The sequence below is a fragment of the Eretmochelys imbricata genome, chromosome 8 (assembly GCF_965152235.1).
Source record: "Eretmochelys imbricata isolate rEreImb1 chromosome 8, rEreImb1.hap1, whole genome shotgun sequence".
NCBI classification, from domain to species: Eukaryota; Metazoa; Chordata; order Testudines; family Cheloniidae; genus Eretmochelys; species Eretmochelys imbricata.
In genome coordinates this window covers 89,235,523-89,812,238 of record NC_135579.1, presented here as the reverse complement: position 1 = coordinate 89,812,238, position 576,716 = coordinate 89,235,523, and the positions used below count along the sequence as shown (strand labels likewise).

At 41.8% G+C, this 576,716-nt stretch overlaps 2 protein-coding genes across 3 annotated transcripts; both read left to right on the top strand.

Moving 5' to 3' along the window:
- The first annotated feature begins 32,741 nt into the window (after nt 1-32,741).
- Nucleotides 32,742-94,311, top strand: LEPR (leptin receptor). The gene is made up of 18 exons (XM_077824144.1): nt 32,742-32,781; nt 38,869-39,177; nt 40,621-40,744; nt 50,303-50,508; nt 54,610-54,755; nt 55,507-55,651; nt 59,931-60,224; nt 60,415-60,532; nt 67,435-67,634; nt 79,259-79,407; nt 79,694-79,853; nt 79,944-80,026; nt 82,268-82,484; nt 84,101-84,280; nt 85,234-85,329; nt 86,044-86,146; nt 87,111-87,186; nt 93,490-94,311. Exons 1-18 carry the CDS (start codon nt 32,742-32,744, stop codon nt 94,309-94,311), a joined length of 3,468 nt encoding a protein of 1,155 aa, XP_077680270.1.
- Nucleotides 94,312-178,856: 84,545 nt separating this feature from the next.
- PDE4B (phosphodiesterase 4B) lies at nt 178,857-532,208 on the top strand. Of its 2 annotated transcripts, XM_077823896.1 has the most exons (16): nt 178,857-178,898; nt 185,079-185,314; nt 440,004-440,198; nt 443,128-443,164; nt 443,318-443,388; nt 447,745-447,794; nt 492,122-492,234; nt 513,377-513,470; nt 517,867-518,045; nt 518,949-519,047; nt 519,195-519,359; nt 520,057-520,156; nt 520,943-521,097; nt 521,211-521,333; nt 526,985-527,167; nt 530,185-532,208. In XM_077823896.1, the coding sequence occupies exons 1-16, from the start codon at nt 178,857-178,859 to the stop codon at nt 530,548-530,550; spliced, it is 2,208 nt and encodes a 735-aa protein (XP_077680022.1). In that variant the 3' UTR covers nt 530,551-532,208. The 2 variants fall into 2 exon arrangements, with proteins under 2 accessions (XP_077680022.1, XP_077680023.1); XM_077823897.1 differs by lacking the exons at nt 178,857-178,898; nt 185,079-185,314 and adding an exon at nt 222,093-222,328.
- Nucleotides 532,209-576,716: the final 44,508 nt, after the last annotated feature.

Sequence of the window (576,716 nt, the reverse complement as noted above, 5' to 3'; positions counted from 1 at the left end):
TTTAATTAAAATTCTTCTTTTAAGAACCTGATTGATTTTTCTTTGTTCTTAAGATCCAAGGGTTTGGGTCTGTGTTCACCTGTACAAATTGGTAAGGATTATTATCAAGCCTTCCCCAGGAAAGGGAGTGTAGCGCTTGAGGGGATATTTTGGGGGAAGACATCTCCAAGTGGTCTCTTTCCCTGTTCTTTGTTTAAAACGCTTGGTGGTGGCAGCATACTGTTTAAGGACAAGGCAAAGTTTGTACCTTGGAGAAGTTTTTAACTGAAGCTGGTAAGAATAAGCTTGGGGGGGTCTTTCATGCGGGTCCCCACATCTATACCCTAGAGTTCAGACTGGGGAAGGAACCTTGACAGGTGCATATTGTTGAGCCTCAATCTTATTCCTGTAGAGGATTATATGGTTAATAGATTCGACAATACCTTTTCCATTTAAACTCATGAGCAAATTTTACTTTTGACTTAGTTACAGCACCAGCTAAAAGGAACTTTATGTGGCCAGCAATGTTCCTTCTGTGCCACTGAACCATTCATGCGCATTTTCACTATACTCTGAGTAAAGCATACATCAAGAATGAAAATGTGAGGGAAAAACCAACTAGTCCATTGGAGACTGTTCTGTCTGGAGTTACTAATGCTGCTTATCCTCACTCATTCAATTATCTGCCTGTGCTCTCTCTTATATTCTCCAGTAGCTAATTCCAGGCAGGTAAGTGCATGATCTAGAGGCTTTTTGACTGGAATCAAGAAGCCTGGCTAATACACCAGTAATTTTTTTTTTTACATCATATAAAACTATATCATATTTGTTCTATATTCCTCTTCTTCCCCTCTCCCCCAATATTCCTCTCCTGTTTCCTTTTTAACTCAGGACCTCTTCTTCTGTTCAGAATGGACCACTATAGGGAGCACACATGGCCTATTAAGTATTGAGCACATTTGTACAAAACAGGAAAGTCTTGAATTACCGTATTCTGTTGCTGTAGCTTGGAAATCTATATGTGGCATCTGACTCATACGTTGGCCTCCAAGCAGAAAGGGAAGCATTAGGGGAAAGCCCTTCAGAAACTGGCCAAGTGCATCATTAGAAACAAGGAGTAGGAATTGGGATTTTAGATTCCTTTTCTGTACGGATCCAGATGTGGGTGTGGATCTGAATAGTTAGTGACCTCTTCTGCCATCTAACCCCATCAGTTTCCATGGAGTTAGAACAAGGATAAATCTGACCATGGTATCATCCAAACTTGCATTGACATCATGACTTAAACAAAGCAGGCTATATCTTTCCAGCCCTAAATAGGGATGCCAGAGGATGGGAGGCAGATAGACAGATGGCCAAGGATCTGCAAAAGCAACACTACACAACAGTTAAGCAAGGGTGACAGGATGTGCTGCTCTTTGTAGTATTGAGCACAACAGTGATGACGCAGACTGACAGGTGTCTGGCAATGTGACTATAATGGACTGATGCAGGAAACTGAAAATGGAAAAGTATTCATAAGATGAAGGGTGAAGGAATATAGAGGTAGCAAAAGGGACAGTGTGGACCAGGAAGTGCAGAGATCGCTTACAAGTCATCCCATGTTGCTACTGTAGTGGAACAGCCAGAGAGAGAGTCTATTCTCCCAAAGGAATACTAGTAATCATCGTTTTAACATGCTTCCTCCCCCAATAGAAAACCAAAGTTAGAACTAAACTGTTTACTCCCTGAAGCGTCCCCCAGCCCCGCCTGTCGCCTCCTGGGCAATTTAAAAAGGCTTGGGAGGCCCCCCCAGCCGCCGCTACCACCGACAGCACAGCAAGGCTAAGGCAGCTTCCTGCCCACCCTTGCTCTGCGCCACTGCCGGAAGCAGCCGGCACATCCCTGCGGCCCTGGGAGGGGGTGTGTCTCTGTGTGCTGCCCCCGCCCCAAGCACTGACTCTGCAGCTCTCATTGGCCAGGAACTGCGGCCAACGGGAGCTGCGGGGGCGGTGCCTACAGGCAGCGGTGCGCAGAAACCCCCCGACGCCCCTGTCTAGGAGATGCTGCCAGAGGGGCATGCGGGTCGCTTTCAGGAGCCACCCGAGGTAAGTGCCACACCCTCTCCCACACCCCAACTCCCTGCTCCAGCCCAGAGCCTGCCCCACTTCCTGCACCCCAGCCCAGAGCCCACACCCAAACTCCCTCCCAGAGCCTTAGGCAGGTGTGGGGGGGCGGGACTTGGACCCGTTCTGGGCACCACCAAAAATTATACAAACCTGCCGCCCCGAGAACTAGGGGTCACCAAATAAAATTAATAGTTTGAAACAAACAAAAGGAATATTTTTTCCACACTATGCACAGTCAGTCTGTGGAACTTCTTGCTAGAGGATATTGTGAAGGCCAAGACTATAACAGGGTTCAAGAAAGAACTAGATAAGTTCATAGAGGATAGGTCAATCAATGGCTATTAGTCAGGATGGGCAGTGATGGTGTTCCTAGCCTCTGTTTGCTGGAAGCTGGGATGAGCAAGAGAGGATGGATCGCTTGATAATTACCTGTTCTTTTCATTCCCTCTGGAGCACCTGGCATTGGCCACTGTCGGAAGACAGGATGCTGGGCTAGATGGACCTTTGGTCTGACCCAGTGTGGCCGTTCTTATGTAGCCTATTGTAAAACTAGGCAAATATCTAGATGAGTTGATGTACCCCCTGGAAGACCTCTGTGTATCCCCAAGTGTATGTGTGTACCTGTGGTTGAGAGCCACTGCTCTAAGGTTAGTCATTTAAAATAAAAGTAGCCCAAATGTATCTTAAATTGTAATGTGAGTAGTAAAAACCTTAAGGACAAAAATGTCAGTTTTTTGGATAACAGGTTTGCCTTTAAAACTGTGAAATACAAAGGTTCACATGGCAGATTGGTTTTCTGTATCTTGGAGGCACCGTAAATACAATCTGTGATGTAAATGTTACTATAGTAACTGGTATTTTTATTTAAAAGGCCAGTAAAAAGACATATGAAACCCATATAACTTGTTGATGTGTAAATTAAACTGCAAAGCCCACCAGAAAAGGACTTTTTTGCTCTACATTGTAGTCATGCTGCCGCTTCCTCGCATGCATGTATTATCCATACTGGCGTATCCAGCCCTTTCTTCCACCCCTGTTATCTATTTTTTTGAGTTGTACATTTCTAAGAAATGGTGCTTGTAGAGTGGGGGTGCTGGGAGCCATTGAACCAAACTGTAAACCCTGTATAGGATGGACACCACTTCAAGCCAGGGGGTGCCGCAGCACCCCCAGCACCTATGTTTCTGCAAAATGGTGAAATGGCCAGTGTTAAGGTCATGGGACAGTGCTAGTCATCTGGGGCCAGGTTGTGCCCTGGTCCTATGCACCCATGTGGGGGCGCAGAAAGGAACAAGGGTTCCTCCCACAGCTTGTGTCAGGGTTGCCCAGATCACTGCTCTGGGCATGTGGCGGAATGGGGGGGAGGGAGTGCAGGTGCTGTACCAGAGATGCTCTCCAACCATAGCTAGCTCGCCACATGGAGCAGGAGGGAATATATTGTACCGCATAAAGAAATGTCCTAAATTCCTCCCTTGCCTTCTACTGACCCAGCACAACAGGGGAGAACTGGCAGGCATTGCATCTCCTAAAGCACCAAGCATTCGGCTGCTTCCCCGTCCCCCATGGTAGTGCAATATCCTACCCCCCCTTACTCAGTACAGTGTCTTAAACAGCACAGTCTAGCCCTCCATCTGTACGCATCTCTGCACTGGAACTCTTGATCCTCTCAGCTTTCCGAAGGGAGGGCGGGCATTTCTATTCTGGCACCATGTGTGCATTGCATGCTGCTTTTTCTGTCAGAACTTATGCAACTCTGCACATGTTTCAATGAGAACCTCTATCATGAGTTAAATAATACATCTGTGCTCAGGCCCTGCTATGTTGAAAACTTTTTCCAAGGATCTGTGAGTGTCAAGTGTTTGCCCAATAGACTGAGAAGAGCAGGTAAGTGCAAAATTTTTACTTTCCTTGTTGCTTCACTCTTGTATACCATTGTTACTTCTGTTGCGGAAGGTGCTGCTTCTCTAATTAGAAAATCAGTGAGCTGTCAGCCAAAACTCCCTGGTCACATGCTGAGAGGGAAAGAGACGTGGGAGGCAAACCATACAATACAACTAGGCTTTGTGTAGTGTATTTCCTGTAGTGTAAGTGACTGGAAGTGTCACAGAGTGAGCTGGGCTTTTAAGGGACCTGGGGGCAGGGCTCAGCCTTCCTTGTTGCCTACCTCCCCAAGTGATGGGAATGACACTAGAGTCAGATGGTGGGAGTATGTGACGGAGAACCAGGCCTGCTGTGAAATAGGAAAAGTAGCTTGAGTTCCTGAGTGAGGGATCAAAGAGTCTCTTTAGCACCCCGGTGGCAGGTCTGGGGAATGCATCCTGCCAGAAGCAGAAACCAGCTGGGAATGCTGGAGTTTGAGAGAAAAGGGTTATGGGTAAGAAACTCCAGTGAGGAGGACCGTGAGCCTGGAGGGTGGGCTCTATGGAAGAGGATGCCCTGATAAAGGACTGGAATGCTTTTGAGCCAAGAGGCCCATTTATAAACTGAATATTGATATTGAAGCTCATTTATAAACTGAAAAGGCAGACTGATCCCCAGGGAAGAGGGCTGGAAGGCTTTCAGTATTGTATGGTAATAAACCATGCCCAAAAAGGGAATGGTATTAAGAACACCTGTAGTGTGAAGTGTCTTAACTCAGGAAGGAGAAACTGAGGCCATGGTAGAGTCTGAAACCATACTGGGTAAGGACACTCCCTGTACAGGTTAGTTGTAGAGAGCTATAAATATTAGAAAAGGAAGGAAAATGTAAGAGTTAGAGGCAAGAAATAAAAAAGTTTTTCCTCCAAGATGTGAAATCGGCTCAAAGATAACTGAAGATATTACATATAGCAAGGCTGGCCCAGGTGGCAGGAGCTACAGAGGAAAAAGCTCTTGGTCCAGCAATGGCAAGAGTTTGTTATGAGGCAGAGAGACTCTGAGGATCTGCACCCACTGGGAGGGAGAACAAGAGGCAACATGCACTGCAGAATGCTATGTTCTTGAAGGAGACTATGAGAAGTAAACAGATGAGTTGTACACAGGACTGTGTGTAATGCTTGTGTTCTGATCTAGTGCAAAGAAAAATAAGTTTGACTCCACAGAAGTATAACTGGAGGATAACGAAGTGTGGATTGACAGTAATCCCTATTTCATGTCATGACCAGGACGTGTATTAAAGATTGCAAGGGCAAAATGCCTAGTAGCATTCACTTCCCTCAAGCTGAGTATAATCATACTATGCTAATGCCTACAGTCTGAGATCAGTGCCCCCATAGTGACAGGCACTGTGCACATGCACTGTAAGAGAAAATTCCTGCCCTGAAGAGATTGCAATCTAAACAGACAAGACAGAGGGAGGGAACATGATGCCTATATTATAGGCAAATAATTGAGATGCAGAAACTAATTATGACTTCCCCCAAGGTCACAGCAGGATGTCTGTGACAGAGCTAGGAACTCAGGTATCCAGTCTCAATCTAGTGCTTTGCCCAAAAGACCATTTTCCCTCCGCATAATATAGTACACTATACATGCAATAATCCACAAAATTGTCTGTTACATATACATTTCTAAAGAAACAAAGATGTATATTCCGAGTTACCTTGTTTACAATAACTTTTCCAGACATTTAAAAATGTAATATGTTGACTAAAATTGCGACACTGACCTGTAAGTAATACCTTCTTCTTTTAATGACAAGATGTAACATCCGCTAGCAGGAGTGGGATGCATGCATCCAGAAGAGGCTATATGCTTAAATAAGAAATCCCAGGAGGCTGTCCGGTTTCTGCCTTTTTAGTTTCGTTTCTGCCTTTTTCGTTTCTTTAAACATATAATTGCACACACTTTATAGATTAGTAAATAAGTATATTTTAGAAACTTGAAACTAGTTTACATGAGTACAACTGAAACTTGGTGGATTAGAAAACTAAACAACCTAGAGGCTTGATGCTGGCTATTGGCTTCAATTACTAAATTGTGAAGAAAGCCTGATGCAAAACTGGGAAATTACAGTAGTACTTGAGTCAAACATATTACACTTGTATCATGAATAGTTATCTAATTCTATATTATCCTCTGAGATTCCTTATGGGTCTTGTATCATCACTTCATTACTTCGTCCTCTATACATATTTTCTTGCCTCAGAAGCTTCTTGGCAACAGCAGCTTCTATTACAATGTGCATTTGTGTATGTATTTGTATCTGTCCTATTTATTTTTTTCTCTGCATGCTGAAAATCTCATGTTTGGCTGCACGCAGTTCTATCTAGTGAACATCCCAAATATATAGCTGCATATAAATGTCTCAGAGAATATTTCTTATATTACAGAGGCAGTTAGTTTTGTTTTTTTTTTTCCCCGAGTGGAGGTGGGTTTTTTTTTTTCATCAGGCTTTTAACAACACTCTGCTAGATATCTTTCTAACTGCACCCTCTGAGATAGTGACTGTAGTCAATGTGGAATAATAAGTCAACCTTGGGAGACTGGTATCATGCAGCCGTGTGTGAGGATACATATGCGGTTTCTTAAAACTAGCGAAAAGCCAGATAAGATGAAGGTTGGGGAAGGCAAAGGTTCTAGCAAAAGCTCTGTCCAACATTTCCTCACTGTTTCCTTATGCTCCCCCCGACTATCTGTATCCACCTGTTGTCTCTTGTATTGTACTTCATGTGTTTGGAGCAGGAACTGTGTTTGTATGGTGCCTGGAACAATAGGCTCCTGGTTCATGCCTGGGGCTCCTGGCACTACAATTATTATTAATTATTTGTATAAAGAGGCAGAGTGGAGATTGAGTAGATTTACCTCATTCTAAGAAAATTCCTTTCTCAGTGCTAGAAGCAAGTGACTTTCAGTAATTCTTTACTCTTGACATGACAGTGAATGTACTTATTTTTTAAATGCTAGCTACAGCAGTAGCCTGCAGGGAAAGGCTAGGATGACTGTGTATTGAACCTGCAGGTTGCAATGGGGTATATGCAGTTCCTTTTTACACCTCAGTTATACAAGGAACAGCATGTGTAACTTTACCCCACATTCTGCCAAAGAGAGGCTGTGATAAATAGTGATCTGGACCCCAAAATGTGGGGGTTTTTGTTTGTTTTTTGTAAGATTCCTGAGATGGAGGGCTGGAACATCAGGGGAAAAAAAGAGTTTTATGTTTCCTCACTGCCATATGACAGGGACATGAGCGATCGGGCCTAGTGGTCAGAGCAGGAGTCAGAGACCAGCTGCCAGAGCTGAAGTCAAAGGTCAGGAATTGGAGTGGAAGGTCAGAGCCTGGCATGAGGTAAAGCAGGAACAGGGCTGCGAATAAGCTGGCCAGCACAGGAGCTATCATAGCTATGAGCAAACACTTTGAGCTGCAGCTCTTGGGCTTAAGAGCCTGTTTGCTGACATTTCCAACCAATCAGGTGGTATAGCCAATTAGGTAGCCTCATAGGCCAGTTGTGCTCATTAGGTTACCTACAGAGTGGATCTACTGCTAGCCCTGATTCCTGACACCTGTCACAAGACCTGCGATTGGTCTAACTGCTAAACAATGGACCAACCATCACAGGGGCATTATCTTAGCTGGCCAGGCTGCCCAACTGGGAAAAAACAGAGTAGAAGGAAGACTTCACAGGTAGGCCTTGTAACAAAAAAGCATTGAGCGATATGATGATTGGGCTCAGGCACACACTGGGCAGGGGGAGGGGGCTTGGAGAAAAGGGAATTTTCCTGTGTATGGCAGGGTGGGAGCAGAGAGGGGTGCATACTCTGGAAGGCAGAGACAGGACTAGGTCCCAAGAACTCCAGCGCTTACTAAAAGAATAGAAGTGGGGCCTGTTCTGTTCCTGTAACTTGAGGGAAACCCATTTAACTTAGGCTACGTCTACACTTTGAGCTAACACAAGTATGTCTATTCAAACTGGGAATCACAGACAGTGCTCTAACAAGGGTAGCCTCCCTGAGACAGCATGGGAAGTGGTGAGTAGCTACTTGCCCCATGGACATACCCGTGGAGTCCAGGCAGGTTTGTACTCAGGGGGCAGTTAGCCTGTGCTGCCATTCACCACTGCCCAGTGGTGCTAGAACAATTTTTACAGTGGGGGTGCCGAGAGACATTGAACCAAACTGTACACCCTGTATAGGATGGAAACCACTTCAAGCCAGGGGGTGCGGCAGCTCCCAGCACCTCTAGTTCCAGCACCTATGCCGCTGCTTTTACCTGAAATTGGGCCAGCTAGTAAGCTGAGGGAGGACTAATGACCCACCAGAGTTTGGCAGAAAGCAGCACGTTTATTATATTGATAGCTAAGCTCAAAAGAAGGGGGAGGGGAGTCACACTTGCATAATCATGCTCCCAGGACAGGCCCAACACTGGAGATGTCAGGATCCTTCAAGGTAAGTGTCCCACACCGCAGCGATGGATGGTGTGATGAAGGTAAGTCTTCCCGAGGCACAATGGAATGCAACGTGGCGAACCACTGGCCAGGTATCCAGGCGAAGGGCCTTCAGGGGAGGTACAAGCGTGTGCGTGCACTGCTGAGCACATGGCCCCTTCCCCTTTTAAGGACCTGCTCCTCATGACCTGCAACTAGAGATGACTTGGCCGCCTCTGATTGGCCACGCTCCACGTGGGCCAGTGTCCATGCATTGGGCATGTGATTGCTGCCTAATTAGAGTCCCAGACACCTTGTCTACCTGGGAGCTCTTCAGCTGTTCAACCAGCCCATTCATCCCACAAGCATTCCAGGAAGGAGGAGGAGGGGGAAAGCCACCTCACAGGTATTCAAAGAGGGAGAGGAGACAGGCCTTTTGAGCATACAAGTTATACATAGCACAGATCACTGCTGTTCCTACAACTGCTCATGCAACCAGGGCTACACTGCTATTTTTAGCATGCTGACTCAATGAAAGCTAGCACAAGTAAGTCTACGCCAGGTGGGAATCACAGCCCTAGCTCCCAGTATAGCTGTAGCCTGAGTCTGTAGTGAAGCACAAGGTTAGATGAGCCTAAATGTGTGTATGTTGGTGGTGGTTCATTTGAATTTTTTTTTTTTTCCTAATGCTTTGTTCCATTTGCTAAATAAACCTACTTGCTTTAAGAAGGTTCTTTACCACCTGTGTATAGCTCTGGTCACCAGCTCCCACAGGGAAGAATTGCTTGTGTTCCATTGGATCTCCACGGTAATAACCAGTTGGCACAGAGGGGGTGTTGTATCCAGATCCCAGTCTGAGTGGGAGAATTGTGAAATTCCACTCCAAAGCAGGTCGGGCAGGAGGCCTAGCATCTGATCAGATGCACTCAGAGAGACCAGAATAGAGACCGAGGTGCAAATAGCCCCCGTAACCATGACAAGGTCAGAAGTCATCAGCAGAGGAACTGCCTGGATTTTTGCCCCCCTGGAAAATGGGTAGTAGACCTATCCTAGTATAAATAGGTTATGCTGACACTCTTAATGAGCCAGAAACTGTTGCCTACATGCAGCCTATTCTTTTTCAGTCTTGAAAAAATGGGGCAATGTAAATTTCAGACCCCAAAATAAGATTAATAGAAATAGAACAACAGCGTCCTGATCCTCATTGGGGCCCATAGATGCTATTGGAATACAAAGGTGTATATACAACTATGATGGTCATAACTATTGGATATGGGGAAGTGCACGAGATGTGGCCTACTGGGTCCCTGTCTCCCTGCCTCTCCACACCAGATGCGTGTGCATGGACACCCATGAGATTTGGGACCATGAATCTACTCGACATGTCCCTTTCATAACCTTGACTTGCTTATATTTCCCACCTCCACACTGAGTAGCACTAAATTGTTCTGGAGCTCTGTGCCATGCTGTGCAGAGGGGTCCTTAGTTTTCTTGTGCGGGCTCTCTACTTCCCCACACTCCAACCCACACAGCAGGAATAGCATCATCAGGCAATGCTTTCTGCACCCTTTGTAGTTTGCGTGTTAAACCGTAATCCAGTCTAAGTCACAAGACACATGGATAGCAAATGCGGTGAGGCATGGATCTGAGAGAAAGGGCTGCCACCAAAGTATTGCCAACTCTTTTTTTGTGGTTTTGTTTTGTATTTTTGTTTCCTTTAAAGTCTCAGCTCCTGAGGCTCATCAACAGAAGTGGGTCCAATAAAAGAGATTACCTCACTCACCTTGTCTCTCTAATACCCTGGGACCAACACAGCTACACCAATATTGCATATCCCCTCAGACATACATGTATAAGGTAGGAAAAAGACACCTACCTATCTGGCTCAAAGGCTGAGGAAATATGGATTCATTTAGTAGTGGACCGAGGGGCTAGAGTTTCCTAAAGCTACACAATAGGATCGCCTTTCTAGAAGCACTCATTCGGCACCCACAACCCCAGCTGGAGTCAATGGGAGCTGTGGGTGCTCAGCACCTTTGAAAATGAGGCCCTTGATTTTATTGTTTCATAGGTAATAGTTTTAGTTACCCAGATCTGATTTTGATCATGGTGTATATGTGAACTATAGGCCAGGGCAGCTTTCTTAAAATTTATTTTAAGAGTTTTGAATCCTTGAGCAGTAAAAATGAAGTAATCAATCACTAGCAGGCCCAATCCTGCTATCACTAAAGTAAAAGGTAAAACTTCCATTGACTTCAACAGGAACAGGACTGGACCGGCTCCTTGTAGAATTTGGAGAACTTATTTCAAAGCCTGTGTTGTTGAAAAGTTTTTTCTCTTGATACTGGTGTAATAAGTTTGAGAGTGAGTCAGGGTTTGAAGGTCCCTACTTTGCTGCTAGCATCTCTGTCGTTAGTAAACTGTGATTCATTCCTGTATACCTCCAGGGTGAATCACTGTCAATGAGGGGTAGACAGCTAATGATGAATGATTCTGTCCTAGAAGGTAAACAAATATGCACTTGGATACCAGCAATTGTTTCTTAAGTTGAAAGTGATATTTTTCATTCTTCTTTAACAAAATGACTCAGATATTCTTCAGTATAGGTGCGGGGGAGAATCCTGCTCTCAGTTATGAGGCTGTAAATCTGGATTAGCTCAGCTGAAGTCAATGGAGTTACACTGGTGTCATTTTGGAGTAAGCAAGGGAAATAGCATTAAGCTATTAAACATTTGCCGCAAACAAAAACATTGTGGGTAAGGCATATGACATATTGGCTGTAAGAACCTAGCATGGTACAGTGAGCCAGTTAGAATGAGATGTTCTGCTAACAAACCAAATAACATGATTGGATTTTCTCATACAGTTTTCTACTCTTCATGCGTTCAATCTTGTAGTCTTTACTTGTTCCTTATTTAGGCACTACTTCCATTGAATCCAATGGGAGTGTTGTCTGAGCAGCAACAATAGTTTTAGGCGGAAAAAGTTATAGTATAATCATTGTATATAGTACACAACTTTCCATCTGAGGGTTTCAGAATGCTTTAAAATATTAGAAAGTAAAGCCACACAACACCCGTGTAGGTAACTAATTACCATAATTTTACAGTTGGTAAAACTGAGGCACAAAAGACCAGAATGGTGCCTATAATTAAAGATCTGGCAATTAGCGCCAGTATTTCCCAAGAAAGTCCAAGAGAGTTAAGTGCCCAAGTTCCATTGGCAGTCAGTGACAGTGGGGCACCTAACTCTCTTGGCCTCCTTGGAAAATCCCCACTCAAAACCCATATTTAAGCATTGAAGCAAGTGCCTGACTTGAAACCAGAGATGCTGAGTGACCCCAATTTCCACTGCCTCCAAAAGAATTACTCTCATTGGTGTAAGCAAGAGGAGAATCAGCTCCACTGCATGACTCTGGTCAGTCAAACAGTGACTTCAGTGGGACTGCTCGTTTGCATAAAAGTTTGCAGGATCAGGGCCCCTGTGAGCTTAGAAAACTTTCCTGGGAAGCAACACAAGAACTTTGGGTGTTTTGGTTTAAAGTTGAGTTCACATTTGTTTAGGGCTACGTTCTTACCTATTTTGCCCAATTGGAGCTCCCATTTGCTCTTTACTAATGGGACACATTGATACTCAAGGCTGAGATGTTTTCTCAGGGAGACTCTCAGCCCATGCCCACCTCCCTGGCAACAGTCAGTAAGGAAGATGGGGATCCTTGTACCCAATATTTTAGTCTCTCTTTTCCCCAGGATAAAGAGAGGAGGAAAATAGGAAAAGATCTTAAGAGGAGCTGTGGAAGAAACTATGGTTGATTCTTCTGTTCCTTTCCTTCCTAGTTCTGTGGATGCTTGGGAGGAAGCTAGGTTTCTTCTCCTGCTTAAGGGGATCCTCCACTTCTCCCTTAGCTCCTATGTGAATAGGGATAAAAGAACCCCCTACCTGAGCTAGAAGTGCATCCAAGCCTGAACTCTATTCCTGTTTCTAACCGGAGGCCTAGCCTTCACCTGTGCCTGGATCTGAATACCACCACCTCAGCACCTCTCTGTTCAGAAGGCTCAAGGGCTGCTCCCAGTTTCCAACCTCCAGTGTCCGATGGCAGTGGACAATGACAGTGTCCAAGTGGGTTGAAAATTAAGGCAAACAAGTTTTCTGATTAATACTGTACATGTTTGTAGAATAGCATCTAAATATATTCCTCAACACTTTCAATGAGGTGTCAAAAACTCTTTAAGAATACCACTTCGCTAACGTAGCAGATCGGATGCTACAGCACAGATAACCTTTGACAATCAGGTTTACATTTTTCATTAGATCATTCTAAACTTTCCTCATAAACCAAGTGATTAGCTTGTCCATATGTGTGGCTGTCTTTGGCCAGAATTTAATGGATTTTTTGAGCAAGGTGTCAAGGAGCTTTAAGCCTGCTGCAGGCTTGGCTGTTGAGATGAATATCAAGTATATGAATTATAGAAAAGATTGGATTTCTTATAGAGAAGAAAAAATAAATTCCATTTTGTTGACGCTTTAAGTTATCTTAGCTCTGTATGTCCCATCAAGATTTACTTGTACAATCTACACAATAAATAGAATAAAATTCCTAGTCAAAAGCCACCACAGTGCATTTAATTTCAGATATATCTGATAGATCCACTGTCCAAATTTGCAGATGATACAAAATTACTTGAGATAGTTAAGTCTAAAGCTAACCGTGAAAAGTTGCAAAGGGATGTCACAAAACTGGGTGGCTGGGCAACAAAAGAGCAGATGAAATTCAATGTTTAGTGCAAAGTAATCCACATCTGGAAAACACAATCCTAACTATGCATGCAAAATGTTAGGGACTAAATTAGCTGTTACCACTCACAAAAGAGATCTTGGAGTCATTGTGGATAGTTCTCTGAAAACATCTGCTCAATGTTCAGCAGCAGTCAAAAAAGCTAATAATGTTAGGAACCATTAAGAAAGACATAGAGAAGAAGACTGAAAAATATCACGCCACTGTATAAATCCCTGGTTCACCTATATCTTGAATATTGTGTGCAATTCAGGTTGCTCTATCTTAAAAAAAAAAAAATACTAGAATTAGAAAAGGTACAGGGAAAGATAACAAAAATTATTAAGGGGATAGCACAGCTTTCATATGAGGAGAGAGTAAAACAACTGGGATTGGTCAGCTGAGAAAAGAGACAACTAAGGGGGGGGTTATGATAGAGGTCTTTAAAATCATGAATAGTATGGAGAAAGTGAATAGGGAAGTGGTTATTTACCCTCTTACATAACACAAAAACTAGGAGTCACCTGATGAAATCAATCGGCAACTGGTTTTAAACAAACAAAAGGAAGTACTTCTTTACACCACTTACAGTGAACCTGTGGAACTCATTGTCAGGGGATGTTGTGAAGGCCAAACATATAACTAGGTTCAAAAAAGAATTAGATAAGTTCAAGGGGGAATAGGTCCACCAATGACTATTAGCTAGATGATCAGGGATGCAACCCCATGCTCTGGGTGTATCTAAGTCTCCAAGGTCCAGAAGCTGGGACTGGACGACAGAGGATGGCTCACTCAAAACTGTCCTGTTCTGTTCATTCCTTCTGAAACATCTGACACTGACCACTGTCAGAAGACAGGATACTGGGCTAAATGGACCATTGGTCTGATATAATATGTTCTTATCCAGTATATTTAAAAAAAATCTTGCTCAGTTCTACTTTTTTCTGGTTAAAATAGGTGTATTTTAGTTTGACTTTGCTCCAAAACAATCTTAGTCTGTGTTTGCATTTTCCCACAGTTGCAATTTGAGGCCAGTTTATAATACCAAATAAAGACATGGGACTATGCACAGCCTCAAGGAATAATGGAAGATGAATCCCTCAAGAAAGGGCATGCATTTTTGGGCAGAACATGCCTAAACTCCTCCTGCGCTATTTCTAATCTGCACTGGGGATTGCTGACAGCAACTCTGAGGGTTCATGAACATTTAAATAAATTAGTTCAACCCAATTATTTGTCATTACCTTCAACTCCAGAAATTATCTATCACAAACTGGGTGTCTGATCTTGCTCCCATTGTTAATGTGAAACCTTGATTAGCTGTACAGAATTGGGTGCCACAGACCAGGGACAAAAAACTTTTACAGCATCAAAACTATCTACTGAATTAAAATAGCCCACAGTAGGAAGTGCCCTTCTTTGCATTTATCATATAGTGAAAAGGGATGTTCCAGGGGGATCCATTAGATGGCTTGAAAATCCCACCCAACATGAAGCAAAGTCATGCAGATGAACATTTCAGAACTAAACAGATTTTTTTTTTTTAAATAGAATGTTTCATCCCCAGGTTGGAAGCCACTCATGCAATACAGGTAAACTTTAGAAAAAAATAATCTTCAAAGCAGTTTTTCACTGCACACTTGTGCAAAAGAAATATGTAGCTATTAAGTGATACAATAAATTAAATGCAGTTATAAAACGGAACTAATGAGATTTGGAATTACACCTGCTACTGCAATAATAAGTTCAGACTGAAATCCCCTAGTATTGATGGTATCCAGAATCATATGCACAACATAATGATCTGAGATGAAGTACAGGTCTCTTCATGTGGAATTGCATTACCTGGCTTGCCTATGTATCCAACAACTTGAGCAGCGAAGGGGAGTAGAGATCATGCCTGGTGTATTTGTTGCACAAGGAATAGTAACAGCACAAGGCGGGATTTCCATTAGCAGAGCAGTTCAGGTCAGGGGTTCTCTTCATTGCTCCTTTCAGCAGGTGCCAATTTCTGTCTGGTCGTGCTGCCTGTTTGCACCTGTTGCTGAGGGCAACATAAATCTGCACTGATTTGGGAGGCTAGAATTCCCCCTCAGTCTTAACCTCTCAAGGCTCTGGTTCACGATGCACCTCAGAATGTTAGTTGGGCATATTTCCTCAAGTATTCTTGTGTGCCATGGAGTTAATCTAGCTGGGTGCTCAAATTGCACTCAAGGCTATTTGCAATCAGTTTTGTGGCAGTGGACAATGACTTAAATGGAATTATTCATGGTGAAAAATACTATTCAACATAAGTAAGGATGGTACAATCTGACACTGCATTTCTGCAACAAATATTACTACAGCATACCATAAACATAGTGTTTCGCTGAATATATAACTATATTCATACTGCTCTTCCTGAGGAGATCAGAGAGCACAACCAGTCTCTAACTTCTGCTGTTTAATTTTGTGCAGAGCTTAGATACAATGATAGACAGCCACGCTCTCCAATCTCCAAAGGGATTGGTGTAAAGTATGGGATTGTTTTTATGTCATCATTAAAAATATTATCAAGGTTAAATAGAATAAAGTGCTCTGTGACTTTGCTCTGTCAGTGAACCTTTGCTTAGAGCCAGATATTTCTTGTTCTTAATCCCTTGTAAAGTGTAAGTGCAGGCCATTGAAGTCTTCTCAATTGCCTTGCAATAACACTTGGAATCTGGTATTTCATAGTGAACATTCTTTGATGTGTCACTGTTTGAAAGGCTGCTTGAGGCTTTTTCTATTTTATCTAATCTTTCGAGAGAGAGAGAGTCCAAGACTGAACATGGAGGCTGAGGAAGATCTGGTAAAGATAAGACTCTCAGAAAACTTTTTTTATCTCAGTGTTACCTGGGGAATGATGCCATAGCTTTTCATATAGAAGTTTCAGACCTTCTTTTTTCATAATTTGCTTCCACTCTGTTTTTGGAAATATTATTACGTTGTTTCATTCCCCCTGCCCTGTCCTTTTGTGAAAAGCTCTGGATTGTATTTTTACAACAATCTTAAATTCTTTGCTGTGCAACTGATGATCTATTAGTTAGACGTGGAGACTGGGAGCTAGGGGGACTTTCCCCAATAAGTTATGTTAAGGGAGGGGAATAAGTCTTAAAAATTTCTTTGAGGTTTCACATATGATCAAGATAAAAATATTTAAGGGCATAACAGTACAGTGTATGATGGATGGCAAGATAAAGGTTTCAAAGAAAGGGTAATGGAAGATGGATGGAGTTTCATGTTTATAGAAAATACAATTCAAGTTATTTGGTTAAAATAATAACGTAAGGGGGGACTATAACAATAAAAACATATTAAATACTAGAATTCAAGAATACGTTTAAAATCTTTATTAAGTGAAGGTTGGTAACTATTTTAATGAGTAAAGAGTCCGATAACACTACTCTGTGTACATGGATCATGAACTATGGAAAGTCAATAAACAAATTAAAATCAGCCAGTAGGTTTGTTTATTTATTCGACTGAAGTGGGCTTGTCCACGACACACTGTGATATTATGTTCAAGCCCACTTACTCAGAAAAGATACACAAAGAAGAGGCTGTAAAATAGCTTGCATTAGGTGGACAAAATGTGCTTTCCCCTGGCACGCTGCTTTTTCTTTTCAACAAGATTACTTTTAAAAATAAAAGCAAAAATAATTTAGTAAACATTTTTCCACAGCTCACCTCTCAGATTTGCTTCTCTCTTTTTACTGCTTCTCCTAACAGTTATTACATTATGTTTATGCAGTGAAAAAGTACAAGAACAAGCAACATCAAACATTAAAGCCTTATTACTTTGCTGTCCCAGGAATAATACATGTTGCTCTTCTAACAGTGATGAATCTTTTATTTAATTCTGGTGCTTTGATATTATTTTATTCATTACTTTTGATTTGTATTAAGGTAGTACCTACGATGTGCTTAGTAGCTGCTTTGCATACACATAGACACAGTTCCTGGTCCAAAGAGCTCGCAATCCAAGAAGACAAGCAATAGGTAAACGAGATGAATAAATATACAATTTAAAAGGCTAACATATAACCCACTATTCCCAACCATATCTCTTACCCAAGAAATTAGCCAGCTAAGAATGACTATATGTATTATGGGAGAAGTGGATCTTGAGGAGGAATTTGAAGGAAAGGGTGTTTTTTTTAATATGATAGAGGTGACAGAAAGAAGGACTGAAGACAGATGTGAAAAGTGGACAACTGGGAGGTAAAGGCTGGTATCATTGGCAGGAGGTGACATGATAACCGACAAGAATAGATAAATAGAGGTGGCAGAGTTGTGAAAGACATATGGTGAGGACAAGAAGCATAAATATGATGTGGTGAAAAGGTGGGGTAGTGACTGAATTCAGAGAGAGAGGTGAGATGGAAAGAGTGATTGGCAAGGAAGGAACTTTAGCAGTAGTTGAGCAGATTCCAGATATTTTTCCATGGAAGTTTTGGAAAAGGTTTAATATAATGGAAAAAATACATGTATAAGCACAAAGATCTCAAGTACAATTTCCATACAAGGCAGTTTTAGTATTTGGCTTTAGTATTTGTCTCAATGAAAATTGCATTGTGTGATATCTGCCTACTGTAGTTTTTTTTTAATTTGCCTTCTGTGGGGTTTCTTTCACCTTCCTCTGAGACATCTGGTGCTGATCACCGTGGAAAATGAATACTGGACTAGATAGCCATTGGGCCTGATCCAGTATGGCAATTCATATGTATGTTCTGATGATATATGGGTTACTAGAATAAATACCTATTTATAAAGGATAGGATACTATATGTAAAGACTACATCTTATGGGTAGAAAATAAGAGTTATGTTTGGGTTGTTTTGTATCTTCATTTACATATCAGAACTGGGGTTACTAATTGAAGGTGACTTCTAAATATAGCTATATGGCATGTAATTTTGGTAAAGTACAGTGCTTCTACAGTGTATCATCATTCATTTTAGAACCAGGAACTATATATTGTATAATCTATAGTTTTTCTTCCCCTTTTACATTTCAGCAAAAGGTGTGGGCATTACAAATTAGAGCATTTGTAAAACTTACTATAACCCTTCAAGTTAAATTCATAGTTAAATTCAGTTCTGGATACTGAATTTTCTCTTTGCTACCAGTGGGGTTTCACCAATTTGAAGCGGAGTTTTAACTAAAAAAGAAAAAGAAATATATGGATCATTTCCACAAATGTCTGAAATATTATAGCAAATGTTATTAGTTAAGGAGAGATGAAAAAAGTCACTCAGCACCCAGACAGCTCATGTAAATGAGTGTTCAAGAAATTCATGGGGAAAAGTTATCTACATTTTTCAACTTAATGGCTCATTGGCTAAGTTACAGGCTAAGCATTACTCTTATTTTTAAAACATTATCTTGGTTTTTCCGTGGTCCAGAGATCAGTTCTAATGGGAAATCTGCTACAAGGATGTTCTGAAGGAACATCAAACCTGTTCTAGGCCCCAGATTGTACCTTCCTTAAGAGAAAGTAAATCCCAAACAACTTCTCTGGATGGTGAATTTAGAGCTATATTTAAAAAAAAAAATACTTTGGGCCAGATTGTGATACTCTCCATCACGCTGACTAGTCCCAAGAGTCTAACTGCAGTGAAGGGGTCTGCTTATAGAGTAAGGTGGTACTTTTTCCTGTTGGATATCAGAGCCTGGCCCTTTTTGAATGTCTTTGAGTCTAAAAGTTACAGTGGCCCTTCAGTGAGGGGCATGCAAAAGTCATGAATTTAAATGTTCCATTTGCACATGAAAATGAGGATTTGGGTGAGCAAACCAGTAACAAATGTTGTACTTAACTATGTACCCAATCTGGACATGAAAACAGGGGCACTTGAATGTGTCCTACTTGCAGGGTCACAGGCACAAATACTCCTGCAGACTACTTACACCCCAAAATATACCTTCTTCAATGAAAATAAGAAAATTCTGCCCAAATAGGTAGGCAATAATAGCCCAAAACAGTAGGGGTGGAACCCTGGCTGCTTTAAAGAAACATGGCAAAACTTCCAGGATTTCGTCCTACATTTTATGCTAGAGAGCATAATAATTATCTGAAATACGAACGTTAACTAATCAATTTTTTTCCTTTTGTTGCACCTTCATGTAATCAGTGATCAATGCCTGTTACATACTTTCTACAAGTTGGGAATAACTTTTAACATTTTCATCACTTTTTTAAAATAAGGTCATTTAGTGCCAAATTCTGATACCCCTACTCAGACTGAATAGTACCTAGCTCAATGAGTAGTCCTATTGGAGTGAATAGGTTATTTGTGGAATAAGATGCTATTTAACATGAGTAAAGGGATCTGAAGTATCTGAATGGCCCCTAAAAAGCAAATAATCTTTGTCCTTCTACTCACACAATAATAGGGATATTTACATTGTTATAATAATTGAAAACTTTAATTTTATTACTACTTTTATCATTCTGTGAAAATATAAAGATCATCCAGGAAACACAAAGTAGTTTTAAATAGTAGGCAAACATTCCTCTTTTTAGTTCATTTCATCTTTTACATTAGTAATTGGATATTTGTGTATGCTGCCTGGTTAAAACCATTAACCAAAAACTTTAACAGAACATTAGTTTAATTCTTTACAAATGTTACTATGGAGTCAGATAGCACTGATTGTTCCCAGCAAATTCTCAATTTAGGTAAAACAGACCCACTTTGCATTAGGAAAAAGATAAGTATTGTCAATACATGGTTAACATGGGGAAATACTACAAATAAATAAATCTATGAATGCGTACTCTGTTTTTTTGTTTGTTTTTTTTTTTAAATGAATTCATTTTGGCCAAACTCATGTTGTGTGGCTTTTCTTGTCCCTCTTCCTCCCACCCTCTTACTTCCTGCCCAGTCAACCAGTCCGGCATTAATACCATGAATGTTTGAAGAAAGTGAATTTCAAAGATAAATACACAAACATTTGTGGAAGCTTCCCTGTGGAAGCATTTATGTGCTCATCTGACTGAGGAACAGGAGCAATAGCATATGTCTTAACTGACCAGGCACTCTTAAGCAACTGCTTACATTTTAAATATTAGTATCGATCACTCTGAGTACCTTTCCCACACCTGAAGAAGAGCTCTGTGTAGCTCAAAAGCTTCTCTCTTTCATCAACAGAAGTTGGTCCAATAAAAGATATTACCTCACCCACCTTGTCTCTCTAATGTCTTGGGACCATACTACACCTTAACAACTCTGAAAGTATCTGTTATTGGCAGTCAACTGTTTGTGATCAATCCTTAAGGAAAGAAATACAATATAAAAACAGAAACCCCCAAACCAAAAATATTACCTTCACTTCATTTATTTGAATTTAAATGTGATTTCTTCACAGATATTAAGTGAATACTAACCTCAGCTAGATAAACTAAAACCCACAAGTCAGTGGCTCATAAATATTGGTGGCTAGATGAAGTCAGAAAAAAAAATCAAAGCCTTTTGCTTTTGCAGTTTTGACATGAAACGTTTAAACTTGTCACTTTGAAGCAACTTTCAATTGTTTAAATGAAATTGAACATTCGTTTGAAATGAACAACAACAACAAAAAAAAGCAAAGCTCAAACTGAAAAGCTTAATTTTGGGTCAAACCAAATGTTTAATTTGAGCCCAAACATTTTTTCCCCCTTCTATTTCTTCCCCTAGCATTGCTAGCAAGCTGAGAGAGCAGTTATTTGCACCGCTCGAGCAAGGGCCTCTAGCCGCTCCCCCACCCCCAATACCAATAAATAACACCAGTCTGTCAGCTCAGTGGCTGAGGTCTGGTGAAGATGGAGTTTGGGTTGGAAGGTGACATGCCAGTCCCAGGGAGCGGGATTTTGCTGTAGTTAAAGGAGGCATTTAGCATCTCCCTTCTAAAACAAACGCGCCCTCATTCCCCCTTGAACAGAGCTGGCAAGGCCCTGACAGCTGCCCAGGGGGCGCTCGGAAGTGGGGTGGCACAGGGTTAAGGATGAGGTGCTTGTCTCCTGTCAGCCGGGCCGCGCACAGCCGAGGGGCCAGTCTGCCCGCGGCGGGGCTGGAGCCGTCCGGGGCAGGGCTGGGTGTGGCCCGAGCGGGGGCAGCCCGGGGACGCGGCTGGGTCTGAGCCCGAGGCGCACGGAGGCAGGGTTCGAAGGAGAGGCAGCAGCCCGCCCAGACGCCACGGGCAAGGGGACGCTGGCTGGGAGCAGCGTGCGCGCGGGGTCCCCGCAGCGGGCCCGGCCCGGGCTCGGGGGGGGGGTTGTTCACGGCCCGGGTCACAGCCGAGCCGCAGCCGCTGAGCGCCACGTGATGCTCGCTGCAGCGCTTGGCCAGCCGCCGCTTCCGACAGCCCCGGCAGTGGGAGCTGCGGCGGCCGCTGCCCAGGTGGGGAGGAGAGGGCAGCCGCCGCCTGGCCCCGCGGGCCGCCTCCCTGCTCCTCCTCCGGGCGGCTGGACCCACGCCCCGCTGCGGAGCGTGCACTGAAGGCGCTTTGCCAGCTCGCTCCGCCCGGCAGCAGGCGGGGGGCTGGACGAGGCGTCCCAGGGAGAGATGGTCCCCGCAGGGCGACACGCGTGGAGAGTCCGGGCGGAGGAAGGGGCCGCCACAGCGGGCTGAGGCGCCCGCCCCCCAAAAGTCCTGAGCTCGCCGCGAGCCCGGCTGAGTGCACTCGGAAAGGTACGTGCTGGCCCCCGCGCCGGGACCGGGCTTGCTGCCCGCCCTGCAACGCGTTCAGCTCCTGGCGGCGGCCGCTGGGGGAGGGGGAGAGCGAGAGCCCCCCCAAAGCAGCCGTGTCGTGGGGAGCCCCTTCGTTTGACGTAGGGTCTGCAGGGTGCTTCCCAGCCTGGGACGCTTCCCCTCCGCTGGACGGGAGCCAGGCGGGGGGGAAGCCCCCGCCGACGTATTCATAAAAGCAAGCTTGCTGCTGCTTCCTCCCGGGAAGATCAGCCTGGTCAGTGAAGCCAGGATTTAGGACCCACTTAACTCCTCCATATTAAAACAGAACAAATCCCCCTGCGAGTCCCGCTTTCTGAGAGGGGTGACTTTTGTCCCGCTGTAGGACAGGTGTCGGGCGCGAACTATGCAGGTGATTGAATACTTCATGACGGACGGGACTCGTGAGAAGTGCAGCGAAGGGTCTGCCTTCTAGTTAACTCTGCATCTCTCTCTCCGAGAAGTGGACAGCCCCGTCCCTGTGGGGAAAGGGGGTCTGGGAGTTGGACACAGCCCTTTCAGCCAGGTGGTAGCGTGCCCAGCCTGCGACTGAAGCCAGCCTTGGGCTTGCTTAAAAATTCTAAGAACTATGATTACAAAAGAGTTGGAAAGTAATATTGTGCACTCTTTAGCCTGAAAATACCCTGGAAATAAAGCCAAGTTTGAACCTGAGTTTACAATAGATACAGGATAATTTATGGGTAACAGGGGTAAGGGTGGCTCTTGTTTATGGACAGGGTAGCTTCTATGTCTCTTTTTGGCACTACTGGAATATGTGTATATTCGTAGGAGTTGGAGCTAGGGATGCTGCTGCACCCCCGGCTTGAAGAGATTTCCATTATATACAGTGTTTACAGTTTGGTTTAATTGCTCTTAGCATCCCCACTATAAAAATTATTGCAGCACCCGGGTGTATAGTCTTAAAAACAATAATGATATATCATCAGTAGTATGTGATGGCTCTCCCCCAAATGGCCTTCAGCCCCAGTTGTCTTAGCAGCTAATTAATGAAATGATGTAAGAGGAAAACTGAACTGTGTTTTTATTTCTTTCACCAAATGTGAATGCGGCTTGCCTTGTTTTATCTTAATAGCAATGAAAAGTGCAGCTTGGTTTTTGTGGAACAAAGACATTCTGCATTGCATCTTCTTGACCAGCTTGCTATAGACTTTCTTTCATACTTTCTTAAAAGTTGGAGTGTGTAACATATTAACAAAACAGTCAGAGTCCACTTTGCTATTGAGTTTAATTCCACAAGGAACCAGACATTTGCCAAGTAAGTAATGTGTTGAGTTCTCCTGGAATTAGTCCCAGCAACAGACGTTAGCCAAAGAGATACATTTTGAAGTCTGAAGTTGGCGCATATATATATATAGTGGTAAAGTTCCTCCTCTACCCTTGGTAGGTCTTGCACTTTTTGGTGGATTTGCTTGCCTTAGAGCTTCATGGCAGCCCTTAGTGTGGCTGTTTTCGTGAACCCACAGTCCAGGTCAACTCCTCCTGTGTCTGACCAGGAGTTGGGAAGTTTGGGGGGAACCCGGGCTCACCCTTTAGTCCTGGGTTCCAGCCCAGGGCCCTGTGGAATGCAGCTGTCTAGAGTGCCTCCTGGAACAGCTGTGTGACAGCGACAACTCCCTGGGCTACTTCCCCATGGCCTCCTCCCAACACCTTCTTTATCCTCACCAGAGGACCTTCCTCCTGGTGTCTGATAATGATTGTACTCCTCAGTCCTCCAATAGTATGCGTTCTGACTCTCAGCTCCTAGTGCCTCTTGCTCCCAGCTCCTCACACACACACACCACAAACTGAAGTGAGCTCCATTTTAAACCCAGGTGTCCTGATTAGCCTGCCTTAATTGATTCTAGCAGCTTCTTGATTGCCTGCAGGTGTTCTAATCAGCCTGTCTGTCTTGTCTCCAGAAGGTTCCTGATTGTTCTGGAACCTTGCCTGTTACCTTACCCAGGGAAAAGGGACCTACTTAATCTGGGGCTAATATAGCTGCCTTCTATTACTCTCCTGTAGCCATCTGGCCTGACCCTGTCATAATATATATAATATATAGGCTTAAAAATACAAATCTATGAATAGATCCCATGATCTGATTTATTTTATTTTCTATTTACAATCTATTAGCCTATACTTTTGCCTTAGATTGTTACTTAGAAAAAAAAATCAAAAATAATGTGTTGCTAATATTGTAAAAACGACAGCCAATAAAATGACAGTTTTGAAATAATTTCAAAAGGGTATAAGTAGGACTTGGGAAATGAAAGTGAATAGGTCTGCATATTTACTTTTTTTGTTTGCAGTGTTGTAGCTGTGTTGGTCCCAAGATACGAGAGAGGCAAGGTGGAGGAAGTAATTAATATCTTTTATTGAACCAGCTTCGGTTGGTGGAAGATAAAGATACAAGTTTTTTGAGCTTCACAGAGCTCTTCTTCAGGTCTTGAAAAAGTAACCAGAGTGTCACCAGCTAAATACAAGATGGGACAGATTGTTAAACATAAATGGATAACACATGTTGCAGGAAACCACTTAAAATGAAGTGCGCAATTAACACCTCTGCAGTCATAGGAAAAAGGAGGATTAGTACGTTAAAAACTGTTGTAATGAGCCATAGAATCAGTGCCTCTACTGAGACCTTGATTTTTAGTATCTAGCAGAGTTACGAATTTAAGTTCCTGTGTTGGTCTTTTGAAGGCATTGTGCTGATTTCCTTTGAGGACGAGGGCTAATAGGTCAGATATGGAGTGATTTGCACCGTGAAAAGTGTCCACTGACGGGTGAGAGGGTGTTTTGACTTTTATCATGTTTCTGTGTGAGTTCATTCAAGAGCATAGTGATTTGTCTGGTTTCTCCTATATACTCTTGTTGTTGCAGTATTTGATGCACTGGATTAGGTGGTACACCTGTTGTGGGACCCAGAGATTTTGCAAGGTGTTAGTGTGTGTGTGTGGGGAGGGGGGTAGTATTGATCATTGAAGCAGAAGAGATGTGTCCGCAGGGTTTGCATCTGTTGTTCTGGCAAGGTCTGGTGTCCCTGTGAGTTCATGTGCCCTGGTCTGTGGGGAGCATGCTTCTGATGATGAGCTTGGGGGGTTGTTTGCAGGCCAGAAGAGGAGGTTTGGAAAAAAATTCAGGATAAGGCCCCCATCAAATATGGATTGCAATTGTTCGATCAGACCCTGTATGGGTTCCAGTGTGGGGTGGTAGGTGACAAGTAGGGGACTGTGATTAGTGGAGGGGTTCTTTTTCTGTATTTCTCTCAGGGCACTTGGATGGCCTGTTCCATGATGTTTTTTTGTTTTTTTTTGGTTCCTTAGTGTAATATGGCTAACTCTGGACTGCATCATGTGGGGCTTGCACATTACAAAAAAAGGGTCAGAATCTGTACAGAAAGACCTTTCTTATGTAAAAAATAGACTGTGATTATTTATTAACAAAAATACAAGAATATTTCTTTAGAAATACTGTAGCTTGGTCAGAAGTTACGCTGCTGGGAGTTACTATAAATGTGCCCTGGTTTTTTACATTTGTCAAAAATGCCTAAAGTTGTACATCTAAATGATTAATTTAGGCATCTCCATCAAGGTGACTTGATTTTTCAGTAGTGAATATCCACATCTCCCAGAAAGTCAATGGGAGTTATGCTTGCTCAGCGTCTTAGAACAATCAGGCCACCTTTACTATCGTGCCTAAATTCATATTTAGCCTCTTAACTGTAGGCACCCAAATTAGAAAATGTTTGTTCTTTATTATAGAGCTGTGCTGTTCCTCACCTGCTTTTTAGAGGTAACTGACTGCTAGGCCTGGTCTACACTAGGGGAGGGGATCGATCTAAGTTACGCAACTTCAGCTACGTGAATAATGTAGCTGAAGTTGACGTACTTAGATCTACTTACCGTGGTGTCTTCACTACGGTAGGTTGACTGCTGAAGTTCCCCCATTGATTCCGCCTATGCTTCTCGTTTCGGTGGAGTACCGGAGTCGACGGGAGAGTGCTCGGCGGTCGATTTATCGCGTCTTCACTAGACACGATAAATCGACCCCCGCTGGATCGATCGGTCCAGAGGTAAGCGTAGACATGCCCTTAGTTTGGGTTATAGGGAAGAGGAATGGAGGTAGTGCAGCTCTTTTAAGATATACACATTCAGTGCTGTTTGCTTATGTTAATCAGGCACTGAAGACATTTCTTAAAGAAGTTGTAACCTAAAAGTGACCTGTCAAATCAATTACAGGAATTGGCCAGAGAGAGAACTTTACCTGATCCATGGACCTCTTTCTCCCTTAGTATTGATGGGAAAAGTAGGAAAGGACCCATATGTAGTTTAGAGATATACAATGAAAAATATCTGTAAGTATTCCAGTGAGAACTACAACTTATCACTGTGGATTTTTTTTTTAAACCTGTTTCTGCATTAGATAGTACGTCAGTCTTCCACGAAGACAGTTAGCATCTGTGGCATAAGGCCACAGACTCTTTTCCCCCACCCGGTTCCTGTTTAATGTCCACGTCACCAGAAAACAAGTCTCAATGAACATGCAGTAGACCGTTCATTAATCTGTGAATCACTGACACTATAGGAGCCATTAGGGTCCATAATGACAAAACAGTACTTACCATGAAATTTAATCCACTAATTACTGGCAAACAAGTTATAAATAGCATTTATAATGAAAACACTGAAAAACCCTTAACTACCACGTGCAGCTATACAGGAAAGCTTCAAATGTCAAATATTTACAGCAGCTCTGCATAGAGGGAATAAAGTGAACGCATTCAATAGTGCAGAATTGAGTGCTGAAGGAAACATTTTGTGCCTACAAAGAACAACAGTTACAATTTTTTCTAGTAGTACTTTAAAATAGCCAATATTTGGGAAACCTCGGTCACTTCAGTGAATTTGCATCGTGAGCCTATGTAAACTATAGATTATAGAGAATATATTTAAGGCAGAGTAGGAAGTGCAAAAATTCTTTTATCAAATTTTGGCCTGGATTCCAAGGAGTGGAATGTTAAATGAGAGTTATGTGAAGCACTTTAGATGTTTAGGAAATGAGCCGGTGATCTCAGTCTTGTTCCTAATAAATAGGTGGCCTCAGAGAACCCATTACCATGTTTAAGACTAGTCGGAGCTCTTGTTGGCAGTCTTGGAAGAGAGGCTAATTAAAGGGCTACCTAGCCTTCATGTTCATTCAATAGTTTCTTGTGGTTCAGAACTGAGGCACTTTGGTGAGGTGATGTGGGGATACTTGCTCTGTTGCTGACTATATAGTACCTAGTATATGGAGAAATGAAGGACCTTGGTCTTTATGATTAAAATTTTGGCATAATCCATAAGAAAAACTTTCACTAAAAATCAGTTTCACCTCTATTTTCCAAAGTATTTCATTTACTTAGAACGTTCTATACAAAAATGAACAAATCTAATAAAAATCCAGTGGTCTGATTTTCAGAGGTGCTGCCTGAGGACCCACAGGTCTTGCTGAAGTCAACGGGAGCTGCACATACTCGGTGCCTTTGAAAATCGAGCCTGCTGCCTGTATGCATAAGCATTATTTCTAGGATGTTCTGTGTGGGGTTTTTTTGTTTTTTTGTTTTTAAGTCTATTTAATATTTAAAAACAGCTGTGATAGTTTTTTATTTTTGAAGGCAGGGGCTGTGTGTGTGCTCACAATATTATGTTCCCATTTCCCATTAATTAGCAGCTGTTAGATTTTTTTTTTTTGTAAGCAAATGAAAGAAAACTGAGAAAATTGAAACATGATCTTCAGGTAATTACGTTTCTGTGGGATCCATCCTCTGAGATTCTTGGGTCTTCTGAGCCCAGCTTGGTCAATCTTTAGCCAGTTTAAATAAACCACCAGCAAAATAAGGCCCGGATCCTGAAGCTCTAACTCACATGTTTGGGTGAATCCCTGGCCCCGCTGAAGTCAATGGAAGTTTTACCGTTGACTTCAGCAGGGCCAGGATGTCACCCTTTGTCTTTGGATGGGTAAAAGTTGCAAAATAGGCCTTAAACTCCTAACCAGTCGGTCAAATTAACAATAACAGCTTAAGTGACTCAACACTATTTGTCACTTAATATTCTGACTGGCTGGACCTTTTTGATATCACACCCCTTATTTTTAAATTGCATGTTTAATGTATAAAGAAAGTACATGTTTGCATTACCAAGGCAGCTGGGGGACGGGAGAGAGAGAATCTAGAAGAAAAGTTAAAAGTTTTCAATTCACTTCATCTGCAAATTACCAAAGGCCCTGTAGGCAGGAGGGTATAAACCACCAGCTGTTTCCAACTGCATTTCTGCTATAAAACTGATGGGTCTGGGTCTGGAATCCTTTCCCCTTCTAGTCATCCCAGTGCATTGTGCAATAAAGGCCACCTTTGTAATTGCCTGTCTTAAGTTTCATCAGCCTCCCCCTTTCCATTCTCTTGTTTGTCATACTTGTCTCTAATCAAGGCAGGGGCTTTCACTTATGATTTGTTTTCACAGTGTGTAGGATGGTGGAGCCCTGACCCTATAGTGCTAGATGCTATTGCAATTAAAAAAAACCCACTATTTGTGCATTGGGGTAGAATAGCTCGACACCTGCCCAGGATGTTAAGCTACAGGGACAGGCTACAGGAGACTTGTCTCCTTCCATTGCCATCACAACCAGCGCAGAAAGATAGCCAGCCTTCTTGTATTATCTCTTCCTGCACTGCATATGTGTGCATACACTTACCTTAAGTGCTGTTACTGCATCTTGATAGATGGTGCTGGATGGTAGCCCCTGGGTGATGTTAGGTTTGTAAACATTTTCTAAGCCCAGAATCTGATCTTAGAAAAGTTGATTATTCTGCCCATTTTTCTACTCTGGCAAGCCACAGAACATTGCACTTTATAAAGCCTGAGTACCAACTAATTTATTTGGACAGAGGCCAAGGCTGGAAAATTTCAGCTTGAAAAGTGACTGAAAAACAGGTGGCTAGAATAGAAATGCTTAAACCACCTTTGTGATAATAGTCAGTAGTGTTCCTGCAGTATCTGGTGCAGCTTTGTCTCTTGGAGATCATGACTTGTAGATCTGTCATTGCCATAGTGGTTTGACTTCCCCCTGCTCCTTCCCACCAACTAATTGTAGTTAGAATTATGTAAGAGACAATAAAAGATCCAGCTTCAAGTGTGTGGCATTAAAAATTACTCTTCATTTCCAAGTAAGGAAGTAACAAACCTGCTTATTTCAGAGTGCTTATATTTTGCTCCCTATTTTCTGTAACTGTTATTAGAATATTTGCATTTTCCCCCTTAACTCTTTTTAGTTGTCTTCATTTTTCTAAAAAAAGTAATTGTTCACACTGGGGGGTGGGGGGAGTCACTAAACTCGGGGCCCAATCTAACACAACAGGAGCAGCAGCTGCTATCTTACCCTAAGCGTGCCCCTCTGTGGAATCCCACAGGGCTCAGTTCTGTCATCCTCTTTTGCCCAACTCTTATATCAGAGTTCTGGAGAGGTTCAGTGAATCTGCAGATGACCCCTAGCTCTGTGTTTGCTTTACAAATGTGCACAGTACTGTTTCCTGGTTTCTGAATGTTATTGGAACTAGGATAAAAAGCAGCTGCCCAAACTAAATCCAAGTTAGATGGATGTGATGGTAGTAGGAAAAAGCAAGCACTTTAAGGAACTGACAGGAGCTGTGACTTCATTTTCTATCCAGGACATCTTAGCGGTGGTGATATTAGTGCCTGGTCTCAAAGTCTTGTTTGATTAATCACTGTCTGGTTACCCAGAATGGAAACAGTGACCAGAGATTCCTTTGTCATCTTCCTCTAACGAGACAAGTATGACTTTTTTTCTTGGTTATGGATCTAGTTGTAGGGATCACTGTGAACCTGCTTAGTGTTCTCCTTAGGTTGTACTGTGAAAGCAACATGGAAGCTGCATCTGATACATCAACCTGTGGTCTATGTACTAAGAGGGACAAATGAGAGCACATATTTCACTGATGCTCCATGCTCTACTTCGAAGTAGCACCATCAGAATCTAATGCAAACCAGAGTAGTGGCACTGATTTTTAAGCCCTTTAATGGGATAGGGCCCAGATATCTGTGTGTGTCAGCCTCTTCTCTGTGGCAGCTATTGATGGGAACTCTGTGACTGACAGTCCTCAAGAGGAAACTCTAGGGACTTGGGTCAGGACCTGTTCTCTTGGCTGTGGAATTTCCTACCAGGAGATCAAGATGTGCCAGAGTCAAGATGAGATACTTTTATAGCACAATTGTGATAATACCTATAAAAAATGGACAGTAACAATAATTATGTACTTCAGTGCAATATAAGTCTGATTTCCTGATACAACAAACACAGTATGTTTTCTGTGCTTCAGGAGCTGTTTTCTCACGCTGAGAAACAGCTGGCCTACTAACCACAAATTCCTGGTGCATGGTGAAAGAGGAACCCCCCCTTTCCCTTTTGTGATCCAGTTTCCAAAGAAATATATAATTGTATATGTTATTAGTAGTTATTATATCATGTAAAATATAACCCCCCCATTTCTATCTGTTAGTAATATACTAGCTACAGCTCTTCCTCCAAACATGTCCAGAATTACCATAGACTCTATGGTAATTCTGGACATGTTTGGAGGAAGAGCTGTAGCTGGTATATTACTTCAAGATTTCATGTCCACCTATTAGAAGATGGACTAGTGGAGGGAAAAGTACTGATAGATAAGTATTCTATGTTAATATGACCCTACCTTAACTCTGCAGAACTAATAGGGGAAATCCCACATCAGTCCCCAGAGTAAGCCCAGCTCAGCTGTTTATGGTTTGACAGATCAGAACAGCACTACCAACCAGAAGGGAAAATCTTTATCCTAAGTAGAGGCAGTGAAACACTAAATCTAAGAGATCTTGGGCTCTCTTCTTTGATCATTGGGATACAGCCCAAAATGTACCCTGGCCCTAGTAGGAAGAATACTGGTACCACAACCTTAATGAAGGGAGATTATCCTGTTGAAGTGTTCTGAACCTACTGGACTGGAGTCTACTTCTTTTGGGAATTTGATATCGGTGAATCAATTGGAGGAAACTTTTCTCAAGGTCAGTAGATGATCAGATCTGGATGGCTGACAAAGCCAGTGACTCATTTGTATTTATAATTTAGGATTTTGAACTGAGCACTTGTTGATTATACAGGATGTGTGTGTGTTTGTTGTCTCTTAAGTCTGTAACAGGAAGCCAAGCAGTAGTGGGGGCTGCAGATAGTTTTACCGAGAAGCTCCACAGTGAGACCAAAGAAGACAGAAGCTAGCATTAGCAATAATACTGTTTTCTTTATTATAATAAAGTTCTTTGTTCCACAGTGGATTTGATTTAAATCACTAGTCAGGAAGACTCGATTTAATCATGGATTTCTACATAAAAGTGCATTCCTGTTGTTTGTTATAACCTTAATACATACTCTTGACAACTCAGAGATAGATGTAGTTTTCATTTTTAGAAGGTACACGCTATACATTTTTAAAGTGTTTTTTTTTAAACTTTTCATATTTAGTTTTACAGCTATATCAGAAAATGAATGATTGTTTTGTTATTTCACTTACCAAAGGCAATTGAAGCAGATAGTTCACCTCCAAGTGACTTCATAAATACCTCCAATTCAACAGGTTAATCATTAATATTTGCAGGATTTTCTTGCCATGTTGTATTAGGAGGAGAACATCACCAGACAGACATTTAAATTGTTTTATTTAACTAAAACAACAACATTAAGTATTCTGGATTTTTTTCTTCAACAGCAATAATATTTTAACAAAACAAGTATATGAATTTTTGAATTTTGAATTTAGTTAAACATTCAAGTTTTTTAAAACCTCCCTCTCCCTCCTGGACCGTGCTAATGCTGCCAAACAGCTGTTTGGCGGCGGCTGGGTGGGAAGCGCTGGGAGGTAGGCAGAGGAGCGGGGACGCGGCACGCTCGGGGGGGAGGAGGAGGTGGGGCGGGGGTTATGGGGAGCTTGGCTGCCGATGGGTGCAGATCATCCACTAATTTTTCCCCGTGGGTGCTCCAGCGCCTATGCAGTCAAGTTGTGTGAGTCTTAAACTGAAAACCCAAGACACCTGTTGAACAGTCCATATCTATGCAAATGTAGATACCTCGATCATAATTATAAATGTGTTCTGTAATTGGGTTTGAGTAGAATTTATGAGACTGCATGGTAAAAATCCCAAACTACATCTTATATAGGTACTAATCCATTATGTTTTAATTGTAGTATTTAGCTAAGTTCCACTGTTCAGATTACTTCTTTTGTGGGTGAAAATGGATTGCAGAAATCATGGTGCTCAAATGTTTGCTGTATTTTGGAAATTATTATCTCATAGTCATTTTAACTGTGGATTCACAATACCTTGAAGAGGAAGAACAGGAAATAAGCCCCACGTGAGTCAGAAAATGCATGAGGACTGAAGAGCGCTTCCTAATTGTAATGGTTAGAGATCGGCTGTTTGAAATTTAATCAGTACTCTAAGCAGTGTTACTTTTCTATTATGATGCTATCTGATCTGTCTTCCTTCCTGTAAAGGAGCAAACATTGATTTAAATAAAGTGCACAATATTTTTTAATTTAAGAATTACACAGACTCCTGGTGTTTTCAGGCAATATATTTTCATAAGTTCAGAAGTTTCAAAGAATACTCATTTAGAAGATGCCAAGATCCATGTAGAATAATAGACATGTACCTCTGAAATGGAAACGATCTCTTCTGTCCATTCTTAATTTATTAAATTTTGGTTGTTTTTTAGATCCGCTGTTCAGAACAAGATGTATTCGCATAAACTTTTGACTGTGTTTCTGCACTTGGGTAAGTTGCCTGAGACAATGATATTGAAACTGTTTAAAATAAAAATAAAAATTCTGTAGCCATTGATTTGACAAAGTAAAAGCTAGATCCTGCAAGATGCTGAATGTCCTCATTTCTCATGAAAATGTTGGATGCACAGTACCTTACAGACTGGACAATAACTTTCTGATGATAAAAAACCTGCAGCTGTAATACAGTAAGTTAATGTAGTTAGTCAAGACAAGCTAGAACAGCTAGCTTAACTAGCATTCATACAGGTTAGAATTTTATGGACAATACCAACAACTGAGGGTAAAATCCTGACTACACTGAAGTCGAAACAAAACTTATATTCACTTCAGTGAAGCCAGGATTTTACACAAAGTGTTTATTTTATTAGGTATGTTTTTGCGCTAAACCAGTCCCCCTGCTTCATATACAAAATTGTTGTAATGAGTGCTCAATTCATGGTAAATATAATAGTTCAAATATGAGTACTTCAGTTTTCCTTTCTAAAATAGAAGAAATAAACAGAGTAGATTAAATCAGAGGTGCATAAATTTTGTCAGACACATTAATGTTGGTATATGCTGTAGAACAGACTTCTCTTGATTTTTGTTTTATCTGTAATTTTTATTTATTTGGCAAAAGTTTCTCTAAATTTCCAAAGATGTTGATGAAAGGTAAAGCAGATATTTTAATCCAATGCACTAAGTTTCAAAATTGTGTCTTTCAGATCTTTGCAGCAATTGGGGGTTTTCTTAGAATTTCTTCATGTCTTTATTCATTCAATATCAAATGGGTCACTACTTGACTTAAGACTTAATTAATATAACCTAAAAATTCTCTGCATTTACAGAAGTATCTTTTAACAGAGCAACTGGAGTGCTCAGGGGACTTGCATTGGGAGACAGAGCCGTTTGTCTTTAGTCACTGTTATGTAGGTTTGTGTGAGCAACAGCTTTCACTGTTGCTACTTGTGCTGTACCTGTTCTGTAAATAAATTCCTATATCAGTGGCAAGTGAACACTTTTAATGCAGCCTACTGATTTATAACAAAATATTATGTGTTTATTAAGGGATATAAAATATATAATCTCATGCTAAATAATATTATTACAATTTTATTGTAGCTTATTCATTTCATTTACATTTCATGAAAAAAATATTGTAATAATGGCAGGCACACTGATCTTATGGGATTTGGTTAGTTTGTCATGTGAGATCCTGCCATGTGATTTGGCCTTCAAAATTAAGCTATGCATGTATAAAACAAACTGAAATCCCCTTTCAGTGCCAGCTGTAAAATGGGTAGCATATTAGCTATATGTCCTGTCCCCTAGGAGTCATGTCCCTCATTTTGTTTTCACATCATGGATTAGGCACTAATATTCTGTTCAGTCAACTGAGTCTTCTACATGGAGCCAGGAAACCTAATGAAGCTGATGTTTAACAAGGCACAGACCCTGCCTTGTTAAACAAGAGAAAATACCATTGAGGGTTTTGCTGATGAGAAAATGTGTATATCCAAAGAAATTGAATGTCTCAGACACTGAGGTAATAACATGAGTTTACTTTTAATCATCTTAGAAACCTATTTTTCACTTTGCATTGGTTTACTATTCAATTTATGTAAATATTTTAGCAAGCAGATTGTGCCTGTGAAGGCAAAAGACACAAATTCTCTCTCTTGTTACTGTGGGATCCATTTGCAAAACATTCAGTAAGAATTAATTTGTATGTAATAAACTGTTTAAAATATTCATATATTTTTCTAGGCATTACACTAAAACCAAGGACACATACAAATCAATTACATACATTTCAATAAGTAAAGCTATTTTAATTCAAAGAGGCCTATTTATCATTATCAGAAGTATTATTAGCCCACTTCAAGCTCTGATTTATGAACAGTAGCCATGTAGTGTAACAAGTGTGCTCTTACATTATATAGGGTTTTATTTTCAAGGCATCTAAGTTTGATAGAAAATATCACCTTTTACTAGATCTCATTTTGTAGAAAATTCTTCTTTTGGGCTTATCTACCTAACTGGCCATGTATTAGTGTAAAACACATTAATTAATTAGTAGGGTTGCCAACTTTCTAATCACACAAAACTGAACACCCCTGCCCTGCCCCTTCCCTGAGGGCCCACCCCTGCCTCACCTCTTCTCTAAGGCCCTGCCCCCTGCTCACTCCACCCTGCCCCCTCTGTTGCTCGCTTTTCATAGAATCATAGAATATCAGGGTTGGAAGGGACCTCAGGAGGTCATCTAGTCCAACCCCCCGCTCAAAGCAGGACCGATCCCCAATTAAATCATCCCAGCCAGAGCTTTGTCAAGCCTGACCTTAAAAACTCCTAAGGAAGGAGATTCCACCACCTCCCTAGGTAACGCATTCCAGTGCTTCACCACCCTCCTAGTGAAAAAGTTTTTCCTAATATCCAACCTAAATCTCCCCCACTGCAACTTGAGACCATTACTCCTTGTTCTGTCATCTGGTACCACTTAGAACAGTCTAGATCCATCCTCTTTGGAACCCCCTTTCAGGTAGTTGAAGGCAGCTATCAAATCCTCCCTCATTCTTCTCTTCCGTAGACTAAACATCCCCAGTTCCCTCAGCCTCTCCTCAAAACTCATGTGTTCCAGTCTCCTAATTATTTTTGTTGCCCTTCGCTGGACTCTTTCCAATTTTTCCACATCCTTCTTGTAGTGTGGGGCCTAAAACTGGACACAGTACTCCAGATGAGGTCTCACCAGTGTCGAATAGAGGGGATCAATCACGTCCCTCGATCTGCTGGCAATGCCCCTACTTATACATCCCAAAATGCCATTGGCCTTCTTGGCAACAAGGGCACACTGTTGACTCATATCCAGCTTCTCGTCCACTGTAACCCCTAGGTCCTTTTCTGCAGAACAGCTGCCTAGCCATTCGGTCCCTAGTCTGTAGCGGTGCATTGGATTCTTCCGTCCTAAGTGCAGGACCCCACCCTCACTCACTTTCACTGGGCTGGAGCGGAGAGTTGGGGTGAGGGCTCTGGCTGAGGATGCGGGCTCTGGGTGGGGCCAGAAATGAGGGGTTCAGGGTGCGGGAGGGGCCTCTGGTCTGGGACAGGGGGTTGGGGTGTGAGAAGGGGTGAGGGCTCTGGCTGGGGATAAGGGGTGTGAGATGCAGGAGGAGCTCCGGGCTGGGGCAGGGGTTTGCGGTTCAGGAGGGGATCCGGGGTGCGGGCTCAGGGAGGGAGTTTGGGTTCAGGAGGGGGATCAGGGTTGGGGCCAAGGGGTTTGGAGTGTGGGAGGTTGTGTGAGGTGCAGGCTCCGGAAGGGAGGTTGGGTGTGGAAGGGGGCTGAGGACTGGGCCAATGGTTTGGGGTGCAGGCTCTGGGAGTGAGTTAGGGTGTCGGAGGGGGCTCAGGGCTGGGGCCGAGGAGTGCAGGACGGGGCTCAGGGCTGGGGCATGGAGTTGGGGTACGGGAGGGGATGCAGGCTCTGGCTGGGGGTGTGGGCTCTGGGGTGGGGCTGGGGATGAGGGGGTTTGGGATTCAGAAGTGGGTTGGGGTGCAGGGGGGTGGTCTGGGGTGCAGACTCGGGGAGGGAGTTTGGGTGCAGGAGTGGGGATTAGGGCTGGGACCAAGGGGTTCGGAGTGCAGGAGGGGGTGGGAGGTTGGGTGCAGGAGGGGGCTGAGGGCTGGGGCAGTTAGGGTGACCAGCTGTCCCGATTTCATAAGGATAGTCCCGATATTTGGGGCTTTTTCTTATATAGGTGCTTATTACCCCCGACCTCCTGTCCCGATTTTCCACACTCGCTATCTGGTCACCCTAGGGGCAGTGGGTTGGGGTGTGGGCTCTGGGAGGAAGTTAGAGTGCAGGAGGGGGTTCCAACCTGGGGCAGGGGGTTGGAGTGCGGGAGGGGGCTTGGGGTGCAGGCTCCAGCCGGGCAGCGCTTACTTCAGGTGGCTTCTGTAAGCGGCTGGCATGTCCAGCTCCTAGGCGGAGGGGCCAGGGGGCTCTGTGCACTGCCCGTGCCCACAGGCGCTGCCCCCACAGCTCCCATTGGCTCCCAATGGGAGCTGCAGAGCTGATGCTCGGGGTGGAGGCAGCACACGGAGTCCCTGTGGCTACCCATGTGTCTAGGAGCTGGACATGCCACCACTTCCAGGAGCTGCTCAGAGCCAGGGCAGGCAGGGAGCCTGCTTTAGCCCCGCTGAGCTGCTGACCGGACTTTTAGTGGCCTGGTCAGCAGTGCTGATCGGAGCCACTAGGGTCCCTTTTTGACCGGGTGTTCTGGTCGAAAACCAGATGCCTGGCAACCCTCTTAATTGGGGATTTAACAATTGTAAATAGTATCTTTCTGGTGTAACAACACAAACAAAAGTATTGTAGAAGCATTTAAAAACTACTGCAATGTGCTCTGTAACAATGAACAAAACCTATCAGATGCCTCTGATTGGGTGGGGAGGGAAGAAAAGACGAAGAAAAGATATGTTAAATGACTTGGCCCCATTGAACTCAATGGCAAAACTCCCAATGACTTCAGTGGGACCAAGATTTCACATATTACGAATAGAGCTTTTTATATTGTTGCTGTAAACAATAGGATTGGTTTTGCATGTCTTTAGAAAATGTTACTGTCAAGGCTGAATCCTCACTCTGGCACCTTGAGTGCAGGAAGTGGGGGGCCCCACAAGGATTTTAAAAATTAATACTAGCCGTTCCAGGCTTGTAATACACTCCCAACGTTACAGTTTCTCTCTGACTTTGGCTTGGTAAATGCTGCCACCACCCAAATGCAAAAAAACCCCTCTTTGAACCCAGGAAGGAGCACTTGGGAATTCCTCACTGTGGGGTACCCTCAAGCCCTTTCACCCACCCTCCAGGGAAGAGCTGAGAAAGAAAACAAAGGAAATTACCTGTGGCTACCAGCTAATCAAACAGGCACAAACCTCTTAGGACACCAAAAATCCAATCCTGTTCTTAAAAAAGGTAATTTTATTAAAAACAAAAAGGAAAAAAATACATCTGGAACTTAGGCTTTTTGCTAGATCTTAAAAGAAACAATTACAAAAATTAAGCACCCAAAATAGCTTTCTTGGAGGTTCAGCTTAAAGGTTACAAGCAAACAAAAGCATCTGGGGTTAGCACGGAGGATTTTCTGTTAAAAATAAACAGAAATAAACCTGATTGCGTCTAGCTAAACATTCTGATCTACTTGCACATTTGGAGTTTCAGATAAGTAGTTCTAGGTATGAACTGATGATTTATGATCATACCTGGCTTAAAACTGTTTACAGCATTGCTGCTTTGTCCCTGCAGCCTAGAGAGACAAAGGGAAAGCTTTTTTCCCATTTTAAAAAGTTCTAACCTTCCCATTGGCTTTTTTGTTCAGGTGCCCACTCCCTTTTCTTTACCTGGGGACTTTTTTAACCCTTTACAGGTAAAGCAAGCCGCCACCAAGAGGGACTTTATAGCTAACTGGCTGGCTGGGTGTCCATAAAAGGGAGCCCCCCACCACTTTCTTTATCACAGTTACAAATAACATTTTTTATGCAATTTCTGTACTCACATAATACCCATTAGTGAGGAGGACGAAATATATCTTCATATATTATTGTTTAACATCAAGCTTGTGAATATCCCAAAGTTGGGTGTATCCAGGTTGTAAAAATATAGAATATAGTTGCAAAATGCGGACCAGGCTTTGGATTTTAAGACCCAAGAGTTTCTGTATGCCCAGATCTGGGGCCAAATTCTCTCCTTTGACTTCAATCCCTGTTTAATATGTTTGATTCTAATTAACTTACACCAATTTAAGCCAGGAGAGCACTTTTCCCCCTCGAGTTCTTGTATTGGACTATCTCGGGTTTTTTTAAAAAATGCAGTTATTTTGGAAAAAAGAGCAGGGTGACTTCAGTCAAGTATGAGGCATATGGATGAGTTCTGGAAGCCTAACTGAATAAAATAGTCTATACCAATTCAGAAGAGAGTGGCACTTGGAGATTCTTGTCCAATATTTTTAATCACACTTGTTTCTTTAGAACGGCAGCTGCTCTGTTTTCATTGTTCCGAGTAGCATAACTCATTGCCTTCATTATTTCTTTGTATTTCCAGATTTTATTCGAATGGCAGTTGCTCACTGTATGGTACATCAGATTCCAGCATCAAGCTTTATGTTGCCTTGCCCGTCACCGAATGAGACTTCTGTCATTCCTTTGACTGCTGGTGTTGTAGCGAGCAGTCCTGGGTTGCACGGAGAGCATGGAACTGCTGAAACCAACTCTCTGGTACTGGTGGCTGAAGAGAGTTTCCTCTGTTGCCTTTGGAGTGAAACACATACAAATTGTTCTTTGTACACAGCAGGCATGGAAACAAAGAAATTTACTTCCTCAGAAATAAGTAGCTTAGCTCCTCAGCAAACAGGTAGGTTTGTAGTGTAATTGTTTAAAGTGACTCAGTAATGGACATCACGTTTTCGTTGTTTTTCAAATATTTTCCTAATACTAGTATTTGTTTCCATTTGTGCCTGGATTATGTGGGGTACTGTACAAACATAAATGAAGGCAAAGTTCCTGTCCTGGAGAGCTTGCCATGTAGAAAGGCAGACTAAAGGTAAGGGAAAGGGGTACAACATGCAAATAAGGAGGTAGAAGTGGTGAATTACCACATCTTGATAATATAAATCCATTTTGTTAGCTATATAGGTAACTGTCCTCGGTTGCGCCCTCCCCCTTACCTTTACCACTTATTAGTCAGCTAACTCCTTGTGAGCATCATGGTAGAATTAGGTCAGAGGAATGTTGGAAATTGTAAATAAGGATGTAGACATTTTTAATGGATTTTTAGCTTGAGAGAGCAAATCTTGTCCCCACTTCCATGTCCATGTTATCATCCACAGTGACTTTATCTTTCATCCTGTAATTTGAAATGTAGTTGGTTATTCCTCCTGCCCCTGGCACACAATGTACATGGTGGAGAAAAGGATCTTTGTGTGAAATCCTGGTCCTGTTGAAGGCAATGCCAAAAGTCCCATTGTCTTAAGTATGGTCAGGATTTTACCCTGTATTTCTAGCACTGCCTCATATGTCAGGTGGTCTTTTCAAGAAGTAATCCGAATAATTGTATTGTTTTCTAATGCTGCATAGAGGTTGTGGTCATGAACTGTCGCAAAAAGATTAAAGAATATCAGAAACTTGACACACCCCATTTGCCTCCTACCCCCTCCACTAAAAATTGTCCCTAGTTACAAGTAAGAAAGTTTATTATTTAAACAAATTTGTGTGATTATAATTTACATTGATTTTATGTCCAGCTCTGTACATTCTCTATACTAAGAGACTACCAGATCACTAAAACCCAGATTTGTAAAGGTATTTAGATGTTGCTGCATAAGGTGTTGGAGTTAGGAGCCTAAATATTTTTCCAAAAGGATTCAGGCACTTGGGAACCAACAGTCAATGGGATTTTGCCTGCTAAGTGCCTAAAAACCCTTTAGAAAAAGAGATTTAGGCTCCTAAATCAGTTGGGTATTGCAATGCTGAATGCAGCAACACACAAATATCTTTTAAAAATCTGGGACTAATGCCCCAATCTTGCAAACAGCGGTGATGTACTTACTCACATGAATAGCCCCAAACTCCAAAGGGCTGGTCACGTGAGCAATATAACATACATTCTTAAATGTTTGCCTGGTTGCAGCCCAAATGCAGATGAGAGAGTACCAGATTTTATTTCTTTGAAATTTCCTGTTCCTTTCAGTGCAGCATATGTGCTGATGCATAAGACTTACTGGTAAATTTTGTTTTATTTCTTTAAATGTCTTTGGTTTCAATGTGGTTCAGAAAATGTTTACCTTTTTAAATTTAGATTTAAGCTGGAACATTCAATGTTGGACTAAAGGAGACCTGGAACTGTTTGTTTGTATCCTGAAATTGTCAAATAAGAAGTCGTACTTGAATGGAGAAGTTAAGATTAATCTTTCATATGTTCTGTAAGTAAAATATATCTGAAGCTTCCCATTTATGATGATATCGTAAAACACCAGTAAAGGTCCTATGAGTGAGTTGTCTTACAGTAGTATTTGTGATCTGAAACACAGTGATAGTATTAGTCAGTACAAGTGGATAAAATACTATATGCCCATTTGTTCTTATTTTCAGACCACATTTTGATAGGACTGTATGGAATTATCAGTCAGGTATATGTTCAGGGCTTGAATGGTTAACACAGGGTGTTTCCTATCCTTTCTGTCCTTTTCTCATATTTATTAAACTGCTTATTTTATTTTAACTAGGTCAAAGGCTTCCTCAATCAATATGCAACCCATAATTTTTTAAGGTTGAATGCTTGATCTTAGTTCTGCCTGCTTGTGCTTTTGCCTCTTATCATATTGTCTCTCCTCAAGAAATTTATTCTTCTTTGTCATTTTAATACCATACCTAATATAAAATCTAGAATTTTTGATGCATCTTATAGAGTTAACCACTCTGTAGCGCTCTTACATACACAAAAGAAGTCACCACTGTTCCAAACATGCTTTTGAAGGGTAAAATATGTTCATCACCTAGCGCTTTAGTGTCTCTTTTTAATATGTTTAAACTAAATTTAATAAATCAGTGATTTAAAAGTGAATGTTAGATTACACTTCAAGAGCATGCTGATCTCTATAGGCTACTGCTGGATTGAGTGGCATACATCCCTTATGCACTTTTAAGTTTCTACATTCCCTTTTCATGTAATATTTTCAGACAGCTAGTACTCATGTAAGGAACCATGCTGGAAGGCCACCTGCTTCTGCTTCAGCTCTGCATAATACCTTGAGGTAGGGGAGTCTCCACTAACAATGATAGAAGAAGGATGGTCTTGTGGCTAATAGATTTGGACTCAGATCTTCTGAGTCCAGTTCCTTTCTCTACCACAGACTTCCTGTGTGATGTTGGGCAAATCCTTTAATCTCTCCGTGCCTCAGTTCCCTGTCTGTAAGATGGGGATAAGAGTACTTCCTTCCCGCCCCTTGTTGTTGTATCTGTTTAGATTGTAAGTTCTTTGGTGTAGAGACTGTCTCTTATTACATCCTAGTGGGACACGACTCTTGATTGGGTCTCATATGGATTCTGTATTATAAATAATAAATAATAGATCAAACAGGATTTATAGACAATGGTCCCTGTTTAAAAAGTCAGCGCTGACCCACAGATACCAGTTACCACAGTTATTACTGTTCTGAATGTAGGAAATAAATGGGATAACTGGTAGCAAATGTGGACTTCTAAATGGCAAACATTATAAGATAACCTAAAGCCAAAGTCTTAACAGGCTTCCATTTCTAGCATTCTCTATGCTTTCTGTGTCTGAAATACCATTACATCTAAAAATAGTTCCCACTTCCATTCTTTTCCAACCAGGGCTCATCACTAAATAGAAAAATCTTAGCTGACGGGGATAGTTGAGTAGATTAGGCATGCCTAGCATCCAGGTTCAAATCCCAACTGAGCTAAAAAGGCTTCCAAGGCAGATATGTTCAGAACTATACAATTCACTCTGTGCATTTTTCAAATAAGAGCTTAAAAACAGGTTTCAGAGTAACAGCCGTGTTAGTCTGTATTCGCAAAAAGAAAAGGAGTACTTGTGGCACCTTAGAGACTAACCAATTTATTTGAGCATAAGCTTTCGTGAGCTACAGCTCACTTCATTGGATGCATTCAGTGTTCTTGATTCTGCTGAGACTTCCTTCTTGGATCGCATTTACGCCGCAGTGTGGAGTGGGCTTTTCTTCACACGCAGAAGACAAAAGGCCAGCGCCCCTTCTAAGCAAAAACTCGCGTGTAACTTTGTGAAGCATCAAAGACACGCGAGACAGGCTCCCCTGTTACACCGCTCGCTTAGTCATCCCCTTGAGTCCATCCCACCTGATTCAATCCACTGGGACTGTAGCTCACGAAAGCTTATGCTCAAATAAATTGGTTAGTCTCTAAGGTGCCACAAGTCCTCCTTTTCTTTTAGCTTAAAAACAGAGGCCCTGGATGACTAAAGACCTCATGACACTTCCATCCCCTTTTTAAGAATAGAAGGTTTTCTCTGGTGTTCATGACTAAAATTTGGTCTCCTGCCGCAGCCATGTTGCATACTGTGTGCTGTTAGGCTCTCTTACCACCCACAGATGGGTGCGTTTCAGTGGTGGTATATTCTAATCGTTTGTGAAGTATTTTGGGATCAGCTAGTAGTAGTATTCTACAGATAGGACATTTCTTCTCAAAGATATAAGGTGGTCTATTTCTGTCAATAATCGAGAGTTTTCTGCTAGCTGTGCCTCTCTGAAAAAATTCATCAGTGAAATGGGCGCACAGGCACACCACCCTGAAGGAGGAGAAAAGTAAACAACTCTAACACCTTGTTAGTGAAAGTGATGAGTCGTATAAGAGGTCGAAAATGAGGTGAGAAGAGCTGCAAAGACATCAAGCCGCACTGGGAGCAGGGAGACACATACTGGAGCACCCCAGAAAAACCAAGAGAGATTCAGAAGGCTTCAAGTGCTTGATGAACTGATTTTTTTGGGGAGGCCAGCGGAATCTGCAGAAGAAACTCTCAAAGGGGCCAAGAAGACCTGACAGACTGTGGGTTATCCTGTAGAGCTTTGAGAGAGGCTCGAAAGATGAGACTTCTGTTTTCTGTTTGTTCCCCTCTTAGTTTTGCAGAGTACAAAAGCATTTTGCATCCTTTTGCAGATCCATCCTGTAGTCCAGGAAAACATGGATTTTCTGATTTTGCAAGGATCTAAAGCAGAAATGGGCAAACTACAGCCCACGGTACACATCGGCCCATGGGATTGTCCTGCCCGGCTCCTGGCGAGGGAGGCTCGCCCCCGGCCCCTCCCCCACTGACCCCCCTCCCCCATAGCTATGCTGCCATGTGGGTAGTGCGGCTTGCATCCGCTTACCTCCCAGGCTTTCCAACAAGCCTGTCCTGCCGCTCTGAGTGGCATGATAAGGGGGCAGGGGTAGGGAAGGCAGGAGGTCCCTGGGTGCAGTCCTGGGGGGGAGAGGGGGCGGTCGGATGGGGCAAAGGTTTGGGGAGGGGGGTGGTCAGGAGTCAGGGAGCAGGGGAGGTTGGATAGGGGGTGGGGTGCTGTGGGGGCAGTTAGGGACGGGGATCCCGGGAGGGGGTGGTCAGGGGACAAGAAGTGTGTGTGGGAGGGTGGATGAGTCGGGGGTAGGGGTGTGGATAGGGGTTGGGGCAGTTAGGGGACAAGGAGCAGGGGGGGTTAGATGGGTCAGGAGTTCTGAGGGGGGCAGTCATGGGGCAGGAAGTGGGAGGAGGCAGATAAGGGGCGGGGGCCAGGCTGTTTGGGGAGGCACAGACTTCCTACCTGGCCCTCCATACCATTTTGCACCCCGATGTGGCCCTTGGGCCAAAAAGTTTGCCCACCCCTGATCTGAAGTTTTATTCCAGTTTCTAGATGAAGCTCTTCCCTGCCCGGGAAATTTAGCAGTGTATTAACAACTGCCTTGAGCTGCACCATTACCCAAGGTTGAGGTCTCTGTAGGCTCTGCTCTCTTCAGTATCATTTCCTCTGGCACTTCAAAAAATTACTGTAATTGTTACCTTGAAAGAAACTTGTCAGCTTTCTACTCCAGATTCCCTAAATTGATTTACACATCTCCTCCAAATTATTGACCTACTGCTAATGCGGTCATTCTCCTCTCCAAAGACTATCTTTAGTATTTTTGTTATTGTTTTTACCATTATAGAGCAAACTTGTTTAACATTCCTCATGTGGTGGTAGTATTTTTTTTCTCCCAGGAGTGAAGGTCAATTATAGTTTTCTTTAGCAAGGCCTGATGTTCCGAAGGAATAGCTGACTTGTTTATTTCATATTTTGGTAAGGGTAGCTTCCCCTGTTGACTCACTGATGCCTTTCACATGCAGGCCAGAATAGTTTGAAAACAGTCCCAGCTTTAAAAGTATGCTTTCATGGCATTTGTTTCTCTCTGGGAGGCCTCAATTCATGAACAAGTGCCAATATTCTCATATTTAGGCCATACACGCAATGAAAATAATGGCCTTGTTTTGTTATGGGCTCCTCAGTGGTTCACATATGGTCTTTGACAGCTCAAGTGTTTTCAGCATTTAAAAAAAGGATTTTTGATTCACCCATCCCCAAGTATGATAGGCTTGGTCTGACGTCGTCATGAACAGAAAGTGCTTCATGCTGTCCATTACAGAGCAGGTCTGAAGAATAGAGATCAGTCAAATAGGACTCTGAAAATATACTGCAGAAAAGATACTAGTATCGGGAGGGCTGCCAAGACGGAGATGAAGTCATTGTCAGAGAGTCATCTTACCTTTTATGGCATAACTTCCTTGGAAGGAGAGACCTATTTCATCCTGTAGCTTTCATAAAATCTTAAAAATGGAGGGCTGGAAGTGACCTTGAGAGGTCCTGTAGTCCAGCTACCCTGTGCTGAGACACGACCAAGAAAACCTAGACCGGGGTGGCCAACCTGAGTCTGAGAAGGAGCCAGAATTTACCAATGTATATTGTCAAAGAACCACAGTAATACATCAGCAGCCCCCCATTAGCTCCCCCCCCCCCGCTCCCAGTGCCTCCCACCCACTGGCAGCCCCCTCGATCAGTGCCTCCCCGCACCTCCCGATCAGCTGTTCCGTGGCATGCAGGAGGCTCTGGGAGGGAGGCGAAGGAGGGAGGGCAAGGCAGGCTTAGGGGAGGAGTGGGGGCAGGGCCTGTGGCAGAGCCAGGGGTTGAGCAGTGAACACCCCCGGCACTTTGGAAATTTGGCACCTGTAGCTTCAGCCCCGGAGTCCATGCCTATACATGGAGCCGCATATTAACTTCTGAAGAGCCGCATGTGGCTCTGGAGCCACAGATTGGCCACCCCTGACCTAGACTATCCCAGACAGGTGTTTGTCTAATTTGTTCTTGAAAACATCCAATCATAGGGATTCCACAGCCTCCCTTGGAAGCCTATTCTAGATTTTAACTATTTGTATAGTTAGAAATAGGGTGACCAGATATCCCAATTTTATAGGGACAGTCCCAATATTTGGGGCTTTTTCTTATATAGAGGCCTATTTACACCCCCCCCCCCGTCCCGTTTTTTCACACTTGTTTTCTGGTCACACTAGTTAGAAAGGTTTTCCTTAATATCTAACCTAAGTCTCCCTTGCTGTGGATTGAGCCAGTTACTTCTTATGGATATGGGGAAATAATTTATCACCATCTACTTTACATATTTGAAGAGTGTTATCAGGTTCCCCCTTAGTCATCTTTTCCCAAGACTAAACATGCCCAGTTTTTTAAAATTTTTCCTCAGAGGTCAGCTTTTCTAAACCTTTTATTATTTTTGTTGCTCTTCTCTGAACTTTCTGCAGTTGTCCACATCTTTCCTGAAGAGTGGCACCCAGAACTGGGCAAGGTACTCCAGTTGAGGCCTCACTAGAGCTAAGTAGAAAGGGACAGTTATCTCCAGTGGTGAGCTGGAGCCGGTTTGCACCGGTTCGTGCAAACCAGTTGTTAAATTTTGAAGCTGATTTAGAACTGGTTGTTAAAGGGGTTTGGCAAACTCCGGCCCTCAGGCCACATGCAGCCCGCGGGACCGTCCTGTCCGAGCTCTCGGCTGGGGAGGCTCCCCAGAGAATTTCTACTCATCCGGTAGCCCTGTGGTCCTTTGGCGGCATTTCGGCGGCACATCATTCACTCGCCCCGGGTCTTCGGTGGCACTTCGGTGGCGGGCCCTTCAGTGCCGCTGAAGACCCAGAGCGACTGAAGGAACCGGTTCTTCAGCTTCTAGCAGCTCATCACTGGTTATCTCCCATGTCTTACATATGACACTCCTTTCATTACGTCCCAGAATATTAGTCTTTTTTGCTACTGTATCACATTGTTGACTCATTCAATTTATGATCCACTGTAACTCCCAGATCCTCTTCTGCAGTGCTACCACCTTGCCAGTTATTCCCCATTTGTAGTTGTGCTTTTGACTTTTCCTTCCTACGTGATGTACTTTGCACTTGTCTTTATCAAATTTAATCTTGTTGAATTCAGATCAATTCTCCAATTTGTCAAGGTTGTTTTGAATTCTAATCCTGTCTTCCAAAGTGCTGGCAATCTCTTCCAGTGCAGTATCATCCACAAGTTTTGTAAGGCATTTTACTCTCTCCTGCACCATTATGCAAGTCATTCAGATTGTAAAGGGCTGAACCTTGCTTAGTCTCCCTCCAGGCTGCTCTTCAACAGCAAGTAGGCAACACAGCACTTGGGTTGCTACTCTGCTGTTGGCCCCAGGCCATAGCTGTTCCTTGAACACTCTGAACATAAGAACGGCCATACTGGGTCAGACCAAAGGTCCATCTAGCCCAGTATGCTGTCTTCCGACAGTGACTAATATCAGGTGCTTCAGAGGGAATGAACAGAACAGGTAATCATCAAGTGATCCATCCTCTGTCACCCATTCCCAGCTTCTGGTTCTGAGATTGCACCAGCTATTTTCTTTAATATCCTATGAAGAATTTCTTCAGGCTCTGCTGACTTGAATACATCTAATTTCTCTAAATGTTTTTTAATCTGTTCTTTTCCTTATTCTGGCTTGTGTTTTTCCTTTTTTAGTGGAGATTATAGCAAAATAGACATTAAACGCTTCTGCCTTCTTGATGCCATCTCTGGCTAGCTCTCCTTCCCTGCTAAGTAGTGGATCTGTACTTTCCTTTCTCTTGCTCCTAATGTATTTATAGAACCTCTTCTTATTGCCTTTCCCCTGCTAGGTGGAACTCATTTTGTACCTTACCCTGTCTGTTTTTGTCTGTACATGCTTGTGCTATTTTTTTGTACTTGTCCTTATGAATTTGTCCATGTTTCCATTCTTTCTAGGATTATCTTTTGATTTTCAGGTAATTAAAGCACTCCGATAGAGCTATATGGCCTCTTACTATTCTTTCTATCTTTTCTTCACGTCAGGATATAGTTTGCTATTGTGCCTTTAATATTGTCTCCTCAAGACACTGCCAGATCTCCTGAACTCCTTTTCCCCTTGGATGTTCTTCCCATGGGATCTTACCTATTAGGTCTTTGTTTGTGAAAGTCTGCTTTTTTGAAGTTCGTTGTTCTTATTCTACTGCTCTGACTCTTTCCTTTTCCTTAGAATTCTGAAATCATCATTTCAAGGTCACTTTCACCCAAATTGCCATTAACTTTCAGATTCACAACCAGTTCCTCTCTCTTGTTCAGCTTCAGGTCTAAAATGGCTGCCCCCTTGGAAAAGTAATACATAAAACTCAGTATGTTCACTTAGTTCTTGGAATGTACTGGGGAACAATTTTTTGTTTCAGAAGGTGGAGGAAATTTCCATTAGATATCTGAGTAATTAAAGTGTCCCCCCTACAACCACATCTTGTGTTTTGGATATTTCTGTTCTAACAGTGCCTCATCCACCTTCCTCTCCTGATTTGGTGTTCTATAGTAGACCTTTAGCATGACATCACCCCTTGGGTTTTTTCCCCCTTTATTTTCAGCCAGGTACTTTCAACTGGTCTGCCTCTCACCTCCTTCTGAGCAATATATATACTTGATGTATAAGGCAACAGCATATCCTTTTTTCCTAGCCTGTCTTTCCGGAGCATGACTAGGATATTTGTATAGAGATGTCAAATAAGTCAGAATTTAGCTTATGGCTAATACTGCCAGTTCTTCCTGTTTATTCCCATACTTATCGCATTTGTGTAGAGACATCACTCCTTCACCCTTGCTCCCAGGACCCTGTATTCACGGCTGATATGCTCGAGTTCCTAGAAAGACATTTGTGGTGAACTGTATAACCCACCTATGCCTTTGTTATTCGTCACCAATGTGGCAATCCAATATTCGTGCCAATAAATAATAGTACTAGACAGTCATGCATTCTGTCTACAATTGAATGTATGCAGTGGTCCACTTCTAAAGTTTCTTTCATTTTAAAAAATACTTTCAGTTTCAGAGATATTTCCTAACTTAAAATAGGAATACTGCTGGAACTGCTGATATTGCTGAAAATGGAAGAAACCTTGGGGCTGATTTCCTCTGTGTTACACTAGTGTAAATTACAGTTATTGGGGTTACATGAAAGTAACATACAAGGGAGTGGAGAATTAGGTGTTTTAAGTGCAACTTGTGTGTGTGTATGCATGTAAATGTATGTATTGAGGGTCTGTGTAGTGATGTGTACATTAGATATACTGATGCCCTCTCAAGTTTGTAAAATGGGTCGTCAAGATGCCATTTCTTGAAAGGCAACTTTTACATACGCTTTAGGAAGTGTAATATAATGCCTGTCTGAATCAGGTACTAGTAAGAATTGAATGAGTTTTAACCTAAATTACAGTGTGGCAGCATACATCTCCATTTGTATGCTGCACAAGACTTCACATCAACAGTAATATGTTGTACAGCTGGTATATTTCAATATGCCCTAAATATTACATATGTTTCCTTTAAAAAAATTCTGAAAGCATAAATGTATTCTTCCATCACTGGAAAAATTGATCCAACTATTTTTGTTAAATAAACATCTTTATTTCTTGTTAGCAGTTCAAGTGCTATCCATTTAAAATTTTGCAAGGTTTTATTAAACCATATATTTTTTCAAAGATTTTTGTAATAGGACTATTTTCATTTGTATGCTAATCTCTAAAGGAAAGTATTCCAGCATGTGAAAAATTCATGAAAACAAATCTGGAGAGTTCAGCCAGAAGTAGTCTCTTGGGCTGTACTTCAGTTTAGAAAGAAACAAAACAGAATACTAAAGAGGGAGTTACTAAATACTTTCCACAAGCCAGTCCAAAGCAATAGTACTAGTGATGCCTGGGATTAAGTGAGATTTGCTTTGCTAAGAAAAAGTCAAATTATCTAAGAAATAAACATGGTATGTCTTCAAAGTAAACAAAGCTTCATCATCTTGGAAGTAATCACTTAAAGTTAGATTTTTAGAGTACATTCTTTGTGCTGTGTATATACAATATTTATCAGTTACAATCATGTGTAGTTGATAAGTAATTTAGAAACATATCCTAAACCTGGACCAAATTCTGCAGCTGAATAACTTAGGATATTGTATTATTATAACACTTAATGATACGTTTTGGAAGGGATATAAAAACTCATGTTTCATGTTTAATTAGCATCTGACTATTAGGGATTGGGATGAGACCTTCATGAGTGACAAATTATCCTACATCTGCCAAATGGAGGGTTTCTTAAAGCTTCCTCTGATGCAGCTGATTCTGGAAACTGTCAGAGACAAGATACTGGAGTAGATGGTCTGATCCAGTCTGGCAATTCTGATGTTGGATCAGGCCTCAGAAATATCTTTCATTCGGCTCCTTCTCCGCCCCCAAAGGTACAGCTGAAGAAAAAGCACACAGACTGATCTGTCTCTTGTACTTTGCTGTTTTCAGTACTGTTTCTACTGTTTAATCCAAAGAGGTCAATCTAATAGAATATACAGAAGATTGTCCAGGACGTGATGCTTTTTAAATATTGATCTATTTTTTTTTAATATAGATCAGAGTTGTCATTGGAAGACATGTCTACAGATTCTCTAAAAGGCAATTTCATGGTTACTCCCTGCGACTGCAATGGGTCTGACAAGTACGAATGTCACATATCTTCACTGAAACTCAACTACACTTATATTACATGGTTAAACATCATAAATGGGGTAACACTTCTTCAGTCACCTTTAATGTCCGTCAGACCCATAAATATTGGTAAGTTTTCAATTTATTGTACACCTTTTTTATAGAAAGCAGTATCAGGAAGTCCTCATTTTGGGACTAGTCAGTTTTTGCAAGGACTTCAGCTGCAGCTGTGTTAATTCTTCAGGGTAACTTCTGCAGGCTGATGTGTATCCCCTCCCCCAGTCTTCCTAGTCTTTGCCCTTCTTGCAAATCTAGGTAGAAGGAGGAACAATGTCTTGGGGTACCTGAGCATTCACTTTGAATGCAGGGAGGTAGATCAGTATGTGGAGAACAATGGTCTGGTTCATAATTATTACCTAATTTTTTACAGAAAAATATTTTTTTTGCTATTTGCTTTAAGAATAAACCTGCAAATTCTCATCAGCAGCATTTGCATGTACTCTCTTGCTCTCATTTTGACACTTCCATCATTAAAGATACAACTTGCGCATTTTTTAAAAGTGGAAAATTTATTTCTGCTATTTCACCAGCCCATCAGCTCAGTGAAATCAGATGACAGATACATTTGATGTTACTTTGTTGCCATCCAATCTGCATAATTAATGGTTGATAAATATACAGCCATTTGCTGAATAGTTGGGACTTTTTTAGCTATAATGAAAAACTGTTCGTATTTTCTTATTAATATTACTTTATGGAAAGCAAAATTAAAAACCTTTTGGATGAAAACTTCATCTTAGTTGCAAATGAAATTAATATTTTTGGAGATGAGGTGATTATACTGATATTTCATTTTAATTTTGTCACAGGATCGATTTAAGTTTCACAGCTGCATCTGCCAGTATTAAAAGTGACCACAGATATAATTCATGCAATATGTTCTTAGCAATAAGTAAGGTCAGAAGGTCATTTTTGAAATGTATAATTTTTAATAATATGTTCTCCCATTAGTGATCTTGATAAAAGGAATAATGAGTTTTAAAATAAAAAGACGAATATTAGCTAGACGAGTTGTTTGCTTTGCACACACAAGCCATAGCAACAGAATACATGGCAACAAAATGAGAAAACATTGTCTACCCATGCAACCACTTAGATTACAATATGGTAATGTTCAGTCTTTTTAAAAGAGTGCTTCTGTACTACCATAAAAAAATTCTGTGATCAAAATTGCAGAATAAAGTTTTTAAAAGCAATGGACCACATCCTGAATCCTTTACTCTTGTCTGTCTCCCCTGAAGCTAGTCAAAGTGTGGACTGAATTAGAGCTGCCACAGACAGATTGAGAGATTTGGCCCTAACTATTTAGTTTGCACTGACTCAAATATTGATACATTTGGGCTAGGTACTGATACTCTCACCAAAGCTGAGTAGTTCCTTACTCCTTGAATACTCCTATTGATTTCAATGAGACCACTTGTAGCATAAGCAGGTCAGAAAATGACCCCCTTGTATTTAAGGACCCAAGTCTGTAATCTGATGCATGTAGGTGGACTCCTGTATTTGACCAGAGCTCCATTAAAGTCAAAGAGGCTCCATGTGGGCTCAGGGGGTCTGCGCATGCAGATCAAATTGCAGGATGCAGTATTGCCTTTAAGATGGCCCTCTGAAGCACTGACTACAAAACTCAGAAGTTCCTCATTTTCAGGTCACAGACACCTGCTTGGCTGTTTACTCTAAACTGAAAAATACCATTTGTGGCGGGTTCCCCCTGATGTGCCACCTGGAACTGGGGTACCACTGAGCGTGCCTGACCAACCAGCCTGGGTTCCCTTTACATTGTACTGCTGTGCAGCCTGCCAAGCCCTCCCCCAGGCTTCAGACTGCACTTGATCAGCACGCATACAGGTAGGGACACACCCAGCTGCAGAAACACCCAGACACTGAAATCAGCTCTGCATGGGAAAGCTCAGCTAAGGAACTGCCCAGTGTTCAAGTGTACCCCCACCCCCCCGAGGGTTAACCCAAAATTATACTGTCTTGCGCTGCACAGAGATCTATACAGCGTAAGCTCATGAAATTCGCCCTCTCAATGTGAAGAGGAATATACACAGCTTTCTGCCCCAAGTATGCTTTCCATACACTGGTTTTAGACAAAACAAAAATAAATTTATTAACTACAAAAGAGAGATTTTAAGTTATAATAAGGGATAGCAAACAGATCAAAGCAGATTACCTAGCAAATAAAACAAACGCGCAATCTAAGCTCAATATACTAAAGAAATTGGATATAAGTAGCAAATTCTCACCCTAAATGTTGTTTTAGGCAAATTGCAGAGATTCTTGAAAGCAAGCTGCTCTTGCTTGCAGCTTAAACTTCTAGATATTCCTTTCACAGGCTAGATAACCCTCTAGCCTGGGTTCAGCCCATCTTCCCCAGTTCATTCTTTTGTTTCTCAGGTGTTTCCAGCAGTCTTCTTTCTTGGGCGGAGAGTCAGTGAAGAACGAACCACAATTATGTCACTCTCCTGCCTTAAACAGCTTTTGTATATGGCTGGACCCCTTTGTTTCCCCATTTGTTCCCCTGCCCGGTCAATGGAAAAACACTGGTATTCCAAAATGGAGTCCAGTACCAGGTGACTTGGTCATATGTCTCTGTAGGGCCATAACGGCCATAACTTGGAGGCTGTTAGTAGCGTCCTTTGGAAGGCTTCCCGGTGAGAAATTAGCATCTTCAAAGACCTATTGTTTTCCCTAATGGCCATTCCCAGCCAGCCATCGAGACTGATTGCATTCTCTCTGGTGAGCGTTCTCCAGGGGTAATAAGATGCATAGACCCTAACTTCAGATACTAAAATGATACATGCATACAAGAAGGATAATCATATTCAGTAAATTATAACCTTTCCAATGATATCTCACATGCCTTATCTTGCACAAAATACATCATAATTATGCCATACTCATATCGTAATAATATTACCACAAAGAATATGGGGTGTAATGCTACACCATTTATTAAAGGTGTTTATCCTGAGTGAGAGAACCTCAATGTTTGCTTAACAAATGTGCCCGAAAAGACAGGCCAACCACAGTCGTCAGTGAACAGCGATAAATAAATGTACTCAATACCTGGTAAAAGTAGAATCCAAGCTTCTTGATTTTTACCCAGCATGATTATTATTCCTAAGTAGTTGTCCATTTCCTCCCTCTGAAATGTCCTCTTTATCTCAGTTAGAGTCCTGCAAAACCCTAATTTTCCTTCACCTCATTTCAGGCCTCCTACAAGGCCAAAATCCTAATAATAGTAAAATGGATGGGGCTACTTTACGAGCCAGCTCCCATTCAGCAAAACATTTGTGTGTGTCCGAGTGCTTTGTAGAATTGGGACCCTGGATAGCAAGAAGCTGATTCTGGTTTAAGGCAACTACTAGGCCAGGAGTGGCAGAACTTACTGACCCTCCGAGCCACATATGACAATCTTCAGAAATTCGAGAGCTGGGGCACGTTGTCTGGGGCTCATGGCTTCAGCCCTGATCCCCGAGACCCCCTCTCCTGGCTTCCAGAGGTGATGTGGAGGGAGTCATATGGGGTCATCTCTCCCCTAGATTTTTGCCAATGTTTGCTGCCTCCACTCGGTCACATGGTGCTGCGGGGTCCCCTCCCTCCATGGCAGCTGCTGGAGCTGGCAAGTTGGAAGCTGTGGTTGTGGGGAGAGGCAGCGGCAAACAGCTGGGAGCTGCAGGAACAGCCACTGTTTTTGCAGCTGCCTCTCGCCACAGAGCGAAAGCAGCGGCCCCTCTCTGCAGCTCCCAGCTGTTTTGCTGCTGCCTCTCCACTGGAGCCAACACCTGGGAGCTGCAGAGAGGGGCCAATGAGGGTAAGGGGGTGTGTGACTCAAGCTGTTGGGGGCCAAACCTTTAAATTGTGCCTCCCTCCCCCCCGACCCCAAGCAGGCTCCAGTCATCTCTGCAACAACATGACCCAATAGTTAACCATGTTTGCTAAAATACTGCTTGCTATTCAGTTTTAAGAATAATTTAGGCTTCTGTTATTTGCTGTAAGTATATTTAAATCAGAGTAGAGCATCTTCTAAAACATAAAGCTTAAGGACAAGACTTAAGAGAGAGGTCACTGATTGAATGGTGGTGAATACAAACATCGTGGCCAGCAAACCTTGACAGTAACTATAACAGATAAAGTAGAAGCTTGGTTTTAATATTTTTACAGTAAAGCCTGAACCTCCATTGAACCTGCGACTAGAAATGACAGACGAAGGACAGTTAAAGATCTGTTGGTTCAACCCAGTAATAACACCGTATCCACTTCAGTATGAAGTGAAGTTTTCTGGGAATGCTACTCAAAATGCCTGGCAGGTGGGTGTACTTGTTCTATTATTATTATTTTATTTTTATTGAAGATGAAGTCATTCTAATGTTGTATTTAAGGAGAGTCTGCTGCAACTGTCTGTCTAGATTCTACAGTGGCCATGATCTAATCACAACTTGAGGGAAGAATCCATCTCAGGGGCAGCTGTTAGTGCTCATTTCGCCAAACCTGCTTGGGTCAACAGCAGGCTTTGAATTCAGGATCTACAGCACTGAAATTGTTAGCCTCTGCTGAATGAGCAAAAGGACTAAGTTGCTTAGCTGGAAGCAGTAGCAGACTCATAAACCTCGTATATGGTGCAGCCACTAGAAGGGGACAAAGACCCACCCCCCTCATAGTATGGGTTTCACCTACAGACCACTAAACCCTATCCACAGGTAAATCCTAGTCCCACTGAAGTCAATCACAAAGCTCCCATTGGCTTCAGTGGAGCTAGGATTTCTCTCTCTGTGTGTGTAGTATATAGTTCTATTAATGAATCACTTTTCCCACTGCCACAATGCAGCTATCCTTGGGGTGAAAAGCAGCATCTATTTAACAGCACACAACAAAATATTGTAGTTGTTTTCTGCAGGCGTATGTAACTTCTGACCTGCTTGATTTAGATGTGATAAAGTTGAATGCTTTTGAGCAGTCCTACTAACCCTCAAAATAAACAGCTTCTTTCCTTTGATTTCTCTCATTTTTCTGAAGTGGTGCAAAATGATAATGTTAATGGCTTCTGATATAATTTAACAGGTGGTTGAGATTGTCACACAAACCTCCCTCATCATAGGCAATGTACTGGTTGGTTCTTCATATTTAGTTCAAGTACGGTGCAAGAGTCTTCATGGTCCAGGATTCTGGAGTGATTGGAGCACACCTTATAATTTAAATGCAGAAGGTATGTCCTTTACAATAATTTAAATAGCCATTGTTAGGACTGGGATAGATATTTCTGGCCTATTTTGTTTTGTGGAAATAAATGTGTGCATATATTATTTGATATGTATTACACATGGATAAAGTGTATATACTCTTTCTACTACAAAATCCTACAGCACATGTAGGCAACAAAGGTGCATAGTAAATGCTATAAATAGTGCACCAAAATTTGGCTACACCTAAAAGTTCCATTGTCATTATGCCAACCCAAAACAGTATTCAGATGAGCCTCCCATCCTTCAGTGAGGAGCCTTTACTAAGTTTAAGTAATGCAATTTAAACTCACTTTTTTAGCAGATGGTATAAGTAAATCAGTTTCAGAACTGGCACAAACTTGCATGTAGAATTCAAAATTTCAGAAGTTTATTACACACACCAATTAGGCGAATAACTTGAGTTATGAAAGCACAGATTCCTGACACGTTGCATGGTAATGGCTCCTCTGAGGCCAATGAGATGAGTTGGGTCAAAGGGGGTTCCACTGAAAGAATATACCTTAATGCCTCTTGTATTCTATTGTTAAAGTCTACTGTGAGAGAGAGAATTTATTTGGCAACTCATTATCCATTCATCTTGATTGCACATTTATATTGACAGTGTTGCCAACTCCGAATGTTCAAAAATCATGAGTCAGCCTCACCAAAAATCACGAGATTGGCTTTAAAATCTTGAGATTATGTAAAAATAATAGATTTGGTGTTCTTTTTATTTGCCTCTGCTTTTTGAGCCTTTAGGATGCACTGAGGTTACATTTTGAAGCTTTTTCTGGAGCCAGAGGGGTCAGAAACTTTACTTATTCTTTAAGAATGAAGTCTGAAATCATCAGATGTCCACTTGACTCCAGGAGCTGGGGTTTAAGGAAAACAATAATTATCATGAGACTTATGACAAAATCATGAGAATTAGCAACACTGTATTGTAAATTGTCCTGTATGGTCAGTCTGGGGATGCTGACAATTTTCTTGCATTGTGTTTCCCCTGTTCTTCACAAGAGGGGAGACCGGTTGGGGGGGAGGGAAGAAAGGGGGTCTGAAACCCAGAAAATAAGCACTTGAATCAAATGGTTGTAGACAATGTTATTGTGTATACAAAACATGTCAAGTAAGGTCTTTTATGAAAGCTTGTAATGTCGTGAACTTGATAGTCATTAGGAGATTTATATACAGGTTCTGGTTCTGAATGCATGCATGTATATATGTGTCGCAAATTGTAATTGTAACTATATTAACTACAGCATCACCTCCCAGTAGTGTGGTGAGGCAATCTGGCAGGGCTAGGCCAGGTATTTACAGGAAACCGGCTCCAAGCACCTAGCATTGTCCAGCCAGGAAGCAACCATGGCAGACCATTAAAGTTAATGGAAAATATTGAAACAACTTGAAACTGAAAAGAAAATCCACATCTGGGAAAATCCTGTTCTGTATAACCAGGAATTTCCATAGTCTGAGAACAAGGGGGAAAAATAACAAACCTGCAAATGCTGTTAAAAGGGAAGGTATTTGGCGTACAGGCTATCCAGAAATGGAGGGCTAGACTCTAAGCGGGGTGCTGTCTGTGAAGCACTGGATCCCCTCTAGGACAGAGGGCACACTGGGAAACTGTTCTGGGGCAATAGGTAACTTGTGTTTAGAAAAGGGAATTGAGCTAAAGTAAAAGGGTAAAGCCAGAGATTTCCTCTTTGTTTTCTGTGCAACTTGTATGTGTTTGTTTTTCCTCACTGTTTTATCTTTAAATCTATGATATTTCTATTAAATAAAGTTTTTGTTTACTTTTACCTCAAGCACATCTCTGTTCAACAGTGTGGAGTGTATGTGCCAAAGTGAACTGATAATTGGGGGCAAGTTTCACACCTTTGGGTATGACGAACCAGAGGGGAAAAGTCTGTGTGTCTGGTAGTTAAGAACTCAGGGAGATAGATCTGCGAGGACTCGGGACCAGAAGGGATTGTTGAGGTCACTCTACGAGAATTAAGTAGGCTGGTGGAAGCCAGGGTGGGACCTAATCTTTGTCAGCTGGCTACTGGTGTCAAAATGCTCAGCCATAGCAGCATATCATTACGTTACAAAGCAGGGGGTGACAACACCTTAATGGGCTGGTGATCCCAAGAATATTATAGGGGTGTAGTCATTGCCGAAATTGCACCCCAATATCAGTGAACAGAGGTTCACGCTCCAACCACTTGCAATAACAGATTGTAATGGACTCAGAAACACGGGAGCAAAGTACAAGTTTATTATTTTCTTCTGTTTATTTTGGGTTAAGAGAAATAGAACAAAGAAAGGGGGAAATGAGCCAGTTAGAATCCTTGGACACAATGGATAAAAAAGCATCTTGGGAGCTTATGTTAGAAATATGGTTTACCCCAGAAGGGGAAATCAGCGGAGGATCTGAAAACCTGACTCATGAAGTATTCTGAGCAGAAGGCGAGAGAGGACGCAGGGTTGGGAAACCAGCCAGACTTTACTTCCCTACAGGAGATGGCCGCTCTGGTAGAGCTGACCAAATAACAGCTCTGCAGAGACAAGGAGGCGTATGAGCAGCAGATGCAGATAGCAGAGCTCAGAATGCTAGAGAGGAAAGCCATCAAAGAGGCAGAGAAGCGGGCCCACCAGAGATGAATTAAGGCAATCCAGGCCGCCCAGGCCAAAGAGGAGGCAGTGGAGTAGGCCCATTAGTGTGCTTTCCATGTGGACGCACGCTGGTCAAAGTGTTCTAAACTGGGTGCCTCAAATTAACCTGATTTTTCCAGAGGGAGTGGTCTTCAAAGAGAGTTGTCACCTTCTGATTATTAGGTCAGGTACTTAGCTACCTAATTCCATATTTATGCACCTAACTTTAGGCACTCACATTTGGAAACTTACACTGTACCTCTATACATGGGGTGTGTGTGTACATATATACCTTCAGAGAGATTATATGCACATATAAAAATACAAATATGTACAGTTCATGGAAAACACTGAGATGCAGTAGATAATTTCTCAATTTAATATTTTATTGTAGGGTATTAATTGTTTTAAACACATTTCACTGGCCAAAAATCATGTTGTGGTAAGCATGATAACAACCTTAAAGAGAGTAATTTCTTCTCTGCAGGGAGCTCAAATTTGCCTAGTCTCCCAATGACTAATGTTAGCATTAACCAATGGAAGAACAGTAAAACCAGCAGGATAGTTGGTAGCAACAAAGAGGCTGCTTTGCATTCATGCAAGCACATTAACACTGGGAGTACAAAATGCTGAAATCAGGCAGTTATATTTTTATACAACTGATTAGCATTATACTCTGATCTGTATTTAATCGGAAAGTCTATGTTGATGACGAAGAGAGAGTGCTTTGCACCACTGTTCAAGAGACTGTATTTTGGGAGCATCTTGGTCCATTATGAGTGTAATTATTCCTTGAGATACTAAGGAGAATTGTTCAGTTGATGCATGTCTTCAGCCTATTATATGCTCTTTGCATATAAGCATATATATAGGTCCAAATAGTTGAGTGGATGGATTTTTCAAAATAAACTTTAAAATATGGATCTTCTCACCATGATGTATACATTTTTAACTGAGCGCACATGCACCTTTGTAGTGTGTGATTGTACAATATATTTTGTATGTGTTTTGCATGACTAGTGCTCTATAGATGGGCCTGTTCTATATTGCAAACTCTTGTCACAACACTGAAATTATTACTGTTTTTCTAACGTTTGAAAGAACGCCTATTTACAGAGGCTTTTTATGTTAAAGTCAGCACACTGAAGTATAATGTCTAACTCTTCGTGCAGCTTGCAGTTTACCAGCATTTCCTTTCCACTTGCCAACACAGTTGCCCATTCACTTGTGCAACTGCATGTTTGTGTATGTAACATAGGTGCACCCTCCTTAAAATGTACTCCCTGTGTAAGATTATACAGCATGTTATATGATCTTGCATTTGTTCCATTGCATTTATTCCCTCATGAGTAAGGATATTAAAGGTGAGAGTCCATGTAGATAAAAATGTTCAAATAGATACAAAGAATGATAAAATAAGAAGTCATGGGTTGTTTCTTCTTCTGCTGTCCCTGTACCCTGCAACCCTCATTAAATTGTAAGAGTTGGACTCCTGTGTTTAGGAGCAAGATTTTGATCGCAATAAGCATTTCTGATTGTCCTATAAAATTTTGTAAAGCTCCCTTTTTGTGTGACGTTTCATATCTCTTAAAGTTTCTTTTGCTGTTTTTTTTTCTTTTCCTGTAACAGATGTCATGTATTTCCCTCCTAAGATACTGACAAGTGTTGGTTCTAATGTTTCCTTTCATTGCCTCTATAATGACAAAAACAAGATGATTTTGTCCAAGAAGATTGTTTGGTGGCTGAATTTAGCAGAAGAAATCCCAGTGAGACAGTATACACTTGTGAATGATCGTGTTAGCAGAGTTACTCTTTTCAACTTGAATGCAACAAAACCTAGAGGAAAATTCTTCTATAATGCATTGTACTGTTGTAATCAAAACAGGGAATGTCATCATCGATATGCTGAATTATATGTAGTAGGTAAGATTCCGGATAACTTCACTTTTTTTTTTTTTATAAACTTCAGTATACTTGATATTTTCAAGTCAGAACATTTCAGTTTATGATTCCAAAAAGCTTTTTCAGGCACCAGTGATTTATAATGCATAGTTTTGTCTCCTTAAGTTTTATCTTTATTTGTATTTTAATATTTTTAATGTGTTTTAAATAGATGTCAATATCAATATCACATGTGAAACTGATGGGTACTTAACTAAAATGACTTGCAGATGGTCCGCAAACACAAATACATTGCTTGTGGGGAGTTCTTTACAGTTAAAATACTACAGGTGTGTATAGTTTTTAATGTATTATATTTGTTTGGAAATTGTTACTTTGGAAATATTAATGCAGTAATAGATGCTCAACAGAAGTGAATATAAAATCTGCTGAGCCATTGTGGATCAATCTTTCACCTGGTCTTCCAGCTGGCTTCCAAAATGGAACCCATAGGTTCCAGCAAATCTCACATGTGTTCACAAATTAGGTCATAAGAAATCAAAGTACCCAGCATGGGGCTTGTATTTGCTCATTATTCAGCACCTGCAAAACTTTTGGACACAATTTTGGAGGCCAACTTTGAAAAGGTGGACAAAACGTGTTAAAAACTAAAGCAGAAAATATAACTAAATAACTGCTGTGAGAATTTGGTTTGATTCCACTGGCAGCAGGGCTGAGTCCTGGCAGAGCAAACTAATATACCTTTTAAGCCTTCTGTTTTCTTTCAAACTCTGTTCCAGTTTTGCAATATAAATCCCCACCTTGCTTTGCCACAATGGATTTTGATTTGTATGGCTTTTCACAATGGGAAAATTTGCTTGAATCATAATTTGTGTGACCGAGACTAGTTGTTTATGTGTATTAAATTACATCCAACTTTCCACACATACATGGTGATTAAATATCTGATGGCAGAATTTGGCTCACTCCAAAAGAAAAAGATCTTGTTCAGATTGTTACTTTACAGTTTTAACAGCTTTAGTGGCGGGAGTAGTTTTCAGTTTGCTACTCATATTCATGGTCTAATTTTTCAGAAGGTTTGGCCTGGCCCTTGAGTCTTATAGTTGAACTGGAAAGAACATGCAATCTTAGGACCAAATTTTGATCTCTGCTATGCCAGTGAAGATACTGGAATCTTCATAGATGTTCTCTGGTGTAACAAATTTGGTCTCTTGCTTAAAGACATTTGGTCAATAGAATTCAAATCCCTGCTGCAAAGCTGGGGAAGCGAGGTTCTGTTCAGACCCAGTTTTCCTCTTGTTCCTGCAGTTTCCCCCTTATTTCCTAATTCAAAACAATTCTGAGCATCCACACTAGGTAGGACCTAAGAGGTGGGTTTCCTATTTGCAGAAGTGGAGATCATTTCACCACAGAAGTTAGAACAATGCTCCATATATCCTAAACCCTTTCCCCTACATCAGCTTCTCCAGCCACTGGTTCTTCTCTGAAGTCATGATTACTTTTTCCTGTCATCCCCTGGTACCAAATAATTTCAGAGAATGTCATATGTTTTTGTCTCTTCCTTAGGTCCCCAGAGCTTTCATTTTTGTCTGTCCTTAGGGCAGAGTAGAAATGCTACTAGGGGGAAAATCTGTGGCATAGTTGATGCACCATTCATACCTATGTGCCAGGAGCGCCCCATGAAAAGGTCTCTCAATTTTAAACACACAAGATTCCTATAACTGCGCTAGTACTTGGATAAATAAAATGGAAAAACAAAACCTCCCTGAGTAGAAATCATTGGATTTGTTCCCTATTGGACTAGATCAGACATGTGAGAATCCTTTTGGCAAAGAAGCTTAAATCAGCATTTAAGGTCCAATCCTGCAAAGCCCCGATTCAGGAAAGCTTAAATGCTTTCTTGAATAGGGATGGATTTAACTGAATTGGGCCCCACAGTGTGAAGTGTGAGTAATTCCACTGAGCTCAACAGTATTTGTAGGATTGGACCATAAATACTAAGTGATAGGCACTATAGTGAAGCCTTTCATGGATGGAACAATAAACAGAACCCTTAGGATTTCATATGGAAACCTTTTCTAGGACTATATTGTGACTAGTTGATTCCTGGGCTAAATGTTGCCTTGACTACCTGCTGGAGCCACTTACGTTCGAATAAATACCTTTTCATGCTCTCCCCCTTTCCTTCCCTCATCTTTCCATGTTGGTCTCAAACATGTCTGATAAATTTGCTTGAGAGAAATGGTGTTTCCTAATATCTATAATCTCATTAGAGATCAATGCATAGGTCAGGCATTGACACGAACGCGGTGTATAAGTGCATACCAGCTTTTTGTTGGTTTGTTTTTGTTTTGATTCTATTGAAGTTTTATTTAAAAAAATCTAAATGAGAAGAAAACATTGTGTGAGAATAAAATAGAAAATAAATTTTTAAAAAACTGACTAATGGCAATATTTCCAGGTTCTTTAAAACAGACAACTTTATTTTCAACAGTTGCCTGCAACATTGTGAACAAGAACACACAATGTAACTGGCCAGCAATAATCTAGAAACCTAAGAGAAATTGACGACTCTGTTTTCACTGCGCAAACTGAATGAAATGCCAGATTTAAGCAGCCACCATAAATATTTAAGAATAAACTTTGATTTGAAAAATTCCTTCTGTTTTAATAATCTAAGGTGGTGATATTAGAAACACTGTGAAGATAATTTAATATATAGAAATGGCTATGTAGTGCTTATCAGTGTCCTTTTGGGGGTATACAAGGCCATCCTCAAAATTGGAGTCTAAAGGTTAGAGTTAAACATGCCATATTTGCATCAATCCTGTTTTTTGCCAGAAGCATGAATCTGTTGTGCTAGTTTCTGTTTTCCTCACAATTGCTGATGCAATTAAAATGTTGCAAATAAAATCCTATTGTACACTCTAGTGTGATACAATATTTTGCCCTTTCACTGTTTGATGGGGCTGTTATTCCACCCTCCTCTACCAATCAGCACTGCCAACAAAAACAGCACACACCATCTAATAAAAATCGAGAATGATGGGGTAAATTTTTAGAGCAGAATGTAGCGATTTACTATGCGGTCGTTTTATTGACATTAACAGGAGAAATATAACTAAATGTACCTCTTAGGGTCCAATTAAATAACCAGTTACATCTCTCGTGGATAGGTCAAAAAGCCTGAGCTCCACAGGCCTGGATGCAAATTCTAGTATCATAGGGAAAATTTGAAAACATTCCTCTTTTCATTAGCCACAAAATGTCACTTTGAGCATTTTGCACCACCCCCACACCCAGTTCACACTTTGTGATTCATCTGAAGCTGATAGCTATGTATGCTTTTGGGCAGCCTGTTAGGATTTATTTTAACACCACCATTCCGAGTAGATTTTTAAAGGGGATTTCATTCTCATGGAGCTCCAGCCGTGTGTGTCCAGTTAGGCAGAATAACCCATCACACATCAATTGCACTTTGGGAGTCAGACCCTCAGCAGGCACAAATCAGCATATGCTCATTGAAGTCAATGGAACTATATTCATTTGCACCAGCTGGGGATCTGAACCAGGATGTTTACCTCTAACACCTGCTCCTCAAGTTTTCTGCCATTAGTGTGCCTGCTTCCTGGCTCTTTTCGTACGGCTTGTTTAACTTTTAAGCTAAACTAAACTAAGGCTACATTAATGCTGACTGAGAATGTCCATACGTGGGTTTAATGGAGTTTAACAAATCCACTTCAAATTCACACCTGTACTTAATTTGGATAAACTTTTCTGTGTGTCCCCATGTAGACAAGCCCTTAGCTGTTTTCTCTTGTTGCACTATGTCCCCAAGAGGTCTTGCAGGGGGAAGAGCTGGTTGTTTGGTTCCCACATCACAACAGCCCCTCTGCTCCATTCCCCACTCCTTTTATGTATTGCAGGCTGAGGGAACAGGGGTCCAATAGAAGAAATGGAGTGGACGTGGTGGATTGGATGATCAACACTTTTGCACCACAGGCAGGAGGGGAGGAAGGGACAGGAAGAGAAAAGAGATGGGAAGTACAGAAGAACTAAGGGGGAGGGATAGCTCAGTGGTTTGAGCATTGGCCTGCTAAACCAAGGGTTGTGAGTGCAATCCTTGAGGGGGCCATTTAGGAATATGGGGCAAAAATTGGGGATTGGTCCTGCTTTGAGCAGGGGGTTGGACTAGATGACCTCCTGAGGTCCCTTCCAACCCTGATATTCTATGATTCTAAGAGGAGGGAAAGGGAAGGAATAGGATAAGAGACCTAAAAAGGAGTGAATGAGGGAATACAAGATGGAAGGAAGTGAAAGAGAATGGGAAATTTAGGATGAGTCTAGAGGAAGGGGAAATGGATGGAGAAGGAAAAGAAAAGGACATAACTAAGAAGGAAGGGAGGGGTAAATGCACAAGGGGTGTGGAAGAGAGAACCAATGAGAGAAATTCTGTCAGACATTTCAGGTGTTAGTATTTCACTTTTTTGAGAGTCTTTAAGCCACCGTGCAGCATCAGAAGGTTGAACAATATGGTCTAATGTACCTTATAACTGGCAATGGAGAGCCAAATTTTGATATTCTGTATTGTCCCAATGGCCATTCCAGTTAGTGCTTTTGCCGTGTCCCAAATTTACCTCCACATCCTTGATTGCCCTTCTAGAATAGGAGAACTTACTTCCCTTCCTACAATTGAACAGGTAATTGGGACATAGAAGGAAATCTACTGTATTAGTGTGTCTTACATACTTGGTGTCAGAAATCAACAAGACAGTTGGCTATAGAAGGGCTCTAATGGGGCACAGAATTATGGGGTTTTATTCTGAAAAACGATAACTGAGTAAGCACTGACCACCACACTGGCAGGAGAAGCTCTTTCTCCCTTATTTTATTTCTTTATTTTAATGAATGTTCAGTTCTTCTAAAGTGCTGAATTGATAGCTCTGGAAACGGAAGTCCTCCAAGTATCCAAAGAGACCTGGCTAGGGTGATTCATGCATTTGTGATCTCTGGGCTTTATTATCCCAACTCATTGTATCTAGAAGAGAAGCCACACCCCTGGGAAAAACTCCCAGTGGCGCCAAATGCAGCAGCCTATCTGCTTAGCAATACTAGTCTCTGTGAACAGGTTGCTGCTCTCTGTACTGTCTCCCCATTCAACAGAGAGTCCAGGTCAAGGTGTTTTGTCCTGATAGCTAGGGCCCTACCAAATTCACCATCCATTTTGGTCAATTTCATGGTCATAGGATTTTAAAAATTGTAAATTTCACGATTTCAGCTATTTAAATCTGAAATTTCATGGTGTTGTAATTGTAGGGCTCCTGACCCAAAAAGGAGTTGGGGTGGGAGTGGTCATGGTACTGTGACCCTTACTTCTGCACTGCTGTTTGCGGCGGCGCTGCCTTCGGAGCTGGAGAGAGGTGGCTAATGGCCAGGAGCCCAGCTCTGAAGGCAGAGCTGCCATCAGCACCAGCGCAGAAGTAGGCTGGCATGGTATGGTCTGGCCACCCTTACTTTGGCACTGCTGCCTGCAGCGCTGGGCCCTCGGACAGCAGCCGCCACTCTCTGGCCACCCATCTGTGAGGGCGGCAGCAGCGCAGAAGTAATGGGGACATGGTACGGTATTGCCACCCTTATTTCTGCGCTGCTGCTGGCGGCGTGCTGCTCTCAGAGTTGGGTTCCCAGCAAGCAGCCACCGCGCTCCGGCTGCCCAGCTCTGAAGGCAGCGTAGAAGTAATAGTGGCAATACTGTGACCCGCCCTAAAATAACCTTGCAACCCCACCCCTCACAGTACCCTTGTGGGTCAGGACCCCAATTTGAGAAAAGCTGGTTTCCCCTGTGAAATCTGTATAGTATACGTTAAGAGTACGCTAAAGACCTGATTTCATGGGGGGAGACCAGATTTCACGGTCCATGATGCGTTTTTCATGGCCAGGAATTTGGTAGGGCCCTATCGATAGTCAAAGCCCTCTATGCGATTGGCCCTAGCTATTAAGGAGGTTGTTTCTTTATGATCATGACCTCCCACCAAAGCTACATTCCACTGGCCCAATGAAACTGTCATTCACTAGGGAGAGAGGCTCTTGAGTGCAGGCAACAGAACTGCCCCAGGTGCTGGAACTAGACAATGAAGTTCACGGTCACGGGAGGGAGAAAGCCCAGGCACACCCAGAACTAAATGTGTAAATCCTATTTTGACTCAACTTTACCTCAGTAATTTCATCACTTCCCCCGCCCTCTCCCAGCGCATACGCACACACACTCACCCTCCCCAGGAACTCACTATGCAATTTCTCCTGGAGGTTGGGAGGGAAGGAAGGAAGAGATTGTTTTTAGTGCTTCAGTTTTTAAATACATGGGAGGTGGTTGGATTCTACAGAAATGGTGGGAAGGGAGTCCTATCAATCTCTACATCAAGTTTAAAAAAAGTGTAAACTCTTAACACTACACTGCTAGCATTCTTAACTGTGCCCTGGAGGAAATACTTCTGGAACTCGGAAAGTAATTCATTATCCATGGGGCCTTTCAGGGCCTGATCCAAATCCCATTGACTTCAATGGAAGGACTCCTATTGACTTTAGTGAGCCTTGGATCAGGCCCAAACTCCTTTTCCTCTCTGCCGACACCACCCAAAAAGTTGCCAGTTAATGAGTGGCAAAATGTGTAGGTGATCAAGTGCTGTGAAAATCCTGTCTTCTAGGTCGTCAACTTATTTTACATAGGCCACAGCAACAGCCATAACTGCTTTCAGTCAGGCATGGGCTAGATTTGAAGTGGTAAACTCGAGGAAGAATCTTTGGTGTCTCATTACCATATTGCCTTGAGCCATGGAGTGCAATTTTAATTAAACCAAGCAAACCCCCAAACACTGAGTCAAGAATGATTATAACAGTTCTAATTTTGTAAGCACAGCTTGGACACCAAGAGGATGAAATATTTTCCCCTTTGTTTAATTGAAAGCATTATTTCCTTTTTATGTTTCAATATTACTTTGAAAAGGATGATCCTCTACTGTAATTTTGGGGAGAGTAGGAGAAGAGTGCAGTTGATAAAGAAATGTTATTATGACTTTGGCTTAAAACATGGCATGTGAAGTTCAAGATTTCCAAGCAGTATTATTTCTAAGCCTCAGCATGACAGCATTTTCTTTACTTTTCTTTGGCGTTTTATTCATAACGGAAACAGCTCTTTGTTGAAAATTATTAATTGAATATTTTCATCTCTTTTAAGGAGTAGTATCTATTGTTCTGACTTCCCAAGTATTCCTCCAAAGTCCGAGGCAAAAGAATGCCATTTACAGAGGAATCATTATTACGAGTGTACATTTCAGCCTATTTTTCTTTTATCTGGATATACCATGTGGATAGAGATAAAGCACCAACTAGGAACACTTGAATCCCCACCAACCTGTGTCATTCCAGCAGATGTGGGTATGTCGAAATATTTCTTTAATATCTTTTTTCTTCCAATAGTGGTCTTGGACAGCAATGTCTATATGCTGTAGGTGGAGCTGCAAGGTCCTGATTGTAAGACCACTGAAGTCAATGAGACCCTTTCCATTGACTTCAGTGGGCTTTGGATTAGGCCTTAACTTCACACAATACGTTTTCAGCTGAAAGAACCAGTTTTATGTGTTTATCAATTTGTGGCCATTGCAGACACATTTACAAGAAAGACTGGATTTAAAAAAAGGTTGTTAGTTTTTGTTTTTGTGGGTTTTTTTTAATTCATGGCATGCAAAAAAGTGCATTTTCAATTATTAGTGGTATGGAAAGGAAGGAATCCTCTCCGACCTTACCTTGAAGTCCCTCCATAGCTCTGCCTCTCTCTGTGCTTGCTCTTATCTTATTGTGTTGTCCCGTGTCCTCTACTGTGCCAGTGATGTCTGTCTTGTTTTTCTGTTACTTTCTACTACAAATGTCTCTTACACTTTCTTCCATGCTGCCTTAAGCATGGAACTGCCTGCCTGAATTGGTCCATAAAGGTTATTGACTACTTTTTCAAACCCTCCTCCAGACACACCTCTGCTCTGAGGTTTACAAGAAATTACCCCGGCACAGACGTCTACGTTTTGTGGCTGCTCGGGGTAGCTGATGGCCTTTAAATAAATAAAAAGATAAAAATAAAAAAATACAAAGAAGATGAAGTTTAGCTGGAGCAACTAGGAATCACTGAGCAGTTGGCTATTACCTCTGTAACTGCAATTCTTATTTCCCCTTTCCTCCTTTTGTTTGTCAGATTCACTTGTCGCACCTTGTCTCAAATTACATTGAAAGCTTTTAGGGTCAGGGACTGTCTCTTACTGTGCTTGTAGAATGCCGTGCACAGTGGGACCAAAATCTTGACTGGGGCCTGTAGGCACAGTACAAAGGAAAACTAATAATGCTAACCTGAAAGAGAATTGATCACCTAGTTTCATTCACAGGCTGATGATGTTCACTGGACAGTGTTTCATCTGATGTATATTTCTAAACAGACCCCAACTAATATTTCAAGATTAGTACTAAGGAGAGGGAATAATTATACATCCACTTAGAAACCGTGTGGCAAACTCATGTTGGAGTGACTTCAGGGACCATGGGTGAGTCGGGCCCCACGGATTTGAATGTTTGACTTTCACTCAAATGTTACAGGGTTCACATTTGCTTAGAAGAGGCTTTAAAAAAGGAGCAGAAATAGAAAAGAGAAGAGAGACTACTGAAAAAATAAACTATAAATACTAAAAGGAGTACTTGTGGTACCTTAGAGACTGGCATAAGCTTTCGTGAGCTACAGCTCACTTCATCAGAAGTGAGCTGTAGCTCACAAAAGCTGATGCTCAAATAAATTTGTTAGTCTCTAAGGTGCCACAAGTCCTCCTTTTCTTTTTGCGGATACAGACTAACACGGCTGCTACTCTGAAAACTATACACAGAGGCACTCATTCACCTCAGTATAGCTTTTGGGGGGAAATATGAATGTATCCCTGCATAGCACAGAGTTCCATTCAAACCTCACACCTTTCCCCATCCCTAATTATGTGCTACCTACTCCTGTAACAACTGATCTATCCCTAAATACCTGTTGAAAAAATAGGGTTTTATTCCTGTTTTAATATCTATGCTGTGCATCTGTATATTTTCAGATCTTCTCTTAATTCTCCTCTATGAAGGTTAATAACACACATGCTCCCAAAAAGGTTGCACTCCAAAGTGATACTGGGGAACTGAGCTTTTTGACAGTTCTGCTTTGGGGGCTCAAGTTTTGGCATGTGAGAAGAAACTGCTAGTGAAAACCGATGTTTTGTGATTGACTTCTTCCTGATTGCTCAGCCGGACTGACATAAGAACCATAAAAAGTCTGTGCCTTGAATTTCTTCTAGGCTTAAATTAAAACAGCAAATTAAAAACCCCCAAATGAATAAACATTTCTGTGAAGGCCTTGTGCCCCATATTATTACCTTGAACATTTCATTGTATAGGTCCTAGACTCCCTGGTAGATTAGATTGTTGATCTAGCAAAACACTTAAACATGTGTAACTTTAAGCACGTGTGTGTTCCCATTAAAGCCAATGGGACTCTTCATGTGCTCAAGTGCTTTTGCTATTTCAGGGCCTTACTAAGTTTTCCCCATAGCACCTTTGCAGCAAGCAGTATCCCTTAAGTGGATTTTTTTGATACAGGTGTAGACTGCAGGTTCAACAAACTTTCTTCTGTAACATTAACATTATACTTTGGTTTGACCTGTAGCCTCAAGACAAGTTTAAGCAATGTCTGCTAGGAGTTTTCAGGAATGGTGCCTTGTAAAGTCTACAGAGAAGGTTTACAGTTTGGCCTAGGACTCACCTAGGTCTTAAGCCCCACGTAGGTTTTCCAAAGGACAAAAGAAAGAGTTTTGTATGGGGCAAATTTATGCTTCGCAGAATTTCTGCCCAAATATTTTTCACACATTATATGAAAGCAGAAATAGCATTTTCCCACCCAGCTCTAGTCAATATTTGAAACAAGCACTTCCCTCTTTTTTCCAACTAGACTGTTAAAGTACAGCAAGCATAGAACAGAGTAAAATATTGTGGGATGGTCTACACTACAGCGGGGATCGATGCTCTGAGATCTATCCACTGGCGGTCGATTTAGCGGGTCTAGTAAAGACCCACCAAATTGACTGCAGATCGCTCTCCAGTCAACCCCTGTACTCTACCTCTGACAAGAAGAGTAAGGCAAGTCAATGGGAAATTTTCTTCTGTCGACCTCCCCGCGGTGTAGATCCACGGTAACTCGACCTAAGGTACGTCGACTCCAGCTACGTTATTCATGTAGCTGGAGTTGCGTAGCGTTGTTCGACTTACTGCAGTCATGTAGATATAGCCTCTGTTATGGGAGGAGAAGACCAAATCCACGCAGATAGTAAGACTTCAGCATAAATTAAACCAAATCTTCCATTGCTAGCTAAAATTTAAATGGAGGGAACAATGACCAAAGGAATTGCCCAAGGAACAACCCCAATACATTATGGCCATACCACTTCCCTAAGAGGTTTTGGGATGTAGAAATGTGTTTTACGTTTTACTTTTTGTATTTGGTTTTCCCAAGCACTACAGAGACAACAAGTTAATGAATGATAGTACAGTGACAGTGTGAGCTAACAATGTGGTCATTTTTGGAGTTCACAAATAGTTTTGAGCATTCAAACATATTTAAACGAGTGCAGTTCAAGGAGGTGGTCCTTTCTAGTTCAAAAACATAATTCAGTCTTTTCATCCTGTTTTGATAAATGTGTTTGCAGATTCTGTTGAAGTTGACGTTAGCGACACTGACATATTGTAATCCTGGCCTTCAATGCTCTTTCTCAGATACTTGTGTACCGTTGCACATAGTGGAGTATGCAGGGCTGTGTTGGTCCTGTACTTATACTGCCTATACAATGTGCCAAAAGAATCTTGCACTTGCCAACACAGCAGCTGCAAGTTACTAAAGTAATCAGACATCAAGAATTATAACATTCAAAAATCAGTCGGAGAACATTTCAGCCTCCCTGGTCACTCAATTACAGACTAAAAGTCACAATTCTTCAACAAAAAAACTTCAAAAACAGACTCCAACGAGAAACTGCAGAACTGGAATTAATTTGCAAACTGGACACCATTAAATTAGGCTTGAATAAGGACTGGGAGTGGATGGGTCATTACACAAAGTAAAAACTATTTCCCCATGCTAATTTCCCCCCTACTGTTACTCACACCTTCTTGTCAACTGTTTGAAATGGGCCATCCTGATTATCACTACAAAAGTTTTTTTCTTCTGCTGATAATAGCCCACCTTAATTGATTAGTCTCGTTAGAGTTGGTATGGCAACATCCATTTTTTCATGTTCTCTGTGTATATATATATCTTCCTATTGTATTTTCCACTGCATGCATCTGATGAAGTGGGCTTTAGCCCATGAAAGCTTATGCTCAAATAAATTCGTTAGTCTCTAACGTGCCACAAGTACTCCTCATTCTTTTTGCTGATACAGACTAACACGACTATCGCTCTAAAGTAATTTAAGTTCTTAGTAGGATCTAACAGATCAAATATCCATTAGCTTTCAGGCAGAGGAGAGTACTCCTAGGATACATACTGTACATCGAGTAGTGCTGGCAAATGAAGGCTTTCAGATATACTTGGCCTGAAGAGTTTTTAAAAGTCTGAGTTATACACTCGTGTCATAAAAATAAAGGAAAGGGTAACCACCTTTCTGTATGCGGTGCTATAAAATCCCTCCTGGCCAGAGGCAGAACCCTTTCACCTGTAAAGGGTTAAGAAGCTAAGATAACCTCGCTGGCACCTGACCAAAATGACCAATGAGGAGATAAGATACTTCCAAAGCTGGAGTGGGGGGAAAACAAAGGGTCTGTCTGTCTGTGTGATGCTTTTGCCGGGAACGGATGAGGAATGCAGCCTCAGAAACTCTGTTAAGTTAGTAAGTAATCTAGCTAGAAGTGCGTTAGATTTCCTTTTGTTAAATGGCTGGTAAAACAAGCTGTGCTGAATGGAATGTATATTCCTGTTTTTGTGTCTTTTTGTAACTTAAGGTTTTGCCTAAAGGGATTCTCTATGTTTTGAATCTGATTACCGTGAAAGGTATTTACCATCCTGATTTTACAGAGGTGATTCTTTTACTTTTTCTTTAATTAAAATTCTTCTTTTAAGAACCTGATTGCTTTTTCATTGTTCTTAAGACCTAAGGGTTTGGATCTGTGTTCACCTATGCAAATTGGTGAGGATTTTTTATCAAGCCTTCCCCAGGAAAGGGGGTGTAGGGTTTGGGGGAATATTTTGGGGGAAGACGTCTCCAAGTGGGCTCTTTCCCTGTTCTTTGTTTAACACGCTTGGTGGTGGCAGCATAGGGTTCGAGGACAAGGCAAAGTTTGTACCTTGGGGAAGTTTTTAACCTAAGCTGGTAAGAATAAGCTGAGGGGGTCTTTCATGCAGGTCCCCACATCTGTACCCTAGAGTTCAGAGTGAGGAAGGAACCTTGACATGGTGGCAGAGCAGTGGGATCATTTTGAGATATTTTTGAGATCATTTTGAACCAGAAGCACAGCAGGATTTTAAAAGGTTTTGTAAAAGAGGATTGCAGCTGTAAATTCTGTGTCTCTGCCTGAGGGACAGAGCAGCAAGCATAACAAAGGGATTTTTCTTTTTTGAGCTGGGGTTTTCTCTACCTAAAGGCAGAGTAGTTAACCTCCTGCAGGGAAATTCACAAGTTTTTCACAGACCTGAAGAGGTTTTTTGTTTTTTTTTGTTTTTGTTTTTTTTTTAAGCTAAGAGCAGCTAGAGGGTTTTCTGTCTATTTGCCTGGAGACAGAGGTGTTAGTTTTTTTTTTTTAAGGATTTTTCTGTAGGCTGAGAATAGCTATCAGAGAACATAGGTATCACATTACAGCACAGCAAAATTTTACAAGCCAGGTTTTTTGTTTTGTTTTGTGGTTTTCTTTCTAACTCTTGGGTGTAAAGTTAGTTAAAAACAGAGAGGCTAGGATGACAGAAACCAAGGCGCAACACAAACTGGAGTTAACCAGACTGGAGGCAGCGAAAGAGGCAGAAAAAGCCCAGGAGGCTGCCCACAGGAGAGCTATGGAGGCAGCGAATGAGGTAGAGAAAGCCCAAGAGGCTGCCCACAGGAGAACTATGGAGGCAAAGGAAAAAGAAATGGAGGCAAAGGAAAAAGAGCGAAAGCATGCCCTGGACATGGAGAAGGCAAAGGCTCAGAAGAATATACCAACAAACCCTAGCAATCCTTCTCCAGATACTGCTTCCCATCCCAGAAAGTTCCCCACCTACAAGGCAGGCGATGATACTGAGGCCTTCTTAGAAAACTTTGAAAGGGCCTGCCTTTGGTACAGCATCTCTACAGACTAGTACATGGTAGAGCTGAGGCCGCAGCTCAGTGGACCCTTAGCAGAGGTGGCGGCTGAAATAGCTAAAGAACACATGAACAAGTATGAACTGTTTAAAACCCAGGCGAGAGTCAGAATGGGGCTAACACCCGAGCATTCCTGTCAGTGGTTCAGAGCCCTAAGGTGGAAACCAGACGTGTCATTTACCCGATATGCCCACCACACTGTGAAACATTGGGATGCCTGGATATCAGGAGCAAGTGTTAAATCTCCAGAAGAGTTGCCCTTCCTAATGCAAATAGAGCAGTTCTCAGAGGGTGTTCCTGAGGAAATAGAAAGATACATCCTAGATGGGAAGCCCACAACTGTAATTGAGGCAGGGGAGATTGGAGCCAAATGGGTGGAGGTGGCAGAAAAGAAAAAAACTAGTAGCAGTTGGGGCGAATATCAGAAGGGGCAACTGGAAACAAAACCCTATCACTGGGGGCAACCGAAGGCCCCACCTACATCCCAAGGAAAACCCCAGACACCTTATCGTCATTCTCCAGCAACCCACCTCGCCCCAGTGACCAGCCAACTGGGCGATGTTTTAAATCTAATGAGCTGGGGCATGTGAAGGCCAACTTCCCCAAGAACCCCAACAGATTACAGTTCATTGCACCAGGGACACACCAAAGGTCCTCAGGCCCAGATGCCTCCCAGATACCCTTAGAGCAAAGGGAAACTGTGAGTGTGGGCGGGAAGAAGGTTACAGCATGGAGGGACACTGGACTGCAGGTGTCAGCTATCCATCAATCCTTAGTGGACCCCAACTTAATCAACCCAGAGGCCCATGTGATGATTCAATCCTTCAAGTCCAACTCTTTCGATCTGCCTACAGCCAAGTTACCTGTCCAGTACAAGGGCTGGTCAGGAATGTGGACTTTTGCAGTCTATGATGATTACCCCGTTCCCATGCTGCTGGGGGAAGACTTGGCCAACCAGGTAAAGCTGGCCAAGAGGGTGGGAATGGTCACCCGCAGCCAGACTAAGCAAGCTTCCACACCTATCCCTGTTCCTGAGCCTTCCACCAGGGCCCCGTCTGTGTTACCAGAGACCCACATGGAGGTGGTGGAACTGGATCCTCCGCCAACAACTGCAACAGCAGTAGTGGATCCAGTCCCAGAGACCCAGCCCAAGCCAGTCCCCGAACTGAAACTGGCGAAGCAACCAGCACCAGAACCATTGCCAGCACTGAGTCCAGCGCTTGCAACCCCATCTACAGCTCCAACACCAGAGGGCACCACCGAGCTTGCACTGGCAGCAGCAGCAGATGACCCGACACAAGAGGCTCAGCCAGAGCCTGAAATACCCCATAGTGCAGCAGCGGAGAGTGGTTCACCATCAACGGAAACAGCCCCATCACCTGCATCGCTTCCAGAAGGACCAAGCCTAGGTCCACAATCCAATGAGGAACTGATGTCTCCAGCATCAAGGGAACAGTTCCAGACTGAACAGGAAGCAGATGAAAGCCTCCAGAAAGCTTGGATGGCGGCATGGAGCAACCCACCGTCTCTCAGCTCTTCTAATCGATCCAGGTTTGTTGTAGAAAAAGGACTTTTATACAGGGAAACTCTTTCTGGTGGACACCAGGAAGACTGGCATCCTCAGAGACAGTTGGTAGTTACAACTGAGTACCAGGTAAAGCTATTAAGCTTAGCCCACAATCATCCTAGTGGCCATGCTGAGGTGAACAGAACCAAAGACCATTTGGGAAAGTGATTCCACTGGGAGGGAATGGGCAAAAATGTTTCTACCTATGTCTGGTCTTGTGAGGTGTGCCAAAGAGTGGGAAAATCCCAAGACCAGGTCAAAGCCCCTCTACAGCCACTCTCCATCATTGAGGTTCCATTTCAGCGAGTAGCTGTGGATATTCTGTGTCCTTTTCTGAAAAAGACACCCAGAGCAAAGCAGTACATACTGACTTTCATGGATTTTGCCACCCAATGGCCAGAAGCAGTAGCCCTAAGCAACACTAGGGCTAAAAGTGTGTGTCAGGCACTAACGGACATTTTTGCCAGGGTAGGTTGGCCCTTCGACATCATCACAGATGCAGGAACTAATTTTCTGGCAGGAACTATGGAAAGCCTTTGGGAAGCTCATGGGGTGAATCACTTGGTTGCCACACCTTACCATCATCAAACAAATGGCCTAGTGGAGAAGTTTAATGGAACTTTGGGGGGCCATGATACGTAAACTCGTAAATGAGCACTCCAATGATTGGGACTTAGTGTTGCAGCAGTTGGTCTTTGCCTACAGAGCTGTACCACATCCCAGTTTAGGGTTTTCACCATTTGAACTTGTATATGGCTGCGAGATTAAGGTGCCATTACAGTTGGTGAAGCAGCAATGGAAGGGGTTTACACCTTCTCCAGGAACTAACATTCTGGACTTTGTAACCAATCTACAAAACACCCTCTGAACTCCTTTAGCCCTTGCTAAAGAAAACCTACAGGATGCTCAAAAAGAGCAAAAAGCCTGGTATGATAAACATGCCAGAGAGCGTTCCTTCGAAGTAGGGGACCAGGTCATGGTCTTAAAGGCACTCCAGGCTGATAAAATGGAAGCGTCGTGGGAAGGGCCATTCATGGTCCAAGAGCACCTGGGAGCTGTTAATTATCTCATGGCATTCCCCACCTCCAACCGAAAGCCTAAGATGTACCATATTAATTCTCTAAAGCCCTTTTATTCCAGAGAATTAAAGGTTTGTCAGTTTACAGCTCAGGGAGGAGATAATGCTGAGTGGCCTGAAGGTGTCTACTACGAAGGGAAAAGTGTTGGTGGCGTGGAAGAGGTGAACCTCTCCATGACCCTTGGGTGTATGCAGCGACAGCAGATCAGGGAGCTGTGCACTAGCTACACGCCGACGTTCTCAGCCACCCCAAGACTGACTGAACGGGCATATCACTCCATTGACACAGGTAATGCTCACCCAATTAGAGCCCAATCTTACCTGGTGTCTCCTCAAGCTAAAACTGCTATAGATCAGGAGATCCAGGATATGCTACAGATGGGTGTAATCCACCCCTCTGGCAGTGCATGGGCATCTCCAGTGATTCTAGTTCCCAAACCAGATGGGGAGATACGTTTTTGCATGGACTACTGTAAGCTAAATGCCGTAACTCACCCAGACAACTATCCAATGCCATGCACAGATAAACTATTGGAGAAACTGGGACGGGCCCAGTTCATCTCTACCTTGGACTTAACCAAGGGGTACTGGCAGGTACCGCTAGATGAATCCACCAAGGAAAGGTCAGTCTTCACCACACATGTCGGGCTGTATGAATTTAATCTGCTCCCTTTTGGGCTGCGAAATGCACCCGCCACCATCCACCTTGTAGATGATCTCCTAGCAGGATTGGAAGAATATGCAGTCGCCTACCTTGACGATGTGGCCATATTTTCAGATTCCTGGGCAGAACACCTGGAACATCTACAAAAAGTCTTTGAGCGCATAAGGGAGGCAGGACTAACTGTTAAGGCTAAGAAGTGTCAAATAGGCCTAAACAGAGTGACTTATTTTGGACACCAGGTGGGTCAAGAAACTATCAACCCCCTACAGGCCAAAGTGGATGCTATCCAAAAGTGGCGTGTCCCAAAGTCAAAGAAACAGGTCCAATCCTTCTTAGGTTTGGCTGGATATTACAGGTGATTTGTACCGCAATACAGCCAAATCGCCGCCCCACTGACAGACCTAACCAAAAAGAAACAGCCAAATGCAGTTCAGTGGACTGAAGAGTGCCAGAAGGCCTTTAACCAGCTTAAAGCGACACTCATGTCTGACCCTGTGCTAAGGGCCCCAGACTTTGACAAACCGTTCCTAGTAACTACAGATGCGTCCGAGCATGATGTGGGAGCAGTTTTAATGCAGGAAGGACCGAATCAAGAATTCCATCCAGTCGTGTTTCTCAGCAAGAAGCTGTCTGAGAGGGAAAGCAACTGGTCAATCAGTGAAAAGGAATATTACGCTATTGTCTACACTCTGGAAAAGCTACGCCCATACGTTTGGGGACGGCGTTTCCACCTGCAAACCAACCATGCTGCACTACAGTGGCTTCATACTGCCACAGGAAATAACAAAAAACATATTTGGTGGGGTTTAGCTCTCCAAGGTTTTTATTTCAACATACAACACATCTCAGGAGCTTCTAACAAAGTGACTGATGCACTCTCCCGTGAAAGTTTCCCAGAATCAACTGGTTAAAATCGTCCTTGAGATGTGGGAAATTTTGTTAGTCTTTATACAGTTGGTAGTATATTTAGAGGTGCATGTGTCTTATTAATTCTGTTTTCTCCTAGAGCTCCAGGAAGAAATCACAGCCTGTGTTTTCACCCTATCTGTGATTTGGGGGGCGTGTCATATAAAAATAAAGGGAAGGGTAACCACCTTTCTGTATACGGTGCTATAAAAACCCTCCTGGCCAGAGGCAGAACCCTTTCATCTGTAAAGGGTTAAGAAGCTAAGATAACCTCGCTGGCACCTCACCAAAATGACCAATGAGGAGACAAGATACTTTCAGAGCTGGAGTGGGTGGGGGGGAACAAAGGGTCTGTCTGTCTGTGTGATGCTTTTGCCGGGAACAGATCAGGAATGCAGTCTCAGAAACTCTGTTAAGTTAGTAAGTAATCTAGCTAGAAATGCGTTAGATTTCCTTTTGTTAAATGGCTGGTAAAATAAGCTGTGCTGAATGGAATGTACATTGAGGAGCGCTGGCAAATGAAGGCTTTCAGATATACTTGGCCTGAAGAGTTTTAAAAGTCTGAGTTATACACTCATCACTCTAAATACAGTAGAGATAAGATAAAGCTGTTGAGCTACAGTGAGTGAAGCATGCTCTGCACTGTACTGCTAACAAAGTGGTCATTCTAGTTCTCCTTACCCTTTTGTTTTATTGCTTCTTAGTAGGGTTGCTCAAAGAACTTTGAACAAAACATTCTCTTGTTGTAAAATGGGGCATCGTTGAAATTGAAATTTTCCATAGGAAAAGAGCAATTTTGGCAGAGGTTTCCATCTGGAAAATCAAAACATGTAATTTCAGGTTGACTCCATATTAGTTTCTACTTCTGCCTGAGCCACTGCTGTGCGTCATGGGAGTTGTAATTCTGGGTTAGTCATGCCCCCATTTTCCCCTTTGGCCCCCGGTCCCTAGCCCTACTTTATCTTCCACGATGCCCCTCTGCAAGCTCCCTGGAGTAGAGTCTCCAGGAGGCAGCCTGGAAGCTGAAATGGATGCAGACATCAATGCTGACTTGACCCCAAGTGAAACGAAGATAAACCAAAATGAAATGTTTTGACGTTTCCGAATTGAAATTTTTCTGAATTTTTCATTCTGTGGAAAAAGTTTTGATATATCAGCTTTTTGTCCTGATGTGGGGCAATATCTCAGGGACAGACATTCAATTTGTCAATTACAGTTGAGTTACATCTGTAGTGAATGAGTAAGCAAACCTGTATGGTGCACTAGACATTAAACTGAAAAGATTTTGATTTGATAAACCAGAGAAAATCTGGAATAACCCCTGATATCAGAGGAGAATTTGCATTGCTGTAGCTAAGATCGCAATACAGTCCAATGTAGAGGAGAAAAATAGAATATTAGATATTTCAGAGTCTACATTTCAGTGGCTTTTTCTCTTCAATTTTCTAGTGAAGCCGTTTCCTCCCTCTAACGTTAAGGCAGAAATCACCAAGAATGTTGGGCTGCTGAATGTGAGCTGGACAAACCCAGCATTTTCGAACAGCGATCTTAAGTTTCAGATTCGGTACTCTGTGAACAGGGAAGAAATATTGTGGGAGGTACTATTATATTTAATACAAAATAATGTTTTCATCCTTGCAGTGTTTGTGCATGCAAAGTCCATGTCAATCAACCAATGTATGTTGAATTCGTTCTAAATGATAAAGTATTTTAGTTTGCAATAGAATTTATTTTCTGCGGCAAAATTATATTAGTGGGCTGTCTTTTTCATTGGACTCAGTGGCAGGAGGTCTGAATTTACCAGTTTGAGGAATTAAGATCTCAGTCAGATGCCTAGAAAACTGTGTGGTGTTCCTAATCTAAGTATTTTTAATTCTTTTGCAGATATTTGAGGTTTCAAATGCACCAACAAGATCAGCCATGATAAAGGTACTGGACCTTTGTGTTGTATATATTGTTCAGGTGCGCTGCAGTGGACTAGATGGATTAGGTTACTGGAGTGATTGGAGTAAACCAGCGTATACCATTGTACAGGATATCCAAGGTGCGTGTAGTTTGTAAATATACTCTGAAGATTATAGTTTTATGCATGTATGAAATTGTTCTCCTTCTTAAAATGGATGTAATTTTGCAGCTCCCCTGAGAGGTCCTGAATTTTGGAGAGTTATTAATGAAGATCCCATAAGGAAGCAGAAAAATGTTACTTTAGTTTGGAAGGTATGAAGAATTGTATTTCAGCTTCTGTCTCTCACTGTCTCTGTTTCTCACTCATGATATGGATGATGCCACAGTTTGATGGCTTTGTGGGATGCATGATTCAAAAGTGTTGGTGGAGTTACTGGAGGTGGGCATAGAGCAAGCACGTGCGGTCCTGAATGACAGACTCAAACATTCATTATTCATGGTCCTTTTATAGACAGTACAATTAGGACACAGCTTCATTAATTTTACCACCTCTCACTCAGCAGCCCTGTCAGGTAGTAGAGGTTCCTAAAAAACATTGGTGGCAGTACTGCAATATAATCAGAATATAGTTCTTACCTCTTTTCCTCCCATATCTTTCTCTCTTCTCCTTACTGCTTTTTGCAGTTGTCTCTCCCTCTCCCTTTTCCTTATACACTGAAGTCTTTTCTACCACAAGCTGGCAGAGCTGTTTTTCTTCCCTTTTCTCCAACTTAATAGGATAGAATCCTTCCCTCTGCTGTTGCTCTGGTTGCTCTGGATGGTTATGAGGTCACAGTGACTCTCCGTTCACTCAGTCAGTCAGCAGCCATTTTCATTCAGCAGCAGGGCAGGATTCCAGATTTACAGTTCAACAGAACACTCGCCAGTGACCCTGCTAACTGCCCTGGTTGTCACACCAGAGGCCCATCTTGGGTGAATAGGATCTGACCGTACCCTAAGCATAGTTACATGGGGCAATCAGTAGCACAGGCTGTATGGGGTTATTTGCTGCTCGTATTTGTTCATCACCCACACAGCATATACTGTATACACATAATCCCCGCCTCTCAAAGCAAGCAAGTCCTTTTGTTCTGCTAAAGAACCACTGCATCGTCAGCTCCTCTTCCCAACCTCCCAGCACCCAGAATAGGAAGGACAGTATTTTGGCCAGAGTGTAAAGCACTCACCATCCTTCCTGTCGAGACAAATCTTGCCACCTGGGCTGTACTGATTCGCTGCAGTTTGGAGGAATAGAAACTCCAATATCAGATGTATAAGTCAAATCATGATATCTTAAGATTTGACCAGGCAATACACAATAAAATATAATTGCAAAGATGTACCATTCATTTATTTTAAAAAGTTTTTTTTAAAATATTGCACTTGAGTCTGATGCTTACATGTGCCAAAAAACAAAGGCTTCAGCTGGCTACCTGCAGGTGTCAGGAAGGGATCCCCCAGGCCCCCCACCCCCATGTATTCTGTTGTGATGTTTTTTGTTTCCTTCCTCCGAAGCATCTAGATGGCCACATGGAGATGGGACCATGGACAGGGTAGGCCAGTGCTCTGAGATGACACTGAGACTTCTCTCTTTCAAAGGCTTGGCTGGCTGGTTCTTGCTCATATGCTCACTGATCGCCATGTGTGGCATCAGGAAGGAATTTCCCCCAGGTCAGATTGGCAGGGACCTTGGGGATTTTCACCTTCCTCTGCAGCATGTGGGTTGCTTTCCAGAATTATCTGGGTACACCTCACTTAGTCATTTCCCTGCCATTGCAGGACCCTCGGGCATTGTTGCACCTCAGTCCCTCTTATTCTCTGCCTTTGGCACACAATCTAGTCTCCTTTGGGCTTATTTTGGTTGTGAGGCCCTTCTGGCCTTAAACTCTATGATTTGGAGTCTTTTAAAACAGTGGATGCAAATTATATTGAAAGATGTTCGTCTCCATTTGCCAGATTCTCAGAAAAGGAGGCCAAGGTCTGTGTGCAGAATTGTTCCAGCAACTATAAACCATCCCCTGTACAATTGCTGTGACTCTACGTGCAAACAGTGTAATTGCACATGCAAACGATTAGTTAGGTGACTGACTAACTACCCTTATTTGCACATGTAGTCATGGTAACTATGCCTGCAGCCTCGCATGCATTATTGCATCTGGTCCTGAGTCTCTTACTGAAAATACTTCCCCAAATTAGGATCATGGCAATTCCTTCTGGCTCTGCATCCTTTAAAAATAATAAGATAAAACGATGAGTTACCAGAGCAAACTAAAGGTTTGCATTTCCTCAATCACACTTGTCTTAGGAGCTATGGTAAGTAGAGATGTCAGGCGTCAGTGATTATGGAAAAACTTTAGCCTGTTTAAATGCACAGCAATATTTTAGGTATAAGAAAAGTCGTCTCCCTGATGGGTATTATTTAGGGTCCTGCTCTCTCAGAACTAGAAGGCTGCTCTCTACTGTCAAGTGAAAATCAAACCCTAGCAAGCTAAAATATACTGATATTTCCTGCAGCCATTGATGAGGAATTACTCATTATGCAGTGTGTGTGGATATATTGTAAAGCATCACACTTCAGAAAACATCACTTGGACTGAATATGTCACCAATGGCACTACCTGTATGTTTCCATGGACTGAGGACGCACACACCATTACAGTGCTAGCTGTTAACTCAATTGGAGCTTCCTCAATGAATTTTAATTTAACTCTGTCGCAGCAAATGAGCACAGGTAAGACTAACAGGTTAGTAATAACACTGATGCATTCAGAAGATGTTTAACATTAGGAATGCCTACTGTGCTTTTGACAGTTTTCTTTTAACAAAGAAATCTTTATTAAGAAGGAAAATGTACCTCTTATGATGACTTTCTCTGCTATAATAGGAATGAAAAGCCTGAAACTCCACATTTTTAACAGAACTGAAATTTCCCAATATTTAGTTTCAGCAACGCAAAAACATTCCCACTGTGGGAACATTTTTGGTTGTTCTGAAATGAAATATGCACCCCAAGATCCTGGCTGCTCACCTGAGGGATGCTTGGATCCCTCGGCTGCCAGCTGGGGAGCTGGGCAGCCCTGGCAGCCTGCTGTGTGAGCTGTGGGGGACCCAGAGAACTGGATAGCCTGGCAGCCTACCTGGTGGACTGCAGGGGAACTGGAGATCCCAGGAAATTGAGCAGCTTGATTGACATGCTCCAGCTTTCTGAGAACCCTCTGCAGATGAGCAGTGGGAAAACTAGGGAGCCAGGTGGGCTGGCAGGAAACCAGGCAGGCGGGCTCGCTGGCCAGCCTGCTTCTTCTGTCAAGACTTTTGATGAAATCAACGCCTTCCTGTGGAACATTTTGATTTCCATTGACTCGGCATTTTCTGACAGCTCACTTATTCATTATGACTTTACACTTCATAGTAGCACCCTCTTTGTTGATTCACCCAGACTCTGCCTTGTTAGCTGGTAGTCTGTATTTTAAATGTCATGGGAAGCATTACTGCAATCTGTAGGCAGAGCTGAAATTTTGTCAACTAGTATTTAAATGCATGTGCTTTCTATGGGTCAAAGTCTGGCTAATGGTGTGCATGAACGTACCCCAGAAAGGCTGCAGCTAGCAGTAGGAGTGCAAGATGGAAATTGGCCACCTAGGTTCTTATCCCTGTTCCATAGAAGAGCGTAACACCACATGAGCCGTAGATTTATGCTCTGTTTTGCTAGCGACATTTTGATGGTTTTTAGCTATTACAGTATGTCTCAACTAAGGAGTGAAAGTTTGAAAGTTCGAGGTAAGAACCAGGAATATTGCTCAAAACAGGAATATTGCTTAAGGAGAGAACACTGTGTGAAATGTGGTGGGAACACAACCCACAGATTTGATCTGTTTAACACCTGGAGCCAGATACTCAGGGCTTGTCTACAGGGTGGGCTAATATGCTCTACAGGGGTGCGATTTCTCAAGTGCACTAACGATTTTCACATTAATCGGTCCATATAGATGCTGCTGGCGTGCTTTAATGTAGTGCTGTTTCAAACAGTACTACATTAAAACACACTAGGGTACCTTCTATATGAACTGTCAGAATCTGCATAGACTAATTAATGTGCAACATGTTGGTGTGCTTTAGAAATCACACCTTTGTAGAGCACATTACCCCACTGTGAAGATAAGTCCTGTGCAAGTGTAAAACAATGTCACTTCATTGACTTAAGTGGAGATGCAAAAATAAACAACAAAGAACCTAAACCATTATAATCTTTTTCATCTCTGTGTGGGATCTGAGATTTAGCATGTATAATCCAACTCTGATTTGGTATAGCTGATCTCATTTTAATCATGCTTTTTTCTGTTTTATCAGTGAATATTGTGCAGTCACTCAGTGCTTATCCAGTAAACAGCAGTTGTGTAATTCTGACCTGGACACTTTCACCTCAAATGTATGTGATGTCTTTTTTTCTTGAATGGAAAAACCTTAATGAGGAAGAACAAATGAAATGGATACGAGTTGCTCCAAATATTAGCAAATACTATATTTATGGTGAGTTTGTACTTGAAAATAAACACACGTGATATTTTTACCTGTGTTACACTGTGGTGAAAGGTTGCACTTTCTGGGTACATGAATCTAGCTTCTCTGCTGTATCCTTCTCTCTCTTTTTTTTGTAATGAAAGAATACTTTGAGTGTTAAAGATTGCTCTTGGCTGTACTGGATCTTACTTGTCAGTTGAGGATCAACTATAGAGTTAATGACCTGGGCTGATACAGGATTGCTGACTTGTCCTTATTGCTGTTAAAAACCCAGGCCCTGGTCCTGCATCACCTTGTGTCACGTGGGCATTGGTCCGCAAAGCCATACGCACCTTAGTCGCTGCGCACAAAGGAACTGCAGACTCGTTGGTTCAGATCTGCACAAACCTCCATATTCACTCTGGGCCTGACCCTCCTTTCATTTGCACCTGCTTTATGCTGATATATCTGCATTGATCTGAATGGAGTTGTTCCTGATTTACATCCATTTAAGGATCATCATTACCATATTGAACTTGGGGAAAAAGTATGCTTCATCTTTTTTACATCCTGTACATGTGTGGGTTTGTATTTGGTTGTGAGGAAGTGATAAAGAGGAAAGGTCAGTTATATATGTTATGCTAACACCAATATATGCTGAATGTATGTTAAATATAAATATTACATATATCTACTATTTATCCAGATTTTACTGTATGTGCTTTGGGGCTTTAATATTTATAATCTTTTCATCAAAAGCTAATAATTCCATAAGAAGAAATTGCTAATATATCCAAAATAGATTGTTGGGTCTACATTTGAATCCAAAATTTAAAGGATTAAACGAGAGAAAATAATTCTTCTTTTCCTGTGGGCTTCCCTTGAACCACTGTTGCATGAGATCAAAGCCTCTCTAGAGGCTAGTATTTTATAGTCTTACTAAATTGGAATTTAAACTCAAAAGTCTGATTTCTTCCTTCCAGATCATTTTATTCTTATTGAGAAGTACCAGTTTAGCCTGTACCCAATATTCCCTGAAGGAGTAGGCAACCCCAAAACAACTGATGGATTCATCAAAGGTGACCAATATGATCTTAATTTTTTTTTTATTAAGCAGCAGCTGGTTAGTAAAAGTTCCCTTTGAATATGATATGGACTCTTGCTCATGTTTTTATGAGAAACAACAAGAAAACTGTTTTGAAAACACAGTGATTGAGATATAACTGACCCTAGTCGAGTTGATATAAATTGGCATAGCTTAGAAGTCAGTGGAGTACCCCCACCAACTTTTCCTGGCACTGTCTCTACATTTTATTTAATATCATAATGCATTTCAAGTTTTGACCCATGTTTTCAAAAGGGTCAGTGTTCTGCAGGGGAAGGGCATATGTTGGGACAATCCCAAGGGGTTTCTGAGGTCCTATATTCCCATGGTTCTTCTGTGTATGGGCTACTCCCTTTATTTGCCTTAGTGATGATTCTGAGTAACAGGGGAACAACGGACTATCCCACAGAAACATGGGAGCCACTGAGTTTTTAGAGTAATTTCACGTCCTGTGTATTTGTACACAAGTCAGGGGTCCCTGGTGTGACACAGTACAATTTACTTAAGGGTGATACAATAAGCATATATAACCTACTAATGTACAGCGAGTAATTTGTTTCTGATTTGTATGCATACTGATCGTTATCTAAACTGTTCTATTTATAGATATTTTAAATTGCAGTAAAGTTAGGACTGATAACTGGAGAAATATTGCAAATAGATTGAAACAGATTCCTTTCGTTTTCAGATAGGAGTGAAAAACGGAATGATGCAGGCATCTATGTGATTCTACCAATAGTTATTTCATCCTTCGTTTTGTTGCTTGGAACTTTGCTGATCTCGCAACAAAGGCATGTTGTTTATTTCCATATACGATTCCCTAAATGTGCTTATAAGAAGACACTGCAGCTTAAAAAGTGTGTGCCTATAGAAACATTCACACCTAGTTAATTTTTGGGACCATTTATATATTTGAGATGTACATTATCTGAAAGGCAGCATAGTCTAGTGCAGTGGTTCTCAAATGTATTTGATTGCACCCCCCCTTCTTCATGTCTGTAGTCGTTTATACCCCCCACACCATACAAGTACATATGCCGATAAAATAATCAACATGCAACTCTCACTAAATATTAAAAACTGTAAGGCATTGATTCAAACAGAGCCATTTAAGTATGGAGTAATGTCAATTTGAAGTGAGATAGTGCTTACTAGCATCACACTGTTGTTACTAGTATGATGGGTGTGCCTGTTTTTTGAAGCAGAGCAATTGCATGAATTGCATGAATGAGCCAGTAACCCATTGTAATAAAAGCAAAAGCAAAACTGCGATCGTGGTCAATGCTTACAATTAAACGTGCACGCCACATCGTAGCAAACGGATTAACGTACAGATGGCAACGACTTTGTATACTTTTCCTATGCAAGCTTAACAGACATCCGTCGCAATGCACGGCGCCATCAAGAGTCAAAGGCACAGCACCATCTGCAGGCTGATATGTCTGGAGGAATCAGCCCCGCTAGTTATTCATTGCTGTGGGTAAAATGAGTGCAGCAAGCTTCTCATGTCCCCGCCCCCCCCAAATACAACCCCCAATTTGAGAACCTCTGGTTTAGTGGATTGAACACAGCACTGGGAACTAGACATTTCTGAAAGCCCATGTTCAGTACCTTTGAAAATCAGGCCATTACCCTGTCTCTGCTTATGTCTTTGTGCTGCCATGATAGTGAGCAGTTCTATATTTCTGTCTTGAGCACTGCCATATACAATGTGTATAATCAGTACTAAACCAATGCTTTGTCGAAACATTTCAGAATGAAGAAACTGTTCTGGGAGGATGTTCCAAACCCCAAGAACTGCTCCTGGGCACAAGGAGTTAATTTTCAGAAGGTATGGGTTTCCATAGTGATACGTTTTTTTAATATGGGTTTGTGTTTCACACACTTACATTCAGTTTAAAGTGTTAAACTGTTAAGAATTATCCAAATAATCAAACACAAGATCTTGAAGCCATGGAGAGTAGCAAAACACAGGAGTTTTCTTCAGCCGTAGAAAGCTGACAGTTGGATGTGGGCCAGAACCTCGGATCGAGACCTATTTTGAAATTCATGGGCAATCTTAGGGTATGTTTACACTGCACTGTAACTCTCAGTCTGTGGACCCAGTGTTTCCAAGCCTGTTCTTGAGCATCCACACTGCATTGTAAACTTGGGCTTAACAGTTGCTGGACCCAGGTCTCACAGCCATGCTAATGCATTCACACTGCATTATGCAGACCTTCTGACTCTGGTCTGCAGCATAAGCTGCATCCACACTGCAAAAAAGGATAGGGCTTGGACTCGAGTCAGAGCAGGACTTGGGCTCTGACTCACTCCTCCAGCAGCGTGCCAGGACACAGGTCCTGTATGTTTGCTGACCTGAGTCACACTGATTTTTGTGTGGGTGGGAGTGGGGGCTAGGACTCAAAGTTGAGTCAAAGTCCAGGCTTAGTGTTTAGTAGAGCTAAATCCTGCCACCAGATGATTCTTAGTTGTATGACACCCTTTGAAGTCAGGGGGCGGGGAGGGCACATGTCCAGACCCAGGGCCAAATTCTTTGCTGGTGCAAACTGGCTCAGCTACAGTTGACCTGTGCCAATTTACAGACTTAAATGAACAGGCACCAGTTCAAACCAGCTGAGAATTTGTCCCTCTGTTCCAGAATTTGACACTTATTGTGTAGTCATTGAGATAGTAACTTAAAAATTCAGGATTACTATTTCATAAAGAAACTGCATCTAATGGACCATGACTGTTTGATTTTTTTCAGATATTTAATTTTCATTCCCAGTGAAGTTTTCTTTTCTCATCTTTTATTTTATTTCATTTCATTTAAACAGAGAATGGACATTCTTTGAAGTCTAATCATGATCACTTCCTGCTGAACCATTGTGCCAGCTCCCAGACTTCATATACAGAATTGTTAGAAGATTTTTCTGTTTACATTCAGAAGACAGGAAACACAGATACAATACATGATGATTGATTTAAAGATAGTCCTGGAAATAGTTTTGTTCAAAACTTAAGATGCCCATGCAAAATCAGGAACAATTGCCATATTGCAGCTTAGAGCAGGGTTTGCTACACATGTCGGCAAAAATCTTGCTTTAAATCACATTTTTAGTGACCTGTTTATTAAGGCTCTGATTTGCAGAGGGCTGAACACTTTCATCTCCTAGGCTTCAATAAGAGATGAGAGTGCCCAGCACCTATGAGGCTGGAGCCATAGAAGCAGAAATATCAGAATGGTCTGAGATTCAGCTAGTTAAGTGCAAGACTTGCCCCATTATCATCTTAAAATAATTCTTTAACAGAGTTATTGGTTGTTTAGCCCAAGAACTAGCCTGATTCTGATGCTGAACAGCTTTGGGAATTTCCACTGACTTCAGGCATGTTGAGGATGTACACAGCACTGCCATAAAGGTCAATGGGAGCTGATCACATGCATCTGAGTGCAGAATTTAGTCCAAAGAATTTGCAGAAATAATTCAGAATGTTCATTGTGCCAAAGTTTTCTGTGACAAGCACCATTGTCCATGTTGTGTTGTGTAGACAGGTACTTCACTCACTATCATTTAAACACAAAGCTATTATCACAGCCACTTTAATAATAGTGTCTGACATTAGGGGTGTGTGTGTGTGTGTGTGTGTGTGTGTGTGTACAAATCTGTTGTTACCCTTAATATGGCAACTTCTGCTTAGTATAATCTCCATTTAGCATCGTTTCCTGTTTATAGCTAACCTATTAAAGTCTTTTTTTCTTTTTTGTTTGAAGTGTTGCTGTATTGTTAGAATGCAAAGAATATCATTTAATATTAAACAAAGTTCATTGAAATATATAATATAGGGCCTGATACAAAGCTCCCTGAAGTCAGTGAGACTTTTTCCATTAGCTCCATGGAGCGGTGGACTAGCATCACAGTGCTGCTATACCGACAAGGATGGCGAAAATGCCTTACAATTTTGAAAAGTATCAAATATGGCTGTAGGGCTTTGAACAAAGATTTGCATATTGCTGGAGGAAGTGTGTGAGTGTGAGTAGCACAGAGACCTTTTTATTTACTTAATTAATTTAGCTATATATAGAAAAGGAAACTTATCACCACCGCCCCAATAACTCACATGTTGGATCAGGGACTGTGGGCCTGATTCTCCTCCCACGCTGGTGTAAATCAGGAGTAAGTCCATTGAAATCAGTGAAGTTAGACTAATTTACGAACAGCCAAAGGAGAGTAAAGGATTTATACTCCCATGACATTATTCCATATTCTTATGTCCTGTTGGGTTCCTAGCTAAGGAGAAAGAAGTTATGCATGTGAATATAAAGTGTTGTGACAAATTTCTGTCCTTGCCTCTGTGGGTCCCACGTTTCCTGGCAGATTTCGCTAGCCTCAGAGGCTCACTGTGACCCTCCACATAACCCTTCTTTCTCTAGAGACAAGGATCACAGTCTACTGAGCCATTTTCATCATAAGCCAGCGAGGGAGGTGAGGAGAAGTTATCCTTCCTTGCACAATCTCTGTTGTCTTCCAGTCTCAGTGATTAATCAGGGGCAAAGCAGGGAGGGAGCCCAGGCCCACCCCCTACTCCAGGCTCCCCCCCAAGGACCCTAATAGTATCACCTATGGTAGCTGACCTTTTAGAAACATGACATGTACAATTCCCTGGGTTACTTCCCCCACAGCAGCCCTCACTTCCTCAAGCTCAACTTCACCCTTACCTCAGGGCCTCCTTCCTTGTGCCTGATATGGTGTGTACTACTCAGCCTCTCCAACAGCACAACTTCCTCCCACAGCTCCTGACATGCACACCCACCTGACTGGCTGAGAGGCTTTTAACTAGTTTCAGCCAGCCCCTGATTGGCTTCAGGTGTCCCAATCAACCTAGCATTCTCCCTGCCTTCTGGAAAGTTCTTAATTGGCCCCAGGTGTCTTAATTGACCTGGAGCAGCTGCCATTTCACTTATCCTGGTACCAGGGATTTGTTTAGCCTGGAGCTAAAATATCTATCTCCCACTACTTTTCTATAGCCATCTGGCCTTGCCCCGTCACAATGTGTTGTGCTGAATGGGAAATTGAAGGGTCATGTGACCTTTGACAGCATGTACTGCAATACAGTCTATATATTTAATGCATGCTTCCTTCGTACGCTTTATTAATCTTAGTGAAAAATGGGCCACATGGGTATGTCTACAATGCAATAAAAGACTCATGGCATGGCTGAAGCTGGCCCGGGTCAGCTCACTTGGGCTCACAGGCCTTGGGCTGTGGGGCTAAAAATTGCAGTTTAGGCATTGGGCAAAGACTGGAGCCCGGGCTCTGAAACCTTGCGATGCAGGGGTGTCTCGGAGTCCAGGATCCAGACTGAGAGGGAGACTGTCTACACTGCAACTTATAGCCCTGCAGACCAAGCCCTGTGAACCAGTCAATTCACCAGGCTCTGAGACTCGTTATTTTTATTGCAATGTAGACGTACCCATACTGTCCTCAGATGAGCACCGTTGAGTCTCTCTGATTCCATGTGCATCCAAGGCCAGGGTCTATACGCCTTTGAAAATAGAAGGAATTTATGGAGCTGGGGCCAGATTCTGCCCTCATTTATTTGAATGCAATTTCCAGTGGGAAAAACGAAGTGTAGAACTTGTACTGTAACTCTCATTAGCTTTAATACCCATTGCCTGGATAAAACTTCCACATATCAGCACTAGAAACCTCTAACATCCTTATGTCTGAAGCCACGTGTAACTCTTATTTTCTTTTGATACGTCTGTCAGAATGCAAGGTTAACTAGAGTCAATAATTGATTACTAATGTGTGTATTTGATATAGTATGTTCTATGATTGATACTGCAAGGCTGTATTTATGGAGTATTAGTTTAACAAAATATTATCATTTTTAACCATTAATGCAGTACAGCATAGGATGGGTAAATCCTGCATCTGTCCTGTAATCTTGCAAAAATGTACACACGTGCTTAATGTTAAGATTATGGATGATCCCACTGATTTTCCAGTGAAATGGCTCTTGTACTTAAGGATAAGGATGTGAATAAGTGTTTGCAGGATTGGGTCATAGGGTCTAATCCTGCAGACCTTACTTATCCAAAGCTCCAAATGATTTCCAAGGGAGATATGGCTGAGTAATGACTATGGCACTATCCCTGAAAAGATTTATGCACATGTTTAACTTTGCATAGTGTGAGTAGTCCCATTGACCTCAGTGGGATTATTCCCAGTGTGTAAAGTTAAGCAGGACCTAAGGACTGCAGGATTGTGAGTGGAGCATATTTTGTAGTCTTCCTGTGTCTGGCAAATGAGTGTGAATTAAATTTTACTCTGTGCCACCTAACGCCATGAGTATTCCCTTTTGGTTTCATAGAATTATGTTAACTGCTATAAAATATTTGCACAAATCATATGACACACCTGTTGAGAACATATTTTACAGCGATATTTACACATATTACTCTGTCATTATTTACATTATATTATAGTATTACATCTTTCTCAGGAGATTGTATATTCATTGTATTTATATATTCATCTAATATATTTTACTTAGTGATGTGTTTGATTCAGCAGAAAGTGACCTTTACTAATTGAAATGTCTATTTTAAAAAGTGGTATTTGATCATTTAATTTTTGATATTTGATAAAATGTGATAGGCAGTATTCTTAATGTGATTCTGTAGAATTCATATCCAGAGTTATGCTTATGCTTCGGAGCATAAGTCAACCTTTAGTAATTGGTGGTCAGAAAGAAACATGCTTGCCGAGAGGTCCACAGCTGCCTACTGTGGGATTTCTGCTCTGAAGTATCTTGTACTGGCCACTGCTGATGAGAGAATACTGAACTAAATGGACCATTGATCTGATTCATTACAACAGTTCCTACATTCCTACCTGGATTCATAGGTGATCTGCCTTAGGGAAGGATAAATTTCAATAAGGGACATTCAATATGAATTAAAGACATTGCTTGGTATATGCATTGTAGCAACTGTCTGCAGCTCATTTCAGTAATCAGTTTGCTAATTTTAAATGTCATATTCACAGTACTTTTGAAGTCCATGAGAGTTCTGAGCATGCAAGCACTGCAGAAGCTATCCCAAATCAGCATTTAGGCTACAATTCAGCAAGGTACCAAAGCAAGTGTTGACATTTAAATGTGTGAGTAGTTTAAAAACATGCTTAAATACCTTGCTAAATCAGGGCTTAAATGCTATGGTGATGGCTATTCTAGGTTAAACAAACACCCACGAGCCTAAGATAGATAAAATTGTACCATACCTTTTTATAATGTACAACAGCCTAAGCATTTTGAAATTTGGAATCATTACTTTGGAAGGTTTCCTGCTGTGATATAATATCTGTATGGTTTGTTAACATAAACACAATCTGTTGTTTTTAACTAATTATTTTTTTTATTTGTCTTAATTAAATTCATCAGTGGGTATATACTTTAAGGTGAACTTTTCTTAGTAGTAAATAGGAAAGCCAGTTTCCTATTATCAATTTATACTGCGGTATATTTGAAATGTTTATATATATTTCACATCCTTTATGATGTAGGATAAGATGCATTTCCTTAAAATAAGTGTGTGTGTGTGTGTGTGTGTGTGTAAATTTCAAACACGCAGTCCTTACTCACAGGTGAAGAGCCTAAAAAAATTATTAGATGGCAGGATTTGACTCTAGATAGTATAATTGTAACAGGCAGGGTCATTTCAGTTGTGTGTAAATGATTTTGATTCATTTCTAATATGCCAAATTGTTCATGCAATTAAAATAAAATGCCAAAAAAAATCCTGTAGCATATAAGGCTTTATCCTGCAAAGCACTAAAGTACTAGCTTCATTTTAAGGACATGAATAGTGCCATTGAAATTAATGGACTTTGCTGAATTAAGCCAGAATGCTCAGCACTTTCCAGGAGCAATCCTTCCCTGCACGTATAAGACACAGGCATGTGCTTGCTTTCTCTATCCTCAGTTCCCCCCTTTGATACCCTGCCACATAGCAGACTTAGGTTATGTTTGTTTTTCATCAATGTACTTTTTATAAAGTTTTCATCTGTGGCTCTTAAGTACAGTAACTTCACATTGAAATAAAACTATTAACTGATAGATGAGCATTAAAATATGTCTTTTCTTCTAGCCTGAAACTTTTGAGCATCTTTTTATCAAGCATCCTGAAGCAATATCATTTGGGCCTCTTCTTCTGGAGCCAGAAATAGTTTTGGAAGACATCAATGTTGCTAAAGCATTGAAAAGTGAAGACAAGCAAGATTTATTAGCAGTTGATTCAATGTTCACAAAGATTCAAGACTCTGAGCATGACTCGGCTTGTTCTAGCAGCCATTTCAGTAACAGCCTTTCTGAGAGTTCCCATGATGACAAAGTCAGTGAAGGAATTATGAGACAGTCCAATATTAAGTACGCTACAATTATCAGTAACTGCAAATCAAGTGGGCTTTGTGAACAGCAAAAGAATCTAAGTGGTTCATTTAATGGATGCTTCTTAGGTGAAGACTCCTTAGTTACAGATCCTTTCTCTAGGTCATGGGAGGTGGGAAATCAGGCATTTCTAATATTGCCTGATCAACATCCGAGCCAAGCTAGCAAAACGATATCCCTTTCTGTTGTTTCTTCTGAGGGCTTTTCAGAACCTTCAGACCACGATGACATTTTCAGTGATGGAGACAGTCCTGAGAGGAGCCTTTATTACTTAGGGCTAACATCGATTAAAAAAAATGAAAATGAAATTTTTTTAACAGAAAATTCTAGAGTGATGTGTCATCTTCACACAAATGGTTTATTCAAAGACATGGGGTTTCTTCAGGATACTACTTCTGATTTAAATCCCTTTATCAAAAATAGCCTTAAATATGAAAACTCTGTTAAAACCTTTGTACCATACATGCCACAATTTCAGGCAACCACCGTTAAACTACAAGAGACAACAGAGACCAAAACTTAAGTCATAACAGCATAGTCCCATATATCTACCTGATTGCTACTGTTAGTATTTTTTTTAGAAGGGTCAATATCTTCCCCACCCACCTCTCCCCTCAGGAAACTCTCAAGAATAGTGAACGTGTAATGCCCACATTTTGAAGTTGGATGCCTGCGCCTACATTTGACTGACATAAATCAGCACTTTGGCCCCACAGAATTCCACATAGTGGCCTAATTTAAAAACCTCAAATTAGGGCTTTCATTTCCTCATTTTGTTGTTTCAAGTATTTGGTATTTAATTAGCTATTTGTGGTGCCTACTCTACATGTTTCTCTGACCATGTCCTCTTGCAAACACTCCAATGAGAAAGTTGGTCTTGAAAGGTCCTATGACAAGGATTCCAAAGGTGGCATTTTATTTAAACTTCTCTTTGTTAGGACAGATCCTAGTCTAAGGCCTGTCTTGGGACAGGCCCTTGGCAGCTTTATAGCAGTCCTGGACCACAGGTGATTCCATCAAATGTGCATGGCTACCAAGCCCCTCCCCTTCTGGGAGAGGGGAGCCCATTGCAACTGAGGAACTGAGTGATGGCACTGAAGATGAAGTGCTTGCCCAACACCACTCACAATAGCAGGCCGCAGTCCCAGCACACAGTGCCAAAGGAGCCATCTGTCAACGGAACCACAACTCTCAGTAGAGGTAAGGATCTAGGCAGAGGCCAAACACCTCTGAAAAAGCTCTTTGAGAAGGCAGTGTTTTCTCTTCCCCAACTTCCACCTGCTGCAGCAGCAATGGGTTCAGGGTTATTGCAGGCGTAGGGCTGGAGTAGCCCATGCTTCCCCAGCTGGAGGCAGAAGATGAAAGCAGGCTGCACATAGGGAGCATGGCCTTCCTGATCTCTCCCCCTTGCACAAGCAGCTCTGTAGTGCCTAAATGCAAAGATGGGAAAAGTCCCCTTGTGGACAGTTCTGCACAGCAATTGTCTGTCCAAAGTAGAAGTCACTTTTCAGCTAACTGGTGTGGTAACAAGGGGCCAGGCTTTCATGGTGCGGGGGAGCGCACACGTGTGCGCTGTAATGGCCTGAGGTGTCTTGCTGGCCAGTGTGGAAAATGTTTACGGCACAATGCAAACCTCCAGAGCAGCCAAGCAAAAAAAAAAAAAAGAAAGAAAAAGGGGGCGGGGGAAGAATCAGTCTCCGAATACAAACAAAAGGCAGAGCAGCAGCTGTACAATGTGCCCAGGCAGCTAGCAGCTCGTGCAGCTGCCCTGCTTGCTCACCTCTAGAACTGGCCCTGTGTGTACGCACACCTGTCTATACACGCAGAGAGTATGTTCACCACTTAGGAGTGAAGTACCCATCCCATTTATATAGTGCATATAGTATAAGGAGAGCTCATCATCATCTCAGGCTAATGTGATGGGAGCTCCCTCTCCAGCTTAAATACCTTTATGTATAAAACAGTGCTCCTATAGAAACCAGAGCGTCTGTTAACGAAACTCATTTGTGCTGGGTAGCGTCATACACAAAGCCCCAGCATATTTATGATGGGTAACAGTGAGTATATGCTGTTTGTTTCGGTGGGGTCTACATTAAATTGAATATGTAAAAAAGAAGACCGAGCTGGTAGCAATGATTACTTTAAAGAAAAGTACTTGGCATCCTTCAAGTAAATCCTTGACAGTGAGACGTTTAGCAATATAGGGGGCGGGTTTGGCCTAGCTTCCCCCACACTGTCCCTTTTAAATAAAAGTGAAGGCATCTACCATTGGGAGCGAATAATTACAGGGAAATTATGCCTGTCAATCAAGGGAAAGTGCGTTAAGTAGAACAACAGTGTATAAAGCATTGCCAGAAATAAGAGAATGTATCAGTAGCTAGAGATGTACATTTAGTGCAGTAAGATAACAGGAGTCAGACTTCTTGTGGAAGGCTTTATAGCCTCCCCGTTTTTGTGGGGTTTTGCCTCGGCAAAATAGTGCATCCGGAAATAAAATGGGCACGTTTTTGGAGGCCCCTTTTGAAAATGAGGCTCTAGTAGTGAAGGTACCACAATAAAGTACCCTTTATTTCCAGTCCCATTTCATGAGACCCCATTATAGAAAAGCAATGTTAAGAAGCTACTGTGGTCAAATGGCAAACAGGTAATGATTGGGAGCAAAAGGGTCTTTCCTATATTTTTAATCCTACTGGGATTAAGATTCTCTGTGTGAGCTCAGGCAAATCACTTCACCTCTTTATGCCTCAATGAACCCAGCTGATAAACTGGGTAGGAAGTAGGGTCTCGGAGAAAACCAGATGTTGTGTCTCACCTGAATTTTCTATGGTAAATTACAAAACAAAATAAAAATCCAAACCTATTCTTAAACCAAATATGTATTTTCTACTCTATAATGACTAATTATTTTTATATTGAGAATTTTTCAATTAATTATTTTGAAGAACTTCTAAATAGTATTCAAATATGTAAGGGTATTGAGTTTAGAAATAATTCCAAAATTTAATCTACCCAAAAGCAATGTAAGTGATTTAAAAACAACAACAACAAAAACTTTGAGCTGTGTAGTAGAACTTTATTTAACTAGGAACAATAGGAAATGCTATAGAGTAAAAGGGCTCTGAGCAAATTTTTTACATTTTCAAAGGTAACTACTGATTTTGGAGGTTTCCATTTCTAGGTGCCTGACATGACACCTTAAAGGGTTCTTACGTTCACAGGTTGGGGTGCTTTATGCTTTCTGAAAATCAAGTATCTCAGGTTGAGCACCCAAAATCATTAGTTACTTGAGAATTTAGGCAATCAAAGGCCTGTTGCAAAGTCCACTGAAGACAATGGAAAGACTGCTATTGACTGCAGTGGGCTTTTGGTCTTGCTCATTGACGTGCCATAAGGATTGACTCTTATATGTGGTGTTAGACACTGGAATTTAAAGATAACATGAGTAAAATAAATGAAAAGTTCTCACTAACATCCGTGTAAATATATCAGTCACCAGCTGCCCAGTTAGACAACACATGAAAAATGAAATTCATCCCTTCCTGCACAAATATCTGACCACATGGAATGTGGAGAATTCTCCAAGTTCTGGGAAGGATGGCATTTCACCACTTGAGTGGCAAGCAGACCTAGGTGTTGCAATGCGGCCCTTCTGACTTCTATTCCTGCAAATCCTGTATCTTCCTTCATAGCTTCTGAAGGCTCCAGGCAGTGAAACCAGTATGGTTCTGCTATGCAGAGGGAAACCTGCATGGGTTCTACTCGCACCCCAGAGTACGGTGGAGCCTAGCTCTGAGGGGACTCCCTCTGTGTGCCTGTGCAGCAGGATTTGAGGATGGGGGAGGGGAGGAGCAGTCACAGGACTGGCAGAGCCACAAGCCTTTTCTTCCTGTTAATCCAGGATGCTGAAATGTTCTGAACTGCTGCACCCTCAGCAGTGGATTAACTGCTACAGAGCAACTGTATCACCACTCCACGACATGGGGGAGGGATCCTTTCCCACCCCAGGCCCAAAAGAATCCCCTGCCACAAGCCAGGCTTCTCTGACTTGGTGCTGGAGGCAGAAAGGATTCAGTTCATTATGAAGACTGAAATAACAGAAACTTGAAAAGATGGTGTGTCTCATTGAGTTTCATTTTGTTTTAAACTCTGGGTATTGTTCAGAATTTTCATATTACCAAAACTAGCTAGTAGCTTTTGAAGTAAACGAAGAGCTAACTGCAGTTTTGCAAATCCTGATGTAGATCACTGCTACAAGGCCCTGATCCAGCAAAAAAGCTTAAGCACAGGTGAAGCTTTACACATGTGGGTAATCCCATTGACTTCAAAGAGGCTAAAGGCTTTCCTGGATTGGAACCTAGATCAAAAGGGATTCTCCTTCTGGTTCTGTGAACATGTGTATCATAGAACAAGCGAGTTAAGACTTCTACCACTGATTTTGTTTGGGTCAGTATGAAATAACATGACTAGGTGTCACTGCCATGAAAAGTTCCAGTGTGCAATCATCACATCTTCCGTATTGCCCTTCTCTCTACAGCCTCCTTAATTTCCCTCCCTGCAATGCCGCTAAACTCAGAACACTGTGCCTTACCATTTATACGTTGCTTGGCTAATCCTGCCACCCAATGGCCAGTGTGCTCAAAACGAAGTGCAGGCTTGGAAGCATTTGGGGGGCCTAATTTTTCAGAAGCAGAGAGCGCCCACAGCTCCAGTTAAAGTCAATAGGTGTTTCAAGTCTTTAGCGCCTCTGAAAATCCAGCCCTTAGCCTGCTGTGCCTATTTATGATCCCAGCCATCTTCCCCCTACTCAACCATGCATAACAACTGGTCATCCTTTAAAAACTAATTGCTTCAGTATTTGCAGAATTCTGTACGACTAGTGAAAGGAATACTGCAAATTCTGAGAGTGCCTCTATTTAATTAAGGGGGGAAAGGCAGGCTTGTATGGGCAGCCACTGTACAATTTATACAATTTTTAATCCCTTATTTTGTGTGTTGCATATTTAATCTCTTTTTTTGCTAAAGCAACCTCAAACCACCTCTAAATTCCTATATTTTTGATAGCTCAAAAGCAACTCTTTCCCTGACCTTGTGGAGTAAGGCAGGAGAAATTTCTACCATCCCATTTTATTACATGGCATCTTCAGCATCATCTGTATAAAACATTAAATCCCACTCTTTATCTCTACACTCTTCTGTAAAAAGGCAACACCTGCATATCCTGGATCCACCATCTGATCCCCTCTGTCTCTGTGCTCCTTTAATCCCCTGTAATTATTGCTAAGGTGAGCGGTGTGTGCCATTTCTTTCTTTGACAGTGAGGATTAAGAGTTGGCAGCAGTTATGTAATTCTTTTCTTGAAATTACTCTTAATGAGTCTCCTTCAATCTTTCCTCTTTCTGTTGTACTTTAACAGAAATTGGATATCTGTCATATCACCTCAGATAATTGTTTTTAAATTCACCCTTTCTACATTAACAACAGCCTGACGACATTTAACATGCCTGGGGTTGGCAATGTATTCATTTTAAGAGTGACCAAAATCATTAGTGTCTATTAATTATAAGGATAAACAAGTAGATTTTATGCATAAACAGATACAGTTACAAAGTAATTTTGGAAGGATGATTCACCACATTAGCTCAGACTTTAGAGAGCTGTAAAGGGAATGGCATAGAAATTCAATGGAGAGCCTACTGCTATTGTTTTCTTTGATGGTTTGTTTGTTTTTGCTTGATTCTCTGTGTTACACTCCGTACAGGAATTCTGGACCAGTTAGCTGAATGATCACACATGCAGTCTGTGAATCGGCAACTGGTAAATCCATATATAGGTCAACTGTAAATTTCAAATAGCTATTTGTTCTTGATCTCAGGGTGGAAGTTTGGTCATCAGTGATTTGGGGCCAGATTCACCTCTGTAAGTGAGCACAACTCCACTGAACAATGGAATTGCACCTGCTTATGACAGTAGAGAATTTGGACCTTGATCTTCTAAGTGCACATCTGTTGGCCCATACTCTAAATGCTGCATTGAAATCATATTTGCAAGCATGGTTTGGGGGCAGGGGGGTTCTGGATCTCATTTGCATGTGCAACAATGGAACTTAAATACCCTATAAATATACATATATTTTAGCATGGGTTCAGCAGCTGGGATAGGGACATATAGGAAACTGAAATCCTGTATTGGTTGCATTGGGCCAAATCTCTCGCCATGATTAAGTTTAAGGAGTAGCTGAAGTAACACCACACAGACTAGTATAAAATGGCTCTGTATTGAGCCAACCATGGCCTAGTCCTTGAGGAGAAGTGGAGGGGATCATAGAATCCAGAAACGTAAGGCAGGAAGAGACTTCAAGAAGTCAAGTCCAGCCCGCTGAACTGAGGCAGGACCTAGTGAACTTAGACCATCCCTGACTGGTGTTTGTCAACCTATTCCTATAAACCTCCAATGACAGGGATTCCACAGCCTCCCTTTGAAGCCTATTCCAGTGCTTAATGACCCTTATAGTTAGCAAGTTTTTCCTACTATCTAACCTAAATCTCCCTTGCTTCAGATTAAGCCCCATTATTTCTTGTCCTAACTTCAGTGGACATGGAGAACAACTGATCACCATCCTCTTCATAACAGCCCTTAACATATTTGAAGATTCTTATCACATCACCCATCAGTGGGAGGATGTGTCCCCACCCAGACGTGAGGGGCCATAAAACTGGCTGACATGGAAAAGAGACAAAATAGTCAAGCAAATGTGTTTCCTACTCCATATTTCTCCTCCTGAGCAGAACTTCCTGGAGTCTGACCCCTCTTTCCTGCTAGCCTAGGGAAGTTACTGCAGGCCAACGATAATAGGAAGATGGGGAGAAAGAGGTGGTCAGGAAGAGGGAGCCAGCCATCATCCTGTGGGGAACTGGGTGAATGGAGCAGGGAAGGAAGGTGGCTGAGGGAAAGAGTTCTTCTCTTCTGTCTTCTTCAACTTGATAACCTTCATCTTCATCCACTGGATGATAGTATCCGTCAGTCACCATATATGGATCTTGGGTAAGTGGACTCCTGAACTCCACCTCAGTAAAGAGATGGCTTAGCCCTTAGGCAGCCATCTACATTCAGAGGTAAAAAAGAGTCCCCTCAGGATGAGTGGAAAAATCATGGCTGTGGAGCACAGGTGTGCTGCAGAGGTCTTGAGGGCACTATACCATAGATGGACAATAGGCTATGACTTGGCCCAGAAAAAATACAGCATGGGTACTGGCAGTAAAATACTTTCCTATCAATATACCTCACCTTTTGCTAAGAATTCAGATTTAAGTCCCTTCATTTGCCAATGCTGAGACTGCCAGTAAGATTGCAAATTCTGTAGAGTGATTTTTGTGGTATGGTTACTCATCCACCAGGAAAACATTTCAGTTTAAACTGCCTAGCAAGCAACTTTAGGAGGAACATATATGACTTCTGAAGTAAATAACTATAAATCCTAGAACTAAAGGCTTGCAAATCAATTTTGAATAGCATTCAAGAGTATAGACCAGTTATGTTAAAAATATATTAATTAATCAAATGTGGTGTTATTGCAGTTATGGGTCATTTAATTTGCCCTTCAAGGTTAGATGTGCATTTTATTTTTTTCTTGCAGTTGATGTTATAAGTAACAAGAATCGGTTAAAGTAACAGGAAATTGCTTTTTCATGTATTCTGTATATTTGTGGTTTATTAGTCTGTTCAGTTTGAGTCATTGTTTTGTCTAATTATCCTTAACTTTGAATGTATGGAATGGAATGTTGGGGGGGTGGTCCTTGCCAAAGCTGTAAATTAAATTTTTATGTGGCTTTCACTTTTGGAATATTTTCAGTTATTTAAGTAATTATTTCTCGCTTCTCAGAATGTAACTTTAAACAGTGCTTTATAACAATAGCAGAGTAATTTTGTATTTATTTTTGTGAATAAAATGTTTATTGTTGAAGTTATATTTAAATACCTGTGTGCTTCCATATTTGTATGGTATCTCTGCTTAGCTTTTGGAACCAACAATTTCCAGGGGACAATCAAAGTATTCCATCCCATTTCCCTTTGCTGCTTGAGCACTGATGGTATTATTTAAATGGAAGAGAAGAGCCTTTAGAATTTTACTTTCCCAGTTTACACAACTCACTTAACTTTGAAAATGACAGAGGTCCTGTATTATATAGAACACTGCCAGAGTATAATCTAATCCAGTGGCTGTGGATCACTTCTTAATGTATCCTCTCATGGACACCCAATCTTGAATCCTGTACTTCTTCTGTGGTAGCTATACTGCTTAGTTATATAGAGAACGTCACTAGATGGCAGAATTAAGGAAATACAGTTTAAAGAAACAAAACAAAACCCTACCTGGCTTTATTACAATGGGTGAGGATGTTTGGTTACATCCTCTTATTTCATATCTTCTGCTTTTAATTTCCTTTAACTGGGTGCAGGATTTTACCAAATCTGTCATTGCCTTCTACTCCAATCACTACTCCAATCTCTCCAAGTCATTTTGCAGCTTGGTCCTAGCCTCCACTGTGTTTGCTACCTTTCTAATTTTTGTGCCATCCACCAATTTGGTGAGGGATGCAGAGAGCTGCTTGAATTGGTTTGATTTACCTCAGTTGCACAAAATATTTTCCACAAACCTTTTAAAGAATCCTGAACAATGCTACATCTAGTGGGAAGCAGCACTAGGTGAAGACCAATGGGTGCTTTCCCCAAGTTAGAGAAGCACATGGGAGTGCTCCATGAGTTAGCAGTGGTCGATGGACTGCAGTTTAAGAACTATGGCATAATCATATGCTCCCTGCAATGAAATCACCATATATTTTTCCATAGATGTAATATGAGACTCAGCACACATAGCTGCGGGATTATCAAAATGGGTTTGTTTGTGGCAACTGGGTAATATATTCTGCAATTCTTTAGTCCTTTAACCCCATACATAATTAGTCACCTCCCTAAAAGCTTAATTCAAATCAATACGTTTTGATCTCAGTGATGCAGAGCTGAAGAAATTGGCCTCTTGCCCAACTGGCTGATTCAATAAGAAATGTGATGAAGTGAAGATGCACATTGAGAAATAGAAACATTCTTTTCTCTGGTTTCAGAGTAGCCGCCGTGTTAGTCTGTATTCGCAAAAAGAAAAGGAGGACTTGTGGCACCTTAGAGACTAACAAATATATTTGAGCATAAGCTTTCGTGAGCTACAGCTCACTTCATCGGTTGCATCCGATGAAGTGAGCTGTAGCTCACGAAAGCTTATGCTCAAATAAATTGGTTAGTGTCTAAGGTGCCACAAGTCCTCCTTTTCTTTTTGTATTCTTTTCTCTGAGTTTCAGACGGAGAAAAGTCCAGAGTCAAGCAGAGGAGACTACTCCAACATATGCCCATGTTTTATTCTCCAGTAGTGCTAGTGGTCTTTATGTTCTGACCAAAAATGTTACCCCTCACTGTACAGGATTTTTCAAGTTATTCTTCACTCCTCCTTTTGAGAGATTATCATATGGCTGCCATGTTTAGCCCACAGATGAAGTTAAAGTTAGAAATTCCTTTATAGAATGCTCAGGGCCAAATGGTGGCCGTCCCATGTGACACAGGAAACCCACTCTCACCTAGAGTACGACCAACATTCTACGGCTCCCTGTCCTTAATCATGCCTAAAGGGCATGGCCAGATGAGGTGAGGAGTGGCCATGGCTCCACCCCTGTTCCTTTGGTAAACTGTGGAGGCCAATGCTATGGGGAGTATAGGCTGTACGTTTTTTAAAAGGTGTAGTACCTATTCTGAATATCCCCCTACAGCACCCTTGGAAACATTTTTTCGTGCTTTTGCTTTATGTAGGCACTATGGTTCCAACCACCACTGCTCAGTTTTTCACCCCCTTGCTCCTCCAGTTGTGTCTCTGGCAAAACAAAAGCAGTATTTTTGTGGGGAAAAGCTTTGTATTTTTGCTTAAGCAACTTGCTAAGGTCACAGGGAATTAAGCCCACATGTCTTGATCCCCAGTCCCCTGATGTAAACAATATAAGAAAAGTATGTGGCTAAATACCTCTTTATGCATCTCTTTCCTGAGTATTACAATCAAATAAGACCTCTCTCCCTCAGGCAGGTTCCTGTATTCCTGTGGGTCCTTTTAAGAGCAGGCCAAGGTCCAAATACTGTTTTCAGTTCACATGTGCCACTCCACTGAAGTCAAAGAGGTTACCTGTGTGTATCTGAGAGCCAAACTTGGCCTCACATGTACAATACATGCAGTATTCCTTAGGCACCAAGGAGGTCTAAGCTGCTGGTGGCATGATAGCTGTAATCAAGAGTAGGTGTCCTTTGCCTTTTTGGCATTTGTCTTTTCATTTTAAAGTCTATTATAAGTATTCTATTAATAGACATTACAAGGGTTTTTTAATGTAGTCTAACAAACTCATTTTTTTGGACAACCACTGAGCTGTTTTTTCCTTTTCTCACATAGTAACACAAGTATAGGAGTTTAGTGCAATTATACATAAACATGGCTCATAATGGACCCTATGCATCCACTAAAGGGTCACTTAGGTGAACCTTGAACCTACACTCCTATTCATCTTGCCTTGTAACTGAAAACAAGCAGAAGACAGAATTCTACAGGAGAGAATATTTATAGCTCTAGTTAATCATTTTCTGACAAACTTCTCCTATGTGTGTTTTATTATATTGCCATCTAGTGGCTGCTTAATTCACTATGTAGTGCACACTGTTCTGTGTGAAAGAAGAAACCCCCCTAGAGACAGTGTACAGTAATGTATTTCACATTTTGCAAAGCCAAACGTTTCTTTTTGCTCGTGAAGGGGAGGAGGACGTTCTGTACACTCATCTTTCCTTCCAGGGTTGTGAAACTCCAAGCAAAATTTGTGCACTGCTTAATTCAAACTTACTACTTGACTGCAGTTAAAGCAGGAATTATGCTGGTTACAGTGGTGAAAGTCCAGAGCGATTCCCTACCTGGCTGGCCCAGACTGGTGATCTCATTTACTCAGTGGAGTAATACTGGTCAAATGTGCTCAGTAGCTAATGATGCCCAGGGAAGCACATAACTAAGAGTGATTGTCATTGGGCTGAAACTTCATGTGCTAAGGAAATTATACACATCTTTATCCAATTCTTCTTTTTTAAAGATATACACATTTTTGGAAGTTTAGGAAAGCCATTGTGTTCAAAGCAAGGAGGAAAGAAGACCAGGATCCATACCAAACTTTAAAATGTTATTGTATAGAAAGTTTGCTATGGACAATGTTTCCCAAGTCTTTGGTTGTGGAGGAGGCAAACCCCCTCTTCCTGGGCCTCTCTCTAGTATAAACTTCAGCTCCAATTGAAGAGTATGTTAGCTGACTTCAGTGGGTATATGAACAGGGGCTGTCATCTGTGTGCCTAGCTGAGAGCAGTGGGAAGTGGAGGAGAGATGGGGGGCCAAACCCACCTTTCTCCCTCCCTTAAGTATGGGGGATGCTCCCAGGCCATCCTCCCACAGTGGAAGCTCATTCGCTTCACTCATTTGTGAGCAATGTAACTAGAGATGCTCCTCAGGCCTTTGCAGCTACGTGCCATTGGAATGGACAAGATGGTCTTATTAGTGTTTTCCATCTCTAACTTCTGCAGTCCATATATTTCCCTTGCAAATAAAGGTGAGTGGGATGAGAATACTTACCTGAAAGCTTGCACAGCAGCCAGGACTGATTAGCATCACCCCATCCTTAGTGCAGATAGGTGGCACTGCACACAGGGGAGAGACTATGATGCTGAATATGAAAGCATGGACCCACAGGTTGTAAAGGGCTAACCTCCACTTAGTCTCCCTCCATGCTGCTCTTCTTCATCGGCAAGTTGGCAGCTCAGCCAGCGTGGGTTGCTACTGTGCTGTTGGCTCCAGGCCATAGCTACTCTTTGTGAACACTCTGGCTGGACTCATGAAATGCCGAGGGATGCTAAGGCTGCAGTGATTATTTCCTCTCTCTAACTCTGTATCCAGGCCTGCATGTGTGGAGCAAAGTGTCACGCTGAATGACTGTTTCAGCTACCTGGCCCCGCAGGGGAGCTTGTTCAGAGGAGAATATGGTATGGGAGAGACAGTTGCCTATGCATAAAGTCTGGGTGGTTAACGTGGGTTTGCTTCCCTCTGTGTTGCGCAGGGCAGTTCCGCATATAGGCGCATGTTTCTCTGTAGGACAGGAGAGGTAGACTAGGTAAAGTGATGAACTGCACCATCTTAGACACTCTGTGGTAAATATTAAGTGTGTTACCTTTAGAGGGGTGCCCAGACAAGAACCCTGGCTTCTAGCACTCCTAAATGTGAGCAATGTTTGGACTTAAACTTCACAAATCAGACCTCCTGCTTAGTTGTCTCATCAGTATACTATTGTTGTTGAAAACTCCATGAGTGGGTGCAGAAGAGTACTGGTCTGACCGTTCAGGGGACAAAAAGCACCTTGAGATCATGTTCTAAGAACAATTTCAAAGTCTCCCACTTATTTTGGTGAAAAAGCTGGACCATTTTTTGAGCACCCAGTCTCACGCTGTATGAGTCATTTGTTTGTCATCCACTCCCATACACGGTACAATGGAAAAGGATTGGAATCTACACCAACCCAGCCTCCTCTGCATCAACTGCTGCTGTGTTCTCCCAGATTGGAAAACATCTCCTCAGAAAACCTTGATTGGCTTGACTCAGAAACCTGCTTTTAATTTCTACAGCAAATGGGGTGGGGTTTTTTGGAGGGGGGCAGGAGGGAGAAATTGTATGTGGGTGTGTGTGGGGCGGGGATGAGTAGAAATCCTCTGCTGGAAAAAGAAGAAAAATCAAGGTTAATACAAGATGATGGAGTGTCTCTAGGCTGAAAACTAGAAACCCAAAGCCAGTGAGATTGTTCCATGCTGCTAAATTGACCAGTACGGTTCTGTGGATGATGGCGACAAGACTAAATGCTGGATTTCCACTCCCCCTTCCATAGGACAAAATTGAAGAGCTAAAGAGATGATCAGTCAGTGAATGGAATCAAAAAAGACAGAAATTAATCACTGGACAACCTCTTGATGTTGTTTACTTTGTGATGGTGGGTCAGCGTGTTCTATGCTGTTTGCCTCATGATAATCCCGCTGTGCCATTGTGAGGCAAATGTTGTTAACCAAAGCCAGACCATTGTAATCTCATTATTTTGTGGCTGGCTGAATCCATCTAATGCAATTTCCTCCCTCCACTATCATGCTCTGTGCTAGCTAGGGAGAGTGTTTTCCTCTTCCCCTCTCTCTGCTGCCTGGAGGCAAGAGAGTCTCTTAGTCTCCCTTGTGCACATGCCTTATAAAACAGTCTTTAATTACATGATCACATACTATTTTTTCCACAAGACCACAGGTTTATTCAGTGCACTGGGCAGATCTAGGGTGACCAGACAGCAAGTATGAAAAATCAGGACCTGGGGTGGGGTGTAATAGGAGCCTCTATAAAAAAAGACCCAAAAATCAGGACTGTCCCTATAAAATTGGGACATCTGGTCACCCTAGGCAGATCTGCTGTGGGGACAGATCAGGGTTGTGTAGGACCCCTGCCTTGTTTGTTGAGGAAATTGGAAGGTTTGTACCTACTGTGGTACCTTGGAAACAGCAGGCCGAGGCCCAACCAAAGCTAAAGGCCTGCCCATTCAACTACAGAGGAGGAAGCACCAGGCCACAAATGACTACTCGGGACAATGAATGGAGAAGCCTATGAGGTTAATTGGCCAATTTCACCTGTTCAGACATTGTATGGGGTGGACGCCCCAGCACAACCCCGATCCTTTAGGCCAGTAACCCTATCAAAGAAGGCAATTAGGATGGTTTGGCATGATTTGGCAAATCCATGCTGGCTATTCCATATAATCCTATTATACCTAGGTCATGGGTTCTCAAACTGGGGGTCGGGACCCCTTAGGGGATCGCGAGGTTATTATATGTGGGGGTTGTGAGCTGTCAGCCTCCACCCCAAGCCCCGCTTTGCATCCAGCATTTATAATGGTGTTAAATATATTAAAAAGTGTTTTAAATTTATAACGGGGTCACACTCAGAGGCTTTATGTGAAAGGGGTCACCAATACAAAAGTTTGAGAACCACTGCCCTAGGTGTTTACAAATTGATTGTTTAATAATTTGTTCTAGTATCTTTCTGAGTATCTAGTTTAGGCTGACTGGTCTATAATTCCTGGGTCCTCTTTGTTCCCCTTTTTAAAGATAGACATGTTGGCTGCCCTTCTCTAATCCTCTAAGACCTCACCTGTCCTCCATGAGTTCTCAAATGTAATTGCTAATGATTCTGAGATTGCTTCAGCTAGGTCCTGAAGTACCCTAGGATGAATTTCATCAGGCCCTGCTGACCTAAATACCTAAATACTTCTATCTTATCTAAATATACTTTAAAGAGCCTCATCTTTTCTCCTTTTAGATTCCTTGTTTGGTGTAACTCATTTTGTGCCTTAGCCTCTCTTATTTTGTCCCTGCATGGTTTTGCTGTACTTTTGTACTCCTCCTCCAATGTGTTCATGTTTCCACTGTTTGTAGCATTCCTTTTTTGATTTTCAGATCATTAAAGAGCTCCTGATAGAGCCACTTTGGCCTCTTACTATTCTTCCTATCTTTCCTTCACATTGGGATAGTTTGCAGTTGTGCCTTTAATATTGTCTGCTTGAGAAAGCACCAACTCTCCTCCACTCCTTTATCCCCTGAGATTTTCTTCCCAGGGACCTTACCTACCACCTTGCTAAAGTCTGTTTTTCTGAAGTCCATTGCCCATATTTTTCTGCTCTCACTCCTTCCTTTCCTAAGAATCATGAAATACATCATTTCATGATCACTGTCACCCATACTGCCTTCCACCTTCAGATTTACTACCAATTCCTCTCTTTTGGTCTGATTCAAGTCCAAAATGGCTGTCCCCCTCCTTACTTCCTCCACTTTCTGAAACAAAAAGTTGTCCCCAATATATTCCAAGAATTTATTGAAAATGTTGTGTTTTGCCATATTACTTTTCCAACGGATGTCTGGGTAGTTAAAGTCCCCCATTACTGCCTCTTCTGGTGTTTTGGATATTTCTGTTAGTTGTTCTAGAAATGCTTCGTCTTCCTGATTTGGTGGGGTACAGTAGACCCCTATTATGACATCACCTCTATTTTTTTTACCCCTTTTATCTTTACCCAGAGACTTTCATCTGGTGTGCCTCTCACCTCCTTCTGGATCTCTGAACAAGTGTATGTATCCTTGATGTATAATGCAACAGAACCTCCCTTTTTATCCTGCCTCTCCTTCCCAAACAAGATATAAACTGCTGCACTAATACTCCAATCATGAGACTTATCCAACCAAGTCTCTGTGATGCCAGGTAAGTCATAATTCAGCTTATTTACTAATACTTCCAGTTCTTCATGTTTATTCCCCATACTCATTGCACATTCCTCCACTGATTTCCCTCTTGTTGCTCCTATGACCCTATTGTAATTTTCCACATCCCCCTCAACATCTAGTCCTGTGTTAAGGTCATCTCTTTTATGCTTACCTAACACTGAGCTTTTGTCACCTGCCCCCTTTGAACCTACTCTAAAGCCTGCTTCACTAGGGTTGGCGATTCACTAGGTGCAAAGATGCTCTTCCCCTTGTTGGACGGGTGGACCCATCTCTTCCCAGCAGCTCTTCTTCTTGGAACCAGCATCCCATAGTCAAGGAAGCTGAAGGCCTTTTTTCTTTCAAGGTACTTTCTCTTTCTTTCAAGATACTGTACAATATATTCCCAGAATCAAAGTACATGATGGCCAGCAGGTGGCATCATGGAATAGAAAAGAAATAAAGAAATAATGCTTCCTTGTTAAACTTGCAAACATTTTAGCTGGTTTATCTGTAATTTAAAGAATCACACACCTGATTTATTTCATTTCCAGGGCTAACTGCCCATAAGAATCAGACAAGAAAAGGCACAAGCTTAAGATACTTTTGTTAGGCAATTACAACTCCTTCCCTGAGAAATGGTCTTTGAATTTCTGTTGCAAATAATAGTAAGATCTAGTCTACATGATTAAACCTCAGCGGTCTTAGTGATTAAATCAATGGTCCATGCACATCTGCCAGTTTTAGCTGCAGGCAAGCAGGGCGGCCACCTGGGTGCCAATGTCCAGAGGGTGCCTGTGATGAAGCAGAGAAACTGCCAGCCAGCACACCAGGAGTTAAAGAAAGCCTTTGGGCCAGCTAGCCTCACCCCTCTATACCTGAAGCCAATCCCAAGTCTGGAGGAGGGATAAAAGAAGAGAGTCTGGCTCACTTCAGGGCTGATTGGTGGAGAGGCAGGAGCTAACTGTCTCCTTGCCTGAAGGGATGGAGCACTGGCCTGCTAGCCAGGGCAGCCACCTGGAAGTAAGCACTGGTTTCCTAGACAAGGGGGTCTGTGGAGGACCCCCCAGCATGGGAGGTACCTGATTGAGCAAGCCCCAGAGACATTAGGGGGCTTGCCCTCACCAGCTTGCGGCTGCCTCACCCAAGGGAGACTGGGACTGCAGCAAGGCGCTGTCTGAGGAAAGCAAGCTGCCTGGTAAATTGGACTAGAGGGACTATGCCCCAAACTGAATGGACTGGTATGAAGTAGCCCAGGGCAGTGGATTCTGACTCCCTACTGGGAGGGACACCAATCCCCCTGTTCACAGGTTGCCATACATAGGGCCAGGGCTGGGACCTGCTGGAGAGGGGCTGAGTATCTAGCAATCTAACCCCTAGACTGCCCAGCCACCGAAACCCTATTACAGTGCCACACCACTGTGCTGCTCTGTTCTGATGGGCTGGATGTTTTTGTTCCACTGATTGGCTGTGGGTTTGTTGGTTGCTTGTGGGGGCAGGAGGGGGTGGTGGTGCTGGCAAAAGTGTTTTCTGCCCTGGTTGGGAAAATGGCTAGGGCTGCTCCTGTACGTAACTCCTTTTATTTAAGAAAAGTACTGCTCTTTACAAGACACACTGACAGTGTATGGCCAAAAGATAAGCTACAAGACCCTAGAGCCTAACCAGTATGCTGATAAGAGAACAAATGTTGCTCTGAGTAAAACAAAGCAATAGTTACACTGATCACTGCTGTCAGAATCTTTTTTCAACATTTCTGAATAAGTGTTTTAAAGAAAAAGTAGCTTATCAAATAAAATGAAGACAAGGCAGAAAGGGGACAAATGAGAATTCTGCTAATTTTAGAATGGTTAATAACTGGTATTATTAATAATCATATTTATTATGTTTAATGCAGTGGTGCCTAGGAGACCCAGTCGTAGACCAGGACCCCACTGAGCTAGGTGCTGTACAAACACAGAACAAGACAGATGGTCCCTGCTCCAAGGGACTTATGTTCTAAGTAAACTATTTCCCATTAGTTACATTAATTGCTTTAAAATTTAAAAACATCTTTTGATACTTTTGCTGTTTGTATTAATAGGAGTCTGAGTACTTAGGCCTAGGGCTAGAAGACCTAAACCTGAGTTTTGCTGTTCTGCTCCTGAACTCCAATCCAGGGACTCTTATGAACAAGGAGAACCTTGAAACACTCTATGGCCCTGATCCAAAAGTCAATGGAAATACTCCCCATGACTTCACTAGGCTTTCGAGCAGGCTCTATATGCATATTATGTTTTTAAAATATACAGTTCAAGAATGTACTTCTTGAATATTAAAAATATAGCTAAGTAAGTGGAACATTAGCTACTGATGCTTCAGTTTAAATGATTCCCATGACAGGACATCCTATTTAAACTGAGGACACTATTCCAATAAGATTTGGGAAAGGGAAACCCTCCTCAAATGGGAATTTCAGAAAGTATCCTCTGAGGATGAAAGGGAAAAATAATTTTCCATTCCTCTTTCTACTGGGCACGTGAAAGGGTGTTCATTTGGTGAAGTCTTGTAAGAACTGTATACTCACTGACGTGAGTGTCGATTGTTCCACTATACAATAATAAGAACATTTTGTTTACAGCACTTGGTCCATATGCTGGAAGCTATAGTTTTCAAAAACTCAGTTGCAGCATTGTTTCTCACAATAGAACTGCTCATTATTTTGGACACATTCCCAGGGAGACCAAAATAATATGCAAAAATGATTTTTTTTCAAGGTGAGTCCAAGTGGAAATATGTAACATGCTGGATAGTGGAAAATTGTCTGGTTTGGGCACGTGTCATTCTGTTAAGTCGCTTTGTTTTAAGGATAATTAATTGTCTGTGTGAGACTCCAATTGATTACTACCCATCAAAAGCATCTCATGCCAGAGTTGTCATCAGGAAAGCAGGGAATAGGATTGAGAAACTCACTGGGAAATCTGAAAATCAGTTTTGACAGTTTATGGAATAATGCTGTCCCTGCTGGAATGGGGTGAACAGAAAAACAAGTGAGGAAGAGAAGAGGAGACAAAGGCTTTGTGGGTGACTTTAGTCGTGGCAAAAGATACAAAATGTCCTCTTGGGTGGTTCTCACCTGGAGATGTGGATTAGTGAGCAGCACTGCCACCTCTTCTTCTTTATTGTGCCCATTCCCAGTTACCCAGTGATAGCTCTTCCAGCTGGAATGCCAAGAAGGAGATAATGTTTGTTCGTAAAATCGGGAGCTGGAGAAGAGAAGCCAGTCCTCATGGCACTCTCCCCTCCCACAGTGGATAACATGACTAAATTAATGTTGTGTTGGTGTTGGCGTTAATGGTGACATCACACCAACCTTCCTCTGGGAGGTGAAGATCTCACAGAACTCTGCGAGGTGAACTTGTTGAATTCCCACTGAAACAGTAAGATTTGGAGCTCTCAGATGCTCATTATTTTATCTGCATAGACAAATGACTTCATACAATTACCTCTAAATGTGGAGGAAATATTGTAGATTTTATTTTATTTTTTTGCTCGTGTTCCTGTTCTTCACATCATTAGGATTTTGAAATGTGCTTTCATACAGATACAAGCTGCATTTTATTTGCATGTCACAGTAATGTTGGGTTCCTTTTGACCTTTTTCTTATTGGCTGGATTTAAAAAATATATGTTGAATTAGAGGCTGTTCTGACCATGTTAAGTTGGAACAGTGCCCTCAAAACCATTTAGAGCTATCTTGCAGAAGCAGCTGCTCAGACAATGTTACATTAGCAGGGTTATAACTGCATTAGCCTTTACAGAGATCTAAATTCAATACATCTAAAGAGATATTTTAATGCAGATGCTTCTTTGAGATACTGCACATGGTGCTAGGCCAGGAGAACAAGAAAGTGAAAGTGACCAGAAACACAAAACCGTATCGGGTCACTGTCCATAATGGGTGAAATGCCCCAAGTATAAATGAAAGTATAATTTGACCTGCAATTTTTAATTTGACAGTGCAGCATTTAAAATTCTCTCTCTAGTAAAGATATGAACTAGATTATGCTTCCAATTATTCCATTACTGTCAGTCATAAAATAGCTGGACATATAGACTGTTCTAGCTGCACTTCATTGTACTAGTACTTAATCTAAGGGAAAACACTGGTGTTTAAGAGAGCAGAATGTTTTTGTTGCACAATGTTTTATGATGGCAAAACAAATACTTATGATTGGGCCTGAGACCCAAAATTCAGATTGTCATTTGAATCTGTTCTTTCCCACAGTTCAGGGGTGGTTGGGGAGTTGGTTGTGTTTATCTCTGTAAATAGCTGCTGTCTGTGTTTGAACTCTTTTTTGTAATCATATGTTTTTCTTCCTGAATTACTTATGTGATTCAGGACAAAAAGGAGTGGCTGCCTCCACACCTAATGTGGGCACTGCCCCTGAGCCTGTCCATTTCATCAGCCAATGCCTGACAATATGACGCTTCCTGAGAAGGGATATGCCCAGATTTCAGTATGCTTGGCTTGGGTGTGCAAATTCCTATCTGACAGTTTTACCATATTGCAACATTTTACAGTCATCAGATTGCCTATCCATTGCGCTCGTTGTCTGTTATAAGGTACCTGTCTGAACCTCTGTAGTAAAGAACAATTATATACCCTCTTTCTGATCGGATCTAACATGAGTCAGGCTGAAAATTGGCAGGGTTTTTTTGGTTCTTTTCAAAATCTGCTTTACATTTTGTTGGCCGGTTATAGTGAGAGACAGACTTTTTTGCCAACACCTCCAACAAAACACTAGGCTTGGGTTTTAATAGGATACTTTCAGGGTATGTTTTACAGTGTTATTTTTTAAAATAGTTGATTGTGCCAAATTCATCTTTGGTGTAACTTCACTGAATAAATTAATTTGACCCATTGTTTGCTGTAATCCTTTAGAAGCTTAATAATGAATTCCCTGTCCAAACAAAATTAAACCACATGAATACAAGTTAAAGGCTCGATCCTGCCAACACATAGGTATGTGAGTAACTTTATTCACTTAAGTATTTTACAGGCTTCAGGAGACTACTCATGTGAATAAAGCTATGCCTGTAGGCAAGTGTCTACCAGATTGGGCCATTCAATATCTTAAAAATAAGTTTAATAAGATATTGTCACACTAAAATTAATGCACTAAACCAATAAGTAAATATACCCTCTTTAGCTATGTTACTAATAACAGACATCATCATTAAAAGAGAAAAACAATTAAAAATCTGTCTTACTTTTTTCACTATGAACGTGAACCCAAACAAGAATATATTAGCAAATGTGTCACAACACCTTCAACTGTCCCAGTGACTATGCTTTATGGATGTTGGGTTCTCTTTTGGCTGATCAATCCACTCCAAATAATGCTATGAGCTACTGATATATATATTTTTTTCATCGGCATAAGCTGATTTTGTGTATTTTTACTCTCCCATTATGCTGTGTGAAACCACCTTGAAGCTGATGGGCATAAGTGACCCCCTTCATTTAAGACAAATGTAAAAAAATAATCAAGCTCCTTTATGGAATCAGGTAGCTGAAACAAAAGGAGCCACCACTCAAAACAGGGCAGGTTTGAGTAGAAACCTAATCACGTGGCCTAACAGGTTTCTTTGGAGACTAATATAGCAAATACAAGGGGTTGTGGCTTTGATTGGTGAATCTGTGTGAGAAGAAGCAAAAATATAGAAGGACTAAAGAGTCCCCAGACACAGCTAGAGAAGCCCTGGGAGCATGACCCTGAGCAAAAAAGGCTAGGGGGGAGAGAGCTTTTGGGCTGCATACTGGCAGAAAGAGGCTTGGAACTGTGAGCAAACAAACTATCTTGTGTTGTTGATTTGACCTGTGTTCAGGGAAACACCACTTTGTACTTTTTTTTTGTAAATAAAGTTATTGCATCTCAGAAATACTCGACTCCATCAATTTCTCCTCCAAATGGAAACAACTTACTAGACTCTGAAAATTGAGTAACCTAGGTCAAAAAAGAATAACAATATTACTTAATCAACCCGGAATATGTAATATTAACCAGGACTGTGGAGTCCCTAATGGAGGATCACCTATACAAAATATGTAGCTTCAAAAGAACTCAACTGTATTATCACTGAGGGCAAAAATTAGTCTCTTAGGGCCAAATTCTACCCTAAATGACATCTGTGCAAGCCCAAAGTCTTAAATGGAGAGTGTAAACGAGGGATTTAGCTGTACTTTGAAGCAACATTAAATGCTATCTGTCTGTTTATATCAAACAATAATATTCAATGAAATTAAGTGGCATTTGCTAGATAACTGATGCATATTAAAATGAAATGTTTCCTAATGGATAAAGAAAGATGCCTTGAATGTCAGGGCATTGTTGTCTGTACATGTACTCATTAATAATAATGTCAGTTCATATAAATTAAGATTAAATTGACTTATTTTGATCCTTCAGTAAAATATAGGGACCTGGTGCTCTGGCTCTTTTGTGAGAGAGAGATTAGACATATTGTTAAAACCAATTTTTTTTCACAAAATCCACCAACATCTAGCCAATAGATCAGCTTTTCCACCCACAGCTTTATAAACTGGGCTACAAGCTCACATACAGAGAACCAGCTCTTGGTTTTAGGCTACTAGCCAGCTGAGTTCCTCACCCCCATAGAGAGGATTAGCATAATTCACCAGCATCTTTCTCAACCAGTATGTCAGCTGTGACCCTGCTTACTCTTTGCCCCTCTCAGGGATTTTTATATTCATATTAAGCATGGATGAGGCAGTTTTCTGAATCTGATGGTCTTGTCAGCTAATGACACGAGGTAGCCAAGGGGCAGGCACTGAGAGTGTCAGCAAGAGTGCTCATGAGGAGAAGCTATGTACACTTAGTGCACAATGTAAACAATTACCAAACATTCTGGCTAAATGACAAAAATCTGTTCCTTTGTAAGTATGCTGCCTCTGAGAAACAGATCTGAGCCCTTGTCCCATTCTTCTCTGACCTATATCTAGCCTTTTTTGGGGAGGAATGGTCAGGTGATTGGATGATGGAATAGAGAGTATAGGGTAAAACTCCCACTGACTTCAGAGTGTGCAAGATCAACACCTTTGTACAAATTCAGTATTCTATTCTTGCTGCTGGCCTATAGGCTCCTGTAGAAAGAGAACATGGGCAGAGGAGCAAGACAATATTTAAATCTTTAATAAAAAATCTTGCCACAAAAACAAATAAGTGTTGCCCCCCCCCATAAAGGTGCCTCCTAAACTAATGAACTATTAAAAAAAAACCCAAACACTCAAATATTCCAAAATAGTGCATAAAATAAGCCAAAAAGATCACTCAACTCTCCTGTTGTTGATGCCTGTTTGTACTTTGAACATCACTTTGAAGCTTCCCTGGTATGAAAGCCCTGCTTAGAAACTGAAAAGTGTTTATTTAACAAACAGCCCAGTTGCATTAAAAAAAATCAAACAGTGAAAAGTAGTGCAACCCCCCCCCCATAAAACAAAAAAACACTGGCATATTCAATTGCTGCTGCTTTATTATTCATAATTTGTTTTATCCTAGTGCCTTGGAGCCTCAGTCATGGCCCAGGACCCCATTGTGCTAGGTGCAGTAAAACACAGAACAAAAAGACAGCCCCTGGCCCAAAGAGTTTATAAGCTAAATGTAAAACAAGAAACAACGGATGGATTATAGGCAGCCTGATGGCCTGTGTTGGTCAGCATGACAAGCAGTGGTGTCTGCATACCAGCAGCTTAACCATTGTCAAGTTATTGTAGGTATCACAGCAAAGGAGAGTTTGAAGGAGGATCATGCACTGGTTTTAGGGATGTTTATGGGGAGCTCCTTCCAAGTGAGAGGGGCAGCATAGGAGAAGCTACAAAGCTGCTAGTTTGACAATGTAACAAGTAATCAATGGTGGCAATGGCATCATGGGCTAATCAGAGGCAGGAACTGACCTTTTGGCACTGAATGAAAGATGATAGGTAGGTTGGGGATAGGCCACCATGAAGGGCTGTGAAGAGAAGACAAGTAACTTATGTTTGTTACAATAGAGAGGAAGCCAGTGGAAGGATACAAAGAGAGGAGTGACCTGGTCAGAGCAATTGGCTAGGACAGTGGTTCTCAGCCGGGGTACATGTACCTTGGGGGCACACAGAAGTCTTCCGGGGGTACATCAACTCAGCTAGATATTTGCCTAGTTTTACAACAAGCTACCTAAAAACACTAGCAAAGTCAGTACAAAGTAAAATTTCATATAGATGATTTGTTTAATACTGCTCTATATCCTATACACTGAAATGTAAGTACAATATTTATATTCCAATTGATTTAATTTATGGTAAAAATGAGAAAGTAAGCAATTTTTCAGTAATCATGTACTGTGACACTTTTGTATTTTATGTCTGATTTTGTAAACAAGGAGTTTTTTAAGAGAGGTGAAACTTGGCGTACACAAGACAAATCAGACTCCTGAAAGGGGTACAAGGGGTACAAGAGCCTGGATGAGCATTTTAACTGTGTGGCTGGATAGGACAGGCTGTATCTTAGAGATATTATGCAGAATTGGCAAGACTTAGACATAGCCTGGGTATGAGACCCAAGAGAAAGGTATGAGTCTAAGATGACCTCCACGTGATGAGCCTGAGTGACAGGCAGGATTGGGGTATTGCACATGTGAATGCATCTCTTTTCCTTAACCACACCACTTCTCCACTCCCATTCATGATCACATATAATCTTTGTGGCAAATACAGCCATTTGTATTCTTTCTTTTTATTTGCATTGCTGTTTAAATACACCCATATTTTAGGTATCAGATAATGCATCACCATAAATGTCACCATGTTTTGGTACTGACTTCCATGAGGCTTTTCATGTATCAGATAACGCACCACCATAAATTTCAGGTATCAGATAACGCACCACCATAAATTTCACCATGTTTTGGTACTGACTTCCATGGTACTTTTCACCAAGTTTTGGTACTGACTTCCATGAGAACTCCAATGGTGACATTCTGGCCTCATGGAAGTCAGTACCAAAACTTCCTTTGACTTCATCAGGGCCAGGATTTCACCCCAGATGTCCTTTGTTGGTCAATATTTCCAGGTTGCCCAGTTTCAAGTGAATTTCATTTTAAGTTTGTGGGTTCTTGCAGACCCCAAGCCCTGGGTTTCTGAAACTATGCAGACCAAAACTGGTAGATTCTGCATTGCCATACAGAACAGCTGTGGTAACTATATCAAACTGCATTTCCTTTTTTAAAAAATTAATATACTCTCATGTATTCATTTTTATTAAAAACCAAGACCTCCATATGGTGCTGCTACCTTTGTGCAGCACGCAGCAGAGGCAAAACTATTATTCCCTCGTTTGATGCTTGTTCCTGCTTAGTTAAAAACATCCTTATCTTCCTCTGACTCCTCATGTTCTCTCTGGGGGAAAAAAAATCCCAACAACTTTGCATAAATTAGAGGTGCCAATAGCTGAAATGAAACAACCAGCTTGTTCACCACTATAAAACTGAGCTCCCAGCAAAAGGAAAGTGCCTGTGTACATTCAGCTCTTGCAAGGGTGGGGGTGGGGAAACAGCTGCCTTTTTTTAAAAAGTGTGATCTACCTTATTCTTTCTCCTTGAAAGCTCTGAAAATATGAACTGTTTCCTCTCCCTCCACCTACCCGACAAATATGCATAAGCTGTTAGCACTCTTGATTTTTCTAACTACTCCCACCTATTTTATGTCATAGCTTTCCTCTCCCAGTCAACTCCAGAAGTTCTCTCCATACCACGTATCTCTTTCTAACTTACCCCAGTCTTTCTTTTATTTCTCCCGCCTACCCACACCACCATCCATGGGTCTGGAAATTTTACCAAATACCTATGAGAACAGAGGACTAAACCCATGAGGTCCAAATAGAGATGAATGATGAATGGGAGCCCCTTTTCAGAGGGAATGCCCAGGTGATACCAGTCAACACCACCGCTCCAAGACAGCTACCAGGGAAAGGGACAGAATTCCTAACAGGGGCTGTCCTATGTGCTACCACTTTTCACATCAGCTTCAGCTAGTAGGTGACTGATAAGTTTGAATTCTCCCACCTGACTGCTGGAATGGAGAAGGAACATTCTTTCTCTCTCCTCTCCCATCCTAGAGCCTCTTGGACGTTTTGAGGATGGTCGGACTGTTTGACAATTTCCCATCAAATTGGTTGATGGAAAATTGGGGTCTCAACTACATTAATTTTTTGATGAAAAATTATCTTCCCACAGAATTTTGATTTTTTTCATTGAAAAACCGAACACAGAATCACTGAAATATTTCAGCCAAAAACTGTCATCAGAATACTGAAATATTTTAATTGGGAAATGCTGTGATATGGGAGTTGTAGTTCGGTTGCCTTATGGCCCTATTCTCCTCTCTGGACTGGGCTAGCTGGCTGGACTACATCTCCCATGAACCATGGCTGTGGACTTCCATGATGCATCATCCCCACTGTCCAAGAGGGAAGACCAAGGAGCATCCTAGTCTGACCAGGAAGCCTGGCCTATAGAGGGGAATGGGAGTTTGAGCCATAGGACTACAACTCCCAAGAGGCACTGCAGCATCACGTCCAAGTTAAAATATGTTGTTGTTTGGCCAAAATATTTCTTTTCAAATTTCTTCCAAAAATTGAAATTTTCCACAACATCCCCCCCCACCTCTCCATTTTTGACTAACTTTAGATGGTGGGGCATCTTCCATTCTTTACACACATCCCAGCCTCAAGGCGGCTGCAAGACATATGTGCATGCTAGTTTGAGTGTGGGGTTTCTCAGACATCAGATAGGGGTTTGTTGTTGTAGGGCTGCTCAGAAGAACTAAACCAATGACTATTTTAAAAATGACAATATATTTTTAAAAAGTATTATTTTAGTAAGTGTTCTGCAGTTTATTTAATAAAAATATGATTACATTTTATTAGAAACCAAACTAAATTGCACTAGTCCAAATAAATGAACCCACTTGGTAGTGGAGCTGCCTTGAATGTTATGATCATACTTATTTGCATATTCACTTATATGCATGATTTGGAAATCCACAGCAGTTCTCCTAATTCATTAGTGAAAATGAAAAGATTCTAATTTATTGCTTCTGACTGAACTTTTTGAGAGGATGTGAGGCATGTTCTGTAAGTTACTAAAACAGATGTTTTAATATGTTTCTCTGAAATGGATGCTTTTAATAATACTTAAAGGTGTGTTGGGTGGGGTGGTGAGGGGGAGAGGATCACCCATCCCCTTGTCCCTTTCACCTTTCTGCCCAGCCTAATTTGTATTTTATCACAGCCCCCAAAATCAAAGACAGCAGTTGTACTACTTTCTGTACTAAAGGTGGACAGTAAGTGTCATTCCCCTATCATGGGAGTATAGAGAGCATTTGCTATACCCCATTTAACTGCACCGTACTCCTATACATGGACTTCATCAACATATTTCAGCTGCACTGTGATGGATGGATATAGATGGGAGACCACATGCTCTCCACTGGCCTCCCTCCACTTCTTTCTTTCTTTTTCTCTCCTTTCTGTCCTTCCCCATTCATACCGTATGACTCCGTTGCCTTCCATTAATCCAGGGATTCTCAAACAGGGGGTCACGAGGTTATTACATGTGGGGTCATGAGGTGTCAGCCTCCACCCCAAACACTGCATCACCTCCAGCATTTAAAATAGTGTTAAATATTAATGTGTTTTTAATTTATAAGGGGAAGGGTCACACTCAGAGGTTTGCTGTGTGAAAGGGATCACCAGTCCAAAAGTTTGTGAACCCCTGCATTAACCTCACCTTTATTCAGCCTCTCACCAAAACCTCCCTTGGAGTGCCTGGATGGGATAGGGGGCTAACAAGACCATTTGTCTGCCATGGGCTCTTTCTCCATCTTGAATTGAAGGAGGTCTGGCAGGAGAGAGGATTGTCTCTGCTTCTATCTGCCTCTCCTCTTCCCTGGTGGTGAGGGGTCTCCTCCTTCCCCTCTCTCCGTGGTGGGAAGGGGAATCTTGTAACAGGAGAGACTGCAAGATGGAAGAGCCAAATAAAGTGGACACATCTTTTCCCATGAAGTTCTGCTGCTCCTCCACCTACTGGTGGGAAGGTTGGGAGCCCAAGAAACTGCAGTCAGGAATCAGCTCCTCTACTGATCCCACCTCCAAGTCTCCAATGTGGTGCAAGCTCACTTCGTTAGCCAGTAAAGAGGGGGAGCCCTGGGGAGCTGAGTTGTCCCAACCCAGAGAGAGAGAAAAGCTCTTCCTTTTTTTCTTCTTTTTAGCAGAGAAGTGGGGGCTGTTCTTTTACTCGTTTTCCCCATATTTTCAACACTGCTAATAATAACTTCATTCAAAAACCAAATTTTCTTTACTACTTTTCTGTTTTAATAGAAGACACCTATAATCATTTCAGTGTTTTGACAGTGCTTTAATGTAATCAGTTGTTCTGTTCCATTCTGCACAGGTTCTTATATCATGCTCATCACCATGGTATATCAGCTCCTTCCAGTAGTGCCTTAAACAATGTGACTAATATCTGTCATAAGTTTGTTTTCTCATCCTCTCCCCAGGGGAAGGAGTGTATGCGGTATGGTGCCTTGTTTTGGTAGTGGGCTTTTTAATATACATGTTGATATGTATTTATGGTAGAGAAAGCAAGGTCAAAGAAATGTGCCTTGCACTTGGAGCAGAAAGTGATGAGGCTTATGATGGTCCTTAGTTCCTGGGGGGAGTTCATTCCACATTCTCCAATTGGCCCCTGAGAAAATACTGTCTCCTGCACAAGCTTTAACCTTATTTTAGGGAGTTCCATTGAGCCAGAGAAGCAAAGTTGTTGACCACAGTCTTCATCCTGGAGCTTTAGAGAATCTTTTAGGTAACCTAGGCTCAGGCCCTAGAACACCTTGAGGACAGACCTTGAACTCCATTTGATATTGTATAGGAAGTCAGCATAAAGAGTGGAGGACATGTTTGATGCATTCACAGTAGCCATTGTTGCTGAGGAAATGTGTTGCAGTTTTTTATTCTAGTTGGAATTTCCTAAGGGCTGAAGGCTTCATGCCCAGGTATATCATATTGCAATAGTCCATCTGAAAGGTGACAAAGATGTGAATAACTGAGGCCAGGTCATCATCCACCAGGATGAGCTGGAGATTCTTGGCAACTGGAGATGGTAGAAATCATTACTCATGGATGCTGGTATGTGCGAGCTTAGCATTGATGACGAATCCAGGAGCATGCCTAAACTATGGACTGAATTGATCAATCATGGTGTGTTTCTTTGACCCAAAGAGACTGCACCATACCTGAGACCTCTTCAGATGCTGACCTCTGCCCACCAACATCACCTCTGTCTTCCTCAGATTCAACTTCGGCCAGTTGTTCTTCATCCATGAGCCAATCTTATCCAAACACTAGGCCATTTTGGTAGTAATGGTATGTGGTGAAGGATACGTATAGCTCTGTGTCCTTTGTTTATTGCTGGCACTTGAGTCTATGTTGTCTGACCAGTTCATCAAGTGGCTGCAAGTAGATGCTGGAAAGGACCAAAGAGAGAATGGATCCTTGTAAGACTCTACAAGTGTAGGGGAGTCTAGTGGTGGAGGTGCAGCAGTGGTGCAAGTAGAAATCATTTTTTGCTGGTACTGCACTCATGGGAGGAACACAAAGGGGGCCACGTGACCCTCCATGTGACTCCTCCACGCCCTACCCCCAGCCCGGGGTCCCCATCACCTCTGACACCCTACTTTGTATATACAAACATCAACATGCTTAACTGCTCACTTTCCCCCCTAAATATGTAGTATTCAGTCTGTTTATATGGAATATAGGAGTTGGGTGAAGAGTCATTTCAACATATATATGATTTATTAAAAGACAAATTTTAAATAGAACTGTATCCTAAACTGCTTTATGGTACTGTACCCAAACATTGCATTTCAATGGGGGATTCAACTTCCTTTATAGGAACAGACTGCTGAAACTCTTACCAGTACACGAAAGTGGTCCATAATCATGCAAATAGTACCATGGCCTTCAGTGGGATTGATCAAATGATTAAGGGTTTACAGGATTAGGTTCCAAGTTTGTAAATTGTTCTGGATGAAACTGACAGTGCCTGAGCTGACAGATCAGTTTTCATTCAAATAAAGGTAGGCAGAAGTGTGATAAGTCTTAGCTCCGTTGCTAAATTGAGGAACATATTTTCAGCAAAGTTCTTGGCAGATTCCTGAGGCAGCTGGTTTAAGGCTATCAGTGTCAGGCATTATAATCTTCACTTATACAGTAGTTCTCTCACCCACAAAGCTGGAAAATGAGGCATTTTTTTCTTTGTTTTGCTGCTCCAGTTCTAGTTAACAAAATGCATGTTAGACTAGTTTGGCAGCAAAGAAGAATTCTGTGTACACTGGGGACAACACCTGATTCCTGTCAGGCTGCAGAACTGGGCTGACATCAGAAGCCAAACATCCTCTGGTCAGTCAAGCAGAGGCATTCCTCTAATGATTTGGACTTGATGTGATACAGTATGAATGTCATGGATAATTCAGACCAATGGGGAGAAACAGAATCAAAAACACTGTTGAAACACCTTTTGCCCCCCCCCACCCCTTGTGGACTCCTGACCAATGTAACAGCATAATACATATGTTAACAAACTTAAACAAAGCTTTTGTTTAAGTTTGTTAGCATATGTATTGTGCTGTTAAAGCCATTTAAAGAATGAATGCCCTCCCTAGCTGCGATCTGGTCCTTTAAGGAGCAGAGCACACCCCCACCCAACCCCCCTGCTGGAGTGGGGCCTAGCCCCAAGTCTTTCCGGTACCCCATAGCCACTAAAAATCTCTTGCTGGTACTGCGTATTGGAGGGTAGTGCTCTACTTGCACTCCTGAGGTGCAGTTTCCCATCACTACTTATAGGGTGCCCCTCTCCAGGAATGATTCAAACCATTTTAGCACATTACTCTGGACCCCTGTCACCTCTCTCAGATGAGAGAGCAGTATTTTATAGTTGAGTGTCAAATGCTGCAGAGAGGTCCAGGAGAATGAGAATGGATGTCTGCCCTCTATCCACTGACAGAAGAAAATCATCCATCAGTGCCAGTAATGCAGTTTTCCTTCCTGGTCCTGGCCCAACTCCAGACTATGCTGGGTCACTAGCATCAATTAGATGAGCTTGTAGCTGTCCTTTTGCTAGTTTCTCTGAGCTTTGTTAGCCCGTACATATACGTTAGGTGTAGTGTATACTACATTAATGTTGTGTAAAGCATGGCAAGTTATGCTAACTGAATTTATGTTATGCTTTCCCTACAGTTCTGTTCATTTATGCCAAGATATATATCCCAGTTCTTTGCAACAGCAAATTCAACATTTTGCACAGGTGAATATAAAACCTGTCAGAGACAAGGTGCATTCATTCTTTGTCCTGGTACAGATTGGGTGGTCCAAGTGGTTTGGAATGTGGAATCCAAACCAAAAGATAAGAAAGATACATCCTGGAATAAAAAAAAAAGTAAAAAGCTGATGGGTGAATTTTAGCCTTGAGTGATGTGTAAACAGCCATATTATGAAAATGGCTAGTTTGAATGCATACTTCAGAGCATACCTTCTGTGTAAAAAGAAAAGGAGTACTTGTGGCACCTTAGAGACTAACCAATTTATTTGAGCATAAGCTTTCGTGAGCTACAGCTCACTTCATCGGATGCTACTCCAAAACCTTCTGTGTAAGGTGATCTGAATGCTGTGAGAAAACTGCTTCTAAGAAGGACTGGTAATGTATCAAGTCTTTCCTTTCTTTTTTGTACTGCTTTCTTTGACTAATAAAATTTGGCTATATTAGTTGGTCCCTCAAACATTCTTAATAACAAACCACAAGTGCACTCAAGCAATTGGTTATACTTTAGCTTGCTCAGGAATGGAAGGTTTGACACTGGGCGGTATCCTGATGTATCCAGGACAGGTTTCTTCAGTGTTGATTCAACTCTTGCATGTTTAAAGGAGTAATATACACAAAGGAGGGGGGTGTATGGTTGAGAGAAGAGCTCTATATGCTCCCACATCCTTGCCTGAAGGAAGATGTCTTTTGTGTGTTTTTGTTTTCATCTGGACCATGCTAAAGACAGCTGCCCTATGATTTCACCCCACCCTTTCCATTTGGGTTAGGCTGCAGGAAGCTGGCATTAGTATATTTTCTTAGGACCTGTCTTAAAGGAATAGTGACCCCAAGCCTCAGAGGTGGGATGGCAGTCCCATTACAGCATCTTCCTTAGCCATAACCTGCAGAGCTGATTTATGCAGGGAATACCAGTAGAGAAACCAGGACCCTGGGGAACAGAATGTTGATGGGGATCTGTGGGTTTAATTGTCACTGCCTAATAGACACACTATGGGGAAGGTAACTCCTCCCAGATGAATCACTGCTCGCTCCCAGCGCCTCCTGCCCACCGGCAGCCCACCGATTAGCACCTCTCTCTCCCTCCCAGCACCTCCTGATCAGCTGTTTTGTTGTGTGCAGGAGGCTTTGGGGGCGAGGGGGAGGATCAAGGGCATGGGAGGCTCAAGGGAGGGGATAGGAAGGGGTGGAGTGGAGGCAGGGCCTCTGGCAGAGGCAGGGGTTGAGCAGTAAGCACCCCCCAGCACATTGGAAAGTTGACTGTAGCTCCAGCCCCAGAATCAGTGCCTATACAAGGAGCCACATATCCACTTCTGAAGAGCCGCATGTGGCTCCAGAGCCACAGGTTGGTCACCCCTGTGATCGGCTGTCTCCTTTTGCTTACACTAGTCTAATATTGGTGTAACTTCAATTAACTTACTCCTGATTTACACCAGTGTAGGTGAGAGGAAACTCAAGTTTGATACATGTACAAATATTTTAAAGTGGCAAACACCCAGGATAGAGCAGAGTTATTTAGGGTGGCACACAAAGGTGTAACTAGGATCAATGGAATGAAATTAAGTAAGGGAAAAAGCAGGCTAAAAACATTGACAGATGTCAGGAGTAATCTCCCAAGACAAGTGTCTTCCTTGGACTTTTAAAATGTCATTATATAGCACGAGAAAATGTATTGCAGGGATCAGACCTTCTCTGGCAGGGAACTGAATAACCACTTCTAGGATCAGAGTATAAAATGCTTTTAAGCTGTTTTAAATGACATTATAGAATAATACTTTCCCATAGGCTGTCATTCTTCCAGACACCTGCATGAAAGATGTCCTAACAAAAAGATGATTATGTATCTAAAATTATCATCTGAATCATATGTGGAAATTAGTTTGACTTTTTCAAGAGGATAAATGCAACTTTTATTGATCAGTAGCAAGCAATATATTTTTCTTCTGGTAAAAAGTACTTTTAAAGTATTTTATGTAAATCTAGTTATTTAATTTGGGAATTTTACTTTTCCCCCTCTCTATTGCAACGTGGTTTAAGAACTTTTTTAGCAATATTGTTCTTATAGGTAGATCTTTAAACAGTACCACCTAATCAGGAGATGGCTTTAACTACAGTGTAAATCTGAAGGATGGGGCTTTATGGGATAGTGTTTGAGTAAGAATTAACAAATAGCAGCCTTGTGTTCACCTTTCAGTGTACAAATATGGCATTATTGCTAACCATAAGTGTCAAAAAATCATAAATCTGCCTTCCCCCACCAAAAATCAATCAATCATGAGATTTAAAAACAAAACATTTTGAATTCTTTTTATTTGCCTTCTAGTTTTTGATCCTTTCAGATGGAGCTAGGTCATGTTTTCATGTCCTCAATGATGAAGATCAGGAACATACTTTTTTTTTTAAAATGAGAACTCAAATTCTCACATAATTACATTGCTGCAAGAGCTGGGGTCTTTAGAAAAATATCTCAAGAGTTGGTAACATTGTTCAGATGAACCAGAAAATCCTGCTTTTGGCAGAAAGACTACATGAAATGAGTCCTTCACTCTTCTGTGGATTGAATTTGGTCTGGTCAAGTAGCAAGGTGAGGGGAGTGATGCCAAACTTTTGTCCAAGGTTGGATGTGAGAAGTTAAGCATTCATTAATTCATTTCAGTTTGGCTGGGCTATCCCACATCAATTTAGCAACGTTCCACCCATACGACTTCTTTAGACTGATAATGAACCTATAGGAAATGGGTTTCCTTGTGGCAGCCGTGTTAGTCTGTATCAGCAAAAACAACGAGGCGTCCTTGTGGCACCTTAGAGACTAACAAATTTCTGTTAAAACACATAGCTGATTGGCAGTTTTAGTTCTTTACTTGGGTATTCTTCACTTCATATTCTACACTGCCATGTACAATAGAAGTGCTGTGTTAGTACTGCCAACCCCAAATGTTAAAAAACTATGAGTCAGCCCCAGAACAATGAGCTTTTAAAAATAAATTATGGGTCCTTTTTAGTTGTCATTTCTATTTTAACCACTTGGTGTACAGTGGGGATCAGATTTTTATGATTTTCTTTGCAATGGTGAGGCCTAGAAACTCTCTTAAAGATTAAAGCTGAAATTCCAACATACTGACCTGACAGCAGTAGTTAGGGCTTAAAAAAAAACACCACCTAGAGACTTACAATAAAATCAGGAGAGTTGCACCACTGTAAACTACTGCTGTGCTTCACATGCAGGTGGCTGCATTTCAAGGTGGATGAAACAATTCCTGTGCATACTTTGTAGAGCCGCTTAAACGCTTTGGGATGCTACAGGAGGAAAGCTACCAACTAAAGAGGCTATTACGGGGTGGCCAACCTGAGCCTGAGAAGGAGCCAGAATTTACCAATGTACATTGCCAAAGAGCCACGCTAATATGGCAGCAGTTCTCCTGCCCCACTCCCAGCGCCCCTCCCCCCCGATCAGCTGTTTTGTGGGGTGCAGGAGGCTTGGGGTGGGGGGGTAGGAGTGAGGGCTTGGCAGGTTCAGGGGAAGGGGCTGGAAGGGTTGGAGTGGGGGCAGGCATGTAGCACAGCCAGGGGTTGAGCAGTGAGCAACCCCCAGCACACTGGAAAGTTGGCACCTGTAGCTCCGGCCCCGGACTCGGTGCCTATACAAGGAGCCGCATAGTCACTTCTGAAGAGCCGCAGGTGGCTCCGGAGCCACACGTTGGCCAAGCCTGGGCTACCACAATTTAACGGCCCCCTTATTTCTTTGGCCAGCCCCAGCCTAGAGAAGTGGGGCTGGCAGATGAGCATGAGGCTTCTGGCAGCAGGGCCTGCTGGCGTGGAGGAAGCATTGCGGTTGCGGTGGGGGGGGTCAGGCTGTGTCCCCACCACAGCTCATGGGGCAGGAAACTACCAGGGGACGAGCCCTCCCCACAGGGAGCAGGAGTGGGGGCTTTAAGGCAGGTGCAGGCCGACAGAGCAGCTCCAATCCCAGTCACTAGGCCAGCTCCTGCTTCCACTCTTACCCGGCTCCTGGGCGCCTCTTTCTTGCGGCCCCCCAGAAGCCGGGGTTCCCGGGTCGCTGCTTTCCACCCCCCCCCACCACCGGGCAGCTCCTTTTCCACTCCCTTCCCCCACCCCGCTTGCCCTGGATGCCCCTCTTCCCCCCCCCTCACGGAATGGGGGCCCGCGGGAGCCCCAGCGCGGGGCCCGCCGGGGCGCTGGGCGGTTCAGGCTGGCGCGGCCTGGGCTGCCCGCGGCGCGCTGACAGGTGGCGGCCCTCAGACTCCCCGCGCAGGCGAAGCCGCCGCGCCATGCAAACGCTCCATTGTCATTGCCAGGGCTGGGCAGAGCTCCGCGTAGCGCCGACGAGCCGGGCGACTGCCTCGGCTCAGCCTCCACGCTCAGCCCCGGCGGGGCGCACGGAGAGCGCGTTCACCCCCCGCCCCCTCCCCGGAGAACAAAAGAGCCTCGCCCGGCGGCGGAAGAGGACGCCGGTGCCTTGGCGAAGGTAAGCGCTTCCCCACAGCTCGGGCGCCCGCTGGTCCGCGCTCCTCTCGTGCGCGGGCGGCTGGAGAGGGCGGCAGCCCGCCGAGCTGAGCTGCCCTGGTGCCCCTCTCCCTGCCCCAGCCTCTGTCAGCCGGGGAACGGCCGGAGCTGCCCTGCGCTGGGGCTTTCCGCAAAGCGGGACCCAGGCAGGGAAAGAGAGACAAAGCCAGAGAGACAGGGTGCCCCAAAGAGCGACCAGGGCTAAAGGGAAATGTAGAGCTGCGGGAATGGCTTGAAATGCAAATAGGGGTTGATTGGATCCCACTATGCGGTATTGGAGAGGGGTATAGGGCAAGCGGGGACCTGCAGTACTTCCTAGCTGAGTGTCTCCATCCATCCCGGGATGGTCCTGCCAAGACTGACAGTGTGAATACAGACACACCAAGAGGCACGTTCAGGAACTTTTAGAAGGAAGGGTGTCCCTCGCTCTCCTTACAATTGAGATGTTAAGAGTAGCCTGCCTGTGTCACTTGTTCTCAGAGCATAGGTGAGCCCAAGTAGCCTTTGTGATCGCCTCACGAATGTTTGTCCCCAAGAAACCCATTCCAAACCTTGTGTAAAAAAGCAGCTTTGAAGCAAATGCATCGTAAGTAGAGATGCAGGTGTGCATAATTGAGGGAGTTATTTTTAAAGGTAAGAGGAAGATGATTTAAATGATGTTAGTGGTGTTGCTTTTAAACTGTAGTTCAGAAGGAAGTGAAGTGGTTGAGAATTATGCTGCTTGTTTGAGTTAGGTTGTAAAATAAAAAGATGATCACATTTTATGTATTCTATATTCTGTGCTGTCTTAACAGATCTTCAGCGCATTTATTGCCGGTTGGTTGATTTAGTTTCACAAGAAATCCTGGTTGTAACGGCTTACCCATTTATTTATTTCACTGGTTACAATAACTTTTGTGATCAGTTTTTTTGTGTTACTTTTTCCAGTTCTATCTGAAATTTATTTATTGTAATTACAATGGAAAAATACATATTCTTTCAGTTTGTGTTTATATTGTGATTATTTTTTGTTTGTTTCTTGATTTATCATTCTTTTTAATTTGTTGTTAGTATGTACATAAGAAAATAGGAGTTGATGTGCTAGAGCAGGCCATTGGCCCATTTAGTCCAGTGTTCTGTTTTCTGCAGTACCTATGCTTTATGTTTGAAAAGAAGCCGAAACCCACTTATGATGCGTCTAGTCAATAATGCAATGTGATATTGAAGGATTGGAGCTGTAGCTCCAGTAACTTCTTGATCAAGCTAAATCTGTTTATAGCATGTATGTGATACATTTTTTCATTTGTTTTACTGCTGTACATCATATTCATTAACATATGGTTTGAGTCCATTTGTTTTCCTAAAGCTGCCTCTTTTCAGTTCAGTGCCATATGGGAGATGAGTTTAGGAGGGATTTGGGGATTTAACATTCCTGTGTTATGGAGAAGATACTTCAGGGGTGTATTTGTATTAATAAGAGATGTAGTTTAGTTCTGTGTGCAACAGGTACCTTCAGAACCATGAAGCATTAGTTACCATGATAGAAGAGATGGTTGACTTCTTGATGTGAAGGCTGAGGCATGGTAAATCAGCCTAGATAGGCAACCAGACACTAAGATTCTTGTAATTAATTGCAACTACTGAAGGGACAAGTTGCTCTGTGTGCTGTACGCCATCTGCTGCAATGTAAAATATTTCAAGAGGTCACCCGCACTGAAGAGAAATCCCTTTGCTGTAGTCACGTTTTGTCTTAACTAGAGCTGTCATAATTTTGTTTCATTTTTCAAAATTTTTACTAACATACAAGAAAAGCAGTAATACAGAATTAAGGTGTGAATTTTAGAGAATGTTGTCACTTTACTGCTGTCATACAGTCAAGGTTAGTGTAGAGGGATTTGCATATCAAATTAGAATTGCACTTTTATGTCATGTTTTACATTCATAATGAAACAAAACATGCACTGCGCTGATTTGACACACTCTGATTTATTTTTTTTCCTCCACTGTCATCTCCAGATATGGTAGCTAAATTGTAAATAAGTGACTAGTTCATAATAAATCATCTCGATTGTAAACTCCTTCGGGTAGGGACAAAGCCTTCCCTTTGGTTTTTTTTCTATAGCATCAAATATACTGTCTGGACTAAACAAGCCATTCATAGCAATTACCTGCTTTTTTCCCCTGGTCATCTTATCTATTTTAATGTGCCTATTACAGGAATATCCAAGCACATCTATTTCTTTTTTTATTCCCATCTATTTCTTTTTTACATTCTGGTGAGCCATTCTAACAGAATCCTTTTTGTTTCTATCTTGCTTAGACATAGGCCTGAATTGAAATACTGAATCCATTCTCCCTTAGGCTCTCTTGCCTCCCAAAGAACACACTGGGAGAGTTTGAATCCACTTCAGTTACAGAAATTGTAGCTCAGACTTTTGTCTTTAGTGGGCTTAACTAGCAGACTAAATCCACCTCCCCTTGAATTTGATGACATTTGTAGCTTATGCTCATCTCTGACTTTCTGTACCTGATTATCAGACCACAGTCAGCAGTACCTGACCTCTTCTTTCTGTCTACACAGCAAAAACTCTCATCCAATTTTTTCTTGCAATGATTACTGCAACCTCCTTCTCTCTGGGCTCTCTAACACCAATGTTTGTGCTCCGCTCCTGTTCTAACCATACAAAACTCAGCTACTAAGATCATCTTCCTAACCAGTTGATCTGATCGTGTCCAGGTCAACTTTGAATTTTTCTGCTGCTTTCCCCTCACCACCACAACAGGTACCTACAAAGCACTACATAACTCTACTCTTCCATGCTTATCTGACTGTTTCTTTTCATGTTGCTCCTCATCTCTGACGTTTCTCCGGTGATGCCAGTTTGTTTTCCAGTTTATTTTATTCTCTCTCAACCACCTTTGCACGTTCTTTCATGCCACCACCCCTTATACATGGAACACCCTTCCCTACCCATTCAGCATTCAAATCCCTGATCAAGAATCCTACTTCTCTACCAGGAAGCCTGTAATAAGTTAGCCAACAGATAATTGCCAGGTATACTTAGAAGTATGTAACACTGCAAAGTAAATGTTTGTAGGATTAGTGCTTAAATCAGTAAAGAGATATTGGGATAAGTACGACAATGAAATTAATGTAGATTTAACAAAATGAAGTATATTGTAAACATTTATTTACCTAAATTATTAAATAACACCTTATATTACAAAAACAAAAGAATGTTAATCTAATTTGTCATTATTTATGATGATTCCTTTTTTTGTATATCACTCAGTTTACACAAATATAATTTTAGTGAGTTTGATAGTCACTTTCACTGTCAGTGTTTGGGGTGAGGCACTGCAGGGGAATAAGTTATGTGTTTATAATATGTTTTAATTGAATTAAACATTATGAAAATATTTCTATTGGTCTTATAAAGAATAATCTTTTGACCAAATTTAAGTTGACAGTATCCCTTTAGCTCTGATCCCTATACACATATGCAAAGATAGGATTTGATTCTCTGCTCTGTTACATCAGTTTTATGGTGGTAACTCCCCTGACATTCATTTACTCACAGGCTTTAAGTATATGATCACATACTATTTCTCAAATTATGCAATAATGTGATAGAAACTATTTTTGTTACTGTTTTAGACAGAAGAAGAATAAATAAGAGGGCAGTTGGTAAAAGTATACATAATGAATGGTATAGAAAGGGAGACCAGGAACTCCTTATTCCTCGTTTTTCATAATACAATATGACTATAACAGCATTTACTGTGTCCATGGATCCTGACTATACCCTTTTGTAACCCAGACCCATGTCAGACACTGGAACAAGGAAATAGAGATCTATTCCTTTCCAGTACTTCTGTATGTCATGTCTTTTATCTTAAGTAAAATGAATCTCTTACAACAATGGAGCAATTGAAGTAACCTGAATCTTAGTCCGCAAGAGAACTGGAGGAGGTGACTGCAGTGCTTTAAGTTTCCTAGAAACAAGTGGTGTTAAAGATAAATGGGAGAAGGCTAAATCCTTCACCATACTACATATGGCAGGCTGCAAAGCACTGAATGATTTACTGCAGTGCTACTCAAAGTGGTGGTCCGCGGACCAGTGCCGGTCCGCGAGCCATCGGCTGCTGGTCTGCGCGCACATTGGAAAAAAAAAATGGCCAGTCCCCCACATCAGATAGCTTGAGAAGCACTGATTTACAGTACATTTCAGTGGGAGAATGGGGAGTGCGAACTGTTAGGTGAAGTCACTCAAGAATACTTTGATTCAGGCAAGAATGTTGCTTGGGAAAGCCACATTTTCTTTAGAAGTAACCAGCAGGCCAAGGAAAAGGACTTTAATTTAAACAGGAGTAAAAGGCAGATGAAGCTGAATGCAAATAGTTATGTAAAACTCCTATTCGGTGACCTTCAGTGTTAGAAAGATAGAGGCAATTGTACAAAAGGAAAATCCTTCAACCAATGAGGACTTACAGAGATTCACTGGCATGCTAAAATAGCTAAGCAAATTCATGCCTGATTTGTCACAGTTAAGTGTCTCCCTCCATCCCCTAATGCTTCTTGAGGACAACACAGAATGGCCTGAGATGAGGCATGAGAAAAGTTTCTGGAAATTTTAAAACAACAAACAAACAAAATCATAGATGCACCAGCACAGAAATATTTTACGATTGAACAATGACCCTAAAATCTCAGTCGCACAAGCTTAAATGCACTGATGGCTTTCCTTCTGTGAGATGGTCACCCAGTGAGGTATACATCCAAAGCATTGACTAAACATAGCACATTGGAAAAAAAAATTCTGGCAATTGATTTTGATTGAGTGGTTTCATGAAGATATTTTTAGTCAGAAATTGGCTGAGAAAAACCGACCATATACCACTGGAATAAATATTACCAAAAAGATTCTGATTATTGCAGAAGAAGCATAAGAACTTGTTAAATGTGAAAGATAGGTCTGTTAAGGAGCTTCTTGCAATAGGCATGCTTTCAAGAGTGCCTATAAATAGTGCAAACAGGCACTTCAGGAAGAGAGGAATCTGAAGTAAATAACACTCAAGTATTATCCATTGCTGAAACTAAATTTTAGAAGCTCAAATGAGAAACAGAATGATCGAGAGCTCAAGAGAATAATCCTACATGGATGTTTAAAAGAAAAAGCAGAAATGTGGCATTATGTACAAAGAGAATCATGTCATAATAACACATGGCATGATTAGGAATACTAAGCATAATCCACAGTACCCATGTGTGTATTGAGAAGTATAAGAACAGAGCTCAAGATGATCTATTCTGGACAGGAATAAGGGCAGCCATGGGCGTGGGGAGGGAGGCATTCATGTGTGAAATCTTCAGTCAGTACTGCAAAAAGACCACTGAAATGGCATGAAATTCTTTGTTCGTCTTTTTTGTCCAATGTTTCCTGGTTTCATTTCATTTTCTCATATAAGAATGTTTACCAATATCAGGGAGTGCCTCTCTCCTGGGGGATCTCAAGAAGAAAGCTGAAGACTCACTCCATTGTCCCCACCCTTGGAACCATGGAAACTTCTCTTTTGGAGCTCTGGGGGGTTTAGAGAGATGTCTGAGAGCCGTGGAAGGCGGTAGAGCAGAAGACCAACTACCCATAGCATCATCCTCCCCTGCTAACCCTGAGAGCTTTCATTAGGAACTCCTGTTAAGACCTCTTCCCAAGGATCTATGTTACCATGGAGTTGGGAACAACAGGGCATTATATAGAAGGCAGTCCTCTATAGGGGCTTCTTTGCATTCACAGTTCTCATCCTTTCCTTCCCCACAGATTTCCGGGATCTCATAGGGTAGGAAGACCTCTTCCCCTTAGAAGTCCTAAAACCTTCTCCCATTTGAGGTGAAACTCTGTACAAGTAAATATAGCTGAGGTGGTTTTTTTCCTCTGCTCCCCTTGTCCCCTTCCAGTCCAGTTTTTGGACTATTTTATTTATCTCCATTTTTAAATCAGAAGAAGCCTCTGAAATGAGAATTCTTTGTCCCTGCTTCCTCACAGTGAATTCTGAGCATGTGATTCAGAAAGGCTAGTGGAACGCGCCACCCCCCACCCCCCTCCAGCTACAGCTCATTAATGGAGGAGAAATGTTTGAAAGAAACCAGATCACTGCAGGTCTGATATTTCCCCAGAGCTATTTGAAGTCTCAGTAACCTTTTTCTTATTCTGTGTTTTCAATTTGCTGTTGGCATAAGCAGAATGTTTTGATATCCCTGAAAGCAGGTCGTAGAATCAAGTCTTTAATGGCATATGTTATTGGCCTACTAAGGTTTCCCCTCAGTTGTGACTGAAAGGAGTCAGTGTGTTGGTGATATTTTTATTCATTTATTTATGTATGCATAAATATTTATATTTTCGTTCGTTTATTTAAAGAATTCCTTTGGGTCCTGGGACAATTTTTTAGACAGTGTGTGGGTCACGACCCAAACAAATCAAATATTGGAATTGAACATTCCTCTAAAGCTTTTCTCACAACTATAAAAATGAGTCATCTAATGAAATTTAAAGGAAATTAAAAACTATTTAAAAATATTTGTTTACACAGTGCATACTTTCCCACTGGAACTTATGGACATGTACGCAGGATAAAACATTTTATTTTATTTCAGTGAATATAAACCATCTTGTTTCAGGCCATAGGAAAACCACTACCTGACTGGGGGGTAGGAAGAAACTTCCCTCATGGAGAAGTTCCCTAATTGTCTGTTATGGGATTTCTTGTATCTTCTGAAGAAGCATCTGATACCAATCACTATTTGTATTCATCACTGCAATTCCAGAGTTCCGCTACATGCAGCAAAAATTAAAAAATATTGGATAATTAAACAAACCATAATGTATATTTAATTTTAATTTAGAGTAAAGTGGAGGGGTGTTTCGGTAAAAGAACAGATTTGGGCAGAAAACAAAATCCTACTTGCTTATAAATATAGCTTGTGAAGTCTTTTTTTTTTTAATCTTTTGCCATGAAAAGCACTGTATAAGTATTGTTCTGTCTTTGCCTGAGCGGTTATATTTAGAGCCTTGCAGCTTGTGCCTGTTCAGAGGAGAAATTAATGATAGAATCAGGTATTTCTTGGGTGCAGTCCTGTTTCTTTACTAAGAATGTTCACAAAGTCCTGTTTGCCTGAATACAGTAGGAATAAAAAACAGGAGACACTTTCCATGTTCAAAATTCTATGCTTCATTCTAGCCAGTACTCTGCCCAAAAGAAGCTCTCTCTTGGCTTCCTCCCAAGGCCACGCTAACCAGGCTTTTCTCACTGTGTCCTGCTTTCAGGCTTCTCCCTTGGCTTTTGTGCTTCTCTCACACACACAATCCCTGTATTTTCAGTCTGCCCCCAGGGAAAGCTCTTCTGCCTACATAGCCCTGCTTCTGATGAGTCTCGCACATGGCCGAGTCCCTTCAGTGGTATATTTTATTGTTTCAGCTATTTTTTTCCATAAAGGAGTTTAACTGCTTAATTTAGATCAATGTCTTGCCAACTCATAGCCACCTATGTCCAAGCCTAAACAACCCATTGCTGCTCTGCCCATCATCCTGATGTACTCCAAAATGATGACTCCCTCTATGACCCATCCCAGATATTGAATTGAATAATACAATCTTAACTATTTATGTGGTATTTGTCTGTCAGGATATTTTATATCATTAGCCTAAATCTGATTTATTCCCATCCAAATCTTCTTGGAGTTTCTCTCCCTGCCCAATTTTCTTTCAGCCAACTGGGAGGGACTTCTTTCAACAGCCCCTTGACAAGCGTCTGTTGTTTCTGTGAAGCTGCTGGCTTGGACAGCCTCTGCCCATTTTTGTTCTGATGATGAATTCATTACTTTCACAACTCACCCAGACTCCGCTCGCACAGGTATAGCCTCTGTTTCTGGGGGAAGCCACATTTGAAGTCCTGTCCCATGATACTTCCCGTCTCATGATACTTCCTCAGATAGTCCTAATGGATAACGTTGGGTTTATTCCTGGAATTGAGCTGTATCCTATATTCTACTTCATTTATTTGTGTAAGCACTGTATAGGTCTCCTACTCTTCTTTCTCATAAGATTGTGGAACCAGAATATATAAAACTGTAATTTTTATATATTCTGGTTTCTTTACTATATATATTTATATATAAACATGGCCAGCCACAAGAAAGGAAATCAACATGCTCTGCACCATGGAAATAAAGATGTTGAGGTGGTCAAATAGTTGGACACTCCAGGATAGGAAATGAAATGAGGTTATGAGGGACCTAATGCACGTTTTCCCAATTGAAGACAAGTTTGAGGGAGGCTAGGTTACAGTGATATGGACATGTCCAGTGGAGTCCTGAGAATTATATTGTAGGATGGCCTTTGGAATGATCATGGATGGAAGATGCCCAAGCAGGTGGCCAAAGACTCGATATATGGACTGGATATCAGTGGACCTTAGAGACACCAATTTGTACAACAACCAGGTGTAAAATCCTGTGTTTGGAAGAAGGCTATAAAAGTCACCAAACCGGAATAGGGAAGTGGAAAGAAAGAAGAGGGGGAGACCTCAAAGCAGATCTTTATTACTCCTATTTTTCCTTTTACGGAAAGTACCACAGCATGTAACTGTTATGGTTCCTGATCCTGAAGGTAAGACAACATGCTCACTGTAAACCAATTGTCTACAAATCATTCATCTCACCTGGGCCACATCCGTAACGTATTTGTTGTTTAACTCCCCAGATCTAAACAAAAACTGTAGGGTTGAGCTGTGTACAGTAGAACTTCAGAGTTACGAACACCTCGGGAATGGAGGTTGTTTGTAACTCAGAACAAAATGTTATGGTTGTTCTTTCAAAAATTTGAAACTGAACATTGACTTAATACAGCTTTGAAACTTTGCTATGTAGAAAGAGCTGCTTTTAATTGGCTTAATTCAAATGAAACAAGCACAGAAACAGTTTCCTTATCTTGACAAATATTTTTGTAACTTTCTCTCTTGCTCTTTTTTTTTTTTTGGTAGTTTACATTTAACATAGTACTGTACTGTATTTACTTTTTTTGGTTTTGTTTTGTGTCTGCTGCTGCCTAATTGTATACTTCTGGTTCCAAATGAGGGGTGTGGTTGACTGGTCAGTTTGTAACTCTGAGGTTCTACTGTACCTCCAAGCTTTGCCCCTTCAACTTGCTATCCTTTCCCCTCTATCTCCCTCCTCCCCCCAAACTGGGTGAAGAACTTTCACTGCACTCTTGTGATGCTCTGTCCTGGCCAACTTTATATTTATAACAGTTCTTCTATTGTGGCCATTTTTTTTAACAACACCAATGTTTAACAGAACTGCTTCCCTTAGTTTTTGCATTGTTGCCAATTTCTCTTGTTTTACAAAACCAGTGAACACTTTTTCTAACAATTCAAAATGGTCATGAACCAGATCAGAATCCCCTGTTCCAACATACATACTAGGCTCAGAGCTGTGCTTACAGGGCTCATGGTGATTAGCTCCTATTTTCCCCTGTAGCTGTTTTCTATTCTGGTGCACTGTTGCAGGTAAGATTCAAATTCCATAGCCCCTCTGAGGGCCTCTGTTCACTGAATGTAATCTGGAAGTCCAAGTCCAACTGTATAAATTGCTTTATTGCCAATTTATCATGGAGGTCCTCATTGCTATCTGGATATACCAGGTTCTTTGCCAGTTCAGTTGGAATCTCTCTTCCCTCCCCTGGCCCCCAGCTCTCAGCTGTGCCCTGGCCAGTTCAGATTGTTGGCTAGCTCCAAACTACTATCAAGGGCTTGTACCAGGTCTGGATAACTCCATCTTTTTTTCTGTGGTAAGTTCTGCAGCACCATCAGAGCTGGTCCACCCAAGCTGGATGCTAGAAACTTGTCTTTCTGCTCATCCTCCCTGCCATTTCCTTTGGGCTATGGTATTGAACTGAGCCAAATAAGTCTCCCAGGGAGTTTTTCCCTCAAAGATACTAGACTTTAGCATTATTTGAGCTGTGACATCCTAGCCTCTCCCCTGTGGGCTTCTGTGGGTAGACACGGTAGAAAACTGTCCTATGTGTTCAGTCTTACCCAACTCTTGTGGCTGTCCTAATTCCATATCCACTGTGGTCTTTGCCCCTTTAATTTTCTTCTGTAGCTGACTTTTTTTTTTTATGGTCCTTAAGTCCTTGCTGCAACTAACCTCTATTAACAAGTTGCAAGTTGGCCAAAGCTTTCATGGCTTCCCCTATTTTGTGGGAAACCTTCTGGTCCATGTCAGTCAGGTTGTTCACCTTATTGTTTCATAAGTCCAGAATTGGCTTTCCAGTCTGCCTAGATGCATTGTAGCTGCTACCGCAACAAAGATTTTTTTTATCTCCAACAAGAAGTGCCCAGGTCTTGTTTTAGGCCTTGTTTAATTTTCTTTTCCCAATCTTTAATTTCTGGAAGTGTCTCTATTATTTGTTCCAGCTTTATTTCAAGGGAAATATCAGGTCACAGTTTGTCTGTGGAAACTCTATCCCATTACTAAACACCAGCCTTACCTCTTTTGGCCCAAGCAGTTATCCAAAATTTGGTGTCTTGAGGGCTATTTCCATTAAGAGGAGAAATTGATGTTTAAAAATCAGGTATGTCTTAGGTAAAATACTGTTTTGTTTACAAAGAATGTACACAAAGTCCTGTTTCCCTGAATACAGTGGGAACAAATAGGATTCTTGCTCACAATTCCCAACTTATTTGTAGCCCGCCCACACACACACACTCTCACCCCCCCACAGGGCCATGTTACCAATGCTGTTCTTATTGTCCCCAGCTTTCAGGCTGCTCTCTCTTGGATTTGTGCTGCGTTCCCTTCTGGCACACACACAGCCTCTATTTGTGATCAGCTCCCAAGGAAAACCACTCTGCCCCATAGTTCACCTTTTGATTGGCCTGGCATGTAGTTTGGTCCCTTAGGTGGTATTTACTATTGTTTCAGCTATCCATAAAGGAGCATAATTGCCCCTGACATTTATCCTGAATGAGGGGATGTCCATTGGCTTCAATGAGATGCAGATTAAAGAGAAGTCTGGGGGTAGCTACCAGCACCTTTTCAGCATAACCGTACAAGATATCACTATTAGTGTACTGGAGCTGGAATCTCTACATCATAGATAAGCTGTTTTGGGGCCAGGCAGTACCTTTGTCAAATCTGGGTCCTACTCTTCTTGCACTAGAGCACCTGGACAACAATTTTGCAGAACTCTTGTTACTGCTTGTGTTTGAACCAATTGAGTTTTCTCTGGCTGCATTAAGAGCTGGAACAATATGATTTTTAGGGCCGCTATGTATCTGGCTTCAGGAGGATTCCTTGGCAGAGGCAGTGCAGGACACAGCTATAAGGTTACTTCTGAAGGACCCCTTTAAAGTCCTGGAGTAGGTAGCATGTCGGGGCAGGGCTGGGGTCTGGTAGGGTATGTCAAGGGTGGAGCTGCAGTCTGTAGTGCTGCAGTCTATAGGGCAGTTCAAGAAAGGCTGTCCTAAGTTACTCTGGTCCTGTGAGTGGTCTAAGTAGCGCCTGGGGCCTCTCCAGCCCCCAGAGCAGTCCAGAATTGCAAAGGTGCTGTTGGGTGACAAATACTCCAATTTAGGTTTAAACAGTTTCTTGTATCCTTTATTTTGTATGTCTTAAAACATACAAAAATAGATAAGGCAAGAAAAGTAATTGATCAAGTTTACATCTGAGGACAAGATGACTTTTTTTCAAATCTCTGGTCTCTGCTGTGTTGTTCTTCTCCATTTTCCTGTTGTCAATCGCCTATCTTTTATCCTCTGTTCTATAACTTTAAGCAGACTCCGTTACCTTATCAATGTACCTATTCCTTCTGAACCCCTGACTAAAACATTTCTATGCGTAAATCACAATAAGTAACCTAAACAATACGTTTTTGCTCATCCTGCTAAAAATTACTTCTGTTGTCTATTCTTTGCTATCAATCCCACTGGTTCCATCCAGTTGATTTTATTTTATTGGTGTTTTTGTGGCCTTGGGTGTTTTCTTGTAAGTTTGTCTTGGGGTTGGGGGACACCTGAAGTTAACAATTCCCTCGTAACCCTCTCTGTTTCACCCTGCTATTTACACAGACTAAGGTTTTAGAAAGTAAGACATACAAACTAGGTTTCACACAATCTTGAAGCTATTTCTACTAGTTCTGAAATGCCGCCTCAGCAGAGACACATACAAAAAGCAAAAACTCCTTTATATCCCCTCTCCCAGTTTATATACTTGACTAACACAAATCATTACACAGTTGCTTAAAGCAACTTTAGTGCCCATCTCTCTCTGAGCTGCGAGTTCTGTGTTGTGCCTCTCACAGTAGGTCTACATGGGGATAAAAGACAAACGGCACAGCTGTAGGTGGCCCAGGTCAGCGGACTTGAGCTTGTGGGCTCGGGCTGCGGGACTGAAAAATTGCTGTGGAGATGTTCAGACTTGGGCTGGCACCCAAGCTCTGAGACCCTCCACCCTCACAGCATCCCAGAGCTTGGGTTACAGTCTGAGCCCAAAGATCTATATGGCACTTTTTCAGCCCTGGTGCCCGAGACCAGTGAGCCCAAGTCAGCTGACCCAGGCCAGCTGTGGGTTTTTTATCCCCATGTAGACCTACTGAGTCACAACATAGACTATCACCCCTATTATTTCCATTTAAATGTATATATGTTTGTATCTTTTTGGGGACCGTTTCCTGTTTTAGTCTATAGCTCCGCAGCACATGGCAAATTCTCTTTCTTTAAGGCACACCTTCCACTTTATTACTGTCACCTAAAGGGATTTGCTGATGAAAGCTAATGAGGCTGAGGAGACCAGCCCTGTTTCTCCCTCCAACCCCCAGAGATGTGTAAAAGGTATTGTATTTTGGGAGCAAACAAATGACCCAAATATTAATGCTCTTGAGAAATTCAGTCATATTGCAAGATATACCATTTATTCTTTAAGGACTTTCTTGTGTGGTTGCAACTGTATTTTGAAAATCAGTGGAAGATTTAAAAAAAAGATGATATTGGTTGGAGTTGTATAACGAATGAATTTTGGAAAAACAGTACTTTGAGCCTTTGTGTTCAGCACAGATACTAGAAATTTGAAACAAATATTCTGAGTGACTTAATTTCTGTTGTCTCTAATTTTAGTGTTCATGAATACTGATGCTACTCAAGGATTATATTATAGTGCACATTTTTTTTGCACACTAAGTATAAACAGTTCATTAGTAATGTTGTTCCCATCACTCTATTGATTTATGTTATCCTCAGTGGAAGTTTTTATCTTCTGTAGGAGGTTTATGGTGTCTTTTAGGATCAGATTTCTGGAATTTCTGCAAAGGAATGTCAAAGGAGCCCCCTCTATGCACCTGTGGAGACAAACATTTCTCTGAATGAAGTATGGCTGTGTCTCTGCTGCGCCAGGCTATGGAAAGGAGGATCCAGACAGATAGTGTAGCATGCACTTAACATGCAAGTTGGGGTGGATGGGAAGAGATTTTTGTTGTAGGAAGTACAATCTCTCCATGGGCTCCTACAGGAACATGCTGTTTCCTGTGTGGGCCAGCAGCTGCAAGCCAGCCTTTTTAAAAGTAGGTAGCAGTGGGACAAATTTTTGAAAGAGACTTGTATCAAAATTCCATTGTGATTTTTGATTTTTAGTAACAAGTCAGGCACTTAAGGATTTTTAAAATCTGTATTCCAAACTGTTGAAACAATCAGCTTCTGCATTTAGGCACAAAATCCGTCCCAAAGGCCAAGTAACTCATTTGAGTCCTGGGAAATATCTGCATGAGGGTGGGATAGGGGAAGGAACCCTCCCTCTTTCTGTCAAGGCCGTGCAATAAGAGAAATAAACTGGTAGGATTGCTTTGGTGGCTTCTGCAAAGGAGGAACAACTGGAGTATCTTTACTGTAAAAGACATGCCGGCCTGTTAAGCTCATCCAGAGAAACCTGGAGCCCTGGTACATCATATTTGCTTCCCCTCTCTTTATTAGAATTTAGAAAAGTTCACTCCCTTATATACTCTGAGCTCTCGAATAGAAATGTGTATGTTATCTCAGTGCATGGGGATTTATGTGGGTAACATTTTCATGTCAGAGTGAGATGTGACTGCAGATGTTTTTGAAAGGAGATGAGGGCTCAGGGCTTCAGTACAGTTGTCCACTCTTCCTTCCCGCTCCCCAATCAGACCTGCCTGATGGCTCTTCAAGGTGTAGTCCATGCAGAGCTGGCCGTCATGTCTTTTGGCAAGGCGTGCACACACCCGGTACAGCCAGCCCTTGAGTTCTAAATCTTTTGTGGTCCACATCCCACGGAATTATATTGTGGCCTAACATATCCCATGATGCTTCTAGAGGTAAAGGATTAGAGGATTTGGATCACAGACTAATCATATGGGTTGTATATCTAACAATGGGGGAGGTTGGTGCTGCTGAGTCCCTCCTCTTCCTCTCTGTAGTGGAGGTCTCTTCCCATCACAACACTGCTTTTAGTCCCCTTCATTGTCAGGGAGCTAGTAGGTGTCTTTTTCCTCCTCCACCTAGTCCCCCATATTGAGGAACCAGAACTTCCCTCTTCCTTGGTATGCAGCCATCAGGAAGGAAGCTGGCCTCTGGCTTCCCACATCATCTTAGTGTGCTGTTGCCTCTGTCTCTGTGCTGCCGGATGGCATATCTCTGATCAGTGGCCTCACAGGAGCGAGAAAGGGAAGTGAGCTAGAGCTACTGCAGCTCTTCTGGGTCTGAGACTGATGATCCGTCCCTCCCTTGAGTTCCTTGCAATTTTACAAAGTGGAGGTTTGCCTGTCGGCAATATTCTTGAGTCCATCTTTACAATGCCTCTGGGAAATGCTGGCCTACCTGTATCCTGATTCTTCCTCCCCCACATGCTCCTAAGAGTTTTGCTTCTAGAGGCCCTTCCTGGTCCACAGATGAAAGGACAGGATTTGGCTCCAATCTCTTGTCCAGTTCTTACCCTATCCTTATGCAGGAAAAATTGCCATTGCAGTTAATATGCATTTGCTCAACGAATGGAGGAGTACAATATGTACCAAGAGCTCAGGATTTGACCTTTAGTTTCTTATTGTCATAATAATATGAACATTGCATGTTGCTCTACAAGTTCAGGCAAGACTTGTCAGGCTGGAGAGGGACAGACCTGTGGACCAGCAGTTCGATGCACAATGTTTGCTATAAAATGAGTGGTTTTCCAGGTGGAAATCTGCAAAGAAATTAATGACAGGTTTCAGAGTAACAGCTGTGTTAGTTTGTCTTTGCAAAAAGAAAAGGAGTACTTGTGGCACCTTAGAGACTAACCAATTTATTTGAGCATGAGCTTTCATGAGCTACAGCTCACTTCATCGGATGCATACCGTGGAAACTGTAGAAGACATTATATACACACACAGACCATGAAACAATACCTCCTCCCACCCCACTGTCCTGTCCTGTTTACCAGCAGGACAGTGGGGTGGGAGGAGGTATTGTTTCATGGTCTCTGTGTGTATATAATGTCTTCTGCGGAGGAGGTATTGTTTCATGGTCTCTGTGTGTATATAATGTCTTCTACAGTTTCCACGGTATGCATCCGATGAAGTGAGCTGTAGCTCACGAAAGCTCATGCTCAAATAAATTGGTTAGTCTCTAAGGTGCCACAAGTACTCCTTTTTCTTTTTGCAAAGAAATTAATGCTGCTCATTGCAGCATGTACTCCCACGCTGTGTCTTCTACCCGCCTTGGAGCTGGTGGGTAGAACTCAGTCAAGGTAAGCAGTAGTGGTAGCAGCTGCCAGGCAGAGGGACTTTCTGAACAGATGCCCCAGGATGTGCAGTGATGGAGCTATGGATTCTTGCACTCTAGGACAATAGGACCACATCCCCGGCATCCTCCTCCAGGCGGGAAGGAGTTGTTGAGATTTCTGTAGCTTTCAAACCACAGAACATTCAGGCTCTTTTTTTCCCCATCTTGTGTGTATTTTCAGAGGCACATGGTAGTTTTAGCTCTGTTTCTAGTTAAGAAAAAATTGATGCATAACTTTCTTCAACCAAGTTTCTTTTTAAAAGGGGTGTGTGGGGGTGTGTGCGCACATTAGGAAGGCCGGGGGTTGGTTTTTATTTATTTTTTTAAATTATGTGTACACACACACACACACACACACACAGAGTACTTTTTTGTTCATTGTATTTGTTGGATGTTGGTTAGCATTGCCATCTGGTAATTTTTGATTTGTAATTCTGGGTGCAGAATTTAGTCATTAACCTTTTGAAAGAGCAGTTTTGTGTGGTGATTTTCGTGATATAGCTTCCACATTTGGAACAACTAAGCTATAATGAATCAGTTAGTACCACAGCAACGTGATATAAACCTTGGAGTAATAATTTACTATCCTCTTAGAATATTTTGACAGTGATTAACTGTTTGTTACATTTTGCTTGGCCGAAAGTATAAATTTTGAAAAGATTTGTAACTTAATTTTATGTAAGAATTTGGTGATTTTGTTTTTTAAATTCTTAAACAAGTGAAAGTCTAATGGTACTAAAATTGTGCAAAAAGTGGACAATCATAGTATAAGCTCTTCAGAGTGCACTTTAAAACTCTGGCTTGATTATCAGCAGTCCTAGTCTTGTGCCATCTCTAGCTAAATTGCCAGGGTTGTGTAATATTCTCCCAGTATAAACAAGTGTTCATTGTGAACAAAATTGAGACTATCCAAATACTTTGAAATGTGAAATTTGGATAACAAATTAACCATAAGCAATTAAAGGCTAGTATGATGACATGTTGCTCCATCTAGCCAACAGAAATGCTTATGACTCATGGAAAATAAGTCCATATACACTGATCTGCACAGAAAATATGGACGAGTGTACAACTGTGTTAAAGGCCACAAGGAAATTTTTTGAATATCTGTTACTGGTGCAAAGTGGAATTCTTTGACTAAAGTAGTGCCGGTAATGAATAAAATAAAGCGAGAGACTGATGCCCAATTTTTTTTCTGCATTACACTTACGTTGTAAGATTGAAGTTGTTTACATCTTCCTTTGGGTTTCCAGAGAGTAATCCTTTGTGGTAAAACCCAACTAGTTAATAAATATAATTGTTGTATCACTGAAACACACCTGCTGTTCAGCTTTTCACCAAGGTAATCATGAAAGGCAGGAATTCCAAAACATCTTGTCCTTATTGTCTTGTGGCATGTGATTTCCTATAGTGTCTGCAGAATGGTAATAGGACATATTTTCAGAATCTATATATGATACAATTGCTGTCTCTCTCTTTTTTTTTTTTTTTTTTTTTTTGACCTAACATTATCTTTTGACTCATTTTGACCTCTTTCTTGGTCAGTAGCAATTAGTTACATGAAGAATAAATGTAGTTGAATGTATTAGGAAAAATGTGGTGTTGTATTTTAATGTACTGTGGAATTATCAGATTCTTGTTACTTCAAGGTTTCTAAATGTTTTGTTTCTAAGAGAGATTCCTTTCAAATATTCTTTTCCTTCTGAGGGTACCTGGGTCAGGCTTCCTTGGTGTATGCTTCCATAAGGAGTCCTGCTGTGATCTATGGATTATTTATATGTTGTTGTTTTTTGCACCCTGTGGCTGGTCGGTTCTTTTTTCCATAGTCTCCAATACAACATCATGTGTAGTCATTAAGAATTTAACTCTTTTACTTTATAAACATACAGACTTCAGAAAATATAGACCTAAATTTTCAAAAGTTACAAGTGATTTTAAGTGCCTCAATTTTAGGGGAGAGGGGTACAACTTTTAGAATATTTAGAAATTCCAATATGTTTTAGTACTGGCAGCATGAGACCTCCAGAATGTCACACAAATTGAAGTACCCCATTATCCTGCATCTTTTTTTCCTCCACATTATAGGTAAGTGCTTAAGGAGTCAGTCATTGGGTTCCCTAGTGTGATTTGGTGGTCTGTAGCAGACCCCAACTTGTGCCCATCTTGTGCTCTATCCATTAGGGCATTGATCTGTAAGCCTTCAAGATCATTTTCTTCAGTGTTAACAGGCAATGCCATTTTTGACATCGAGTGCCACTCTTCCCATTTTGCCCACTCAGTCCTTCCTAAATAGATTATAATAACCATTGATTTTAACATTACAATCAGGACAATCATCTCACTAGGCTTCAGTAATACTAACTAGATCAAATTTATGCTCATGGATGAGCAATTCCAGTTCCTCTGGTCTGTTGCACAGGCTCCTAGCATTTGTGTATAGGCAACTAAACAATTTCTTCTCTTCAAGTCCTTTAGTTCTTTGATTAATTTTGTTCTCAACATCTTGATTTTGTGCTGAGTGCTCATAACTTCCCTGGTTTTATCCTCCTCTTTTGTTATTAGTTTACCTAGCTTGGTCCCGAGAAGATTGGGTCCCCCCTCCTACTTAAGTGGAGGACATCCAAACTATACAGCCCCCTAGAAGGTGGGACTGATGTTCCACAAAACTAAAACCCTCCATCCTGCACCAGTTACCTAGCCAGTGGTTCACTTCCTGTCTGTCTCAGCTTGTGGGACAGGAAGAATCTTTGAGAAGATCACTTGGACATTTTTCTTCAGCATGCTTTGGAATTCCTTGAAGTCATCAACTATCTGTGAGATATCCCGTGGCACTGTGTTATTAATGCAGATATGAACCATCAGCAGTGCATCCTTTCACATCAACTTCAAAACCAATCGTAAAGTGATGGCTCATGTCGTCTTTGCTCTGAGAAGGCAGCACACCATCTGCCCGACTTTTGCAGAATGTTCTTATGATTCTCCTGAGTATTGAATCCCCACAAGAATAGTCTGTTTTCCTTGGATGCTTGGGGAACTCTTTGTGGACAAGCTTGATTTTCTTACAGTTGGGTTGAGCTGCCATCCACAGGTGTACATCTCTCCATTTCTTTGGCTGGATCTTGAGGTATCTTCTTCAGTTTGCATGTTGAGGACCTGATATCTTTTGGAAACTACTAGTTGTGTGAAATTCTTCCTTGGCCTTTTCTGACTCATGGCCATCTTGTCTATCTCCAGGGTTGTAGGGTGTCACCCTGACCTCTTGCCTCTGGTCATTACGAACAGCCAGGCCTCCCCTCTGACTTCTTTATTGCCAGCTCCTTTCTTCCTTGAACTGGTGTTTCCTGAACCTGGCTGTCTAGGGACTCCTCAGCCTCTCTGATTCTCAGTAGCATCTCTTCTTGCCCTCCAGTCCAAGAATTTTCTCCAGTACAACTTGCACTACATGCACAAGAAATCCTCTCTGGCTTCAGGCAGGCCTATCCTTTGCCATTGTTTGTGTGTGTGTGTGTGTGTGTGTGTGTGTGTGTGTGTGTATTAGCTTGTAATTCAGTTAAAACAATCTATTGCCTGACATAGGGCTATTTATAGGTTCTTAAAATTATTTATATACGTTGTTTTCAGAAACTGAGGTTAAGATTTTCAAAACTGCATGGGACATTTAGATGCACTGCTTCCATTAGTTTCAATGGGAGTTGTGTGGCTAAAGCCTCCAGTTGCTTTTAATCATTATAAAAATTAGTGGGTTTGAGGATATTTCCATTCTACAGAGGGGTGTCTGAGTGTGTGTGGAGTGAGGAGAATGTTTCTATGGCAATTACAGTAATTGCTCAAGCATGCAATGCAGTAATAGTCCCCATACACAGATGACATGGAACTTGAGACTTTTGGAGAAGCCTGAGTGTACTCTCATTCTCTTCCTCCTTAGTCCCTATCCCCACACTTTTGGTGCAATGGATAGTGTTTCTATAATGTGATGCATGTCTGGGCTTAATCTTGCATCTGTTGAAAACAATGGAAGCTTCCTCACTGACATATCATCAGCAAGATCAGGCCTCTTATGTGTAAAGGGTTACGTTTCTATTGCATACCTATGAGGCGCACAGACCATGCAAAATTCTCTAATTCCTTTACTTTTCCCTCCTTTTGAAATCTGACATTTCAGTTGCCCAGAAGAAAATTCTACTTCCCTGCTCAGGCAAAGATACACATTCCTCTATCTGAATGGCAGTGCATAAGAGAAACAAATGGAGAAGTCTTACAGAAATATCATGCCACCTTTTGTAATTCATAGCATTTTGTAAGCTGATGTCTCCTGGGATAAAGAGATCACTTTATTTCTGCCACATGCTGTTGTTTTGACTTTTCTGTATTGGAACAAGCCGTGCCGTATTTCCCCCCCAAAGGTAAGATAAGTATGAAGGATTACCATGGTGATAATTCCCTGACAACGGAATACAAAAGGTACAGCTACTAGAACTTCAGCATTTGAGGCCAATATCAATCCCTCTAAAAAGTTAATTTTAAAATAATATATTTGTTTCATCATAACAAAGGTAAAGATGCTGCTTTTTTTTCTGTACCGTCTTTAAATTTTAATAAAAAATCAATATTACTTGATCTGTCTCACTTTAGCAAAACCAAAGATCTTAGTTGACATAATATATGTATCTAATTATAGCTGGTGCAGGTAGCAATTCCTATAATTAAGATTGCCGGACACATCCCATTATAAGACCTTGTTTTCAATTGCTTTTATAACTTTGCCAGACTTCAATCACTCAGGCCAAAGTTTCCATGCCAGGTGTCTTCCCAATGATGGATTTTTTTTTTTTTTTTTTAAATTTCAGCACGAGTGGTTTAGCCATTTCTGAGAATGAGGTTAAGAATGAGGTTAAGGAAAATACCTTGTTTTGCCCATGCTAAATGAAAATTCTTACAGCCTTTTCACTGAGAAACTCTAGTATCTCCATGCTTTGGAGCAAGTAATTGAAATTTGGCAGGGGGTTACCTTGGTGTCACAGATGTAGTTTTTGCCATCCCTCTAAAAATGTGAGTTCACTCATACTCAGTAGATTTATTGGAGTTAGACAGTAAAATTTGGTGAAGATTCTATCTGCAATGAGCATGCTCCAGTCTAGAGGGTAACAGGGCTAAGCAGGATTTTCCCAGCTATTGTTCCTGGAAGATTGGGACAGCTGTGTCACTGGGGAGCTGAGAGCAAGGTTTCTCTCTCTCTACCTCTACCTCTACCTCAACCTGTGGTCTCAGTTTTCCCCTTGCTGGCATGCATGCAGCAATGAGAAGATGGAGGAGACAACCAGATTGCAATGCAGATAGGTGAAGAGCCAGGTCTGGGTGAGCGGTGAAGGGGGAGACTGGGGCTGAGGAAATGAGGAGGGTGAGGACCTGGGACTGAGAAGAGAAAGCAAGGTACCAGGGTGAGGAGAGGCTAGCCAAGGACAAAACAGAGGGGTCAGTCTTGGTGGGGCAAGACCAGAAGGGTCTCTAACCAATAGAACATACTCCCCTGAGAACTTCGTATAGGATTCATGTCTCAGCCTCCCTCTGCTGTCAGTAAACAGCTGTGAAATTCAGTGCCATAATGTGCCGCCACTTCTTCTAGTGGCTAGCCCACACAGAGGATTACAACCCACTATTGCTGTCAATTACTTTGTTAGCTCAAGTAGGGTACTTTGGATCTGAAGGTTCTCACATGACTACTACCAACCATATGGTGCACCAGCAAAGATCCACTTGATGGAACCTGTATTTTTTTTTCAGTTTACTCAGTTTTTTTGGCAGAAGTTGGGAGGTGTATAGTGAAGGAGGCAGGAGACTGCCGGATGATAAATGATTGTCTTTTTGGTTAAGGCAATTGAATGACCCCATGGAGGACTGGATTCTAACCCTGCCTCTGCCATAGAGATGCTATATGATAAGCAAGTCATTTAAACCAAAATGTTCACAGCTTGTCATTAACTGGGCTCCTTATCCAATCTCCTCCCCTCCCATCTTTATCTGAGTGTCCTTTCCTAGTTCCAATGTCCTCTGAAGTCAGATTGGATGATCTAATGGTCCCTTCTGGCCTTTACAATCTATTAATCCTCTGCCGCAGTCCCAGTTCCCAGTCTCCTTTTGTCTAGCTTCTGGTACCAGTCTCCTTGCCCAGCACATATCAGAATCCCCGCAACCCCCAGTTCAGCTCCTGTGCCCTCTTAATTCAAATCAGAAAGTTTCCTCCTCCACACTGCCTGGACATTGAGAGAAAAGGAAAGACAGCTTACATCCCTTCTGTTTTGGTGCCTGGCCCCAGCATTTCCTGCAGCTGCCCAGAGCTTCAATTGCAGAGAAAGTTCTGTTCTTCTCCAGACTGGAGCATCTTTAATGCCAAAGAAATCTGTGGAGATTTTAGATATGAAGTTCAGTCAAGTTTCTACTAAATATATGTGAACTGCAATTTTTCAGACTTTTCTAACTTGGCCAAATTTGGCCAAGATTTTCACAGGGATGAGGGAAAGCACATCCCTGACATACAGGCCACCTCCCAACCATATTTCAAGTCTCTGCTCCAAAGTGTACAGACACTAGAGCTTCTCAAAGAAAGTTGCAAAAACGATGTATCTTCACTAACCTTGTTCTCCAAAATAGCCGAACTGGCTGAAATTTAAAACAAACAAACAACAAAGTAAAAAAATCCCGAGGCAGACACCTGGCAAATTTCAGACTTAATGGTTAATTTTTTGCGAAGTTATAAGTAATGGGAAATGTTGAGCAACCTTAATAGATGGTTCTACTATCTCCGTCTATTATACAGTTTTTGTTTTTTGAGAAAACTACAATGTTCCGATAAATATTTTTTGGTTGAAATGACAGATACTCTCATGCTTAAATCCAGAGTAATGTAAGTCTGTGTCTTTTGTGTGTAGTAAATAAAATGTCAGAATTTGAAGGGAAGATATTTACTAGTACTAAGAAAAGCAGTAACACTGGTTTTGTCTAAAAAAGAGAGAACACGGTTCCTAAAGATTACACTTGCCTCATAATTACATGATCTTTCATTGGAGTTTGTCTGAATAAGATGTGCTGGCTCAGATTCTGTCTAAAACTCTTGATATAATTTGGTCATTCAGAATAAAAAATGTAAGAATGTATTTGGAATTAAATGTTTTGATGGAGATGCTCTATGCCCACGGCTAATTAAGAACGTCTCCAATATTAAGAATGACAGAAGCAGCCAGTTTAGTAAGGTTTTTTTTTCCCCAATTAAAACAACATACAATTTTTATATTTGACTAAAGATTTCTTATTTTAATTAATTACATTCTGTCACTGTTTTCATTTTTCTGCTCTCTAGTACTGGGATTATTTTTTATTGACATTTAGACCCTGGGGCAGTATCACTGCAGCTGTTTTTAATTTCTGTATAACAGAGCTTTGGTGGTGGTGGTCATTGATCCAGCACTGTTTGCTGGCTTTTTAATGCAAGGTCACCTTAATTGCTTTTTGCTAGTTTCCTCTGTTTCTCTAATGATATGGGGTTTTAAGAAATAATCCCGTTCCTGTTGCACATTTGAAACAGAACCTCATATACAAAGTATGGTGATTGATTCACAACCTCAGGGGATAGTGTAGCATGTAAAATATTACTTTCTGGAAAGAAGCATGTTGTACAAGCTGGTTTCTTGGGCCTTAGTCCTGCAAGATGCTTGACACTTGCAAACCACCTGACTTTAAATGGGGCTTGGCACTGCTGTAAAAGTACCATGGTGGAATCCTCCATTCTCTCCTCTTCCCTCTTTTCCCCCATGGCAGGTGCTGTATGTACCCCTCATTCCTTCTTCCCTGCCAATTCCCCCTTCTCTACCATGGCAGGGTCTCTTTGCACTCCCTCCTTTTCCCATCTCTGTCACATGCCAGAGGCTCTGTATGCTTCTCATGGCCATCCTCCCCTATACCAGGGGGACTTGGTCAGTTTAAATAGTCTTTGCATACAGATGAGATTGGAAGCATGGGTGGACAAAATTTAGGACTTGTTGATTTTATCAGTGGCCCTTTAGGAATAAACGGACTGCTTCACAGCAACAGGCTTATTAGTATGGGATAATTAAGATAACTCAGGATTGTGATTTCAGCATTCTGCATCTACACAATAACATCTCACTTTAGTACTCTAAAACCCAAGTGAGAGATTGTACAGTTTAAATCTTGGCTACTGTAGATTCAGAAATTTCCCTTTTCCTACAGGAAAGGCAGACTCTTCTAATGAATCACTTATCCTGCTAGTGGGAGTATTATGTGAAATGCTCTGAGTCACAAGTTTTGAAATGGAGTTGAAGCCTCCTGACAACCATCATCTCAGACAGCTTGTAACTCCTTGATTTCAAATGGAAGACAGTTATATTTTTGAAACCTCAGACTGTGACTACTCCTTAAACCAATTGACTGACAGAGTATGAAGAGGGGTATGTTTTAAGAAGTTCTCTTTCCTGGCTTGATGTATTTATACTCATGTACTTTTCTCTTGGATATCCTTGCACAATGGTGTGCATAGCTGGTTCCCTACTTTTGGGCAAGTCACTTAATATCTCTCTCTGCTTCAGTGTTCCCACTATAAAATGGAGCTAATTTGTAACGTGCTGTGGGTGAAAAGTGTCCTCAGCTTTTTGATATTATTTGGTGGTGATATATAGACAGATATTGAGCTGTGAGCTCAGAGCCCAAAGTGAAATGGCTGAGGAAACAATTTGCCCACCACTGAAATGCAGCCGCCTTTTGAATGGAAAACCATGTATATTTTCCAGTTTATACTGAGTAGTTTTGAATGCATGGTTGTGTAAAGTGATGTTGAGGATTATGCCTACATCTGTGTTAATAGCTACTTTGGTGTATCCATCTGTGACCCTGAAAAACAAATTCTGAGTGTTCTATTAACAATAAGTGATGTGTCCGGCAGGCAGAGTTGTAGGGAAATGATCTTTAGAAAGCATAAATAGATTTATAGAGCCTTTAGATCATGCTCTGTCTGAGGTCATGGTGTACTTCTTAGCGCTCAGTTTACAACCATCAGAGAAATGTAGGGCTAGAAGGGATCTCAAGAAGTCCTCAAGTCTAGCCCCCTGCACTATGGCTATGTCTACCCTAGAGAGCTTACAGTGGCGCAGCCATACCAATGCAGACTCCAGTCCCCCACTTGGAAGCCTATTCAGGAGCTTAACTGCTCTTCTATGTTGCTGATTAAGCCCATTACTTCTTGTCCTATCTTCAGTAGGCATGGAAAATGATGATCACTGTCGTCTTTATAACAGTCCCTAAATATCTGAAGACTGTTGAGATACGGAGATGTCCTTCCCTGAGTTTTCTTCCCCTGTCTTCTTGAGCACAAGACAGTATTTTGTCCTAAGGGCAACATGTAGTACCTTATGTGTATGAAAACAGGATTGGTCAACTATAGACTTCTCGTTCCTGGTGAGCGGAGGCAACAGGTGAGTGATGAGATGAAGAGCAGGAGCTGTTTTGTCTTGAAACTGTGTGTTACTTGCCTTTCCTCTTCTTAGGTATATCTTACATCTTTTTCAAGTGGCCAGAAAGACAAAATACTAGGTCTCTCAGTCATCACTATTGAAGCAGTTTATTTAATTGGTCAGTGGAACTTCTTCAGTACCAGGAAGTAAAAGCTATCTATCAGTCAATATCTCCATGGCATACACAGTTTTTGTATACCTTGGACATAGAATCATAGAAGTGTAGGACTGGAAGGGACCTCAATAGGTCATCTAGTGCAGGACCCTGGACTCAAGGCAGGACTGCAGGGGAGGGATAGCTCAGTGGTTTGAGCATTGGCTTGCTAAATCCAGGGTTGTGAGTTCAATCCTTGAGGGGGCCATTTAGGGATCTGGGGCAAAAATTGGGGATTGGTCCTGCTTTGAGCAGGGGGTTTGACTGATGACTGCCTGAGGTTCCTTCCAACTCTGATATTCTCTGTGTGTGTGTGTGTGTGTGTGTGTGTGAGACTAAGTAATAACTAGACCATCCCTGACAGGTGTTTGTCTAACCTGCTCTTAAAAACCTCCAATGATGGAGATTCCACAACCTCTGTAGGGAATTTGATGAGATCACAAGGCTCTGAGCATGAGCAAAGGCCACTCTGACGTGGTATACCACCCTGCAGCTTCAATTAAAACTAGAATTATATTTTGCCATACCTAAATGAATGCCTTTCCTTGCCTTAATGTGCTTCTTGGTTTATTAGGTATAAGGAACAGTACCAAGAAAGTGTACTGGTGGTATAGCCCTTCCTGAAGCAAAACTTCTACTGATTTCTGTGGGAGTTTTGCCTGAATGCTAGGAATGTAGGATTGTGTCAAAAAACATTTTTAAGGGTACCTCCTTCCTTAGATTGAAAGGTTATCTGTGCTGACTTTACTAGCAGTGATGTTTTTGAGCGGTGTTCAAATTCTGAAAGTTATTTTAGTTTATAGCATTTCCGAAACTTTTTTGGCCACAGAACACTTTTTAGCCTGGTATATGTTTACGGAACACTTATAACTGAAACGTGCCGGAAAGGGGTAGACATCAACATGCTTGCGTGCCACGTTCTGTTTACGCCATGATATTCAATACGAGATCTATTAATAACCGGAAAAAGAGTTTTATGTTCAATTATAGTCATTCAAAAAGAGTTGTAAACTATGCTTCAAATATGCCAAATTTAAAATTAAAATTTTTTTTTTAAAAATTACGATTCTTTCACGGAACACCTATTGACATCGTGCGGAACACATTTTGGGAAACGCTGGATTGTAGGAGTTTCTGTGGCACTAGTCACTATAATATCAGTGCGCTTTCGAATTGCTTTGGATTTGCTTCTTCCGCCTCTCATTCTGCAGCCCTTATACAGTAAAATTCCCATTGACTTCAGTGGGTGTCTTTCAGGTATAGTGACTCCAAGGATGTGCTCCAAAAGTAGTTTTTTTTCAGACACAAATTCCTGTGCATCTCCTCCAATTCTTGTGTCCTATTTTTACCTTTTCTTTTTGCCAGTTTTTTTCCATGTAAAGGAACTTATCTTTTTTAAAGGAAGAAGAACTGGAAGTTTTAATAACTCAGTTGTTATTGAACAAACATTTTGGAACTATAGTAATTTTAGGGGGTGCTCTTTCTTGGTAAATGTACGTCTGGTTGTGCTGTCCTTCCACACAGGAATAGTACCTTGCTCTACAAATAGCTCCATTGTTTTAAAAAAAATACCATCTGAAAACAATGGGACTACAGTAGACTAAGATACTACTCAGCCTTAGCAAGCCTGACAGCGTTGGGCCCAAATATAACAGGACCGTTTGCTTGGGTATTTATTCAGGAGATTGGGTTCTCCCACTGTACAATTGAGAAGAATCCTGCCTAAACGGACAGAGTGCAAATACAACACTTTTGAAGACTTTAACAATGTCATTTTTTTTGTTTAAAAAAATAGTTTGAACAAGTTTCTTCAAGTGAAATATTTATCATTGGCTTGAGCCAAGGGCAACATGGGCTGGCACGCTTCCTCACACAGCTTGGCCAATGTACTTTAATCTTGTCTGACCTGGAACATTTGAGTAGTTCCAGTCCATGGTGTTATCTGCAGAGACTAGCCAGGCTTGCTGAATTATGCAGTTACTTTTTTTGAGATGCTCACACATGTGGACTATGATGAGACTTCTAACAAACAAAGGCAGGCTATGAACTCGATGTATTTCCCATCCCACTGTTTTTTAAAAGTATTCCTAAATAAGCATAGTTTTTCCTTTTTAAACACATAATTGATAACAGCGCTTTGCTCACTGTATGCTTTTTGGCTGCACATTGGAGAATGGGAAGCCTGTGCTAGTTAGTTGCACACAGAGGAAGAAAGGTATAAATTGCCCTTTTTAATAGTTTGCTTCTCTTTCCCAAGTAATTCTCTTGGAAATCTTGAACACAATGGTATGTAAGACTATTAAACTGCATCCTTTGTGTTTGTCAAAATTGATTTTTAAAAACATGATTTGCTTTTGACCATAATGCTAGGTGATTTATTTTACAAATATAAGATTTAAAAAATCATTAACATATTGAAGAAAATGGAAAGTTAGTTTTTTTGTTTGTTTGGTGGTTTTTTGCAAGTTTCCTCCATCCAGATTATGTCTATGCTTGACAGTCTCCTAGGTAAAACATGGTCATATTTTCCTACTGGTAATACTGAAAAAAAAATTGCTTATGTGTTTCATTGTAGCTCTGCAGAGAAGATTAAGCCTACTGACAGAAAGCAATGTAATATTATGTTCAAATTAGTATTGATTTTTCCCATCATAATTGAAGCAGATGAAGACCAATGACAGTATAATTGTACCTCTTCTAGAGATCAAAGAGTTACGGGAATTCTGGGAATAGACTAACTTTGTTATTCTCAGTTTTAATAATTAGGTTGCCAGAGAAAAGATGAGTCTTTGCAATCCTGTTAACCTTTGTGAAATCACAGTAAGGAACCTCCTAATGGAAGTTAAGGCTGTGTGTTAACAAAGGATAATTTAACTAGTAATAATGTGAGCTGAGATGTTTCCTGTAAGTTCTGAATTTGGCTCTGCATTGTGGCCCGCTGTTTGACAGGTTTTTTTTCTTAATATGTGTCCTGCTGTTTGTTTAAAACTCCATTTCGAAAGGAAGCATTGGATTAATCTACCGGTAGATGATGACAATTGTGTACAATTTTATTCCTTTGCACATATGCCTGACTGCTTGAAACAACAACTCTGGTGTATAGACTCTTAGGCTGTCAGTTATAATGTAGAAGTTTTAAAGCGAGCTTGAAAAAGGATATATCAAAACAGTAGTACTCTAGTTTGACAATTGTGAAGTATCATTAACCCTCCTGCAATTCCCACAAGAGTTTATTACAGTAATATTAAAATCCAGCCCAGAGTATCCTGCTGTTTCTGTTTCTTTAGCTATAAGCACTTTTGGATGGGGACTGTCATTACGTTTGTCTTGAACAGTGCCACTGTCATTGATGGTGACCAAAATATAATAGTTTGTTGTTTTATTGTACGGATGCTTTCAGCCATGAAACATTATCATCATGGAATAACATTTTGGTTGACAAGAGGTGGATTTCGATGGAGCTGACTTTAACACGAACAGCAAAAGTGGTTGTAGATCTAATCAGAATGGGCAAAAAGGAATTGAAAGTGGCAATCAGTTTCTTCTGCACTTCAAACATTCAAAATAGGGATTAGTGGATTAGGAAATTCTTGCCTCCACATTTTCAAAGAATTTGTGTGCAGTTAGCTGGTCAAAGTCCTATGGAAGTCAATGACCGTGATACACCTAAAATCCCATGGTACATCCCAGGGTTCAGTCCAGAAAAAACTAGGCAGGAATTAATGGCAGGAAGATTTTATGGTCTTTCTCAGCCCAGCAGTTGCTTTCTGTTTGGGTTAGCGAGGAGAGGAGATGTGTGAATGAATGAATCCACTGTACAAGACATTGTCTTGTTTGTAACAATGTCAGAATGTTTGGCCACATTAATGAAAAGAATTTTTTTTTGTTTTTTTAAAAGGGATTTGTAATCAAGGCAAAAATCTATGTATCGTGTACCTTTGTACACTATTACAGCATTATTTGTTGCATATATATCTTTAAGTGTTATAGCATCTACAAATATGCATTGTCAATAAATTGATAGCATAGCAGCAATATTGCATAAACTGATGCTATGCAGTGAGTGATCAGTGACTTCCATGCACTTAGTCACCTCCTAAGTAATCTGTTTGTTTTAAAGGGCTAAATAGTTTCACCTTTTTAATTTACTTTATTTAAAATAAAATACAGAAATTCTAACTAATGTATAAATAGCAATTGACACTTACACAATTAATCTTTGACCAATGTAAATATGAGGCCATATTTGCATTTAGTGCCCTGTATAACTCCCCTTTCCTTCAATAGGATTCACACCTTTGTGTCTGAGGGCAGAAATGGGCCCATAACTTTCACTTTTCAGACTGAAAATTACCCCCGACTGTTATCTAGTTCACCGTCTGCGGCCTGATAGTCATTAACAGAATTGGATGGTTTGAACGTGATCCCAGCTGACAAATGATACAATTACATCTGTATGATCGGATAATCTTCCTCATCCCAATCCTTTCCTTGGTAAAGCTTCACTATTAATTCTCTATTCAGGTTTATGGTTTCTTTATTTCTGATCATCTGCCCTAGCTTTTTGAACCAGTAAGCATGAGCAGTTTGTGCTAGGATCAATATTGGTTCCTAACTGCATGACATGGTTCTTGGTTACTACTATTGGCAATTAAGGAAAGATCAGGTACTGCAATTCTGCTGTACTTTTCTAAACAGTTTTTCCTGCTTTCTGTGAAAGTTTGGGGATGGGATGAATTTAGGGTAGGAAAGCAGCCGGATGAACAGCCCTGATCACCAAAATCCTTTGTTAATCCACAGAACTAGTACAGCATGAGCAGCAAAAGTATAATCTTTCCTCCCCTGCTTCACCAGCGTGTTTCACATGCAAAGTCTCCCCCTTATGGGTCCCTAGGAGGCTTCGTACACTGAGTCAGTGCTAAGGCCTGTGAAATCCATGGTAATATAAGCAGTCAGGAGAGATCTGATTCAGTGTCCTGGCTTTCAGCTCAGTGCATTTTCCTTGTAAAACATTAGCTACTTTCACAGTACAGTGAAACAGGCAGCCTAGCTCAGTTTTTTTAAAAAAGGACACATCTTGCAAAATCTGGTACACTTGAGAGGTCTGGCCCACTTAAACCAAAGAGGGTCATGAGTCACAAATTCAGGACACAGTTCCAAACTTTCTCAAAGTTCCGGAGTAACACCATCTGTTGCATTGTCCCAGGTGATCTGTAAAACATGCTGTCACCGTTCTGAGCTAGCTGCACCTCTCACCCTTCTGTGATCTCTCTCTGAGTGCACCCCTTCCAAGTTTTAGGACTCAAGCCTTCATCTCTCTGGGGTGGAATCCCGCAGTTCTCTAGCTACAGCCTTTCTGTATACCAGTTGTGATTGCTCAGCAGACCTGACTGGACTTGGGACCTGCAGTTCTTCCCTTCAGGAGCCGTGACCAGCAGTGAATACTGTGGTCATGAACAGCTTTCTTAAAACAAAGTATGATTTAATATTAACAGCAGGAGCACAACATAACAGGAGAAAAGGATTAAAACAACAAAAGGCCTACATACACATCTATCATATCAAAAGTCTTTCCATTTTCCACATGGGAACTGTAAGAGGGTGTCTTGCTCCTTTAAGGGCAAGAGGCCTAGGGGTATAGGCTCAGGTGAATGCCCTGTAAGAGCAGTAGGAACCTGCAGGGAGAGGATGCTCAGGAAGAGCTTCTGCCTGCCCACTTTCTGGATCCCAGTAGGAAGATGCAGGGGGAGGATGCTCAGGAAGTTGTGGAGGAACTGCAGAGAGCAAGAGTCTGAGGCTACTGTAGGGAAGAGCCTGAGAGTAATGTAGTTGTTCCAGCTAGGAAGGGATTGGAGTTACCCACTAAAGCAGGGAAGGCTCTGAGATAATTTGGTCTCTTTAGTTTAGAGTGTTATTGTAGGCATCTTTGCTTCAGGTATTCTCTTCTACCCAGCATTAACTAGTCCACTGGGATAAATTCCTTTCTTCGGAAAATAGGAGAGCAAAATTATTCACCAACGGACAGGAACACATTCAAGTTTAATTAGCAGACTTGTACAGGTCAGATGTTTTGGTTTAATGGTGGATGTCATCTGATTAAAAATTAAGATAAGGTTATGATTAAGTTGTCAGAAATTAAGGTAAGTCTCTTGTTTCGTTTAAAGAAATTATGAGGCCCAGGTGTTTGGATAACTAGCCTAAAAGCACTGGAACATAATGATCCAGATTTGTACCGAGATTTTAATGTATTCATCTAAAATGAAATCCACATCAAATGTAGGCTCTAAGTATATAATATGCATTTGCAGTCTGGATATAATATACTTCATGTTTAAAAATGGGTAACAAATTAGCAAGGAAAGCGGGTTTAGATTTAACAGTACTCTTAGAGGATCACAAAAGTGATCCACTGGTGGAGTGGGACTCTTCCCTACAGTATGTTTGCTAGTGCTTTTGTTCACTCTAGTTTTAAAGACATATAGGAATCAGGGTTTCCTTAGGAGACTGTATCTTGGTCCTAAAGATCTTACTATCAAAAAAGTTTTTTCCCTCCCAATATTTATCTAATTGTTTCTTTATCCCTTTAATATTTGTTGTTTTCTGCAGTCTCACCAGTTGGTCTAGAACTTTATGATGTTCCCAGAACTGAACATACAGGTGTAGTTGCACAAAAGTTATACATAGGGCTTGTCTTCATTAGCGCGCTAAATTGGCACTGCTGCACTGACACCTTGGCATTGCTGTAGCGCCTCTGGTGAAGACCATTATGTTGATGGGAGAGCACTCTCCCATCGATGTAATTACTCCACCTCAACAAGAGGCAAATGCTATGTCGGTGGCAGGAGAGTGTCTCCCCCGATATAGCGCAGTGTAGACACCACTTTAAGTTGATGTAAGGTATGTTGCTTGGGGGTGGTTTTTCACATTCCTGAGCGAAGTAACTTATATCGACTTAAGTGGTAGTGTAGACAAGCCCTGTGAGAGACACTCATCGCCTTAGTGTGGGGCTTGATGCCTCTATGCATGCAACCCAAAATGGGATGTATCATCTATTACACTGCAAAGTCATGTCTAATTTTCTATTGGCTATCACTTTAGATCTCTTTTAGTATTACTGCTTTCCAAGTTTATCTCCTGTGACAAAGTTCCTGCTCTACCTTGGTTGGTCTTGCGCTTACTGGCGGATTTGCTCGCCTTGGAGCTTCATGGCAGCCCTCAGCTTGGCCGTTTTTCTGAACCCACAGTCCAGGTCGACTCCTCCTGTGTCTGACCAGGAGTTGGGAGGATTTGGGGGGAACCCGGGCCTGTCCTCTGCTCCGGGTTCCAGCCCAGGGCCCTGTGGAATGCAGCTGTCTAGAGTGCCTCCTGGAACAGCAGCACGACAGCTATAACTCCCTGGGCTACTTCCCCATGGTCTCCTCCCAACACTTTCTTTATCCTCACCATAGGACCTTCCTCCTGGTGTCTGATAATGCTTGTACACCTCAGTCCTCCAACAGTCCGCGTTCTCACTCTCAGCGCCTAGTGCCTCTTGCTCCCAGGTCCTCACACGCACACCACAAATTGAAGTGAGCTCCTTTTTAAAACCCAGGTGCCCTGATTAGCCTTCCTTAATTGATTCTAGCAGCTTCTTGATTGGCTGCAGGTGTTCTAATCAGCCTGTCTTAATTGTCTGTCTCCAGAAGGTTCCTGATTGTTCTGGAATCTTCCCTATTCCCTTTCCCAGGGAAAAGGGACCTCCTTCGCTTGCTGCTACTCTATTTGCTTTATATCCTTTCCTAAAGCCCCCTGGCCCAGATTTTTCTTACTTTTTGACCCTGCTTAGTGTCCGTCCCCCCCCCCCCGGGCCAGACGCTTTTTTTGTTTTGTTTTGTTTTTTTTTTTTTGCTGTTTTTTTGCTGCCGTTCAAGTGCTGGTCGGTTGCCAGCTTGCTGCCAGCCCCCCCCCGCCATGCCTGCTCTCGGATGCCGCTTTTGCCCCAGCTGAAATCCCCGGAGGAGGGGGGGAAGACTGCCGACCCGCTACCCGGAGGAGGGGAGTGGAAGCCCCCAGACCCAGTCATTTTGCTGTTCTTTCTAAACCTGTACTGAGCTAGGAAGATTCTTCTTATCTCTGCAACATTCTTGGCCTGCTGAAAGCCTCATTACAAAGCCGGAAGAGAAGATAGCCGACAGAAAAAATCACCCAGGGAAGCTACGAACCATCGTGGAGGGGGCCGTAAGACTGAGTAACTTTTGAATTGTATTCTCGTGTGGGGGGAGTTTGACTGTGTTTTAATTGCATTTGTGGGGGCACAGGGGGTGTGGCACGGAGCTGCCCCCCGATCCATCGGTCCCCCCCCAACACTACCACGACTGTCACGGCCCCCCTGCCGTCCGTCTCTGCTGGCAACTTGCCATCTGCCTTTGGATTCAGCTGTTTGCTTTGAATTTTGCCGCTCGGACCAAACACAACAGCCGACCAAACGAGACTCTTTGGACAAACGTGCGTGGGTCCATGTCCCCCCCCCGGGACTGTTTACCCCACAGATTGCCCCTATTACCGGACCCCAACTCCTGTTTTCCTCCCCCATCCAGTCCGACCCATTTGGCACCCCCCTGCCTGCAGCCCAGCAGGGAGGAGTGGTTAATCTGCTTTCCCCTCCCCCCTCCTCCTTCTGGTGTCTCCCCGTCTCTCCCCGCTCACAATGGCGGGGAATGAGAGGGGTGAGACCCCTCTAGCAACCTCAGTTGCCTCTCCCCCGCCTACCCCCCTGCCCAACCCCCCAGCCCTCCCCCCACCACTGCTGTCAAAACATCTGCCACCGCCCCTGCTGGGGCATCGGCAGCAGGAGGCACCCGGGCGATTACTGCTGCTGCAACATCCACTGCCCCCCCAGATTCTAGGAACCCCTCCCCAGTTGGCCAGAAAGGCCAGGGTGTGAAGAAAGGAAAGGGCCCTGCTAAAACCACCAGGCCCTCCATGGCAGGGGCTACCTCCACCGCTGTGGCCTCGTCATCGACCATGGCGTCCCTCCCCCGTATGCCCGGGCAGTGGCACCCCCCCGCCTGCCGCCTCGTCATCTCACCCACCCACTGCCTCCGCTACCATCAATAGTGGCCGGGGCCCCTTTTCCACCATGACCAGGAAGCACAGCGTCCATTGCCTCCTGGTCCCCGCCTCACCCCACATGGAGACATACGTGCAGACGTTGGCGAGAGTGGTAGGACCCACGGCTATCGTGGCAGCCTCCAAAATGTACGGGAAGGTTGTCTTTTTCTAAGCATCGGAGGCTGCCACCCAGGAGGCAGTGAAGAAGGGCCTGGTCGGGCGGGGTGTTTGTCCCCCTGGAGCCGCTAGAGGACCTGGGCGTTCGCCTAGTCCTCACCTCCATCCCTCCCTTTCTACCCAATGCCGCCCTGTTACCCGCTCTCTCCACCCTGGGGAAACTTGATTCTGTCATCAGCCCTCTCCTGTTGGGCTGCAAGGACCCCACCCTCCGTCACGTCCTCTCGTTCCGCCGGCAAGTGCAGCTTCTACCGCTGCCGGCGGCGCGTGACGGAGAGGCGCTCGAGGGGTCCTTCCTAGTCCCCTATCAGGGAGCCCGCTATTGGGTCTTTTACTCCACGGGAGAAGCCCGGTGCTACCTCTGCCGCTCAGTGGGGCATGTCCGCAGAGACTGCCCTTTGACCCAGCGGGGAGGGGAACCCGAGACCCCCGAGACCCGGCAGGACGTCGGCTCCGTCGTTGCTGACGCCCCTGGCTGCCCGGCACCTGAAACCACCTCTCCTCCTGCCCGATCCACTGCTGCTCCCGTCTGGACCCAAGAGACACCTCCCCTACAACGCCCAGACGAGCAAGGGAGTCCCACCCTTGCTATCAACAATCCAGCAGAGCCTATGGAGGAGGGTGCAGCAAAGCTATTACCGGGTATAGGAGAGGGCCCGCCCCAAGGAGAACCCCCCACCCCCCATGCTGCCTCACCGTTACCCCCCCGAACCCCTGAACCATCACCTCTGCCCCCCGACACGACCCCTGCTAACCAACCCCCAGACGACGCTATGGAGGGCTGGACCCTAGTCCAGGGGAAGTGAGGCAAGCGGAAGGCTCGAGCTCAGCTGCACCCATCCAATGCGGAGGCCCCCCGGAAGACCAGGAAGGGAGGCACTGATACTGAGCCTTCCGCTATGCCCACGAGTCAGATCCATCCACCGGTGTCGGGAGGGGAAGATAGAATGGCATTGGAAGGTAGAATCTCCTCTCCACGGGAGACCCTCCCCTCCGAGACCCCTGAGGAAGCCCCTTCTACCCGGATACCACCCGAACCCCCCGTGAACCCTGAAGCGACCGTCGAGGCAGGCCCCAGAGGAGAGGCCCCCGGGGTAGCAGAAGACGACCTCTCCTCCATGTATGAGGAGATTGAGGCCCTAGGTTTGACCCCGGTCACCCAGGGAGAGGATGATCTACTGCCGGCTGGCCTCGATCTGGGCAACCTCACCCCAGTCCCCCTTTCCCCATGCTCCCTCCCCCTAACCGCCTTCCCGGGCGGGCATCCTACAGAAGGTGGTCCACCACCTGATGCAATGGCCGCCAAATCCACCACAGAGCCTGCGCCTAGCATCACTGGGAGCCCCCTCTCCCACCCCTCAACCCTCAAATCTGCTCAGGAGGCACCATTTTTCAGCTGCTTGCCTCCCGAAGCCCAGAGCCTTGCCTCTGCCCCCGCCCCCACCCCTGTCCCTGCCCAGTCCACCTCCTCCTGCAATGCTATTGCCACCCCTGGGGTTATTTCTTTCCCATTTTTTGCGGATTCCCCCCAGGGAGCAGACTTTGCATTTTCCTGCCACGACCCATTAGAAGGTGCAATTTTCCCTCCGCCATCCCCTTCTACCCCAAGGTGTGAGGTGGACCTAATAACTTTAGCCTGTCAGACACCCCGTCGGTGGTCCGCACCCTACCTGCCCGCCTCAGCCACGAGGCTGCATCAAGAGCCCCACCAGGGAACAACCCGGAAATCGTAACCCCACCCCCCCATGAGCTGCGAAATGCATTGCGGAAGTTTTTAGAAAACATCCGTGGCGCCCGCAACAGGGTACAGCTGGCTCTCCAGCTATGTGGGGACTTTGATCAAATCCTCCAGGCCACAAGGGCCCTTATAAAGGAGGGCAGAGGGCAAGGAAAGCACGGTGCTGCAGCCTACGGGCGGGCCTGCGGCTTCCGTAATGATCTACTCACTTACGGGTTGGGTCACGGATTGCTGCGCGACCCGCTGAGGGCCACGAACACCCCTGCCAATAAGGAACCCCCATACCCCCAGCCCTCCACATGACGCCTCTCATTATCACAACTTTGAACACCAGGGGCTGTAGGATGGCTCTCCGCAGGTCCCAGGTGCTCTCTTACCTTCGGGAAGGGGGGTACTCTGTGATTTTCCTGCAGGAGACCCATACGGATCCAACCACCGAGGACAGCTGGCGGCTGGAGTGGGGGGACGGGGTCTACTTTAGCCACTTCACGATGTGGCAAGCTGGAGTGGCGACCCTGTTCTCCCCCAACCAGCAGCCCGAGGTGCTAGGGGTCACTGAGGCCGTGCTGGGCCACCTGCTGCATCTCCGAGTCCGTATGGAGGGGCTCGTGGTCAACTTTGTAAATATCTATGCCCCGACAACAAGCCCGAAACGGCCACAATTCTATCAGCGGGTGTCCGACTTCCTCAGCACCCTAGATTCTCACAAGTGCCTAGTCCTGAGAGGGGACTTTAACACCACCCTCGAGGAACGGGACCGCTCAGGGGCCGAGCTGAGCCCGGCCGCTGCAAACATTCTCCGAGAAATAGTCGAATATCACTCCCTAGTAGATGTCTGGCGTGACCACCACCCAGATGACACTTCCATGTTCACCTTTGTCCGGGTGGAGGCCCATCGGTCACACCACTCTCGTTTGGACCGTATTTATTTATCCCGTTTCCATCTTTCACAGGCCCACTCCTCCAACATTTGGCCGGCCCCATTTTCTGACCATCATTTAACCACCATAACAGCCTCCCTCCGTGCAGAGAGGCCGGGGCCGGCCTATTGACACTTTAACAACAGCCTGTTGGAGGATGAGGGCTTTGTGACGTCCTTCCGGGAGTTTTGGCTGGCCTGGCGAGAGCAGCGGCATGCCTTTCCCTCGGCGCAGCAATGGTGGGATCTAGGGAAGGTGCGCGCCAAGCTCTTCTGCCGTGACTACACCCGGGGCACCAGCCGACGGAGGAATGCAGTGATAGAGCAGTTGGAACGGGAGGTCTTAGAGATGGAGAGGCGTCTGGCCGCCAGCCCCGAGGACCCATTCCTCTGCGGAGCGTGCTGGGAGAAGCGGGAGGAGTTCCGGGCCCTCGAGGACCATCGGGCCCGCGGTGCCTTTGTTCGATCCCGCATCCGCCTCCTTCGGGAGATGGATCGCAGCTCCCGTTTCTTCTACGCCCTGGAGAAAACAAGGGGGGCCAAGAAACACATCACCTGCCTTCTAGCAGAAGACGGCACCCCCCTCACGGATCCGGTGGAGATGTGTGGGAGGGCCCGTGACTTCTACACAAGCCTTTTCTCCCTGGATCCGACCGATCCTGGCATTTGCAGGGTGCTCTGGGAGGAACTCCCCACGGTCAGCGTGGGCGACCGAGATCGGCTAGAGCTGCCTCTCACCCTGGCCGAGTTCTCGGAAGCCCTCCGTCGCATGTTCACCAATAAATCTCCGGGCATGGACGGGCTGACCGTGAAGTTCTACCGTGCGTTCTGGGACTTCCTTGGCCCAGACCTAGCCACTGTCTGGGCTGAGTCTTTGCAGGGCGGGGTCCTCCCTCTTTCATGCTCGCCTTGTTGCCGAAGCAGTGCTCGCCTTGTTGCCGAAGAAGGGGGACCTCCGCAATTTACGAAACTGGCGTCCCGTCTCACTACTTTGCTTTCACTACGATTTTGTAGTCCGTGCTATCTTGCTTCGGCTAGGGTCCGTGATGGCGGATGTGATCCACCCAGACCAGACCTACACTGTCCGGGGTCGCAGCATTTTTGACAACCTATTTCTAGTCCGAGACCTTTTGGAACTCGGGCGTAGAGACAGTCTGTCGTTCGCCTTCCTGTCTCTCTATCAGGAGAAGGCATTCGATAGAGTAGATCATGAGTACTTCCTGAGCACTCTGCAGGCGTTTGGGTTCGGACCTCAGTTTGTGAGCTTTCTCCGGGTGCTGTACGCCTCCACGGAGTGTTTGGTTAGGCTCAACTGGACCCTGACCGAGCCAGTCAGCTTCGGGCGAGGAGTGCGGCAGGGGTGCCCCCTCTCGGGCCAGCTGTACGCTCTGGCGATCGAGCCTTTCCTCTGTCTCCTTCACAGGAGGTTGACAGGGTTGGTGCTGCGGGAGCCGGAGCTGCGGCTGGTCCTGTCGGCGTACGCCGATGACGTGCTCCAGGACCCGAGCGACTTGGCGCGGGTGGAGGTTTGCCAGCCCATCTACTCGGCAGCCTCCTCCGCCCGAGTCAACTGGGTCAAGAGCTCTGGCTTGGCGGTGGGGGACTGGCGGCAGGTGAGCTCCCTCCCACCCGCGCTTCAGACCATCCGGTGGAGTGCGGGTCCACTGCTCTACCTAGGCATTTACCTTTCTGCCACGCACCCTTCCCCGCCGAAGAACTGGCAAAATTTAGAAGGCGGGGTGCTGGAGCGGCTCCGGAAATGGACGAGGCTACTCCGATGTCTCTCCCTCTGAGGGAGAGCACTGGTGCTTAACCAACTAGTCCTGTCCACGCTCTGGTACTGGCTCAACACCCTGGTTTGGCCCCGGGTTTCCTGACCAACCTCCGCACAACGATTCTAGAGTTCTTTTGGTCAGGAATGCACTAGGCCCCTGTTGGGGTTCTTCATCTACCCCTGAAGGAAGGAGGGCAGGGCCCGAAGTGTCTGCACGCTCAGGTCCGTGTCTTCCGCCTCCAGGCCCTGCAGAGGCTCCTTTATAGTGCAGGTAGTTCGACGTGGAGCATAGTGGCACACGCCTTCCTGCGCCGCTTCTAAGGGCTCCGATACGATCGGCAGCTCTTTTATCTCTGTCCGAGAGGTTTTCCGCGAGACCTCTCCGGGCTGCCGGTCTTCTACCAGGACCTCCTCCGGACCTGGAAACTGTTTTCAACGACCAGGTCCGTGGCAGCCACTGTGGGATCAGATCTCCTCACAGAGCCCCTGCTACACAACCCCCAGCTCCGTGTGCAGGTGGCGGAGTCCCGCTCGGTGCGCCAGAGTTTGGTCCTGGCGGACGTCACGAGAGTCGGAGACCTCCTGGACTACGACCGGGGAGACTGGCTGGATCCCCTGACGCTCGCTTGGCGCATCGGGCTCTCCAGACCTCATACCCCCTGGTGTGTACTTCAGGAGGTGAAGGCTGCCTTGACGCCCGCTGCTCGGGCTTATCTCAACCGAGCCCTGCGCGAGGGCGCACCCCGCCCACCCTCTACCCCAGGCCCGCCGACCTTTCCATTGGGCCCCTACCCCATAGATCCCAACAAACCCCTCACCCTTTCATTGCAAGCCGGCTGCATGAACTGCAGCTGGTCAGTTTCCAAATCGCGCCACGGAAATGTTTATACACACTCACCCTTCACACCCACACCCTGGTGTCCTGCCCCGATATGAAGTGGTGAGCAACCTCGGTGGGCCAGCCTGTATTCCACCTTGGTCCCGAGGCCCGTCGGACATTAGTTGGCGGCTCCTTCACGGAGCTGTGAGCACGGGCGTGTTTTTGACACGGTGCACCCCCATCCTGGATACTTGCCCTTTTTGCAACGTGAGGGAAACCCTGGCACACGTATATTTAGAGTGTGCCAGATTGCAGCCCCTTTTTCGGCTCCTCACAAATATTTTATTACGCTTTTGGCTGCACTTTTCCCCTCACCTTTTTATTTACGCACTCCCCATCTGTGGCCCCACAAAGTCGCAGGATCTCCTGGTTAACCTTCTCTTAGCCCCAGCTAAAGCAGCCATCTATAAAGCCAGAGAGAGGAGGTTGGCCAATGAAGCGTCCTGCGACTGTAGGCCGTTTTCTGATCCTCAGTACATTCACGTATCCGGGTGGAGTTCCTCTGGGCGGCGTCCACCAACTCCGTTGACGCCTTCGAGGAGCGGTAGGCACTGTCCGAGGTTCTCTGCTCGGTGACCCCATCTGGTTCCCTCCGTCTGACCCTTTGATTGAGGGGAAGAGCGAGAGACCCCAGCCCCAGCCATTGCTGCTGTGGATAACATCATCACCGTCACCAAGGAGGGGTCCTATCACACGTGGGTGTACGTCCCACCTCGCAGCCGTGCCCATCTTGTCAGGCACTCTCAGGAGAGGAATAATCGGTGAGACTGGGCGTGGCACTAGGTAACTTGAGGGGGTGGAAGACCCCGAGTGTCGAGGAAGCCCCCCCCCGCTCTAGACTACCAGGTAACTCAGGAGGGTGGAAGACCATGAGTGTCAAGGAAGCCCCCCCGCTCTGGGCCCAGGCTAGTCTAAACACTTCTCCCTCCTGAAGGCTGCTGTGTAATATCTTGCGTTTGCTTTTGTTTTGTTGCATAGTTTTGTTTTTTTCTTTGGTGATTCTTTGTAAGTGTTATGCAAATAAAATTCTTTTCTGCTTAAAAAAAAAAATTACTCTCCTATAGGCATCTGGCCCAACCCTGTCACAGTCCCAGTAATTGAATATCTTGGTTTCTGATTATTTTTCTCCTGTTATGTTAGCTTGCATTTTCCCAAATGAAATTTTGGTTATTTCTGTCCTTAATTCCCTGGTTTGTCTTTATTGCAAGGGAATTAGGACAACCCAGAGAAATACAGACTACCGTTTTAACTTTAGTACCTAGAAAGATAACTGAGCAAATCATCAAGAAATCAATTTGCAAAAACACCTAGAAGATAATAAAGTGATAAGCAACAATCAGCATGGATTTGTCAAGAACAAATCCTGTCAAACCAACCTAATAGCTTTCTTTGACAGAGTTACAAGCCTTGTGGAAGGGAGGAGGCGGTAGATGTGACACATCTTGACTTTAGTAATGCTTTGGATACTGTCTCACATGACCTTTTCATAAAAAAAAAAAAAAATAGGGAAAGACAGCCTAGATGGAGCTACTATAAGGTGGGTGCATAACTAGTTGGAAAGGAACAATCAATTGCGCACATACAAAATAGGAAATGACTGCCTAGGAGGGAGTACTGTGGAAAGGGATCTGGGGGTTATAAAGGATCACAAGCTAAATATGAGTCAATAGTGTAACATTGTTGCCAAAAAAATCCCAGAATAACGTTTGCTTATCATTAGGAGTTCTGTAAGCAAGACATGAGAAGTATTTCCACTCTACTCTGCTCTGATAAGACCTCATCTGGAGAATTGTGTCCTGTTCTGGGCGCCACATTTCAAGAAAGATGTGGACAAATTGGAGAAAGTCCAGAGGAGAGCACCAAAAATTATTAAAGGTCTAGAAAACATGACCTATGAGTGAAGATTGCGTTTGCTTAGTCTGGAGAAGATAAGACTGTGGGGGAGGCATAACAGTTTTCAAGTACGTAAAAGGTTGTTACAAGAAGGATGGGGAAAATTTGTTCTCTTTAACCTCTGAGGATAGGACAAGAAGCAATAGGTTTAAACTGCAGTAAGGGAGGTTCAGGTTGTACATTAGGAAAAACTTCCCAACTGTCAGGGTAGTTAAGCACTGGAACAAATTGCCAAAGGGGGTTATGGAATCTCTGTCATTGGAGGTTTTTAAGATCAGGTTAGGCAAACACTTGTCAGGAATGGTCTAGTTGTTATTCAGTCCTGCCTTGTATGTAGGGAACTGGACTAGATGACCTATTGGGGTTCCTTCCAGGCCTATGCTTCTATGATTCAAAACCTCTCCAGAGTCTGTCTTATTACTTTTGTCTTTAGTGATGTCTGGAGCTTGCACTCTTGATTTTTAAAAAACATTTTATATATACGGATTATTTTTTTTCAAATATATACAAGTGATTCAGGAAGATGGGTTCCAACCCAAATTCTGCAAAGAAATTAAATTAAGGGAACTTCAAGAGACTGTCTAAATTAGCAACCAGTTTAATAATTGTCCAAAGACCAAGAGGGCTAGGATCCTTCCAAAGGAAATAACCATACAGAAGAGAATTAAAATCCTCACAGAAATATGGTTTCAAAAAAGTGAGCGTTTGTGTTTGAGATTTCCCTATAGCAGATGAGATGGATATCATCTGCTAACATTTCAGCTACAGAGCCTTTTTCATGCTGTTGCAATGATGTCTGTCTGACTCTCTCAGCTTATATGAGGGGTTCTCAATTATAAGTGAAGGTTGTGTTTTTTTGGTTAAGTATTTAAAAGTATCTCCTGGTGGGCTGGGAGAGAGTTAGCTCTTCTCTTCTTTTTTCTTTTTTTTTTCTTTTTGTGATTTGATTATTTGTATAAGAAGGGTATTAATCATCTTGTTGTTTTTTATAAAGAAATTCAAATAAAAATGTGACGTCTTTGGCTTTGCCTAGGAGGGATTCCATCAATTGCACAATCTGTTTAGAGGTTTGTTTTTTTTCACCCACTCTTTCCTTTCATTATTAGCTGTTTTGCTTCCCCCTTTGCTGACATTTCAGTCACTTCTCCTCATTTTATCAGCACCGTACTGAAGCACTAGCCTTGCAGATGAGACAGGAGTTTTTCTTCTTTTTTGACTGTAATGCCTGCTGCTAGCTGGAAATGAATGTGTTGTTGAGAGCTTTATATGACTACCTTGCCTTTGTCACCTTGAGGAATGAGACACCTGGTGTGGCTCTTAACTGTGGGACATAATGTGCTCTAAAATGGGACATGGTACTAGCTTATAGTGGTCTTTCTTTTAAGTCACAACATGCTACAATGCTCTGTCAGTGGCCCTCTCAACAATTTAATTTCCATGGCAAAGACAGGGAGAAGTTGTGAGCAGATGGTACAGCAATTTGTTTTACTTTTTTTGTCAGTGGCATACAGAAGAGTTGGGTAAGGTGTATGTGGTGGGTTTTGAAGGAAACTAAATGAGTAGCTTGAACTTTTTTATTATAATGTAACACTGCTTGTAATAGAATTCAGGGATCTATATAGCGCAGCAATTTAGTTTTAGATCATATTTTCAATCCAAATATGTGGGAAATAAAAATAAATCTACACAGACACATTTCTATTTTTATGCAGAATAGAAGCCTAATCTCTTACCTACTAGAATGATGGGGAGCCAAAAAGAAACCTAGATAAGTGACATCTCCACAGATTATCTGCCCCCCCCCCTTGTGAAAGCTTTTATTCAGACTGAGAAGGCTGTAGCTCATTTCACTAAAATACCCATTAAATCTATATTTGTAGAAGCAATTAATTCTGACAAATGTTCAGTGTTTCCCTTGGCATTGCTTGGAGATGCATATATCAGAACAAAATTGTTCTTACTTATTGCATTTTTCTGTAGAAAAGTCATTGGAGCAAATTCCCTAATTGTGTACACAGACTGATTTTTGCGTAACCCTAGGCGAGGTCATTGGTATCGAGACTTTGCTAGAGAACCAGATTATGATGCCAGAACCTCAGTTGCAAGGATGGGCATAAAGAATGGGTACAAGGCCAAAACTGGAGAGTGCTGGCTAGAAAGAATGCATGACTAGTGCAGGTGGAGGGTGTGCTGGTTTAGTGGTTTTGTAGACTGCGCGACCAGAGCAGCTTGTATCGGGCTTGAGTGGAAATATAAAGCTCTGTTCCCAGCAGAAATCCCATTTGACAATAACAGAAAGAGTATCTGCCCTCTGTGGAGGTAAATCGTCCTTGTGTTGCAGACAGCTTGTTTTGGCAGAAGGTGATGTAATTTACACCATCATCACTGCATTTGACTCACTATTTTATTGTGGCATCACAGGATGTTGTTAGGTTGTTAAGGGGGTATGGAGCCTTTCATCTCTAGGCTGCTCATTTAAACCTTGCCCATCTCAGTAGTGACATTGCAGTGCAGTTGAGAGGCAATTGTCAGAATGCTCCAATTTTTGCCATTTTGTCAACACTCGTTCCACAGCTCTAACCCATACTTCATCCTCATTTGCCTATGCTCAGCCTGTATCTTGTGGCCTTCTGTGGCCTGTGCAGTACCTCTGCCCTCCTCCCTCTGCCCCCAGCTCTTAGGTGCCTTTTAAAAAGGTTATTTTGCTCTTCCCCTGTGCTGCTGCAGCAAAGAATATAGAACTAATACCTTGCAGCGCTGTGTGATGGTGCTTGTGCTCTCACAGATGAGGATGTCTGGCATGGATCTGAGGGATTTGAATGTTTCGGCTGATGATGATGAAGGGGTGTGTGTGTGTGTGATATCTCTCTTTTTTTACACACACACACACACACACACACACAAATTTTATTTATATATATAAAACCCTGAAGAGGTGTGGGTGTAAGAGAGATGTCTGAATCCCTACGGGAATTAAAGCAACTGGAAGCATGTGTAGTGCTTGTGTCGCAGCTGGGACTGGTATCAGACCCAGTGACGTTGCTGGCACCATATGTTAATGTTCTTTGCAGGGTGATCTACCCTCAAGGGAAAGGATCTGCTGCAATGCTTTTCTCATAAAATGAGCAGCAGCTGCGTGAGCATCCAGTCCTTGTAGCATGGTAGGGTAGCTTTCTAGTTCTCTCTGATCAAACACTTCTTGCTCGTTAACCCAAAGGGTTCTCCTTAGAACGAGCCTGATTTTTTCCTATGCATTATTTCTGTAAATGGTGTGGTGGTGGTGTAACCTACATGGCATTTAATGTGAAAACAGTTGTTACACTGTGTAAGAATTTCTATATCTGCCTCTGAACCAGGAAGGAATCTGTTTGAATTGTGAAGTAGTATCATGCCTTTTTAAATAGCCTGTGCATTTTGTCTGAACATGCATGATACTGAGCAAGTTACAAACACCTAATCCTCAGTGGTTTAATCCTAATTCATATGTGCATGACTTTGGTGGCCCCTGGCACACAGTTACGGCTTGATACTACATTCTTTTCATGTCTGAACTCTCCCTGACTTCAGTGTAGGATTGGAGCCTTCATGTATTAAAGTTGAAAGGTATGGGTAGTACCTGAAAGCTTTCACCATCTGAGGGTTGTTTGGTCTTGGTTAAATTCCTCTAAGAGTTGTCTTCACCATAAAAACCACCACCACAACTGGTACTACTTGACCCCTTTACAGGTAGTCTCAACAGAGAAGCCAGTTAATGATTTGTCCGTCAACTCTCCTCTCGCCCCAGAGTTAATCTTTACAAGCCAGGGTAGCGACACATTGACAGTGTGCAGAAGCTTGCACTGCAGCTGTATCTGTTCTGTGAAAAACACCGAGGGTTTTCCTTTTCAGAGCTGTCCCTCTGGCACCTTTTCATGATGGTGTGGATTGCACTCTCAGCAAATTTGCGGATGATACTAAACTGGGAGGAGTGGTAGATACGCTGGAGGGCAGGGATAGGATACAGAGGGACCTAGACAAATTGGAGGATTGGGCCAAAAGAAATCTGATGAGGTTCAATAAGGATAAGTGCAGGGTCCTGCACTTAGGACGGAAGAACCCAATGCACAGCTACAGACTAGGGACTGAATGGCTAGGCAGCAGTTCTGCGGAAAAGGACCTAGGGGTGACAGTGGACGAGAAGCTGGATATGAGTCAGCAGTGTGCCCTTGTTGCCAAGAAGGCCAATGGCATTTTGGGATGTATAAGTAGGGGCATAGCGAGCAGATTGAGGGACGTGATCGTCCCCCTCTATTCAACATTGGTGAGGCCTCATGTGGAGTACTGTGTCCAGTTTTGGGCCCCACACTACAAGAAGGATGTGGATAAACTGGAGAGAGTCCAGCGAAGGGCAACAAAAATGATTAGGGGTCTGGAACACATGACTTATGAGGAGAGGCTGAGGGAACTGGGATTGTTTAGTCCGCAGAAGAGAAGAATGAGAGGGGATTTGATAGCTGCTTTCAACTACCTGAGAGGTGGTTCCAGAGAGGATGGTTCTAGACTATTCTCAGTGGTAGATGAGGACAGGGACAAGAAGTAATGGTCTCAAGTTGCAGTGGGGGAGGTTTAGGTTGGATATTAGGAAAATCTTTTTCACTAGGAGGGTGGTGAAACACTGGAATGCGTTACCTAGGGAGATGGTAGAATCTCCTTCCTTAGAAGTTTTTAAGGTCAGTCTTGACAAAGCCCTGGCTGGGATGATTTAGTTGGGGATTGGTCCTGCTTTGAGCAGGGCGTTGGACTAGATGACCTCCTGAGGTCCCTTCCAACCCTGATATTCTATGATTCTATGAGCGCTCAGTTCATAGTAAGGACGAGTAAGTACCTAGTGCCCTGGCCAGATTCCTCGGTGAGTGAATTATTATGTTCTGTCTTCCTCTGCAGTTTCATCTGGTTAGTTATTTTTCATTTCTTTTTCTAAACGCCGCTGTGTAGTGCTGCTGGCCCAAAGTGGCTGCAGTATCTTACCCAAGAGAGGGCTACAGTATAGAAGTGGCTGAAGTTATGCATGCATGCATATATAATATTGAATAGAGCCTTTATATTTGTGAGAGTTACTGTATGAGTTTAAAATATGAATACAAATATCTCCTTTTACTAGTTTTTGTAAAGGCCAGTTTACTCAAACCTGGGACCTTCTGTGATAAATTTCCGAGTAAAGACTTGTTAAAAAACTAAGTAGGAACCACAGGATTTGGCCCTATATTTCTAAGATTGTTACTAGGGCTGTCAATCACAGTTAACTGAAGCAATTAACCAAAAAAAAATTAACTCGATTTAAAAAATATTAATCGTGATTAATCGCAGTTTTAATCACACTCTTAATAATAGAATACCAATTTAAATTTATTATAAAAATATTTGGATGTTTTCCTACATTTTCAAATATATTGATTTCAATTACAACACAGAATACAAAGTGTACAATGCTCACTTTATGTGATTACTTTTGATTACAAATATTTGCACTGTAAACAGGTAAACAAAAGAAATAGTATTTTTCAGTTCATCTCATACAAGTTCTGTAGTGCAATCTCTTTATTGTGAAAGTGCAACTTATAATTGTAGATTTGTATCTGTTACAGAAGTGCAATCAAAAACAAAATAAAGTAAAATTTCAGAGCCTACAAGTCCACTCAGTCCTACTTCTTGTTAAGCCAATCACTAAGACAAACAAGTTTGTTTACATTTATGGGCGATCATGCTGCCCAAGGTGAACTGTCATGCTGGAAGGAGGTTACTAGTGGAGTTCTTCAGGGATCGGTTTTGGGACCAATCTTATTTAATCTTTTTATTACTGACCTTGGCACAAAAAGTGGGAATGTGCTAATAAAGTTTGCAGATGACACAAAGCTGAGAGGTATTGCCAATACAGAGAGGGACCGGGATATCATACAGGAAGATCTGGATGACCTTGTAAACTGGAGTAATAGTAATAGAATGAAATTTAATAATGAAAAGTGCAAGGTCATGCATTTAGGGATTAATAACAAAAATTTCTGCTATAAACTGGGGACGCATCACTTGGAAGTAACTGAGGAGGAGAAGGACCTCGGAATATTGGTTGATCACAGGATGACTATGAGCTGCCAATGTGATATGGCTGTGAAAAAAGGTAATGCGGTCTTGGGATGCATCAGGCGAGATATTCCAGTAGAGATAATGAGGTGTTAGTACTGTTATACAAGGCACTGGTGAGACCTCATCTGGAATATTGTGTGCAGTTCTGGTCTCCCACGTTTAAGAAGGATGAATTCAAACTGGAACAGGTACAGAGAAGGGCCACTAGGATGATGCGAGGAATGGAATACCTGTCTTATGAAAGGAGACTCAAAGAGCTTGGCTTGTTTAGCCTAACTGAAAGAAGGCTGAGGGGAGATATGATTGCTCTCTTATAAATATATCAGAGGGATAAATAACCAGAGAGGGAGAGGAATTATTTAAGCTCAGTACCAATGTGGACACAAGAACAAATGGATATAAACTGGCCATCAGGAAGTTTAGACTTGAAATTAGACGAAGGTTTCTAACCATCAGAGGAGTGAAGTTCTGGAACAGCCTTCCAAGGGGAGCAGTGAGGGCAAAAGACATATCTGGCTTCAAGACTAACTTGATAAGTTTGTGGAGGGGATGATATGATGGATAGGCTAATTTTGGCAATTAATTTGATCTTTGACTATTAGCGGTAGATATGCCCAAGGGGATGATGCCTATGATGAGATGTTGGATGGGGTGGGATCTGAGTTACTACAGAGAATACTTTCCTGGGTGTCTGGCTGGTGAGTCTTGCCCACATGCTCAGGGTTTAGCTGATCGCCATATTTGGGATTGGGAAGGAATTTTCCTTCAGGGCAGATTGACAGAGGCCTGGGGGTTTTTCGCCTTCCTCTGCAGCATGGGGCTTGGGTCACTTGGTGGACGATTCTCTGCACCTTGAAGTCTTTAAACCACGATTTGAAGACTTCAATAGCTTGGAGATAGGTTAGGGGTTTGTTACAAGAGTGGGTGGGTGAGATTCTGTGGCCTTTGTCTTTCAGGAGGTCAGACTAGACGATCATAATGGTCTCTTCTGACCTTAAAGTCTATGATTCTAAGAACAGATACAAATCTACATTTATAAGTTGCACTTTCACAATAAAGAGATTGCACTACAGTACTTGTATGATGTGAATTGAAAAATACTATTTCTTTTGGTTATCTTTTTTACAGTCCAAATATTTGTAATAAAAATAACCCTATAAAGTGAGCACTGTACACTTTGTATTCTGTGTTATAATTGAAATCAATATATTTGAAAATGTAGAAAAACATCCAAAAATATTTAAATAAATGGTATTCTATTATTGTTTAACAGTGCAATTAAAACTGTGATTAATAGTGATTATTTTTTAATCTTGTGATTTATCGTGATTAATTTTTTTAATTGTTTGACAGCCCTAGTTGTTACAAAGCTTCTATTCCCAAACTTTGAGAACACTGATTTTTTTAAAAAGAATTCTCAATACTAATTAAATTATTTTGCAAATGGAATGTTACACTTTTATGTAATTACACACTTGGGCTCCTTGTGCTTGGACTTGTGCTGCAAAGCGCTTTATGAAAACACTCTGTTAGCTGTAAGTTAGCTAACCATGTTATCAATCAACTACATAGCTTATTACTCAAGAATACAAAGGCTTCCCACTTTTTCTTGTAGGTTTACTGTCTGGGAGAAATTGGATTGAACAAGAGTGGTTGGCACGAATAGGTGCATTTTTCATCTCTATAATGAAGAAAAGCAGAAGTGACATGATGGTTACAGCAGATGACGTAAGTTTAAAAAAGTCAAGGTTTATTATTCCAGTATATTTTTTTCAGAACAGAACAGCCTGGTTCTCCTTTCATATAGGTTGGCTTTTACACTGGAGTTGCTCCTAGAGTTACTGACTTCCTTGGATTCAGAGTAGCAGCCGTGTTAGTCTGTATCTGCAAAAAGAAAAGGAGTACTCGTGGCACCTTAGAGACTAACAAATTTATTTTGAGCATAAGCTTTTGTGAGCTACAGCTCACTTCATTGGATGCATGCACTCCTAAACTATGGCAGTGTAAATGAGAGGAAAGTAAGGTCCATTGATTAAAAAATAATCATGTAAACTCTTTCCCATTGCTAATGCAGAGTCTGTGCTTGAACATTATACTTCATTAAACTGTAAGAGAGAGATGGATCTGAGCCCAACCACAAACTTTGAGGAAGATCTGATCTGGATCCACACTTTGTGGATTTGCTGTAATTATATATTTATAAGCATTTTTACAACACTTAAGACTGTGGTTTCTTAACACCCCATGTGCTGATGTGTTAAACCATCACTCCTCTTGCCATACTAATCCTTTATTAATTAAATTCCAGTTCCTATTCTCAGGAGAAATGCATCAATTTGTAATGATGGCAATGATAATCACAGCAGTAATTGCTTTGTTTGTTACAGCTTGGGATCTTTAAAAATGGAAAATCATCTTCTCCCAGAATATATGTAACAGTGTTACATTTTCAGTATCACTCCAGCACTTTTAATACCAGCAGCAGCCATTCTTTAATATTCTCCTAATGTAGTGTGTTTGGGTTTGTGTGTATGTGTTATATATAATGGTTCATTAGCATTGTCCTTGAGATAGCCAATTCTCCAGTAAGTATTACTTGGAAAGGGTAATTTTAATATGTGTTTATTCTCTCTCTTTTTTATAAAAAAGAGAGAGAATAAACACATATTAAAATTACCCTTTCCAGTTATATATATATTAAAATGACCTTCTCTGAAGATAGTATCTGTTGGGAAACTGGCTGCCGTTGGGACAATGCAAATAAGATACAGAACCTTTCACCTGTAGGTCACCAGTTTGAATTAATGAATAAATGTTTCCATATAATGAATGTTTGGTAACCCCTTATATAAGATGAGTTTGATAGGTTTCAGTTCCTGGTCCTGCATCACAAATTCTCCACCATGCTATATAGCTCTGCACTAATTGGCAACTCATTAAAGAGGCCAAGAACTGTATGGATCTTGGTGACTGAACTGCCTCTGCCATGCACAAAAGAATCTCCCTCTCCACTCTACATTAGAGGTGAAGCAAAGGAGTTGACAGAGGAGTGTGTCTGGAGCCTGTGGCTTTGTCAAGTCTTATCAAGTCCAGTGCCTTTTGTCAGGTAACTTCACCTGTATTCCTCCCTCTGTGGTTTAGTCCAGGAATGCCCAATCAGGACTCCCGCCATCACTTGTCTCTAGGCAGGGACCCTTGTCCCACTCCCCTCTGACAGGGGGTTTTGAAACCAGTGTGGTCAATTCTGGTCAATTCTGTGTCTTGCTTTCTCTCCGAGGGATAGGAACAGTGTATCACCAGCATTTACAAGTTATCACAGCACTTTCTAAGCAAGCACTGTTGTTTTTAATGTGAAATTAACTGAGGCTTGATGTAAAGTTGGGGAATTTAAATCTGTCTTTGTCGGGGAGAAAGGTATGATATTTCTGCAGGGTTTTTTAAAAAATGTTTAGAATATTCTCAACTAAACTATTAATTTATGTGGTCTAAATTCCCCAACTTTACATCAAGGCTCAGTATTATTCATGTGAGTGAGGGTTTCAGGCTCCAGGACCTACATGCCTGTTACTTTTATTTGTCCAAAGTACAGTTGACAAATGTCAAAAGGCAAGGCTGTATCAATAAAACAACCCTAAGAAGTTAACTTTCTCCACAGAGGGACGAACATTTGATCCAATCTATCTAAGCCGAACTTCATAGTCAAATACAAGTTGTAGATGTATTTTAATCCTATCCGACAAAGAAATTAACAGGAATAATATTTTAAATTCTCCTATCTTTATCCATGCAAATGCCATTCCTTAATCTGTTAGGAGTCCCACTGAGTTCAGATGGACTACTTGTGGAGTAAAGTACTACTCAAGGTAAAGATGACCCAAGAATCTGACCCAGGTGTTTGAGAACATGAATAGGTTTAAACTTCTAGTTTTTAAAATATGATCTGAAACAAGCAGCAAGTGGCATTGGTTGAGATTGGTCATTTTCATTTTTATCTTGCATTTGACTTTGTTTTCTGAAATGGCCCCTAATTTATCAGTATAGTCAAGAAGTGCGGGGGGATGGTGCCTGGATTGCTCAGATATAACCACATATTGCCTGCATTGCCTATATAACTAATTTACATTCTTGTTGTAACATTTCTATTCAGTGTAACAGTTGGTTCTACCCTATTTTAGCTGCACCTTTTCTTTGTGTTAGCAAGATAATTCTGAAACAAAATCTGAATCCTTCACATGCCATCAGAGGTCAGTTAGGGCATTAACAACTCCAATTCCATAAAAAGCTTCCAGGCAGCCTCTTGTAGGGATGTCTTGTGTCACCCATCAGTGAGACTCATTATCTGTGATAAGATCAGTGAATTGTTCTTGGTTTTGTTTTTTAAATTTATACTGTTGGAGGAGAGAGTGGTGTGTATCTAGGGCCTTACCAAATTCCATGAAAAATGGGTCATGGACCGTGAAATCTCTTCCCCCCCCCCCCCCGGTGAAATCTTTTGTGTGCTTTTACCCTATACTATACAGATTTCATGGGCGAGACCAGTGTTTCTCAATTTAGGGGTCCTGACCCAAAAGGGAGTGGGGTGTGTGTGTGAGAGAAAAAAGGTTATGGGCGGGGGGGGTCGGGTCGCAGTATTGCCACCCTTACTTCTGCACTGCCTTCAGAACTGGGTGGCTGGAGACTGGCTGTAGTTGGCCAGGAGCCCAGATCTGAAGGCAGAGCCACTGCCAGCAACAGCGCAGAAGTAAGAGTGGCAATACCATACCATGCCATCCTTATTTCTGTGCTGCTGCTGGTGGCGGCTCTGCCTTCAGAGCTGGGCTCTTGGCCAGCCACCGCCGCTCTCCAGCTGCCCAGCTCTGCCTTCAGAGCTGGGCTCTTGGCCAGCCACTGCTGCTCTCCAGCTGCCCAGCTCCAAAGGCACCGCTGCCGCCAGCAGCGGTGCAGAAGTAAGGTTAGCAGTACTGAAACCTTGTGACACCCCTACAACTTCGTTTTGTGTTAGGACCCCTAAAATTACACCACTGTGAATTTTCAGATTTAAATAGCTGAAATCATGAGATTTATGATTTTTAAAATCCTATGACCATGAAAATGACCAAAATGGATTGTGAATTTGGTAGGGCCCTAAGTATAACTGTACCAACACTTGTTTCTTTGGCATCTTATAAAGGGCCCATCTCTTTCTTTCACACACTGTCAAACTTGCAGTCTAAGAGCTGACAGCATTATGAAGCTATCTCTTAGGAATAATATATTGAATTGGAAGCACCATTAACTTTGAGTGCAAGTTTTGAGGGGTGCATAACTGGGTGAGTAGGATATTGGAGTATCACTTTCTAAAACAAGTGATACAAGTTCAAAACTTTTAAATAGATAGTTAACCCTCTTGGAGTCTACTCGATTTAAAATGTGTTGTATTGTCCTTCAGAAATAGTGCATTGGCAACCATCATCAGTGCTCCTAAAGGAATTAGCCAGGATGGGATCTGTTGCATCCTGGGACCAATATGTTCATGGTAGATATTATGAGGTGATGAGTCATTCTTGGACTATAGCCTGAATATGCCTCATGTGGGGATGAGTTATTCCTGCATTGTGCTCCAGCCAATCCACAAGCCTGGGGCTGGTCTGGTGACTCTCAGAGCAGATATATAAGCTTCACAGGAGAAACCTCTGTTTATTCTGCTCAGTGTCACTTCATGGCTTGAACTCTGCTCTGCCTGATAGTGATGACAGATTCCATTGGCTTCAGCCTGCTCCAGCCCCGCTCTTGCTCTGGTCTTGTCTCTGGTCCTGCTCCAGCCTTGTTCTGGGTCCAGCCTAGCTCCCAGCCCTACTATTGTCTTCTTCTAGCCCTGCTTTTGACTCCTGGTTCCAGCTCCAACCCTTGGTTCTGACCACTGGGCATGACCACGGCTGCTCCAGTCACTAGACATAACCTTCCTTGCCTTGGTTTTGATAGATATAGCACTTTACAAACGGACTGTCAAATTCTGCACCAATTTCATCTCTTGGTGTAGCACTCTGTAAAGCATATTGCAGTCCTCTAATCTCTAAGGGTGAGGGTATTGAGGTCCACATCTGAAACAAATTGTCAAAATATCCTGGGTTGTTGCAGATCAGGGGTGGGGAGAAGCTGTCATGGATATGGCTACTCTGATTTTTCTAATGATAGCTGGAAATTCAACTATATTGTTATTTTGAGTAACAAAAGGCAGGTCTGCACCTTCAGATGAAGGTGCCGGTATAACCAATGCCATATTTCTAGGTTGCCTCAACATTGCTCCAGCCTCATGCAGTTTGAGGATCACCCTGTTTTCTCTCCTCCTTACCCCCATCTGAACCAGACACTGGTTAAGACAATTGACCCCACTGGATGTTTGATAAAATGAAGGCAGAGAGCATCCTGAAAACACCACAGACAATGTCTCCTCACTAAGTCTCGGCAGCCCTATCTAGATGGACCCAATATGAAAGTACACTCCGGGAGGAAGAGCAATTGCCTAATAACAACCTTCTAAGAGCAAGAATTGAACAGTCAAGAAAGGCATGTTAAGAGCACTCTGTGATTAGTATAAGCTAGAGAGCCTGGCAGGCTACAGTTACCATGAGCATTGATCACGTGCACTGCTTTATAGAATCTTAAGAAGCTGATCATGCAGAAAATTAGATACTGGAAGAGATGTCTGGAAACTTTGAGATGGGGTTTTGTGTATGGTGGCAGATACTATCGATATGCCTTCGGTAAAGCTATTCCTTCATTAAAACAATTCACATTTTTGGACCGGTGTGATTATGTGATTGCCTTTCACTTTAGATGTGAAGATTTCACAGAACAATTAGCTACCCAGACTTTGTTTATAGTGCATGTCTTTGCCTTCTGAACTGGTAATTGAAAAATCTTAGTGGAACTTACTGGCATGATGAAAAGGGAGCCTCTTGCAGGCCAAGTACCATCAGTTTCTGCACACAGGGGAATAGCATCATCTGACTGGTTTTCCTCAAAGTTTATAAGAAGTAGAGATGGATGTGAACCAAAGTCATAGCTCTAAATACTCCTAAACATTGGAAAGGTTCAAAATTTGAACATATTTTCCATGTTTTGCAGTTGGTTCCATTTATGATATATTGAATCAAAACCTCAGATCAGGATGCCCTGGAACTTTTGAGGTGTTCCAGATTTTGAGCCAGATCTGAACTGTAAGATTCAGGCTGATCTCTAATCAGAAGTACTTCTGGCTTGGCTGTGGGAGGAATGGGAGCTAGCTTCCAGGACTTGGTGATGTTTTGGAATAAAAGCAGTAAAAGGTGAGAACAAAACTACTTGCCTGATCAGGCACTTTCTCTTTAGGGCTGTCCACTTAAGGTATCTCAGATGGGAATTTGTCCCAAGAAGTAGATCTTGGATGATTCAGACTATATCATAGCACAAACTCTGTGGTCTCTATCTTCACCAGTTGGTATGAATAGGGCAAAACCTGATGAGCTGTGATGATTCACAGAAAAGGGAGGCAATTCATGAATTTGTGGTGTGTGAGAAAGGAGTGGTATTTTGCATGAATGCTGAATGTACTATTCAGAGGAAAAGTTTAAATTTTGAAAGTTTGCCATGTGATGTGGACTATTCAGCTGAGGATCATTCCTGCTCAACTTCAGCCTGTGGAACTGGAGGATTGATTCCAATTTGTAAATATTATGAAATTCACAGCTGTGAAGTTGCAAATGATCACAAAACTTTATAATATGGCAGTAGTAAAATTTCTCCGGAAGCTAAGAATAAAGATTTATTTTGTGAGTAGTTCAACTCCCCCAAATACTAAACATTTATGACAGTAAATTAATTGCTAATATTCTTTCTTTGTGAAAAAATGTATTTGCATAACTTCAATGACTTTTCTTTCTTTTTCAGATTGCTAAAGATTACTTAGAATGTGGCCTGAGTAAGTCTTATAGTACATCTAGTAATATGCTCGGCATAGATCTCTGGAGAGGAAGAAGGTGTTGCTCATGTAATTTGCAGTTACCACCATTGTCCCACAGACAAAGTGAAAGAGCTAAGACACCTGACAGAGACATCCTTTCTAGACCAACAACTTTGCCTTTGCTGACTCCACCAAGTATTGCCATCACCACTTACCAGGACAGGTAAATTGTTTCAGATTCTTAAAATTCTGTTGTGTTGTTTTTTTTAACAAGCCCTGAAGATGTTACTATATAAATGGGAGAGGGAGGGATATAGTGGGTAAAATACTAAAGTCAACATTTACCAACCAGTACCACGTTATGGTATCGCAGGTAGATTAGGAAATAACTGCAGTAGAACAGTGTGGAATTTTGACTTTGTAGTGGTGAATGCTGTAAGAAGTTAACTGATGAAATTACTAACTTATATTACACTCTGTGGTCTGAACAAATATAAAAATTTTCCTTTGGTTAAAATTTAGAGGATTAGTTAAAAATGCTTATAAATATGTAAGTGCAAAATTGTCTGTATGTTAGAAATGACCTACAGAAGTTATTAATGGAAGCAGTAGGCTCTTTCTGTTTTTGAGATATCTTAAGAGACTTTGAAATCCAACATTAGTGAACTTGTCAATGGAACATAAAATTAAAGTCACCCTTAGTCAAAGCCTCTTATCTTTATAGCCTCCTGTCTATTTTTTAACCTACTTTATAATGCAAGTTTCTGTTTCTTCCCATATGCTCAGTATGATGTGATTTAGAATCTAGTCATGTGATGGGAAGTTGTGTGTGGGGGTGTCACTCTGGAAATAGGTATGCCGGTTATAAATTAATGCTTTATTACTTGTGTAACTAACAAAATCTCTGTTGGGAGGTAGATATCAAACTAAGTAGGTGTCTCTACTTAGCTAGAACCAGGCTTGAGATTTAAAGGATGTGCTCTAACTCCTTGGTAAGGTGGAGGAACAATGTATGAGAATATCCCAGGATAGCTGTCAAAGCCTCACATGAAGGAGGATTATGATCTCAAGTCTCATAGCTGCTCCCTAATGGTATTCAGGAAATGAAGGCTGACCATTGGAGGTGTCCATAATGAGCTAGATAGACATACTAGAGATGTGTGGGGAGTCTGAGTCTGTCATGAAATTGATTAGTTTTTGAGTTAGTTTTGGGTCTAAGGAGCCAGCTGAGTTTCTTGCATTCAGATTTATTTGTGACCTCTGTTTACCTTCTGTTTTCCTTTTTTTGTTTTTTATATTGCTCATTTACCCACTGAGTTCCAGTCTGGTGGAGTACCATGTACCCTGCGATATTCACATAGTGTTACCCATCTATGTGTTAAGTTAGATTTTAAAAATTAGTAAGAAATGTTGATGTCGTCTGATGAAAACTGTTGGCCTACTCTGGAGTGTATGTTATAGCTTTCAGGTTTGCAAAAGTGTGAGTCAAGGAGCATTATAGAATCTAAGCCTTCACATGGAGCTGCAGGGGATGTTTCTCTGCTGTACCTTACAAATTGAACTATCAATGATTCATCTACCCATTTATTGCATCTCCACTTCCATTATAAAGCCCTCTTTTCACATGCTTGTACTTTCTCAAAAATGTTTGTCAAACTCTCTATACTTGGTCTCAGCCAAAGGATGAAGGTTGTTAATTTTCCAACCCACCACACTATATACACATTAAATATTTTGTTGTCAAATGCAAAGTCTCTGGGTCTTGTGGAAAATCCTCAAAGGCAACACTGAAAATGTAAATATCTTATAGGTTTTGATAAATCTTATGTTGATAAACCAATGATTTACTCGGTAGAAATATAAAAGAATAAATCCCAGCACTGTGTGCTTTACAAATTTATTTGAAAGGCAATGAAACCATAGGCATAACTTCCCATGATTCTTAATGCAGTCTGCTGTAGCACCTCTTATCTCTTTTATCCTACCTGCTTTCATCTGTACAACTTATTACTCCAGGAAAGAGGAAATATAGTTTGATTTCATGGCATATACATTCTATGTTGTCTAGTACTTGAAGCCTTTTCAATGTAGGGTCAGAGTAAGATGCATAAAACATCAAACCTGGATAAAGCATAAAACCTGGATCAAACTCAGGCTCTGCGATTACTAGGTGGAACTCACATAGAAGTCAATGGGATGTTGCACCTTACATCAGGGCTGAATTTCACACATTCAGTTTAAATAAGAGTGGGCCAAAAAAAGATTACTAGTGCTACAACAACCAGAGTGATAAGTACCTGGAGCGAAATAATGGTGCCTGTCTGTCACATTCTTCTCATATAAGTTTTGTTGTCTTAACTGAGTTCACTAACATACTGCATTAGCGTATGCCTTTGAATATAATCACTTTTAACGTTGTTGTGTGTTTTCTTATTAAAATTCAGAGCAACACGTTTTCTGGAACAGTGCAATGCAGCCTTTTGTTTTCAAAATTTTAAGTAAGTTTTAACTAGTAAGGAGCAACCCTTGCAGTTACAGGTGGTGTTACTAATTATGTTTAATAATTTGTCACCTAGCACAGTGGTCTAAGTTCTATAGAAATATAAAAAACACAATCACTACCCTAAAGAGCTTGTAATCTAAAAAAGACAAGATAGAAAAATGAAGAATGGCGGAATGGGTACAAAATACAAGCAAAATGGTTAAGCTCATGGTTAAGGCTGCAATTTTGGCATGGAACTTTTTAGTAGATTTCACAGCAGAGGTGCAGAGATGAAATGATAAGTTGTGGAGAAAGGTCACCAAATAACATCGTTCTTGCTACATCAGCATGCACATGAGTATAATGGGGGTCTGTAAGGTGAGTTTGAGGGGCAGCAGTTGGAGAATGAGCCTGCCCAGCTCCCTGCTCCGGGCGATGCAGCCTGTAACATGGGGTCACAGTGTCACTCAGATTTGGCTCATCCGCCCCTCTGAATCCATCTGCAGATGGGTGGATGGGCCAAACCTGACTGGTGTTGCAACATAGTGCACAGGGTCGCAGCTGTTAGATGAGGAAGAAAATATCTTGCATTAAACCTAGAGATGGAATCATAGAATATTAAGGTTAGAAGGGACCTCATGAGGTCATCTAGTCCAGTGGTTCTCAAAGCCGGCCTGCCGCTTGTTCAGGGAAAGCCCCTGGCGGGCTGGACAGGTTTGTTTACCTGCTGCGTCTGCAGGTTCGGCCGATTGCGGCTCCCACTGGCCGCGGTTCACTGCTCCAGGCCAATGGGGGCTGTAGGAAGGGTGGCCAGCACGTCCCCTGGCCTATGCTGCTTCTCACAGCCCCCATTGGCCTGGAGCAGTGAACCGCGGCCAGTGGGAACCGCGATTGGCCAAACCTGCGGATGTGGCAGGTAAACAAATCGGTCCGGCTCGCCAGGGGCTTTCCTTGAACAAGGGGCGGACCAGCTTTGAGAACCACTGACCTAGTCCAACGCCCTGCTGAAAGCAGGACCAACACCAACTAAATCATCCCAGCCAGGGCTTTGTCAAGACTGACCTTAAAAACCTCTAAGGAAGAAGATTCCACCACCTCCCTAGGTAACCCATTCCAGTGCTTCACCTCCTAGTGAAAAAGTTTTTCCTAATATCCAACCTAAACCTCCCTCACTGCAATTTGAGACCATTACTCCTTGTTCTTTCATCTAGTACTACTGAGAACAGTCTACATCCATCCTCTTTGGAACCCCCTTTCAGGTAGTTGAAAGCAGCTATCAAATCCCCCCTCATTCTTCTTTTCCGCAGACTAAATAATCCCAGTTCCCTCAGCCTCTCCTTATAAGTCATGTGCTCCAGCCCCTTAATCATTTTTGTTGCTCTCTGCTGGACTCTTTCCAATTTTTCCACATCCTTCTTGTACTGTGGGGCCCAAAACTGGACACAGTACTCCAGATGAGGCTTCACCAATGCCAAACAGAGGGGAATGATCACGTCCCTCGATCTGCTGGCAATGCTCCTACTTATACAGCCCAAAATGCCTTTAGCTTTCTTGGCAACAAGGACACACTGTTGACTCATATCCAACTTCTCGTCCACTGTAACCCCTAGGTCCTTTTCTGCAGAAGCTGATCCCTGGATCATAACTTTTTCAGAGTTCAGGTGTGTTTTGGATCCAGGGTTTCGAGTCAGCACATTGTAGATTTTGAGTTCCAGCTGCAGAGTTCACATTTGGATCTGAACTTTCTCAAAGTGTGAATCTGGGTTTAAACTTCATAAAGTTCAGAGTTGTTCACAACTGGAGTTTCAATTTGGGTTCATCTCTAATAATCATATTTAGAGCACTTTCTAAGCATGCTCAGTGTGGTTGCCCAACATCTTTCCTCAAAGCCCAATTACCATTCTGAACATGGAGTTACTCTCCAAACTGAGGAGTGGTGGTACAGGAGCAATACAGAATGGAATTGGGTGTTCAAGGGATTTTTGCTCAAGAATTGCAGTTGATTAAGTAACAACTGGACAAAATTACTGGAAACCAGGTTTCTGATTTCAGAAGGATTGAGCCTGTTGACTGTGAAGGTGTTGATTTCCCCTTTCTGAGCATTTTTAGATTGTCCATTATGATACATTTATAACAACTTATAACGTTGTTTGAAAGAGAGAATGGGGAGACTATTCATGTTTGTTGCTTTTAAGAATGAATTAATCTTGGGCTCAGAGCACTGTTAATAGATGATTTAAGACCAAAAAAAATATAAAGAATTATCATTAGTTCATGATCAGTTCTCTTTACAACACAAGGGGGAGTAGCTGCACCTTTCTTCTAATACAGTAAAATGGATGTATGCGCTTTATATGTGTGGTATCACAAGATCTGCTTTTCTTCTAAAACGATAAGCCTATAGAAAAAGTTAGTAATTAGCATTGACATGCTAATAATTTAAAAAAAATACGTCTCTTCCAATAGGTGACTGAAAAATCATTGCTTCTTATTTCTAACTTTTATATTTTACATACCCATGTAGAGTCCTAAGAGAAACCTTGGTGCTGCTGCATTAAATATTAATGTTCATGATTCAGAACCCTGATTCCCAACAAGCAACTTTTGTTTCAGGAGAACCTTTCCTCCCCTCACCTTTTTAGAGCTAGGCCCCAGCTTTATGTATAATGACAGGTTTGATGTTCACATTTTTTTTTTCCATTTTCTGTCTGGGTTCTAGTCATTGGGGTTCTGTTAGTAGCTCTGCAGCCTTGATTGCCTCACATAGTATAGTGTGGGATCAAACTTAGTCCCAATGTAAAATGTCTCAGGCTTCCATTGTGAGCCCTAGCCCTTCAGAGAGCTTTATGTGAAAATTCAGACGCCATAGTCAGAAATTCAAAATTCAGCCCTTCCTCTGCACAAATGTTTTCACAATGTTAAGTCTAGGGGTCTAATAAGTCTAAGCTGTGGGGGGTCTCAGTCCTACGAGGTAGGAAAGAAGCAATCTTTCTCTTTGAGGAAATTCTCAAACTTGAGTTCGCAGTCTGGTTCAATGACTGGAACAAGGCAGCTCAGTTTCTAGGAGACTGGATGTGTGACAGGAGGAGTGTTTTATCATCTTCCATTTGTCAGGGATGGCTAATCCAGTTCATATCCTGTGAAATATTATGATTATGGGCCCATAAACTCCAGAAATTGTTTGCCAAGATTATTCACTGAATTTAGCTTCAGTACTCAAACATCTTTTGTGTCTTCACAATCCTCAAAAAAATAAGGTGGGAAGATTTGCTATGACTTACTCAATATGGTTAGAGTTACCTTTACACAATAGTGAGTTGGTTGATGCTGTGGCAAAAGGAGTTTATGAAATGGAGGACTCAAAATGAAACTCTGCGTAGAAATGTAAACCTAGAGGACCTTGGTCAAAGGACTTCTTGTGGGTTTGCTGTAGATGATAGTTAAAGGCAATGGATGGATAGAGTACATGCTCTTTTGTCTGGATTAGGTCTAGTAGGGGACCTGGCATCAAGGACATTAAGTATAGTAAAACCTATTTGAGGTTGCAGAGTAATTGGACAAATAGAGGGTAAATGTCTGAACTAACTTGTGGTTAGTATTGAGAACCCTGAATTCTGTGGACTTCAGGACTAGTACTTTAGATAAAGGATTTTCTCTGATAAAAAATAAGAATGGCCATACTGGATAAGACCAATGATCTGTCTAGCCCTGTATCCTGTCTTCCGACAGTGGCCAATGCCAGGTGCTTCAGATGGAATGAACAGAACAGGCACTCGCTGAGTGATCCATCCCCTGTCATCCACTCCCAGCTTCCGGCAGTGAGAGGCTAGGGACACCCAGAGCATGGGATTACATCCCTGACCATCTTGGCTAATAACCATTGTTGGACCTGTCCTCCATGAACTTATCTAGTTCATTTTTGAACCCCGTTATAGTTTTGGCCTTCACAACATCCCATGGCAATGAGGTTCACAGGTTGACTGTATTTTATGTGAAGAAATATTTCCTTCTGTTTCTTTTAAACTTGCTGCCTATTAATTCCATTGGATGACTCCTGGTTCTTGTGTTATGTGAAGGAGTAAATAACTCTCTTATTCATTTTCTCCACACTGTAAAAATATACATTTCAGGCAGGGGACAAGAACAGATAGGGTATATCTTCACTGGAGAGTTACTTGGGCTCTTACTTTTGGGTTGCCTCTAATACCTCTCTTGTCCACACATGCAAAAATCTCTCACCTGGGTTTAGTGGTGCTTTGAACCGAGGCTAGCTGGCTCACCTTATTATTATTTAGTTATTGGCTAAAGCCCAAGTGAAGCTTTAATTCAGACTGGTAACCTGCCCATTTTGCAGTCAGGGTGTCCGCCAAATCACTTGTCTGCTGACAATCCTCCTTTGCCTTCCGACAGTTTCTCCTGTGAGCCCAGAGGGACAGACAAGGTCCCCACAATTCACTAGAAAAGAATCCTATATCCCCTCAGCTTAACACAGCACAAACAACCATCAATGTGTCCCCAGAAGTCCTGGTGCAGCAACAGTGAGGACACAGTAACTTGGGTATAGCTTTTACAGTGTGGCTCCTCACACCAGGGCACCTGTCACCCAAGTTAATTCTGCAGTGAAGACATACCCATCAGTGTGCTGAAAGCAAGTGTGCGACACCAAGGATCAGTGTGTGCTTGGCACACCTGTTCGCTTTAATGAGGTGTCTGATTGTCTTTGAATCAAAGACTGCCCTGATTAGACCTTTCTGCATAGCGTTAGAATATGCAGGAGAAGATGGAAGTAGGGATTAATGATGATCCATAAAGCTGGGGGGAGAGGAGTTTTTAAAGGTAGGCTTTGGAAAGGCTGATTAACAGTGAGATGGAGTTTGCAAAGGAGGTTTGTACCATTTTGTGGGGCAAAGCATATAGGCAAAGAAAAACCAAAATAATAGAGCCAGTTGAGGAAACTGATCAAAGGAGCAGTACAATTAAAGTGACACAATCAAATAATTTTAGACTCAGATTTAGAAAGAAATAGTCCAAAGAATAAATAGAGGGTATTTCTTATCTATGCTGCCAGTACAAATATTTAAAGATCCATTTTCCTTGAAACAGTTCTTACTAGGTGAGTGTATAGACTTGCACATGGGAGACATTTTGCAGAGCAGACAAATCAATAAGACCTGTTCAGAAACTGCTATATCTGGATTTTGTGTAATCCATATCTGTACTTGTAAAAACAACAAGAGAGTTATGGGATAGCTCATTATTAGGTGGTGGGTTTATGACACGAAAGGTGAGTCAGTCAGTCTTAATAAAGATGTTTTCACTTCATTTTCTTATTATTCATTGTAACGAGTCATATTTTTTGTAGTGACTGTTAAGTTATGACAGATATCTTCCTGGTGATTGCATAGGCATGATAGTTCACTTTTGGTGCTAATGCATATACTTCATTGCTCTGATTATCTAGCATGTTATCTGTCTGTTTATAAAAACATTTGTAAGATTTCAGTCACTCTAATATCTAGGCAACAGCTATAGAAACTCACACAAAATTCCAGAAAAGACTTTGTTCTCTACATCTAGATCAGCCTCTGGTTTTGGTGGAGGCAGAACCCAGGGTCAAAGGACTGCATTGAACAGAAGGCTGAAGGTCTTTGGTTGTCTGATTTTTTTGTTTTGTTTTGTTTTTCCCCCTCTCTTTTAATTTGTTTAGAGGTCTGGGTAACTTAACCTTAGGGGAAAACTCTGGTTGAGTGTTATCTGTATTTTGTTTCTACAGAGCCATTTCATCAGTTTACACACTGTACTTAATGGGTTTGGGTTTTTTTTTTTTTGCGCTTTTTTTCCATGAGAAGTGCTGCATCTCCTTTACACTATCATCGCTACAGCCATTGTGAAAAGATGGGTCTTGCACTTTTCCTTGCATTCTTAAATTTGTGCTCATTCTGATCTCCTTTTGCAAAGTATTTCAGAGTCTCGGGTTCTATGTTGAGTCTCACACTGTTCACCAGAATAGCTAAAAGAGAGCAAGATGACAAATATCCCTGTCTAATGTATTGACTTTTAAACTGAAAGGTTGTTAGGGAGTTTGTATATAGTATTGTAATGCATTTGTTAGTGTGTCAAGAGAAATTTACTAGAAGTATTTGGATGTCACACCTAGGATATATAACTTTTTTCACTGTCTGGTAGTGGGTAGTTATCTAAGTGTGCTAACTTTAAGGGAGAGTAATGGGTAGGCTGAAATGATTCACAAGAACATAATTCCAGTAAGGGGTTCTGAAGACATCCAAAGCCATGAGAATAAATCCGTGGCTAAAGAAAAGCAAATTTGTCTCCATGTACTTGAAAATCTCAGCACAATTCCAAGAATGCTTCATGACTGAAATGATATGGATTTGAATGCTGAGACAGAAAGTAGTTGATCTAAGCAACTGCAGTACCTGACAATCCCAACAGGATGTCAACAAACCAAGTAGAATTCAGTGGGGGTTAATTCTGCTATATCTGATTAAGCTTTAGCAGGGATTTTAAAGTTGCCATGCATTTTATAGGACACTCTGCATTATTTACTGCACTCTTACAGTCTCTCACATGTTGACAGAGATTACAGCAGCTTTAGTATCTTTTTTTACTTTCCAAGTTTTTTTCTCATTGTTGGTTACCTGAATTGTCTTAAAATCTTTTTCTGTCATGACTGAAATTATACAATAGTCAATCTGCAATGTTGAGATTTTTGGCGTGGAGTAACTCATGATGACCTATCATGGAGGTCTGTCTGTAGCTGAAATGTCAATATATCTTTGTCAACACTGTAATTTATAAAAAGAAAAATTTGAGACATCAAAAATAGGGTAAATTTTTATGGGAGGAGAAGGGAAAAAAAGGACCTAATTGATAATTTTTAAAGTTTTTATTTTCTGCCATATTCTTTCTTGGGTTACCCTAAATTTTAGTTCCAGTATGTATACAAAGCCCAGAATAACTACACAAAGTTGCCTTGTCATTGCTTGCCCTGTTATTGCACCAGGAGTTATACATATTTAATATTCCCCAATACCATTTTTAATGTGTTTTATTAACATCCATGGTTTTATGACATGAACCGTAAACAATTAACAGACAATGACTGAAAGGCAATAAAGTCAAGAAAAACTCAGCTATTTGCAAACAAAATAATATGTATATGCAGATTCTAAGGTAATACACACATGAAACTGTGTGCACAAATCATGCATGGAATGGAGTACTCAGGGGTTAGATCTTCAAACTCCATTCTAACTTTAAAAGTCTTTTAGGCAGTACTTGCATAAATTTTGTCCATATTTCATAAGAGTTGTTAAATTATCTTCAGATGTCCTTGTCTATTTTTCATAACTGACACTGCAGTATAAATCAAGGCAAGATGAAAGAGCAAGGAGGGAAAGAATAATCTTTCCATCTTCAGTCAAAACAGCCAAAATTATTCTTTTACCCTATAGTTTGAGACTATCTGCCTAGTTAGATTTGACATAGGGCATGATTCTGATCTTACAACAGTTTTACACTGATATAATTCAGTTTACTTTAGTAAAGTACCAGAGTAAATGAGCAGAGAATCAGGCCCATATAAGTGGAGTTGTGTTAATATTATCAAGTTGAGTATATATATTGGACCAATAACATGTAACATTTCGGCTGTACTTTAGGCCCATCCCAAACCACATGAATATAATAGTCTATTATGAGCATATTTCTGAGAAGAGATCATGCTATTAGCATTAAATGTAATATAGACTGAATATATTTGGTGGGATAAAGATTCCATAAAGCTATTTAAACTATAATTCAAAAAGGTCTGTTGAAATACGTATGGCATTAATGGCCCAATCCTGTTCAATCCTCAGTTGCTTCATGGAGTTGAAGGAAAACCACTTCAGTGGGAGTTGATGGGTTTCAGCAGTTCACTGGATTGAATTCCTACTTGAGCCAGTGATTCTTGCCATTCCTTTTCAGTCAAAGAAAGCTGCAAATTTCTTATCAGGATTTAAAGCTCTTTTGAACTTTCTGGTTTTATACAGGCTTTTACCAAAATCTTAATGAATTGGCAAAATTAAGTGGTGCTCTGTGCGTCTGAATGCTATTGTTACTCATCCAGCAATGACACTTTCTCCTGCTTCGGTCACTCTGAAGCTTCTAACTTTATTGCACATAACTTACTGTTTGCTGTCATCAGCTGCAGAACAATTTAAAGTATTACAAGCAATGGATTTCTTGACACTGCAAATGGCATTCAGATTTATCAATGTATTTTTTCCTTGTAATCCTGTATTCCTGGTAGACTGCAAATTCCCACTCACTTCAGTGGGCATTTGGGATGAAGATGGAATATAGGATCAGACCAATAATGTATTGTCTCTGGATCTTGACCTCCATTGCTTGTAATACTTTAAATTGTTCTCCAGCTGATGACAGCAAACAGTAAGTTATGTGCATCAGTAAAATAAGCCAATAGGATGTTGGATGGCAGAGACTAGTAAGACCACACATTCAGGAGAATACTGCATTCAGTTCTAGACACCTTCATACCAGCAAGAAACTGATAAATTAGAATTCATTCCTGGGTGGATGGAGGAAGCTAAAATTACAGAGAGGCTGGAGGTATTGATCTGTGAAGAAAGATTAAAGGGCCTAATTATATATAGCCAGTCTGGAGAACTAAGCAGGAGGTGTGTGTCAATCATAACTGTGTACAAATAGTTGAGGAGGAGAAGAATTGTTTATGGAAGTATAAAGCTATAACTAGGACTAATGGGATAAAATAAAGATCAGAAAAATGTATGCTGACTTTTTGGGGGAAATGTTTCTAATGGTTCTAGCTGTTTAAACTGGAACATTTCTCCTGGAGAAATGGTGGACGTCCCACTGTTTAGATCATTTCAAACTGAACTGTACAAGACTAGAGAATATATTTCAGAGAATAATCTTATAATGGCTGGGGGAATAGTCTAGTTGATCAATAGGTCCTCTGATATTATGGTGATAGATGCCACAAAAAAAATATTTATTTTTGAATGTCTGATTTTTATCGATGTATTTACAGCATTTAAAATATTTAAATGTAAATACCTATAGACTTTACGTAAAGTCTAGTTTTTTCTTGTAATTATGATATCATTAGCTGCTGTAGAGCTTTAATTTGTCTGTACATAAGACTTCTAATAACACAGGTTCAATCATTCTGATTAAATACAGATCTTGTACTTCAAAAGCCTGTGCTGCAGTTCTTTGGGGCATGCACTCATCTTAAAAAAGGAGGTCAAGTATACTCTTTATAACATCTAATGCACTCTATGGGGAAAATGGTTTTTAATTACAATGCACTCTTTCTGAACAATATAAATGATAGTTTAGCTTTGAAAAGAGAATTACTATGATTACCACAAGTCTCCTTGACAACAAGCTAGATGTAGAGAATATTGAATTGTTTTAGAGCTGGATACAGACTAAAAGGGTTTCATCTGTGCAGTGATTGCTTTGTTCTTTTGTGGAAATCATTCTGAAATACTATCTAACACATTTAGAGACTGCTCTATCTGAGCATTGAAGTTAATAGGAGTTGCAATAGGTCAGATCCCCTCAGGATCAGGCCGTTTGATTTTTCTTTTGCTAGACCCTCCAGGAGATCACTAGATGTTTTCATTCCCTCCTACTAACCTGGTAGATGAATCCAATGAACTATGAAAATATGAAGACAAAATTTTAAAGGACTCTTTGCATTTATTTATTAAAAGGAAGGATTCAGGTGTTCCCTTAGGCTTATTTTCTGTTTCTAGTTAGCTTACCATGGTGAACTGCAACAGCAAATATACTATATGAAGGCTGAAGATGTAATAGTTATGACACAGTCCCTATATGGTCTACTCTTTTACAGACCTTCTTTTTCTGTGGGAAACAGGACCAAAGCTCTCAGAGGTAGAGAACTATTTGGATTTGATATCTCCAGACATGAAATGAGCAACTAGTCCTGGTGAGAGGGGCTGTCTAGCTTGAGAAAAGGGGAAAAAATCTTCATTTTTTTGTCATTTCAGGAGCAACATTTTTTTTAACACTTAAAAAGGTGTGAAGAGGTGGGAGGAGGAAATATGTATTAGCTATCTTGGAGATTTTTTTTCTCTTTGTTCCAGTTTCTCTACCCTCTTGAAGGAAAAGTTGTCAAGTTTCCTAAAATATGCACAAAAGAATTACAAGATGTGTTTAATTTAAATAAGAACAGAATTCTACCCATTTCTCCCTCACCGTTAAATGTTTTTACTAAAAAATTCTTCCTGTCTTCACTTGGGCAAAACTCCTATTAACTTCAGTGGGGTTTTAGCCTGAGTAAAGATGAGGTAAGGGGTCAGTGGCAGAGGCATAATTAAAACTCTAGACCTCCTGACTCTCAAACCCGTGCTCATTTCTCCAGATCACAGTGCCTGACTACCATAGGAACTGAACTTCCACAGCTCCCATTGACTTCAGTTACAGTTGTAAATCCTAAACACTTCTAAAAATCAGGCCCAGTGTCTCTCTCTCTGGATATGCAACTAATGAGCCACTAACTGTGTAATCCTATCACCCAAAGTTTGGGTTTAAGAGTCTTTGTGCACATGATATAGGAAGACTGCTGAGAGCCAAGAACCGTTTAATGCCAACTCGGTTACATGAAAGTCCTCATTCTGTTATGTACATTTTGCTTCACCAAAGAATGCCATGTAAGGTCTTAAATGAAACCCAGGGTCACTCTGGTCATTTAAAATAGTTAGAAATGTATGTACGAGTACTATGTAAGGAGTTATGTGTATATAAACTGAAAATGTGTTTAAAGTCTGTATGAAGGCAGAGTTGACAAACAGATTTTCTGTCCAACAAGGAATGTTTATTCACATGTCTCTCTCTGTCGAGATGTAAATTAAGTGTTGTAAGTTAACATAATAGGTCTCCCATCACCCTCCTAAACTGATGCAGATGAAGGATTATAAGAATTGCAGAAAAGAACTAACAGGGAAACAGAGAGGGGGAAGAGAACATTATCTTGAAATACACTTCAAAGATTTGCTGGACTATATTTGGGGAACAAAGAAGACATCCTGTTGTTCTACACCTAGGAAGTAAACGGGCAATGTGTCTACATTCGTGAACACGGGATCACAACAAGCATTGGTTGAAAATGCTGCAGAAGACTTTGGGTAAGATAAGACTTTAGACAGGAAGCTAGCCTTTTAAGTTTTTCATCTCTAGAAAATATGCAATAATTTTGTTTTATATGTAATCTTTGTTTCCATTATCTTTACTCGCTGTTTGTTGAATCTTGGGTGATAAACTTATCTTTGTTTTCACTATAAATATATCTAAGTGCTGTGATATTAAGCAAAGTGCTGATCCTGAATTGAATCATAAAAACTGGATAGCAGACCCCTGGTGTTTCTGTGAGTGTTCAGTGGATAAGGAGCTGAACTCTATAGGTGAAAGCTTCAAAGGGGTTTGGGAACTGGGCTGCACCTGTTGTTAACCTGGAAAGCAAAGTAAGGGCTAGCATAGCCCAGAGGAGAGAGTGTGGGTGGCCAACAGGATGGTGGTGTTGGGAGCTGACTCCCAGCTAAGCAGAAACAAGTCTCCCTGGAGGCAGAAGGTAACAAGGTGGCTCTCAGTCCCTTCAGCCCCCAACTAAAACCTCTCCAATGCATCATCAAGGATCTACAACCTATCCTGAAGGATGACCCATCACTCTCACAGATCTTGGGAGACAGGCCAGTCCTTGTTATAGACAGCCCCCCAACCTGAAGCAAATACTCACCAGCAACCACACAACAAAAACACTAACCCAGGAACCTATCCTTGCAACAAAGCCCGTTGCCAACTGTGTCCACATATCTATTCAGGGGACACCATCATAGGGCCTAATCATATCAGACACACTATCAGAAGCTCGTTCACCTGCACATCTACCAATGTGATATATGCCATCATGTGTCAGCAATGCCCCTCTGCCATGTACATTGGCCAAACTGGACAGTCTCTACGTAAAAGAATAAATGGACACAAATCAGACGTCAAGAATTATAACGTTCAAAAACCAGTTGGAGAACACATCAATCTCTTTGGTCACTCGATTACAGACCTAAAAGTGGCAATTCTTCAACAAAAAAAACTTCAAAAACAGACTCCAACGAGAGACGGCTGAACTGGAATTAATTTGCAAACTGGATACAATTAATTTAGGCTTGAATAAAGACTGGGAGTGGATGTATCATTACACAAAGTAAAACTCTTTCCCCTTGTTTATTTCCCGCCCTACTGTTCCTCAGACGTTCTTGTCAACTGTTGGAAATGGCCCACCTTGATTATCACTAGAAAAGGTTCCCCCCCACACACCCTGCTCTCCTGCTGGTAATAGCTCACCTTAAGTGATCACTCTGGTTACAGTGTGTATGGTAACACCCATTGTTTCATGTTCTCTGTGTATATAAAATCTCCCCACTTTATTTTCCATGGCATGCATCCGATGAAGTGAGCTGTAGCTCACAAAAGCTTATGCTCAAATAAATGTGTTAGTCTCTAAGGTGCCACAAGTACTCCTTTTCTTTTTGCGGATACAGACTAACACGGCTTCTACTCTGAAACCTGTCACAGTCCTGGGTATCTTGAGAACCTGCCTTTCTCTTCTTACAGTTCTCTATCTTATTCTTTACCCACCTTCCAACTTGTAGAGCAAATGAGTCGGAGGGCCATACAGATCACAGCCTCACTAGCTACACAATCCTGATTCGTTCCTTGGGCACTGAGTGAAGGATGGGGAATGGTGATTTGTAATGCCTCTGTCATGGGCAAGCTGTACTTTTGACCCCTTTCTGTGCCTCTCGAGTGCACCCCTCAGGTGACAGGCCTGGCATCCTGGCCCTCACTCTGGGTGAGGCATGTAGTTCTACCACTCTTAAACTGGATCTTTAGGCTGCAGCCCCCTGTTTTCAATTGTTAATCAAACAGGCCCAACTAGGTTTGACCCCTGTCAGCCCTTTTCCTCTGGGTACCAGTGAGCTGATTAAAGTGATTCAGAAACAGCTTCTTGAAAACAAAGCAAAATTTATTCATTCATTCAAAGTTCTATATAGCACACAGAGTAAAAGGTTAAAACAGAGTCTCATCTCCACCTGAATCTTTCCTAGCAAGAATTTGTAAGTTTCCCTCACTGCCATCTGTGGGCTGGCACGCTGTCTCTTCTTTCTGTGCTCCACTGTCAGCATGCTGACAACTCACTTGACCCTTCCTGCCAAGGCAAGAATCTTCAAGGTTTCAGTATACCCTTAGATCCTAGGTTTTGGTCGAGAAGAATACGCTTGGGAGAGTAACTGGACTCAGGCAGGGGGTATTCCTCTATTAATAGTTTCTCCATTGTTTTGCACCTCCCATTTTCTTTGTGGCTCTGGCTGAGGGTACAAGAAGACATATATCCCTAGAGGGAGGGAGTGTGAATTCATTCACATGTACATTATATGCCCCTCTGTGTCTGCCATCACACGGTTAGCCTGCTGCACCAGTGGGGAGGTGTCCCAGCCTCCCTCTGGTTAGGCTGCCAGAAAGTTAATCTGCTGTTGCACAGCATCAATTTCCAGACAATTGGTCACTGGGCAGTTTACCCAGGTCTGTCCTGGCCCTTGGCAGGTATAGCCCCTCAGATCCCTGATATCTTTCCTCAGGGGCAGCTTGGAGCAATAGCTCCCCGCTGCTTGGGTTTTCTCATTTCCCTTCCCTGGTGAGCACCCTTATGTCCCTTTGTCTGAGTCTCAGGCTTAGGCCTTGGGCTTTTTCTCAGAATCAGCCTCACTATCAACAAGCTCATCTGCCTATGATACACAGATCTTGGGCTTCTGATCTTTTATCCACATTCTCAGACATGGGGACACACCTCATACAATTTTTCTGAACCAATGAGTTCATACAAAACATCTAGGTTAGTGATCCCCGGATCTTTTCCCCCATCTGGTTTGCCACCTCCATATTCACTGCATCTTTGTGCTTTTGCACCCCACCCCCCAAATCTTTTCATGCAATCCCCAGACATCAATTTAAGGAGCAGAGCTTTCTTATTCCCCAGATCTGCTCAGTGCATTTGGCTGTATGTCTCCCTGGCGCTTGCCCTAGTAAGGGGTCAGAACATTGAGCTGCTTTGTGGGGGGTGGGGGGGACAGGACACCTGATTCAAATCACAACCCTTCTCAAAGGTAATGGGGTAGGCATCAATATCCTCTCACACCTTAAATGGGGGCAACAATCTAGCATCTGTGCACCCAGCAGAATTGGCATTTAGTTTGCTGGGTCATTAGGCCTTTTGTTCCTCAATTTCTCTACCTCATGCTTGTGTTCATCTGTCCCAATCAGCAAGCATCTCTCTTTCAAACTGAAGTTTCTCCATTTCCAGCTGTAGTTTTTGCCACTCCAACTCTTGACTTGAGGAAACCAGCCTGAATAGGGTCCGATTGCTGCTCCACCTGCTGCGAACTCTCCAGTTGTGGTCTACACCTGCCCCTGGGAACCTGGCCTCCTCAAATTCCTCCAGACCTGCTGGGTCTCACTGGCCTCTGTGTCCATCATCCTGTGGTCCCTTTTGTGGTGATTTGGTGGGTCCTCTCGAGTCCTTACCCTGTGCTGGGATACCATTCCTTCTCTGATTGTCAGCAAACAGCAGCTCAACCAGTTCTGAATTTTTAAGCTTTTTTGGGTCTATTCCACTTTCTCTGCAAATCTCCTTTAATCACTTTTTAGGGAGTTGTATACAACTCATTTTCTTTACCTGTCCTTTCCATCTCTCTTCCCCAAAAGAACATAAACCACTTTCCCTCTTGCTTTACTTTTGGCAATACTTGTCTTTGCTGCTGTCACTTACTGCAAATCACACTGTCATGGTTACAAGATATACTTTAGACCTATTCAGTCCTTCTTGAGTGCACCCATCAGGTGTCACAAGTCTGTGCGGTTCTATCCTGAGTGAGTTGTAGGAAGCCAGGCCAGTCATCTGAGGGGTGCATTTGAGAGGAACTAAAAGATGTTTAAAGCACAGCTTACCCTTGAACCATAACAACCTGAAAAATTTAATGGGACAAGCAAAAGACACATCCTTGACCCCAGAGTTTTTCTGCTGAATTTCAAAGGTATGCTGCAAACAAAGGTAGTATTGTAGCTTCTCATAAAAAGATCACAAGGAATCATTTATAATGAAAAGTGTTAGACAACCTAAGTATAAGGGTGACTGCTAGCTCACCCTATAAACAGTAATTATATATCTATAGAGAAGCTTCTAGAAGTTAACTGTATACTATCTGAGAGTTGTCATTGAAGTTTTTTTGTAAACTAAAAATATACAGAAGTGTTTTGATTGCCTATATTTAGCCTTCATCTGTTGCTATCACAATTTTTAAAGCCTTTGGATCTTTTACTTGGCTGGAATATTTTCTTGTTTTATGATGACTGTAAGCCTATTGTGATAGACCAAGGCCAGTTGGGTACAGCAGAGTAGTAGAAGGCAGATATACTGGCCACTGGATAAGCAGTTCCCTGACTGACCAGAGCAGGGGCTGCTCCAGTCTAGAATGGACACATGACTCCAAAAAGCCTGCAAAGAGTCAGTTGAAGCTGTTAGGCTAATGAGAACACCTGACTTCAATTAACCTGCAAAGAGTCAGGTGCGCTGTTAAGCTAATGTGAACATCTGACTCTAATTGAGGCCCATCTGATACTATAAAAGGCTCACTCCAGTCAGGCTGAGGAGAGCCAGAGGAGAGGAAGTGCATCTGAAGGGCTGGGTAATGAAGACACCATCAAACCACTGGAAAGGGAGCCCTAAGGTAAGGGTGAAGAAGGCATTAAGAGAAAGAAGCAGGGGAGCTGTGGGGAAGTGGCCCAGGGAAATGTAGCAAGTCTGGCAGTGAAAGGTCGGCTGCCAACAGCTGTTGCCATTAGGGTCCCTGGGCCGGAACCCGGAGTAGAGGGTGGGCCTGGGTTCCCCCCAACCTGCCACTACAGAAACATCTCCTGGGAGGGGAAGAGAGGCCCCTGTCAGGAGTGTTCTTGAATAAGACCGTAGGGACAACGGAGACTGTGGGAGTTCTCTCACCAACCTCCTTGCTGGCTTATGATGAAAAGCGCAGTAGACTGTACCCTGGCCCTAGAGAGAGAAGGGCTATGTGGAGGGTCACAGTGAGCCTCTGAGGCTAGCATAAACTGCCTGGAAGCACGGGACCCACGGGGACAAGATTGGAGCTCTGCCACACTATATAGAATAATTATGGTTTATAATGGCTGTATAGATCATATAGAATAATTCTAAATCAATCTATTGTTTGCATTAACCATCAGTTGTTCGGGATTCTTAAAATGCTGTTTGATATATAGTATATTTTATACTTTGCTCTTGGAATTTTATGTGTTCTTGGTTTGGTTTTTTTTGAGTATTATAATATAAATCTGCTTATTTGTCCAACAGTAGTAGAACCCCTTTTCCTTTTGTGTGTGTGTTCCAAGCAGAGCCCATTAAATTTACTGAAAATGATCCTGAAGTTTGGTATTGTAAGATTTGCCTGAAAACAGTGAAGGCTGAACACAGAGGTGGCTGCAGGCACACACAGGAGAGAAGTTTTAATGATTCAATTAAAGCTGTATATCTCCAGCGAAATGGAAATGGGACAGCTTGAACTGTATCTAGAACTGGAAGAGATGCGTCAGCACCAATTAGCAAAAAGAAAATGAACCTACTGAAAAATCCTAACGTTCATATTTCATCCTCACAGCCTTCTAAAATAGAGAATATAGCAAATGCAGGTAAGCTGAATCAGAGAAGAATTTGAAACAACTAAAAATTAAGTTGAAACCTTTTGCTCAGGATAACAGATTTAATCTGAGCATTTTTTTGGTAGTTACATAATCACAAGAGAATTTTTCTTTTTTACGTGGCGCTTGAATCAAAGCAGCTTTCTTCTAGTGGCTAAGCTGGGCTGACCATAGAGTACATTGCTATTCAATATATTATGTACACAAACACACACCAACACAAAACGTTAAAAGAACATTATTAAGGATGTAAAGTCAAGCATTCAAGTTAGGAAACAACAGAATTAAGGTTGCTTATGCAACATTAATTTGGTTCCCTTGTGCATATGCATTATGATTCAATCTTTCATTACGTGATCACTTATTATCTTTCCCACAGGCTCCCTGTCTCATTCGGTGCACAGCATGGAGTTGCAGTGGGGATAAATTGGGTTGTGTAGTGAAGGAGACAGGTGTTCTGCTTCATTTGTTGCATAAGTTAGAAGGTGTATAGTGAATGAGGTAGGGGACTGCAGGAAGAGAAAGGAACGTCTCCAGGTTAATGTTGTTGAATGCTGCCCTGGAAAACGGGATTCTGTCCCAGCCTCTGCCACAGAGTTCCTATGTGCAATAACCCCTCATCTCAAAGGGATATTGGGAAAATAAATTCATGAATGTTTGTGATGCACTATGATATGGTAGTGATGAGCCTGTGGGGAAATTAATAATTCTGTCTTCAGAGCAGGGTTTAATTGTGTGCCATAAATAAGGCATTGGGCCACATATTTAATGACCAGTAGAAAGCAATACTATTATTATACATTTATTATTTGCATTACCGAAACACTTAGGAGCCACAGTTATGGACCAGGACCCCATTGTGCTAGGAGCTATATAGATCACCAAGATTGCCCCTACCCAGGAGAGCTGACATAAACAAGTATAAAACAAGAGATGACAGATGGATACAGACTGACTTACTGGAAGAGATCAAGGAACCAATGAGACAATAATGATCAGCAGGATGGGCAGTAGTTTCATAGAATCTTAGAACTGGAAGGGACCTTGAGAGGTCATCTAGTCCAGTCCTCTACATTCAAGGCAGGACTAAGTATTATCTAGACCATCCCTGACAGGTGTTTATCCAACCTGCTCTTAAAAATCCCCAATGATGGAGATTCCACAACCTCCCTAGGCAATTTATTCTGGTGCTTAACCGCTCCGACAGTTTTTCCTAATGTCCAACCTAACCGCCCTTGCTGCAATTTAAGCCCATTGCTTTTTGTCCTATCCTCAGAGGTTAAGAAGAATAATTCTTCTTCCTCCTCCTCCTTGTAACAACCTTTTATATACTTGAAAACTGTTATCATATCCCCTCTCAGTCTTCTCTTCTCCAGATTAACCAAACCCAATTTTTTCATCTTCCCTCATAGGTCGTGTTTTCTAGACCTTTAATCATTTTTATTGCTCTTCTCTGGACTTTCTTCAATTTGTCCACATCTTTCCTGAAATGTGGTGCCCAGAACTGGACACAATACTCCAGCTGAGGCCTAATCAGCGCGGACTAGAGCGGAAGAATTACTTCTCGTGTCTTGCTTACAATACTCCTGCTAATACATCCCAGAATGTGATGTTTGCTTTTTTTGCAACAGCGTTACACTATTGACTCGTATTTAGCTTGTGATCCACTGTGACCACCAGATCCCTTTTTGCAGTACTCCTTGCTAGGCAGTCATTTCCCATTTTGTATGTGTGCAACTAATTGTTCCTTCCTAAGTGGAGTACTTTGCATTTGTCCTTATTGAATTTCATCCTATTTACTTCACACCATTTCTCCAGTTTGTCCAGATCATTTTGAATTTTATTCCTATCCTCCATAGCACTTTCAACCCTTCCCAGCTTGGTATCATCTTCAAACTTTATAAGTGTACTCTCCATCAATGATTTAGATAATGGCATAAAGATATTGAACAGAACCGGACCCAGAACCGATTCCTGCAGGACCCCACTCATTATGCCCTTCCAGCATGACTGTGAACCACTGATAACTACTCTCTGGGAACGATTTTCCAACCAGTTTTGCACCCACCTTATAGTAGCTACATCTAGGTTGTATTTCCCTAATTTGTTGGAGAAGGTCATGCGAGACCGTATCAAAGGCCTTACGAAGTCAAGATATACCACATCTACAGCTTCCCCGCTATCAGCTTTCTCTGACAGGGTAACAAGCCTTGTTATTAGGTTGGTTTGACATGATTTGTTCTTGACAAATCCATGCTGACTGTTACTTATCACCTTATTATCTTCTAAGTATTTGCAAATAAATTGCTTAATTATTTGCTCCTGTACCTGGAAAGATAATGAAGTTAAGCTGACTGGTCTGTAATTCCCTGGGTTGTCCTTATTTCCTTTTTATAGATGGGCACTATATTTGCCCTTTTCCGGTCTTCTGGAATGTCTCCCGTCTTCCATGACTTTTCAAAGATAATTGCTAATGGCTCAGATATCTCCTCAGTCAGCTCCTTGAGTATTATAGGATGCATTTCATCAGGCCCTAGTGATTTGAAGACCTATAACTTGTCTCAGTAATTTTTGACTTGTTCTTTCTCTATTTTAAACTTTTTGATCCTACCTCATTTTCACTGGCATTCACTATGTTAGACGTCCAGTTGCCACCAACCTTCTTTGTTTCAGTTTTCACCAAGAAGTCATTAAGTACATCTGCGATTTCCACATTTTCTGTTATTGTCTTTCCCCACCCATTGAGTAATGGGCCTACTCTGTCCTTGGTCTTTCTCTTGCTTCTAATGTATTTGTAGAATGTTTTCTTGTTTCCTTTTATGTCCCTAGCTAGTTTGATCTTGTTTTGTGCATAGGCTTTTCTAACTTTGTCCCTACATACTTGTGTTATTTGTTTATATTCATCCTTTGTAATTTGACTGAATTTCCACTTTTTGTAGGACTCTTTTGAGGTTTTTGATCATTGAAGATCTCCTAGTTAAGCCAGGGTTGTTTCTTGCCATACTTCCTATCTTTCTTACGCAGTGGGATAGTTTGCTCTTGTGCCCTTAATAATGTCTCTTTGAAAAACTGCCAACTGTCTTCAATTGTTTTTCCCCATAGACTTGCTACATGGCAAAAGAGAGATTTGAAGAAGGATAATGAATTACTTTTGCGGATGTTGATGGGGAACTTCTTCCAGGCGTGACCGGCAGCATAAGAGGAAGCATGAATGTGCTTGATTGAAAATTTAAGAAGTGAGCAACGGAGGCTGGCAACATGGACTGATCAGAGGTGATAGGTAGGGTGGGGATGGGTCATGAAGAGCCTAGAAAGTTAAGGTAGGGCTGTAAACAGAGGGATGGTGTGGTCAAAGCAACGGGCTAGGACGATGATCTTTGCAGCTGTATTCTGAATGACATGAGTGGGCAGGATGGCATTTGCCAAGGCCAGAAAAAAAGGATGATGAGAACATAGATGAGAATTTTGAAAATATTTAATAGCAAGCTGTTCATTAAGTGAGCACCATCTATTCTGTGCACTAAATGAGGCAGGGGTTCTCTGGTAAAAATAGTGTTTCATAATACATACACACAAAGGGTTCCACAGGCAGCCTTAATTCTGGCATTTCCTGAATCAGTTTCCTCCTACACACTGCCTGAGTGCCAACAGGGGGCAGTTACTGGGAACACAGGATTGAGAGAGAGGTGCACAGCCTCACCCTGGCACAGAGCAGCTGCGAGCAGCCATTCCAGGGATAATGTGTCTTCACCCCTTTAGCCCTCAGCTGGAGGGAACAAGCACAGTTGTTCTGTGTGGGTGCTGCTTACACAGTGCAGTCACTTACAGTATCTGTAAAAGGATGGAGCATGTGCAGTCCAGGACCTGCTCTGTATATGCTCTGTGGGGATGGTGCAGGCAGAATCTGGTCAGCACTAGGAGCTGTGAGAGGCTCGAGTATGCTCATCGGGGCAGAATCCTCAGTAATTTTAGCTGTTAAACTTTAGCAAATGTCTACTAAGCATGTGCAAACCGCAATTTTTCAAATTTGGCCAAATTGGGATGGATTTTTACAAGGATGGCAAAAAGGCACATCTCTGACACAAAGGCTATTCCGCTGCCAGATTTCAGGTTTGTACTCCAAAGTATCCGGTTGCTAGAACTTTCCTACAAAAAAGATCACCAGATTTTTTTTTAACATTGAAAAACATTTTTTCCCCAGCCCCATTCCCAGAAATGGCTGAACCATTTTGGCTGAAATCAAACAAACAAAAAACCAGCCTGAGGCAGATACCCATTATGGAACATTTTGAGCTCCAGTGTTTTAAGTTTAGTAAAGTTTAAGTAACTGAAAATAGGGCCTTATAATGGGAAGTGTCAGACAACCTAATAATAGGCTACCAGACCAGCTACAATTTTGTGTTGAATTATGAATTGTGGCCCAGCTTGTGCTGCTGTGAAAGGGAGGACAGTGGTTGGAAAGTACTCCTTTGGTGGGTAGTCATATCACGTGTAGTAGAGAAGGAAGAGATGTAGCCTGCCCAGAACTGCTACCCTTGTCTCTTCCAAACTCCTACACTGGTGGGCAGGAGGTGGTAGAGAATGGTAGTCTTGGCTCCACCATCTAACATGGTCACTACCACCCGAGGGACTGACGATACACTTGCATCGGGTCTATATCTGGAACAGGATACTTTCCGCCTCAGAGCAAACGGGAGCCTAGAAAGCGGATTCTGACTCAAATTCATAATCTGCCCTGTGCTCCAGGGACAGCACAACAATGTGTTGACCCTTAGTTAAAGACTCATGACAAAGCCATGATTTACACCTTTTCATAGGCAACAAACACTTTACACATGTGCTTATATTCTAGATCTAAATACACGTTATTTCTGAGTTGCAAAGAGAATATTGTCGTGAAAAATATATGTAATTAAATGGACATAATGAACTTAAAATTTAGCCCAAAATATGTATACTTGGAAAGTTTTCTCTAAAAAAACTAACACAATAAAATTTTAACTATGCATTGAAGAAGACATTGTTTATAAACAAATAACTATGTACCTGCAGTGTTTGAAACCCAAACGTTACAGAATTGAGAATCTGAAAATGAAACAGATTTAATTAATTTTTTCATTTTCTAAACCGAGAGAAATGCAAAAAGTAAACAGAGCCTCTGGTGGGATTACAATTCTTATGATGCAGTCACTTTTAATAGTTTTAGCTGATGTCACCAACATAGGTAAATAAAGGTCTGTTTATAACTTGCGCCATTTAAGTTGCTCCTAAAATCTTCTCAAGGATGAGAGGTGCCTCAAGGTGGAGGCTGTATAAACTTTTGGACTGATATTTTTTCCCACTCTTTGTTTGCCAGTATTTGGGTATATTGCACAAACACCAAAATACTGAGAGAGACACTATTCTTAGCGCAGTTCCATACTGGAGATTTCCAAGACCCAAGATATTTGGCTCTGCTTCTTGGAACCAGATTTCAGAATATTTTAAGATTCACACATTGCTAGTTACTATTGACTTAATTGGAATTTTCTCTGAGTAAGTCATGCCCTGTGGTCCAACTTCTGTTCCAGTTGTAATTTATAATTACAAAGGGTAGGGATAGTAGAAGAGTGTATGAATGATTTGATGAAGCGGATGCTTGAATCAGTTGTATGTGATTATTCTTTATCAATGAGGATATATTTTTATCCTCCTTATGTTTAGTGTTGGGTTTATAACATGTCATTTTCTCTCTATTTATAAAAAAAAGTAGATATTGAAATGTATTTAAAATTCATATTTAAGTGTTTAGTATTGCTATAATTTTTACCAGAAGATTATACATATACCACACTAGCTGAAGCCAGTTTGACTGGGTAATATAATAGTGGCTGCAATAACTGAACCTTTTATATCTAGTATGCTGGTTCAAAACTACCCCGAATTAGTAGTGAACAAATTTTCTATTGTATGGCTGTTTAGAGACAGCCAGAATCGGTGATCAGTAATGAATCAGTGGTCTCAGTTCAATTCTGGGGGATCAGAGTCCCTGTCGTAGAAGCTACCATTGCAACTGGCACTAATTACAAACCTGATTGGCCATCTAAGTGCAGACACCAAAAAATTGATAGAATTGCATCCTGGGTTACAGGTGAGAGAGAGAAAGACCAGTCTGGGCAATAGCTTTTGGGGGTTTTGTTGGTCCTCTCTCTCTCTGAAGCTGCTTCTCAAACTCTGCATGTATGAAATGTGTAATATTGCAAAACATTCTTATGTTGCATTGCAATCTCAGTCTCAGAAGTGATCACATGGGTTTTTGTCTCCGAAGAGTAAATTTGCTTATTGATCTCTGTAAGAGAGCCCTCAGAGGGCCAGGTGGTGTAATGGGCAGTACACCCAGTATTGCCTCTGAGCAGGAAGGCCTTTCAATCAAGTTCCTCACCCGAGGATAAGTTTAGCTTCACCTCGGGTTTGCAGTGTCCTTGTCCTCTATCAGAGGGGAAATGGCACTGGAATGTGGCTTATGACCCTGCTGCAGCAGGGGCAATTGTTAGGGGAGCTTGGGCCCTCCCATTCCACCAGGTTCTGACCCAGGGCACTGTGGGAGTCAACAATATGTGGTACCCTGGGGTGCCCTCAGAGTGACCCTCCTTGGATCACTTCCTACCATCCATCTCTTCCCATGTCTTCAGTTCCACTATAAGATAACAAAAGAAAAAGAAAAGCCCCAACTGGGCTCAAGCACACACTCCTATTTCTCACATGGAGGTGTCTTCAGCACCCTTGTCCAGGAGCTCTCAGGGTAGGTCTGTCTTCCTGCCCCTGACTGAGCTGAGTTACTCTCTTTTAAGCTTCCTCTCTAATTGGATCATGCTCTGCAGGTTGGAAGGGGTGGGGCTACCTGGTCCCAGTATTGTCCTGTAACTCCTTTGGACCCAGTGTGGAGTTTGTCACAATCTCATTAATAAAATATACATTTTTAGTTTTGTATTCTTAAGCAGCCCACATCACAGCCTGACAACTGTGATTACCCTCAATGAATAACAGAGCAGGCTGTTAAAAAGTCTTTAAGAAATATTCTAAACCAAATAGAGTCAAACTTGCTGAGGAAATTCCCAGCATGAATAGAGTGAATACTTCATGCCTTATATGCCAGTTTTTTTTTTTTAAAAAAACCCACACATTTATTTCTACACAGGGTTGCTGCTACCAGAAGAAAACATTCTGAATGCCTGTAAGAAAAAAATGACAACTTGGTAGCTTTTTAGCATCATTAAAAACTTTTATTTTCCTTTGTAATCTGGGTACTAAAAATTGCAGAATGTAGAAAAAATGTGGCTACCTATCTGTCACCTGTCACCATGGTATCAAAATATATTGCCAGGGTGGCCAAACTGGGGCTTGCGAGCCATATGCGGCTCTTTTACCATTAAAGTGTAGCTCATGGAGCCCCCTCGCATGTCCCCCATTCTCCACCTACCAGACTTGGGGGGAGCTTGGGACTTCTGCCTTGCAGCGGGGTGGTGGTGTAGAGCCTTCTGCCCAGCAGGGAGTGAGGTCTTGGGGCTTCTTCCTAGCGGGGTGAGGGGTCTTGGGGCTTCATCAGGAGCGGGGCTGAAGCCCCGAGCCCTGGCAGGCATGCCCTAGCTCTTGAACGTCTGAAGATTGTCATATGTGGCTCAGAGGGTCAGTAAGTTTGGCCACCTCTGATATATTGCATAATTTGTAACAATAAATGGACCATGGTTACCATTACTTTTCTGTGACTTCACCTGTATTCTGAACTTGGGTAGTTTTTATAGGAAAGAACACCTACAACCAGTGTTCTCTTTAAGAGATCTAAACTTCAGGCTGGCCACATTAAGGTGGTAACTGTTATCAACATGTAGCGTAGCATCCATAAAAGTGAATAGTGTTATGCGTCTTTTGTTGAGGTAGAGTCATTTATCTCTGGCTAGTATGAACCAAGTCTTCCATGTTCTCTTGGTCTCACTAGGAGGACGGGGCATTTCTGAAGAGACAAAATATATAGAATACAAAATGCTGTAACACAAATGATGCTCGTGTCTCTGAAAGGGGAAAAGCCAAAAATTAAGCCAAATTTCTTGGTATAGACAGTTTAAACAGTCTATACCAAGAAAACTGAATATACTGTGATTAAATACCAAGAGTTCAGAACTACCACTGCTTAGAAGCTGGATAAATCTTGTTCAACCTGCAGTAAACAATTACATTTGGATAATTTTACCAGAATATTTAAGATAAATTCAAGGACAATCTTTTCCAATAGCTTCTTGCTGCTTCTTTCTTTTTACGCTTTGTCCCCCAGCTCTTTTTATTCTGCAAACCAAATTGTTGCTGTGTGTTGTGTTGTCTATGACCATTTATAATACCCCACAGTGGTCCCTTTTGATAGCTTTTGCAAAAAGTAGTTGTATTTGTCCAGTCATTTGATGTGGGAGTAGAGCTATTGACTATATAATTTTAAACCAATAAATTAAAATCAGAATTTTATCTTTCATCTTGTGCTAGTGGAAATTGCAGTGAATTGTAAATAGTATGAGAAATTCAAACAGATTTTTCTATCGCTTTAGCGTGGTGAATCGGTCTTGCTAATGCTAAACCACACCACAGTGTATACATGCATTTAATAGTCAGAGATGTATTGCAGCTTCTTTTTAACCACCACTGGGAAATTTTCAGTAAAAAGTAAGCAAAGCTCTCAGACATGTTGCAAATTTTTTAATGGCACTCTTCAGAGGCTACCTTCCAGAAGCTCTAGGCTGTGAAGCAGCAGATGTTGCAAACAAGCAGAAGGAGGAGAGTGTGAGATTTTTTTTTCTTTAGCAGAATGAAAAAAGAAAACTGAAACAGTCTGTTCAAAAATTATTTTCATTTCCTAGTCCAAAAGACTGTTTGTTGGACATTGTTCAGAGTTCCATAAAAGAGCACACTATTGAGAGCTCTTTTTGTTGTCTACTGAGTCAGAGCTCTTCCTGGCTTATTCGAAATAATACCTTTGCTATTACAATTTTATTATTTTTATACACTGGGGTTACATATGATTTAGGACGTCATTTCCTATGCTGCAATATGCCTTTTCCTTTACCATACTGTAGTAATAAATGGTTGAGCACCTGCATCTTGAGTCAGATTGACACTATTCCTGTTGTTCAGGCCTAATATAAATAAAACAAGTGTTTCAAGAAAAAATAGTTATTGGGGTGGGGGAGATGAGACAGAACAAATTATTTAGTAAAAATATATATAGGGTGATTTTAAAAAACCCACAAAACACTAAATATTTTTGATTGACTCATTTCTAGTTTGAAAATAAGGGCTTATTTTTTTTGTCAGATTTGCTGCTTTTTCAGACAGAGCTAATGGCAAAATCAAGAGTAGAGCAGAAAGAATTAACATCCTTGAATTCAAACGGGAGACTGACTGTGTTCCTGCTAAATATTTTGCCAACAGTACTTATCAGTGGAATGCATTCAGCATGTTACTTGGGCCTTCTTGAAAGGGGATATTATTTTTAAATTTCTACAGGGAATCCATTATGTTCCTTAAAATAATTTTCATTTGTTGGTCTATATTTCATAGGAGCACTACAAAACTAGCATTGATGGTATTTAAAGTACAATTCTCCCCTGAAAAGTGACTGTATATCAATGTGAAGTTTAATATGTATTATGTCTTAGTGGTTTCCACATCACAAGTGCTCAGTTTACAAATTAAAAGATGGTGGTTTTTCTCACTGCCAATTCTGGAGAATCAAATTAGCTTCTTTCTTTCGCCACATCACTATTTATTAATAAAGGTTCTGGAGATGGTGATCTCCCCTCTGTGACACCTGTGCAACCCTACTGTCATCACTCTGTTTGCACAAGTAAATAACCAGAACCACGTAAACCCCTCCGTTGATGCTGCATTAGAGGGAATGGAATCAAGCTTTCTCTCCCTTATAACCAAAGCCTTCCCAGAGCTAACATGAGTAAAAAGCAGTTGGGACTTACATTGAGAGCAAGCACATATTACTCTGCACACACATGGGGAGCTTATCTGTTGAGCAAAAATGTGTCATTTTCCACAGTAATTCTTTTCAAGGTAGAACTGTATTTTAATAATCACTATATTACCTAAAAATAAGATTTTTAAAATTCTCAAGTTAAGGGTATTGGAAAGGGCAGTAATTTTTACTTTTCAAATAAAATGTTAAAATCTGATATTTAAACGGACTCCTTTATTATAAAATGAAGTTTTGTCTTTTTTTAATCACCAGTCAGAGAGTGGAGATGGATGGCAGGAGAGAGGTCACTTGATCATTACCTGTTAGATTCACTCCCTCTGGGGCACCTGGCATTGGCCACTGTCGATAGACAGGATACTGGGCTGGATGGACCTTTGGTCTGACCCAGTATGGCCGTTCTTATGCAGTACCAGCAATCTGCATTTCTTTTGAAATACCCCTCTAGTGAATTCGTTGACAGGTTAGCATTATCTTTTGGGACTCAGAGTATGTCTTGTGAAGAAAATATAGTTTTCCAGCATCTGTTACATGAACAGTTTTTTCTTACTTTTCTATGGGGTTGACTCATCCTTGCTAATGTCTCTGTGTGGAACAATGATCTAAGTGACAGAGTGAGGAGCTTCCTAATTATTTTGATCTGAATGTGTTTTCACAAAGTATTCCTTTTGGAAGAAGCACCCAATTACTCTGACACTGGCAGAAAGCATTGTAAAGAGAGTCAGCCAACTACCTTTCCTCTCCCACAGCATACACATCTTTCCACTTTTGTGCACTGGACTGGTTTTTTTATTTTATCCTAATACCAGGGCTTAAAAATGTATAAATAATAGAATCTTTAGCAGGAAAAAGTGTTAATTGAAAATATAATCCATCCTTGTTGGCAGTTGTAGATCGTCTCAAAGTTTGGAGGCTTAGTTTAGAAAGTCTCTGATTCAATAGATACGGTATTGGTCATCCTCTTAGTTTTTGCCTCTCTCACTTAGCTTCTGTAGACTGGTTCTGGGGTTCCTTATTATGATTCCAGTGTTTCATGTGTAGATATGAGCAAGTTTAGTAGAAGTTGCTCTTAAAGGTTTTGTTGTTGGGTGTATATATTAACCATTTTCTGGGTTAATGAGCTTTTTCAGCCAGGCTTCAGTGTTCTTTGTTCAATTGTCCAAGAATCTTATTGTTGTGGTCAGGAAAAGACTCAGGCTGTTAGTTATTTCAAATTTCCATTATTGGAAACACCAGGTTCTAGGTAAGTTCGGCCAATAGCTATACCTGAGAAAGCCGGGCTCTCCACTTCAAGAAGCACCTCATGGAAGTCGCCATGAGGCCTCAGTCCAACCCACGCCAGGGAACCCCGTGTGTATATGGGCCTGAGCAAGCCAGGAGTGCACCTCTGGCTACAGAGATTGAGTCTGGCTCTGGTGGTACTACCGCTATGGACCCCATGACAGGGCCTAGTTGGCAGGCAAGGAGGCATGTGCATAAGCATGCAGTAAGTCTTCCTCCAAACCAAAGAAGGACAATGTTCCTTCCATGAGTTCCAGCCACAGAGAGACTGAGCATTTCAGCAGATCCCCTGGTACTGAGCACTGACACCTGTCTGCCCTCAAGGTCTTCCTCCCTTAAGACAAGGGATCTGTCAGTTCTGGGGCAGTCCTCTGCTCCGACACTGGCTCCAGCTATGGAACGGATATTGTTAACACTGGGGCAATCGGCGAATTCACCAGAACCACATGAGCGGCTCATCATAGAGAACCAAGTTCTCCATGGCTTCCTCTGCAAACTGCACTGGGGAGGTCTGATTCCTATCCAGGACTTGGTGAAATCAGGTCACGCTTCGACTCATCTGCCTGTGGTTTATGTGTTTCCACCGGCTCTGATGGTATCACCATCAGAACTGGGATCTGAGTTCTCATCATTGGAGGATTGCAATGGAGCACAAAGGCCGCCCATTCCCTACCATCACTATGAGTACTCTAAAGGACTGCTAGCAGTGTGGCAGTACCCTCCTCTCCAGCAGCAGGGAAGTCATTGGTTGCCCTCTCCATAGGGCCTCCACAACATCTGCCGGATCCATCTTGCTGTCTTTATCAGGGATCCTGGCCCCGGTACCCACCCTTGGAACCCGCCCATTCAGCCAGGGAGGCTTCGCCCCTATCGCCGCTTAGGGCGTGCTGAACTGGTTATGGAGGACAAACCAATGAGTCCAGATGTGACAATACCACCGGAGCAAGAGCATTTCCCATCATCCTCTCCAGATGCTGCAGTAACTTCAGCCTCCCCCTCACCTCCAGATGACTTTCAGCAATTCAAGAACTCCTGCAAAGGGTGGTGGATGAATTTCATATTCCACTGGAGGAAGTACAAGACAAGCAGCACCAGCTCCTGGACGTCCTTTATTCCTTGGTACCAAGCAGCATTGCTCTACCAATCAATGATGCCATTCTCCAACCAGTCCAAACGTGGAGGCAGAGAAGAGAGACTACGTACCAGCTAAGTGGTTGGAGTTCCTTTTCTCACCCCCGCCCCCCCCCAATTTCCTTGTGGTGTAAGCAGCAACAGAGAACAATCCAGGCAGCAACACCCATGCACCAACCTGACAGATAAGGAGGGCAGATGCTTAGACATTTTGGGACACAGGGTCTTCTCTTCAACAAGCCTCTAATTTCAAACTACCAGGTCTTGTTAGCCAAATATGACTTAGAATCATAGAATCATAGAATATCAGGGTTGGAAGGGACCCCTGAAGGTCATCTAGTCCAACCCCCTGCTCGAAGCAGGACCAATTCCCAGTTAAATCATCCCAGCCAGGGCTTTGTCAACTTCCTTAACTATAGTAAATTATAGGACTTTACTGAAAAGCTGCCTCAGCTAGATTGAATGTTTCCAGTATATCCTGGAGGAAGACAAGTTGGTGGCTAGAATGGCTCTACGTTCAGCCATGGATGCTACGGATACCTCATCACACTCTTTGGCCACATGCATCCTCATACAGAGGGAATTATGGTTGAACTCATCTGGTTTCCCCAGAGAGGTGCAGAATACCATTGAGGACCTTCCTTTTGATGAGTCGCGCCTGTTTAATCAGAAGACCAACAATTCCCTCCACTATGTCAAGGATTCCAGATTCAGACTTCGATCACTGGGTATTGATACACCTGCGCAGAAGTTCTGTCACCTACACAGAGATTCAGGACTCCCCAGTTCTTCCACCAGAGGCCATACAAACCTACTCCTAAGCTCCAGAAGCCCCAGTGATCTGGCTCCCTGTGTCTGCCTTCGCAATCTTCATCTCACATTCAAACCTCTCAGAAACGATATTTGAGTGCTGTCAACCACCATGGAAATGCAACCAGCCCATCTCCTTTGGGGTCATCTTACCAGCCTGGAGTGCAATAACAATGGACAAGTGGGTCCTGTATGTCATTCACTATTGCTATACAACTGAGTTCCCCACTCTACCTCTGTCCATGTTCCCCCGCCTCCATCCCTTTACAGGGACCACTCTCATGATAATATCCTGGCCCTAGAAGTAGACTTCTTACCACAAAGGGGAGCTATAGAATATGTTCCTCTGAACTATCATGGCACAAGGTTCTATTTGACTTACTTCCTGGTACCCAAGAAGAAGGGAGGGTGGAGGCCAATCCTGGAGATCCATTGCCTCAACCACTTTATTCACAAGCCCAAGTTTTGTATGGTCACCTTAGCATCATACTGTCTCTAGAAAAAGACATGTGGTTTACAGCTCTCAATATGCAGGACACTGATTTTTACATAGACATCCATCCAACCCACAAAAGATTCTTGTGGTTCACTGTGGGCCATCAGCATTTTCAGTACAGGGTCCTGCCATTTGGACTCTTCACTGCTCCTTGGGACTTTTCCAAAGTTTTCTCTGTCATAGCAGCCCACCTCCATCACTTCCCCAATCTTGGTGGCTGGCTTCTAGTAGCACAATCCAGAGACAGAGCTGGAATCTTGGCTTCCATGTTGCTCAGACTCCTTTCATCCTTGGAAGTCAGCTTCAATGTTGAAAAATCAACTTTGATTCTCTCACAGTTCCTAGACTTCATAGGGGCCTCCATCAACTTGGTCACAAGCTTACCTATCAAGGGACAGGTTCCAGGCTCTGCAGGAACTCATCACCCGGTAGTCAACAGTTCATCTGTCCCAGTCAGGACTTCCTTATCTCTACTTGGCCACATGGCAGCCCGCACATAGGTGGGCCACTTTCAGACATATGTAGGGCAGCTACGGTTTGGTGCAGGACTCTGTGACGGATGCCTCATTTGACACGACTGTCCTCCATTCAACCATCCCATCCAAGGTACCTCTTGTTAATCACCATCAGTGGAATACAATAGGGACCATCACTCTAAGAAGAGGAGGTTACTTACCTGTAACTGGAAGTTCTTCGAGATGTGTGGTCCCTATCTGTATTCTGCTTCCCACCCTCCTTCCCCTCTGCTGTGGATCTGTTTGATTTGCAGTGGAGAAGGAACTGGAGAAGCAGTCAGTCTTCCCCACCCTTCATCACCTCGGACGAAACCATGAGGCGACGAGTGCATGTGCAGACCAACGGATGCTACTACTTCCAAATTGTCCACCTTCGGATGCATGGCGCACATGAGAAAAATCTCAGTGGAATACAGATAGGGTCAACACATCTCGAAGAACCTCCAGTTACAGGGAAGTAACCTCCTCATATTTATCTATTCTGTGCTGCATGGTGTTCTTTCTTTCAGTGTGTTCTGAGCTGTTGTATAATCCCCACTCTTTCTTTCTGCTTTTATATATTCTTATTAAAGGATGAAGTATTAATTCTTCAAACTCTAAAATAAATGAGTTTTTAGTGTTACTATCTCCATAGGTTGTTTTGCCTCATCATGTGTTGGAGAATATCCCTGAAATTTTGCTTTGAACTCCAGATTAAGCATTTGCATGAATTTTATTAATCGGTTGGAATAATTCTTAGCGGGTTTTTTTGTCTTTTATCTGTAAATGCCGGCAAAGTAAAGAGTAATGTAACAGCTGATTAACACCTGATGTTCTGAAAGGATTAAATGTTTCCCTTTATTTCACTGGGGTGAGAGTCTAGAAACATAGTATCTCATTATCCCGTCTTTTAGAAGGGGAGCAGACAGGTCTTTTCTACCTTTGTGCAGGTGGAAAGGGAAATAAAATAGCAGCAATTGAGGTAAGCTCTCTACTGTATTTCTGCTTTCTGGTCCATTCCCACTATGTGGAGGGTGCCAGCAGCTTTTAGGCCTGAAGGAGAACTGTACTGAAGAGAGAGATTTAGTGATTTTTGGAGGTTCCTGCCCCTCCTCCTTTTGAGTTTATAACTCTTCATGTTATACACCTTTCCCCAACTTAAACCACAATGCTAATACTGGAAGAAAAGGTCTTAGGTCTGTATGCATCACAGTGAACGTTACATCAGCGTTAACCAAGCAATGTTATTGATGATATTGCCAAGAAATAGAAATGAAGGCAAACAGGCAGCAGTGATATAGTGGACTAAAGGTTGGGAGACTTCAGTCCTTCTCCCAGCTTGGCTATTGACTTGCTGTGAGACCTTGGGAAGTCACTTAACTTCTGTTTCAACTTCCCCATCAGAAAAATGAAGCTAAATAAGACTTACCCACTTTTGTAAAATGCTTTGAGATCTATGGATGAAAAGAGCTATGTAAGACCCTGAGGTTAGGATGGTGTGTTCTGTAATTGATATGTTAGCAGCTGTATTCTATTCAACTTCTATTGAGAGGCCAGAATACTTCCACCTAGGTCTGGCTTGATATGGGCTATCTTTCCCTTCTTCACTTTTCACATAATCCAGGAAATCACTTTTTTTCCTATTTAAAGGGTCATCTTCTCCTGCTTAAATATGGAGGATGTTCTTAGCTATTCCCCAGCCATTCCAACTACCAACAACTCTAATTTACAGGAAGACACGATAATTTTCCCTGTAAACTCCTTGCCTGGAATCTGTTGCCTTTTATATGTAAAAGTTGGCCCCATGTACACCTAAAGCCAAGACAAACCAAAATGCAATGTGAATAAGCACAACATGCCCAGAAATCCTAATACTACCATCCCACCCATTTTTTGCCTACCACCTTTCCAGAGTAACAACTCCTCCTCCTCCCCCTCCTTCCCAGTGCCTCCTGCACGTCACAGAAGAGGGGTTCAGCTGCGTGCAGGAGGCACTGGGAGGGAGGGAGAGGAGCGGGGATTGGTGTTCCCCAGGTAGGGGGCAGAAAGAGGCAGGGAAGGGGTGGGGTGGGCGTGGGGCCTCGGGCTGAGAGGGTGGCTGGGGTGGGGGGGGGTCCGTGAAAATTTTTAAATCAAAATGGGGTTCTAGTTTCCTAAAGTTTGAGAACTGCTGCACTAGATAATACTTAGTCCTGTCTCAGTGCAGGGGACTGGACTAGATGACTTACCAAGATCCCTTCCAGTTCTATATTTCTATGATTCTATTCTATCATTAAATTTCACAATACTAGCTCATCTTAAAAAAAATCCATAAGAACATTCTTTCTTTAAAATAAAAGTTCAGATTTAAATTAATTTCCTCCTGCTCCAGTGGAATTGACAGATTTCTCAACCATCAGCATTAGCCATCTCCTTTCAGTCACCCTTTGCTGACCATCTCAGTGCTCTTAGTTCTGTTTCAGATATGTGGGCTCTCACTGCCATAAAGGTTTTTGTTTTGTTCCTACTCGGCCATTATAGTCCTCCATAATAGCAGTGAGAACTGCTGAACAGCATGCTACTCCAACTATAGGATGCTCATTCTTGCAGATTTTACCAAAGTTTCAGGTAATAATGAGTAGCTTTTTTTGTTGTTGTTGTTTTGTTTTCTTGCTAGGTTGCCACTTGCATTTTTTCCCTTCCCCACCTTTCCCTTTTGCGAATTATGTGCTCATGCTAGCATTGGTTTGATTCAGAAAAGTCATCGTCAGGGACCCTTAGGATGTGTACAGAGGCTGCTTGGGAGCACACAGATTAGCATGTTACACTGTAACTGTGTTAGAACCCTCTTCAAAATTTCATGAAAATCTGACACATGCACAAGTATAAGGAAGGGCTGAATAGAGTCCAGTTGTCAAAACAATATTGAGCCAATAAGCATGTCATGGGTGGAGCTACTGCAGTATGGGTTACACAAATAATTCTGAATGAAGATCTTTTTTATGTTGGGCCTGAATGAACCAGGTTGCACTGTTTTGTAATATGTTTGTAAACAGCTTTATTTTCTTAGTATATGCAGACAAATCTAGTATTTTTTTCTTGAAGTATTTTATTAAAAGGATTGATCGGGAGGGAGTTCTTATGAATTTTTCATGAGCTGGTATGTTCAGCTGAATGAATTCAGTGAGTGTCAGTGTATAGCTTGCAGACAAGCCACATCCACAAGGAGGCTACTGACACAGAAAGCACTTTGGCGCATTTTCAGAGGGAAAGCTGGGCTGATAAAGCTCTGTCTGATAAAGCATTGACTTATTCTTCGATTTAGGCTGCTGCTGTTTTAGGTAGCTTTTCCATTTGGGACTCAGCCTTGTGAATGACAGGGCTAGGCTTTGCCAATCTATCAGCATTTGAATCTGAAGCAATGTCTCTGTGATGTGTTTTTTGATATGTTTTTTGAATGGTGAAAGCTAACACAACATCCAAGCTATGACAGCAAAAGATTCTTCTAGGGAACTTGCTGCTCCAGAGTCAGATATCTACATAAAGACTTTCAAAGAACAAATGCATTTAGAACTTGAGCTTCCCAAACTGCCAGGGAACAGACCCACGTCTCCAAAAATTTCACCTCGCAGCTCTCCAAGGAACTCTCCATGCTTTTTCAGAAAGTTGCTGGTGAATAAAAGCATCCGTCAACGCCGTCGCTTTACAGTGGCGCATACATGGTAAGATCTGTTTGATATCTATTTGTCTTTACAAGCCAGTGCGTGTGTGGCTATGTTTTTAACGCTGAAAAATAAGCTGAGATCCATTCATAATACTTGCTGCAAGTGTGAAATGAACAGAACAGAGGGCAGCTGAAATACGTACAATGCAGTGCCTGTACAATTGTCATTCAGCTTCTGTTCTCCAGAATACGTACAGCCTATAATGCATGCATCTGTAGTTAATCTTCATTGAATAAAACAGGCACCCAGGAACTTTCATAGACATTGTAGGCAAAGCATGTGGATTTCTTTCAGAGGAATCTTTGAAATGCTTTTTCTTTCTATATCAACTCTGATTGCAGGTAACAGTAGAACATAGACTGGGTCGTTTTTGCTATGCTACTGTCAGGCTTAAATGCTGGTAAAGGCTACAACTTTACTGAGTGGCTTTTGACTATTTTTGTTTGGTAAAAATGTTGTGCCTTCTTTCAGCCTCCTTTTAAAACAAGGTTGTAGCTAAGATTCATATGTTTTAAATTGACCATTTTTGGGCAGTCAGCAATTTGCATGCTGTCACAGTTGATTTTGAGCTGAAGCTTATTACCACTTGGTGAAAATATAAAGGGAATTGCTGTATTAAGCCAGGTAAATGAAGTCATAAAGGATTAACAAAAGAAAGAGTGGCTCATATTTCGAGTGGTTCATATTTTCTCTCCTAAATTCATTGTGTGTGGTTTATGGATACAAAACTTTTTTTATATAAACCTACTGTAGTCGACTACTAGAGCCAAATCTCCAAACTTTTAATAACATGCATGTTTGTATAACACACTCGCACACAGCCACATTCATTAACTTCCCTTTCTGTGAACTGAATCAGAGAAGGAAAGAGAGAACGAGGGAACCCCATATATATTTGTAAGGACCAGACATTTTAATATACCAAAAAAATAATTTACCTTTTGTATGTTTCTCCTTTCATAATGTAGAATGTTGTTCTTAAAATGGTGTGTTTTGAGTTGTGTTGGAAAAAGGTCAAAGCTGCATTTAAGCAAGAACTTTCTGAAATGAAGCACTAAACCTCCTTTACCTTAGATATTTGTTTATGGCAAATTAGCAGCTGTAACAGTCGTTCTGGCTCTAGATCTGTGAGAAACTTTTAAGAAAAAACACTGATCATACATACAGGAATACGAGAATACCGAATTTATTATGTAATTTTTTTATGAACTTGTAACATAGCCTTTTATTCTAATTCATAGTTCGGGAATGGTGTATCTCTTTTTATAAAGAATATTATGGCACCCAAAGTGGTATAATAACTTTAGTGTGGCCTTGAGCTTCATTTAGCCCTTTAATTGGTTACTAGCCAGTAGTGTCTAGGTCTGTATACATGAATTCCCTTGAATGTCTGTTATATCTTCTCATCAGGGGAACAATGGGATGTTAATTTCTCAATACATGCTGGTGTGGGGTGGGGTGGAGGGGGAGAACATATACTGTGAAGAGTGGTACTTCTGTGGGTGTTTTGGGGGTGTAATCAGATTAAGCTCATGGTTAGACATATGTAAGGTTTAATTAAACCTGGCATATTTAATCATAATATATTTTTAAAATATGGACAGATGGAAATTGTGTCTTCATTTGTCCGTATGTGTTGGGGTTTTTCTTATTCCAGATATTTTTTTAAAAAGTAACCATACTTGTTGAATTTTGTGAGGTTTTTACAATGTAATGGTGATGAACATATAATATAAATTTTCCCCCTCATATACTAAGTTTAATATTAGAAATACAAGAAAACCATCTATCCCAAGAATGTAATGTATTGTAGGTTTTGAACACATATGTATGTATAACACCCCCCACACACCCCTAGCAAACAGTACGTACTCTCAATTTTATTGAGTAGATTACAAAATGAAAGGAAACAACTGAAATTAAAGTGAACTATTGAATTTTTAGATAACTTTTTTCTGAAATTATATTGGAATTTTTATGCAATTGTGTTACATATACTTGCCAAATAGGGTACTTTTGGTTTGTATACCTTGTTTGCTTTCTTTGTTTAGAATAAATTTCTTCCGCTTCCTCTCTTCCCTCCCTCCCCCCTCGAAGATCCGGAAGATCAGTATACAGGGAAGATCAATGTATACAGCATTAAATATCTTGTAACCTATATCTTTCATAGTAGAAGGTCTAAAAATAATTTGGTACCTGATTCTGCCATCCTTATTCACACTGAGCAGTATTGTTGATGTCAGTGGCACTACTGTTGGAGTAAAGCCCTTTTCAGCGTGTGAGGGTGGCAGAATTGGGCCCTCCTTGTACAAAAAAATACAAAAAGATACTCTCTCTAGCACACATTGCTGTTTCTAGCAGAGTTTTATTTAAATATTTATCCTCAAGACTTTTTAAATAGTTCTTTAATAATATTTATATGACCTGGGTCACTTCCCCTATCTCTTACTGCATAATTCCCAGCTGTGCTGTGTGATGAGCCTTACCTTTTGAATGAACGGAAGTGAACTGATTTTTCTAACGTGTTTTTGCAATTTTCTCCCTCATTTTGGCTAATATTTTTATTTCTTTCTGTTTACTTTACATTTTAATGTCATAGAGTACAGGGGCCATATTATCTGAAAGCACAGTGGAGCTTTAGATATTTTTGTAGACGTCCATCTTTCTTTTAGATCAAATATGTACTAAATGAAGAAAATACAGTGTGAGAGATAAATAAAGTGTATTGAGAAATGTATACTTTAATTTTTTCTGTCAGACGGAGGATCCTTCCTGAGGTGAATATACCATAACTGAAATGAAAATATTTCTTTATATTTTAAAAACTATACCCTATGGTAAATTATAAATCATATGCTGTCCTTAATTTTTGAAAATACAGCCTGTTTTGATTTACAAACTAATTTCCAGTTCTGGAATTTAACAAGTTAATTAGTATGGTACGATAAAGTGATAGCATTTGAATTTGTTCCAAGCCTAGTGAACAACTACTGATCTTTCTAATTACCTGAAGTTGTACAACCTACTGTAGGCATATCAAAGCTTGCGGCATATGTCACATGTTGCTTTGCTAAATGAGCACTGTCTACACTGGTGAAACCAAATAGTAAAGACTTGTCTAGTTGCAACCCACTAGAATTGAAATGTTGTTTTTAAAAGCTCAACTCTGATGGACTGATTATGGCTGAGGATAACCGACAGTTCTCATGAAATTGTTTCTGTAATCAACTAAAAAGCCTCAAGTAGTTATAGGCTGCCCACTAGTTATAGGTTGACTTTCAGGTGTTTTTTTAAACGTTTTGTGTGGTGTTTTTTTTTTTTTTTTTAAGGTCTGACTCATGATGTCTGAACCTTTTGAGGTTGGCAATACTGTTATCCTACCAAAACTTCTCTGAGGTAGGGCAGTACTGCTATCTCCATTTTAGAGAAGGGGAACTGAGGCACTGGGAAGCTACATGGGTTGCCCATGGTCACACAGGAAGTCTATAACAAAGTGGGGAATTGAGCCCAGGTCTCCTGAGTCCCAGGCCAGTCCCCTAATCATTGGACCATCCCTTCTTCCAACCTATTGTATCCCATTAAGTGCAAGAGAGCGCCACCTAAAACCACAGGAAATGGTACTTATTCTATAATCAGGTGCCTCAAAATATTTTGCTGGTGTGTCTCTTTGTGATGCAGCGAAAAGAGGGCAAGAAGAAAGCAAGATCAATTTTCATTTTGATTTCTGTTGCATGGACAGTGGCCATGTTAGAACCCGTGACCACTCATGAAGATAGTCGTTGCTTTTGTTGGAGGAGCCTCATTAAGGGGCAAGCTATCTGCACTTGTATAAAACAATTTTTAAAAAAAAAAATCCCCTCTTTGAGGAGGCTGTAGTTAAAACAACATTGGTCCAGTCTACACTACAGACCTATATCAATGTAACTATGTTGCTCAGGGGTATGAAAAATCCACACCCTTAAGCGGCAGAGTTATACCGACTTAACCCCTGTGTAGACAGAACTGTGGTGGTGGGAGGGCTTCATCAACATAGCTACTGTCTCCTGGGGAGGTGGATTAACTCTTCTGATGGGAAAGCTCTCTCCTGTCGGCATGGGGCGTCTTCATTAAAGAGCTACAGCGATGCAGCTGCAGCGGTGCGATTGCAGCATTTTAAGTGTAGCTGTGCCCATTATAAAAACAACTTGGTTGCTGATACCTTACCCTAAGAAGTCGAGTATGCTGGGGATGCAAATTTCCCCCTCCATCAGCCTCTCCTTCCTGATACCATGGCATGGGCGCCCTCAATCCCCACAAAGCTTCAGTGGAGAAGCTTTCATGGGATTCCAGGGAGTGGTGGATGATGCTAGAGGGAGAAGTTGCCTCAGTTTCGAAGCTTCTGGAGTAGGGAATATCTGCCATTATATTGACCCCTCCCTTTGCTGAGGAGAAAATTGGGACCTATGACTTCTGTTCTTGAGACGATACTGGACTAGTATCTCAGCATAACTTTTCTCCCTGAAGCTCCAATACATTATGGCTTTAGCCTGTTGTTTCAAGCTTGCTATACAACAGTAGTAGAATATTGCCTCAGTTCTTTTAACTGCTGAACGCCATGTAATCTGGTCCATATACCTGTTTGCATTCTTCAGGGAGCAGCTGGCTGCTTCTTAGGCTTTTTTCGATCAAACTGGAGCGAGTGAGGAAACTGCTGTTGCTTCCTCATTCGACTTTTCGCATTTCTCCTCTGAACTTTGGCTGACATGCAGGCATACTGCAGTGTTAAAGTCTCTATTGAGACAGGAAAAACAGAGTGAGGGGGTGGAAAGATAATATTGTGTCAAAATTAAGAGGAGGAGGGTATCTGGCATACTATATATTCTTCATTCATGCCTCATAAATTCTAAGGCCAGAAGGGACCACTGTGATCATCTAGTCTAACCTCCTGTATAACAACATAACATAACAAGCCTTCCTTGAATTAATTCCTGTTTGAACTGGAGCATATCTTTTAGAAAAACATTCAGCCTTGACTTAAAAATTGCCGGGGATGGAGAATCCACCATAATCGCTGATAAATTGTTCCTGTGGTTAATTACCGTAACTGTTAATGTGCACCTTATTTCCAGCCTGAATTTGTCTAGCTTCAAATTCCAGCCATTGGATCATGTTACACCTTTCTCTGCAAGCTTTAAGAGCCCGTTATCAGACTTTTGTTCCAGGTAGTTACAGATTGTGATCAAGTCACCCATGAACCTTCTCTTGGATAAGATAACTAGATTGAGATCCTCGAGTTTTTCATTATAAGGCTTGTTTTCCAATCCTTTAACCATTCTCGTGGATCTTCTGTGTACCCATTCCATTTGATCAACATCCTTCCTGAACTGAGGGCATCATACGATATCCCAGCAGTGGTCACGCAAGTGACAAATACAGAAGTAACATAACTGTTCCCTGTTTATCCATCTAAGGATCATATCGGTCCTTTTGGTGTCACACTGGAAGCTCCTGTTTAGCTGATTACCCACCATGACCTCCAAGTCCTTTTCAGAGTCACTGCTTCACAGAATAGAATCCTCCATTCTGTAAATGTGGCCTGCATTCTTTGTTCCTTGATGTATGAGTTCACATTTCACCACACTGAAACACACATTGTTTCCTTGTGCCCAGCTTACCAAGTTACGCAGATCACTGTGTATCAGAGACTTGTCTGCTTCATTATTCATCAATCCCACAGTATTTATATCATCTGCAAATTTTATCAGGGATGATTTTATGTTTTTCTCCAGGTCACTGATGAAAATATTCAAGTGCAGGGTAAAGAACTGATCCCTGAGGGACTCTACTAGAAGCACACTTTCAATGAAGATTCCCTATGCATAGTTACATTTTGAGAGTAGTCAGTGAGCCGGTTTTTAATCCATTTCATGTGTGCCATGTTAATTTTGTATCATTCTAGTTTTTTAATTGAAATGTCGTGCCATACCAAGTCAGTTGCCTTTCAGAAGTCTATATTCCCTCACACATCTATCAGGAAGAATTTCTGGAACAAAGACTACTTAAATAAATTGCAAGTCCCTAAGGGCATGAAGGTAGGAAGATGATTTCCCTCCCCCCTTCCTCTTCAGTAGCTCTGGTTTTAAGGGTCTATAAACAAGAAAAATTTAGCAGAAATGGGGATGGCAGTAAATCCCGAAACCCATTTTTTCCCTGTTTCTTAAGAATAAATTTCCTAAGAACCCTACCTATATCAATGGGGGGCCTGAAGGGAGAGATTTCCCCCTGTCCCCAGCCACTTAAAGCGGGTAAAACACCCTGTCACAATTGAAGCAGAATATTTGCAAGTGTAAACACTTTGCAAAGTATTCTACAGCTATTAAAGAGACGAAGTGCAGAGCATGGAGCTCTGGTGTTCATGATTTTGATGGGCATAAATATTTCTCTGAAGTACACAGAGAGGGATCTATTCTTGCAAAAAAGCACAGGGATATAAGGATGTATTTTCCACTACTTAGGTATCTCCTCCTTCACAAGCTAATGAAAGAGTGGAATTCACTTGAAAAAATCTAAATTTGAAAACTAAATTATTAATAGATGAGGATTGATAACAATACATGACACGTCTTAAAGGCCCTTTCATCTGAGGACCTCAATTTGGTTTTAAAAATTCATTAATTAAGCTTCAGCTCATCCCTGTGAGGCATGTATGGTGGGTGCATTTAAAACACTCCTTCCAGTCCTAGGGATATTAGTGGTTCTAGAGGCATTCCCCATTTTAAGTACAGAGAATATTGCTGGAATTTATATCTCTAAATCAGAACAAACCTTTTAAGTGTGCAGTAAATATTACCACTTTTACAGAGTTGTAAATAGAGACACAAAGATTAAGTGATTTACTGTGGACGCATATTGACACAGTAGCTGAGCTGTTTTGAGAACCCCTGAGTTCTGACTTCCAGTCGTATATTTAACCATTTAGACAACATGAAAAATGGTTTCTTAAAGAAGTGTTTGATTTTATTTGAAAGGTATTACTGACTAAGCAGGGGCATGGGCAGGAATTTAAATTTGCCCACTTTTGGAGGGGCACGTTAAACACCCTTACTATAACGACCCCATGGGGATCCAAGCCATTTGGCCATTATAGCCATTATAGTAAAAGGTGGGGGGGCAGCTCTGCTAGCTCCAAGGCTGCGGCAGGGACAGATTGATTCTCCAGCCCTGGGGCTCTGGTGGTGGCAGAAAGATTCTCCAGCCTGCGGCCGTGGCCAGCACTGACAGAGAGCGAGTTCCTCTGGCCCCATGGCCATGGTGGGGAGAGACCGCGAGCTCCTCCAGCGCTGGGGCCGGAGGAGTTCTGTGACCCTGCCGATTATTGGGAAGGGCCTGTGCCCCTGCTTGCGCGCACCCCTCCCCCATTGCGCACGCCTCTGTGACCGAGGAACAGTTGAAATTAAATAAAATGCTTACACTATGTCACCAACTACTGTGTATGCTGGCCACAGAATTATATATGGTGTCTCTCTCCAGTAAGTACAGTTTTTTTCTCATCCATTTGAGTTGCCAGTACAGACTGATAAAGTACAGTGAATCTGTCATCATAATTTATGCAGTGTAGATTAGCTTTCAATGCAAATCTGTAATTGTCAGTTCTCTGCTCCCTTTTTTATACTTAATCTTTGTGAATTTTTTCATTTTCTGCGTGTCTGAGTCACAGCAATTAATGCTGTAAACCATTGTCTTTGATATACCTGTGTTTCTTTAAAGTATCTAGTGATACTGGATGTGAAGGATGTTATATGAAACTGAGTGGTTTTGTATTGTCTTGTCTGTAGAAACAGACATAAATTTTTCCCTATTGGAGTACTCTGATAATTTGTGATATAGTTGCAGCTCATGAACCAATCCAGCACAATATAATTCTATAATTATTAGGTATAAGGGTATTGCAATAATCAAGAGGAGAGGGATTAAGGATGTGGATAGTGATTTCTGCAGAGGTGAACTGAGGCAGTGTCATGCACAGACAATGCTGCAGCGATGGTGATAGGCAGATTTGCAAACATGGGAGAATTGAAGGAGGAGGGGATTTCAGAGTCAGCTATAATAACACCAAGATCACAGTCAAACTGAAGTTCAGTGTGGAGGAGTACGTGAATGGTGTGTTGTTGGTTATGAAATGTGAATCAGTTCCTTGCACAGTTCAGTATGAGCCTGTTCCTGGTATGATATTATTTGAATAAGCGTTGGGAATCATTGTCTAGAGTGAAGACGCGGAGCCGTAGTATGTATTACATGTTACAATACATTCCTTGCCCTTATATACTCCTTTCTGCCCTACAGAAAATACAGTGTTCTGTTAGTCAACAGACAATATTGCTTAAAGTGTGTGGGTTTCTGTATTGATATAATGTGAGAATATAGCCATTATTAAATAATTGGAGTCAATATTTGGTATGGAATTAGCTGTAGATAATTCTGCACTACAGGAATCATTGCCCATACATATAGTAAAGTCTGTATGGAGTCGGGTGTGGCAGGCGGTGAAAGTATCTTTGGGGAAAATATTGTCTTTTTATATCTGCCCACATTTAATTTGTTAATATGAAATATTTTTTTTATTTTGCAGCAAAAATGTGTACATTGAATTTCCTCTTTCACTATCTGATCAGATACAATTCCCTATCTCTTCCCAATGAAAGAAAAAGCATTTTTAACTTGCTCAAGCTGTTTTGATCTCTCAATATTAAAAATAGTTTATTGCTGTGGGGTGTAGGAGGTTTTAAATAATGATACATGAATATGCTGTGGGGGGAAACAGTGAATCTCTGTTACTTGGTTTATTATAGTAAAGAAATTAACCTCTTTCATGCTGAACAATGTACTAGCCTCTTATGGTAAGTGCACTTGTATACTGTGGTGTGACTTAGTTGAGACAATTAGGTGTTTCATGCCAGAAGCTGTACAATTGAGGAGGATGAATATAAAGAAGAGACTTAGCCATGAGGCTATAATTATTGGCTTTATGGAGAGCTGGAAACATAGCTAATGACTGGGAAAACAAGAGGGAAGTGCAGAGGAAGATAAGGCAGCTGTGATGGGCAAGTGCAGAGCCAAGTTTGGCATTCTATAGGGAGGGATGAGAGAGGAGAAAAAGAAGAGGGAGGGGATGGTGTGAAGGAGACATCTTGAGGGATAAGAGATGGACAGCAGGAGTCATATTTTGGTCTATGATTTGAATAAAGTAGGAGCTAAGAGAGGAGGTGGGGATTGAGAAGGAGACTGGAACAAGGAGAGCTTGTGCTACATAGAATCAAGCTGCCTACCTAGAGCAGTGGGTCCAGTGTCACAGTGTTCATCCTGCTGCTCTTTCTCTAAGCTAGTGAGTTCAAGCTTAACATGGATGGACATTCCTACTGCAGTAGCCTCTGTGGCAAATTTTTAATAATATGAAAGCAAAAGTTGTGCACAGCAGCTAATCGAGTTAACTGTGTGTGCAGTTTTATCAGTTTGCCCTGAGTCCAGCTGTATTCATGTGGAAGAGTAGAGTTCTATATGGACATCTACTACAGTAACTCCTCACTTAACATTGTAGTTATGTTCCTGAAAAATGCGACTCTAAGTGAAACAATGTTAAGCGAATCCAATTTCCCCATAAGAATGAATGTAAATAAGGGGGGGTTAAGTTCCAGGGAAATTTTTTTTTCCGTACAGTACAGTACAGTACTATAGTTGGGAGGTGCCCCCACCTTACCCCACACAGGCACAGCCCACTGGCACTGGAGACAATGAATCAGGCAAGGAGATTGAAGGTGCTGTAGGCTAGGAGAAACACGTTGTGCAGTAGCAGCGGCAGCTTTCCCTACTCTGCAAGCACCAGGGGCGGGGGGCTCAACCCTCAACCCGCCCAATCCACCCCTCCCCCAAACCTCCACCTCTTCGTCCCCCACCCTTTACCCCGCACGCCGTGTCCTCGCTCCTTCCCCCCCCCGCCTCCTGCCCGCGGCAATCATCTGGCTTGCGGCGTTCAGGAGGCAGGAGGGAGTGGGGAGGAGCGAGGACACGGCAAGCAGTCTCCCCCTTCCCTGTCTCCTAAACGACGCAAACCAGCTGATTGCCGCGGGCGGGGGGGGGAGGGAGGCGTGCAGCATCCTCGCTCCTCCTCCCTGCCTCCTGCCCGTGGCAATCAGCTGGCTTGCGGCGTTCAGGGGGCAGGAGGGAGAGGGGAGGAGCTAGTACTCGGCGCACAGCCTCCCCCCTTCCTCCCCTGCGTCCTGCCTGCGGCAGTCATCTGGTTTGTGGAGTTCGGGAGACAGGGGAGGGAGGGGGAGCCTGCGCGCCGAGTCCTCGCTCCTCCCTCCTGAATGCTGCAAGCCAGCTGATCACTGCAGGCAGGAGGCAGGGGGAGGAGGGGGAAGGCACTGGTTCACGGGGTCTGCAGGTGGGAGGCGCTGTGCGGGGGGGGCATAGGGGAACTGATATGGGGGCTACCAGCTGTGGACAAAGCAGGCAGCCAAACGACATTATAGAATCATAGAATCATAGAATATCAGGGTTGGAAGGGACCTCAGGAGGTCATCTAGTCCAACCCCCTGCTCAAAGCAGGACCAATCCCCAATTTTTGCCCCAGATCCCTAAATGGCCCCCTCAAGGATTGAACTCACAACCCTGGGTTTAGCAGGCCAATGCTCAAACCACTGAGCTATCCCGAAGCATTGCACAACTTTAAATGGAGCATGTTCTGTAATGAGTGGGGATGTAAGATCGAAACAACGTTAAGCGAGAGGACGTTAAGTGGGGGGTTACTGTATGTCCAGTGTGTGTCATTCAGTTCTCACTATGATATTAATTTCTTGTCATGCGATTGTATAACCTGTATGGCACATCATGATGTGGTTCTTGGGAAGGGATGTTTTTATTCTTATGGAAACATGTAGTGCATGTGTGTTTGTATACATATATACATAATCTTTATTTTATTCCATCTCATATTTTGTCTTGGTTGTAAAACCAACTTGTGCAGTAACCTCTTAGGCCACAGTTTGATTTCTAACCTAGTCAGCAGACTAGATCTTGGAAGTGAGAAGTAGACACACTATATATTTTGAAATCATAGCTTCTGAGGGGGAAACATTTATGGAAAAATCCATATCTCTGTGACGGGGATCCCCCCGGGGTGCAGTCTGGGACTGTGGGAGTGCTGTGCCCCCTGAACTTTCTTCAGCCTTGGCTGTCTCTCACAATGCCTTGCTAGTGACCAACAGCAAACCCCTCCAGGTGCTGCTATAGATGCCAACTTCCCCTCTTCCCAGTGGGTGCTCAACCCCGCCCCTGCACCGCCCTCACACCCCTCCTCCCACCCCCATTCCGCCCCTGCCTTGCCTCACCTCTTCTCCGCCTCCTCCCCTGAGCATGCCACATCCCCACTCCTCTCCCTCCCTCCTGGAAAGTCCTAAGAGCCGCCAAAGAACTGTTAGGTGGGGGGAGGGGCTGGAAGCGCTGAGAGGGAGGGGGAGAAGCGGTGATGCGGTGTGCTCGGGTGGGGGGAGAAGGAGGCGAGGAGGTGGGAGCTTGGCTATCAGTGGGTGCGGAAACCCGCTAATTTTTCCCTGTGGATTCTCCAGCCCTAGAGCACCCATGGAGTTGGTGCCTATGGGTGCTGCTATCACTCAGCACAACAGCATGTGGAGCCCCACACCCAGCTGGATTGCATAAATGCTCCCAGAGCCACTCATGAAAGGCACACAGAGAAAGGCATCAGCTGGATCCCCCTCTACCCCCCAGCACTGTACCCCAGGAATATACTGTCTTGCACTGCTCAAGATGGGCAGTGCAAATTTATTAATTGGTTAACCACTTCAGCAGTGGAAAGTGGATATACACTAGCCTTTGTCAAACCTGAAGAGATTTTCCCCACACTTCATACAAACTCACTGGTAAAGATAAACAATTAAACAAATGTATTGACTTTCAAAGGTAGATTTTAAGTGATATTAAGTGATAGGCAACAAGTCAGAGTTAGTTACCAAAAGAAACAAAATATAAACATGCAGTCTAAATTCTCAACCTTTTTAGACTGGGCAACAACTAGATTCAGCAGTTTTTCTATAAAACCTAGAATACATACAAAGCATTTATGATCTTGACATCTAGACTCAAAGCAGTTTCTGTATGTACTTGGAATGCACTGTATGTGGCTGCTTTTAATACTTATACTCTGCCTTTATATTTTGGAAAGAGCCATTTTATGGCACCCTGTGTAACACAGACAACTTCTTACACTGTTACTTCATTTCAAAAACGTTTGAATGAGCCATGCTGACATTGTAGTTATGGAGGCAATCATTATATAATGATGAGCTGATTTCAGACTTTTCTTTAGTAAAAAATAATGCATAATTGCCTCTTTCACTTTGTTGGTTTTATTCTTACCAACATAAGTATAGGACCCAGGTCTTTGGTGAGCTCGGCACCTCCTGGAGCACATGGGCACCTTCGGCGGCCACTGATGTCAGAGGTAATGGTGCTTGGCCTTCTTCAGGAAGCATTCATCCCTGATAGGCTCAAGTCCATATCTTCAGTCTTGCTCTACTTTCCTTAACACTGTATTCCAAGTCAGAGATTGTGTATAATTATTCATTTTATAACAGCACTGAAAGGTCCCAATCAGGATCAAGAATCCATTATGCTGTAGAAACACATAAGAATAGATGATCTTTGCTGCAAAGAGCTTACAGTCTAAATGACAAGGTACATAAAAGGTGGAAAGAGAGATAACAGTCATTAAAATGACCAGGCTGCTGCTGGGAGTGAAGGGAGGGAAAGGGGTAAGAAGAGCTGGGCCAAACCGCCAGTTGTCATCAGATAGAAAGTAATGCCCAGAACCCATGGTGTAAAAAGCAGTCTGACAGTTCTCTCTGTGTATCTCACTGGTAACTGATGCAACCACTACCACTACCAAAATGTCAGAATGCCTATAGAAATTTGTTCTTGGACAAAGGGTGGCTGGATCAAGCTGAACCCAAGCTAGACTGAGGTGTACTGGTCAGCAAGGGGAAACACGCTGAAGAATTGGCCAAGACATCAGCTATGATGCACCATTTAAAGTGGGATGGGGGGGCATAGATTTGCCTACTCCTGCCTGAGCATCCTCTTCCCTTCCTAGTTCCCCCCACATCAGCAGCCTGACTCCCTCCCCTGCTCCCCCAGACTATAAGCCCCTTACACCTACTACCTCTAAATTTTATAAGTGGCATGGTGACCTGTGTGTGGGGTTGCAGTACCACTCAAGTTTGGCTCAGCAGTCCCTCCATCATGACAGAGGGATGGCCATGCCAAATTTGAGTGTGTGGCATGGTGACTTGGCATATGGGGTTGCAGCTCCACTCAGATTCGGCCTAGCTGAAAAATAGTTGGGCCATGACCCAGGTGGCTCCCCCAGCTCCGCTGCCTATGGGCCAATACATTGTTTCCACCACCCACTGAAGGTGTACTGCCCCGATTGTCAAAGTTATGTGAAGCCTTGGATGACCAGGTAGCATCACTTCCCAAAAATGAGTTTTTTCACCTCCAACTTACTAGGAAATTTGTCTTTTCTACCCAGATGAGGACTGAGGACATGGCCATGCGTTAGTCATATCTAGGATGGATTATTGTAACTCCTTGCATATGGACCTGAATGTGAAGACAATGCACAGGCTCCACCTGGTACAGAAGCCTTCTCCATGGCTTAGGCTGCTGTGAGAACATTAAGCCAGTCAACTTCTGCTGACAGTAAAAGGCTATGGTCCTAATTTTCAAAGCAATTCATGGAGCAAGCCCCTACATGAAAGACTGAATTTTGATCTGTGAATCGTGACTCCTCCAGGACAGTGCTGATTATAAAGCACATGAGAGCTGGGATTAAAGTATTTTTGGTCAAGGGGATCCATCTGTGGAACAATCTTCCAGATGAGATCAGGTGAATCCAGAGTCTGACTATCTTTATGAAATGTTGTAGAACCTCTTTCTTTGGGAAAGCCTATCCACCATAAGTGGATGAAACATGCTTTCTTATTTCCCCCCTCAAAACCACCCCTCCATTTACAAGCAGAGTTTTAACCCTAAAAATGGAGAGGTACCAGAGGCTCCGTGAAATCTGCCAGGAACTTTGTGACTGTTTTTATGTGGCTTTCGTTCAGATACTACAGTGATGGGCTGGAGTATAAAACCCTAAGACTGATGGAAATTGTTGGTGTCTAGGGGATATGAAGACCTTCAGGGTAGAAGGCTCTGGCTAAGCCCTCTCCTTATTGCTGGGGTGTCCCTGCTGCTCTCACATTCTTGCTCCAGTGACTAGTGGTTCTACTTTGCTTCCACCAGCCCATGTGGAGCAGATTGTGTGCAGAACACCTATCTTTCCCTTCTAGTACTCGAAAAGGCACAGAGTGGACATCACTTTTCTGAATGGTTAGCATTTGTTATTCCAAGTCTAGATAACTAAAATGTAGTGGATTTTACTCATCTTGGCATATACTGTTCTGTAGTATTCCCTCTACCCAAAACATCCAATGGCACCACTATCAGAAGATATACTAACTGCAGCTGTCAGGGGAACAGAAACAGAAGCATTACCCACAAGCATGAGTAGACTGAGCTAACACAGTGCTTCATAGTGTGTGTGTGTGTGTGTGTGTGTGCGTGTGATAAAATCAAGCTGTTCTTATACACTACAGATGGAGGCAGCCTCTTTGTTGCTGAATACCATGTTTGTTGTTTATCAGGTATTAAGATTTAAATAGTTTTCATAAATGGCTGAATAATTGGGAATCCCTGGGCCCATATTTCAAATTCATACTCAAGTACATGATCTGCCAAGACCTTCCTACACACTGATATGTGGGTGATTATTCAAAGAGATTTCCAGCTCATAAGCCTTACTGTATCCCATCACAAAATAGATATACTGCGGGGTGGGAAGTCTGCCTTTATATATACAGAAAACAGGATAAGCTTTAACAGCCTATGTGAAGGGAAATAATAAAGCTGTATTTTCATAGTATGCGGGCACTCGTATATGTTCTTTAGCTATTCATTTCTACAGTATCTATGTTCTATTGGCCTAAATTTTCAGAAGTGCTAGTGTCATGGCTACAGGGCTAGCCTATCCTCCTCCTTATCTCTGAGTACATCCCTCCAGCGTCAGGTGTGTGCTGGGTAAAAGCATAGCTGGGTGCATCACATTGGATGAGGCTAAGGTTACCAGACACTGATGTCCAGCCTGGACCTTTTTCCTGTCTGCCTTTACTGGGACAAAATGCTTTGTGGATATCCCCTCTGCATCTGTAATCACCACTTTGATCTGCGGCCCTGGTGGGGCAGTGTCTTGATGCCCCTCTGGCTGGACTGCCAGTATAGCCTGCTGTGGTGCATTGCCAGCCTCCTGCTCCATGGACCCTGGACAGTTTGACCACTTGTGCCCGGTCCCCTTAAAACACCTCTGTTCATTGGATTCTCTTGTTCCAATGGTTAACTACTCTCATTAAAAATGTACACCTTATTTCCAGTCTGAATTTGTCTAGCTTCAACTTCCAGCCACTGGATCATGTTATACCTTTCTTTGCTACATTGAAGAGCCCATTATTAAATATTTGTTCCCCGTGTAGCTATTTATAGACTGCAATCAAGTTACCCCTTAACTTTCTCTTTGTTAAGCTAAGTAGCTTGAAATGTTTGACCCACTGAAGGTGCTGAATGCTGCTGAATGGTAGGCAGTAATATGTCATTTCTTTTTGCTTTAAAAGACAAAAATAACCAGTGATGAACAATGTCCTTCCAAAAAGGAAGCCACTCAATATATATTTACAAGACACACATTTACAAGATAACACACATTTGCGTGTAAATAAGAATACTTTGAAAATCAGAGATATTGTATAAATACATATAATCTTACTGTTTGACATGAGTGAGGAAGTAGCAAGAAGGAAAGGACAAGATGGTAAGTGAATGATTATTTAAAAGTGGAATAATTGAATGTGCTACACCAGAGTACTAAACCACCCCACCACCTACTGTGAACAGTTTGATACCTCAAAATGTGTTCTCTCCCCAATAACTTCATACAAATAGACCTTCCCAAAATCTTTAGGAAGACCCTAGTCCTGCCCCACATGCAAAGTATAAAACAAAACTTGCATTACACTGATAATCCATGAAAACTGCCCTCATAAGGAGAGGCAGTTTAGGTCTAAGTGCCATGTTATTGCAGCATTACCTTGTATCCAAGAAAGTAACCCATTGTACTTTTCTGTACCTTCAGAATAAACTGAGGTTACAGTATGCTGGATGTGGCACTATGTAGCTATTATCATTTGACTTATAATTTGATTCAGTTTTTACTTTGTAATGAAAGAAATGTTATCAGTGCATTTTCACTAAATCAGTTACTGAAATGTGTTTAAATAAGGTGTATTTTTATTTTCCATCTTTCAGTAAAGTACATATAAATCTAGTCTGATGGTGTCTAGAAACTACTGAAAAGTTTCTATGAGGATGATGAGGGATTTTGGTTATAAGCTGATTCTATTTTTACTTTGATGAAACTCTGCGGTCATTACTCAAACTGGAAAGCAAGGACTGAATTAAAAAAAAGTGTAAGAATTTCAGTATTTTGCCCTCCAGAACAGAACTATCGACAGTAGTATGTTTTATTACTATTTAAGTGTATTTGTATTGTTTAGGCTTCACATAATATTAATTATTAACAATATTCCACAATGTCTGTGTAAGAATCATTTGTAGTACTTTGACTCAAAAAGGCCTCCAGGTGAGTTTGTGAAATGGATTTGTATTTTATGGTTGGATAAGATAACTTAGAATATATTCAAAGGGTTTAAATTAATTCATGGTAAGACACAAAGTACATCTTGGAAACATGATGAATTAAGGTCCTGACTCTATTTATCTCAGTAGTAACAGATGTGAGAATAATCACAAATGGGGAATATGAAGTCTGTAATTAAAAAAAAAAAATCTGGGTTAGCACACTCTTTATCAGAATACTCCTAATCTAGCAATGCAGTTTTCCATTAAATTGCATAAACTAACATCCTCCCACTAAATAGTCCAAAATATTATATTTTTATTATATTATAAAAGATATATGTTTAATTCTCCAGTATTCCAGTCTGGATTACTGAATGGTGTAAAAAAAATAAAGTCTTTATCGTATTGGTTTCTTAGTCCTTGGATTAGTATCTGCTTTAAAATTAACCAGAATGGCATATAATATAATATGCCATATAATCCCAAACCACTAATATTAGTAAATGTGAATTATCTGGCACGGTGATCCATTGTTCATATGGGAAATAATGGTTCTTGCTGCAATTTCACTTCTAAACATGGCCCACGTTCCCATGCTAATAATACATACACTGAGATTTGACTTCTTATCTGTAAGTGGAGATTAATAACACACACACCTCCTTTTCTTCAGCTGAAGAAACACTGTCTCCAAGCTGCCTGACTGCCTTTTGAGAACGGCACCTGGCTGAAGCTGTATTCAGAGGTGCCGACTTTTTAAAGTGCTGGGGGATTGTTGACCCCTGGCTCTGCCCTAAGCCCTGCTCCTACTCCACCCCTGCTCCACCTCCTCCCCTCCTCTTCCTGCCCAGTTCCGCCCCCTCTCCTGAGTGTGCTGTATCCTCACTCCTCACCCTTCCACCAGAGCGTCCCGCATGCTACAAAACAGCTGATTGCAGCAGGCTGGAGGCATGGGGAGGGTGGGGAAGGCGCTGATCCTCAGGCTGCCAGCAGGCAGGAGGCACTGGGAGTGGGGGGAAGCTGATGGGCTGATGGTGGGTACTTAGCACCCACAATTTTTTCCCCATGGGTGCTCCAGCGCCTATGGCTGAAGTCACATAAGACCAAAGTATTGCTAATGTGAAGTGGGAAATACCTTGATGAACTCTTTTCCTTGATATCGGTCTCTTTTGTCAAAGTCATCATGTTGTCATATAGGGCCTCTTAGTCTCTGTACTGTATTTGTACACAAGTAGCTACAGCAGCAACAACAACAAAAAATCTGCAATTGGCCAGAAGATTGCATCCATTCATTCCTGTTGAATGCAGACCTTGTCATAGTAGTACAGAACTCAATGAAGAATTAAAAAAGGATAATATAAAGAATGCCAATCACCATGGGCTTTTTGAAAACAGATTCTGGCAGACTAACTTGCTGTATGTTTTTGATGAGATTTGGTTTGGTTGATAAAGTTTGGTTAACAAGTTTGGCTGATAAAGCTAATAGTGTTGATGTAGTATACTTTCACTTCATTAGAGCATTTGACTTAATACCACAGAACATTCTGAAGAAACTAGAACATTACCAGACACACATTAAATGGATTATAAACTGGTCAACTGACTGGTCTGAAAATGATTCTGTTTACAAATACATCAGCAAGCAAATGGGTTAGTAGTGGGGGTCCTACAGGGGTCAGTTCTTGGGCCTACATGGCTATTTAAAATCATCACTGATAGAGTGTGCAGGTGACACAGAATGACCTGCATCTCTTGGTAACCTGGTTGAAAGCAAACAACATGTGTTTTAATATGGCCAAAGCTAAATCAGATCAAAATGTTGTGGAGAGGACGGGGAACCCTTTTCTGGGAAGCAGTGATTCTGAAAAAGACTTGGGTCATGGTGGATAATTAGCTGACCACGAACTCCTAGTGTGGCGCTATGCCAAGGGCTGGTGTGATCCTTGTATGCATAACCGGGAGAATATCAAATAGAAGTAAATAAGTTATATTACCTCTGTACTTGGCACTGTTGTGACCACTACTGGAATATTGTGTCCAGTTCTGCTGTCCTTTAATTCAAGAAAGATTCTGATAAATTGGAGAGGGTTCAGAGAAGAGCCACGAGAGTGATTAAAGGATTAGAAAATGTGCCTTATAGTCATAGGCTCAAGGAGCTCAGTGTACATAGCGTAACAAAAAGAAGGCGACTTGATCGAAAGTCTATAAGTATCTACACAGGGAATAAAAGTTTGATAATGGGCTCTTCAGTCTAGCAGATAAAAGTATAAATAGAACAATGGCTGGAAGTTGAAACTAGACAAATTCAGACTGCAAATAAGATGCACATTTTCAACAGTTAAGGAAATTAATCACAGGAACAACTTACCAAAGGTTGTGGTGGATTCTCCATCACTGGCAATTGTTAAATCAACAATATATTTTTTTCAAAGATATGCTCTAGTTCAAACAGTAATTAATTCAGATAAGCCCTATCGCCTGTGTTGTACAGGAGGTCAGATTAGATGACCACAGTAGTTCCTTCAGGCAGTAAATCTATGATCCACACACATGTAACATCTAGGATAGATTATTGCAATTCTTTTCATCTAGAAAGGAAACCTCATGTCCCTACAGGAAGCCTCTGCTTGTTTAGAATACAGTGGATTGGCTGCTCACCAACACAGGTCACTGGAAACTTATCACTCCAATACACTATAGTCTGGATTGGCTGTCCATTGAATAGAGATTCCAGTTCAAGGCTACTGTTCAGATGGAATTGGTGCTGGCTACCTGAGAAACCCTCTCTCCCTTTGTGATTAGGGCCTGCCATGACAGCTGCATTCCACTAGAACTTTACTTTCAACCAGTAGTGGGAAGGTTGTGGCCTTGGAAAGAGAATCTCACAGGAGGGAGCCTAAGAATGTGGAACTCTCTGCCAGAAGAAATAAAAATGACTACTAACCTTGCAATATTCAGTGTCAAATGTAAGACCTAGCTCCTCTCCCAAGCTTTCACAATAGTACTCTCATTCTCACAGACTAATCTATATAAGTAACAATGTTTTTAAGCTCATTTGATGTTTTATGCATGACAACATAGGGAGCTTAAGTAAAACGTGGATACATTTTTACAAGATATATCATAACGTATTTAAACTTTAATAGGTTAAGTGATGCAGTAAACAAATCATGTGGGCCAAGATTTTGAAAAGCAGGAACCTAGTGCTAGGCTCCTACCGCCATATTTAGGTGCCTTAGAGTGACAAGACTTTTTCAAAAATACTAACTACTCAACAGCTCCCACTGAAGTAAATAGGAATTAGGGCACTCAGCACTTTTGTTCTATAGCACTTGTGGCAACCATAAGAAATTGATGGAATAGTGTATTTAATAGTTGAAGAAGAATATTTTACATTTTTAAAGTAAACATGTTCCCATAAGAAAAATAATGGTTAATTCCAAATTTATCTTGATAAGTAAATGTATAGAACAAGTACCTTGTGAAGGCAAAAGAAAAGTGTATGCCAATTTTTTCAGTGCAATAAAAGCATTTTCTATAGAATAAATACCACAGTTTCCTTCATTCTGATGTACTGTGAAGGAAACTGATTTCCTGGTGAATGAATAATTGATCATCATAAATGAGTGGCAGAAGTAATTGTCAAATCCAAACGTATCCTTTTGTAAGCTGGATGGTTTTGGCTAATAGTGATACAAACTTGAAATGGCATTGCTTGAGGCAAATAATATACTGTATAATTTATTTGATTTTTGAAAAGATAACAAGTTGAGTTATACTATTGGTTTCAGTAATGTTCTCAGGTTTAATAACTTGGGTTTTTGTTTCTTATCTTCTGGTTTCTTAAACTATGTGCTAATATAGTATACCTTCAAGTCTAAGTTTTTAATGACCTGCAGGAACCTTATGGAAAACCTTGAAAAACTTTATATTTACTTTTAATTAATATTCCTAAAATTTAATATTTTTGTTAGATTTACAAATGTTGTGGATTTTTGGTTCAGTAGCGAATTCCAGTCTTTGATTCAGTTTCTGATGCATAATTCAGATGCACTGTGGCATAGACTGAAAGCTGGCTGAAGGACCTTTAAAGAGTTACGATAAACAGCAAAGGTTAAATACACATAGGTTAGCTATGCAACAACTAAAGAGGGAGGGGCTATGATAAGAGTAAATTCGAGAACGATGTTTGTAAATTGGATGGGGTTTAGAGGAGAGCCAGGAGGATGAATAAAGGATTAGAAAACATGTCTTACAGTGACACTTGAGGAGCTCAATCTATTTAGCATAACTAAGAGAAGGTGAAGGGGTGACTTCATTGCAGTCTATAAGTACCTACATGGGGAATGTGACAGGGTCGGGCCAGATGGCTATAGGAGAGTAATAGAAGGCAGATATATTAGCCCCAGGCTAAGTAGCTCCCTTTTCCCTGGGTAAGGTAACAGGGAAGGTTTTTTTTGAAACAGAAAGAAAGTTTATTGGTAACGCTTACAGAATTACCAAAGAAAACAAAACAACTATGCAACAAAACAACGCAATCAGAAGGTATAACACAGCAGCTTTCAGGAGGGAGAAGTGTTCAGGCTAGCCTGGGCCCAGAGCGGGGGGGCTTCCTCGACACTCGTGGTCTTCCACCCTCCTGAGTTACCTGGTGGCCTAGAGCGGGGGGGCTTCCTCGACACTCGTGGTCTTCCACCCCCTCGAGTTACCCAGTGCCGCGCCCAGTGTCACCGATCCTCCCTCTCCTGAGAGTGCCCGGTAAGATGGGCACGGCTGCGGGGTGGGCGGTTTAGGGGTGGGGGGGGTAGACACCCACGTATTATAGGACCCCTCCTAGATGACAGAAAGGATGGTATCCACAGCAGCAACGGCTGGGGCTGGCGTCTCTCGCTCTTCCCCTCAATCAAAGGGTCAGACGGAGGGAACCGGACGGGGTCACCGAGCAGAGAACCCCAGACAGCGCCCACCGCTCCTCGAAGGCGTCAAGGGAGTCGGTGGACGCTGCCCAGAGGAACTCCGCCCGGATACGTGAATGTACTGAGGATCGGAAAACGGCCCCACAATCGCAGGACGTTTCATGGGCCAACCTCCTCTCTCTGGTTTTATAAATGGCTGTTTTAGCCAAAGCTAGGAGGAGGTTGACCAGAAGATCCCGCGACTTTGTGGGGCCACGGATGGGAAGTGTATAGATAAAAAGGTGAGGGGAGAAATGAAGCCAAAAGCGTAACAGAAGATTTGTGAGGAGCCGGAAAAGGGGCTGCAATCTGGCACACTCTAAATACACGTGCGCCAGGGTTTCCCTCACATTACAAAAAGGACAAGTATCCGGAATTGGGGTAAACCGTGTCAGAAACACGCCCGTGCTCACAGCTCCGTGAAGGAGCCGCCAACTGATGTCCCCGACGGGCCTTGGGACCAAGGTGGAATACAGGCTGGCCCACCGAGGTTGCTCACCCTCCAAAGGTGGCAGGAGATCCCGCCACTTTGTATCGGGGCGGGACACCAGGGTGTGGGCGTGAAGGGTGTGAAGTGTAAGTGTATATAAGTATTTCCGTGGTGCAATGTGAAAGCTAACCGGCTGCAGTTCGTGCAGCCGGCTTGCAGTGAAAGGGTGAGGGGTTTGCTGGGATCTACGGGGTAGGGGCCCGATGGAAAGGTCCGGCGGGCCTGGGGTAAGGGATGGGCGGGGTGCGCCCTCGCACAAGGCTCGGCTAACGTAAGCCCGAGCAGCGGGGGTCAAGGCGGCCTTCACCTCCTGAAGTACGCGCCGGGGGGTACGGAGGCTGGAGAGCCCCATGCGCCGAGCGAGCGTCAGGGGATCCAACCAGTCTCTCCGGTCATAGTCCAGGAGGTCTCCGACCCTCGTGACTTCCGCCAGGACCAACCTCTGGCGCACCGAGCGGGACTCCGCCACCTGCACACAGAGCTGGGGGTTGTGTAGCAGGGGCTCCGTGAGGAGATCTGCTCCCACGGTGGCCGCCATGGACCTGGTCGTTAGAAACAGTTTCCAGGTCCGGAGGAGGTCCTGGTAGAAGACCGGCAGCCCGGAGAGGTCTCGCGGAAAACCCCTCGGAGAAAGGTAAAAGAGCTGCCGGTCGTAGCGAAGCCCTTGAAAACGGCGCAGGAAGGCATGCGCCAGTATGCTCCACGCCAAACTACTTGCACTATAAAAGAGCCTCTGCAGGGCCTGGAGGTGGAAAACACGGACCTGAGTGTACAGACACTTCAGGCCCTGCCCTCCTTCCTTCAGGGGTAGATGAAGAACTCCAACAGGGGCCCAGTGCAGTCCTGACCAGAAGAACTCTAGAATTAATCTCCGGAGGTGGGTCAGGAAACCCGGGGCCGGGGCCAGGGTGTTGAGCCGGTACCAGAGCGTGGACAGGACTAGTTGGTTAAGCACCAGTGCTCTCCCTCGGAGGGAGAGACATCGGAGGAGCCTCGTCCATCTCCGGATCCGCTCTATCACCCCGCCCTCTAAATTTTGCCAGTTCTCCGGCGGGGAAGGATGCGTGGCGGAAAGGTAAACGCCGAGATAGAGCAGTGGACCCGCACTCCACCGGATGGTCTGAAGTGCGGATGGGAGGGAGCTTACCTGCCGCCAGTTCCCCACCGCCAAGCCAGAGCTCTTGACCCAGTTGACTCGGGCGGAGGAGGCTGCCGAATAGATGGCTTGGCATGCCTCCACTCGCGCCAAGTCGCCCGGGTCCTGGACCACGAGGAGTACGTCATCAGCGTACGCCGACAGGACCAGCCGCAGCTCCGGCTCCCGCAGCACCAACCCTGTCATCCTCCTGCGGAGGAGACAGAGGAAAGGCTCGATCGCCAGAGCGTACAACTGGCCCGAGAGGGGGCACCCCTGCCGCACTCCTCGCCCGAAGCTGACCGGTTCAGTCAGGGTCCAGTTGAGCATAACCAAACACTCCGCGGAGGCATACAGCACCTGGAGAAAACTCACAAACTGAGGTCCAAATCCAAACGCCTGCAGAGTGCCCAGGAGGTACCCATGGTCTACTCTATCGAACGCCTTCTCCTGATCAAGAGACAGGAGGGCGAACGATAGACCATCTCTCCGCCCGAGTTCCAAAAGGTCTCGGACTAGAAAGAGGTTGTCGAAAATGCTGCGACCCGGGACAGTATAGGTCTGGTCTGGGTGGACCACGTCCACCATCACGGACCCTAGCCGCAGCGAGATTGCTTTCGCTACGATTTTGTAATCCGTGCTAAGGAGTGAGACGGGACGCCAGTTTCGTAAATCGCGGAGGTCCCCCTTCTTCGGCAGCAAAGCGAGCACCGCTCGCCTGCATGACAGAGGGAGGACCCCGCTCTGCAAGGACTCAGCCCAGACGGTGACTAGGTCTGGGCCGAGAATGTCCCAGAACGCGCGGTAAAACTCCACGGTCAGCCCGTCCATGCCCGGAGATTTATTGGTGGGCATGCGGCGGAGGGCTTCCGAGAACTCGGCCAGGGTGAGAGGCAACTCTAGTCGGTCTCGGTCGCCCATGCTGACCGTGGGGAGTTCCTCCCAGAGCACCTCGCAAGCGTCAGGATCGGTCGGGTCCGGGGAGAAAAGGCTTGTGTAGAAGTCACGGGCCCTCCCACACATCTCCTCCGGATCCGTGAGGGGGGTGCCGTCTTCCGCAAGAAGGCAGGTGACGTGTTTCTTGGCCCCCCTCGTTTTCTCCAGGGCATAGAAGAAGCGGGAGCCACGGTCCATCTCCCGAAGGAGGTGGATGCGGGACCGAACGAAGGCACCTCAGGCCCGGTGGTCCTCAAGGGCCCGGAGCTCCTCCCGCTTCTCCCGGCACGCTCCGCAGAGGGACGGGTCCTCGGGATCGGCGGCCAGGCGCCTCTCCATCTCTAAGACCTCCCGTTCCAACTGCTCGATCACCGCATTTCGCCGTCGGCTGGTGCCCCGAGTGTAGTCACGGCAGAAGAGCTTGGCGCGCACCTTCCCGAGATCCCACCATCGCCGCACCGAGGGAAAGGCACGCCACTGCTCTCGCCAGGCCAGCCAAAACTCCCGGAAGGACACCACAAAACTCTCGTCCTCCAACAGGCTGTTATTAAAGTGCCAATAGGCCGGCCCCGGTCTCTCTGCACGGAGGGAGACCGTTACGGTGACTAAATGATGATCGGAGAATGGGGCCAGCCGAATGGTGGAGGAGTGGGCCTGTGAAAGATGGAAACGGGATAAATAAATACGGTCCAAACGAGAGTGGTGTGACCGATGGGCCTCCACCCGGACAAAGGTGAACGTGGAGGTGTCATCTGGGTGATGGTCACGCCAGACGTCCACTAGGGAGTGATGGTCAACTATCCCTTGGAGAATATTCGCAGCGGCCGGACTCGGTTCGGCCCCTGAGCGGTCCCGTTCCTCGAGGGTGGTGTTAAAGTCCCCTCCCAGGACCAGGCACTCGTGCGAATCCAGGGTGCCGAGAAAGTCGGACACCTGCTGATAAAATTGTGGCCTCCTGGAGCTCATTTGCGGGGCATAAATATTAACAAAATTAACAACAAGCCCTTCCATACGGACTCGAAGGTGCAACAGGTGGCCCGGCACGGCCTCGTTGACCCCTAGCACCTCAGGCCGTAGGTCGGGGGAGAAAAGGGTCGCCACTCCAGCTTGCCAGGTCGCGAAGTGGCTAAAGTATACCCCGTCCCCCCACTCCAGCCGCCACCTGTCTTCGGCGGCCGGGTCCGTATGGGTCTCCTGCAGGAAAACTACAGAGTACCTCCCCTCCCGAAGGTAAGAGAGCACCTGGGACCTGCGGAGAGCCATCCTACAGCCCCTGGTATTCAGGGTCGCAATAATAAGAGGCGTCATGCGGAGGGCTGGGGGGGTGGGGGCCTCGTATCGGCGGGGGTGTTCAGGGCCCCCGGCGGGTTGCCCAGCAACCCGTGACCCATCCCGTGGGTGAGTAGATCGCGTCGGAAGCTGCGGGCTCGCTCGTAGGCCGCAGCACCGCGCCTTCCTTGCCCCCTGCCCTCCTTTATAAGGGCCCTTGTGGCCTGGAGGAGTTGATCAAAGTCCCCCCATAGCTGAAGAGCCAGCTGTGCCCTATCGCGGGCGCCACGGGTGTGCTCTAGGAACTTCCGTAGCGCATGCCGCAGCTCATGGGGGGGTGGGGTTACAATTCCCGAGGTGTTCCCTGATGGGCTTCTTAATACAGCCTCGTGGTCCGCTAAGGCGGGTAGACAGGGTGCGGACCACCGACGGGGCGTCTGACAGGCTGGAGTTATTAAATTCATTTCACGCCTTGGGGTGGAGGGGGATGGCAGGGGAAAAATTGCCACTCCTAATGGGTCGCGGCTAGAAAGTGCAAAGACTGCTCCCTGGGGGGAATCTGCAAAAGGCGGAAAGGAAATAACCCCAGGGGCGGCATTAACATTGCAGGAGGAGGGAACTTGGGCAGGGGTGGGGGCAGGGGCAGGGGTAAGGCTCTGGGGTGCAGGAGGCAAGCAGCTAAAGGAAAGTGCTTCCTGAGCAGAATCAAGGGTTAAGGGGTAAGGGAGGGGGCTCCCAATAATGCTAGGCGCTGGCTCCATGGTGGTCTTAGCGGCCATGGCATCAGGTGGTGGACCGCCTTCTGCAGGGTGCTCACCCGGGAAGGCAATTAGGGGGAGGGAGCATGGGGAAAGGCAGGCTGGGGTAAGGCTGCCCAGCTCAAGGCCAGCCGGCAGCAGATCATCCCCTCCCTGGGTGACCGGGGTCAAATCTAGGGCCTCAATCTCCGCGTACACGGGGGAGAGGCCAACTCCTGCCACCCCGGGGGCCTCTCCTCTAGGGCCCGCCTCGACGGTCGCCCCGGGGTCCGCGAGGGGTTCGGGTAATGTCCAGGCAGCAGGGGGGTCCTCAGAAGTCTCGGAGGGGAGGGTCTCCCGTAGAGGGGGGATTCTACCCTCCGATGCCAGTCCGTCTTCCTCTCCCGACACCAGCGGATGGATCTCGCTCGTGGCCGTGGCGGGAGGCTCGATAGCAGTGCCTCCCTTCCTGGTCTTCCGGGGGGCTTCCGCGTCGGGTGGATGCAGCGGAGCTCGAGCCTTCCGCTTGCCTCGCTTCCCCTGGACTAAGGTCCAGCCTCCCATAGCGTCATCTGGGGGCTGGTTAGCAGGGGTCGTGTCGGGGGGCGGAGGCGATGGTTTAGGGGTTCGGGGAGGCAGCGGTGAGGCAACATGAGGGGCGGGGGTTTCTCCTTGGGGAGGGCCCTCTCCTATACCCGATGATATCCTTGCTACACCCTCCTCCATGGGCTCTGTTGGAGTGGTACTAGCAAGGGTGGAACTCCCTTGCTCGCCCGGGCGTTGTAGGGAAGGTATCTCTTGGGCCCGGACGGGAGCAGCGATGGGTCGAGTAGGAGGAGGGTTGGTTTCAGGTGCTGGGCAGCCAGGGGCGTCGGCAGCGACGGGGCCGATGTCCTGCCGGGTCCCGGGGGTGTCGGGTGCCCTTCCCCCCCGGGCCAAAGGGCAGTCTCTGCGGACATGCCCCGCTGAACGGCAGAGGTAACACCGGGCCTCTCCGGTAGAATAAAAGACCCGATAGCGGGCTCCCTGGTAGGGGACTAGAAAGGACCCCTCAAGCGCCTCTTCGTCACGCGCCCCTGCCGGTGGTAGAAGCTGCACTTGCCGGCGGAACGAAAAAATGTGACGGAGGGTGGGGTCCTTGCAGCCCAACGGGAGAGGGCTGATGACAGAAACAAGTTTCCCCAGGGTGGAAAGAGCGGGTAACAGGGCAGCATTGGGTAGGAAGGGAGGAACGGAGGTAAGGACGAGGCGAACGCCCAAATCTTCTAACGGTTCTAGGGGGACAAACACCCCTCCCACCGTCAGACCCCTCTCTACCGCCTCCTGGGCGGCATCCTTCGAGGCTAAAAAGAAGACGACCTTCCCATACATCTTGGAGGCCGCCACAATAGCCGTGGGTCCTACCACCTTCGCCAACGCCTGCACGTAGGTCTCCACGTGGGGCGAGGCGGGCACCAGGAGGCAACGGACGCCGTGCTTCCTGGTCAAGGCGGGGAAAGGGCCTCGGCCGCTGGTGATGGTGGCGGAGGCGGGGGGGGGGCGAGATGACGAGGCGGCAGGCAGGGGGGAGTCCGCTGCCGCCCGGGCATACGTCCTGGGGGCCAGGGGAGGGACAATCGCAGAGCTGGTGGAGGGAAATGCAGGGAGGGGCGCCACGGTTGATGACGAGGCCACAGCGGTGGGGGCAGCCCCTGCCAGGGAGGGCTCAGTGGTTTTAGCGGGGCCCTTTCCCTTCCACCCGCCCTGGCCCTTCCGGCGAACCGGGGGGAGTTTCCTAGAATCTGGGGGGGCAGTGGGTGCAGCAGCAGCAGCGATCACCCTGGTGCTTCCTGCTACCGGTGCCCCAGCAGGGGGGGTGGCAAATATCTTAACAATAGTGGTAGGGGGGGGACCTTGGGGATCGGGCAGGGGTGGTGGTGGGGGAGGGACAACTAGGTTTGTTGAAGCAGTCTCGCCCCTCTCGTTCCCCGCCATTGTAAGCAGGGAGAGACAGGAAGACACCGGAAGGAGGAGGGGGGAGGGGAGAAGACGAGGTAGCCCCTCCTTCCGCTAGGCTGTGGGCAGGGAGGGGGGAAATACTGAGGGGGTTAAACTGGGGGAGGGGAGGGAAACAAAATCGGGGTCCAGTAATAGGGGCAAGCTGTGGGATAAGCAATCCGGGGGGGGGGGGGCGGGTGCAGACCCACACACGTTTGTCCAAAGAGTCTCGGTTGGTCGGCTGTTCTGTCCGGTCCGGAAGGCAAAGTCCAAAGCGAACAGCTGGATCCGAAGGGAGATGGCAGGTTGCCAGCAGGGACAGACGGCGGGGGGCCGTGACAGTTGTAATAACGATGGGGGGGGGTGGGGGCACCGATGGATCGGGGGTGGGGGTCTTCACGCCACACCCCCTGTGCCGCCACAAACGCGAGTAATCACAGTCAAACTCCCCCCCACGAGAGTGTAATTCAGAAAATTACTCAGTCTTACGGCCCTCTCACGATGATTTATATTATTTCTTCTGTCTGCTGAATCTTCTTCTCCGGCTGTGTTGGCTGTGTTCCAAGGCTTCCGGCATGTTAAGAATGTTGTAAGGTCCGAGCTGCTGGCAAAACGGCTGGGTCTGGGGGTTTTCACTCCCCCCTCCGGACAGCAAAATCAGCAATCTTCCCCCCCCTCCTCCGGGGGCTCAGCTGAGGCAAGTAGCTGCGCCCGAAAGCAGGCGTGGGGGGCGGCGGGTGCTGGCGAAGGACGTAGACGGGGAAAAAAAAACAAAGAATCAAGAAAAAACAAAAAAAGCGTCTGGCCCGGTCGGGGGGGGACTAAGGCAGGTGCAAAAAGTAAGAAAAATCCGGGCCAGGGGGCTTTAGAAAAGAACAGAAAGCAGATAGCTGAGGAGCAAGCAAAAGACGTTCCGTTTCCTAACAGGGAAGGTTCCAGAACAATCAGGAACCTTCTGGAGGCAATTAAGACAGGCTGATTAGAACACCTGCAGCCAATCAAGAAGCTGCTAGAATCAATTAAGGAAGGCTAATCAGGGCACCTGGGTTTTAAAAAGGAGCTCACTTCAGTTTGTGGTGTGCATGTGAGGAGCTGGGAGCAAGAGGCACTGGGAGCTGAGCGTGAGAATGTGGACTGTTGGAGTACTGAGGTGTACAAGCATAATCAGACACCAGGAGGAAGGTCCGATAGTGAGGATAAAGAAGGTGTTGGGAGGAGGCCATGGGGAAGTAGCCCAGGGAGTTATAGCTGTCGTGCAGCTGTTCCAGGAGGCACTCTAGACAGCTGCATTCCACAGGGCCCTGGGCTGGAGCCTGGAGTAGAGGGCAGGCCCGGGTTCCCCCCAAATCCTCCCAACTCCTGGTCAGACACAGGAGGAGTTGACCTGGACTGTGGGTTCAGAAAAACGGCCAAGCTGAGGGCTGCCATGAAGCTCCAAAGTGAGCAAATCTGCCAATAAGCGCAAGACCCACCAAGGTAGAGCAGGAACTTTGTCACAGGAGCAAATATTTGATAATGGGATCTTTAATCTAGCAAAGAAAGGTATAACTCTGTCCAATGGCTGGAAGTTGAAGACAGACAAATATTTAATAGCGAAGATAATTAGACATTGGGACAGTTTACCAAAGGTCAGGGGGGATTCTCCATCACTGGCAATTTTAAATCAAGATTGGCTGTTTTTTAAGGAATTATTTTGGAAAAGTTCACTGGCCTGTGTTGTGAAGGAGGTCAAAGTAGGGCCCTGAGTCTAGTTCGCGGAGTAAGGAGGTAGCTAACACCAAGGAAGGGAGCCGAGACACCATTGGTCCCTTCTGGCCTTGGTATCTGTGAATCTAAGGTAACCCAGCCCTGAGGCATGGCATAAGCCTTCTCTCTGTTAACTGCTGGCTGGAGAAGTTTATCCCCTCTCACCTCAGGGGTATGAGTCCTGAATTGTGTATCTTGGCACCTGGCACCTCCACCCAAGGAGCTCATCTTAGAGCCTGGAACACCAGGGGTACTTTTTTTGGAAAAATGTTCACTGCCAAATAATATACTAGGAGTGTAGTCCAATATACGAGGAATACAATAATTATTACAGTCCCCAAAAGTAGCAATACAACAGGGGGAACTTTATTAGGTACAGGTAACAAAGGATGAGGAATAAGGAAAGAGAATTGGAGGAACTAGAATAATAAAAATAGCAACAATACCTTAAACCCTCTGCCTCCCAACATTTACAACAGGCCCAAGCCACACAGCTTCCTCCCAGCACATGCCTAGGTAGATAGTGAGTTGAGACTCAGTTCTTTACTGGGTGATGCAGCACTGTAATCACTGGCTTTTGTAAAACTCACAGGTATAATCAACAGACATGGGATTTCTCTGGCTACAATGCTAATCTCTCTGCTTCAATCCTACAACAGCCAAAAGTAAAACAAAATCCTTTTCTCTTAGTTCTACCTTGTGTTTGGTTGTGTAGTAGCTATTTCTGTCTCTGCCCTGGACTCTAGGCAATCTGGGAAACTTAGTCCTGAGCCTCTGTAGCTGTTTCTGCTGTAGGCCAAGGGTGAGTCCCCTAGAGGGGGACAGTAGTATGTCAGGAACAACCAACTCCGGAGGGGGATACCCTATGAAAGAGCTTAAATATCTTCTGAAGAGTATCAACTCCCACTTGGAAAAGGGAATAATTTAGCATGATCTGATGATCTCCCAACAGAAATGGAAGAAGCCTCTGCCTGGCACATTCATAATTAGACTGTACAAAACACTAGTAAGTGTACACAAGGAAACCCTGTTGCACCAACATGGAGATGGACAATGAGATCTTCATATCTAGATTCTATAATTCTGTGAACTAGCTTTGCTGCACTTACCTGATATATTTACAGTGTTATATGTTTGCGTGCCACTTCACAGAAATGGGTGGGGGGGGGTAACCATTCTTTTCCTGATATGGTTGCAGCCTAAATTTACAGAACTAATAAAAATGATGACTACAGATAATAAAGGGAAAGAGATGGTAGGGAAAAGGTTACCAATGAATAAGGTGGGGAAACAAATGTGTCTGAACCTTGAAAGAACAGATTTTTACATTTGTGAGTTAGGTGAGATGAAATAGACTGCAGTAGAGCAGAGGTCAGATGTTGGAAGCTGATTGAGATAAATGGGTTTTTAAGGATCTTATAATTTCTGCTCATCTGAAAATCATCTTCTTGTCGCAGAGCATCTTTACAGACGGGAGCAATACGGCATCCCCATTCATTCCTGTCCATGGCTTGTTCCCCCATTAAGCCCAGCCTGGTCATGTCCCTGTGTATGATGATCTTCCATCTAGTTGGTGGTCATCCTCTAGGTCTGACTGGTTGGGTTTGCATTATTTTCTTTGGTATCCTATCATCTGTTTGTCTTCTATAGTATCCCTACCATCATAATCTTTTCAATTGCAGCCAAATCCATATCTTAATTTCTCATCCTACTCTCTTTTTTCATTTGTCTTAAAATCATTCCACTTTTCATCTACCATCTTCTGAAAAACTCTCCTCTCTACTTCCTCCGGCCTTTGATGTCTGTTTCATTTAGTACATTTGCTTCCAGACCATAGAGCAATACTTTTAGTACACTGTTTTGAAAAAATTTCACTTTGGTACCACACATAGTGTTTTTATCAGTCCATATCTATTTTTAATTTCATCCTTGATGGAACCATCTGCAAGGATCAGTTTTCCTACATACACATAAGATTTTACTTGTTCTACAACTTCATCCTTGTGGCATTTCAATATTCTATCTATTGTTGCTTTTGCAAGATGCAGCCACTTTATTGTCTTGGCATCTACTGTCAAGTCGACTACACCAATTTCCCAGGTAGCAAAGAGTATCGTAAATAATTCACAAGTGTCTACCACATTGTCATCTACATAAAGTTAAAGAGCTTAACTGTAGATCATCAGTGTCCCACCCTCCACCTCCTCTACTAACATCCTGTTTAAGAACATGATGAAAAACGAGGGTGATTACATGCCCTCTTGTCTTATAGCAGACTTTGGCTTAAACTCATTGCCTATTTTCCCACCAATTCTTATGGCCATACAAGAGTCTTTGTACCTAACTTTTGTGCTTCAGAAATAGACAGTATAACAGATGAGCTGCTAAAAGTGCCATCAAAGCATTAGGAAAAATATATAAGAAAGTATGGGAGCAAAAAGAGGTACTGGATGACTGTTGTACAAGTTCTGAAGAAAGGAGATCCTTCTGATCCAAATAATTATAAGATATAAGCTTATTTGTACTAGGGGAAAATCATGGTGAAAGTATTTGTCAGCAGATTAAAGCCAGTTTTAGAGGAAATAGTAGATGAAAAACAGTGCCGCTTCAGACCAGGCTGAAGAAGCATTGAACATATATTCACGCTTCAATAGCTGATGGGGGGGAAAAAACCACGAATGGCGATTAAAGATCTTTGCTGTTTTTGACTTCACTAAGGTACTTGATCCAGTTTGGAGGGAAAGCATAATAGAATGTAGTAAACTCATATGGAGTTCCAGATAAGATAAGATATTTTCATAATTGTAGTTATCAGTTAATCTGCTCGCTTTGCCTACTCCTCACATAAGGGCTTGATCTTGTAAGATGTAAGGCAATTTTTAGGAGATGTTTAGCGCGCTCAACTCCCACCAACTTCAAAATATAATCCTTAATTTAGGACACAATATTTTCTAAGGCAGATAAATGTAGTGGTACTTTTTCCCAAGTCTTCTGAGGGCCTTTAGTCTTGTTATATCTCTACAGAATGCAGGTACTATGGTTTTTGAAACATAAGTAATTAAAAGCTTTCTAAAAATGTAGAGGTTAAACCTTAATTCTTTTGGGAAAAATTATTGGTATTACTATGAATGTGGCGGGGGTGGGGTGTGGGATAGAGATTTCACTTTTCCAGTTAATGTTAATTAATGTTTGATGTGGCCTTAAGTTGAACAATGACCTTTTTTTAGCATGAGGTAAAAATATTATCCTTAGTCAGCTTTTGTTTAGCTGACAAGTACTTTTGAAGTGTTAGACCATAGTGTTCTTATCAGAGATTGACATGGCAGTGCAGAGATTGAAAACATACGGTATTTTTGTGCTGGCGTATTTTAATGTGAACATATTAAAATAATGCCTTTCTAATATTAGATATGGCATATCTTTATACTGGGTTTGCTGTTCAACATTTTCAGAAATGATCTATGCCCTGTTTAAGAATCAAATGTTCATTTTACAAAGATTTATCCAATCTAGCTCAAAATAGTATATTATTCTTAGTCTTTCCCAGTGGAAATTTTCCAAATTAACTTTTGGTTTAAAGCAACGGGCTTTAAGTTAAAATAATGAACCTATTCCAAATGAGAGTAAATAAAAACAAACTTTTTGTCCTCCTTTCAACATAAACCAGTTTAAACCATTTTATATATATATATATATACTTATAATGTATAAACTGATACTCTACATATGGCATCATGGCACTATGCTGGGAAAATCTGCAGATTCCAACATGCCAATAGACATGTCTACTGGAAGGGAGAATGGAGCAGAAAAATTACACAATTTTAGCTTCGTCAATGGAACTAGGAATGTCCAACAAACTCTGATAGCTTGATGTTGAAATGAGGTTGACTACTCTGCAGACAACTTTTTTTTTTCCAGACAAATCTGTTTCAAATAATTTTATGCAGTTGTGTGTGTTTGTGGTACAATTCTCTTCCATAATATGTGTTTCTCTCATGGTATAGATATATTTTTATGATAATCTGGTCTTTCATATTGTCTGTTGAATTCGTTAGGTCTAGAAACCTGAAAACTGTAATTCTGAGGATAAGTTAGAAACATTGACCTTTGCGGTCTGGGTCAGTTGAGATGAATTTGATCTAGTGTATATTCATCTAATGAAAAGGAAATTGTCGTGATATCCTTTGTTCCAGTATTTCCTGTATAGAATAATTTACCCGAAAGGGCAAATAAATTAAAAATAAAAATGCTACTGACTATACATTTTTATTAAATTTTGTTAATGTTGAATTAATTGCTGACAGAGATTATACAGTTACATCAGGATTGTACCATCATTTAAGTCAACCATTGTTACATTATTTTGCGTACACAGGAGACCCTTCCAAATTCCATAAAGGTCACTGCTGTTAGTCATTTCAAGAAAGACAATAAGATATGCTAGTAATGGCTCAGTTGAAAGGAATAACCAAGATTAAGAGCTTATTAGTACTTAATGACTAATAGTCACTTAATGACTAATAGTCACTAGATAACAGAGAGCACATTGAAGGGAAGCTTGTGCTGCACAATTAAAATGGAAGATTTGGCTAAGAGAATGTTTGCAGTTTTAAGCTATTTTTTCAGTTTTAATTAATGTTATCAAGACTGCATATACTGTTCTGCTAAACCTGTTGTGGGATATTATTTGTTTTTTAGTGTTTGCTTACAGCCAAAATGTCAAAATTAGTGATGACGTTGGGGTACCTCAAACTTTGTCCAGTTTGAGACGTGTTGCGTCTGATTTGGAGAAGTGCTTTGCATGTGCAGCTCCCATTGACTTCAGTTTGAGTTACTGGTGCTCCAGACTTCTGAGACTCAGGCCATCTCAAGTTCGTCACTCCAAATCCGTAACCACTTGTGAAAATTTTGGCCTTAATAGACTATGTTATCAGCTATATTTATAATTTTACCAGTGCAGTATGAGATGAAATTCATCTTGGCAATACTTCATCTACAGGAGAGAAAGCTAATAAGGATAAAAAAGAATCCATTAGTATATCAATTTATAATTCGTAGGAATCTATCCAACATTCCATAACAACCTTTCCTACACAAAGATTATTGTACAATGCTAAATAGAATGAAACAGAATTTCTTTGTTGCAAAATTGCTAACATTTATTAATGCATTGGCAGGTCTCACAGCAACAAGATTTAATTTTTAGATTCAATTATTAAGATTGATAAAGTTTTGGTTGTTTGTTTTTGTAGCATTTTTATGCCTGAAGTCTCTTTAGAGGAATTGGAAAAACAATGATTTTTTAGGTTAATCCACTGACCTTCTGTACAAATAGAGAATAAATGATTACATACTATCTAATTAAATATTAAGCAAAAAGTTGCTTGTTTAGCCTATACCACTAAATACCGCTATATGTGAGCCTACAAATCCTTACTCTGGCAAAGTGTCTTTGACTTCACTGGGTGTTTTGGCTGATGGTAGGATTTGGCTTACAAGTACAGTATTTGCACACAATCACCTCTTTTTGCATCTGAATTTGTAACTGTATTTTGTGTGTGCACATTGGGCCCATTTGTTGTTGCACACTAGGTAGCTTCCACAGTGTTTTGGAGGGATTTATTCAATGCAGTAGATACACAATATTTACAAGAGAACTTCCTCACAAGATCACAGATGTTAGTTATGGAAGAAACCTATTAGCTCACCTAGTCCACTATCCTGCCAATGCAAGATTGTTCCCTGCAGTATAATTGCTAGTGCTGTGTCCTACCCGGTTTTAAATGTTGTAACTGATGGAGCTTGTGCCACTTGAGAGATTATACCAGTCTAGTAGAAGATTTCACTGTTGGCCCCTCAATTTCATCCCATTATTCCTAGTTATGCAGTCTTTTTTTCTACAATACCATCCTCAAATGGGTTTTCTTCCCTGGTGTTTACACATTGAAATAACTGTTGACAGTTATATCTGTGTTAGTCATCCTTGAACCATGTTATAGCTATATCTCATTATTTTAATTTTTCTTGATAAATTAATCCCTCTGAGCCTGTAATCATTGCTGTTGATTTCCTTTGAAATCCCTCCAGTTTGTTTAGAGTACATAACTGTCAATGTATCAGAACTCACTTTGTCTTTCTAGATCTGGAAAATCTGTAGCATACTAATTTTTATTGATAAATAGGGGAATTTCTAACGCTGTAAACACATGGTCTCAAAGAATCAAATTTTGGATGAATATCCTACTGTTCTTGCATCTTTGAGCCTAATGCTTTTTCCTGTAGACAATTCATTTACTTAAAGCTTTAATCAGATGCAGCATCTGTTTTTCATTCCTGCTTTTACCAATTTTATAGCTTAGTTGAAATTGTTCAAGTGACTTAGCCATATGTTTGGGTCTCGGTATCACAGTCCTACTTAGGCAAATCATAGACTTCATAGTTCTCATCTTGTGTTTATTGCTTTTTTTTATGATTGTTCCTTCTAGAATATTTTTGGGCATCTCCTCGGATATTCTTTGCCTTGCTGGCTGACTTGTTCAGGGTTTTTTAAAAAACATTTTCTTCTTCTTTGAGATGATCCTTTTTTTGAACTGCTGGGGTTGAGCTGTAATGATTGGTTTGACATGTTTGGACCTCCTGCTGCTATACCAGGATTTACTTTATATGCAGAAGAAAGTAATCTCTAGGGTATTGAGGCTGGGTTTTTTGAGGTTAGGCTAACCGTTTTCCTTGCGGAATATATTTATTACTTGTAAGGAAATTGCTGGTCGTTATATGAGGCATTGGGTATCTGGGTAGTGGTTCTACTTGGCATTCCCTCTTGTCTTTTGATTTATAGCAGCAAAAATCATTCTGTGCAGGAGACAATCTACGTAAGCAAAGAATGTGTTACCCAACTCAACATTTTCCTCATGATAACCTACCAGCTTTTCTCCTTGTAGCTCTAGGCTCCTTCCATGACATAGGTCATGCTTGTGCCAGTCTTTTGCTGTGAGAAGAAAGCATACCTAGGGAAATATGTACTGGATTTCATCCTAACCGAGGACATCTTTTACATGATACTCCCAGTTTGGTGTACACTACCCAGATTCTGAGAGTTTTAAATCTGCTCCTAACCTTGGGACATGACTTAATATCACATTGTGTTACCCAGCCATTTAAAAGAGCACCCATTTTCATGCTTCAGTGGTTCAGTCCAGCGTTTCCCAAAGTGAGGTGCATATTTTTGAGATAAAGGAATGGCAGCATTCATGGAATTCTCTGGTGAAAACACTGTAATGTTGCAACATATTACATACCAAAATAGTCAACATCTGATTTGTGCTGGTTAGCTTTGGGTGGACACAAAAGTCAGTTGATACTATTTCTGTTCAGTGGTGAGATGAGAGTAACCCTTAAATCGGGTTTCCAATGTGAATGCTCATGTTACAAGTTCTAAAATCAGTTTTTAGGAATATTTGTAAACATTTGCTTAAAACTGGCTGTTTCTGCACTCATTCCTGCCAGGAAACTTATCTGGAGTATATGTGGAAAGTAAATACAAAAGTGAGGTTAACACACACACAAAGATAATTAATTTTTTTTATTCAGAACAAATATTTGACGGGAAATTTGTGGCTTTTAAAAAAAAATAAATGATCTGGGTTATTTTAATTTGTTTAGCAAGAGGTAGTTTCCTAGAAGATTTTCAGCAATGTTCTATTTTGTGAGGCTCTCACACCAATATGTCTTGGACAGTTTTCGAAATTGGCACAAACCCATACAATATTTTCATGATTTTAAAAATTAGACTATGTACAATATTTTTATGGTATAAGCTAAAGATAAATCTTATACAATTCAATTTTAAAATGTTTTCATTTGCCTAGCTGAAATAGAGAAGTAGACACGTTTGTTTTGAATTGTGGCATCTGTTGAACAGCGTATACTGTGACTGAAGAAGACTTACTTCTGCACTAGCCTGTGCACTTAGATATATGTACATGCATAGACTCATTCAGTTCCCCTCTACATCGATTGGAGGGCACTCATATCGGACACACCTTTAAAACGGAACATAATCTTCTGCCTATACTCTTCTAGTTATTCCCTGGGAACATATTGGGAAGTCATGGACACAGGGATTCTGACCTCTGAACATGGATGATGATGAGATGAGTTAGATAGGAAAGGACTCCTTCGCAAATGTTTTCCATTAAACATGGCAAGGCACATGGTACCCTCCTCTATTATTTGCAGAGGGAGCAATGTGAGGCAGACAGACTTCAAAATTTAGAGATGTGTGACTGAGCAACAGCTCGGTGGCATGCTTCTTTAGAGATGACAAATGTCTCACCACTTCGTTAATGGTTTTGTGCGTTAAAGCAAGGGCAGAGGCTACTTTCCAAGGCATGGTCTCCTGTGTAACTGACATATTTAACAGAAGTAGAAATCGTCTTAATACATCAGCAGTAACTCCCTCTGTCCTGGGTCCCTGTGGAGGGGTGGTGGGTTCACCTTTCAAATTAGAACAGAAGGTGGAGAGTTTTGAGGTGGTGCTCAGATCCTATGGGAGTTTGTTCCAGAACCTTGAGCTGGCCTCTGAAAGATCTGTCTCCTGCACAAGATGAGCTTTGCCCGTGGGGTGAACGACTCAATTGTGCCTTAGGAGCAGAGTTGTCAAGCACAATCCTCATATCGAAGTTTTAGGCAATCTTTTGGGCAGGCTGGAGACGTGCCATTGAGCACTTTAAGGACTAGGACAAAGACCTTGATTTCAGCTTTGTTCTATGGGAAGCCGGTGCAGAGTGGAGGACGGGTTTTGTGTATTCGCAATAGCCTGTGCTGCTTAAGAGGTGCACAGCATGACTACTGGGATGATTGTGCTGCTCTCAGGGAAGGAAGTGAGAAATATAAAGGAGCAGGCTTTTTTTTGTCGGGTTGGTTTTAACTTTGTGGGATTGTTCTCTTTATTTGAAGGCAACATGATTTACCACTTTAGTGGCCTATCAGATCCATCCTTTTTTAAAGGAGAATTAGGCTGAAATTCTCCAAGTTTATATATGTATATATTTATTTATTTTTTTTGCTGACTTTTTACCCGCCTGTAGGATTTGGCCAAGGAATCAAAGTAATTGCACATATACACTGAAATCAAAATGGACATCAAATGGCAATGGCACCTCCCAAGATTGAATGTAGTGAAATGATGAAAATTGCACACACTCTCAGAATGTATTAGATATTTATCATAATACTTTTCTTATAGTAGCTCTTTAAAAATGAGGCAGAGCAGGGACTTGAACCTGCATCTCCCACTTCCCAGGTGAGGGCCTTGACTACCAGGTTATTGATGGGGCTTTGCTCTTTCTCAGGTTTTGCTCAGACATTCCATCCTGGGCCTGAGAAACCTTTCCTAAAAAAGTTTCATTGAAACCAGTACATTCCCTCAAAAGGTGTCAGTTTCAACAAATCATCATTTTCTGTCAAAAAATTCCCTAACAGCTTGAGTCACACCTATACTTGACATTAGCAGATAGGCCTTTTGGTTCATTTTGAATCCAAATGTAATTTAGTAAATAATGTTACAATGTTTCACTTCATATTTGTATGCTACTTTTCCTTAACTACATAATTATGACATAAATGTGTTTATACGATTTTCATTAAGTATTATTTAAATGCTACCCACTATTCATGTGGGTCATGGTTTATTTAATAAAATGTAGAGGTTTCGTGGGAAGCAAATGTATTTGGTGGGTTGGCCTACTGCTGAAATTTCATCAGAAAACAAAAAAAGCACATATGGTGGAATATCTCTTTGGTACAACCACAGTTAGCATTCCCCACAAGCCTCCTCCAAAAATTAAATAACTATAAATTTCAGGGAATGCTGTAGGGAGTGTGGATATAGTCTTCTGGAGACTTTCTGTGCTTGATAGCTATGCTTTTCAATTAAAAAAATCTTTGTATCTACTGACTGAAGCCATTTCTACTGACAATCAGGAAAAGCTGCTTATAAAATATTTGACCCTTTGCATCTTATTGGTAGGCTTAAATATACCCTGTAAAGGTTGGGCCTTTAAGGCTTCACCTGGTGTGCAATATAATTGCATTTATCAATCAGCTGAGGAATAGCCTCTCTTCCTGTTAGAATGTTGGCGGGATTGCCTGAATGCACAGAGCAGAATCAGCTTCTGGTTTCACTGTATGCTGGTTGGGTTGGGTAAAATTTAGGATTCTACTCAGATAAAGTGGACATATGGAATGCCTGATCCTGTCTTCTCTGGCTTCTGAAGAAGGAGAAATAAAATAATTGCATATGACAAATCAGAATCATTGCCACAGAGGCTGGGAGAGTCCATAAGCAAAGACTCATGAAGGATTTATTATTAAATTAAGTCCTTGGTGATTTTTTTTCTTCTGAATAGTACAACTATTCAGCCTACTTATATGAATTGCAGTGCTACTGAACAGGCAATCATAATACCATGTGTTCATTCTGAAGCATATTTACATGCTAAAATGATCTAGAACGCAAACTGTAATTTATAATCAATAGGTATCTTCTTTTCAAGATTAACTCATTAAATTAAATATAGAATACTTTAAATAACTGATTTCATGGATATAATCTCCTCTCAGTTCTGTATATTGACATTAACATTTGCAGAATGCTTTACAGAAAAGCCTGTATTTTTGTTGAAAAGCCTAGTTGCTTTGATATTGAACTATTAATATTAGTGCAACAGAATAGGTAGATGATCTTGCCTACAGTGTTGGGAGCATATTGTTTTGTGCACTGTAATCTATTAAAGTAACTGATTTCTTGCTCTGTGAAGTACATATCCCCTTTTTGTCTGGGAGAGCAATATTTCTGCTTGTAATTCCTGTGTCAAGGAAGGTGAGTATGACCCTGGAGAGAACTGGGTAAGCAACTGGGGAGGCTAACAAATTGTCTGTATTTTTCATAGATTCATAGTTTACAAGGCCAAAAGGGACAATTGTGATCATCTGGCCTGACCTCCTGTATCACACAGACTGTAGAACTTTCCCAAAATAATTCCTAGAGCATATCTGTTAAAAAAACCATCCAACCTTGATTTAAAAATTGCCAGTGATGGAGAATCCACCATGACCTTTGGTAAATTGTTCAAATGGTTAATTACTCCCAGTGTTAAAAATTTCCATCTTATTTCCAGTTTGAATTTGTTGAGCTTCACCTTTCAGCCCTTGGATAGCGTTATATCTTTCCCTGGTAGCTGAAGAGCCCCTTATCCAATATTTGATCCCCATGTAGGTACTGAAAGACTGTAATAAAGTCATCCCATAACCTTCTCTTTGTTAAGCTAAATAAATTGAGCTCCTTGAATTTATCACTATAATGCATGTTTTCAAATCCTTTAATCATTCTTGTGGCTCTTCTCTGAACCCTCTTCAATTTATGAACATCCTTCTTGAATTGTGGACACCAGAATTGGATGCAGTAGTCCAGCAACAGTTCCACTAGTGTCAAATACAGAAGTAAAACAACCTCTCTACGCCTATTCAGGATTCCCTTGTTTATGAATCCAAGGATTGCATTAGCCCTTTTGGCCACAGTGTTGCAGTAGGAGCTCATGTTTGCTGATTATTCACCGCGACCATCCAATCTTTTTCAGTCACTGCTTCTCTGGATAGAGTCCCCCATCCTGGAAGTATGGGTTACATTCTTTATTCCTAGATGTATACGTTTACATTTAGCTGTCTTAAAATACATATTGTTTTCTTGTGCCCAGTTTATGAAGCAATCCAGATCACACTATACCAGTGACCTGTCCTCTTCGTTATTTACCATTTCCCCTTGTGGATGCCCAAGTAGGCATGGAATCTTTTATAATTTTGACTATAAAAATGTGCTACAAATTTAAGTGCTCTTAAAGGAGTAATGAGAGAGATTTGGTTGAAGATGTGGGTGTTGTGTTTTTTTTTTTTAATCTAAGCATATATAATGGCAGTAAATCAAAGAGCTGGCTGCATTTTTACCAACTTTACAAGAAGGTCTGAGGTGGGTTAGATTCAATAGCAGTGTCCAACTAGTAGGCACATATCAAGTAATTCCTTTAAATTAATATTTGTGGATTACTTTGAATATGATGCTAAATATTAATAATTGTGAGGAGACCAACATTTAATTTGTTTTATTTAACTAAAACAACATCATTATGTATTCTTGATTTTTCTTCAACAGCAAACACATAATATTTTAACAAAACAAGCATATGAATTTTTGAATTTAGTTAAACATTCAAGTTTTTTAAAACCAGGTTTGTTTTTGTTAAAATAGTTTTTAACTAAAATAGTTAAATGAAATATTTAAAAAAAAAACAAAATTAAATCGACTGTCAGCCAGGTCAACATGAGAAACTTAAAATATTGGCTTCTGCAGCTAACTCAGTCATCTTCACCTTCATTTCCCTGTTTGCTCATAATCTGGAAAAGAAAAACAAGCTTTCCTGCTTTTTAAGGTCCCAAACGATTTCTCAATTTGGAATGAATTAGTCCAAAGGAAGAAAATATTCTTTCTACACCAGCAGAAGAAGCTACTGCTGTTAAAAGTGAGAGTATTACTTCAACGGTCTCTGGGTGACTTCCACCAGTTCACTGGTGTGACTTTCTTTAAAACATCATCAGCAAACATATATTTCTTGAATGGTTCACCTTAGCTCTGAAGTTTATTATAATTGGCATTATGGAGGGATGATTGCTGGATGTCCATGTCATAGCTAACTCCTCTTCTTCAGCCATTAAGGTTTGACCCTGGTACCGAGTATTGAAAATATTTGAAAGAAAATGAGCTGGAGATGGTGCTTGTCCCATTCATTTTTTTAATGCTTATAATTTAACTCTGTCATTGCGTATTTCTCTTTTTAAGATCTTACTCAGTTCCTTCTAAATTTCAACAGCGTCAGCAATAAAACAGCTGTTTCCCTGCATTTTGTTCAAGGCTACAGAAATAGGCTTCAGGGTACTCAGCATGTATTCAACTTTTCTCTTAAATCCAATGTTGAGAACGTTGGCTGTGGCAGTGCCATCTATTTTTTCATGATTTTGTTTACAAATTGTCATCAGATTAGACCAGTTCTTGATATAGTGCTCAAAACAGTCCACTACCGAGTTCCATCGCACATCTTGTGGGAGAGTTAGCTTGGTTCCGCCCACTTTTTTCAGAGCAGCTGCTGCAAAGTGGTTGTTACAGAAGTATTTTGCAATTTTAACAATATTAGCTTTAATTTCTGGAACACTGAAGTCTTTGGCTAGGAGGTGCATGAAATGAGCACTGCAACCATATGTTATTAGCTTGGGACTCTCTTCACTCTCTCTTCTAAATAATTTCTTCTCATCTTGGATACATTTGCAGCATTGTCTGTGACCAAGCTGCATATTAGACATTTGAATTTTTTCACAGTTTGTTATAGCTTTTGCTGCTACTTCTTGTAAGTATTCTGCTGTGTGTGCATTTCCTGATGTATCAATTGTTTCTGTAAGGAAGACATTCCCTTCTTCTGTTGTCACACAAGCACATACAACAGGATCATTGTGGACATTGCTCCACCCATCAAGACTCAGGTTAACAATTTTACACTCTAGACTTTTTACACACTGCTCAATTTCTCTTTCATATACGTTATCCAACAATTTGCCTGTGATATCTGCTCTGTTGGGTGGACTGTATCTTGGTCTTAATGACTGAACCATGTTAATGAAGTGTGGGTTCTCAATCATACGGAAAGAAGAGTTTGTTGCATGAACCCCCTTGGTCCTGTCACCTGATGTGCTGAAATTACCTCTGAGCCCATTTTCACTGCCATCTTGAGACTTCCAGAACCCTGCCTTGTTGAGCCAGAGGTGCTAGCCTGCTGCAACACAGATCCAGAGTCCAGGCCATGCCCCCAAAGCTGCAGGCTTTAAGTGAAAATAGCTCTGCAGGTTACCTGACTCAGACACCCTGCTCCCAATGGGATCCAAACCCCAAATAAATCAGTTTTTCTCTGCATAAAGCTTATACAGGGTAAACTCATAAATTGTCCACCCTGTATAACACTGATAGAGATATGCACAGCTGTTTGCTCCCCCAGGTATTAATCATTTACTCTGAGTTCATTAATAAACAAAAGTGATTGTATTAAGTATAAAAAGTAGGATTTAAGTGGTTTCAAGTAATAACAGACAGAACAAAGTAAGTCACCGAGAAAAATAAAGCAAAAACATGCAAGACTAAGCCTAATACTTTAAGAAACTGATTACCTGTAATATCTCACCCTCAGAGATGTTCCAATAAGCTTCTTTCACAGACTAGACTCATTCTTAGTCTAAGCCCAATCCTTTCCCCTAGTACAGTCCTTGTTAGTTTCAGCAGACATCTTAGGTGGTAAGCAGGGGCCTTCTCATGGCTGGCCCCGTTTGTCCTGCTCCACCCCCTTTTATAGCTTTGTCACAAGGCAGGAATCTTTTGTCTCTCTGGATCCACACCTCTCTTTCTAAATGGAAAAGTACCAGATCTAAGATGGATTTCATTATCAGGTGACATGGTCACATGTCACTGTAAGACCCCAGGCTCCATTCTTCCTGGGCTGGCCCACACGTACACAGGAAGGTGGGCAAGTAAACAGAGTCATTTACAGCTCATTGATTCTGAAGCACCCTTAATGGCTTCCACTTAATATGTTTACATCAGTAATACAAGTTTATATCTTATTCTCCTAACTTCAGACATAGAAATAATACATGTAAACAAATAGGATGAACATACTCAGTAGATTATAAACTTTGAAATGATACCTTACAAGAGACTGTTTGCATAAGGCATATTCCAGTTACATCATATTCACATTCATAAACATAAAGCATATGGTGGGATGGCCAACCTGTGACTCTGGAGCTGGAGCTACAGACAGCAACTTTCCAATGTGCCGGGGGTGCTCGCTACTCAACCCCCTGCTCTGCCTCAGACCCTGCCACCACTCCGCCCCTTCCCCTGAACGTGCTGTATCCCCCTCTCCCCACCAGAGCCTCCTGCACGTGCAAAACAGCTGATCACAGCAGGTGGGAGGCATGGGGGGGGAGGCCCTGGAGCGGGGGAGCTGATGGGGGGCTGCTGACGTATTACTGTGGCTCTTCAGCAATGTACAGTGGTAAAGTCTGGCTCCTTCTCAGGCTCAGGTTGGCCACCCCTGGCATATGGAGTGCAACGTCACAGACTGTATCCTGTTCTTAATGACTAAACCATGTTAATGAAGTGTGGGTTGTCAATCGTATGGAATGGAGAGTTTGTTGCATAAACAAACTGGACAGTTTTTTCATCAATTACTTTTTTGTCATCTGGTTCTTATCACAAATTTATCTATGGTTGTTTCTGGATGAAGGAGATTTTTTTTTTCTTTTTGCTACAGGTGATATACTGTGGCTATGTGACATACGTGATGTGACTGAAACACTATCATTGGCAGATAACTCTGAAACTATAGAAAATGATGGTGATCTTGAAGATGGATAGTCTTCAGAATCCTGTATGTTGAGGATGGATTCTCTTAAACAAAATAAGTCAATGCTGTTATTGAATTATTATTACCATACTGTTCCCATAGAGTAACAACTATATTTTTTGCTCAAACATGAGAATTCAAGAATAGTTCAGAGGGAAGTCAGGCAGGCAGGAAGTATGAAGGAAGAAGTATGAAATAAAAACGTTTACCAACCTGAAGATCCTGCATGTTCAGACATGTTCCTTTCATCATCTTCAAGACAGCTTCCTCCTAAGAAGGAACACTTCTCATGATGTTGTTTCACTTGGGCAACCAGGCCTTGCATTTCTTTGTTGTACTGTTTGCATTTTGCACGCATGTCTGTCTTTCCCACAGGTAGAGGAACTTCATTAAAATATTCCCAAACTGGGTTTCTTTTGCGGCCTGCTGCCATGATAGGTTTTCCCTTCTAGTGAGAGAATGGTATAGTAGATCTCAAATCAATGAAGGCTACGCTCAGAAAGACCTCAAGACTTCTGGAATACGCTGCTCAAACAGTTTCACTTTTGTTTCTACTGGCTCCCTCCCTGCTCACATTTATCTCCAGACTTCTTCTCCTTGTCCAGATCTATTCTACCGCCAACAATCTTCTATTCATTGAACTTTTTGAAACTTTGCACTTTTAGAGAGAGGTAAGGGATTGACTCTTGTGTAAACAAATTTGCAGAGGGACAATAGGGTTGATGTCTGTTGATAGATTTATTTATTTATTTTAAAACATTCTAGCCGTTAACTAGCATGTTATCTCTGGAGACACAAATCCACAGTTTGAGAACTGCAAAACTAGGCATCTTTGAAGGTATCTTCTAGACTGAACACTGAGTCCCATTTGGAAGATAGAAAGATTAACCTAAATAATCTATACAGAAGCCCCTGGGACCCATAAAATTGAGTCCCTAATCCATGAACTATTGGAACACATTTACAAAACTTTTTTTAAACATTACATGAATGTATTGTCTCATATTATAGAATTAGAATGTATAATCCCTATTCCATGATGAGATATCTTTGAGCTGTAATGTATCTTAATTAAAACTACCTTTACGTAGGTTTTTTCCTCAGAAAGCATTTTATCAAAAAATCCAATTTTTAAATTTAAAAAAATCTTACTTTTTTTTTAAAAATATTGATTTTTTTTTTTTATCCACCGTACATAACAAGAACCAATGGCTGGAAGCTGAAGCCAGACAAATTCAAAATGGAAATAAAGCACACATTTTTAACAGTGAGGGTGGATGACCCTTAGAACAAACTACCAAGGGAAATGGTAGATTCTCCATCTTTTGATGTCATCAGATCACTGTCTTTCTGGCAGCTATGCTGTGATAAATAAAGTGGTCGGGTAGCTCCCTTTGATGGACAACCAGCCAGCCAGTTAGCTGTAAAATCCCTCTTGATAGCTGTTCTCTGCTTGCTTTACCTGTAAAGGGTTAACAAGCCCACAGGTAAAAGAAAAGGAGTGGTTACCTGACCAAAAGAGCCAGTGGGAAGGCTAGAACTTTTAAAATTGGGAAAGCAACTTTCCATTTGTCTGGGCTTTAAGGACACAGATGCTATAAACAACAATGCTGTGTTAAGTTTGAACCAGGTATGCAAAAGTATTTTCCGTACCTAGAAGAAATAATTTGGATAGGGAACATTTAGTTAGATGCTATCAGGTTTATTTCTTATTTTGGCTTGTGAATCTCCTCTGTGCTAACCCCAGATGCTTTTGGTTGCTTGTAACCTTTAAGCTGAACCTCCAAGAAAGCTATTTGGGGGTGATTAATTTTTTGTAATTGTTTCTTTTAAGATCTAGCAAAAACCCTAGTTCCAGATGTATTTTTTCCCTTTTTGTTTTCAATAACATTTACCTTTTTTAAGAACAGGATTGGATATTTGGTGTCCTAAGAGGTTTGTGCATGTTGTTTTATTAGCTGGTAGCAACAGCTAATTTCCTTCGTTTCCTTTCTCAGCTCTTCCCTGGAGAGGGGGTGAAAGGGCGTGAGGGAGGAATTCCCAAGTGCTCCCCTTCCTGGGTTCAAAGGTTTTTTTGGGGGGGTGGGGAGGTTGCATTTGGGTGGTGGCAGCGTTTACCAAGCCAAGGTCAGAGAAAAGCTGTAACCGTGGGAGTTTAATACAAGCCTGGAGTGGCAAGTATTAATTTTTAAAATCCTTGTGGGCCCCCACTTCCTGCACTCGAGGTGCCAGAGTGGAGATTCAGCCTTGATAATGCTTTATCCAAACACAAGTTATTGGGCTCCATACAGGGGTAAGGGGGTGAAATTTAACAGCCTGTGATATACATGAGGTCAGATTAGAAGATCTAACTGTCCCTTCTGGCCTTCAACTCTATGAACCTGTGAGTGAACTTGAGCAAATGAAATAGTAGTAATTAAGATAATCGTCTGCAGCAATAGGAGCGATAGAATTCTGGCCTGGTCTTTGGTGCAGCCAGAGCATTCCGGAATCTCACTTGTGCACTCGCCACAGTCACAGTAGCAATGATGAAGAAGTTAAAAGGGAATAACCTAGGCTAGAGTAGATAGTAGTAGCAACTGCAGCTCTTGTAGCTGTTGTTTTATCAAGGCAGAGTTCCACAGATGTCTTGGTCGTTAAAGCGAGTTACAATGTAATATGTATATTAAAATAGGAATGGAAATAAAATATGGGGTTACTCTTACCTACCCCAAACTGATTTTATATATATAAAAAAGCAGCTGAATACAAACCTTGTTTAGCTATATGAGAACAAAAGAAATGAGAGACAAACAGACATGTATCTGGTAACTGCCACTGTTAGTAGTAAATATGCTCTTCCTCACCCCTCCTTTTCCTCACTCTCCCCTCCCCGATAATTTAAAGTTAGTGACTCAGCTGTCTATATAACACACAAAGGCAGCATGTACTTTGTCGAAAGAAGTTGGCTGGTGTACAATGCTGTGAAAATGGGGGAACGTTCCATCCTTATTACTTCTTTTCTCCCTGTCCTTTTGCCTAAGAGTCTCTAAACTATTAAACCACTACCATTCTTGCAGTTGCCTATGTTCAGTGCTTCCATTGCAGCAGGTTCTTGTTTGTTGTAATTAAAATAAATCTGTCTCTGTGTAGGGGCAAGTTAGCTTGCAATCACAGTTGCATCTAGTGCACTAAACTCAAGCTAAGTGTAGACACTACCTTTTGGGCAGATTGATGATGTACAGTTACATGTATGATAGCACAGCCCACAAATTCCACCTTAGTTGCCAGTTCAGTAGCACTCCAGTGTTGCCAGATGTGACACAGGCATCATGAGATAACCTTCCACATTCTATGTTGTCATTGCCCATGCAGATTCATTTTGCTGTGGTGCACCATGCATGAATCCAAAATCCTCCAAGTTTCCCAAATGGACTCTTTGTTAATTGTTGCTGTCAAATTCATTGTTGAAGCTGAGACCACCACTACCTCTCTATACTAACTGCAGTGTGCTATGAACTAGACTTCACAACACTCCACCCATGATGTCAGTCCATCTTCCCCAGTTGAGACCTAGTTCCTTTCCAGTGGAAGGAAGTGTCCATGTTATTTCTGAACTGTAGGTCCAAGAACATGGAAAGAATGAAGAGATGAGCATGTTTGATGAGAATGTGCAAGTCACTTTGCAATATCTACCATAAACCAATGATAGTGAAAAAACTGTCTTCTGCCTTAATGGTTTTCCATAAGTGTGTTTTGGGTTTTTTTAATTCTGCAGACAGATAAGTGGTCTGACTTGGTTTGATCTTCATGGTTCATCATTTTGATTGCATTCTCAAGTAGCAACAAGAGAATGACTGACTGATTCAGACCAATGTCCCCAGTGAAAGCCCTGTTTTGTACCATGAAATGTTTGGATTGCTGTGTTGTAATCATACAACCACTTCCAGCATGTGCCAAGTAAAATTCTATTGTCACCACCTTCAACTGGAGACAGCGAAAACCATCTGCACATACAGTTCTTTGAGGAGATTATATGCCAAGTAGGAGCAGTTAGTGCCCATAGATTTTATGGGGTCATGAACATTCTCTCTGCAATTCCCCCGACCCATTTTCCTCAGGAACTTCCTCACCAGTAAATTCAAGCAGTTTGCGAAACAGGGTATGTGAACAAACCTTCCATCATGCATCACATTGTCTCTCTGTGCTCCCATCTCATGAACCTGCAGGAGAAGGACAGGAGGTGGTCAGCTTCACATCTGCCACTGCCTCCAAGATCTGTGGAAAACATACAATGGTATTTGGTAATTGATTCTATAATATCAACATTTTATCATCTGGGTCAGCAAGCGTCAGGAGAGGCGAGGGTGAGTGAATTGCCACTGTAGATTACAAAAGAGTGGATCCATTTAGTGACGCTTAGAAGCCTTTTATGTCTAATTGCATAGTCATGAATATGTGTACATAGGGTTGGCCACACAACTGAGCAACATAGTTGCTTCCATATATTAGTAAATGTACAATATGCCATTATTAAAGAAATATTACACAATTATCTGGTTTTGTACCTTTGTATAAGAATAATGAGCTGCTGCGGAAAGCAAAAGTATATATTTGGATCTTAACATGCGTTTGCAAAAGGAAAATAAATTGGTAACTGAGTATTTAATCCCTTAAATTACATCCAGTTTGTTTATATAATAGGATTTAATTCTGGACTAAATACATTGTAGTGGTGCCCTATCTAGTGTTCTTGTAAAGAGTTGAGTTTCCATAACATATCTCATATAAAGTGAATAGGCAAAGTACCTTGCAAAACTCTGACACTAACTGTTTAATTAAACAATTCTATTATATATTGGACATGTCTAAAGTTGACACTGAAATATAACACTATATATTCCCACAGAAATTTTTCACCAAGTATATGTGGTTTGCTTTTCCTATTTCCACTCTGGTGGATAATTCCAGTTAGTTGCCTCTTTCTCTGAAGCTTGTTACAATTCACCTCTGAGCAGTTAGATAAACATATTGTTTTGATAACAGTGAATATACAGTGAGAGAGGTTTATTGATATGCATTCCGATTCTGTTAAGATTTTTATTTTTAGTGTAGAATGCAAATACCTTTTGGCAGTTATTTGTCATTGTTTCAAATGGGTTCATAAATGATTAATCATGGACTTGTGTGGAATATGGTACAACCCTGGCCCCACTGAAGTCAATGGCAAAACTCCATTGACCTCAGTGGGGCCAGGATATCATCCATAGTCTCCTTTACAGTTATCACTAAAGTATATATCTCCATTATTATAATTCCTTCCTTGAGTTTCTTTTTCTTTTTGAATTATGACATTGACTAAAGGGTGACTCTGTAAGGCACACTTTATAGAGGGTTAATTATACTGTTATGGAAGTAACTTATTCCAAATGTTCTGGACACGTGTGTATATATAATCTACCTACATTTTAAAATAATGTAGCATTGCATCTCCTAATTTTTTCATTTGTTTATGTTGCGCTGTGCTACCCTACTGAAGACCTATATAAATGTATTCCCTTAGTTATCAGCTGGATTAATAGATTTCTTGTCTGTTTGTTTTTCCTCTTGCACAGCACAGTGTGCCCAATTCAAACCATCCTTTTTATCATTTACAGTTACATTTTATGTATTTTATTATGAACACAATTGTCATTTACTCTTATATTAATGGCTGTTTTGTTTCGTCTGACACTATGAATGTTTCTTTCCTAAGATTTTGTTCTGTAAATTAAGCCACAGTTTTTCAATAAAAAATTAAAACTTAATTTCTAATAATTAAATATTTTACAAATGTTACCTATTGTAAAATATTTATAATTCCTCCTAGCTTTAAATACTCTTCCCACACTCCTATATCCCATTTACTTTAATGGGATGTACAAACACCTAGGGAAGTATAGGCTCTTAAATGGAGGACCGCATCAAAGGAGTATAGGAAGCAGAGGCTATCGAGTTGTAGGTGCTCCTTACATTGTATTGTTTGATAGGGTGTTATGTAAAGAAATACGTGTGAGGTTTTGGGTGCCTTTTGCAAGTTGCAGAATGCAATCAAATCGCACACAAGTCAATGAAAGTTGAAGGAGCTCAGCACCTGACCAGATCAGGTCATTACCAAGAAAGCAATAATAAAGCATCAAGGACAGTGTATCACAAGATTGGGTTTAATTGGTTTTGGTTATTGTAGTTTAATAGTTTAATAATGTACTCATAAATGCTCACTCATGGGACCAGACAAAAAGTGAGTGTTTTTGTAATTAAGGGGTAGTATAATTGTAACCATTACAATGTGGGTGGCAGTCACTGAAGGAAGGATTTTGCCGAATAAAATGATCTCTTATTTGGTGTCACTGTATATTTTGTAAAAACAATAATGATGTGCTAAAAATGGGTGACCCTATTATTGTGCTTTGCCATTAAAGCTTTGATGATTCATGAACAGAGACCCTTATTTTGGAGGGGGTGTGAGCCCCACACAGGTGAGCAAAGGGTTAACATAACAGAAGTCTGAGAGCTCAGTTAGCCCACCTTGCTGCACCTAAAGTCTGTTAGCTGATCCAGCTGTGGAGGTGCTGGGCCTTCTTCATAAAGGAAGGAAGTGAAAGCTACTGGGGAGGTCCTGGAAAGGGATACAGGGAAGAGATGTCCAGGAGAAAAAGGGTTAGTGTTTTCTTACTCCTGGAAAGAAACTATGGAGAAGCTGTAGGAGAGAAGTTACCCCTGGTGGTAGGCCCTGGGAAAGGGGCAAATGTTCCAGTGCAGTAGCCCTGGATTTGGTGTTCCGGAACAGGCAGTTGGGGAGATCACAGTGAGACTAAATTTTGTTTGGGGGTTTTGTCATTCTGTCGGGGAAAGCCAGGGAACCTGCTGCTCTGAGAGAAGAGTGGGACTGCAGGGGAGCGGAGCCTGTTTGTATGGGACATTGATACCCCAGAAGGGTTGAGACTTTAAAATGACCTGGACGGAGGGCTAAGTCATGAGAAGAAGCAGACCACTGCAGGGCCAAAACATTTATCAGCAAAGGGTGCTAGATAAGGAGAGTCTTCTATGCCCAGCCATGATGTTTAGTATCAGAGTTGAAGCCACTCTTTTATAGGATAATGTTGTGGGTAGGCTGTTATCGCAACTGGAACATGGAAAGTGGAAATCTGGAAGGGTTTCAGTGTCATTGAGACAGGGAAGAAGGGGTGTGAGGCAGGACAGGAAGCTGCAAGATTGCAGAGGACTCTGGCCAGAGCAAGAAATTGACGGGAGTGTGATCAGGTGAGAACAGATGTGGTTGCAGAAAATGGGTTTTGATAAGCTTTTTCTCGTTCTTTGCCTATATGTACTAAATCAAACACCAATATAAATGCAGAAAGGGGTATTTATAGATGTTACACTTTTATATGGAACACTCTCAGGTGATTTGTATATGATCCACTCCAAGAAAATTCCAAGCATAAGTGGGAGAATACACTTTAGAAAACACTAAATGGCAGAGGCTGGTGAGGGGAAACAATGCCCACCAATAAAAATGTTGCAGATCCTTCTTCAGTGTCACCTCACACTTTTACACGTGTTGAATAAATTTGGGCATTTCATTCTTGCACAAAATTCAACAGCAGAAGATTGTGACGAGATTGTTTAAGTAACTTCTACTGGCCTCAGTTTCATGTAGACTTTTCCCATGGAGTGGCGTCTTACTCTGAGTAAAGGTGGCAAAATTTTGCCCTGAGATAGGTTTTATTGTAAATACTAATATTGTAAACATGTATATATTGAAAAACCTCTAAATGATGTGGCTAGAATGTCTTTTTCTCCTTAATGGAATATTGCAGGGGTGGCCAAACTTACTGACCCTCAGAGCTGCATATGATAATCTTCAGACGTTCAAGAGCCGGGGACACCTGCCAGGGCTCAGGGCTTTTGAAGCCCTGAGTCCCCTGGCAGATGCCCCCCAAGGGGCTGAAGCCCCTAGACCCACCATCCCACTGCAGGGCAGAACCCCTGAGTCCCCCACCCCACCCCTGCTGGTCTGATAGGTGGAGAATGGTGGGGGGTGGGGGGGTTCTGCGAGCCACATTTTAACTGTAAAGGAGCTGTAGAAGAAAATAACTGTAAAAGAAGAGGATGAGAATAAAACTTAGGAAAATAAAAACATTTAGGGAAACAATCAAAGTATAAGAAATCTTGGAATCTTTGTCAAGTACTCTAATACCCTGCGTGATGGATGATATTAAATACAGCAGATAGTTTTATTGAGCAGAAGGCCAGAAATGCATGAGTGCCCGAACCTGCATGGATAAGTACAACTGGCCAAATTCTTCATTGGTGGAAACTGTTATTTCAGTGGGGTTACATCAGCAGAGGTTTTGGCCCCTCAAATTATTAGGAGCCCTATTGAGAACAATTTCAGTGTTAGGATTGGACTTGAAACCAATTTTGAAATTTAACAACTAGATAATTATCAGCAAGAGATGAGAGGGTCTCTCTGCCTGGGATTGTGTCTCTTCCCTGCAATTCAGGCAAAGTGTCCTTCCCTATTCCTTCTGTCTGTTCCTCCCCTGGGCTAGGCACAAGGTTTTTTGGGCTGCGTGCTTTCCCACTGCAGGTTACCACATTAAGAACTTTAGACACAGATATATCATTTATAACCAAAATGTCTGCTGGAATACCATCCCAGATTCCCATTTTCAAATCATATTTCGCTCCCTCCCACTTCTCGATTGTCCTGGATTTCAAGGAAGCCCTAAGAAACTTTATAATTACTGGAAAATTATGAGACATTTGAAAATATGCTGAATTGGATAAAAGTCCAGAAAAATGTGATTTGGTACTTTGTAGTGTCTGCCTCAAGGACATCAAGTTCTGTTAGCTGCCTAAAGTTGCCTAAAATGCAAAGAGAAGTAGTATAAAAACACAGTGGGAAGAAAGTTAGGCAAATTAAAGCAATAATAAAACATGTACTATTAACCTGACATGCCGAAGAATCAGTAAGGATGTCTTCTAAGACTAATGTTTGAATTTTTTTCTACTGATCAAAAAAGAAAAACTGGCCTAACTTTGCCCTGTGCAATAATATTTGAAAAATAATATAGTTCTCAAGCATGTTGGTGCTATGTCAAATGTGATAACTGGATTGACTGATGTAATTTCAGTCGTAAAGTCCTTCCATTGAGCCAATAAAATGCAATATTTGATTTTCATGGTTGTCAGTTTCTCATTATTCTTAGAATAATGGTGGAGCAAAATGATAGTCTGATAATGGGAGGCGACTATCGTGTCAAGAAAATGTCTGAAATTCCACAATTTAATTAATGTCTTCTCCTGTAAAAGACATGAGGTAGGAGTGATCAACTACGAAAAAACTCTCATCTGAAAATAGATAATAGGATAATAGTGTTTGGAATATATAGCAAAGGAAGAACAAGATTCTAAGAGATAATTAAATGTTAAGAAAAAGAGCTGTATGCTCAACAAAATCCGTGAAAGACTGACCACAAAAATCTTCAAATCGAGGGTGACCTATAGGTAATACACAGAACATTTTTGAACGTCCAAAAATATTATATATATAAAAAAATACAAACATAAGCAGATACTTCATTTATCAATATTTTTTCAATATGTGGAATTTCTGAGTAAGGTCTGCCTAATCATGCTCTAAATTTTGTACCCAACTATTAAGTCGGGTAATAACTCGGCAAGATCAACAAACAAATTACTTCACAATTGTAATGGGAAAAAATAGCCAACACAATATGTTTGAATGATGCCTTTCACAGTATATTTCAAAGTGTTCTCCCAAAGTTTACAAAGATAGCTGAGTTCTGATGTTGCAGGGAATGTCCTTTGCAGGTTCCTTGGTGCATGAAGTGAGGACATAGAAGAATTACTAAATAATGAGCTTAGGTAATATAAAAAGTTATTGGAAACTAGGAAACATATTGAGCTAGAATATCCTTCATAAATGCTGTATAGCTTTCTCAATAGAACCATAATCAAGCAACTTATGATATGATGTAAGAGAAATTCATTTAAAAAAGCATTTAAAAAAACCCGATATGGCATAGGTATGATTAATTTAAAAAGATAATTGCTAGTATAGTTTTAATAGATTCTAGTCAAATTATTTAATAAATGTATATCTGAGGTAAAGGATCCCACCTAAGAGTCTTCTCCATTAATGAACAGGAATGGGAAGTTAGTGAAGAGGCTGATGTAGTTGAGAGGGTGAATATGTTCCCTGACTCCTTAGTTACCAAAGAATTCAAAGGATATGCTCCTGGGAACTGAAGATATAATATACTGTAGGGGCAAGGTTGTTATATCAATAAAACAAAAACCAGCAGGATCTTATTAAAGGGGAAAAGGCAAAATACTACATTTATTGTGAATACAGAGAGAATCATAGTAAGCAGTTAGTTATAGCTATAACATTCCATTCAATATCATATTTATTCACACATTCATTCATACAAACACACACACACAGGTTCTGCAAGGTTGTTATCATAGTTACCAGCCTTAGAGTTGCTCATGCCAAGCCACTGGCCAGGTGGCCTAGACATGAGGAGGGAGCAGGGCCTTGTCAGATGCATATCTGATGCTCCTGGAAGTTGGTCTGCAGAATCAGACCCCAAAGTTCTCACTTTCTAGAGTCCATTTTTATAGAAATTTCTTCCTATGCCAGTCTATGGGAATTGCTTCATCATGCTGTTGCTGAATCAGTCAGCAGATAGCACATGCCTGACAACTCCGTGCTGCTAGATGTTATCTTGTTCTTTGGTTCTCCCATTCTTGAGGCTGTTGGGTGGATTCCAGTCTGCCCTCCGGGGGGGGTCCTCTGGTTATTTCCACTTGACGCCTTCTTCAGCCGATGGACACTGGATTCTTAGGCTGGCACCTCCCTAATCATTCAGTTATTATCCACACCAAGCATCCATCCACATACATCCTCTACTCTATTTTAATCACAATTGTTAACAAAGCAAGATGAATACAACAAAAGGGCGGGGAATCTCTGGGTGCTGTTTCTGTTGTTACAGAGTATTGCTTTGAGTCTCTCTGTGTGAGTAGTTGTTATTACAAAGAATTGCCTTGAGAACAGACTCTGTCTTAGAATGTACTAACGCAATTAGCAGCTTGCAAGTTTCACACATAGAGGGAGAGAAAACAGTACCAAAAACCAAGAGACCTCTTAATTAGTAATACCCTGGAATTTAAACTATGGGGAATCAAACTCATTTGTGATTTTAATACAGAACTTCTTTAATGTGATCCAACAAGGTGGGTTGCAATGGTAAGAGTGTCTGAGCTGAATTGTGCCCTCAGTTGTGCATCCTCAACTCCCATTGTTCTCAGTGGAAGTTGTGTGTTCATATCTAAGGCAAAATTTGTGCCTGACTCTGTCACTTTACCACAGCATAGTCAGGATATGGACCTAAGTATCAGATGTGTTTTTATTCCAGCATTCTGTAAGAGAGAAATAAGAAATCCTGTTATGATTCTTGTTCTAGTTTGTGTATAGATTCTGAGAATTACCAGGAAGCTAATAAATGGCTACTAAATAAATACTAAATAAATGGCTAATAAAGGGCAATTCCTTGGACCAATCCCTTAGTTCTCATCCACCCCACTTACACAAAAGCACTTTTCTAACTCTGTTATCTAGGGGTCTTCTACAGACTGAGAGACCTTACATAAGATAAAAGAGGCTCTAGTGCAGACTGTTTATCACTCAATTTTGTGAGTTACCAAGTTAAAGTATAAGTTATAGGGGAGGTTAGACTGTGCTTTCCATTTAACTTTGTCAATCTTACAAGCTTCAGAATTTGAATGTTACAGCATAATATTTAGTACCTACATAGTAGTTTCACCTGCCATACATTTCATGGACATAAAGCAAACTGATTAGAGCACTCTTGGAGAGAGGGAAGGCGGGAAGTGGTGTTTTCCCATTTTTTACAAGCTGGTCAATTAAGGCACAGAAGTTGTTTATTTGTGAGAAACCTCAGAGGGATATAGTAGCTACGTCAGAACTTGAGAAATCCTGGCTTTCAGTCCTGTGTTTGCACCAATAAACCCTGGCTCTTTCAAATGTCTGAAATAATAATAGTTTCAGAAGTGTCTTCTTTGTTACCAAATCACCGATTTATAGAAATGTGCTTCCGTACTTGTACTGTATAGATGGTCTAAGAGTTACAAATAAATGAAGGAGACATGCCCACCAACACACCAGCGCCTGATTCTCTATTCACCCCCGTGTCACACTGGTATAATGCCAGAGACTTCAGCGGGGTTACTTCTAGTTTATATTGGTTTAAGTGAGCGGAGTCTAAAATTAGGCCTAATACAAACAAATTAAATTCCTTTAACATGGGGACCACATCAAGAGTGTGAGGGAGAATGAAGCTACAGTTATACCAGAGGATGGAACCATTCTCTTTTGGGAATAATAATGTGTGTGCTTATAAAAATAAACTCCTACAGAATAAAGGTTATATTTATGGGATGAAAATCAGTGTTCTTTAAACCACTTCTTATGCTGAGACTGTTTTCAGTGATTTTTATCTATATTCTTATACCCTGTTTTTGCCTCCTTATAAATTGAAATTACAAATTATGTTTGCAATGGCAAAACATCATCAGATTAAAACAGTCTAACAAAAATTGAAAAGGAAAAGAAATGTTCTTTATGTGTTATACTTGGGAAAAACTCTTTTTAGAATGGCCAGCACACTTTTTGGTAATAAATATTGCTATTGAATGGTTTAGAGCTACTGTCTCTTTTTGGTCTGAAATTACCGTTTTGTTCTGTAGCATTATATTAATAATAGTTTGCCCTTCTCTAGTGCCTTACGTTTGAGGATCTCTAAGTGCTTTACAAGCATTTATTAGTTAAGCTTCCCAACTTTCCTGTGAGGTAGGAATTATCCTCACTTTACAGGGCCGGGGGGGAGGAGGGGAAATAATGATGGCTCAGCTGTTCAAAGTGATCTATTATATCAGTGGGGAGAGACATGAGGCTTTATGCAGCATTGTTGTAACCATGACACTAATGACATCATCGAATGAAAATAGCACTTGGAACATTTGTGAAACAAAGCTGAAGCAGCTCTGCTTCTCTGTGTGAGGGTCCTTTGCAAAATACTGGGGGAAGGAAATGCATACTGTTAATTTACATATATGTTAACAATCCACTTTAAAGTGCTTACTGTTTAAAATGAAATAGGATTTTTAGATTGCAATGGCAAACCAATCCACAGACTCCAGATGCAATTTTCATTTTTCCAAAAGGGAGTGTCTTTTAGCGATATAGAAGTATTTTGCATTGCAGGCATGCATAGACTTTTCACATTGCTGACTTCTGCTTGTATATAATTCCAAATAGGGGGTGAGGTGTGAGGAGGTGAGAAATAGACAGGTTTCTTTTCAGCATTTCTTGTGAGTGGCAACTCTGCTGATTCAACAGCCTTTGGTTTTATTTGTTCCCAGCTTCAACTGAATAAAACTGATGAAAAACAGCGCTGACTGTGTTGTAATGTAGAAACATTTATGCATTAGAAATATCATTAAAGTGATTTTCACTGTCCCCATAGAACAGAGAGCGAGCTTGTAAATAAACAAAGAAACAGAGGCAGTAGAAATAAAGCAGGCTAAAGGTAAAATAGGAAAGGGGTGAAATAATGTCAGAAAAGAGTGAAATGGATGAGAAAAGACAAACGAGAAGGGAGAACTGGAATGGGAGGGACAGGTTGAAAAGAGACAAAACAAGACAGGAGAGAAGAAATTAAGTCATGGGTTGGGCATAGGCTGCAACCATGTTTGGCTGATTTGATCAACATCTATGGTTCCCTCTTTCTTCGTTGCTTGTTTGAACTTTTAAGATTTCAAGATTTAATTAAGGCCCTCCCTTGAGAAAGGGGCTAGAATGGAGGCACACTGTCCCAGAAAGAGCTTCAGAAGGCACAGTGCCTGTCTGAGTTTTCCTGCCAAGCTAGGAAAGCATACCTGTAGTGCAATACTTAGAGAGAAAACCCTGGATTTCCCTCTATGGACAATTCCCTTTGTTGGCCAACGCAGAAGAGACTTGGGACCGTGATCCCGCTCCCTCCACCCTGTCACTTTTGAGATGGCTTACATGCCTAGAAAGAAGTACAGAATTTGCAGTTGTTGCTGGCATTTGAGCAAAGGGCTCTCACACACATCACTTGTGCACTGGTATAAGATCCTGTCATCATATGACACTAAGAATCAGATTTGTTGTTGCTGTTTGTTTTTAAAGCAACAATGCAAGTCGTGTCATTTCTGTTGAAAATCTGCCCTAGAATGGTACAAACAAGGAAGGATTATAGGAGAATCCTGATGATATTTGTAAAGCAAGCAAAATAAACTTTTCTTTTATATGTACTGAAGTTTGTGTAGGAAGTTGCATACAGCAAAGCATGAGAAAGGAATGTAAACAGTATGTTTAGAAAGAGGGGCTTTGTATACTTAAGCCTGACATTACCTCTCTAAAGATTTGCAAAAGGCTGTAACTCTTTTGCACGCCACATTTTTTTCCCATGAAATGCAAGATTCATTGATGATTTAGAAAATGAATGAAGAGAAAGATTAATGACTAGTTTGGACTTTTGACCTCCTGTTTGAAAAGTATGAATTGTCTGAATTCATAGATCAATTTTATTCATAGAACTCTTTCCTGCATATAATAAATTGTCATATAGTAAAACTGATTTTAAGGTTTTTGGTTTGTTTGGGGATTGTTGGGGTTTTTTTGGCTGTGATGAGGGTTAAAAATGAGATACAAGTTGTGGACAGGTTATAGAATTATCTATGGCTTTTGGAAAAAACAATCTTGCAGAAGTTAAAGAGTTTACTTGACTTTTGGGAACAGAATCAATCAAAGTATTATAGAAGAATTTAAAATAGTTTTCTGGAGATGTGTAGGCTTTTGGAGCACCGAAACCAAACATATTTTACATTAAACGAAGAAGTTCTAAGTAATGGTTGGCATGGCTGGTTATAAGTTAAAGGAGCAATATGGATTTTCTTTCATTAGGCATGCAATAAGAAAACAACAAATCAAGATAATGCTATGTATTGCTATACAGTAGTTTGGACTTTTAGAGTCGTCCAAACCAAATATGTTACTTGGCACAAGGCTTTCCTCATTCATTCAAGGATCCTAGCCACATCAACAGCCATCCAAGCCACTTACCAAGATCTCAAAGTACTTTCACTGAATGGTATGTGTGACTCATCTTCATCTTTAGCTTATTCGTTCTTAATAATGAAACACTCTCCAAGTGAGAGGTGGATGAAAATTTCTGGGGGCTGCCTTTACCAGCGAAAGGACCTGAGTCAAAAGAACCAGAGTCAGTTCTGCTGTGGGTCAGTTGGTGAAAGCAGCTTAAACTTGAAACAAAAAGCGCATCTCTGAATTTAAGGCAGCACTAAGCCTGAGTCATCACGGGAAAAATCAGGGGCACTACCAGTGCTCCTATACTGTTTCTTGGATGAAAGACACCTCTGCCCATAAATTGGGTTTCTGGTAACCACTAATCCTTTTTCCATCCCTCACCTTCTGTGCTGCTAAATCCTCAAGCTTTCATTCAGAGAACACCATAAGTGTCAGATAGTTCTTCCCTAAAAACTAGGAGGAAAAGATAAGAGAAGACTGGAAGAATAAATGTAGAAAACAGCTTATTGAGAGAGGCAAAATAAATGACTGCTTATCAGTTCTGGCGCGTAGGTTGGCTTACTGTGCACTGACAGCTGCATTTCACATGCCTTTCCACTTAATTTTGGGCAGAGAGATTTTTGTTTTTGCATTTGTGTTTTCTGCAGTGCTAGCTTATATTTTCTCACATGCCATATCTATCCTGGTAGGTGAATCAGAAATATAAGCTACAGCATCTGCAATCTCAAATTGAAACAGGACGTAAGCTGCCAGAGTACTTCAGAGACAGAGGACAAATAGGAAAATGAGCCATAGCTGATGGCTCACAAGTTCAGAGGCAATAGGAGATTGCAAAGGAAAATGATGTAGATGCCTCATTGAGACTCACCTAAGACCGTGAAAGAGCAGGACATGATGCATGTCATCGTGGCTGAAACACTTTGAGCAGTGAAGCACAGTCCCACCATTGTTAGGTCTCAGAGTAACAGCTGTGTTAGTCTGCATTCGCAGAAAGAAAAGGAGTACTTGTGGCACCTTAGAGACTAACAAATTTATTTGAGCATAAGCTTTCATGAGCTACAGCTCACTTCATCGGATGCATTCAGTGGAAAATACAGTGGGGAGATTTATATACATAGAGAACATGAAACAATGGGTGTTACCATACACACTGTAAGGAGAGTGATCACTTAAGGTGAGCTATTACCAGCAGGAGAGCGGGGGAGGGGAGGGGGGAACCTTTTGTAGTGATAATCAAGGTGGGCCATTTCCAGCAGTTGACAAGAACATCTGAAGAACAGTGGGGGGTGGGGGAATAAACATGGGGAAATAGTTTTACTTTGTGTAATGACCCATCCACTCCCAGTCTCTATTCAAGCCTAAGTTAATTGTATCCAGTTTGCAAATTAATTCCAATTCAGCAGTCTCTCCTTGGAGTCTGTTTCTGAAGTTTTTTTGTTGAAGAATTGCCACTTTTAGGTCTGTAATCCAGTGACCAAAGAGATTGAAGTGTTCTCCAACTGGTTTTTGAATGTTCTAATTCTTGACGTCTGATTTGTGTCCATTTATTCTTTTACGTAGAAACTGTCCAGTTTGACCAATGTACATGGCAGAGGGGCATTGCTGGCACATGATGACATCTATCACATTGGTAGATGTTCAGGTGAATGAGCCTCTGATAGTGTGGCTGATGTGATTAGGCCCTATGATGGTGTCCCCTGAATAGATATGTGGACACAGTTGGCAACGGGCTTTGTTGCAAGGATAGGTTCCTGGGTTAGTGGTTCTGTTGTGTGGTGTGTGGTTGCTGGTGAGTATTTGCTCCAGATTGGGGGGCTGTCTGTAAGCAAGGACTGGCCTGTCTCCCAAGATCTGTGAGAGTGATGGGTCTCCTTCAGGATAGGTTGTATATCCTTGATGATGCGTTGGAGAGGTTTTAGTTGGGGGCTGAAGGTGACGGCTAGTGGCGTTCTGTTATTTTCTTTGTGGGGCCTGTCCTGTAGTAGGTGACTTCTGGGTACTCTTCTGGCTCTGTCAGTCTGACATCATCTTCCTTTCCAAATGCAAACAGATGGACATCATACCTAAAGGACTGAAGGTAAAAAATCCATTACAATCTACGTACCACACAGACTGTGCTGACAGCTTGTGCCACACATTCGAAAAAAACTGCGGAACCACCTGATCAACATCCTCTACAGCAAACAGGGAAAGATTAAGAATGAGCTCTCAAAACTGGATACTCTCATAAAAAAACAACCTTCCACACAAACTTCGTCGTGGCTGGACTTTACGAAAACTAGACAAGCCATTTACAACACACACTTTGCTTCTCTACAAAAGAAAAAGGACACTAAACTATCTAAACTACTATATGCCACAGGGGGCCACAACAGTGGTACCCTTAACCCACCCAGCAATATTGTTAATCTATTCAACTATACTCTTAGCCCAGCAGAAGAATCTGTCCTATCTCGGGGCCTCTCCTTATGCCCCTCCACCCTCACGAACATGGTACAGTTCTGTGGTGACCAAGAATCCTATTTTCGACATCTCTGACTCAAGGAATATTTCCAACACACCTCTGAACAACATACTAACCCACAGAGACCTTCCTACCAATACTACAAAAAGAAGGATTCTGGGTGGATTCCTCCTGAAGGTCGAAACAACAGACTGGACTTCTACATAGAGTGTTTCCGCCAACATGCACGGGCTGAAATTGTGGAAAAGCAGCATCACTTGCCCCATAACCTCAGCTGTGCGGAACACAATGCCATCCACAGCCTCAGAAACAACTCTGACATCATAATAAAAAAGGCTGACAAAGGAGGTGCTGTTGTCATCATGAATAGTCGGAATATGAACAAGAGGCTGCTAGGCAGCTCTCCAACACCACTTTCTACAAGCCATTACCCTCTGATCCCACTGTGGGTTACCAAAAGAAACTACAGCATTTGCTCAAGAAACTCCCTGAAAAAGCACAAGAACAAATCCGCACAGACAAAACCCTGGAACCCCGACCTGGGGTATTCTATCTGCTACCCAAGATCCATAAACCTGGAAATCCTGGATGCCCCATCATCTCAGGCATTGGCACCCTGACAGCAGGATTGTCTGGCTATGTAAACTCCCTCCTCAGGCCCTATGCTACCAGCACTCCCAGCTATCTTCGAGACACCACTGACTTCCTGAGGAAACTATAGTCCATCGCTGATCTTCCTGAAAACATCATCCTGGCCACTATGGATGTAGAAGCCCTCTACACCAACATTCCACACAAAGATGGACTACAAGCCATCAGGAACAGTATCCCCGATAATGTCACGGCAAACCTGGTGGCTGAACTTTGTGACTTTGTCCTCACCCATAGCTATTTCACATTTGGGGACAATGTATACCTTCAAATCAGTGGCACTGCTATGGGTACCCACATGGCCCCACAGTATGCCAACATTTTTATGGCTGACTTAGAGCAACGCTTCCTCAGCTCTCGTCCCCTAATGCCGCTACTCTACTTGCGCTACATTGATGACATCTTCATCATCTGGACCCATAGAAAAGTAGCCCTTGAGGAATTCCACCATGATTTCAACAAATTCCATCCCACCATCAACCTCAGCCTGGACCAGTCCACACAAGAGATCCACTTCCTGGACACTAAGGTGCTAATAAGCAATGGTCACATAAACACCACCCTATACTGGAAACCTACTGACCGCTATTCCTACCTACATGCCTCCAGCTTTCATCCAGACCACACCACACGATCCATTGTCTACAGCCAAGGTGTACGATACAACTGCATTTGCTCCAACCCCTCAGACAGAGACAAACACCTACAAGATCTCTATCAAGCATTCTTACAACTACAATACCCACTTGGGGAACTGAAGAAACAGATTGACAGAGCCAGAAGAGTTCCCAGAAGTCACCTACTACAGGACAGGCCCCACAAAGAAAATAACAGAACGCCACTAGCCGTCACCTTCAGCCCCCAACTAAAACCTCTCCAACGCATCATCAAGGATCTACAACCTATCCTGAAGGACGACCCATCACTCTCACAGATCTTGGGAGACAGGCCAGTCCTTGCTTACAGACAGCCCCCCAATCTGAAGCAAATACTCACCAGCAACCACACACCACACAACAGAACCACTAACCCAGGAACCTATCCTTGCAACAAAGCCCGTTGCCAACTGTGTCCACATATCTATTCGGGGACACCATCATAGGGCCTAATCACATCAGCCACACTATCAGAGGCTCGTTCACCTGAACATCTACCAATGTGATAGATGTCATCATGTGCCAGCAATGCCCCTCTTCCATGTACATTGGTCAAACTGGACAGTTTCTACGTAAAAGAATAAATGGACACAAATCAGATGTCAAGAATTAGAACATTCAAAAACCAGTTGGAGAACACTTCAATCTCTTTGGTCACTGGATTACAGACCTAAAAGTGGCAATTCTTCAACAAAAAAACTTCAGAAACAGACTCCAAGGAGAGACTGCTGAATTGGAATTAATTTGCAAACTGGATACAATTAACTTAGGCTTGAATAGAGACTGGGAGTGGATGGGTCATTACACAAAGTAAAACTATTTCCCCATGTTTATTCCCCCACCCCCCACTGTTCTTCAGATGTTCTTGTCAACTGCTGGAAATGGCCCACCTTGATTATCACTACAAAAGGTTCCCGCCCCCACCCTCCCGCTCTCCTGCTGGTAATAGCTCACCTTAAGTGATCACTCTCCTTACAGTGTTTATGGTAACACCCATTGTTTCATGTCCTCTATGTATATAAATCTCCCCACTGTATTTTCCACTGAATGCATCCGATGAAGTGAGTTGTAGCTCATGAAAGCTGATGCTCAAATAAATTTGTTAGTCTCTAAGGTGCAACAAGTACTCCTTTTCATTGTTAGGTCTGTTGTTCAAGGACTGTACAACTCTAGAGTGCAGCCTGTGGGAAAAGCTCTTAGAAAATAATCTGATACTTGTCATGTTATTAAATATAATTTAAAAAAATGTGTTTTAATATTGACTGGCAAGCATCAGTGAAGACCGCAAGAGAGGCTAGAGAAGAATAGCAGGCTCTTCTACATACAGTATAGTCCCTCTTACTGTGCAGGCACCTCTGTCTGTCCTTGCAAGGCCCTATCATTTGCAAAGAGGCCGTGTACTGATGAAGTTTAAAGCGAAATGGCAAAATTTCCTCATTGGCAAATTAGTGTGGAAATATTAATATGTAATTGCATGCATGTTTTTGTTCTTTAAACTCTCACCTTCATTTAAGCTGATGCGTGGGTCTTAGCATGATGTGTGTATCATGTATGTCCTTTTTTTTCATGAAAAGTGCTATTCAGGTTTTGAAAACTAAATATAGTTTAAATAAAACTAAATAAATAGAAAAATTAAATATATTCCAACATGATTGCCAGTGATATGCTACAAGTGTCCTTTCACTATTCCATCTGCCATCTAGGAGGAGGAAAAGAAAAGTAGTTCTGTACCTTATTAATGAGAACTTTAAGTAGGCAAGTTCAAGTATTTCAAATTAAATTTTAAAAATATCATTTTGGGCTACAAAGGGACAGTTAATTCTTTACACTGTGTATTTGGGCTCCTTGGCAAGAATGCAAACAGATTATCTCTGTCATTGAACCCAAATAACACTTCAGTGCCAAGTGCAGAATCTAGCCTATTCAGATAGGTGGCATCAAGTACTATGTACATCGAGGGATTTTCAGTCTCATAAATGGAGTTTTCCAGGAAATCTTCATTCTTAAATGAACAGCTAAAATAAAATGTAAAAAAATATAGAATTTCTTATATGTTGGTTAAACTGTAATGTGATTGCATAAACATCTAGAAATAGAACAGGTTACCAACATACTTCAAAAATCGTACAGTATGATTGTTTGAAACACATTCCTTAGTCGAATGAAGTGCAATTGTGTTATATTGAAGTATACAATATTTGTATTATAATTAAACAGACCCCACTGTATACACTTATTCAGTGTTGTAATCATGCCTTGGCTCACTAAATCAGTGCCAGACAATAGCTCAACAAGTCCATTACCTCTTACGATGCCAGATCAGATGCAATGGAGCTACTCCTCTCCACCTTCATCTCCTTCCCTTCCCTCCTGCCCCCCCTCCAACCCCCCCGGCCATGCTTTTTGGTAGCTGAATGCTAACACTGATAGTATTTAGATATATTTGGATTTTGGGGCCAGGTCCTCAGCTTGGGTAAATTAATGTAGTTACACTGACTTCAATGGCGGTACTTCAATTTGCACCAGCAGAGGATATGGTTCCATATCTCCTCATCTTCCAGTGGCAGCATCGTAGCCTAGGACCATTCGTTATGTGTACAAATCATCTTACCAGAGAGCAAAACATATATTGCCACAGTGCGAAAAAGTCTCGTTTCTCACCTAAGAAATGCAACTTTAATTATACAAGCTTGCAGTTCTCTGACTCCCTCTCTCCTTGATTTGATGCAGTCACAATATTGAGCTTTTAGCTAAATCTTTTGTGGTTTTTAATGCCTTTTAAATATAATTTTCATTTTAAAAATAGATTAAGCAGAAATATATAAACATCTTCTAAGTTTTCTTTAGTGTGAAATTATACAGGTGAAAAACAAACACATGTTTATCTAATCCTGTGGTACAGAGGGTGCTGTTAAAAAAATAAACATTTAGGACCTAAGTCTGCCGTCACTAAAGTTAATGAAACAACTCCGTCTAACTTCAATGGGAGCACGATCAAACCTCTAGGAGGGCACAGTATAAATACCTTAGTGTATTATACATTCTAAAGATTGGAAATACCATGGTGAAGTCAATGGTGTGGTATGGTGTTTCTTTTCTTGTTAATGGTGCTCTCTGTAACCTTTTGTAACTGTCAGCTTTTTGTTTGTTTGTTTTTAATTGAATACTCCTACATTCTGATCAACAGATATTCAGGAAACTCTGCTTAACTATTTTATTAAAATTTCTAAACTATTTAAATGACATTTTAAAGAGCTGTAACATAAATAATTCAAGTTCTAAAATTTGTTTTACTAAATATGTTCTCACTGATTGCTTCAAACATGCTGCTACTTGTGATGTGTATGTACTTTCATTTTCTATTTTCTTAATTTTTTCTTCAACTTTAAAAAAAAAAAATTGTGCGATGTGTCAAATTGCACCTTTGGGCCCAATTATTTCCTCATTTACAGCTGCATAAATCAGGACCAACTCCCACTGAAGTCAATGGAGTTATACTGGTGCAAAACTAGGGTCAGCCAGAGGATAACTGGGCCTATGTAGTGTGAAGTACGAAGGTACAATACGGCCATTAGCAGTGCAAGCTTTTCCACGCTGCTCTGCCAAGGAGCTCCAACTTTGAGTTGAAAAAGACTCTGTCTCAAGCGTGATAAAAGTTATTCTCCAAGCCTATTCAGTTCTTTAGCTGTGCTGAAAATTCCAACAAATCCAGTTAGTGCCTTTTGTGGTGTGCAATATTGTGTGATGTGGACTCTTGCCCATTAAGGACTTGATTTAAAACATAAAATGAGTTTGATGGTTTAAATCAAGCCACCTTAAAGAAGCTAGACATTAGATAATGTCATGCTGGATTATTTCAATAAATGGCCAGTCATCCTGGTGGACAAACCCTGGGTTGAGTCTGCAACATGTACTCTGAGCTAGTGCTGCCTGGAGGACGACAATTCTGTTTTGCAGCATCTTCTGAGGTTTTAAAATTGATTTTTGTTCCGCATGTTCTGCATTGCAACATGCTTTAACCAGCTCTACTCTAAATCTTTATTTGCATTGGCAACAGATTAATACATTATGGAAGGTAAAAGCCCTCAAGGTGTCATGTTTTCTACAGACCAGATCTGGCAAATACTTATGTATTTGGGTAACTTTATTCAGCTGAGTAGTCCTTTTGAAACTTACATACTTAACTGTTTGCAGGATCAGGCCCTACAATTTAACCCTTTTTCTGGGTCTCCTAACAAGTTGGTTACTCTATATTTTAAACATGCTAAGGACCGTGTTTTCTTGTCTCTTGTACAGAGTCATATCCACTATAGGCTCATAACCCAACATACTCTTTCAGTTAGAGTCAGATTTGGCATGATTTTGAATATACTTCATGTTTTGAACATCCTTTTCCAACAAATGTTTTGCTTTCTTTAAGATGCACAGTGTTTATTTTAGCCTAAAATTAGAGAAGAAAGCTGGAGTCTTATTAATGAAAATATTGCAGTCTACGCCATGTCTACGCTATGAACAAGGAGTAAGATTTCCCTGCTCAAGTATACCTATTCGTGATAGCTTGATGAGAGCTAGCGAGTGTCTAAATAGCAGTGCAGCCCTGGTAGTGTAGGCAGTGGCAGCTGAGGAATGCCGAATACAAACCTGCGGGAAAACGGTGGGTATGTACTTGACACACCTCAGCCATGGCCTCTGTTGCTGCTGCTGCCTATGCTACTGCAGATACTGTACTATTTATGCCCATGCTAGTTCTCATCAAGTTACTGCCAGTATGTGTACAGGAGGAGGACAATCACCCCCCCCCACCCCGCATACAGGGGAGACATAGTCTGAAACACTTGTATTGCATTTTTAGAAGATGGTCTCTGGAAAAATAGTCCATAAAAATGTTCAGTATCTTAGTCACTGAAACAATTTATGTCCCTGCCCTCTTTTTTTTTGTTGGCCTGAATGTTGCATTCCGCACATTGCAATAAGAGTTTGAAAGGGGCGGCGTTTACGGCAACCTATATAGCAAACAAAAGTTGGCTGATGTATTAGACTTGACAGTGTCTTGCTTCAGGAGTTGTGTGGTAACTTTATTGTTAAAATAGGTGAAGTGTTATTAAAGCAGTATTAGCCTTTTCTAAACCCTCAGGTTTTTCACCCTTTAATTTTTACTTGGCTTTTCTTCCTTACACATTAATGTTCACCAGCATCAACATTTGTTAAAGAACAAGTGAGCAGACTTTCACAGACACTGTCAGTGCAGATTAAAGTAAATGGGCTGGAAGGTTCATTGTAGAATGGGTACAGAGGAATCTTGATTTTTACCAACACCAGTCGTATGAATGACCAGTCATACGAACCATTTTTCCTGACAGAAACCCCCTCCCACGTGTTTAAAAAAAAAAAAAAAGTGATGTTGCTGAGGAACAAGTTGACATCCCTTCACACTCCAATGCCTTCAATGCATTGGAAATCACATTGCAGTGGTTTTAAGCACAGGAAGAAAGTAATATGGTGCACCATACTGTGACTTTTGCACCATACCTACCGTTATTTTGGGATGTTCAATTTTATGAACTTTTTATTTTTATGAGCTCAATCATTAATTATTTCTTAAAATAGGGGTTCTACTGTAGTGGTAACTCTCCATCCAAAGACTGGATGTTGTGGATGGAATTTTAAAACTTTGACTACTTTTCTATTTGACACACCCAGCTGAAAGGGTTTGAAATTTTGGTCATAATGCATATCTTTGGCCTCTACAAACCTGAATATAAAATGAACCCAGTCTCAGTGTCCTTGTTTTGCTTGCCTTTAAACCTACTTATTTTTCAACATGTTAAGTAGCTTCCTAAAAGGAGATGAACAGAAGCTCTCAACTTGCTCACGTAGGCTGCTTGATTTGCACATAAGATAGTAAAGCAACTGTGCAGTCAGGCCAAATTCATCCCTGCTGTTACCCTTTTGAATTCCATGGGGTAACACCAGAGACTGTTCAGGCCAACTCTTTGTAAAATGGCCTGCTTTTATGAAAGACTATTATTATTTATAATCTAGAGGTGCTAAGGTTAAATTTGATGGAGACTTTAAACCTCTAGGATAGTTTTGTGCATAGGCGGTGAGTTATATGGGCCTGTGGTGCCCGTGCTCCGCCAATATTTAGGAACATGGGCCCGGCTCCACCAATGTTTGGGCTTACCATGCTTTGGGGGGCCCCGTGCTTCAGGGCAGCCTGGGAGGTTAGTGGGGGGCCTGATACCGGCAGCAGTGAGCAACCCGGCCCCAGACTGCTCCGCCCCATCCCGCTGGCTCCAGGCGTTGCTTGGGGAAGGGGGTGGAAGCCAGAAAAGGGCTGGGAGGGTGGGGGTTTGGGGGAAGGGGAGGGGACAGAGCAGGGGCAGGGTGGGGCCAGGTTGCTCGCTGCTGCTGGCTCCAGGCCCCCTGCTAACTCTCCAGGCTGCCCTGGACCCTGCATCCTCCTGAAGCGTGGAGCACCCCAAAGTGCAGGGCCCAGGGCGATTGCCCCAGTCCATCCTATGGTCAGGATGGCTCTGCCTGGGCCTCGTGTCCCCTGCGAAGTGCGGGACCTAGGGTGGTTGCCCTGGTCCGTCCTATGGACGGGACGGCTCTGCTTGGGCCCGTTCTGGGCACCACAAAAAATTATACAAACCTGGCGCCCATGGTTATGTGAGATGTGTAATCTGGAATATTTAAGTGCACAAGTAAGTAACAGTCTTCCCTACCCTTACCCCCACCCACTGAGTGGGGTCCTTCATCTCCCTTTGGAGTTGTAGGGATACAACTCTTAGTATCAAGTCCCTTTGGCCATCCCCTGCTAGCAATGGAAGATGGAACTTCCTTCACAGCCTTTCAGTGTTGAAACCAGCAAAAACTAACAAAGGTAAATGTCCAGCTGTAACTCCACACTTAAGCCACCCGGTTGTGCTTGGGTAAATACAGAAGTCTCTGAACAACTGAATAACTTTGTATAGCTGATGAAGCTTAGGCGTTAAGCTCAACCAGGTGAGAGAACCCAAATTTTTTGGCTTTTTTGATTGGAAAATAAATGATTGTTTTCTGACTTTATGGAGAGTTCTGTCCAGCTCAGATTTTCAGAAGTACCATATGTCTATTAAAATGTGTTCCCGATGAAAGTGTTGAAAGAATCCAACCTATGTCATGGGAACAGCACTTACATAAGTCTCTTTTTGCTCCACTATAATCAAGTACATAATCAACATCATTAATTTTCACACTAGTTAAAAGGAAAAGCTAACATAAATTGTTAAAATGTTTCTGACTGTGAGGAAGCTCTTTCCTTAAATATTCCAAGCAATTTTTAAATCCTCTCTATCACAGCTAGTTGCTAATTGCTAATCTTTATATTGATCAAACTCATTTTACTTGTTAGCTGAGCCATCCTGCTCTGCAATTTAGCTTTGTGGCTATGTCATTTTCAAAGTGTCAGTTCTGTCTTCACAGAAGGGTCACAAAAGTACAATAATCCAGTCTTGATTTTTTTAAAACCCCCAAATTAAGTTCAATTCTATTTCAAAACTTTAATAAGAGAAAAGACTACAACAGAATCTTAATTAAAGGAAAAATGTTTGATAGCCCTTACTGCCATTATACTGATACTGAACTCATAGCAGATGACTATTAGAGTGCGCTTTGTATTGTCATTTTATTTTTCTGTTCATTTCCTGTTATTAAAACATCTGAATTGTCATTTATTTCTAGAATGACAAAGATAATGGGGTCAGTCCCGATTTTTTAATATACATCACAGGGTGAAATCCAATCCATCTGCATAAAACCTGAATAATCAGGGTATATATATGTGGGTAGAGTATGGAGTGGTTGAAGATGTAAAAACCTTTCTCCCCCTCCACTCCCACCTGTGCTTAGTAAGTGGTGCCGCTCCATAGCTTCTTCCCATCCCTTCAGCAGCTGCTATTTCAGCCTTTAAAATGTAATAACAGTTGCTGCTCTTCATGCCACGGGCTTCTAAATGCACCCCACCCTAGGCTTTCCCCCATCTGGGCCAATGTGGAGCTGGTGTAGAGAGCTCTTCTGCCGTTTATAAAGGGGTGGAGGCACCCCTGCACTGCAACACTGCCTGTGGTGTGTCTCTGCAGAGTATAACTGTTCCAAAGAGCTTTGTGTTATTCTTGCATGCCACAGGAAATCCATTCATGAAAGTGCAGTAGTTGATTTTTCACAGATTGCTACATATTCGTGCATAGGATTGAACCAAGCACTGGGCAGAATTGATTTTGCAGCTTTAACCTCAAATTCTATTTTAAAGTTCCGCAAGGCTGATGCAGCACAAAGTGCTGACTTTGTATTGTTAGGGGGAAATTGTTCTGCTTTTATATGTGCTCACAATTTCTGTGGGTTTTCTAGTTCTTATTTTTGCTTGTATACATTCTTTCTATACTAAAAAAGGGGGGAGGCATTAATGTAGTTGAAATTTCCATGGAAACAATTACCATAAAGTATTGATCGACTAAGATAGATTAGTAAACACAGGACGATAGAGGTTGTCTCTATGGAAACACGGACATTTAGAGAAATGCAGTTTAAAATACATATTGTTTCTTTTTCCTCATTAAAACTTCAGGGCTAGTTTTAAAATTATTTTGTACTCCTCTACAGTTTAATTTTTTTAAAGATACTATTGTTGCTAATGTCATGCTTACATTTTCTTTCTATCATCAGAAAATATTCTAAAAGTAGATGGAGAGAGGGAATTACAGGGAAATTACATCATGTGAGCAATTCTGTTTCTTCAATTTCAAATTTAATTACCTTCAATTTTGTAGATAATCTTAATTTAACAATAGGACAAGACAATAGTAGTTTTTACTTTTAACAATTAATGTAGAGTATAGATTAAACAAGTCATAACTTGCTGTCGTTTGCATTGAGTTATACCTAGAGTAATCATTCATTAATGTTTTGTAATGTTATCTATTGATCATCCTAGAACTTCCTGTCAAATTTAAATAAACATTTTGTATCCAGCCCTGTACATCTGCATTAATTCTGATTTTAAAATATTTTTTGCCAAACAAAAACATAACCTCCCCGTTTAATAACGTAAGCTGTTCACTTTCCTCAGTAATTGCTTGCAGTGGTTTAGGAATGCTTGCATTTTAGTTTTGGCAGTAAGATACATTCTTAGAATTTTTTAGCATGGTCTTTAGCATGAAGACCTTGTCTGATGTTTAGTAAGGGCTGAATATGGATGAGTTTTTCTAGTGTAAAGATGTATGGTTAAACATCCTCAAGATATATACCAAGCTTTTTAAGTTGCTGCAGATTTCTTAGTACTTTTAAAAATATCTTGTACTAGAAGGAGTTGTGAATATAATAGGAATTGTTTTAAATGTTTATTAGCTACTGGAGTCTCCAATACATGTTGACGTATCTGAACCAACAGACATTTCATTAAGCTGCATTCTGGATTTTTTTAATACTTGCTAGTGAAGTAATTTTTTAGCTGAAGTTTTAGTGCCATGTTGATCTCCATTGTTAATTTACTGTGCATAGAATTTTTGCTGATAATAGCCCTGCACTAGTTGTTCTGCTGAATGGGTATTGCACAGCGATCCTGGGCTATTAATGTAACCAGGGTTGATTTGATTTAAATCACAATTTAAATCATGATTTAAATCACTAGTCAGGAAGACTCGATTTAATCATGGATTTCTACATAAAAGTGCATTCTTGTTGATTGTCATAACCTTAATCCATATTCTTCACAACTCAGAGATAGATGTAGGTTTCATTTTTAGAAGGTACACACTATACGTTCTTAAGTGATCTATTTTGAAAACTTTTCAGGTTAGTTTTACAGCTATATCAGAAAATTAATGATTGTTTGGTTATTTCATTTACCAAAGGTAATTGAAGCATGAAGTCATTGGGAGGTGAACTGTCTCCAATTCAACAGGTCTGTCAGGGTTCCTTCCCCACTCTGAACTCTAGGGTACAGATGTGGGGACCTGCATGAAAAACCTCCTAAGCTTATCTTTACCAGCTTAGGTCAAAACTTCCCCAAGGTACAAAATATTCCACCCTTTGTCCTTGGATTGGCCGCTACCACCACCAAACTACTACTGGTTACTGGGGAAGAGCTGTTTGGACGCGTCTTTCCCCCCAAAATACTTCCCAAAACCTTGCACCCCACTTTCTGGACAAGGTTTGGTAAAAAGCCTCACCAATTTGCCTAGGTGACCACAGACCCAAACCCTTGGATCTGAGAACAATGAAAAAGCATTCAGTTTTCTTACAAGAAGACTTTTAATAAAAATAGAAGTAAATAGAAATGAAGAAATCCCCCCTGTAAAATCAGGATGGCAGATACCTTACAGGGTAATTAGATTCAAAACATAGAGAACCCCTTTAGGCAAAACCTTAAGTTACAAAAAAGATACACATACAGAAATAGTTATTCTATTCAGCACAATTCTTTTCTCAGCCATTTAAAGAAATCATAATCTAACACGTACCTAGCTAGATTACTTACTAAAAGTTCTAAGACTCCATTCCTGGTCTATCCCCAACAAAGACAGACTATAGACAGACACACAGACCCTTTGTTTCTCTCCCTCCTCCCAGCTTTTGAAAGTATCTTGTTTCCTCATTGGTCATTTTGGTCAGGTGCCAGCGAGGTTACCTTTTGCTTCTTAACTCTTTACAGGTGAGAGGAGCTTTCCCCTGGCCAGGAGGGATTTCAAAGGGGTTTACCCTTCCCTTTATTTTTATGACAAGGTCAATCATTAATATTTGGAGGATTTTCTTGCCATGCTATATTAGGAGGAGACAATCACCAGACAAGCATTTAAATTGTTATGTATTCTGGATTTTTTTTCCTCAACAGCAAACATATAATATTTTAACAAATCAAGCATATGAATTTTTGAATTTAGTTAAACATTCAAGTTTTTTAAAATCAGATTTGTTTTTGTTAAAATTGTTTTTAACTAAAATAGTTAAATGAAATATTTTTTAAAAAATGAAAATGACTATGCCAACCAGGTCAACATGAGAAACTTAAAATATTGGCTTCTGCAGCTAACTCTGTTGTCTTCACCTTCATTTCCCTGTTTGTTCATAATCTGGAAAAGAAAAACAAGCTTTCCTGCTTTTTCAGGTCCCAAATGATTTCTCAGTTTGGAATGGATTAGTCCAAAGGAAGAAAATATTCTTTCTACACCAGCAGAAGAAGCTACTGCTATTAAAAGTGAGAGTATCACTTCAACAGTCTCTGAATCCAAGTGCTTAAGTGACTTCCACCAGTTCACTGGTGTGACTTTCTTTAAAACATCATCAGCAAACATATATTTTTGAATGGTTCATTCTTAGCTCTGAAGTTCATTATAGTTGGCTTTATGGAGGGATGGTTGCTGGATGTCCATGTCATAGCCAACTCCTCTTCTGCAGCCGTTAAGGTTTGACCCTGGTACTGAGTATTGAGAATATTTGCAAGAAAATGAGCTGGAGATAGTGCTTGTCCCATTTGTTTTTTAAATGCGTGTAATTTAACTCTGTCGTTGCGTATTTTTCTTTTTAAGATCTCACTCAGTTCCTTCCAAATTTCAACAGCATCAGCAATAAAACAGCTATTTCCCTGCATTTTGTTCAAGGCTACAGAAATAGGCTTCAGGGTACTCAGCATGTGTTCAACTTTTCTCTTAAACCCAATGTTGGCTGTGACAGTGCCATCTATTTTTTCACCATTTTGTTTACAAACTGTCATCAGATTAGACCAATTCTTGATATAGTGCTCAAAACAGTCCACTACTGAGTTCCATCGCACGTCTTGTGGGAGAGTTAACTTGGTTCCTCCCACTTTTTTCAGAGCAGCTGCTGCAAAGTGGTTGTTACGGAAGTATTTTGCAATTTCAACAACATGAGCCTTTATTTCTGAAACACTGAAGTCTTTGGCTAGGAGGTGCATGAAATGAGTACTGCAACCATATGTTGTTAGCTTGGGACTCTCTCCTAAATAATTTCTTCTCATCTTGAATACATTTGCAGCATTGTCTGTAACCAAGCTGCATTCGAGACATTTGAATTTTTTTCTGTTTGTTATAGCTTTTACTGCTACTTCTTGTAAGTATTCTGCTGTGTATGCCTTTCCTGATGTATCAGTTGCTCCTTTAAGGAAGACATTCCCTTCTTCTGTTGTCACACAAGCACATACAACAGGATCATTGTGGACATTGCTCCACCCATCAAGACTCAGGTTAACAATTTTACCCTTTAGACCTTTTGCACACTGCTCAATTTCTCTTTCATACACTTTATCCAGCAATTTGCCTGCGACATCTGCTTTGTTGGGTGGACTGTATCTTGGTCTTAATGACTGAACCATGTTAATGAAGTGTGGGTTCTGAATCATATGGAAAGAAGAGTTTGTTGCATGAACAAACCGGGCAATTTTTTCATCAGTTACCTCTTTTTATAATCTGCTGGTTCTTATCACAAATTTATCTATAGTTGTTTCTGGATGATGGAGATTTCTTTTTCTACAGGTTATAATCTGTGGCTATGTGACCTATATGATGTGACTGAAACACTGTCAATGGTAGATAACTCTGAAACTATAGAAAATAATGGTGATCTCGAAGGTGGATAGTCTTCAGAATCCTGTATGTTGAGGATGGATTCTCCTAAACAAAATAAGTCAGTGCAGTTATTGAATAATTATTACTGTACTGCTCATTTAGTATAACTCATTGCATTCACTGACACTCAGTACTACTTTAAAGATGAAATTGTAAAAGGATGATCTGCCTATTTCAGCTATTCATTTTTTTTATCACAACTGCATCTAAAATGATAGTACCATAGAGTAACAACTATATTTTATGCTCAAACATGAGAATTCAAGAATAGTCCAGAAGGAAGACAGGCAGTCCTTAAAAAAGAAGTATGAAATAAAAAAGTTTACCAACCTGAAGAGCCTGCATGTTCAGACATGTTCCTTTCATCATTTTCAAGGCAGCTTCCTCCTGAGAGGGAACACTTCTCATGATGTTGTTTCATGCGGGCAACCAGGCCTTGCATTTCTTTGTTGCACTGTTTGCATTTTGCATGCATGTCCCTCTTTCCCACAGGTAGAGGAACTTCATTAAAATATTCCCAAACTGGGTTTTACGGCCTGCTGCCATGATAGGTTTTCCCTTCTAGTGAGAGAATGGTATGGTAGATCTCAAATCAATGAAGGCTACACTCAGAAAGACCTCAAGACTTCTGGAATATGCTGCTCAAACAGTTTTACTTTTGTTTCTACTGGCTGTCCCTCCCTTCTCACATTTATCTCCAGACTTTTTCTCCTTGTCCAGATCTATTCTGGCCTCCCCAAACTTCTATTCACTGAACTTTTTGAAACTATTCACTTTTAGAGAGAGGTAAGGGGCTGACTCTGTGTACACACATTTGCAGAGGAACAATAGGGTTGAAGTCTGTTGTTTCTCACCTCTATATATATATTTATTTAAAAACATTTTTGCTGTTAACAAACATGTTATCTCTGGAGACACAAATCCACAGTTTGAGAACTGCAAAACTAAGCATCTCTGAAGGTATCTTCTAGACTGAACACTGAGTCCCACTGGGAAGATAGAAAGATTAATCTAAATAGTCTATGCAGAAACTCCTGGAATCCCATAAGATTGGGTCCTTAATCCATGAACTATTGGAACTCGTTTACAAAACTTTTCTTAAACATTACATGAATGTATTGTCTCATACTATAGAATTAGAATTTATCATCCCTATTCCATGATGAGATATCTTTGAGCTATAATGTAACTTAATTAAAACTATCTTTAGATAGGTTTTTTCCTCAAAAAACATTTTATCAAAAAAGTCCGATTTAAATAAAACAGATTTTTAAAAGTTTTTTTAAAAAAAATAGTTGATTTTTATCCACCCTGAGTGTAACCACGTATTCCATAGAAATGTCCCAAGATGTGCAGTACCTGTTTTCCGAAATTCCCATAATGCTGCTTTGCCTTGGGAGGCAGCATATAGGTCCCACCCTGAGATGGCAGAGAAAGAGTTCCTGTCCTTTCTATAGGAAAAGCCACAGAGACCTGACTTTTATTGCAGTATGGCTCAGGTCATTAGGGTGGTGCCCACTGTGGAGAATCAGTGAATTCCTTAGCATCCTAGAAATACAGCGTGATGGGTTGAACCTCAGGGGTGTCACCTAAGGTGCTGAAGATACCACTGAGTCTACCTGTTCTGCCAACCTGGGTCCCCTTTAATCTGTCTTGTTGAGCCAGGCTCTTAAAATTCCTTCCCCTCCTCCCCAGCCCCCCCCACACAGAGGCAGGGCCACAGCCAGCTGCAGATCAGCTCTGGGAAGATTCAGTTTAAGGGACTTGCTCCAGCACTCAGATGTCCACCTTCCTTGGAGTACAGACCCAAAATTATATGAAATTTACCTCTTCCCTCAATGTGGAAGAGGGTATGCACAATTTCTGCCCCTCACCCCCACCCCCTGTTAGAAATCACATAAACTGGGTTGTATTATAAACCAGAAATAAATTTATTAACTATAACAGGTGTATTTTAAGTAGTTAATGAGGTAGCAGACAGAACAAGGCAGATTGCTAAGAAAATAAAACTAAGCTTAATACACTAAAGAAACTGGTTACATGTGAGTTCTCACCCTAAATGTGGTTCTAATAAAATTCTTCACAGGCCAGACGCCCTTCCAGCCTGGTCCCAGTTCTTTCCCCCTGTTCAGTCTTAGTTGTTTCCAGCAGTCACCTTGGATAGGGTACCAGGGGAGCTCTGGTGACCTGGATTACCTCACTCCCTGCCCTTAAATAGGATTTACATAAGGCGGGCGTCCTTTGTTTCATAGTTTGACTCTCCTTCCCTTACATTGGAAAGTTACAAGAAGTCCCAGGTAATGTTTTAGTATTGGTGACAAGACCACCTGACTCAGTAGGGCCCCTGTAGCCATTCTTCACAGGCTGACCCACATGTTCACAGGAAGACTAAGCTCTTTTACAGTCCATTGTCCTTGTTGATGGGCCATGCACCCTGTCTGGCTTCATTGTTGTACCTGAAGCGTTAGCAATGGGCATCACCCAAAGTAGCATAGATGAAATACAGACATAGTCAGTATTCCTAATTTCAGGTAGAGATACAATACATGTATACAAATAGGATAATCACATTCAGTAAATCATAACCTTTCCAATGATATCTCACATGAGCCATCTTGCATGAAGTATATCTAATTTATGTCATATTAGTATCATAAGCATATTTTCATAAAGAATATGGAATGACCTGTCACAAACAGGAAGAGAGAGATATGAGCCATGATTTAGCAAGGTACTTAGGCATGTGCATTTCTTAGGTACATGTGTACCTGACTTCAGTAGGACTGCTCGTGCTTAAAGATGAGCATGTGTTTAAGTGCTACTGAATTAGAGCCAGAGTGAGATGGGAGAGGAGAGAAAGTGACTCTACAGGGAACATAGCTGGGATGGGGGTGTTTCATTGTTCCTAGTACACTTGGCTTCCTAAATTATGTTGTCTTTGCCTTTTGACCTACCTGAAATAAGCTATGCTTTACATTTAAAAAAAAATATTTCTTTAAGTTTTACAATAAAACGCCTTGAAGTGTTTTAACTTTACCAGACTAACCTGTCACATGCCCTAAGACCACATGTATCTTTAATTTTCCTGCAATTTGGAAACAGAAAAGTGGTGCTGCTAGCTAATTTAATTCAATTTAGATGCCAAATGTTCTCACAGATCAGTATTGCTTTTACTAACCTTAGTACAATGGTCATATTCTCACAATGGTTACTTTTTTAGGGGGTAGAAAGTGAAATATTTGTTTTGACTAAGTTACTGTTTAATTTATTGTTCCATACGCCACTTACAGAAATTAATACACTTGTCCTCCAAAGACTGTAACAGTTTCTTTCCTAATGGTATTTGAGAGGATTATTTTGTTTTAATAAACGTATTTTGGTTTGATCACAAAAAATATATTCACCTAATACATCTATTATTATATAAGGTCATTTTTCTTTTCTGTTGGGCTTTATGGGAAAATGACAGCTTATGCTTTCAAATAAATGTTTTTCTCTTTAGATTTTTTTTTTTAAATCTCTGTTGTCATGTGTTTTAGGCTTGATAAAAGGAAAACGTATTCTGTCAAGAGTGACTTGAGCAGAGGACTGGGACCCAAGAACATTTTGAGTTCTAATCTCAGCCCTGATAATGGCTCCTTTATAACTTGGGGTAAAACAATTAATGGCTTTGCTGCTCTAATTTCCCCCGATCTGTAAAAACGAGAGAGGCTAATATCTCACACGGGTATTAATTTGTAATGTTGTGAAAACACTTGAAGATAAAATGTGCTATTATTAAAAAGTGTTTTAGGTAAGATTTCACTTTATAAGTAACTCTGCTTTAGTTGAGACTTAATGTAACTAATATATTAGAGCCAAAATATGTAGATGTGTTCATTCATTTGGTGTGCCTTAATTTTCTGGGGACCAGCTGGACAAACTCTGTACCTGATCTTCAGGAGAGCGGAATACATAGAAAGGAGAGTAAAGCTATATCCATCCATCCTTCCATCCTCTCTTTAGATGTGGGTTTCATGATTTTTTAATTTTTTTTCATGTGTGTCTGTCTGATTTGTACAGTCTCTGTGTTTAATTAGAAGCTCTTTGAAGCAGGGGCTTTCTCTTTCTGTAGGTTTCTCTTTCTGTAGTGTACAGCACCATGTACATGGACAGCTTCCAGTAAGTGTTGACTAAACAGTAACAGTATTGCAGGTCAGGCTTGTTCTGCAAAGCTTGCAGGGAATCTGTTTTCATTAACCAGTGGTATTAAATTCTCTTTTTTATAAACACTATATTCACTCACAAAATATAAGAAAAGGGTTTGCTACACAGGCCCTTTTGTGAAAACAGTGATCCAACACTGAATTTCTTCTGTGCACAATAATAGCTGTAATTTTTTTTTAGTGTAACTTTAGCGCCCTCGTGGCCAAGATGCAGTCTGCTCTGCAGGCAGCTCTGGCCAAGAGACAGTGCGTGCAGGAATGCAGCAGGAAAAATTCCTTCCACCCCAGGGGCACCTGTTCCAAACCCCCCAGAGTGAACACATATCCCCCCTGGAAAAGTAGAATGGATATAACAAAGGGAGAAATTTATTTACAGAGGGATGAGAGGAGAAAAACAACAAGGGAAAATGTAGGGGGAGCAGTAGAACAGGGTTGCATCCAAACCAAGGCCCCACAGGCCCAGTGGTAGCACAGTCTGAAAGGGCAGACACTGAGCAGTGGGTCTGCACACACAGTTCAGGAGTCCTGAGCAAAGTTCCAGTCCAGTGCTGAGTCTTGGGTGCTCCTGGTCATCTTTGGCGCCAGTGCACTTTCCCCAACAAACCCCTCCGGTGCCCTCTTCTGCCTCTCTCTGCAAAGCCACACAGAGCGACAACCTCCCCACTTAACTAATTGGCAGCCTCCCTCCTTATTCCCAATGCAGAGTCACAAGCCCCAGTACTCACAGCCCCATGCAGCTCTGGGGAGCAGTGATACTGGGTCCAGCTCCGGCCTGTCATTCTTGGGCGATTCCTCCCTGGCACAGTGCTCCTCCTGGCTCCTGTCCTGGGGTGTCCCCGATCGGCCGCCCTGTCCTTCCCAGGCTTCAGACAGGTTCTCTCTCCTTTAAAAGTGTCATAGAATATCAGAGTTGGAAGGGACCTCAGGAGGTCATCTAGTCCAACCCCCTGCTCAAAGCAGGACCAGTCCCCAATTTTTGCCCCATATCCTTAAATGGCCCCCTCAAGGATTGAACTCACAACCCTGGGTTTAGCAGACCAATGTTCAAACCCCTTCATTTTGTCCAGGGCCTCCCGGCTGCAGCCCTTTTCCCCATGGGCTCCACAGCCACACCCACAAGTTTCCCTCCTTTCTCTCACTGCTCCCCCTCCCCAATGGGAAAAAGATTTAAAGAGGCCATGCTCTCTAAACCCCAAGGGGTTACACACTCTCCCTCCCCGAAAAGAAATAATCCTTAATGTCCCCATCAAGGTGGGCAACTCTACACCCTGGATCTCCAGCAGGAGACCCAGGGCCCCCATTCGTCAGGAGCATTTCCATTATCCATCCCACAGGACTGCGAGGGGTGGAACAGGTTTCCCATGAGGCAACTCGCCCCTCGTGGCACGCCAGAGATCTGTAGGTCACTGGGTTCCCCTAAACGATAATACGTCAGCACACACCTGGACTTCCCTTCCCTAGAGGAACGTCTAGGCTGGCTGTTAGGTATTGGCTGAGGTGACACCACCGAACACAGAGGCAAGATGATGAGTCCTTGAGTCATGAATTCGACGGCATCTGGGTGTAAAGTGGCTGTTTGCGGTACAGGGTTCTCATCATGTTCTTGGGAGGTCCCCACACCGTCAGACAGTGGGGCCTCGGAAGTGCTCAGGGTGGGTTCTTCCCCTTCATCATCTCTTTGTGTGACAGCTAGAGGATCCATTAGGGTTGGGGCATTCCAAACTGGATGATAGCCAAACCCCATTTCATCCTCACTCTCCAAGGAGCTGGGCGTTTGCAGAGGACAGGTATATTTACGTTGTTGGGACCGTGTCCGACTCGCGGGGCTGGGAGACTCAGAATCTGTGGAAACATCCTTTGGGGGAAACAATATTTGTCCTACAGGTAACAGATGATTCCGGTGGAGTTCTGGTGGGGCCATGACTGCCCTCAGGACATATATGAAACACTGGTAGATCTCAAAGTTTCTTCTCTATAATGTATGGGTGTGACTCCCAACGATCTGCAATTTTGTGTTTTCCCTGTAGTCCGAGATTTCGGGCCAAAACTCGGTCACCAACCTGAATCTCCTGTTGCCTCACTCGCTGATCAGATCGGGTTTTATTCTTTTGATTCTGGTGACCAGCTGCTTGCGTTGCTATCCGATATGCCTACTTCAGTTGATCTCTTTAGGCGAGTCACATACCCCAAGTATGTTGCTGGGAGCGCCCCATCTGAAGACGCTCCAAAACAAAGAGATCGACTGGCAACTGGGCTTCTTGACCAAACATTAGCACGTATGGTGTGAACCCAGTTGCATCGTGTCGAGTGCAGTTATAGGCATGTACCAAATGCTCCACGTGCTGGCTCCAGTATTTTTTCTGCTGAGGCTCCAGAGTTCCCAACATATTCAGTAGTGTGCGGTTGAATCGTTCTGGCAGTAGATCCCCTTGTGGATGATAAGGGGTGGTGTGTGATTTCTTGAGTCCCATGATCTTACAAAGTTATTTTATTAACCGACTTTCAAAATCCCGTCCCTGATCAGAGTGTAGTCTGGCGGGCAACCAATAGTGCACAAAGTACTGTTCCCACAGGATTTTGGCAACCATGGAAGCTTTTTGATCTTTGGTGGGTTAAGCCTGGGCATAATGAGTAAAATGGTCAGTGACCACCAAGATATTTGCAGTACCGTGGCGGTCAGGCTCTAATGATAGAAAGTCCATAAAGACAAGCTCCATGGGTGCAGAACTTGTGATGCTGACAAGAGGGGCCGCCTGCTTAGGCAGAGTCTTTCGTTGGGTACATGTGGTGCAGGTGCGAACACAGTGGATGATGTCCCGCCCCATCCGGGACCAATGGAATCTTGCCTTAACTAGGGCCTCCAATCGCTCGACTCCCAAATGCCCCCTTCGATTGTGGCAGGCCCCGAACACACCTCGCCGGTTCTTCTGCGGTAGCACCAATTGCTTTGGGTGAGGCCTCTGGGGATGCTTCTGCCCTTGATAAAGTTGCCCATTCCGAACCAATAGGCAGTCCCATTCTTTCAGCAAAAGGGCCTCCTCTGGGTGACTTCGTCAAATAGCCTTGGGGTCCTTTCCCCTTTCCAGTGCATAAACGGATGTTCTTCATCTGTGGATCAGCTCGCTGGGCATGCTCCACCTCTCGATCCTTTACCTGAGGGTCCTGTACTCTAGTAAAATTTGAGTAGACTATGGGTATGGCTTCTGGTGGTGCACCCAGACAGTCAATTGTTCGTCCTCCATTGGCTGTAGATTTTTCCTCCACAATGGATACCCGTTGGCATAAAGCTCTTGTCAAGGTTCCTCCCCCACTCTGAACTCTAGGGTACAGATGTGGGGACCTGCATGAAAAACCTCCTAAGCTTATCTTTACCAGCTTAGGTCAAAACTTCCCCAAGGTACAAAATATTCCACCTGTTGTCCTTGGACTGGCCGCTACCACCACCAAACTAATACTGGTTACTGGGGAAGAGCTGTTTGGACGCGTCCTTCCCCCCAAAATACTTCCCAAAACCTTGCACCCCACTTCCTGGGCAAGGTTTGGTAAAAAGCCTCACCAATTTGCCTAGGTGACTACAGACCCAAACCCTTGGATCTTAAGAACAATGAACAATCCTCCCAACACTTGCACCCCCCCTTTCCTGGGAAATGTTGGATAAAAAGCCTCACCAATTTGCATAGGTGACCACAGACCCAAACCCTTGGATCTGAGAACAATGAAAAAAGCATTCAGTTTCTTACAAGAAGACTTTTAATAAAAATAGAAGTAAATAGAAATGAAGAAATCCCCCCTGTAAAATCAGGATGGTAGATATCTTACAGGGTAATTAGATTAAAAAAACATAGAGAACCCCTCTAGGCAAAACCTTAAGTTACAAAAAAGATACACAGACAGAAATAGTTATTCTATTCAGCACAATTCTTTTCTCAGCCATTTAAAGAAATCATAATCTAACACATACCTAGCTAGATTACTTACTAAAAGTTCTAAGACTCCATTCCTGGTCTATCCCAGACAAAGACCAGCATATAGACAGACACACAGACCCTTTGTTTCTCTCCCTCCTCCCAGCTTTTGAAAGTATCTTGTCTCCTCATTGGTCATTTTGGTCAGGTGCCAGCGAGGTTACCTTTAGCTTCTTAACCCTTTACAGGTGAGAGGAGCTTTCCCCTGGCCAGGAGGGATTTCAAGGGGGTTTACCCTTCCCTTTATATTTATGACAGCTCTCGATTCAGGAGTCCCCACATTTATCTCATCATTGGGTGATAAATCCCTAGAGTGAGGCTGCCGAGACAAAGCATCTGCATCCATGTTTTTTCGACCGGGTCGATACTGCAGAGTGAAATCATAGGCAGAAAGTGCCGGTAACCACCGGTGCCCTGCTACGGATAATTTTGCTGTTGTCTTGACGTATGTCAAAGGGTTATTATTGGTTTTTACAGTGAACTTGGCCCCATAGAGGTAGTCATGGAATCTTTCTGTGATGGCCCATTTCAATGACAGGAACTCCACTTAGATGAGCGGGGTAGTTTTTCTCATGTGGTGTGAGACCTCGACTTGCAAATGCTACTGGTTGGAGTTTGCCCTCACGCTCTTGATAAAGGACAGCGCCTAAACCGGTGTAGCTTGCGTTGACATGAAGTTCATATGGCTGGGTGGGATAGCGTACACCAAAACAGGTGCTTGAGTGAGCTATTGAATGATTTTACAGAATGCTTCTTCACACTCAGCAGTCCACCACTTTCCAAAAGGTGCACCCACATTAAAGTATTGATGCTGAGGTGGGTTCCCCTTCTTATTATTTGTGTGTGGGGGGGTATCCCTTGGTGAGCTCTGTGAGTGCATGTACAATGTGCAAAAAATTCTTTATGAGCCTGCAGTAATAGCCACAGAATCCCAGAAACGACTAATTCCTTGAGAGTCGTGGGCCTCGGCCAGGTGGTTACCGCCTTCACCTTCTCTGAGTCTGTAGCTATACCATCTGCAGACACTGTGTCCCACACACCGCATGGATCTCTGGCAGAAGATGCACTTGTCTAAGGATAACTTGAGGCCAGCCTGTTCCAAACGATCCAGGACTTTGCACAGCTGAGTCTCGTGTTCTTCTAAAGTGCGCCCGGACACTTCAATGTCATCCAAGTACACCAGACACTCTAACAGGTGCATGTCCCCTACCACCCACTCCATGAGTCGTTGAAACGTGGCTGGGGCTCCAGATACTCCCTGGGGCATCCGATTAAATTGGTAAAACCCTAAGGGGCAGATGAAAGCTGTCTTCTCCCGGTCCTCTGATGTCATGGGCACTTGATAGTATCCACTGTGTAGGTCAAAGACCGAGAACCAGCAGCTACCATTCAGACTATCCAAGGCTTCATCCACCCAGGGCATTGTGTATTGGTCAGGGATCGTTCACCAGATCAGAGTGCAATAGTCAACGCACATGCAGACCTTTCCACTTTTCTTTCTTACTGCAATGATCGGCGACACGTAGGGGCTCCCGGATTCCTCAATGATACCTGCTTGAACCAGGTAGGTGCTGCCTCGCATCTTCCATATCAGTGGGGGCTAATCATCTTGACCTCTCTTGAAAAGGCCAACCATCCTGCATTTGGATATGGTGCTCCACATCATGCGCACACCCAACATCCCACTCGTGCATAGAGAAAACAGCCTTCCTCTTGACTAACTTCTCACATAGGCAGTCCTTCCACTCAGCAGGAATGGGGGAATCCCCAAACTGGAAACCATCCCTCCCAAAAGTTCTAGCTTTGGTCTCCTCTTGAGATGGGGGACCCCTCACTCACTGGTATGCTGCTTTACATAAAGCGTGCATTGGCAGCTCCTGCAAATAGTTGTTCCCTGCCGTTTCACGGCATTTCCACGCCAGTCTCTGGAACAGGTTTGCATTTGTCCCTAGGGTTAAAGGTGCATACTCTCTTCCCTTTGGATCTGGACAGACCAATGCCAATGTTTCTATTTCCTGGTTTACCCCCACAACGTTCTTTTGAAACTGGACAATTAACAGGATATATCCCAGATAGGGGGCAGGAGTCACAGCCAATTCCCCAGATGGTCAGTCCAGACAGGGGACGCAAGGGTACATGCTGCAGGTGTTCTCGGTAGTAAGACTCATAAAGTATGGTGACCTATGATCCGCTGTCCAGCAATGCCTCACACAATCGTCCTTCTATATGAATGGGTACTGTAGCCTGGGGGCCTACCAGCCCATCTGGGTAACCCCTGTTTGTGGTTTTTTTCTGGGGAGCCTTGGGATTTCAGGGTCTTAGGTTGTCTTGTGAAAGGTCATAATTTATTGCAATCCTGTGATACTTTGCATAAATCACAAGGCTGGGGGTGGGGGAGGGAGGGATGTCACCAAATGCAACAGCTAGTATGAACAATGGAAAATGGAAGGGCTAATGTTAAATAACAAGGTTCAGTCATGAAAAGTGTCCAGTATGCAAAATTTGCAAGTGGCAAGCAAGATCTCTTTCAAGGAGAAAAAATTACTAGTGGTAAATTTTGCCTTAAGATGTAGAGAAGTGGAAAACCCTCTTCAGCTGTGCATTCATGGCATTTGATTTCTCTGTAAACCAGGCTCAAAGTTGTATTAAAACATTTTTCTGCCATCCACTAGCTGCCCTGCTATAAACAAAGCTTCAAGGTTTACTATGCTAACTGTGTGAATTATTGGTGTTTGATTGTAGATGTTGCACTGGTGTTTATATAAATGAAGAATGGCTGTTGATTATCATAGTGAGCCCACAACATTTACCCTTTTACCCCTATTCTTTAAACTACACCAAACAACCTTAAGGACTCACAAGTGTTTATATTTTGCTGCCAGTTGCTTGCTATTAAAAGTTAAACACAAACATTTTCCCGCTTATAAATGCATCTTCATTGAATGGTCTGTGTTATGTCAGATCCACTGTACTTTAGATACTGGGCTTTTGAAAACACATTATCTTATGAAATCAAAATACAGCTTTTCCAAGACAAAATAATCCAGGTATTTTAAAAATTCTTGTCTATGGAAATGTTCCTCAGTTTACAGAATGTATTTGACAACCATTATGCATATTGCATAAAACATTATGGTGTGAATAGATTAAAGTTTTCAGGGAAGATTTTCTTTTTTCCTACTGTATGTTAGTTAGATATTGATGAAATGCATTCTGTTGACGCGGAATTATGTGCTTCCTGTGGGAAAAGTATGTATTGATACCGGAACTGCTAGATGTTTTAGATAAGCTGTTTATCTTAATATTTGGTTTATTCAGCTAGTGAGCTGTACACTGTCAGGCTCTGTATATGCTACACATATCTTCCATGAACATTCTTGTTTGCAGTGTTGTAACCATGTTGGTCCCAGGATAATAGGTGGGTGAGGCAATATCTTTTATTGGAACAACTTCTGTTGGTGGGAGAGAAGTTTTTGATTTTACAAAGAAAACTTGTCTTTCCCCAACAGAAATTGATACAATAATAGAAATTTCTTCACTCTCCTTGTCTCATGAAAATTCTTGAAAATTTCAGGTAAGAAAGCTTATTGGTAAGTGTAGTATGCAGGCATGAATGTTTGAACCTAGAAAAGGATTTGATTTAAACCAATCTGTACTCTTTGAAGATATGTTAGATGAATTTATATGCCCAGAATCTTGAATTTCTTTTGTAACCTTTCAAAGCTAAATATCTTATTTTCTGAATGGGAGTGTGTTTTCTAGCAACAGCAGTATTTATCAGCTGTCTGTTTAATTTTCATAGGGTCACCCATCACCATAGCATCTGAGTGACTTCTTTCTAAAAGAACTAAAAACAAAAATATTTCTGTCTTCCAGCCTTGCTGGCAGAAACAAGCTTAAAATTATTGCTGGGATTTTTTTTTTTAAATGTGTGAAATACTAATGTAGTTGAGAGGGTAATTGTGGGAAAACTAAATTGAAGAGCTGGTTTTCATTAATTTCTGAATGAGGAGATTCTTATGTCATCTGGCAGCATGTTCCATAATCTTGGTCTCCCCCATTTTAAAGTTTCATCTTCTGCCAGTACAAGTCTTGTCCTTTGTCAGCTTCTGCAAATGAGCCGAAGCTGTTGGGTGAGGTCATGGAAGCAGATGAAATCTCTCATGTGGCTAGGGCTGACGTCATGCAGGGCTTTTGAAAAATTGGTACAGCAATGGTAGTTCACAAAAATTAACTGATTTTCCAAGTGTATTGAAACTGTGTATATTTCAACACTTAGAGTGCTCATACTGCCTCTATTATTGCCCTGTGATCTCTATCCTACTGCATGTTGTGATTGACAGTGTGTGAACTAGGGAGACGTGTAGGCTTCTTAATCCTTTGTTTGTATAAAAAAATTAAAAATAAATGTTGTATGATTAAAAAGTGGGTTGGCTCAGTTATGTCGCAGAACAAGGAAGGAGGCTTCTCAGTTTTTGGGATATTGTCCTTGTATCCCAGGATCAGGACATTTCAAGAGGTGTGTTATTCCAATGAGGACAATGTGATTGTTGTTCAGGATCTCCTGTTCAGTCAAGAAGGCCTTCACGAAAGCAGAATGTGGTTTTGTGGTTGCTCAAGCACCAAAATATAGAGTGTGCACAATCTGTTCTTCACGGGCCACTGACTGTCAGTACTTCTGTCATTGCCTGTTCGGCTGTCCAAAGCGATCTTCAGATTGATTCTGGGATACATATAACTAGGGCCCTACCAAATTCGCGGCCATGAAAAATGTGTCTCAGGCCGTGAAATCTGGTCTTTTAGCTGCTTTTACCCTATACTATACAGATTTCATAGGGGAGACCAATGTTTCTCAAATTGGGGGTCCTACCCAAAAGGGAGTTGCAGGGGGGATCACAAAGTTATTTTGGGGGCAGTCACAGTATTGCCACCCTCACCTCTGTGCTGCCTTCAGAGCTGGCTGGCTGGAGAGCAGCAACTGTTAGCTGGGCGCCCGGCTCTGGAGCGCAGAGGGAAGGATGGCATGGTATGGTATGGCCACCCTTACTTCTGTGCTGCTGCCTTCAGAGCTGGGTGGCCAGAGAGTGGTGGCTCTTGACTGAGGGCCCAGCTCCGCAGGCAGCAGTGCGGAAGTAAGGGTGGCCATACCATACCATGCCAGCCTTCCTTCTGCGCGGCTGCTGGCGGGGGTTCTGCCTTCAGAGCTGGGCTCCCAGCCAGCAGCCGCCGCTCTCCAGCTCCCCAGCTCTGAAGGCAGCACTGCCACCAGCAGCAGCGCAGAAGTAAGGGTAGCAGTACCACAACAATAACTTTGTGACACCTCCCCTACAACTCCTTTTTGGGTCAGGACCCCTACAATTACAACACTGTGAAATTTCAGATTTAAATAGCTGAAATCATGAAATTTACTGTTTTTAAAATCCTGTGACCGTGAAATTGACCACAATGATAAATTTTAAATTTGATAGGGCACTTACCGATACCTGTCCAGTGCTCCAGGTAAAGGAAATGGCTTTGGACTTTGACTCCCTCTCTGGGGGCAGTTTCATACCCTGAGAGCTGGGTCACAGAATTTTCCCTACATCTTTATTTCCTCCACCCCTTTAGGGAATTTCCCAACTCCTGGCCCTTTCCCCTGCTCTGTAGAAGTTCCTCTAGCATAGGAAAGGACCTGTTCTGGGCCTGGGGTACTATTGGGGAAGGGTGATCATCAGCGGCGAGAAATATGGGGAGGGAGAGAGAAAGAGCCATTGCCCTTAGCTCAGGGGAGGAGAGGAGCCACTGGTCCCTGACTGTTGGCAAGGAGACTCTTCTCAAAGCCCCTTGTTCCGTGGCAGCTGTGCAAAAAGGTGCAAAGCAGGGGAGAGGGAGAAGGCAAGGGTCCTGAATTGTTTGTGTCCAATGAAATATGAGATCCCTCCCCAGTTCCTCCCACTCTGGCCCGGATTTTTATGGTGTCAGCTAGGTGTCAAGTCTATGGCTGGGCAACCTAGCTGATATCCTATACACTCTAAATATATGGGGGTGGGAAATAGAATAGCTCACCCTACTTCCTATTGAGGATCCCTATTTCCTTAGGAGATTAAGGCACCTTCTTAGTTGCCCATGGATGTAGGGTTACCCACCTTTGAAATCCAACCCCACCCCACCCCACCCACACATGGCAAATCTGCCACAACCCCAACCACAAGGCAACTCCGCAACCCCCCCTTCAACAACCATTTACAGTATCTACAGGAAAACATATATAGATAAGATTGATAACATGACATGTCTCCTCACTCTCACGTGACTCAAACTCTCTCTCACACATGTGCGGTGCACTTGTGTGTTGGTGGGCAGACAGCTGCTGCATTGGGAACACTGCAGCATCTTTAGCTGGACACAAACTTTGAACATTAGATGTCCCAGTGTACTGTCATGATAATGCAAATCTTTAGACCCATGTAAAAAACAAACAAACCAGCAGATTAAATAATTTTTCTGGCAACTGGCAAATCCTTAAAAAACCCAGCCAGGCTGGTCAAAAACCGGCCAGGTGGTATCTCTAATGGGAAGACACCTGAAATCAGGAGCCTCTCAGGGAAAGCCAGAGACATAAGAGTGTTACCTTCCATTTTCTTCCAGACTACCTACATGTTGCTCACATCAGCCACCTGGCCAGAATATTTCTGTAATATCAAGCTCCTTTGAACCCAATTTCAGATTATGCTCAGATTTACCATGCTAAATCTCCATTGTAGGTTTTGATATGATATCTGGCTTGAGATACAGTACAGAAATAGTTTGGATCGCAGCTAGTAAGATAAATGCCCCTTTAATTACAACATCAAAGATTCAGTTTGAAAGAGTTTCTTTAGAGGTAGACTTCTATAGTTAAATATTCTTTAAAGGCTGCTTTCTCTTCTATGCAACTGTACTCTATTTCCTGCATTTCATGAACATGGTGATTTCCTCTCTCTTTCCTACCCCCACTCCCAACTCCACTTTTTAATTAAATATAGGTTTCAGTCAAGAGCGGTCTTACTGACAGATGCTTTGTTTCACTTTCAGGTCTAGATTGCTTGTTATGTTTACTTCCCAATTACTTCTTGTAACTTGTACACACAAGTACAACATTAAGCCTATTTGCACAATCACAACAGCATTCACTTTCTGCGATTTATCTTTTAGCAGTCAGATTCCCTGAACACAAGGCATTGTACACAAGGAACTGCATTAAGCACTTCCCCAATGTAAGTTTCACTGCTCCCAGTCTTCAGCACTGCAAAATAAATCTCTGATAAGGTGAAGCAAAAGGGAAATAGAAAACTAGGAAAAGTGGCATTTAAGTGAAAGGGTACTGTCCTTATCAACTGTAAATTAATGGCAAACATTCAGATTTTAGATAACATTGTATTCTACTCCTTTCAAGCTTATGTTCATGCAAGCTCTGTACCATATTAAATGTTAAAAATTCCCTTTCCAGTGTGCATAAACATAGATTCACAGATAGGTGCAAAACTTCCCCAACTCTTGTTTTCTGTTACAAAATTAAAGACTGTTCAATGATAAGACAAAACAAATTAAAAATTCCCCAAATTATGAAAACACTTCCTTTAGTCTATGAATGCAATGTCTTAGCAAAATACAGTGACTTAACCAATGAATGCAGACAATACAGCTCTCCCAGAAAATGTTTTGTAGCTTCCTCTTTTGTCAAAACAACCCTCGCCAGGTTAGGAGTAGCATTTCAGATTGCCATCTTGGTCACAATGACGAGCAGTTTAAAGTCAGTGAGTTCTTCCAGTGTCCTGGAAAGTTTTTTCCTGGAAAAAGTTTGTCCTGGAAGTTATTACTAGTGGCAGTGTAGCTGCAGGTGTGTGCTGCTCCATAGAATGTTAGTGGTTTCTGCAATATTGAACGCTCTCTGAATATGTAGGGAGGGATCTGTGTCGCGGGATATCACTAAAATATTTCCATAGTTTCCCACCTTTGAAGGTTATGGATATCTGATCAGGTCTGCTATTACTCTGGTACGAGATACACACTCACTTCAGTTTCTGGATATGACTTCATTGTTTCTTGCAGACAGAGAATTGGTTCACTGAAACAATCGGCATTAAATGTCTGTTTTCCAAAATTAAAATCTTTCACCCATGCTTGGCTTTTCTCTCACAGAAATGGCTTTCTTAGCAGATGTAACAAATCTGAGGAGTGCATTCAGAGTGCATTCAGGAGTGCATTCAGGTGGGTATTTTTTGTTTTGTTTTCCTCAAATTTCCTTTCTCTGTGGTTCACATGTCCTCCTCGGCCTTTTTCCAGGCAGTTTTCTTTCCTTCAGTTTCTAATCTTAAGGAATCTCAGTGTTGCAAAATGTTTGTGGCTGTGATGTGTTGCTGTGCTCAAGGTTCCATCTTAGTACCAGCCCTTCAGGCTCCAGCCTGCAGAGTTGCAAGCAGGCACTTGTGGGGAGAGAGGCAGGCTCCAACGGCTACTGGATTCCCATTCAGGGCAGGGGTAGCTTAACCTCCATCTCTCTCTCTCTCTCTTTTCGTTGATCACAGCAGGTGCAGCTTGTGTGGGGAAGGAATGGTTTGCAAGGGCTATGTGGTGCACCCCCCCTTTTACAGGAAAAGGCACTTCTGGAGATACACAAGCAGGTCAACTGCTGCAGTTGTGTCAATACTGGGGATGTTCGAAGAGCTTAAAATGCTAACGAGTAATTTTGGGTTAAGTTGTAAACAACTTTTTGCTGCTTTCCCCCTCAAATGTAACCAATTTCTCTCCAGTTAACACAACACTCAGGAGACGACTGGCCTACATTTTTTGGAGTGGGTTTGTGAGATGACTATTTGGGGATACACCCCAAACTTAACTGACTTTTTTACATTAAAGCTGTGTGTGATGGGAACTTAAGCTACCCCAGCCTTTTGCTGCAGCGGTACCATTCAGCAGTATGTTCCTTTTGCATCTTGAATCCGCTTACACTGGCATGGTGCAGGCTTCTGCCAGCAGACCTAAGTATGGGATGGATGCACAGGTTAGAGTTTACCTATCCAGCTTACAGAGAGGCTGCACAATAAAAATATATCCTGTCTCCTCAGGGGCTAAATGTTCATTAGAAGCTTATTCTTGGCCATTGCATTACACCTAGGACTTCATAGAGCTGCTGTTCCCTCACTCTCAAAAGTACTTCAATGTTCTAAATTCTCTCTCTCTCACACAAACACACACACACACACACACAAGTCAGTTGTTTATTAATAGAGCCACAATCTACTGTCTTCCATCTGATCATAATTATTCTGTAAATAGAACACCTATTGTAACCTATTAAAGTATTTTAAATACATTTTGATAGTTCAGCATGCAATCTGAAGTACTTTCTATAGTAATGTAACTAAGCGGATAGACTAGGAAGCCAAAAACCAAGCAGTTCATCCCGATGAGAGGTTCATATTATTAGCTCATAAAACAGTATGTCACTCCTGCTATTATGCTGTGAGTCTTTTACAATGTGTGTTTAAATACATTTTGAACATAGGCCATTACAGTATGACATGTGGGAAGAAGTACTGCAGGAAATGGAATAGAAAGGCAAGTATGAAGTGGTCCTCAAATAAAGTAGGATGAAAATACAAGGCTCCTTCCTACTCTTAATTGTATACGATACAAGAAGAATTTTTCAGTACTTTTCTTTGAGGGTGAAATTTGCGCCAGTTTATTTTGTGATTGCAAAATGAACTGTGATTCAAATCTGAGTAATAATACCTCTAATAATCTGATTTACATCCACCTTTTCAAGGAGATTCAGAGATGTGCAACTACAATTCAGTTGTGATAAAAAAAATGTTGGGGGTACAAATTGTACACACACACACACACACAATGCTGCCCCTTTTAAGAACTTGATTCTTCTCAGTCCCATCCATGTCAGCCTTCACAGTGGCATGCCCCCCCTCTCCATGACAACTGGAGGCAAACCAGTAGAGCCATGGGCTCAGGACCACCCCTGAGGGAGAACTCTCCAGAATTCCCTGCCTCCAAGCAGCACACACAGCAGACTCCAGCTCTCCCTTAGTTGCAGAGCTTTCACAGGATTTTTAAGTAAATGTCTGTTTCTTCATTCATTTTGCAGCTTTTCTCCTCACCCAATAAACTGAAAAATTATTTTGGCTTTCTGAGGAGAGTTTGAAGGATAGCACCTCTCCTAGCCACCCCTCAGCTCCTAGCTGGCATGTGGGCAAGGTTCACAGAGACAGAGGCCTCAGTGAAACTAGCTCCCAACTGGTATGTGAATGAGTTCCACCTGAGAGAGTTGAGCAGACTGTATGGAAGCTCCGTTCACAGAGACCGGGCTAGCATCAGTAAAATCGAGGTAAATTTTTCAAAGCCCCTCTGCCTCTCCTGCAAGCATAGGACCCCATAGCTTGCCAAGCAAGCAGGAAAATTTTACTGAAGAATCCAGAATTTTGGGGCAAGGCAAAGACCCTCTGTAGCAACCCAGAGGAAGAAATTCCTGCTTCTAGACCAGCAAGTAGGCATTCTCCATGTTGAGAGGGTTCAGAAGGCGGCAAAGCATCCCCTCTTCCCACAAACTTTTATCTGGAAGGCCTGTGCTTCCATGAAAGGTGCCAGCTTCCGTGATCCTTCTGATATCACTGAGTAATTTATCCCAGTGGCTCTAGCTCACTCCTTGTTCTGTGTGATTGGTCCCCCCTCGGCCTGGACCAGTTAGCTGGGAGCATGCAATGGAGTGTTCCCTGGAGGATGGACCTACCTCCTCTTCTCTCCCAGATTTCAGAGATTGCACAGGAGATCATAAAATGGCTACTGTTTTTCTTCGGAGACATGAAAGTTACATGTCCACAGACTGTCCTTTCAGTATCCCAAGTAATGTATTCTTCCCCTCAGTGTCCCTCCTCCATTCTCTTAAGGGTTTGACCCAGGAACTGGTGAGGAATACTGCTTACAATCAGTTATTAAAGGAACAGCTTGAAGTCTTGAAAACTCTCATGAGAGAGTCTACCCTCTAATCATCTAAAGAGAAGGAGAAATTCCTAAAGGTGGGACTTGGCGCAAGATACTTAGACTCTCAACTGAGCTTCCCAGATTTAAGCATGAATGAGGGTTTAACATCACAAGTGCTTATGCTTTTAGACTATGTAATGCAAATAAATAAATAAAAACAATAAGATTGCAAGCTGAAGAAGAGCTATGTAATTCCTCCTCACTTGGGTTATGAGGGTATGACTAAAGTCAAGTGTGAATTCCCTATCAACACCTACTTATACCTAAGCAGTAAAAGGTCCTCATTACTCTGATTGAAGTTGACCCCTTGTAGTATCCTTTGTAAAGAGCAGCCATACCAGTGGAAGGAGTGTTCCTCCCAGACCACAGACATGAGAATAAGAGAATCACTTAGGCTAAACTTGGATACAGTGCCTCAGGCGTGAGGGTATTGGCTGAAGTTTCTTACTGTGAAGAACTGTGCTTGACTGGGAGGCCATTGTGAGTGTGCATAGAAAATTAAAGCTACATCCCTTCCTCCCCTGCTTTCAAACCCCCCACCCCCCAAAAAAAAAAAAAAAAAAAAGGCAAAACAAAACACCACTACATAAAATCTGCTGTAAACATTAGATTTTCCAAATAGCTTTTTCAGGACTGATGCTTCACCTGACTCTGATTTGCTGACTCAAAACCTTCAAAGATGTGCCCCAGGGGCAGCTGCAGTGTCACTTGAAAATGCTGGAATTGCAAGCTAACATCTTCCAGAGTAGCAGCCGTGTTAGTCTGTATTCGCAAAAAGAAAAGGAGTACTTGTGGCACCTTAGAGACTAACAAATTTATTTGAGCATAAGCTTTCCTGAGCTACAGCTGACTTCATCGGATGCTAACATCTGTTATCCTTCCAAATATTTTGTTGGTAAGATCTTTGGAGAGCATAGAGGCAAATTAGTCACTGAGGCTTTAGACAAGGAAATAAGTCCCTCTTTCCTTCCAGTAAGAAAATCTTCAAAATACCTTATCTAAGCAGGTGTTTACCTTGAAGCCTCTGGAAGGATTCCAGAGTAGAGAGTACTTATTAAAAAGAGATTAGTCTTACCTTTCCTGTGAGTTGCAAGATCAAGGCTGGGATTATCTGGAAAACTGTCCAACCTCAAAAACTTTTCTTGTTTTTTGGATTTCCCAAGTCTGGGTACAGGAGGGGTGCTTCCAGGTGTACCCCCATCTGGGAGGGAACTACTTCAGAAAATGGGTGCTTAAAATAAGCAGGGAAAGGTATTCAGTAGAACTCACTCATTGTCTCAAGAAAAAAGTTTATCCTTTTCTCATAGTAAACTGAAATAAACCAACACTATCAATAAGACCCTTTGTAGCATCAGTTACTGAAGGATACAACAGTCCATCTCCTGTACATTGGAACAATAGAATGAGTTCTGTGAAGAGAGTTATTTAGGAAACAGTAAAAGAGACAATGGCATGAAACCCATTTTAGGACTTAGGTGTTTCAACAAGTCCGTAATGGGATCAATATTCCAAGCGGAAACACTGAACTCTATCATTACAGCATTTTTCCGCAAAATTTCAGAATATAAAAATAAATCCTTGGGACATCTACCAAAGATATGATCGGAGAGAGTCAGCCAGACATACTTTAACTTTTGCTACTGCAAGGAGAAGTTTCAATACAGAGTACTTCCTCTTTGGACACACAACTTCTACATGGGTATTCACAAATGCCATATCATCCATCCCTCCCTGCAAGTGAAAGGGATACATGTCTAGCCTGGTCTGTACAATCTTCTTGTTATATTATGCATGGCTCAGCAGCCATTGCTGAAAGCCTTCAATGAGCAAGTTGAAGGACCAATTACAGGCATCACAAAATTTCACATATGTTACAGATTGTAAAGCATTTGGAGGTCTACTGATTAAAAACACTATATAAGAAAGAGCTAGGTATTTGTTATATTTGTATTACCATAGTTCCTAGGAGGCCCCCAGTCATGGACTGAGACTCCATTGTACTAGACACTGTACAAACATAGAACTACAACATTGGGAATAACTGGCTAGGCAGTACTACCACTGAAAAGAATCTGGGTGTTCTAGTGGATCACAAGTGGAATATGAGCCAACCAGATAATGAGGTTGCAAAAGAGGCTAATATCATTCTGGAGCATATCACAGGAGTGTCAAATGTCAGACCCGGAAGGTAATTTTCTTGAGTCCTCAGCTGCAGTATTGTGTCCAGTTTAGGGTGCAATATTTTCGGAAAGATGTGGTCAGATTGGAGAGAGTGAAGAAAAGAGCAACAAAATTAATAAAATAATTTATTAACTCTAACCTGTGAGAAAAGGTTAAAACACTTGGTATGTTTAGTCTTGAGAAAAGACGACTTTGGGGGATCTGATAACGGTCTTCAAATATGTTAATGGCTGTTAGAAAGACAAGGGTGATCAATTGTTCTTCATATCCACCGAGGGTAGGAGAAATAGTACTGGGCTTAATTTGCAGCAAGGGAAGTTTAGGTTAGATATTAGGAAAAACTTTCTAACTATAGGGATAGTTAAGCAATGGAATAGGCTTCTGAGAGATGTTGAGGAATTCCCATTGTTGGAGGTTTTCAAGAAAAAGTTTCTTAAATTCCTTAAATTCTCAAATTCCTATCCGGAATGGTTTAGGTATACTTGGTCCTGTCTCACAGCAGGGAGCTGGACTGTGGGCATGTCTACACTTACCTCTGAAGCGATCGATCCAGTGGGGGTCGATTTATCACGTCTAGTGAAGACACGATAAATCGACCACCAAGTGCTCTCCCGTCGACTACAGTACTCCACCGGAGTGAGAAGCGCAGGCAGAGTCAGTGGGGGGGCATCAGCAGTCGACCTACCACAGTGAAGACACCACGGTAAGTAGCTCTAAGTATGTCAACTTCAGCTACACTATTTTCATAGCTGAAGTTGCGTAACTTAGAACGACTTAGCTCGCACCTACCCCCGCCCCAGTGTCGACGAGGCCTATACAATCTTTTGAAATCCCTTCCAGCATTGCATTTCTATGATTCTATGACTGTATTCTGTGGGGATCAAGGCCAACACATCTTGGAAAGACAAGGCAGCAACTGTAGGCATATTGAACTCTCAGAAACACACAGAATTCTTAAATCATAGAATATCAGGGTTGGAAGGGACCTCAGGAGGTCATCTATCCAACCCCCTGCTCAAAGCAGGACCAATCCCCAATTATTGCCCTGATCCCTAAATGGCCCCCTGAAGGATTGAACTCACAACCCTGGGTTTAGCAGGCACATGATTCTGTCATCACTGGTACAGAATAGATTAGAAAGAACCACCACTCTTATCGTATCTCTTCCATTATGGAGTTCCTGTCATGATCTTGCTGCGTGTGCTAAAACCACCTTTTAGTTCCACAGTAGGTAGGACCCTCCATGTCCGACCGTGTGACCCATACTCATAGGCCTGCATTATGTCCAGGGCTTTTTCTGGTTATTTCTCACTTGTTAGTAGTTTGAAAGACAGGAGGGTGCTTCTCCATGTTAGGAGATGAAAGCGAGCTTGTTATGAATCAGAGGTGGAATTAATATCTGAGGAGCTGGTAAATTTGTATTAGGAAGAGGCAGAATAATGTAGTTTGGAGGAAAAGGGACATCAATTTTATAGCAGTGACACAATGGGAATAAAATACTTTAGAGCCAGATTCTCTCTTCAGATACTTGTGCAATGCTCCTGTTGACTTCAAGACAGTTGTTGCATGTGCATATCTGAAGGCAGAATTTGTCCTTAAAATACAGATACTAAATACAATGAGATAGTTCTGAAGGAGAATATGTGATAATGTTTTAATTGAAGAAAGAGTCAGGAATGCTTTGTGAAGAGAAGGTGCTAGTATAGTTCAGCATGAAGCAAGAAAAATAAAATCACAATGTTTAAAATGGAGCCTTAGAATGTGAGATACAATACTTGGAAAGAGAAATCAGTTGATGAAATAAGGAGGGAAACTCAAACAATATGACATGGTCTATCCAGAAGAAAGAACAAATAGTGTTTCTGTGAACGACACAGAAGATTTTCCATAGTGGGATACATAATTACATTGGGCTGACAGGTTAGTTAATATTAAAAGTCATGTTTCAGCATCTGGCTCAGAAAGCAAGATGTTCTGACTTCTAGTTTGTGCAGCTGTCAATATGGATAATGAGCTCAGCCCACACTCCTTTATTGGTTTATCTGTTCATTTGTTTTGTGTCTTTGTAGTCCCAAAACGAGGGTAAAGCCTTGAATAACAGTCAGATAACGAAAATTGTGTCCACCATAATAAGAAATAGATTTAATGATGATAATGTTAGTAAGTCTTCCATACAGGGAAATTACAACCTAATCTGTTACACGATGTTAGGGGTGTTAATGTATCAGATCTTGGGGAATTGGCCTGGGGGAGAACAGTCAGTAATTACAGCTACTATCTTATCATCTTTCTCTTCAGTGTGTGTTTCAACAAAATTCTGAATATAGGGGCGAAGAAATTAGGAATTGAAAAACTCTATTAGGTAGTCAATTCCCTGCTGTTACTGAAGTTTTATTTATTAATTATTATTTATTAATTAACTCTTTTACACTCAGATATACAGGTCTAGACTTATTATTAGTCTGGTAGGCATCTCATAGGACTTGTCTACACAGTGCAGCAAAGCACTCTGGAAGGGTACAATTTGTAGAGCACTGTAATGTGTAACCTGATAACTGTCCCATGTAGACCCAGCTGTGTGTTCAAAAAGGAGCCTAGGTATGCAAACTAGGTATCTGTTAGAGCACACCAGCAGTGTCAACGTGGGGCAGTTAGAGCTCAACACTTTAGAGCACTCTACATATCACACCCCTCTAAAGTGCTTTGCCATACCATGTAGACAAGTCTAGATTCTAGTTGTATGTGTATGTTGATGTGCCCATATATCATGTTGTCTTAGTGGTTGATTTTCATGTGGCATCTGTCACTGAAGCAAAAGAATGTAAATGTGATGCGTGTCTGGCGTCAACCAGGTTATATTCTCCCACAAGGTAGTACTGTATTAGCATAGTGAAGATGGATGGCTTGAGACGAACACAAGTCAGGTGTGTGGTGTTCCTTCCACTTCACTGATAGGAATGCCATGTTTGTCATAAGTTTAATAGGAAACTGTCATCCTGTGGATGGAATCTGGAATGCTGTGGTGTTATGTTACACATGTTAATAACAATGGTTAAGATTTCTCTCCTCAGTTGCTCTTTCCAGAGGTCTGTGCAATGGCTGCTGTCTTGGCCAATACTGAGGGACCTCCAGAGCTAAAAGCATGAGCGGCTACATCTTGAGCTTGGGGGAACTGTGTAACACACTACTATCCTCTGTGGATTAGTCACAGTGGGGAACCTGTAACACACCCTCACCAGTGGATTATCTGCATTGATAAATGTGATTGTGAATTATTTCATGCTAAAAATCTAAGACTTAATATTTTCAAGGTTAGTAATAGGAATATACAAACATGTCTACATAGTTTTACATGAGATGTGGGAGCAGCATTACAAATCAATTTTATCCCTTTGTGTCCTTTTTTTGCTCTTCTTTTTTTGATCCGGTGGCAGGTTGCTATATAGCTAGCTCTTGTCATCTCTTTTTCCTCCACCCCAGGGTTAGGCAAGGTTTTTAATCATCACTTTTTTATGAGAAGTGTTCTATGATCCCTGATAACCTCAAGAAATATCTTTATTGCATTTTCTTGTATTTTGGTCATTGATGTAGAAGAGAATACCTACCTCTTTGTCTCCTACCCATACTACAGTACTTTAAGTTTACAGAGCACTTCAGAGATTGGTATGTCTCAATCTCTTCTTTGTCACATTGGCTGCCGGACATTCTTCTCTGTGTATAGACTGTGCTTTGCACCATCAATTTCCCTTTCTAGTTATGATCTTTGATTCTGTACTTAGGGAAAGTCTTGCCTTAATTTTCCCTGTTTCACTTTGGGGAGAGAGTCTGTTAGCATGACTGTTCTGTGCAGGACTTGTGATTGTTTAGCTTGTTGCTATTTGGTTAGTTGATCTTCCCATTAACTTGTTTGTTGGTGATATAGGTGCTGGTCTAACATTGTGGATATTTTGGGGTCTGGAGCTGTATTGTTTAATCCACTGGTCAGGAGATTAGAATTGTTGAGCCCAGAGAATGCTAATGTATATGAATGGATATTGCTTTCATTTGGATTTTATTTTTGATCCTCTGCTGCTTTGCTACTTCGGTTGCGATTATGCTGGAAGATGAATACTTTTTTCTGTATGTTGGGGGAATCAGCCCAATTCTGCTCAGCATCTATTGTTTCTGGACTTGTGGGGCACAAGGAGAATTAGTTTGCAAAGCTGCAAATGCACAGTTTCTAGTGGGGTTTGATCCCAGTTGGTGTAATCAGGTGTTAAAGTTGGCCCCCAGACTTCACCCACATATAATAGAATGAATTGAAATGTACCATCAATTACATTTTTCATAATCTGCCAGGCATAGTTCATGAAAGCGTGTCTACAATCAGTACTGTGTTCTGGATTGCTAATGGCTACTTTGTGATATTAGTAGATCTGTCATGTAGATGTATGCCTCTTAGAGATTCACAGAGGTCAAAACAACTGAGAAGTCATTTCTGCTCCTTCTGATTCACCATTAGTGTAAAGAAAGATTTTGATGTATAGTATTGATGCTGCTTACCTTAAATTAGGTTACAGCAGAGGTGCAACTAGTAAGGTTATATCTGCATTCCCATTATAAACCAGTTTTTCAAAACTACTAAATTTACATATTATCTTTTTAAAAAAATTAACTCTGCTCTGAAACTCAGCATACAGAGATGTAACCTATTAGCAACTCTAACAAGATTTGACAATTTGAAATTTTAGGCTGTGGAAAAGTTGTCATGTTTGAGTAATTCAGTGGACTTTTTTATTCCATCTCAAATTGTTTAATCTTATATGAAAAATTGTTATCCTGTGTTCCAGTTTAGAGAGCGAACTAGAGAGCCATAAAATAGGCCTCAGAAAGTCTCTGTGAATATGTAGTTAGAATAATGTACCACACTTCTACGTCATTAAGCCTCCATTTCAATCCCGCAAGTATTAAGAAGCATCCCAAAGGCTTTATTCATGGTAAAATCCCTTAAGGATGATTACGTCAATTACAATTTCTGTTTAAATGAAATTTCTTTTTCTTGGATTTTTTGTTTAAAAGAAGAACACAGAAATATCCATTAATATCCATTTTGTAACACCAAACTGACAAAACCCAGGAAATTAAGGATGACACTGCACAGCATATACACAATTGTTTATAAAACCTCCCTGCACCTACACACTTTATATCTGCCTTCAAGACTTGGTTGTCATTTTAAAATCTAAAATGAAAACATTTCTTTACTGACAGTTTGTAGATCTTTTTAATGTTTTCATTTAATGCTGTGAGTCATTATGATTGGTGAATGGTATATACAAGGTCTTGATGTGTATTATATAGCTCAGGTAAAATAAATTATCTAAAAGGAAACTGCTTTTGTATACAAATCCCAATCTGGCAATATAAAGGTAAGTAATGCGATGAAATTCCTGTAGCAGGTGGAGTATGACGCATGCAATGTGACAGTAAAACTTAATTATACTCTTTGGATGGTTTGTTTCAATTTTTAGAAATATTTAAATGTTTCCTTTTTGTTGATTGGAATGCTCAACAAATTGAGGAAAAATCTGTCTGCACTGATTCTGTTTTCATCTATTTTATTTTGAAGACCATGTCAAAAATAGAGTGGAAGATTATGCTAATTTTCAGATAGGAAATACAACAAGCAATGAATAAGAATGATCCAGCTGTGATGTTGGGGGTTAAATCCAATTGACAGTCACATATGTGTTAATTATTTTCAGGAAAATTTGATACCCTGTTGTGATAGGTCTTGAGTTCTCAGAAAATAGAATCCTTTTCAATTATACCTCATATAGAAACTGAGAATAAATAGGTATGGTGCATGGTGACCACTTGAGTCATGAGGTCCTAAAGTTTTTGCTTAATTTTGGCCAATTTTACCCCTTCTCACGTAATTTATATATAAAAATGTGTTACTTATAAAAATATGCACACACACACACACACACACACACACACACACACACACACACACACACACACACACACACAACAAAACAACCCTTGACGCCTGTTTAGTACTTAAACAGATCTGTATTTCTTACAAAATGCATCAGACCTTATTTATTTAAATAAGCATTTGGATAGGTATGGTATTTTATTTTGACTCTCAGGTTTTGGTTCATTGTACTAAAACTATAGAAAGTAATTTTCATAAATTTTCATCTGCTTTGAGATTTCCCTCCCCCAATTCCCATCGATCTTTTTCAGCTTCTTCCTAATAACATCACTTCCTTTCTTTTTTGCTGTTCTTGCTGTTTCTTACAAAAAGTCTAAGAACATAACTATTTTACGTTCCCAAAAGTGGCCGTTACCTTCTTTGGCAAGATCTGACGATTTAGTAGTAGGTTTTGTGATCTTCTAAAACTATTAGTAAACAAATTACCCAGATGACTTCATACCATTTAAACCCATACCCTTGCAAAGGCAAGCTGGGTTTCTGGTAGTGCTCTTCATTCAGCTGATACGAGCCGTTTTTAAGTTAGTGAGGTGGAGATTCATAAAGAATGTATTCTTGTTCAGGAAACTATTGTATTTAAAGGGCCAGATTCTAGCCCACAGCTGCACAGTGATGGGTGTGGATGGGGTTGTTGCCACAAAGAGGAGTGGTTAAAGGTGGAACTGGGACTTTCTCTATCCCCACATAGCTGCCACCCATACTCAGCTGTGAACATGCTATGCCCTCCTAAACAGGGGCCAAGCTACTACTCTCGTGTGTGCAGTTAACCATAATATTTCTTATTCTTTAAGTCAATTTTTGTGCACTTCTTATGGAGAAGTATTTACCACAGGTTTTTTATTTTTATTTTTAACAAATGTTACCGTAAATGCAAAGATGAGATTTCTCTCTCTATAAGAATCAAATAGAAGATGCCCACAGCAAGCTTGACATTTTTATTCTTTTTTTCTAATACAAGTTCTTACATTTTCTGGTTCAATAGAATCTTTCATTGTCTGACTTTTCACCTCCTTTTCTGAATTGTTCACTTCTCAGGTGTGGTAGCATTCCATGTTGAGGGGAGAGTTGTTAGTGTTGAAAGTTCGTGAAAATGATTGGTAGATAGATCTAGATTTTGAGGTTTAGACTCCATTGAAAAAAACAACAGTAGGCAATGAATAATTTATTAGCACATCTTAACATGTACCCAGTTCTTAAAACTGTCAGTGACTTCAAAGTACCATCCAGATGACTAAAGCTCTATCTCAACTGGGATATCGCTGTTGGTCGCAGTTACTGGCACCAGGCTGTGCTAATTCCAGCATTAACCAGCATACATATTTGACTTGTACATACACATTTTGTAAGGAGGGCTACCAATTAATAGCTTTTACATATTTTAGAGAATGCTCTGTTCTCCTGTAGAAGAATTAAATGTTTTTTACCACCAGAATTTCTCATATATATGAATTACAGACTGGAAGGATACGTTTATCTGTATCCTTCTGTAGGTTTGGTGTTATGATTTCAATTTATTGCATAGTTCCCTGTTATATTCCAATTAGTCAAACCCACAAGTGATTATACCTGCCCAGTAATTTATGGTGGTCATTTTGGAGGAATGACTTGCTCCTATTTTCACTCAGATTCTGCCCTGTTTCTGATATACTTAGTATTTATTTATACAATGCTGCAAAGTGTGGCATGTGCTATACAAGAGCAAATAAAAAGATATGACGTGATCTCTGCTCCAAAGAGTCTGAGGCCAGACATTTCACTGACACTAATTGTGTATGTAAAGTTACACTCAGACATAAAGTGTTTCCAGGATTGAGGCCTAATTTCAGCAGTGTCAGTAAGTGACGATAGCAAACTGTATGAAAGCATGGGGAAAAGAAGAACAATTATAGGATAAGGGCAACTGTTCCCCTGCACTGCAGGGCCCGTCTTTGCAGATCCTGGCAGTAGAATTTGTGTGCATTGCAAATCTGCTAAGCTAAACTGATTCTAAACTATTCCTTTGTGTATATTACAGCAAAACTCAAAGGAATGTTTTAGTTCATATTATAAATGAAAATCTTTTATTAGAGAATTACAATGGAAGAGTGCCACGAAAATGACCTATCAGCAATGAGTAGATCATTCAACTAGCAAACCTTTAGGCAAATGTAGGTGAATTTGTGCAACAATTACAATCCATACATAAAAAGAAAAGGAGTACTTGTGGCACCTTAGAGACTAACAAATTTATTTGAGCATAAGCTTTCGTGAGCTACAGCCCCCTCAATAAATACTAATATTTCCAGTTGCAAGTCCCTGAATGTCAACACTAGACATTTTTTTACAAACTTATCACCTAAGGAGCAGAAGGAAGAGTTGAGAGCCAGAGAAAAAGAAGAATATAATGTGTGATATTAGGAGATAAAGGATGGAAGACCTAGAAATAGGTCCCTACAATAATATTCTGCCTCCTAGCTCTAACTGACTTTATTCCGGTTTCATATATTTGAACCAGTTGTCTGCTAGTTGTAAAACCTTCAGCTGGCAATTAAAGAGTTAATCAAGGTAAATACTGTAGTCAAAAATTTCATTAACTAATCTTTCATACCTAATCCATTCAGTAACAGTTTACTGGGGTTTCCTTTATCCAAGGCAATTCCATGGTTTCCTAGCAACCTCGTTTCTTGGGAATTTTGGGGTTAAATGTACTAATGCATTTTCATTTCTATATGCAAGTTAAAATCCGGGAAGCAAAAGCATAGTAAAGGATAACTCATATATAAAGAACCAAGGTGAAAATATCTTAAATAGGTAAAGATTAAATTACTATTTAAAAACCTATTAAAAGCACATTCAAAATTCAAACGATTCAAAACCTAATAAAAGCAAATATTTTACCTTTGTAGCTAACATCTACTTTGATAATTAATACAGAAATAACTTTAAAAATCTAATTTATTTTCACCATTTATTTATTTACTAGCCATTTTCATTTCACTCAGTTTGCACAGTGAGGGAAGACTGTTTCCAAAGAAGGTTTACAATGTAATTTTCTGACTCTTGCAGTACTGTTGCTTTGCAAATGCAAGAGGGTAATATTTAACCCAGAACAGAACTGTTGTCATTGGAGTTAAAAAAACAACAACCTGGAAACATTTTGATTGATCTCAGATTTTCAAATTTTCAAAGCTCACGAAAGCTTATGCTCAAATAAATTTGTTAGTCTCTAAAGAATCTTGTGGTATCTTTCGATACTTTCATCAAGCTATCACCCATTAAGAGGATGCAAGGATATTTTGTGTGTTGGTTCCCAGCAATAAATGACTTCTAAGAATCTTCTTTCTAACATTTGTACACTTGCACTGATGCAGCTGAAAAACACCTTTTGTGGCTCATGGCTATGGCATTTTTTATGGGGCCATGATCTAGGCTGCCAGAAACCATTTCTAATTTAGATAAGACGGAGTATACCTCATGCCTCCAGCTGATGGCCACTACTTTTTCATCCCAATTAACATATATGGCCATCAGGCTCCTGAGAGTGAGTTAGTATTCTTGGTTGCATCCCTTGTGTCATAATAAAGGAGTTGGTGTGTGTCCTGTTTACTAAGAAAGTATGGGCCCTTAGTTCAAAGCAGATTCTCCCTCGCTTACAGGTATATGTCAGATTCAAGCAGTACAATAAATAGAGGGGTCTTGACCTGAAATATTTTTTCTCCCTCTTTCATTAAATACAGTAGATTCTGCTCAAAGGCAACCTGGATGTTAACAACTTCTGGTTAATAGCAACGTTTTGTAGAAATGAATCCTGTCCTGTTGACTTGAATGTTAATGGGAGTCAGGTATTTGCAAAGGTATGCCACTTACAAACATTGTTTGGGTGAAAGGCCACAGCTCTACGCCAGTTTGTGGGGCTGCAGCCCAAGAAGGAATGCTGAGTTGATTTAGACTCAAATGTAGAGTGTGGGTACAGGATATACCACACATCCAAAGTTACACAGCAAACCTTTTCTTTTATACACACTTGCACATTACATTGCACTTACTATACATTACATGTTGTGGGATTGGCATGTTCACTTTGCAGAAACCAATCCCTGTACATCATGCTTTTTCACTAAGAGGGTGGTGAAACACTGGAATGCGTTGCCTAGGGAGGTGGTGGAATCTCCTTCCTTGGAAGTTTTTAAGGTCAGGCTTGACAAAGCCCTGGCTGGGATGATTTAACTGGGAATTGCTCCTGCTTCGAGCAGGGGGTTGGACTAGATGACCTTCAGGGGTCCCTTCCAACCCTGATATTCTATGATTCTATGATTCTATGCTCTGTCCAAGCACTATCCATACATTACTTACTCTTTACCTCATCTTACATTCCAGGCTTATCTTATTCATTGTTATCTTGTCCATTGTAAGTGGTTCCCTGGGTGTTCCTCCTTATCTTCCCTAGTACAGACATTATGTTTCCAGTTGCTGATGCATTTACGTATCTTAGCACAAACACTCAGTTTTTAGCCTGTGGACCTAGTTACCGCCCTAATCCTGTCTTCCAAGAAGTGAGGCCTCCCCCATGTTTAATTACTCATGTTAAGTCAGGCCTACTTTATATATACAAATTGCTTTATATATACAAATTTGTTTTATTTGTATTTTATTGTTTTGGTTTTTAAAATTTGTATTATTTAGTAATACATTTTAAAGATTATAGTGGTTGTAATTATTCAAATTCTTATAAATACTGCGCTTAAAGTATAAACCAGGGGTGCAAGCTTACTTATTTTTATATAGCCCACCAGGGTGTAATTTTATATTATAAGCTTGCTTTGCTTTTAAAGCATTTTTTTGTTAATTTTTACTTTGCTTTTTAAAAAATCTAGTATAAAGTATATTTACCACAGGAAATTTAGGCAGAATTAAGTGAAACAGAATATAGGCCAATTAAAATAACATTTCCTGATCCACACCACAAGTGGGTTTTTTAGCCACCACACAATACTTACTATTACTAGCATATGCAGTGTTAGTGTCATTAGCAACACTGCATATTACCAGCATAGGCATTTTTTACTTTACCAGAGTTCTAGCATCTCAACCATACTGTGCAATTTGGAGACTGTGAACCCGAGTGCCAGCAGCTTTGTCTGTAAGACATTATACTTGCACATGTAAGTGTCCTACAGATGCAAACAGCAGTGCAAGTCTGGGGCTTTTCAGACCTCGCATTGTTTTGCAACAGAATTTGAGGAGGGTGGATTGCAGTAGTTTTACATTTAACTTCATGGTATTGGACCCTTGTTAACTTACAGTGAAGCGCAGCTGATTGCGAGAGCTCCAAGGCCCCTGATTGCCTCCAGATTCCTGTCCTCTGGTTCTGTTGTCTGAACCTGACCTCCTGGTATCCCGACTTGGCGTGACTCTTGGTAACTGACTCTTGATCCCTGTCTTCCATTTTATCTCTCAATTCTGTTCTCCTGGTGTTCCAGCCCAGCCTGATTACTGCCAGTGGACTCCTGGCCTCTGGGGACTAAGCCACCCACATTCTTGCCCTGACAAAAATACATTGGTGAAAAAATTTTAAATGCTAGAAATCCTGATTAATTTTTATCTGTTACTGTTGATTCTTCTTCTTTGTATGGCTAGAAACAGTACTGTTCGATGTCCAAGTCTATGTTGGCAGTCCAGCTCATTGCTTTAGGTGACATGGAGCAAATGTCAGAGGATACCACCAGTATATGATCTTTTGGAACATTGATTGATGAGACATTCTGTAGTGTGAAGTCCGTTTCTGCAGTCAGAAATAGGATTGTGTCCCAGTCCCCATTTGCCATGTGGTATGTGAATGCAATTCAAAGTGGACCATATTTTTCATGGGAGTGAACCACCATCGGATTCTTTGGTTGGGTCCTTGGTGAGAATGGTATCCTTCCACCTTGCTCGCTGTTCACCTATGTGAGAGAACCCTGAGTCTTTGAACTCTTGCACTACAAGCTAAAAAGGTTGTGAGTCAGAATGTCAATATATGAATTAGGTCTTCATGTAATGGAAGATCCTTTTTCTCTCTAATTAAATGGGACTCTTGAAGTACTCGCCTGTCACAGTGAGTTTGAGGTGGGTAAATGTGTGCCAGTATAGGAAGCCATGGTTATGGCATTGATTTTATTGTGGCTGTAATGATCCATGTGGCAATGTGAAATTGATGATTGACAAGTGATGTGTGGGAACTGTGTGTCCAGATGGGTGAGCAGTATTCTGCAGTAGAGCAGACAATGGCCCGTGAAAAGATCTGCAGAGTTTTTGAAGTGGCTGCCTACCCCATTCCTGAAAGTTTATGCAGGAGATTTACCCACACCTTTGTGTCATGGATATTTTTCAGGTGCTGGTGGTATGTGAGGCTTCAGTCTAATGTCACACAAACTTATTTTGGAGGGGGATAGTGTCACGTCTGCTGGTGACAGAAATCCATGTGCTATTTTGCGCTAGCCTTTTGCTTGAGATTGAACGCTGACATGACAGTCTCAATGAGGTTTGGTTTTAGCTACCAATATAAGAAAAATATTTCCATGGTTTTAAGATTTTTGCTTAGGGTTTGTTCTATGCTAGGTAAATCCCATGCCTGTGGAGTCACAGCAATGTCATCAGCATAGGTAAATTTCCATGGTGATGATGTTTGAGGAAGGCCACCAGTGTAAATATTAAACAAGATCTGTGCTAGGACTGATCCCTATGGGATGCCATATTTAAGAGTGCATGGTCTGTTGACTTGGTCACCAAGATTGATAAGAACTTCTCAGAAAAATTTTATGTACATATGTTTGTATCTGTTGATTACATATCGTACATAGGGAGTAAATATTTGTAAGAATCTCACTTACCTAGATTCCTTTACATAGATGTAAGCTAAAATTTTCGGAAGTGCCTAAGTCTCATTTTGAAAAGAAACTTAAGACATATTTAGCCTGTCTAATTGACAGTTTACTGTTCGTTTCTCCTTTGTTCCTTTCTGTTTTTGTCTTGCTATACTATTTTTTAACATTAAGCTTCTTTAAATGATACTCATTTATTTTTTCCCTCTTTCCAGTTCTTTTTCTATACTTTTTTCTTTTAAATGTGTATGCTTCGCTTTAGACTAGCAATGTGAATCACAAATATGAAGATTATCAGCATTCGATTATGTAATGCAATATCATGCACAGTGAAGGAATTTATTTTAAATAATAATTATACAATATATTCATTCACAAAATTAAATGTACATCCTGACAATTTTCTTTCCTTGGGCCTGCCATATATTCTGAAAGTTCATTGGTGTGCACGGAGGATGGAATGCTGGTTTTATCAAAGACTTTTCCTGCTTGGTCATTAACATTATTTCAATGTGTATTTATTGTGACTTTGTTTTTCCTTAGCTTTGTTTTGAATTAAGGGAAGAAAGGCATCTCTGAAGGAAGATTACAAAATGCACATTATTACCTGAAAGACTCTTTGATAAATCCTGTAGCAGCAATGAAGCAGTGTATTTTTATGTGCGAGATCCATCTCTGTAGGAAACTACAGGAGGCAATATATTGGAGTACAGATTTCTTTGTTTCCAGGCGGAATCCCACAGAATGTCACAAGTCTCTTCCTGCCAGCAAATTCACAGTTCAGTGGCCTCCATTGTATGCATTTAGGTAGATCTTTTAGAACATGTTTTATTTGCCTAATACACTAAGAACACCCACACAGAAGTCATTCTGGATTACTTGGTAAACACTGTATATATTCAAAATGTTTAGACTACATATTATTAACCTGATAGGTTGCAATGGCTTATTTTCAGTCATTCTGCTATGTTGAATATATAATTAATTTTAAAACATTACAAGTAGTAAATAAAGGAGACATGTATGGAGTACATCAGTATTTGATCTCACATCAGCCTTTAGTAGGATTGTTTTACTTAATGGCAATATGATGTAAAAAAATGTGCCTAGTGTTCATTTCATTTCCTGATTTAATGGAATACCATTTGTATGTGTTTATATAAAGAACGACAGTGGGCATGGAAATCAGTCTTGCTCCCTTGAATGCCAACGGGAATTTTGCCATGGAATTCGATGGGAGTAGTATTAGTTCCTAATTGTAAATTACAATTTATTTAAAAAAAAATACCGAATAACCCCACAAATTTCATTTCCAAAACATAGTTGAATTCTTGTGTATGTCTGAAGTGCATATGCTATTGACCGACAGCTTTTTGATAGTCGTTGTCCGTAAAGAGTAGACAAGTGTCCACATCACAAAACCCACCACTACAGTCAATGCTGTTTGGTGTTGATTTCAGCACAGAAGCCAAGGGCTGAATGACCCTCTCAATCCTAAATGTTGTCCTTCCAGGGCAGAGTTGAGGCATTAGAGGTAAGGTACTGTGGGTGCATTGCCATTGACTTGGCTGAAAAAGAGAGAACTTTAGTAGGAAAAGTAGAAAGCATTAGTCAAAGCTTGTCCATCAGACCCCATTCACTAGCATTAAAAACATTTAAAGCGCTGTGGGCCTGAAAGCTAACTTGCCAAATGTGATGACTCAGGAGTGAGCTGCATCTGTGGACGCTTCCTCAATCTCTGCTGTGGGCACTGCCTCCAAGTGACAGGCCTCTACCTGAACTCTGTGGTTCACCCCTCTTCAGACCAAACCACAAGGCTTCAACACCGCCTATTCCTACCATCCTCCCACTGATACAGAGTGAGTGGTGCCTTATACCCCTTGCAGTCCCTCATGAAGGCATCCTTCGGGAGAGGTTCTGCCACCTTCACCTTCATCTCTTTCTGGGTAGAACCCGACAGTCCTACAATTCTTAAACTGGATCCTGGCATGGCAGCCGCTCAGTTTCCAACTGTGTTACCATGACAGGCCCAAGGACAATTGGTACATACAAGACACTCCTCGTCAGGTGCCTGTGACTGGCAGCTGATTAAAGTGACTTCAAACAGCTTTTCTCAAACAGATGTATTGTCTGTTTGCCCAAAGGTATACAGCAAGCAGGGAGAAAGGGTTAACCCCACAAAAGGCTCACATGCCTGGGCTTGCCTGCAGCTCATAACCTCTCTCAACGCTTAGGTGATCCTGCCTAGCCATTGCCTTAGTTCCATAGCCCTGCTGCATGTATCACTCCCAAGAAGCTGCCCCCAGCCCCTCCTCCTTTTCCTCTAGACAGGGGTTTTTAACTGCTTAATGTTCTTTTTTGTCTTGGAAAAATAGGCATTTCATCCTTCTGGTGACAGGCAGGTAGGGATTTTCCAAGGACTAGCTCACCCGTTGTTTCTCTTAAGAACCTATGGTACTCTCTTTCAAGATACCTTCTTTCTGTCATTCTTATGTTTCCTGCTTGCTCCTCCTGAACAGCCTCCTTTGGGCTAACTCTGTGCAATTAGCTAGAATAATTATCAAGCAGGTAAACCAAGGCACATATGTTCCTACAAAATAATACAGATTTCTCCCTTGTTCCTCACTCCAAGTTAAAGACCAGAATTATTATTTTTATGGCTAAACTACCAGTATAAGCTCCTGAAGGTTAGGCAATGGAATTTGCAGTTCAAGGTTTTCTAGACTAGCATGAATACATCATAATAATATTGCATTTGTTTTCTATTAATATATATGAGATTAAAACTCCCAAGGGCACTGATTCTTGGCTTTGTCTGAAGAATGGACGGGTGTGAAAACGTGTGTTCTCTTCCTGATCCTGTGCCAGTCTGGTTCTATGGCTTAAGTTAGAGCATCCAGAGGCTTCATATCATCTTTGTTCTCTAATTGCTTTATTTAGTGAGAAATGATAGATGTGAAAAGTTTGTATGAGCCATTGAGGGTTTGCACAGAAGATCCACTTCATTCTATAAAATAATGTGGCCTACGTATATACTGATTTGGCAGAGAGAAAGTGTGTCACAGTCAACAGAAATGACTTTCCAGAGGCTTGTCAACTGTAATCTGACTTCTTCTTTTTTTTTTTTTTTTTAAGTATTGCTCCAGTATACTGTATGCTTGCTCAGGCTAAACCAACTGTTCATACTTATATTAGCAGCACACTCATGAAAAATAAATATGATAGACCACAAACCAGCACTCAGTTTTAATGAGTTTCTTGTTTAGAATATTACAGTGCCATGGATTGGAAAAGCAGAGCTCACAGTAAACTTTAAGGATGTTGATGAGAAGTCATGAATATTGCATTCATTTTCAATAGTGATTTCGTGCCATGAGTAGTCCTGCACATTTTTCTGTGAGTTACTGTTACTCTTCACTGAAGAAAGATATATTTGTGGGTTCCCAAAATATCAGTGATCTGTCTGCTTTCATTCTACATTGATCATGGTGTGTGGCTTCCAATCTCGCATGGGAATGAATAGTCTAAACTTGAAAGAAAATTATCCAATAACAAAATATATTCTAAGTCTTCACAAAATGAGAACTATAAAATTAATGGTGAAAGAGACTACAACAGATCTAATTGTCCCAGGAGCATATTTGCCCAATACAATTTACAATAATATTTTCAGGGTTTCTTTCCCCCACATGTACCTTTGTGTTTCAGTTACATCTGAGTCTGCTAATCCTTTAGTGATGATAATTTATGAATGTCTAACAGATGTGGATGAGTCATATACAGTGTGGCTTCAGGACAGTGGTCATATCATCAAAGATGATACCATCACATGCAGCCAGCTTGTTAGTACCGTAATACCTTTGGGAATTATGCCACTGGATCCTTGCATGATTCATGTTTGCTAGGCAAGGTGGAACCAGCATTTAGTCTGTGGAGAGAGGAAAGTATAAGCATCCCTTGTTTACAACATTATTTTTGCATTTTTATTTAGCATGATGGCTCAGATCTCAGAGAACAGCTGCACTGGCCTTCCCAGCCATGGCTTGGTCTCATTTGTAAACTGAAGAGGCAGGTGAAAAACACTGAATTGGCTTTGTGCCCTGTCAATTTAAAGAGAGCCCCTTGTGGCAAAGGACATAGGTCAAATACATACATATATGAAAGGAAACCACTTAAATACCTGGAAGTGTCATATATATGATATGATGTGATTTTTCATAGTTTCTGCTTTACCTCATTAGTGCTACTAATACCTTTCTTTATGAAAGACTTTTTTTTACTTATCTGAGATTTAATAGGATTGCCTTAGGTTTTCATTGATTTCCCCTCCCCCCCCCATGGATATTCATTCTACTCTGTGTGGCAGACATCTAGATGAGTAATTTTTATCCAAATAGAACATTTTTGCAACATGCATAAACCTGAAAACTGCATCAGTGCACAACTCCAGATGCCCTGTGTTTTAACTCTGTGTTTAATTTTTTAAAGCTTATTATAAATGTGCAGTTGTCATTGTTTAGCTCTTATTTTCTCTCATAACCTGCAGTGTACAGTTTATATTACTTTGCAGCAATGAAAAATAATTTTAATTATGAAAAGTAGATTCTAATTAAAGCAAGAGCAATAGATCTGGTACTACTGCTCTAAGCTGTAATTCTCTCCTATTACATGACTTTCGTACTTTTGATATTAATGAATGAAATCCGTCTGAGTGCTAAACTCCAATAAATGAATGTCACAGACTTAAAATAATAACATGAAATGTTATATTTTATTATAGGCTTCTGTCTAAGTAACTTTACTAAATTTAAATGAAAATAATCTGTGCTTTTCAATGCTACTGAAGTGTGACTATGCCCAATTACCTTTTAGTCTTCATGGTCTATATGATGAGGTGTTCACCCCACACTTGCCCTGAAAGGGTTAAGGCATCTTGAGAAAGGGGCTAATTAACCCAATAGGCCACAGCTGAGAGGAATCAAGTGGCTAAGCAATCCCTTGACTGAGGGAGGGAGCCCAGCTGGGGAAGAAGGAGCTGGTCATAGTCTATTGCCCAGATCACTAGACAGGGAGTCTGTGACCTAGATTCTGTTTCCAGCTCTGCCATTATTGTCTGTGTGATTTTAGGAAAGTTACTTAACTTCTTTGTGCCTCAGTTTCCTCACTTCTAAATGGAGTTACAGTGGTTCTCCACCTTTAAGTATCTTGAATCTTTAGATTAAAGGGCTCCAAAATGATAGGTGAGGTTTTCAAAAATGCTTAAGGGAGTTAGACACTCCGTTTACATGGACTTCCAGTAAGAGTTGGGCACCTTTATCTCTTAGATGCTTTTAAAATCGCACCCACTATGTAAGACTTAATGGTGGGATTTTCAAATGATTTAAGGAGCCAAAAGTCCTCCTGGCTTTTTCAGGAGGACTTATTGCCCCTAAGGGAGTCAGGCACCCAACTGTTATTTAAATTCAATGGGGGTTAAGTGCCTACCTCCCTTAGGCCCCTTTGAAAATGCCAGCCTGTGATCCTAAGTCACTTAGTCACTTTTAAAAATTCTACCCTAAAACACTGGAGAGACAAGGTGGGTGAGGTAATATCTTTTATTGGTACAACTTCTGTTGGTGAAAGAGACAAGCTTTTGCGCTACACTGCTCTTCTGCAGGTCATCTTCAGCTCTGTATAGCTCAAAAGCTCATCTCTCTCACCACCAGAAGCTGCTCCAGTAAAAGATATTACCTCACCCACCTTGTGTCTCTAATATGAATGTTAAAAAGCACAGGCTGACTCTGGGGGTGAGGTTTTCCAAAGTAGCTAAGGGAGTTAGGAGCACGAGGCCCATTCAAAGTCAGTAAGACTTCTGCTCCTAACTTCCTTAAATGCTTTGGAAAATCCCATTCTACATCAACAGATTCAAATAGCAATTTAAAACCAACCACACAGTGGTACATAAGGTACCATCGTATTTCCCTACACTTAGACTAGGGGATACATACAATACTACAGGCAGGGAGGTGCACTACCCGTTGGTAAATTGACTTTTAAATCGTGGCCAAGATGGCTGATGAATTTAAAGCGTAGAGTATGTTCAATAGGGACACAGCCCTGATTCAGTATAGCACGTGAGCATTAGCTGAATAGGGATGGATTTATAAACACATGCCTAAGTGCTTTGCTGAATTGGGGCCACCGTGGCTGATGGTTCCCAGAGCAATGTTCACAAGTGTCTGAGCTTTCCTACTGGAAGGCCTTCAGCTGTGGAATTCCATTCTGCCAGAAGCCAGGGGCAGCTAGTGTCTTAACACCTTTAGGGCTCAGTGTAATATCGCTCTGTTTGCACAAACCTTTCTGCAACGAAGGTGGCTGCTGCAGCATAGGCTTGGCAAAATTACTCCCAAAGATCAAGAACAAGAATAACTCCCACTTGAAAATGTTACATAACCAAGGGAGAGGTAAGGATTTGATCATTTGTAACAGAAACAATGCTTTCTTAATATATAGCAGGCCCCAGATTCTCTGATGCTGGGTGCATTGGAGAGGTCTCGTTTAAATATTTATTGTCAGTACACGAGGTTCTGCTAAGGTTAGTCAGGTCTTTTTAGCCTTCACTAACACATCCCAAATGTTGCTGGTAGATAGAGCTTTGTTACTATTAGTCATTTATGGGATGATGTTCCTAGTAAAAACAATCCCAGCTCTTACCGAAATCAATGGAAGCTGCACATGCTCAGCTTCTTTTGAAAATTAGGCCATTAATCTTTAACTGAAAATGAAAAGGTGGCAGAAGCACAAGACAGTACCAGCCACAGTAAGTCATTTGTTTCAGTTTTGAAGTCTGTGCATGGGGGGATAGGCAGAATAAATAAATGCTTGAAAAAAATACATTTTAAACCATTTGTTGTTTAAAAAAAAAGGTAGGTGAATTATTCATGTAAGGCTGAAATTCCATTAAGGGGTGACTGTGAGATTAATAAAGCAGTCAAGCTTGCTAATGTCATTAGAAACCCCCCCCCTCTGGAATTACCGCCATGTACAATTAGATGAACATTAATCTATATGTTACTATTTTCATTAGCAAAAATGATCTTTAACATATTTGTTTCTGTGGCACTACAGGTTCTATTAACTGGACTGAATTTCCAGGTAATCTCAAGAACAAGAAAAATTTCTCTGTTGCTCTACAAATAAAAATGTGTTCCATTTGGTCAAGAAACCTTTTCAGGTCATTTTTAACTAAAGAACCACATAGAGTAGGTTGACATAGCCCAGAACATTTCCCACATAATGTAATTAAAGATTGAGCCAAACATTCAGATTCTGGTGTAATTTGGTGTATTATAAATATTACAGACAAGGACTATTTGCATACTTCAAGTCTAGGTTCAGTTTCTGAACACCCTTATATTTGGGGATGTTCAGATTTGGGGGGTTGATACAGGGCCATTTCTCATTGAAATCATGCATTTCATAAAGAAACTGGCCTTATTTTTGATAATGATTTTGTAAAATTACACAATATTAAAGACCATTAAACTTGCTAATATTTACCTATTTTTTTCTTTAAGAGGTTTACTGACCAGTGTCTTAGTTATCACTTCTCTCTGTCCTTCCTTGCATCCTGACCTGGAGCAAGAGAATTTACCACTGTCATGTGCAGCTGTGGACAGGTGTAGAGAATGAACCCTGGGAAAAGAACCTTCTTAAATAAATGCCAATACCATAACTGAAATCTGCACAGAGATACTGGTGGGGGACTATGCCCTTCAGCTCTCCGAACTTTGGGACCTTTGCTTGCTGTATGTTTTAGTAGTGTATTTCTTCTGTGAATGTGTATTGAGATGTCCCCGGTGGTGCAAGTAGGATGGTATGGTCTGGTACGCTGTACCAGTAAGCTATTTATAACCGGCATGGCGTACTGGAAAGACACAGGAGGAACAGAACATGGGGCAGCCCGATGCAGGCAGCTCCTCCGGTGCGGCTGAACCGCCCCCAGCCCTGCCACGCAGGAGCTGCTGGTGTGGGGGCACCCAGTGACCTCATGCTCTGCTTCTTTGGCCGCTGCGGTTCCCAGGGCAGGTTTCAGACACGCTGGCAACCGACCCCACACTAGCAGCTCCTCTGGCATGGCTGTACCGCCCCCAGCCCTGTCCTCCAGCGGGGCTGCTGTACGGACCCTAGACAGGACTCAGGAGATGCAGCTGCGTGGAAGGGCTGGGGGCAGTACGGCCATGCTGAAGGAGCTGCCGTTGTGTGGCTCGGTTGTCAGCGTGTCTGAAAAAAATATTCACTGTTGTCAGAGGGAACTGGTTTGAAGCTCTTCTGCTGACAAATCCCAAAGCAGGTGCGACTCTGTGAGCCTGCTATTGTTGCAGAAACAAAGCCCTCCTCTTCTCTTAGTGCCGTGTCCACACACTGGGAGTGCTCTCTCCGCCCCTCTCCTTCCCCCCAGTAACATGGGATAGATCATGGGGAGTGGAGGGGGAAAGCGTGGGGCCCTGGGCTGGGAGGCAGGGCAGTGGCACGTGGGGGTCATGTAGGGAGGTCACATGTGTCCCCTGAATGTCCCCCTTTAGCCGGTGCAGCGTACTGGTGAGAAATGAATTCTATTTGCACCACTGGATGTCCCCAGCCCAGAAGCCACTACCCTCCACCTCAGTGAGACAACTTTTCACCACCTTTGCTTTTCTTCTTCACGCCTTTTGCTCTGTTTTAACCTACCCAGTATCTCCCAACGATCACCATTGCTTTCTGAAATGAAACACCTAGGACAATGACACTGTTATATGTAGGTTCCTCCCTCTGTGTTTCTTTCATTTAAACGAGGCCTGTTCACGCTCTTCCTTTCTCTTATGCAAAGTGACTCTTTTATTTTTATATAAAGACTTTCTAGTGCTATAAATCAGGTTTTGTGCCACTGGCTCTGATTTGTGGGCTGTCCAGTAACATTTTCATGCAAATTGACTGGTTTATTCTGGCATCAGTGCATAAGTGAAACACCCATTTATGTTAATAGTAATGCTCCTGTATCTCCAGGAGCATATAACTCAATATACACTCGTGGTTAGAGTAGGAAAAATGAGGAGGTTGAGCTTTCCATTACTCAAAGCAAAATACTTTTCGCATCACCTGTTTCCTCATATGTATCCTCTGTGACAACTAGTGCAGGTTTGTATCTCTGCAAATAGTTTGCCTCTTTGTAAGTTATAGAACTCTATTCAATTATTATTTCTAAGAAACTCTTTTAGTGATGAATGGATGTGGGTGTGGTACTAGGGCTCAATCCAATTCCTGCTGAAGTCAATGGGAGTATTTTCATTGACATCAGTGGGGGCTAGATTGGGTCTTTAATGAGGCATTCCTTTTAGGTGGGAGAAAAGTGGGTTGTTTCCCATCATGTTTCCCATATTTCAAGGAATGCCTATTGAGGTTACTGGGACGAACCATCCCGATGTGTCAAAAGAATAGTAAATATGGCAGGCGACCAGCTTGGCTTAACGGTGAAATCCTTGCGGATCTTAAACATAAAAAAGAAGCTTACAAGAAGTGGAAGATAGGACAACTGACCAGGAAAAAGTATAATACTATTGCTCGGGCATGTAGGAATGAAATTAGGAAGGCCAAATCACACCTGGAGTTGCAGCTAGCAAGAGATATTAAGAGTAACAAGAAGGGTTTCTTCAGATATGTTGACAACAAGAAGAAAGCCAAGGAAAGTGTGGGCCCCTTACTGAATGAGGGAGGCAACCTAGTGACAGAGGATGTGGAAAAAGCTAATGTATTCAATGCTTTTTTTGCCTCTGTCTTCACGAACAAGGTCAGCTCCCAGACTGCTGCGCTGGGCATCACAGCATGGGGAGTAGGTGGCCAGCCCTCTGTGGAGAAAGAGGTGGTTAGGGACTGTTTAGAAAAGCTGGACGTGCACAGTCTATGGGGCTGGACGTGTTGCATCCGAGAGTGCTAAAGGAATTGGCGGCTGTGATTGTAGAGCCATTGGCCATTATCTTTGAAAACTCGTGGTGAACGGGGGAAGTCCCAGATGACTGGAAAAAGGCTAATGTAGTGCCAATCTTTAAAAAAGGGAAGAAGGAGGATCCTGGGAACTACAGGCCAGTCAGCCTCACCTCAGTCCCCGGAAAAATCATGGAGCAGGTCCTCAAGGAATCAATCCTGAAGCACTTACACGAGAAGAAAGTGATCAGGAACAGTCAGCATGGATTCACCAAGGGAAGGTCATGCCTGACTAATCTAATCGCCTTCTATGATGAGATTACTGGTTCTGTGGATGAAGGGAAAGCAGTGGATGTATTGTTTCTTGACTTTAGCAAAGCTTTTGACACGGTCTCCCACAGTATTCTAGTCAGCAAGTTAAAGAAGTATGGGCTGGATGAATGCACTGTAAGGTGGGTTGAAAGTTGGCTAGATTGTCGGGCTCAACGGGTACTGATCAATAGCTCCATGTCTAGTTGGCAGCCGGTATCAAGTGGAGTGCCCCAAGGGTCGGTCCTGGGGCCGGTTTTGTTCAATATCTTCATAAATGATCTGGAGGATGGTGTGGATTGCACTCTCAGCAAATTTGTGGATGATACTAAACTGGGAGGAGTGGTTGATACGCTGGAGGGCAGGGATAGGATACAGAGGGACCTAGACAAATTGGAGAATTGGGCCAAAAGAAATCTGATGAGGTTCAATAAGGATAAGTGCAGGGTCCTGCACTTAGGACGGAAGAACCAAATGCACAGCTACAGACTAGGGACCGAATGGCTAGGCAGCAGTTCTACGGAAAAGGACCTAGGGATGACAATGGACGAGAAGCTGGATATGAGTCAGCAGTGTGCCCTTGTTGCCAAGAAAGCCAATGGCATTTTGGGTTGTACAAGTAGGGGCATAGCCAGCAGATCGAGGGATGTGATCGTTCCCCTCTATTCGACATTGGTGAGGCCTCATCTGGAGTACTGTGTCCAGTTTTGGGCCCCACACTGTAAGAAGGATGTGGATAAATTGGAGAGAGTCCAGCGAAGGGCAACAAAAATGATTAGGGGTCTGGAACACATGACTTATGAGGAGAGGCTGAGGGAACTGGGATTGTTTAGTCTGCAGAAGAGAAGAATAAGGGGGGATTTGATAGCTGCTTTCAACTACCTGAGAGGTGGTTCCAAAGAGGATGGTTCTAGACTATTCTCAGTGGTAGAAGAGGACAGGACAAGGAGTAATGGTCTCAAGTTGCAAAGGGGGAGGTTTAGGTTGGATATTAGGAAAAACTTTTTCACTAGGAGGGTGGTGAAACAGTGGAATATGTTACCTAGAGAGGTGGTAGAATCTCCTTCCTTAGAAGTTTTTAAGGTCAGGCTTGACAAAGCCCTGGCTGGGATGATTTACTTGTGGATTGGTCCTGCTTTGAGCAGGGGGTTGGACTAGATGACCTCCTGAGGTCCCTTCCAACCCTGATATTCTATGATTCTATGTTCAGGAGACTGGATCCACAATGTGCATTTTGTTATTACAGTCATTTTCAGGGGAGAGAGAGAGAAATGAGAATTTAATGTTGAATCATCTCTTTTGGGAAAAGTAGTGGCATATGGTGCCATTAATTTGCATTTGTAATTTGTATTGCTGGTTGGTCATTTTGCATTTTCCTCTCCTGTCACTAAGATTGAACATGGGGGCAGGGGGACAGGTAATGGCCAAACAATCATACTTTGACATTTGGAAAGGTCACCATTTTTTAGTAAACTACTATATCTTATTAGATACACAGGAGGCATTAAGATTCTGATATCTCATTCTTATGACATGGATTGTAACAAGAACAGAAGATGGCACTTTATGAATTCCTTTATGTGATGATTTTAAATTGTATTAGCATAATTAATCCTTGTTGCCATTTTAAGGGGTCTATTTCCTGTGGCTGAAAATGCTTCTCATGCAGAAATCCTTACAGCCACCTCTGGAGACGGGCAATGGCAAATCGTCTCCCTCACGCTCCCCGGCCAGATCTGAACCAATTGGGAGCATGGCTTCACCCTCTCAGGTGAAGAGGCAGGAAGTCCAACTGTTTCCATGCATAGACTTTCACAAGGGTAAAGGGTCTCCTGCGAGATCCTTACCCTCAGTGCTGATAGCACCAAAGGCAGGTGCCTCCGAGCCTCCCAGCACCTCAGCCATGGCTCCCGCGGAGCGCAGAGGCAGAGACCGAACTTCCTGTGCCGGGAAGGTCTCCTCGACACTGGTCCCCTCGGCACCGAAAATAGACCCAGTGCCGACATCACGCTCTGCCCTGGTGCCGACAAGATAGCAGCAGCAGACCTCCCGCAGGGCGTCTACAAGCGACCCGCGGCACCTGGGAAAAGCCAAAAAGAAGTCCGCACACGCTTCTGAGCACAGATCTCGCTCAGCGGAATTACAGCCCAGGGAGCAGCAACAACAGTTCCTCAGTCAGGACGACCTCTCAGTGGCACCTGAGCCTAACTCTCCACTCCTGGACACACAGTGCTCACTCTTTGACCAGCCGCTCTCCCGGCCTGATCTCGCTACCTTTACTGACAGCAAGCCTGATATACAGCAGCAGGTGAAGTTCTCCCCACCTGCCTCTCCTCCTCCACCAGAACCTTTTGCACCTCAGGCCACGGCTCACAACCGCCAGTCTCAGTTTCCCTTCTTCCCTACAAAGATCACGCTTCTCATAAATGAAGCACTCCTAGAACCAGCAGACGCTCTGTGGCAGACCCCAGTCTCTATCTTATCGACTTGCAAAAAGGCTGAATGTAAATATTACGTTCCTGCTAAGGACGTAGACTTCTTATTCTTTGTTGTGGATGCAGCGACACATGGGACGAAACAGCCGCACTACTAGCCCACCCCGCAAGTCAAGGACCTCAAATGCCTTGAGGTCTTGGGACGCAAGGTTTATACCTCCTCCACTCTGCAATTCAGAATTGCAAACTATTCTGCCCTACTTGCAAGCTACAACTTCGATAACTACAATAAACTCTTTGATTTTTCCTCTCATATCCCAGAGGACAGGAGAGCAGACTTCACGTCAGTCCTCGTCGAGGGCCAATTGGTCTCCAGAACGGCCCTACAAGTATCTCTAGACATGGTGGACACAGCAGCCCGCACTACCGCAGATACAGTGGTTATGCACAGGTCTTCCTGGCTTTCTGCATCCGGTATCCCCAAGACCTGCAGACCAAAGTGGAGGACCTCCCCTTTGATAAAGATAAATTCTTTTCCAAGAAAACCGACAAAGTCCTTCACACCATGAAAGACTCTAGAGCGACCCTGCATACTCTGGGCATTTATCCATCTCTTCCCAGGAGACAACGGTATAAACCTTATCAGAGGCCATGCACACAACAGTATCACCTGCCTCAGCCCAGATCATTATTCCCAGGAATCGCGCTAGACCTCCTAGGCGCAGACAAAACCAAGTGCAAACAGCTACCTTCCACTCATAGGGAAATAAACAACAATTTTGAAGCGTTGGTCAAGGGTCTGCACGACCACGCCTTAACTCCACTGCCTATTTGCCCACCGCCTCCAGGTTTTCCACCATGCCTGGCAGGAGATTACACAGGACCCTTGGGTCCTGGAAATAGTTCAGTCCGGTTACTCCATCCCTTTTATATCCTACCCTCCTACCCTTCCCTGTCCCTCTTCAGGGACCCCTTTCACGAGCACCTACTTCGCATAGATGTGGCTTATCTTCTACAGCTAGGTGCAATGAACCTGTGCCAACACAACATCAAGGAAAAGGGTTCTACTCCCACTACTTTCTGACCCAGAAAAAGACCAGGGGCTGGAGGCCTATACTAGACCTATGCTGACTGAACAAATTCATAAGGGTACAGAAATTCAAGATGGTCACACTGGACACAATAATACCTGCGCTGGAGCAAGGGGACTGGTTCACAGCCCTCGACCTACAGGATGCCTATTTTCACATATGCATTCATCCAGCCTACAGACGCTTCCTACAATTCACACTCGGACACAGCCATTTTCAATACAGGGTACTCCCTTTCGAACTCTCCACAGCACTGAGAGTATTCTCCAAGACCCTAGCCATAGTTGTGGCCCACCTCCACAGACACGGGGTTATACTTTTCCCCACCTAGACGATTGCCTCATGAAAGGAAACTCATATAACGAGATGCTACAAGCTACCCATTTTGCCATCTCCTTCTTCCACAGCTTAGGCCTGCAAATAAACGTCCAAAAATCCACCCTGACACCTAAACAGCAGATTGAATTCATTGGAGCTCACCTGGACTCCATTTGAACCGGAGCCTCATTCCCACACAACAGATTCCTTGCTATCACACATCTCATATACATGCTCTCTGTTCATCCCAGGCAAGACTTTGCCTACAGCTCCTTGGCCACATGGCAGCCACCACCTTCGTGGTCAAGTACGCCACGCTGCTCATGAGATGTGTTCAGGGTTGGCTCAATTCCAACTATAAACCCAGCAGGCACAGCCTCTGCATGCCACTGACTCCTCCAGCGAACGTACTAGCTTCCCTACAATGGTGGTCAAGACCAGAGAACCACTGCATGGGTGTTCCCTTCCAGCAATGATCCCTGACGCTCATGCTCACCACGGATGCTTCCCTGATCGGTTGGGGAGCGCATCTGGGGGAACACATGGCACAAGACCGCGGGTCCATGCTAGAGACGTGTCTACACAAAAATCTCCTAGAGCTCAGAGCAGTGAGACAAGCCTGCCTTCACTTTCTTCCCCTCATAAAGAACAAGTCTATCCAGATCCTAACGGACAATATAGCATGTATGTTTCACATCAACAGACGGGGGGAGCACGATCACACTCCCCTGCATGGAGTCCATCTGGTTGTGGAATTGGTGCATACAACACCATATACAAATTACTGCTTCTTACCTACCCAGCTGTCACAACACTACTGCCGACGCACTCAGCAGACACTTCTCCACAGAACATGAATGGGAATTGCACGCCACGATACTACAACAGCTCTTCTCCCACTCAGGCACCTCATCGATAGACCTCTTTGCCACAACCCAGAATCGCAAATGCCACCTATTTTGCTCCAGAGTGGGATTCGGGACTGCATCCCTAGGAGATGCATTCCTCATCCCATGAAACAACTCTCTCATGTACACCTTTCCACCGATCCCTCTGATACGCAGGGTTCTACGCAAGATCAGAGACGACAAGGCCCAGGTCATACTTATTACCCTGGCTTGGCCGAGACAGACATCCTTACCTGCTCCATATGTCCACCCGTCCTCCACGGACTCTCCCCAGCAGACCAGATCTGCTTTCTCAGGACAATGGGCGGATTTTTCACCATCAGCTCCAGAAACTCCACTTGACAGTGTGGTTCCTTCATGGTTCCAGACCCACGAACTAGTCTGTTCTGAGCAAGTCCGGTATGTCCTCCTGCATAGCAGAAAAGACTCCACTCGCAAAACTCACCTGCAGAAGTGGAAGCACTTCTCCCTGTGGTGCTCACATAAACACTTACACCCCATATTGTGACTCTCCCTAACATCCTAGACTACCTTTTGAAACTAAAACAGGATGGACTGTCGCTCAGCTCCATCAGAATACACCTCACGGCCCTCACCACCTTCCATGATTTGTTAGATGGCTATTCACTCTTTGCCCACCCCACTATAAAACGCTTTCTCACGGGCCTACAAAATCTCTACCCTGAGATTCATCCATCGGCAGCTGCATGGAATCTCAATCTTGTTCTTCGTGGTCTTATGAAACCTCCATTCGAGCCCTTAGCTACCTCATCTCTTCTTCATGTCCATGAAGGTAGCTTTCTTGGTTGCTATAACATCAGCAAGGAGAATAGGGGAAATAAGCGCCCTGATGGCCTACCCTCCCTACACAACCTTTTCTAAAGACAAAGTTACCGTGCGACCACACCCTAAATTTCTCCCTAAGGTGGTGTCCACCTTCCACCTTAACCAACGAATATATTTACCTACATTCTATCCCAAACCTCATGAGGCGACTCTGCATACCCTTGATGTCAGATGAGCAATTGCCTTCCATTTAGACAGGACTAAACCATTTCATAAATCCTCACGACTATTTGTCTCCTCTACCGAGAGATCGAAGGGTGTGGCTATCTCTAAAACACGCCTTTCCAAGTGGATCTCTGACTACCTCAGATTCTGTTACCACACTCAGAATGCTCAACCGCCTGAAGGCATCAGAACTCATTCTACTTGAGCTATGTCAATATCCGTTGTCTTCCTCCATAATGTACCTAATTCCTGATATCTCTAAGGTGGCCACGTGGTCATCTAAACAGACATTTACCAAACACTGTGCTATCGTGCAGCATACCATGGCAGACACCATAGTAAGCCATACAGTACTGTCTACAGTACTTACTGCCGCAAATCCAAAGTCCCACCAGCCATAGTGGGTATTGCTTCACACTCACCTGGAGTGGAGCACCCACAGGGACAGCACTCGAAGAAGAAGACAAAGTTACTCACCTTGCAGTAACTGAGGTTCTTCGAGTGTCCCTGTGGGTCCCCCACTCCCCGCCCGCCTCCCCTCTACTTTGGAGTACTATTCTGGCTTCTCCACGGTAGAGAAGGAACTGAGGGGACTGCAGGACCCGCGCACTGAGGCAGACTCTAACGAGACCGTGAGATAGCAGCTGAGTGCGTGCGTCCCGAACAGGCACTGTTACCGAAGATCTCCGATCAATGGCGCCAGGACGCACTGTCACCTGGAGTGGAGCACCCACAGGGGGACACATCTCGAAGAACCTCAGTTACTGCAAGGTGAGTAACTTTCTTTTCTCTGGTCAGAAGACTGTGACTCTGATTCAGCAAAACACTTAAGCACGTGTTTTTAACTTTAAGGCACGTATAATTTAATCCTTATTCAGCAAAGCACTTAAGTGTGCTTAAATTCCATTGACTTGTCCATTCTTTGACTGTGATGCTTAAGTGCAAAAGATGGGACTTTTGAAAGCACCTAAGTCCCTTAGGTGCTAATGAATCTTACACCCTAAATCTTTTAACGTTTTGCATTTGTATAATAGGTCCAAGCTCAATGGGTTTAAACTCTTCCTGTTACAGTCCCAGGAGGAGATACTATCAGGGAAATTGCTAAGCAAACAGATAATTTTATTCCATTATTACAGCGGGCTAGATCTGTACAGCCAGTCGTGCCTCTGTTGCCTTCCCCTTCGGTCTAGGAGTCCCACTATCAGGGGCAGTTCATCACTTGCAACAGCTGAATGGTCTCCATAGTGTTCTGCCTTGGCTGTCTATTTAGTATTCACCAGAAGATCTAGTTTAGTTTAGTTTGCAACCAGCAGGTCTGATTTGGGTAGACAACCTGAGGCTGTTGAAGATTCAAATGGGGAATAGGAGTAGAATATCGCTATCTCCTGTCACTTACCTTTGGCTCATTCATTTGATTCAGCTACAAAATGTCATTACATTTTCTTTTATTTAAAATAGTTTGTTGTAATTTTGATTCAATAATAAATCAATGTACATTTTAATCAAAAAGACATGATGGGAGTACAATAAATTTTCCCATTCCAAAATATTTACACAAGGGAAAAGAAAATTTGTCAGAAGCAAGTCCACTAATCACCAGAGGGTGAAAAAGACAGCCTAAACATCACTAACCATTTCCCATCCAGGAAATCATTTTTCCTTTATGGTAATACATCTCATCCACACTTTACTTAAATCACAAACAATTAACCACCGATATGTATACTTCTTATGGAAAAGCTCAGTGTAATGTAATAGAAAATAATAACCTTTTTATAGATTTGACACTGTTCTAAAGAACTAAGAAATAATTATTCATAATCAGGCAGGATAGAATTAACCTATACATGTTCAACCAGACCATAAAAATCCTCCTTATTAAGCAAATTCTCGCACTCAGTAGTTTTATTTATATTTTTTAATGATTGATCTTGGTTTCTCTTCTTGATTTTTGCCACCAGTACCATTACATCCTCTTGCTCCATGTCCTGTATTGCGATTTCTAATTCCTTTGGTTTCTGATACACACATGCTGGATCAAAATCTTTATTTACAATTTAGCAATTTTATTACATATCCGACACAAAGGTGTTGCAGCCTCCTGACAGTTTTTCTTAATTGGTACATGATTAACTGAAAAGATGACTCCCAAGAAACCTGCACCAATTAAAATCCATGGCAAACATTCTTTGGGCCTGATTAAGCTATTTGACTGGTGTGAATTAAGAATAACTCCACTGATCACTGGAGTCACTTTGGTACAAAACTGGTGAAAGTGAGAAGAATCAGACCCTTTGACTTCACTGGAAGGAGTACTTGGGTGAAATCCTGGCTCCACTGTCGCCAGTGGGAGTTTTGCCATTGATTTCAATGGGAACAGGATTTAACCCCGGTCTCTATGTCTACACTGCAGGTATATACCCACAGTTGGCCCACGCAACTGGGGCTCAGGATAAGGGGCTGTTTAACTGCAGTGTATACATTTAGGGTCTGACTGGAGCCCGGGCTCTAGGATCCTGCAAGGTGGCATGGGCCAGCCACAGTGGGCTAATTGCCATGTACACATAACCTTAACTGCTAAAATTATCAATTAATTTAGCAAGATTTTGCAGTGAACATTTGAATTATGTGAAAGAAAAATCTGTTTCAAAGGTGACTGAGTTTAGAACAAAATAAAATCAAACAGACATGAGTATTCATGTTAATGCAATCGTATACTTATATTTTGATCTCTTAGCCTGATGCAACCAGACCAGATTTCCTTGACATTTATATGAGAAAATCACAGATGGGCAAGCCCAAAACAAGTTTGGATTTGAAAATGGATGAAACTAAGGCTCTTATTCAACATTTTGAGCATAACTAGTAAATCTGCATTGTTATATTGTTCAGTTTAGCAACACTATGCAAAACAATAGGCTTACTTTTCTGTAAACAGAATTGGTTAAATGTAGATATAATTGATTTATAAGTTCTTTCTTTGATTTCACAATAAATACACATGAAAACCTGAGATTTCTGTAGTAAGGTTAAGGAAAATGAGATTTGGTGGTATCAGAATGTATTTTTCTCTTTGCTTTCCGTGTTGCAAAATGTTGTTAGTTTATTGAGGATATTCACAGCAGATCATAGATGGCATGCTTCAGTTTTCTGAAGTCTTCTAAATGAATAAATGTTACTTCGTACATCTCATATTCCTTTATCACTTTGCCTTTATTTTTCATTTAAGGACTTTTTCCTCCTGGTTAACAACATAGTCAAGTCCAACCATATTATTTTAATGGGTCAGGTAATGATATTGCTGTGGTTGGTAGAAGAGATTTATTGTTTTAATTCATCTGAAGGTTTATTATTGCAATAATTGAGCTAAGTGCATTTTCATTGTGTACTATTGCTAATAAAATTGTTGTGCTTTAACATCATGGTGGCTTAAAATAGCTAGACCTTGGGCCTAATTACAGAGTTTTCTTTTGCTTAAGAGTCTGAGCAAGGAAGGTTGAAAGGGTTTGTTTCCAAGGAAACAAATGCACTGCACTTTCATTGCATAAAATGCTTCCTGTAAGAAAATTCCATAAGCAGGCTCCAGGGAGAGAGAGTGTCATAACTAAACTGTGGTTTTTGGAGCATTTTCTAAAAACATTTGGTTTTGTGTTTCCCTGAAACGATGGTAGTATACTTGCATAACAACTATTTCTGCATTATTATTTTTTAAAAAGCAACAGTTAGATGATTACTAATTATGGGATCTTAAAACTCATCGCCCTGCCTGGAAGATGTTTCTTTTGTTTATTATATTAAAAATACAGTGTTGCCTTGCCTGCGTGTGCATATGTACATACATCTGATATAAACATGTTTGAAGGAATGTGCAATAGTATAAGTGTATTTCTATGTTATACGTGTACTTCTCAGCGTACCCAGGACTGTGAGTCACCGTGTTACCCCAGCTTCCAGCAAGAGAGAGGTTTTGTTTTGTTTTTTTGGTGAAAGCTGGATTTCAGCTCCCTGACACTGCCAGGCCTTCAGCTGCTCAAGCACTTTCCTCTGGGCTTATGCCAGCCCTAATCCCCTTGCAGGTTAACACTAGGTGCACCCCCGTCTCCAAGTTCCAAACTCCTGTCACTGGACATTCATAGTAATTAACAGGTAAGCTGCCCCTAAACACACAGTGTATATACAGTTTGATTCGTACAAATCAGGATCAGCTCTGTTAACTCAACACGGTACTGTAATCTACTTATAGTGAAAACAAATATAAATTTATTAATAAAGATTAAGATTTGAGAGAGAGAGAGAGAGAGCGAGGATAAGGAGAACAATAGGTTACATGTAAAGCAAAAGGCATAAAACAGTTCATAGAGTCTAAGCTTAACTTTTAATAGGCTACAGTTCTTGTCTAAAGCAAATTCTCACCTAAAGCAATCGCCCAGCATCACTAGCCCACATAGCCAGGATCCAGTGTTCATGAACACACAAAGCTCAGTGAAGGGTAAACAAGGTGTCCTATAAAAGGCTGCTAATAGGGAGCTGGGAAGAAAGGACAAAGACAGGTTAAGCCAGAGGGAGGGAAAGCCACATTGCAGTGGAGCTAGCTCCTGTGGTGGGTCCCTGGAGCAAGGGGCTAGGGCCTCAGGGACGCAGCCCCTCTAGGAGGAGAGCAGAGCCAACCAAGGCTAGGAAGCTTTCAGGAGCTGGAGTGCAAGAGAGTCCTAGGCGGGGTGGCCCTGAAGCCTGTCAGCAAGGACTCGATTGACTGTGTTCTGTTTGTTAACTTCCGTGGAAATAAACCTCCTTGACTGAGATTGGGTATGGCAGTGCATGCTTTGGAGCTGGGGAGAAGCAACGGCTCTGGTGATACGGTGTTTTAGGTGCAGTGACTTTGTAAGGCCTGGTAGGAGTTGCTGACACAGAGTAGTGGACCCATTGCCAGATATCACCAGTGCTCCTCTGGGTCACTGTATTATATCATCCTAAACCATTGAAGATAGCCTATTGCACTAATCTACCATTTTTATTATGCTCCCAGCTTCTACATTTTGCCTTTATTTGCCATAAAAGTGTGTCAGGTGGGGTAACTTTTCCAGCATGGTTTTAGAAGCAATGTTTTTGAGCATTCCTTGGTACTGCTACTGATCTCTGTAACAGTGTGCTCTTTGCACATACTGTGAGCTCTGTTGTGAAATTGATGAGAGGTGTGAAATGAGTAACTGGAGTGCTAAGAATGTGGACAGGGAATGACACATTTTGGGTGTGTTGTTTTTTCTTTTGAAACCCTGGATTATCAGATTAGGCTGCAGTTTTATTTTGGCAGGAGAGGGAGACAAAGATATGATCAAGAATTTATAGTGAATTGGCCAAATCTAACTGGGATAAGATTCAGTTTAGATAAACTCAAGGTAATGCACCTAAAGAAAAGTAGCAACTTTCAAAAGTTTATTTTTAAGGCAGGGGGAATACTTCTTAAGAGCCTATTTGCCCTGTATTTCAGAAACTGTATTGCTTAGAGAGCAGGGTCTGTCTGTGATTGTAGATAGAAAGTTAAATGTATGCACTCAGTGTGGTGCTGCAACAAAAGACTATTCTGGGATGTATTTACAGACCTTTTGTGTGTAGGTCCGGGAAAAGAATAAAACATCCCCCCAAAAAATCAATATACGGCAACAAAAATGATGAAATATCTATCGATGTTATGATAGATAAAATTACATTTGTATGCTATAGCTTCTTACAACCCAAAGGAAGATCCCACACCGCTTCATAAGCTACTGTACTTGCAGCACCACTCAGGTGAACTCACCTCTGAGATAGAAGACATTGCAATGCAGCCTAAGTATGGGCAGGAGGGATATTTTGGCCATGGATATAGGGGCAAACTTCTGTACTTATGAAAAATGCCACAGAATCTTTAGTGTCCACACAGAGCAAGCAGCTGTTCATTTTTAAGATTTCAGCTAAAGACATGCACACACACACACAGAGGGAAATTAACAGTTTCCTCTGATGAGGAGAGGAGAAGGGAATTCATAGTTTAGAGAGTAGGCAACATGCTGGAGAAAGGATATTCACAGTGGCCAGTAGTTGTAAAATGAGTAGTAAGGAACTGAAAAGAAAAATGTAGGTTATACATTTAATAAATATGCTTTTAACAGTGAGGGCAGTTAGGCAATAGAACAAGAGATGGAGGGTTGTGCATAAGGCACTCTTTTGAGAGGTGTTCAAGAATAGATAAACACTGGAGGGAGACGTGCACAGGAAAATCCTTCTTCCTTACTAGGGCCGGGACTAGGCGTGATCTAATGTGTCTCTTTCAGCCCTCTCGTCTAGGATTCTAGAAAACCCCTTATATTTGTCTGTCTTTCAGATTCTGCTATTGAATAGTCAGTGATAAGAGCTTTGGTCTTTGTTGTAACAAATTGCTACTGAAATCAGTGGATACTGGCCCATCCTCATCACCCTGACCCATGTCTTAGGACTGGGGCTAGGAAATAAAGCACACTGTCTTGCCAGCAGTTCTGTGTCTCATCTTTATTACACTACACTCTTGCTGTAGTTTAATAAGCATATATCATTAAATACATTTTAACAGTGTTGCTGATCGTTTTTTAAATAAAATTAATTTACAAGAACAAAATGTGCAAAACAGAAATGTGCTTTCAGGATATAGCTTTTCCAAACTTTATAATAGATGTACATATTTTTTTAATTTGGTAAAGTTTGCAACATATCAAAAATATTTCCCAGTTTTCCTCCAAAGTATTTGCCAAGCAAAACTCAGAAGTTTCACCCAACTGAGACAGTGAAATTTTGAGTTGTGGGGTTTGTTTGGGTTTTTTTTTAAGTCTACTGTAATTGGTGATTAGAGGATTGATTGGAGGATCAGGGGTTGTTGCTACTGGTGTTTAGATTCTGTGGTGACAGGCACTAGGTTGGGGTGGGCAAACTTTTTGGCCCGAGGGCCACATTGGGGTTGCGAAACGGTATGGAAGGTCGGGTAGGGAAGGCTGTGCCTTCACAAGCAGCCTGGGCCCCGCCCCCTATCCACCCCCTCCCACTTCCCACCCCCTGACTGCTCCCCTCAAAACCCCTGACCCATCCAACCCCCCCCGGCTCCTTGTCCCCTGACCACCTCCTCCTGGGGCCCCCCCACCGGTAACTGACCCCCCGGGATCCCACCCTCTATCCAACCCTCCCTGTCCCCTGACTGCCCCGAGCCCTATCCACACCCCTGCCCCCTGACAGGCACCCCCGGGACCCCTAACACATCCAACTCCCCACTCCTTGTCCAACTCCCCCCTCCCAGGACCCCACTCCCATCCAACCCCTCCACTCCCTGTCTCCTGACCGCCCCGAACCTCCGCCCCATCCAACCGCTCCCTGTCCCCTGACTGCCCCCCTGGGATCTCCCTGTCCCGTTATCCAACCCCCCGCCCCATTACCATGCCGCTCAGAGTGGCAGGACAGGCTTATTGGAAAGCCTGGGAGGTGGGCGGGCGCAAGCCGTGCTCCCTGTGTGGCGGTGTGGCTGCGGTGGAGGGGCGATAGGGGGCTAGCCTCCCCTGCTGGGAGCTCAGGGGCCGGGCAGGACGGTCCCATGGGCCGGATGTGGCCCGCGAGTCATAGTTTGCCCACCTCTGCACTAGGTGAAAGCCCAAGGCTTCTTCTAGACTGAAAATTATACACTGCTTCACTGGTACTAGCAATGACAAGTTAACTAGAGTTAACTGGGCACAGATTTTTGGTACCACTGCATTGTCAAAACCTCTTCAGTTTACATATAAACAACAAAGTGGTAAAAATGCCAGTAACCTGTTTCTACTGGTGGTTATGCCTTTCTCAGCGGAGCTGCTCTGGTGCTAATAGAGCAGTGGGAGACTTCCCCGACTTGCTAGTGGAGACAAGCCCTTATATCCCTGTATTAATTGTTCTCTGATTTAGAACCAACCCAATCTTGCAATCTGATCTCTAGGACAGATCTATGGGCCCACGGAGAGTGTATACATGTTTCTAGTGAGCACATTTTTAAATTTAAACATTACTTTTAAGGTTTCCTAGAATGCCTTTAAAAGATTGAAATGCTCTCTATAAGTAAGTTGGTAAAATATGGTTACTTTAAAACTTCTCACTAGAGCCATAAAACCTGTATTCACAGTTTTTCAGAAAGTTGCTTTTCTTCATAACTAATTGGTAGTATCTTCTTCTAGTATGTGTATGTGATTCTTAATACCTGCTTTCATTAATCATTCTGTCTGCAGTACACCGTTTCTAAGGAAAGGTTCAAACAGCAGAACTGTACAACTGTCAGATCAAAATACAGTATAAAGAAAAATAAACATTGCATTAAAATATAAAGTAGTGGCTGAGATTATAAAAGATTTTTATCAAGACCTTGTCTATTGGGTCACATCAGAGAACAGATTAAATAGTGACAGAGAATAAAAATGCGAGAACAAAAATGAAATGTGAAGGATATATATGAAAATGCAAAGAATGGCACCATGACTAAACTAATTTTTAAATTTTTTTCTTCTATATTTTTATACTCAAATTTCAGTTTTGCCAAACAAATATTTTTTATTTTTCTTCATTCTGCATCTCTAGGCTGTTCATTCTCAGTGATTTTAAAAGATCCAACAGGCAAATAGAAACAGCCCTCTTAGTTAAGATGAAGAAAATTTGATCAGTAGTAATATAGTATCCAGTGAAAGGAGTGTGTTATGTGTTTATTGCAACATTCACTGCAGAAAAGGAGCTCCATGAATGCCCAGTAGTTTTGTGTGTGCTTTCATGTATGCATCTGTTCTCAAAGGGTGGTTCAGCTCTGAAAAGTGACTGTAAAAATGATAATATGGATTTCCTTGCTTTTTGTATGTAAATATTCCTTCAGCCAGGGATTGATGCAGCATAGGGGCATCCTGGCCACATCTGCTTTCTTCTAACTGCATCCCGTGCACCTGCAGCAGGAGAATGGTGAAGGAGCCTCTTCGCCACTAGAGCATCCTCCTGGCATTGTGGGGTAACTGATTGGAACTTAAAAAACAATTCTGTTAATAATGTACAAGAATGAATAGAATCTACCCTGAAGTTTAAGTGAGAAGTGTTCTGCAATGTTAACAGGAGTAAAAAGTAATGGTAACATTAAGCACTGAAGTCAGTAGATGTGATCTAAATACATACAAGGAGCAGATCTACGAAGTAAGATATTTTTACTTAGTCACTTTTCAGAGTATTTTAGGATAATATGTTCATCACAGCTGATTGCTCTGCTTTGGCACTTAGTTATATTTGACATCTCTGTTTGGAAGAAAAGCAATTTTGAAAATATTCATATGGCTTTTCAAAATATTTCTGCCTAGTTGCAGAATGGTTCGTAAATGCAGTTCTTTTGCTGGTACAGGATAGTACAAGATCCTACTTGTAAAAGATGAAGAATAGATACAGCTAGCATGCTATGGGGCTTTGAAATTTGGTATCAGCTTGGTGTAGCTTACAGGTACATTTATCTTGATTTCTATAGCTTTTCATAACCACCTACAAATCTTCTGTAGAGTCTAATTTTGCTTTCCTGATTTTAATAGTTTTTTCTGTTTATGGGAATAATAATAATAATAATTTAATTTGTATTTTTTGATATTTACTAAATACAGCCAATGTGGTTGGTTCTAAGACATAGAAGAAGGCCTGATCCCTGCTAAATTAAAGAGACAGTACAATTTAAACCCAGTATACCAAGAGAGGAGAAAACGTGCAGTCTCAAAGTGGTGCAGAATAAATTCACACCCTCTGTCCCAAAAAAATCAATACAGATTTGGGGACAGACCCTGAACTGTGTTTGGTGCAGCTGAGATAAATTAGAGGGGGCAATGAGGGCATTAAGCTACCTTTGAGCTCCCCGGTATACCCGGAGCTGATCAGCCCTGTAACTTACCAGTTAACCATAACTTGGTAAACTGACTATATCAGTTAGGGACATTCAGATGATTTTACTATTTGAAATTATGATGAAAGTAATTTTGCTAGGAAAGCACTCTGAAAAGTCAATATTTTCAATAGAATTAAGTTATAAGAACAGCTGTGAAGAAATCCATTTGTCCTGTTGAAGAGAGGTTTCAGTACATCAGAGTAGCCTTACATAAAACAAACACTCCATTATACCTTTGCTTTAATGGAGCACAGGGGCTTTGGAATTGCCATGCCCATCAGCAAAATGGCATATAAGAAATATGAGTAATATTGTTTGTAGTGCCTGAAGGTACAAATCAGGATCAGGGCCCCATTGTGCTGGGCACTGTACACACAGTGGATAAAAGATAGTCCCTGCCACCAACCCTATTCCTCAAGGTTTTGACGTGAAGTGGACAAATTACTTCTCTACGTCTGCAAATAAATAGCCTGTCACATAAAGCCTATTGTTTAATCACCTTTGTAGTATTATGTTAGTTTGGCTAGATGCAGTTTTGTTAATATTCATTAAAGGCCTAAGAAGGGGAATCATTACTTTATAATAAATCTCTGTAGGAGTCTGTGAGCTGAATATGCTAAAATATGTTGGATTATCCTCTCAAAGATGATATTGCAGAAGAACCGAGGGCTTTGATGAGATGATAGGTGAGAAGTCTGTGAGAACCTTAGCCCCAAACTTGCAGATAGAGCATTTTCAACTTTCTGTCCTACACGTTTGTATTATGTTGCTGAAAGCTATTGAATAGCTGTTGCCTCTTATCCCTGATGTGACCCTTAGGCTGAGATACCTGGAGAAAGTCAGTGCAATAAAGATAAGGAATGTAGACAACCATTTTTTTATTCATGGAAGCTTGGGCTAAAATATAATAAAACAATAGATGTTGGCTATCATTTTAATGACTAAATTTGTCCAGTTTTAATAAAGTGAGATAAACAAGTTGCTGTTCCAATCTCATTGTTTCCTCTATTTCCTAACGCTATCTCTGCATTTTTTGTGGGGCGGGGGAGGCTAAAGCCCATGATATGATATACAGTATTGATCTCTCCTCACCCACTTAGGAATATGTCACGGTCATTTACTTCTTGTCAGATAAACTCCAAGTAATGAATGCACAAAGGTATCCCTTCTTCTAAGCCCACATCACGAGGAACTCAATTTCACAGAGTCTCAGGCCAGAAGGGACCACTGTGATCATCTCGTCTGACCTCCACAGGCCATAGAACATCCCCAAAATAATTTCTAGAGCATATATTTTAGAAAAACAATTGGTCTTGATGTAAAAATTTTCAATGATCAAGAATCTACCATAACACTTGGTAAATTGTGCCCATGGTTAATTAGTCTCACTGTCAAAAATGTATGCTTTATTTCCAGACTGTATTTGTCTAGCTTCAACTTCCACTCATTAGAGTTTTATACTTCCTCTGCTAGACTGAAGAGCCCATTACTAAATATTTGCTCTCCATGTAGATATTAATAGACTGTAATAGAAATCAGGGCTTGCAGCAGAGCTAGTCTCTAGGCAGCCTTATCAAGTCCAGCCGGCCTGCAGCAGGCTGCCTGATTGGCCATGCCACCTGATTGGCTGGAGGGATTAGCAGGCCAACTCTTAAGTCAGCAGCTGCTCACTGGCTGCTCAATACTCATATCCACCACTGTAACTGCTCATGTATTCCCATGTTCCAGTCAGGCACACAGCCTTTCCTCTGACCAGCCCCTGCCTGAGCCCCTCTTTGCCTGATACTCTACTTGTTTCAGTTCCTGCACTACGGCTTGACTCTTGGCTCCAGCTTCTGACTACCGATTCCAGCTCTGGACCTAGTCCCTGGTTCCAGTGCTCAAGTCCCGATGCCTTCTCTGACAACTATGCTAGACTGACCTGATCTTGGCCGCCTGACAGTAATCAAGGCACCCCTTAACTTTTAGTATAAGGAATGTTGTGACCCTTTAGTTCTTTTGGCTCTTATCTAAACACTCTCCAATTTATCAACATCTTTCTTGAATTGTGGGCACCAGAACTGGACACCTGTATTCCAGCAATGGTTGCACCAGCGTCAAATAAAGAGATAAAACAATCTCTCTACTCCTACTTGAGATTCTCTTGTTTTGTCTAGTGACACCATCAGAGGACCCAGCCACATCAGCCACACCATCAGGGGCTCATTTACCTGCACATCTACTAATGTTATATATGCCATCATGTGCCAGCAATGCCCCTCTGCCATGTACATTGGCCAGACCGGACAGTCCCTACATAAAAGAATAAATGGACACAAATAGGGTATCAGGAATGGTAACATACAAAAGCCAGTAGGAGAACACTTCAATCTTCCTGGACATTCACTAACAGATTTAAAAGTAGCTATACTTGAACAAAAAAACTTCGGAAACAGACTTCAAAGAGAAATTGCAGAACTAAAATTCATTTGCAAATTTAACACCATTAATTTGGGCTTGAATAGATACTGGGAGTGGCTGGCTCATTTACAAAAGCAGCTTTGCCTCTCCTGGAATTGACACCTCCTCATCAATTATTGGGAGTGGACTACATCCACCCTGATCAAATTTGCCCTGTCAACACTAGTTCTCCACTTGTGAGGTAACTCCCTTCTCTTCATCTGTCAGTATATAATGCCTGTATCTGTAATTTTCACTCCATGCCTCTGAAGAAGTGGGTTTTTTATCCACAAAAGCTTATGTCCAAATAAATCTGTTAGTCTTTAAGGTGCCACTGGACTCCTTCTTGTTTTTGTGGATACAGACTAACACGGCTACCCCCTGATACTTGATCTCTTGTTTATGCATCCCAGGAACACATTAGGGTCTTTTTGGCCACAACATCACACTAGGAACTCCTGTTCAGTGGATTATCCACCCCAGCCCCCAAATCTTTTTCAATCACAGCTCCCCAGGATAGAGTTCCTCATCCGGTAAGTATGGCCTACATTATTTCTTCCCAGATGTATACATTTACATTTAGCTGTATTAAAACACACATTGTTTGCTTGTGCCAATCAATCCAGATCACTCTGAATCCGTGACCTGTCTTCTTCATTATTTACCACTCCCCCAGTTTTTGTATCATCATCAAACTTTATCAGTGATTGGTTTCTTCAAGGTTATTGATAAAAATGTTAAATAACATAAGATCAGGAACCAATTCAGGGAATTGCCCCGGATGATGATTTCCAGTTTACAATTACATTTTGAAACCTATCAGTTAGCCAGTTTTTAATCCATGTAATGCAGGGCTGGCCTTACATCGGGGTGAACTGTGTGAAAGCCTAGGGCACCATTATAAACGGCGTGCCTCCGGACCAGGGGTGCCCCTCCCCCTGCTGCTCTGCTGGTGTCTGCAGCCCTGAGGCTCTGACCCCTGCCTTGGAGCCGCCCCTGGCCAACTTTTCCAGGGTGTTTCCCATTTGTTGTACAAGGGAGAGGTATGGGGGAGGAAAGGTGCTGATGTCAGGGTTTCCCCTGCCCCCCCTACCCATTTACCCCATCTCTGCAGAGTGGTGTGTGTGTGTGTGTGTGTGTGTGTGTGTGTGTGTGTGGACAGGGCTCACCAACAGAGGGACGGAGCTGCTGCTGCTGTGTCTAAAGGAGCTTTCCTTCAGGCTAGTGAGTACTGCTATCTTAAAGGGGTGGCATGCCGTCTCGCTCACACTCCCCCAGCTCACACACACTGTCTTTCACACTTACCCCCCAACACATATTTATGTTGATGTTTGTTGTTGTTGTTGGTACTTCCTGCAATGCAATATGTTCTCTGTAATTTTATTCTTTCAAAGTGCTGTTATTTTAATTTTTTGACTGGTCTGTGCATTTCAGAATTTTATTTCTCTCTTATGCTTCCATTTAAATCTTTGAGTAGTGAGTTCTAAAATGCCTAACCTGTCCTGGCTGGAGAAATTATCATTATTACTTTTATTTATACTGTGCTTTGTCATTTATTATTTAAAGTGGTACAATCAAATAATAGTATCCTTCTAGAATATAACTTTATCTTGTATTAACCTTAGCCAGTTTAAAAAATATTAGCTAAACACGTAACTTTAGACAATGGGCAGATGGAGGCTGCTTATTTTCAAATTGTATTTTTAGTTATATTTGCAAAATAACGTAAAATTTGCATGAAAATAAATGCAGTTCCAACTATGATGGAATTAAATGTTAGTGAGTCACATACATGATTGTGATCGGCAAACATAAATGCAAAAATAATTAGAAAAATAAATTCCCTTTCTTAATAGAAGAGAGGAAAAAACCCTTAATCACATAGGTTAAAATTATGGTATCTCTAATAAAGATAGTGCATAAAGTATTAAACGTGTGTTTCTGATATCTGTGTTAAAGCTCTAGAACTGGTACCTCAAGGTTTGGGATTGGGAATATTTTGCTGTATTATCTCCTGATTGTTCAAAATTTACATATACACTTTAAACGTGGTTTTAATTGCAGTTTGTATATTTTTTTTCTTCCTTTATATAACAATTAGATACAGTGCTCCTGCCAGCTAATTCCTAAGTTATTATCTTCAAAAACCCTAGAGTTTTCAGGTGCCTAAGTAGTCCCTGGAATCATGGTTAAAGTTTCCTCACCCCACCCCATTCCATTCCACCCCACCCTCCCCCCAAAAATCTGAAATGGCGCCCTGGGTGAGCCAGGAGGGCCATGGGCTCTGGCAAGATGCAGGCCCCATGTGACAGCGCGAAGCCCGCCTTCAGCCACATGCCAAGCATCAGGCACCACAAGCCACACCAGCAGCGCAGAAAGGTGCAATACACCATATACCATGCCACCCTTCTGCGCTGCTGCTGCTGGTGGCATTGCCTTCAGAGCTGGGTGCCCGGCCAGCATCTGTCAGTATCAGGCCACCCTGCCAGTTCTTAATTTGTGCCAGGGCTGAGCTCTAGCCTCTGGCATCTCTTTCAATACAAATTAAACACTGGGGGAGGCAGCGGGGCCCAGAGGTGATGGGGAGGGGGGAAGCCCAGTGAGCCCATGGGGGCCAGGAGTGATGGGGGGCACCAAAATAAAAGTTCACCCAGGGTGCCATTTTCCCTAAGGTCGGCCCTGATGTAATGTGTGGCATGTTATTTTTATATCTTTCTAGTTTTTAATCAAAATGTCATGCGGTATCAAATCAAAATCTTACAGATGTCTAAGTGTATTATTTCAGCACTTCTATTATCTTTATCAACAAAACTAATAATGTCATTAAAAAAAAGATATCAAGTTAGTTTGACGAGGATTTCATTTCCATAAACCCATGTTGATTTACATTAATTACATTACCCTCCTTTAGTTCTTTATTAAGTGAGTCCCGCACTGGCTGCTCCATTTTCTTGCTCAGGATCAGTGTCAGATTGACAGACCTATAATTACTTGAGTCATACTGTTTACGCTTTTTAAAAATTGGCACTGCATAGCTTTTTTCCAGACTTCTGGAACTTTCCCGGCGTTCTAAGACTTACTGAAAATGAACTTAATGGTCCAGCGAACTCCTCAGACAGCTCTTTTAAAACTCTTGCATTCAAATTATCCAGACCTTCTGATTTAAAAATGTCTAAATTTAGTAGCTTCTGTTTAACATTCTCCAGTGATGATAATGGAATACAAAGAGTGTTATCGCCATATGATGAGACTATATAATATTTTCCCCCATTACAAAACAATGTTTATTGAACATTTCTGCCTTTCTTGCATTATTATTGATAATTCTACCATTTCCAACTAGTAATGAACCAATACCATTGTCAGGATTCTTTCTGAAATCAGTGAGATTTACATGCATGATGGTCTGGTAAAATGATCGATCCCATTGTTTGTAACTGAACTAAAATATAGCATCCAGAGTGAATAAAGCTCAAGGAAACACTTCAGCAGAGTCTGAATGAAGAAAACTAGACACAAAAATATGTTCAATGTAGATAATGATGCTGAGATAATGCAACTGACACTGAGTTCACAGTATTTTGAAACTTCCCTTCAAGCATGGGATCAGATTGAAAAAATGCAGTTCCCTCCCAGCCTATTTGGTTTTTTTTAGCCATTGTACCAGATTTAATAAATTTAGAAAAAATTAAGAAATATTTTCAGGCACCTATATTTGTATTCAGATGAAATTTAGAGCCAGATGTGGGGAAGGTTGGGGAAGGGAGAAGTAAAGGAGTAATTTAGTTGTCTTGGATGCTGGCTACTCTCCTTTTTGCTCTTCTCAGGAAATAGCTCCATAAGTACTGCATTCACAAATTGTCATCTACTTGTATTAATACAAAAAGCCATAATGTAAAAATGTCAGTTCTTGAGTCAAGTAGATATAAAAGCCAATGCTCTTGAGGACGGCAGCTTAAAGATGCTAGGAAAAAAAGAAAGTGTTGAGGGTTATGCGTTGTATTTCTATGGGCTGTGTTAAAGTGGCAGTGGCTTTTTTTCTTTACATAAGTTGCACTTACAGCACAGAGTAATTGAAAGCCACAGAAGCACAATGTTCAAGACTACATTACTGTTCCTGGTTCTGGCCGTTGTGCCTATTGGTGATCAAAAACGCAAGGGAAGTTGTTATGAAGCATAAAAATTACAATGCCAACCTTTGCAAAATTGCGTGCCTAAAATTAGGCCATTCAGAGCTGCATAGGGGCATCTTAAATAAGTGGCCTGATTAAAGTTGATGGGACCTTGTGGATATTCAGCATCCCTCGATATCAGGTCATTTATTTAGGTACCTAAATATAAAACAAACTTTAGGCACCTGGGTTTGAAAACTTTGGCTTAAATTTTAGGGCCAAATCTGGTGGTACCATTTTGAGAACCACTCTGGTAGAGGGGGATAGTTCAAGTGAATGCCACATGCCAGCTGTTGTAGGGACTGGGAAGCATCACAGTGGATGATGGTAGCCTAACTGCTCTTACCTAATTGCTCTTGCTTTCCTCCTCTCTAACTGCATATTGTTTTTATGGAAATACTCCAAAAATATAAGGAATCATAGGTTAAAAAGTATTACTAGTACTGGATTTTTTTTTGTGAGTTATTTGATTTAACCACATCCAGAAAGCAGCAATCAATGTTTCTTTAGAAAAGGACGAAGTTTATAATAGCTGCATCTCAAAAATCTGAAGGATAGAGGGCTAATAAATATCATTTCATGCTGAAAACTCATTTTGAAATATTCGTGGTAGTTTCCCCTTCGATCAGATGAATGGTTGTTATGATTGGTTTAGTCACTTAGAATACCGCAGTGGAAACTACACATCCCCTGCAGCATCTCTTACAAAAATTGCTTTGTGAAAGCTTTTTGAAGTATCCAAAAGGAAACATACAGTTAAATCTCCCTAGAGAGACAATAAAAATGTGGAACAAAATATAATCCAGATGGAAACCTGCTCAGTGCGTGTATAGTTTTTACATACAGTACATTGATAACTTTAATATTTTGGTTTTCTGTTACTAAGAATGTGCATGAAAGAGATTTCATCATATATACTGTTGACATAAAATATATGAAAACTCTCTCATAATTAATAGTAAGCCAAATCAATATTAAGACATGTAGAAGATGGTCACAAAAAGCATAGCTCTCTCTTCTGAAATATCCATAAACCAGCTGTTATCATAGATTCATTATGTTACTTCCTGTTGGAAGCCTCACAACTGTGTTCTTTGCAGGGTTAGAGACGGGTACAGTTTTGGTTCGTTTTTCTTTTTTCTGACCGTTTCACATGCTTCTTGTACATCATATTCTTGACTATACGCCAGCTATTCATAACAGTCAAAATTAAATCGCAGAGGTTTCACCTGCCCTGATATGTACCGCCAATGTTTCCTGTTTGCTTTCTGGATTAACATTTCTGCTTTCTGTATCATCTTAAATCTGCTGTGAAGGCAAGAGAGAGAGTTGGCTGTCATACCCTGTGATGGGTTGGTGAGCAATGGTTTCCATATGACATTAACCCAAATGTTTGCAGTACCATGACACAAACTGAATAATCCATCCTGTAGGAAAGAGTCCTTTATCTAAGACTGGAGATGTTACATTTACTCCTATCTTTATTTCTACATTGTTTCCGAACAACTGTAGTTCAGCCCTTTCTCATGTTTTTTGTAACCTATACAATCAAAACATGTAATAGGCTTCTTTCTGTAATATAGTAGTAGCCACTGGCCAGCCCTCCTTAAAAGAATATCAGACGTTTCTAATTTAAATGCTGTGTTACTGGGATTCAGTACAATAAAAGAACCGAATCCTGCGTTTGATCCATGCGGGGTTTCTTTTGACTCCAGTAATCAGGTGCATGCATCCTAAGAATATGCCCCTACATTTATAATATAAGCCAATTTATAATGCATGCTAATAGACAAAAACCCTCTTAAAATGACTCTACATTTTCTGTGCCAAATGTCTGGTACTTAATGGCGTTTTGTAAAAATATGGCATTCTAATTGGATTCAGGGGAACATGAGCACACAAGTGAATGTCCCCAGGTCATCCTGCTTCCTTGCCTGCATTCGTCTTAATGAATTCTGACATAATACAGGAAAAAGAGGTGACACTTTTAATTGATATGCCATAATACTGTCGCAGTATTTATTTTGTTTTTGCTCTATCCTAGTCTATAATACGATCATATTTGTTTTTAATGCTCAATATAAAAGCATGTAATAACACATGGAAAATACATATGAGCCATAATTCATATAATTAAAATCAGTTTTCCCCACAAATGTGTTATGTATTGGAATTTTGGCTTAAGGTCAATCATGAATTTTATTAAGGATGAAAGTAAATATGAGGCTAGAGGAGCCACTTCCTTGAGGATAATGATAACTATATTATGGGGTTGCTGTTGTAAGTTCATAGGTAAACTTGAATTGAGTTTTGCGCTTAAAGGGATTTGACATCTTTGTGTATGAAAAATCCAGTGCATCCTCATCAAAGTTATACGCTTAGTCTGATAATAATATAATATATATACTACATATTGTATAGAATAAACTTTATTATTTACAAGTAAATCTGGTATTTAGTGTATGAGTTATGTCATCTCTGCCACTTGTGGTGCTAGACTTGAGAACAGCCATTGTGCCCAGCTTTTGTGCAGAAGCGGGAAGAATGGTGTAGTCTCCTTGCACATCCTCACAGGACTGGGCACAACTGTAAAGTACTTTGTGATCCATCTGAAGGTCAGGTCATCATTACAAATTGGGAAATCATTTTTTTTTGTGGTTTTGAATGTTGTTTTTACTGAGAAAGCAAAATTCAGGAGCAGCTTTAATGTAAATCCTAAGTGAAAAGCTACTGTGTGCAGTACGCTTGGGTCTGTTATAACTGGCCTAATTTTAATTCTGCCCATTTGAAAATTGTTTTATTTAGGGGAGCATAAACTCACTTTGCGCAGGTGTAAATGACTTTGCCAGGTGCAAGGCAGTGGAAAAGCAAACCCTGAATATTCTACCTGACAGTTAAATGAAGAGCCATCTGCATTGGCAAGAGACAGCAGTGCAGCCTATCCCTAATGAATACATACCTGTAGTTATGCTTGCTGGCTGCTACAGTCCAACACTCACTTTCTTTATCTTAGACATGAATTCCTCAGGGATCCTCCTGTATATGCCACACAGTTTATTCTGTACCAAATCTAATTTCTTTTCAGAGTAGATAATTTCATGGCACACTAATTACTTGCAGGCTTCAAGCAGGTAAAGTATATTTTGTTTGTGGAAAAGCAATTTCAAAATTTAAAAAAATAGACTCATCATGGAATTTATATTTGACTCAAATGCAAAGCTTATTCTAAATTGATGTATTCTATGTTCTGATAATTTAAAACATTTTAAAAATCAGTGATATTTTAGATACAGCCTTTTTAATAGTTAATGGAACATTTTAGTGCTATAATGTGTGAACCTGTAATGTAATGTACTTAGAACTGTTTAGTCAGTTTTATGTGCACACTGTTTTGGGGGAAGAGCATTTGAATTGCAAATCAGTATTTTTGCATTATTAATCAGTTTGACCAGTCATAATGAATGAATGAAAGGAGCCTGCATGGATGAGTAGTTCATTTGGTACACAGGCAATCTCATCCTTTTCCAAATCAATACATGCCATTGTACTCCACAAACCAGCCTTTGTTTGTTGCCTATAACAAAGAACCATGTTAACATTTGCAAAGGGGACAATAACACTTGGCAGAATATCCGCTGAAATATCCAGGAGCAGCATTATGTTGCTCATGAATGATCTGATCTAGAATTTAGTATATTTTAATTTGTGGCACAGCTGGACAGATCTAAAACCATGAAAGTCATTCAGATTATTACCTGGTATGTCTGAATAATATCTTGATCATTCTAATGTTAAAACCAGATAGGAAAACACATTTATTTCTCTATAAATCCTCATTATGTTTTCTTTTTAAAATATATATGTGCTTTTGAGGCACCTCAAGATGTTCAGCCAATCACATCGCTCAAACAGCTGAGCATTCCATGACGGCCTTGCAAAATTGAGCTCATCCACTTGCATAGGGCAAGAAACCTGGTTTGATCAGCAATTAAAATACCATTAATTTTTTTAAATTTTCATCAACATGCTAAAGGGTTGAAGAATGCTTGTGTGAACACCTGTATTGGTAAAATATTAGGATGGTATTTTTACAATGCAGTTCTTCTGCCTCTTTTCCAAAAGGAATGTAGCCTTCAAATAGATGGCTGTGGACTATTCATAATCATTCAGAGGTGGGGAAAATTTGTTGACTTTTTGATTAACAAATTTAAAAGAGTGCTCTCTGTTTATGTTAATTGGGATGTTCAGTGACTTCTCTCTTGTTGTAAAAGTGGAGTCGTAGTCTTTGCTAGGGTAAGACTGAACGTTGCCTTTTCCTCGTGCTCCTTTTTTTGGTTTTGAAAATCTGTAAGTGGGTGCTTATATAAGTTGTGCATCTGGTTTATTATACAGTATCAAATCACTCTGTCAGAATAATCTTTTCTGTACATTTTCAAGGAACCCAGTGTTGTGGTGTCTTGGCCCCAATCTGGTGATAGCTGGCGGGTTTAATAGCATGCACCCAACTAAAAGGATATTTGAAAAACTATTATAAATCCGCATGCTCATGTTCCACTTCTTCAACCGATGCAGAATGTAACATTTCAAAAAGGCAGGCTGGATCATGGTCTACAGTATTTTTCTATCTAGGGTCTGTAAAGAATCCACATACTACTTTCACATCACAGTCTTTGCTGCTGGGTTAGGCTCTCCGAGGCTGAAGAGGCCCTGTAGAAACTTATCACAGGACATATTTGCCAAGGCTTTCTATTGGCTCAAAATCTACTCTTTCCACTTTTTCTAGAGCTGCAGTAGCCACTTAATTCTGTCTCTGATAGTGAAACTGTTAAAATGGTGCCTGTGGCATCCAGGAAACCAAGTGAAGAAAAAAACAAAAAGTTTTTTAAACTTAGAGTATGTCTACAACAAAATTATGTTGACCTAGGTTACATCCACATATAGCCACACCAGTAATTAAATTGCTTTTATGTGTCCACACTACACTCCTTGTGTTGGCAGTGCTCATCCTCGCTACCTGCACTTGCATCGATGCAGAGAGCAGTACGCTGTGGGTAGCTAGCCCACTGTGTAACTTGCCACCATCTAGCGCTGCATGTTTTGGGAACGGTTTGCAATGCCTCATGGGGGCAAATGAGTTGTACAAGCGTGACTGGGAACATGATTTCACCACCCCATAATGCAGTTTTCTCCTTTCCATAATTTTTATCTGCATCCCATAATGTTTTGCGCCTCTTTTCAAAAGCCCCACAAACCCACTCATCGACTATCTCTGCATGGATCCTGCATAACTCTGCACTATTGTGATCAGCATTGCAAGCACAGGGCACTTGATCCTGCAGTATTTGCAGAGCTGCCAGAAGAGCCGTGGGGAACATGACGATTCCGGGGAGGCTAGCTTGCTGTGGGACCTAGAAAGAAACAATGCAAAGTTGTTGGTGGCATTCACAGAGCAGCTGCAGACCATGGAGCTCTGGTTCTCGGTTCGAGAAACAAGCACTGACTGGTGGGACTGCATCATTATACAGGTATGGGATGATGAGCAGCGGCTGCAGAACTTCCAGATGTGCAAGTTCACGTTCCTAGATCTGTGTGCAGACCTTGCCCCAGCCCACCAGCACAGAGACACCAAAATGAGATCTGAACTGACAATGGAGAAGTGAGTGGTGATCGCTGTGTGGAAGCTTGAAATACCAGATTGCTACCAATCAGTCAGGAATCAATTTGGAGGTGTGAAATCCACGTTGGGGGTTGCTGTGATGCAAGTGCACAGGTCCATTCATCGTGTCTGGACGCTCAAAGGACTCTGACTCTGGGCAACGTGCAGGACATAGTGGATGGTTTTGCAGCATTGGGGTTCCTGAATTACAGTGGGGCGATAGATGGCACACTTATTTCTATTTTGGCACCAGAGTACATCAACAGAAAGGGCTACTATTCTATGGTATTGCGAGCACTGGTGGATCACCAGGGACATTTTACCAACATCAACATGTGCTGGTCAGGGAAGGTGCATGACGCACGCATCTTTAGGAACACAGAGCTGATCAGGAAGCTGCAAGCAGGAACTTTTTTTCCAGACCATAGGATTACTATTGCTTATGTTGAAATGCCAGTAGTGATCCAGCCTGACTATCCCTTATTCCTGTGGCTCATGAAGCCATACACCGGCCACCTTGACAGCAGCAAAGAGCACTACAGCTACAGGCTCAGCAGGTGCAGAATGATAGTTGAATGCCTTTGGCCACTTGAAAAGCTGTTGGTGCTGTCTACTCATGAGATTAGTCTTCAGTGAAAAAAATCCCAATGGTTATAGCTGTCTGCTGTGTTATTCATAATATCCGTTAAGTAAAGGGGGAAAAGTTTCCACATTAGTGGAGGGTGGGAGTAGAGGTGGAGCAGCTGTCTGCTGATTTTCAGCAGCCAGATACCAGAGCTATAAGAGGAGCTCAACCCGGAGCTATTCGGCTCAGGCAGGCTTTGAAAGACCATTTTAACAGTGAGCCACAGTAGTGTGTATTGCTTTAGTGTGCTCTGCCTGGCATTGCTTTTTTTGCACCCAGGTATGAACCTTGTAATGAGTGCTGTGTGTGTAGTATTATAACATTGCAAATGCACCTATTGCTATTATCTGTGAGTGATGTCAGCCCCAGCCAGCATTTGTCAACTGATAAATATGAATTAATTTTCCATAAATAGACTTTTTTCCAAACCCATGCAAACAGACATATTTATAACTGAATGAAACTTTATCAATACAAAAAGAAAAGGAGTACTTGTGGCACCTTAGAGACTAACCAATTTATTTGAGCATGAGCTTTCGTGAGCTACAGCTCACTTCATCGGATGCATGCAGTGCCTTGCATAATGACAGGTTTCAGAGTAACAGCCGTGTTAGTCTGTATTCGCAAAAAGAAAAGGAGGACTTGTGGCACCTTAGAGACTAACCAATTTATTTGAGCATGAGCTTTCGTGAGCTACAGCTCATGCTCAAATAAATTGGTTAGTCTCTAAGGTGCCACAAGTACTCCTTTTCTTTTTGCGAATACAGACTAACACGGCTGTTACTCTGAAACCTGTCTTTATAAATACAGGGGAAAGAACTTTTGAAGGGGAAAGAACAGTCACTTCTATTTCACAAACACATACACCAACCGTGTCACTCACAGGTCAGTGTATGTGCAGCTGTGATTGCCTGTAGTCTCCCCGGGTGGATTGGTAGGGGTAGTGCAGCGTCCCCAGATGCCACATGGAATGTGGGACTGGGGGTAGGGTGTAGGGAGGTCCCAGAATGCAGTTCTCTATGGGCTGCAGAGGGAGGCGAGCACAGGATTGTTGAACCTGAAGGTCAACAAGAGTCTCCAGCACCGTCTGTTTGCCGCTTGAGAAGTGCTTCCATCTCCTGCTGCTTGTCTCTCTCCTTTTCCAGTGTCTTTCTCCTCTCCACTGTACCCCTGTCCATGAGGGTGATCCTCCAAGCCCTGTGCTCAGTTTCCAAAGCAGAAGAGACTTGCCGGATCTCTTGGAACATGTCATCCTGCATCCTCTTCCTTCTCCTTCTTATCTAGCTGAGCCGCTCCATGTTTCCATCAGCAAAAGATCCGATGCATGGAGGTACTATTGTGAGTGTATTCACAAGATAAATGGAAACTTGGTGTACAGAACTCATTCCCCTTGACCTACACATCTTGCAAGCAGTACTTTCTCACTTCTCTTTGGGATTATAGAGCATGGTGGCAGTTCCAGCAATGGTGAGTGCAGCCCAGGAAGGGGAGGGAGGTGGGGGGATAGCTCCTGGGCATGCATATTCATATGGGCAGTTGAACTGAATACTGCAGGCAGTTGTGATTTTAGCTGATATCTCACTCCTGAGGGTAACAGAGGCTGAAAGTGAACAGCTCCTGCAGACATCCGGCGGTAGACGGGAGCCATATGCTGCTAACCCATGGCCTGCAGTTGTGGGAATTGGGTATTGTGGACATGGGAAAGTGTCCTACCGCTGTGGAAGAAATAAGGCAGCCCTCCCCATAAACTTTTGGCGGAGGATTGCAGACTACCTTCAGGAAAGTTTCCTTGAGATCTCTATGGAGGATTCATGGGACATACCAGTGCACATAAACAAACTGTTCTTTGCAGAGCGCCTTCTGCCTAACTGTATCAGGGAATGAGAAGCAGATAGCAACTCAGCCTCTGTTGGTTGTTTCACTACCTCTTCTAGCATAAGTAAAAAAAAGAATAAATCAACAGATGTGCACCTGAAATTTCAAAGCAAACTGCATACTTACCAGAGGTGCCTTCCCCTGCATCAGGCTCACCTGAGCTGGATTGTAGGGACTGGCTGGACTGTCCAGGAGTCAAAAACAGGTCCTGGCTTGGTGTGCCATTGCATCCCCTCCGGTTACCTGTCCCCCATACTCCTCCTCCTCTTCCTCCTTGTCACTGTTCATGGCGGGGGCCTGTGACTGCTGCTCCCCCAAAGTATCCATGGCGCTCTTGGGGGTGGGATCTCCGCCAAGGAAGACATGCAGCTCTTTGTAAAAGCGGCAGGTCTGTGTCTCCACACAAGAGGAACTGTTAGCCTCCCTTTCCTTCTGATACACCTACTGCAGCTCCTTGGCTTTCACACGCCAACTGTGGGTCTCTCTTGTAGCCCTTCTCCTCCATGTCCTGCTCCATGTCTGCTCATAGGTATTAACATTTCTGTGGCTGCTCTGGAGCTGTGCCAGCTCAGCCTCTTCTCCCCACAGACCCAGGAGATCCAGTATCTCCTGTGTACCCCAAGCAGGGGCGTGTCTGCAGTGCATAGCCAGCATGGTCAGTTGGACTCTTGCTAGGTGTGCTGGAGAGTTGGTAGGTGAGCTCTCCATGCAGGAAATTTCAAAAATTTGCTGGGCTTTGAAGGGGAGGGGTGTGTACTTGGCCACCGGGCAGCAGAATTCAAAACAGTGACCAGAGCGGTCATGGTGGGGCATTGTGGGACACCTCCTGGAGGCCACTAAAATCAACATAAGTAATGCAGTGTCTACACTGGCACTAAGTGCTGTGCCTCTTGCAGAAGTAAAGTTAAGTCAGTGTTGCGGCTAAAACATTTTAGTGTAGATGCTTACAGAGTTAGGTTGACGTAAGTTGCCTTATGTCAACCTAACTCTGTAGTGTAGACCAGGGCTTACAATGGCAGGGGAAGGAGGGGGGAAAATGGCAGGGGAAGGAGGAGGAAATAGTTGAACCAGAAGTATGTTAAAAGTTAAAATATGCTGAAAATTACATTTTTGATACAATTTTGGGGCCATTCTTCACAAATTGTGGAGCCTTTCATCCAATTCTTTAGTGCAGAATAATTATTCATCTGTCTGAGAAGCTATAGGAGAAAAAACAAAGAGAAAAGGCTCATCCTGCCTGCCCATCCACTGCCACATTCTTTACACTGATCTACACCAAGCTCAGGCAGCTTGAGTAAGGAAAGACTGGAAATACGAACTGACAAACCTATCAAAATGAGGGCAAATAGAAAACACAGAATCAAACCTAGGTGAGAGAGGAAAGAATCAATGACACACGAAAACCACCAATCACCAAACTAAAAGTGTTTTCTAAAACTGTCCTGACAGGAACCTGGCAGATAATAAACAGAGATCTCGTGACTAGAAAGTCAGATGAGATCTAAGGTGCCAAAAAAAAAAGCTCCTATATGCCTTTATGGGAAAACTTTCTTCCCTTTTTTTTCTTTCCAGAATTTAAATATTAATCACCTATCTAAATTTTACTGAACATGCCTCTTAGATCCTGATGCTATAGCACTAGAGAAGAGGTGGTACAATAATAACTACTCAGTCAGGCATTCAAGATAGTCTCTCTTAATTTCATGGTTGTTGCAAGCAGCTTTAAAAAAAAAATTAGTCAATCAGAATCTCACTTGTTATTCTTTCCTGATACAAGCCTAGTCATTCAGGGTTGCAGGCAGGAGCTCAACAATATCAAAAGAGCTTTCGTTCAAGGGACCACAGAGACATTTCTCCTTTTTCCAGCCTGTTGAGTGTGCCATCAACACAATCATTTTGGTGTTTTAACTCAGCAAACTGAATCTTACAGAAAAGCAAGCAGGACAAAAATCATCTCGTGAATCTAGACAGTGATAATGATGCGGACATTTGAAAAACCTAAAAAAAAATGGTAATCTTCTTTTAATTGAGCTACTCTGAGAAATTCTGAGCATCTCTCATTTGCTGGTCAATTAAACTTAGACCAGGTTATGTGCTTACAACACAGTCTTTGTACCTGTATTCTATTTTGGTTAATGGTGAGTTTGGTTTATTATACCAAACTAGTTATGCTAGTACAATCCCTAGTGTGGACACAGTTATACCACTATAAAAATGTCTTCTACCAGCTTACTCTCCTTCCTTTAAAGAAATAGTTACATTGGTATCAATCACTTTTTTTACCAGTATCATTGCATCCACACTAGAGGGTTGTATCACTTTAACTATATCACCACAATATATTGATATATAAAACAGCTGAAAATAACTGCACAATGATGCTTTTGCTTATTATCCTTGATTTATTTCTCTCAAGGATTGTAAGGCAAAATGAAGGAAATAAGATGGCATGACAGAATCCGTGAGCAGCAATAAAAGGAATTTGTTGGGAGGCGTTACCTAGGGGGGTGACAGAATCTCCTTTCTTTGAGGTTTTTAAGGTCAGGCTTGACAAAGGATGGGATGATTTAGTTGGGGATTGGTCCTGCTTTGAGCAGGGGGTTGAATTAGATGACCTCCTGAGGTCCCTTCCAACCCTGATATTCTATGATTCTATGAATCTTTGAACTAAGACATTTAAAAAAAAATTTGAAATAGTTTTAGAGAGAAGCTTTCAGCCCTAAGCCAGCTTACATTTCTACTACATGCATGCCCCCATTCTGAAAATGCAAAACCATCTTTGTGTTTGACAATATGGTACTTGGATGCACTGCTTTGTTGGCTACATGTAGAAATAGTTATTATGCACCCACAAGTTGTGCAAATAATTGTCCAAGCAATGTAAGCTTGCAAAATGTGAGGCTAGGGTTGAAAATGTGGTCCTGTGTGTACACATATTTTTTCATTTGTGTAGGTATTAGGCTTCTGCCTCAGGGTGAGTGGCCCTTTAAGGGATGATGGATCCAGCCTCACCAGTAACTCACTTAGCACGACTTCACATATGGAGAAACTAAGCAAAGTCACATGATGGGGGCAGGTCATGTGACTGAAATCAGGCCTTCTGGAGCAGAGATAAGAACAAAAGCCTCTGGAACCATGGAGGAAGAGAGAGGGCAGACAGCTGGGAGAGGAGCCTGGCAAGGGCAAACTTTCTTGCAGCTCAGCCTGAGAAGGACAGCTGTGGCCTACCTTAACCAAAGGAACTGAGTGTCCTACAAGGGTGAATTGGAAACCTAAGCGGGGATGGCCTTGGGCCGAAGAACCAAAGGAGACGGTATTGTATAAAGAAAGGTGGCATGACTTGAAGTACTCCAGGCTGTGAATAAGCTGTTGGGAGAACCAGGAGGGGACTTGGTGCATGGTGCAGACAGGGACATACTGTGGCAGAAAGGGGCATGCTTTGGGATGACACCGTGTCACATCTTCAAAATCTTTCTAAAGATGGTAACCGTCGTGTTATCTTTTCTTAATAAACAGTTGCACATAAAACAATCTACCTTCTCTCTTGTCGTTTAAAATGATTGGAAGTGTTTTAGAAGTAACAAGCCCCTTCTTAAAAAAGGCATAGTAAAAGAGGTGCACAAAATCAACTGGTTTAGTGGCAAAGTATTGGAGTATTGATTACCTCTCCACCTCCATATGTAAACCTGGTTCTTCATGGAATTTATTGCATTATCAGTAATTATGGAACTTCACAAATATTCAATATCTATGCTTATATAAAGTGATTTCTAATGGAACTTCACAAATATTGAATACCTACACTTATATAAAGTGACTTACTGATTTTAAGTGTCCAACAGTGCAAACAGGTATAGATTAATGCTTCAAGCTAACACTTAAATAGTTCTTCAAATCAGCATTTTCTTTTCTCAGTTTCTAATCTTTGGTTGCAAAATATTTTAGTCCCTCAAGTCATGACTTATACTGGAAATAATATTACATGCTAACTCTTTAAGTGTTTGAAATTCTATTTAAAATCCTAATTAATAAAATGTGATAAGTAGCACCATTCCATGACATTTCAGTACTTAAATGTACAGGCATGACTGGCCATCACCAGTTTCAGATGTCAGCCGATGGAAGACATTCCTCCAGCCGCAGCATGTGACTCATTATTAAATGCCATTAGCTGCTCAGCTGATGGCTGAAGTTGTTTCAGTGACTTTCATGCTGTTTGCCCATTGATGGACTGCCCACATTCTTTTGTACAGTTTGAGAACATTTCCTTTTGAATCGCCTTTGATTCTGATGAATTGGAAGACCATTTGTAAATCACCGGCCCCCTGCAAATGTTTCCTTATAATCCAATCCCGCTTGAGTTGAGCTGACCTTGAAATTCCTTAGTTATTTTTGAAATTGGGAGCAAAAAGTATAGACATCATTCCAATAAACAGAAAAAAGTCCTAATGTCCTATCTTGTTTCATGCACCGACTTTTTTGCCAGCAGAAGAAAGTTTGTGTAGTACATGCCAACCTAATTAAAGAAACCTCACATAAAGGAACTTGTACATTCTGAATGTTTGGGGTGGCGAGGAGGAAGACCCATTTTGAAGATTCTAGTGCCACAAAACTGGTAGCGTTCAAGATTCTTCCAGAAGTAATTCTGTTCATTCTAATTGATTCCCCTTTTCTTAGTATGTGAAAATCCACAATGGGATCTTTGTCCCAGTTTCAAATGACAAGCATTAAGACCAATGAAGCAGAAACTGTTTGGCCATCATCCATGTCACAATTCAGAAAAACTGCACCTGTATTCTCCTTCTGTGGTCCACTAAGGCACCCACTCTCCAGCTCCCCAGCTATCATCTGTCTTGGGCAGAGACATATGTCTCATTCCCTCCTAACATGGGTATTTCCAGACTGTACAATTCCCTGCCTACATTGTAAATTCCCAGCAAGTCAGACTGCCTAAGCAGGCCTGCTTTATTTTTCTCCCCACAGGGCTATAAACTGTGTACTTAACCATAGTTATAAGGTACCACACGGATTTTCCTAAGCAAGCACATTCATTCTTAAGGTGAAAGCATTACAGAGAAAACATGAAAACAATAATAATTTAAAAAAAATCTACAGGCATGCTAGTAAGCTTACCAGAGATCACCCCAACTCCAACAAGTGCTCTGGTAGGAGTCAGTCCTTCAAACTCCACACAGGTTGTTGCGTTTTTTTGTGGTTACAAGTTAATAACCTCCTTTGCTCAGATCAAGCAAACCCATGAGTCTTTATACAGTCTGGGCCTCTGACCTTGTCCTTATGCAACAGGTGATCAGCAGACAAAGGTACTCTCCTCAAAGCAAAAGGCTGAATTCTTGCATAACCAGAGGGAGTATATTTGCATACACCTCCTCTAATTGTTTCAAATAGACCTTTGAAGCTCATAGCACGTCCCAGATTTGCTTTAGTTGTGTCTCCACCCAGGGATGTTACATACAATCCTGCAATAATACATATAATTTACATTTTTAACACAAAGAACTAAAATGCATGCACTAATTCAATAAGATTTAACTTAGCTCCGGTAAGGTTTGTCCATGATATTGCCATATCTGCCACACTCCATTTCAAAAACATTACCATTGGTGTTGCATTTTAGTAGCACTGGAGGCCATGGCCCACTATGCTACTGCCCTATGCAGCAAGTGCATGTGCAATGGTTCAGTTCAAAGAATCATAGAATATCAGGGTTGGAAGGAACCTCAGGAGGTCATCTAGTCCAACCCTTTGCTCAAAGCAAGACCAATCCCCAACTAAATCATCTACTGACCTGGCCCAGCCTCCATGCTGCTGCTGCTGTATTGATGTAGAGCTGTAATCCATTAGTGCACAGGGAATGCTGAGACTGCCTACGCAGCTTCTTTGTGCCAGTCCTCCCCAGACATGGGGGAATTATGTTGTTTCTGATGTTTTTAGCAACAGGAATTAGCCGTAAGGCTGGTAATGTTCCATTTTACATTCAAAAATGAGAATCACTAGAGCCCATACTTTTCACACACAATTGCACCAGTGGGCAAACTTGCTCAAGGGCTAGTGTATTATGAATGCTCTTGTAAGCAATACACCCCACCAACTGAAGTAAAATATCAGTAGAAAAGGGCACTGAAGATCCCCATTTCCAAATACAGCTGCACCCTGGGATAACAGGGATAAAACAAAGACAGCATCTGTGATTGTACATCCTGTCTATTGATGATAATGCAGTTTTGTAACTGAGCGTTCCTTTTACCTCCCCTGTAATCTCTAGTGATGAAAAGAACTTTATAATCTAACCTGGGCTTTCTTCTTTGTTGCGGTTTGTGTGTGTCATTCAAGAAATTTGATCCCATGTGTTAGGTGTCCTTTCAACATGCGCTGAAAGGCTAAACAATGTAAAACTGGTCAAACAGGAGGCACTACAGCTACAAACAAATGTGAAGTATAGAGAGACTCTGAGCAGCGTGGAGCTTAGTTTTTAAATCATTCATCGGAGAACTTTTTGATTGGATTGTGAACCTGGTGAATGGACATTGAATAGAACATGAAGAGGATCAACAGGATTCTAAAATAGGGATGTTTCTTGGGTTTGGAAAATGGTTTCCTTTTTTTTGTTTCATTATCATGGGAAGGGAATATACAAATGAAAGCAGGAAACTGCAGTCGAGGTTTCGTCAGGAATATGTATTTTTTCTCTGTTATAAATGAAGAAATATGGGAGTCTGTAGAGGATATTCCAAATGCACCCTTACATTTTGATTGCCAAGTCATTTGCATTCATATATAAAGTGATATCCACCCTGAAATGGGAGTTGACATGTAATCACAAAGAATAAAAACTCCTTGAAATAACTAAGTGCCAGCCATGAAACTAAAAGAAGAAAGAAATTTGGAATATATGAAAAATGTACTGAATACATTCTGAAGAGTGGAAGAGAAATATCTTGGAAGATGTTAAATATAAATTATTTTCCTAATCGGCGTCATTCATGGATATGGTAGGTATTTATTTGTCTTTGTCCAGAACAATGCACTGCACCTTCTGCTGGGGAAAAGAGCTAGAAGGATATTTAGTTTACATAGAGTAGAAATGAAATGAAGAACATTGATAAAGAAATATGTTCCTAAAGTTGCATAATTTTAACTGAGCTATTTCTAATATTTTCTTTTACTCCACAGATTCTTGCTCTTTATGATTCTAGCACTGTTGGCAACCCTAAACCTCTTACAAGTTTTGATAGCTATTTTGGGAGTGCAAGGAACGCAAAATTGTACCCTCTGTTCATTTTTATTATACTAAGTCATCATGTCATGAATAAATCACTGATGATACATTAAAGTCTAAATGTATAAGAGTAAGTGATCTTTTTCTTTTATTTGTTAAGGCTTACTTAATGATCAAGGAAATGTTTTTTTCTAAAAAAGTATTCACTTGTATGAAATTAATTCTTGGATTTAAAATTGTACTAAGTCACTAAAGTAAATATTTTTTACTTAAGCATAATTCCTTAGTTTTATCTCTGTAACTTTCCAAGCCACCCCTGTTCTGTCAACTGTTATATTTTTAACAGATACGCAGCTGCTGCTGTTGCTGTTCTAAAACAGATCATATTAGGGCAATGGTGGAAGTTTCATCAGGTTGTGTCATTTATTATTAATTTTTAAAAGCCATACACATTTTTTTAAAATAATGTCTTATAGCATATAATACAGCTTTATATTAATTTCTATTGCATTATAATGTGCTGTTTATTTTTAGTTTTAGACAAAAACACAGTTTTGCTGTTCATGTATGAAGTACCAGTGTACTTTAAACATTTAAGTAGTAGTAGTACTCCTTTTTATTGTAATGATAGTGTTGATAACACTTAACTCATTGCTTTGGGCTAATACTGAGCAAACATCTAAGGATTAGATATTTCTTTTGCTCTGAATAAAAATCAGGGTTATAGTTCCAGAAGTGTACACAACACTTTACAAACGTAAAGGTATGTTTCCTATTTCAGAGCTTAGAGTCTAAGATAGTCAAGGTACATGGTGAGCAATATTTCAGGGAAGGGAGAATGAGGAGAGGTTATTGCTGAGGAGGAGGAAGGAAAAATACATACTGAAAGAGGTAGGAGTGTGGAAAAAACTGAGGCGATAGAGAGGATGCTTAGTGTAAAAAATTGGGACACAACTGTAAGTATATGGGTAGCATTATAGTGAAGAACAACCTATACATATGTAGAAAGGAATAGAGGAAAGGAGGGTCTGATCCTGCAAAGTACTTTGAGGTGCTGAGTGACTTCAACTCCCAGTAACATTGCAGGAGATCAGGCCCCAAAATGCTAAATAGGATTTTCTTAATTTTATACGAACATCATCATCACCTAGTTATTAGCTGGAATAAACATAAGGACTATCAATCATCCATCCTCGTGCAAGAGTTCATAAATTGATCATTAGCTGAGGCTAAAAGGAATATTCTTCCATGGTGTATCCTGATACAGTCAGTTACACTGTGAAGGTTCTGTGTCTTGCACTGAAGCATTTGGAATTGGCCACTTTCAGAGACTAGGTGGATGAATAAGCCATTCTCATATGGCATTAATGGTTTTACTAAGGCCATTGCTTTGGCAAAATATTACATGCCCATCATGCATGAGAATAGTTACAGGACATGATTCATTACATTGCTAACAAATAGGACCACTGAAAGTCCCAAAAAAGAGAGAGAGGAAGGTGAAACTTTATTTGAATATGGCTTTTTACCAAATTGAACAGGACCACATTTTTCCTTAAATGGTCATGTAAGCTTATTTCAGTTAGGGTGACCAGACAGCAAGTGTAAAAAATCGGGACAGGGGATGGGGAGAGGGGGATAGTAGGCACCTATATAAGACAAAGCCCCAAATATCGGGACTGTCCCTATAAAATCAACACATCTGGTCACCCTAATTTTAGTGCTGAGAAAACACTAGTCCAGATCTGGATTGCTGAGGCTCTCTGTACTTACAACACCATTTGTATGTTTTAATCTGCAAATACCACTTTTAGCCTCTGCATTTTGTATTGTACAGAATCTGCTGGCTGCCTGAAGACAGACTCAACTGTTTAAATGGTCTTTTGCTTGCTCACAAATTGGCCAGATGCTTTCAGTGGCACAGGAACCATATAATTTTGGTGTTAGTTGTACAACTGACATAACTAACTGTTGTGCAAGAGGTCCTTTACCTTTTGACTGACACGCTGACAGACACACTAGTAGCAAAGGTCTCTTTATACTAACAGGTTTCAGAGTAACAGCCGTGTTAGTCTGTATTCGCAAAAAGAAAAGGAGTACTTGTGGCACCTTAGAGACTAACCAATTTATTTGAGCATGAGCTTTCGTGAGCTACAGCTCACTTCATCGGATGCATACCGTGGAATATTCCACGGTATGCATCCGATGAAGTGAGCTGTAGCTCACGAAAGCTCATGCTCAAATAAATTGGATGCATACCGTGGAATATTCCACGGTATGCATCCGATGAAGTGAGCTGTAGCTCACGAAAGCTCATGCTCAAATAAATTGGTTAGTCTCTAAGGTGCCACAAGTACTCCTTTTCTTTATACTAAGTTACTTTAAATTTCTGCACACATGATAATGGCAGAAAAGGATTCAAATTGTATGGTTTCCAGATGTGTGTTCTTTAATATCCCAGCTGGAGCTTGGCAAACATAATGAGACCACATGAAGCATCAGAATGTATGTAATATGAGCATACAGCCTGCAGACTTTCTGTGTGAAGGCAAGTTCATGCTGGACAGTAACACCAGGAGACGTGGTCAGTCACAAGGAAGCGAATGTGACAGATCTCATGAAAGAAGCTATGTATTACACTGTGATTTAAGTGACAAGCCAAAGGATAGTAACTCTGAGCAATCATGAGGCAAAGATAAACAAGAGATCACGTGGCTCTTATCCATCAAGTGACAGGTGTTGGTGCCCAGGTTAGCAGAACACATGTAGACATAAATCAGAATTATTTGAGTGGTTCCCCTTTGGATTTATTGGGATGGAGGAAGTTAGTTTGATTTAGGGAGCTCCCATTACATGAAAATCACAGTTCTCTTAGGATATTAACTTCCACCAATATTGAAGTATTCAACAAGATTCCATATTAAGATCTGACACCTTTATGGCATTCATGCAGAATGAAGGGGCCAAAAAACTATTTCAGATTACCAGCAAAGTATTCCCCTGATGTAGGACAACTCCTTGTTGGTGGAGATGTACTAAAGCCAGATTTTGTGCCAGCAAAAAGAGGAGTGTTTTGGGGAGCAATGAGGTAGGGAGGGTCATGACAAAACACAGAGCTGCTTTACCAATCCTCAACTGGCCTAAGGTTAAGTAAGAACCCTAAACTAGCGGCATATCTTAGAGCAGCCCCCCTCTAAGCATTGTTGGGACAGGAGCTTGTACAGGCAGGCCATTAGGATCAGGGAGTCACAATGGCCTCTCAGACATTCCCCACCTATTATCCTACATAAAATAGAGCATGAGAGAATCTGTCCCATTGTCATCAGTACCCATCCGCACATCATTACACATTGATATTTGGGAGAGGGGCATCTTTCATAATTGATCCTGGGGGCAAAAGATGTAACTCCGTATTCTGTGTTAATCTGTAGGGGTGTTTCCAACCTGTACTCTGACATCTCTGGAAGTGATGCAGAGACTTTCAGCTCCTGAATGGCACTTGCCTTGTGTGACAATTGAGCAGCAGAAACTCCTGATGAAACTCTGAAAAGCAGCATAAAGCTATAAACTTGTTTAATCCTTGCTTGCGGCTGATGGAGAACAGAGAGGAGCTAAGCACCTGCAGCTCTCGTTGATTTCTGTGGGCGTTGCAGGTGCTCCTTGCAATTTTGAAAATCAATCCCCAAATGTAAGATTGTTTATCCTAGTAGTGATAAACACAGGATGTAAAATGAAAAAAAAAATGGCCTACTCATGAAATTAACTTTCTTTACAGCCAAAGCTATTGAATATGAGGATGGAAATTTTTGCACAAAATAGCGCTGTAAATACAATGCCTTTTGTCATTTAAAATATATATATATCTAACATTGAAAATATTAAAAGTATCATTTTGATGCTTATTTGCTTATAATTAATCTTTCTATCAAACCATCTCCCTGGAAGCACCCAATGAACATTCTGCAGTTAGAAGCAGGCAGTCTGCTTTAGTTAACAGCTTTTCATTAGCGTCACTTGCTCTGTTTTTGATGAAATTATAATAACTCAGCAATTAAAAAATTACCTTTTCAGAGTTTTGCATTGCAAGGTCTCAACCTGGATGCTATTTTTTTTACTACATTTGGTTTATGTTTTAGTTTATGGGACAGCAAAAATAATTGAAGCTTTGTGGTTTGCAGTCATCTTTTGTGCTCCTGCAGAGTAATTCAAAAAGAACCTTGTTTTAAAAAGTAAAGTTGTGCTGGTCATTCCTCCATAATGGAGACTGATTATGCTATTTTTGGTTTATAAAAAGCCCTATGCATTTAGGCTCTGATCCTGCAAAGATTTAGAGATTACTTGAGTAATTTTACTTGAATATCTAAACCTTTGTAGGGTCAAGTGCTTAAAATGGTTTGGCAATAGGGAATTGGAAAGTGCATACTTCTATAACCTTCACTGTTTATTTAGTCTGATGGATCCTGGTATATGAATCCATTGTGACAATGTATTTGATTATTACTTAATTATAGATTGGGCATAATTTGTTTGTGGAGCTAACATCTCAGGCATAACAGGAGTTACTGAGGACATTCTAGGAAAACACCTATGAGTCAGATACATTAGTATGCAAACTCATTCTCTGGCCCAGACATGGAAACCAAGTACTCTCACCTGTGGAGGTTATTCATGTTCCTAGCAGTGTGGTGCTGTTAGCAGTTGTCCAAAGTATGGCCATCCAAAACAATAATGTTCTTTTACACTGGTGCCATTATGGGCAGTTTTAAAGTAGGTCTGAAAGTATTTCATAACACCAGTCACTCTGTGTTATCCCTATAGATAAATACTGTATTATTAGTTCCATTATTCAGACTAGAAAAATGAGGTACGGGTCCGTTAGGACTTGCCTGTGGCCACACGGAATTTTGTGGCAGCGCCAGGAAGAGAACTTGAGTGTCTTGAATCACAATCACTTGCTTTACTCAAAAATCTGTCATTCCTTACATTAATTAGACACAGCAGTGAGAGTTAATTATAAAATCTCTTATAGCTCTATATTTTCTTGCTTTTGTGGGTTTGAGACCGAGCATTAGAAATACTTTAATATAACATTTAAGTAATCTTAGTTCATTGTTTAATTTCTTGTATAAAAGTGTCCTGTTTCTACTATAAATAGGAGATAATTTCAGCTAAGAAATCATTTTTACACATAGAGAATGTTTGACAGACATAATGCAGGAGTCTGTAGGCACAGTTTAGAAATGAAAAGCCAAATATCTTTCATATGCTCATATATGGCTTTAAAAAGAACAAAGAATGCATTGCTGAAGTATGTTTTCAGTGAAAATAATGCATGAGTTAAAATATGGTTCTTTAGCAATAAAATGTTTGTGATTTAGCTGGGTCTGATCATTGTTTTTAAAAAAGAAGCATATATTTCCTTTTGCTGTTTGAAAAGCTTGTACTGTGTTGTACTGATAGATGATATCTCGTTGCATTTCCTTTCTGATTGGATGGTATTTGAAAAGTTGTTCTTTCAAAGAAGTGGAAAATAGTTACAACATTTGAGGTTTTATCAAGTATGTCAGCAATTTATGTAATTCTGTCAATTAGTTTGTTTAATTAGTGATCTTAATTTTGATAACTTGGAAATACTGTTTCACATTTATCTTGTATTAGGCATTCATTCCGAAAGAAAAAGCTTTCTGATCTTAGGGTACTTTTTCACTGCTTAGAAAGAATATCTTTTCTAATCAAAAAGTATGTTGTGTACAGCTGATACGGAATTTCTGTTGGTGCAGTGCTACATCAGATGTTCTTAAAACGGCTTTTCCTTCTCATATTTACTTTCATTGATCTTCTCTTCCCCTTTGTTCAGTTCAAATGGAACCATCTGTCTGGCTTGCCTGATTGTGGTACAAAGCTGCCTTTTCAGGGGTGGGTGAGGTTGATTAAAATCTAATAGATTTTCAGTCCTTCAGTTTACGCATGCTGTAGTAGCCTTCCTAACAGCTGTTGTCAGTGCCACCATTTCACACACGCTCATACACAGGTTTGGTCATTGGATCCATGTATGTGCAAAGTACAACACACTGGATGCTCAGCCTGCACCATAAATCACCCTTCACATTACTGTAGATGGAATCCCCATTGAGTAGAGCTCTGTAGAACACAAAGATGAAGACCCCTTTCCACATCTGTCAGTCAGTCTCTCTCACACACACGCTCACGCATGTTCATGCATTAGACCACACTGTTCAGTTAATTTTTGGTTGCTATTTCCCTGTGGGGAAAAAGGGACAGGATTTTCCCCATAGGGTACAATTGTGGTCCAAGATCTGCACTGCAGACTTCCCTATTCTGGAGAGTTTATGCCAACAACCTTCACCCTAAACTGGTGATCTGCCCAGAATCTCCTGTCAGATGAAAAGTTTGTCACCAAATCCATACTGCATATCCTTTGTGTTTTGATGCTGGAGCTTCAAAATTGCATATGGTTTGCCCCAAAGTAGGTATTCAGTCAAATATGTACGTGGTTTGTATGCTTAAATTTGAAACGGATGAATTTAGAGTTTAAACTGCAGCCAGTTTGATGTGGAACAACTTATTCTTGAGAATCTATAGATTCTGTATGTAACCAAGAGGGAACTGTCTGCATAAAATTATTTATCAAGTCTTTAGCTTTTTATTAATTCAGTAATTGTTAACCTGTTCCTGCACTCCTTATTCCCAGACCTGATTTAGGCAAAACTCCAATTGATTTCATTTGGTTTTGGTGGGCATTCTGCTAAAGAATTAAGGGTCAGCCGTCTCTGTCTGAGTTCGTACAATTATGACTCCAAACTTCACAACCAGCTCTTCTGATTTTTCTGTGACAGTGCTGGGAAATACATCAGATCATCATGGCTCATTTCTGTTACAAAATGCTGAGTGACCTTTGGTTGTTTTTCCCTTTGACAGTCAGTAAATCATATGCAATTACATTTTGTGGACTGTAGGAGCAGGTTGCAGTTGGGTGGGCAGACTGAGAGTGCGTTCCACAATTGACAGAGAAAATATGGATTAATTTCAGATAATTTTTCTGTGAAGGTTGATTACTAGTTCCCACACCTGGCACTTAGAAACTAGAAAGATGATAGGGACCCATAGGTGGGACTTCAGGTCATATACAAGTTAAACACTGGCCCAATTTGACAGACTGCAGTTCAGATTTTCCTCAGAATGCTTTTATTGCGACTACCAGTGGAGGGCCCGCAAGCCTCTAGTCTGTGAGCTAATAGCAGGCTGCATTACTCCTGTGGGGCATGCTGTTGATTTCTGTTTTTATACTCCTGTCATCACCGCACTACATGAGCACCTTACAGGATTGAGAGATTATTTTTAATCGGACTACAGAGGAAGGGAGGACCATTGTGTTTCTCAGTGTGTTCTTTCCCCACATGGTTTTCCTTCTGCAGCTGTTGCAATGTCACAAGGACCTGACCCTTCCACTAGGTTTCCATTTTCACAAAGGAATGTAGCTGGTAATCCTCCCATGGAAAGATCCCCAAACCAAAAGGGTGTCTGCTTGATATGCCATAAATGCCACTGCCCTGAGAATGTGCAGCTATCTACTGATACTTTGGGACTCTACGTGTGAATCTTCATACAGGCGGACTGAGATTCTTAGGTTCCCAAGCAAAAAGCCTTCCCACACCTTATACAGCCCTGAAAGGTCTGTTCACAATAGCAGTCACTGCAGTCTTGGAAACAGGGTGTTGAAGGGGCCAGGAAAGGGGGAGAGACCTGAGCACCCCTTCTTCCACTGGCCCACAGAGCAGAGCCAGTGCAAATAAACCTGCTCTTTCCTAAGTGAATGGAGCAGATTGCACCTCCCCCTGTGTGCAAGGAGTAGCTCTAGAGCAATTATGTCTCTCAGAAACACGCTCCCTGGTGCTGCTGCCGCCACTTCACATACAGGGCTGTGGAATTTAAGATACAATGTAGCCTTTCGGGTTTAAACTACCTTATGTAATCTTTCCTAACCTTAATACCCATGATCATAAAAGCAGGTTTAGTATGTAATACAGCAAAGCATTTGTTAGAATTCTCTCTCTGTGCTAAACCTAAGTATTGGAAAATCAGGAAATATGCTGTAACAATTCAAAACAAATAACAGGACAAGAAGAGTCTTTTTTCTTTAAGAACTAGTGGTCTCATAATTTCATTTCTTGATTTTTGTTTTATATTTGACAAGCAAAAGATTATAGAATTGTACTATTTCTCTGTGAATTGACATGTACATATTTTTTGAAAAGAGAAATGTTCAAGCTAGAGAAAGATGTTTTTAAAAAGCTAATGGACATTTTGCTTTACTGGATTTATATTAAGAGCTTTAGAAAAATGTATAGATGTATATCTTTTCTGTAGAGCAATGGTAAAACATTTCATAAATTTTAGTACTTAAGCATTTTATTTTTGACTCCAAGAAAATGAAGCTTCCAGATTGTAGTAAACAGCGTTTATACTTAAATACTTTAATAAATTACCCTTTGCAGTTTTCATAATCTTGTTTTTATTGTTGATTGTACTGAACAAAATATTCCTAAAGTAAGATGAACAGTGTTTTTAATTGCAGCTTTCCCCATTTTGAATGATAAAACACCACTGTTCTGGTGCACTGCCAGGAGTGCTTGATTGATAATATCTGTCTCAGATGTCACCCTGAGAGAAAAGAATAAAACCTCAGTAGATTCGGTGCAATGCAGCTGTCTAGCTCAGCTCTAATTTCTCTGGCCCACTGACGTCATTGGGAGGTTTCAAACCAGTCCAGTGTGTCTAGTAAACTTGCACATAAATGAAATGAAGAACAGAAAGATAGAGAGTCCTAATTCAATCTTCAGAGCAAGTTGAGGATCTTTTTCTCTGTATGATGCTTGGCATCCCTCTCCTCATGTTCTGCTCTTATTAAAAATATTTTTTTCTACCCAAAAAGTGGGGAAATGCATTTAACAAAATGCAAGTGTTAGAAAACAATTATAAAGGTGACAAACAGTAGTTTTATGGTGAAAGGTCCACATTTCTAAAACTTCTCAGACCTGTCCCAGGTCTTTGTAGAAGCTGGAGTTTGTGTGTGTTTTAGCTATCATGTCATAATGGTGTCAACTCGTAGAGACAAATCATCTGTAGCTAATTCACAACAATAGAGATTGCATCGTTTTCTCTTGGAAAACTTTTTGTGTTTAGTTCAATTTTAATGCGTTTCATACTATAATTACTTTAAAAGAAAACCAGCCAGGGTATTTCCCAAGGATTATCCGTAATTCTTTTAATAATAACTATAGAAAGGATAAAACCACACACACACAAGCTAGAGAGAGAGCTGCAAAAACAAAAGAACCTGATTTTGCCTTATACAGTGTATATATGTACCAAATGACACTCTCTGCCTGAAATGCTTGTAATGAACAATTTCAAGGTGCCATAATGCAACATTTTAATTTTTATACAAACCAACTATGGCTTTTTTAATATTTGTTGATACTGAAATGTTTTATATTAATTAGTAAAGCTAGAATGGCTCTAGCTCATTATAAGCTTGTATTGCTGAGACATAGCTAAAAATATATATAAATTCAGATAAACTATTTACCTGAATGCGCCTAGATTAACTGTTTTTGTGGTTATTGGGTTTTTTTGTCTCTTGTACAAATACTTTAGAATACAATGTTCTGACAATGAAATGTGATAATTTGGATGTATAATACAACATGAAAACAACCATAGCAATCTGTATTCTTACCATAGATGTTGGTGTACGTGGTTCTGTATACATTATGAGCCTCAAGACATAAGAACATACTATAACAAAACTAAAGATGACTCACTATAAATTGAAGGATGATCAGGAAGTTAGGGCATGGCTCTCCTCTTGCTCACACTAGTCATAGGCCATGCCTACACTACACAGTGCTGTAGCTATGCTGCGGTGAGCCCATAGTGTATACACAGACTACAGTGACAGAAGGGTTTTTCCATTGCTGTAGGAACTCCACCTCCCCACTAGGTTGGTCAACCTAGCTGCACCTAACCAGGGGTTAGGTTGGCATAGCTACAGTGCTCAGGGGTGCTGGGTTTGATTGATAATGTCTGTCTTGGATGTCACCCTGAGAGAAAAGAATAAAACCTCAGTACACTTGATGGAATGCAGCCGTCTATCTTAACTTTAATTTCTCTGGCCCATCTGGATTTTTCATATCCTGAGCACTGTAGCTGAGTCACCATACATTTTAAGTGTACATCAGGCCGTAATCTGAAATAATTCCATTGTAGTCCAAGTCTTACCGGAGCAAATCTGATGGGAGTGGGAGTTAAATCACATCCACAGTATTGTCAGTGCTTAATTTGAAGCCCAGGCACCTTTAGGCTTGGCAGTTCATAGCCCCGGCACCTCTAGGCTTGCTGTGTCAGTTATGAAAGAAAAAAAAATCTCTCTTTTTTGCTCTGAAATGTGTTTTTCTTAAAATTCTCAACCCAGTACTATCCATCGGGGCCATTACCAGGGTGGGGCAGCTGGCCGGGGCGGAAAAATGGGGCAGATGGAAAAAATAGTGGTGGGGGAAGAGCCCTGCAGTGGGACTGGGATCCTGCAGGTCCCATTACCATACCAGAAGCCACCCTGACTTCTATGCTGCTGCTGGCGGTGGCACTGCCTTCAGAGCTGGGCATTCGGCCAGCCACTGCTACTCTCCGGCTGCCCAGCTCTGAAGGCAAATCTGCCACCAGCAGCAGCACAGAAGTAAGGGCGGCAGTACCATACCATGCGGCACTGCCTTCAGAGCGGGGCACCCAGATGATTCAGAGAAGCCAATGACACAAGAAGCAGAGAGAAGGAAGATAGCCATATTTGGAGACTATTTGGTTAACTTTTCTGGAGAAGTAAAGCATAAGGCTGTATCCTGTACTGCCTCTCTCAAGCACTGCAGGATTAGGGTAAGGAAAAAACTTATTTTTTTTTTTAAGTTTTTGGTTAGTCCATACTGAAATATAATTTGTTGATTTCTATTAACAATGCTTCTTAATAATATAGAAAACAAATTAAACATAGTTAACTACTTTTATTGATTATTGATTTATTTAAAAGTTGTTACTGTGATGTACCATAGCCCTGGTTGTAAGTATGAGTACAATATAATACTACAGTTACGGTTATTTCAGCTGAACAGACAATGCCTGTGTGTTTGGGGTGGGGAGGCGTGTTACAGGAGGTCAGGGAATGAAGGAGGGGGGAGAAAAATATTCTGTAATAACACTGAAAGAGCAAAGGTGGATTGCTCTGTAGCTAGAGAATATATTCAGACTCTTTTTTTATTTATTTTTTCTGTAGTTGCTTTTAATTTATTTTTCTCCACAAACTACTTTGTATACGATGTAGAATATGTGGTTGTAAACATCTAACACAGTGCGTACGGTAGGCTACTCTTTCAAATAGACTTGTTTTGACTGAATGTGAAATGGTATTATTATCATTGATAATTGGTATTGACAGTAATTGGTAATGACAGTAACGCTGCCGCACATTGAAAGTCATAAGTTTAACATTTAAAATTAAATCATTGGCTGAGCCCCAGCATCTCTTTCATTACAGATTTAGCACTGAATATTGTACTTCCAAATTGTGGCGGAGAAATGTTAATGATATATTGTTTACTTTAAAACACCTTACTGGAAAGCTTATTCAAGATAGAAATAAATACATTGTTTAACGGTGTTCTCCTTGTTTAAAATCTTACATCATACTATATGTACTATGTTAACCAATACACACCACGACGAAGTTGGTGACAACTTTGTATGGTAGAGTATTTTGTTTAAATTGTAAGGGCCAAATTCCAGCCTGGCCATTGCACTGATGGGGAGCACATGCACTGCCTGCCTGGTGTGTCCCGTGTCATAAGAATAATGCCTGCCAGGGCACACTATTCCATGGGGAGGGTCGTGGCATTTTGCTGCGGAAGTCACTTTGCTAAAGGAGCAACAGAGTGGGCGGCAAGGTGCCACACTGAGTGGGTGTGGATTACACCAGCATCAAATGCATCATTTACACTAATTGCCTTAGAGGTTTGGACACACCCCGTAACCTCTGTACATTGGCTTTAAGGGGCACCTACCTGCTTTTAGCAGGGCTGAATTTGTTTTTATATTTAGTCCTGGTGTAAGCAGGCATCCTTTGAAATCAATTAGCTGGGCCCAGCTCCACGCTTCAGTGGGCTATGAAAGCATCCAGTGGGTATGGGAGTGGCTCCTCATACACTTGACTCATTAGCAGGCAGGATGAACCCTAATGGAATTGGATCGTTAGCTATATTTAAATACTGCACAGCATTGCAGAATTGCAAAGCACAAACTAGAATAGGAGGTCTTCAATAACTCATTATTGAAATTCTTAATATTTTAAGAACAATAATTCTGGAAGCATTAGGAGGCTTTTTTAATTAACAGTTAAAGTTTGACAAAGTTTTATTAGGTTTCAAAGTAGCAGTAGTTTTATTAGGTTTCAGAGTAGTTAGTCTGTATTCGCAAAAAGAAAAGGAGTACTTGTGGCACCTTAGAGACTAACAAATTTATTTGAGCATAAGCTTTCGTGAGCTACAGCTCACTTCATCGGATGCATTCAGTGGAAAATACAGTGGGGAGATTTATATACAATAGAGAACATGAAACAATGGGTGTTACCATACACGCTGTAACCACAGTGATCACTTAAAGTGAGCTATTACCAGCAGGAGAGCGGGGGAGATTAAACCTTTTGTAGTGATAATCAAGGTAGGCCATTTCCAGCGGTTGACAAGAACGTCTGAGGAACAGTGGGGGTGGGGAGGGATAAACATGGGGAAATAGTTTTACTTTGTGTAATGACCTATCCACTCTCAGTCTTTATTCAAGCCTAATGTAACGGTGTCCAGTTTGCAAATTAATTCCAATTCAGCAGTCTCTCGTTGGAGTCTGTTTTTGAAATTTTTTTGTTGAAGTATTACCTCTTTTAGGGCTGTAATCGAGTGACCAAAGAGATTGAAGTGTTCTCCAACTGGTTTTTGAATGTTATAATTTTTGATGTCTGATTTGTGTCCATTTATTCTTTTACGTAGAGACTGTCCAGTTTGACCAATGTACATGGCAGAGGGGCATTGCTGGCACATGATGGCATATATCACATTGGTAGATGTTTTATTAGGAACTGAACACAAGGTTTTTTAATGGAAAGTGTTGAGCAACCTTATCTATAGGTGTCACACCTGCACTGCCTTTAATTAAAAAAAAATTTCTACAACCAGTGTATTTTTTTTCAACCAATGTATTTAAAACACCACTAATGCATTGTTTTATTCACTATAACAGATAGCAGCAGAGATTCCCTTATGAACTGGGACTGGGAAAATTCAAGTTTTTGGTAAAACCTCCTAGTTATTAACCTCTGAAAAAAGAGATTTATAAAGCAAATCCTGACAGAGCTTTAAGAACTATACATCCGCATTACAAAACAGACAATACTAAAATACATGGGTACACAGAAGCCATCAGGTCCTGGAAAATGTAAAGCCCCTTCTTGCAGTTCCCTGAGATTTTGCTAGTTTGCAGAGTCCAACAATCTCCTTTACAGTGCATTTTCTTGGATGATAGGCTTCTTCATAGTTTGCAGAAACTGCATGATTGTTCTGAAGTTCACAATATTTATTGTATATATTAGGGCTGTCAAGCTATTAAAAAAATTAATCATGATCAATCGCTCAATTAAACAATAGAATACTATTTATTTAAATATTTTGGATATGTGTTCTATATTTTCAAATATATTGATTTAAATTACAACACAGAATACAAAGTATACAGTGCTCACTTTATTTTTGATTACAAGTATTTGCACTGTACAAAAACAAAAAAAATAGTATTTTTCAATTCAGCTAATACAAATACTGTAATGCAATCTCTTTATCATGAAAGTTGAACTTACAAATGTAGAATTATATCCCAAAAAACCTGAATCCAAAAATAAAACAAGGTCAAATTTTAAAGCCTCCGAGTCCACTCAGTCCTACTTCTTGTTCAGCCAATTGCTCAGACAAACAAGTTTGTTTACAGTTACAGGAGATAATGCTGCCCACCTCTTGTTTACAATGTCACCTGACAGTAAGAACAGGTGTCAGTATGGCATTGTTATAGGCAGCATCGCAAGATATTTACATTCCAGATGCGCTAAAGATGCATATGTCCCTTCATGCTTCAACTACCATTCCAGTAGACACGCGTCCATGCCGATGACAGGTTCTGCTGGATAACCATCCAAAGCAGTGCAGACCGACATATGATCTTTTTCACTATCGAGTCGGATGCTACCAGCAGAAGGTTGATTTCCTTTTTTGTTGTTTTGGGTTCTGTAGTTTCCACATTGGAGTGCTGCTCTTTTAAAACTTCTGAAAGGATGTGCCACACCTCATCCCTCCTGTAAATGCAAACAAAGTTGTTTGTCTTAGCAATTGGCTGAACAAGAAGTAGGACTGAGTGGTCTTGTAGTCTCTGAAGTTTTACATTATTTAGTTTTTGAGAGTAACTATGTAACAAAAAAATCTACATTTGTAAATTGCACTTTCACAACAAAGAGATTGCACTACACTACTTGTATGAGGGGAATTGAAAAATACTATTTATTTTGTTTATCATGTTTACAGTGCAAATATTTGTAATAAAAATATTCAATTTTATTTAATTTATAACACAGAGCACAATATATGTGAAAATGTAGAAAACATCCAAAGTAGTTAATAAATTTCAATTGCTAGTCTGTTGTTTAACAGTGCAATTAAAACTGCGATTAATCATGATTAATTTTTTAATTGAGATTTTTTTTGAGTTAATCGCATGAGTTAACTACAATTAATTGACAGCCCTAGTATATATTAAACTACATAAAAATTATTGTAAAAGAACATTAAGGTTGCAAAGTCAAGCACCTAATAGTTCAGAAATGTCAGACTTAATTTTGCCCTTATGGGCATATGTATTATGATAGTCTTTAATTACATATTCACATACTATTTTTACACAGAACCCCTTCCTCATTCAGTGAACAGGACAGCTCCTAGAACCCCCTCTTCCACGTCTCTCCTCACGTCTCTGCATTCTATGTCAGGTGGCTTCCTTCTTCTCCTCAGGGCCAGCATTGGGAGTACTGGGAGGCCTCCTAGCTGTTAGTTCTGGAGCCTCACCCACAGCAGAAATTGCAGGGAGAGTTCTGAGCAGTCCATGCAACCCTGTATTGGATCATGCTCTGTCTGGGTGTATGGTGCACATAGAGTTCAGTCACATATAGGAGCTGTGATGGGATGGAGTATGCCCAGTGTAGATGGAAACCTTGGTGAATTTAGCAGCCAAACGCTAGCAACTCTCTAATGAGCATGTGCAAATTATGATTTTTATTAAAGGCCAAAATTTGGCCAAATTAAGGTATTCTTTTCCCCCTCAGGAATTGCAAAAGACACATCCCTGACCCCAGGATGACCCCCAGCTAAATTTCAAGTCCCTACTCCAGAGCCTGGCGGAGCTAGAGTTTTTCAGAAAAAAATCTGACCACACATTCGTTAACATGGGGAAAACAACTTACTCTTCCCTCCTCTTGTTCTCGAATGGCTAACAGTTTTTGCAGAAGCTTGTCCAAGAAAATTCAGCCTGAGGCAGACACCCGGTTTTGGAAAATTTCAGCCCAGCAGTTAAAGTTTGACAAAATTTTATTAGGAACTGAACTCAGAGTCTTATAATGGGAAATGTTAGATAAACTTATCTATAGGTGTCACACCTACACTGCCTTTAATTAAAAAAATTGTTAATACAGAGTTAAGGTGGTACAGTTAAAGTAACTGAAAGTCATTAACAAAAAACAAACAAAAAAATCCTGTATTTGTTAACGTTTAAGAACTGTATAAAGAATAGCATCCTTCTCCTTTATATTTTGTTATTTTGGTGATCTTTTGCCTTTATTTCCTTTCAGCCTGCCTGGATTATGTAGCAGTATGGAACTAGTTTTTATAATACAAATCTCAGATGTGGACTTAAACACTGAAAAGATTCTGTAAAACCTCCTATGCTTAATATACTGTTTCGTTTTCCATAGAGTTGATGGTCTACTTTTAATCTCTGCTGTGGAGAAAAATACATCTAGATAAAACACCACATGCTTTGCCCTAGGATTTCCTATAAAATTGCAAATAGAATTTTGTTAACAGTTTCTGCAGGTATTGGTCCTGAAAAACTAGGGAACACTAGATCATAGACATGCTTTTCTATATGAAGGGACAGAAATGTTAGATACAGTAACAAGATGAGAAAGGTTTCAGAGTAGCAGCCGTGTTAGTCTGTATTCGCAAAAAGAAAAGGAGTACTTGTGGCACCTTAGAGACTAACCAATTTATTTGAGCATAAGCTTTCGTGAGCTACAGGTCACTTCATCGGATGCATCTGAAGAAGTGAGTTGTAGCTCATGAAAGCTTATGCTCAAATAAATTGGTTAGTCTCTAAGGTGCCACAAGTACTCCTTTTCTTTTTAAGATGAGAAAGGGAATTAAATTCATTACTCAAAAATGGCAAGTCGTTTTAAAAAGTGTATTTTACAAGAGGTTGCACAATGAAAAAGTAAAGTCTGAGCATGTAAGAGAATACTTTTGATAATATGAACATATATAACTCAACTAGATGAGATATCCTGGGATATTTGAGAATCAGCTAACAGGCCTAGTTTACTACAGATAATTATTTTTGAAAGTCTTGGAGAGCTAGGGAGAAAGTAGAAAGTGGAAGAAAAGCAAATAGAGGGCTGATATTTTTTAAAGTGAAAGTGGTCCTGTTAGATTAATGTATATCATTAGTAACGCTGTATTACTCTGTATTACTACTCTGAAACTGTATTAAGAGAACATTTGCCATATTGGCCCAAATGTGAAGTCCCTTCCTAGGTACAGAAATCCCTTTGGCTTCAATGAGAGTTTTGCATTAGTAAGGAACTCAAGGCTTGGTCCATAGCAGAGAGTAGAACTATGAACAAACAGTAGCACACTTGATTTCTTTGTTTATATATAAAGCCACAGAAGTAGCGGAGGAAGTGAATATGCAGGTGATATATATTTGGAGTTTAGTAAAGCATGAAATCTAACTTCAAAAGTTCAAATTGGCTTTGATAGGGGAGGCACTATCATGTGGCTGAAAAGCTGTTCAAATTAGCTGGCTAATGCTCCAAGACTTTAATGATCCAGCAAGCTCCTCAGCCAGCTCTTTAAAAACTCTTGGTTGAAAGTTATCTGGACCTACTGATTTTAAAATGTCTCACTTTATAAGCTGCTGTTTAACATCCTCCTGAGAAACTAGTGGAATGGAAAGAGTGTTGTTCTCATCATATAATCAGACTGTTTTTTCCTCTCAAATACTGAACAAAAATATTGACTAAACAACTCTGCCTTTTCCACATTGTTATTGATAGTTCTACCATTTCCATCAAGAAATGTACCATTTCTGTTGTTAGGATTCTTTTTTGTTCCTAATATACTCAAAAAACTCCTTCTTATTGTCCTTCACTCTGCTGGCCGTGGATTATTCTTTCTGTCCCTTTGTTCTCCTTATCTGTTTTCTACAATTCCTAGATTCTAATTTATATTCATTAATATTAACTTCCCTTTTCTTCTGTTTGTTACATATATATTTTATAGCTGCCTTCACTTCCACTCGAAAAAAGGTAGTTTTCTCAATTGTGGGATTGTGGCTTTCTGGGCATCTAGTAAAGTGTACTTAAATAACTCAACTATCATTCACATTTTTCGGATTAAATTCTTCCTCCCAGCTTAGCTGCACATAATTGTTTTCAGCTTTGTGAAATTGGGCCTTTTAAAGCACAAAGTATATATGGTATTGATTGGGACTTTATTCTGTTTGCACGTTATAAGTGTGATCAAGGAGTGATCACTTATGCCTAAAATACCATTAATTTTTAGTTCTTTGATCAGTTTTTCTTTATCTGTTAAGACCGATTCTAATATGGAATTTCCCTGTGTTGGATGAAACACCATTTGAGTTAGGAAATTGTCATCTGTAATATTTACAAATTACAATTTTGTCATACTGGAAGCATGAGACCTTCTGAATATGTCACTCGAACTGAAGTTCCCCATGATCTCATAGCATTTTTCCCTACACATTTTAGATAATTGCCTCAGGAGCACCTTGGATGATTGGAAGATGATTAAAGAGATGAGTACTCATAACAGAGAATGCTCAACTGCCAGCCCGCTCCCTGGGTTTTAAAAAAAAAAAGTTCATGGAGGATAAATCCATCAATAGCTATTAACTAAGATGGTCAATGATGCAACCCCATGTTCTGGATGTGTCTAAACCTCTGACTGCCAGAAGCTGGGACTGGATAACAGTGGATGGGGTCACTTGATAAATTGTCCTGTTCCATTCACTCCCTCTGAAGCATCTGGCACTTGCCATTATCAGAAGACAGGATACTGAGCTAGATGGACTATTGATCTCACCCACTATAGCCATTCTTATGTTTTGTTCTCCCTTTTAAATTAAGGGGGATCCAGCTCAAGCACCTCTACTGATCACAACTTTGGTAGTAAAACAATTAGGAGTCCAGTGGCACCTTAAAGACTAACAGATTTATTCGGGTATAAGCTTTCGTGGATAAAAAAACCCACTTCTTCAGATGCATGTGCATTTGAAGAACTGGGGTTTTTACCCATGAAAGCTTATGCCCGAATAGATCTGCTAGCCTTTAAGGTGCCACCGGACTCGTTGTTGTTTTTGTGGATACAGACTAACACAGCTACCCCTCTGAACTTTGGCAGTGTGGTATCAGGAGAGAGAGAGTATTTCAAGTTGGAAGTTCCCAAATCATTTATGGCTTTATAGGTTAAAACTAATCCCTGAAATTCAATCAGGAAACTAGCAGGAAGCAAGTACAAATCGTGGAACATCTAATCTGGCAGCTAACTCATTTGAAGCCATTTAGAAACGTGGTGCCAAAGTCTACATATAAGGCTGTAATTCCATTGCCCAAAGGACACAGGCAGATGATATCTAGAAAAAGGGTTTGGCTTCAGAGCTAGCAAATGGTACCACCACAGCTGCTCATGTTGCACAGAGGATTGTTGTTACTAGCTAAAATATCCTCATCGGCCCAGTGAACAGTTTCAGTCCATTAGGGACTGAATTACTGGCAGACAAGACAATGAAACAAAGCCAGTTGCCTGCTACCATGAGAACGTTTAAGTGGGTTTCTGCTTAAAAGTAAAGGGTGCATAGCTGGATACGCCTTAAGTTAACTCACTGGTCTATGTTTTCTACCAAGATCATCTCTGTAATGAAGAAAATTGTCAGTGTACCAAGAGATAATGTAATGAGGACATTTTTTTGAACAATATCAGAGAGAATGGAAATATTTTATAGCTGACGGTACCTCTAAAGTGGTTAAAATGAGAAATGCAAAAGGCAAATTTCCTGAGGCTGAAAGATGCAATGAATCATTTTATGTTCATTTAGTACTGACATTTTGCACAAAAATTCACATGAACACAACTTTCACAGCTACTGTGTTAATCAAAATATTATCTTGTAGGTGTTTGTCTCTGTCTGAGGGGTTGGAGCAAATGCGGTTGTATCGTAGAGGTTTGCAAATTGGATACAATTAACATAGGCTTGAATAGAGACTGGGAGTGGTTGAGTCATTATACAAAGTAAAACTATTTCCCCTTGTTTATTCCTCCCCCCACCCCACCCCTCACCATTCCTCAGACGTTCTTGTTAACTCCTGGAAATGTGTTGGAAATGGCCCACCTTGATTATCACTTCAAAAGGTTTTCTCTCCCCCCCACCCCACTCTCCTGCTAGTAAAAGCTCATCTTAAGTGATCACTCTCCTTACAATGTGTATGATAAACACCCATTTTTTCATGGTCTGTGTGTATATAAATCTCCTCACTGTGTTTTCCACTTTATGCATCTGATGAAGTGAGCTGTAGCTCACGAAAGCTTATGCTCTAATAAATTGGTTAGTCTCTAAGGTGCCACACAAGTCCTCCTTTTCTTTTTAATCAAAATATGGTAGATCTCAGCCACACAAGTAATACTTTGAGAGAAGGAAGTGGAACCAGTGAGAAGCGCATGTGCCTGCGGTTCTCTCAGTTTGAATGTGTTGTCTGTTGGTGCGCTCATTGTTGGTCTATGTAACTAGCAATGGGAGAGACTGAATCTCAGCTTTTCAGCCACATTCAAGGAGTTCAAATGCAATTTTCATTGCCGGAAAGACAAGCAACTGTTTAATTTTTGAGGAAACCCCTGTTTTCTTGTCAAATAACCAAATTGGATTTTTGGCCACCCATGGACAAACAATCAGAAACCTTTTTTATTTTTTTTAAACCTGACTGCCTGCCATAAGTTTTGGCAGGTGACTATGGTAAGGCCTGGATATTTTGAACAGATAATGAGAAAAGAAATGTCTCTCTTCTGGGTGCTTTACATACAGAGAGCTAGTCTGAAATATTTCCATTTCCACTGCTACCTCGTGAAGGCAAGACACAGAGATCTAGAGGGGAAAAGCAAATAAACTGCACTGTATTAATAATTACCATTCAAACATTAAGATAGTATCCAGTAATATATACCTTGTATATATTTCATTACACTCCACTAGACCTTCGAGCTAACAGAACATTGGGAATCATCAAGAAAGGGATAGATATTAAGACAGAGAATATTATCTTACATCTATATAAATCATGCTATGCCCACATCTTGAATACTGCATACACAAGTGTGGTCGCCCCATCTCAAAAAAGATATATTGGAATTGGAAGAGTTTCAGGAAAGGGCAACAAAAATTACTACTAAGGGGGGATATGATTGAGGTCTATAAAATCATGACTGGTGTGGAGGAAGTAAATAAGGAAGTGTTATTTAATCTTTCTCATAATACAAGAATTAGGGGTCACCAAATGAAATTAATAGGCAGCAGGTTTAAAACAAACAAAAGGAAGTATTTCTTCACACAACGTACAGTCAACCTGTGAAACTCCTTGCCAGAGTTGTGAAGGCCAAGACTATAACAGGTTCAAAAAAGAACTAGATACATTTGTGGAGGATAGGTCCATCAATAGCTATTAACCAGGAGGGCAGGGATGGTGTCCCTAGCCTTGGTTTTGCCAGAAGCTGTGATGGGCAACAGGGGATGGCTCACTTGATGATTACCTGTTCTGTTCATTCCCTCTGGGGCACCTTGCATTGGCCACTGTTGGAAGACAGGATACTGGGCTAGATGGACCTTTGTTCTGATCCAGTATGGCCATTCTTATGTTCAGACTCTTGCCCAACACAAACAGGGAAGAATTCAAGCTGTGGTTCCCAAATGTTTTTTCCCCATGCAATGAAATGGGCTGCCCTCTCCAACGGACCTCTCTCATTTTGCTTTATAACTGAGATCACTCTCTTTCTTTCTTTCTTTCTCTCTCTCTCTCTTTCTGAGATAAGCAGACTAAACAAAACATGTATCGTAATCTGTTACTTTTACGTGAACTAGAGTCAGTAGTACACATATTTTGCAAGACTTCATGTATTTTATTGAGTGGTCAATTCTTCACTTTTAAAGTCAAAGGGAATTTTTATATCGACTTGAATAGGAGCAGGATCATGCAATGTTTCCTTCAACCTCTTATGAAGTTTCCTTGGGCTCTAGGACTGTATGTCTTCATCTGCCACTAAAAACTGAACTAGAATGCCTCTGTTGCCCATATTTCTATATACCCTAGCTGTTATATGAATGATATTTGAACTCTACATTTCCCATTCTACATGAGAGGCACATATATGCATGTACCACACTTGACTTGAAATCTGTCAAAGCTCAGACAAGTAGAATATCCAGGTAGAAGAGCACACATACCACTTGCTGCTATTTCTAAACAAGACTTAAGTGAAGAAAAACAGCTCACATATCTCATATACCCCTGCTGTCCATCAGAGGCAAGGGCTATTAACCTTAGAGCAGTGGTTCCCAGACTTGTTCCACCGCTTGTGCAGGGAAAGCCTAGGCCAATGGGAGCTGCTGGAAGCGGCGGCCAGTATGTCCCTCGGCCCACACCGCTTCCCTCAGCCCCCTTGGGCTGGAGCAGTGAACCACGGCCAGTGGGAGCCACGATCGGCCGAACCTGCGGACGCGGCAGGTAAACAAACCGGCCCGGCCCGGCCCGGCAGGGGCTTTCCCTGCACAAGCAGTGCAACAAGTTTAGGAACCACTGCCTTAGAGGCATACTTCTCAGTCCATCTTTTTTCTCAGGTATTTGGGGAGGGGAAGAAATTTAGTGGGATTGATGATTAATATTGTTATTAACTGAGACTAGTTTTTTGTGGTGTTTGGACAGTTCATCAAGATTATTGTGAGCTTTTTATTTTTGCATTAAATATTGCTTATTTTCAAGTTTTATAAAGTCTACAGGGCTTAAAAAACAATAAAACAAAAATTAAAAAATCAGCCTCTTATTTAATGCTCAACGGCAAGTTATGGGGAAGTGTTTAGTAAGTAGCTGATAGTTTCATTGCATTTGTTTTTACTTAATCTCTTTATTAATGATTTGTAAAATGGGACAAGCAGTATATAATTAAATTTAGAGATTATACTAAATTAGGAAGTGTGTACAAAAGCCACTAAGGGCAGAGAAATAGAGGCAGGAAATAAAATGAGATTTAACTTGGAAAAACTCGACTAGGTTATCATGTGGAGTAAATCTAAAAAGACACAGAGTTTTTCAGTGGAAGGGAACTGTTTAAAATCAGCAATGCTGAAAAGCAACTAGGAGAGTGAGTGAGTAGATATGAGATTAGATTTGTGTTTGCAAAGATACAGTGGGGGTTTTTTTGGTTTGGTTTGGAGTTTTCCTAGGGAGTGGGGAGAGAAGAGAGATGCGGCTTCAAGCCAATATAATTTTGGTCTGCAGAAGAATGAGAATGATTTAACAGAATAAGGAGAGCATAGTCCTCCTCCACATAAAACAAGTGGAACTGCATCTACGGTTAGAATATTGTGTCATAGTGGACATCTCAGTATCAGAAGGTACATACAAAATGGACAGAGTTCAGAGGAGAGGAAATGAGTAAAGGATTTGTGGGACTGAATTGTGAAGAAAGATGAAAAATCCAATTATTTAACGTTAAGTAACAATCATTTCTAAAGGTTGTAAACATTAAGGAGGGATGATGCAAATGGCTGCTATAACTAGTGTGGTAGAATAATCTCCCAAGGAAAGTAATGAAAACTCAGTGGCTTGAGTTATTAATGGTTACACTGTAAAAAGCACTGGAGAATATTCCATGGGAAGAATGGTACATTGACAAGGGGTGAACATATGACGAGAGGCTTTTCCATTTCTGGTATTCTCTATTGTATTTTATAACACGTGAGGGAATTCTTCAGCCACAGAATCAATTTCATAATTCCTCATGTTCTCCTCAGCAGAGAATATTTCAGAAGGGATGGAAAAGAATCTACGTACACTTAGATTTGGGAGTGAGCACAAGAATATAGAAGAGGCAAGATACTTGAAAATTAAGCTGTGGAGTTTGAGAGAATGAATGCCTTTCTTACTTCAGCATTTTCATCATCTCACTGTAGCTCAACCATGGACTTGTCTCGCTTAAGGTTTGTAAAGCTTTTTATTGATCACTGAAAATTAAAAATAAAACACAACAAACCACATTGTCCATGGCACAGAGGATTGAGAGAAAAACTCACCGATTTCATGCCGTCAGATCTTTGTTTGATCAATTGTTAGTGACTCAAAACAGATTTACAGGAAGTTTTTTTGTGAGATGGTCTAACAGTAGGTGGGGTCCCCAACTGTCCTAACTTTTCCCTTCCATGCTACTTCACTCTAAATTCTGGCCATTTGTTACGAGATGTAAGACCGTAAGTGCTATTGTTTGTTTTTATATTCTTCTATATTAGGTGACACACACGCTTTTTCAATAGAAGTTTTCTTTCCTTTTGCTTTTGGCAAACGTTACCAGGTATCAACCATTCTTTTTCATTTGTTTTTATAAAAATGTCTTTTCTAATGGCTGGATGTTTTAGATACTGTAAATGGGAGATTTCATTCTAAATGTTTATAAAGCTGTAAGGACCCAATATAAAATTGCTACCTATAAATCATACCAATATGGTTACTACATACTGTGATAAAGTTCCTCCTCTGCCTTGGTGGGTCCTGTGCTTATTGGCGGATTTGCTTGCCTCAGAGGTTCACAGCAGCCCTCAGTTTGGTCACTTTCGTGGCTCAAATCTGCTGTTCGCTCAGTTAGCCTCATCACTGGCCAGCATGGGGAAAAGGAAGAAGAACAATTCCCGCAGTCTCTGCTGATCCACCTAGTGGATTGGGGAACAGGCCAGAGACCTTCCCCTCTGGTGGAACCCACAGTCCAGATCAACTCCTCTGGTATCAAGTAGGGAGATGGAGGAATGGGGGGAACCCGGGCCCACCCTCTACTCCGGGTTCCAGCCCAGGGCCCTGTGGATTGCAGCTGTCTACAGTGGCTCCTGTAACAGTTGTGTGGCAGCTACAACTCCCTGGGCTACTTCCCCATGGCCTCCTCCCAACACCTTCTTTATTCTCACCACAGGACCTTCCTCCTGATGTCTGATAATGCTTGTACTTCCCAGTCTTCTAGTAGTACGCCTTCTCACTCTCGGCTTCTTGCTCCCAGCTCCTTGCACGCACACCACAAACTGAAGTGAGCTCCTTTTTAAACCCAGGTGCCCTGATTAGCCTGCCTGTCTTAACTGATTCTGGCAGCTTCTTGATTGGCTGCGAGTGTTCTAATCAGCCTGTCTGCCTTAATTTTTTCCAGAAAGTTCCTGATTGTTCTGAAACCTTCCCTGTTACCTTACCTAAGGAAAGGGGACCTACTTAATATATATACTTAATATATCTGCCTTCTATCACTTCCCTGTAGTTGCGGGACCTCCTGGTCAACCTCCTCCTGGCCCTGGCTAAAATGGCCGTCTATAAAACCAGGGTGAGGAGGTTGGCTGATGGAGTCTCCTGTGACTGTGGGGCCTATTTCTGATCCTCCGTTTGTTCATGTATCCGGGCAGAGTTCCTCTGGGTCCACTGACTCCCTTGACGCCTTTGAGGAGCAGTGGGCACTGTCCGGGGTTCTCTGCTTGGTGTTCCTGTCCGGTTCCCTTCATTTGACCCTTTGATCACACTCCTGTCCCTGTTATTTCATTAGTTGTCCCCCGTACTCATTTGATGTCCAGGTCCTATGGATCCCCCTCTTAGGCTGGGGGGGATCCTTTAGCAGTGACACTTCCCAAATCCCAACAGGATCATTCTCCTGTAGCCATCTGTCCTGACCCTGTCACAAGACATATGCCAGTTTTGTCTGGCAGAGGAGAGATGTCTTCTTTTTTGGAATCTCTAAATTTCACTATTTTTAAGTAAAATGTTTAATTGCTATATTTTTAAGTAGCTACACATATGACTCATATGAACCCTAAGAACCAAAACCTGTTTCATGTAGTGGTAAATCCAGCATGGTTAATTTCTTATGCAATGCATAAGGTAGTATGACTGTTCTGGGATATGGTCCCAGTAGCAGCGGTGAGTCATTGACTGCAGCAGAAGTAATGATATGAGAATCTATTTATTACTGCTTTTCTAAGCATCTCGCAGTGAGTTCATCTAGAAATTATATAATTATTCCTTCTGGATGATTTTTCTTATTGGTTTGTAATTACAAAATATTCTCAGAACACTTTTGTATCTTAAAATTAAGTCTTCGGAGTTGTATGAAGAACTGTGAAATTAAATCTTACCTTGTTTATATTCCATTGTACTTCATTTTACCAATTAATAATATAGCTTTCTAGATGTTGAAACATGACCTTCACTTTTCCTGGAGAACCATTTCTGCATCATCCACTAGTTAAATTCATTTGTAAATGAATCTTGAGCTGTATCATCCTTTCCTGCAGAAGAATCTAAAGGAGGGGACAAGTTCCTTGGGGAAACTCCACACAGGAGTCCTAGCTTCTTGTCCCTGAGAGGGAACACTTCACAAAGCTTTAACGAAGGCATCTTGACCCTCTTAATGCCTGGCTGTCCCAACATTAATGAGGAAATCCACCAGCTTTTATGGCGTGTATGCTGCTGCCCGAGCCATCCTTACTTGTATTTATTTTCATAAACATGCATTCCTTTACTTGCAACTCTTTGGTATTAGTGATAGAAGCAGAAGCGTAATAATAGCACAAAACCAATACGTGTCTTTAAAACAAGACATTGACTAGATGACTTAACTGTTCCCAGTAACTTTTACTTAAAGTGAAATTTTGGTTGTCTTTTCCAATCCTATTTCAAAGGCATGGAACACTTGCAAAGACTTGCCACAGTTGCTACTACAGCCCAGAAACATTAGGTCAGTAGGTCTGCTGTGTCCTTACATGGGGCGGTGTTCTGTGGACCTGTGGAATTTACCCTGCAAATACCCCTCTGCCGTTCTGTGGAGAGAGCCATGACCAAGCTTACTGTTAGTTTCAAGTGATTCCTGTATATTCAGCCGTTTTCTAATATTTGTCTAGATAAATGATTGTATCATTGCCAGATGTTTGGAATATTCATTTAAGCAAATAATACAGCATAATGAATCCTGTAGAAGTCAATCCAACGGAGACTATAGAACAGCGGTTCCCAAACTCTTTGCCTGCATGACCTCATTTTTAGATTTACTGCTTTGCTTCCTGCGACCCCAGTCAGCCTGAAGGATGCCACTTTGTAAACAAAATGGCATCTTCTGCTCATGGGACCATGACCCCATTCGCTGATGGTTGCAACCCATAGTTTGGGAACAGCTGCTGTAGTCTTCTGTATGCCCTTTCCTCTTCCCAACTGTCCTGTACAGCAGAAACAGTATTTTCCTATGTCTTGGGTCTACTGCTCTCACAGTGAGACACTGGATTTGCCTTGTGTTAACCTGTAGAATGTATGGATTAGCACAGGGAATTCAGTTTGGCTGTGTAAATACGATAGCATGTTAACATATCCTGAACAACAGCATGGCAGGTACAAAGAAACTCCTCTTTAATTTACAATGGAAATATGTATATGTCCCTTAACTGTCTGTAGATTTGAAAAAAGTGAAAAATTGGCCTATTAAATTTCAGCTTGCATGCCCAGAGTGCTGAACTGTTCACTATCACTGAGAAGCTCTCCTCTTGTAGCTCTTTCTAGGAAGTTAGATTTTTACTCTCCATGTTTGGGGGAGGAGGGAAGCAATTTAATTATATCCTCCTATCTATAACTTATTCCTTAACACATCAACATGTGCTGAGTTTGAGAATTTTATAATATTCAGGAAATGGGAGTTAGCGGGTTGTTTAGAAAGAGCTACATTCAGTATTTATTTTTCAGTTACATAATGTAATAATTACCCTATTGATATTTATACAGAATTCTGCTGTAATATTTACTATATATAACAGTTTTTGTCAATTCTGTTTTGTTTTTATCATTTCATTACTGCAGAAACAATGACCAGATATGAGTAGGGAAATCTTAATTTATAGTTGTACAGCATTACAGGAGCTTGTTGTTTTCCTAAGAGCTGTAATTCTTGTTCTGTTTGAGTAAAAGTGTTTGTGGTTAAGAAATTTCTTTGCTAAGCCTTCTTTTCCTTGCAATACCGCCACATTTTTCCTGAAAAGTGTAACTAGAAAACTAGAGCTCCCACACCTAGGTGAACTCTGCAGGGAAAACATGTCTAAGGACCTGTGGGGTTGTTGTTAAGGAGAAAGGGTATGAATCTGGATGGCTAAGGGACACTTCTGATATAAAAGGCTGTCACAACTGGTTCCAGTCCTGTTCTCTGGAGGGGACACCAGTCTGTCATGAGCGGATCCAACTGCTGAAACCCACCTGCCTCATAGCCCCCCTGTGTCTGGGCAGTGACTTGTCACTGTTCCTAGCTCTGGCTCTGTAGTACACTCCCTAGTACAGACCTCAGTATGATACCCTTCTTGGGCAGTAGGACCCATTGGCTACCAGGACCCTGGAACTAGTTCCTGAGCCATCCTAAGCCCCCCACTAATGCGTATAAGTTCAGACTGAATTTTACCTTATTTAAAGGCTTCAGGGTTTAGCTCACTGAAAGCACAATAATTAATTATTCTAATATCTTTTAGAGGTATTGATTGAAACTAAAATATGGAGTGGATATTTATTTTGTTGTGCATTATGTGAGAAACAAATTAAGTAGTACTATATAGACTATATATAGTCTATATACTATACTATACGCTATAACTCCCTGAGGCTGGTAGACAGATAACACACAGTTCTTCTCTCCCCATGACTGACTGGTTTCTTGGACATCATCCAATTTTAGGCACATAAACACATTTTCAGAAAGGTTTACTGACCTGAAAGACCACAATCTTTGGTTTACTTATTTAAAAGAGGAAGAGGAAGAGAGAGAACCTCATCTGCCTTCAGATGGAGTTCAACAGCAGTATAGAAAATGGGGAGGAAAGTTTGAAAAACTAAATTTAGATTCAGCTGCTCTGCTCTTTTCTGCCCCTGTGCTCAATGTAGCAGAACTGGCACTGAGAGTGTTGACCCTGTTTTGTGGCTCTGTAAAGCTGGGTGGATAGGGGGCAGCACCTCATGCCCCTCTGAACATACTGTGAGTTGAGGAAGCAGTAAATCGCCCTACATTTTTGCTGGTCTAATGCTGTAATTGGGTGTGACTTTAAAATGAGTTAAAATAATTAGCTAAAAGTAGCATGGCACTTGAGGATTTTCTGATGTTGTCGAAAGAGTTAAACTCCCACATTTCAGTTGAACTATGGGAATAAGGTGAATGTCTGGCTTATATAATTGTCAGTCTGGAAATTTCTACCTAAAAATATATATTTATTTTCAAAATCACACAGTTGTGGTATTTGCATGTACTGTTGGAACAAATAGATGTGTGTTACTCAGGACACTAGATCTTGCTCAGCGTCACTCAATACATGTTTTTGTAAATTAATACAGTAGTACAGTGCGGTACTATTTATTTCTTGAGTGCCTCCCACTTCGTCACTTATAAGTGCATGCTGGATACTAGTGCTGGAGAGCCACCTACTGGCCTGGCTTTGAGTAACACTTTGTGACCAATTAGTTAAACGTTCCACAGTCTCCACTGTCTGTGAAATCACGGGTCCCTTCCCCCCTCCTCCCCCCACCTTTAATTAGTTAATTAGTTTGCATTACTTTCTGGTTTTGCAGAATTTAATGTACTTACACATTTTTCAATGTACTCTTCTTTGGATCAGTTATGGACTGTTATGACCTTTACCAGTTCCTGTTCTCAATATTACAAATACAGTTCAAAAAGAATATACCAGCATACTAAATTCTTCTGTTAGACTGAAAGCGCAGCTTTTGTTATGATGACTGTATTTCTTAGACTGCATTGGGTGGATTGGTTTTGTGTAGTGGCTACGTATCTATGAGACCTTCACTCTGAAACTTTAGCTACTTCATTTTTCCTAAACCGAACATGTATTTGTGCGGTGTTTCTCTATTGTGTGATATTTTCAGGCTGAGACTGCCTTCTTGATCGATTACTGTTTTAGGGATTCATTAGTGTGGGTCTGTAACGTATTTTGTTCTGTTATCCTGGGTCTTTATTTCTTTGGAATGGTCCTGCTTCTGACTGATAGTGAGTGATTTTAAGTCTCAAAGATAACCTACTGAAATCACTGAGACATGAAACAGAGCTGATCAGAAATTGCTAATTAAATAACATTGGTGTTGTAACAAGCCTGGAAGCAGGTTTCTGAGAGATTTGCAGGTCTGCAGAAAATAACAAAGAAACAGTAAATGCTATTTTGAATGCCAGTAGCATGCACTCTACTTAGACATCAGGAACCATAGCATCTTCACCAAGAGGCTTAAAAATCTAATATAGACGCAGACAAGGCAGTTCAGACATACTGTGTGTAGTGAGGTGCCAATATGAGTTGGAGGCAGCGTAGCAGTCTGGCAGAGACCCTTTTGAAAGATTTTATGGGAAGGAATGTGGTTTGAGGTGGGATTTGAACTTCATCACCCAAGAACATGAAGACTGTTGCAACCATAAAGGATGTCTCAAACGCAGAACAAGAATACAAAGGGAGAGGACAGTTAGGAAGCTTGGAACAAGCAATGGGAGCCAATGAGGAGTAGGAAAAAATGAGAGCAGAGAGGTAAACAGAAGCAGTTTCATGCATACGCTATGGAGGCTGACCTGTCCAGAGCATAAGGAAAGGAAAATTATTTTAGTAGTCTCCTTTCCTACAGAATGGAGGGGAGATGCAAGGAGGACAGAAAGGAGGATAAAGCTGTCGTGAAAGCAAGAGTTGTCTATATAGATAAGGTTAGTAGTGGAAAGGATGGGGAGGAAAGGAGAGACTTTTAGGGCTATTGTAGAGGAAAAACCAACATGACTTGCACCCAAGAGTAGGAGAAGACGGAGAGAGAGAGAGAAGTTCAGAATTGTTTGACGTCAAAACGGCAAGCCTATAAGAGGGATAGTAATTGTTGAAGGTGGTGGACAAACTAAGTTAATTTTTATTGAAATTGACCTTGAAGTGATGACGTGAGATTCCGATATTATAAGGATAATCTGAGAATGGAAAGAGAAGGAGAGATGGAGAAAGAGCTGGCAGGCATTAGCTTGGCAATGGAAGCTGAAAGTAAGGGAATGGATAAAGCCACCAAGGGATAGAGCACAGAAAAAAGAGACAAATAGAGCCTCCTATATTTTAAAAATATTTTAGGTGATCATCTAATGTTATGATATTTACAATATCAGATGCTTTTTAGCTGTTGGAATATCACGTTCAACTAATTAATTAGTGGATTTAGCCTTCATTTGCTTAATGCACTGGCTATGGACTTAGGAAACCTCGGCTGTATTCCCTGCTCTGTAACTGGCCTGCTGGGTGAACTTGGGCAAGTCACTTCAGTTTTTTATGCCTCAGTTTCTCCAGCTGTAAATGGGGACAGTGATACCTCATTTTTAAAGCACTTTGAGAGCTACTGAAGAAAAGCACTATTTAAGAGCTAAGTGGTGGTGTTACTATTTTAAAGTACTGTGCCTTAAATAGGATTAAGCTGGGGTGAATTTGCCTCAGTATTTTGTCAGAGGCAAAAAGGTACTTTTATCATTGTAGATAGTCCATACCCATCAGCAATTTAAACCTTACAAGAGCTGTAAGCCAGGTACTGGATCTCATTGTTGGGATGCTGATCACTAATTTACGCAAACTACATGAAGTATGCTGCAAAATTTTCATCTTAACTCTTCATTAAAACAATGATCATTCAGATGATAGACTCTAATCCTCCTGTCCTGTATTTCCTTCTTTCTCCCATTTGTTTCTTTTATAGTTTAATAGGGAGTTTTCCTCTTACCAGTTCAGGCCTCATATCCCAACCCAGAATTGTTTGTGTTTAATTCAAAATGTAGGAAACATTTTCAAGAACTTACCTTTTAATGTCAAAATATCAGAACACTTGTTTAAAAACCATATAAACTTCCCTGTTGTTTTTGCTTTGTTTTGCTTTTAAAAGCAATGGGTCCTGTGCCGGACATAGAGGTGGTTCCTTAGTGCTCCCTTGTACTAAACCCACCACTTCTGTTAAGCACTGCAGTCAGGAAGCCATTTGCAATGTTACAACTTTATTAAACCTATGCATTTATGAACAATACCCTATTCTTATATGGTAGGCAATGGCATGCTTTTTATGTACTGTCTGCATACATACATGTGTACAGATGTGCTATTTATATAGAACTTCTTTAACAGCTTTGTTGACAAGTGACATTGCCACAGACATCTTGCTCTGGATCTGCCATGTACAGTGTCTCCAGCGCATCCCCCAATCCTACACCCAATGTTTCCACTCCCAGGGCTTCCTTCATCTTACCAAAGGGAAATCTCAGATAACTGGATAGCCAGCTTTTTGGCTGTATTTGTGCAACTGGAGCAGCAGAAAGGAGCTAGAGAGGTGCCAAAATCTAGAAGCTAATATCTCTCTGAATCCTAACACCCTTCCTCACAAAAGCTTGTGAATATGGGGTGATAGGGCACCACTTCCAGTGGGAATACATGTATTTAAGCAAGAATTTCCTCGTAAATACCAGCAGTGCAATCCTAGACCCATTTAAGTCAACTCCCAACTCTTCAGTAGGACTAGGAGTTGACCCCTGGGTTTTCAGGAATTAAAGGTCCTTCATAAATTAGTGTGAACAAAATCCAGTCACACAAACATTCACAGAAATGGTTACAGATGTGGCTGGCCAGATCAAATAACGATTCAGAAATTCACAAACCTACCTGTAACTTGTTTTCTACTGTTCACTTAGCTCTGGTGATAGTGAAAGAAACGTAACCCCAAATGAGTTTAATATAGTAAATATACAGTTGTAGTTTATTAATCACATGGGGTTAATATCATTAGTTGCTATACTATAAATGCTGGCTTTTTAGAACACAATGCATTCAGTACAAGTGCAGAGTCAGGTATAAAGAACGAGCAAGGTATTTTCTACTAAACAAAGGGCCAGATTCTGCCACCCTTACATCAATAATATTAATGTGCAAATGCTCTCATTGATTTCAGTAGGACTACTTCTGTATTAAGCCACTATTCAACATGAATAAGAATCAGGCCTTTAATCAAAAAGAACTATAAAATGATCCATGAAATCATGTCATGTACCTAAACTATTATTTGTGTAAAGTGCCTTTCCACACTGATTGAAAAGATATTAATAGGGACATTTGGGAGATGAGAAGCAGTTAAATTTCTCTGAAATACAATGGAGTAGATTATTTTTGTGTGTAAAAATGAACAAAAATACCCAGTGAAATCAGCAGTCTAAATATAGGCTCAAGACATTCTATAGTTCATTTGCTAAGGGAATAGAGAAGTGTATATATTTATGTAAAGAAGTCCAATAACTGGGTCAAATACTTACTTTATGAATTAAACAAAATGGCTTAATGAAGTAGTTAGTGCAAAAACATTCCACACGTCTGTTGTTTGTCTTCAGTCCTTGTGGCTGGACTGAAAGATATTTTAAAAACTTACACTGGACAGTCTATAAGTTGTATGAGACAAAGCCCATCTCTCCATACAGTTCAGCTTAGCCGATAAAGTGGAAAAATCTGTGGTCTCTGTAACTATTGTAAATTATTGTCATTTCATTCCTCTGTCTCCTATCTGTCTGACAGCAGGCCAGCACAGATATTTGCCTTATATTTGATGGCCTTCACACACACTGTCTCAGCCAGTCAGAATTACAATAGCGCAAACAGGTTTGGTGTTTGGATTGCTGTCTTTTTCTGAAAGGTAGAATACTCGGTGTAATGAAGTATCAACAGTGTTTTTTTTTTAAGTCCAAGATGAAATAAACTATGGTTATGGCCAGGTTACCTACAAACATGAAGTACTTTCCTTCCCCTGTGAGAGAGAAGCACTTTCAACTAGTGGTTGGAATGTGAGACTGGAATCAGAAGATTTGTATTCTCTTCTAGTTTCTGATATGGACTCACTATGAGGCTTTGGGCAACTAACTTTGAGCTGTAAGAATCTGTGAGCTGTCCTGAGCTCCGTCCATGAAAAGTGTTTTATGAGATTAAAGTATTATTTTCATTACCATCTGTAACTGAGTCGAGTCTTTGGTTACTCTCGCACTGTGGACCACATGGTACCAATCGCTCAGATCGTAAAAGGAAAAGGGGAAATCCACTGATATCTACAAAGGAAAGCATCAGCAACAGGCTCCATCATTCAGAATGCTCTCTGAAGTGCACACACAGCAGTCCATCAGTGGATAAATGAAGCTCCCTTTTATGGACACCCAACCAGCCAGTTAGCTGTAAAATCCCTCTTGGTAGCTGTTCTCTGCTTGCTTTACCGCAGGTAAAGAAAATGAAGTGGGCACCTGACCAAAAGAGCCAATGGGAAGGTAGAACTTTTTAAAATTGTGAAAGAAACTTTTCCCTCTGTCTGTCTCTGGGCTGCAGGGACATGGATCAGCAATGCTATAAGCAGAAATGCTGTGTAAGGTTTGAACCAGGTATGAAAAAGTATCTTCCATACCTAGAAGAAATTATTTGGATAGAGAATGTTTAGTTAGACACTACCAGGTTTATTTCTTATTTTGGCTTGTGGATCTCCTCTGTGCTTTAACCCCGGAGAGCATTTGCACATTAATATTACTTGATGTAAGGGTGGCAGAATCTGGCCCTTTGTAACCTGTAACCTTTAAGCTGAACCCCCAAGAAAGCTATTTTGGGTGCTTAATTTTTTTAATTGTTTCTTTTAAGATCTAGCAAAAAACCTAAATTACAGATGTAATTTTTCCCTTTTTGTTTTTAATAAAATTTACCTTTTTAAGAACAGGATTGGATTTTTGGTGTCCTAAGAGGTTTGTGCATGTTGTTTGATTAGCTGGTAGCTAACAGAGGGAAAAGTTTCTTTCACAATTTTAAAAAGTTCTACCTTCCCATTGGCTCTTTTGGTCAGGTGCCCACTTCATTTTCTTTACCTGCGGTAAAGCAAGCAGAGAACAGCTACCAAGAGGGATTTTACAGCTAACTGGCTGGTTGGGTGTCCATAAAAGGGAGCTTCATTTATCCACTGATGGACTGCTGTGTGTGCACTTCAGAGAGCATTCTGAATGATGGAGCCTGTTGCTGATGCTTTCCTTTGTAGATATCAGTGGATTTCCCCTTTTCCTTTTACGATCTGAGCGATTGGTACCATGTGGTCCACAGTGCGAGAGTAACCAAAGACTCGACTCAGTTACAGATGGTAATGAAAATAATACTTTAATCTCATAAAACACTTTTCATGGACGGAGCTCAGGACAGCTCACAGATTCTTACAGCTCAAAGTTAGTTGCCCAAAGCCTCATAGTGAGTCCATATCAGAAACTAGAAGAGAATACAAATCTTCTGATTCCAGTCTCACATTCCAACCACTAGTTGAAAGTGCTTCTCTCTCACAGGGGAAGGAAAGTACTTCATGTTTGTAGGTAACCTGGCCATAACCATAGTTTATTTCATCTTGGACTTAAAAAAAAAACACTGTTGATACTTCATTACACCGAGTATTCTACCTTTCAGAAAAAGACAGCAATCCAAACACCAAACCTGTTTGCGCTATTGTAATTCTGACTGGCTGAGACAGTGTGTGTGAAGGCCATCAAATATAAGGCAAATATCTGTGCTGGCCTGCTGTCAGACAGATAGGAGACAGAGGAATGAAATGACAATAATTTACAATAGTTACAGAGACCACAGATTTTTCCACTTTATCGGCTAAGCTGAACTGTATGGAGAGATGGGCTTTGTCTCATACAACTTATAGACTGTCCAGTGTAAGTTTTTAAAATATCTTTCAGTCCAGCCACAAGGACTGAAGACAAACAACAGACGTGTGGAATGTTTTTGCACTAACTACTTCATTAAGCCATTTTGTTTAATTCATAAAGTAAGTATTTGACCCAGTTATTGGACTTCTTTACATAAATATATACACTTCTCTATTCCCTTAGCAAATGAACTATAGAATGTCTTGAGCCTATATTTAGACTGCTGATTTCACTGGGTATTTTTGTTCATTTTTACACACAAAAATAATCTACTCCATTGTATTTCAGAGAAATTTAACTGCTTCTCATCTCCCAAATGTCCCTATTAATATCTTTTCAATCAGTGTGGAAAGGCACTTTACACAAATAATAGTTTAGGTACATGACATGATTTCATGGATCATTTTATAGTTCTTTTTGATTAAAGGCCTGATTCTTATTCATGTTGAATAGTGGCTTAATACAGAAGTAGTCCTACTGAAATCAATGAGAGCATTTGCACATTAATATTACTTGATGTAAGGGTGGCAGAATCTGGCCCTTTGTAACCTGTAACCTTTAAGCTGAACCCCCAAGAAAGCTATTTTGGGTGCTTAATTTTTTTAATTGTTTCTTTTAAGATCTAGCAAAAAACCTAAATTACAGATGTAATTTTTCCCTTTTTGTTTTTAATAAAATTTACCTTTTTAAGAACAGGATTGGATTTTTGGTGTCCTAAGAGGTTTGTGCATGTTGTTTGATTAGCTGGTAGCCACAGCTAATTTCCTTTGTTTTCTTTCTCAGCTCTTCCCCAGAGAGCGGGGTGAAAGGGCTTGACGGTACCCCACAGGGAGGAATTCCCAAGTGCTCTTTCCTGGGTTCAAAGGCGTTTTTTTGCATTTGGGTGGTGGCAGCGTTTACCAAGCCAAGGTTAGAGAGAAGCTGTAACCTTGGGAGGGTAATACAAGCCTTGAATGGCAAGTATTAATTTTTAAAATCCTTGCAGGCCCCCACTTCCTGCACTCGGAATGACAGAGGGAATTCAGCCTTGACACCGTCAGAGGGAATAATTACCAAAAAGACAGAGGCCTGGTTTACATAACAAAATGTTACTGTGCTTGAATGTGATAGCAAAAACTGACCCAATGCTGAACAGAACTTGGCAGTCATTGTAGACCTGGACAAATTGTGTTCAGCATTGTGGGTGCTAACATGAGTGTGCACAATAGTGTTTGAGAATAATACCATTTTTGTAGAGCCAACCATTCCAGAAACTTGTGGAAGTGCTATCAGAAGGATGTGCGCATATATGGCAAGACTGTTTTTACCTCATGCCCTGCATAACATGGGTCACAGAATGGTGTTACAGTCCCACTGAATTGCTAATGCTGAGCATTATAAATAGAAAAACATTATTTAAATTGGCTCATCCAGGGAATCGAGCTGCTTCCTTCAAAGGAGCAGTTCATGATGTTGAAAGCATCAGCATGGTTAAGAACAGATTTGGTTTTGATTAGCTGTAAATCAAAAGAGCAGGTTAAGAAAATAGTGTAGCTGGAGAGCACTGTGCAGATAATGATAGAAAATATGAGAAGAGCTGTGTGAACCCTGTGTGAAATGAGTGAATGTTAGGACTGGCAAGATTTTTTTATTTTTTAGACTTAATCTTATTCTTTTCTTTTGGCTCAGCACCCTGGTGCCCAGCACCCTTCAAGATTTCTCCACAAGAGAATTTGATTTTCAATTATTATATCCAGTAGGCAAGGTATTCTTCTTTCTCCTCATGCTGCCAGTTATTGCTGATATCAAAGGGGTAGGCACAAATGGAAACATTTTATTGGCGATTGTAATCTTTCTGCCAGGAGCAGATTACGTGATACATTTTGGAAGGAAAGTGCAGTACGGTCTATAGCACCGGGCAAGCAATGCAATTGCTTCACTTTAGCATGAGACACCATACTTTTTATAGCTTATTAGTAACTTGGGTTTTGTGCAGCAATAGGTGAGAAAGGAGAGAACAATGTTTTTTATCTTAAAGACAACCCTTGACATAGTTCACTTGTATTGCTGCTTTTGCTAGGAAAGGATTGCTTGGCTGTCACACGCATCTGCATTTAAAAACTGTTGTTATAAGAATAGAGGGGACATTTGAGATTTCCAACTGTGTCCTCCATTCTCTGGAGACTAGTGGAAATAAACCATTGTGAGATGACAAAACAGCCAGACCACATGAGATGTGCAGCTTCGGAAGGTTACAACTGATGGATTTAATAGAGTATGAAATAGGGAAGCAGAAACTCAGTATTTATTTTTAGTGTATTGTAGGGTAATGTTTTTGAGGTATTTATCTATCTAAAATTCATACAGTATAGTTTAAAAGATTTAAAAGATTATATTAATATATTTAGTATTTTCTCAGGTCTCGTCTCTGCCAGGAGAATCACAAATCCATCTTTCTAATTTAGACTTGGGCAAGCACTTTCACTGCCATGTCATCAACTCTGCAGTAAAAACTTCTGCACCCTGTCTACCCTAAAGCATAGGCTGTTGGTAACACTGATGCAGCTATACCAGGGCTTCAGATGGCTACAAATGTCTTAGTGTAATTGTCCTCATGGCAGAAAATGTTAAAAGCAAACAACTGCAGGAACAACTGCTCTCTGATTTAATACATCTACCTGCTACTGAATGAATGTGTGGGAACAGGGTGAAGTAACAGTTCAACTGCTGAATGTGTTAACAGATGAGATTTAAGGCAGTAATTACATCTTATGTTGAACAAGCAGGTAGCACGTCTTCTTCATAGTAAACAGTTATGATGAGAAGGGCTATCTTAATTTTGACGAGAAGACAATTGTAAAGGAAAAAAACCAGTGGTTCAAAATGAGGACTGTGTACAAAACTTCGAAAACTAACTATGCTTATATTGAATAGATGTGTTCTGCTGTGGAGGGAAATGAAACCAGTTAAACTATTATTTTAAAGTCATATGTGAACAGAGCTATGAGAGCTGATTCAGCTTCTCATAGGTCTCACACCCTCAGATGATCATACAGATACAGTGATGATCATACAGATACAGTATGTAAGTCGAGAGAGCAGAAGTCATAGCAAGAATCTCGCAAACCAAGCACTATGGCTGGAGCTCAGTGACATCAAGGGGGGTTTTGCATGCTGTGCCAGGAGAATATCTTAGTGGGGGGTGGGACTCATTTCCCAGTTAATATTATTTTTGCCTTTGAAATACGTTAGAGCTAGGCCTGAGTTACAAAGGTTAGTTCCATTTCCCATAGTTCAAGGGTGTTTTGGATCCGGATTCTAGTCAATTTTCAGTCATAATTTGAACACATTGCAGCCCTGGAATCATTCTACATGGTGAGTAGGGCAGAGCTCCACTTGGTGATGGACAGTTCTGGTTCTATTATCTCCATAATCTCTCCCCTCCTGTTACCCGGGATTCTTTCAACCCAAAGCTCTTGGTAACTTTTACTCTGTGCGAGGTGGTGTCAGGAAATAAATCAGGGGAGACACGGACGTCCGACCGATAGATGGCTGGCACAAACAGGACAACACAAGAGTGCTTTCACTTAAAGCTAAATTTTACTTAATCTCAAGCACTTACACACGTCCGCAAAAGGTTAGTAAAACACCCCTAACCCTTGATAATTACCACAGCTGAGTGTGGCTCTCGAGTGGCACAGCGGCAGGGTTCCAGTGGCCAAATCTTCCATCTGCAGGTGGGGACTGCAAGATGTATCCAGAGGGAGAGTCCAAAAAGAGTCCAACTACCTCAAACTTTTTCCCCTTATTTATACATTAGTAATAGAATGACATATCCCTTACAGAAAACTTAAGTAAGCAGTTTCAATAGTCAAGCAAGAAGTTCCTTCTGATTATCGATTAACCAGGTGTGGATTTTTCCAGAGTTTGCAGCCTAGAGGCCCCAATAGACATTCCTGGGGCACATCCTGCTCTTCAAAAATGCATGTATCAGCCACTTCAACACAATTCTTATCAGGAAGGACGTGGGGTCAAGCTGCCCTTTCTGCGGCACCCAAAAGTCACCCCCTCCCCCTTCCCAGCTCCTGCCTTGGTCAAACTGAGAGTGCTGAATGGCCAATTTACAGCCTGCTGCCTTGGCTGCTTTTAGCAATAAGCCACAGTGGTTTCAGGCACTTTACTGGTATGCCAAAGTCTCCCCATACACTCCCTCCCCCACACCCCAAACTCCATGGAAATGGAGAACTCTGCGTTAAGAATACTGAACCTGTGTATTCAGAGAAAATAAATTCAGGTAAACATCCATTTCTCTTTATAATTCATGCAGAGGTTTAATAACATGTTTCACAGTAGATGACAGTTTACATTTACAAATACTAGTAAATAAGACAGGATTTTCCATGTCATACAATTATCCAATGGAAATCAAGCATAGCACTAATGAAGAGTACCGTGGCCACCTTGAAGGATTAAGCATGAGATTTTGTCCTATTGTTTAGTGGATGCCATACACTAGGGAGAAGGAATAAGTCTTTTGAACTGGTCAGAGTAGCAACTAAATCCAGGGAGGCTGTGTCTGATGGGGGGCAGTATTGGAGAAGAGCAGAAAAATAAGTCTAGTATTTGAGGTGCATAGGGAACAGAGAGGAGAATAAATGGGTGGCAGTAAGGAGAAAGTGCTAAAGGAGAAGCAAATCCAGGGAGCATGTCGAAGATGAGGGAGGTTATTTTGCTGGAATCTAAATTCAGGCTCTCAGACTGCTTGGTGATGAGGGCAGTATAAAAGACTCGCTCGGCGGATAGATGGGATAGCATATCCAGTTTTGTGGACAATGTTGTAACTCTAATTTCTCATTGCAGGTAAAAGGGAAAATTCTCCCTTCTATGCCAAGTAGGCCCAGAAGCTGGAGAGTAGCGGGAATGGCAAAGAGGGAGTGGGGATGGGCAGAGATAGAGCTACTTCATTGCTTCTATGGCAGCCTTAGGGCTGCAGTCATTTCTGCGTGGGTTGAACCTCCTCTTTTCCCCCCAAACAGAGACACTCGTCCTGTGAAGCGCTGAATGACTAAGGGACCCACCTGGTCACAGATTCACAGACACCCCCAAATGCCCCACCAGGCATGTACATTAAACTCCTGCAGTGCTGAGCACCACAACACAACCTCAGTGCAGATCTCTTGTGTGGATTTCGCTAATCTCATCCCCTCCCTCCTTGTACCCAGGGGCAGTCATGACCAGGAGGGGAAGGGTGAAGTTAGCCCAAAAATGAATAATTGTTACCTTTACTCAATCTCTGGGTATTAGACATTTTAGGTTAAAGGGTTATTTTATGTGAAGTCTCAAGAGGCAGCTTTACAGGGTCAGATCCTGAGATCACTGAGCACCCACAATTCCCATTGATTTTAATTGGGTGTTGACAGTGCTCAGCATCTTTCAGGAATTGTCCTATAGTGATTAACACTGATTTGTCTTGTATAACATAATATGTCCAGGACAGGAACTCTGAGTCTGTCTTCTCTGTCGTGTTTTATGTAGTGATATGATAAACATTATATTGGATCTTAGTGATGATGAAAGAATGTCTGGTTTTAAGTAAACTTGTTTACAGATTTAAAAAGGCCATTCAGAAAAAATAACAAGCTGTTCTGATAATGTGAAACAGGTGCACAAAATTAGATAGCATCTAGAAGAGGCCATTAATGTAAAGCGCTGAAGATGGAAGTAACTGCATTTGCCAAGGACCCTTTAGGAAAGCACACTTAATGAATCTGAAAATCTAACCAGAATATTAGTTGCTGTCTTGTGGGGAAGAGATTTTGGTCACTGTAAGATGAGCTTTATCGTTAGCAACGTCTGTTAGAATCACCTGAAATTCCACTGCAGGAAGCAATGATGGCACCATACCAGCTATGGAAATTTTTATTTTTCACTGGAGTGTGTTAAATGGCCAAAAAACGGACCCTTGGATGTGTTTGTGGAACTCAGAACAGAATGTAGTTTATCTGTTATGTAGGATTGATTCTCTTCTCAGGATAAATGGTTTTGTCACATGAGCAAAAAATGTATAAAAACTGCCTTGTTGATGTCTTAATTTTATATATTTTTATTCTACATCTTGAGACAGTATGAAGATTATAATGAGACCAAGAAGAGGCACAGCAACCACAGGATATGCAATCAGAATTCAAATGAAATTCAGAATGTTAGTCCAAATCTCTCCTTTTTTCGGAAATTAAAGTGAGACCCTGCCATGGACTTCAATCAGACCTGGAAATAGAAATATAATTAACATGTTGGTAGGACACACCCAGGGTCTGATGAAGAAATTAGATTAGGAACTCTGTGTATGCGTTCCAGATTCAGTCTCTTCCTCAGGCTATGAGGATATATATATATATATATATATTTTTGTTATTCCCATAGAAAGATTTGTGACAAATCCTGTTCTAAGGAGAAAATCTAGGAACTAGCATTCTGTTTGGGTAGACCGTATGCTGATCCTAGCTTCTTAATGAGGCTTTGATCCTTAAGCTCTTTAGCACCCATCAACCCTTAACCGGGGGCAGGACTATTCAGGAAGACCAGGGCTTTAAAAAGTCCACTCCTAAGGGACCAGAGGAGCTAGCAAAAAGGAGCAGCTAATGGGAGTTTTGCGAGGGAGTTTAGAGAAGCTGTCTTGGGGGGCTAGATACGCTTAATATTCCTTAAACTTAAAGCAAAAACACCCCCTGATAAAAACAAAACAACAACAAAGGAACGAGCTTCAGGAGTAAAAAGAGAATGCAGGCAGAAGTTCAGCAACAGAGTTGGGGCTACCCAGTTTATTGCACCCAATGCAGCATGTTTGATTACCTGCCCTGTGGGCAGGTGGCATATGTGTGCATCGGAGCAAGGAGATCCTGGCCCTCAGAGACAATGTACGGGTTTTGGAGACCAGAGTGGCTGAACGGGAGGAGCTAAGGGAAACAGAGCGGTACATAGATGAGACTTTCCAGGACACAGTAGAACAGTCCCACCCCAAGTCTCACACCCTCTGTGCTTCTGAGGAGGATGAAAGTCTCAGGGAAGGAGAACATCCAACTGGAGCAGAGGGAGACGATCCCATAGTTGGGACCCTCCTTCCAGATGATGATGTGGTATCCTCTCGCACTGAGGATACCTCTCTGGGGGAGAGAACTCCTGTTATTAGGAAGAGACAGGTGTTAATAATGGGCAATTCGATCATTAGAAACATAGATAGCTGGGTTTGCAATGACCAGGAGAACCACGTGGTGACTTGCCTGCTTGGTGTGAAGGTTGCGGATGTCTCAAGACATCCAGATAGACTTTTATGTGCAGTGCTGGAGAGGAGACGGTGGTCACGGGTACCAGTGACATAGGGAAGGATAGGAGAGAGGCCCTGGAAGCCAAATTTAGGCTGTTAGGTAAGACATTGAAGTCCAGGACCTCCATGGTAGCATTCTCTGAATTACTTCCAGTTCCATGCGCAGGGCCAGTGAGACAGACAGAACTGCAGGGTCTCAATTCATAGATGAAACGATGGTGTAGGGAGGAGGGGTTTAGACTTATTAGGAACTGGGAAAACTTTTGGGAAAGGAGGAACCTATACAGGAAGGATGGGCTCCACCTAAACCAAAATGGAACCAGATTGCTGGCACTTAAAATTAAAAAGGTCACAGAGCAATTTTTAAACTAAGGGCTTGGGAAAAGCTGACAGGTGCAGAGGAGCATGTGGTTCAGACAGAGACATCCCTTAGGTGAGGAGGTTCTATTAATGGAGATTTTCTATGTCCTAGTAAGGAGGAAAGGATGGAAGATGATAAAATACAGGTAGAATCTGATGAGAAACAGTCAAATGAAAAGAAGTCCCATTCAATTACATCATGTAATGGCAGACAGCTAAAAAGTGACAAGTTTTTGAAGTCCTTATATACCAATGCTAGAAATCTAAATAATAAGGTGGGTGAACTAGAGTGCCTTGTATTAAATGAGAATATTGATATAATAGGCCTCATAGAAACTTGGTGGAACAAGGATAATCAATGGGACACAGTAATACCAGGGTACAAAATATATCTGAAAGACAGAGCAGGTCGTGCTGGTGGGGAAGCGGCACTATATGTGAAAGAAAGCATAGAATCAAATGAAGTAAAAATCTTAAATGAACCAAACTGTACCATAGACTCTCTATGGATAGTAATTCCATGCTATAATAATAATAATGCAGTAGAGATATATTACCGACCACCTGACCAAGATGGTGATAGTGACTGTGAAATACTCAGAGAGATTAGAGAGACTATTAAAATAAAAAACTAAATAATAATGGGGGATTTCAGCTATCCCAATGTTGACTGGGTACAAGTCACCTCAGGATGACAGGATGCAGAGATAAAGTTTCTTGACACCTTAAATGACTGCTGCTTGGAGCAGCTAGTCCTGGAACCCACCAGAGGAGAGGCAATTCTTGATTTAGTCCTAAGTGGAACACGGGATCTGGTCTAAGAGGTGAATATAGCTGGACCGCTTGGTAATATTGACCATAATATAATTACATTTAACATCCCTGTGGCAGGGAAAACACCACAGCAGCCCAACACTGTAGCATTTAATTTCAGAAAGGGGAGCAACAAAAAAAATGAGGAGGTTAGTTAAACAGAAATTAAAAGTTACAGCGCCAAAAGTCAAATCCTTGCAAGCTGCATGGAAAATTTTAAAGACACCATAATAGAGGCTCAACTTAAATGTATATGAAGGGTGACCAGATGTCCCAATTTTATAAGGACAGTCCTGATATTTGGGGCTTTGTCTTAAACAGGCGCTTATTTACCCCCCCCCCCATCCCCTGTCCTGATTTTTCACACTTGCTGTCTGGTCACCCTATGTATACCCCAAATTAAAAAACATAGTAAGAGAACCAATAAAGTGCCACTGTGTCTAAACAACAAAGTAAAAGAAGCAGCAAGAGGCAAAAAGCCATCCTTTAAAATGTGGAAGTTAAATCCTAGTGAGGAAAATAGAAAGGAGCATAAACTCTGGCAAATGAAGTGTAAAAATATAATTAGGAAGGCCAAAAAAGACTTCGAAGAAAAGCTAGCCAAAGACTCAAAAAGTAATAGCAAAAAAATTTGTAAGTACATCAGAAGCAGGAAGCCTGCTAAATAACCAGTGGGGCCACTGGACGATTGAGATGCTAAAGGAGCTCTCAAGGACGATAAGGCCATTGCAGAGAAACGAAATTAATTCTTTGCATTAGGGCTGTCAAGTGATTAAAAAAATTAATCGTGATTAATCGCACTGTTAATAATAGAATACCATTTATTTAAATTTTTGGATATTTTTACATTTTCAAATATATTGATCTCAATTATAACATGGAATACAAAGTGTACAGTCCTAACTTTATATTTATTTTTGATTACAAATATTTGCACTGTAAAAAACAAAAGAAATAGTATTTTTTTCAATTCACCTAATACAAGTACTGTAGTGCAATCTCTTTATCATGAAAGTTGAACTTACAAATGTAAAATTATGTACAAAAAATGCCTGCATTCAAAAATAAAACAATGTAAAATTTTAGAGCCTACAAGTCCACTCAGTCCTACTTCTTGTTCAGCCAATTGCTCAGACAAACAAGTTTGTTTACATTTGCAGGAGATAATGCTGTCCGCTTCTTGTTCCCAGTGTCACCTGAAAGTGAGAACAGGTGTTCTCATGGCACTGTTGTAGCTGCCACTGCAAAATATTTACATGACAGATGCGCTAAAGATTCATATGTCCCTTCATGCTTCAACCACCATTCCAGAGGACATTCCATGCTGATGACGGGTTTTGCTCGATAACAGTCCAAAGCAGTGCAAGCAGATGCATGTTCATTTTCATCGTCTGGGTCAGATGCCACCAGCAGAAGGCTGATTTTTTTTTTTTTTGGTGGTTTGGGTTCTGTAGTTTCACATTGGAGTGTTGCTCCTTTAAGACTTCTGAAAGCATGCTCCAAACATCATCCTTCTCAGATTTTGCAAGTCATTTCAGATTCTTAAACCTTGGGTTGAGTGCTGTAGCTATCTTTAGAAATCTCACATTGGTACCTTCTTCGCGTTTTGTCAGATCTGCAGCGAAAGTGTTCTTAAAATGAACAACCTGTGCTGAGTCATCATCCGAGACTACTATAAGATGAAATATATGGCAGAATGCAGGTAAAATAGAGCCAGAGACATGCAATTCCCCCCAAGGAGTTCAGTCACAAATTTAATTATCGCATTATTTTTTTTAACAAGCATCATCAGCATGGAAGCATGTCCTCTGGAACGGTGGCTGAAGCATGAAGGTGCATACGAATGTTTAGCATATCTGGCACATAAATACCTTGCAGTGCTGGCTACAAAAGTGCCATGCAAATGCCTGTTCTCACTGTCTGGTGACACTGTAAATAAGAAGAGGGCAGCATTATCTCCTGTAAATGTAAACAAACTTGTGAGTCTTAGCGATTGGCTGAACAAGAAGTAGGACTGATGGACTTGTAGGCTCTGAAGTTTTACATTGTTTTGTTTTTGAGTGCAGTTATGTAACAGAAAAAAACTACATTTGTAATTTGCACTTTCATGATAAAGAGATTGCACTACAATACTTGTATGAGGTGAATTGAAAAATGCCGTTTCTTTTGTTTATCATGTTTACAGTGCAAATATTTGTAATAAAAAATAATATAAAATGAGCAGTGTACACTTTGTATTCTGTGTTGTAATTGAAATCAATATATTTGAAAATGTAGAAAAACATCCAATAATATTTAATAAATTTCAATTGGTATTCTATTGTTTAACAATGCAATTAAAACTGTGATTAATCGCGATTAATTGTTTAATCGTGATTAATTTTTTGAGTTAATCATGTGAGTTAACTGCGATTAATCGACAGCTCTACTTTGCATTGGTCTTCATGGCTGAGGATGTGAGGGAGATTCCCAAACCTGAGCCATTCTTCTTAGATGACAAATGTGAGGAACTGTCCCAGATTGAGGTGTCATTAGAGGAGGTTTTGGAACAAACTGATAAACTAGACAGTAATAAGTCATCAGGACCAGATGGTATTCACCAAAGAGTTCTGAAGGAATTTAAATTTGAAATTGTACAACTACTACAATAGGTCTGTAACCTATCATTTAAATCAGCTTCTGTACCAAATGACTGGAAAATAGCTACTGTGACACCAATTTTTAAAAAGGGCTCCAGAGGTGATCCCGGCAATTACAGGCTGGTAAACCTGACTTCAGTACCGAGCAAACTGGTTGAAACTATAGTAAAGAACAAAATTGTCAGACACATAGATGAACATAATTTGTTGGGGAAGAGTCAACATGGTTTTTGTAAAGGGAAATCCATGCCTCACCAATCTACTAAAATTCTTTGAGGGGGTCAACAAGCGCGTCTCTAAAGGGGAACCAGTGGATATAGTATACTTAGATTTTCAGAAAGCCTTTGACAAGGTCCCTCACCAAAGGCTCTTAAACAAGGTAAGCTATCATGGGATAAGAGGGAAGGTCCTCTCATGGATTGGTAGCTGGTTAAAAGATAGGACACAAAGGGTAGGAATAAATGATCAGTTTTCAAGGGTCTGTACTGGGACGAGTCCTATTCACCATATTCATAAATGATCTGGAAAAAGGGGTAAACAGTGAAGTGGCAAAATTTGCAGATGATACAAAACTACTCAAGATAGCTAAGTCCAAGGCAGACTGCGAAGAGCTACAAAAGGATCTCTCAAAACTGGGCGACTGCACAACAAAGTGGCAGATGCATTTACCAACACTGAATTTCAAAGTAATGCATATTGGAAAACATAATCCCAACTATACGTATAAAATGATGGGGTCTAAATTAGCTGTTACCACGAAGAAAAGATCTTGGAGTCATTATGGATAGTTCTCTGAAAACATGTGCAGCAACAGTCAAAAAAGCAAACAATGTTATGAATCATTAAGAATGTTGGGAACCATTAGGAGAGGGATAGATAATAAGACAGAAAATATCATATTGCCTCTATATAAATCCATGGTGCACTCAAATCTTGATTACCACATGCAGATGTAGTCGCCCCATCTCAAAAATGATAGCTTGGAATTGGAAAAAGTTCAGAAAAGGGCAACAAAAATTATTAGGGGTATGGAACAGCAGCCGTATGAGGAGAGATTAATAAGACTGGGACTTTTCAGCTTGGAAAAGAGACGACTAAGGGGGAATATGATAGAGGTCTATAAAATCATGACTGGTGTGGAGAAAGTAAATAAGGAAGTGTTATTTACTCCTTCTCATAACACAAGAACTAGGGGTCACCAAATGAAATTAATAGGTAGCAGGTTTAAAAGAAACAAAAGGAAGTATTTCTTCACACAATGCACAGTCATCCTGTGGAACTCTTTGCCAGAGGATGTTGTGAAGGCCAAGACTATGACAGGGTTCAGAAAAGAACTAGATAAATTCATGGAAGATAGGTCCCATCAATGGCTATTAGCCAGGATGCGCAGGGATGGTGTTCCTAACCTCTGTTTTCCAGAATCTGGGAATGGGAGACAGGGAATGGCTCACTTCATGATTACCTGTTCTGTTCATTCTCTCTGGGGCACCTGGCATTGGCCACTGTCGGAAGACAGAATACTAGGCTAGATGGACCTTTGGTCTGACCCAGTATGGCCGTTCTTATGGAGTGTTGCATCTCTGCAGGGATCACATGAAAGAGACTGTGGAGTCGTTCTGCAGCCACTCTGAGTCAGTTACTTCTGCCCAATGGTCTTTGCTGCCTCAAGGTGACCTTGAGGGAGGGCAGGAGGATCTACTGAGCTATGGATCCTCTGACCCCCTCCCACCTAATAGAGCAGACCCTTCTCATTCCAAACCCTGTGCAGTAGGAAACACACCAGTCCTTCTCCCCAGGAAATCTCTTTGGCTATGAAGGTACTAATTGGATTTGCCCCCTAAATTAGTCAGTGCAATCACTTTGAATTCAGTGGGGTTTCACCATGTAAAAGAGCAGGGAGGGCGGGATGCCTAGCTCAGTGGTTTGAGCCTTGGCCTGCTAAACCTGGGGTTCTGAGTTCAATCCTTGAGGGGGCCATTTAGTGATCTGGGGCAAAAATTGGGGATTGGTCCTGCTTTGAGCAGGGGATTGGACTAGATGACCTCTTGAGGTCCCTTCCAACCCTGATATTCCATGAAGAGCAGAATGTGGGAAAATTGTGGGTTTGTTTTTTATTAAGTCTGTGTGTTTTCCAGCATGGTGCGTAGGACTTAGTTGTATTTTACATTCAAGTGGAATTTCTCTTGGCATTTCATTGTGTTATTCCTCTGTTTATTAATTTGTTGCAGTAATAGTTTTTGCATCCATGACTGAAACAAGTGCCTCAATCAGCAGGTGTCTAAGCAAGTTACTGTTAACTTGTGCCATCTACTGGCTGTCTCTGTTCTTGCACTATCAGAGGCTCGTTCACCAGCACATCTACCAATGTGATATGTGCCAGCAATGCACCTCTTCCATGTACATTGGCCAAACTGGACAGTCTCTACGCAAAAGAATAAATGGACACAAATCAGACGTCAAGAATTATAACATTCAAAAACCAGTCGGAGAACACTTCAATCTCTCTGGTCACTTGATATCAGACCTAAATGTGGCAATACTAGAACAAAAAAACTTCAAAAACAGACTCCAGCGAGAAACTGCTGAATTGAAATTAATTTGCAAACTGGACACCATTAAATTAGGCTTGAATAAAGACTGGGAGTGGATGGGTCATTACACAAGGTAAAACTATTTCCCCATGCTTATTTTTCCCCCTACTGTTACACCTTCTTGTCTTTTTCCCCCTACTGTTGGACACAGGCCATCCTGATTATTACTACAAATAGTGTTTTTTCTTCTGCTGATAATAGCTCACCTTAACTGGTCATTCTCGTTATAGTGGGTATGGCAACACCCATTTTTTCATGTTCTCTGTGTATCTATCTATCTATCTATCTTCTTACTGTATTTTCCACTGCACGCATCCAATGAAGTGGGTTTCAGCCCACAAAATCTTATGCTCAAATACATTTGTTAGTCTCTAAGGTGCCACAAGTACTCCTTGTTCTTTTTCTGTTCTTACTGTTTATTATGGTTTTATTAGGGCGTGAAATGCAGAAGGACTGAGGGAGAATGCAGTTCCCCTTGTTAAAATAAATTATGTTACTAAATACAAACATAAGGCAAAAGGCTTACCTAGTTCTATTATTATTATTACTTTGTTATTATTATTATGTATTACAAAATATTCTCATTTATATTAGAGAAATATCTTGAATAATATAATAATAAAGTAATAATAATAATAATAACAATACCTAGCTTTTTATATAGCTTTTTCATCCATAGAAGAATACAAGATCCCTTTTAATTCTGTGTTCCCTGCATACCTAACATTCCCCGTGACTCCTGGGAGTTTCCTTAATAAGACAGAGTAAATATGAAGGGCTTGAATGTACCTAATGGTACAGCCGCATTGCCCCAGAGGGAGCGCAAGCAGACATACTGTCTTCTCTCAGGACTCTGTGGCATTGCAGAAGTAATGCACACACTGCTTTTGGGGTTTCCACTTACTACTCCAGTGTGGCCAGCCAGCTCCTTGGGTTGGTGCAGGGCCGTCCTTACCCAGATGCAAAGTATGCAGCTGCGTAAGGCACCAAGAAATTTGGGGCTCCACGTTTCCTGGTGCCCTGCACAGCTGCGTACTGCTCCAGCCCCAGCCCCACCCCACCCCACCTCTTCTCTTCCCCTTCCCCGCCCGAGTCCCACCTCTTCCCGCCATGCTCCGCCCCAGCCCCGCCCCCACACCCCTGAGGAGTGCAGCAGGGCCGGGCCTGCACTCACCGGCGGTGGGAAGTGAAGTGGCCCGGCCCCAGCCGCGCCGCCGTTGAGTGCTGGGGGTCCCCCAATCTCCCAAGCCAGAGCCCCCCCCACCCTCCCTGCGGAGGCCTGCCCTCTTCCCCTTCCCCCCCACGGGTGGGCTGCGTAGGGCCCCAGAATAGCTAAGGATGACCCTGGGTTGGTGTATAGGGGAGCTGTGCCATTGCCTCCTCTATGTTCCATCTTACTCTTTTTGTGGGGTTCATGCCCTCCCACGACAGTAGGCACAGAGCAGTCCCCGTGCTCCCTCAGATACAGAGGCTGCAATTCTGCCTGGTTCTTATGCAGGTGTGGGGTGAGAAGGGGTTTCTCCCTCCCCACTGTGGATCCATGTAGTGGCCAGGATTTGGCCCTGATGGAACAGCAGTTCACAGGATGTGGTAAAATTCTTCTCTTTTTCTGGTTTCCAGTCTGAATATGTCCTTAGTTTCGTTTTCATGTCAGTCTTACTCTTTGCTGACTAGCGGTGTCCATGGAGTTTCCCTTTTGATCTGTTGTTTTGTTTCTGTTATTGTTCATTGATCTTTGGAATGAACTCAACCCAACTAATGTCTGGTTGATGATTCATGCCTGTTCCTGAACTGCACAGATGTGTCTGTTTCTTTAAAAATAAAAAGGCCTCAGGGATTATGTAAAAGGCCATTTGTCTCAATAAGTCTTTCTACAGTAGGAATCTACTCTAACCTTTTTAATAGGCCAGCAATTCAGTCTTTGCTTTTCTATTATTTTCTTGCACAGACTTCGTAGTTTACACAAGTCAATCGTTAACAAATGCCTATTTTACCATAGATTATAAAGCCAGAAGGGTCCCGGTGATCATCTAAAGTGACCACCTGTGTAAAACCAAAAGCCATAGGAGTTTTCTCAATTAATTCCTGTTTGAACAAGAGCAGATATTTTAGAAAAAATCCAATCTTGATTTAAAAATTTCCAGTGATGGAGAATGCACCATAATTCTTGGTAAATTGTTCCAGTGTTTAGTTACCCCCACTGTTAAAAATGTGCAGCTTATTTCTAATGTGTCTTTGGCTAGCTTCAACTTCCAGCTACTAGATCTTGTTATATCTTTGTCTGCTAGATTGAAGAGCCCTCTGTGATCAAATTTTAAAATTAGGGTATGTATGTCTTTTAGCTAGATGTCTGTAAATACCATTGTTATTTAGCTGAGCTTTTTCTATTGATTTTCTGTGCACAAATAAGGATATGTACTGAGTCATTCATAAAAGAAAATACTGATGTCTATTCAGCTATATATCATTTTGTAGATGTACTTAAGTCATTCTTAAGAGCCATAATATAGCATAGTGATTATAGGAATCTCCTTCATTGCATACTGTATAAACCAGTGCTCCGAATTTGGGTTTCATAGGAATCATAGAATAACAGGGTTGGAAGGGACCTCAGGAGGTCATCTAGTCCAACCCCCTGCTCAAAGCAGGACCAACCCCAACTAAATCATCCCAGCCAGGGCTTTGTCAAGCCTGACCTTAAAAATTCTAAGGAAGGAGATTCCACCACCTCCCTAGGTAATGCATTCCAGTGCTTCACCACCCTCCTAGTGAAAAAGATTTTCCTAATATCCAACCTAAACCACCCCCACTGCAACTTGAGACCATTACTCCTTGTTCTGTCATCTGCTACCACTGAGAACAGTCTAAATCCATCCTTTTTGGTCTAGATCCATCCTAGATCCACCCCCTTTCAGGTAGTTGAAAGCAGCTATCAAATCCCCCCTCATTCTTCTCTTCCGCGGACTAAACAATCCCAGTTCCCTCAACCTCTCCTCATAAGTCATGCGTTCCAGACCCCTAATCATTTTTGTTGCCCTCTGCTGGACTCTTTCCAATTCTTCCACATCCTTCTTGTAGTGTGGGGCCCAAAACTGGACACAGTACTCCAGATGAGGCCTCACCAATGTCGAATAGAGGGGAACGATCACGTCCCTTGATCTGCTGGCAATGCCCGTACATATACATCCCGAAATGCCATTGGCCTTCTTGGCAACAAGGGCACACTGTTGACTGATATCCAGCTTCTCGTCCACTGTAACCCCTAGGTTCTTTTCTGCAGAACTGCTGCCGAGCCATTCGGTCCCTAGTCTGTAGCGGTTCATGGGATTCTTCCGTCCTAAGGGCAGGACTCTGCACTTGTCCTTGTTGAACCTCATCAGATTTCTTTTGGCCCAATCCTCTAATTTATCTAGGTCCCTCTGTATCCTATCCCTACCCTCCAGCGTATCGATCTCTCCTCCCAGTTTAGTGTCATCTGCAAACTTGCTGAGGGTGCAATCCACACCATCCTCCAGATCATTTTTGAAGATATTGAACAAAACCGGCCCCAGGACCGACCCTTGGGGCACTCCACTTGATACCAGCTGCCAACTAGACATGGAGCCATTGATCACTACCCGTTGAGCCCGATAATCTAGCCAACTTTCTGTCCACCTTATAGTCCATTCATCCAGCCCATACTTCTTTAACTTGCTGGCAAGAATACTGTGGGAGACTATGTCAAAAGCTTTGCTAAAGTCAAGGAACAACACATCCACCGCTTTCCCCTCATCCACAGAGCCAGTTATCTCGTCATAGAAGGCAATTAGATTAGTCAGGCATGACTTGCCCTTGGTGAATCCATGCTGACTGTTTCTGATCACTTTCCTCTCCTCTAAGTGCTTCAGAATTGATTCCTCGAGGACCTGCTCCATGATTTTTCCAGGGACTGAGGTGAGGCTGACTGGCCTCTAGTTCCCAGGATCCTTCTCCTTCCCTTTTTTAAAAATGGGCACTACCATTAGCCTTTTTCCAGTCGTCCAGAACTTCCCCCGTTCGCCATGAGTTTTCAAAGATAATGGCCAATGGCTCTGCAATCACATCCGCCAACTTCTTTAGCACTCTCGGCTGCAGCGCATCCGGCCCCATGGACTTGTGCTCGTCCAGCTTTTCTAAATAGACCCGAACCACTTCTTTCTCCACAGAGGGCTGGTCACCTCCTCCCCATGCTGTGCTGCCCAGTGCAGTAGTCTGGGAGCTGACCTTGTTCGTGAAGACAGAGGCAAAAAAAGCATTGAGTACATTAGCTTTTTCCACATCCTCTGTCACTAGGTTGCCTCCCTCATTCAGTAAGGGGCCCACACTTTCCTTGACTTTCTTCTTGTTGCTAACATACCTGAAGAAATCCTTCTTGTTACTCTTAACATCTCTTGCTAGCTGCAATTCCAAGTGTGATTTGGCCTTCCTGATTTCACTTCTGCATGCCCGAGCATATTTTTATACTCTTCCCTGGTCATTTGTCCAACCTTCCACTTCTTGTAAGCTTCTTTTTTGTGTTTAAGATCCGCAAGGATTTCACTGTTAAGTCAAGCTGGTCGCCTGCCATATTTACTATTCTTTCTACACATCGGGGTGGTTTGTCCCTGTAACCTCAATAAGGATTCTTTAAAATACAGTCAACTCTCCTGGACTCCTTTCCCCCTCATGTTATTCTCCCAGGAGATCCTGTCCATCAGTTCCCTGAGGGAGTCAAAGTCTGCTTTTCTGAAGTCCAGGGTCCGTATTCTGCTGCTCTCCTTTCTTCCCTGTGTCAGGATCCTGAACTCGACCATCTCATGGTCACTGCCTCCCAGGTTCCCATCCACTTTTGCTTCCCCTACTAATTCTTCCCGGTTTGTGAACAGCAGGTCAAGAAGAGCTCTGCCCCTAGTTGGTTCCTCCACACTTGCACCAGAAAATTGTCCCCTACACTTTCCAAAAACTTCCTGGATTGTCTGTGCACCGCTGTATTGCTCTCCCAGCAGATATCAGGGTGATTGAAGTCTCCCATGAGAACCAGGGCCTGCGATCTAGTAACTTCTGTGAGTTGCTGGAAGAAAGCCTCGTCCACCTCATCCCCCTGGTCCTGTGGTCTATAGCAGACTCCCACCACAACATCACCCTTGTTGCTCACGCTTCTAAATTTAGTCCAGAGACTCTCAGGTTTTTCTGCAGTTTTCATACTTGAGCTCTGAGTAGGAACCTTAACCACGTCACATATCTTAATATTGTTCTTTGCTTTTATCATTTTCATGGGGTTTTGTAATGCCTTAAGGAGTCATTTACTTGCCAGAATAAATCTTGAGCTAATAACTTGTTGTGTATCCAGCTTCGAGGAACTGAAAGGCCAGAAGAAGATCTGGTCTTGTATTTTTCCAGCCCAATATGTGGTTTCTAGAAGCATTAAAACTGTGAAAAATCTGAACCCAAGTACAAATGTACATAATGGTACATTTATGTTTCACCTGCCCAGTTCTCCATGCACAATGTGTTGCTACTAGTACTTTATCAGTTGTTCTTTTATGAATAAATACATGGTATTTGGTATATTAAATAAACAGTTCTTCAAAAATATTTCTGGCACAAATTGCCACATTAGAGTAGGCAGCATATACTTCTGATGCTTTGGCTGTTACTGCTGTTTCAAGACGAGTTGCTGTAGTCACACCCTATTCTGTTAGATAACAGCTTGAGGGTAACATTTTGACTCATTGCTTGTCAAGAAAAAGAATTCTGATTTTAATCTATGAGAGGCTGAAGTGTTTGTGCAAAAAGTAACACTAAGTATATGCTTGGTGCCTGGTGTTTGGAAGGGGACAATAGTATGTGTCACCACAGTAACCCTCTATGCCTTTGCTCAGCTGTTCGAATGATATGAATATCATAACGATTAGAAAAAGGCCCAAGCCACAAAGTTCAGATCTAAAGCAGACTTCCAGATCTGAATCTGGCTTGCCCAAAAGCTTGAGGATGCTTGTATCTATAGTTTTTGTTCAGCCCATAATGGAAATAGGGCAGGAGCAAGTTTGAGGGGAGGGTGTTGAGATCCAGAATGTTTTGGTTGATCCTGATCATCCTGTCTGTAATAACAGTTCATTTCTGTACTGTAAGATTCTCATTCTCTCTCTGCAAGACCTGTCAAGTAACCTGGCTTGCACTGGGATTTCTTTGCATATCCATCTGCTTAAAAAAAAAAATTCCCTACAGTTCATAAGGGTGATACTTCCAAATGCATAACTTAGCTCACAAAGAGAGAAAATATTAAAACCATAGTCACTGATTTTCTTCAAAAAGCCTTTTTTTTTTAACCCTCAGGTCCTTTAGGCATCTGTAGCGTTGCTGTCTTTCTTGCATACTTCACCAACCTTCCTGTGTCATATCTCAGCAATGCCTCTCCTCATTTGCTGGAAGTTAAGGTTGCTTTCAGGCATAATTCAAACCCTCCAGACAAAGGAAATAACATGTTTAATAAAACCTTAAAGTAAGAAGGGAAGAGAAAAGTCTCCTGTGTTCCTTGCCACCTAATGCACTCACAGCCTATAAGGGTTACACGTCCAACTTCAACAGACATGAAAAGAAATACACACCCTAAACTTCATCCAACTCACACACTAATGTACAACCGTAACAGTGACCTCATGTCCTGTTGTATAACAGATTGGCACATCTGATCAGCCTTCCTGTGTAGTAGCTCAGCAATGCCTCACTTACTATTTATTTATTTTTACAGATGTCAAGAGCATGTTGTGCATTTTACAAGACAAATAGATAAATGAGCTCCCCACCCAAAAGAACTTACAATCCATCATTAGACAGGACAAGTGTAGGTAGCAGCCAGCTGGAAGGGAAGGAGGAGGAAGACCGGGATTACAGTAAGGAAATCCTCCAGGTACTCAGTTTAGGCAAGTCCACATCATGGTGGTTAAAATAAACGTTTGGATTTTTTAAAACAATTATTATTATTATTGTTTACTCACTTCCTGAATGAGGAGAGGGTAGTGGCTTAGTGGACCAGATTGGCCTACAATTGTTCTGTCTACAATATTGTAGTTTACAATTGGAGATTTCACTTTTTTAGTTTAAATTGAACACCAGTTATAAAACACTGATCAAACGTCTCAAGAATCAGTTTTATGAAATAAATACTGAAGAACCAGAAAGAGGCAAGGTTCTTTTTATGGAATCCATACCCCCTTTTCATGAACTATGGGATCAGTTACATGCACTCATTATTACTTCCGATCCATGATTCCTGTTTCAGTTGTGCATAGCAGTGATGTTGTGAGCACTTGAGTTTTCTGTGGTTACATGCCATATGGGAATACAAACAAGAAATTAGATGGCTCCACAATGGTGTTAGACACAAACTTCAAAATAAATATGTGTATTTCATTGCTAATGGAACAACTGATGTCTACTCAAATTTCTCAGTCACACTTTAAGTAAACCTTTAGAAAAGAATGATCTAGGAAGTTGCAGGACACTAACGTAGCCAAAACAAACACTGCAAAAAGATAAAAGTATAGACCCAAACCTGACACCCGCATGAATAAACAGTAAAGTTACTCTATCTCAAATCATAGTCACAGCAGGGCCGGCTCCAGGCACCAGTGTTCCAAGCAGGTGCTTGGGGCGGCAGTCAGAAAGGGGTGGCAGAGTTTCCGCCGCGGTGGCATATCGGCAGCAGCTTCTCTGTTCCTCCATCCATGGTGGCAATTCGGCGGCAACAGGTTTTTTCACTGCTTGGGGTTGCAAAAACGGTAGAGCCGGCCCTGAGTCACAGCCATTGATTTCAATGGAACTATTTGCATTTAAGGGGAACACAATTTAGCCCTGTATAATAACAAACAAGCTTTGACATAAACTGAAAAAGCAAGAAAATACAGACTGAATTTATCGTTAATTCATTTTGGTTTTGTTTGGATATTGCAGCACATATGGTATTTACATCAGTCAGACTGGTTCCAAAAACCCAACCAAAACTGGCCAGCCTGCTTATTTTGGAAGTTTATGAGGGGTGTCTCCTGCTAAAATGTCCAAAGTGACTTCAATCACATGCTTCAACAGCCAAGTTATAAACCCGTAAGAAAGTGGGTGTGCATGGAAATGGTGACAGAAGATTTTAAATAAAAAACAAACTCGATTTTGCTCAACCTAGCAGTTTGAAAGTGGATGAGCTAAAGAAGTATTTCTCACAATGGTTAAGCTGTGAAATGTATTTGAAAGTACAGGCCACAATCTTCAAACTTGGTTGCCTGAAATTAGGCTCCTAAATAAGTGACCTGACTTCCAGAATTGTTGAGGATGCGTAACTTTGACTGCTGTCAGTGGTTGGCTGCAGTGCGGATTACAGTTGTTGAGCTGAGCTGCATGCATTCTAAAGAGAATTAATACACTGCGTATGGATAGCATAGTTCTTCAAGTCCTTCACCATCTTTGTACCTTCAAATGAGTATGGTGAGATTGGTATTCAGCTACTTCAGGCTTTCCTGGTACATATTCCCTAACAGTAAGCTTTGTACCATTCTGAAGTCAACTATTTTATGTGCATCTGTGTTAAGCCTTGAAAACTGTCTGTTAGCTCATATCTCATACTAGACACGGCTATAAAAGCTGGGCCTGGACTAGCTTGTTCAGTAATGCTTTTCGAGGATGTCAACTGGATTGTGTGCATTTCATCTACATTATTGCATGTTAACACTGTGAGGATCGTCACTGGGGCTCAGCTAATTGAGATTAGTAAAAGGGAGTTGACCTGTATCACAAGTGTAACCCTGGAGAGAGGGTCGAGGAAAACCACGGAGCCTGGAGGAGTAATCTGTATGTGTGCTGAGTGGATTACAAGTATGTTGATCTCAGCAAAATTCAGACTGGAGGAAGAGAAAATATGTACAGTGCGAGAAGGAGCTGTAAGGTAAATATGTTAACTTAGACCAAATCCTGCCCTATATCAGCAAAAGTGTATTTGTGAGTGAAATTGGAGGGCTGGAGCAAAGCAGCCATTCAGAGAGTTCAGGAGCCATTCTGCTGATGCCCTCTTCCTTTCTTTAATACATCTGTGCAGGAGAGGGCAGGCCTTGCCACAGGTTGAAACCCCCAAAATAAATGTAAAACTCTGCCTCCTATATTTGAAACTCTTCACCATACCAGGATAATTTAAAAAGTTTTATGCTATGCTCTGAAAATACATATCAGCAAATGTGCATGAAACCATATGTGTTTTGTTCATAGCTTTGATGTAGAAAATGGCCCGTCATCAGGTCGCAGCCCGTTGGACCCCCAGGCCAGTTCTTCTTCAGGACTTGTATTGCATACCACTTTTCCAGGCCACAGCCAGCGCCGGGAGTCATTTCTTTACAGATCAGACAGTGACTATGACTTATCACCAAAGACTATGTCCAGGAACTCATCTCTTCCAAGTGAACAGTGAGTATGAATCTAATTTACATCATTCATCATAATAATGAGACCAAGCACTTTACGAACATCTCTGTAATCCTCTTAATACCCCAAAGAGGTAATTATGTATTTTATAGAGGGAGAACCTGAGGCAAAGTGTTTTTTATTAAACAACACAGGCCAAATCAGGAGTTCATGACCCCCAGCTATGTGCTCACAAGACTCAATGTTTTAGCCTATTAAATAAATGTTTCCCAGCTAGTAGAAAAGCATTGCAAATCAATGTTCTGAAATAGCGTTGTTGTTTACTTGTTACTTGTATGAAAATTAGTTCTTTTTTTAATAGATGAGGTTTATTGTTATTTTCAGCCAAATTACCTAAATCACTTACCTTATATTTCAAATATATTCGTATGTTTTTATATGATATTTTGGTTTTTTGTAATGTATGGTTAATATAATACAGTGAAGACCATGTTAGCAAACATGTATAGATGGATGGATAGACAGGATTGGTACAAAATATGTCATGTAGATTAAATAGGTTTACTTGATTTGCAGTGCTTTAGTTTAAAGTGCACATTTTAACATTTTTCTGTTGCCTTTTTCTTGGTGGCTTGGTAGAAGACCACATGTCACTGGAGAAACTGGCCTCATTAGACACACCTTTCTATGCTTTAAATGAAGGCAGGTAACCAAACCTATGTGCCAGTAATTATATTCCAGGAACTGAATGCCTCTTAATGGGCAAAGGCCTCAATATTCATAACGTTATATGAAGGGAAAAAATTGAGATAATTTTTCAAATGAATTTAATTCTGGGGAAAGGTGCCAGAAATTGAAGATTCTTTCTATAGATCAGATCGAGCATGAGACTGCTGCAGTCCCGGTTTCCCCATGCAGCTCTGTTCACGTTCCCATGACCAGCAGGAACTGTCTCAAGGCAGCTCAGCTACTGGAGGGTAGTTCATTCTTCATGTCTAATCAGTTTTTAGTCTCGCTACAGAGACTACCAAGGCTATGCCAACTAGTGCCAACCGTGAGGGCAGGTTTTATGATAGAACTCCTGTTTGAGACCGTGAACTCATTTCATGGGTCAGTTAAGTAGCCACCCAATGGTGGTTATTGAAGACGAGATTGGATCTGCTGACCTTGCACACAGTGTCTATATCCAATTACCAGTTGGCATTAATTTATAAAATAGGTGGTGGTTTCATAAGAAATAGTCTCATAATTAGAAACGGGGGGCAGTAAATAGGTGAAGTATAATGGATTATAGTGTGTTTTTGTTTTTCATGAGTGTGAAGGATCTCTCAGACTTCTGTAGCATTTTAATGGAAGCTTATAGGATTTGTATAAGTATTTCTAAAGGACCTTGTAGAGTACCATAGTAATTACTGTTGGAGGGGATATATAAACCTTAGACACAAAAGTTTCAAAATTAATTAAAGGTATTGGGGCTTTATTTCATTTCTAAATATTAACTTATTGCCTATTTTAGAGCAGAAATTAAGCCCTGTACAGTCCTGAAAAATTGGTATTAATGCACACACAGGAAATTATGTATAAATGCCATGACCTCAGAAAATAAGAACATTGGATATATGTGGTGTTATCAGGAACATGTATAAATTCAAAATTTCAGGCATGGGCTCTTAATGTGAGAGCAAATAAATTTACAAATTAAGAACAGCACTTATTCTCCATTAAGTTCAAAAGCTCTCTTTTTTTCTCTAAAAACAAAGTTAAAAAGATTATTATATATTATATGAATTATAAATATTTTATAGTGTAGTAGAAATCTAAAAGTTAGAAAGATGGTCCAGCTATCATGAGAAATACCTACCAAAAAATCTCTAGCTATAGTTAGCATTTAGAAAATATTTACATAAGAGACTGTAACATCTCTAAATTATGTAAATAATATATTATAAGCTAATAATATGTTTTACATTTGACAAAAAATATAATTATCTGCTGAAGCAAAAGGATTTTTTGTAATGGCTAAGGTCAATCAATGCAAATCTGCATACTAAAGTATGTGTACTATAAAAAGCTTGGCATGATATGTACTCAACTGGATAAAATGCTCAGTACATATTTAGTTGATTATAAATACAAATACATAATATTTACCAAAACCCCCCACCAAAGATAGTAATGCATTTTGCACAGTACATATTCTCTAATCTTCCATGATGAAAATCTACAGACAAGAAACAATGTTTAAATAACATTAAAGGCTGTGACACAAATCAACAAAAGCCAGGAAATTCAAAGATGACCTTTACTCAGACCGTTATGCTTTTTTTTCCATCACAGTATGAGTGAGCCACCTTATCCTTGAATTTCCTGGCATTTATTGCCTTGTGTTACCAAAACTGAGCAGTTTTTCCAGCTTCAGTTATTTTTTGTCTGTGAACATGCACAGTGACTAGGGGACATTTCCATTAGGAGCAAGCTTTTATGTAATTTAAAGAAACAGTACGTGTAGTAAAGATTTATTTTTGAATAGTGGGGCTATTTGAGAAAACATTGCATTGTAAAATACTCTTTTTCCCATTTGAAATTAAACTGTGTTTGATATAAATATTTATATTTGCTCATAAATGTTAAGGAGACAGTTTTTAGTTCCAGCCTTGAGTTTTGCTTACATAAATCAGGCAGTTGAATATCCAGCTTCCCAATTTGAATATGCATATATTGTGTTTGTGTGCACTGAATGGGTGCCCACCCACTTTAGTAGATGCATCCATTTGCTAGCAAGCAAAAGTAGCAGCACAAAATAAAAGACTAGCATAATGCTTGGTTTGGCTGTCTGTACATTAATGATTACATTCTGTGCAGAATTTTTACATCATACAATTTGATGAGTATGTGTATGTACTGTACTAAAATACTGATAATTATTCTCTGACATACAATGATTCACACTTTTTTTTTTCATTTATTTTAGACATGGAGATGACCTGATTGTTACACCTTTTGCACAGGTAAATTTCAAATAGTCTCTTTGTTTAGACTATAATATCATAGACAAATTGAATGGAATAGAAAGTTGTCCTTCAGCATCTATGCTCCTGTATTAATACATATATTGAAAATGTGCATGTTTGTAAAATATTATATGTTTTTGTTTACTTTAGGTCCTGGCAAGTTTACGAAGTGTGAGAAATAACTTTACGTTATTGACAAATTTGCATGGAACATCAAACAAGTAAGCTTTCTGCTTTTAATTAAATTCATTGTTAAGTACAATATCTACATCTTGGGCCAGATTTTCAATCTGAATTCAATCCAGCTTCCCTTTGTTCAGGCAAAGGTTTCTACCTGCTAAGAACTGTCTGTAGTTTTGGCCATGGGATGAACTTAAAGAAAAATATTCATATTTAGATCATAACCTCTTTGGTTCGGGACTGTCTATTACTCTTTGTTTGCCTGATGCAGGGAGACCCAAATTCTTGGTTGGTCCCCAGGCATTACTGTAATAAACATAATTACTACTACTAATATGTCTAACTACTAATATTTCTGCTTGTTATTCAGTGCATATGCTGGAAAACTGGCCCATTGTGAGAGTATCTAATGCAGAGGCATGAGTACGTTTTAATATTTAGAAAATTACCCGTTAGCTCATTTGTATGGTACTTCAAACCTTAGCAACTAGATGGCGAACTTCACTGTAATTCATGTCAAATAAAGTTGTACAAATATAAATCTCAGGATGAGAAAATTACTGGCAGTACATTTGGGGGTATATTTTATTATGGCATTTACATTTCTTAGTATTGATTGTATGTGAATATTGGTATTTGAAAACCAGAAAATTTGATTATATTTAATGGTGAACGAAATGCAGAGTTCTCCTATCTGGTGCAGATAAGTCTCTAAAGTTGGAATGCAAATAGAAAGCTTATCAGCACCTTTGGAAGTCTTGTTCCTCTTCTTTGTTTCCCATCCTTGGCCATTCCTTCTCCATCTGTTCTTGCCCATCAGTTGGCTCCTTCCCTTTTATTTTCATTTCTTCCCCTTTCCCCAACCTGCCTGCTGCCATCACTGCCTCTCTTCATCTGAAAACAATGCACTGGCTCTCAGGTGACTGAGCCGAATGGAGCAGCTGGAGCTGATGGCCCTTTTGTGTGTGTGAAGGCAGAGAACAGCCTTGGAACAAAGCAGCCCAGGAGCCACTGCTGCTTTAAGAGGGAGAAGAAGGGATTCAGGAGCGGAGCAGCCCAAACAATATTAACTGTCCGTTCCAGTAGGGAAGTAGGGGGAAGGCAGAAAAGCCCGGGTACTGCTGCTCTTTGGTAAGGCTGGAGCAAGGGCACAGAGTGGCTGAAGATAGAGCAGTTCCCAGGAAGGAGACAGGTGGGACGTCATCCTGTGCTGAGCCTAGAAGGATATCCCAGGAAGCCTGCAGAGCCTAATTTTTTTATTATTAGTAGTGGTAGTAGTAGCAGTATTAAGCTTCTGCCTGCAGTTTCCAGCAGCAACAGCAGAGAGCACCAGTGTGATTCTTCCAGCACAGGGGACTGTTTTTCTCTCCCCATCCTACCTTGGACCTATCCATAATTTAATGCTGCCCCTGGAAAGGGCTTGGTCTTTGAGAGGAGCGGGAGGTCTATACAGTGAGGGGCCTGAGCTCCGACCTGCATTCTAAGCTATCATAGGCTGAACCCAGGCCCTCCTCTCCTTTCCTTTTTCCTTGCCCAGGAGGCAAAGAACAAGCCTTTTCCCAGAATGCCAGCCTCGAGGAGTAGGAGGAGGAGAAAAAGCTCCTGGCCTCAAGGAGAGTGGGAGAGAAGAACCCGCTGGTTCCTGGTGGGCAGAATCTCCCAAGAGAGAGGGGCTGGATGTAATTGGGTACAGAGGGGAATGCTGAGTGGTGGTGAGCAATTGTAAAGGGGCAAATGATGGACTCGAGTGATTTGTTGGAAAGTCTGGGGAGCAAGAGGAAGTGATGCTGCACACTAGTGTCTTCAGAAAGAGAGAACCATGCACTGGAAAGTGCTCCTGGGACTGACTTCTGATCCCACTTACTCTCTGTCCTCGACTGAGCTAACTCTTCATCTGTCTGCAGTGCTGCCCCTAACTCAGTAACCTTATCTGGCATGATAAACAGGAAAAAAGGTTAAGTAGGAGGGGAGGAAGAAATAATATTTATAAACTATCATTTTAAAAAGATGAGTTATCATCCAGTTTCCCACTCTGGATTTCCCAGCCTTTTATCAGGAGCACAGTGTGCTGTTTCACACCCAGGCCCATTAGTCACATTTGACTAATCTGTAATACTGACCAGCATCATTTTCAGTCATTTATTAAAGAAACTGTTCCTCTAGTTCTTTATGTACACGCGCACATACACACGAGCTAGAGAGGCAGTTTCATTAGTAGATGACTGAAAACAAGATATAATATGAGATGGAAAATATATTTGCCAGTAAAATCCAGAGTAGTACATACAATAAACTTAATTTTAAATCTAAAGTGCTCAGCATGTTAATTTTCATTTTAAGATATTTTTTTTCTGATGTGGAGTAGAAAGCATTGGAACCAAGTAAAATGTTCTTTTAACCCTCTTGTCCTGAACATTTTCCATCTTGCTTAGCATTTTATATTGCCCCAGTCATAGTGATCATTTGTTTCTGTGTTCTGCTTTGAAATAGCCACTTCATATGAAGTCACCATTAATATCACTTCTGGGTTAGCCAGGGGTATCGTTGAAAAGTACTATCTGGTAGGTCCTTGGAATTTCGCTCTTGAAATTGTCTGTTTTAGGTGACACCTATTAAGGTTCCCTAACATTTTCTGACACAGCATCCCACTTTCATTTGCATATAGCTTTGAAAACTTTAAACTTGCAGAGTAAAATTTCCCATGCTTTATGTTTGCCTCTGTTGTATTTTTATTATTATTATTATTATTATTATTATTATTTAAAGTTTTAAACAGTTCAGCCATTTTCAAGAGGTGGGATAGTTAAAAATTGATAGTTCTGGTTAGGTTTTTAAAAAGGGTTTCAGATCATTTTTTGAACACCTGTAGAATCTCAAAGGTTTGGAGTCGCAATCTGCAGTTCAGCAGGGGTGGCAACCTTGAAGTCGGAGAGGTGTCTTTCCTTGTTTCTGTGAATATAATCCCAGATTGGTCTGATTTATAAACCATGGAAAATCATCATTTGCACAGCTAAAGTAGAACTTATTCACTTAAAACATTATATATCAAACATTCCAAATTTCTTCCCAGGACCTGTGTACTTTCTGCATTGTTTCCAAACAACTGCACAGAACGGGACATAGGCAGAATGCATCCAGACCCTGCTCCTCCCCATCAAAATATCCTTTGGCTAAGAGGGAGGAACACTGGGCTCGTGCAATTTTATATCCGGGATGAGTTAGTATTATGGAGCTGTAGGTCCCTTTTTCAGCAAACTTAGGTGGTTTGCCTTTTCACCACTAGGTTGTGATAGAAGCCAGGATGAAAATAACATGGAGTTTTGCTACTTACATGGGGAAGCAGAATTATGACAATTTTGCAGGGATGGTGACTGTGCCCTTAATTAACAGGAATTTACCCCTTTTCAAAGAGGGTTGTGATTTGGGGCCAGATTTTCCAATGAATTTAGGAGTCAGATTTTCAAGTGCTCAGCACAGACAGTTGGGGGCAGATTTTCAAAATAATTTAGCATCCAACATGCTCCCCAAAATGCTGAACTCTTCTGAGAATCTAGTTACATATTTAAATTTCCCACATGGGAGCTGAACTCTTGAAAATCTGACTGTTTTGTGGGTGCTGAGCCCTTCTGGAAATTCTGGTTGTAGGGATTATTTTGGTCCCCCCTTGCCTCTGGAATACTAGGTGACATTGGCTAAAAATGACTTTTTCCATGTATGCTTCGGAAAAAGATTGCACCATTTCTCTCTAATGTGAACCTTGCCAGGTCATCTAGCTCTTCGTGACCTCCAGAGTTACCTAGATCTTTGTGACCTGCAGATTGGATTACAGTAATGTGCCCTACTTGAGGAGCGTGAAGCTAGAACTGTAGCTGAATGAAGCAGCTCACTTGGGGTTTTATCTTCAGGGAGCACGTTACACTAGTGCTCCAAAGACATCACTGACTCCTTATTTGCTTTCAGGTGGAGTTTAAGGTGTGGAAAGTGATCTTTAAAGCCATATAAGGCTTGCATTTCCCAAGAGACAGGTCTTGATTCAGGAGTTAAATGTCCCCATTTGTTGGAGAGAACCCAAGTTTGCTGACCTTCAGGGCATTTCTGAGCTAGCGGGATGATTGTGGCAAAGGTAGTGAGGGTTGATGGTACTGATCTTTTTGTAGCTAATTGGTGTATGTTCTGTTCATAATTTATGTATGTGTAGCTGGGAGGCATGAGATGTGTGGATTTTTTAAAACTAAAAAGAGAGAGATTCCAAATTGTTCATCAATCACTAATTTCACTTTGCAGTGTTTTGGGATTCTAGTGAGCATGAAAGATATTTCATACCTAAAGAAGAAGGCAACCCACATTTATACAGTATTATCATTACAAACAACGTTTTATTCCTTATTCCTCCACAGGAGGTCTCCAGCAGCAAGTCAGCCGCCAGTCTCCAGAGTTAGCCTGCAAGGTATGAATGTGATTTGTAATCACTTGAAAGTTTCAATGTAAACTGTACGTCCCTTGTTATATATCATACTGTTAAAACCGTGATCTCTTATTTTATAAGATAACTTGCCTGATTCTCCTCTCTCACTGATGTAAATTAGGTATACGTAATCAGGCCCATATTTTTTTATATATATATATTTTTGTTCTTATTTTTACCCTTTATGTGCAAGAAGAACATTGTAATTTTGGGTGGTCTGCCACAGATGCAGAAGGTAATTAATTTGTTATCGTTAGGATTCCCTATTCTGTATAGGCCTGGACAGGCCCTGTTTGACAAAACTTAAACAGGTTCAGACATAGCTATATTTTTGACATTTGTTTTAATTTCAGTTTGTTTCCACTGGAACTGCATAAGAGCTAAAATCAAAAGTTAAATCCTGAAGACCTTTTTCAGGCAAAATTTCTATTGTCTTCATTAGGATGTTCTGGCGTGTTTTAAAAAAAATCTTTTATTCAGTGACAAAGAGAGAGAGTGCATGCCAGTGCATTGAATTAATTCTTATTGAAACACATGTAGTTTATTGTCCGAATTACCTCAAAGCAGTGTTCAGGCTTAGAGAATATTATAGAAGTTTCATGGACACAATGATTCATGACTGTTGAAGATGGATGCCCCATTTGCTGCTGTTGTAGGTAATTGTTATTGAACGCTGCACCTTCTTGCTACAGAGTAATAGTCCCTATATTAGCAAAAGGTTTCATTTAGCCGTTACTGTCAAGGCTGACCCTATGCTGTTTGCTGCTCTGTGTGTTCACCTCCCTTTCCCCACCCTCCACTAATCTCTTGAATCCCACCCCAAGTTTTATAGGGTTATTTAACATTTTCCCATTAATATTTCTCTGATTGTGGTTTTAGATTCACTTTTTCCCCTTTATGTATGTATGATCCTTCTTTTCCCCTTTTCCTTCACTCTGTCTTGGTGAATCTTTTCCTCCTTTTTGTCTTCCTGTTTTCCTCAGAAAAATTTCTCTTAGTGTATACTTTTCCATTATTGCAATTCCCTCTGTCCATCCCACTTTCCCCAGGTTTAGTTTTTACCAGTCTCTCTGCCTGCCTCTCTCTCTCTCTCTCTCTCTCTCTCTCCTTCCCCGTCAGCGCCTCCTTTCTTTTTTTCACTTTCCAAATATTCCTATTATATACCCTAACTGCTCCCCTACACTTGTACCCCATCACTCAGACTTGTGCACACACGCTTCGTCCCGCTCAGAGACCAGCGCAGAGGGGTTCGGGGTCCTCTATGGTCTTGGAGGAAAATAATATTAAGACAAGTCTCCAGGAGGAGTGCACCAATCAGGGCTCAGCTGAGCTCACACTGCTGGGGTTAGTCTTAGTCCACGCAGAGCAAAGTGAGTCCTAATCAGTAGTTCAGCACTTGTTCTACCACAGTCTCTGCTGGGGTTGGGGGCAGATGGGAGAGGAGTGTGCAGTGGCTGCTTTGGAGCAAAAGAGGAGCAGCAAAGGGAGGCAGAGGGTGAGAGTAAGCCTTGTGGGTGACAGGAGAGCAACGGGACATAGGTGAAGAAGCAGGGAGAGGGATCAGCTGCTGGAGTGTGGGAGGCAGAAGGAGGAAGCTGCATCTTAAAGGGGATTTGTTTATTTTTGCCAGGTTTGTTTATTGTCTATCCCCCCTCCAGTCCCCTTCTTGCCAACCTAAGCAGCAGCATGGTGCACCTGTTTGCAGCACATGAAGCTTTATTTCCTACCAATAAACAGATGTAGATGTAGAACTATTCATTCGTAATATTTTATCTTCTCGTTTTCAGTAATTATGCTCAAGGAGTGACTACTAAAGGGTGATCTTCGTATTGGGTGCAATTCAGTGGCGGCTGGATTAATAGCTAACATAGTCATTTGATTTTTCCTAATATGATCCATATTTTGTGGTATATAAATATTTATTATATTTGAGATTTTTCTGGTAGGTTAGTCAAAAAATAACTAACGCCTCTAATGCGAAAGCCTCCAATGCAGTGTTCACATATGATCTTAAACTCCTTCTCATTTGCTCACTGTTATATTCACAGCATTCAGATAGGATTAAGAGGAACACAATTCACCACTTTTATCTGTAAATTATGGTTTTAGTAGGACTTTTGTCTCATATTCCTTATGAGAAAGTCCTATGCAATTTAATAGAGAATGATAACCTTACCATAGAATTTTTTTATACCACTTATAGAATCTTACAGCAAGGAGATCATTCCCTGTTCAATTCTGTACATATTTAGAGTAATTTCTATAGACCCCTATTTCTGCATTTACAGAGAAATTATATGGATTTGCACTGTTGCCAACTCTTGAGATTTTATCATGAGCCTCATGTTATTTGGCATTTTGCTGAAAGCCCCAGATTTTTATGAATCTTTCTGTTCGGGGTTTTTGTTTTTTTTTCCTGGCCCTCATGGTTCTGGAGAAAAGCATGAAAACATGAACACTAAAAACTCAAAAACCAGAAGACAAATGAAAAGAGCCCTAACATTTATTTTTAAACCTCTCTCATGATTTTTGAATGCTTGGGGTTGATAATACAGATATTACGACATTTATCTTACATTCAGATAACTTATGCTAGACATAAAAGCATATCTTGGTATTTATCCATGATATGAAGGCGACGTGCGTTTTATCATCAGTATGTGGAATTTATTTTTATCTTCGTATTACAAAAGGGCAGTGAAGGAAAATTGTGCCTTATTTTAGTGTTTCGTTAATTTTGAAGCAGGTGGGCAAGTACGGCCGAATCCAGTGATCACTGAAGTCAGTGAGTCTCATCATGAACTTCATGATAAGCTGGCTTTGGATGAGACCCTCAAAGAAAATATAAGGCATATTCTAGTATACTTTAAGTAAAACATAATGATTGTGGGTACATTTAGGAAATATTTTTGAGCTCCAGATGGGAAATGATGTGATTACCCACAGGCACGTGCTGGCTGCCACTTCCTGCAGCTCCCATTGGCCAGGAACGGCGAACTGCAGTCACTGGGAGCTGTGGGGAGCCATGCCTGCGGATGGTCAGCGTAAACAAAATGTCTCGAGGCCTTCCATCGGATTTCCCTGATGGGCCGCGTGTCAAAGGTTACCGAACCCTGGTGTAGCAGAATGCTTAGAGCTCTTAGCTAAATTCAATTTCAGGTGATTTTGCCAAAGAATTTACTGAAGTACTGTAGTTTTGTTCAAATATCACTTAGGGCTTAGGCAATCCCTTTGTGAACAGAGTAGAATATCAAATCCTATAGATTGAAGATCATAGAATAATAGAAGATTAGGGTTGGAAGAGATCTTAGTAGGTCATCTAGTCCAACCCCAGGCTCAAAGCAGGACCAACTCCAGCTAAATCATCCCAGCCAGGGCTTTGTCAAGCCAGGCCGAAAAACCTCCATGGATGGAGATTCCACCACTTCCCTAGGTAACCCATTCCAGTGCTTCACCACCCTCCTAGTGAAATAGTTTTTCCTAGTATCCAACCTAGACCTCCCCCACTGCAGCTTGAGACCATTGCTCCTTGTTCTGTCAACTGCCACCACTGAGAACAGCCGAGCTCCATCCTCTTTGGAACCTCCCTTCAGGTAGTTGAAGGCTGCTGTCAAATCCCCCCTCACTCTTCTCTTCTGCAGGCTAAATAAGCCCAATTCCCGCAGCCTCTCCTCATAAGTCATGTGCCCCAGTCCCCTAATCATTTTTGTTGCCCTCCGCTGGACTCTCTCCAATTTGTTCACATCCTTTCTGTAGTGGGGGGACCAAAACTGGATTCAGTACTCCTGATGTGACTTCACCAGTGCTGAATAGAGGCGAATAATCACTTCCCTCGATCTGCTGGCAATGCTCCTACTAATGCAGCCCAATATGCTGTTATGCTTGGCAGCAAGGACACACTGTTGACTCATATCCAGCTTCTCATCCACTGTAATCCCCAGGTCCTTTTCTGCAGCACTGTCGCTTGGCCAGTCGGTCCTCAGCCTGTAGCAGTGCATGGGATTCTTCCATCATAAATGCAGGACTCTGCACTTGTCCTTGCTGAACCTCATCAGATTTCTTTTGGCCCAATCCTCCAATTTTTCTAGGTCACTCTGAACCCTATCCCAGCATATCTACCTCTCCCCACAGCTTAGTGTTATCTGCGAACTTTCTGAGGGTGCAATCCATCCCATCATCCAGATCATTAATAAAGATGTTGAACAAAACCGGCCCCAGGACAGACCCTGTGACACTCTGCTTGATACTGTCTGCCAACTTAGACATCGAGCCATTGATCACTACCCGTTAAGCCTGACGATCTATCCAGCTTTCTATCCACCTTGTTGTCCATTCATCCAATTCATACTTTTTTAACTTGCTGGCAAGAATACTGTGGGAGACCATATCAAAAGCTTTGCTAAAGTCAAGGTATATCATGTCCACTACTTTCCCCATATCCAAAGAGCCAGATGTCCACACTTCTACTGTCAGAAGGTCCCAGCATCAACGTGATGAGAATGGACAACAGCACTGACACACAGAAGGAAGTCTCAGAGGTCGCTATTCCTACCTACATGCCTCCAGCTTTCATCCAGACCACACCACACAATCCATTGTCTACAGCCAAGCTCTAGGATATAACCGCATGTGCTCCAACCCCTCAGACAGAGAAAAACACCTACAAGATCTCTGTCAAGCATTTTTACAACTATAATACCCACCTGCTGAAGTGAAGAAACAGATTGACAGAGCCAGAAGAGTACCCAGAAGTCACCTACTACAGGACAGGCCCAACAAAGAAAATAACAGAATGTCACTAGCCATCACCTTCAGCCCCCAACTAAAACCTCTCCAATGCATCATCAAGGATCTACAACCTATCCTGAAGGATGACCCATCACTCTCACAGATCTTGGGAGACAGGCCAGTCCTTGCTTACAGACAGCCTCCCAACCTGAAGAAAATACTCACCAGCAACCACACACCACACAACAGAACCACTAACTCAGGAACCTATCCTTGCAACAAAGCCCGTTGCCAACTGTGTCCACATATTTATTCAGGGGACACCATCATAGGGCCTCATCACATCAGCCACACTATCAGAGGCTCGTTCACCTGCACATCTACCAATGTGATATATGCCATCATGTGCCAGCAATGCCCCTCTGCCATGTACATTGGTCAAACTGGACAGTCTCTACATAAAAGAATAAATGGACACAAATCAGACATCAAGAATTATAACATTCAAAAACCAGTTGGAGAACACTTCAATCTCTTTGGTCACTCGATTACAGCCCTAAAAGTTGCAATTCTTCAACAAAAAAACTTCGAAAACAGACTCCAAGGAGAGACTGCTGAATTGGAATTAATTTGCAAACTGGATACAATTAACTTAGGCATGAATAGAGACTGGGAGTGGATGGGTCATTACACAAAGTAAAACTATTTCCCCATGTTTATTCCCCCCTATCCTCCTCTCCCCCCTCCCCCCACTGTTCCTCAGACGTTCTTGTCAATTGCTGGAAATGGCCCACCTTGATTATCACTACAAAAGGTTTCCTCCTTCCCTCTCCCTCCCCTCCCCCCCGCTTTCCTGCTGGTAATAGCCCACCTTAATTGATCACTCCCTTGTTACAGTGTGTATGGTAACACCCATTGTTTCATGTTCTCTATGTATATAAATCTCCCCACTGTATTTTCCACTGAATGCATCCGATGAAGGGAGCTGTAGCTCACAAAAGCTTATGCTCAAATAAATTTGTTAGTATCTAAGGTGCCACAAGTACTCCTTTTTTTTTAGTCAAAAAGTGTAATTTAAAGTACAAGGTTTAGAGAGAGGGGGATTATTCCTCCTGTCAGATGGATCGTGGATTAGAATGGCACCCAGAGGATTTATTGTCCATGTTTCCCATGTAAACTCTGTGGGTTGAATCCTAGCCCTGCGGAAGTCAAGTGGAATTTTGCCATTGACTTCAGTGGGGCCAGGATTTAATCCCATGTTGCTTAGTGCTTATGCCATCGGTTTTACCAACTTTACCCTATCTGTCCACCCCAGAGGTGAAAGTAAGTCGAGTGACTTAACTGTACGCTGGGGCCAGCTCTGGTCCCCGAAAGGGGCGGGGCCTAGGGCGGAAGGGGTGGGGCTGCGGGGGTCAGAGCCAGCCCCAACCCACCCTGTAAGGTAAGTGCCCGCCCCTCCTCCTTCTCCTCATCATCCTCCGCCCTTCCCCCACCGGGGTAGCAGCAGCAGCCCAGGGCTCTGGGGGCTCCCCTGCTTCTACTGCCCCGGTCCTTTAATTAGCCGCCGGAGCCCTGGGGAAGCGGTGGGACTCCAGCGGCTATTTAAAGGACCAAGGCAGCTAGAGTCCCTGACTTTTAAATAGCCCCTGGAGCTCCTGCTACCTCAGGGCTCTGGGGGCTATTTAAAGGGCCTGCGGCTCCCCTGCTTCTACTGCCCAGCCCTTTAAATAGCCCCTGGAGCTCTGGAGTAGCGGTGGTGGGGCTCTGGCGGCTATTTAAAGGGTCAGGGCGGTAGAAGCAGGGGAGCCCCAGGCCCTTTAAATAGCTGCCAGAGCCCCACAGCCGCTATGGAGCTCTGGAAGCAATTTAAAGGGCCTGGGGCTCCAGGCACTGCTGGGAGCCCCAGGCCCTTTAAATTGCCCCCTGGGGACAGGGCCGGCTTTAGGATTTTTGCTGCCCCAAGCAAAAAAAATTTTGGTCACCCCCGCTTTTTTTGTGTGTCCCCCCGCCCCTGGCTCCCCCACAACTCTGCCCCTTCCCAACCCTTTCCCCAAATCCCGGGCCCCACCTCCTCCCCTGGGCGTGCCGCATTTTCCCCCACCCTAGCTGACCTCCACTCTGCCTGCTCCCCGGAGCAGAGGTGAGCGAGGGTGTGTGTGGGAGGCGCAGGAAGTAACAGGGGGGTAGAGGAACCGCTCCCCACCCCAGCTCGCCTCCGCTCCACCACCGCCACCTCCCCCGAGCGCACTGCCGCTCGGCTTCTCCTTCCTCCCTGCCAGGCTTGCCGCGCGAAACAGCTGTTTCGCGCGCGGCAAGCCTGGGAGCAAGGGGGGGGAAGCGGAGCGGCGGCACGTTCAGGGGAGCAGGCGGAGGCGGAGCAGAGGGGAGCTGGGGCGGCGGGGGCACATTTCTAGGGGCGGCCTGGCTGGCGCCAGAACGCCACCCCGAGAAATGTGCCGCCCCAAGCACCTGCTTATTTTGCTGGTGCCTAGAGCCGGCCCTGCCTGGGGAAGCCGGGCTGCCCCAGTACAGTGCACCGGCTCTTGCTGGTACACCGTACCGGCTTACTTTCGTCTCTGGTCCACCCCCCAATCAGATAAGTGAAGTGAAGATAGACTAGAGATTAGGTAAGTAAATTAAATAGTATTTTTAGGGAAGCATTCTTGAGTAGGAAGACTTCACTAGATTTTATTTGGTTTCCATGCCAGTGTAACATCAACAGACCCCAGTCGTCGGTGGGCATGATTGAACCTGGGACCTCTGTAGCTAAATACACGAGCCTCTGCTGCATGAGCTAAAAGCTATATCACAGTTAGCTCAGGCTGTAGAGCAGACTCATTACTCTCTCTCTCTAAGTGGTCTCAGTGCCACTAGATAGGACAGAACATCTCACCCAGAAAGTGTGTGGGTTACACCAGGACTTTGTACCCCATATAAAGATTTCCAATCATACATTCTGGTTTTAAGCTATGAGAGACAGAAAGAGTAGACTCATAAAAAAAATAATTTTCATTTTGTTAGTCCCCAAAGACCTATGTGGAATTGTCTACATGAAGTCATCCAAGTCAAACAGGTTGACCAGGTACAGAAACTGGTTCTGTAATATTTCATTGGCTTTTGTGAATGGAAGGACACAGAGTAGTTGGCAAGACTTCTCCCAAATATACCCCTTCCTATTAATTTCATAATACTAATCCAGTGTTATCCAATCTAAATGAAGTTTCAGGGTCTCCGTCTTCCCTCCCTCTGTCCTTCTCTATGACCATTTGATAGTCCCCTCTTTTCCTCAACTTCTCCAGAACCATTCTTCTTCCCATAAGCCCCAGTTCCTTCCCATCCTGTGACACTCCCTCATTGCTTCAGGCTCAAACCTCTGATAGATCTGCCCCACCTCCCAATCCGGTGCAACTCTTAACTTTGATGATCCAGTCTCTTAGTTATGCTCTGTGTTAAGTGCACCCACTAATCAATGTGGTCCAGTGTCCATAGCCATAATACATAATTCCACACCATCTAATCTTTGGTCAAGCAGCTCGTCTTTATCATCATAGGACTGGGATTCTGAGGGGCTGCTTATGCTACTTTAGCCACAGTTGATTTTTGTGGTAAATTGTGCCCTGGACTTGTAGCTTCCCTGTGCCTAAAGTGGAAATAAGTGTAAGGGAATGGCACTGGAGTGGAAAATGTTGACTAACAAATGCTCACATGCTTTCGTCAGAGATATGCCTAACTAACAGGGGCAGAATAGGGTGTCCAGAATGTCCTTTATCCTACATGAATGTACGAATATCACATACCCCAAGACCAGCCTGAATTTTGATCTCATTTAACTGGTGCACTGAAAGTGACCAGCAGTTAGTATTCCCACCATGCCACTGATGGCTGCTATAAAGCCCACATCCTACCTGAAGTTTGCATTGATTATTGCCTCACATGTACTGTTACATACTGTAACTCTTTTAACTCTAGGGGGAAATCTAATGCCCGCTGGATATTAAGGTTCTTTATTTTTCTAGTGGTCACACCTTTTGCCTGAATAGGGCTGTAATTTGAAAGGTATGAAAGGAAGAAGAGAGTTCCCTATCTGAACACTTCTGATGAAGTTCCAGCTGTATTTCCTGTGTCTCCTGAAAGTTTCACAGAGGGAAGCTGTGAAGCATTCTGCCTGCATTTAGCCTGTGCTGGATCCTTAAAGATGAAAAATGTCATTTTAAATCGAAATTTGTTTGTTTTGAAGGTTAGGTGTTTATTATAGATCTGCCATTGTCATACTTTGGTTCATGGATTCAGCACCATCAATTGACGTCAGTATGAACATCTCACATTCCTTTCCTTTTGTCATTAGCAGCGTGTTTTATATCCTGTTATGAAAAATATAAAATGCATGGTTTAAAGCAAACTAGCATAAATTAATGAAATTGTCCTTGAGCTGTGGGGGGAAGAGAGATTACATTCAACATTTAAACTGGACATAACATGCCAGTTGTTGCTAAACTGGAAGTTTACAGGATTTGGCAATTGTTTAAAATAAAGGATCAAATTCATCCCTGGAGTGTTCCCATGGAAATGCACCAAGGTTGATTTTGGCCTAGTGTGGAATGAATAAACTATAACAAATTATGCCATTTATTTTTTATCTTTATTTTTCTCTAGACCATGAAAAGCATAGCCACAGCTTGTACACGACAAACCACTAAAATGCTGATAGTGATGTCACTGTCAATTTCAGACTTTTCTTAACATTTTAACCACAATCAAAAGAAAGAGCAACACATAGTGCACATCCTGTGTTTTGTCCTTGGTATCAGCTTCAGCAAATCTGGCAGATTTTTCCTGTTATTTGGTTATAAATACAGATTATAGAACCAAACAGAACTTTTTTATGAATTAAATAAAAATTTTAAAAATTAAATGTGTGACTATATCAGAAACAACAAAAGCAACCCCAAATCCGTCATTGGCACAGTTATTTCACAATTAGAAATGAGAACAGTTTAAGGCAACAAACCTTCTGTGCAATACATATTAATACAAGCAGTACCCAATTGCATTTTTTAATGATATAGAGGCATGTTAATGTGATCTCAACTGCATTCTGTAAATTCACTTTTTTACAATTATCTTATTTCCAATGTTAAAACTACCTAATTTGTTGGTGTGATTTATTACCCAGGTGTGGCAAAGTTGCTTCTGCACCACACTGTCTCTTCCCCCACTCCAAGTGTTTGTATGTGGCATGCAACTGCTGTGCCTCAGTTTCCCAATGTGGCCTTTGGCCTCTTTCAGCCATTGACATGACCTGGCCCTCTGAACAAACCAGGTAATGGAGTCCAGCACTGTTCAAGGTTTCAAAGTCCTCCACTTAAAGTCAGACAGAAAATAGCAAAACAACTGAATTTTCAGCCCACCTGAACTCAGCTGGTAGTCTTCTTCTTTGCAAGCTAGCTCCAGCTTCAGACCATCCTAACAATGACGCAGGCTTGTTGGTTTCACTCCCACTGCTCAGGGGTGACACACTCTTCCTCTACTCAGGGTTTCAGGTAGGATACAGCCCCTGATTGGCCCCTATCACCAGCTCAAGTCTCAGCTTCCCAGGCTTCTCTCAGCCCAAGGGAAAGCTCTCTTCCTGGTCCCTCTTCCAGCCCCTCCCTGCCAGGGTTTGATCACCTATTTGCCTGACACCACTCCAGGTGCAGCTTGGTAGCTTAACTGGCTTCTTAAGCCATTTTAACTCTTTTGTCGCTGTGTGCAGTTATACACCCCGTTACAATGCGTATTTTGGGTTCACTGTTCTTTCCTTCATACGCTACAAAGAAAGTAGTGGACAGATCTTCAAAGGTCCAAATCAGCGGGGAGATGAAAAGTTGCCAGCTTTTCGAAGTACAGAAGCAGATATGGGGAAGGACTAAAACTTTTTACACACATTTAAATGTGAGGAATATATCTGTTCACTTAACAGTAAACTGACAGATGATTTTGGATATTACCACATAGTGGCCACTGAGGACTAGATTGTGCCCTACTCCTGTTTGGCTGAGCAGGGGGAAGATGCAAAGACTTCACCCCTTAGATCCCTTGTGTTTGGATCAGATACAGCCCTGGTCTCCATGGTCAGGGGAATAGGAGTTACGATTTTTAATAGACGTATATACTGCCGTAGTGCCCAGAGGCTCGGCTCCCTGCTAGCCACCAAGGGGTGCACACCATCACAAAGGGGCAGGGAGAAGGTAGGGCCATGGCTAGATGCACAGGGGGAGCACTACTCTAACCTAAAGGTGTTATCGTTGTCCCACCTCTTATTCTCCTTTATCTTCATCCTCTAGCTCCTTTCTCAGCCTTCAAGCATTCTGTTGTTTTCCTTATATTCCAGCCTCACAAACAGCCATTCCATCACATTCAGCTACAAGCTCCTTCCATGTGCTGTGTACTCAATTTACCTCTACTTCCTCTCCCCCAACTCTTTTGTTTTTCTCCAATTCATTTCTCTCTCTCTCTCATATAAAGGACGACGAAGCTCACTAAGGTCCCTAATCATCGCTCCTTCCATGCATTGGATACAATGAATGATTGCCTTCTTCGTTAGTGCCTCTCCCTTCTAGGCTGCCATGACTGTGTTCTGCTGGTTCTTCTCCTACCCTGTTGGACTCCAACTAATTAAATATTGATCACTGACTGGTGATCTGTCACCGCCTCCTTTCCAGCCTCCCAGCCTCATACCTCTTCCACCTCCATCCATCTTTCTTTTCCACCACTGACTGGTTCCCCACTGTTCATATCACTTCATTGGTTTCCACATTAAACTTAAGCTCCTTGTTCTCCCTTCACAGCTCGGTGCTGCTCCGCCCTCACCTACATCTTTGTTCTTGTTGTCGTCTCAGATCCTCTGTTCCTCCCAATACTTTCTCATAATTACTCCCTTTGTGTCCTATTCCACTCGCTGCTTCATGTTTTTTTCCAGTTCACACCCTACACTTGTGTAACGTTAGCGCCCGCGTGGCCAAGATGGAGTCTGCTCTGCAGGCAGCTCTGGCCAAGAGACGGCGCGCACAGGAACTCAGCAGGAAAAATCCCTTCCACCCCGGGGCACCTGTTCCAAACTCCCCAGAGTGAACACACACCCCCACCGGAAAAGTACAATGCATATAAGAAAGGGAAATATTTATTTACAGAGGGATGAGAGGAGGAAAACAACAAGGGGAGATATAGGGGCAGCGGTAAAACAGGGTTGCATCCAAACCAAGGCCCCACAGGCCCAGTGGTAGCACAGTCTGAAAGAGCAGACACTGAGCAATGGGTCTGCACACAGAGTTCAGGAGTCCTGAGCAAAGTTCCAGTCTGATGGTGAGTCTTGGGTGCTCCTGGTCCTCTTCGGCGCCAGTAAACTTTCCCCAACAAACCCCTCCGGTGCCCTCTTCTGCTACTCTCTGCAAAGGCACACAGAGCGACAACCTCCCCACTTAACTAGCTAGCAGCCTCCCTCCTTATTCCCAGTGCAGAGTCACAAGCCCCAGTATTCACAGCCCTATGCAGCTTTGGGGAGCAGTGATACTGGGTCCAGCTCTGGCCTGTCCTTCTCAGGTGATTCCTCGCTGGCACAGTGCTCCTCCTGGCTCCTCTCCTGGGGTGTCCCCTATCGGCCGCCCTGTCCTTCCCAGGCTTCAGGCAGGTTCTCTGCTGCTTCACTTTGCGAGGGCCTCTTGCTGCAGCCCTTCTCTCTGGAACTCCAGAGCCACACCTTGGAGTTTCCCTCCTTTCTTTCACCGCTCCTCCTCCCCCCTTACGAAAAAGATTTAAAGGGGCCATGCTCTCTGAACCCCAAAGGGGTTACACTTGGAACAGCCTTCCTCTTCTTCCTTCATGTCCCTTCATAACATCCGTGTTTTTCACTTAGCTTTCCACTATCCAGTTCCTCTCCAAAACTGCCTGATCTGAATTTTCTGCCGGATTTTTGAATCATTCATGTTGTATTTGTCTGAATTAGTGTAAGCTCCTCATGGCAGGGACCTGACATCTTATATGTGTGTAAAGGATGGTGTATATCTATGGAACACCATAAATAATAAATAAGGAGTCTGTTGTTCCTGATGATGGGAGAAGTCTCTTGTGTGTCAGTAACAGTGAAACTGTAAAAGAGGAAGCCTCTCTTAGATAAGCAGTGGGGAAGGGGTATTATCAATTAAGATCAATGCCCCGGCAAATAATCTGAGCAATTTTTGCATGATGGACTATTTTATAGAATATTGCTTTAAATATGTCCAACATGGCTAGCAGGAACACAGCATAATACTAAGGGTCAAACAATGTCGTGTATCTCCTGGGGCTATAAGAGGTTTGCACAAACTTTTCCTGACAGCAAGCAACCTAGTACCCCCTAGGTGTTTACAACTCTGAATAATTATGGTATTTCCAAACAATTAATTATATACCTAGCAATATAATACACTTGACTGTTATGCTTTGCAACATTAGCCTTCAGGGGCTGTAGCATTGTGTGATATGTCATACACAGGCTTTTCAAGTCTCATAGGATTAAAGTGGTGTTAAAATTCCACTCTTGGGGGTGGGAGTGAAAGATTGGTATTTTTCCTTGCCTGTTCCATTGACTCGGTTTTCCTGAACATCTGCACGTTTGTCTGCACTTCTAACATGCCTTTACATGAACATTAAACTTGTAATAGTTCATCTTTGACGTGGGTATAAAATATACCCAGATTCATGCATGAACATTAAAATAGAAAGTAAATGAATGACGAGCTAATTCTTAAACTTGCACTGAAAAGAGTCCATCTATCTATAGGTGTTATTAATAACTATGGATCAGAGTAAGCTCCTAGTTACGCACCGTTGTAAATCTGGAGTTGTTCATTTGAAGCCAGTACTGTTACTCCAGATTTATACTGCTGAAAGAGCAGAATCTGGCTATGTGCACAATAAAACATTTGGTGTGAAATTCTGCAGTCCTGATTCGGTCTCCACAATATTGAGTGCTGTCACAATAAAGACTGCAAGATGTGGCCCTTTGGCTTTAAAACAGATCATTCAAGTCCAGCAAATACAATACATTGTAATTCTAACCAATATTTGCACAGGGCTAGTATCTCCATTGCACCAAATATCTAAGTAATGTGCTCTTAAAAAAGTAACTAATTATGAATAATGAAATCAGCCTTGCTACAACGATAATGGATTTTGTGACGCACTAGAAGTCCCTTCAAACCTGAATAATTCTTTCAAAATAATATAGTGGTTCTTTTAAAATGAGATTCTAATTTTAAAAGACACACAGTAAAAATTTTAAAGTTTAGTAGAAAGGAGCCACGTATAAGCAAACATTCAATTTTGCATCAGAAATTCAATAGAGATAATTTTACAGACATGAAATTGGGTAATGTCTAAACTGTTGAAACAATAAACCAATTCTGATATTGCCAGAAATTAAACATTTGTTCAACATTAAACTTTAAAAGTTATCTGCATGGAAAAAGAAAATAATTTACTAACATTCAAAAGATACTGCTAACATTTTAGTCTTCATTTCCTGTTCTTCAAGTGTAATCCGTTCCCAGAAAGAATCCATTTCACATGTTCATACGCCCTAGAAACACACCTCCCCCTGATAGTTGGAATCATGCATCTTAGTAAGTATTTCAGTTATGCTATTGACGTCAATGCAGTCATTAAGTAGATTGCTGGCCCTCCCATCAATAAACATGTGCCAAGAACCTAGAGGCAGACACGTTTTTAAAAGAAGAACATCAGGTTTTCTTTTAGCAGTTAGGAAGAATAAGGGGAAAATTTCTCTTAAAGGTTTCCATGCTTCACCATACTTTTTCTCTCTCTTTTTAAAATTTCATTTACTTATTTTCTGCTAAGATAAGTTGCTGCATTTACTAAGATATAGTTGTTCTGTTACTATGTACATAAACTCTAAATAAGACCAAAGACTAGTTTCTTGTGATGAACTCCAGTTGAAAAATGACACTCATGTTACGTCTCACAGTTAGATTTATTTCTATATCGAGTAACATAAGATATTCAGGCAAACCTTTTTAGCCTTTGACTCCAGAAGTTCTTCAAGGATTGATTTCATGACATCTATTTCAAAAAATAGCCTTCATTTCTCCTCTCACTGGCCCTGTAGATATACAAACTAATCATGATTCCATAGCAACTGATAAAAACGGTTTTCCCCTCAGCCACACCTGTGGGGTGTTATATTAGACATTTCACACGTGTTCCTCCCATCATGCAGTCTGTCATTCCATCAAGTCCGACTGCCATCTATGGCAGTTGGGCAGCTATCAGTGATGTCAGAGGGACTCCCCGAGCATAGTCAAGGAGTCATTCTGTAATTCTAATGCAGGCTGGGCTCTTCCCAGTCTGACTGACTCATTCATTATCAGAACAGGGAGATGAGTACATCCTAGAGCTGACCCCTATCTACTCTAGAGGCATAGTTCCAGGATATACAGCTCTCCTCAACTTTTATCAGGAATAGATCTGACAGTCAGACAAGGACTGTAAAGGGGCTATGAGCTGAAAAATTAGTTCTAGATGGCACCCTCAGACAGATGGAGGAAGTAATCTTCCCTTTGGCAGGATAACCAGGTATGTTACAAACAAGACACTAATGCATTTTGAAGAGCATCTCAGATACTAAAGCACCATTTTCTCGATCTTTGCACTTTGTGATCAGCTCCACCCTACTACTTAGCTCATTGCTGCATCAAGGCAACCCTCAGTTCTAAAAGGGCTTCCCTCCTTTTGCTGATTTCCCACTGAATCATCCAGCCAGGTGAAAGCCAGTGTTTGCAGCTTGCGTGGCCTTCTACAGTGTGGGCGTGAGAGGGGGGTGTAAGATATTCATAGTGATATACTTTCGTTACATCACCTTTTTTCACTCTGTATTCTTTAAACACACAGGGCCAACACGGAGGTTCTTACACTGTTTTTGTACGTCCCTTACTCAGCAAACACTCATTTTGAACTGTGTAAAAACTGTTTAAGGAGCTCAAGATCTGGATGTTAGTGAGAACCCGAGTAATAAAATTTGTGTGTCTTGTGCTGTGCTGGAGAATAGTAACTGCTTTATGGGAGGGAGGGACTTGCATAGTAAAGCCATTAAATTTACTTTTTGTAGAATTGGGTCCTTACTGTTCTGACATATACGTGAACCACAGAAAAAAAAATCTTCTAACTAATAGAGTAACTTATTTTTTAAGGTTTCAGAGTAGCAGCCAAGTTAGTCTGTATTCGCAAAAAGAAAAGGAGTACTATACAGGCTAACACGGCTGCTACTCTGAAACCTGTCATTATGCAAGGCACTGCATTTAGCCGTATGGAGTAAAAAAAAAAAAAAATTAATTGGTTAGTCTCTAAGGTGCCACTAGTACTCCTTTTCTTTTATTTTTTAAGATGAGGGGAGCATCTTATGCATGCCTCAGTGGAGAATGCTGGATCCCTCATGGTCCTACTGGCTTAACCTCTTTCAGACTCCATGTCATGATGCTTTTCTAGCTGATGAGAACTGAAATGGACTCCTAACAGACCATATGCATTATCAGTTCATTTCTACATCAGATACGAGGGTCACTGCCAAGTGATATTAGGTTCTCCTACCTCCCCTGCGATTGAGCTCACTGCTATAGCAGAGTGTCCCAGCCACAGCTAGCACAGGGAGTAAAAGACAGTGACTATTAGCAGTGAATCTTTCCCAGGGACATGTGACGCACTAATCCCAGGACCAAAAGCCTGTCCTTAGATAGTCCTAATGTTGTTAATTTTGTCCTCATACATTTATTCCAAATATAAGCTGCGGTAATGAAGCATTTTAAAATGTAATTAAATCTTACATGGTATTGTGACTGCCTGTCGTGGGCCAAACTGTGCAGTCCTTACTCAGGCAACTTTATTCAAGTTTATCGGGGTCAATGGGAGTGTTGTCTGAGTAAGTACTGTAGGGTTAGACCCAGATGGTAAAATCCTGGCCCCACTGAAGTGAGTGGGGGTTTTGCTGTTGCCTTCAGTAGGGTCAGGATCTCATCCAGAGTATTTAATTCTTCAGATCCAAATGTTTGTTGTTTCATAATAACTATTACAAAGATTAAAACAATATTTTTATTAATGCATATGCTAAACAGAGTTAATAGAAAGAGCAAATAGTTGATCATATGCTTTTGTTCCCCTTTTTATTTGCCACAATTCCAGCCATTGTAACTGACCTGAAGAAGAGCTCTGGACAGCACAAAATCTCGTCTCTTTCACCAACAGAAGTTGGTCCAATAAAAGATATTACCTCACCCACCTTGTCTCAGCCATTGCAACATGCATTTTAGTCTCACTGTCCAAGCCCCAAAATAATGAAAAGAGGAATCATATGTTAACTGCCTCCAGTCATCCAGGAATACTAAGATTTAATTACCAGTATCCTCATCTCATGAGATTAAAAGAATTGTTTTGCTAAAAATTGAATATGCCATTGTGTTGCTGTTAAAGAAATGTTAAACTTCATAGATAACCATTCACTTTATCTTAACATTGCAAGTTGTATTTACAAATGACTAAGAACTTCACAATTAGGGTGCTTTTTTAGTTCTTCTTCCATTATAGAAGCTATTGTTAATTAATTCTATTTATAAGAAAGTGTATGTGTTCAATTTGTTTAATTGGAAAAATCAATACGTTTATAAAATCGAATTTTATTAAATAATGTTATTTAAATTTTTTAATTATTTAATTATTAAAATAATAAAATACATAATAAAATCAATAAAATAAAATGATTAATTTAATGATTTAATAATTAACTATTAAATAAACATTTAGACAATATGTTAAGTGCCTGCTTGTTTGGGGAGGAGATAATGATAATTTTGGAACCTAAAAAATAGAGCAGAAACACTGTATGTGCCAGGTAGTGATGTTTTTTGTGCATACTACTGTATATATTTCCACTGAGGTTGGTGGCAATACTCCCATTGTCATCTGCAGTGGGAGCAGGATCTGATCATCTGATGAACAATCATTTATTATTATTGCTATTATATTATTATGAATTCATTTATTTGCATTGTGGTTGTGTCTAGGAGACCCTGTCATGGATCATAACTGTATTGTGCTAGGTGCTGTGCAGTTATTTATACATTTAAATATAATAATGTTTTTAAAAGCCTGTGCTATTATCCTCTAGCACAAAATAAATAATACAATAAAATCCCAACAGCAAAAATAATCATTTCAAACAGGAAGTCATCCAGCCATTTACAAACTTTCCTTTACCTCATCTTCAGCCCTCTCCAATCCCCCCATCAAGCAAATGTCTTTTGCAGTGTACCCAGAAGGGTGCCAAATTCAGTCTGTTTTGGACCAAAGGGGGACAAGTTCCAGAATCCCGGAGCCATCACAGAGCACACCCTTACCAAACACCCCGTCTCCTTTAATAATGAATTGGGTCCAGCTCGGGTATCTATGCTGACCACATCTGTGGCAGTATGTGACTGTTTTTCAAACCATGTTTAGGAAAGTTTTCACGTTCTTTTCACTGATATCAAAATGCTTTTTAAAAGTCACATTTTATAACTGACCTATTTTGGTGCTGACTAGTGCACAATTATTTTTGCATGAGGCCAGGCCACTTAGAGTTGTTCTGGTGGCTGCTCCCTCTACAAAACTATTGTAGAATTTTGTGGTCTTTAAAAACCTTTCAGCGCACTGCTTCCCCTCCTCCTAGTCCCCCCCCCCCACCCCATCTTTTTTTTAAAGCAGTCTCTTGTGAAATGAATTGAAATTGTAATGCCGCAGGGTGTATCTATGGAGCAGGACACTTAAATTAAATTAGCAGTGTTTGTATTATAATGAAATATCTGGGAAGAACGTTGTCTAACTATTTACCCCTCTTGGACTCTTCCAAACCTGAGCTGAGTGTGTCATGAGGCTGAGCCAATGAGGGGAAATTTCAAATAAATATTCTGAACTTGATGATGCATTAGTTGACCTGGTGCTCCAGAGACTATCAATAATAGAGCATGCTAGTGTTTGACAGTTTTGAGATATTTCCCCACTTTCCTTCTCACAAACAGAACTTACAGAGAGAAATCCAGGTACAAGTTTCCAGGTCTAATTGGAGCATTTTGTGTGTCAGCATTAATACTTTATAAAATATGATCTAGGTCCAGATCCAAGTCAAAGGCATATGATCCTGAGGCAGGGCTCCACTTTAATTCAAGCCTTTTGGACACGATATTTCCATTACTTAAACTCAACAAACTTTTAGCACTCCCTGAAACTCCTATACATAAGTAACTAGTTAGAGCTAAAGAACTGTCAGTCATGCCTTACGGCCTCAGGCATGGAACAAAAATCAAAATAGGGTAGAATATAATTACATCACAACCTAGCAGAAATCGCTCATTCTAAGGCTAGCTTAGGTAACCCATCCGGTGTGGTCAACTTCATATGTTGGCAAAAAAGTCCATTATCACGAACTTCTTTAAAAGGAAAACTTACGTGCAGCTCAGAATCAAAGATTTCACAGAGATGACATAAATAAAGGGCTGAGACCACATCAGTTGCTAAAACCAGATGTTTTTGTTGTTCTTTTAAATTTAAAGAAATGTGAAAGGAGTCCAACTGACATTTGGGATTTCAGCAGTGCTTAATTTTTGCTTGGGTTGAGTCCTGGCACCTCTAGGCTTAGCAGTTCATAGCCCCAGCACCTCTCGGCTTCATCAGTTATGAAAATAAAAAATTGCTTGAGTCTCAGCACCTAATTGCTTGAGCACCAGCACCTCTTTCATTACAAATTAAGCACTGGACTCAGCCCTCATTAGCGACTTACACCGAGAACAACAATGCAGTCATCCTACAGTAGGCTTTAATCTCAGTAATAGGGACCATTTAATCTCTGACATCTCTTCTGAGATTGTCAACAAAGATGCTAATCATAATGCTGTGGTTTAGAGTTGGTTGGAAAATTTAGACCAAAAAATGGGGATTTTGTTTTCTGCCTAAAAGTGATTTCTTTTATCAGACCAGTGCTAATATTTTTTTGTGATGGGGTTGTCTCTTTAGTGAGAACAGGACAGATGATCAACTCATTTCACACAGCCACAGAGAAGCAACTATATGGTAACAACTTTCAATCACCAGCAACTTGGGCTGGATTTATAGCCAAGGTGTAGTTCATTACCAGTCCCCTGACTCTTTAGTTTTCTCCTTCTCCAAAACAGGCTTAAATCCTGCATGCCTTCAATCAGATGAATAATCTTCAATCGTATGAATAGACGCATTGGCTACAGTGGGACTACTCAGAAAAGTTAAAGGCTTGCAGGCATGGGCAGCAGGTACCATAGGCTGGGTGCCTCCCCAAACAGGCAGGCATGGCCCCACTCACACTCTACCCGCAGGCCCCCCCTCTTGCTTCCCGCCCGCTCTGCGGCACGCACTGCTCATCATCTTGATGCTCCGGGGCAGGGGCCACGCTGCCTGCCCTTCCAGTGCTGGGGGCGGGGGGCTAGCCTGGGGCAGGAGCCGGTGGCCATGGTGGGGGAGTGTGCAGAAGGGGCGGGGCATCAGGTGGAAAGGGCAGGGGGCTAACCTCTCCCAGCCTGTGGTTCACGCGCTGCCCATGCTTGCAGGATTGAGCCTTTAGAATTTTAGTTTATGCTTGGCACAGTTGAGGAGATTGGGAAGGAAAGCTGGCTTTAAGGCGCCAGTCTAATTCTCCCTTCCTGGGTCATCATGGGGACTGAAATGGCTCTCAGTAACTTAAAAGCTTAGCAACTTAGAGCGTAAAGCTGCTCCAAGTTATGCCAGCCTCAGCAGGCCTATAACAGCTGCATGACACCCAGGGTTTCCTATGTGAGCGATAATCCTCAATTCCCCTTTAGGGACACTTTTTGGCTGCTTTGCACAAACTCAACAATACACAGCAGTCAGATCCAGACCAAGGACTCAGCCCATAGTCTTGAAGGTAGCATTGGCACAGGTTATTAAACCTGAAGGTTTGAGTTCTGTTAGTTAAAAGCTATTCAATTCAAGAAAAATTACCTGGAATCAGAAGAAAATATGGTTTTGTTTGGTGTTTCTATACCGTATCAATTTCCCTTTATCTCTAGTTGTGCATTTTAAGAAAGCTCATGGTAAACTACTCCCCACGTGACACTGGGTAACCATTTATTTCATTCCTTGCTGCTGAATGTACCTGGTACTTGCATGTGGCGCAAAATGTGTTCCAACTATACTCTGTATTCCAAGTACATTGCTCATAAAATGCTACCATTCCAGTGTGTGATGACCGTGTTTAAAAGGGTCACCAGCTTGCTGCTGCACAGACGTGGCACTGGAGATCAGCACGTGAAAGAGCTAACATGGAATATTCAAAGCTGTCAAAACAAAGTGCCACCTTAAATTAACTGCCCTCGTCCGCCCCACCTTTTCTTTGTGATTTACTCCATGATTTTAAACAGGTTGTTTTACAAAGCCCTTGTGAACACATGAGTAAACACAACTTGTGAGTCACAACCACACTCATTAATAAACCAGAATCACTGGCCAGGACAGGTTAATAAAGATAATTAATGCAATGAAAATGGCAGCGCTGTTTTCAGTGGTAGTGGGTTGGAGGTTTTTTTTAAGTCACTGCCTGACAGTGAGGGGCAGTTGTCTTCTGTAAATGTTTACAGTGTTGTAGTATTATTGATATGCAACAAAAATGAATATAGAGAGAGCTCTCAAATGCCATCATAAAGCTATCAGAGTGATGTCAGTACTATAGCTTAACATGCAAGACTTTTGGTTCTTGTATACAAAGCATGGCAGCTCATTCCTTTTCATTAAAATAAGATTTTTTAAATTATCTGTGCTTTTCTAATTATCCCTACATCCATTTCTGCTTCTGCTCTGTGACTAGCATGTGCTATATAGCAAGAGATAGCCAGACTACAGAAGTGACCCGTACCTGCTGATAGTAGGGCATGGGTGGGGGTGGGGGAGTGCAGGGTGAGGGCAGCAGCTTCAGCAGATGTCACAGAGCATGCTCAGTATAAGCCAAACAGCAACTTGCGGCAGGGGGAGGGGAAGCGTGACGCTGTGTGCTGTTCTCCCCTCCCCTCCTCCCCCCCCCGCATGCGTCACCTCTTCAGGATGCCATTTAATACTACACCAGAGTTGATAGGGGTTACTTAGAAAGTATCACTTGAAAACCAAATATGTCAAATAAGTCACCTCTGCAATGTGCTGGATGCTTCTCTGGAATTTCATCCACAAGGTAATATTCATATTAGTTCACTTTAAAAGGCTGTAAAAGAACAAGAAGTTCAAATCAGGTGAATCTTTTATTACCCTTCGAGTACATGGAGTCCTCTATTCGAAGAAAACAGATTAAAATTCCAAACTAAATCTTTTTTTTAAAACTTCTGTATTTAAATGTAATGCTTTTAAGAAATTGTATTTAGCCTTGAAAACAGCTGTGATATTTTATAATTAAATATAATTTGAACAGACAGGCATGATGGCTGAAAGCAGAATGCATCACAATGCGAGATATGTGGGCCCAATCTTGCCAACACTTTCTACTGGGTTAGTGCTTACTAACATGAAAGGTGTCCTTCAGAAGGACCCTACATTTAAGGCTGACTTTGGGGATTGCTTACTCAGTGTTTCTCAAGAACCGGTCCATGGACCAGTGCCATTCCCTGAGATCTCCCTGATACAGTTTAGGAAAGCAGCAAGCCGGTCCCTGCTATCAAAAAGGTTGAGAAACACTGGCTTACATGATGCTTGCAAAAGTAGGGGGCATTGTGAAACTGATGCTGTCCACTTCCATAGTAAAGATGTACATCCTATCACACACAAGGATTTTGTAGAGAAAATAGATATCCTGATTAAGAGTGAGTAGAAGAATCATACATATACAGAACACTAAAATATCTTTTTTGTTAGCCATAGCTCATAAATCCTCACATTTCACCCAGATCATTCTTTGGCAGAAATCTCAGCTGGACTAATGAGCTACTTTCAATCAGGTCCCTCTTACAATCCTTTCATGATCTATTTTCTTAATTTTCATATTCAAAGACTTCAGGTAAATTAGACTAAGATGAAATGTTGGGTAGATTTTTCAAAAGCACTTAAAAGAATTAGGAGCCTAAGTCCTATTTTCAAAATGAGGCACTTTACTCTTAGGCACATTTGAAAATGTGACCCATAATCTATGTAGTTAAGGTGGCTCAGGTAAATTGGACTGGTCTCCAAAAACTCATTTGACACATACACTTACTTCATTATGAAATGTCCTCCCGTAAAATTCATTTTTTACTCTGAGTTCCTCCTAAAAGGGTCATTCACTTTATTGTCAGAGCAGTACTCTGGACTTCTATTAGAATGTAAATAGAGACATTTTCAGTAGTCTTTTTGTGATTAATGCAGGAATCCTTGTGGACAATGAAGAACTGAGCCTGATCAGTGAAATGATAACATGCCGAATCATCTATTTGTTTTCTGAGAAAAAGTTAGATCTGAACAATCTTTCCTTTTCATTCAACAGGCCAAGATTAGGCTCTGTCCTCTCTTGCTATTTCTGCTTCTCCCTATCCACTTCCTAAGATATTTCTAGTATGCAGGCAAATCCCACTCCCTGATTCCTCTATGATATCACTGCTAAGTGACATCTGACAAAATGTTTTCTGCATTTTGTTACTTCCATTTGGCACCATCCAAGTACTGTCACTTTCCCTTCTGATGTGTTTTGGCCATAATATATTGTTTGCTGTGTTTGGCTGCAAGGTGGAAAGAGGCCATAGCAGTTAAAAATGAAGTAGTGCTTCCATTCTAAAACCCTTCTTTTCAGTACTTTATAACTTTCTTATACAGTTATCATTTGAGGTTAAATGTTTCATACTTGGCCTTGGCCCAGAAATGACTTCCTCTGGGAAGTTTCATAAACATTCATTCGGCTGCCTGAGTTCTCAGAGCATGGATTTAAAAAAAAACCAGAAGAAAAGGCTTTCAGGTAAGAAATTCTTTGGATCAAAAAGGAGAGGTTAGAGAGCACTTATTTTTTATTGTGTACGTTAAAAATAGTAGAACACACTGGTGATTGCTATAATTTTATGTATTAAAATACCCTGTTATATATGCAAGAGATAATGTGACTTTGCTTTGGGAAGGTCTGAATGTCTACATTCTAGGATATTTAAAATCTCACTGTTTTATTACTTAGCTCTTTGTTTTTTGCATGTGTACATTTGTGTGTGTGTCTGAAACACACACACACACACACACATTATAATAGCACATGTTTAATAATGAACATAATTAGATTAGTTTGCAAAGTTTCGTTTTGGACCCTGTGTTCTTGCTAGCTACTCCCTTCCAAAATGTATTCCAGGCTTGTCTCAACTGAGAAGTGATTTTAATATAATTTATTTTATTTGGCAAAGTTAGAAATATGTTTTAACAATTTCAAAAATACCTAAGGCTAAAACCCACTTTCCTTGTGTAAAAAAATTGCTTTTTTTTTTTTTTGCATAACCTTTGATACTTGGTATGCAAATAGAGCTCCTTTTGGAGAATATGTGAGATCAAATTAAGTGGAGAGTAATATCGTTCTAGATGAGTGAAAAGTCACTATGAAACATGGTCTGTGGCCATGTGCTAAAACACCTATGAAGCTTCTTTTCCTCTGGATATATTCTTGCCAGCTTCATAGGAACTGTAAGATGTTCTCAGTGTGATGAGGGGGCAATATGTATGAGTTAGACTGTAAATGTCTCATTGAAACATGCAGAAAAATTTTCCACGCCAAACAAAAACAAGATCAGAGAGGGCACAGAGAGCTCCTCGTACCCATTCCCTCCTGCCTCACTTGCACAGGGGCAGCTATAATGTAGCTGCAGGTGTGAGGAGCGTAATGGATGGGAACATCTAATGCTACTGGCAGTATTACTGGGCTCAAATAAAATATGATTGGGAGGGGTGAGGATGGGGTCACCTCCTTATGCCACAGGGTTGCTCAAGGCGGTTGCACTGGCTACACCCGTTCTATAGGTGCTTGTGTTTGGACCTCCTCCCCTTCCCTAGCACATCCTAGTTCATCCTTGTAAGAGGCATACTTGATCCATTGCATTAAACTAAAAAACTACAGACAATTTTGGGCATGAAAATCCTATGGAGCCTGTGATTATAGGGTGTCTCCACACTATTGATTACATTCCACCATGTTGTCATTAAAAATGTCAATTAAATGTATGCTTTTCAAGCTGCCCCTGCAGTGTAAACAGGTGAGTTGCTGCCCTGACTACACAGTTTCTTTGGAAACTGTCTCCAACTGAAGAAAAGCAGCCAAATTATTATTTTTTTTTTTAGTTGTTTTTTTGTCCTCCTCACCCCCGATTTGCCTGAATCAGTTGTTAACTGAGCTTCTCCCATAGTGCATTAACCCCAGTGGATGCAAACTTGAACATCTAGCTGGAACTCTTAATACTAACATTATTAAATATGGATAGTCACTATATTTACTTGAAGTAGAAAAATGGAAATTAAATGTAAAGTCTATTACATTGCTCTTTTTTTTTTTTTCAAGGCAAGAAAAAGCAAGATTATTGCAGCAGCATTAACTTGACCAAGCCACTTTAATATTTTTACGGTTACTATTTCACGACACATATTAATATATTAATCAACTTACTTACTGAGATGTTCTGTGCAATATAGCCATGGGAACATGCTAACTTTTGCACTTACTGGCTAAAGACCATTTTAACTCTGTATTAACTTAGTGCTTTGCATTTTGTTATAGGTAGATAGTACAGCTGAGTGGGCATACACACACATATATCCTTTGTGGGCGCTTGTGCATACATACATACAGAAGGAAAAGTGTACACACCGCATATAACTGTGACCACAGTGTCGCCAGCTTTCCTGGTATTTGGTAGCTCTCTTAGAGCTCCAGCTTCTAGAGGCATGTGGTTCTGTGAAAATATCAGTTATTTTTTAAAGTACGTTTCTAGCCCACGTGGTTGAGGATAAAAGCTTGAAAATGTGACCCATGTGTACCCTAAAGACTGAAAAGCAGAAGGTAAATAAAAAGAACCAAGCATATTCTTTTTATAAAAAATCTTGTGACACTTTTGGGGCCTGACTCTGGAATGTTTGGGGTTGGCAACCCTGCGATCCATGCAAAACACGGGTTCATTCCATCTTTTTAATGAATCCTTACAGTCATGCCCAGGCCCCTTTTATTTTGCATTTTGTGAACAATCAAAACAATCCATAGAGTAATTTTATTTTAAAAAGCATTTATTGGCTCAGTTAGAACTACTACTTCTACATTCAAGGATGTAGCGTTCGGTGCAGGGAGAGTCCATAAAACACCATCAGAGGCTCAAGTCATTAAATAAAGTATTCACTGTGAATTATTCACTCAGCATTGTCTAGCATGAATATGTAAACATAGACACACTCTGTAAACACACACCCGTGCCCGCTGCGGAAGGCAAAGAGTAAATTTATTGATATTCCACTTCAGGCCCTGTTCTATCAAGTTTTGGCATGTCGTTCGGTGATAAACCGGTTTCAGAGCATGTGCTACGCACTCACGAAGGCCTTTCTGCGCATAAAGCAGATTTCTGCACTGTAACTCCTGAGGTGCACACACTGCCAAGCCACTTAGGGCGCGGAAACTGCGCAGCTGTAAAAAAAACCCACCCCGACGAGAGGCGTAGAGCTTCCTGCGCTGGGGCTGCAGAGCTGCGGTGCCAGTGTAGACACCCTGGTCGATGACAGCGCTGCGATTGGCCTCCGGGAGGTGTCCCACAATGCCTGTTCTCGCCTCTCTGGTCATCGGTTTGAATTCTACTGTCCTGCCCTCAGGTGACCAACCGTGAGCTCCATGCCTTAAATTTCTTGGGAATTTTGAAAGTCCCCTTCCTGTTTGCTCGGTGACACATGCAGTGGTCTCAGCACATCTTTCCAGGTGACCAGGCCTGGTCCATGCATCAGGCGATCCCCCGCTTGGAGCAATGCCGAGCTGCTGGACTTCATCAGCATTTGGGGAGAGGAGGCTGTCCAGTCCCAGCTGCGCTCCAGCCATAGGAATTATGATACCTACAGACAGATTTCATGATATATGACAGAAAGGAGCATGACCGGGACACACTGCAGTGCAGGGTCAAAGTGAAGGAGCTGTAGAACACCCGCCACAAGGCGCAAGAGGCAAACCACTGCTCCGGTGCTGCGCCCACAACCTGCCTGTTCTACAAAGAGCTTGGTGGCGACCCTACCTCCACTGCGTAGGCCACTGTGGATACTGTGGTGGCTTGCGTGCCCATCAAGAGTGGACCAACCCAGGAGGAGGAAATCTTGGACAAGGATGTGGAGGGGGAGGGGGGACCCAGAGGCAGAGGACGACTCGGAGGTCAGAGATGCATGCAGCCAGGAGCTCTTCTCAGCCCCAGAGGAGGCTAGCCAATTACAGCTCTTGGAGCTTGGCAAAGTGCAAACAGGAGAGGAGGCTTTGCTTTTGGGAATTGCTGAAGCGAGTTGTTGGGGGCAGGAGAGTTGCAGAAAGCAGGCTTTTGTCTGTATTATGCACATACCACCAAATGCCTAGACTGAGTGGAGGAACAGGGTGTTGATTGACTCCCTCTCTTGAATCTACCTCAGAGATCTCCATGAAACTCTCATGGAGAATACTGGGCAGTCTGCTGCCTCAGGTTCTTTGACAGAGCTGCTTTGTTTCTTGCCCCATTAAGGGTAACTTTCCTGCGCCACTCTGCTGCACGGGGAGACGGGGGACCATTGCTGCACAGAGGTGAGCCACATAAGGGCCAGGGTGGAAGCCGTAGTCTTGGAGAAGACCCTCCCTTGATTCCCTGTTCACCCTCAGCAGCGAGATATCTTCCATAATGAACACAGCTTGTGAAAAATGTGAGGACAGTAATGATTATAAGCCCTCTCCCCATGAGCCACGTGCCTAGTTGCAGTACAGTCCTGGAACACTGATTTTTCCTTACCCCTGCGGTTATTCACCATTTTGGGCGTCTTGTGGCTCATGTGTCCTTGCCTGGGATCTGCCAGTTAGCGACAGGTATGTGAATAGTGGCTGTGTTTTAAATCACTGAATCAGTGGTCTGTGTGTTGCAAACAATACTGCTTCTGTGAAATGTTGCATTTTGGCTTCACAGATATGAACTTGGGAGCCCAGGCTCCCTCTTTGTTATTGCCAGCTGAATGGCTGTGCAGAATTAGAAAGAGGCCATGAAGAACTAAAGAGGACTTTCTGCATGATGTCATGACGCACGCCGCGGCCGAAAAACAAGAATTGAAGGAGTGATGGGACAGCGAGAAGAGGGACCGAAAAGAGAACGTGGCTCACCAGAACAAAGCCACAGAGCGGCTCTTAAATATTATGGAGCACCAAGCGGACATGCTCCAGGTACTGCTAGCACTGCAAACCAAGCAGGTCTGCACCCGCCCTCCCCTGCAGCCGCTGTCGCAAAACTGTTTCCGACGTGACCCCCAAGGCACCGCCAATGCACTCTTATCAACCTCCTGGCTCCAGTCTGTACCCATTGCATTCCACTCTTGCTCTGGCTTGTCACAGTCCAGCCTTGCAGACTCCCAGTATCCACTGTACTCAACACCCATCCCTCTGCAGTTTGGCCCTGCTGACGTACAGTATACGCTGCACTGTACTGCAAAGGAGAAGGTTGGATATGATACCTGGACATACACAAATCTTTAACCGTCCTGGGAGCCCACCTCCTCCTGGAACCCTCCCTTCCCCCACCCCCCTCAGTGCTGATGTGGTTTTTTTTTGTTTGTTTGTTTGTCTGTCTCTGGTTGTTGTTTTTTAATAAAAGAATTGTTTTGGTTTGAAAGCAATCTTTATTCCATTCATTGAAAGCAAACAGAGCCCTGCAAAGCAACAGACAGTTTTCTTAAACCTGCATAGTGAATCATCTGCACCAATCACAATCACCTCCTAGCATCATAAGCACTGCGCTCCTGAGCACAGAAATAAATATTAGTGGTTTTCAGCTTAAAATTGCTGCCTCAAGGCATCCCTAATCCTTATGGCCTATGCTGCACCCCTCTAATAGCCCCTGGCTGTTCAAATGCAGGCTCCAGGTGCTGAGCCTCAGCGGTCCAGCCCGAGTGAAGCTTTCACCCTTCCCTTCACAAATATTATGGAGTGTACAGCACACGGCTATAAGCATAGGATTATTGTCATCGGCCAGGTCCAGCCTCCCATATAGGCAGCGCCAGTGGGCCTTTAAATGGCCAGAAGCACATTCAACAGTCATTCTGCACTTGCTGAGCCTGTTGTTGAACCAATCCTTGCTGCTGTCAAGGTGCCCCGTGTAGGACTTCATAAGCCACGGCATGAAGGGGTAGGCAGGGTCTCCCAGGATCACAATGGGCATTTCGACTTCCCCTATGGTGATCTTCTGGTCCGGGAAGAAGCTTCCTGAACAGACCAGTGTTCCTAAAGATGCGTGCGTCATGCACCTTTCCGGACCAGCCTGGGTTAATGTCCTTGAAATGCCCACGGTGATCCACAAGCGCTTGGAGAGCCATAGAGAAATACCACTTCCAATTAATGTACTCGGTGACTAGGTGGTCTGGTGCCAAAATTGGAATATATGTGCCATCTATTGCCTCTCCGCAGTTAGGGAAGCCCATTTGTGCAAAGCCAGCCACAATGTCATGCACGTTGCCCAGAGTCACGGTCTTTCGGAGCAGGATGCGATTAATGGCCCTGCACACTTCCATCAACACAAGTCCAACGGTCAACTTTCCCACTCCGAACTGGTTAGCGACTGCCAGCTTCCACAGTGCAATCGCCATGCACTTCTCCAATGGCAGGGCAGCTCTCGTTCTCGTGTCCTTGCGCCGCAGGGCTAGGACGAGCTCATCACACAGTCCCATGAATGTGGCTTTCCTCATGCGAAAGTTCAGCAGCCATTGCTCATCATTCCAGACATGCATGACGATGTGATCCCACCACTCAGTGCTTGTTTCCCAAGCCCAAAAGCATGTTCCAGTGTGGTCAGCACCTCTGTGAATGCCACAAGCAATCTTGTGTTGTAGCTACTACACGTGTTGAGATCAATGTCGAACTGCTCTTGCCTTTGTATTTTAAGGAATAACTCCACTGCCACTTGTGACACGTTAGTGAAAGCAAGCAGCATATTGGTCAACAGTGCGGGATTCATTCCTGCAGACCGAAGTGCGCAGTACATAAACCTTTGAAAGATGGCGCCAAATGCAGACGGAAGCACAGGGATTGCTGGGATGCGAAGTAATGTATCACGGGGCATTGGGACAGGACTCAGGATGCCCCGTGAATGCCTCCGCCTTCCCACAACTCTTAGCGGCAGAAGAGGAAGAGATGCTCTGTGGGATAGCTGCCCAGAGTGCACCACTGCAAGTGCCGCAAGTGTGAACACGCTATTACGCAGGCAGCCGACAGTGAGAACACACAACAGCTGTTTCCCTTCAGCGTTCTCGAGCGGTGCTGTAACTGCCGGCTCTGTAACTCTGCCATTGTAGACATACTCTTAGGGCTTGTCTACACTACACAGCTTTTAGCGACAAGGCTGTGTCAACACAGTCTTGTCGCTAAAAGTCAGCGTGTGTAAATACTCTGTCGGTATTTTGTCAGCACTTTTGCTGACAAAATACTTCCAGCCCCGCAAGCGGTGTTAGCTTTGTCAGCAGGAGAGCACTCCTGCCAACAGAGCTGTGTTCACATTGCCTCTTGCGTCGGCAAAACTTTTGTCTTTCACGGGGAGGAGCTTTTTTAAGTACCCTTGAAAGACAAAAGTTTTGTCGACAACGTCATAGTGTAGACAAGCCCTTAGAAAGACAAGGTAACTTTCTGAGAATGATGCTAGACATTGAGTGGTAATTCTTTCTGAACAAAGTAATGGGTGTCTCTTTATTAAAGGAGGGTAAATAAACTGTGATTCAGTTTCCTTTGTTGAAAGTGAAAGAAGGGCGTTTCATATACGGGTATTTGGATTTGAGTTTAATTAACTGTTAAACTAAACCCTGCCCTCATGTCAGGTAGCTTAAGCCACCCTTTTCCTTTCCAAATCACATGTCTAAGATGCACCCTGACTTGAATGTAAATAGAGCTTAGCTGAATCATAGTGTTGTCAGCAAATGACATGTGGGTGGATCCAGGTGGTGGATTAGGTTTTTGTAATTCAGATTCAACATGAAACCATTTTTTTCTGGGTGTGAGGGTGTGGGTGTGTATGTCCAACCTACAGCTGCTAAGCATGGTTTAGCATGATTTTTAACTGTAGTATAGCCAAGGAACAAATGTTAATTCCTAGTTTTGTTTAACCCTAGGGACATGCTGCACATTTAAAAAAAATACTTAGCAAATGTAATGTTGTGCAGCCAAAGCTTAATTCATGATATTCAGTACTCCACTAAGGGTCTTCCAGTCACTAGTGTGAATTAGCACCCATTCTGCAGGGTGTGGTGTTCATACTTTAAATACATTGTTACTACTATGTATGATATGTTAGATTTGGAGGGTCGGTAAACTTCATGTTTGATGATGAAGCTGGAAGAGAGAAGTAAAATTTGCCTTCTTTCTGAGTCTATGTTGTATTTTTTAGAAGTTTGGTGAAGTTCTGTACCTAAAAGAATATTTTAATGGTTAGTTAGTGACTGGCTCTGCACCCAAGTCTCAGGTTTTAAATCAGACACTTGCATCTATCTGGGTGCAGGCATGTGGACAAAGTGCTCTGTGGAAAATACAGCTTGAGAGTAGCTCTCGTTGTGGACAGTTTGTGGAATCAACTACCTTCCCATTTGGAGCTTTGAAGAGTGATGGTGAGTTCTGGCATCTGCTCTGGAAGGTAGTTTCAGGTGAGTACATAACAGGATAGTAGCCCCAGAATAAAAGCTGGAGGAACCTTAGCAACATAAGATCATCTGAGTTTTGGACTAGGGAGAGCCTGTGGAAGAGGGGATCTCCACCACAAAACCAAGAATGTTTTAATATAGGTGCTCCTTTGTGTATGTCTTCAGATAATCACAGTATATGGAAATAGAAGAGACTTAGGTCATTAATTGTCTGATGCAAAGTCCACTGAGGTTAAGACTCCTATTGACTTCAATGGGCTAGAGCCTAATTATTAAGTCATATTCTGGCCAATATAGGATTGTACCCTATATTATATTTACTCCTCTTTGTCCAGTCTAATTTTCTGTGTTACAAGTGTTGGAGTTTGTACCTTTTTTTTAGGAGTTTGCTTAGCAAACAAATGGAGCTCACTTTCACGAGATCTTTAATTATTCAGGTTTTTTAGAAGCATAAAGGCAATAAGATCTATGGACAGATATTAAAAAGATCAGATTAGACATCAGACCTTCTTAGGGATTGCAGTGAACAAAATTTTGTTTTAAATTCAAAATAAAACGTTAGTTTTTATGCCTGAATTGCTGTTGTACATATGCAGATTTGAACTATTTAACAAATAACATGCAGAAATACATATGTAGGAAGGACTGTCAAAAACTTTGAAGTGATTTATATTATAAATAACTAAAATTTATTGCATCTAGTAGTAATTAATAATAACTACCCAGAAAATGTAATACGGGCACAGTATACAATTTACTATTCGTTGGCAGAAAGGATATACTGCAAATGGCATTACAGATTGTAGTGTCCACATTATTAAATCTCCAAATTGGAAAATTGTTCTCTCAGTGTTTCTAACACAAACCAACTTTGACATTTAAAAAGAATTTTACATATTTTATTAAAATTGTGAATACTGGCCTCTTTGGATTGAGACAAATAACTGGGTACATGTTTGTAACCACAATTATATGTGCCTAAAATTAAGGTGTGAGACTACAATCCTGCAAAGGTGTCTGCTTTTCATTTTGCAGAATTAGCAGGCTCAATCAGGGATGTAGATGTCTAATAGCCCTATATTGAGTCTGAAAATGCTTGCGCCCACAATTTCGCATCTTCAAAACTGGAGGTCAATCTCATAACAAGACACTTGGTCAGAAAGTAACCATTAGCAATATCAGACTCTGAAAGCCTATTTGGTTGGTACACTGAACACTTAGTTATTGGGGGCCAAGTTGGACTATTCATTTCCCATGGTTGTGGTATTTTAATGCTGCTGGTAAGAAGAAAATGGAAGCCTTTGAGAGGTGGTGCTAGTGAAGACTCTTGTGTATCTCCAAGACAGAAAAGAAGATGAATGCTTATATTAGAAATGCTATTAGAGAGAAGCAGACCCTGCTGTAGGAAATAAACAGGAGTATACTATAGGAGTATATAGTAAACAGGAGTATACTATACTTTGGTCACATCAGACATAGAGATGGGAATAACTTCCAGGAAGTTATAGTGGAAGGAATGGTGGCAGGGGATGACCAGTGAGGGCATGAATAGACTGTGTACGACAGATTATTGGGCCGTCAGCTGCTGAGTGCTCAAAGTCAGTGATGGAGCAAGAAGGCTTCTGAACATTTTGTTCTAATGTCACAAACATTCAGACCAGAATAGATAGATTTTACTGACTTATGCTGTACTATGCAGAAGTGAGAGCAGCACTCTCTCTCCATGCCACTTTAGTGGCTTGCCTGAGCCCCAGTGAAGCAACTATTCTCCCCTTCCACTTTCAGCTAGAACCAGGGAGTCCAAGAAAATGCAAAGGAATATATTAAAAATTTAACCAGATTAACTTCAATAACAACAACAAAATCTCTTTGAGTGAAGTTTTATATCTGAGTGACATCTCAGATCATTTCTTAATTTGGACCTACCCCTGCTTCTGTTGAAGTCAATGGCATGGAGTAGGAATTGGGACCCTTTCCACAGTACGCATCCGATGAAGTGAGCTGTAGCTCACAAAAGCTTATGCTCAAATAAATTGGTTAGTCTCTAAGGTGCCACAAGTACTCCTTTTCTTTTTCCGTGAACTGTTTTACTCATCCATAGGGAAAACCACATTGGCAACAGACCGTTTTTATCCAAAAACTTTTTAAAATGTAAACAGTTAAAGTCCCAAGGCCACTTTCACAACCAGGTCTCATGCTGAGAAAATTGTGATGGGGCCAAGTCACTAGGCTAGATATGAAGTCATAGGCTGCAGGGCCAGTTGGGGGCCACCCAGGCCATGGCCTGACCACTTTTTGGTCAGGCCAAACCTGAGTGGTGCTGTCACCGTATGTGCCAGGTCCCAAAGCCACTCATTCAAATTTGGCCTGGCTGCTCCTCCGTCATGTGGAAGATGGGTGAGGCCAAACCTGGGCAGTGCTGCAACCCTGCTCACTCACAGAAATTTGGTAGGTGTAAGGGGCTCATGGTCCCAGAGAGTCAGACTGCGGCGTGGGGGGGAGGGGGGGGAAGAAGCATCTGAGGGGGGAAGAGGAAGGAAAGGCTGGGAGGTCAAATCTAGCCCTTGGGTGACGGTAATCTTCTACAAATGAATTTTTAAGTTCCTTTATAGAACTCAGAGACACTGTACATTTTATTCTTACTATACATTTAGATGGAGGAGAACGAGCAGATGGTTTTCAACAAAGAATGTAATTGTTTCAAATTACATTTGTCAAAATGATTTTGTTGCTAATATTTTTGAAAAGTGGCTTCCACAGAAATGTCCTGGTTTAACCTGTGACCAATCCTGTATACAGCCCCGGAAAGTAAAGGGTGCTTGCAGATATTAAATGAGCAAATGAAGTTTTTTCTTGTTTAAACAAGTATGTTTTTTTTCATAGCCATAAACAAGGAGTGAGGCAACACTGCGTGAACAAACTGACATTAATGGGACATAGTGGAAATATCAGGACTGTGTTCCTGAAAATATGCTGAGTGTATTAGTAGGGTAGCACAGATTTCAGCTTGTAGAATTAGAAGGAGAGTGGCATTAAGGCTATTTTAAAGGCTTCTGGGGGGCATCCTTTGCCTGTGAACATTTGTTGTTAAGGTGCTCCCAACACGTGGTTTGTTTCAAAGCCATCAAATTGCTTATCAGGCAGAGTTTTATGAGCAAACGGCAGGGATTGCTACCAGTATTGAGAGAAGAGGTGAATTCTGTCAGAGACTGGGAAATCATCCCCCTCCAACCCTCCCTGAATTGTAACAAAGAGCTCCCAAGAACTCCTTCCAACACATCACCGAGTTTCAGTAAGAAGTGACATATCATCCACAGCCATGCTGTACCAAACTAAAAATAGGAAGAAAAACAGCAACACACCTTTTTATTCCATTAAAACACATTGGAGTGGGAGAATTTTTTTTTTAAAGGCCAAGTGAAAAAAATGAGACATTTTGCTTTTTTAAACAAATAGGGACTTGATAGGTCTGTCATCTGATTGGACTGACAGCAAAGCCACTTTCGTAACGAAAACGTCACCATAAACGTTAGCACGGTGCTCAAGAAGGTGGAAAGTGTTACATAAATGCTCAATACTCTTAGAAATAGAATTACAAAGGATTCTTTTTAGATATTGGTATTAATTAGCTTTTAATATATTTGGAAAATGATTTAACGTACAGCACTGGAAAAAAATTATGGAAACATCAGCTGGAGTGTGGAAATAAGCTTACTGGCAAGAACTTGATTATGCAACATGATGATCCAAATATAAACTGTGAAATGTGATACAGCTCAAGACACATGGTACAATATTCCACAAGATTATATCCAAAAATTGTACAACTGCCTCAATAAGTGAATTAGTATATTATGCTGTACAGCAGGGGTGTCAAAATCATTTGGAGGAGAAGGCTGGATTTCAGGTTTAATCATGGTCTCTGAGACACGATACAAAGATAGAGCTTCATACTCACCTCAATCAACAGCAGAGCTCCCACTGATGTTAGTGGGAGGTTTGCAGAGAGAATAAGGGGAGAACATAGTCTTCATGTAGTAACTCAACATCTGTATTTAGATCCTCATTGTCACATTGAGGGCTTGGCTACACTTGTGAGTTAGTGCGCATTAAAGCAGCCCCGGGCTCCCTAGCTCACTACCTGTCCACACCGGCAAGGCATGTAGAGCGCTCTGACTCCACGGCTAGAGTGCTCCTGGTACTCCACCTCGGCGAGAAGATTAACGCTTGCTGCGTCTTGGCTGAAACCTCAGGGCGTCTGTGTGAACAAGGTGTTGCATTGCTGCGCTCTGATCGGCCTCCGGAAGCGTCCCATAATCCCTTTAAGTCAAGTGGCCACTCCTGTCATTGTTTTTGAATCACCATAGGAATGCGGATATGCCCTTTGAAAGCTCCATTTCTGACAGTCGGCTGCTTATCTGCTCAGAGACAAAGCAACCATTAGTGTGGAATGCTGTGAGAGAGAGAGGTGGGGGTGGGGGACTGCTCTGTCTGAACTTACAAGACAACATGCTGACATGCTCTCAGCCCCCCCCAAAACCCACTCTCTCCCCCCACAAAACACAAGACACTCCCTGTCACACCACACCCACCCCATTTGAAAAGCACGTTGCAGTCACTTGCATGCTGGGACAGCTGCCCATAATGCACCATGCCCAATGCCACTGCAAGTGCCGCAAATGTGGCTACGCCAGTGCGCCTGAAGCTGTCAGTGTGGACAGACTGCAGCGCTTTCCCTACTGCGCTCTCCAAAGGCTGGTTTAACGCAAAGCGCTCTACATCTGCAAGTGTAGCCATGCCCTGAGTATTGCTCAATGACAACATCTGCTCCCCCTTATTGCACTGCTGTTTCAGCCTTTTGTTTCTCCTCCTTCCCCCTTTTCCTCTCTCTTTTGCCCCCCCTTTCTTGTCTTGTGTGTCTCCTCTGTTCCTCCCTCTGTATTTTTATCCCTGCAGCAATTCCCAGTTCCCACTCCTCAATGGTTTCACTCCTATCCCCTTCCCTATTTCATTGCTAAAATGATCATCAGCAGAATAGTTAATGTTGTCATGTTATAATCACTGAACCTTTAGAGTTGACACTCAGATGGATAGGGGACAGGTAGGAGATATAGAAGTCATTCTTTCAGGTTGTCTGCAGACTCAGGCAGAAGTCACAACATCAGTTTACACTTGGTTTACATTTGGAAGATTGTATCTGCAGCCCTGAGGTATCAAAACTTACTTTTTATTTTTAAATGAAAACTTAGATTCTGCACAAGCTGCATACAACATACAGGGCACATAAATGTATTTATGTATTTGTGTGCCCCATAATCAGATCCAGGTCATGGGCCATATGTTTGACACCCCTGCTAAATAGCCAAGTTACCCCTTTAATTCCCCAGACAAAATTATATTGGCCCTTCTTTTTGTATGTATTCTCAATTCACATTACATATTTATCTGGTATGTGAACCTGTTGTGTCCTTGCTCTCCACTCAACGTTAAGAATATGGAGAAACCACATTTGTACAGTTGGATTCCTAATAACTAAATAATAACTTTATTAACTATATGCAAATATAGAAGACCTAGCTACTTATATCTGTTTTGGCAGAGTTCTGATGTCTTCTGCAACAGAAGAAAGGGAGGCCCGCTAGAAGGCTCCCAAACCATTTAAAGGGATATTACCCAATTCCTACACATGGCAGATAGATTCTGACAAATGTCATTTTGTCTGAAGAGTACAATTTAGTGTGTGAGATGAAGATGCTTTATAGTTTGTTTTCAGTACAACGTGTTTAAAACGTTAGATTAGCAGAGTGCATCTGATTTGAAGAAGTCAACCATTTGGGATGGTTCTTTGAGATTGTCCAGAAGCATACTTCCTAAAAGTAGAGGTGGCGGAACAGACAAAACAAGGTTCAGATAAAACAATCATTTTAATCTGTTGCTAACTCTTATTTATTATTTAGCTCCAACAGTGTACTTAGAACAGAGAGGAAGATATGGTCCGTGCACCGAGTCTCAAAATAGATAGATAATATAGTCCAGACATCAGATGAAGAGAGGGGGAAAATGAAAATGTGTAATATTCCTTTAAAAAAAAATTAATCTAATCTGGGACTATAAATGCTACTGTCCATTAATCGTATTGTGTGGATATTGTATAGTGCCCCTCTAGAGCAGATTAAGGTTTTGGTGCCCTGCTTGTGCATTACCATACTTTAACATATTTTCATTGCCTTTCCATTTAACCTTAACTCTGAATTTCCTGAGTTTTTTTATACTTTTTTTTTAATAATAGCAGAATCCCTGTAATGTTTTACCCTTAAATTACTGATACTTACTCAACATGAACTCCTGTGTAACAAAGTTTTTATCTTGGAATTCTGTTGGTTATATGAAAAATATCATATAGAACAAGAAACAACAAACTCATGAGAATGTCACCACAGGATATTTGTAACAATTTAAATATGTGTAATATCAACCTGAATGTTATTATTAATTACTATTATTATTATTAACTTTTAGCTTCAGCTTCTGGCTGATTTGCCATAGTCTCTGGAGTAATGCAGAGTAGTTAGAGCTACACTCAGGTGGCTTCCTGGGCACCTTCCCTGATGGCTGCTTGGATGAATTCTTAATGGGAACAATAGGAGGCACTGGCCATTTTGAAAGAGGGCATTGTAACTGAGAGGACAGTTGCCTCAGTCCCACTGAGCACAATAGATGATAGCAACCTTTTTCAAAGAAGACAGAGAGGGTTTTAATTCTCTGTAGATCATGAGCCATTGGCCTCTGCTATAGAAGACAATTTCACTTATGAAGACTAATAGCAAAAAAATCATCATTAATCCTTAAAAAAAATCTTTCAAGTGTAGCTAATACATAAGATTTCAGCAAGTTATAACTATATGGGAAGTTAGAAGAGTCCATATTCTTAAGATCATTTGGGACAAAAAATGGTGCAATACAAGGTGCTAAATTTCTTAAAGGATCCATTTTTCAATTAATTTTAACTCTTTAAACTCTTTAAATTCTCAGAAATCCACTCTGTGCTCAGAGCGAGTGCTATAGGATGCATTGTTGTCTTCATACCTAACAAAGCTGTTGAATCTCTGCTCTAAAATGCAAACTCTTTAACTATGTAACTGCAACTAGTGCTTCCCTAATACATTTGGCAGTGATCTGGAAAAAACAGTGAACAGTGAGGTGGCAGACTTGCAGATAACGCAAGGTTATTTAGATTAGTCCAGACTAGGGGACCCTGAGGAACTTAAGAAACACCTGGCAAAGCTAACCGGTAACGTAACACAATATCAGCCCAAATTCCTTGTAATAAATTCATCTTGTTGGGTAGCACTTTCTGAGGCAAAAGACCTGGACATAATAATGGGCAGAGCAACAGAATTATCTTCACAATCTGCAGCTGTTTCAAAAAAGCAAATAATATTAGGCTGTATGAAGAAAGAGAATAAGATAAGAGCATTATTTTCTGTGCTTTAGAAAACTAAGCACACTTTCTGCTGCATTGGGTACTAAATAGTCTGTAAAAAAAATAAGATTTTACATACTATGGTACTTAATTAGACCTCTCTATTTATTTATTGACAAATATTGTATGCTTGTCTATCTAAATGGCTAGTGTTTTAGTCAGACTTAAAAAAAAAATTGGCAACTTTAACACATCATTTAGGAATTCAGGTTCTGCTGTATTTATTGCCCCTTAAATGTTTTCCTTACAAGCGTCGTTAGTAATGATATAATAGTCATATTTTTAATTTGGATAGCACCCTTCAACCTGAAGGATCCCAGAACGATCCCAGAAGGATCCCATTCAGCACAGCTGAAATGCAGCCAACTTGAGGGTGGAGGACAGCAGCCAATGAATCGGCATATAGCACCCTGCAAACAACAGAAGGATAATTTTGCACAACAATGCTATTATGAACAGAGCATGAGATCGTCCATGTTCATATAGAGTGGACAGAGTTTCAATTTTCTGGCTCATGCAACTCATGAAACTCAATTTACCTTAAAACGTGATGGACATAGGTGGATCCTTTTGTGGTCCCGGGGAGAATGGGTACTGCAGTCCTGAAGTTTAGAATTCTATTCTGTTCTGTATAGGTTCTTACACTGCCCTGGGGTTCTTACACAACTTTCTTGGGGACGAAATCATAAAAGGAAAATAGAAATTAAATTACAGTGGCAGGTAGAAGTAGACTGGATCCAAACACCTATGAACTTTGGCAAGTCTAGATCTGAACTTGAAGGCCTCCTATATTTAAATTTGCCAAGCCAAAACTCTGTGTAACAACCTCTCTCCCCATGACACAGTAGAAAGAGAACCTAGCACCATGTCCACCACATGATCACCTCACACTTAGCCAGGTCATTGCAACCAGATCCCAATACGCCCACATTCTGGTGAAGTTTGGCTTGAATTGAGTTATATGAGCTAAGTCCATGTCTAGGGACATTTGAAGGCTGCTGGAACAATGATAGGGCATGTAAAACAAAAGCAGATTCAGTTTTTGTTTTAGTTATTACGTAAGAATATTCAACTTTCCAAACTTCGTTTTTTAAATTTTTTTATTTAATTATTCTTAGAAAGGTATAAGATATTCTAAGTAGGTGGGATATAGAAGCATTCTGACTCTATATATTTAAGTAGGCCATGATTCCACCTCCTGCTCAGAAAACTGAAGTTAGGCTGTAAATTATAGTGATATTTATAGATAATTGCCCTTAGTAATAATGAATTCCTATTAAGCGTATCTGACTGGGCTTTTTGTGCATCTGCTCCTAAAATCACTTTGTTCTCCTTGTTGAGTTTATTAATAAATAGAAGCTTGTTCACTTAGAGGACTGACTGGCTAAGCAGCAGTTCTGCAGAAAAGGACCTAGGGGTTACAGTGGACGAGAAACTGGATATGAGTCAACAGTGTGACCTATTGCCAAGAAGGCTAACGGCATTTTGGGCTGCATAAGTAGGAGCATTGCCAGCAGATCAAGGGACGTGATCATTCCCCTCTATTCGGCATTGATGAGGCCTCATCTGGAGTACTGTGTCCAGTTTTGGTCCCCACACTACAAGAAGGATGTGGAAAAACTGGAAAGAGTCCAGTGGAGGGCAACAAAAATTATTAGGAGACTGAAGCACATGACTCATGAGGAGAGGCTGAGGAAACTGGGCTTGTTTAGTCTGCAGAAGTGAAGAGTGAGGGGGGATTTGACAGCAGCTTTCAACTACCTGAAGGGGGGTTCCAAAGGGGATGGAGCTCGGCTGTTCTCAGTAGTGGAAGATGACAGAACAAGGAGCAATGGTCTCAAGTTGCAGTGGGGGAGGTTTAGGTTGGATATTAGGAAAAAACTATTTCACTAGGAGGGTGGTGAAGCACTGGAATGGGTTACCCTAGGGGGTTGGTGGAATCTCCATCCTTGGAGGTTTTTAAGGCCCGGCTTGACAAAGCCCTGGCTGGAATGATTTAGTTGGTGTTGGTCCTGCTTTGAGCAGGGGGTTGGGCTAGATGACCTCCTGAGGTCCCTTCCAACCCCAATCTTCTATGATTCTAGAGGGAATTTGAGACAATTTTTTTTTCATTTAGAGGAAACTTGAAACCTTTCACTAAAATTGTTTTACTTATCTACTCATTGATAGGGAGTCTGCAGGTTGGGGAGGAAAGTTCACTGAAGTTCTACTCTTGTATGTTGTAGCTAGTTCCAAGTACTTTTTTGACTTGAATGTCACAGAAGTGTGCGAGAGGAGGTTACTCCCAGTAGATTTGTAGCTCTGTAAGTATAAAAAAGAAATTGAGTATTAGCTCTTCTTTACACCAAACTGTATTTTATTTTATTGGAATGTAGGACTAGAAGGGACTGTGTCACAGAATCGTTACTTCAAAGTATTTCTTGCTCAGTGAGAAATTATTCTTCTGTAGTGTTTTTCTTCTATTGAGCTTTGAGTGGTTGAACATATATAGCATATGCATTTATTAATATATTTCAAATAGACAGTGGACATGGTTGATAAGAAAGTGGATTTACCCAGGTGGAGTGGCAGGCAGATATATATGTACAAAAGAGACTTTGGAATTCCATGGGACTACTTGCTAATAAGAAGGCAGCACATTAAGTCAGTGGGCAAGATTCTGATTTCTTGGCCAGTACTGTTGAGCTGTGCAGTAGCTTTCCTATGCAGCCTCATGGTCATATCACCCGTTTCCATCCCACTCTCCATTCCTTCCTATTGTTTCACACTCATTTACTGCATGATTCTTCAAATTAGATTGTAATCTCTTCAGGGCAGGGACCATCTGTTATTGTGTGTGCCAGACCCAGCACCACAGGGGTGCTGGGCACCACCACAGCACAAATAATAATAATTTAAAAAGTAACAATCATTTGTACGGGTGTAAATCTGGAGTAACTGCACTGACTTCACTGGTGTAACTGAGATCGCGTTGGACTATTGTATAGCTAATTCAAAGTCCTGTGGAGTTCTTCTGTTCACTTCAGTGTGCTCTGAATCAGGCCCTATGTGCAGTATCTGTAGAACCAGAAGCTAGTGGAAACTTATGTCACACCCCAGCAGTGAGTGAGTTATCTGGTGTGGCCCTCTAGATCAGTTCTCCTTTCAGCACATCCACAGCATCCAGCACAGAATGGTAAAAGTTGTACCCACAGGGCTGAATAGGGCCTATAGCAGGGTGGGCAAACTTTTTGGTCCAAGGCCCACATCTAGGAATAGAAATTGTATGGCGGGCCATGAATGCTCACAAAATTGGGGTTGGGTGAGGGCTCTGGTGTGGGCTCTGAGGTGGGGCCAGAAATGAGTTCAAGGTGTAGGAGGGAGCTCCGGGCTGGGGCGAGGGGGTGGGGTGAAAGGGGAAGGCTCTAGCTGGGGGTGCAGGCTCTGGAGTGGGGCTGGGGATGAGGAGTTTGGGGTAAAGGAGGGTGCTCTGGGTGGGGACCAAGGGGTTTGGAGGGTAGAGGGGGATCAGGGCTGGGGCAGGGGGTTGGGGTGCAGGAAGGGGTGCAGGCTCCAGCAGGGGGTGCAGTCTCTGGGGTGGGGCTGAGGATGAGGGGTTTGGGGTGCAGGAGGATGCTGCAAGCTAGGATTGAGGGGTTTTGGGGGGATCAGGGTTGGGGCACGGGGTTGGGGCATGGGGAGAGGCTCAGGGATGCAGGCTCCAGGCAGCACTTACCTCAAGCAGCTCCCGGAAGCAGCGGCATGGCCTCGCTCCAGCTCCTATGCATAGGGGAAGCCAGGGGGCTCCGCTCTTCACGCTGCCCCCTCCCCAAGTGGCTCCCGGCCAATTGGAGCTGGGGGAGTGGCACTTGGGGAGGGGGCAGTGTGCAGAGCAGACCCGCTGGCTGTCCCTACACGTAGGAGCTGGAGCAGAGCCATGTCGCTACTTCCGGGAGCCATGCGGAGCGGCCACCGACCCAGCTCCCCAGCAGGAGCACAAGGGCTGGATTAAACTGGTTGGTGGGCCGTAGTTGCCCACCCCTGGCCTATAGAGTGTGTATAGTTTTCTAAGTCAGTAGAAGTCTAGAGTTCTATTAACTCTATTAGGATTGCAGTTTCCTTTAACTTGTATCATTTAAAATCCTGACTCCTTGAACTGAGGAAGATACGTATTGGTGTGGGTCCTTTCTGTCAGTAGGTATGGTAGGTAGTTATATTTAAAGGGTTTGAAGTTATTTTTATGAGCCATGGTGAAGTCTGTAAACCTTTATTTTTATCTTGAGAGCTGCTTAGCAATTCTTCCAGGAGATTTATGCTTTTCTAGTTGAAACACTTACAAATTGAGAGGAATACAATGTTAGCAAAAGCAGAGACAGCTCATTTCTGGTTTCATTTGAGAATCCAGTTCATAATTTCCCTATGATCTTGGCTGAGACCAAAGGGAAGTTTTAACTTTGTTTACTAAAAGAAGAGAAGCATCGTTCCCTTTAACCAATAAAGTCAGTCACTCATCCAGTACTCCCATAAAGTTTCTGTCTGATCGTATCCTTATCTGAGGGCTCTCATGTAGCACCCAACTAAAAAAACTGTACTCCTAACCTTGTTTGGGGCAGTGCTACCTCGTGGAAAAGTTACTCAAAGATCACTCACGTATACCCTCAGTGCTTGCATTGCCTAAATAAAGATTTACTGCCAATTACTGCTTTCTTTTTCATTTTACTTGAAAAGAGCGCAGCTTGTTTCTTCTGAGAAAAAGTAACTGAAGCAAGTCACTTGCTTACAACTCACTTAATGACATTTTAAATTTTTTGTAAAATGTCATCACTTTAGACAAGAAACGCTGTGATGAGTAATGCTTAGGAGGAGGGGGGAAAAAAACTTGCTTACAAGGAACTGCTTTTATTACCGTGCAATCTTAATCCACATACATGCAGATGAGTCTGTCAGAGAGCATTCCTCCCACACCCCCTTTTTAGAGGAAGTTTGTTGATGTATTACCGACATCTCATCTTCAAAGCCAAAAAAAAAAAAAAAAACCGACAGCCATTCACAGGAAGGACGTACGTTGATTTGTTCTCCTCCTGGAGCGTGGAGCAGAAGTACCCAGACCGCATGATGAAGGAGCATTGTACCTCTTACAGTAGTGCTGCGTCCAGCTGTGTCGGTGACTCCACCATGGAAAGTCTGCAGCCACTCAAGCCTAACTACATGTCTGTGTGTTTATTTGCAGAAGAATCTTATCAAAAATTAGCAATGGAAACTCTGGAAGAATTAGACTGGTGTTTAGATCAACTTGAAACCATTCAGACCTACCGATCAGTCAGTGAGATGGCATCTAACAAGGTAAGCGATGGGATAACTTCTTCCTAAAATGTCAAAGGCTGAAAATAACAAGAATAAGTGCTGTAATGTAAGATGAAAAAGTGTTGCTGTATGTGATTGTGTCCACCAGCAGACAAGCATGCACAGTGCAATATCTGACAAAATTCATTTAAACACTGTTGGTACTTTTTCCTAATACTTTATGTTAAGGATGTGAACTTTAAATGCTTTGAACTATCTGTATCCTTATGCTATTGCAAGAATTAAACTGCAAATGGTAAATGATAGCATAAATTCTCAAGCAGAATATATTTACACTGTGAAATTAATCCTTGATTTGGTGATATGTTCCAGTGGACCTTATGTACATTTTTATACAGGTAGAAGTAGAAAGTATGGTAAATACAAATGTTATTTACAAAGTAATTTATAAGTTGGAGAAAATTTGTCATAGAAAAGCAGAACCAGGAAAACATTTTGCATTCCGTAGATTCAGAATTATAATATGTTACAATGTAGTAAAACCACATCATTACAATGATATTTATCTATCAGAAAATTTACAAGGTGTCAATTACAGCTGTTCTCCGTGGAAAAAATACTACCAAAGGCACCCACTGAAAAGTGTGTAACTTGTAACAAATGATCAGGTTGGGGAAATTAACTTGGCTTTTCAATAATAATGGCAAACTCTAAACATTATGGGATACTGTTTTACTGCAACTGTCTCTTTCTCGAAGCATTTGGTTTGTGTTTTTAATATTATGGTATGAGTTGACAGCATTTTATATTCAGTACATGATTAGGGTGCAGTACCATAACACTGGGACATATGTAAGAGTGTTTTCATTAAAGGGCTGCTTTGGGGCGGGGGGGGGGGGAAGAGATGCAGGAGAATTTGAGTTTTCATACAAGGAGTAAAAATATGCTAAAATCATTTGAAAAGAAAAATCCCAAACTAAACTTTATGCAGAATGTAGGCGGGGGGAAGGTTCAGAAGAAAAATACAGAAAAGATATAAAGGGGAAAAATACAGCAGAATCCCTGAATACCCCTCAAAATAATCCTTTAAAACCACCACTCCCTCCAACCCTGAGCTTCTGCTTCCAGCCTCCAACCTTTCCAGATAGAGAGAACTACTCTGTGAGCAAATGTGATTTTATTAAGAACCCATCAAAGTCAGTCCTTAATTGGCTAGCGTGGTTAATGTTGATTGACACAAGGCACTCCCTGGGGCTAAGGCACCACCTCTGCAATGCTCCTAGCCATTGCCCAAATGAGCACTTGACTGGCATCTGAGCAGATCTCCTGCTGAGGGCAGTGCAAAATGCTTTTGCACCCAGCAGCACAGTCTAAGTGCACAAGATCTCAAAGTCACAAGTATTGCTGCTCCAGATTCAATTTTTATGCTCATGCTTTTTTGCAATATTTACACCCATCAACCTGATGAAGCAAATCCATATGGTTTCTGAAATGTGTGTGCTCTATCTCTTACAAAGATATTCGACATCGTGTGTTACCTTCATACCTTTGCATTAGCCCTCATGATTAGACACAGTTTTACGTTTGTGCCACACAAATCCAGGGTTATTCTTCTTTTCCTAACTGGAAATAAATTACGCCAGAAATGCTGAATCAGAAATTGAGGTTCTATGGAATATGTTAAAGAAATTAATCACAGGTCATTTCAAACTTCCTTCTGCTCCACTAGTTCTTACTACAGCATGCCAGGGCATAGAAAATAATAGAAGTTTTAACAGGGTTAGCTTGCAAGAAAAGAATATAATTTTTATCAGTTTGCTTGAGAAACAGATCTAACCATTAGCAAGGCTTTAGCCTGCTAAGAAAATAGGGCCTCACACATGGGGCAGAACTATCCCGGATTTTGACATTTTTTTCCCACATTTGGACTCTTACAGGTGAAAAGCTCTGATTAAGTAATTCAGCCATTGTGTAATTGTTAAAAATTATGATTTTACTATGTGCAATGTTAATGTTCATTGGTTAGATTCAACTTTCTTTAAACTTGGCTCATTCATATACTTGAACTAAAATGTGTTTGTACGTGTTCTGGTCAGATTCCAAGAGTCATTTCCAGCTATGAAAGAATAACATGAAATGGTTTGAAGCTTATTCTTTTTTTCCTTGCCATGGTAACAAACATCTAAACGAGTTGGTGATAAATGTCTCTCGATCTTGTGCGATCATGGCAAACAGTTTTTCATGGCACACAGTAAAATTATTTCAAGTGTGCTGTGCAGTCTAAAAACAGTTCAACTGGAAGTAAACCTGAAAGACTGTTTAGAAACAATCAGAAAATTTTACAACAAATTAATGAACATTTTTAATCTCTTAAAGTATCTGAGTAGACTGTCTTGCTTGAATCAAAAGCTTTTAAGCAGGGTATTGGTAAGCAACAAAACAGTGAGGTGTTTTGAAAACAGGATGCTTAGGCTCCACATTATTAAAGAAGAACGGAAAGAGAAACAGTATAGAGAGGAAGAAAGCAAATAGACTCAACACGATCCCAAGTGCAAGAACAGTATAAACAGTGACCTATCTTCCTGACCTCTGCTATTGCTGAGTTCCTGGCCCTGTGCCACTAAAGCCAAACTACGTCATTTGAGAATGATAGTAGGCATGGCACAGCTGTTGCAAGTGTGACTCGAATTTCCTGTCTCCTTCCTGACAGACGTAGTTTTAAAATTACAGAGTTGCAACAACAGCAGACAGAGAGGGAGGATCTCTGAATACATGTTTGCAGTGTGATTTTCAGAGCTCTTGTACAAAAAGCATTTTCTGGGGAGGAAAGCACAGCATCCTGGTCATAAAAAGTTGGCACATGGGTCTGCCAACAATGTAAATTAATTACTCAAGGAAACTGAGGGCCCGATCCTGCTAGGTGCTAACCACCCTCAGCTTTTATTGAGGCTCAAGCCCAGCATAGAACCATTACAGGCAAGCTCTGTCTTCTGAGTACACTCTCACTAGGTAAAGACTTTACCGCACGTCTTTACCAGCGTACTTAATCCTGACCTCCAAATACTCCAGACTCCTTGCTGTTCCACACCAAAGCCTCCGGGAAGCAGACTACCTATCATGCCAAACATAGTGGCGGTTTTGGGAAATGGGAAATCTGATTTTTTTTTTTTTTAGAAATTATTAACATTCCAAAATTAGAAAGAGAGCAACACTGAAGAAAACGACCACACATCTATTCCACATTGCCTTAGTCATTGCCCCTGAGCACTGGCCTCATTCCCTATGGATTCCCTAAACTAAGCATCTAGGAATGTACGGAATACTGCAAAGATGGAGTTAATTATTTATGTAAAATACTAACAAGACAGTTCTATCGTTTCAGCTTTGAGTGAAATAAAGCTAAATTACCCTTAGTGGTCTGTAGATATTAAACGTTAATATGTATTGTACATTTTTACATTCTTTTAAGATATGACTATCATTCTGCATTTAGTGGCCTATCCAGTTCACTGCCTAGGCAGATACTGAGTCGTCTCTGGAGGTTTGTGAGTCATGGGCCTCCTGATATAGCAGTCCCCTAATATTGCATGTGGCATTATGCAGCTGTCTACAGACTCATCTTTCATAGAGGCAGAATCACAGGCCCCGAGAGCATATGGGCTCTACGGAGCAAGGTTGGTAGACACAGGCTTGGTGCATCCCCAAATCATAAAGCAGGGGATAAATAATTTCCCAACTGACCAACGATCTGTCCTCTAGTTCTCCAAGTCCCACCTTGATGGTTTTCTAAGGCCTTAAGGTCATAAGATGGTTTTCAAAAGACCTTTTACATCACAGAGACTATCTACTTATAAGTGCAGGATCCCCTGAAACGCACAGCAGTTTATGAAGCCAGTATTCCGAGCCTCTGTACCCAGATTGTGCAACTTGCAGTTGATAGATGATAAAGGCTGGCTGGAAAGTAAAATCTGTTTCACCAAAAAAGGTTTTGACAACTGATTCTGTTCCTTCCAGATTTTTTCCCAAAAAAGTGAGAGTGCACGAGACTACCACAGAATAGCTAAGTTACGCTCCAGGGATCAGAGGAGAAAGACCTGAACCTCAGTCTCCCACGCCCAGGACAAGAGTCTTAACCACCAGGCTTTAGACTGTCCACTGTCTCAATCTATCCTATTAGAGCTCCGCTTTGTCTAAATAAATAGTCTCTGGGCCAGAGAAAGACTTACTGACTCTATAGCACCTGGATGTGGGAGATTCATGTTCAAGTCCCTGCTTTGAATCAGGCAGAGCACCTTCTCTATTGGTTTTGGGAAGGTTCTTCAGGCCCAGGATGGAATTTCTGGTCAAAATCCATGAGCGCCCCAGCGCAGAATAGCCATTAGCCTGGTGGTTAGGGGTTCACATGTGGGAGACCGAGTTTCCAGTCCCTAGTCTGAACCAGGGAGAGCAGGGACTTGAGCCTGTCTACCACACCCAGGTGATTGAATTGCCCTAACCACTTGGATATTGGCTATCCTCACCCTGCTCTAGGCCAGAAATTCCACCCTGAACCTGAGAAACCTTCCCAATGAAAGTGTTGCTGGAACCAATATGTTTCCATGAAAAGTTTCCATTTTGACAACTCGGCATTTTCCAACAAAAAACATGTCATCCAAAAGTTCCCAGTGAGCTGTATGAATAATGTCATTCATTTTTTGCAGAAACCTTTTGAATTTTGTATATACGTACTTTGGTAACATCACAGAGTCTTCCTTGTTGACACACCAACTTTGAAACTTGTTATGCCTGTAATGTGATGGAAATTAAGGGAACCTTAACACTGACAATATGGCTCAGTGCTGCTAGAAGTACTGTAATATAACTCCTTGCAATTTGTCTCACCTGGATTTAGAAATGTCAGCTGTTAAAGAAGTCTCCAGGAGAAGTGGGCGTAAAGAGCAGAATTAAATCATGCAGGCAGATAATAATTTTGACCATCACTTTATACATATGTATTTGCTAGTGAGACATCTCACCAAACCACTGTCTTTGTTATTTTGCAAGAGCCCCTGGCATAAACATGACTCTTCCACTTCACCACTATTTCAAAGGGTGTTCCAATCAAACAAAACAAAACAAAAACAGAGAGGGAGCGAGACTAGCAAGCCCACACCTAACTATAAGGAGACAGTGGCTAAATAAATCTGAGGACAGTAATGTAAACTCTGGCAGTCCACATCAAGCAGTTTAACATTGCTCAGGGCAGCATGCCAAGGGTCTATGTGCCTTGCTGCACAGCTTCCACATTTGCATTTGTTTTGTGAGTCTGCCAGCACTCAATCTTGCCCACTTCGTACGTGATGTTTCCCTTAACTGGTGCCAAACTGTTTAGTCTTTGGGTTACTTTACTGTAACTTCCTTTGTTTAATATGCTTTAAAATAGCCAATTGGCTTACAAAGAAAGGCTTGTAAAGTTAACCAACAGTTAGCAAGACAAAGAGACTTCCATGTCTTTTGTTTTTATAAGCAGAGTTAAGTAGGTATGATTCATGGAATTCCGCACAACAGTTCCTGATGGGTTGTTTGGTATTCCCTTCTATCAGCTGCAGCTGTTCATTACGGAAACAAAGACAGTAACTAAGCGTTTGGGAGAACTCATGAAGTGCAAGTTAGCTGATCTTCAACAGTCATTAGAAGGGTACTGTAATTATAATTAAAGATATAAAATGCATTCTGAAATGCATGGTGCCCTTGTAAAGTATGATGCAAACATACCCTAGTGCTGTTAGGTGATTCTTGAATTTACAGTTTTTGGAATTAGCTTGAGTTGTTAAATCATTATGCTTGATGCAAAATGTGATAGAGGCTGTTTATACCTGAGGGTGGGGGCTATTTATTTGATGTATGTTTGAACTTCAGTCCTCTTATTCAGGTTTAGAAAGAATGCCTTCATCTAGTACAGGAAAATAGGCATTACATTTTCTGAAGATAGTGCAAATTGCAAACATTACATCTGAGATCTAGCTTTTGAACAGTCCCAAGATTTGAGAGTGTTGGAGCCAGGATTTTAGTGCAGCCAGAATAGGGCTGGGACTAGAACTGGTTCGGAATTTTTCAACAAAACCTTTTTTTGTCAGAAATGCTGATTTGTCAAAATGGATTTTTCCCCCCACGGGAATGGATAATTTTCAATTATTTTTTTCAACTAAAAAAAGTTTTGAAATTGTGGAAACAAAATATTTTGACATTTTCAAAAGAAAAAAATCTGGTTTTCTGGTTCATAACAAGTTTTCATTTAAAAATTAAGCTACTTAGAGTTTTAAAAAATGGTCAAAACCAAAACACAACATTTAAAAAATTATTGAAACAAAACTGCAGTTGACCCAAACCTGTGTGTGTGTATGCAAAAATCATTACCTACCTAGCAGGAGTCTGATTTGTCTTGCATACCTCAAGTTTCACCTCACTTAAAAACTACTTGCTTACAAAATCACACATAAAAATACAGAAGTGTCACAGCATGCTATTACTGAAAAATTGCCTACTATCTCATTTTTAGCATACAATTATAAATCAATTGGAATATAAATTGTACTTACATTTCAGTGTATAATATATAGAGCAGTATAAACAAGTCATTGTCTGTATGAAATTTTAGTTTGTACTGACTTCCCTAGTGCTTTTTATGTAACCAGTTGTAAAACTAGACAAATATCTAGATGAAAGACCTAATACGCCCAGGGCTACATGTACTCCTGGTTGACAACCACTGGTCTAGACCCTCTCAAAGTTCAGGGATGTTCAAGGGGATTGGGTCTGACCTGTCTCTTGTTTACACTACATAGAGATGTTTCAGAGTAACAGCCGTGTTAGTCTGTATTCGCAAAAAGAAAAGGAGTACTTGTGGCACCTTAGAGACTAACCAATTTATTTGAGCATGAGCTTTCGTGAGCTACAGCTCACTTCATCGGATGCATACAGGGGGTGAGGGGGTGAGAGAACCTGGATTTGTGCAGGAAATGGCCCACCTTGATTATCATGCACATTGTGAAGAGAAAAGGAGTAATTGTGGCACCTTAGAGACTAACCAATTTATTTGAGCATGAGCTTTCGTGAGCTACAGCTCACTTCATCGGATGCATACCGTGGAAACTGCAGCAGACTTTATATACACACAGAGAATATGAAACAATACCTCCTCCCACCCCACTGTGTAATAGCTTATCTAAAGTGATCATCAAGTTGGGCCATTTCCAGCACAAATCCAGGCTTTCTCACCCTCCACCCACGCACACAAATTCACTCTCCTGCTGGTGATAGCCCATCCAAAGTGACAACTCTCTACACAATGTGCATGATAATCAAATTGGGCCATTTCCTGCACAAATCCAGGTTCTCTCACCCCCTCACCCCCCTCCCAAAAACCACACACACAAACTCACTATCCTGGAAATCCTGGGCACCCCATCATCTCAGGCATTGGCACCCTGACAGCAGGATTGTCTGGCTATGTAGACTCCCTCCTCAGGCCCTACGCTACCAGCACTCCCAGCTACCTTCGAGACACCACTGACTTCCTGAGGAAACTTCAATCCATCGGTGATCTTCCTGATAACACCATCCTGGCCACTATGGATGTAGAAGCCCTCTACACCAACATTCCACACAAAGATGGACTACAAGCCGTCAAGAACACTATCCCCGATAATGTCATGGCTAACCTGGTGGCTGAACTTTGTGACTTTGTCCTTACCCATAACTATTTTACATTTGGGGACAATGTATACCTTCAGATCAGCGGCACTGCTATGGGTACCCGCATGGCCCCACAGTATGCCAACATTTTTATGGCTGATTTAGAACAACGCTTCCTCAGCTCTCGCCCCCTAATGCCCCTACTCTACTTGCGCTATATTGATGACATCTTCATCATCTGGACCCATGGAAAAGAAGCCCTTGAGGAATTCCACCATGATTTCAACAATTTCCATCCCACCATCAACCTCAGCCTGGTCCAGTCCACACAAGAGATCCACTTCCTGGACACTACAGTGCTAATAAACAATGGTCACATAAACACCACCCTATACCGGAAACCTACTGACCGCTATTCCTACCTGCATGCCTCCAGCTTTCACCCTGACCACACCACACGATCCATCGTCTACAGCCAAGCTCTGTGATACAACCGCATCTGCTCCAACCCCTCAGACAGAGACAAACACCTACAAGATCTCTGTCAAGCTTTCTTACAACTACAATACCCACCTGCGGAAGTAAAGAAACAGATTGATAGAGCCAGAAGAGTTCCCAGAAGTTACCTACTACAGGATAGGCCTAACAAAGAAAATAACAGAACGCCACTAGCTGTCACCTTCAGCCCCCAACTAAAACCCCTCCAACGCATTATTAAGGATCTACAACCTATCCTAAAGGATGACCCAACACTCTCACAAATCTTGGGAGACAGGCCAGTCCTTGCCTACAGACAGCCCCGCAACCTGAAGCAAATACTCACCAACAACCACATACCACACAACAGAACCACTAACCCAGGAACTTATCCTTGCAACAAAGCCCGTTGCCAACTGTGCCCACATATCTATTCAGGGGAAACCATCACAGGGCCTAATAACATCAGCCACACTATCAGAGGCTCGTTCACCTGCACATCCACCAATGTGATATATGCCATCATGTGCCAGCAATGCCCCTCTGCCATTTACATTGGTCAAACTGGACAGTCTCTACGTAAAAGAATAAATGGACACAAATCAGATGTCAAGAATTATAACATTCATAAACCAGTCGGAGAACACTTCAATCTCTCTGGTCACGCAATCACAGACATGAAGGTCGCTATCTTAAAACAAAAAAACTTCAAATCCAGACTCCAGCGAGAAACTGCTGAATTGGAATTCGTTTGCAAATTGGATACTATTAATTTAGGCTTAAATAGAGACTGGGAGTGGCTAAGTCATTATCCTATTTCCCCTTGTTTTTTCCTACCCCCCACCCCCCCAGATGTTCTGGTTTAACTTGGATTTAAACTTGGAGAGTGGTCAGTTTGGATGAGCTATTACCAGCAGGAGAGTGAGTTTGTGTGTGTATGGGGGTGGGGGGGGGTGAGAAAACCTGGATTTGTGCTGGAAATGGCCCACCTTGATTATCATGCACATTGTCGGGAGAGTGGTCACTTTGGATGAGCTATTACCAGCAGGATAGTGAGTTTGTGTGTGTGGTTTTTGGGAGGGGGGTGAGGGGGTGAGAGAACCTGGATTTGTGCAGGAAATGGCCCAACTTGATTATCATGCACATTGTGTAGAGAGTTGTCACTTTGGATGGGCTATCACCAGCAGGAGAGTGAATTTGTGTGGGGGGGTGGAGGGTGAAAAAACCTGGATTTGTGCTGGAAATGGCCCAACTTGATGATCACTTTAGATAAGCTATTACCAGCAGGACAGTGGGGTGGGAGGAGGTATTGTTTCATATTCTCTGTGTGTATATAAAGTCTGCTGCAGTTTCCACGGTATGCATCCGATGAAGTGAGCTGTAGCTCACGAAAGCTCATGCTCAAATAAATTGGTTAGTCTCTAAGGTGCCACAAGTACTCCTTTTCTTTTTGCGAATACAGACTAACACGGCTGTTACTCTGAAACCTGTCATTGTGAAGAGAGTTGTCACTTTGGATGGGCTATTACCAGCAGGAGAGTGAGTTTGTGTGTGGGGTGGGGGTGGAGGGTGAGAAAACCTGGATTTGTGCTGGAAATGGCCCAACTTGATGATCACTTTAGATAAGCTATTTATTACCAGCAGGACAGTGGGGTGGGAGGAGGTATTGTTTCATGATCTCTGTGTGTATATAATGTCTGCTGCAGTTTCCACGGTATGCATCCGATGAAGTGAGCTGTAGCTCACGAAAGCTCATGCTCAAATAAATTGGTTAGTCTCTAAGGTGCCACAAGTACTCCTTTTCTTTTTGCGACTACATAGAGAAGAAGTAGTCACAGAATTCAGATCATTATCAGATATGTACTATGAAAATAGACTGTCATCAGTTTTAACAATCTACTTCACCCTTCCATACCCAGGGTCAGATTAAGGCATGGGCTTTAGGGGCTGCAGCCCAGGGCCCCGGCTCAAGGGGGACCCCGCAAAATAAATCACAGGCAGTGATCTCCAGGCCTCCAAAAGGGGCGTTCAGGCAGACTGCCTGCATGCTGTGGCCCCATGCCGCTCCCGGAAGCAGCTGGCAGCTGGCACATCTCTGCGGCCCCTGGCGGGAAGGGAGGCGGTTCCGCACGCTGCCCCTGCCCCAGCACGGTCCTCACAGCTCCCATTGGCTGGAAACCAGACAATGGGAGCTATGGGGGTGGCACGTGTGGGCAGTGCACGGAGACACGCTGTCCCCCTCCCCACAAGGGGTCGCAGAGATGTGCTAGGAGCCAGCCGCTTCTTGGAGCAGCGTGGGGCTATGGCTGGCAGGCAGGCAGCCTGCCTGAGCCCTGCTGTGCTGCTGGCTGAGAGCGTAGTAAGCACCTCCCAGCCGGAGCCTACAACTCGCACCCCCTCCTGCACCCCAGTCCCCTGCTCCAACCCCCTCCTGCACCAAACTCCCTCCCAGGAAAAAAAACTTGTATACAGGGGCCCCACAAAATCTAATAGCCCCGGGGGCCCACCGGAGAGTTAATCCAGCTTGTCCATACCCTGAAATCCTCTTCCCTTGCTCCTTTGTTCTCTGAAATGAATAATTATAATCAAAATTGATTATTCTGCCTCACAAATACAGTGTTAACAGTCTAGAGGAACAGTTGTACTTATTTAATACTCCGTATGTAAGTTTGACAATCTGATGCTTTAGCCTTGCCAGCACTAAAGCCTAGCCAGTTTCCAAATAACATCCTCAATCCCCAGGAGACCTCCTTTGTTGGTATGACTCCCCACTGTCTCCAACACAGGCCAGTGCCCATTAGGCATCATCTAACCTTTTAAAAAAAAATCTGGCTTTTGTGGCAGTTTGACTTTTTGTGGTGGCTTGACCATTTTGAACTTCTTCATTCTCAGACATTTCAGTCATGCTGTTTTAGGGTGTGGCTTAAGTAAATAATTGCTCAAGGGCAGGTTCAAAAAGTGAATAATTATTTGAGGGCAGGGCTAAAAAGTGAATAATTGTTAAAAGACGAGAGGCCTTGCCTGAATGGGAATGAAGTGAGGTAACTGGACATGAATAGTATCAATAAGGATTTGTGTAATTTCTGAGAGCAAAATCTTTGATTTTGGGGGCGCTGTGATTGGTAGTACTTTTGCCTTTAGAAAAGGAGGGATCTTTGATCTTTGGAGAAGTTCAGTTCCTGGTCCAGCTTGGGCCCAACTCTAAGCCCTGATTCTGATCTCACAACAATTTTATACAGTGTAAGTCAATTGGCTTCAATGGAGGTACTCCGGACTTGCCCAATATGTGTGAGAGAGACAGGCCCCTCTAAACTCTTCATCAAAACTTCCATTTCAGTTTGCCTGTGTAAAATCAGCAAGACAGTGATAACGCTCAGAAAAATGAGGGGGAAAAGAAGCAAAATGAACATTTTAAAAAAGAGAGAAATGTTCAGGAAACTTAATAGTATTTAGGGATTTGTTCTTTGTTTCAAGTAGGAATCTTTGAACAATATTCTTCCTCTCCGTCTGTCTCCCTCTCCAGTTCGTGGTAATGTTGATACTCTTTCTGGTATTGTGTACTTTTTCTGACTCTTTGTTTGAGCTTATTGTGCAGCCAAATATGGAATTTAGCAGTGTTAGGAGTTTCGTTCTTCATCACATTCACAAACACACTGCTAATCAATGCCAACTCTTCACACATGTTCTGTCCTTTGGGTTCCCTTCTCACATGGAAGTCCCAAGCTAGCTCTCAGTAGGGCATACATGAATCATAGTGCTGTTGGGTTATCAAAAGGAAAATGGAGACAGTTTGTGAGGCACGCTCAAATAGAATGCCTTAGAGAGAGACTGCTCTGACTAGTGGGCCTCTGCTGTATAGTTAAAAAAAACAAACAAACTTATTGCTGTTGTAGCACAGCTGGGAAAACACTGCACACACACAAATATTCCGCAAATTATTTGCCTGTGTTAGAATGATTTTTCATTACAATGTATTTACATTCATTAGGACATTCCATATGTTTTTAGATGGCAGTATTAGGTGCATTTTCATGTTGGGAGGACCAGCTGCCACTGTTTTTCATACAGCATTTTAAGAGATACAAAGCCACGTCTTACTGGACTCTATTTACACTTTATGCTTCATCTTATAAAGCAAACAGACTTTTGCTGTTTAAGAGTTGCCAGAGTTTTTCTCATTATGCACATCTAGGAAAAGCCATTTCAGGGTTCAGAATTATTTTAATTTCCCAGAGCTAGTTTTCCTACCTTGTGAAAGCCCTGTGAAGTTGCTTAAATAAAGACTGCAGGATATGAATCACAGATTTCAATTTAATTTAAATTCTAGGTATACCCATTAAACAACAGTAGCTTTCTCACTCTCACACTCCCTTTGTTAAATGATAAACACATTTGCCTCTTGGTCCTCTGTCTAAAGATGTAGGATCCAACTGAGGCAAAATCACCTAAAAGATAAGTGCCAGTTTTCCCCAGTCCGGCTCTTGGGAGTGACTTTGGAGAAAAGCTTTAAGCTCCTTCCTGTCTAAATGCATTGTTTAATGAGAGAACGAAAAGAGCCATGAAGCCTGAATACATACGTTAATTGGCAGCTGAGGGAGGCGAGAACACTCTGGCTATCAAGCATTAAGACCCCAACTATATTCCATTTTCACTGCTGCAGGTTTAGGGATTAAAGGTCCTGAGATTTGAGAGCAGTGCAGTGTGGGAGGCGGGGAATTCACTAGCATGCACCATCCTCTCCACATGGGCAGCTTCATAAATAGCTAATGAAGAGCAGGAATGATTATTTGGTTTGTGTTTTCTATCGTGGGCTCTTTCTGCTACACTGGTCAGCTTCCTTTGGCACCAGTGGCTTTGTCAACGTGCTTGCATAGGTATGACTGATCAAAGATTTTGGTATAAGACCTTCCGCCTTCTGGAGCATTGGTTTCTCTCCAGACCATAGATATTGTAAGTTGTATCAGGCCTTTCTTTAATTAAGACATTTTATGCCTGTAGTCTGCTTGCTTTAGTCATCTAATTATATTTTGCTGTTGCTTCCTGTCATTCAGTTCAGACTGGTACTGATCTTTCTTTTTTTTTTTTCCTGATCTTTGTTTTTCATTTTCTGAGCCAAGCTTCTAGTTAATTTCAGAAAACATTTTACACCTGTGGAACTCTCTTAAAATGCCTTTGGAAAGCAAGCTGTTTAGTCTGTAGTAGAAAAATGCACTTTTCCCATTTAAAATTTTAATCTAAACTTATCATATTGAAGTGAGATTAGACAACTTTAATTAATTCCCTCCAAATTGCTGTTAATTTTTGGCCTAATCTTGTTGCCACTGAAGTCAGGGTGAATTTTGCTATTCACTTCAATGGGTGCAGGATCATGCTTTTGGTTAGAACACATGACCATGTCAAATATGTTCTTATAAAATACCCATTCTACTGAGAAATGCTCAGTTGTGTTCTGTGTTACCTTTTACATGGTAGGAAGCACTTACCACGGATGGATACTATAGATAACACAATAGATAGTAATCTTCATTTGAGCTATCATGAGGGATTCTTGTTGGACTCTTGTCTTACTGGGAAATCAGGCTTTAGTAGATTTTGGCAGATAAATAATTTTGGCGTCAGACATCCTGTCAAAGGTTTTTGTGGTAAGTTAGTAAGGCAGGTAACTAATATAAAGCACTACGCTAACAGGCTGACGCAAGCTCTGGTTGTTTATATTCATTGTCCCGAAACAAGTGTTTTTACAGATAGGGAAGGGCAAAATGATTCAGATGAAACAGAAACTGACCCGAACATCCACCCAAATAAAACTGAAGTTTATAATCAAACAACCTGTTGTGCTATATTAACATTGTGTTTTATCTGTACAAATATTCAGTGTATTCTTTCTAATGATACACAGCATGCAATTATAAATCTTATCGATGCTTTTGCTTTTATGCTAATAAAAAGAAATGCTAATATTCCAACAAAAATCCTGTATGATACCAATCAGCTATGAAAGCACTGACAGAATGCATCTGCCATTTGTATTCATAGGCAGTAGATGTTTTATAGGACTTGTCTTCAACTGGAGGAAGCCTTTAAGCAGATTTAGCCCTGCAGGAATGGCATGTACTTTCTTAATGTGCCAGCAGACTCTCATGCATGTGCACCTTATAAACACATGACACATTTATTTTCAGGGAAGTCAAAATGGTGGTTTCGGCATGACCTTACTTTTTTCTTCAACATCAGTTGATAGGGGGTTTTTTTGTTAGACCTACCCAATTCTCAGGAGGTGAGTAACATGAGCCCCATGCCTAGCATGTGAATAGGGAAATTCAGACTCTCTTCTAAGCAATGATAATTCACAGTACGTTCACTATGCAAGATCTTGTTCCAGCCCTGTTATTATACATTTGCATATTTCAGCTTTCAATTGTCTGGAAATGATCCAGAAACTTGCTTTCTTTCTTCAAGGCAGGTTCTGATTCTTGCAGTGTTCCAGCTTTTTTATTATGTGTTTGCATATTTTCATTTTCAGTTTTCTGGAAATGAGCTAGAAATACACACACACTTCATGGTTCTGATCCTTGAAGGGGGACAGCAAATTTTACCAGTAAAACATTAACATTAGTCTCTCTAGATCAGAGTGATTGATTACTTTAAGGGAGGAAACACTTAACTGATTTATGGCAACTTTTTCTTTAGGAATTGTGCTTTGAATTTATTATGGATTTTTAAATCATCATAATAAAATTGTGTAGACAAGTCTGCCATGAAATAATTCTTTTTTAAGTAGTTGCTTGAATGAAAAAACACCCCCTCTGAGTGCTGCAAGTTTCAGCACTGTAAAGTGGCAGTACGACAGTGCACCAGTGCTGGAGAAGTGAAGTTCTCCTACACAGCCTTTCCAGAGCCTGCGCCCCTTGGGCTTTTGGACTGGTACACTTGCATAAAGATTTCCCTAGGGCAGTTTCCAACCTGTCCTTAAAGGAAAGGAAACCACACACCTATATTGTAGAAGCAATATGTCAGTATTAACAGGGCTAGGAATGAAGCAAAGATTTGCATTTTAGATAGTGAAACATCTTTAGTTTTCCTTTATCTGTGAAAATAACATCGGAGAGTATTAAATGAATTATAATGAAAAGAATTACCAACAACAACAAAGACTCTGATAAGAAACTGGGGCTCAAATGCCCCAGTGAATACTTCAAAAGTGGTTCCAGTATCAATCAAGGAATGATTTAATGTCTGGCTGAGCTAATTTGGTTGAAATTACTTTTCTAGTCATTACAAGAAAACTCCACACAACCTGATTGCTTTTTCTCATCACTGTCCAGATGTTTTCAGAACACTGTTGTTCAGAAGGTCAGGTATTCTTCATGTTTGTTTGGGATCCGTAGGCTTTTCTTCATTATTTTACTTCTATTAAAATAACATGTATTCCTTTTTTAAACTCTACCCTTGAATTGCACGATCTGCTGATCAGGCATGGGATATGGAAAAGGGAGACCCACGTTCTATTCCTGACACTGACTCCCTGTGTGACCATGGCCAAGTCACTTAACCTCACCATGGCTCAGTTCCCATCTGTAAAATGGGGATGATAATGCCTTCCTCTCTAAAATATATAGAGATGATCAGATGAAAGGCACTGTATAAATGCAAAGTATTGTTATTATTGATTACAGGGATGCAGCATTAACTCTAAATTCATTCACTAGTTCTTTGAAATGTGTACCATGCTGTACAAAACATACAGTACACAAAACCATTGGCATTTTCTCATTGCTTGTGTACATTCTGTTGGTTTTACCCTTTGCTGTCAGATTGGTTTAGCTAAGAAGTCACTGTAGAGATTTTAACATAACATCATTCCTTGATCTGTGCAGAGGAAGCAACATGCATTCTCCCTATTGGTACTACACGCAAATGGCATACAGTAGAATCTCTCTGGAACATTTGACTTCAAGTGAAGCTCAAGAAAAATCCAGAGTCCTAGAAAACAAACAGTTTATATATGTAGTAATTGCTTCTAAGTGTTATTTAATGTCCTCCTCATGCCTCACCGGGCTGTACATTTTTAACAATGTCACATTATTGAGGAAATTCTATGAATAAATTCATATTCCAGCTATGTTCAGACAGTACACATGAGTAATCCCCTGTGTGTAACGAGGATGATAATTGTCATGGCTGGACTTGATCATGTTAATGTTTTTAGCAGTGTTACAGTACTGCTCACCAGACATGTAAAGGTGCTGATTATAAGCCTGAAGAAGACTGTGGAATTTGCTCACTTAAAGCTGAGTGAACAGAGGAAAGGCATGGTTTTGTTGTTAAAGTTCAGAGATTAGAGTCAAAAGATCTGGGTTCTATCCCCTCTCTACTATAGACATCCTATGTGACCTTGGGCAAGTCCTTTAATCATTTTGTGCCTCAGCTCCCATCTGCAAAATGGGGATGATAATACCTAGTACTTTTCTACATTATGGTAGCCGTGGTGCCAGGCTACATTTTTTAATGTCTACATAGTGCTTTAAGCTCCTCAGCTGTAATACACGATTCTGGATATGTACAAACTACTATCAAATCCAGTTGACACAACTTTGTTTGAAAATCATTTTTACAATCACCTGATTGTGGTGGTTCGTTTGTATAGACAAAGGCCCTGGTCCAGTAAAATCCTTCAAAACATGCTTTACTTGACGCTTGAAGTCTATGGGCCTACTTCCATGCTTAAAGCTAAGCATGTGCTGAAATGCTTTGCTGGATTATGGCCAATGTGAATATATAGTTTTCAAGCACTGAGATAGTCAGAACTCGTCTCTTTTATGAGAGCTTTACTTTTCCTTGTGATTACACAGATAGGTGTGTGTGCATTAATTCCTTATTTTTCTGTTTATAATTATTAAAAAAAAAACAAGTTTTGGCTTGGTAGTTCCTTGATTTTGGATCAAGAGACATTAACCTCGCTCAGCTGACATGAATCTTAAATGAGCTTTAGTAATTGAAAGTAATTCCCCAGCATGCCCACAGCCCTGGGATTCCTGACCTTCACATCAAGCATCATTCACACCTTCCCCTTGCCGGGATCTTATGACATATTCCTGAGTGAACTGATCATGTGCCAGAGACCGGTGACACTGTCACACCACATAAAGTTGCCTAAAGCCATGTGACAGTCTCCCTGCCTCCAGTCACTTTTAAAGTGAAAAATGCACACGTTTTTTGCTTACAGGCATTTTCAGACACTGTGCTCTGAAGATGTTGATCTGTTTCTCTCCATAAGCAGGCTGTGGGTGGTAGCCAGTTAGCTGATCTATCTTCAATGCTTTTACTTTCACTTCTAGCCCACCCAATTGTTGATGATTCTTGCTATACTCTGATTAGTGGGTTTCTTGGTGCTATTCATTCGCCACGGGGAATCAGATTTGGACATTTGCAGGAATGGTTGTCTGTCTAAACCAACTATGGAGGACCCATCTGACCTTCAGTAGTTAAACTGGTCGAAGGTTTTATGAACTAACCCATTACTGTCTGGAGAACACATCGGTACAGGTGGACAGATTGTCTAGAGGTAAACATAAAGATAAAGAGATGGTAAGGATAAGGAGTCCAACCAAATAATGCTTAAACTCCTACCATGCTGGTATTACGTGGTAAAAGGGAAGTGGCACCAGTTACTCAGCTTTTGGACGTGAGTAACTGAAAAATATTAAAAACAGATTTCATACTTTTATTTGCTCAAGTCTTAATCATTTGGAACAGGGGTTATTTGTGTGCAAGGGATGGAGAGAAGCTTTGTAAGCAGGTTCTGACCTATGGGTGGGTGCAAAGCCCAAGCTTTGGTGTGCAGACTTTGTATGTGTGTGTGCAGGAAGTACAGGGAGTTAGTGGAATAATAGGTGGAAGTTTCCTGTATTAAAAGAGAAAGAGGGAAACCTGTGATGTGTGCCAGGCAGAGTTGCGATAAACATGGGAGACATCCTGATTCCACAACTACCCCTAGAGATCTCTGTCAGCAGCTCGAAGCTGTTCATTCTCCCTTCCATACCTCAATCCATCACACTGGCATTTCAGCCTGGGTGGGACTTCTGTGATCTAGAGGCCTCTTGTGGCTCCTGGTTTGGCAGCATTTTGTAGACTGCCCTGATTAAAATGGAGTCTCCACTCTGGACTTTCCACAAGAGGCCTTTACATAACTGCTCAAAAATTGTTTTTTATTGAACCAACTTCTGTTGGTGAGAGAGACAAGCTTTACACAGAGCTCTCCTTCAAGTCAGAGCTCTGTGTAAGCTCACAAGCTTGTCTCTCTCACCAACAGAAGTTGGTCCAGTAAAAGATATTACCTCACCCACCTTGCCTCTCTAATATCTTGGGACTGACATGGCTAGAACACCACTGCAATCAAAAATGTTTTGTTTTTTATTACCAAGTTTCAGTGGGATAGGCCTGCAGGGCACCAAAACCTATTGCAAGACCTCCTTATATATGCTACTTGATAGTTCTGCTGAGTAGTACCCAGAAAATAGGCATATTATGACAAAGTCATTCAGTTTATTTAAGTATATTTCTGTGTGATGAAAGAACGATACTTTATATTTCACTAAATCCATCAGGGACATAAATATAGCCATTGTAAGCAGTTGGAAATTCTTATTTAATGAGTTGTTCACCAAAAACACAGTCTAGCAGTCTAGAGGTGGATGTTGGAAAACAGTTACCTGGAAAATCAGTTGTTGTGATTCTTTGGGCTTGTAAATGTCACACAAAATAGTATGATTGCTCATGATTCCTTTTTTAAATCCAGTGTTTTAAAACTTTTTAGAAACTAGTTTTCGTTTTCCTTAAAGCAGTGTTAGAATTCTCAAACAGTATTAGAATTCTTACAGCAAGGCTATTCTTGATGCTTCATTACAATCTGAAGGGAAGCCTCACAGTAAAGGAAGGAGATTATCATGTGGTACGGTTGCCATGTTACTGTGATATTCTTTTTCGCTGTACTTGAGTGCTTGTATATGGTGGGGGCAGAGGGTTACATTACAGCAGTAGGCTTCCCCTTTATGTATGTCCCCAAACACACTTGGAGAAAGTCATATGACATCATCCCAGTCAGCACTGATAACATTTATTCAAAGCAGTCAGAGAACAGAAATAATTTAAAACCTAAAATTTCACTTTTATTTTAGGAATCCTGTCGGATGATGTGTGACATCATACAGACAATAGACTACAATAAAATCCTAAAGCAGCATGAATATCTATAGTCACTAGTAATTTCTTATTCTGATTTACATCACATACACAGTAAATAGTGGTTTTCCTATGATTTCTCACTGACAGAACAAATTGTTTTCTAATAATTTAATTGCATTGCAACCTTAAATGTCAATGAAAATTCTGATTAAATCTATAAAATGGGATTGTGAATGCATTCATGTAGCAATTCAAAAGCAATTGATTGAAATTTTAAATTGTGCTTTGTAGACACACATTATAGGTTAAGGTCACTGATGTGCTTATGGTTGTAACAGAGGTAAAATGTATAGATATTGATAATTTATCATCTGAAAACATTCCCAGTTCCCTTTATCTCGCTAGAGATCTGAAATGTGAATCAAAATCAGGGTTACTATGGAAGGAGTTAGCAATCCTGTTTTTAAAAAATCTCAGTGTGAACATTTTCACTGAAAATCATCTGTCTCTGAAATGATGAGGATTTTAAAACATATGCGGAGACTGAGATGAGGAGGCTGCTGCCTACTTTTGACTTATTTAAATATGCACAGGGCTTCCTCCATTTTAATCTTCCTTTTGAAAAACATGGCTGTATTGCTATAGCTGGCAAACCCCTAAAAAAACAACCGTCATTTCTTCCCTGCATAGCGCAGCTGAGCCAGACTAATCTGGAGTGGGGACCCCCTTCAGCCGGCTAAGCAGCCAGGACTATTCATAATTCATAAGTGCTTCAAGCCATCTAGCTGAATGCAGTTCTTGCATCTTCGTGCAATCCCTGATTTTATTATTCTGTTCTGCCAGCAAATAAACCCACATACAGCTTGTCTGCAAAGATTGACTGCAAAGATTGACTTTGTCTTGGAGTAGCAAATACCATATTTTTTCAAATCTTTTGGCTTTTATGAATATTTAGCTTTTTATTGACTGGAAAACTGGGACATCCTTGTTCTTGTGGAATTCCTCTACCTGACCTGTGAATTCTTCATAAGGGATTTGTTGATTCTGTTGTGGAGTTTTCCAAAATGCCTGAAGCAAACTATTTGTTATCTGTATCTTGGGGTTACATCAAGGTGGGTTAAGAATCTTGATATATTACAGATCTAGGATATAAAATACATAAAGCATATCCTATTTAAGTTATTTATATACACTGTGTAGTAAGAGGTAACATACTGTAAATGCAACATACGTACATGTAATGTTTTTTTTTCCTTTTGTTAATTCACTTCAGAGGACAGAATAATATTGCTCTAAAAATAGTTTAATTTGAAAATTAGGAATATCATTTTGTGCATATTAGGATGAAAAGATGTTTATAACCTGCAGTGTAATATTCTATATCCAAGCATACATGTTTTCTTCTTTAAATTTACAATATATTTTTCCTCTGTCATGTATTCCCAATGTATACAATTGCCTTTATTTTGCAAATATATAGCAAAACAGAGCAAATTTATATTTAAAATTTAGGCAGGATGTGGAATTGAAAACCAGTAGAGGACTTCAATTTTTGAGAGAAATTGCGTAAAACATAGCCTTCTCTTTCATCAGGAAAACCTGATGTGCACATCCTGTTAGAAATTCATTATTGTCAGTTTAATATGACAGTAAGAAACTGCCAGTTCTGACGGTGCTGAATATTAGCTAAATTCAACCATATGGTGCTAACTATGTTCTAAATATCTACAGTTTATTTTTCAATATCTTGTTTATGGATTTGCATGTAATAAAGTTACAGTTAAATTAATGTAGAACGGCATTCAGAAAAATGACGGCTTTTTATTTATTTATTTTATTTCAACAGTTCAAAAGAATGCTAAACCGGGAGCTGACACACCTCTCAGAGATGAGCCGATCCGGGAACCAAGTGTCTGAATACATTTCAAACACTTTCCTCGGTAAGACATTTCACACCAAGCTTTCATATCCCACAGGAATAGGATTTCATGGAAAATAAATTAGCCACTAGCCTATACTTGTGTCCATTCTTTAAAATCGTTATCCTGTACAAAACATTGCTGAAATGTTTTCTTTTGGGGTAAGTGGCCTAGATTTCAAAGATATAATGGGGAAAAATAGAACAATGTTTGGGTAAGTATTTCCTCAAAATAAATAATTTCCTCTAAATCTAACAAAATGCTTCTGTTTTCAAAAAGATTTCACGAACCTACTGTTAGCGGCATTATGCATGGTTTTCTTTTGACCTTATGTAAAGGACAAGGTCACACACATACTGCTGAATACTTCCCTTCTTTGCACGTCTTTTGTCATATAATTGCATAATTGCCCTCTCAGACAGTAAACAGCCTTGTCTTAGTCATTTTCTATTCCACTATTTATATATTTATGAATTTACCACTGCTAATTCTGATCCTGAAAACGTTTACACCCAAGAATAACTTTTCTCACATTTGTAGTTCTGTTGAAACTGTTGGGTTATGGACATGAATCAGGTGTTTAAAGGGTTGGGCCCTATGTGATTGCATTATATTTGTTATACAACATGTAATTTGCTGTAAATGTTTCACATTCAGTTTTAGAATTTGTAAGTATTCTTAAAGAGGAGAAGTTCAGCAAAATACCGATGCAACACTTAAGTCCCACTTAAGCCCTTAACACTAAGTGGTGCATTAGACCTTATATGGAACCTCTGTATTGGAGTGAAGACACACACAAATATTCCTGGCCAGATATTGTAAAACAATTCCCTATGTCAGTTAAACGCTTACACTTGGATCAAGGTACGGCATTATTTTGGACATAGCACATCGTTATTAATAATCAGTATAATTGTTTGTAGCTCCCTTATGGAAATCTGTTGGCTCTGTTTTATCAAGCTGCCTCGTCAGGACACCCAGAATATTAAATAGTGCCAAAAGTAGAGCAGGACTAGGTAGCCAAAATCCAACAATCTACTTCTGAAGCTGGAAAGTATGCAATGTGCTGCATTATAGTGGGCTCATTTTCATCAGTGGCATTTACAGATTCTTCCTGATGTATTTTTTGCAAGTGAGAATCTTACTGCTCATCACTGTTTGTCACTAGGAGAGAACACAAATGGAACACAACTCCAGAAGATGTCTTGCTACTTATTCTATAATGGTGCTATTCAGTCCGGTCCGCAGGGGAACGTAGGGGCCACCAAACGACTTAAGCCCTGCATCAGTGTTGTATGTGGAGCAGAGGGCCGTGTGTACTGGGGAGAATTACAGGTTGATTGTTCATTTTAAAAATAAATAAATAAAGCTTTTACATTTTTTAAATTAGCAAAAAAAGGGATCTAGGTGTGTCCTTAGATTTCTAGATGAACCGTACTTCTAGGATGGGGATTGCTTGTTAATGTCTGCCAAAAAAAGGGACCCAAGTGTATTCTTAGATTTCTAGATGAACCGTACTTCTAGGATGAGGGTTGCTTGTTCATGTCTGCCAAAAAAAGAAAACACTGCTTCTTCACTTCCCTAAATTAAACAGGAGAACGGTTTTGTAATGTTCAGAATGCACAAAGGAACAAATATGGCTATGAACAGCTCACGGTATGAATAAGGTGTATGATATATCGTAGCCTTGATTAGCCAGAGGGCCAAATTCACTATTGGCTCAAGCAGGTGCTGTAGAGTAAGTCCTTTGGGAACTGTAGAGATGCCACATTCACTCTGCCTTTCTTTAGGTCAAATTTGCCTCTAATGGCCCAGTCCTGAAGCCCTTATTTAGTCAATGGGCATTCTGCCAGAGTAAGGGCAGCAGGTTTTGGATCCATATCAGTGACCAAACGGGGGGCCTGAGAGGGGTGTATTTTTACCCCTATCTTGGCCCTCTCTAGATGAATTTACAACAACCCAAAATGGTTTTTCACTATATGCCATCCTCTGCAGTGACAAACTGTATAGCTGCTCCCTTTCTTTCTCATCTCATCAGAGAATTATAGCCACGTGGAACTGCAACATCTGTTTCTGTGCCATTTGTGTACTACAGAAGTTCTAAATATAGACCTACAATATAGAATGTGATTTTTTTTTTAAGTAATTTATTTTCAACTTCAGCATGAATCCAATTCCAAATGAGAGTGTTTCTTTTTTGTGAGTGGTAATTATAGGATTAGTGATAACACTTAATGACAGGCTTCCATACAGTAAACATTAAGGGCCCAACCTTGCACCATTGGAATACTCACGTGAGAGAGCTGCAGGGCCAGACCCTGATTTTGTATTTGCTTTCTAGAGATGTGATTCTCATCTCAGATACTTGGACTTCTCCTGCAGCGTATTTTACAGCTTTTGAGTGGTAGCTAATTTTACGAGTAATATATACTCATAGACTGCCTTTAAGAACACATGGAACAGACACTCTGGGGAACAAATTGCTAAACCTTAGGTAGCTGACCACAGAGTCATAGAGGAGATGACAGTCACTTGCTCAGGTGATCACATGTTCTGGATGGTTCAAAGGGGACCACAAGTAGGACTGATGGAAAACAATAAAAACTCGGTGGGAGAGGGAATTATAACAGTGCTCAGAAACCGTAATATGTGGTGTTGAAGGTACAGAATATCTGTCTGCACCTTTTTTATATTTTAAAATCAATGAACTAGTTACAATACCGGCCTGTTAAGTGGCAGGTATCCAGTGTCAGTACTGTAAATCAAGGTAAAAAATATACATACTTAAACTCAAGTAGAATATTTTCATAAGTAGTAATACTTTGTGGTGGCCACTTAGCAACATGAGCATACTATACATAGCTAGATCACTAACCTTAAAACCTTTTACTGTTAAGAACAGGTTTTTATTTTTATTGTTTCTTGATCTCCATCATTATTCTGTATCAGCAAATTCGACCTGTCAGAAGGATTTTTCTCAAAATTCACAAAATTCATGAGTTTAGTTATTTTATCAAGTAACAAGGTTTTGTTTAGGATCTTCATTTTCCCCTGCCTTAGCACTCAACCATTGCTAAGGAGATTGTATATAGGAAAATCCTTCTGTTGGTCCAGTGCCTACTCGCAAGGGAAACACCCACTGATGCCAAATCAGCAGTCATTGTGAATAATGTCTTTCTTCTTAATTGCAATGTTGCAGACACAGTAGTAGTTCTGATTACACAGATCTTTAATTAAGCAAAGGAAAGCACAGCTAATGCCTTAGCTCCTTTAGAGATGATCAGATCTGCAAAAGTGCAACGGGATTATAATCTATTTCACCAGTGCAGGAAAACTGCGCCCTACAAAAGCCATGTGCCATTCTTTCTCCATTTTAATCCAATAAATAAATTATTTGTGTTCCCTTAAATGAAAGGCGATAACTAATGATGTAAATAGATTTATTTATTAAAACAAATCAAAGCAGGCCAAATTCTCTCCCCAGTTACTTGTGCTCAACTCCCATTGAAGTCAATAATAGTTCTACACATATCTGAGGACATAAATTAGTTCAGTGCACTGTATGACACTTTGTTCATTTTTAATGATTGGAATTAATCTAAAGGGTGAACATTGTATTATACAAACACTATTAGGCTATTGCCCAAATTAAGCAAAGTTGGTGTCAGCAGGCATAAAGGATAACTGCAGGGTGTACCGTGCCCCAGCAAAGCCCAAAGGGAAGGTTCATCACAATGGAGGGCAGACAGCGATTATGTTGCTGTCCTGCACTAGGTTTAGATCAGGAGGGGCCGTCTTTAAAATACACTAGGCCTCTGGGGTGAATCTGTGTGTGGAACGACTAAATCAGCCTAGATTTTTACTACCCTGGACACATCCTTCTTTCACATTCAGTGGCAGCTCCACTCACAAGAGGAGAGAGTCAGCTGTTTCTGACAGCCTGTTATTCTCATCAGGGGCCAAATTCTCTTCTGGTGTAACTACCCTGACACTAGTAAAGTTACACCAACAGTGAATTTGACCCTCTCTTCCTAGGATCACTAACATCCTTTACAGCAGCATAAGATCTTAGATCAGCATTTGTGCTACGAGTGGATTTAGACCTGAGTGTATCAGCCTTTCATGATTAATGATTACTATGTTAAAGACACTGGTAATGAGCAATAACGTCTTAATTTGCAATAATCATTGCTTGCTTGAATGTAGTATTTCAAATTCAATGTGATTTTTAATGGTTTATTAAAATACTCTTTTAAATACTCAGGAGTGATTGTAAAGTAGGTTACAAGGTTCTAAAATTATCATGTGCATAAAATGAAAACTTAATGGAGCACCTCCAAATGGTTGATTTTAAAGTGAAAGTTTGCTGTGTCCTGATTCTGTGTAGTTGAATCATTTCACCTTTTTTCTTTCACAGACAAACAAAATGATGTGGAGATTCCCTCTCCCACACAGAAAGACAGAGAGAAGAAGAAAAAACAGCAGCTCATGACACAGATCAGTGGAGTGAAAAAATTAATGCATAGTTCAAGCTTAAACAACACCAGCATTTCACGGTTTGGTGTGAAAACAGAAAAGGAAGACCATCTGGCCAAGGTGTGCATAATTCTTGTACATAAACGTCCTTGCAGTTATATCATTCTGGATCTTCGCTGAAGCTGGAAAGAGAGAGAAGATGGTGGTGTTTACTAGCTTTAGCATTAAAATGGGAGCCAGGTCTTATGGGTTCTTGTCTCATCTGTTTGAACTAGTAGAGCGAGTCACTTATCCTAGCCTGACAGCCTCTTTTGTAAAATGGGAATAAATATTACCTACCTGACAAGAGTATTGTGAGTCTTAATTAATGTTTTCAATGGGAGTTGAATCAGGCCCCAAAAGCATATTTTTAGCTGCGTATAGGCCTTTGAAATTTAATCAGAATAGTTTAAAAGATCAGAAAGAGGAAGATGTGACTAAGTAGTTCTGAACCATAAAGTCTTAAGTATCGAGGGTAGCCGTGTTAGTCTGTATCCACAAAAACAACGAGGAGTCCGGTGGCACCTTAAAGACTAACATCTGAAGAAGTGCGTTTTTTACCCACGAAAGCTTATGCCCAAATAAATCTGTTAGTCTTTAAGGTGCCACCAGACTCCTCGTTGTTTTTGTAAAGTCTTAGGCATTGGTGAACACAGCTCAGCCATGTCTACTATTGGCCACTTTGCCTTTGTCTTCTCGCTGGGGTTTCCTGCGGCTACAGGAGACATAGCTCTGAAAATAATTCTCTAATGACTCAATGCAGTGTGTTCTCCACTGAACAGTGGTTTGACATAGAATCTTCAGTGTTACTCTACATTTCATGTACTTTGATAATTACCAGTTAATATTAATTATCATATTATTAAACTTTCAAAAAATACTGAAGGGTTGATTAAACTGATAGCTATGATAGTGTGTGGTACATGCTCGTGCATTTTTAAAGTATTTTAACTATTCTCTTTTATTGTTTTTGTTTTTCTATAGGAGTTGGAGGATCTAAATAAATGGGGTCTTAACATATTTAATGTTGCAAGATATTCACACAGCAGGCCCCTCACCTGTATTATGTATGCCATATTTCAGGTTAGAGATTCTACATGCATTTGTTATTCTTTTACAACACTTGTATGGTTTCTGATTGTTTTCTGGTTTGTTAACTCCTAAAATATGTGTATGAGGAGACCTTTGGTTGCATGATTAAGATGTATTCTTTTCACATTTATTAAACAGGAGAGAGATCTACTAAAAACATTCAAAATCTCATCTGACACCTTTGTAACTTACATGATGACTTTGGAAGACCACTACCATTCCGATGTAGCCTACCATAACAGCCTACATGCTGCTGATGTTGCCCAGTCGACACACGTTCTTCTTTCTACGCCTGCATTAGATGTAAGTTGTTCTGCTTTTAACAAAGTGATCTGTATTGGGGCATTGAAGTAATTTGGCTGGATAATTCTAAAGCAGTAAAGCAGAATATCTGAATGGATATTTCAATGTATAGATCCTCTGTGTGAATTAATTGAAGCTATATGCAATATTGGTGGCCCTGAAACCTAACTGCTGGAAGGCAACAGAGGGCATGAATGACTGAAGTGTGTAATCTTGAGCTAACCTGTGGGCTAGTGGTTGTGTATTCCAGCACCATACAAGGTTCAGAGCGTCTATTCCATGTCTTGTCTTTACTTCTGGTTTGTAGATGAGATTCTGTCCACTCTCAACTCCGCAAAATCTATTATTGGAGTTTTGTTCACAGACTCAGGATTTCACTTTAAGATCATTAAAATGCATAGCAGAACACTTAAACTGATGCACTCTGCTTCAGCATCAATCCATATTGCAAAAGTAGTATACCGTACTGCTTTTTCTGAGGGCTTAGTTTACTTAGGGCAAAGATACTTTAAATAATTTTCAGTAACAAGTGCACATACTGTTTGAAGGGCTTTCTTCTGGCTAGAAACATTTGGCTTATGGAAGGCTAAATCTTAAAAACGAGGACAATTAGTTTTGACAATTTGCCGTGCAAACCACTCAGAGCTTATAGTTCAAAGGCTGTGGTCACATGCTCATATTGTTCATTTTTTCCTAGGCTGTCTTCACAGATTTGGAAATCCTTGCAGCAATTTTTGCAGCTGCAATTCATGATGTGGATCACCCTGGTGTCTCCAACCAATTTCTTATTAATACAAGTAAGTCTTGTTTTAAATACAGTAGTACCTCACTAATCTGCAAATCTAATACACCCTTTCCCTTGGTCAACAAAGATTTAGTAGCAGAGTAAGATCTCAAATTACTTCTTTAAAACTGTGTTACTGTCGTGCAATATTCTGCAGTAGACTACTAGCACACCATGAAACTGGGCAATAATTAAACTGTTGTCAAAATAAAAAAACAAGTGAACTTTGTGATGTGGTCTCTTTGTGACATAAATCATGTTTATTTTCCTAGTACTAATTCACAGTGAGTCTTCCAGTCATTAGTGTGAACTTGGACAGTTCTTTTATAACTAATATGAGACAGATAAATAATACATAATATTTTATTTTATATTTTTATTGTTGTTGTGGATGATGATAAAGCCAAAGATTAATGTTTGTGGTTCATAGTCGACTTTGTAACATGCTAAATACATGTGTTCGTTCCAAGACAACTGTATGACTCCATTTTGGAAAGTTTCTTTGCATGTTTCATGCTTTCTATTGTTAGTTACAAAAAAAATCAATTTTTTTCTCTCATCTCAAGCTAGTTACCAATTAAACTGAATAATAATGAGTACATTTGAATATGAGTGTTAATATTAGAATACCACACGCTATTTGGCTCTGATGACACAAAAAGAAAACCAGTAGAACACAGAATGCCCAGTTTCTAATAATTTATTTAAATGATTCTAAAGACTTTAATGCACAACAGAAGGATTTCCTTTTTGAAATCCTGCATTATGCTTACTAATTTCTTTCACACTTCTTTGCTAGATTCTGAATTAGCTCTGATGTACAATGATGAATCTGTCTTGGAAAACCACCATCTTGCTGTGGGTTTCAAACTGCTGCAAGAAGAACACTGTGATATCTTCCAGAACCTTTCGAAGAAACAGCGTCAGACTCTCAGGAAAATGGTGATAGATATGGTAAGAATTCTACCCTTACTGTACTCTGGCTATCCCTACTGCTGTTCTTAAAGAGAAAACTCGTCTTTTTGCACTGCTGCATTTACTTCAGAAGGGTTTCTTCTTTTATAAAGGTGTTGGCAACAGATATGTCCAAACATATGAGCCTTTTGGCAGATCTAAAGACTATGGTGGAAACTAAGAAAGTGACAAGTTCAGGAGTTCTCCTTTTGGATAACTATACAGATCGTATACAGGTATGTGATTGCAATTTTCCTTTAGATTTTTGCCATTTTGCACAGTTTATTCTTTGTTGAAGAAACCATGCTCCATAGTTTCACTCTGGGTATAGTTTTGGCATTTGTTGCAAAGTTCAGTGCTAACTTTTTTAGGAATCATTCAAAGCTTGTAGGACCCATATTGCTACTGTTCAATACCATGGAGAGCAGCAAAGAGGTACAGGAAGGCCCTAGGATGGATTTAGGCACTGCAATATTCTCTCATTCTCTCTTTCGTTGAAGTTGTTCCATTGTGTATCTGAGAGATGTGCCCCAGAATATCCCAATGCATAGAAAAACCCACAGCACTGAGTCTCAGGTCATGTCTGCACTACGAAATTAGGTCGAATTTATAGAAGTCGGTTTTGTAGAAAGCATTTTTATACAGTCGATTGTGTGTGTCCCCACACAAATGCTCTAAGTGCATGTAGTCGGCGGAGTGTGTCCGCAGTACCGAGGCAACCGTCGACTTCCAGAGCGTTGCACTGTGGGTAGCTATCCCACAGTGCCTGGTGGGGCTAAAACATTGTTGCGGGTGGTTCTGCGTACATATCATCAGGCCCCCCCTTCCCTCCCTCCTTCCATGAAAGCAAAGGCAGACAATTGTTTTGCGCCTTTTTTCTTCAGTTACCTGTGCAGACGCCATACCACGGCAAGCATGGAGCCGCTCAGCTAACCGTCACCGTATGTCTCCTGGGTGCTGGCAGACGTAGTACTGCATTGCTACACAGCAGCAGTTTATTGCCTTTTGGCAGCAGACAGTGCAGTATGACTGGTAGCCGTCGTCGACGTAGTCCTGGGTGCCCTTTTAACCAACCTCGATGAGGTCAGGGACGCCTGGGCAAACATAGGAGTGACTCAGCCAGGTCATTTCCCTTTTAAGTTTCGTCTCATGGCGATTGAGTCCTACCGGCAGCGCATTGTCTTTTAATCAGCAGCCAGCAGAAGACGATGGCCAGCAGTCATACTGCACCATCTTCTGCCGAGCACCCAGGAGATGACGATGGCTAGCAGTCATACTGCACAGTCTGCTGCCAGCAAGATGTATAAAGGTAGATGAAGTGGCTCAAAACCAGAAATAGACCAGATTTGTTTTGTATTCATTTTCTCCTTCCTCCCTCTGTGAAATCAACAGCCTGCTAAACCCAGTTTTGAGTTCTATCCTTGAGGTTTTGAGTTCTATCCTTGAGGGGGCCATTCTGTTTCTCGCAAAGCCACCCCCTTTGTTGCTTTTAATTCCCTGTAAGCCAACCCTGTAAGCCATGTCGTCAGTCACCCCTCCCTCTGTCAGGGCAACAGCAGACAATCGTTCCGCGCCTTTTTTCTGTACAGATGCCATACCACAGCAAGCATGGAGCCTGCTCAGATCACTTTGCCAATAGGAGCACATTAAACACCACACACATTATCCAGCAGTATATGCAGCACCAGAACCTGGCAAAGCGAAACCGGGCGAGTTGGCGACGTCAGCGGGGTGACGAGAGTGATAAGTACATGGACAGACTTCTCTCAAAGCACGGGCCCTGGCAATGTGGGCATCATGGTGCTAATGGGGCAGGTTCATGTGGTGGAATGCTGATTCTGGGCTCGGGAAACAAGCACAGATTGATGGGACCGCATAGTGTTGCAGGTCTGGGACGATTCCCAGTGGCTGCGAAACTTTCACGTGCGTAAGGGCACTTCCATGGAACTTTGTGACTTGCTTTCCCCTGCCCTGAGGCGCAAGAATACCAAGATGAGAGCAGCCCTCACAGTTGAGAAGCGAGTGCCAATAGCCCTGTGGAAGCTTGCAACGCCAGACAGCTACCGGTCAGTCGGGAATCAATTTGGAGTGGACAAATCTACTGTGGGGGCTGCTGTGATGCAAGTAGCCAATGCAATCAAAGATCTGCTGATATCAAGGGTAGTGACCCTGGGAAATTTGCAGGTCATAGTAGATGGCTTTGCTGCAATGGGATTCCCTAACTGTGGTAGGGCCATAGACAGAACCCATATCCCTATCTTGGCACCGGAGCACCAACCCGGTGAGTACATAAACCGCAAGGGGTACTTTTCAATAGTCCTGCAAACACTGGTGGATCACAAGGGACATTTCACCAGCATCAACATGGGATGGCCGGGAAAGGTACATGACGCTTGCATCTTCAGGAACTCTGGTCTGTTTCAAAAGCTGCAGGAAGGGACTTTATTCCCAGACCAGAAAATAACCATTGGGGATGTTGAAATGCCTATAGTTATCCTTGGGGACCCAGCCTACCCCTTAATGCCATGGCTCATGAAGCCATACAGAGGCAGCCTGGACAGTAGTCAGGAGCTGTTCAACTACAGGCTGAGCAAGTGCAGAATGGTGGTAGAATGTGCATTTGGATGTTTAAAAGCACGCTGGCGCAGTTTACTGACTCAGTTAGACCTCAGCGAAACCAGTATTCCCATTGTTATTACTGCTTGCTGTGCGCTCCACAGTATCTGTGAGAGTAAGGGGGAGACGTTTATGGCGGGGTGGGAGGTTGAGGCAAATCATCTGTCTGCTGGTTACACACAGCCAGACACCAGGGCAGTTAGAAGAGCACAGGAGGGCACAGTGCGCATCAGAGAAGCTTTGAAAACCAGTTTCATGACTGGCCAGGCTATGGTGTGAAAGTTCTGTTTGTTCCTCCTTGATAAAACCCCCTGTCCCTTGGTTCACTCTACTTCCCTGTAAGCTAACCACCCTCCCCTCCTCCCTTCGATCACCTCTTGCAGAGGCAATAAAGTCATTGTTGCTTCACATTCATGCATTCTTTATTAATTCATCACAAAAATAGGGGGATAACTACCAAGGTAGCCCAGGAGGGGTAGTGGAGGAGAGAAGCATCAGGAGGGGTGGTGGAGGAGGGAAGGACAAGGCCACACAGCACTTTAAAAGTTTAAAACTTTAAAACTTATTGAATGCCAGCCTTCTGTTGCTTGGGCAATCCTCTGGGGTGGAATGGCTAGGTGGCCAGAGGCCCCCCCACCGCGTTCTTGGGTGTCTGGGTGAGGAGGCTATGGAACTTGGGGAGGAGGGCAGTTGATTACACAGGGGCTGTAGCGGCGGTCTGTGCTCCTGCTGCCTTTCCTGCAGCTCAACTATACGCTGGAGCATATTAGTTTCATCCTCCAGCAGCCTCAGCATTGAATCCTGCCTCCTCTCATCACGCTGCTGCCACCTTTCAGCTTCAGCCCTCTCTTCAGCCTGCCACTTACTCTCTTCAGCCCGCCACTTACTCTCTTCAGCCCGCAAGCTCTCCTCCCGGTCATTTTGTGCTTTTCTGCACTCTGACATTGTCTGCCTCCACGCATTCGTCTGTGCTCTGTCAGTGTGGGAGAACAACGTGAGCTCAGAGAACATTTCATCGCAAGTGTGTTTTTTTTCGCCTTCTAATCTTTGCTAGCCTCTGGGAAGGAGAAGATCCTGTGATCCTTGAAACACATGCAGCTGGTGGAGGAAAAAAAAGGGACAGTGGTATTTAAAAAGACACATTTTATAGAACAATGGGTACACTCTTTCACGGTAAACCTTGCTGTTAACATTACATACATAGCACATGTGCTTTCGTTCCAAGATCGCATTTTGCCTCCCCCCAGCACGTGGCTAGCCCTTCTCCCCTCCCTCCCTCCCCGTGGCTAACAGCGGGGAACATTTCTGGTCAGCCACAGGGAAACAGCCCAGCAGGAACGGGCACCTCTGAATGTCCCCTTAAGAAAAGCACCCTATTTCAACAAGGTGACCATGAATGATATCACTCTCCTGAGGATAACACAAAGAGATAAAGAACGGATGTTGTTTGAACGCCAGCAAACATACACTGCAATGCTTTGTTCTACAGTGATTCCCGAGTACTTGCTACTGGCCTCGAGTGGTAAAGTGTCCTACCATGGTGGTTGGAATAAGGTTGCCCTACCCAGAAACCTTTTGCAAAGGCTTTGGGAGTACATCCAGGAGAGCCGCAAATGCCAGGGCAAATTAATCATTAAACATGCTTGCTTTTAAACCATGTATAGTATTTTAAAGGGCACACTCACCAGAGGTCCCTTCTCTGCCTGGCAGGTCCGGGAGGCAGCCTTGGGTGGGTTCGGCGGGTACTGGCTCCAGGTCCAGGGTGAAAAACAGTTCCTGGCTGTTGGGAAAACCGGTTTCTCCGCTTGCTTGCTGTGAGCTGTCTACAACCTCATCATCATCATCATCTTCTTCGTCCCCAAAACCTGCTTCCATGTTGCCTCCATCTCCATTGAAGGAGTCAAACAACATGGCTGGGGTAGTGGTGGCTGAACCCTCTAAAATGGCATGCAGCTCATCATAGAAGCGGCATGTTTTGGGCTCTGACCCGGAGCGGCCGTTCGGCTCTCTGGTTTTCTGGTAGGCTTGCCTCAGTTCCTTAAGTTTCATGCGGCACTGCTTCGGGTCCCTGTTATGGCCTCTGTCCTTCGTGCCCTGGGAGATTTTGACAAATGTTTTGACATTTCGAAAACTGGAACATAGTTCTGATAGCACGGATTCCTCTCCCCATATAGCGATCAGATCCCGTACCTCCCGTTCGGTCCATGCTGGAGCTCTTTTGCAATTCTGGGACTCCTTCATGGTCACCTCTACTGATGAGCTCTGCAAGGTCACCTCTGCTGATGGTCACCTGCAGCTTGCCACACTGGCTAAACAGGAAATTGAAATTCAAAAGTTCGCGGGTCTTTCCCTGTCTACATGGCCAGTGCATCTGAGTTGAGAGTGCTATCCAAAGCAGTCACAATGGAGCACTCTGGGATAGCTCCCGGAGGCTAATACCGTCGAATTGTGTCCACAGTACCCCAAATTTGACCCAGCAAGGCCGATTTCAGCACTAACCCCCTTGTCGGGGGTGGAGTAAGGAAATCAATTTTAAGAGCCCTTTAAGTTGAAAAAAAGGGCTTCGTCGTGTGGATGGGTGCAGGGTTAAATCGATTTAACGCTGCTAAATTTGACGTCAACTTCTAGTGTAGACCAGGGCTCAGAGTACTGAGAAAGGAGCTTACTCTTTCAGAGGCAGGGAAAGCACCCCATTCCTCCCTCGACTTTGGTGGCAGACATTTAACAACAGGCTTACAAAAAAACCTCCCATCTTATCACTGGTTTAACATAAAGATCACAATTCATTTTTTTAAAAGCTGTTAATCTGGAGAGAGAAGTTGCTGTAAAATATAGAACACTCCATTTCTCTGTAAATCCATTTGTCCACAGTTAATCAAAACCATTTTGTTTGTGTATAAGGGATGTTATTCAGTTAATAAAGCTGGGCTATTTAGCTATAAAAGCCTCAATTTAGAGAAGAAATTATGAATGGTGGGAAGCACCTGCATTCAAGAACAGACCTATGTGATGGCATACTGCAACTGCACCCTGTATATCTATCAAGTTAGTTGATTTGGCACACAGTGCCCTTTGTGCTTCCACAAAAGACCCTGACAACTAATCTCTAGTGTAATTTGGAAGAAATTTTTGAGAAGTTATTTTTTCATAGGATGTTGCATAATCAAAGATTTTTGTGATTAAAATGTTCTTGATTAAACAAACAGGTATGGTCCAAAGTTTTCTTTTATTACACTTGATTTTATGAGTTTTCTTATTAATATAATTTCAGGTTCTCCGAAATATGGTACATTGTGCAGATTTGAGTAATCCCACAAAATCCCTGGAATTATATCGGCAGTGGACAGACAGAATCATGGAGGAATTTTTCCAGCAGGGAGACAAAGAACGAGAAAGAGGAATGGAAATTAGTCCAATGTGTGACAAACACACAGCCTCAGTGGAGAAATCACAGGTAATTTACATTGGGGTACATTTTATTTGTTTCAGTTTGTAGTTTTAAAATTGAATGGGCCAAGTTCATCCCTGATGTAACTTTGGTTTCATCAGTGGAGTTACACCAGGGATGAGTTTGGTCCAAATGTTTTTTCCATTGATTTTGATATTTTTATTAAGGACGTGGCATCCTCTTGCTGCATTTTATATGCTCAAGGGTCATCTGCCTTTTCACTTATAATGACAGGTTTTTTTCAGTGGAATAGGTAAATAATCAAAGGTTCAGAAGTTAGATTCTGATAAACCCCAAATACCTGAATGTCTTTGAAGCTTTTATGGATTTACGTGACCATTCTAGGTGTTCTCTTTCCCGCTTCGCTTCGCGTCATGTTCAAATGCAGACTCAATCTTCTTTTTTTGTGTTCCTACTTCCAGAAGCAACTGGGAATCTATCTGATCCCCCTGGCTGGGAAGGTGCGATTCAGATTTCCCCCACCTACTATTCTTCTCTCATCCTTCACAACATCCTTCTCCTTGGTCCTCAATGAGTCCCTCCAAAATTGGTCAATATCCTGCCAAGTCACCAAAGTTTTGGCAGTCTCTGTTTAGTGGCTAGTCTCTTTACATTTTGCACAGGCTACGGACTTCCTTAGTCAGGATCCACTCCAGAATCCATAGACAAAGATCCATAGACAACAGCCAACCCAGTGCGGATTGTCAGACCTGTGGAAACCCATAGGTTTTCAGGCTATAATCTTAAGGGCCCTTTGGAAGTCATGGAAGGAGGAATTTGGGGGAGCAGGGCAGTATTTATCTAAATCAATACAAATATTTTAAAAGGAGTTAGCTCCTTTGAAGACTGGAATATTTCTTACTTTGTGAGAACTAATTGGCACATCCCTTGTTCTCATTCATAGATTTTAAGGTTAGAAGGCACCATTAGATCATGCAGCGTGTTCTGTATAACACAAGCCATAGAATTTAACCCAGTCATCCCAATGTTGAACCCAATAACTTGTGTTTGACTAAAGCACATTCTGCTCTTTAGATAGTGGTGCCTCAGTTGCTTATTTAATTGGCTTGAACAAGACATTGTCAAGGATTTGTGGGCCCAAATAATTAATAAAGTTGATCATTATTATTTCTAAATGTCCTCCTGTGCTAAACCATGTCGTTTCAACATTATTCACGTTGCCATTGAAAAAAAATCTTGGCTCATTTGTTAGCCCAACAAGAATCTACGACTCCAGTTTGGCAGGGAAATGTCCACGTGCCCCATGAGTCAGTGTTGAAAAGTTTTTCTGCTCCATCTTCTCACTTCAGAGAGATTTTAAAACATAGATTGTGGTTATGCAGGGAGATTGGGAATTGAACAGAATGGAGACCATTTGAACAAGAAAAAAAATGCATCAACAGAGAGAGAGGCATTTATATTTTGAAGTTAAAAGGGCCTAAAATAGAAAGAATGGCAAATACAAACATATTTAAAATTCTCAAATATACTAAATAGTGTCCTTTTAAATCTAGTAAATATTCTTTTCAGAAACAGGCAAAACAAAGTGTGATCGTTTGCTTGGTTGTTTGAGATGCTTGTTTAGACAAACAATTAACTGTTCGCTTCATTTAAAAGTTGCAGCATTTGTGACCATTAGTCCTTTTGTGAATATTGGGAGCTTTTATGATGTCAATGAACCCCACTATCCACTCATCACAGCACTGGAGTTTTTTCACTTTAAAAGTGCCTCCAAACGTGTGCAGCAGGAAGTTTTCATCACCTTTTTGTTTAAGCTGCCGCAACAGTCTGTTACAATTGAATTATAATGGTTCTATTGACATCCTGTTGTGTCTGAAGGAGGCATATGCAATTTCCAAAGCAAACATCTGCATGTTGAGTCTGGCCCCTTAGAGAGCCGTTTTCCTGCTGCATAGAAATGCTGTCCAGCAGTGCGCGGAGTCAAGTGACACATTCTGCCAAGATGGAAGAATTTCAATCCTCTTTATGGCCATTCAGTTTTCTCCATCCTGTACATCCTGTTTGTCAGACAGTTAAAAAGTGAGCCAATGCAGAGCTTGTTTGCCAATAGTCTGAAGGACTCACAGACCCAACCTGGACCATCATTATTTCCATCAATGACACATCCATCTGTACCACAGGAGGCCTGCATACATATTATACCAACGCTGGGAACAAGGGATTATTTTTTGTTGTGGGTCCTTCATCTTGTTTTGTATACTCTTAACAAAGAAAAAAGAAAGTTGTAGTAGACTGCATCCAAACAGAAAAACGGCAGCTACCTCTGCAGCAGAAAGGAGAGACATCTCTCTATTTAAAGGTGCAGAGCAGAGAAAACAAGTAATCACAAACACAAGCTACATGCAGTAATAAGATATCATTAAAGGTCAAACTTAAGTCCATAAAAGCAATAACGTTCAGAATTCGGACTGAAAGTCAATCTAAGAACGCTGGCTTTTTCACAGCTGCCAGCCACATGAATGCTCAAGGGGAATTGCACTGCAATTGCCATAAAAAAAATCAATATTGTCATTTCAGGTACCTCTGTATGGTAACAGTTGAGAGGTGACATTTAAATAGCAACTACATCTTCTATCTCCCAAAGATTAACTCAGATTGAGTTTTGCCTTAGTATTGCACCAGAATGGGGGGGGCGGGGGTTTGGAGTCAGCCAAAGATAACAGCAAGCCTATTTATAATCACATGTTCATTATGGGATGGCATAATGGTAGCCTTATCTCTGAATGTCCATGTGACTGTTGTTTTTAATTAAACCTCCACTCAGGGCCCGATGTTAAAAAAGGCCTTAAGCCAACTTTCATTTTTGTAGGTACAGTTTTGCACAGGCATGACGGGTGCATATGGTGCCGTTTAGACACTGGGTTTGGAGGCCCAGGCTGATGCAGTTATTTGCAGGCAAAACAAAAGGCTGCTTCTCAGAATCAGGTCCTTAGTGTTGCTGAATATTTTCTGAAAAAATGCATCAGTCATTTGTAATGTGTATGTAATACTTTGTTTCTCAGGTTGGATTCATTGATTACATCGTCCATCCACTTTGGGAGACCTGGGCAGACCTAGTGCAGCCTGACGCACAAGACATCCTGGATACTTTAGAAGACAATAGGAACTGGTACCAGAGTATGATACCTCAGAGTCCCTCCCCTCCCCTTGATGAACGGAATAGAGACTGTCAGGGTCTAATGGAGAAGTTCCAGTTTGAACTGACTCTTGAAGAGGAGGATTCAGATGGACCTGAAAAGGAGAGTGAGAGTATCCACTATTTCAGCAATACAAAGACACTCTGTGTGATTGACCCAGACAAAAGGGAATCACAAGAAGAGGCTAATATAGAAATTGTGACAGAAGATATGTCACCTGTTGATACATAATGTACTGTGTGTAGGTGAACTTTAAACACTTAATGAGCATGCAAGCTGTCTTGTTGGACTAGCCTGCGATCTAGGTCTTAGGCCTGTGTCTAACATTGGCTAAAAGATCTTCCCAGCTACTTGAGATTGGAGTCAAGGTTAAAGATCGTGTATGGAATGATTGCTCAGGAAACTAACAGATGATCTACATTGTAGTTTAAGCCTTGTCATCTTAAAACATTGTGTTGTTCCGGAGCCAGCTTGAATTGTTACTGAACTGGTTGAAAGTGAACGACATAGAACTGAGAGATTTTATACTGTTAAGGTTTTGGGATTTATACCAGTTAGTCTGATAGAAACTACTGAATAGTAACTCTACATTTAAAACCTGTCCACCTAACCACCTGTCTGCGGACCTGTGTGCCTTTTTTGTAAACTTTCACGTCTTTTCAAGAGCCTATTAAATACACAAAGTTTAGTATAAAACTCTCCACAACGTGTTTCAAAATTGGTGGATACTTTTTTGATTCTTCCTGTTAAAAGAAAGTCTTCCTTCTCTCATGGGCAATATCTGTCACTTTATTGCGGTTAATCATTTTTACAGGCTAAACAGAAGGGGTACCCCCAATTTTGCATTTCTGCACCTTTAATAGTCTCATTAAATCTCCAGCTGATCTTTTCAAGTCATTTCATGCCATTGCACATCTTTCCTGTTTGCTTGCTGTGCACAAGCGTATTTTTTCCTCAGTGGGGTTCACTTTTGTTGTGCACAGGATAAAGGATAGTTCTGTTTTTCTAGCACAATGCAGTACGTATACAATTAAGTGTAATAAGGCAGTGTGTGATGTGCGTTCTCCCTTTGGCAGTTTCTTTGCTCAGTGGAAGTTGCACGCTCGGATCTTTGTGTTTCTCTCACCTGTAGTTCATGTTTCCTAGGTTTAGTTCCATCATCCTTCTCCTGCACTGCCTTGAGCTCTAACACGTCCATTACTGTTTATAACAGTGTATTTATTACTGACTGTATATAATGTAATGTTTTGTAAGTTATTAATTTATATAAATTAACATTGCCTGTCAACGGTGGTGTTAATTGTGTAGAAAACTCTGGATAAGAGTTGCCTTTTTTTCTTGTAACCTTTTGTATTGCATAAAATAGAAGAACCTGAACATAGCATAAGAGACATACGGAACCCATAGAGGGCATTCAGGTGGCATTGGCTCACAGGAGTTTCATTTTCACGATGAGTTAAGAAGAGTTGTATCTTATGACTGGGAATGGGGGCAATAGCATGAGCTGTTTAAACTACTGAAGCGCTGAAAAAGAAACCCCCTGTGAATGCTGCCAACTATTAAATGTCATGTTCCAGTATATGAACAACCCAATGTGAATTTCTATGACAAAATGTGAACTGATGTAATAATTGTGCTGTGAAGCTTCTTCTGAGAAAGCTTGTTAGGCATCATTAATGGTGTCAATCTCAGTTTGTAAAATATATTTCAAGCTTTCGGTCCAACTTGTGACTAAATAGTTGATGAGATTAGCACAGTTGTGCATGATCAATGGGTTTGTATGTCTGTTGAACACTGCATTGTTCCAGGTGGTTATTTTATTGTTTTCAGAAGTTTCACACAATGTATGTTATAGTATTATATATTGTGTTCAGATGCATTCTTAAGAGATTTTTATATGAAGTGAATAAATGAAAGCATGACCTAGGCTGGGGCTCTTCTGGCTGTTTATTTTTATCAACAACTTTGTATGTGAGATCACTAAGCAGCATCAAAATGTAACAGCCTACTCTGGGAGTAGGCAAACACATGATCACTGACCAGCTCCCATGGTAAAATAAAAACGAGGCCTCCACGCTTAACAGCTTTCTACATCCAGAAAGCAAAGCAACACTTGCATAGCCAGAATCTGTAAGCACAAGGAGGCCAGTCTTCCACGTATTCAGAGCCTCAGGACAAGGGTCCAGCACTCAGAGACCCGCTTCTTCCTTATTCACCTTTAACCTTCCTGATGGTGAAAATCATCAGTGCTGTGATCAGTCATTCTAGGCTCTTCCATGGCTTGGTTCTGTTGCAATTCCTGCAGTATGGGCAGACACTTCTTAAGAGAGGCTTCTAACCTTTTCTCTGTCTTAGTCACAATGACAGGGTGCCTGCACACACCATCCAGGGCCACAAACCAAAGACAATTCTGTTCAGGTTTTAGAATCTGGTTCATGAGTCTTAGAGTAACAGTTTTCTGATGCCCAAGCATCCTAAAATCACAGGTCAGGGGTCCAAAAGCTTATGCGATTGGCTTAAAAATCATGAGATTTACAAAAAATAATGTGGGGGTCCTTTTGTGTCTTCTGGATTTTAAGTCATTAAGGTTCACGCTGGTCACATTTTTCTCTGCAGTCATGACAGCTAGAAACTTACTGTGACAGGGTCAGGCCAGATGGCTACAGGAGAGTGATCCTATTGGATCTGCTAAAGGATCCCCCCCGCCTAGCCTAAGAGGGGAATCCACAGGACCTGGACACCAAATAAGTTGGGGGGACAACTAATGAAATAACAGGGACAGGAGTGTGGTCAAAGGGTCAAATGAAGGGAACCAAATGGGGACACCAAGCAGAGAACCCCGGACAGCACCCATTGCTCCTCAAAAGCGTCGAGGGAGTCAGTGGACGCCGCCCAGAGGAACTCTGCCCAGATACGTGAATGGACAGAGGATCGGAAATAGGCCTCACAGTCACAGGAGACTCCATTGGCCAACCTCCTCACCCTGATTTTATAGATGGCCATTTTAGCCAGGGCCAGGAGGAGGTTGACCAGGAGGTCCCGCGACTACAGGGAAGTGATAGAAGGCAGATATATTAGCCCGAGGTTAAGTGGGTCCCTTTTCCCTGGGTAAGGTAACAGGGAAGGTTCCAGAACAATCAGGAACTTTCTGGAAACAAGGCAGACCGGCTGATTAGAACACCTGCAGCCAATCAAGAAGCTGCCAGAATCAATTAAGACAGGCAGGCTAATCAGGGCACCTGGGTTTAAAAAGGAGCTCACTTCAGTTTGTGGTGTGTGTGCGAGGAGCTGGGAGCAAGAGGAGCAAGAAGCCGAGAGTGAGAAGGCGTACTACTGGAAGACTGAGAAGTACAAGCATTACCAGACATCAGGAGGAAGGTCCTGTGGTGAGAATAAAGAAGGTGTTGGGAGGAGGCCATGGGGAAGTAGCCCAGGGAGTTGTAGCTGTCATGCAGCTGTTACAGGAGCCACTGTAGACAGCTGCAATCCACAGGGCCCTGGGCTGGAACCCAGAGTAGAGGGCGGGCCCGGGTTTCCCCCATCCCTCCATCCCCCGCAACTCCCTACTTGATACCAGAGGAATTGACCTGAACTGTGGGTTCCACCAGAGGGGAAGGTCTCTGGCCTGTTCCCCGATCCACTAGGTGGATCAGCAGAGACTGCGGGGATTGTTCTTCTTCCTTTTCCCCATGCTGGCCAGCGATGAGGCTAACTGAGTGAACGGCAGATCTGAGCCACGAAAGTGGCCAAACTGAGGGCTGCTGTGAACCTCTGAGGCAAGCAAATCCGCCAATAAGCGGAGCACCCACCTATGCAGAGGAGGAACTTTGTCACAATTACTTTTTTTTCTTTTTAAATAAAAGCTGAGAATCTCTCATAACCAATTGATTACAGGTGCCAAGGTTTTAAGAACACCCCCAAATATTGCAAGACTTGCTATAAAATTATGAGAGTTGACAATAGTGTATTGATCAACCAAATTAGACATACAACCCAGTTCTTCCAGACAGTGATGATAAGGCACATCTCGTTCTAGTTCTTTAACTGGGCAGTAGATGGCATGACTAGGGACATTACAAGCTAAATACCAATTTACAATGAATACCAATATTCTCCCTGAATTTTCTTCCAGACTCCTCCCCCTACTACCTGTCATGTATTGAACTGTAAAGCTTTTTGCTTTTTTCGATAGTCACTCACTGCAGACACATCACGTGCAGATATTGGAAAGTGAGTAGGAGCTACTGTAACTGTGAGTACAAAGTACTGCACTGAACAGTGAACTCTTTCCAGCTGAAATGGCTTCAAACAGGCCTCATTAGGACTTAAGGTCATGTGACTATGTGGAAGGACTTTGTGAGTTCTTTGAGTACAAAATAGCATCTGAAAACTTTCTTAACCAGTGGAAAAAAACTGTATTTTCTCATGGCCTTAATAACTCAGGAGGCCAATCAATACAAGAAACTTTCTTTAGAAAAAATATCAACTTTCAGGTGAGAATATGCATGAGGAAACAAACAACAAAAGCCACTGCTCCCTTGACTGCAGCTTCCAGGCAGGAGATGGAAGTTGGCCATGGGGGGAACCTAGCACCCCCTTCCCTGCTATGGAAATTTTGGTGGGGAGGCTCTGTTTCCTCCCCACCCCACCCCCAATATCTTGGGAGGCAAATACTGAGTAGGACCCAGCTAGGTTCTGTCCCTACACGGATGTGAGGGGGCTGAGTAGAGACTAGTGTGGGACTGGAGGAGGGGCTGTGGTGGCACAGTGCACAAGATAAGGCCAGCCACAGGAGAGCAGGTAGGACTCCCTGACCCTGCCTTCCAGCCACCGTGGATCCCATGGGAACACCTGGCCCAGGGGAGGGACAGGAGCAGTGCACCAGCCGCCAGGGTGCTGTAGGGGATGGGAGAGAGCACTGGCACCTGGGTGGGGGGCAAGGGGATGTTGGCACAGAGGGTGCCCAGTGGGAGGCAGGACACTGGGCACCAGCCTCCAAATAATTGCCATAGGAACAGCAGCAGGAACTCCTGGGGTGCACCTTTCCAGCCTGGAGCTGGCTGCCCCACCACCTCCTCCCCAGTCTCAGTAGCTCCCCTCACTGCCCTGCCTATCCTTCCACCACCCCTCCCACACACACCCATTTCACAGGGAGTTCCCTGTGGCGCACCTCCTCCCCACCCACACTTCACCTAACACGGCCCCTTGGCCTTGCCATGTGGCACTGGCTCTCATTCAGTATTAAACCAGCAAGGGTTAAGCACTCTCTGCTGCTAGAGGGGCACCAGTTAATGAGGCCCCCCCCGGCACGTTTTGTAAGTGTAGAGGGTGGGTTAGCGCCTCCCCAGCCCCAGCCCCTGGCATTATTCCAATCAAGTAATTCTATCATCTCCCTGAATGTCTCCTGTAATTTCATCAGAAGAAGTTCTTCACATGCTGTGTGCAATGTTCCTGTGTGCTGCTAAACAGCTGCATGCAGGGTAGTTGTAGCCATGTCGATCCCAGGATAGTAGCGAGACAAGGTGGGTGAGGCACTATCTTTTATTGGACCAGCTTCTGTTGGTGAGCGGGCCAAGCTTTCGAGCCACACAGGGCCTGGCTACACTGCAACTAGACACCCACAGCTGGCCCGTGCCAGCCAACTTGGGCTCACGCTGCAGGACCGGTTCATTGCTTTGTAGACTTCCAGGCGTGGGCTGCAGCCTGGGTTCTAGGATCCTGCAGCTTGGGTGGGTGTGGGTCCCAGAGTTCAGGCCCAACCCCGAGCCCAGACGTCTACGCAGCAATGAAACAGCCTCTCAGCCCGAGCCCTGCGAGCCTGAGGCCTTGTCTACACTACTGTTTTGTCAACGGAACAATGGAGGTGTATACACTGAGATGGTCCTCCCACCGATGCAACACACCTGCTATGCTGACATAATAACACCACCTCAGTGAGAGGCGGAAGGCTTATGTCGGTGTAGTTAGGACGCACAGTGTCTGTGTAGCTACTGCATTCCTTACATCAGCTGTCATTCTTGTCAATTTCATGGCTCACCACAGAGAGAATGGAGACAGGAAGAGTAAAGCTGAGGAGAAGAGGCTTGGCAGGGGTTGCAGTGAAAAAGCTGAGGGGAGAGAATATCCAGTCAGCACTCTGGCCCCCATGGAGTGTCTGACTGCCCCTGCTGGGGCTGCTTGTGTATCTGCACCTGCCAGAATGAGCGTTTCTGTGGGGATAGCTATAATTTCTTTCTTCTCCAAGCCCACAAGGCTCAGGGGAGGGAGCTGTGTCTCTTCCCTGAAGATTCCAGCCATCTTCTCTGGATTGTAGCACATTGGCCCTTACTTGGCAGACCCCTGAGGATGAACAAGTAGCCGACCACCCGCAGAAGCCAGCAGGAGGGAGAGAAGCGGCCATTGTAGGTGCCACAGAAGACTCCTGTGGGTAAGTTAGAAGCTGGGTCCTGGCTGGGGGGCAGCAGCACATGGAGGGTGGGGGAGCATCAGCCATCTCAGGAGATGGGATTGCAGGAGCCTTCACCCCACACCCTGGCCTTCCAGGAGTGAGGGCAGAAGGGGATGCAAAGCCATCTGGATGCCGTTGTTTCCCAGCTCCAAGATCAAAGGCCTGAGCACTGCCAGACCCAAAGCAGGATCTGCAACGCCATTGTCTATGTAGGACTGGCAAGTCTGAAATAGCCACTGTTTATATAGGACCCAAAACCTACCCTTTCTTCAGTACCCCCAAAGACTCCCTGGCAACGAAACCAGTGTTGGTCCACTGCACAGAGAGGACGCTGTGATTCTGGGGCCACATAAGAGGTGCCCATCCTCAGTCCAGTGAATAGCTCAACCATCTGGTGGGGGCCCTACTGCATGCCAGTGTTCAGGACGTGGGTGGGGTCAGACCAGTTGCTGCCATCCACCACAGCGGTGAGTAACAGCCTATAGTGGCCCCACAGCCTAGGAAAGGGATTCCTCCTCCCCCATCCCGCACAGTGCAGTATTTTCACAGTGCTGACTGGCTGCATTTGACCCCTGGTTCATCTAGTTTAAAGCAACAGCACAAGCTAACAAACAAACCCTATTCTCAGAGTGGCCCGGATGTTACAGAACATGCCAATACACAAAGAAGGAAGCCAATAAAGCCAAGCCCTGCTGATTTGTTTCCAATAAAAACTCATCTCGGCTGACCAGATAGCAAGTATGAAAAATCGGGACGGGGTGGGGGTAATAGGAGCCTATATAAGAAAAAGCCCCAAATATTGGGACTGTCCCTATAAAATCGGGACATGTGGTCACCCTAAACTCATCACAGTGTGGAGAGCAGTTGCTGGGACCAACCAATTAGTTGTTAGGCTCCAAGGAAGAGGAGGAAGGGTGGGAGGAAGAGATCAACAGTGAACAGGACCAAAAACCAATAAACAAAATAGTTGAGAACACTCATCAGGCGTCTCTTTACATTTCCACACAGGATGAGAATGGCAATGAAAGTAGAAATCTCTCTTATCCCTAAATCAGTTCCAAAAGTTAGATCTACATGAGGCAGCCGGTTCCCTTCCCAGTTACAGCATTAGTAGACAAAAATGCCTTAATTTAGATTTTAATTAAAAGAAGATCTATTTCAGCATTGTTTTTGCATGTTCTTTGCTGTGGTAAAGCCTAAATGTACTTTATTTGTTAATTATTATTCCTGGCTGTAGAAATACTGTTACATCAGAGTGTGGCTGGAGAAAGGCTTGTGTGCTGCATATTAATTCCGTATAGCCCAGCCCCATGGCCAAAGCATGGAGGAATGGGCTATGTAGCTGGTGTAGAAGTCTGAGTTGCCTACTCTTACCGGACAGCTTTCTTTTCTATTATTTCAGTTAGTCAACAGAGGTGTTTGTGCCTGTGATCTTTGCAAGCTGGATAAGCCCATGTCAGTTAACTGAAATGTTTGTGGTGTACCAAGGAAAAGGAAGTGCTGGAATAGTCACCCTTACAGCATGCAACATTGCTAAAGACAACCGGATGACAGGGAGGCTCACAGCTATTCTTTGAAGTGGGACATCACTGAGGCATCCAATGAGTTCAAAACACATGCTTATTAAGAACACAATTATTAATGGTGTCTGTTGAGAGCTGTGAATGTGGCAGGTTCATCTTCTCTCACAGGAAGAAAATACTTTGGAGTCTTTTTCAAGGACTGAATGTCTATGATTAGCTGAAAATGATGGCTTTTAGGCTAGGCTCAGTTCCAGGCTATTTTATTTCCTGTTATATAGAAAACTCTCCTGTCAAGTCACTAAACTGCACCCTTAGCTCCATAAACAATATACTCTTAGAGCTGTCTTTCATTGTTGTCTCTCCGGAGTGATATTTAACTTCTTAACTCGGACTTTCCTTTGAGTGACTATGCACTTATACTTTCCACAGCAGATCTATGTGCACCCAAAGCACTCAGATTTGGAGACTTTTGCCAGCAGTACCCCTAGGTGGCACATGCCCCCGGGTCTCTTCACGCACCCAGCCAAGGGCATAGAAGGCATGTGTGTGTGGCCTCCCTCTCAGTTCCTTCTCATCACCTGTGTAGAGAACTGAAGCCTCCTGTAGCTTTAGCTTTGGGTTATCAAAACAATTTTATTGTAAATAGTTATATGTAGTTACTTCTATTGTATAAGTTAATGTAGTTGGTTATTGCTTGTTTAGGAAAAACTGGTGGAATGAAAAAAGTCACCAGGATTCAAGCAGTGGGCTACATGCAAGGCCATTTCTCCCCTCTCAAATAGGCATAAAAGCTATTAGATCTGCCTTGGTGAGGGACATTTGAGAGACACAGGAACTATTAGAACTGTTTCCACTACAAGGACTAAAATAGAGGGATTTCCTCCTCAAAGTCCATGAGATGAAGATGTCAGAGTCTCCCTTCCAAACTGGATCCCAACCATGAAATAACGGACTCCAAGTTGAGGTGTGTCCCACCCACTACCAAAGATCCCAAACACAAGTCTGCAGAAAAACAACCGCTCTTTGATTTCCGCCATGGCCTCCTTGAAGGGTTCCAAGCATTCTGACACCGACAAGTGCTCAAAATCTCAGTTTTCACCTCACAAAAAGGCTTCCAATAAGTCCTCCGGTATCAGTTCAAGGTATCATAAGCATAGGCTCTCACTTGCTGTGTGAGGCAACGCCGTCAAGTCTGGTGTCTCACCTTTACCACTCCATCTTCTTCAATACTGCTGATTCGGACCCCATCAGCACCGCCAGGTCTCCTAGTTGAACGCTTACCTGCCTCGGTCCCATCAATTCCGCAGGCCTTCCTAGCTGTAAGGGATTGTCTGTGCCTCCCCTTCCCAGCCTCTCCAGTGTTACAGCCGGCTCCAGTTGGGGCAGCTCCACCCCACTATGTGCTGGCACCGTCAGCACTCCTGGCACCGATCACCTTCTTGATGTTCCAGCCACCTCATCCTGTGGCTGCACGGGCGTCTCACGTGCCCAGACCACCATGAACCCCAGCAATGCCTGCCCCTCCCTTTTCTGAAGAAACCTGTGTTTCCTCTTCAGACTCTGAAAGGGAGGCACCTGTATCACCTAGAAGGTCTTTTAGATCATGTTAGAGACCTTGTACCAAGTAGGGTTACCCGACCTATGGACCAGTACTGGTTTTCTTAAAGAGAGGCATCAGTATGGCGTCTCAGACATTGCAGTTTCTCCTGTCACCTTACTGGTCTTGGGTTGCTCCGAGGGATTCTAAACCTTCATCATAGTCTAACAGGAGGTCGCCCCTCCAGTACAGGAAATCTCTGGTCAGGCTCCTGCTACCATCCATCCAATGGAGAAAGGAGAAATAATGGAGGCATGCCTAGATGTTCCCCCTATATCTCATCTTCTTCTCCAGATGAAGCCATTACTCCAGAGTTGAAGCCTTCCCTCTGCCCACTCCCCCAGGGACTTCAAGGTCTTTCAGGACCTGATGAAGAGAGTGGTTACTTCCTCAGGAGTGCAGGCTGAGCTTGTGTAAGAAAACCCATGCAGCCTGCTTGATATTTTACAGACCACTGCCCCAGGAAGGGTTGCCCTTCTGATTAAAGAAGACTTGCTGGAGCTAGCAAAAACCCTCTGGCAGATCCTGGCCTTTAAACCACCTACCGCAAAATTGGTGGACAGATGTTATCAAATCCGTCAGCAGGACTTTGATTAGTTTTTTAACCCATCCAGTTCCAGATTCACGGCTGCTAATGAGCACTCTTGACAGTCCCATCCTAAAGACTAGGCATTCAAGAGACTGGATTCATATGACCAGAAGGTTTATTCTACCACTACTCTTCAAATGAGAATGGACAACTATCCAGCTCTCTTGTCTAAATATACTTCTATTAATTTGTCTTAAATTTCTAAATTTGCTGACAAGTTTCCAGAAGAATACAGGGAAGAGTTCCTGGCTCTGGTTTCAGAAGGATGCCTCACAGCCTGAACATCCCCCTTGAACATGGCCTTATGGTCTGTGGCCACTGCCATCTCCATGGGGTGCTCTTCCTGGTTTCAGGCCTCTGGCATTCAAAGGGAGATGCAAAATACAATTGAGGATTTGCCCTTTGAAAGCTCTTAGCTACTTTCCAAAAAAACTGACTATACAAGCTGCACCCCGAAAGATTCCCATGCAACACTTCATTCTCCAGGAGTTTACACCCAGTGACAAAGAGGAAACAGTTTAGATCTCACCTTTATTAGAGATCAGCCTTTCCACAAAAGTCACAGGATTCCACAAAGAGAAGGTCTAGACCTCCTTGACATTGCCAGCCGGCTTCATCAACAGCAGGCCTTTCTTGCCAGATATCTTCAGCTTCCAAGTAGTCGTTCTGACTGCTTCATCAAGGCCTGCCACTGTCTATATCTCCTTGATGCAGAAGATGCCTATCTCTCTTTTGGGGTGCTTGGAAAGACATTGGGTGCTTAGCACAGTAAAAGAGGGATATGTTTCCCCATTCACCTCCCTTCCTTTTCCCAACCCAGCTTTACTATTCAGGGAGCCACCTCACGAGACTCCATTGCTTCAAGAAGTATGGTCTCTTCTGGAAGTGCAAGCAATTGAGGGGGTTCTTTACCAACACAGAGTGAAAGGCTTCTGTTCCTGGTCCCCAAGAAATCTGGTGGCCTTCATTCCAATCTAGATCTAAGAAAGTTGAACCACTTTGGCAAGAAAATCAGATTCAGGATGGTCACCCTCAATTCCAGTGTCGCTTCCCTGGAGACTGGAGATTGATATGTTCCCCTCAGTTTGCTGGACATATATTTCCATGTTGCTATCCATCTGGGACAAAGGAAGTACCTTTGGTTCATAGCAGGGGTGACAACCTGCTTCCCCTCTCCCGGTGAATAACTGCCACACATACACAGATGTACCTGGTGAGTCTTTATCTGGTATCTTTGCTGCCATCATCAAGTATTTACTCCTTGTCTCATTTAGACTTAGAGTTAAAAGGTTTCAGTCTTTTCTCCCCAAGAACTGGAAACCCAGAGATAGTCGCTAGCATGTGGTAATTATTATGTAGCCCTACTTCAAGAAGTGGCAGTTAGGTGTCTAAATAACTTAGTAGCACAAATCTATGTGTCCCTCAAGGATCACATAAGAACTCCCACAAGGAATTGCTTCAGGCTACTGGGTCATATGGTGGCCTGCACATATCTGTGTACCCTCGGAACGATGCAGTCTTGGATCAGCTCAGTCTATTGCCACCAAATTCACCATTTGTACTAATTAGGGCTGCCAAGGAATTAAAAAAATTAATAACAATAATAGAATACCATTAAACAAAATTAAACAATAATAAAATACCATTTATTTAAATATTTTGGGATGTTTTCTACATTTTCAAATATATTGATTTCAATTACAACACAGAATACAAAGTGTACAGTGCTCACTTAATTTTTGATTACAAGTATTTGCATTGTAAAAAACAAAAGAAATAGTATTTTCAATTCACCTGATGCAAGTACTGTAGTACAATCTCTTTATCATGAAAGTTGAACATAAAAATGTAGAATTAAGTACAAAAATTACTTCATTCAAATATAAAACACTGTAAAATTTTAAAGCCTGCAAGTCCACTCAGTCCTACCTCTTGTTCAGCCAGTCACTCAGATAAACAAGTTTGTTTACATTTGCAGGAGATAATGCTGCCTGCTTCTTGTTTACAATGTCACCTGAAAGTGAGAACTGGCATTCTCATGGCACTGTTGTAGCCGACATCGCAAGATATTTACGTGCCAGATGCGCTAAAGATTTATATGTCCCTTCATGCTTCCACCACCATTCCAGGGGACATGCGTCCATGCTGATGACGGGGTCTGCTCGATAACAATCCAAAGCAGTGCAGACTGACACATGTTCATTTTCATTATATGAGTCAGATGCCACCAGCAGAAGGTTGATTTTCTTTTTTGGTGGTTCGGATTCTGTAGTTTCCGCATCGGAGTGTTGCTCTTTTAAGATTTCTGAAAGCTTGCTCCACACCTTCAGATTTTGGAAAGCAGTTCAGATTCTTAAACCTTGGGTCGAGTGCTGTAGCTAGCTTTAGAAATATCATATTGGTACCTTCTTTGCATTTTGTGAAATCTGCTGTGAAAGTGTTCTTAAAATGAACAACATGTGCTGGGTCATCATCTGAGACTGCTATAACATGAAATATATGGCAGAATGCGGGTAAATCACAGAGCAGGAGACATACAATTCTGCCACAAGAAGTTTAGTCTCAAATTTAATGAACACATTATTTTTTTAACAAGCACCATCAGCATGGAAGCATGTCCTCTGGAATGGTGACCGACACATGAAGGGGAATACGAATGTTTAGCATATCTGGCATGAAAATACCTTGCAGTGCCAACAACCAAAATGCTATGCAAATGCCTGTTCTCACTTTCTGGTGACAATGTAAGTAAGAAGAGGGCAGCATTATATCCTGTAAATGTAAACAAAGTTGTTTGTCTTTGCGATTGGCTGAACAAGAAGTAGGACTTAGTGGACTTGTAGGCTCTGAAGTTTTACATTGTTTTGTTTTTGAGTGCATTTATGTAACAAAAAAAATCCACATTTGTAAGTTGCACTTTCATCAGGGGCTTTCGTCTCCCCAAGAAGCACGGTTACACATACATGTGTTTGAGCTGTAAGTTGATTTTCTGTGCAAGCCAGCAGTTTCCACCTCACATCTGAGGCAAGGTTCCAGGTCGTCACTGACACCATCACAACAGTGTTTTATGTCAACAAGCAAGCGTGCACCAGGTCAAACAGGGTGTGCCAGGAGGCAGTCAAGTTATGGAATTTCTGCATTCGGACCTCCAGAGCACTCAGGGTGTCTCACTTTCTGGGAGTTCAAAATACTCAGATGGACAATCTGAGTAGCTCTTTCACCTCAAACCATGAATGCTCACTCCGCTCAGACATCCTGGCTATGGTTTTTTGTATCCTGACAGAATAGGAAATATCCCCAGTTTTGCTCTAGGGCAGGTACAGCTCTACATCAATTTTGGACACATTCTTCCTTCCCTGGGGCAAGGTCTTACTGTATGCTCACCCACCAGCGCCCCTAATTCTGAGGGTCATTCTCAGACTAAAGCAAGATCAGGGCAAAATGATCCTGATAGCTCCAGCCTGGCCAAGACAACTGTGGTATTCTGATCTCCTCCAGCTATCCTCCAGGGAGCCTCTGCTTCTACCATTAATCAAGGACTTGAACACACAGAATCATGGGAATGTGTTGCATCCAAATCTTCACATGCTGCATCTCACATGTGGTTCATCAGTGATTAGATGCGAAAGAAGTGCATTGCTTGGTGGAAGTCCAGGATATCCTCATTAATAGCAGTAAGCCTTTTACCATGGCTACTTACTTGAGTGAATGGAAACATTTTTCTATCTGTGCAGGTTCCCAGAATCTGTCACCAACATACAAGTTGATTCAAGAAAATGTGGACTATTTCTTGCACCTCAAGTGATCTGATCTATCCCTTAGATCCTTAGAGTTCATTTGACCACAATTTCAGCATTTGATTCTAAAATTGAACTGTATTCACTAATCTTTTCATGACTAGATTCCTCAAATATAGATAGATCATTCTCTCTTGTTTGAGACCCAGTGCCCACTTGGGACTTAAACTTTGGTGTTGTCTGCTCTTATGGGTCCCCTATTCAAGCCCTTAACATCTTGTTTGCTCCTGCATGTATCAGTGAAGGTTGCCTTCCTGGTGGCCATCAGCTCAGCCAGGGGAGTGGAAGAATTGGTTCTACCATACACTGTCTTTTATACAAAGTTCAACATAGGCCTCATTCTAAGATGGCGGTTTCCAATTTCCACTTTAGTCATGCTCCTAAGGTGTGCAGCTTTTGTTCACCCTTGTATGTGCATCAAGCTTTGGCTTTTTACCAAGATAGGGCAAAAACTTTCCAGGTCTCTACCCCGTTGTTAGTTTCTTATGCAGAATAGATGATGAGAGGTCACCCAATTATGACTCAGAGAGTCTCGAATTGGATTACCAGTTGCATCACAATGTCTTAAGCTGCTATGGGCAGCTGAAAAGTGGACAGCGCACTCTTGCAGAGCTCATGCAGCCTCAGTAGCATTTGAAGGGGCAGGTCCCTATTGTACACCTTTGCAGAGCAGCGATATGGTTATCTGTCCACCTGTTGACTGGTCACTAGGTTCTTATCACTGCATCAAGAGAAGATGCAAAGGTGGAAGAAACAGTCTTGGAGTCCCTCTTCCAATGAGAATTTGAGCCCCAGCACCTTGGATAGCAGCTTGAGAGTCATCTACAATGTAATTGACTTGAAGAAGAAAAAATGGATACTCACTTTTGTTCTTCGAGATGTTACATGTTACCCATTGCACAATCTGCCCTCCTTCCCCAATGCATCGGCGTGTACCAGCAGCTTTCCAATGTGAAGGAACTGAAGGAGGAATGGGCTGGCTCTGTCCTTTATACCCTTGGTACTGAGCATGAGGAGCAAGGCAAGGTGGGGCCAACCCTATGAATACTGCTAGGGAAACTTCTCCAGGGCTGGTTCTTGATTTTTGAACTTCAGGTTGGCAATTCAAGGGCAGTATGTATCTTTTCTTCCCTCCATGAAGGAGAAGTGGCAGCATCACTTACAGCAGTGAAAATCTTGAGTGGTCTTTTTGCTCCTTGAGCAACAAGGATTAATATTATATCCAGAGCTAGAATAGGGCACCAGTGGGCAGGAGGGGGAGTGGAGGTTTCATGGTCCCATCTCCCACTTTTGTTTGTACCCACATTGGGTCTGACAAAATCTGACCCTTCGAACCTAGTGTTTTCCCTTGTTATGGTTATTTATTCCATATAGTGCTCTCTAGGATTAACCTTTAATCCTTGCTGTTGTTCTGATCTGTCCCCAGCTGGCTCCAACTCAAGCCAGGAAGATCAAACAAAAAGTCCTCACTCGGCCTTCCATAACCTCCAGCTTTCATGTCAACTCTCTGGCCTCCCTGTTGTGTTCTTTGGCTATCTGACCAGCTGCCAGGATGAATTAGTTTGTCTCCCTTGCTTCTTACCCCTGTCAGCCAATCAGGCTTCTCCTCTGCCCTCAGTTTCCTCCCTCCCCCCTGCTCCTCTCCAATGAGAAAGTAGGGGTGCAGCTGATAGTAAGACAATGAATCTCAGAAACAGCTGGAGCTTGTTCCACAGAGAAGCAAACCCAGCCTTCCCTGATAGAATAACTTGGGGAAAATACTATGGGGAATGTGCAGAGGAGATTAATCTAGCTTCATAACCGTGCTTTCTATTATTTATTCATCCGTCCATTCACCTGTTGGGTGTCCTTCCATGTGATGGTTCCACAGGGACCGTACCCCATTCACACACTCAAGATCTGTTTTTTAGACCCTAGGTAAGGATGCCTTTTGTTGTGGCAGAAACCAAATATTGGCATGTGCATGAAAATGGAGGAGGAAACCTGATAGAAGGAAGCTCAAAAAAAGGTCTGTGATTCCAGTGTTGTTCCTGTTTTGGGGGAAGGTTCAAGTGTGTGCTTCTTTTAATTACACACATTCACTCCTCCCTCATGAAAAACATTAATTCCTGTCTCTTCCCCAGCAGTACAATCAGCTCTGGAAGACCATAAGGCACTATTAACATTGGCTTTTTCTGCCACTTGCTTTAGTTCACTTGTATTTTTTCATGCTAGGGTAAAAATGGGTCAGATTCACTAAAGCAAATTATTGTTGAAAATGGTCTAAATTTGCTTTATTCCTTCTGCAAGACATGAAAAGCACAGGGAAATGTGTATTTAAGCTTGCTTATGTATACAAATGCCAAGACTAGAGCAATGATAGTACAGGTTATAATGTCAACCAATGAAGTCAAGTACCTTCCTAATAATGGTTTGGCTGGTACCAGTAATTCTATCCAAAATACCTGAGAAATTGGATAAAGTACATTAAAATAGCAGCATGTGCGTACTAAGGGACTAATTTGCTCTTCTGGGAAGGTTCATGAGGGCTCCTGCTAGTCTATGCAGCAGCCTATTCTGTAGCCACTACACCGTCTTCAGAGCTAGAGAAGTGACTTTGATTCTCTGTGTGGTAGGAATGGCTGATACATCTGCCTATAGGCTGACTGTCCAGGACACACCTTCTGTGCAGGCTCTCTGCAGGATTTGCCCCTATTATCGTTACAAAGTTCAACCCCAGAAGCAGTTGATGAAGCAAGGTTGTTCACGGTTCTTTGTTTTGAGATTATCTGGAGGAAAGGTATACAGAAATGTGGGACTGCACAAAACATTCTGATTGTCAGCCTTAAGTTTGATATGCTCCTCCTCTCTAATGAAAAATTTTTTGTCTTGTGAAACTCCCCAGAGCAGACGTTTTACAGAAAGGACAGGCATAGCAAAAGCACCGTAAGGGTTTGTTGCTTGAATGAACACACACCAATAAGACAAAACATTTTAACTGTGAGGGTAATTAACCACTGGAACAACATACCAGGTTTGTGATAGATTCTTCATCACTGGCAATTGTTAAATCAAGATTGGATGTTTTTCTAAAAGATGTGCTCTAGTTCGAATAGGACTTAATTCAGGGAAGTCCTATGTCCTGTGTTATTCTGCAAGTCACACTAGCTTATCACAGCAGTCCCTTCTGGTCTTATATCATAGGAATCTATAAAACTATTTATTTAGTTAGAGAAAGCTTTTTAAAAACATTGCAGCTGGTATATCATAAACTTTAAAATGATCCCAAAGTGTAATTGTGTTTAAGGGTCCACAGTGTGGGTTCCTACCCATAGCTATGAGAAAGGCATCAAATTGTTGGTGCATTCACGGAAAGCTGATGCTTGACTCTTTTGTGGCATGTTTGTTCCTGCACAGAATAACTTCAGGAATGACATACAGTATATATGGGGAATTCAGTTTTGATGAAATAGTATGGAAAGTGTTGCCTAATAATGGCCATCAAAGTGTGTATTGTCTGTAAACTGGAGGAGGGGGAAGGCAGAAGTTAATTGTAAGAAATGGTAAAGTTATATATGGATGCTATATACTGTGTGTCTTTGCATAGAATAAATGATCCAGCGTAAAAGACTACCTTAAAGATCCGTTTACATTCTATACTGTACTATCCTCAATGATGGGGCTGAAAATTTAAGGACTGCAGAGGGAAAGGCCCATACACAATGAGTGTGTGTGTGTGTGCGTGCATGTGTGTGGGTGGGTGTGGGGGGAGGTTGCGGGGGGGAAGGGGGGGTGTCTCTGATTCCTGTGGCCACAGAAACCTAATAGATTTTTTTTAAAATGAGCAGCAGAGTCAGATCTCTTAACTTTATCCAAATTTTATTTAATAATTTATTTTATACCAAACTATAAGTTTAAAGGGGAAGCCTACAAACCTGTCATGATACCACTAATTCGGTGATGTCAGTGGTTTCTAGTAACAGCACTGTTTGCCTTAATTTAGCTATATTTGATCTCTTGGTACACTGATGTTGGATCAATCAAGTGTTCTTTCAGTACCAACTAAAGAAGTTACTGTGTCATTTAACCACTTGACTAAGTTTTATTTGTGCAAAGGCATCTTTTCCTCTGTGCACAATCTTCTCCAGCCTCTCTAGACTTCATTTCCGACTTTTCCCATTTAAATGATCTACTTCTATCAGGCAATAGCTTTATCATGAATATATACAAACAAGGTGGCATTGCTACATGACTGAAATAACAGCCTGATATCACTTCTCATTTTTAGCTGCAGCAGGAGAAAGGGCGCAGATGGCTCAGGATAAGAGCTATACGTCAAAACTGAACAACAACAAAAAACTGAAGTTTTCCCTTATGAGGACAAGATTCCAGATTTTCTTGAGGGGCTGTAGTATGACTTATATGTTCATCTCTCCATTTTTCCTGGTGGCAATGTGGGTGTGTTGGTGGCACATTATTTTCTCTAAATTAATTCAAGTATCGGAGCTAGCCGTGTTAGTCTGTATCCACAAAAACAACGAGGAGTCCGGTGGCACCTTAAAGACAAACAGATTTATTTGGGCATAAGCTTCCGTGGGTAAAATCCCATCTGAAGAAGTGGGTTTTTTACCCACGAAAGCTTATTCCTGAATAAATCTGTTTGTCTTTAAGGTGCCACTGGACTCCTCATTGTTTTTAAATTTATTCAGTTCACCTGACTGCATACGTAGGCTCTGAACAACCCGCCCTGTTTTTCTTGGCTGAAGTCAAGAAGAAGTGGGGCTGTTTGTGCTGCTTGTGGACATTTTGGGTGCCCATTTACACATGGCCATGGAATACGCTGCTCACTTTTGCCTTTCCCACATTCTCTTGACATTTATCTATATGTTGAGTGTCTGCTGCAATTCTCTAATAAGAACTGACTACACCCAATAGGCACTTTAAATTGACTTCTTCCAGGACCACTCTGGTCTGGCAGCAAAGTTTAGCTGATAAAATAAACTTGCAAGAAAACTGAACACCTCCAAAATGTCCCTTCCTTGAGATCACTTCCTCTCCATGCATCCCTTCCAGGGTGGGGTTTTTCCAGCTTTTCTCTGCAGACTAGAGGTACAATCCAGTCCTGTTCTCCCTGTCCTAGGGAGAGGCTAGCAACCAGTCCTGTTCCAACCAGCATCTCCCTGCTATGAGGGAAGAGTCAGGTCATATGAACATAAGAACATAAGAATGGCCATACTGGGTCAGACCAAAGGTCCATCCAGCCCAGTATCCTGTCTACTGCCAGGTGCCCCAGAGGGAGTAAACCTAACAGGTAATGATCTAGTGATCTCTCTCCTGCCATCCATCTTCACCATCTGACAAACAGAGGCTAGCAACACCATTCCTTACCCATCCTGGCTAATAGCCATTAATGGACTTAACCTCCATGAATTTATCCAGTTCTCTTTTGAACTCTGTTATAGTCCTTGCCTTCACAACCTCCTCAGGCAAGGAGTTCCACAGGTTGACTGTGCACTGAGTGAAGAAGAACTTCCTTTTATTTCAGAGTAACAGCCGTGTTAGTCTGTATTCACAAAAAGAAAAGGAGTACTTGTGGCACCTTAGAGACTAACCAATTTATTTGAGCATGAGCTTTCGTGAGCTACAGCTCACTTCATCGGATCAAGATGAAGTGAGCTGTAGCTCACGAAAGCTCATGCTCAAATAAATTGGTTAGTCTCTAAGGTGCCACAAGTACTCCTTTTCTTTTTCCTTTTATTTGTTTTAAACCTGCTACCCATTAATTTCATTTGAAGGCCCATAGTTCTTATATTATGGAAACAAGTAAATAACTTTTTCTTATTCACTTTCTCCACACCACTCATGATTTTATAGCCTTCTATCATATCCCCCCTTAGTCTCCTCTTTTCCAAGCTGAAAAGTCCTAGCCTCTTTAATCTCTCCTCAGATGGGACCCATTCCAAACCCCTAATCATTTTAGTTGCCCTTTTCTGAACCTTTTCTAATGCCAATATATCTTTTTTGAGATGAGGGGACCACATCTGTACACAGTATTCAAGATGTGGGTGTACCATGGATTTATATAAGGGCAATAAAATATTCTCCGTCTTATTTGCTATCTCTTTTTTAAAGATTCCTAACATCCCATTTGTTTTGACTGCCGCTGCACACTGCATGGAAGTCCTTCAGAGAACTATCCACAATGACTCCAAGATCTTTCTCCTGATTAGCTGTAGCTAAATTAGCCCCCATCATATGGTATGTATAATTGGGGCTACTTTTTCCAATGTGCATTACTTTACATTTATCCACATTAAATTTCATTTGCTATTTTGTTGCCCAATCACTTAGTTTTGTGAGATCTTTTTGAAGTTCTTCACGGGCTGCTTTGGTCTTAACTATCTGGAGCAGTTTAGTATCATCTGCAAACTTTGCCACCTTGCTGTTTATCCCTTTCTCCAGATCATTTATGAATAGGTTGAATAGGATTGGTCCTAGGACTGACCCTTGGGGAACACCACTAGATACCCCTCTCCATTCTGAAAATTTACCATTTATTCCTACCTTTTGTTCCCTGTCTTTTAACTAGTTCTCAGTCCATGAAAGGATTTTCCCTCTTATCCCATGACAACTTAATTTACTTAAGAGCCTTTGGTGAGGGACCTTGTCAGAGGCTTTCTGGAAATCTAAGTACACTATGTCCACTGGATCCCCCTTGTCCACACGTTTGTTGACCCCCTCAAAGAACTTTAATAGATTAACAAGACATGATCTCCCTTTACAGAAACTATATTGACTTTTGTGCAACAGTTTATGTTCTTCTATGTGTCTGACAATTTTATTCTTTACTATTGTTTCAACTAATTTGCCCGCTACTGGTCTGAAATTTAGACTTACTGGTCTGAAATTGCCAGGATCACCTCTAGAGCCCTTCTTAAATATTGGCATTACATTAGCTATCTTCCAGTCATTGGGTACTGTAGCTGATTTAAAGGACAGGTTACAAACTGTAGTTAATAGTTCCGCAATTTCACATTTGAGTTTTTTCAGAACTCTTGGGTGAATGCCATCTGGTCCCGGTGACTTGTTACTGTTAAGTTTCTCAATTAATTCCAAAACCTCCTCCAGTGTCACTTTAATCTGTAACAATTCCTCAGATTTGTCACCTACAAAAGATGGCTCAGGTTTGGGAATCTCCCTAACATCCTCAGCCATGAAGACTGAAGCAAAGAATTCATTTAGTTTCTCTGTGGTGACTTTATCGTCTTTAAGTGCTCCTTTTGTATCTCGATCATCCAGGGGCCCCACAGGTTGTTTAGCAGGCTTCCTGCTTCTGATGTACTTAAAAAACATTTTGTTATTACCTTTTCAGTTTTTGGCTAGCTGTTCTTCAAACTTCTTTTTTGCTTTTCTTATTACATTTTTACATTTAATTTGGCAGTGTTTATGCGCCTTTCTATTTACCTCACTAGGATTTGATTTCCACTTTTTAAAAGATGCCTTTTTATCTCTCACTGTTTCTTTTACATGGTTGTTAAGCCACGGTGGCTCTTTTACTGTGTTTTTTACTTTGGGGTATACATTTAAGTTGAGGCTCTATTATGGTGTCTTTGAAAAGTGTCCATGCAGCTTGCAGGGATTTCACTCTAGTCACTGTACCTTTTAATTTCTGTTTAACTAACCTTCTCATTTTTGCCTAATTCCCCTTTCTGAAATTAAATGCCACAGTGTTGGGCTGTTGAGGTGTTCTTCCCACCACAGGAACGTTAAATGTTGTTATATTATGGTCACTATTTCCAAGCGGTCCTGTTGTAGTTACCTCTTGGACCAGATTCTGCGCTCCACTCAGGACTAGATCAAGAGTTGCCTCTCCCCTTGTGGGTTCCTGTACCAGGTGCTCCAAGAAGCAGTCATTTAAAGTATCGAGAAATTTTGTCTCTGCATTTCATCCTGAGGTGACATGTACCCAGTCAATATGGGGATAATTGAAATCCTCCACTGTTATTTAGTTTTTTATTTTGATAGCCTCTCTAATCTCCCTTAGCATTTCATCGTCACTATCACTATCCTGGTCAGGTGGTCGATAATAGATCCCTACTGTTATATTCTTATTAGAGCATGGAATTACTATCCATAGAGATTCAGTGGAACATGTGGATTCATTTAAGATTTTTATTTCATTTAATCCTACATTTTCTTTTACATACAGTGCCACTGCCGGCTTCCCCCCCTGCATGACCTGTTCTGTCCTTCCGATATATTTTGTGCCACAGAATGATTGTGTCCCATTGATTGTCCTCACTCCACCAGGTTTCTGTGATGCCTGTTATATCAATATCCTCCTTTAACACGAGGCACTCTCGTTCACCCATCTTATTATTTAGACTTCTAGCATCTGTGTACAGGCACTTAAAAACTTGTCACTGTTTATTTGGCTGCCCTTTTCTGATGTGTCAGATTCTTTATGTGAATGTTTCTCGTCTGATCTGGCCCATACTTTATCCTCTTCCATCCTCTCCTCCTCACTAAAACCCATAGAATCTCTTTCAACAGACTCTCCTCTAAGAGAAGTCTCTGTCCGATCCACGTGCGCCTCTGCAGCAATCGGCTTTCCCCCATCTCTGAGTTTAAAAACTGCTCTGCAACCTTTTTAATGTTAAATGCCAGCAGTCTGGATCCACTTTGGTTTAGTGGAGCCCATCCTTCCTGTATAGGCTCCCCCATCCCAAATGTTTCCCCAGTTCCTGATAAATCTAAACCTCTCCTCTCTACACCATCGTCTCATCCACGCATTGAGACTCTGAAGCTCTGCCTGCCTACCTGGCCCTGCGCGTGTAACTAGTAGCATTTCTGAGAATGCCACCATAGAGGTCCTGGATTTCAGTCTCTTTCCTAGCAGCCTAAATTTGGCCTCCAGGACGTCTCTCCTACCCTTCCCTATGTCATTGATACCTACATGTACCACGACCACTGGCTCCTCCCCAGCACTACACATAAGTCTATCTAGATGCCTCAAGAGATCCGCAACCTTCGCACCAGACAGGCAAGTCACCATACGGTTCTTCCGGTCATCACAAACCCAGCTATCTATGTTTCTAATGATCGAATCTCCCATTACTAACACCTGCCTTTTCCTAATGACTGGAGTTCCCTCCCCCGGAGAGGTAACCTCTGTGTGAGAGGATAGCACAACATCATCTGGAAGGAGGGTCCCAACTATGAGAAGATGTCCCTCTGTTCCCGCTGTCTGCTCTCCTTCTCTGGACCTTTCATCCTCCTTAACAGCACAGGGGTGGGACAAATCTACACTGTCCTGGAAAGCCTCATTAACGTACCTCTCTGCCTCCCTTAGCTCCTCCAGCTCCGCCACCCTGGCCTCCAAAGCCCGTACACAGTCTCTGAGGGCCAGGAGCTCCTTGCACTGAGTGCACACATGCTTGCTTCCTTCCTTCCTTCCTTCCCAGAACTGGCCTTAGTTGGCTGAGAGATGGGGGAGCGTCTGGTCTTGAGCCATAAACAGAAGTGTAGTCGGGGAAGAGAGGGGGGGTGTTCCGGATATCCAGGACCACATCCTCTGTCTCATATACTGCCTCTGTTTTCCCGTGTCCCTGTCTGAAGCAGAATTTCTGGACTGGGTAGCCTGGTCCCGGAGACTTTTCCCTATAGCCGTAAAGGGCCAATATACCCTGTTTTACACACTCCCACACAATTACATAGTCCTGCTCTCCATATCCCATGACAGCTGAGCTCACTCAGGAAAAATCTCTATGAGGGCCGCATAAAATATTGGAAAGGAAATTGGAAAATTTCCAGATTTTAGGCTTTTGCATTTCATTTCACCAAATTGGACACATCTGAATTTTCAATTTTTTCACTCAATAATAAACATTTTTCAGTGAAAATGTGCCCATTTTTACTAAAATATGGGTCTACTGCTTTCAATGAAAGCATCACTGTTCTGAAATTTTCAGTGTTGAAATTCAAAATATTCTACCAACACAGATTTATTTGTTTATTGACTCAATATATGCAATATTTTGTAATTTTGCGTGTTTAATGCCCAAATCACCATTTTGGTGAAAACTGAAATCTTCGTACTAAACTTAACAAAATATTTACTACTGTAGCTCAGATTAGCATTAGCTAATCAGCTCCCTTTCATAAACACCCAAAATACAGTAATGGAAGAAGGGCTGTGCCACTAATTAGCCATTTGGAATCAGTGACCATGTGAGCCTGGATGAAATATGTCAGGCCTGTTGCTCAAACTCCCAACACTGCAAGAGGGAACACGGACCCCCTACAATAAAGAATGCTGATTCCTAAAATAAAACACACTGGGTGGGTATCCATTTTGTCCCTCCATTGACCCTTTTTCTCCTTTTACTCTATTATTGCCCAGTCCCCTTTACTTGCCTGCTTCCTCACATGACTAGCAGTAGTGGACTCCAGGCTCCATGATGGCAGTGAAGGAATGCAACAACTGTGATGGCTAGTAAAGTAGTTGAAGGTAAATGGGGTTTAACCACTTCCCATTTGGACACTATGGAGTTTAATTTAGGTTAGTTTATCCAATTCTTTTTTTAGCATTACTCCACAGGTGACAGCAGGAAATGCTGGCCACTTAAAGCATGTTGGGCTTTAGGCAGTGAGGGAAGTTTACTCATTTGGTCCTTCAGGATCGAACGTGCAAACAGAGGGTGAGACAGGAGCAGGAGATTCTGGTGGCTTGATGAGAAAGTGAGACACCCTAGTGGGAATTCCAGTGGTCTCTACTAGTTTCTACTGATCTCAAATGGTTCTAATGGACGATTGGTACCCCAACAGACCTGTTGCTGTGTTCCAAAATCTAGTTTTCAGCTGAGACTAGTAGGAGCCAGCTGTATTTCTAACTGGAATTTCTGCTATGGCATGGGCCCAATAATTTGCCTAAAAGCACGGGGAAGTCTTATCCTGACCAATGTTTTTGTTTTTCATTTAAATCAGATTCTCTGATGCAGCATGAAGTCAGTTTCTTGACATTAGCAACCATGATCTCTGAGGCAGCCATTTCCCGGCAGCTAGCTAGTGACTGACGTAACTTGAGGGTCTGAGGTGAAACCAAGGGCCTTTACTCCAGCCAGTTTTTAACTGCCAGGAAATGTCTGACTTGTGGGTTATTACTGCTGTTAGAAACCATAATGTACAGAAAAAAATATTATTACTTTTTCATATGCTGAATAACTGAAGTGCTCATTGCATGGACGTAGAGTTATGTTGACAATATTTTCCTTTTCGGGTATATAGACTAGCATAGTAACCATTCTCAATGTCTTATCAACAGAGCTTGCCACATAAATGGAAAAACAGTGTTTGCAAACATTCCTTTGAATTCCCAATGGGTCTTTGCTTCAACCGTTATTCACTCTTGGTGGACAGTCACTTCCATGGGTTTTTGTTTAAGCAAATATTTGGGGAACAGAGATTCTTTGTTTGAATAATTCTTTTCAGATGCAACATGGACTCAAGAAAGCAAATTTGTCGTTCACTGCTCATTGTTCTTTTCTAATGCACCACTCATCCAATAATAAAGTAAAAGCTAAATTGCGTGACTTAGGTGACCAGTCACACACACAATATAGTGAAAACTCAAAGTGAAATATTTATCCAAGGAACGCTATAAATAACAAAAACATTTGCACAACTTGGCTTTAGGTCACAATAAGAAACAAGGACTAAATAATTCCAGCCTCCTCTTACCAGGAATTGGTGCTGTTTAGCAGAAGAGCTCTGTGAAGATTGATGCACACAGAATCCAGCACAAGCAGCTGGGCTTCCTCCTATATGAAAATGAAAGTGCTTTTCAGCCCAGCAGAAAAGAAGTTGAATAAGATTTCCCAGCCCTGATATTCAACTCTGGCAAGTCACTGAGGAGGCATGGGAAAAAGATACCAAGGGAAAACGCAAGACACTGGTACTCTTAATAGAAATTCCTTGTGTGGAAACACATAAAGCTGCAGGCTGTCTATATTTATTAATATATGTATATATCATAGAATCATAGAACATCAGGGTTGGAAGGGACCTCAGGAGGTCATCTAGTCCAACCCCCTGCTCAAAGCAGGACCAATCCCCAACTAAATCATCCCAGCCAGGGCTTTGTCAAGCCTGACCTTAAAAATATCTAAGGAAGGAGATTCCACCACCTCCCTAGGTAACGCATCCCAGTGTTTCACCACCCTCCTAGTGAAAAAGTTTTTCCTAATATCCAACCTAAACCTCCCCCACTGCAACTTGAGACCATTACTCCTTGTTCTGTCATCAGCTACCACTGAGAACAGTCTAGATCCATCCTCTTTGGAACCCCCCTTTCAGGTAGTTGAAAGCAGCTATCAAATCCCCCCCTCATTCTTCTCTTCCGCAGACTAAACAATCCCAGTTCCCTCAGCCTCTCCTCATAAGTCATGTGTTCCAGTCCCCTAATCATTTTTGTTGCCCTCCGCTGGACTCTTTCCAATTTCTCCACATCCTTCTTGTAGTGTGGGGCCCAAAACTGGACACAGTACTCCAGATGAGGCCTCACCAATGTCGAATAGAGGGGAACGATCATGTCCCTCGATCTGATGGCAATGCCCCTACATATACATCTCAAAATGCTATTGGCCTTCTTGGCAACAAGGGCACACTGTTGACACATATCCAGCTTCTCGTCCACTGTAACCCCCAGGTCCTTTTCTGCTGAACTGCTGCCGAGCCATTCGGTCCCTAGTCTGTAGCGGTGCATGGGGTTCTTCCGTCCTAAATGCAGGACTCTGCACTTGTCCTTGTTGAACCTCATCAGATTTCTTTTGGCCCAATCCTCTAATTTGTCTAGGTCCCTCTGTATCCTATCCCTACCCTCCAGCGTATCTACCTCTCCTCCCAGTTTAGTGTCATCTGCAAACTTGCTGAGGGTGCAATCCACACCATCCTCCAGATCATTTATGAAGATATTGAACAAAACCGGCCCAAGGACTGACCCTTGAGGCACTCCACTTGATACCAGCTGCCAACTAGACATGGAGCCATTGATCACTACCCATTGAGCCTGACAATCTAGCCAACTTTCTATCCCCCTTATAGTCCATTCATCCAGCCCATACTTCTTTAACTTGCTGGCAAGAATACTGTGGGAGACCGTGTCAAAAGCTTTGCTAAAGTCAAGGAACAACACGTCCACCACTTTACCCTCATCCACAGAGCCACTTATCTCGTCATAGAAGGCAATTAGATTAGTCAGGCATGACTTGCCCTTGGTGAATCCGTGCTGACTGTTCCTGATCACTTTCCTCTCCTCTAAGTGCTTCAGAATTGATTCCTTGAGGACCTGCTCCATGACTTTTCCAGGGACTGAGGTGAGGCTGACTGGCCTGTAGTTCCCAGGATCCTCCTTCTTCCCTTTTTTAAAGATGGGCACTACATTAGCCTTTTTCCAGTCGTCCGGGACTTCCTCGGATCGCCATGAGTTTTCAAAGATAATGGCCAATGGCTCTGCAATCACATCCGCCAACTCCTTTAGCAATTAATATTTAATTAATATTTAATCCTTTATATAATTAATATAATCTCTGTGGTTTGTAATGATGCCTGAATTTCTGAGTCAGGCCTGCTGACTCACTAATTTCTATGAAGGAAATTTGCACATCAAAAAAGAAACTATTATCTCCTGAAATAAAAGCTTATTCCAGCAGAGGCTGGCCAGGCAAAAAGCTAGGTAAATAATCTTTGAAAAGAAAAATTAATCAAAAGGCTTTATATAGCTGTGTGATGAGCTACTAAACCAGTACAAGTATCAGAGGGGTAGCCATGTTAGTCTGGATCTGTAAAACCGGCAGAGTGTCCTGTGGCACCTTATAGACTAACAGACGTATTGGAGCATACACTTTCATGGGTGAATACCCACTTTGTCGGATGCATGTCAACCAGTACAGAAGCATGAAGAGACTTTTTTAGATCCCCTATCCCCTTCTACCATGACACTTCTACAGACAGTGAAATGCTAATGCAGAAAACTGTAACTTGGGAAAGAATACAAAGCCCTGCCAAACTGGCCAATGGACTAGATTTCTGAGAGGCCTTTGGGAAGTGGCCTGCAGAAGAAGGTTGCTGACCAGAGCTAAGCCAACAGGTATTCAACAGTTGCCATGCTACAGTGTCTTTTGAAAACTTAATGTCCCAGGTTGTTTTGCACAAGTTGGTATGGCACAAGTATTTTGCCTGGAGATTGTGGAAAATCAGTGGCACAAATTCAAGAGATGTCTCATTTTCTGATTAGATGGTCAGAAAGAACATGACTCTTATGTTGGGTTGGACATCTCAATGTTAGCTCAAAGCATGGGTCACTTTCTGCTTAGCCCACATCAGCTTTGCTAAGAAAAGAAACCAACCATAGAAACTATATAAAACAACTCTGTTTTGTTCAATTAGCTCACTCACTCTGAAACATCTGGATGAGATAGACTGAAAGCAGGATCTTCATCAATTGGCCACCAAGCACCTCTCCTGTCTGGTAATACACTGAAATCTTGTCCTAAAACAAGCAATCTTATTAACCATTTCTTGTAATTATTATGGCTATTGCTGTGAACTCCAGAAAAAGGGCAAGAATACAGATGTCATAGCTCCTTAAACACCTGAATGAACTTTCTATCTATCCCAATACACCAGTCATTACAGCTGTGAAGCTGGGATGAGGAACACCCATCCATGACAGTTCCAACTGATAAGTAGCAAAAAGACCTGCATATGTATTTTGTTTACTTGACTGATGACTTGGGTATTTTAAGCTTAATGCTTCTCACTAAAGTACATGTGTCAAGGTTCCTTCCCCACTCTGAACTCTAGGGTACAGATGTGGGGACCTGCATGAAAAACCTCCTAAGTTTATCTTTACCAGCTTAGGTCAAAACTTCCCCAAGGTACAAAATATTCCACCCTTTGTCCTTGGATTGGCCGCTACCACCACCAAACTAATACTGGTTACTGGGCAAGAGCTGTTTGGACACGTCTTTCCCCCCAAAATACTTCCCAAAACCTTGCACCCCACTTCCTGGACAAGGTTTGGTAAAAAGCCTCACCAATTTGCCTAGGTGACTACAGACCCAGACCCTTGGATCTTAAGAACAATGAACAATCCTCCCAACACTTGCACCCCCCCTTTCCTGGGAAATGTTGGATAAAAAGCCTCACCAATTTGCACAGGTGACCACAGACCCAAACCCTTGGATCTGAGAACAATGAAAAAGCATTCAGTTTTCTTACAAGAAGACTTTTAATAAAAAATAGAAGTAAATAGAAATAAAGAAATCCCCCCTGTAAAATCAGGATGGTAGATACCTTACAGGGTAATTAGATTCAAAACATAGAGAACCCCTCTAGGCAAAACCTTAAGATACAAAAAAGATACACAGACAGAAATAGTTATTCTATTCAGCACAGTTCTTTTCTCAGCCATTTAAAGAAATCATAATCTAACACGTACCTAGCTAGATTACTTACTAAAAGTTCTAAGACTCCATTCCTGGTCTATCCCCTGCAAAGACAGAATATAGACAGATACACAGACCCTTTGTTTCTCTTCCTCCTCCCAGCTTTTGAAAGTATCTTGTCTCCTCATTGGTCATTTTGGTCAGGTGCCAGTGAGGTTACCTTTAGCTTTTTAACCCTTTACAGGTGAGAGGAATTTTTTCTGTGGCCAGGAGGGATTTTAAAGGGGTTTACCCTTCCCTTTATATTTATGACAACATGTCTCAGTTAAAAACCTTCAAATGGCTAAAATGTACCATGCATTCTTTTGTTTCATAACAAGCTAAATTGTAGTTGTCTAGAAATTGCACTAAATCAAAAAGTGAGTGAGGCTGAAGAAGCTCTTGACACCAAATAAGCCTAGTATTCCTTATAACTGGAAACACAGTTTATTTACAGCAAAATATAGCTTAGAGAAACCATGAAATCACACCTTTTTGTGGTGAAAAGAATTGACAGCTTCTTAGACAAAAAGAGGAGGAAGCCTGGAACTGGAATTTTATCCTTGTTTAAACATTTGGAAAGTAGCATAAAAGCCTGTACTACTGATGAAATTTAAATCATTACCTATATTTGGGATTGTCACGATTTGTGATAATCGTGTATGTGTGTAAGAGGGAAAGCTTGGCTATGAGTTTCACCTGGGCAAAGTATCATAGAATCATAGAATATCAGGGTTAGAAGGGACCTCAGGAGGTCATCTAGTCCAACCCCCTGCTCAAAAGCAGGACCCATACCCAATTAAATCATCCCAGCCAGGGCTTTGTCAAGCCTGACCTTAAAAACTTCTAAGGAAGGAGATTCCACCACCTCCCTAGGCAACGCATTCCAGTGTTTCACCACCCTCTTAGTGAAAAAGTTTTTCCTAATATCCAACCTAAACCTCCCCCACTGCAACTTGAGACCATTACTCCTTGTCCTGTCCTCTTCCACCACTGAGAATAGTCTAGAACCATCCTCTCTGGAACTACCTCTCAGGTAGTTGAAAGCAGCTATCAAATCCCCCCTCATTCTTCTCTTCTGCAGACTAAACAATCCGAGTTCCCTCAGCCTCTCCTCATAAGTCATGTGTTCCAGACCCCTAATCATTTTTGTTGCCCTTCGCTGGACACTCTCCAATTTATCCACATCCTTCTTGTAGTGTGGGGCCCAAAACTGGACACAGTACTCCAGATGAGGCCTCACCAATGTCGAATAGAGGGGGACGATCATGTCCCTCGATCTGCTCGCTATGCCCCTACTTATACATCCCAAAATGCCATTGGCCTTCTTGGCAACAAGGGCACACTGCTGGCTCATATCCAGCTTCTCGTCCACTGTCACCCCTAGGTCCTTTTCCGCAGAACTGCTGCCTAGCCATTCGGTCCCTAGTCTGTAGCTGTGCATTGGGTTCTTCCGTCCTAAGTGCAGGACCCTGCACTTATCCTTATTGAACCTCATCAGATTTCTTTTGGCCCAATCCTCCAATTTGTCTAGGTCCCTCTGTATCCTATCCCTGCCCTCCAGCGTATCTACCACTCCTCCCAGTTTAGTATCATCCGCAAATTTGCTGAGAGTGCAATCCACACCATCCTCCAGATCATTTATGAAGATATTGAACAAAACCGGCCCCAGGACCGACCCCTGGGGCACTCCACTTGACACCGGCTGCCAACTAGACATGGAGCCATTGATCACTACCCGTTGAGCCCGTATGACAAATAGAATTTTGAAAATGCCTAATTTAAATCTTTAGACAAGTTATTTATTAACATCAGACTTATTTGGTTGAACTGTCATAGGCAGTGTCATAACATAATTAACATATAAGCTTAATTGGCAAATTCAGCAAGGATCTGTAATAAGGATCCACAGTTGCATGCTGGTATCAAAATTACCTGCCCAGAATAATACAGAACTAAGTTTGCATACATAACAAGACTGTGATAACCTTGAATTAATTGGCTTGAGTAATTACATCTAGAAAAATTGTAACATCCTATGTTGAATTTATTCTTTAACATTTTGTAAACACTATCTTCTAACCATCTTTATTTTGCTTCTGTAGCTTCTTATTTGCTTTAATTTTGGCTAATAAAACTTACACATTTACAATAATTCTCCAGTCTGTACTTTAGCCAAGGAATAGAGATACAAAAAACCATGAGAATCTTCATATAGGTACATGTGTCTTATGTTCTGTAGAACAGTGTTGGGTTAATTAGCTAAAGTTTGTATCAGGCTTTGAAGATTAAAAGATAGAGAAATGGATGGATGCTGTACCGACGAAGCATCATCCCCACCACAGGACTATAAAAGTAAATGTATTTAGTTTGATTTTATGGCAGTTCTAAGCACCTTAATTTAATGGAAAGGCTCTTTTAGATGGAAGATCCATGTGCAGCAGCTGCTCCAGTGCCCCACTAATAGGCTCCAAAGCAGCAGGACTGTATTGGGCTGCCTGTTACCAGTCACTACACAGGACTTTCAGAAGTGTACTTAACTGATCCTGGCCAGTGCTAAATATCTGCACTTCCATTAACATAAATGTCGAGACTAGGTGGGTGAGGTAATATCTTTTATTAGACCAACGTCTGTTGGTGAAATAGACAAGCTTACACAGAGCTCTTCTTCGGATCTGAGAAAGATACTCAAGAGTTGTCACAGCTAAACACAAGGTGGAACAGATTGTTTAGCATAAGTAGTTAATGTATTTTAAGAGACCATTCAACATGAAGGGACTACTTAACACCTTAACATGGAAAAAATGGAAGTTTGTGGGTTCAGATTGTTGTAATGAGCCATAAATCCAGTGTCTTTATTGAGTCCATGATTTTTAGTCTCTTGCGAAGTTATGAATTGAAGCTCCCAGGCTCATCATTTGACGGTATTGTATATTGCTTTGAGGATGACGACTGAGAGGTCAGATATGGATTGGTCATTTTGTGAAAAGTTATGGTGTTTTTGTCTTTTATCATTTTTCTGTGTGAACTCATTTGAGAGCACAGTGGTTTTCTGGCTTCACCCATACAGTGGGGCATTTAGTAGACATATCTACACAGCAACTAGACACCCACAGCTGGCCCGTGCCAGCTACAGGTTTTTCTTTACTGTGTAGATATGTTGTGATAAGTATGTGTAGGACCCATGGATCTTGAATGGTGTGTTGATCATTAGCCGTTATGTCTGGAAGCTTTGCATGTGTTGTTCTGGCAGGGTCTGGTGCCACTTTGAGTTGGTCTGTGGAATGCTTGCTTCTGATGATGAGCTTGGTGAGGTTGGGGGATTATTTAAAGCCCAGAAGAGGGAATTTGGGAAAGATTTATTTCAGGATATGGTCCCCATTGAGTATGATACCACCCCACACTGGAACCCTTATGGGGTAAGTGACAACTCAAGGTATGCAGTCAGAGCGTTTTTTAATTTTTCTGTATTGAACCATGCTCTCTCAGGGTATCTGGGTGGCCTGTTCCATGATGCAATGTGATCTTCTTCTCTGGAGTATCCTTGGTTGGTGAAGGGCAGTTTAAAATATGTTAAGGTGTGTAAGACTTTAACTGGAAACAGTCTTCAATCTGAGTGCATTAATAGAGCTAGCCACATAAATGCAAAAATAGTGTTCATGATTCATTGTTCTCCTGTTTAAAAGTGTCAGTCATTCAAGAAGGGAATAGAAGTGGGGGTCATGTGATTTAGGTGACCAGCTACACACAATATATTGTGTATAGTCAACAGTCTGTTAGTCAGTAGACTAAGGCAGACTATTCAAGTAATACTTATCAATAGCAAATAATTTTGCAGAACTTGGGCTAAATAGGCTTTATAATTTATCTTAATAAATAGACTCACTGGGGCCCTGATTCTGCAATGAGCTCCATGTTGCTGGACCCCTGTGCCATTATGGAGCCTCCCGGAAGTCAAGGGAGGTTGCCTGCATGGAGCTCATTGGGTCTGGGCCTAAGTTTCAGCTGTAAAATGGCTCATATTGCAGGATATAATTTAACTAGATGAAATCTGATGAACTGGGAGGGGATGTGTTGCAACACTAACTTAAAAAGTTGGGGGTCTCCCAAATGTGAGGGAACCCTACATCAACCTGATCAGGTCAGGAAATCTGAGTCAGTGGTCGCAGCACCCCTTTGTGCTCATTTGAAAGTCTTTTTTTCCCCTCTTCTGTGACATCTCTATCTCTCTTTATAGGCCTTGCATTGCTGAGACTTTCCTCTAAATAGGAGAATGAAAGAGTTGCCTGTAAAGTTCAGTTAATGCAGCTTCTCGTCTGCCAGTTGACACCAGTACAGCGTGAGACAACACTCGTCTTTCCTTTACTGTGGGGTTTGTTAAGTGAATAGGAATCATCTCATCTCTAGGTTGTTAGACTCAAACCTGACCGATCCATACTGACCAAAAGTCATTACTATCTAAATATTGTTGGTAACCTCGATGAACTTAATTGGTAATATCAGCCCAGTTACTGACAGCACATCACAAAACCCTGCCTGGCACTCAGTTTTGGTGTGAGGTCGTGGAGTCTCAACAACCTTCACACATCTACAGATGGGCTTGCCTGGTCAGAGCTAAGAGACACATTGATGTATTGTGATGAAAGTTTGCACTGCTGCTTCCTGTACCTTCCTAGTGCAGTCAATCCAGCATCATTTTATATTACAAGCATTACAATGCACTTCTAAAAAATAGAACTAAAAAGCAGAGCAAAAGGTGGCTCAGAAGAAAGAGATAAAATAGACTTAGTTAAATCTCAAAGCTCCAGCTAAAGGAGCCATACTAGTTACAGCTTAATGGAATTAACTTCAAGTTTGGAAGTGTGGCTCCTCTAATTATCATCGTGTGCAGCAGCTTTCACGTCTATGTTGGATCAAACAATGAAACATGTAATTTTTCTTACATGTAGTTTAAGAAGCCAAGACCAGCTTTTCTTAGAATGTCAAGGATAGAAACTGTTCTGTTCCATTAGGTTTTCATAACACATGCATGTTATCTGAGTGCCTGGCACTATTATAATTGTGCCTCTATAAAATTTGAAAATTGAATGTTGTGATTTCTTCTAGGCAAGATCCATGGCACAGATTTTGATTTATTTATTTTTTTACACCAACCCTTAAAAAAAAAAAAGAGTAGCGAGTTATGTATAATGACCACTTTTGGGTACATTTTTGCACTCCATTAATAACTGAAGTTCTTCTTTGTTTAAATGTTTTTGCATATTTCTAGCCCACTATGGACCAAATTTTCAAAAGAGCTCAGAGTCAGCTTTTCAAGTAGTCAGAACACCATAATCAGGACTAGATTTAAAACAAAACAACAACACCGCTCTCATTAGACTTCTAAATAAAGGCCAGCTTTTCAAAAGTACTTGGCAGTCAGCCACTCTCACTGCACCACTTATGGATAGATTTTTCAAAAGAGCTCATCACCCAGCATACTGCACTCTTTTAAAAAAACTTGTAATTTAATTTGGTGCCTAAAGGTCTGAGTCTGTTCCCACTGAAGTCAATGAACAGGCTCCAGTAGGACTTCAACAGGAATAGGAGATGAGACCTCTTGAAAATTATGGCCTATGTGTAGATTAGATCGTTTGCTATTTCCCCTGGCCACTAAAAGATAGGGAAAGCACTGATAGACTAACACTTCTGGTATGTTAACCTTTTTAGGCATCATTTGTTATATTCCTTCAAAACCACGTGATCCGAATTTGAGCTTTCAGAAGAGAAAGCAAAACTACCCTGCAGCTCTACTCAATTTAAAGTGTGGGGAGATGTGGAATTATGAGTCACTAAACAAATGACATCATCTAATGCAGTCAATAATTAATGACCTTTGCAAAAACATCTTTTTGACTGGTCCTGTTTTCCTAGATTTGCAGTGTCTTTGGTACTAAACATTATAATTCATAGTTCACAGTGCTGTTGTGAATGTTTCCTTGGTTTCACAGGCTTTCCTTCCTTCCAAGCTAATATTGTCCTATAATTATTGTCTTGTGATGATCCTGAGTCTTGGTTCTGACCTCTTCCCTGGAATTTGAATCTGTGTTTGAATGTCCCAGTCAGTCCTTATAAACTGGAGCTTCAGATATGGGAACACTTGACTTCGGACAAAATATCAGATCTGAGGTAGAGCCAAACTTGGGTCTCTCTCTAATTACCATGGTATATCACACAAAGGAGGAGATCTCTTCCTAACACCAATTTTCATCTAAAATAGAACTTGAACTCACAACCCTGGGACTGAGTGAGAATCTGAGTAGCCCAAGTAAAGGATATGCAGGTAAAGGGCTTTGATTCTGCACTGCTTTGTACACTTTGTAGACATTTGTGCAAAATGGGTGTTAACTGCTCCCAGATCAGAATGCTAGTATTTAAACAAAGTCATTTTGCACAGGTGTAAATGACTATACAGCAGGGGGCAAGGCAGTGGAGAATCAGGTCCAAAGCATATTACCGACACTTTTCTATGACAAATGACTCTGTCTTTGGAATAATGAAAGCAAAGCATAATCCAAGAGCTGGAAAGGTTTACAGTTTAAAACAATGCTGCAAATATTCTTCTATAACACAAGTGTCCAGACTTCATATGTCTATCTTGACATGTCATATGGCATTAATAATTTATTGAGACTGCTTATTTATTGTGACTCTTTATTTATTTTTATTTACATCACTGTCTTTTATTTACCCCTTAAACTCTTTGAAGGGATTATATCATTTTTTGTGCATACCGAGCACTAAACATAATTGGTACCTGATCAGGCCTCTGGAGTGCTTGTACAATTTAAGTGCAAAATCATAATTTTGAAAATTATATGATTTGTACATGTGGTGTTAGTTTGCAATGACTGAACATTTGCCACAAGAATTGTACCTCTGCACTCCATGAAATAGGATACAGTGATGCAATATTTCCAAGCCATACAGCAGGGTTAGCATTTTCTTCTGCAGCTCACATTTATCTTTCCAAAGCAGTCACTTCCAGGAAACTAATTTCAATGATGGGAGTTATTTATCCAATAACTTATCTGTGGAAACAGGCAAATTCAGATGCAGTGTTTTGCACTGGATATAGCTTGCACAGAAAATATATTTATTCACAGGAGACCAAATGTTGCTCTCATTTCTACTGGTTTGGGTCCACTGAAGCCAATTGAGTTGGTGAAATGGAGAACTGAATTTGGCCCTGTGTATCTAATGGAAAAATTGCAGATATGTGAAATAAGCGTACACTCTATTCTGTAAATGTTGCCTAAGTCCCCGAACATCCTTCCTTCCCTTACTCACTGCTAACTTGTTCACCTTAAAAAAATGAAAGGTGACCAAGCACTTTGAGTGAACTTAGCCTCTACCAAGAGACACTTTCCCACATCTTGATTCACTAGCCCAAATTCTGATTTACATCCTGTGAAGTCTAGTTGGCTCCTCGGTGCTTCCATGAATGGTTAGGTGTCTCAGCCATTTGTAGCCTCTCTCTCTCACTAATTCAGACAGGTACAGAGATGCTGGACCAATTTGTATAGTGGGGGTGCTGAGCACCATTGAACCAAACTGTAAACCCTGTATATGATGGAAACCACTTCAAGACAGGGGGTGCAGCAGCACCCTTAGTTCTAGCACCTATGGACACGTATTCATCTTATAAAAAGCTACAGAACTATGGAGGGAACTTAAGAAATGAAGGACTAGGAAATGCAACACTGCAGAGGTCAGGCTCACCAGTTGTGTATGTCAAAGCAATGGTATGATCTACAGTGTGAAATGGAGAGAGGCTAACTTCCTCTTCAGCTAACTCTCCCTAGAGTGTAAGCTGGTACAGAACATGACCTGACCTTACCAGAGATGAGAAATCAGCCAGGTCTGCAGCTGTGCACAGGTAGCTAAAGGCAAACCAAACCCGTAGGAGTTATGCTATACTTTTCTCAGCTGGCTATCACTCTTATTATTGTATGTAGGGTATATCACCTTTCCTTTTGGGGCTGGACTGGAGGATTTTTCAGTGTTCTGATGGCAATTCCCCAAAGAGACAAATGAGGGAGCTGCTAGGTTTTATATAGCTTCACTGAAATAGCATAGCTAGCATAATATCGAAGGGCTCAATGGGAGAGCAGTACAGGAAATGGAATTTGCCTCCTGCAGAAAATTTCACATTTCTGAAAAATTTCATGCTGAATTGGAACGAAGCGTTGGATCTGCAATATTTTCCATGGCATGGACACTTTCAATTTCAGAAGAACAAAAATGGAATTTTACAAACATTTCCAGACCCACTGCTCTGGCCTCCTGGCAGGCTGCCTGAAGGGGGAAACTGAGGCAGATGTGCCTACTGTGCCTTTGACTGCCATAGGAGGGCACACCAGGTGGGATGGCCCTATAACATGCTCCCATTGGAGTCAGTGGGAGTTTTTATCAGCTATAATGAGAACAGGAGAGCTTCCTAGTAGTTTTGGTTCACATGAGTTAGTTTCTCTTTATGTTTCAGGATGAAACAAACCCAAAACTCTAAGAGGGACTTGGATGAAACTTTTGTGTTTGGTCTTGTTTGGGATTTCAATTACATGAAGCTTATAATTTTCACCCAGCCCCTTCCTTAAATTATATTTCAGTCCAAGGCAAGCAACTCTTTTTAGTGAACACAGTCACAATTTCAGATGCGTTTTAAAAAAAAACAAACAGGTGAATTTTACCTTGGTTTTTGGAGTTTCAGATTATTTTTGCAATGTGTAACCAGTGCTAATTCTGGATTGTAGCATGCAGACATCACTATTGACTGTTTAATCACATATAGCCCACCATGCAACTATCTGAATGTAACAAAACAGCATCTGCTTGGACTTCTGCCACATCTTCCATAAAACAGCAGGGTCTGAAGAAATGATAGGTGAGATCCTCAGCCCTATATAATCTCTTTTACTTTACTCTGGAGGCACAAAGCAGACTTACACGGCCAGGTGAGGATGCCCTTGGTGTGCGTGAATCTCCAAGTGGCATAGTCATCATAGCAGTATTTACATCACCACCTCAATCGGTGTCTGGCATAGTGTGCGTCGCCAGTACCTTGCTGTCTTGCTAATCCTCAGCAGCTGGAACAGCCTCATGGAGGCCATCCACAGCTGGTGTAGGATTAAGGCTAAGATTTAGTCACGGGTATTCTTAGTAAAAGTCATGGACAAGTCATGGGCAGTAAACAAAAATTCACGGCCTGTGACCTGTCCTTGACTTGTACTATATACCCCTAACTAAATCTTGAGTGCCCTGGAGGAGGGGCTCTCGGGCAGGGGGCAGCCCTGAGATGTTGCTGGTGCTCCGGGGGAGGGAGGGTGTGGCCTGAGACTGCTACTGCTGGGAGGGGCTGGGGTCAGTCACGCCGGCGACTGGCTAGGTGATGCCTGGGAGGGGAAAGAAGGGTCACATGCCCCTCCCCAGACGCCTGGGGGGACACATTCAGCAGAGAACTGCAGTGGCGAAAGGAGCAGAACGTGGAGCCACCAGGCGGCCCTACACCAGCTGCTCCTCTGGCACGGCTGTATCACCCCCAGCCCTTGCATGGAGCTGCGTCTCCTGTCTGGGCTCTGTACAGCCCCACCGGAGGACAGGGCTGGGGGCAGTACAGCCGCGCTGGAGGGACTGCCGGAGGGAGGCCGCCGCTCCCAGGAGCCAGCGCCCTGCGCCAGCAGCTCCTCCGGTGTGACTGTCCTGGTACCACTCCCAGCCCTGTCCTCTGTCGGGGCTGTACAGACCCCAGGAGACACAGATGCGTGGAAGGCCTGGGGGCAATACAGGAGCTCGTTCTGCTCCTTTCGGCCACACGGTTCCCAATGCAGCAGGAGGACAGAGCCCCCCACCCACACAGGTAATGTAGGACGATGAGGGGACGGGGAGAGTGTGGAGTCCCCGGGCTGGGGGCAAGGAGGGGAGGAGTCACATGGGGCGGTCATGTGCCCCCCCCTTTAGCTGGTACCCCCCGTGTGTCCCTCCCATCAGTCACCCCTCCATGACTGACTCGCAGCCTTTTGTAAGATAGACAGCAGCCTAAAGCCTTCTCTCTTGTTCTGGTGACCACAGTGGTGCCTGCCACCTGCAGGATCAGAAAGCTGCAAAAGATGTTTAGTGACCTCTTTGCCCCATTGTCTTTGGGCTTCACCTGAGCACAGCTCAGCCAGTCCAGAAGATTTGGACTAATGAGCTGCTGGAAGTCAGAAGATCCTCTGTCCCAGTGCTCGTTGTTTGTGGCATGGAATTGGGCTTCAGTTACCCATCTGTAGCAATGGATTCAAGTTACCTATCTCACAAGGTTGGGAGGATAAATGAATGTTAAGTGCTATGTAACATTAGCATTATTTGGTTTTACCACTTCAGCCTAGCCATTTTTTCATTCTCTGTGTTTTCTAATAACTCTGATACCAAGGTCCAGTGCAATGAATCAAGAACAGTGTCACCCAGAGCTACCTTTGTCCCAGCTTGTCAGAGCGGCATTGCTCTAACATCCTTTGTATTAATAGTTTTACAGCACCATCTGGTGAAAGAAGGAGACTATTACACTGCATTTACAGATATATTTGAAACCTTAAGGCCTTGTTTTCTTAAATTTAATTCAAATGATATAGGACTTATGCCCCACTGCAAATAATGTTGTCCTAGCTCCCCACTCCCTGAGCCTTCATCACACTAATGCTGACCTTCCAGTCTCTTCTCAATAAGCTCTTGTGTGCTCTGGAATAATGACAAATTGTTTTCAATGGCTCTCACTTTGAATTATTTTAAAAAGGGTCCCATGGTCCTTGATTGTGGCAAAAGAACGTCAGAGAACTGAGTTTGCCTTGTTAACAGCATTGCATATTAGACTTGCCTAGACGAGCCAGTATGACAAGACCAGATTTCTTGTAACACGGGACAGCTAGCTGGAAGGCAGCTAGCAGCAGAAGTGGGATGTTCAAGAGACATGAAACAGAGCTGAGAAAGCTGGTTTGGAAAGTTCCAATCAATCAGAATTTATACCCCAAAGGTTCTATGGGAAGCTCACAAAACTTTTCAGTTTGTTCCTTAGTGTTTTGAGAATCTCTGAAGTTTGGGCAGAGCCTGAAAAGGAAACCACTCAACTGGAAGTTCTGAGCCATCTTTGGTCCTACTCTTCAGTCCTGTTCTTCTTCCAGCCTGTGACCCCATCTTTCCTTTCTGAGCATTTGCCCTCAGTGAGCTCGTATTTGGGGCAGCAGGGCATCTGACTCTTGCTCTGCTATGCTTTGGACAACTACTCTATAATTTTTATACAGTCAGGGATTCTCTAGGTCAGATGTGCTTCCTGGGCGCAAGAGGGACTGGGGCATAAGAACTTGTGTAGACAGTAACTGGTGTAGAAATTCTGCTAGCCCTACTGAGACCATTGTGATACAGAATGAGAACAAAAGGAAGGGAGTGAAATTGATCCTAAGCAGGTCAGTTCAAGATTTATTCTTTGCTCCAGGCTGGTTCTTATTTTTCCCTAAATGGTAGGTGTAGCCCTTAGTCTTCCAACCTCCTCCTCTAACATACAACATCTCATTTGTAAATGGCTCTCTATAATTATGGCCCTATCAAATTCACAGTCCATTTGGGTCAATTTCATGGTCATAGGTTTTTAAAAATTGTAAATTTCATGATTTCAGCTATTTAAATCTGGAATTTCACGGTGTTGTAATTGTAGGGGTCCTGACCCAAAAAGAAGTTGTGGGGGGGGGAGGGGGGCATGCCACAAGATTATTGTAGGGGGGGTTGCGGTACTGCTACCCTTACTTCTGCACTGCTGCTGGCGGGGCGCTGCCTTCAGAGCTGGGCACCTGGCCACCAGCTGCTGCTCTCTGGCCACCCAGCTCTAAGGCAGTGAAGAAGTAAGGGTGGCAATACCGTGGCCCCTCTAAAATAACCTTGTGACCCCCCCCCGCCCCGCAACTCCCTTTTGGGTCAGGACCCCCCAGCTCAAGAAAAGCTGGTCTCCCCCATGAAATCTGCATAGTATAGGGTAAAAGTACACAAAAGACCAGATTTCATAGTGGGAGACCAGATTTCATGGTCTGTGATGCGTTTTTCATGGCCATGAATTTGGTAGGGCCCTATTTGTAATGTACCCAGAGTCTGTGGTATTCACAGGGGAAAAAAAATGTGGGTGAGATCAGGGAATACCCTGACAAAACGTGAAACGTGCTGCAGATGTTCTGTCGGTGTGATTCTGTGAAGCCATCTGCCCAAGTGCACCTGTGACTACTTTACCAGACAACATATTGTGACCATGTCACAGTTATGAATCACAAGGCCTGAGATAGTCACTTGCAATGGCATTTAATCAGTGCATTTGAGGGCACCTGATTGTATATCATTTCTCACAGAAATGTGCTGCTATCTGATCTAATGGACCTATCTAATCTGACAATGTGGCACCTGAAACAGGAGAAAACACAATAGCATGAGGCACTGGAGATTGCAGCCAGGCAAGGAACCAGTGGAGAAGAACTATGGAGCCAGTTATCCATACATTGTCACCTCCAGATTAGACTGCGGTAATAGGAGATATATCAGCTACACCTGGAGATCATTTGGAAATTGGTTCGTACAGGATGCTTGCCCTGTTATTACATGGAATTTCACGTTGGAAGCACATGGCACCAGAGCCATCTCTACTGGTCGATGACACCTTTGTGGGAGTCATTCAAGGTGCTTGATTCTCCACTCTGTCATAGCTGCATTAAGTGTGTCTGCATTGCAATCAGAGGAGTCACTGCAGCTTGGGTAGGCAGACTCACACAAGCTTTAATCTAGCTATTATGGCTAAAAATAGCCGTGAAGACACAGTGTCACAGTCTTCAGCACAGACTCTACAAGCACACTGGGGCCTGAGTAGGTATCTATTTCTGGCCAGTGAATGAAGCAGGGAGGGGGGTAATAGGGAGAGGACTAGGGAGCTAATTCAGAGCTGCCTGGCCTGGTGCGACTTTGAGCTGCCCAGCCCTAATTTACATCACTGGCAAAGGTCCCTCAGTGATGAGTGGCCATACCGGATGCTCTGCTCCACCACACCTCCACCATTTCCTGTTGTGACAGTGCCCCACCTATGGAATGCCTTGCTTTAAAGCCACTTTGTGTTGCGTATGCCATGTACATTGGCCTCAGCAGATCAGTGAATCTGGTATAGCCAATGGGAACTGTTGAATATTCAGCATTTTTGAAGATCAGGCCACTTGCTTAAATGCCTAAATATAGATCTAGGAGCATAACTTTAAATGCCTATTTTTGCAAACCTTAGTTTTAGTGTCTTCGTTTTTGTTTTAATTTTGTAAATAAGTGGTTAGCTACTATGCTCTGAAAAAATCCCCATTTAGACACTATGGTGACTGAGTACATTAATGGCACCATTTATTTATTTTCTACCTATGAGTCACTAAGTGTATGCCTATCTCAAAGTTCTCAGAGGTGTGGAATATCTTATTAGATAATGATCTTCTAACTGCTGTGCTCTGTTTTTTAATTGATTTACCACTTATTTCAGAAGTTGTTCTCTATCCTGAAAATCCTGAGTGTTTTCCATTCAAAAACTACAGCTCCAGCTAGACATTAGCAGGTGAGCACTATTGGCTACTTTCCAGCCATACCATTAACTAAGTTGTCAAAAGTTTAACATGGTGGTCTCCAACCTTTTTAAGCATAAGATCACTTTTTGAATTTAAGTGCAACCCAGGATCTACCTCAAAGAAAATGTAGAAACAGTAATCACACAAATCCAAACACACTTGCCCTGCCCCACTCCCCCTTTCCCAGAGGCCACACCCCTGCCCCACTCACTCCATCCCCCCTCCCTCTGTCACTCACTTCCACCAGGTTGGGACTTGGGATTGGGTTGAGGGAAGGGGTGCGGGCTCTGATCTGGGGCTGAGGGGTTTGGTGTGTGGGAGGAGCTCTGGGCTGAGCCTGGGGTTTACTAGGGGTCTACTACAGACCATTTAAGCAGGAAGAAGAGGTGGATGAGGCATTTTTTAAACAATTAACAATCATCCAAAGCACAGGACTTGGTGTTGATGGGGGACTTCAACTACTCAGACATCTATTGGGAAAATAACACAGCAGGGCACAAATTATCCAACAAGTTCTTGGAATGTATTGGAGATAGTTTTCCCCACGTTCTGAAATAAAAAATTAGTAGGGGAGAAGCTGTTCTAGATTTGATTTTGACAAATAGGGAGGAACTGGTTGAGAATTTGAAAGTGGAAGGCAGCTTGGGCGAAAGTGATCATGAAATGATAGAGTTCATGATTCTAAGGAATGGTAGGAGGGAGAACAGCAAAATAAAGACAATGGATTTCAAGAAGGCAGACTTCAGCAAACTCAGGGAGTTGGTAGGTAAGATCCCATGGGAAGCAAGTCTAAGGGGAAAAACAATTGAAAACAGTTGGCAGTTTTTCAAAGAGACATTATTAAGGGTACAAGAGTAAACTATCCCCCTGTGTAGGAAAGATAAGGAGTATGGCAAGAGACCACCCTGGCTTAACCAGGAGATCTTCAATGATCTAAAAATCAAAAACAAGTCCTACAAAAACTGGAAACTAAGTCAAATTACAAAGGTTGAATATAAATAAATATCACAAGTATGCAGGGACAAAATTAGGAAGGCCAAGGCACAAAACAAGATCAAACTAGCTAGAGATATAAAGGATAACAAGAAAACATTATATAAATACAACAGAATTAAGAGGAAGACCCAAGGACAGGGTAGGTCCATTACTCAATGAGTGGGGTGGGAAATAATAATAGAAAATGTGGAAATAGCAGAAGTGCTTAATGACTTCTTTGTTTCAGTTTTCACCAAGAAGGTTGGTAGTGATTGGACGTCTAACATAGTGAATGCCAGTGAAAAAGAAGTAGGATCATTGGCTAAACTAGGAAAAGAACAAGTTAAAAATTACTTAGTCACATTAGAGGTCTTCAAGTCACCCGGGCCTGATGAAATGCATCCTAGAATACTCAAGGAGCTGACTGAGGAGATATGAGCCATTAGCGATTACCTTTGAAAAATCATGGAAGAGATTCCAGAAGACTGGAAAAGGGCAAATATAGTGCCAATCTATAAAAAGAGAAATAAGGACAACCCAGGGAATTACAGACCAGTCAGCTAACTTCTGTTCTCAGAAAGCAATCAATCTGCAAACATCTAGAAGATAATAAGGTGATAAGTAACAGTCAGCATGGATTTGTCAAGAACAAATAGTGTCAAACCCACCCGATAGCTTTCTTTGACAGGTTAACAAGCCTTGAGATGGGGGGAAGCGGAATACCTGGTATATCTTGACTTTAGTAAAGCTTTTGATACTGTCTCGCATGACCTTCTCATAAACAAGACACGAGAAGTAATTCTTCTGCTTTACTCTGCGCTGATTACTCAATAGTCTACTGGAGTATTGTGTCCAGTTCTGGGAGCCACATTTCAGGAAAAATTTGGACAAATTGGAGAAAGTCCAGAGAAGAGCAACAAAAACGAATAAAGGTCTAGAAAAGGTGACTTATGAGGGAAGATTGAAAAAATTGTTTGTTTGTTTAGTCTGGAAAAGAGAAGACTGAGAGGGGACATGATAACAGTTTTCAAGTACATAAGAGGTTGTTACAAGGAGGAGAGAGAAGAATTGTTCTTCTTAACCTCTGAGGACAGGACAAGAAACAATGGGCTTAAATTGCAGTAAGAGAGGTTTAGGTTGGACATTAGGAAAAACTTCTTAACAGTCAGGGTGGTTAAGAACTGGAATAAATTGTTTAGGGAGGTTGTGGAATCTCCATCATTGGAGATTTTTAAGAGCAGGTTAGACAAACACCTGTCAGAGATGGTCGAGATAATACTTAGTCCTGCCATGTGTGCAGGGGACTGGACTAAATGACCTCTCGAGGTCCCTTCCAGTCCTATGATTCTATGGATTGAATTGGGCCATACTGCCCTGCAGGAGAGGGCAGCCATATTGGCCCTGGCCCCTAGGATGCACCACCCTGAAGCTAAGGGTGGTCAGGCAGACTCAGCTGCAGGGCTATAACGACACATCCCTACCCCGCCCCCAGAGAGGGATGGGGAGCATTTGCCCTGTGACAGGTTCCCAATGCTAATCATTCTTGCTAACAGCTCCTTAAGTTGTTTGGATATTGGATTTCAATTGGTCTGACTGTAAATCAATATGTTAATGAATCAGCCTTTAGTAAGAATCATCAAACTAAAATAATTTTAAGATCATTCTGCATGATTGAAAATCAAATGATGCACTTGGTTTATTTTAGAAGTAACTTTAGCCAATAACATTTTAATAAGTTAAACAAACTTTTTAGTAGCCAACTTCAGCGGGGACCCAATTCTGCTTCCATTGAAATGTCCCCATTGAGTACAGTGGGAGCAGAATTGGGCCCCTGCTGAAGTTGGCTACTAAAAAGTTTATTTAACTTATTAAAATGTTATTGGCTAAAGTTGCTTCCATTGAAATGTCCCCATTGAGTACAATGGGAGCAAGTTTGAGGCCCAGATTTCTGTAGGTCCTAAAACTGCAGGATTTGATCTTGAGACTATTTTATCTACTATAATAAATCAGGCCTTTTATCAAAATACTAAGATGTTTTTCAAGATCAAAACAAACAGTAATCTGCTTAATACCTCCTGCACTGTATTTTTACATTGTATTTTCTATAAACCTAAACATTTTCATAATCTTATTATTTGATTATACAGGAAATCTATGCAGCATCTCACATTTTATTAGAGATTACAAATATAATTTCACCTCAGTTCTGCACTTGCTACCTAAACTATACTCATAGTTTGACAACTATAATTCTCAGTTTAAACTATTGGACTTTCACCCAAAGTCATAATCACCTCAGATTGCAATCTTGTTAGGTCTCATAGGTGTTAGGTCCATGCTAGTGGTTTTCAACCTGTGGTC

Bases quoted from the DNA above. Each gene is read 5' to 3' on its own strand.
- LEPR (XM_077824144.1), top strand. From the start codon at position 32,742: ATGTATTCGCATAAACTTTTGACTGTGTTTCTGCACTTGG. The intron at 40,745-50,302 runs GTAAGTAAAATA...TTTTTAATATAG, and splicing joins ATTAATCTTTCATATGTTCT to ATCAGAGTTGTCATTGGAAG. The intron at 85,330-86,043 runs GTGACCAATATG...TTTCGTTTTCAG, and splicing joins AACTGATGGATTCATCAAAG to ATAGGAGTGAAAAACGGAAT.
- PDE4B (XM_077823896.1), top strand. From the start codon at position 178,857: ATGAAGAAAAGCAGAAGTGACATGATGGTTACAGCAGATGAC. The intron at 440,199-443,127 runs GTGAGTATGAAT...CATTTATTTTAG, and splicing joins TCATCTCTTCCAAGTGAACA to ACATGGAGATGACCTGATTG. The intron at 521,098-521,210 runs GTAAGAATTCTA...TCTTTTATAAAG, and splicing joins GGAAAATGGTGATAGATATG to GTGTTGGCAACAGATATGTC.